Source organism: Hoplias malabaricus, chromosome 17, assembly GCF_029633855.1.
Source record: "Hoplias malabaricus isolate fHopMal1 chromosome 17, fHopMal1.hap1, whole genome shotgun sequence".
NCBI lineage: Eukaryota > Metazoa > Chordata > Actinopteri > Characiformes > Erythrinidae > Hoplias > Hoplias malabaricus.
Window position 1 is genome coordinate 29,302,404 of NC_089816.1, and position 576,716 is coordinate 29,879,119.

General features: G+C 38.8%; 4 protein-coding genes across 4 annotated transcripts; 3 read left to right on the forward strand and 1 right to left on the reverse strand.

Annotated features, from left to right (window-relative positions):
- Positions 1–1,876: 1,876 nt before the first annotated feature.
- apool (apolipoprotein O-like) lies at positions 1,877–10,585 on the forward strand. Its single transcript, XM_066649013.1, has 9 exons — positions 1,877–1,982; positions 2,379–2,480; positions 4,926–5,048; positions 6,230–6,284; positions 6,381–6,479; positions 8,071–8,162; positions 8,242–8,337; positions 9,120–9,462; positions 10,062–10,585. The coding sequence occupies exons 1-9, from the start codon at positions 1,971–1,973 to the stop codon at positions 10,148–10,150; spliced, it is 1,011 nt and encodes a 336-aa protein (XP_066505110.1). The 5' UTR covers positions 1,877–1,970; the 3' UTR covers positions 10,151–10,585.
- Positions 10,586–23,908: 13,323 nt separating this feature from the next.
- On the forward strand, positions 23,909–28,550 carry LOC136673891 (type-2 angiotensin II receptor-like). Its single transcript, XM_066649654.1, has 2 exons — positions 23,909–24,041; positions 25,699–28,550. The coding sequence occupies exon 2, from the start codon at positions 25,739–25,741 to the stop codon at positions 26,801–26,803; it is 1,065 nt and encodes a 354-aa protein (XP_066505751.1). The 5' UTR covers positions 23,909–24,041; positions 25,699–25,738; the 3' UTR covers positions 26,804–28,550.
- Positions 28,551–47,786: 19,236 nt separating this feature from the next.
- On the forward strand, positions 47,787–53,142 carry sh2d1ab (SH2 domain containing 1A duplicate b). The gene is made up of 3 exons (XM_066649857.1): positions 47,787–47,958; positions 48,850–48,913; positions 52,186–53,142. The coding sequence occupies exons 1-3, from the start codon at positions 47,822–47,824 to the stop codon at positions 52,327–52,329; spliced, it is 345 nt and encodes a 114-aa protein (XP_066505954.1). The 5' UTR covers positions 47,787–47,821; the 3' UTR covers positions 52,330–53,142.
- Positions 53,143–58,707: 5,565 nt separating this feature from the next.
- Positions 58,708–420,987, reverse strand: LOC136674158 (teneurin-1-like). Its single transcript, XM_066650044.1, has 32 exons — positions 420,646–420,987; positions 359,530–359,813; positions 350,572–350,832; positions 284,740–284,977; positions 275,583–275,821; positions 236,879–237,040; positions 224,533–224,735; positions 212,466–212,676; positions 201,281–201,382; positions 191,267–191,461; positions 182,073–182,273; positions 162,146–162,331; positions 159,619–159,645; positions 157,656–157,802; positions 148,399–148,621; positions 144,255–144,374; positions 143,832–144,093; positions 139,383–139,650; positions 131,356–131,499; positions 128,097–128,346; positions 126,665–126,685; positions 118,981–119,213; positions 85,570–85,724; positions 76,924–77,290; positions 74,838–75,348; positions 73,998–74,170; positions 71,811–72,046; positions 70,556–70,849; positions 68,717–69,104; positions 65,564–66,784; positions 63,413–63,555; positions 58,708–60,297 (listed from the first exon to the last, which is right to left on the reverse strand). Exons 2-32 carry the CDS (start codon positions 359,744–359,746, stop codon positions 59,545–59,547), a joined length of 8,151 nt encoding a protein of 2,716 aa, XP_066506141.1. The 5' UTR covers positions 359,747–359,813; positions 420,646–420,987; the 3' UTR covers positions 58,708–59,544.
- Positions 420,988–576,716: the final 155,729 nt, after the last annotated feature.

Genomic DNA, 576,716 nt, shown 5'->3' on the forward strand with positions numbered 1-576,716 from the left:
GAATATTCCACAGCTTTGGACCCGCCACACAAAATGCTCTATTTCCAATTTTACTTAACTTAAAAGGTGGTACCTCAAGCAAATGTAGGATTAAGAACTGAAGAGTACGCTCTGGAGAATATGATTGGAGTAGACTATTAGATAAAAAGAGCCAAAGTCATGTAAGGATTTAAAAACCAACACAAGCAATTTGTACTTTACATGGTACTGCACTGAAAGCCAGTGTAGACTATTTAGGGTAGGGTGACCAGATGTCGTCTTTTACTCGGACATGTCCTCTTTTTTAGACTTAAAAAAATGTCCGGGCGTAATTTCACAAACGTCCAGGGTTTTGTTTTTCTAGAGCTTACATAGAAAGCGTTTCATTCACAAACTAGTCCCGCCCTCCCCTACTCCGTTTGGTTCGCTTGAGTGAGAAGGGGGCGTGGTGAAGTAGCATAAAATCTTCTGATTGGACGGTCTGACTGTAGAGCTACCATTTTTGGTCGATAACCTTCTCTGTAAACATTTAATTGGTCAGTCTGCACGTCAGTAGTCCTTGTTTACGTCAGGCAAAGCTCATGTACCTACCCTCATCTCGAGCAGCTATGACGAAACGTAAATGTAAGTTCTTGGATGAATTAAAAAGAGAAATTCCCATGTTTTGTGTAGCAAATAAAGGTGTAAAGGACCTCAAAGCACACATAGGTTCAGCTAAGCATACAACGGCAGCGAGGTGCGTGACCTCGTCACTCCACCCCCCGAGACGTGTCCTCTTTTTCACCATGAGATCTGGTCACCCTAATATGCTCCCACAATCTTGTGTGGGTCAGCACCATAGCAGCAGAATTCTGCACATATAGCAGCCTGCTCAAAGCCAGAGCAGGGAGACCATACAAAGGAGCGTTACAAAAGCATTGGAATCCTAGCAATGTTTTAAGGTGATTAAAGAGTGTACTACATGTATTTTTAATACAGGATTCAAATGATACTGTAGAATTAAAAAAAATGATGCCAAGGTTTCTCACCTGTGTTGAGGTAGAGACAACAAAACCAGGGATACAAACAGTAGTGTCACTAAGCCTCCTGACTGTTGTGGGAGAAGCAATTATGATGGCCTCAGATTTTTTATTATTTTGGCTCAGGAAGTTCTTCATCATTCAATCCCTCACATCGGTTAAACAATTCAGCAAGGCACTAGGTGGCACACTAAAGAGGTACCAGTTACGCCAATCAATTTTTTGAGCCGAGATAGTAAAAAACTATGGCACATTGTACTCAGCAGTCACTATAAAATCATGCCATTGCAGTACCACAATAAATAATTAATCAGGACCAGTACTAGTACTGATTTAAAGGAACAGTAACAGGTAAATGTTGGTATTTTTTCCCTGAGCTCCCCTACTGAGTGTAACTAAAGGTGGCAGTGGTGTGGTTCCAAAAGATACATAGTGTAGCTTCTGCAGTGCTGAGGCTTGAGTAGCAATGCCATATTATTGCCTTATTCTCCCAATTACAGGTCAGTTATGCATCACAATCATTTGGAAGCTGTAATTAAGGTACAATACCACCTGGTGATTCTTTAAAAGATGAATTAAGCAGCACAATACACAATACACACATGGGGCATACAGGGGCCCTCTATAGGTACTAGCAAGTTTGGCCACAGGTTAAATCATTTTCAGCCCTTCTGAAGACACAGTCTCTCTATTAACACACTTGTGTCCCATGTGGGATATAAAAATTACTGGGCTACCTACATATTACTGATATAGGCAGCAAACTGGGTCTTATACACACAAATACCCACACCCATGATCTCAGTTAGCCGATGTTAATCCAACTTGTAGTGCAGGGATAAAAAGGAGAAAGGCCCGTTAGATTAGAAAAGCCGTCTGTAGGTGTCAGTAAGTCTCCTCAACGTGCAGCTCTACCACAGAAGAGTCGAAGAATAAGCGGCTCATTTGATGTGAACACTAAAGTGGAGTGTTATGACTGCCAAGGTGAGAAATACGTTGTAAGAGAAATAATAGTTTAGTTACAGCGTTACTTTTTTACTAAATACCGGTATTTCTGATTTAAAAACAGTTGGTGGCTGATATAACTCCGATAGAAACTAAAATGGCACCCAAGTAAACGCTAGCTAGCCGCGTTAGCCTTTAATTTACTGCAGTTTTCTGGACACATTTTCTTATGAATTGTCACATCCATATTTTATTCTGTTTTAACGCACTTTAACGCATGACAGCTGTGTAAATATTGTTAAATCTGCTTTATTTTAAGCTGACAGCCAAGAAACAGTTGGAACAAAAAACGGTTGTTTGTACTTTTGCTTTTGAAAACACTTTAAAACTTAAAAACTGTGCCTTTTTAAAAAAAATCTTCAATCTTTTCTTCAGGTTGTAAAAGTAGTGGCTGTCCCAGTAGTCCTGGGCATTGCTTCGGTTCGGGTTTATGCTATGAATGAAGTGAAAACAGATGGTCTCCTCTCCCCTCAAGAGGTAAACAAGTCCAACTTCAGTCAATGTATATGTAGCTCATACAACAGGTGCAGGTGTGAATTTTGTGGTTCTACAGTTACATAATGTAGTCCATCTATTGCACGGCTTAATTTATTAGCCCTCTTTCACCATGTTCTTCGACTGTTTACACAGCAGGTGTTTATGTGGTGGATCATCACTGCAGTGGCACTGATATTGTGGGGTGTTGTTAGAAAATGACATAAGACACAGAGGAAAAGCCTTTGCTAAATATGAATTATACACAGGGGAAAAACACACTGGTGGGTTGAAGAGCAATCAAAATAGCTATTTTTAAATTGTAAAAACTGTGACTCCTGGGTCTCATCAACACCACTGTAAAGAAGTCCTACAATAGTCCCTGGAATTAATAATTTTACACCAAACCAATCTACGACTTTATTCAGTGAATAAATTCTGCATTTACATTGTGTACAAAATGTCCAAAACTCAGTGCAGTCAAATCCATAAAACTCCAGTCACGTTTGGTAAATGCAAACACTTTTGGGCACAGAAAAGCAACGTGACTTTCTTTCTCTACACAATATACTTAGTCAGACTTACAATTTTGAGGTCCACGTAGCTTACAAGTCTGGTTGTTCAATTATGTAGCTACCATTCAATTTGGTCTCACACAGCTTTGCATAGTTTTGACTATTCCTTGACTCAACACACCTGGTCCAAATCATCATGATCCGTCTCCTCATCAGTTGGATCAGGTGTGAATGGACAGGGACTAGTTGAAATCTTGCTTTGCTGTGGTTCACCAAAAGCAAACAAGGTTAAGAATGCTACTCAGCATCATGCATTTTTTGGGTTCCTTAAATTTCTTAGAGCAAGCATGCTGATCTAATGTCTGTTCTTATGAGTAAAATTATAAGTGATAAACATTCATGCATTATCTGTAACCGCTTATCCAATTCAGAGTCGCGGTGGGTCCAGAGCCTACCTGGAATCATTGGACGCAAGGCGGGAATACACCCTGGAGGGGGCGCCAGTCCTTCACAGGGCAACACAGACACACACACACACACACACACACACACACACACACACACACACAGACACTTTTTGAGTCGCCAATCCACCTACCAACGTGTTTTTGGACTGTGGGAGGAAACCGGAGCACCCGGAGGAAACCCACACAGACACGGGGAGAACACACCAACTCCTCACAGACAGTCACCCGGAACAGGAATCGAACCCACAACCTCCAGGTCCCTGGAGCTGTGTGACTGCGACACTACCTGCTGCGCCACCATGCCGCCCTATAAGTGATAAACAGACAAATCAACTTCTAGATCACCACTCCCAGTCTAAGATGTTTTATGAATATTTATTCAATATAATTTAATATTATTCAATATTTTAAACACTGCTTTGGCCATAAAAGGGCAAACATACTCTGAACAATCAATGGAGTAGGAACACCTACCTTGTATCTAAATCCACTGTCCATTTCATCAGCTCCACTGACTCTACAATTACAGACACCCTGCTGTTCGATGGTCAGGACCACAACAGAGCAGGTGTGATTTGGGTGGATCATTCTCAGTGCTGCAGCGACACCGATGTGTTGTTGGTGTGTTAGTGTGTTTTGTGGTGGTATGAGTGGATCAGACACAGCCGTGCTGCTTGAGTTTTTAAAGTTCTCAGTGTCACTGCAACAGTGAGAGTAGCCCACCAACCAAAAATGTCCAGCCAACAGCATCCTGTGGGAGGAGACGTGTCCACTTATGAAAGACAAGAGGACAACCAACACAAACAGTGTAGCAAGAGATGAGCTACTGTCTCTGACTTTACATAAACAAGGTGGACCGATGAGTTAGGTGCGATTAACAAAGTGGACACATTTTTTAAAAACTACTGTCTGATTCACCCATACAGCACACATTAACACATCACCACCAAGCCAATGTCACTGCAGCAGTGAACGATCCACTACCCAAATCATACCTGGTCTGTAGTGGACCGGTGAGGGTCTTGACCATTGAAGAGCAGGGTGAAATGGTGAGGGTGAAAAGGTCTGTATTTGTAGAACTACAAGTTGCTCCAGTATGGTCAGCTGATAAAATAGACAATGAGTGTAGATCCAAGGTGATGTTCTCTTAATCCAATGATCATACAGTGTATATAAAAGCTATTTTTGTTGTAGCATTGACTAATTTATTTTTTATTTATTTCAATTTAATGTATTTTTTTACAATTTTATCTGTTAGTTTGTTAGTTGATTTTGGCTGACACTCGTCTTCTAAATATGCTATATAAATAAATATGACTTGACTTAATAGAAGGCACTGGAAATATACTGTTCATCTGTTTCATAAGTCCAGACCTACATGGTATTTTTGAAAAAGTGGCCAAGGAATGTATAACTTTCAGTTAAAAGTTGGTCTACATTTACCTTTTTTTCATCTTTCCTCACAGCTTTCCATCTACTCAACCGAGCAACAAGAAAGGCTTCACTGTGTGGAGGAACAACCAGGTTCTCTGCAGAGTGGTCTTGGTAAAGTTAGAGGAAGTCTGCAGTCCTATGTGCAGAATATCAAAGTATGAATATTATGTTTTTTTAGCATTTTAGCCATGCAGTCATACATAATAAATCAAAACAAAACTCCTTAAAAATAGCATTCTGGATGCCAAATATATCTCATCTCTCTAATAAATTTTGCCTGACGGCAGAAACGATTTCTCAACCATAGTCAATAGCCAAATTTCTGTCCATCTGAAAAACCTTTAAATATATGAGAAATATTAAAAATGATGAGCAATTGTGCAATATTTAATTTATTAGCTCTGTATTTTATATTAAAAATGGGCGCTGACTAAACACATTGACAAACTAAATGCTCAAGCAGTGTTCATTAATCGGATGCAGGCGTTTTGCCGGTTTACAGTTGTTACAGTTTCTTCATCATTTCACTGGTACCTGGTATTTCTGCTGTGATAAAGGGGACATTTATACATCTTATAAAAGTTAATCACAACTTCCCTGTGGTTTTAGTACATTTCGGTGTCATATTTTGGTAAAAATACCACATGGATAAAACAAAACATTTTTAACCTGTTTAAACAGTCCTGTTCAGAACAACCTTTTTCAGAACCTGTAGGAAGCTTTTCCTTACATTCAAGTGCATATCCCAGCGGTGTTGTGCAAGGACCAGAAAAGTTGGTTCCACATTGTAGTCACATTGGCTTTATTTTATTTTTTCTCAGTTCTCATTTTTCCAATATTTATTCCAGACAATCATTTCTCAGCACTTATTTTTTGGCTTTGCTCGGTTTAACCTTGTCTTTGCATGTCACAAACTTGGACCAGCACTGTGATTGGACATTCTCAGATAGGTTCAGCTGTGTGATTGGTGAGTCTCTTGCAGGAGAGCTGAAGTGTCTACAATCTACGTAAGATGATGGGCAAAATTAGAAAAACGCATTTTATTCCATGCCCTCGGACTTATGCGGATCACAGCAAACTGATTGTGTTGTTTTATTTCACGGTTTGTGGGTTTGTACTAAATCGAGATCTACAAATTATAGTGCTAATGCACAATTAAAGCATATATATATATATATATATATATATAATGCCCTCTTTAAATAACCATGACTGCGTAAAAATGCAAACAATTTGTTAAATGACGGTTTTAGTTCTAATAAATACTTAAAACAAATGTTTCACAAAAATGTATGTTTTGCCCTTGTGATATTTGTGTGGCTTTTTGTTTATTCAGAGTGCTTTTACATCAACTAAATTAACAGCTGTGAACCTCTACCATGGTGGAGAAGGTGAGAGAGAAACAGATTAATTAAACTTGTGCTTATTACACTGAAACGTTTACATTTTACCTTTCTTCATTTGAAACAGTCTGTATTTGTTTACAGATATCTACCACTTCCTTAAAGATCCTCCTTCTGGATTTGTCCCCAGGGCTTCTCTGATCACTGTGTCTGGCCTAGCTGGTGTGATTCTAGCAAGGAAAGGTTAGTCACTATGCCCAAAACCACCTCAGCATGAGAAGTCATATTAAGAATCTTGTTTATTATTATTATAATCATACACAAGATAAGATGTAAAATACCCTATGTCAATCCATTAAAGCTTCACATAGGGCCCATCCCTTTCTCTTCCTACCGGCAGCCACATAATTTCTATTGTTCCAACCCTACAGCTACACGCTAATGTTGCTGTGGCTGTTTATGATCTGATCAGCAACCAGCTACCATTAACATCTACGGCAATGGTCGCCGACCAGTCGCTCGTGATCGACAGTTCGATCTCCAAGACCATGCAAGTCCATCGCAATAAATCATGGCTGCTTTAGTTAAAGCCACGGTCACACAGGGTTTGTGTCTGCGAATATTGACACACACATTCCCATCCCTGACCAATAGTGTCGCAGCTCTATTGCTGCAACCTTAGTGTACTTTCATAAGTACAGCCGCCTAAATAAAGGGTTGGACATTTAAATAGTCGGAAAGTATATCAGAAAATGCTCCCAACAGAAGTATAAGTAAGAGACATGCACAGCCTAAATCCCCTTATGAGGGTAAAGATAAGGTGATTTAAGGTAACTACATTAATAATACATTGTTTATAAATTTATAGTTTTTTTAAAATTTGTTTCAGCATGTTCAGTTTTGGAACGCTGAAGCAACAGTAAGCTAAGTTAGTATAATGCACAGGAGGAAAACACATTTGCCATGAAATACACGAGAGCGTAAACAATTGTGGGTCTGAGCGTGCACAGAGCTGCTGTTGGATAGTTATCAGTAGCACAACATGTCAGAACACCTGTATAGGCAGCCTCTTACAGGCAGCCTCAGGCACTAAGTACCATTACAGCCAATAGTCAGCTGTATATAATGAAGTAAGTACACAGTTTAATATTATGTTATTGGAGGCAATGGGGACCACAGCTTTGTTTTTTAAGTAGCCTAATAAGCCTGGCATTTACGCTGGTAGATCTTTCATTTGTTCAGATTTTAAAAGGTGATCTTATAAGTAAAAATGTTGGTGACCACTGATCTACAGTTACTCACTGTGCCCATCACATGAGTACCCAAACCACCCACTGCATCACTAGGCCTCCCTGGTGCCTAAGGCTGTACCTAGTCCCACTGGCACTGTTAATGCATGCTCAGTGCCAAAAGGGACATGTGATCTTTATGTGCTGTATCACCAACCAACACAATAGTCTTTGTTCTCCTTATCTACAACCACTGACTACACCTTTCAGCTGTTTCTGATAACTCCTTCACAGCTGTCCTTAGTTTCTGGCCCCTGATGCCAAACTGCACAAGCAGGGACCCCTCAGCCAACAAGTCCACATACTTCAGCTTCTTCCTTTTGAATGCTTCATCTACTGCATGGAGCTGTTAACTCTATGAAATACACTACCAGATAATAATTAATATTATTATTATTATACAAATATACTTGTACAAATCTGTTTTATAGACATTTAGTTAGAAAACATTTAATACAATACAATCATATGTATTAAATCAATCTATTTGATTATGTCATGTACACACGATTGACCTTTACCTTGCTCTGGGTTTTTGGGTTCAGGTTCACGTCTAAAAAGACTGGCACTTCCTTTGGGTTTGACCTCAGCTGGTTTTGCAGTGTGTTACCCTGTACAAACCATATCCATCCTGAAGGTGAAATACTAAAATTGTTTTTCTTTTATCTAACGATTTTAATGCCTTTTTAGTTGGTAACATTGTTCTTTTCATACAGGTGAGTGGAAAGAAGGTATATGCAGCCTCTCAGTGGACAGCTTCCACTGTGGCATCACTGTGGAAATCACTAGCAGCCATCCCATCCAGTTCAGAGGTACATGCACGAATTCATGTATTAACCATATGAATCTATGTTGGATAATAAAAACTGGCAAATAAAAATGTATGCTTATGGGTTTTTTTTGGGTACATTCTAATGATATGGCTAGCACTGATAACTAAGTCCCTGTTTACAACTGCCGTTAATATGCTTCCTGCAGGATTCAAAAATAATTGTCTAGCATATAATACATCTGTGAACAGGGTACAGTGTCTCGAGGAAGCATTGTAATCTAATCACACTTGCACACAGACAGAAAACATTCATCTAGTATTTATCTCTCTTATTTCTCTCACGATTATCTAAATATATATAAATTTTCAACCTGTATATACTTGTATAACTCTGTCTTATCCTGCCTGTGGGAGCACAGACTCCACCATGCACCTCGCCCAGCAGAACTAATGTGAAAAATCCTGTCACAATCGGTCACAGGAGACTCATTTATTTGCCAATCTTTTGTGATCTCATTACCTAAGACACATTAATGGCAGGTGTGAACGGGGCCTAACTGTTCTAATTACAGTAGAACAGAATGGGTGGGGTGGCTGATTAAGTTTCTGTCATCGTTTTATTGTTATTTATTTATTTATTTATTTGTTTTCTTCGTACCTTGTAATCTTGACTTAGCAGAAAAGACGGAAAAGGAAACCAAAGTTCACAGGAACTATTTCTGGAAAAACAATTATTTCATGTGCATTTTTCTGCAGATACATATTCCATGAAAACAAAATGTATTATTTTCTTCATGATCAATCCCTTCTTTCACCCTCAAGGAGGAGCAATCATCTGAAACTGTGGTCAAGGCTTCATCTGCTCAAACCAAGGCAACTGAAAAAAACGAAGCTGTACAAAAAGGAGAGTGTTCCCTAGAAGTTCCTCCCCCAGCTGAGTCCAGCTCAACTCACATTCATGAAACACAGTCACCCCACATCCCACTTTCAACCCCTGTCCTTGCCCAATACTCTGAGACAGAACACATTGTTCCTTTTGCAGAAGATGGACTCAAAGTGATGACTCATAAGGAAGAGACCTCTCCCCCATCTTCTAACAGAATTAATGAGAACAAGTCAGAGACAGTATCTCTGCCAAACTCAACAGATGTCAGAACTTCTACAGGTAACTGCTTTAGGCCACTTACCTACAATATAAAACCAAAATAATGCAACATAGCCTAAGAGGCTGAGAATTACTGATTGCAGTTAGATAATGTTGTTTGGCATACATTGAGAAAGAGTGATTGAAAGCTCTTAACTGTGTTTAAAAGCAGTGCCAAGCAATGTAGTTCAATAACAGCAGATTTAACAATTGAGGCCAAAATATTACACCTAGGCTAAAGGGTATGTGTGTGTGTGTATATATAATTAGTTTAAAATGTATTTGGTGGATGCCCTAAATAACTTAAAAATACTTACAAATAAACATATGCTAACATGAAAAGTGCTAAATGTTAATAATTACGTTTTAAATTCAGCTGTAGTTGCAGCATTAACTTTTTATGAATATCATAATTAATTTAAACAGTAAATAAAAATAAATAAATGAGAACATACATTTAAAAATGTTGCCTTAACATAGGATGAGTATTTTATAAACAATTAGAGTAAGCCAATTACAAACTAGTTTGTTACAAATAGATACGTTTTTGATGAATGATTTTTACTGCTGTTTATACTATTTCTTGACATTTTTTGCAATGTTTTCTCACATTGTTGCAGAGAAACAGCACCACGGAGCAGATCTGAAGCTGATGGACTTTGGTCAGTCTAACCCCGAGGACGCCGACCTTTATAGCACACGCAGCTGAAGAGGACAAGAAAATGACAACAGACATCGTTTCTGTGCCTGCTAAGGAAGTAATTTATTAAGATTCAGTGTTAATAATGGCTGAAGTAACAATCAGGAATTGAATGGTATTCTTTGTTGCAACAAATATTGTCATTTCTATTTAATAGAACAACATGCAGTTGAATTTTGGCAGGGTGAATTAATTATTCAAATTGTACTAAGTACTAAAGTTGATATTATTACACTTTTATATATTGCAGTGAACAAATCTATTCCAGATCACTGTTGATGAAAGCTGAGTGACATTTTCAAAGTTCAAAGGTACAAGTTATTTGTCTTTTAGTTGTTATGCCATTCAGTGTGCCAAAGCATTTGGTTTTGCCTTGTGGGTGGAATGCTTGATTTCTACAGTAGCATCCCTATACTTGTAAATAGAGTAAATAAAACAGAATACTATGACTTACTTTGTTTTTTGGGGGTTTATTTTGACAGTGTGAAGAAGTATAGTGTAAAGAACCACTGACTCTTCAAGACAAACTTTTATGATAGGAACAAGAATGTGTGACTTGTTAATTGCCTTAAACCGTGGTTTACCAAAACAAAAGAAATCAAGTGAGTACTTTGGAAAACCAGTGTCAGTTTACACAGTCCATTGCTGCATCAAGCAATTCAAACTGACTCTATTATGCAAGGAGAAACGGGTATATCGATTCCATGCAAAAAAACTGCAGCAATATCTTGTCCCAAGCTAATCTCAGATGGTCTAAAAGACTGGATAATATGATACAAATCTATGGTCATATGAGTCCATGTTTCAGCTTGTAATAACAGGAAAAAAAAGCCAGATAGGACATATAGGCCAGATAGATCTTACAGACTTTCATCAGTGAAAGTTTTAAAGCCAACATCTCTCATGATTTTGGGGTGCAGTAGTAGTAATTCAGGATTTTTGACATCTTTACCTGGGAAGTCCAGGGTTATATTTCAGTAATACAATGCCAGGCCTCATTTTTCATGTGATACAGAAGTATGCAAAAATATTTTTATTTTCCTCTGTTGTGCATTATCAAGAGTATTCACCCAAGGTGATGATTGAACCCAGGAACTGCTGTGTGGCAGCTACCTGCAGAACCACCTTGTTGCCTCTCTCCAAAAATTAACATTCATGCATTGTCTATAAGCGCTTGTCTAGTTCAGGGTCGCGGTGGGACCGGAGCCTACCCGGAATCACAGGGCGCAAGGCGCGAACACACCCTGGTCCTTCGCAGGGCAACACACACATTCACTCAAACACTAACACTTAGCGACACACTTAAGTCGCCAATCCACCTATCAACATGTTTGTTTTTTTGTTTTGTTTTTTTGGACAAAATAAATATATATTTATTTATTTATTTAGTCATTAATACAACGGTTCCTGAGTGATTTTAAGAAGCAATACATTCTTTTATAATTAAAAAGATTCAAATGCATTTATCAAAGTGTCTCGGATCTAGGAGGACAGTGACCGGTGGCAGTGAGGAATTAACTGTTTGGATTGGAATTTGACTAAATAGCCTGGGATCATGTTTTCATTGCCATCCCTAATGATGTGCTCCTCCACAAGTGACTCCCAACAGAGAAAAATAGTCCACTCAGATATCATCACTTCCCACATACTGTATATGTGTTGGAGTACGTACTCACATTTCTGAATGCTGCACTTCAGGATGGTACATGGCATCTAGCAGTTCAGCATTTTCAGCCCTGTTAGCCTCAAAAGCATTGGTTTTCTATTGTTTGGGGCAAAAATACAACAGCAATGTGATTATAATTGCACAGATGCTCATATTCTCCAATGACTTTCTCCAATGACTGTTCTTCATGTTATGGCATTATACCCATACCTACTATAGGTATAATTACAGTCCCCGACAAAAGTCTCCAGGTGACTGTCTGTGAGGAGTTCTCCCTGTATCCACGTGGGTTTCCTCCGGGTGCTCCGGTTTCCTCCCACAGTCCAAAAACACACGTTGGAGGGTGAATTGGCGACTCAAAAGTGTCTGTAGGTGTGAGTGAATGTGTGTGTGTGTGTGTGTGTTGCCCTGTGAAGGACTGGCGCCCCCTCCAGGGTGTATTCCCACCTTGCGGCCAATGATTCCAGGTAGGCTCTGGACCCACTGCGCCCCTAAACTGGATAAGCGCTTACAGATAATGAATGAATTAATGATTTTCATTTAATAGTTTAATATATTAATAATGTTGAATTATGAATAAACTTTATTTTGAATACACAAACATGCTACAAAAACATTAGAGCAAAGTCATGGTGCCTTGGAAAATACTAATTAATATCGTGTATGACTTCCATGAGCTTGGAGGACTGCATCCATATGCCCCGGCAATGACTCAGATAACTTACTGATGAAGTCATCTGGAATAGCAAAGAAAGCAGTCTTGCAGGACTCCCAGAATTCATCAAGATTTTTTGGTTTCATCTTCCAAGCCTCCTCCTTTATCTTGCCCCAGGCATGCTCAATAATGTTCATGTCTGGTCACTGGGATGGCCAATCCTGGAAGACCTTGATCTTCTTTGCTTTCAGGAACTTTGATGTGGATGCTGAAGGAGCGCCATCCTGCTGCAGAATGTGCCCTCTCTTGCTGTTTGGAATGTAATGGGCAGCAAGTATGTCTTGATATTTTAGGCTGTTGATGTTGCCATCCACTCTGCAGAGCTTTTGCCCCCCCCCCCCAATATTGGATGTAACCCCAAACCATGATTTTCAGGTCTTCTGCAGTATTTGCGGTGATTGGGATGCAGTTCAATGGATGATTCATCAGAAAAATCAACCTTCTGCTGCAACACGATTTTTTTTTTTGTTGTCTTCTGTTTAATGCTGGTTTTTCAGCACTAATTCGTCCCTGAAGACCACTGCATTAAAGAATTTGACAAACAGTTCTTGTAGATACAGAGTTTTCTGGTGACCAATTCTCATGTAGCTCTACTGCAGTTGAAAAACGGCTGGCTCTGGACTGTCGAAGCAACAAACGGTCTTCTTGACCAGTTGTCTTAAGGGGTTTGCCTGACCTGGGCTTGTCATGAACGTCACCAGTTTCTTGTAATCTATTTATTTTCCTCTCCACCTGACGTTTGGATACATTAAACATGCCAAAGCAAAATGCAAAGCAGGGATTGCATTTCAGTTGAGAACAGTATTTGTGCCACAATTTAAAAGCAATATCTATCCAATCATATTCCTCTACCGAATTTGGGGAGTGGTTCTTCAAGGGTTCTTTATTGTGGTTCATGAATGCCAGGAGCGTTACCACAGCTGGGCCTGTGTGGGCCAGTCAGCCAGAGCAAACATTCACCGCATGCAATTTTGTGTTTGTGGATACACTCATTTCTGACTGTTCCTCACAAACATACATTCCTGCCAGTTCCATTCAGAGCTGGAGCGCTTTGAATCGGTTGTGATGAATTACTTGTTTGAGACCTGCTGTGCTCCCTCAGCCGGAGGGAGGGGCAGATACTCCACAACCCCTAAACAGAGAACGTGCTTCTCATTGGTCATCACATTTTTTCAGCCAATGAGTAGCCAGGGTTTTATGTCCTTCATTCAGCGCTGTGGTCATCCCTCCTACAGGGGTTTTGTATATTTTTGCGGTGCTGAGAGCAACAGGTGAGAGTTGGGAAAATACAACGTTTTTTTAGGCAGAACTAATGTTATCTGTGCTTCTAGTATTGAGTTAGATTAGCTACAAACATAGCTGTGAAACTAGTTGACTTTAAACTGTTTATTGTGAAAAGATACTGAGTAAATCTACAGAAAATATTTTAATGTTTTGTTATTTTTAGCTGTAGCTTTTTTTAGCTGCCTAAGCCAAGCGATGGGTACTTCACAGGGCGACACACCCTCACACATTCCCTCATATTCATGGACAGTTTTGAGTAGCCAATCTATATATCAACGTATGCTTTTGGACCATAGAACGAAACTAGGGCACCAGGAGGAAACCCACACAAACATGTGGAGAACACACCAAACTCCTCACAGCCACATTTTTTTTTTTTTTTTAATCATTGTATGTGGAGGAAACATATGGAGAGGAATTTGTGCCAAATTGAAAAGCAGTCATTTCAATAGGACCATGTAAAATAGAATCCACACACATCATTTCTTTTCCAAACAAACATGAAGAATACATGCCAAAATTAAAAGCGAAACTGCTATTACATTGTTTTCATGTTTCTTGACCTCTTTACTGAAAAACATGATGTATTGCTTTACATTGTGAAATACTTAAAAATAAACATTTCATTGAAATGCAATATACGTGAAAACGTCATCATCATCATTATCTTTCCGCTTATCCATTTCAGGGTGGCAACAGAGAGAGCAAAGAAGTTCAGATATCTCTATGCACGCAACTTCCACCAGCTCTTCCTGGGGTGTCCCCAGGCCTTCCTAGGCTAGCTGGGAGATATAATCCCACCATTGTGTCCTGGATCTACCCTGGGGCCTCCTTCAGGTTGGACATGCCTGGTGTACCTCCAGTGGGAGGTGTCCAGGAGGCATGCTTAGCAGATGCCCGAACCACCTCAACTGACTTATCTCAACGCGAAGGAGCAGCGACTTTACTCTGAGCTTCTCCCTAATCACTGAGCTTCTCACTCGATCACGGAGAGTACACCCAGCAACCCATCGGAGAAAGCTCATTTTGGCCATTTGTATCCATGATCTTGTTCTTTCCGTCATTACCCAGAGCTCATGACCATAGGTGAGAGCGGGTACATAGACTGACCAGTAAATTGAGAGATTTGCTTTATGGCTCAGCTCTATCTTCACCACGATGGTCTAGTACAGTGACTGCATTACTGCAGATGCTACACCTAACCTACGGTCAATCTCATAATCCCTCTTTCCATCACTCATGAACAAGAACCTGAGATACATGAACTCCTTCATTTGGGGTAGGTTCTCAGGGAGCATGCAATCTCTTTCAGGGAGATAACCATGGCCTTGACAGCCCCCTCAATCAGTTTCATGGCCAGGACTAAATCTGCATTGTTGCTCCAAAATCGGATGGCCTTTTCTTTCCAGCACCTTGGCATAGACTTTCCCAGGGAGGCTGAGAAGTGTGATGCCATGATAATTGGAACACTTTCTCCAGTCCCCTTTTTAAAAAATGGGAACCACCACCCCCGTTTGCCAATCCAACGGTACTGTTCCTGAGGTCCATGGAATATTGTAGAAGTGTTTCATCCAAGACAATCTCACAGTATCGAGTGCCTTCAGTAACTCTGGGCAAATCTCATCCACTCCTGGGGCTTAGCCACTGCGAAGTTTTTTCACCACCTCAGTGACTTCAGCCAAGGAAATGGAATCTAACACCCCAGACACTTCTGGCCCTACCTCCTGCCCAGGAGGCATGTCTCTCGGGTTTAGGAGTTCCTCCATAAGCTCCTTCCAACGTCCAACAATACGCTCAGTCGAGTTCAGAGTTTCACAATCCTTACTGAGCACAGCTAGGACAGACCTTTTTCACCTGCCACTACCTGCGGAATCAGGAGTTCCCAGAGCCAATCAATCTCGAAAAGCCACCTTCTTCTTCTCCTTCTTCCCTCACCCTTGTTGTCCACCAACGGGTTCTTGGGTTCCATACAGAGTGCTCTGCCAACTTTTCCCAGCCCACCCTCACTATACATTTGGTGTGCATTTGAGTATCCAAAACATATGACCTCAGATCAGAAGACACGACTACGATGTTGATCATTGATCTTTGGCCCAGGGTGCTCTGGAGTCAGTGCATGGAATCCTCTCTAGTACTCCACTCACTACCTCCAAGAAGGCTGAATACTCTTAGCTGTTTTTCGGTGCATATGCACACACAACAGTCAAAGTTTTCCTCTCTGCAAGCTGGAGCCGCTTTGAAGCGACCCTCTTGTTTACCGGGACAAACTCCAACTGTACAGCCGCCAGCCAGGGACGTGCACTAACATATTTTATGGAAGCTAATGTTAGCTAGCTAATGGAATGCAATTGAAAGCTATTACCAAACAAAATAATTACCTTTCAAGCAGAAGAAGATGGATCAGCATAATTTTCCAGACCTTTAAGTGCCCAGAACCCACAGCATTCACACTCGACTTCCGACCTAGTCTGGGTTTCCGAAAGACATTAAAGTCATTGTTAGATGGTAGAACAAGTATTCATTAATCACTCTCTGTCTGCTAGTTAAGTTGGTATAAACTGATCCCCTTCTGTCTTCAATGCTTGCTTCAATGTTCAACTATTTCTACACTCATGCATTTTATCAGCTCCATTGCCATGTTGTTGGACTTTGTAGTGGAATTTGTACAACTACAGAATGTAGTCCATCTGTGCACTCTGAATACAGTTAGCTCCTTTTCAATCTGTTATGGCAGTACGTCAAAGGACCATCACAGAGAAGGTATAATTTGTGTGGTGTATCATTTTATGAACTGCAGTGACAGTGACATTGTGGTGGTAGCATGTTATACTGTGTGGTATGCTGGTATGACTGCATCATACACAACATTCCTCTGTGAGTTTTTAAACACTGCTCACTCACCACCACTGTATTGGATATGCTTACTTTTTTTAAAAAAGCGAAATTTACAGCCAGAAGCTAATCTATTGCCACAATGTTTACTTTAGTCTTTGCTTAGTCCCAATCAGTCACAGGACACTGTTGGCAGATTATTTTTAATTGGTGGACAATTCTCAGTCCAGCAGGGAGTCTGAGGGGTTTAAAAGATCTAGAGGCAGTGATGCAGCACAATGCACATGTTACCAAAGCATATGTGTCACTGCAGTGAAGTATGTATAAATGCAGCTCTGTAGTGGTTCTTGCCATTAAAGGACAGATTGAAAGGGGGCAAAAAATGCAGGACACAGCTGGACTACATGTGTAGAACTACAAAATACTACAAATGGAGCTGAGAGCTGAGAAAGTGGACGAATAGACAGTGAGTGTAGAAACAAGGTGGTGGTCATGGTAATAATGTCATTGTTGAATTCTATGGAAGAATACTGAATTGTTAAATCAAAAAGAAATCATTACACTGCTACAAGTGAGAGAGGGTTGAGTTCAAAATATAACAGTTCAGCAAAAGCACGGCTGTCACCTACCTCAGAATGGCCAAGTCATTACTGCTAATCTGGGAAGGGTCATGAAATTATCACTCCCTGGGACTAGAATCAAGCGTGTTAGAACTGGGAATAGCATTAAACTGTGCAGTGCCATGCAGTTTGAGGGTCATAAGCCAGAGTAATCAACTTCACAGCTGAATGGGAAAGGCTTTGATGGAATAAGGCATGAAACAACCTGGGAAAAAAGGAAGGCACGGTCCCTCTCTTTACTGCATACCCCCAGTCCTGTCCATTTACTGTAGAAACCGACCAAGCAAAAAAAAAAAGCCTGAGGAAAATTGCAAGGAATAGAATGAATCAAGCTCCAGAACCAGGCTTGATTTCTCTAAATCTCTTCTGGCCCCAAAGTGGTTAATAAGTCTCTTAAAAAATAATATTAAATTAAGAAAACCAATAGCATAGTCACACAGTATAATCCCCAAAGCTTGGGTACAGGTAAAATTCATAGATTTTGAAATGAAGTGTATCTGAAGTAAGAAGTAAATTCAGCTATTTTAAGCTACACCCATTGCTGTCAGAGGTGTTAGGAGGTACATGCAGCGTGCATGTTAAGAGTGAAGTAGTACCAACACATTTAGAAGTGGGACACATTTAATTGGCTACACGAGCCATCCATTAAAGGTCATCATCTGTTCCTGATATCTGTCTTCATATATAAATGCTAATAAATCCTCAGAGAAATGTTTCAAAATCTGTCCTAAAACCTTCCCTAAGAATACTTTATTTCAATAGACATGCTGGATGTGCAAAGTAAAGTTTTATTATTATTATTATTATTTTAATTAATTTATATTTTTTATTTATCTAGAAGCTTGTTGGCCATACTGTCAGATACATTACACATTTTTAAAGAGATATGTGTTGTTAGCATGTTAGCTGTATGTAAGTGAAAATAATACTGTTCCAACTTAATGTTAGAGAAAGAGTTTAGCACAAGTTTAACTTCTTGATTTCATTGTAGTGTGGCATTTGAAGAGTCAAAAATCTTTCCTATTTTTTTTGTTGATGTTACTGTCATAACCAGTTTATTAGCACTGAGGCATTAGGCCACAGCTCCCACAGGGTCAACTACCCAAACTCCCATTAGCATCTCTCTCTCTCTCTCTCTCTCTCTCTCTCTCTCTCTCTCACACCAAAATTTATCTTCTCAAAGTCTAGCTGGAGGGGGAGTTGTAGCATGGGACAGAGAAGGGAAATCAGTAGCAAACAATAAACATCCTTACTTATCACCAGATAAAAAAAAAAGCATAATTATATAAGCCAAGTGTGTGCATGGCCTGGGGCTTTTGCTTTCCCATGTTTTCAGAGCAGGACATTTAAGGAGGCTTTAGTGTATGTTTGAGGTCACTGCCCCATGACCCACTGCTATTTCCGTCACTTCCGTGCATGCATAAACACTTCTCTGAAAATCCCTTCCATGAAATCTTTATCAGCATCACTTTGATTGACTTCCCTTTCCAAAAGATCCTGTTCAACTGTGAACATAAAACTATTGTCTGAATTACAAACCTATTTTCAGAAAAGTTGGAGAAAACTGTAATTTGTAAATTCACTTAAGCCTTTATTTAACAGACAGAAGGAGAAAGAAAATGTGTTCAGTGACAAACTTTAAGCTATTTATTAAATATAAACATAATAAATAACTTGATGCCTGCAACACTAAAAAGCTGAGTACCACTGGGTAACATCACATTTAATTTTATTATTATTATTATACTTTTTAATAAATTGCTAATTAAATATACTGTTGCAGGTTTGCAACATTTCTTGCTGTATGCAAGACTTGGGCTTTTCAACGGTCTGTGGTCACTGTTGTTTGACTTTTTCTTGATGATTTTCAATAGGAGACAGATCTGCGATACAGGCAAGACTTTCAGCCTTTGAAGCACACTGTTGTAACTCATGCAGAATGAAACCTGGTATTTTCCTGCTGAGATAGAGTTGCAGTTCCTTGGAAAATATGTAGTTTTGATTGCAGCATATTCATTCATTCATTCATTCATTCATTATCTGTAACCCTTATCCAATTCAGGGTCGCGGTGGGTCCAGAGCCTACCTGGAATCATTGGGCGCAAGGCGGGCGCCTTCACAGGGCAACACAGACACACACACATTCACTCACACACTCACACCTACGGACACTTTTGAGTCGCCAATCCACCTATTTTTGGACTGTGGGAGGAAACCGGAGCACCCGGAGGAAACCCACACAGACACAGGGAGAGCACACCAACTCCTCACAGACAGTCACCCGGAGCAGGAATCGAACCCACAACCTCCAGGCCCCTGTGTGAGCTGTGTGACTGCGACACTACGTGCTGCGACACCGTGCCGCTCGATTCCACGTCTCCCCAAAATACCAAAATAAACCTCTGCATTACATTAGACTCTGCAGTACATTACACTCGTAATTCCATATTATCACAGATGGTAGCACAGTTGGTAATATTGGTCTTGTTCACCTTTGGCACATACAATCCAAGCTCTGTTTTTGCCATAAACAATTTAAAACATGGACTCATCTGGCCATTATATTTGGTCCATCTAAGATGACTTTGGGCCCTGACAACTCTCTAGCATTTTTTCTGCACAAAATTAATATATAGTTTCCACTGCATATTACAGTTTCAGGTTGCATTTCTTGATGCAGAGGTGACATGTGTTAAGTGACAATGATTTTCCAAAGTACTCCCTAGCTCATATGGCTATGTCCATCATTGTAGCATGATCGTTTCTCAAAAAACCTGATCACCGACGACCATGTACATTTGGCCTTTATGGCCTTTATGCACTGAGATATCCCCTGACTTACTAAATCTTTTCATGACACTATGAACTGTAGATGGAACTGAAAGAATTCTTCTGAAAACTGGGTTTGTATAATTGAAGACAATCTAAACAAGCTAGCTAGTAAAATGCTATCATTTTCTATACTCTTTAAAATGAATGTTTCAGGAACACCCCTTGATTTAGTTCTGTGAGAGATGTGTGCTCCATGCAGAAAACTGATTCCCTGGAACCCTTTCAAATACTTTGAAGACATTAATTCAGATATCTGATATCTTCTAAAGCAGAATGCATGGTTCAATGGAACTGCTTTTTGTATATGCAAGATTTGACATTTATTTTTATAGCATGTGATTTGATCTCCACATATCATCAATGGTATTTGGAGTTTTGGGGAGAAATTTCAGCAATGCCAACTAACGTTACAGTCATTGCTAGTTGTCTGTTGAGCGATACTGAAGAGCGTACTCTGACCACATTTAATTTGTTCCCACACTATAATTGTACATTCCCACCAACATTTAACCCAAAATATTTGATCTTATCTGACCCTGTGAGACTAGTTGTAGTGAGCTGGTTTGAAAAAAAGAACTAGTCTGTATGCTAAAGACTTTTAGCTGTAAGTAAATATGGTGCTTTAAGCAGTTAACAATGGAAATGACTTGTGCGTTGAGTGTCTGAACTCAGCTACCTGAAAAACCCACTCAAACCACCTCACCAAAATTGGTGACTTGTAATTTCACAGCATTTAACCATATGGGACTGAAAGGTTGCTAGTTCGATTCCCACGACCAGCAGGAAAATTGGGGACAGTGGGAGGGATGGAACAGTGCTGTCCTCTTCCCTCATTCCACCCACATCTGCTTTCCCACTTTGCTCCTAGTGCATTTCTCTGTGTGTGTGTTCACTGCCATGGATGAGTTAAATGTGGCAGTATTTTGTTGTCTGCTGTACAATGACAAATAATTTCACATTTACATATTTTTTTAGATTTACTGAGGAGTGCTTATTGTCAGTAGTGGTAATTAGCCACAGTAGTCAGAGGAACTAACCATGAATCAGCAAGAGTGTGTCAGGCACCCAGCTTCATCAATGAACAAGTAAATGCATTGATAGGATGGCTACTGTGGTACACAGATATCTAATGAGTGCCTGTGCCATTTCCGTGTGTAATATTTCTCCTACAAAAATATGCCACAAGCCATTTGTTTTATTTGCTCATTAATAATAATAATAATAATAATAATATAATTCTTCTATTCGACTGAACTTGTCTGAATTTTCTGTGTGTGGTCAATTTACTCCTACCTTTTCAATCTGTTCAGTTCAACTGGCATCCACACCTTAATAGCTTCCCTTTTAGGATAAATGAAAGGCATCATGATGGAGCTAACTGTCATTAGTACAGTGTATTCGTCTGAGCATTGCTGTAGAGGAAACATACAATATCAAGGTGACTAAATCAGAGACTGCAGACATTCAGAATGGATAGACAGTCATTTTCACATTTCATTTAACTGAAACAATCTATTTACGAGTGCCACAGGAGTTTCGTTTCTGTCAATCCTGCAGGTTATAAAAATGCATGTTCCTAAGAAAGGAAAGCATCTGTGGTCCATCACCAATTAATGCCACTTTCATTTCTGTAAAAGTAAACTGTGCACTGTCTGACCTTGTCCTCTACAGGTAAAGCCACTATTATGCAGCACATACCAGCCAGCATTCAAGAGACATGGTCATGGTTTCTTTTGTAAAAAAGACAGTTACTGTCTGTCTAGCTTCTTTATCTTAGAAAAGACTGTACCTCTATTGGGAAATGCCTGGGCTTATAGGCAAATGAAAATAAAAGACCTTTGATTAATAGGTTATAAGAGAAAATCTGTCCTAAAAGCTTTCTGTTTTCATTCTTCATTATATCTAAAGTTGTAAAGATCTGTAAGCACCATTATATATTCATATGTCTTGTGAACATCTTTTGTATACATAAAAAAGCATAAAGTCCTCAAATGTGCTGTATTAAAGGGTGTAGTTGATGAATAACTAACCACAATGGAATATATAACATGTTTGCACCATATTCGTCATAGCATTGCTGTCCAATGAAAAACATCTCCATTTTTGTCAATTTAAGTTTACTACATCATTTGAACACAGTAGCTGTCCTTCAAATTGTGTTAAAATTTCATGATGAATCGACCAGACCAGAATTGACCAGAACTGCTCCAGATTTATTTGGAATAAATAATTTTTAAATGACTTCAACTGAAATTTAAATGGTTATAAAACTGAGATCATCCTCATTGGCTCTGGATGAACACTCAGTCATACTCCATTTCTGTCTCTTCACATTGATAACGTATTCATTTCTCCCTCTGCATGGTCCGAAACCTGGGTGTCCTCCTCGATCCCACTCTCTCTTTCACAGTCCACATAAACTCAGTGGTAAAAACTGCATTCTTTCACTTACGTAACATTGCTCAAATTAGATAAACTCTATCTCAGTCTACTGCAGAAATCCTCCTTCATTTCATTTCGCCTGGATTACTGTAACTCCTTACTGGCTGGCATCAGCTCCTCCTCTGTGCATAAGCTTCAGATGGTACAAAACTCTGTTGCTCGCCTTCTTGCCTACACTAGTGTTCACCACCACATTACCCCTGTCCTCCAGCATCTTCACTGACTTCCTGTTCAATATCAGATCCATTTTAAGATACTTTTACTTACTTATAAGGCTCTAAACAATCTTGCACCTTCCTACCTGTCTGGCCTCCTTCCTTCCTATGTACGTTCTCGCTCTCTCAGGTCTTCAACTGCCAGACGTTCAAACTCTGTGGTCTTGGTGGTCAGGCTTTCTCCCAGGGACTCGCTCCCTGGCTCTGGAATTTCCTACCAACTTTCAAAAAAGTCTCAAAATATCTCCCTCTCTTTCCATATTTAAATCTAATCTTAAGACACACTTCTTTTCTCTTGCTTATGGTGTCCCTTCTGTTGAACCTAGTCTACTACTCACTACTAATTTTCTGCTGAAAACCACTAACGACTGAACATTTGCCAAAATTTTGTCTTTTGTCTATTTTGTACTGAGTGTCTCTACATATCTGTCTTTGTACTTTTGATTGTAAGCGTAATTGGGTTTTAGAAAAGTGCTATATAAGAATAAAGTATTATTGTTATTATTGAGAATGTTTTTTCTTTCTTTTGTAACATTACTCTTTTAAGAGATACATGTTTTTCATTGGGCAGCGATGATACACACATTTGTCTTTGATACAGTATATCATTTTCTTTTTTGCATTTTTCTTGTCTTTCTTTTGCATTCATTGAAAACGCTTTGAATTTTTGCAGTGCATACATCCATACTCATTCTTATCTGTACTTTCACTCATTATTGATCAAAGGCTTGGTGCTATAACAAGACACATGGAGGTAAACATAGCCTTCATTAAATTTCCAAAGGAGCCTTAATGAAAACCACTGGAGGGAATCTGGTCTCCCTAGCCTGCTTGAGTTCACTTCCTCTGTGGTTGTGCAACTGTTTCAGAATTTACACCAGGAGGGGAGGAACATTTTCCGCTGTAATGGAGCCGAACCCATCTCCAATAAAGTTCTGTGATAGCACAACAACGAATCTCATTCTAAGCCAAGTTTGTGTGTCAGTTCTGGCAGATTAGCCCAAAACACTGCAGTTTGTCAAACCCCACACCACCCTGCCCTACTCTTAGACAACTCACACTGACATGTTGATTTGGTTTCAGTCCCCATCTTCATCCTCTCCAGAATATATCAGCTGCTTTTTACTGCAAAGAAAAGGAGCAAACCAGCATGTTTCCCATGCACAGACGCCCCAGGAAAGTGTCTAACTGCGTGTTGAGCCTGGTGAATACCTCAAGGGGGAGTGCAAGGGTATAAATCTGAAGAAAGGGCTCCTTATGTTCTCAGATTGCTCAAGACCTGAAAGACAGCAAGGTAATTTTACACAAATCCTTCTTAAACTTATTCATCAATTAAATCATAGTCAATCAATTAATTTATTTTACTATTTATGTTCACAAACCTCTTAAGAGATTACCGTACTTGGCAGGCTGTCATTTATCAAATGCAATCTGTATTTAGACTTTACACTTCACTCTAAGACTTTTGTTCATACATCAGGCTACATAATTTATTCATGACAATATGTGGAAAACAAACAAAAAAAAAACAAAAAAAAACCCCTTACAACTTGCTGATGTATGTACGCTTTATTGGAACCACTAATTTGTACTAATTTGCATGTGTAGAGTTATATTCAGTTACACTTAATTTATACTGAGTATAATACCTCTATTCTAATACAATTTAAATATATTTATATGTTTAGTGCATTATAATCATATATTTCTAATTTAAAAGTAGTGTAATTTGTAATATTATACTGTCATAGTTTGTGTTACTGCATCGTTTTAATAGTGACTTTTTTGACACAAATTTAATATGTTTTTAGAGTTTGACTGGGCAGTTCAGAGAAATTTGTTTAAAAGAGTGTTGAAAATAACATATGACCAGTAAACTCTATTTACATTAAGTGTAAGTAATATCATCTAAATTAGATACATGCAGAGATTTAGTACAAATTAATGGCTCCAAAATGTAAGTATATAACAATTTCAGCATCATTTATGTATATTCCACCCCAGATAAGAGTATATTTAACCTACATATACATTTCTAATGGCTTATTATAATAATTTGTCGTGAAGTATCCTGTTATCTATTCTAATTTCAAGTGACAGATTTTAGAAACTAGCGTGTGCTTTTATTTTGGGTGAAATGACAAGCACAGGATAACAACTTGGTTTGTATTTGCAGGTTTGCAGCCCTGTATATAATAATGAAATAATGAAATGTTAATTCTTAGAAATGTTCACTGTTGCTCAAGCTATGTCATATTATAAACATTATGCCACTATGGCATTTACTGATCTGCAGTTTGCCAATTCAACCTAGGATGCATCATTTCATCCTACTGTCAGACAAAATCAGGGTCACACTTGAAGTCCATAAATCATCTTCACTTGCAATGTAGGGGCGCATTGTCGTTTTACATTTACAGACCCCTTTCTCCCTGTTCTTCAGTTGTTAGGACACCCTCAATGATGGTGGGGCATATTTCTCAGGACTGACATCTTTGTGGTGTTAGTATGGATTGATTTAGTTAATGTGGATCAGACACAGCAGTGCTGCTAGAGATTTGTCCAACTTGTGTTGTCGGAGTCAGTAGCTCATCTGTTGTCCCACAGGTTGTGTTAATCATTCTTTAGTCCGTCATCTATAGACAGGACACTGCCCAGAGGATGCCGTGGGCTGGATGTAAAACTGCTGTGCCTGATCCACTCGTACAATTACAACACACCATGCTATTCTCAGTGCTGAGAATTATCCACAACATAAACAATACACTGTGGTTGTCCTGGAGTGGTCATGACAACTGAAGAAAAATGTAAAAGATGGACTATAGTCTGTTATTGAGCTACTATATCTATCTATCTATCTATCTATCTATCTATCTATCTATGGTTCTACATATTTTAAGTGTATGCAAACTTTGTTTTTAAAACACAATCATTTTTTCTTGTCTGAATAGAAACCCCGCAGCCTGTGAGGAGTGAAGTCAAGCTTCCATCATGACTGGCTTGTTTCCTTTGAACATATCACTGGAGGAATATGAACTGCTCTCATCTTGCCAGAAAAGCCCCCTAGTGCAACACCAAAATATCTTAATTCCAGTCATCTACAGCATCATTGTTGCCCTGGGAGTTATTGGAAACGGGCTTGTTGTATTTGTCCTTTGTAAAAGTTCTAGCCGTAAGACAGTGGCTAACACTTACATTCTCAACCTAGCACTATCTGACCTGCTCTTCCTCCTCAGCCTTCCCTTCTGGGCAGTGTACTACTCTTTTGATTACGACTGGATCTTTGGCCGGCTAATGTGCAAGCTATGTGGGGGTCTACTGACCTTCAATTTGTATGCTAGCATCTTCTTCATTACGTGCATGAGCATGGACCGCTACATGGCCATTGTCCACCCATTAAAATCCCAAAGATGTAGGAACCTATGCAGAGCCAGAATTGTCAGCTTCCTAGTGTGGTTTATTGCTGGACTGACCACAGTCCCCACTATTATGTTCAGAGACACTCATGAATTTGGAAATGTGACAGCCTGTGTAATGCACTTTCACAGCCCAGGATGGTTTGTAGGCTTAGGTTTAATGAAGAACACCTTGGGATTCCTGCTGCCTTTTGTGATCATCACTAGCTGTTACTGCATCATTGGGAAACATCTTCTAATGGCTCCTGGCCTGGATAAGAGCACCAGTAACCTGGACAGAGTACTCAAAATGGTAGGAGCCGTGGTTCTGGCCTTCTTCTTCTGCTGGTTTCCCTTCCACACGCTTACCTTCCTGGACGTGCTTGTCAGCCTCCGGTTCCTGGAAGCTTGCAATTTGGAGCAGACCATCAGCCTTGGGATACCCTTCACAATCTGCCTGGGATTCTCCAATAGCGCAATTAACCCCTTCCTATACTGCTTTGTGGGCAACCACTTCCGCGAGCAGTTAGGAGGTCTGACTCAAGCATGTGCCTCCAACTTGTCCCAAAAAAGAGGCTCCTTCAGCACCAGGCTTAGCTCCTTCTCAAGGAAGTTGAGTGACCTGAAAGACTTGGCTCCTATAGAGAATGGTACAGTTTGAAGGGACATTATAAGGGACATATTCTGTTTACCGGTACTTATTTTTGTTAGCAAACGTCCAGCATTGTACTGATTAAACACTGGTATCTGATTTAAAGACATGGAAAAGATTAATCACATATTCATGAGCAAAATGATGTGAACATGCTTTGTAATGGAAAAATAATGGCATGCGTATAATAATAACTGTTATGAATGAATGGGAAATATATGTAGCTCTCTCCTAAAGAATTCCAACAGTGGGAGAAAATGTAAATGTATTACATTTATTAATATGTCACTGTCCAACAAAAAAAAAACATGTATTGCCAAAGAGTAGTTTCATGGGAGAAGGGAAAAACATAAGCTTCTAAACTTTCATTGGAAGTCAGTGGAAAAAGGATGTTACTTCCAAGTAATTTTGGAACATTTCTACGGGTTCATTCACCATGAAATTTTCACACATTGCGAGGGACAGCTGCTCTGTTCAAATATTGTAGTAAATTAAAAATCAGCAAAAATACAGATACATGTTTTTCTTTGGACAGCGATGATTTTTTTTTTACACATTCCTTTATTATATAAACAAACTATACAGGAATATTTTTTGATTTAAAGTTTTGTCTTAATAGTTGGTTGCATTTTCTAATATCCCCAGAAATCTCTTATTAAGATGAAAAACCTGTACTTACAAGCTGTTTTGACTGGACATTCTCATAGTGCTTTATATAATGTTGGAGGGCCTGTAAAACCTTTATAATTTTCTTACAGTATGTAAAGCTAAAAATTTAGCTGCCGTTGCAGCTTTTATTCAACTCACCGGAAGCCTGAAGGAGTACAAGTGGAATGACAGCAAGGATTAAGGCACACCAGATGGTATATATTCAAGACTACCCCCTCACATTCCTCCAATTTTGACCAGCCATCCAGAGCACACATGCACTCAGCAATGTCATGGTGAATGTTTCACTTAACGTGGAGTGTGTTCACATTAATGCTCCTTCCTGGAGGCCAGTGTGTGAGAGCTGTGGGCACCCCCCCCACCCCCCCCCCCCCCCAAATTCAGCTGTTGCACAATCTCAAATCTTGTAATCTGCTGGAAAAGGTGAAGCACCATCCTGAAAAGGAGATAACACAGATTGTTATTGTTCTATATTTTGATGTTCTTTAGCCCTGGAAGCATCATATGAAACATGTAGATATGGATTACGCAAATGAAAGAGGGATGATGTGTCATTTTTGTTACTTTGTGTGTGTGTTTTGTTTTAATTTACATTTTTTTTTCATGAAATAACCCTGGAGTATATCACTTCAAGGATCTCTGTTTGTATATACATTCATTCATTGCCTGTAACCACTTATCCAGTTCAGGGTCTACAGCCTACTCGGAATTACAAGGTGGGAACACACACTGGAGGGGGCACAATCTATGGACACATTTGAGTAGCCAATCCACCTACCAGCGTGTGGTTTTGGAGGACACTGAAGCACCTGGAGGAAACCCATACCGACACGGGGAGCACACACCAAACTCCTAAAACATAGTCACACGGAGCAGGGCTCAAACCCACAACCCCAGGACCCTGGAGCTGTCTGACAGCGACATGTTGCGTTCCTTGCCGCACTAAAATCATAATATAAAACATTATAGTTTTTATGAATGTGCATGAAATTGGAAATGTCATGTGATTGTCTCTAACGTTTACATTAATTAACAATGCTACAATGAATGAATATGCACCTTTGTACAGATTGCCAATAATTAATAATCAGTAAAAACCAAAAATGTTTAGTTAGTTCTTATTCATCAGAATGCTTATTATACTTCTATTTCATTTTAAAATTAATGCAGTCGTGCCATTTTCTAGAGTTATGTTCTTGTTCAAATTAAACAGGCAGCCTCAGCGTTAGCCGTTAGCTTCACATTCAAACTAGCTTCATGTTTGGGAGTATTGTCCTAAAACCTGAACTAAAAGGCTACATCTCACACGTAATATCGCGTTAAACATTAGCTTCACAGAAAAATATGAACACAGTTTAATAAAATAGGACTGAAATTAGATTCAAACTGTTTCCTGATGTAGATCCTCTCAAGGGTCACTTTATTCAGATTAAAAAATATATATAATAATAATAATACATTCTACACTACCGTAATGCACACATGAAATGCATAATCAGTTATCCCCCAAAACGACTAGTTATCTGTTTAAATAAAATTTAATTGCACAGGGACTATCAAAACAAATAAAGAATCACTTTTTATAGCCACGAGAGGGAGACATTTTACAAGAATTGATTTTTGCGAGGTTCATAGTCATGACAGAAATTTGACAAACTCATGTCAGCAAACGTGAAAATTACATTTAGAAGACAGTGTGCAACTTATAAATGTATATATATATTTACTTTTTATTTTCTCTGCCTTTTATCTTTTTCCATTGAGTTTAAATAAAAAATGCAGTACATTGCAGGGTAAGTAGGCGTTCAACTGCAAGAGAGAAGAGATTATTTGAGTTAATCTTGGGTTTAATGGATTCCCGTGAGCTGTGAAGCTCGGGCAAGGCTTAACAAGCCATGTCAATGGCATTAGAGATGCATGCACACAGCCTGCTAGCCATAAACATCATTAAAGGCAAGCAGCTACATAGCAGACACAGACACACACACACACACATACTCTCACACAGAGTACCCATCATTACTGACATCAAGCGTGGGACTGAAACCAGCAGCTCTGAACCCAGTAACACACAACGGCCTCTGGCACCTTTGCACTTTTTTCTCTTTTTTTTTTTCCACAGAAAAATACAGTCCTGAAATTGAGCTGTTTTCTACAGAGGGGAAAAAAGGTGAAGTAAGACATTTGCTTGAGCCATTTCCAGCAGCTGTCAGCTCAGTGTCATTTGAGCTATCTTCTAAATGAGCTTTAATATGTGCGTGTGTGTGTGTGTGTGTGTGTGTGTACATAAACATCAGTGTAGAACATGAAGCACATTAATGAGATTGTATTAATTCTTGAAAATATCTAAAGTCACTGAAAATAATAGGATGAGAAATAATCAATTGTAGAGAAACAGAATCATTAGTGATAGGAACTATATGCTTCAAGAAACTAGAGTCTTACAGAAAATAATTAGAATCGATGGTTATGAATACGGGGCGGCACGGTGGTGCAGCAGGTAGTGTCGCAGTCACACAGCTCCAGGGGCCTGGAGGTTGTGGGTTCGATTCCCGCTCCGGGTGACTGTCTGTGAGGAGTTGGTGTGTTCTCCCCGTGTCCGCGTGGGTTTCCTCCGGGTGCTCCGGTTTCCTCCCACAGTCCAAAAACACACGTTGCAGGTGGATTGGCGACTCGAAAGTGTCCGTAGGTGTGAGTGAATGTGTGTGTGTGTGTTGCCCTGTGAAGGACTGGCGCCCCCTCCAGGGTGTATTCCCGCCTTGCGCCCAATGATTCCAGGTAGGATCTGGACCCACCGCGACCCTGAACTGGATAAGGGTTACAGATAATGGATAATGGGTTATGAATACGTTCCCTGATGACAATACGGTGTTTCATGATTGTTTTGGTGTTAGCTTTTGGGCTACAATGTATATTTTATTCCATCACAGAAGGAGGTACATACTTGGAGGATACTGCTAGGCAAAATAGTGAATATTTTACAGGATTTTTCACATTATTTAGCACTACTTTACTATAAGCAAAATTATACAATTTCACTGTCCCACATCAACTTTGCATTTTCAGTTCTGTTTAATTAATTAATTCATTCATTCATTCATCTTCTGTAACTACTTCATCCAGATGTCAAGGCTGGAACACACACTTGACAAGGTTCCAGTCCATCACAGGGCATTAAACCCTCACCTAGTCTCACACTCACACCTATAAATATTTCTGCACAGTCAATCCACCAATCTTCCAAAAACAGAAAAAAACACTTCTAAGCTCCAGTTCGACAGATTACTCATATGTTACACCTATTTTTCTCTGTATTGTTCATTTCCACACTTTGCAAAGTACTCTGACAGTACTGTTCTGAGCATGCCTAGCAGTTCTGTTGTGTTTTGCCTGTTTGTGTCTCAACCTATTTTTATATTTGCTTTTCAATTCAGGATTTGCGTTTTTGGATCGTTTGCTTTGAGATCTTCACCGGTGGAACTGGTTTACTGCTTCTGTAGTTTCATTACCCGTAAATATTAAAGCTTCTGACCCTCTTTCTATACCAGGAGAATCCGAACCAGTTTATTTACTGAGAAAATAATTTGACAAAATTTAGATTTTGGACCATGATGCTATTCTAATGGCTGTATGTAACCAGGGTTAGCTGTTAAGAGATCATCAGTAGTTACTGGAGGGTTTTACTTCCTACATGGGAGCTTTTACACAACATCAGGGTGCACAACCGGAGCAGTTTTCCCTACTCATTACCAGTGTTAAGGACCTTACTCAGCAGCTAAAAACACTTGGTACAGGTAGTGCTTCTGCTTCATTGTGCGAGTCATCTATACCTCCCTTAGTACACTGTTTTTTTTACCCTCTCCACCCATAAATAAAATCTAGTGCGGCACGGTGGTGTAGCAGGTGGTGTTGCAGTCACACAGCTTCGTAAGTGTGAATGCGTGTGTGTGTCACCCTGTGAAGGACTGGCGCCCCCTCCAGGGTGTGATCCCGCCTTGCGCCCAGTGATTCCGGGTAGGCTCAGGACACACAGCGACCCTGAACTGGAGAACTGGTTACAGACAATGAATGAAAGTAAAATCTATGTGTTAAACAGGAGTCCAACAGGATTTTCAATTACAATCCTCTGTCTATGTTTAGAGCTCATCTGCTTGTTCAGATCAAAGAAGGACTTCTAACAGTTAAATTATTAGATTTGTTTAAACATTGTTTGTCTGACAGCAAATTCAATGTTTATGCAATTTTTGTCTGAACTGAACAATGTTTTTGATCACACACAGCAAGGCAGAGCTAGTGCTGAGCTTTTAACCAATTTGCTAAAGGAAGAGGTCAGTTTCACACTATTGCAGCCAGCAGTGGGTGGAATGAACCTGTGTTAATTGCCACTTTTTGCAGTGGTCTGAAGTCAGATTTTGCTGCAAAGGCGATGAGTTTTTCCTGAATGAAATCATCAATCTGGACCATTCATCCATCATTCACGGTCTGTAAGCACTTATCCATTTCAGGGTCGTGGTGGGTCAGGAACCGACCCAGAATCACTGGGCGCAAGGTGGGAAAACACCCTGGAGTGGGCTCAGTTGGGACCATCTCGCATCGTAATCCGTCACATTACTTGTTAAAGTAAACTGCAGAGATTCTTTTCACATCATTCCTGCTCTGGAGATGAAGGAAATTCTCTTTACATCAGACTGGTTTAAGACATTCCTGTTGAGACACACACTATGCCTTTGTGGAGCCACTCTGAATGGAGATCCATTCGGACTAGGAATTATTACACGCCACACAGTGAGTCGAGGCTGGATTCCAGTACTCGCCACACTGAAATGGTTTATTTTTTCATGAGACTGAGGAAAAGCATAATCCGTGTGATAATGAGTTGTTGCCTTTGGCCATCATTTTGTGAAAGAAATATTTCCCAATTTCCCAATGTATCTCTAAATCATATCTTCATTTGAAGCCAAATTATATCATAGTTTTAGTGAGGTGTTCAGCACTCAGGACCCCATCCAGCTCACTCCATATCATCCCTATGCTGTAGACATCTTTTTGGGTGCAGTTTTCCCTAAATCCCTAACCCACTCATACCACCACGCAACCACAGCTATGGAGGATTATATTCAGGAGGCTATTAAGCAGGATTTTATTCACTTCTGTATTTCTTCTGGCGGCACAGTGGCGCAGCAGGTTAGTGTCGCAGTCACACAGCTCCTGGGACCTGGAGGTTTTTGGGTTCATGTCCTGCTCCAGGTGACTGTCTGTGAGGAGTTTGGTGTGTTCTCCCTGTGTCCATGTGGGTTTCCTCCTGTTCCAGTTTCCTCCCACTGTCCAAAAACACACTGTGGTAGGCAGATCGGCGACTCAAAGTGTCCGTAGGTGTTAGTGTGTCTGTGTGTCACCCTGTGAAGAATCGGTGCCCACTCCAGGGTATGTTCCTGCCTTGTGCCCTCTGTGCTTACAGACAATGAATGAATGTATTACTCCTGTTGCTTCAGGTTTTTGTAAGAAAAATGTAAATAGTGGGTTTCGCCCTGTATTGATTATCAACGGTTAAACCTTTGCCACTTATTCCAGTAGCCCTGGAACTTCTTAGACTTGCCAGGTTTTTCACTAAGCTTAATCTGAAAAGCACTTCCAATTTAGGCCTTACAAAAGCAGGAGCTGAATTGAAAAAAGCCTTTGTCATCACTAGAGGCAACAATGAACGTTTAGTGATGCAGCTCGGTCTCTCTAATGCCCCCTCGGTCTTTCAAATGTTCATTAATGATACCTGAAGCGATATGAAAGGCCAGTTTGTTGTAGCCTACGTAGACGGCATTTTGATTTACTCCCTTGAGCTCAGGACCCATATTTCTCCCATTCATCAAGTCCACCAGTGTCTGTTGCAATAACAGTTGTTGTTAAATGAGAGAAGTGTGAATTCCATCCCCAGCTGGTTACCTTATTAATATCATTAGTCAAAGTGCCATTATTTGGATGACAGAAAGGTGAGTTAGCACTGTAAAAAAAAAGAGATTCTTGAGGTTTGCTAACGTTTACAGAAGGTTAATTTGAAGTCTAGTAAAATTGCAACTCCACTTACAGCTCTCCAAATGGTAAGACCAAGGGGCTTAACTGGTCCCCTAAAGCTAACAGAGTCTTTGATGTATTTTATGTGCAATTATTTGTCATTGTACAACATTGTACACACTAGTGCGCTAGAGGGGAATGAACACACACCTGGAGCGGAGGGCAGCCACCCCCGTTGCTCTGTGATTAGTTGGGGGTTAGGTGCCTTGCTCAATTGATTGAATGAAGAGTGCAGAGCTATGCACATTGACCATCCCCAATTTTCCTGCCATTTGCTGGGAATCAAACCAGCAACTTTTCAGTCCTAAGCCCACTTGTCAAACCATTAGGCCACAGTTGCCGTGTGGAGGCAATCGCTTCTGCACGGATTATAAAACACCTTGATCCTTTTTCAAAATTTGCTATTGAAATTGATGCATCAGACACAGGCATGGCCATTTTATTTCAGCACAGTGGTAATCCTCAAAAGCTATATGCGATACCTTTTTACTTTCATAACCTCTCTTCCATTGAAAGAAAGTATGATATTTGAAACATGGCACAAGAGAATTGGAGAAACTATTTAAAGTGCTAATCACACTTTTTTGTCTTAACTAATCATACAAATTTGGTGTATCTACACACAGCTAAACATCTGAACTCCCATCAAGTTCGCTGTCTCATATTTTACCCCATTGGCTTAATATACCATGTAATATGTAGGATACTGATAAAGAAATTGAAAAGTCTTTGGAAGATATAGACATTCTAGAGGGATGCCCTTCTAATAAGTAATAAGTTCCCGAGCCCGTCCTTGACAGACTCAGTACTTGGGCTAATAATCTGCTGACCTCAGGTCACCCAGGGGAACCCAGAACTGTACAATTGTTATCCAGTTGTTATGGTTCGGAGTTATGTTAGTTATAATGTTCACATATTTCTGACCTTGTGTTCTCTCTGTTCAGTTTTGTAAGATTTTTAAGACATTTCCAGCAGGTAAATATAGGCCTTTACCAGTTCCAGAAAAGTCATGGTTACCCATAGCCATAGACCAGGGCTGCTCAATCCTGGTCCTGGAGGTTTACCACCCTGGAGATCTCAGATCAAACACAGTCAGCTCTATTATATGAATGCCCCTGAAGGCCTTGTTTGGGCCAGGTGTGTTTGATTAGAGTTGGACCTAAACTGTGCAGGCTGATAGATCTCCAGAACCAAGATTAGGCAGCCCTGCCACAACTTTTCAGTTCTTCCTGGCATATCAAATGCCATTAGGACAAGGACAACAGTGATTAGGATAATGTCTCACTAGGGTTCTGGTTAGGGTTAAGGTTGCACTGCATGGATGAATCAGAGTGAGGAGATATGGGAGCAGTCACATCTGCATATCAAGCACATTCTACCAGCTTGGGGACAGAGCCTGATTGTCCACTATGAATTTTAACTTAAAACTACAGCCAAGGTATACTGGGCCTTTTAAGATTCTTAAACATATTCATTAGGTTACATAACAGTTAGACCTACCTCGTCAGTACTGTGTCTCCTGCTCTTTCCATGTGTCCCTTCTCAAGCTTGTTATTTTAGGTCTTTTGGCTTATCCAAGGTGTTGGCTTATCCAATATACTATGCATCAGCTCTTGGAATCCAGAAGGTGTGGTGGCATCCTTCAATATCTGGTGGATTGAGAGGGTTATGTCCAGAGGAGAGGATTTGTGTTCTTGCTATTTATGTCACCATCATGAAGGCTGAGTATTATACTCAGTGTCCAGAAAACGTCTGATCCTCATCCTAGGGGACACCCCAGGAGGTCCTCCAATTCTGATCAGGTTCAACCTAGTGGTCCACCTACTGGTTCCTATTTTATCCAGCCCTGCTCCAGAATTAAGAAACAGTTCTCTGCCTCTATTAATCTTGAGGTGGGTGGTTTTTGTGGTCAATCTCGTTCCATGATTCTCTTGAACACTTTGGGGGACTAATATCACACCATCCTCTGATTGGTCTGTGATCATTTCATGCTCCAGTGATCAGAGTCTAAACTCCAACTCCCACAATCCATTGGGAAGTCATCTGTCTTTGAGCATTACAGGGTGTGGTACAAGGGGGCAAGGGGTGGATATAACAACAGAGATACTTATTCAGTAGGTTTATTATTCACTTTGACCTATTTTTTCCACTCTTCACTCTCTCTGTATCACCTTTTCTCCCTTTGTCCCATTTTCTCTCTCTCTCTCTTAAAAATCTCCCCCTTGGTGTGTGAAAGCTCAGTTTTCAGTGACCCAAAACGCCAACACAGAGACAATACAGAGATAACCTCTGACTGAATTTGCCACAGGTCCATGGTAAGATATGAAATGAAACCTGGATTGGTGATGTGCCTTACAGCTGCTTAGTGGTCCAGTGCAAGCTCTGGACTGGAATAGGGATCGGTAAGTGGATTGGGCCTGTCCGTCTGATGTCCGCTGTGTGAATTACATCAATATCAGACCAAACACTTATATAGGTGCAGTAAGGGGCCGCACTCAGATTAATGCAGAAGGAACACAAGGAGAATACTAAGAGGGATAGACTGACAGACAACACAGGAAACAAGAGAACAACTAAAGACAAAGACAAACACAGAAGAACCAGAGAAAGACATAAAAAGTGGATCAGACAACCAGCAGTTAACAACATCATGAGAGAAATAGGACAAAATAATAAATGACTGAAGAAAAAGAATAAACAGGGACAAATAAGGGACACCTGTAGCATTTACACTTACAGTAGGAAGGGGCATGGCTAGGGCAGTCACTTGAGGAAAGTGCTTGGCTGTGACAGACACGAGTAGACAACCACATAGACCAAATTTAAACAGAAAGCAAGTGTGAGATAGGGATAGAGAACACACAAAGGAAAACATCAGAGGGGGAAAAAAACAACAACACAAACAAAGAAATAGAAAAAAAGACTTAAACAACTGTGACAAAGCAGCATGTCTTTGACCAGTCAAAGAACTCTGTTCTGCTCCAATTCACCAGATAACTGACATGTTACACCTGTGGTTTTCTGTACTTAAGTCAGTTGTTTAAGTCAGTTGTTTTCAACTCTTTGAAAGGCATTGTCACAGTGTTGTCCTCTGTCCTCTGTTTTCTCTTAGTCATTTTACACCAATCATACATTAAAAGACTCAAAAAAGACTAAAATCTGACACCTCACATATACGACGATGGGATTCAAGTCATTTTATTCATTAAAAATTTGTGATAATATGAATTGATTTTATCTGAATATAAAAATCGGTGAGGTGTGTTCTCTCCATGTCTGCATGAGTTTCCTCCGGGTGCTCCGGTTTCCTCACACAGTCTAAAAACACACGTTGGTAGGTGTATTGGCTACTCAGAAGTTTCCATAGGTGTGAGTGAATATGTGAGAGTGTGTGTCGCCCTGCGAAGCACTAGTGCCCCCTCCAGGGTGATTCCGGGTAGGCTCTGGACCCACTGCGGCCCTGAACCTGATAAGCAGTTACCTGACAATGAGTGAATTAATAAATAAATTAATTTAAAAATGAAATGAGAACTTTACACCAAGCAACTGAGAAAATGTGAGCGTGGTGCAACTCCAGCAAGACTTGTGATTTATTTCAACACACAAATAGTCTGAGGGTGAGTAATTTATCATTTGGTGTAATGCCCTCTTGTATCTTTTGCTTAGAGATCTTCTCCACTGTTGCCTTGAACTGGTCTACCTTTTTCGTTTTTTTTTTGTTTGTTTGTTTGTTTTTTGTTGTTTTTAATTTACTAACAATCAGACCATTCTATGACTTTGAAATATGAGTGGAAAAAAAATTTTATAGATTAATTTTTATTCAACATGATTACTTCAGGGCGGCACGGTGGTGCAGCAGGTAGTGTCACAGTCACACAGCTCCAGGGGCCTGGAGGTTGTGGGTTCGATTCCCGCTCCGGGTGACTGTCTGTGAGGAGTGTGGTGTGTTCTCCTCGTGTCCGCGTGGGTTTGCTCCTGTTTCCTCCCACACTCCAAAAACACACGTTGGTAGGTGGATTGGCGACTCAAAAGTGTCCGTAGGTGTGAGTGTGTGTGTGTGTGTGTGTGTGTGTTGCCCTGTGAAGGACTGGTGCCCCCTCCAGGGTGTACCCAGTAAACAATTAGCCGTTGATTCAACATTGAAATAATGTAACGACTGCCGTCTAATCAACATTCTCTTAAGGTTGAAAATGAAAGTTGAAAAGACGTCCAAACACAGACATTGAAAAGATGACTATTGGACGTCCATTGACGTTATTAATTGGTCCCGAAATAAATTACTTGTTTAAAACGCGTTTTGGACGTCCACTGACGTTATCGATTGGTCACCACTTAACTAACTTATTAAGATGGATTTTGGACGTCCATTGACGGACAGACTACTTTTAGACCTATTTTGAAAGTCCAGGGACGTTCCTTGTTAACTGGGTATTCCCGCCTTGCGCCCAATGATTCCAGGTAGGCTCTGGACCTACCGTGACCCTGAACTGGATAAGCGCTTACAGATAATGAATGAATGAATGAATGAATGATTACTTCACAAAAAAGACAAATATTGAGTTGAGGCACTATGTTAAAGTGTTAAATGAATTCTCATAATTCTGCAACAATAGTTTAAAAACAACAAGAAACTGAAAAGACACTGTGCTGCTAAAGCTCTCCATGATGTATGTGAAGAACTCCTCAGATGTTTTTCCTCAGTCCTTTTTTTCCTGATACAGTCAAACAATAAATGTGTTTAAAATTGTTTTCATCATGCAGTACATTGTGTATTAGTAATTAGCTTCAGAGAAATCTTCATCTCATATGCAGTAGATCTCATATCTTACTAGTCTGAACAAAGTATTTGATTTCTTTCCAGTTTGGGAAGATTCCCAAAAATCAAAATTAAACAGAGAGCAGATGTAAGGACATCATCCCTCTTTATTAAAGAGCTTTATATTTATTTGACATCCAGTTTTGGACATGGATGAAAGAAGGGGTTCAATTCTGCTTGTATTTGAAATTAGAAACCCACATGCTGCAAAGATTATTTCAAATAGCCTGTCACTCACTTTAATACCTCTATAGGCGTGAGCAACACTGTGATGAGAGTTTCAGAGGTTTTTCCTCAAACTTCATTTCTAGAACTACTTCTCACAGAGCCTCATCTCTAGTAATGGCATGTTCTGCCTGAGTTTGATAATCACTTTCAAATTTACATCAAACTATTTCATGTAAAAAGCATACTCTTTGTGATTTTCTTTTTTAAATCTGTCAGGAGTTTTATGGTGGCCCACAACAGCCTTTGTGAAGTAAAGGGGAAAAAAAACATCATTAAGCAAGAACAGAAAACAAAGAATGAGGTCATGATAACAATTAGAAAATACAAACACATTAAGCAGGAACATGGCAACAGAAAACTAGAACAATCCATCATGTGAACACTAAAAGAAAAAATGAGAATACAACATTACACAAGAGCACAACAACATTAAGGAAGAACACAACAACATTGTAAATGTCCTTTTAATATTTTTGTGTTCTGACTTTGTGTTCTTGTGTTCTCATCTTGTATTTGTGTGGCCTGTTTTAAATGGGACATTTTATACATCTTTTCCACAATTTAACACAGATCCCTGGGGTCTTAATGTCATTTGCTGTGATATGCTTTGTTCAAAACACCACAAGGATCAGGCACCGCAGCCCCATTTTCACTGAGTGCATTTACATGCACTTAACAACCTGTACTTAATTGGATTTCTGTGTTTTATCTGATATTAAAGTGCAGGGGTTGGACAATGAAACTGAAACACCTGTCATTTAGACAATTTAACATTTAGGTTAAATTGGAGCAGCCTGGTGGCCAATCTTCATTAACTGCACGTTGCACCAGTAAGAGCAGAGTGTGAAGGTTAGCAGAGTAGCAGGGTAAGAGCACAGTTTTCCTCAAAATATTGCAATGCACACAACATTATTGGTGACATACCAGAGTTCAAAAGAGGACAAATTATTGGTGCACGTCTTGCTGGCGCATCTGTGACCAAGACAGTAAGTCTTTGTGATCTATCAAGAGCCACGGTATCCAGGGCAATGTCAGCATAACAGCAAGAAGAACCAAACACATCCAACAGGATCAACTGTGGACGCAAGAGGAAGCTGTCTGAGAGGGATGTTCGGGTGCTGACCCGGATTGTGTCCCAAAACCATAAAACCACGGCTGCCCAAATCATGGCAGAATTAAATGTGCACCTCAACTCTCCTGTTTCCACCAGAACTGTCCATCAGGAGCTTCACAGGGTCAATACACACGGCCGGGCTGATTTAGCCAAACCTTTGGTCACTCATGTCAATGCCAAATGTCAGTTTTAATGGTGCAAGGAGCGCAAATCTTGGGCTGTGGACAATGTGAAACATATAATGTTCTCTGATGAGTCCACCTTTACTGATTTCCCCACATCTGGGAGAGTTACGGTGGGGAGAAGCCCCAAAGAAGTGTACCACCCAGACTGTTGCATGCCCAGAGTGAAGCATGGGGGTGGATCAGTGATGGTTTGGGCGGCCATATCATGGCATGCCCTTGGCCCAATACTTGTGTTGGATGGGCGCTTCATTCCCAAGGACTACCAAACCATTCTGGAGGACCATGTGCATCCAATGGTTCAAACATTGTGTCCTGAAGGCGGTGCCGTGTATCAGGACGACAATGCACCAATACACACAGCAAGACTGGTGAAAGACTGGTTTGATGAACATGAAAGTGAAGTTGAACATCTCCCATGGCCTGCACAGTCACCAGATCTAAATATTATTGAGCCACTTTGGGGTGTTTTGGAGGAGAGAGTCAGGAAACGTTTTCCTCCACCAGCATCACGTAGAGACCTGGCCACTATCCTGCAAGAAGAATGGCTTAAAATCCCTCTGACCACTGTGCAGGACTTGTATATGTCATTCTCAAGACACATTGACGCTGTATTGGCTGCAAAAACCATACTAATAAATTATTGTGGTCTACAACCAGGTGTTTCAGTTTCATTGTCCAACCCCTGTGTTTACTGCATACTCTGTTTTCTGAGCTCAGAGTAAGGTCTAGAAATCAGATTAAGAAATCTGTTTAAGAGAGCTGGAGTTTAGCTCAGTAACCCTTAACCCTGATTTCTCGGCCTGCACATGCACGGAAGCATAACCGGACAGAATATAGAGCCATCTCCAACACGTGTCTAAGTTTTCTCACAAATCTCTATTTGTAAATTCATTACCGCTCACTCTGACTAGTACTTACACAAACATGCGTTCAGCAGCTTGGGTCCCTGCCTGTAACGAAGGAACACGCACTGCATTTAAAAGAAGAGACACTCATTTAAAATATCTTGTCTCAGCCGCAGTGTAGAAAAAGCATCGAGAAGAGTAGCAGTGTGTAATATTAGAAATCATAAGGAAATAAGTTCCAAATCTGCAGGTAAATTGGGTCCATGTTTACACAGTTCCCTAGCAGGACATTATTGTCACATTTTCTCAGATATTATTGGTGGCTGCAAATCAGAAATCAGATTATTGCCTGACTCATGTAACCTCTTGATCAGATTACTGACAAAATCTGATTTTATACAGTTACTGGATTATTAAGTGTTGGTAAATAAAATCTATGTTCCTTTAAATGATAATGAGCTATTGTTTACCTTGACACGAACACACAGGTGTGTAGAAGGAGGAGCAGAAGATCTATTTTTTAAACATTCTCGCTCTTACCCACTCTGCTTTTGGATGTTTTTGCTCTGTACTCTTGATTTCCCATGCTCATTGTGTTTCTCATCGGTTTTACTCAATTTAACCATGTCTTTGCCCCCTCACATAAACATAGGTCTAGCATTGTGGTTGAAGACACTCAGACGAGGGGTCAGTGCAATTTTCAAGTCTGCACTTGAAATCCAAAGTACAAAGTGGAGAATATTAGAAATGATTATTTTATCCCTTGCTTTCTGAATACAGCCCACTAAAAACTGACTGAGTGGCCTTGTTTCAAAGTTGTGGGTTGGTAGACACTGTAGGTACTCCAAGTAAAGTGCTAATGCACTGAAAATGTTTTCAAATAATGACACTGTTTTTGTTTTTTTTTCTGTTGGTTTTAGTGTTCTGCTTTAATGGGTTGTTGTGTTCTCTAAATGTTCTTGCGGTCTCGTCAATGTAGTTATGATCTCTCACATTTTCCTTGTGTTATCTTTCAACGTTGTGGTGTCTTCATTTTTTGATTGCTTCCTAAATGCTGTCGTATTGTGATTCTCTCTAGTCTTGAAAATGAAACAAATACAGTTCCAGTAATCTCTGAATTTAAAAAACACACCCCCACACATATTACTAAATCTGCAAATTAAAAACATGCCTACTAACTGCTCATTACAAGCCTAGCAGTAGATGTTACAGATGATGTTGCAGCACAACTCAGTAGTCTACCATTCATGCCTCTACATCAAGGTGTGAAGTATTGACCTTAACAATAACTTCTGTTACCCACAACTCAGTTGGGTAAAACCTGACAGGGGCAAGGGCATGACCTGTCTTAAAAAAATCTTTGCATCTGTTTATTGTCGTGCTTTGGGGCTAAAAACAAATAGTCTACAGCTCCTGGCATTTACTCTCCAAGTCAAGAACAGGACTACAACCTCTGATCACAAAAAGCCTAACAGAGAGTGGTTTTAATAGGTTTAGGAAGGCAGCGCATGAACTGTTACATATACAAAATCATGACATCTGTGCAGAGTTCCTGTGCAACTGCAATGAGTTTCAAAAGCGCTGTGTTTCACACATATTTCTTCAAATACTTCCTTTAGACTTCAAGTGCATTGATTGTGTTCGACAAAATTTTTATGTGGAATCCAGTGTTGACTATACACCAATCAGGTACAATAACCATAACATTGATTATCTCATAACAACCATGCCTGAAAAGTATCAGGCAACAAGTCACCAGTCAGGTCTTGAAGTTGAGGTCTTGTAAGGAGGACAAATGGGCAAGCATAAGGATTTTAGTGACTTTGACTAGGGACAAACTGTAATGGCTATTTTCTTTTATCAGTGCATCTCCAAAACAACAGATCTTATGTGGTATTACTGGTATGCAGTGATTGTAATTAACCAGAGCTGTCCAAGTAAAATGGAGATAAGGATATGGGTGCCCAGGGCTCATTGATGTGATGCCCATGGGCAATGAGGGCCTGCCTGTTTGCTCTAATCTTGTGTTAATTTAGCACAAATGGTCGAAATGGTTACGACACCTCTAATGTGTAAAACCATAACGGCTGACAGCAAAGGTTATGTATAAAAATGTTGTCTTGCATTCATTTCTAAAATGATCTCCCTGAACCATTTAAGTACAGTGATGAGCCCTTATGTTCTTCAATAACACTTTCATATGCCAAAAAGAGTGATTTATGTTTGATTTCTCCAGTGCCCAGGTGTTGTGGTTGTAGCAGTGAAACTCTGTTCTTTGGACTGATGAAACTTAATTCAGCATCTGAAGGATGAGTTAAAATGGCTTAAATGGTTAAAATGGCTAAACTTCCAAAATAAGTACCCGACTTCACTAATGACATCGTTGCTGAACCACAGGACATCTTTACAGAAATGTTCCAAAATAAATGTAAATACATTCCAGTATCTAAAATGTTGGTTATCTCTTAACAATGGGACATGGGAAAAACTGCATGGTAAATGAACAGTTGGCTTGTGTAGTCATTATTTAGGAGAAATAAAAAACAAAGAAAATCTACTGTGACAAATAAATAAATAAAGTAAGTCATGGGAGGGAGGGTTCGCAAAACATTGTGCATTATACCCTGATGGATACAATGCAGAATGGCCACAGACTGGTCAGATTTCCCATGGTAATCCCTGTCCACCGCTGAAAAATAACATACACTGAACCTGCAAGCATCATAAGTTGATCTTAGATTTAAGGAAGGGGGGGTGGGGGCTGGAATGATGAGTTGTTTTATTGATATGACATGTAAAAAAAAATCCAGGTGAGTACGTGCCTCCAGGATGCACTGTGGGACAAAACCAAGCCAGTGGAGGTAGTGTCTATGCTTTGTCTATGCTATGCTGGGAAACCCTAGGTCTGGGCATTCGTGTTGATGCCAATTTCACACATATTATCTTCCTAAATATGAAATTAGGTGGGCTGTCTTAATGTTGTGGTTCATCAGTTTTTATAAAAGAAGAATCATAAAAATACATTATTCAGGTCCAATTATATTTCAGTATAAAAGCCTCTGTCCATGCAGATTACTGTGTATCCCGGTCCATAACCTCATCTGCTCAGCTATGGCCTAAAGGAGCTAGAAAGGACAACATTGCAGCCTGAATTAACATCAGTACCTCTATAAAGTCTAAAACTGCTAAAAGCCACTGGACTTATCTTATGCATCTGTCACATTTTCTCACACCTGAATCACTTGAAACACTTGCACCAGTCTTCAAGTGCAGAGACAAGCATCCACATTACATTTTGTCTAATATCTATCTTGAATATCTATAATGAAACATCTCCTTTATTATTTTAAACCACCATATTATTTATACTAATCACAAGTGAAATATCTAGATGGATTTAATACCACTCATTAGTGTTTTCAGTGAAGTAAAATAGGACTACATGTTGTAAAATATGTTTATTGGTGCTTAATAATGATGTTTTAAATAAATGAAAAAGAACTAATTATCAGTTGTAACACAGGGCAACAGTGACCTGTTTTTTGCCAAAACTGAACACACAAACAACTTTACTGTCAATCCTCGGATCTTGCAAAGAACAGACCTTACAGACATCCTTAAGTCTGTCAGTTTCATTATGTTTGTTAAAAGGCTTAACCATTTAACCACCAAGTTTAATCAATTAACCACCAATAAGACGTATTTTCTTACATTAATGGTAATATAACGTGTACCTTAACATGTGAATTGACATTCACATTCTCAGGTCTTAGCTTATACTTTACCTTGACATTTTCAGTAAGTTATCTGACTCTTTCAGTATGAGGCAAACAACAATCCACTATTGTCCTTTCTATTGCTATCTGTGTTATAAAATGATTATAAATTACCTTCAATGACTTTACCACCTAATTAGGAGCCATGCAATAAATAAACATATTTTAAACCATTTATAAACTTTATATATGTAGTCTTGTTTTTAAATGTGATACCAGAATTTTTTTGATTATCATTACGTGTCTCTGTGATTTTCGGGGTCTTCACTAAAGTCAAGTAATAATGAGAATATATCAGGAACAAGAAGCTTAAAAAATGAATAGCTTAAACGAGTAATAAATATTTGCATTAAACACTGCTATATAAAAATATATACTTCATTGTTCTGACATAAAATCTCTTTTGTGAGATTTCAGGTTCCTGCTGACAGAGTGAAAACAAAACAAAAAAAAAGAAAAAACGACTTGCACAGAAGTATTCAAACATCCAAGATGCTACATTTTAGGATGTTAAGACGTCTAAAGTATTGGTTGCACAAGCATCATCAGTGGAAACAAACTGAAAAATCAGAGTTGCAAAAACATCCGTTCCTGTGTTGATATTCTGAATGGATTAATACGTTTAATAAGTTTGTATTTCGAGAAGTTTCTCAGTACATAAGCATTATGAGCACCTTCTTTTGTACTTCAGCTCAACTTGAATATGGGAAGGTATGTTTATGTTTACTGCAGTCATTATTTTACCCAAGTAGCAATATTTTACTCGATTATAAATTTATGTCACTCCACTCACCTATTTACACCAGAGAACACTAAACCTTTTTTATCATTTATCATGCATTCATTTCTCAAAATACTTCCTATAACACTTGTTCCTATTCTGAAAAGGCACTCTTGAAACACGCAAAAGCTCTTGTGGTGAATTCTTAGAAAGGTGAATGTTAGTCACCGACAATAAAAAAAAACCTCCCATGGAACTGGAATCGAACAATGACAAATCGAATAATGACATAAGTAACAAACCGTAAAGCAGTCTACGGTGTAGTTCAGTGCCACGCCTTTCATTAAAAATGTTTAATCCAATTTATAAATCAACATTTTAAAAGAGATCTCAAATTCTCTCAAGGATAATACAGCAATATATTACCTATACTGATAGTGTGACATGAGGGTTTCTTTGTGAAAACAAAGCTTGAATCCTTGCATTTCAGTCACATTAATTTTAGTTGTGGTTGCAATTTTGGGGACAGAGCATCCTTATTCATAGAGTACCATTAACATAAACAGATGTGAAAGTTGGGTATATTTATCTCGTACACAGATCATCTCCCTGGACTAGAAAGGGTCTCACAGCATTTAAAAACACTGGAGCACACTGTCACTTCACATCATGTGATTAAACAGATGTTCATAGTGAGGGGGAAAAGGCCATCCACTGTTGGCCATATTAGCATTTTTGTCATAGAATTAAATTGAAAACTATTAGTACTTTAGCTTCCAAAGCATTCCCATTTCCATTCCTGTGACTGAAAATGTCAGATATTCATAAACATACCATATACAACCTTTAGTAATTGTGTTATTTCACTCAAATTATTATAATTTTGCTTCCTTCTGGTTTATGGGTCTGTGAGCACAAACCCTATATTATTTTGTCTTATAATTTTCACAGTTTTTACAAGTCAAGTAGGCTGATCATGCTGACCATGCTCTCAAAGAGTGGATCAGATTCTAGAAGGACATTGATTTACCATGACACTGTCTCAGACTTGTGTTTCATATGAATAAAAGAGTTCCTGTGTGAAAATGTGTGATGATTAGTGATATGGTGACAGACTTAGTTTAGCTTAGGGCTTAGTTTGCAAACTTGGGGGCGGATAAACGGGTCTGGGTTCTTATATTTCTTAAGTTAACATTGAAATGTGAATTCAAAATTTAGACCAAAAAAAATGGATATATCCTAAATTGGGTATTTACTTGTAATGATCAAGTTCTCAAAATGATGGCTACTTGGGATGGTTGCCTCCACTCAGGCAAAAAAAAAAACTACTAGCCATGTGCTACTAGGCATGCAATTTCCACATTTCTTGAGTTGGAAACAATTGATCCTTTCCTGTGTACACACCACAAGCCTGGACCTTTCAACTGTCCATATTCATGGTGCTAAATGTAATACATTAAATGCTTGGGAAAAATGCTGCAAGAATGTTTTACTGCATTGCTTTGAAATCCTGTATCACATCCTTTTCCACTTTAATTTCTTCATTTGATCTATAGCACCTCTTCTGACGAGGTAGCCCTTTGGAATGGCTGCCATGGTGGGAGGGAAGTGGGTGGGCACCGCTGAATGAGAAGAAGGATTTGTAATCACTTTTCCTTTTCATATTATCTCAGTCTGTCATCATTTTTGTTGTTAAAAAATAAAAATGGTGGTTACATTACAAGATGATGTCATGTGAAAAGCAAGGATAATCTCATTAGCAAAGCACTACCAACAGAATGGACTGCTCTGGATCAGGTGAATCTGATCGTAAGGTCAAAGGTCTTGCATGGTCTTGGATATAAGAATTTCATTAATGTCATTAATGATATGCTACACTAAGTCTGATACTCATACAGTTGTGAAATATATTTAAATTCATTCTATAGCACTACTCCAGGATATTGCGTTATTCCAGGAAATTGCGTTATTATTATATTTATTATATATAATACATTGATCACTTTATTAAAGCTGACATTTCTGTTTTTTTGTAAAATGTAATCATATGTATTCTATAGCAATAAGGTTGTATATCAGTCAAAAATCATACATCAATTTTATATTTGCACAGACAGCTCTTTCTCAAAATCAGTAAATCAGACTTTTCCACAACTTTCTTGCTGCTAAGGTACACTTTGTGTGACACTCTGATATAGTAGGAAAATAACTTAAAATTGAAATGGACTATGTCAGTATATTCTATCAGTTGACCATACTGACAATACACTGTTCATACAGTATGATGTTCACAGCCGGATCCTGCTCCGCATCAGTAAAACAGCCTCTGCAGCAAATCCCGACTAGGTTGCAAGGGTGCATTCTTTGCAGAGTGACGATGCAAAACCCGACGCGGCTTATCTCAAATCTTACACTCACAAAGAGTTCAACTGACATTTTCCACCCATACCAACCATTCTTGCGGAAAATGAATCTTTCTCACTTTTTTGTGTGTTTGAAGCGATTTCCTGCTTCTTTCATCATTTCCTGTTCAAGGAACAAATAGCTCACAGTGTGGTGGAGACGTGTGTGTGTGTGAGAGAGAGAGAGAAAGAGATAGAGAGAGAAATGGAAGCACTGCCTGTTTATCACGGGGCTATCAGCCGCGAGACCTGCGAGAGGAGGCTATGGGAGGCCGGCAAAGACGGCAGCTACTTAATCCGTGATAGTGAGAGCGTGGCTGGCGCATACTGCCTATGTGTGCTGTAAGATTTTTTGCCATTCCATTTTATCCTGCATTGTTCAACTATCAATCTTAAGACTTATTAGTTAGTAACTTATTCATTATTCAGTGATTACTATGCAACTACTCTGCATGATGTGTAGCTACATAAGTGAGTAATTGACCGACATAATTGCTCCTTAAATCTGCTTAAAATGTAGGCATATTATTCAGTTATTAATCTTAAGATTTATTATTTAGTAACCATATAAATTATTCTGTAATGACTATGTAAATCATGTGTACCTTCTTCAAAATGACTAATCTACGAGTTTCCAACACTAATTATGCCTAGTCTTGATCTACATAGCCATTTGAATGGATATTATACGCTGAAATATTACAAGAATACAGTTAAACCATGACCGGCCTTTAGAATTCAATCTCTTCATCTCCAGCAATAATAGTCAGTGGTTAATCCTTAGCAAATTATGTAATAACTATTAATTAACATTTGAGTAATTATTTGAAATACTTATTTAAAAAACGTGTTAATGTTTGAGAGTTGTTAATCTGAAATATGTCAATCCTGTATCTAATGAAACTACATTGGTGTAAGTTGTCGGTGGCTTAAATTGCTTTTAGGGTTCCACTCTTTAAACTATAATAATTAGTAATTAATATTTAGGGGGGTACCACTATGAATTGAAAACTGATTATTCACCAATTGCTTTTCTAATTATTCATTTGGTTTTTGACATACAATCAACAACCCTAAGTTTGTTTTTATTATTAATTTTAATACAAATGGATGTCAAATTTTAATCTTTGTGTATAAAGGGTTAATCCTTCTAAGTTCACACGTGCAATACTTCGCAATCACCCTGCTGCTTTGACTTAAGTGTGGTCTGCTCTTGTGACATTGAATCGACAGGTGCAACGATCTCGTCTTCACTTACCGGCTGCAGCAGAACAGTGGAGGCTCTTGGTCAGCAGAGGTGAGACTGTGGTCTAAAGCTTTCTGGTGAAATCGCATGTCTATCATGCAGTGACCCGTCAGCAAAGCCGAATTACTTTACAGATACACGGCTCGCTGAGTTAGCCTGATACACACACTCCGCATCAGTGCGTCCAGCTAAAGTCCTTCCCTGCAAACAGTAAAATATTTCCTCACTGGCCAGGTCCACAGTTAGCATGAGTAAAAGACATTTCTCCTAAAAGTCAAGAGTAGAGCTCTGATCTGAATAGAGGAAAAATAGACAAAACATCCTGCAAGCAAAACCACAAAAACAAACAACTTCCTTTGTGTAAAGCTTATTCCAAACATTGCCTTCTTGCTTACAGTTGCCACGATATAGTTTTTCTTTTTTCCCCTGGAGTGCAAAAATTGCACAAACCAGGTAAACAAACAAACAAACAAACAAACAAACAAACAAACAAAAAGGAGTACAGATGCATGTGAAATAAGCTGATAATCTAACAAGGTATCCTTGATCATTTGCACCATAAAATCACATGGAAGCTGTACCAACAGGCAACAAGTGACAAGATGACTGAGTCAATATGATTTATAATAGTGTAAAGCTTTACATTTTTATTATCACTTGCATGACAACACCAAACAAGAAAGATTGTACAAGAAATTCTATATTTAAAGATTGAGTTTAGGAAAATAAGAAACCAATTCCACCACAAAATTTCAATTTACCCGACTTTCAGAAAGGAAACTTTACTTAACTTTATCATATTTGGTTTTATATCAGATTTTGGCTGAAATTGTACCATCCATATTTCCAGAAAATTTGGGATATATTTTGAAAGGAAAAAACCAAAATTGCATGATTTGTTCATTATTAACTGTTATTTAACTGACAAAAGTACAAAATATATTTAAAAAAAGATCATCAAAGCTTTCAACAACCAACCTGATTGTCTCTAACACCTCCAATGAAACTGGGACAGAGGCATGTTTACTGCCGCGTTTCATCACCTTTTCTTTAAAGTATACTTTTTAATCATTTGGGAACTGAAGATACTAATTTCTGAAGTTTTGCTAGTGGGATTTTTGCTTGTGCTTAGTACATAAGAAACTTCAGCTTCCTAACATGTCAAGGTCACCACAGCCTGATATTCTGCTTCATGATGCCACACACGAGACTCGTCTGGTCAGCAGGCAGGCTATTCAAGCCCACGCAACACGTGTCAATCTATCTATCTATCTATATCACTGTCCAATTTAAAATGTATCTCCCGAAATAGTTACTTTACAAGAGATGAAAAAAACCTTTTTAACTTTCAATGAAAATGAATGTAAAAAGATCTTATACCAAGTAAATTTGATGCATATCTATTGGTCCATTCATCGTGTAAATTTCACATTATATGATGGACAGCTGCTCTGTTCAAATTATGTAGTAAATTAAAAACCAACAAAAATGGAGATACATGTTTTTAATTGGACAGCGATGATATGCAAGTCATCCATGCTATGGGGACTGTTGGACCCACCATACACCATGAGAGTTATTGGCATGTGCACCTTTCGCTGATAACAGTCGTGGTGATCCATTTTGTCTTTGGCACAGAGAACTCGACATCCATTTTTTATTTTATTGAAAACAAGAAAAATGTGGCATCATCACACCACATCACATATTTCCATTGTCTTTTGGAGCATCTGAGATAAGTTCAGGCCCAGAGATCTCTTCTGTGTTTCTGCACAGAATGTATATGTCTATACATATGAGTGCATAGAATTTCTATAAATAGCTGTCTCCTTACATATGTTTCAGGTCACATTTTTCTTTCTGCAGTAGCAGACTGTGTTAAGTGGCAATGAAGGACTCTGAGCTTTTGTGGTTTTATTATGTTATCATGGTATCTTGATGGTTTATATATATATGAAATCTGCTAATCATGCACAAAGAAATCACATGCATATTTAATCTGCAATATATCAACAACATAGTTTTAACAGTTGCTTGCACACTTGTAGAAATACAAACGCGTGTAAATATCTTGAAGAACTCCTCTCCGAAAATATGGTGTTAATTAATAAACAGAACAGTGGAGGTCACACTGAACCTCATAGAAGGAATTAATGATTTTGAATATTATTTAAAGGGTTTACATTATATGTGTCATTATATTACACAACTGAAAATTGTGAGATTTATTTCGTGAAAAACAAACAAACAAACAAACAGCAGCAAAGACCACAAAAAATAGATTAGTAATAGAAAGGAAATCTGTTCCACTTCCATATTTCAGATAATGAGATTACTCTAAGCACTTACGGACATACATAAATATTTCATTCTGTATATTGGCAGAACAATATATGTAACCAGTCATCTTATAGTTAAAAGTAATAAATATTTAGTACTTTTATATTTACCAATAATAATAATAATAATAATAATAATAATAATAATAATAATAATAATGAGTTGACATTAACCATTTATAAGGCTAAATATGCATACATTAATTAACGGTACTCAAGACAGGAATTAATAAATAATTAGGTAATGCCACAATTAATCATTAAGTAATGATAAAATAAACATAGTAGTAATGATAGTAAACTATTGTTAACTTGCATTCTTTAAGAATTTTACAAAATCCTAAAATAATGCTGGTTCTTTCCATCACCATTTAATAATTGTGACTTTATTTATTGTTTTTTAAATGCTTTTTACTGTATTAATATTAATAAAACAATATTTATATAAATTGTAGTACTAGTAGCAGTAGTTGTAGGTATATACCAGTAGAAAATACAGCAGAAACATGTAGCAGTTGTAGTATGGAGTTAGACTATTTATTATTTTTATAATTTGGAAGCAGTACATTTAATTTCCTTTGCTGTTTGTATTAGGTAAATAATATATCAGAATCTTTATTAATTTTAAGCACAATCAGGTTTAATTTGACTCTCGTGAAGCCACATTTCTGCATATCTAGGGAGAACAAAACCAAATAAACAAAACTGTCACAGAGTTCAGCCCCTCTACGAGCGGCGAGACTTTGAATGAGAAAACCACAGTTTCCACGGGGTGTGCCTACAGAAAGCTGTGGTGGTCATAATTTAAGATGCAGCTTGCAGTGCACATATCAGATTAAATTTGTACAAGAACTGGAAATCAGTGGTAGTGACCCTATATATATATATATATATATATTTATAAGACTTATAGTGTTATATATGTTATTTTGTTATAAATGATTCATTATTTTTTAGTCTATGATTTTTGTTGTCTTTTTGCAGACAGCCCCTGGTCAGCAGAAACGCCTGTTCCGGAAAGTCAAGAATTTGATAAGTGCATTTGAAAAGCCAAACCAGGGCATTGCTGTTCCACTGCTTCACCCAGTGACCATCCACAGTCAAAAAACTGCCCCAAACATGTCCTAGACCATGTCCCCAAAGCACAGGGATGACTTTTCAAAATATACAAAAATACAACTCTTTGGATCTGTATATATTTGACGTAACATTTACTAGGTTTACGTTTGTGTATCTGCCATGCAGCTTTTATTTTCCAGCTTTAGAATAATCACAAAATGCTTTGTACAAAAAAGGTCTCACTTGGCACCTCCTCATAGAGTCTGTTGCGTTTAATTGTACGTTGTACATTGATTGCATGGTCACTCTTGTGTGTTTTGTAGTTTGTTTAATTTGTGCTGCAAAAAATAGAAATACAGTCCAAATATAAATATGGACATTCCTGATCAAATGACACATCTTGATGATTTTCTATATGAAAATAAGAAGTATCCACTACAAGAAACATATTTTAATATGCATTTAAGCCAATTAGAATGCTCAATATTGCATTAAAATATGTTGGTTCCACTTTGAAAATCAACAAAAATATACAAAAATATAAACATATTTTTAAACTGAACTGAAATGAAAATCAGCTGGTGTATGAGCCTAGCAGACATCATTTGTTGTGTTCATGCCTGATGAGATAAAATGATATGTTTTTTCACAATGCACCTAAAATGTGAATTAAAATATGAAGTTGTATTTGAGGATGCTGCTTCTGGACTTCTGCTGAGTCCCAAGGAAAACATCATGAAGAAAACAGCTATATTTTTGATGCCTAGAAAAAAAAAATCTTTGCAAATATACACTGAATGTTATTCATTTGACCTTCCTTGATGTGAGTCTTTCCTTCTAACTGACTCAGTGTGAAAGAATCTCTTAAATATTAAAGAAAATCATGTTGAAAAACTCTGGTGTCGAAAACGTCCACAACAAAACCACACTGTACATAGCTTTTGTTTGAAGATGAAAAAAAAAAAAAAAAAAAAAAAACAAAACAAAAACATCAAGGAAAAGGTTCGCTTTGGGCTGAGAACAAGAGTGAGCAGCCGAATGATTTCAATGCAGGCATACGATATCGCCTCAAATCTGCACAGCGCCCAGACAACCGCCACAGGAAGAGCACCTCGTCTCCTAGCAACAGCACTCTCAATATTCCACAGATGTTGATGCTCGGGAGCAAAATCAGCCTTATCACATGGAATCAGAAAAGGTCCATTTATGGTGATTTTCATAGCCTCATGGATATTTATGGCTTCCGACATTTACATTGAAACTTCACTGGCTTTAGAGGTAGGCGAGGAGAGCGCACGGTTACATAGAACATTGAACCATGTCTATAGAGCATGAAAAAAGAGGGGTATGTGGCGATGTGCATATGTACCCTTTTTACAACCACAGCAGACCACTGACTCTGTTAAAGTAATACGCTGAAGGGCAAGGAAACAAAAGTTGAAAGTGAAACAACACAGATCTACTCATCATGAAACAAGACATTTGGACACTGCAGAGATGATTCAGCGTAAACTCAAGTATACGCTCATCCTAACAATGTGGTCAATGTGTCTGTAGTTTTGTGTTGGAAATCCAACACCAACAAGTAATAAATCATGGGTTTAGCAATGTCCAAACTGTGAGATGTGATTCTCTGCAGAACTGAAGTTAGCAACCCACTAAGTAAGGTAGATGACTCGAGTAGCACCACACACAGGCAACCTTACAATATGCCGATAGGTCCAATGTCATAATAGGTGTGGCAACCTTAGGTCCAGAAAGGGAAAATCCTTCCCAGAATTTAGTTTCAACTGCCCTGGCACATTTGAGAGGGTTATAGATGAATTAAATCCTGGAAATGAATTTGAACTTTTCATTTCTGGTCATTAAACAAATTAAAGTAAAATTAAAAAGTGACCTGCAGAGCGTAAATATCCTCTGTAAGCACACATGAGATGATTCTGCAAAATCAAGCAGGAACCTATACAATCTTAAATCATCTGGTGATCCTACAAACCCCGTTTTCAGAAAAGTTAGGACGCTGTGCGAAATGTAAATAAAAACCAAATGCAATGAGGTGCAAATCATTTAAACTACATATTTATTGGGAAACAATACAAAGACAAAATGTTACATGTTGAAACTCATTCATTATCTGTAACTGCTTATCCAGTTCAGGGTCGATGTGGGTCCGGAGCCTACCCGGAATTATTGGGCACAAGGCGGCAACACACCCTGGAGGGGGCGCTAGTCCTTCACAGGGTGACACACACACACACACACACTCACACATTCACACACTCACACCTACAGATGCTTTTGAGTCACCCATCACCATATCAACGTGTGTTTTTGGACTGTGGGAGGAAACCGGAGCACCCGGAGGAAACCCACTCGGACACGGGGAGAACACACCAACTCCTCACACCCGAAGCGGGACTTGATCCCACAACCTCCAGTTCCCTGGCACTGTGTGACTGCGATACAAACTGCTGTGCCACCGTGCCGCCCACATGTTGAAACTGAATATTTTTATTGTTGTTAAAATATATTTATTAATATTTTATAAAAAATAATATTTAAAATGCTTCTTTTTAATTTGTGCCAGCAATACACTACAAAGCATTTGGGACAGGAACATATTTATCACAGTGTTGCGTCACCTCTTCTTTTACAAACACTGTAAACATTTGGGACATTTTGCTCTAGTTTTTAAAAGTGAAATATTTTCCTATTCTTGCTTTATATAGGATTTCCACTGTGGAAAGTTTGGGTCTTCCAGAATTGGATTTTTAATGCACCAAATATTTTCAATGGGTTTGAACCAGTTTGTCAACTCTCTAGTAATATGGGACTTCTTCTTTTCATTTCAAAATTGTAACTTGCATTAATGAATGCAGTAGCAAGCTGGGTTCACAATGGTGTGGTGAGTGTTTCTGAGTCCATGAAGTTATTTCCTCTACAGAAACATGTATTTGTTTAATTCGGTGTCACGTAATGGCTCAAAGATTATTGGTTTTGGGCCCTGCCACATGCGTTTAGAGATTTCTCAGAAGCTTCTTAATCATTAATTGATATTATGTACAATAGATGAAGAAATACCCAGGTATCTTGCCATTTTATGCTGAGGAATCACTTTCTCAAAGTGTTGAACCGCTCTCCTGAGATCCTCAGTGACACTCATTTTTGGCTTTCTTTGCCCTGTACCATAATTGTTAACATGTTGTAGGCATGAAATTAGGCTTTTTTTATTTATAAAACAATGCAATTTCTCAGTTTCAAAATTTGAAATGTTGTCTGTGTACTGTTCTTAATGAAATATAAGATTTAAATTATTTGCATTGTTTTTATTTACATTGTTCACAGTGTCCCAACTTTTTGTTTGGAAATGTGCTTCCAATATGGAAACTCCATATCCCAAAGAATGAGCAAGTTTACAGTGATGCACTTGGTTACCAAATGCATGTGGTTATGTAATTATGTTAATTCACCAAAATTACCTCAGTATATAAATAATCCAGACTACTTGTTATTCATATCTGAGACCTGTCAGGTGGCTGTTTGCATGTTTACTGATGATGAATTTTCATCTCAGTGTTAATGACAGGTGTACTGACTACATGTATAGATTACACAGTTTTTGTTTTGGTACAATTAAAGGCTGAAAGAAATACATAGAGGTGGGAAAAAATAGTTGAATAATTAAAAAAACTGGACAGTGAATGTTTAAAGGTCACTCATGACATCAGAAGCAAAGCTGCTATGTTTTTTTTTTCCATGTACAGCTCAGGAGACATTATTTTCTCTAAATGATTATTATTCTCTAATTTTCTGTGACGAAACCAGCCCAAACTGTCTTTTAAAGGAAACTTAATTTCCTTTAAAATAAAAATACCCCATAGAAATACATTGCGCAATAATAGAGATTCAAATCTTAACTGCCGTCGATGATGTGACACTAACATTCGCACTGGCATATAGCCCCTCTTCTCTCTCACTGACACACACTCACCTCCCCACCCTTACGCCTCAGACACAGCAGTGCTGCTAGTGTTTTTAAAACCCTTAGTGTCACTGCTGGACTTCAAATTGTCCACCAACCAAAAACATCCAGCCAACAGCGTCCACTGATGAAGGACTAGAGGATGACTGACAAAAACTGTGCAGCAATAGATGAGCTACTGCCTCTGACTTTACATCTACAAGGTGGACCAACGAGGTAGGAGTGTCTAACAGAGAGGACAGTGAATAGACACAAGGTTTAATAACTCCAGGTGCACTGTGTCTGAACCATGCGTACCAGCACAACACACTTACACATCACCATCAGTGTCACTGCAGCGCTGCGACTGATCCACCACCCAAATTATACATGCTCTCTGACACAAAATAACACATGCACACAAACACACACCCACACATGACAGATTTCATCTGTTTTCAAGCACTATATATTACCTTCAGGAAGTGCAAATCTAGTGGATTCTAATTAAGTTTTTTTTTTATAAAATTAGAATTCTGTATTTATTACACAGTCCACAAAGGTGTCACAAAGAATTCAAGAGAATGAAAATTTGAATGAAACCAAGACTTTGCCTCAATAATGTCGGATGATCCAGTGGACTGTGTGGAGCCTCAAGGTTCTCTGTGTGACTGTGTTCATCATATAATCAGTTCTGCTGAAGATTATATTAGTTTCTTATTCAAATTTTCAATTCCACATCAAGAGGTGATACATGTGTCTACCAAACTCCTCACAGTCACCCAGAGCAGGACTTGAACCCACAACCTCCAGCAGATTCCTGGAGCTGTGAGACAGCAAAACTACACGTTGTGTGGCACCGTGCTGCCCTTAGCAAAACCCTGCTGCCTCTGAAACAAAAATAAGTCAATACGACCCATCTATAAAGCGGTAATAGAGCAAAATCATTATCTCTGTTCATGCTTTTCAATATATTTGTTGTGTAAAAAAAAACCCAGATGCCTTTTCTGTGCCGTGAGCAGAGTGAGAGAGAGAAAGCCTAGCATGCTGGACAGAGATGCTTTGTTTTTTTGCTTATTTACAGACATAAACAACCAAAAGTTTTATAGAAGAGACTGAATAGCTAGTAATGGGTGAGGAAACGTCCTCAGAATTTTATAAAAATTGTTTTTTCCATGTAAAAGCATTGCTTCTTATTTCTTATTTTTATGAATTTTTCATTTATTTGTTTCATTCATTCATTTTTGATGTGCTTTGGACACATTTAAATAGCCACTCCACCTACTGTGTTTTCAGCCTGTGGGAGTAAACCCACACATACACGGAGAGAACACACTCCCCAAAATCACAGACATAGACTCGAGGGTGAGGTTTGAACCTACAACCCCAGAACAGTGGAGTTGTGTGACAGTGTTTTTGTTTGTTATCAATTTATAAGAAATTTCTGTAGCAGAAAATATCCAAATATGGTCATATGCAATTTTTTTAATACTCCTGGTCAAATTGAATATGTTGTTGATTGTTTAAGTGAAAATATGATAAAATATGATAAATATGACATTTAATATGCTAATTGCTGGGCAGAAACGATTGGTGTTTATCTACATTAGCCTCTTGGATTCAACACAAATAAAAACTGAACACCAGAAATCTGACCTGTTACCACTGTAAAACTTGACTTCTTTGGCCGAAGTAACGAGTGATTTCAATTGACTGCACAGCCTCACACCACACTCAAGTCAGGCCAATGTAATGCTCCTCGTCAACACTTCAGAAGACACTTTTTTCCCCTGGCTCTAATTATATCAACAGATTAGGGTTCAATTAGCACAGAGGCTTCTAATGAGCTGTAGTTTCTGTGACTGTTACTAAAGCTCACGGAGTCAGATGTAGAATTGTGAGATGTGTAGAAACGCAGTCAGTCAAGCAAAGAAGCTCAGCGTCAATGATTGAGGATATTTCAGGACCACATGAAAGAACTCAACTTGCCTCTCGTTCTTGACATCTGCATGTTGCAGGTGGGCTGTTGTCTTCCCCACATCTTTGTGTCATTCATATGCTCAAGCAGTGATTCATTTTATCTGCTACAGGGGTTTAGTGTTTCCCCCCTTTTTTTTAAACACTGGAACACTAGGTGACCTTCAAGTGACTTTCACTTTCCGTCTAGACTGTTGCTAACGCCTGGGTGGAGTTTCCCAGAGGCATTGATGTGCTAAGTGCAACATCAGATCACTGGTAAACCCTCTGGCAAGGTGCTTCCCAAAAGCATTGTATTTTGTCACCATCATCTTTGCAGCTGTAAATGCTCCTGATGTAAAAATACCCCATTGTTGTGCAACCCTGACCTCGTCCTCAGCTGCGATGTGCGTCACTCTTCGCTGCTGGCAGCAACAGTCCGTGCCTCTAGAGAAAAATAACATTTAAAAAATAAAATAAAATAATGATGCAGTACAGGTACATATAATACCTTTAATGAGCTCCTTATACTCAGAGATTGAGGGCAGATAGTTTCATAGCAGGTATAATCTCTTGAAAAAACAAAGTGTATCTGCATCTAGTCATTAATGATATTAACACTTCATTATGGATGACGACATATTTAAAATCTTTAGCACTTCTTCTTTTTTAAAGCACTTGCTATATACATTGTTTTCAGTGCATATATACAGTATCAGTTCCATGACAGCAGTTTTGTTGTCTTGATTTTTTTTTTTTGTTGTAAATTTTATTGTATTTTTTTTTTAAACATAACATATTTTGAGTTCAGCTTTCAGTAGGGCTTTCTCAGGTTCCATGTTCTTAAGAACACGCACAGCTTTTTCTTTCTTCTCGTGATTAATTGACAAGGCCTCTCTTGCACAAAATGTAAACTATATTACGTTGAGGTGTACTATGTATGTAGTGCGAACAACCAATGTGTGAAAAAGAAAACGGCTCTTCTTTTACATCGGCACAAGAAATCATACGATACCAATTCTATGTCATTGTTTTGTCTTGTCTCCATAGGTCTGAGTTCTGAAACAATATCATGTCCTTGGAGGAGAAAAAAATTATCACCTCCATAGGAAAAGCTAAACCACGGCAAAAACGAGAGAAAGCAAAAATAAATAATAATAATTAAAAAAAACAAAAATGCTTGTGCCAATTTAGAAACTCCACCTGGAACGATAGATAATAAAATACCATCATTTTGTCACAATTAAAGGCAGACGGGACTTGCTCCTCTGATCTTGTATTTTTTATTTTTTTTGTCATAGAAATTGATCTAGAAACAGGCAGTCTTTGGTGAAGGGGCCAGCAGAGGGGCATGGGTTTGACCAGCGTTACCTCCTGCCTATCTCACTTTGTCTCATGAAGTGAATGTTGCTTGAACTGTCGGCCAACTCCAGGTACTGCTCCACGGATAGGACGAAGTAGCCGTCATAGCCAGCCACTTTGCCACTGGAGAGCAGCTGCTGCCTCTCGGACTCCGTCCATGGCCGGCTGCCCTCCTCTCCATCCAGCAGGCGCCCCTGCTCGCGAGCCCATGCTTGCTCCACAGCCCTCTGCCTAGCCAGCTCCAGAACATGCTCCCTGGCCTCCTCGGCCGAGGCGCCATAGCGAACATTCAGACACAGCGCTCCCTGCTGGAGCTGGATGTCGGCCAGGCGTCGGGTCCTGCCCCCAGAAGAAGACGTCATCTGCGACACTGTCACATTTACGCCGTTTTCCAGGATTCTCCCACCACTGCTGCTCATGATGGCCAGATCTTCCTCCAGCGGCCCAAGCTTGACAAAGTGGTGAGTATCTCTCCCGTCCACTGTGAAATGGAGGCCTGCCAGGTACACGGCACCATGCAGAATGGCAGCCATTCGACGGCTGTCCTCACTGGCCACACCAATGACATCAGCAGTGGCTACTCCATTCTTGACAGCAAACTTGATGCCCTTGCCAAAGATAGAGGACAGTGTGGAGAATCTTGGCGTCTGGTCAAAACACTGCTGAAGTTGACCAATGGGTGGGATCATAGGGAGCCTCTCGAGTGAGATGAAGGATCGGAGTTGCCGCTGGAGCTCACACTGAATGCCCAGGACCACCTGTGAAAGAATGAAAAGATGCCACAGTACTGAGACAAGGATATCATCATAGGAAAATCAATACCCATATCCCCCAGTATTACAACAAACACTTACACAGTACAGAATTTTTATCTATGGCTGTGATATGGGACGTTACATCAAATCACTACTGAGCTGTTTCCCAACAACTTTTTAATAAGCAAAGCCCTGCCAGACTTAGTGAGCCATTTTATCAAAAAGACTTACACTATAGGTTCAGTTTGTACATCAACAATAACTTATTGTAACCCACCTGTTGTTGCAGTTTGTCAGCCAACACACATCAAAAGGGGCAACCAGCTCATGGTTGGGTTATGTTAAAATCACACACACACATGCTAGTGTTCATATTGGCATAGTCGCATGTCTGTCACATCACAGTGATTTTTGTAACACCTCACTGTATCACTGTTGGGCTGAGAAAAGTATCTGGTCATTAGAGATTCTTTCATCTAAAACGGATCCCAGATGAAGGACTAGAGGACGTCTAGCCTCTAACCTAGTTTTGACATACACTAGTTGGTAAATTATATTTACACTTTTTATATTTATCATTTATTATTTGTACATACAAGTTTTTACATATACATACTATTGTAATACATACTTATTTTATTTATGGAATTACATATAAGATAATTTACCCGTATTTACTGACATGGAGGCAAATAATGCACTCCTAATATGACAGATAATACAACAACCTTTTTAGAGCTGGAAAAGTGTGTCTCCCAGAAAGAATGGAGGCCATAATAAAGTAAATAAAATTAAAGTGTGGACACAATAAGCAAAACAAACAAACAAAAATAAAAAAGCGATATTTTATAAAGATGAATAAAAACTGATTTGTGATGTGTTTATTCTGTGTATTAAACTTATAAAATCATAAATATTTTCAAAATTTTTCACTAAACACTAAACTGCTTGATTGTATCATGTAAATACAAACACATTTAGAAATTGATGACTGTAGCACACTCCAAAATATATTTTTTTTTCCTTTCAATGGCATGTTTACTACCGGGTCCCTTTAATTAAACTGTTAATCATTTCGAATTTTTGCACATCAATACTAGACTTTAGATACTGCTCAACAGTGTTTACTGCCGCCTCTTTATAATTATACACATAGGAGACAGATCTCGACTGCAGGCAGGTCAGTCAAACACACGCTCTGTGCCTATGAAGCCATGTTGTTATTGCACATAATGAGCAAGGCCTGGTACTCAAAGGAAGTCTGAGGGAAAGACGTCATCTTTAAGGCAGCATATCTCTGTCCAAAAAACAAATGTTCGCCTCCACATCAATGGAAACCTCTCACATTATGCAAGTCAACCATGCCGTGGTCACTAATGCATCCCCCATTCTATAAGGTGTTGGTTTTGCACCTTTTGCAAACAAGAGTCTGGATGATTTCTTTTGTCACTAGCACAAAAAACACAAAGTTCATTTTTCATGAACATGGACTCCTCTGAAGACACTGGTGCACTGGTCCTAGAGAACACATTTGCTCTTCCACCTAGAACTGATATGTAGTTTTCTCCTTGCAGAATATAGACTCATGTTGTATTTTTTATGCAATGGTGGACACTGTAGAGTTTTTTTCTGAAACACCTCTAAGCTCCTGTGGCTATAATTACCACTGTGACATGTAGATGATCTCAAGCCCAAAACACGTGTTACCTCTGCCCTACACTGACTTGTTTTTCAAATCATTTAAAAGACAATAAGTGTCAGCCAAAGTGCCACAAAATAAAATCAACTAACAAAACAATACAGATGAAACTGTAAAAGAAAAAAAATACATAAAAAAAATTCTCCATATTTCCTGATTTATTTAATAATAATAAGTAGAAGGTAAGAGACATATAATTTGATGCAATCCTGCATTGAAAAAATGTTCTGTTTTAACTATTTGACAATTCTCTCATGAAGTTTGGCACAAAGTGACGAGCAATGACTTAGTTTTGGTGAATGTTCTTTTATATATAACTTTTATATTCAACTGTTTATAGTGTAATGCTTTAATATTGTGGTACATGACTTTTTTTGTCCCAAATTAGGCATCAAATTCAGGATTTGTTTATATTTAAAAAACCCAAGCATAATATACATGTATTCATTAAATAAAGCTTCCAGTGAATTAACAAATCGCTTTTTGTTTCTTTGTTTTTATATTTGCTGCATATTCCAACATTTTTTTTTGTAATATATTTGCTAAGGCCTCTGTCTAACTGTCTGTGAATGATTGTTTTTCCTGACACTGGAAAAATAAATAACATAATTACTGTTTTGACTGTTAAATAAATACAGGAAGGTCTCTGACTTTTGCACAGTACTGTGGCTTTTTTCTGCATGACTGAGCCAAAACAATACAGGTGCTGAACGAACTGTTCATAAACAAAGCAATTACAGTCTCAGCATTTGGGGCTTTAAAGCATGATTTACAATATTGACTGTTTGTTCTTCCATTTAAAGCTTTGCCTATGAATTTTGAGAGATGATTACAGCCTTTCAGAGTTTTAGAAATTTCTATACCCAAGGCTGCCACTTCATTGTGGTACCTCCTGTGAAACTAGAATGCAATTTAGAGTTGAAATCCGAGAAATGCCAAAGTTACCTTCATATCAATGTAACTGTGTGTGCCTCTCTTTGACCAAGCTGAACAGTTCACCAAAATGTTTATTTGTGTCCCAAAGTTTGTAGAAACTTATTTTAAAATGTGAAATTAACTACTTTAGGGTGTACTCATTGATGCCAGCACTGGCCAATAAAATATGATGCTCTGGAGCAGCTGCGGCAATGACTACTGCCAAGCATCAGCTAGTCTGGTATAAAGCCCCAAACAATAAGCTGTGGAGTTCTGAAGATCTCTGAAGTGACTTTGCTTTAGTCTGAATACAATCAAATCCATCAAACCATAACAACAGTGTTGCAATAGCTTACACAGTGTGATCCCAGAAGAGTTTGGGCAGTTACTACAGGAACAAACTCCCTATTGATACCCTGGACTTCAGATGAAACTTTGATGTGCTGGTGTCTATAAACATTTGGATATATACTTTATCCACAGAAAGCATTTTAAAACTCTTACTTTACTGGAGTCCCAGTCCTGGGTTTTGGTTTGTGTCTTCATCATTTCATAAGTTTGTTCCATGCCAACCACATCAGGCTTAGGAAAGCCAGGCACGATGTTATGCAGCTGGAATCCAAACAGCTGGAGCCAGCTGCCGATATCTGGTCACAGAGAACACAGATGGGGAGAAAAAAATGCAAATAATTGGCTGCTCCAACAAAGTATCTGCTTCAGATTTCCATAAAAGTAATTCTAGCTTCCCCGAGATATTGACAAACCCCTTCAAGGATATACATAACACTCTCCTTGTTAATAGTTTCACAATGTACAGTTAAAGGAGAATTCTGTAAGATGTGAAACACTGTTCCCCATGAGCAGTAATGTCAAAACAACCGCTTCTTTCTCCTCTCTGCTATGATTTCTCTAGTGTGTTCAAACCAGTCGATGCTTAGACAAGAAAGCTCTGGATAAGTCTTATACAAATGCTGCAATAGTGAAATTCTTTGTGTTAATTTTAAACTTATTACCCAGAAGAGATCAAGAAGGTTTTAAAGAGTCAGCTTCAAGTATTACAATGCTACTGACAGTCTCTGAGAAGCTTTAGATGTTTTCAGGTTCTAAATCATTATGCACTGTGTAAGTGGGTATTTGCTGTAAGCAAGGATGTCAAAGGATTAACAAATGTAATTGCAATTCATTACTATAGTATGTTTGCTCACAAATAGCCCTCAAATACGAATTTTCTGCATACAAAAAGCTGAGTGGACAAATAACGTTTAATCAGAATGTATTATTCATTAATTCCAATTTATTCATTAATATCAGTAATTCAATAACAATTTCCATTGTGTATATGCACAACACAATTATAGTGAATACTATATCCATTTTAAATTACTGTCAGAGGGGAGCCACAAAGACTGCATGATCCAGTTAAGGGTGGGTGATATGGCCCTAATATAATATCATGATATTTCAGGGTATTTTGTAATAATGATATATTCTTGGCGATATGACTAAAATGCTTTATTAATATATATTTTTAAATATGTATTAATTTAAAGAACATGCTATTATACCATAATAAATGTTTTTGCTTTACTAAAATGTAAGTTTCAAATATTCAGTGGGAACAAAACAAAAAATATGTAAACGTTTGGCTATTTTCTAAACAGTAGTAACTTATCAAGATTCCGATTATGAATAAAATAAATTATGCGACTAATAAATCACCCAAAGAAGTGCAGAATATTTAGTGCATGCATAGAAACATAAAATGCATCAGACATAAACAATTACACAAAAATACCCTTTCACAGTGGAAAACAATTACTAAATAAATGCTATGCTGAGTTACTGTGGTCTGTCAGTTTGGGTTAGAGATCACATTGGATATTGAGTTCTCCTCGCAACTTTTGAGACTTTCCTTGAACTCAACTGGGTGCTTCTGCTAGTGAAACAGATTAGGTGTGTTTCACACTTTTACAGTTACAGGCATATTGCATATCTTACCTTTCGTCATTTGGTTTTCTGTATTTAATCCTGCAACAAAAAATATGACACATTTCTCCCATTCAACCTCTTGGCGATTCAAGCCACGTTCACTTTGCTTTCTCTGTGTGGCCCAGGTGTCTGTGTACCTTTCTTTATATCATTTAAAATTGGAAAACAGGTCCATTTGTTAATTTTACTATTGCAGGATTAGAAAAATAAAACCAGCTAACAAAAGGTACAAGAACCTTGGAGGGACTCTCTTTGCTGTTGCACCATGGAATATACGATGGAATGGTAACTTTGACTAGGGACATCTAACCTCACATTCAACTTCAACTAAGGATAGATATATACTTGCTGTTTAACCATGCAGTTGCATAGACAACCCTCTGCATCATGAACGTAACTGTTCACATATTTGCCTATATACTACACTTGCAGGTAATTGTGAACATATTTGTAAGCCTGCATGCACCTACCGTTTACGCATGTATTGCATCTTGGGAAGATGTGAACAACCAACACACCAAACAGACACGACGAATGCAAGGCAGCCATAATGTGTATGCAAACACATATCAAGTGTATCTCTAACTTAAGGATGGTTCAAATGGGCAAAAAAAGGAAAAAAATTTAATAGCATAAAAGATATAATTTTTTAAACTGTATTTTTACCTGTAGTGAACTGAGTAACTTCCTCTGTGTTTCCCACAGGGCAGTTGTTCTTAAATGCATAAAGATTAAAAGGCTTGGGGTTGGCACTGAGCTCACTCCACAAGTTGTAATCAGGTGTTGTCCACCGGCCAGCCACTACATCATAGTCCCTCCGCCCAAAATGGATCAGCTTTGTGAGAGGATCATAAAGACCACCATGGAAGCCAATGATCAGCTGGAAGGAGGGGTTGGAGTCTTGATATATGTCACCATAAGGTGTGTATAGGATCTCTTTCATGATTTTCCCTCGGCTGCTGAAAATGGCCCGTGGAGTGGCTGTGTTATCACAGGCCACGTAGTATTCCTCTCCACTGCTCAGCTCCATGGCTATGATGTGGCCCTGCAGGTCATAATAGAGGGAGGTGATTTCTGAGCTGCTGTGATTGTACATGTGTGTGACTCGGGTTGGATTGGCAAGATCGGCGTAGAAGAACTGCAGGTGCTGTCCACTGCTGGATCTGCTAGCCACACGCCTACTCAGGCCATCGTAAAGATAGTGGACGCTCTCCTCAGTGACTTTGTTGTAGACCCTGACAAGGAGTCCATTTGAGTTGTAGTCAAACATGTCATTACCCCTCATGCGGAGGAAGCCATCCTCGTCCATTTTGTATTGGATTTCACCCAGCCTGGTTATGCGGTCTCGGAGGTCATAGCGAAGAGGGGTCAGCCTGGCACTGGTGCCATGACTGAGGAGATTAATGTTGCCATTTAAGTCATAACTGTAGCGCCACTGAGGACGGTCGTTCATTAAGACCGTCTGAAGCTGGCTGTCAGCGTCATATTCGTACGAGTAGCGTGTTATGTTTCCCTCTACTCCCACTCGGATATCACAAATGACAGTGCGACCCATGTTGTCGTACTGGACAGTCATCCAATAGGCAATGGACTTGAGGATCTCATACTGGACCTCAATCACCTGCCCATAGGCGTTGAAGATCTTTGTGTGCTTCATGGCGTGGGTGGTGATGACCTGATTGAGATCATAGTTGATAACGCTAAACTTGCCAAACTGCTCAACACGTCCAGATACATCCACATAGCGGTAAAGATCAATGGGAAGTGGAGTCTCATTTATCATGGCTTGCATACTGGTCACACGAAAATTGTTGTAGCTGTAGTCAAAGCGAGCATTCACCAGCCCCTCCTCACTGAAGCGAAAGATCTGACGGCCAACAAGAGGACCTAGAAAGGATAAAACACTTGGATTAAATCTTTATAAATTGTTAGTGATATTCTGTGATTTTTTTTTTTTTTTTGGCTGAAAACTGAACTCAAGCACATCAAACCGACATGCTAATGATGTTTCAATCTTGCTTTCCAGTCACTTATTATGTAAAGTAACCTTAAAACATTCATCGTTAACAAAAGACTTTCAACTCTGTGGTAATGGAAGGCTTTTAATTTTGGCAAAGCTGCAGTCTTCAACTCATCAGCAAGAATTACATCGAAATGGAAGAACAACAATTATGATGGGGAACTAACACGGCTTTTAAATACAGAACATTAACTTTAAAAGCACCATAAATCAGGATCTCAGTTAATACAGTAGTGCTTTTAGCTGTTCTCCTTTGCAATTAAGTGCCACAACTTGTGGAAAAAAAATAATCTGACATGACTCAAATGAGTACTGTTGCTATTTTAGCATTAAATGGCTGGCTGGAGCCCAACCAACCAAAACACAAAATGGGAAGAAATGCTTGGAGTAGCAAAGTGAAACCATGAATGCTGGATAAAAGCTAAACACACTGAGAGGTTCATTTCTAGTCCCAGTTCATCTGCATAACTGGTTCTTTCTCCCTGGTCTGACTTTATTGTTTGCCTTTATCCTGGCCCTACTGCTTATTTCAGCCAACAATTAGCATTATCACCACTTTCAAAAGACCCATTTTGTTGAGTGAAATGAGATCAGTTAAAAGGAAGGTTAAATCCAATTGGTTCAGAGGACAAAATGATAAACCAGTTGGCAGGGGTTCTGGGGCACAGAGATTAGTAGCACCTGACCAAAGGGAAAGTATCAAGGGGCTGTTTTATAGGACAACAGACTGACTCCTGAACTCTGGGGAATGTTTATCGATACCATGAACCATGGCTTTAGGGAACTACTGCTGCTTGCAAAATGAACTCATCACAACCCACTGTTAATCAGGTTATGTACGCTAAGACGGCAAAAATTAGCCTTATATTTCTGCTCGAGTTATTGGAGATATGGGCTCTTAAATTGTAATTACACAGGGCTTTTTTGCTACCATTTGTTTTAATGAGCACATAAAATTAACCACAATATTGCAGGTTGTAAACAAGGTCCTGTTAATAACAGAATATATATTACACACACAGATTACACAATGTAGTAATGCAGCTCAGAAAATGGTTATTGTATTAAAAAAAGCAGGATAATTAGGGCCAAGTTTATTACATTTACACAATATAAAATTCCTTTGAGACAATGGATGATTATGAAGTGAATGTCATTATTGTTGGGTCTAAAAATCAAACAGATTTTTTTTTTTTATCTTTTGGTTCAAATCAGTTTATTTTCAAATGATAGAGAACTGTTATAAAAGTTTTGTTGTGACAGCAACACTATGCCACACAAATGCAGCCAGTGCTTTCTGCTTACTGTTTTCAACTTTGCTTGTGGTTTTCATTACTTATATAACAAATGATGACCTGGAGTTGCCAGTCGTTTTAAAACTGAGCCTTTCATACATCATGCAGCTGAAGGTGTGAAAAGAATTCAATAATTTAAAGGGGCAGCCTTGGCCTAACGTTTAGAGACCGGGCTTGGTACCGGAAGGTTGCCGGTTCAGTCTCCAGGACCGACAGGAACATCCTTGGCTGAAGTGCCCTTGAGCAAGGCACTGAACCCCCAAATGCTCCCCTGGCACCCAGGATAGCTGCCCACCACTCTGGGTGTTTGTTCACAGCCCCTAGTGCACTTGTGTGTGTATGTTCACTGCCACAGGTGGGTCAAATGCAGAAGACACATGCACATTATATTATAATTTGTGTCCAAACAAACAATCATATGATAAAAACAAAACTCTCCAGTGGAGTTTGTCAATTATCTATCAACAATTTATTAAAAAGTTAGACATCACATTGGGAGCCCACCTGTTTGTCTGTATCTGATGGTGCAGACAAAGCCTTCATGCATGAGGTGGATGGTTTTAATCATGCCTGAGGAGTCATCATAGGTGAAGGTAACCAGAGTCGTGTCGTAGATGATCTCTGAAAGACGAGCTTGCTTGGTGTACTTGTAGAGGACACGTCTGCCTGTGCCAAGATACAGCATCTGGAGCAGACGCCCGTCTCGAGCAAAGTCCTGGATAACGGAGGCCTTGCTGTCTGGGGGGCTGTAGATGTTCCTATAGTAGCCTACTGACAGCATAGATTGCAGGCTGTGACGAACCATGCTCGGCATGGTCACTGCCAAAAGGCGGTCAGTCTGGTCATACTCAAAGATGTACCTGCGCTGACTGTGCAACAGGAGCATGATCGACTGTAGACGCAGAAGAGGATAACAATATATGTAGAAAATACTGACCTCCGTTTCATTCACATCATCAAGATGTATGCAAAATATAATTAAGTGTAATTTAACTTAATTAAATGTTAGTAAAATCAAATCTCATCAAATATTGTATATTGAAATACATAAAAAACAAACAATAGAAAAACTATCACTGTCAATCTACATTCACTGTAATACAGTAGTCAAACATACAGATGTATTGTATTTTAAAATATAGGTTACTATACTAAATGTGGTGCTTATATTTGATATTGCAAAAGTAATCAAAGCCTATCTATATCTCAAAAGATTTTAGAGATACACTTCTACCCAAACCAATAAAAATGGAAGCATTTAAATGTTGAACTCTGTGAAATGTTTACCAGTTTAGGTTGCTATTATCTGTCTGAGTCAATTTAAAAAGCATATATTTTTATTTTCTTTTTTTGCAGGTAGTTTATTCAAACATTTGATTCATGACACAGGAGGTTTTATCATGATCAACTCAACAGTCTCAATAAAACCAAAATATTATTTTCTCATAATATAGGATATGATACTGATGATCAGAGAATCATTTTGAAAGAGTGGGTATGAGTCATTGAGAAAACAGACGTAATATATTTGCCATTAAATAAAATAGTAAAATACCCAAGACTTTTTTTCCATTTTCATTTCCACGGTTAAACTCGTGGTTTAACAGAAAATTCTTATTTGCAACCTCTACCAAGGAAGCAGTGGTGGCTCCTTCCAAATCTCTCAGGTGTCAGTGGTTGCAGATGATGGTTTGTTCTTTGGGTAAATTAAGAGCTAGCCTTCTAGATAACTGGCACATTGCACAAATGAATCAGGAAAATAACTTGAGACTGTCATCTAACATTGAAGACTTTTATTTTTGTGGTCACCTCATGTAGAAATACTACTAGTAACCAACAGATACATAAAGCTTAAAACTTCATTTTCCTCTTTATCTACAAACTGTACATTATTTGTGGATAGCTATATCCAGTAGTTTATTATAAAGGTCTTCTTTTTGTCTCCACAGTGATAGAATTACCAACTGTGGTAATAATCAAATAAATTTTAATTTAATCACCTTCACAAATGTTTTGAAGAGAGACCAGATTTATCATCACTCGTGAAATTCTATATTTTTCTTCATACATTTTTGAGTATTGTGAAGTTAACTGAGATCGCTAGCTTCTCTCTCTCGCTCTGGCTGCTTCAAATATCTATACAGTGTACAGTGATTAATCAGTGCCTTGTTCACTATATACTTCACTACGTTGTGAGCAATGTACGGAGTAGAGTAGGGGGAAATTTTTAACATGCCTCAAGTTGTGTATAACAAAAGCACATTGTAAAAAAATATGTCCTCCCTTTCTATTTTGGTGGTGCCTAATGAATATACCGCCCATGCAAGGAAGAGAAAAACGTACCTTCTCCACAAATGAGTAGCTCCATATCTTGCCATTGACCCATGCTCTGGACACCACTCTCCCATTGTCATACTCCAGTCTTTCTGACCAGTTTCCACGCTGGATGTTGGTAACAAGGCCTGCAGCTGAGTAGGTAACATTCACTTCATTGTATTTGCTACTGGGAGACCACAAAATAGGTCGGCCCAGTTGATCATATAAAATCCTGAGTGTAAATTTACGATGGTCATCGTAAATCTTGCCCACTCGAGTGGCCTGGTCAAAGTCTATGGACAGCAGATTTCTGTTATGAGCCTAAGGGTGAACACAGCAACAGAAGGTAATGGGTATAATCAGAAGAGACATTCAGACAACTTTTATTAATCATTAATCACTGTATATACACTACACAGCCTAACATTTTTTAACACTCATAATGTATTCTGAAATGATTGGAAATAATGGGGAGTCATCCTTTGCTGATGTAATATCTCTACTGTACTGCAGAAACCCTACAATAAATTTTAGATATCATTTAAAGACTGTTAGGATGTAATGGCATTCAGCAACTTAATATAGTCGGGGACCACTCAAAATCTTTCAAGCCTGTCTACTCTTAGGAACACTACACTCTTCCCAACCAATATCTGGCATTGAGCATAAACAACTTAGCACAGTAATTATGAGTAAATAAAAACTGAAATCCTTATGTACACATACTTTATATTTATGCAGATTAGAACTAATCTGGGTCCATAGATCAAACTAGGCAATGTTAATAAATATAGAATAGATAACATCTAAAACAATCCAGAGATGGATAAAGACATAAAAACAATGTGAGTAAAAAATCTGTTTTTATCTGTGCACTCTCATACTTTTTAAATGCCAGCTACTCATTGTTTCCATCTAACAGTGGAACTATTTGACATTTGGCCCTTTGTTATTTCCTTTTCCTTCAAAGAAAACATGATCAATATCAGGAGCCTGTGACAATCTTGATGACTTTTGACACTTGATATTAGAGCACTGGATGGACATTTAATTGCTGTTCTAGGTATTTACGATTAATAAAATCATGTGGATTAGAAGAAGGCAGACTAGATGAGAGATGCAGAGAGTTTTGTTACATTTTCTGCAGCACAGTTCCCCAAATGAGAGGTTGGGTTGTCTGTGGTTTACTTTGAAACAAACAGTGGTGACACGTCAGGATGGAAGGCAGTTTGACACTTTAGACCCCTTTGGGAGGTGGTGGGGGGTGTTAGATGATACATACCCTTAATCTGCGCTCATAAGCTGTGTGGTTGCTCTTGGCCTGCTCTCTCCTCTGCCTCCACTCAATGAGGCTGGGGCTGTGCTCACTGGGTAGTGTGATGTTGCATTTGCTAACCGCTGGGTTGACTACTCCGGCCGACAGGTGCGGTTCTGTGCTGAGAGCCACGTCCATTCCACTGGCAAAGGTCACGTGAAATGAGCCATCTGAGCTCACGCGGTAAGTATTCTGAGCGTGATCTGCAAGAAGCAGTGGTGAATGTGTGAAAATGTGTGGTTCCATAAGTATGAACACTCACAACTTGTGTACAAAACAGACAGCGCTAAGGTGATACTTGTGTCTAGCAAATGTTCCTTTCTTTGCATGGTTTCTCTTGTCACTTTGATGCCCCCCTGCATCAACACAGAAAAAATTAACACATTGTCAGGCTTAAAAGACAAACTGCTGAAAACATTTTGGCAGCCAAGGAAAGTATGAAATAGTATTTCCTGTTTATGCCTGTTTTAAACTTGAAGAGAAGGGGGGTCTGCTGTTTCACACCTCTGCAAAATCTTCTCATAGCCTATCATTGCTTTTGTGTTTCAAGCTGCTCCTGGTATGATTGAATGGAAAACAATGATTAGTGTAATTTGTTTAAACAAATCACTGTTGTAGCATGAAAATGGTAACTTTGTGTCAGTTTGATGTCAGTTCTTTTTTAAATTATGACATTTTTATATCAGGATTTTTAAAAGTCATAAAACTAAGAGACAAGGTTTTAGGGAGTAACGGACATCGTTACGTATTTAGAATCCAAATCATATGTAACTCTATTTCGTAACAGTTACAATGTAAATAGACATTATTCCGAATACAGTTACATTGGTGAAATTGATGGATTACATTAAAGTATTTATTTGTATAAAATGTGCATTCACTCTCAAATTAAATGACAGTGATTTATTTCCTAGAAGCCCATGAAACAAAACAGGAAATGCTTGCAGTTACTACTTACTCGAGACCACAGAGCTACACGGCATGGCCAAGAGAGGAATGCATTTATTTTCTTGGAAATTCAAATAGTATTTAATGTTTAAGCAAGAAAAAGGAGTGTAATATTGCGCAGTGCAACATTTGTTTGTTTGCCAGCTGCTAACTTGCTTTCAGCATCCAGAGACTTCTCTTTGCAAGAACTGTCTTGAAGAAAGTAAATTTCTGGTCTGACTAAATTTGTTACTAATCACATTTAGTGTGGATGTTAAACACTGGTTGTGTAAATGTGATAGCTTAGCCGTTTCATATAATTTTAACTAAATAAGGTGTCTCGTACATTAAACAATTCATTCTAACTACAGTTCCAAACATGATGCTCTGCTCCAAGTGTGCAGTCGGCCTTGTTATAATATTTCGGCCCTCCAATCCACTTTAAACGGTGCTGTAATTTTATATATATATATGTATATATGTTTTTTTTTCCACTTCCTGTATGGTGAAGAATTTCTGAGCTTCTTTCCACCCCAAATGGTGCTCATAACATGAAAGAAGACCATGTTCAAACCAGCAGAAGTTTCATAATCATCAGAAGCAGCTCAAATTAGCTAAATGTATAATACTGAATACTTGTTACATTTTAAAACTGACAACAAAAACACAAAGCATATTATCTTAATTCAGTCTGTTTCATAAATACGGAATACCTTGTGAAAAGTCCCATTAAAAGCAATTAACACTGAACATACAATGTACTTTTCCTGGAAAGATCCCATGCATGGTATTCTTTGAAAAATCCACAGCATTAAACTGGTGCAGTGTTCTTCTGTAGAACAAAATCAGTATTCAGAACAATGTTGGTTAATTTGATTTCAAGGAGAGGCAGGGGGAGCTACGATAAATGATTAATGAACATAAATAAATTATTTTTCTAATAAGAAACAAATCAGCGAGCATGTTTGAAATGTCGGCTCACAAATGACAATTCAATTACCTTTTTTATGAAATATACCATCGCATGTGGAGGTACTATACTTTCAGTGGCCATTTATAGTGCTCAGCCACTGAGGGCCACTGCAGTAGAGACGTATAAAAGTCATCACCACTCAAGAATACATCACGGTTGATGGTCATAAAGAAGCCCATTTGATTCTGAACAAAGCACCTCGGAATACCCAGAAGATATGGTCAGAACTCAAAGTCAGCAGCTGAGAGACGTACCTTGGTGGAATGTGAAAATGGTGTCGGAGGAGGAAAAGTTGGTGACCGTGACAAAGTTCTCTGAGTTGGAGCTGTCTACTTCCACCCGTACCGACTTCTCCATGTTGCTGTGGAAACTGCTGACTTCTCCAGTCGGGAAGGTGACATTGATGATGTGTCCTTCACTGTTGTACCTATTCAGACAAGAACCCTTTCTTACCAAGGGGGGTTACGAATGCACTGAAGCACAGATCTGATTTATCCGACACAAAAGGGCAAGAAAGACATTTCATCATCGACTCGGGACGCTCACTGAAGGGTCATTTTAGAAAAGAGACGTATTTTTGCTGAGCTGTGGAGCTCAATTACCTTTGATCACTTTAAAGATATCTATATGTGACTTTTGAGACCACTATCAAGTCATATATCAAGAAACAGCCAGTCCTGGTGTCATAAACATTTGGGGATAGCAACAGGGCAGGAGGGATGGGGAGAGGGGTGTAATATTATGCTGCTTTGGTAGAGAAGAAGATACCACAAGATGGCACTGATAGCTCACACCAAAGCGTGAGTAGAAGGGGGGCTGATATATTCTGTCAGTAGCAATGATCACAATGATGCTTATTTCTTCCCCATAAAGGGTGACAAAATGTCTGCTTTATATGGATATGTTGGTGAGAAGAAGCCTTGCATGCACTGTAAGAGGGATAAAAAAAGTGGGGAGCTGTGAAATCATACTGTGCCATCCAGATTATGTGAAGGCACACTCAATGCATGCACTCAGTGTCTGGTTTAAGAGAGAGCTCTGCCACTGAATAAGCCTGAAGGAGTTATTATATAAAAGAGAAAGCCAAGCCTTACTCATACACCGTAGTCCAGGCGTTCTCATCGCTCTTGGTTGCTAGGAGACCGCTGCTGCCGTGGTAAGTGAGCTGGGCAATGTCATGGCCTTGGGCAGAGACCCTCTTAAGTACTCTGCTGTTGCTGACGGTGAGCCAGTGCACCTGGCCCCTGGGCGACACCAGCCACAGCGGCAGGCCGTTGGCATCCCTCCTCACGTGGACGGCACTTCCATCCCGACCAATCACAGCGCTGAGCTGCCCATCGGCTGAGTAACTGAAATTGTACAGGTAGTCTCCAGTGATGAGGTGCTTGGTGTGAAGATGCGTGCCATTGACACTGAACAGGTAGAGCTCCTGATCAACAACTGAAGCGATCTCATAAAGGCCGACGGCATTGGGCTGTGGTCTGTTGACACTCATGGCACGGATGCGGATGTTACCCAAATCTGCAATGTACAGTGTGCCGTTTGGGGCTACCGCTAGCGAGGACGGTGCTTCCAGCCGCGCATCACGGGCATAACCACCATCACCTGAAGCAATAAATAAAATGATTTGAGATTAATTAAAACAGAGGCTCAGTTCTGTCTCTATGAAAGGCTTAAGATGATTATCTGAACTTCATGGATTGAAGAAAGTTATTAATTTAAGGTTGCTTTGACAGAAAAAAAAAATGCATGTATCTAAAAGAAAAAAAATAAGTGTGCTCAGTGTGGGCGCACTTTCAAGTGTGCTTAGCAGAGGGATTGGGGATGTTTTGATGGGCGGGTGTGTGCTGACAGCAGGCTGGAGGTTTGGGAACCAATGGGGAAGGAGGCCATCCTCAAGGGATCACAGTGTGACGGACAGAATGTGTTTGTGTGCAGAAGGGAAATGGCAGATGAAAGCCTCTGAAGAGAGTAATCATCTGTTACCAGCATGACATGATGGGAAATATGCAAAATACCCAGGGTGAAATAGTCACTGTTCCACCCTATTGGTTTACAGAACATCCAAGACATGGATTTTTTTTATTTTTTATTTTTTAATGAACACCCACACACAATCTGACTTCACTGATAGTTCCGTTATCTTTATCGTCAACAAGTTCTCGTTTCAGATTAGATTTAAAATCTGCTTTGTCATCACAGAGAAGTGAAGGTCAGCCAGTGGTGTCATTTCTGTGCTTATGATGTCCTTGACTCTCAGGACACCTCCAAAAAAGCAATTTGAGCAAAATGCCATTGTTGCAAATGTAAAAAAGCTATTAATAACCAGAAGTGGCACAGGTTAAAACATGTTTGAGTACAAATCCTTTCAAGGATTTATTTCAAACTACCTGCCTTCCCTAATCATCTCAATCCAGCCCTAGAGTTGCCAGGGCAGTTAAAACAAAAATCCCATACCGGGATTTGCCACCTCTGTTAATAAGTCAAAGCCTCAGTATCAAATAGTTTATGACACTCAATTCCCATCAAAAACTTAAAAGAGAAAAATACATTTGGACCCTTGGGAATGAGAACGGATGTTAATGAACACTTCCATTAAAGTGAAGTTAGTGGTCTCCACTATAAATGAATAAAGCAATCTACCAATTTAATCTACTGACATCAAAAGCTCATAAGTACCTCAAAAACAGACGGCAAGAAGATAAAAATTAAGACAAAGACATCATCTTGACCATTATGTTCTCAAATCATTTTCAGCTTTCCAAAGATCACTATCCATTATTTATCATTCCATCTTGAGGGACACTCATAAGTTAAGTTAATAATAAATCAAAAGATTTGTCTAACACCATATATAGGACTGGGCACTTCTGAGGATAAGAGAAAGAATATATTTTCTTTGGGAAATATCTGTATCGTTGGGTAGTTTTGTTATTTTAACTTTACTCAGTTTTGCAATAATAACTATTTCTCACAACATCCCTAATCCCACTGCGGGGGTGTAAACTTGAAAAATAAATTGAAAAGTATTTAAGACACATGCCTGCACTATATTTATTTTGGCGAAAAACAAAAACAACAACAAAAAAAATACTATTTTGGTGTACAAGACAATCATATATAAAGCATTCAATCTCCCGAGCAGGCCCAGAATTGAGAACCTGCTGGCTGTCCGCTTACCAGAAAAGCAGTCGCAATTTGGATCAATCTTGCAGTCACAGTCGGTGGGGGCACCAGCTACAATTGAGATCTCCCCATTGCTGGTGACCTGCTGGATACGATTGATCTTTCTCTCATCTGTCTCTGCGATGTACAGTAGACCCTGATGGGACACAGTGATGGCCTTGGCTGCCTCCAGTGTGGAGTGAACTGCTGATTTGCTGAGCAGGAAGTGATCAAGCCCCGGGACCTGGCAGTGGATTGGACGCCCGGCTACAATGCGGACTTCAAGGCTTTCCGACACCTGCAGCACAATGTTGTTATCTAGGATGTAGAGGGAGTTGTCCATGGGATTGATGGCCAAGTCCGTCGGCCATTCCAGACGCACCTGCATCCAAAAGACATGACCCAGTTTTCATTTGGCAGCCTCTCATACCAATTAACTTGATCTCACAATAATTTGACAGGCAACAGACAGCTCATCCGTTAGAAGCTCATCATGTTTTAGACTCAGTCCTCAAATTAGTGGAATTGAAATACTTGGGTCTAGCTCCTTCTACTTGCAAGTAAAGGTCAGTCAACAAAGTCCAACCTTTCCTCACTGTTTACCCAACACTGCCTACAACACACCTTCGGATTATTTCCCCTGCCCCAAATGTCAGGTAATAACTGTGATCACTGCCAGTTCAAATTATAGCCCTGTGCCAGGCAAGGGCTGCATTAGTGGGAGGTCAGAATCAACGCAGGTGGGCAGGAATATTTTGTGAAACATCTCCGACTTGATGGAATCCTGCTTCTCCCTGGAAGATTGACGAGCTCCATGAGTGAATTAGTAAATAAATAGAACATGTTAAATTGCAACTGACAGATTCAATTATTCCATCTGTCTGGAAGGCTGAGAAGAAGGGGTTTCTCGGTCAGAATCCCATTATAACAGGGAATGATTCATCAGGACAAAGCAAGGCTCCCATCGTGCCATGCAAAAGAGGACTGTGTAATTCATGCCTGCATGGACAACTATTGATCATATCCCTTTCATCTCAGCTCATCATGAAACAGTTACTCCAGATTGTCATGCACTTGCCAAGATGTGTTTGCTCTCATACTTTTTGGCTAATTCCCTGCTGATGCTATGTGGGCCTCATGGTGGGAGAGCCTTAACTTGAAGTGGCTTCAACCAACCAAGAGGGCATTGATTCAAAGTCATTCCACTGTCACTTTCTATAAACATGCTTGTGGAGTACACAAATGGCAGAACATATCATATAACATTAAATACTGGGATGTTGGGCTGTGTGGAGGTGAAACGAGGCATGGAGGGAGAGTATGCTGTCTTTGGCTGGCAGCTGGTTGGATAAATAATAAACATGAACATCAAGAACTGAAAGAATCACTCCGCATATCTACAGAGCACAAGAGCCCCGCACCCAACAAATATCTTATGCGCAGAACTGTGTGTTAGGATAAAAGCCCCTTTCCTTGAAACTTGCGTGTAAGACTATTTATCCATAGCGAAGACCTGAAAGTGTCCACCATGGCTCCTTTTGGTGAGAAGTGCAAAAGAAGACAATTGTGTCTCATTCATTCATTATTCATGTGACACTCTGCCAGCTTGGAATGTCTCTGAAGGCTTTGATCTGATGGGTCAGTAATCAAAGTTTAATAAAGTGAGAGGCCTCCTTTGCACTTTATACTAAAGCCCTTGTTACTTCATGAGGTGGAGGTGGTGGTGGTGTGGGGTGTATTAGGGGTGGTGTGGGGTGTATTAGGGGTGGTGTGTGGGGGGGTGCAGGGTAGCTAAGAAATGCCCAAAATAAATAAAACAACAATAAAGAACTACAACTTTTCAGCGCTTAGAGAATAGCCAGATACTCACAGGGCGTGATATTCGCCTAACAGAGTGGGAGAGTAAAATTAGTATGGATTATGCTAATTGCCATATGCATGTTGTAGGTGGGTCAGTACAGCTTGGAACGAGCGTTAATCAGAGGCTAATTGCAAGCAGCCTCTCTCCCCCGGATGATCTGCAGGAGTTTAGTCTGTGCACGCAGTTCGGTGGCCAATTCGCTGCTGGGACTGGAGGCTACACAACGCTTATGTGTGTGTGTGTGTGTATCTCTTCTGATTCTGTATATGCCACTTATGGGGGAGGGTGGACTTGTGCCATGTGTGGATCTGCAGTGTGTGTGTGAGAGAGAGAGAGAGGGAAAGTGCATGTTGTCCGAGAGCCCAGGGCTTGTGCGGGCTAATGTGTCTTGCTCTGGCTGATCTCTCTCTCTGCCCCCACCCCTCTCCCTGCAGGAGTACACCCTGGCGTCAGGTGATAAATAATACATTAGTATTTTGACAGGGCATAATGCGCTGCAATGGGGCAGCGGGCACTCACACGCCTGCCTTTCCTTCTGCTTGCTACTGCTCTGCTGGCCCCGTAATGGGGAACTCTACAAGCCCCATCTCCAAAAGCAGCTCTTCCTGGAACTCTAAAAGAGCTCTCAATAATGACAACCTTAACTCTGCAGTGAAAGTAGGAACATAGTCTTCCACTCAAGAAAATAGTCTTCATAGAGGAGCCAGAAATGTAATTGGAAGCTTTGGAGCAGCCACACATGACCCTAATGTCACTATGCCCAATGTCAAATGTCAGTCAAGCCCTATTTGCATTGTATTAGTTTTTCAGGGTGACATCTGTAACAATTTTACATATCTCCTAAGTGATAAAAATCTCTCAACTGGATGACAATAAGTGTCTAGTTGCCAAATTATTTTTTTAATATATTTTATTGTTTCACTGCTTAGAAAATAATTTTCTGGGGGTGTCTATGGAAACGCATGCTCAGAGGCTAAATAAGGTGCACAGCAGTGCCCAAACCCCTGTTTTACCAATTGCGAGGTGAGAGTTGCCTGTTAAAATGTAGAGATTTGCATCCGAACAGGATTAAAATGATCGCTGAGTTCAGTGAAAAAAAGTGGGTAATTTAGCCTGTAACACAGACATGTCCACATCGGACGGAAATAAAACTACAGGGGACACTCTGTAAATAAGGGACTTAAACCAGGACCCCATGGAAACTTAATCCTATCAGTATAGGGTTTTAAAACCCATCAGCATTTTTTTGGAGTGATGTAGAATCTTCCAATACCTTAGGGAGGAGCTGGAGTGATATTTGTAATCCAGAAAAAATAATTCAGCATCAGACTCTGATCTCACTAATGCTCTCATGGCTGAATAAAATCAAGTTTACACAGAAGTGTTCCACAATTTACTCTAAAGCTACCCTATTTAATGCTTTTGATTTTAGAAGGACGGTTAGATGAGCAGATGTCTATCAATAGTATATTTGCCCCTTAAAATGGAGCAGAGGAAGAAGATACACATTTAAGAAAGTGTCACTCTTAGTGCTTATGTCTCTCTGTCATCAAATTTCCTGATGAAATCACAATAATAAATATTAAGGGATTGAATTCCAGCCTTCAAAAAAGGTAACAGCTGGCCCAGAGCCCTTTTAAAGGTCACCATGATAATAAGCCTGGATGCGCAGGGGAGGTGGGTCACTGAGGCTCCACCCCCCAAGGTGAGATGTGGATATGAGAAATGGATGTGAATATGGGTCAGTGTGTTCCATTAACAGGAGAGGGAGCAGATCTGTGAGCCATCTCTGCCCGACCCTGTGTGGAGACCAGAATGCCGCAGTACGTTCTGATTTGTCTTGTTCACACAGTTCTACATTAAGTTCTAATTCCCTGTTTCAGTAAACAAACAATGCTATAGCAATAGGAGTCCTTGGGCTAGACTACTAACACCTACACCTACATTTACAATCTGATTAGAAATGTAAGTTGCTCTTCATAAAAATACTTGACAAATGACTAAAGTAAATGTAAGCTATGAGCTATAATATATATTGACACTATTAGGCTAATGTGGTTAATGTGTAAATGCAGTTCATACATTTTAATCCTAAACTTTTGCATTGGAGCTATGAGACTAACGTGGCTAATGAGCAATTGAAGCTTGTACTTCACCAGTAAGCCTTGTTTAAACCATATTTCTAAATATTCACATATTTAAAACCACTCAACCCACATGGAAAATTCATCTGAAAAGGGCATAATGTGACTCCTGTTTTAGTTAACTGTCACACAGTGTCAGACAGTACATAACAGTCAATTTGAGAGCACTTACCATTTGAACAGTTTGAGGCAAGGATGTGATGATTTATGCATGCAGTTTCCACAGCGATAATTACTGTGGTAGAAACTTCCATTACATTCGGTAATGTTTTATTCCAATAAACTGCACAATGTGGATACCAATCAAAATAATGTGCAAAAGCCAGATGCATCGATTCTTCAAAAAACAGTTATTTACAATTTTTTTAATTAAAAAAATAGCAGAACATATACCTTTGTTGTTGAAACAAAATGGTCCAATTAAATTTAAATCCCTATTCTGACAGCATTAAAGTTCCATTGGGTCCTAGGGTAATTCACTCTTTTAATGAAATTTAGATTACAGGCTAAATTACCTGCTGTTTTTCACTGAACTCAGTGGTCATCTAGTTATTTTAATCTTGTCCGGATGAAACAGGCCGATTTCACTGTTGGCAATGCTGGCACCATATTTTGCTTTAGAGAACACAAGCAGTGAAACAATACAGGAATGGAGGAGTTACTGAACCAGTTACTTGTTACAGGTGCAAGTATATAGCGTACATTTTGAATTGTTATAAATCTTTTTATATTCACTTGTGATTCTGTGACAACACAGTATAATTCAGGAACTACAAACTCTGACATCCTCTAGTTTTTCATTGGCATCTGGATACGAGAGTTTTATCACAGAGGAGACATGTTAATTTTTTTTTTTCCTCCCCTTACAGGCGTTGAAACAGCCCTTGAAAAATGAATCCAATCTGAATGGGGCTTAAGAGTGTATTTTCCTTTTTCTGAAAAGGTACCGTTTACCAAAGTTTTTAGTCAATTGGGACAACATAAATAACAGAAAGATTAAGAAACCTCAGAAAGCATTAAACTAAAAGTATTTTCCTCTATCACAGCTTCCATTTTCTGAAGAATCTCCACATTTTTTAAGAACATCTGTAGACATGAAATATATGAAAATACATTTTTCATACCTATAGAATTTTCATTCTTAGAAGTTGGTTGCAGAAGATTGTGCTCTGAAACAAGAGCAGAGCTTGGGTTTTACCCATATTACTTGGAAAATGAGGAAATGGTTTAAGCACATACGTTTTCTTTAGTAAAGGCAAGGTTAGAGAAGTGGGCTTAGGACCAAATGGTCATCAGTTCAATCCACTGGAATGGGAATTAAACAAAAAACTAGGCATCACACTCAAATATATTATTTTTTTTTGTGATAAAGCATCAAAAACTATAATATAAGCCATATGACTAGACTTCTCATTCTGTAGTCTCCACATTCTTCTCCCCAGTTCTCCTTCATTTTCTTTTTGTGTGAATGGATGAAGCATGTGAAAACAAATGCAGCAAACCATGGCAACAGCAACCCCGAGCTTAGCTGGGGGAAGTAACGTGGCCTTTCTTGCCGAAAAGATTCCCATTGTCCAAAAAGGCAATTTTGCCACAGTTAACAATTTGCATGTCCATACAAACATAGACTTTTTGGCCCTACACATGTGCAGACAGAGTCTATTGTTTAAGGTGGAACATTCATTCATTCATTATCTGTAAGCGCTTATCCAATTCAGGGTCACGGTGGGTCCAGAGCCTACCTGGAATCATTGGGCGCAAGGTGGGAATACACCCTGGAGGGGGCGCCAGTCCCTCACAGGACAACACAGACACACACACACACACATTCACTCACACTCACTCCTACTCCACTTTTTGAGTTGCCAATCCACCTACCAACGTGTGTTTTTGGACTGTGGGAGGAAACCGGAGCACCCGGAGGAAACCCACATGGACACGGGGAGAACACACCAACTCCTCACAGACAGTCACCCGGAGCGGGAATCAAACCCACAACCTCCAGGCCCCTGGAGCTGTGTGACTGCGACACTACCTGCTGCACCACCGTGCCGCCCTAAGGTGGAACAGAGTAATCCAATACAAAGCTGGTGAATGACGTTAATACCAGCCTCATAAACTGACAAATTTAGGGTGGAAATAAACATTGGGATATGAAAATAATAAAATACTTATAAAGAACATAACTTCTTTATAATAGAACACATTTTTTTCTAAGAATTCTGGACCATGGTAGTGTTCTGTTTCCATGATCCTTTGATCCGAATTATGTGAAAACTTGAAAAATGTCAAGGCAGAACAGTGGTGCTACAAACAGTGTCACTCCTGCACAGCTCCAGAGCTGATAACTGCATTGGGTCACTGACTGTGAGTGTGGTGTGATCTGCATGGGTTTCCTCTGGTTACTCCAGTGTACTCTCACAGTCCAAAAACACGTTGGTAGGTGGATGGGCTGTGTGAACGTATCACATATAACATGCAGAAATATGTTCTCTCTAGAGCATAGGTGCTTATTTTCACTTAGTAAATCAACTTGTAATTTGTTGTGAGATGAATGAAGATCTGGAATTAAATCAAAAGCTGCACATCCCACTTCAGCGGTAGACTGTATAAAACCACAACAAAGAGAGAAAAGCAAAAAGCTGCTCAGAGCTTTCCGCCTCAGCCCCTCGTGACCATAGCTGAAGGGGGCGAGGACTGCGCTAGACTAGCTGTAACACTGCTAGCCAGGAGAGGGTTTTGATTTATTTCTGCTGGGCCTGTGCAGGTGCTCCCCAGGCGCACAGCAGCCTTTAGACTTGCTGTGAGGCACACTTCTCATTCTCTCAGAGCGCTCTCAGCCGAGGGGATGCCGAGCCTGGCCGTGATTGGCATTGAGCTTGCCACCCATGCTTCTCTCAGTGGAGTTTCCACAGTGAATTCAAAAGTATAGTTCCTGCTCCTGGATCATTCCTTATACATTGAGTCTGATATAGCACTAGAATACTTAACTCATTAAGCCATCTTCTTAATTATCCAGTTATCTATCTCAATGTGTGAACAAACCTCTCCATGCAACTAATTACTTTGTCGAGTTACAGCACACAGCAAATGTCAGAAATCATCTTTCGGTTAATACATTTGTAGTCAAAACATTATTCCATTTCTGAGGAGATGAGAAAAACATAATCCACTTGCCCAAAGAAATGGAAAATCAAAAGGTAAAACCTGGGGTTATATAAATAAATAAAGTGAAATTCTAAACAATGAAGCAAGACCTGGCAGACCACCAAAATCATCAACATCAGAAAAACTTTTGTCATTGAATGGAAAGAGAGAAAAAAGCTCAATTCTTGCTTCACATCTAAAATAAAAAGCACCGGGGTTTCTGTCCATTCGTCCACTGTAGCTGCAGGTGTCCCAAAGCCCAGATCTCATCATCACTCAGTATGTTTGGGATTATTTGGTATGTGAGAAGTAAAACATGTAACCAACCAATTTCTAAGACTGAATTTTTAGGTTTGGAAAAATAGTTCCAAAGTAGTCCAGCTTATCAGGATATGTGTTTTAATTAGGCTAAGTGGGCTAGTATCTGGTAAAGTTTGTCAATGTTTAGTGAATTAGTGGATAGGGCATACTTAAGTCAACATTTCATTACATATGTATGGAATAAGAATGACACACTCTAAGTTTAAAAGGGTAAAACAGATTCTCTTTGCTTCTCCTCTACTTCTTTAACTCAGAACATTGATTATTAAAGATAAATAATACTTCTGTAAAATAGCATACAGTATGTTTAATACTTAAGCGTTCCGGAAAACCAGTGACATGTTTTAAGTCTCTTTAAGGATTTCAATGAAGTCATAGTGATTGCAACTCTGCAGCCACTTTATTTGGCATTGTCTTTGTAGAGCCATTTTCCTTTCAAACATTCAAGACTACCTCAGATAATGCCTTTTAAACGTTACTCTAATGTGAAGGATCTTTCTGTTTATAACTTTACCCAGTGTACTTAGGATTGAGGTCAAACTTATAAATGTTATATGTGAATATTTGGAAAATTGGTTCAAATTTAAGCAGATTTTATTACTCAAAAATTTATTATATAATTTACTTGTGTTCCATCAGAGAATATTAAATGTATTCATGCATTCATCTTCTGTAACCACTTCTTCATTTTCAGGGGGATGGTGTGTCTGGAGCCTAGCTGAGATCATTGAGCACAAGGCAAGAATGAACCCTGGACAGGGAGAATAAACCAAGCTCATCACAGGCAGCATCACAGACTCACAACCTCAGGAACCTGGAGCTGTGTTGCAGTGACACCTATTGTGTGAGCGTGCTGCTTGAGTAAAGTCTATGTTTTAGGGAATTTAAGGTTGTGTATTTGTCCATGGCTCTATATTCCATAGAGACCCATTACTCCAGAGAATGTAGTTCCACTGCTCCACAAATTAATACCATCTTGTCAAAATTTACTCTTGGGTTTGGTGACCTTTGGCTCATGTGCAGCTGCTTCAGTGTGAACTAGTGTGCTTTTCTGCCGAGATCATGCAAACTGTACATGTGCACCATTAAGTAGCTAAGTGGACTGTATAAAATGAGTGGCAAGAATGTTTGGACAATATGTACAAAACGGTATCTAAAGGTATTATCATATAAAAGAAGACTGTATACCTGTGTGATGTCCATGCGAGCATCACAGCTGAGTGGCTGGGTGGACATCAGACCATTGGATCCAATGAAGGTGGACAGCACCCCTCTCTCATTGATCTTCTGAATGGTGGTCCCGTCCACAAAGTAGACAAAGCCTCTCTTGTCCACTGCAATACCTGCAACAGGGAGACAGAGAGCAGTGGTGAGTGTGTGTGTGTGTGTGTGTGTGTGTGTGTGTGTCTGAGTGCTTGAGACAGAGTAGGCTTATCCTCATTCTGTCAAACATTGCACTCAACAAATGTAACTTTCAACAAACTCATTGCACCATAGCAATGTAATTATATTTCCTTTCCATAGAGCACTAAAAGGATTATAACAATGCAAAGGAAAGAAAATAAGTCATTTGTGAGATTAGATTCTAGGAGAAAAGGCTTTAAAAACAAGAGTGCTTAGGACTGCATAAAAAGCCCAGGATGGCCTTGGCGCACTGCGGCAGCTAAGGCGTTTCTGCTGGTGCTAAACTGGAAGGTGGAAACTGGAAGAGGGTCGGAGTGCACACGGTGGAAAGGTTACGGAGAGCGATGAATCATTGTGGATGGGCAATAGGCAACCTTCAGCTCACATTTCCATAGACCTAAATGGGCCCTTCACTCAGCCATGGTGACTCACTTTCATGATGAACCGGCACCCTTCCTCACAATGCATGTCATTCAGCTTTTTACGACTGGAGCGCCGCTCTCTGGCCCTCTGATCACTCAAGAGGAAAATGAATTAGTTGTGCATATGCGGGCGGATGGAAAATCTCATGCAGGACCGTGGAATGAGGAAAGAACACTTCCTCTGTTACACATTAAAATGACAGTGTAGTAATAATAATAGTAGTAATCATTATTTATTAATTAATTCATATATAAAATAAATAAATACATACTCTCTAAATGATTTAAATGTCAGCTGATAAGGAGTGAACAACTGATATTCAAAGCAGTGGAGTCTAGAAAGGAAGCCTTCCAGCACCTTTTTATTTATTTTTTTGCACAGTCACTCTTGCACCATTGTTTGCTGAATCAAATGTGCTTTGTGCAAAAACAAATTTTAAGCAGATTTTTAATTTAATGTTTCATTTTATTAGCAAAAGTTAGCAGAAACTGGGCACTTAAATTTGCTAAAATTTAAGCTCTAAAGAAGTTACTTAATAATTACTCGTTTAAAATGAACCAAACATGCCATTTCACCAGCGCTGTTTAAATATATGCATCAAAACCCCACTAATAGTAAGTACACTGCATAGCTACAAGAGTAGAGCAGCCATGTCCAAGACAGGGATTTGCTAAAGAACAATAGTATATACAGTACTAGAATATAATCAGTTGCTTCTTGTAGCCAGGGGTGATTTCAGTGCTCCTAAAACGTGTGTTGTGTCCACACATCATGTTTTACAGTGTAAGCATTCATCATCATATTTGTGAAAACAAATCACTGGCTAGACGAAATCAAACACGTCCTCCTCTCCACCATTCCATCACATCAACTTACATCAGTGAAACAAACTGTAGGTGCAACAGTGTTGTGGTGTAGCATATTAGGTAACAAAGTGATATCTCAGAATATGGGTTGACCATATTTTCAAATAAAAACAGTGAGGTATGCTTAGTGATAATTCCTATAATACTTTGCTTATTTAATGTTGGCTTTATTGATGGCACCAACCTTGATAATGAAAGTTTACACTAGTGTCTTTCTGTCCATTCATGCCCTTTCTCCAATCAACCTGATGCATTGCACCTGTTGTTCCACACTGAGAATTGAGATTTATATATTTTTTTATGTTTATGGCATTTGGCAGTCATACAGTTTTAATCATTGTGCAAAGGAAGTGTTAAAAGGCATATTATTGGCATAAGACTATTATTGGCATAAGACTATTATTGGTATAGTATGGTATGCATGGTCTGTATATGTATGGAAGGCACATCAGGCTACATCAACCATCTAAGGATCGCAAGCCACAAGAAATGTGTTGCTGAGAAATATTAATAATAATTAAATAACTGTATTTTAACCTTAAATGGGGTATTTTATGCAATAATATTATGCAATTGTGCAAAAAAACAAATTAAAAAAATGTTGTATTTCCACTTGGGTTTGTACTGCTCCTATAAAGACACCAAGTGCGGAAAAACAAACAAACAAACAAACAAACAAACAAACAAACAAACAAAAAAACATTCATCTGTTTTCTGTGAGTCAGTTGAAAGATTTTGATGTCAGGAATCATATGCTTCTATAAGCCTTTTGGATGGCTTCCTCATTATGATGTCACAATAAGGCAATTTGCATAGACCCACCCTGGCACCACCCCTCACCTGCATAAGCAAGGGAAGGGTGAGGCATGGCCAGCAACAACTTGCATAAGTTGACAAGTGACAGAGCCCTTAAATGGCTCATTCTGAAAGGGACTGAAACTGGCAATAGAGCTGGTGAGATCTCTTTATGTGAGAGTAATTTTGAGCAAAGAGATTCATTAACATGTTGTGTATAGCCCATAGACCTATTCTAACTTGTTTAAAAAGAGGCAGAATATGTCCCCTTTAAAGGGGAATCCCATTTCTTACAGACCTTCAAGGGCTTGATATGTCATCAGAACACAAATAAAATAGGAGCATCGTTACCAGGCTACTAGCGGTGCCCTTAAGGTAGCTGTGCACTGGTCTGCAGCGATCACCAATGTTTAATAATCATGTATTACCACCCAGTATTAACTCTTCTGTGATATGACACTGAATTCAGCTTTTGATTCTGTAGCTATATTATTTTATTAAGCAACTTCCAGTTTCTCCTTAAATGTTGCAGTAACGTCAGGTGCCAGAATGTATGTGACTCACCATTTAAGGTCATCGGTGTGCTACTAGTTGATGTTTCATGCTTGTTATGGAGAAAAGGGTGATAAATCATTTAAGCTACATTACACTAAGATAATACAATTGTATTACCCACAAACCATATGCAAAACAGAGAACTGGGATTTACCCTAATTCTGAATATCATTTAAACATTGTATAGAAAAATAGGCTAACATTGGTCATATTTAATTTTATAAAGTAGCAAACATTCAGATTTTATGTTGCCTGGTCTGTGATTGATTCCAGGTAGGCTCTGGACCCCCCGCGACCCTAAAATTGGATAAGCGGTTACAGATAATGGATAGATGGATGGTCTGTGATTCACAAATTCACATCCCTGACCAATAGTGATACTGCTATGTACAGTCTCTGCCCTGTCTGAGCCGACACGGCGTTAGCGCTGATGATTTTGGTTTCAAAACGGAAGATATTACACAAATATTTTATGCAGATTACAAATTACAACACAGCAAGAGTCACACTATACCCAGGCATTCTCTCAAGGTGTGCTACCTTGTAGAAATGGGTGACCATAGACCATACTTTTATAACAGGCTCCTAAAAACAGTAAGCAGGAGATATGCACAGCCTAAATCTCTGTATGAAGGAAAAGACAAGGTAATTTGCAGATAGTGTATGGCCACAATCACTGAGTACCGGCACAGACAACAGTCAGCTGTACATTAATGGAGTAAACAGTTTCATTTTGTGTTAATGGAGGCTAAGGGGACATATACAGCTATGTTTGTTTTTTTCGTTTTTTAAGGAGCCTAAGCCTGGCATTTATGCTGGTTCATTTGTTCAGATTTCAAAAGGTGATCTTGCATGTAAAAATTTGGTGACCACTGATACACGCTATCTAGTTGTGGACACACAATGACCTTGGGATCCCATATCCAGAGACTATTGCATATTAACCCATCTTTACATTATAGAGTGAATAAAACAATTCCAGGATATGAAAAATGAAGTCTGCATATTATTAGCACAATTTATAACTGGTCATCACTTTCACACATGCCAATGACTCAACAAATTATGTAAAACCTTCTTCTTTTCACACAGGTTCAGGAGGTTCGGAATGAGAAAATAAAAAGCAACAGAAAACAAAAACAGCCCACAGCTTCCACCTTCACTTCAGATACTGTATGAGGTGATGCAATCTGCAGGCAGGCACCCCTGCTGGCTGCGGTGGCACCACATTTGTCATGCTGTTTTATGTGGGGGCATCTCTAAGCCCCCCACCCGGCCGAGCCAGAGCCTTTTGACTTTCCCCGCAGTAAGACCATCTTCTCTCCGCGCGACTAATGAATTCCGCCGACTGTCAGCGAGCGACACAACAGGGTCAGCACATTGCTTCTGCATGGCAAAGGTGAACCCAGCACTGCTGCCTCGTGGCCCCTTCATCATTCGCATGACACTGATAGATTATATGGTGGAGTGGGGCAAAGGCTGCTACTGGCACCACCCCCCAACCCCCCAAAACCCCACTAACCTCACTCGCTTCCCTGTCACGGCCTGGCCAAGACTCATCAACAGGTAACTGTTCCATGTAAAGAGCACTGCAAAGTGTGCCTAGTGCCTCCACACCTCCTTGCCTTGACGTAAGAATCTGCAAGGGAGCTACATGCATCTATGCAGCCTGAGTAAACTGGTGCACCTTGTAGTGCTAGTCATAAACATTTTTTGTTTTTACAAAATGCACAAGCACTTTTACGAGAAAACACTTACATAGCACCACATTCCTTAAACTGACAAATCTCTAATAATGTCAGTGGCTTTACAATCTGGCAGTAGTTTGTCTATACAAAAATGAGTTCAGAATGCTGATGACGTTTATTTCATTAAATGCATATTGTGAATTATAGAATTTATTTATATGGTTGTTTGGCCAAATCATTCTTTATGATGCAAGTACATCGTTCATGTTATACATCATGTTATATCTACATAAATGCATCAAAAGCAGAGAAGCTGCTTCCTGTGCATCCAAGTTCCCTTGAATGGCATTTTTCCACTGCATGGTCCCTACTCTACTCAACCCCGCTCTACTTTTCCTTTACCATTGGGGAAATCTGATACATGAAAGTGGGTACATTTTTAGTCACTACTCTGACTAAACATTACATGTAAACTTGTAGAGCACTGACTGGGCAGAGAGACTTGTAAATTATGCCAAAATGCAAACTTCCAGCACAACCTAGCTGTCTGTAAAAATCCCAAGCGTCTGTAGAGGTCATATGCATTAATCTGACTCACAATGGCAGTGTGTAAAATCACACCATGGTCTTTTGTAGAGGTTCAAACGGTTCTTGGATAGGTGGAACGGAGCTGAGTAAAGTCCAATAAACAACAACATGCAATTGCACGATGTGTTAATAACTTTAACAAGGTAGCAAGTGAGAAAAGACATGTAGAGTTGAGTAGAATAGGTACCATACATTGGAAAACTGCCATAAGTGAGTCAATGGAGGGACAAGTGAATTTGAAGATGCAACTATTTATTGAAGCATGTTAGTTTAGTTTCTTTGTTTCTTTGTTACTTTGTTAAAAGTCCAGTTTTGAAATGTCCTCATTACTAAATATACCACAGTCAACTTTCAGTGGTATTACAACAAATTGGAAATGACTGAGGATGACCAAAACTCAGCCACAAAGTGGTAGGCCACATAAACTGACAGAGCAGGGTCAACAGATGCTGAGGCGCACAGTGTGCAGAGGTCACTGACTTTCTGCAGAGTCAAACCATACTGAACTCCAAACTTCACGTGTCCTTCAGATTAAGAACAGTGTGTAGAGACCTTCACGGAATGGGTTTCCATGGCCGAGCAGCTGCATCCAACACTTACTTCACCAAGTGCATTGGTGTAAAGCATGTCAACAGTAGAGACGTTTTATCTGAAGTGATAAATCACACATCTTCATCTGGCGATGCAATGGATAAGCCTGGATTTGGCTGTTGCCAGGAGAATGACACATGTCTGAATACATTGTGCCAAATGTAAAGTAAAGGGGGGATTATGGTGTGGGTAGTTTTTTGAAGACTCTGGCCTTGAAAGGAACTCTTAATGTTTCAGCATACTAAGAAGAAAAGCTCTCAACTTTGTGGGAAAAGATCCACAAAGACATAGATGAGTCCTGACCTCAACCTTTGGGATGAATTAGAGTCAGGCCATCTTGTCCAAAATCAGTGCTTGACCTCAAAAATGCGCTTCTGGAAGAATGGTCTAAAAAGTCCCATAAACACAATCTTAAATATCTTTAATTATACCTGCAAAGGGTGGGCCGACATAATATCAAGCCCTATGGATTAAGAATGGGATGTCACTCAAATTCAAATGGCAATATAGTGAAGCTTTACAGGAATCTTTTTTAATATAGGAAAACATTAAGACTGATGGCCAGAACTGAAGTGTTTCATGCTACAAACTGTTTTTTCCCAATCTTTTTATTTTATTCCATTCCATTTTAGGTTTTTAACACCAATTTGGGCCAAATATTTTCCAGTTGCTGTGCGTATGCGCCTTTAACAAAACTGCAAAAACATTTCAAACCTAATCTTTTTGCCTGAGAAGACATTTTGGATCCAGTGCAGTTTCAGCCACAAATCGGATGCATTCTGCCCACGTGTTGTGCACAGAACTGGTGCACGAGGCCAAAGGTGCAGTTTAGGGGCTGTTTACGGGCTAAAATGTACTTCTCTTACTCATGCATATGAGTAAGATGTAAATATATAAACGAGATTACAAAAGATATGCTTAAAAACTGGAGCAATTTGTCTACATGTCGTCCAATATCTGCTGACATCAGAAAATGACTATACCTGATGTACATGTAAACACAGTTATTACTTATAAGGTAAGATATCTATCTTTATGCATAAAGCACATGAAATACACTTCCTCAAACATCCTCTTGCTCTGTGATCTTGCAGGAAACAAACTCTGTGAACACTCTCTACATGCAAGCGTATGTCTTCACAGAGCTCTCTTTTCAAAACGTCTCGGTTGAATCAGTACCTCCATATGTGCTGAAATGTTGTTTTGCTGGTGATGATATATACAGAAATAAATCCACAGATATTTAAAAGAGTTAGACACAGTGTGGACCTTCAAATAAATAAATATATAAATAAATAAATAAAATGTAATAAAATAATTTACATCAATTTCCATTAAATACAGCAGATTTTATTTTTCTTGGCCAATTATTAATGAAAAAAGCACAAATATGCCTTGGGTAAGCTTTCCAACCATTTGCCATACCATGTGTTTCTTTTTTTATTACTATTATTTATTTTATTTTAATAAAAGCCTTCTTGATTTTTCAGCCTGTTCCCACCGGGAGCATTAATCAACATTATTAACTGCAAAAGACTTGGACGAGGGCATGCAAAACTGCTATTGACATCTTCTTCTCCAATTCTCAGCTTGGAATTACCAAGAAAATGCATCCGGGCGGCGCTGATGACTTTTTCCAACACTAATTTCTAGTGTTTTCATACTGCACAAACAAAGCACAAAGTCACATTTCTTAAAACAATTAGCTCTCAATCGGTGGAGCTAACCAGTTTTGCCTCATGGCTTCCAATCCTTATGCCCAAAGGTTTGTACATAATCCCATTACAGACAATTGTAGTTGCATGTGCAAGCTTCACTTAAACCATTACATGAAATGAGGTGCATGTGAACCTATCATCATGCCCAATGCCAAGCATCCGTAGGTGTGTAAAGCCCAACAGCAATGCGGTGGAATTGGGTTGATGCAGTGATTGAGCACTCTTTATTTTCAACAGGAACTAATCATAAAATATACATACCTGATATTCTGATATTACTACTGTTCTTCTGGCTAAATTACATCAAATCCTCACAGCAATGTTCCAATATTTATTCTAAAGCTATCCCAAAGGAGTAGAAGCTGTTACTTATTTTTAGAATGAATGTAGCTGGCTATTTCTAGTATCTGCACAAGAAAAATAAATAAGTTTACAAATAAATAAATACACACATAAATAAATATCAGTTGACATAATTTGTTTTCATGTTTCTGTTTAAAAAAAACTAATAAATAAACAGCTCATGATCTGCGTGGAGAACGGCTTTTGCCACAGATTTGGCTTGAATGTGACTGTCTCAAAGGGTCTGGGCTAATCTAAATCCAATTAGCAGTGGGAGAGGGGAGCTTTTAACATCCACAGCTTTGCCTTCGAGACCAAAAAAGAAAAAAAAAAAAAAGAAAAAAGCATCTCCATGTTCCCTCTTTCCTTTTCTATCAGCTGCTGACAGCTTTTGTCGTCGCCTTTTTGCCACATGACAATTTTATACCTCAGAAACATGAGAGGAAGGAGAGAGTTTTGACTGATTCTATTCATTTGTTTGTAATATGGATTATTTTATATATTTGATTATCAGGCAAATCAGAAGTCATACCAGCAGCTGAGACACAGAGTTGTGTATAACATTTTTGTTATTATTATTAATAATTATTTATAAATTTTTATTTATTTATTTATTTCAAGCACAATTAAGTACATTTCTATAAAAAGAACATTCATTCATTGTCTGTAACCACTTCTCCATTTCAGGGTCGAGGTGGGTCCAGAGCCTACATGGAATCACTGGTCCCACACATACACACATTCACTCATATACTCACATCTAGAGACACTTTTTGAGTCGTCAATCCACCTATCAACGTTGACATGGGGAGAACACACCAAACTCCTCACAGACAGTCACCCACAGCGGGACTCAAACCCCCAAACTCCAGGTCCCTGGAGCTGGGTGACTGCAACTCTACCTGCTGTGCTACCGTGCCGCCCTACAGAGAGATCTCTATTGCTTTGATGTCAAATTTCTGCTTATTTACTGAATTGAACATAATGGGAAAAAAATCAGACAAAGAACTAACAACAAAGTGAGATCTGTGTGAAAGTTACAACACATTATACATGACTCAAATGTAAGGAAACAGAAAAGTAAAGAAAGACCCATTTAAAAGATGGTGGTCAATTTCAGATACAGTCTGCGTGGGAAGGGTGAAACTTGTTAGACCACAGTATCCCCCCCTTCCCACACAGTTTCTGTCTACAACTAAATCACTGTCTTTTATATGTGATATATATATATATATATATATTTAAATGTGTGTGTGTGTGTGTTTCCAATACATGTTTTAAAAGAAAAGAAAAATTGTTTAGAATGAAACTGTTGTTTAGAGTACAAGATATTTTCTAATCATAATTGGACCAGCTGTGTCTTTTTGGACTGTGAGAGGAAACCAGAGCAGCCAGGTGGTGAAAACACACCAAACTCCTCACAGACAGTCATCCAGAGCAGGACTTGAACATACAACCTCCAGGTCCCTGGAGCTGTGTGACAGCAACACTACCTGCTGCGCCACCGTGCCGCCCTATGGTTTATAATAAATATCTAAATCTATATGTACTGCTTAGGACAGTTAATATATGAAATAAATAAGTTGAACTATATAAGTACAAGCATAATTGTAAGTAGCTCTGTATTTTCACAGTAATGCCATAAGAAGCTGAAGAAATCAGGATGTGGTTTTCCCTCTTCTTTCAACATGCACAGCTGCGAGCTCTTCACAGCTTGAGGGAACGTATTCTATTCAACAATGTCACAGGAAACAACACCTCAACAATGAGCAAACATCATCTGCAACACTTAGTGAGTGACGTGACAGAGAGAGCGAGAGAGCAAGAGATCAAATAAAATAAAAAAACACCCATGCACATTTTAGAAAAAAAAAATACAAACACTTGTGTGATTTCATCTGTTATCGTTACCACTGAATAATAGAAAGCATATAGTCAGATTTAAAAGGACAGCAAAGATAAAATGCCACACAGCAAAGCCATGTGCCATTTCTTAAACAAACAGAGATACTGGAGAGTGCGGACACCTTTGTATGAGAAGCAAATATATAACTTAAATAAATAACTTAAATTTATATTTTAATGTTATGGTAAAGCTTATTTATTCCAAACTAATTTGGATTATGCATAATGGCCTTTTTGCCCCCTCCAGGGTGTATTCCCGCCTTGCGCCCAATGATTCCAGGTAGGCCCTGGACCCACCGCGACCCTGAATTGGATAAGCGCTTACAGATAATGAATGAATGAATGAATAATGGCCTTTTTGTCCTGCACATTGTAACCCACCATCTCCCAAACAGCAAAGATAGGAAATATATACTGTATAACATAAGGCCCATTTAAAACACTAACCTTAACCTCAAGAACCACATAGTGGATCGGTTATTCAATAAATAACATATTTTTCAGATAAACAACACTTTAAGTTTTCATTTTTGAATTTCAGTTCTAAAACATACACATGCTGTTTTTCTGTTTCTATTGTAAAAAGACATGTAGAAATTAAGTAATGAACAAAGCACACACAAAGCACACCCACACACTCGTACCATGTTTTACACTTGAATTCACACTTAGGCTTGTAGGATGTGAAATATAACACTGTTCACTTATGCCAGATTTACTGCATTTAATTAAAATGGATTAAATTACAAATACTACATTCTAATGTTTTCTAGTGTTTAAAATCATACATAATGACTATCCTCATACATTCATATATTTCAAACGTATTCACAGTGGGCCATCATCATAAAATCCTGAGACAGCAAAAAATACAAATTTCTTACAGACACTAAAAATATTATTCACACCCTTGTCAATCCATATAAGGTTATTTTGGGTTAAGAGAAGTATATATTCATAATAATAATATTAATAAAACATCCAGAAATTCCTAGTGGAGGGCTAAAAAGAAAAAAAAAAAAAAACATTTCCAAGTAGGTAATATAATACTGCATATCAGCACAGCCCAAATTAATTATATGGTATTACGCTATTACATAAGTACAGTGTTTTCTCTCAGCATGATGTTTTTTGCACATGGCTCTGAGCTGGAATGAAGGCCTGCCGCCTCCACACCGCAAAGCGAACGCCTGTGTGGGATAACGACATGCAAAAGGGTTTAAGGCCTGTATTTAACAGGTGCATGCTGCTCTGGTAATGAAAGCGGGCTAGTGGACATAAATGCTGTGTGGATCATAGATGGCACACGCCTGGCGTGAAAGGGATTTTTGCCGCAGTGAACTTTTGCCTCAGTCTCTATTGCTTTCTTACCTCAGGGGAAAATTTTTTTGCTCATTACAAGCCTGTGGCCTATTGTTTCCCCTGGATCATATTTCACCTATTACCTCCCACGAAAGAAGGAAAAAAAAAACTGAGAGAAACCAGAATGTCTGGTTAGAATTGGAAATGCGATAAGATAAGGTGAGGCAATTACTCTCACCATGTGCAAATTCAAACCAGTAACATAAAACATCTTATATATATATATATATATAATGTGTGTGTGTGTGTGTGTGAAAATGAGAGAACAATTTATTTAAACCAGAGCCCTATTATTCTGAAAATGGCACTGAGGTTAGGCCATGTGTGACCACAAGAAACAGCCTCCGAGCACACCACACACACACGCACGCACACTGCGGGGGAAAGTTCTGCTACAGTGGAACAAGTGAAAAGGGTACAGTGAATTTGCAATGAAACAAGTGACACAACTGGAAGGGTATTGGGCGCCATGAGCTCTGGCCACAGAGCAGACAGGAGCTTTTTCCCACAAGCTGAGGAATTCCATGCTAACTTCAGCTAAATACAGGAAGGCAATTTTTATTAAACGATTTAACATCTGTGTGGGGTGGGTTGCAAAAAAAGTCTTGGGAGTTTACTGGACATCACAGTGCTAGAGGAAGGAGCTTCCCCAAACTTCAGTTATAACGGATATTAGCACAACTAGAGATGCATGAATACCGTGTTCATTTACTCATACTCGTAATCGCAAACAGGACTCTGATACCAACATCTTGTGCCTAATGCACGCTGCTGCGCTAATGAGCAGCCAACTCAAAATGTCAGCAAGGGTTTCCCACAGTGCTCTACAGTTAGGGCGCCCCCACAGTGCTTTACAGTTAGAGTGACAATGTCATTCACCCCCCTCCCCTCACCCCCACAATTGGTTTTGTGCAATTTGTTCAGTTTCTTATCAAGGCTTCTGATAAGTTTGTGCGTGGCTTTCTGCTATGTCCAGTGATCCATGATTAATCAATCCATTGTAGAAAACACTCAATAATAAGAGATCTTTCAAAGTTCCAAAGTACTCTCTGTAATAGTTTAATGCGTTATTCCTCAGTCTTCAGTCACAAACACACGTTCTGAAGTATAGTCCAGTGTTTAAGGAGAGCTGTGTGTTGTCTCTGAGTTTCCCCATGGCTGTGTGTACATGTTGTCAGAGCATGTGCAGCCCATGCTTGTAAACAATGTTTTGAATGATTGATTTGAATTTGCACTCGATTCATGAACCGATTCACTCAATGAGTCGACTCTACACTCAACTCATCGTGTAAGTTCCAAGCTCCAAGTTCCAAGTTCCAAAGCATCCAAACACCATACAGACCACATAATTCACAAAATATAAGTGATTTTTTATCACACTGAACGACGACTCAGTTTTTTTCTTGAGCTTTGATTCCCAATGCCCTGTTGTCCCCCGGTCACAAACAAGAACCAGTGAATCACAACACCCAGTCAAGAAAGGTACCGCCTTGACTAACCGATTTTCTGTGGGAAACCCCAACACACAACTCCAATTCCAATGAAGTTGGAATGTTGTATTAAACAAATAAAAACAGAATACGATGATTTGCACATCCTTTTCAACCTATATTCAATTGAATACACTACAAAGGCAAGATGTTTCATGTTCAAACAGATAAACTGTATTGTGTTTTGTAGATATTCACTCATTTTGAATTTGAAGCCTGCAACACATTCAGAAAAATTTGGGACAGGGGCATATTTACCACTGTGTTAAATCACTTTTCCTTTTAACTCAATATGCATTTGGGAACTGAGGATACTAATTGTTGAAGCTTTGTAGATGGAATTCTTTATCATTCTTGCTTGATCTACAACTTCAGTTACTCAACAGTCCAGAGTCTCTGTTGTCGTATTTTGCAATTCTTAATGTGCCACACATTGTCAGCTGCAGGCAAGCCACTCTATTACCCTGCACTCTTTTACTATTTTGCTTGTAACACGTGCAGAATGTGGCTTGGCATTGTGTTGCTGAAAAAAATCAGGGACGTCCCTGAAAATGATGTTGCTTGGATGGCAGCATATGTTGCTCCACAACCTGTATGTACCTTTCAGCATTAATGGTGCCTTCACAGATGTGCAAGTTACCCTTGCCATGGGGTCTAATACACCCCCATACCATCAGAGATGCTGGTTTTTAAGCTTTGCGCTGATAACAATCCAAAGTCCACGATTTCCAAAAACAATCTGAGATGTAGACTCGTCAGACCACAGGACACCTTTACTTTTTGCATCAGTCCATTTCAGATGGTCTTGGGCCCAGAGAAGCTGACGGTGTTTCAGGGTGTTGTTGATATATGGCATTTGCTTTGCATGGTAGAGTTTTAACTTGCAATTGTAGATTGAGTGACAAACTGTGCTCACTGACAATGTTTTTCTGAAATGTTCCTGAGCCCATGTAGTAATATCCGTTACAGAATGATGTCGGTTTTTAATACTGAAGGATTGAAGGTCACGGGCAGTCAATGTTGGCTTTCAGCCTTGCCGCTTACTTGCAGAGACTTCTCCAGATTCTCTGAATCTTTTGATGATATTATGGACTGTAGATGATGAAATCCCTAAATTCCTTGCAATTGTACGTTGAAAAAAGTTGTTCTTAAACTGTTGGATGATTTTCTCACACAGTTGTTCACAAATTGAATGTCTGAGCCCTTCTGGGATGTTCCCTTTATACCCAATCATGACACTTACCTGTTTCCAATTAACCTGTTCACCCGTGGAATGTTCCAATCAGGTGTTTTTTGAGCTTTCCTCAACTTTTCCAATCTTTTGTTGCCCCTGTCCTAACTCTTTTAGAACATATTGCAGGCCTCAAATTCAAAATGAGTGAATATTTGCAAAACAAATCAATAAAGTGTATCCATTTGAACATTAAATATTTGTCTAGTATTATGACCCCCTGTCAGAACACAAGCACAGAAACTTTCCCTCGGTCTTGACTGTCCTCGCAGAAGGTGGGTTTTCTATTTTCCTCCAGGAAATGTTTTCCCATTTGTGAGTGCACTGTTCGTTGCCTGACATGGTTTTTGAATTGGATCTGACGCTATAGATCAGGCTGCTGCTCTTAAATAAACAAAGCCAATTAATAAATACTCCCAACTGCAGAACTTCCCAGCCATTATCATCACTGAAACGTTCTTACCAAACACGCACAACACTGTGCAAATGCATATCAAGAGCTTGTTGCATCTTATGTTACTAATTTATAGATAGATACTTTATTGATCCCAGAGGATCAGTCACCAACAATTGGTGGTGTAATGTGGGAAAATGATAAAGAAAAGCTGGACAGTTCCAGAAATTAACAATAACATTTTTAATTAAACCAAAAGGTTTTAATTAATAAGTACACTATTTCACAATGCTCCTGACTGCTTAATTCTATGTATCAGTATAGGCAAGTACAAATTTACACACACCAGTACTCTATACAAAAAAATGGTATATGCATCCCTAAACAGAACCACGTTTTCCATCAACTGTTCATACTTCATTGAAACAACTGAACAGTTGAGTTTTGCGTATGGTAACATGGACACTATTGCCCAACACTCCAATGGGAAACAAAAAGAGAGGAGCTTCTCATGTCTGTCCCAAATAGTGTCCTACTTCCTACATTATAAAACTAACACTATTAAACCTAGACAGTGCACTAGATGTTAGCGAGAGAAACATGAAGCTTATGTCTAATATAAATTGTATATTTTCTGATGTCCAACACATTATTTTAGTGCAGAAACTGTTATTTTATTAAATAAACTGTGTACTACACAGTGTGGTGCGAGATCTTTGAGATTCAAACTTTGAAAGAAAAAAAAAAAGGCAGACAATTTTGCAGGTGCAGCTTAGCATGGCATGCGTTGTCATAGCAACATATCAGCACATCCTGTTAGTAAGAAATGGTATAGTATGTTAATATTTTGTATAGTCTGCTGAACTCACACTTTTAAGGTTAGTACATAATATATATACGCTATCATTATTGTGTAGTACACAATTTAGACACCGTCTTAGTCTTCATTCCCAGGTTGGTAGCACTGTGTGATTGAAGTGAAATACAGCAAGTGTGTAGAGCACAGGCTGCCTCTGAGACATGTAATGCACAACACTGCTTCTTTTCCATCTGCCACCAATTCAACATCAGTAGACAAGTGAAGACTATCCACCCAATTATACTGTGCTAGCTAACAAAGCAGGTAGCATTGTGCTGATTGATGGCCCACTCAGAGATTAAGGCCAATTATGCTCCTGAGGAGTCCCGGCCATGGATGGTAGTGACTGAGGGCCAACGCCTAGACAGTTGCTCCACACAGGAGAGTGAAATATTTCATATTATGTGCCAACTGGTCCCTTATGAAATATTTTAAATATCTTAAATATAAACAAAATCTATATATAACAATTTGTAATTTAAACCCTTTAGATATTTTTAATCTTGAGTTAAATTTATGGAAATGTATTATTGTCCATAGAGTTTATTGTAGAAGAAAGAAATGCCCTTTCTGGAAATTGTACATCTGTTAAACAAAGAAAATACACTGCACACTATGATGCTTTGAATTGATGTGTTTCAAACATGTCAGCTTGTTTGTGTATGAATAATGTATGTTAGATCAACACAATTACTGTCTTCCATGATATTTTGACAACCGTATTGATGCAAAATATTTTTTCTCATTTATGAGTCCTTGGGTATGTTGGATCACACAAATCTTTCTGTAGTTACATAATAGCAAAGTGTGCCAATAACTATAGATGCCTGAGGAGATTTATTAAAAACAACAACAAAAATAATACATTTAGCACATGGCCAGAAACTCATGCTTTGTTTGATCAAGAATTAAAATATAGAAATGAGCTTTTTTTGGAAATGTACGGACATGTTCAGCCAACATTTGTTCACCTTTGTTACATTAACAGCTTCTACTCTTCTAGACTATACATTAGATGCTGGAACATTTCCGTGATTATTATGGCTTTAAGTCATGTGATTATTATGAAGTCAGGCAGAGATGTTGGACAATTAGTTCTGAATCACAAAACCACTCTAACTCTCCAGACAATGCAGTTTCCCTACTCCCCAGTCAAAATAAGAGTGTTTATTCTCCTCTGGAGTCCACATTTAGCCCTGTGCATGGTGACCTTATGTGCAACTGATCCAGAGTGTCTTACTTCATTTCATGCTTTTCTTTGGAGATAATACCACCCTCTATGTCCACAATGGGAGCTGACATTTCAGAATCCAAACCTGAGCTCTGCAAACAGTCTACACCTAATAAAGATTTTAATAATATTTGTGAAAGCTTGAGATTGTTATGGTTTACGCATGCTTTTTTGCATGTATTATAATATCATATACACATGTATTTCACTGCCTAACATTGTCTAAATTTATTAACTACATAATAAGGAATCTGATGTTAAACACAAGGTGCCCGCGCACACCCACACACATATACACGCATCAAACATCTGTTCAAAGCCATGATAAGTTTTCTGACAAGCCTGCACATTACATCTATAAATGTGTACATTCTGCTTATTTGAATCTTAAGGAAACCTTTAATGAGAACTAAATTGCAGCCACACTTCAAAAACAAGGCTCAAAGTGAACACCAAACAAGCCGATGCAATTAAAAAAAAGCTATTTACCATCTGACAAAAAGGCCTCTTTATCAAGGTTGCTATGTTTTAGTTTTGGGCAGGCACTGAAGGAGAAAAAAATCCACCCTTGCTTTGACTGTTCATAATTTATAAATTTAATGATGAAAATTAGCATGACTTTCTTGTTTGCACTGATGGTCTGACTGAGATCCAACTTTTTTTTTTTTTTTGCATCATGCTTCAAAGACAGTATCAGTTCTCAGTATCAGTTCTAAAAAGATGTTAGCAGATGTAGAAATGACTGTTTCTATTATTGGGTAAGTTGATTAACGAAAATCAGTCTTGGAGATAACGCTCTCTCTGTAAAGTCTCAAACATCTTTTTTTTTCTCAAATTAAACCTATTCCCCTGGGTTGCAGTAAATGCTTCTACTCTTCTGGGAAGGTTAAATATGTGATGATTTGATGGTATTCAGCCACAAGCCTATTAGTAAAGACAGTTACTGAATCACAAAGCAAGTCCAATTCTTCCCAGTGCTCCATCATTAAAGAGAATGCAGTGGACCACTTATCCATTGCTTGTTGCTGCTCCAGAGCCCCATTTAGATGCATGCCTTTATATGGGGATTATAAAAGTTGTGGGTGCACAACTGAACAGCTGCGTCCACAGTGGGTACACTGTAAACTAGTCAGTGCATTAATTATAAATTATTTCTTCAGAAACCATAAGGCAGCAATCACAGGAAATCACAGCTACTGGCAACCACCACCATGATCATGTTTACATGGCAGAACATGTCACTATTTATACAAATAAAGCCTTGAGGCATGAATGGCCGTATATCAAAACCAACATAACAACCAACAAGGTAACAATTTAGATTTTCTGACAGCATTTTTCTCACCATACTTAATGATATTATGACAAGGAATGGAAGCTTGAGGTTTGGCCTTGAGCTACATCAGTAAAGTCAAGCTCCGTGAAGGTGAGAAATAAATACAGGCATTTGTCAAAACAATGACAGTGAACACATATACCAAACACTTACCAACTGAAAGTGCAAATACAACAATGTTTCTAAATTGCAGAGATGTGAATGCAGTAACTTACTGGTTTCTGTACAGTGATGGGGATAGCAACAAAAGGTCACAATGTTAATGGTGATAATATAACCATTTCGGTAACACTTTATTAGGACAGTCCACTTGTACAGGCTCTGCAAACAGTAAACAACCATCTACAGGCTCTCAACAATCTGTCAGTCAACCGTCATTAAACATTGTATTTGTTTTTCAACAAACGTTGTACACTCAATCAAAAAAAGACATGTTGTTTATTAACTAACAATGCAAGATATTTTAATATGACAGTCAAATATCTACAGTCTTTATAGACTACAAGGTATGTACCAACAACTGTTCAATTACTTTATGCTTATTCAGGAACAATTATATTGTAATGCCAAGCAGCTATAAATAGGTATACAAAAATGCAATAACTGTCAACAAATATTTAAGTGAATCCCTGATTGATCCATATGTAATACATAATTTGACACCTCATCATTCCTTGTATCCATACTGAACAGCTACATACAGTATGCCAGTAGGTTAAGCGAAACTATGCAAGCACTAGATACGTTGATAGCCTACAAAATATCTCCTCTGTGTCCACAACTATAGACCAGACTATCCAAATAAAATGAAACCTTAAATGGCCAGGCTTATAGTGTAGAAACCCTAGAGCTTATATACTAAGCATCTACAACTTTAGATTGGACAATCCAAATTAAGTGTTTGCTAAATATCTATGCAGATGTCATTGACAATCAGTTGATAAGCTGGTTTATGACTGTTACTTGACAGGTAATTGACAGTCTGTGGATAGTTTGTTGACAGTTTGTTGAGCGTCTGAAAGCGCACTACCCAAATAAATAGCTACACCTTCAGATATTGTACGGCTTCCAAAATATGTTTTTGGAAAAATAATATTATGTATAAAATATTATGTCCATCACCAGCCAATGTATTTGTAATCATTTCATTTATTAACTCTGTAAAGGAGGTTTTAGAGGCCATCAAAATCATTAAACTTCTGGTTACAATCATTGACACAGTGGTCATATCTGATTCTTGGTCAAGAAAGTTTGTATTTCACATGTAATTATTCTGAATTTCAATGTACATCTTAAAAAAATAATACACATGAATAATGTATGTATAATACATAAACAGTGTATGGTGCATTACATCTTAGACAGTGCACTTGTTCCGTGTATTCAGAAATACACAGGATTTGAAAATTGAACACTGTTATTTTGTTTCTCCATGATTTGTTTGACCATGCTCTGTACAGCTCATCCAAAATAAACAATGCATAGATAGGTCAAGACATGAGAAAAATCTCAAAGGACAGTTCATATCCCAAACAATCCCATGATATTTAGAAAATTATGGGATCTATTCTATTAAACATCATACTCATTCCACTCTGTGACATGGCGTAAATAAACAGCTATAGCTTTCTATATGTGTCCTGATATTCAGGGACACTGGGCTTCTCAGATGAGAGCTGTCCTCAGAAGCAGGATACAGTTGCTGTTTCCATGGCCACATCAGTGGAGGAAAGTTAACAATAAGTCTGAGTGTGGAGCATCACAACAATATATTGTTTGCTAGAAAAAGAGGATCATCTCCAATAGACACAAATTTGCCACTGCTGTGTGAAACTTTCAAGCCTTCAGATGCCACTTCATGAAAAACTTGTGCCTGGGTGAAAGTACCATTGATGTGGAGGTGTATACTAGGATTATATGAATAGACGTGGCAGAGAGGCATAATGAAGAGAAGTGTCAGACAATGGTGAACCCCTGACTTCTGAGCTTTTGCAGGCTTGTATTAAAAAGGATTGTGGGGAAACTGATTCTCTCTGGTGGAATGGTATGTTACAAATTGTAGGATAGCTGGAAATGCAAATAGCCGTATGCTGTATTTGGAGATATTCCACCATAAGTTGGGATGCTGTGCAAAATGTAAGTAAAATATAATAATGTGGAAATCATTTCAACCCTATGTTTATTGAAAAAAGTATAAAGACAACATCTGAAATGTTGAATGTTTATTGTTTTTAAAAAATATATTTCAAATTTGGAATTGATGCTAGTAACACATTACAAAAATGTTGGGACTGGGGCGTGCTACATCAGCTCCTTTTACAACATTCTGTAAGTGTTTGGGAACTGAGGTGAACAATTGCTGTGATTTTAAAAGTTAAAGGGTTTCTCAGTCTTGCATGTTACAGGAATTTAGCTCAGGGTCTCCATCATATTGTTTTAAATTTTTCATAATGCACCAACTGTTTTCAAAGGGTGATAGGTCTGGACTAGTTTAGCATCTGGGCTCATTTATTAAGAAGCCATGCTTTGGCCTTGTCTATCTAAAAAAAAAAGCAAGGCCTTCACACAAAAAAGAAGCCAGGAGTTTCTTCAAAAACTTTTTGCATTATTTAACTTTAACGGTGCCTTTACAGATGTGCAAGTCACCCAAGTCATGTGCACTAATCGACCCCCATACCATCACGGATGGTGGCTTTTGGACTGTGTGCTTATAACAATACAGATTATCCCTCATCTATGGTTTCCAAAAGATTTTTCTAATTTGTCTGCGCACAGGACAATTTTTCACTTCACCTCAGTCCATCTTAAATGTGCTCAGGCCCAGATAATGCAGCAGCAGTTCAGGATCCTATTTATATATGTTTTTTTCTTTTCTTTTTTTTTGTGTTGAAAGATAGATTTTAACTTGCATTGTGGATTCAGGTGCACAGTTGCAAACTGTGTTTACAGACAACGGATTTCTGAAGTATTTCTGAGGCCCTGCAGTGATTTCTGATAAAGAATCATGTCTGTTTTTAATGCAGTGCTACCTGAGGGTCTGAAGATCCCAGTCAGCCAATACTGTGTTTGGGGCTTGTCCCTTGTATACAGATATTTCTCCAGATTCTCTAAATCTTTTACTGATGTCATGTATTGCAGATAATGAAATCTCTTTATTTTTTTTTAAGTTGAAAAATGTTACTTTTGAACTGCTGAACTATTTGTCTGTGCCATCTTTCACAGAATAATGATCCCCTTCCCATTTTTATTTCCGGAAGTCTCAAACTCTCATCTTTTCACTGACACATTGCCAATTAAGCATTTTCTTCCAGCAGTACACAATAAACAACAATGCAAATCAGTTTTCAACATTTGAAATATCATCACTGATGTCCATTTTTAGTTTACAACATCAACACAGCAATTGTATAAAAATGACATGATGAAGGAATCAAAGGGGATCTAAAATTACATTTACAACATAAAATATATTTATGTTGACTTTCACTGAAAGTTAAGACCCCTGTAAATTTGCTATTTAAATGATTTCCTCATCACTGCATTTTGTCTTTATTTACATCATGCTCAGTGTCCCCTCGTTTCTAGAAATGGGTTTGTAAACAATTATTATAGCTCCATTACTACTTAAAGAAACTCTTCTTTTAGTAAATTAGCAAACTAAAAGTACTAATAGTAAACTGTTATGAGGGACTATCTAAGGGGCCTAACTATGTTCAAATCATTGTAGTGTATTGTCTCTCCTCATGTTTTTGCTTAATTCTACTAACTTTTTAAATTTCCTCATAAACATACTGAAACCACACATATATATATGAATATAAATCAAACTGGATATAAGTATAGCATATTGTTTCAATTAACACAGTGTTTAATTAAGATCCAGCATCATTCTGTGAACCCTCCTACACAGAAAAAGCACATTTATTTTGCTTGATTACAATTGTTACATCTTTTCAAACAGAACACAATGCATGGCAAAGTTTCAACACACTTTAAAAATTACAGTATTTCAGTTGTTGATATATATATAAAAATAAATACATATATTTTTTATATTTTCAGAACAGCTCCAGTGTCTTTGTGCTAACCATCCTAACACTAAATAAATTCCTCATATATTCTCATAAAGAGAATCACTGGACAGACAGTGTAGTACATTCAACAGTGCAAAGAGTGCCTGAACAGTGCAACTCAGAGTACAACCTTCATTATTTTCATTTTCTGTAAAAAAATATTTGCTACTTTTGAGATTAGATATTTAAGATAATCTATTTATTTAAGAAATGGAAAATTATTCTTCCTTCTAAACCAGAGAACTTTCAAAACACTTTGAAAAGAGAAACTGGGAACCCTAACAAATATGCAGGACCTGGTAGACCATTAACACCGTACCAATACACAGAAAAAGTGTTTAAAGTTTTGTCTCTGTCTGACTGACCGGATAAAATGAAGCTTCGAATGTCAAAACAATTAAATTCATCCTCCCACTGTGAGAAGTGAGAAGAAAACTCAACACTAGAGAGAGAGAAAAAGCAAAACCTAAAGAATTGCTAATCAAACACAAAAGCAGCTGGAATGCTCAAAATGATGCATGGGCCACCCTTCAGCATGGAACTCCACGCCATTAAAATTTGAAAATGGAACATAAATGAATTTGGATTGTGACACTAAGCTTAACAATTCTGATAGTACAGGCCTATGGAAAATACATGTCCCCTACTTTTTAAGATGGATCCTTGAACTGGAAATGAAATATATGAAGAAAAGACTCTGAATGTATTTATCCATAATCACTCACAAAGGATGTGTCCACTGACTGTGCTTTGTGAAGACTGGGGGAGAGATATGACAACATCAAGTTGTGTAGAAGTAACTGTATGTAACTGGACTGCCATGCCCCATCTTGTCTTATTCAAGTCATAGTTGTGTCAATCACGTTGGCGGCCACACTTGCTCGGCACGAGTGGCAGGAGGCATGTGACAGTGACAGAACACTGTCTCTGAGCCTCCTGGCACCCTTTATTGATTCACTCCTTGATTTAGCAAACAGTAGGCTTAAGTAATCCCTCATAAGATGGCCCATGCATTTTCATTCAGACATCTTAAATGTCCCTCCTGGGCAAGCTTCTTGCTGCAATGTTTTTTTTTTTTTTTTTTTTTGTCCTTTGCCGGCATCCAGCAAGCAGCAAATCATAGATAACATGACACATGCAATACATCACTGGGCTGGAGAGTGTTAAACGAGCTAAAAATGCGCTCTCTGCTTGTAATTCATTATTTATGTGTAAAGTGTCGCTTGGCAATGTCAGATCAACGCCTGCTCTGTTTTATTTTTTTTTCCTCTCTGCTGATAAACCAAACAGATTTCACTGGTGCAAAGCTGTCAGATGTCAAATAATTACTTTAAATAATCTGTCACGCTCTATAAACAAAGAGGTCAGATTTTACCCAAAAGACAAAAACCTTGTTTTTTTATTTTTTTTTTTTTAAACCTGGTTGTTTCATGCATCTTGAGCATCAGAATTATATCAGGATAAAGATCATCCTCAGAAAAATGCAGGTGTAAATGCAAGAAAGGTAAACTTTTAAGAAGATTTAAAAGAGCATTGTATTTTATCGGGTTTACTATATTTTGCACAAACAAATTCTTATATATTCTTAAAAATATAGGTCCTACAAAATGCTTTTTGAGTAATGCCAAAGAAGAACTACTTTTAGTTCTATAAAGAACCATTTCTGCCTTAAATCATTTCTGCGTAGGGCCCCGCAAAAAGTCTCCACGAGACTGAGCTGCGGTAACATCAGTGAGGTAAATCTGTGGCCGTTCCTCTTGAGGTTGGATTATTAATAAATAATAGTCTATGAACGGTGCACATGGCGTGCGCTGTGCAGCTGCTCTCCACAATCGTAAATTCCAAACTTTGAAGCACAAAAACGAAAAGTGAACATATACCAATGTTTTTATACGGTCTGTTACTCATTTAAACACACCGGTACACTCTAAAATTCCTTACTATTTCATATCGCTATTAATATCGGTACCGCAATATTAACACAATCACACTAACATCGGAATATTTGATGTTTTGTTCCACCTTAAAAAGTGAAGCAGTTACAGGTGCCTGGACAAAACTACTGCATCATTTAAGATGACACAAATTTGCAAGCTGGAGAATAAACAGCTATGTTTACTTCTTTTTCTTCTATTACATCTCTAAGTGTTGCAGCTGTTTATTTAGGTATTGTTTTTAAATAAATATTGTTTGTTTACACATAATTTGCACTTAAGTGTAGTTTACACTTAAGCCAAAAAAGGAGGGAGAGGACTAACGGAAAATTAGGTGCAACTATCAAAACAATTGTCACATTTTGGCATTTGGCAGGTTCAGGTAAGAGGGCCCTGTAAGAAGAAGGCAAAGCTTATAAACGTTTACCTTCATGGCATTTGAAAGATGACCCTTAATATGTTTTTTGCCGAGAATCAAACCTTAATCTGTCACACTGAGACCCTGTGCACATGCTTCTTTTGTTCATCAATGTTGTAATTTAATACTGATTGACAGTCTACACATTTATTTTCTGCTAATTTATCAATTTATCATCCATTTCAATTATAGTCTATCAATCAAATGTGGACTTTCACCTGTGAGGAGGCTGAACCTGAAGCCGAGTTTCCAAAAATGAATTAAAATAAATTGCAAAATCAAAATGTCCTTTATTGTTATTCCCTGTTTAGTTACAACATTTAATATTTTAATTCATGTGGTCTGTGAAAACATCAATAAAACTGAACCTGTTTATTTGCCATCTTGAAAGTTACTTTTTGGGCACACAAGGCTTTGTTTTAGGTTAGATTCCAGGCACAAATCACATTTGCCCATTTTCATGCAGTTTTGAAATTTGGCTTTTGAGGTGGCCAGTTTACAGAGTGATCCCAATATGTCCTTTTTATTGGTAATAATGAGCATAAAACCACAAAAAACAAACGTGATAAAACAACAACCAACTGATCCCCTGGAGATGGAGTCCTACTGCTGTACTGTGTCCATGCCTCACTAAGACTTTTTACAGCAGCGTGGTGAGAAAACCACATCACCATGGGACACAGTAGTCGAGTCCAACTAGCATCTAGGTTAATGTGGCCTGGTGTGACAAAAATAGCCCAGGAGCTCTGAGTGTAGGAGGCTGTTCAATGCACAGGGGGTATGTGGTGTGTAAATATTTGTGTATAACACATAAACCTTGCATTAATAAAACTCTCCATATAAGATTCTATATGGCATATACAATGAATGATTATATCTGGTATAAGTGGTTTTTAAATAGCAGCAACACATTTAGTAATTTTACTCACACCCAGTGGCCTGGATGTAACCAATTCTCTACCTATTTTAAACATGACAACACCCATGCGGGCTGTATGATGAATTAACAGATTCATTCAACGCTCATAAAGCAGTTTGATCTTGCACTTTACACAACCATTAAAAAATACATATTGTGTACTACTTTTTTTGCTGTAAAAATTACATGGAAATGGCTCCTTAATTTAGCTACATTTACAGTAATGGCACTTCATTAAACAAGCCCCTAATATGCCTGGCATATAACATAAAAATTTTTTGCGTGCATATTATAACCATTTACAAAACAAAAGAATGACTTTTTAAATTTGCGTTCTACAATTCATAGCAATATGCGGTTTTAAAAACACTGCAGACTATAGTTACAGAACCTTATGTCCAAGATTTTTATCAATGTTGAACTCATGTGTTATGCAACCTCTCTTTCTGCGTTTATGAAGTCATACAGTGTTGTTTTATAAAAGTTTTACGCCTGTGGTTATAACACATTAAATTAAAAGGAAATATGACAAAGTCAGGTTTCATAATGTATTACAACATCTGTTGATAATAAGTTATGAAACCTGACATCATGAAGCGATACATACATACACTGTTTATTTAAAATATACAGCAAATGGTTATAAGCTATAGAGGCTTTTGCCTGCATTGTAAATGACTAGGCATAACCATATAGCACCATTTATTTACAAAGCCTTATGAATACAGGATACATAGGACATGTTACCAAAAACTGCCTTGTGATTCATCTCATGCATTGCTCAAGAGCTAATCTCTTTCTGGGCTTCCATTCACCTGCCTGTCGTTGGCGTAGCTATAAATGACTTTAGTTTCGCTCCTTCCTCCTGCCGTATCATCCTGATGTGACCTGTCATATTCATTCAGGACCTGGCGGCCATGACACTGACAAGGCTTCTGCTTCTGCTCGTATTTTTGGGGGCACCATTTCTTGGCCCAGGTTTTGAGCCTCTGAAGTGCTTTTTCCCTTCCACATGCCACAACCTGCATAACCTCTTGCATCAAAAATGTGGCTTTAAAAAGCTCACCTTCCATCTGTCTGAGCTCTGTAATGGCGGAGACACAGAGATAGGAGGGAGGCGTGGAGAGAGGGGGCCATTGTGAAAGGAGAGATGTGATGACTGTGTGTTAGCACCAGATAAAGGCATTAGTCTGCCACCTCTGGGGCAGAGGGAGGCTGGCAGAGTGGGCAAAGGCAGATCTGTGGGACCTTTCTGCCCGCTGATGCTCTCCACAGCATTGGTTAAGCCCATCCAGAGCCACAGTAGTGCTGATAAAAGGGGCCACGTCCTGAGCAAAACACACCAATGTCTCCATCAACATTGTAGGCAGAGAGTGAGAGAGGACACTGCACAGCTGGGCTTGTTGTATTATGGCATAATTGGAACTTGACTCACAGCAATTAAAAAAAAAAATATATATATTATAAAATATATATTTTTATAATATATTATAAAAAAAATATATAATATAATTATATATATATATATATATATATATAATTAAAAAAGAACATTAACAAAGACTCAACATACAAATTGTCCTATTGAAACCCAGTAATATCGCTATGATACCCAAATGATCCTTCTGAGCAAAAACCACACAAATCTTCATCATAAACCACCCCCAAAACCAACCCAAAACAAACCAAATGTCCCTCACTCCTACACTTTTTATCTTCTAGAGTTATTTCTACATTGTTAATTAGCTCTGGGGAAAGTGAGACTTTACATTTACTTCAGGAGTGAAAAAAGGAAACAAATCCGTGCATTTCATTAAGAAGCGAAAGCTTTCAAGGGCAAATTTTTAACCCTGAAATGAATGCAATAGGAGCTCGGCGAGAATGAAGCAGAGCCCTCTGAGGCTTCCTCGAGTGAGGGAATGTGATGAGAAATTGCAGCACAGCTCAGTGAACACAGTGGCAAAACATTGAGATGCAGAGTGGAAACACATACAGTGGTGGCTTCATTTGTAGCAGATAAATGCAATGTTCCAAACTATCTGGGCAGCGCATCAGCTGACGATAGTATGGAGTGCAGGGAAAGGAAGAAAATGCTGATTCAGCAAGAGGATCAATGCCTGTGACTCGAACAAATCTGTTTAAAAAAAATGTAAAAAAAAAAATAAATAACTGTTGGTGACTAAAAGATAAGCCTTTCATTTTTCTCACAAATCTCTGGGTCGTTACAAACGCTCCCATGGTAAGATATGAAAATCGAATGGTACAAGGGCACCGAGGCCCTTTCACTTGCTTCTCAAGATTGATTCCTTTCGTGCCTCTTGCTGGATAGATGTAATGAATTTTTAAGGTCTCAAACCCAACTTAAAAAAAGAGATATGCTGAAAGTTCTTCCTTGGGCCACCAAACTAGGTCTACAATCAAGGGACCCATGCCTACGAAGCATCATCCATCTGCCGACCTTGAGCTTGGAGGTCAAGTATGATAGTGGAATCTTCAAACATACACAGGTCAGGGTTGCTGGGGAAGGAGACCGCCTCCAAAAGTGGCAAACCCCAGAGGAAGTGTGTGTGAGCCCATCAAATTAACTTTAACATGATAAGAGCTAGCCCTCTGAAATGAAAATGACTCGAAGCAGAGCCACATGGGACCTGGTGCTGGTAAAAGGAGGTTGGTCTGATTTATTCGGGTGCGGCTTGTGGTGACATGCATATCTCCATTCATTAAAGCAGAAACTCCCTTGAAAGGCACGTGTACATCTCTGAACACCAAATGTAAAGATTTTAATGCTTTGTAAATGATACTTATTTAATTTTGAATGCTTTAAATGCCATGGATTATCACTACAAAAACATCTTGGATTCAAATCAAACAGAGCTAGGATACAATCCCTGTCACCTAAACCCCCATTACTGCACTTCTACTGTACATAATTTTAAAATGCACATGTAAAAGCTGTATGAACATTTCATGACAAATGGACCAACAGAAATGGTGCAGGGAACCATGGAACTAACCATTAACCCCATAAGCAGGAGACAACGAGATCAAACTCTCTAGTGATACCAGTCTTCTGTGCCTGAAAGTTCTAAGTTCAATATAGTATCACTAGCCTCGACACTTTTAAGTGGGGCTTAATCTCCACTTCCCCATTCATGATGTAACAGTATTTTACTGTGGGCCCAGTGGACCAAAATAGATGTAACAGTGCCTGACAGCTGATTAAAAGACATTATTTAATGGTGCTTTTCCACCACATGGGTCTGGCTCTAAATGACTTGTCTCGACATGGCATACCTCGGCTCGCTTAAAGCTTGTCGCATTTCCACTGGCACAGCTTCCCTGCGAAATGAAGCTGCTGATGTTGCAAAACCTTGTCTCTAAACAGGAATCGCTGGCTTTGAAAACCAAAACAATGACGACAATAAAGTTAGGTGCTGTTTACTCATTGTGTATTCGCATTGTTTTAGTTTTTTGGCACCGCGTCCTAGTTCTCACAGAGAATGTCCAAGGAGAATATAAACTCTTCAAAACACCTTCAGCTAAACTGATTTATTAATAAAAATATATCTGAAAGGTGCTGCAACTTAAGATATTTTACAAGGCGAGTTTGTGCTGGATTTAAATGAGCTCTGCATTTCATGGTGATTGTCAAGTTTCTCTGGCATAAAATTCTCAAGGCATCATCATAATTCCCATAGATGTGCTACAAACTACCGATAGACTGTCAGTAGCGTACACATTGGTATTTCAATAGGATATCTGTTCATTCTTCAGTCGAATGCATGTAGACATTTCAGTAGAATTAATGTGGAAACAATGATGCTTACTAATGAAATGTCACCACAGGTACACTGGGTCTCAAGTAAGCATCTGTAGATGTGAATTTGGATCATCCAAATAAAGTGAAACACTGTCTAATTAAGTAGATTATATACAACGCTTGTGCCATCCTTAAGGTTCTACGAATGAACTAATAAACATTGTAGATTTACAGATTCACAGTTACCTTCAGTGTGGTTTGAACTGATGTTTAGAGACTGTGTTGAAAAATAATATTTATCGTTGTCACTTCACTAAAATCTGCTAATATTGAACTCCTAATGCAATGGCATTTAATATTTATATAATTTATATAATATTTAAGTATAATATTTTTATCCAAAACCTTTTTTATATAAATTCAGAACCATAATTTAAGACAACAAAAGGGAAAAATTACAATCATTCAGGATAACATTTAACTCATATTAAAAATTTCTAAAATGAATAAATAAATAAAATAATATACCAGCCAGCTAAGTGATATCAATGACATTTAATGTGCTATGAGTCCAAATGTGGTTACAGAGTGTTTGTTACTGCAATATAAATATATTATTAAACAACCAACCAAACAACCAAACAAACAAACAAACAAATAAATGCCAAACAGGTAGTTTGTAGGTCATTTCTACCATTCAATACCATTAACATTTCCACTTGCATGATTTTGCCCTGTATACCTGTATGACAGTCTGTAACACACCTACAGACATAATACTGACAGCTCAGGAATTTCTTGTCATTCCACTGAATTGTCTACATGCATTTTAATGAAACATTAATAAATATTTTACTGAAATATCAACATGTATGCTAGTGACAGTTTTTTTGACAGATTGTAGCACATCTACAGAAATAACACTGATAGTGTATTGACAGTCCAGTGATAATAACTAGATGACTAAACTTAGATTTTATATTTTACTGAGTGTCAAACAAATGCCTACAAATATATCTCCGTAGCCTATAATAAATAGACAATACATATGCTTAAATAAATTGAACTGACAGTCTGCTCATGTGTTTATTAACGGTAAATTAACTCTCTACAGATACTGTCTTACAGCTAGTCAACAAGTGCACTGTTAACAAGTTACTGAAAGTATTTTGAATATCTACAGGGGGACCATCAATATAAAGTGCTGCCAAATGTTTTTTTTTTTTTTTTTTTTTCTCAGTGTGTCTGCATGTTTTAACATTCAGAGTTGAACATGTGAGGGAGAATAAAACATAACACCTCTCTCCAGTCTCACACACAGATTGTCTTCATTTTTATGTTGTATTACTATAATAAACATAAATAAAAATTTTAAAATTTAACAACTGCAATTCCCACTGCGTTACTTCTGCTTTATCTCAAAATGCACACTAGCTCTCAACATATGGTATAAAGAAATACTGCATTCTTAGAAGGGCACTCTGTCCTCCAGAAGGTAAAGTAAATGTGTGTGTGATTTGGGTCTCAGGCCTTTGTTCAGCCAATTAGGGTGAAACTGAATGAGAACAAAAAACTGCTAAATCTTGCATATACTCAGATGCATGGCACTCAACAAACAAATCAATATCAAGAGTAGGGAGATGTGGCCAAATATAGGTGGTGATGACAGAATGTATGAAATTCTTTATTCCACTCGTTAAATTGTAGTTTGAAAACATAATACAATGAAACAAAACAATAATTTTGGTTTAGACCTTGGTCCTGAATTTAAAGTGTGTAAACACCATAAGTGTCTCATAGTGCAGTGTCTCAAACCTCAAAATGTTTGGATTCATAGCATCAAAATAACCCCCCCCCCCCCCAAAAAAAAAAGTTATTGCCACAATTGCGATAAAACAAACTTTGTTATCTATTGATGCAGTTGACATCTCTTCACTTTGTAAGTCCAACAAGCCCTTTGGTTGATTTTACTGAGTGCAACCTTTTCCCTTCTTTCAGAGACTAAAGTATGCTGTGTTTTTTCGTTGTTTTACAATAAAGAAGGTATCCTGTGAAGCATCAGAGAGGCAGCATTCAAAAGAAAGAGAATGTGGGAAGTTGTAAGGCTAAAGTCCCGCTGCGCCAGTCAACACAGCTGCAGCACTTCACAAAAAAGAAAAATAATACTAATAAAAAAATAAATATATAAAAAAGAGAACGATCAGAGTTAAGCAATCCCTATACAAATATGAAGAACTGTGCTCACTAACCATTTCAGCAGCATTACGGGACTACACAACACTGCCAGTGAGAACTCTCCGGTGGGAACTCATTTTTAGCCTCGGACTAGACTCATTCAATGTCCACATAACCATGCCCAAGGGGTTTTACAGTTTTTTTGGACCTGTTCCAATGCATTAATGGCTCCCTGCATATGAATTAAACAAATAAATGCACTGTTGCAGAAAAGGTTTTCTTTTTCTCCAGTGAGAGAACTCTCCAAGAAACTAGGGGGCTGTCAGCACTTCAGTGGGATAAATCTGTTAGAACGATCAGGTCATAAGCCTTTGGATTCTGACAACCAATGTTTCAGATAGTGCCTAGGGAAAGAACGGAGTTGCAAATAAAAAATAATGTGGAATGAGCAGTCAAAGACAGAGGATACAGTTATAAGAATAGGAAAGAGCCCAGGCTATTAGCATTATAGAGGTCGCACACCATATGTGCTCATCCCTCTGGAGGACCACTGTATCCTGTAAATGCCGACCTCCTAACACCAACATGTCTCCAGCCCTCTTAATTAGCTCTTTTAAGTGCCATAGCAGCTGATAAGAGTCTACAGTACTGGCTAATCAATGGCAATTCACACTTATCAATGTAAAATTTAATTAAGCTCAAAAAATTGGATAAGCGGTTACAGATAATGGATGGATGGATGGATGGATAAGCACTGGCTCCATACACCAGCCAAGTAGTCTGGGTTTTGTTTTAGCTGAGGCTCTTGTCACAGTCACTATTTAAGTGTCTAAGGAATCCTGACAATAAACAAGAACTCCATTTAAACTAAGCCTCATACAGTGCACTGAAAAAAATGTTTAGATGTATTAGACTTACATATTAGACTTACATATAAAACATATTTTGGAACATTGTTGTGTTGATTTGACACTGCATGGTACCTACTCTTGTCCCTAGTACATTTTTAACAGGTGTTTTATTATTTTTCCCCCACTAGCACAGCCCTTCCTTAAATATGTTGTTGATAACCTGCAACAGGATCAGAAGGTTTTGAAAGCAACAACATCATCAGCGGTAACATAAGCATTGTTTACTCATTATGTGTTTTTGCGTGTTGATTTTGTGTTTTGTATCTTCAGTTCAGAAGATCTGTTGTTTTTTTTGTTTTTTTTGTCCTTGTTGCACCTTCTAGCTCTTGCCGGATTCTTTTGTAAACCATCAAGCTAAGGAACATTTGTACCTCTTTAAAAGACAATGATGTAATTTTACGAGCTGTCATTGAGAGTCAGGATAAAAATACATTAAACAAATGTGATCCTTTTAGCATGGATATTTTAGAAATCACATGTTTGTGCTGGATGTCTGCATTTCATAGTGATTGATAAGTCTGTCTGGCCAATGAGTGCACTACAATGTATATTATATTTTTATTCCCTATTCAGCTTGCATGGAACAATGAAAAAGAAAAAAGAAACATGGTTCCAGGTACTAGATACCAAATTTACCTAATGAAAAGGCCAAAATGTTGACTAGAGCCAAGTGGAATATAGTAGGTACCAAGAAGTTTAAAAGTGCTATTAAATCATTCATGTACTGATGTTGGAAGATTAGATTTAGATCAATCCCACTCTAGTTCATTCAAAAGGTATTGCATGTAGGGTTGCAAAATTCCAGGAATTTTCAAAGTTGGGAAACATAACATGGAAATTAATGGGAAATAATTATGGGAATTAACTAGTAATTATGAGAATTAACATGATTAAGTGGGAATAAAACAATGAAATTTATAGCTAAAGGTGAGACACTTGCATATAATTGGTAAAAAACGAAAAAAATGATTCCAAAACAGTTGAATAGCAAAGCTGCTCCTCAATCCCAACATGGCAAATTACACACTGAAGGGCTAATGAGACAATAATAGCATTGAAACATTTAAGCAACTATTAAATCAATGTGTAATCTCTCAGTTGCTCACTATCTGGTAAATCATAAAAGCTTATTGAGCAATTTCATTTAAGAGACTAGTTTACCAAGACTAGCAGGCTAGCAAGAAGTTAGTGTACCAAGGCTAGCATAGGAAATGCTAGCTACCTATATTTATTGCCTCAACGGGTTTCTGTAAGCAAGAATGAATACTTGTCTTTCATTCATATATTTATGTTTTTCTGTAAAAGCTTTATCCATTTCAGGGTCACGGTTGGTCCGGAGCCTACCCAAAATCACTGGGCACAAGACAGCACACAGTCTCACATTTGTGGAAACCTTTGCAAAGCCATTCCACCTATTATCATGTGTTTTTGTAATATGGGAGGAAACCAGAGAACCAGGAAACCCATGTAGACATGAGGAGAACACACCAAACACCTCATAGTCAGTGGCCCGAAACAGGTCTGAACCCACCACACCAAACCCTGGAGCTGTGGGACATATCTTTTCCACATGTTTTTCATGTGTGTATGTCAGAAAGATTTGGACTCTGCCATGACTGAAAAAGCTCTACCTCTGGGGTTGTTGAGAGAGGCTGCTGTAGCTTTTCCTCCTTCGCCACAGTGGCTCTGGTCAAAAGGCAGACACTGTTCTCCTGTTCCAGCCACCACCTCCATGTTCTTGGCAGGATCTTTGGGTTCACTCAGTGTCTTCAGTCTGTAGACCCTCCTACTGCTGGTGTCGGACAAATACAGGGCTTCATTTACTGAGTCCAGGGCCAAGTAGTATTTATGGGCAGGGCTGGTGCTGTGGAAACAAATGTAAACAGGGTAAACCATAAAATACACATTTATTGTTGGTATAATATATAGTTTCTTGCTTATAACATTTATTTAAATAAATGAATAAATTGTATCTAAATTTAGATTCTGAACCTAGCTCTGTTAAATATTTTGTGGCTTGGGGCAAGTTCTCAGGGAGGTCACAAAAAGTCAAACTTAGGAAATTGTTATGACATCTGTATGTTCTGAATGGTGCCACCTATAGACCATAAAAGACAAGGTAATAGATGTAATAATGTTCACAGAAGGCTTCAAATCTGGAATTTTGATCTTGGTTCCAGGCCGGGATTTTACAATGGCCAGCTGGTATGACAAATGTGTACCTGGCCAGTAAGGTGTATTAACAATTGCAGCTATAGTGTCATATGAACCGGACACTTTAAAACCCTGGCCTTGAACCTGGCACCAAGTCTGGATTTAAAGAGCTCTGTAGGGTTGGCTCATAATTAAGAGAAGGTCTTAGTAAATCAATAACCTTGAAACACTTTTTCAACATAAGGCCAATTATGTGATGAAATGCTAGCCAATAATGCAAGACCAGCCATCCCATTAAGTTTATTATATTTTTTAATTAATTATATTTATAATAAATTAATGAATAATAAATATGTACCCCTATTTTAAAAGTAACTACACAGTACTTTCCAATGTGTACCTCACACTCATCCCATCAATACCTTCAAGCCATTAGAGTGTATTACATTTGTCCTGGAATTTACATAATATCTAAAACTTAAGCTGTATAAGGAAAGACTAAACATAGCCATACAATAAGAATCACATATATAGCAAAGGAAGAATAATAATTGCACACTTAGGGTCAAATGTCTCATCACTGAGAGGAGAGATTTGAATGATGGCCATTTGTGCTGGAGGAGAGAAAAGCATTAGCGGTAATTCCACGACTAATCAATCAACAAACTGCAATTCAGTGTCCATGATCAAATATTTAGAGGTCTGCATGTAACCCAAACCGCATACAGACCACAGCAGCTGGCCACATGTTAATCGCACATTCCTCACAGTAGTGAAGGTGATATTTTATGTAATTCAGTGTAAGACACACCAGCACAAACATGGGGATATTATGTGGCGAACTGTGGTTTTCTTCTGATTCCATTAAAGTTGTATTGGAGCACTGCATGCTGACTGAGATGAAGACTGCAGCCCCAGTGTGATGGCTCGGAGCATTTAGTCGTTTCCGCAGACTCATTTAAAAATCATCCCTAAGCTCTTGGAGCTTTCCGAACGAGGGGGTAAATACAGGCCCAACCAACACACACAAACACAAACACACACCCAAACACACAAATGAATTAACTCACTACTGCTTATATATTCATTGGATTTCCATGTTTTCCATCTAACTGTGGTCTACAGGCAGTAATGCAAGCATCTAATTAGATTATCCAGGCCTCTGAGGTGTAAGCCTGCTCCAATCAAACAAAATGGTATGGTCAGGAATAAACAAGATAATTAAAAACACATCCACAACAGTCAGGTTGTGACCATTTAAACAAGTCTTGAGAACAATTTCTTACTGGAAAACCATAGCCGTCACTTATCACATATGACGGGTGGAAAAAAAAAGATTCAATTTCATAGTTGTTGTTTTCTGGCAGAAAAACACTGACCTCAATTCTGGCATTAGCCACAGGCCTACGCATTCACCACCAGAGCATTACCCAAAGTGGTGGAAGCATGCATTGTCTTCCCTTTGTTTATTTTTAAGTGTAGAATGGCGGAACACCCGTGCCTCCCCCAAGCCCGGCAAAAAGCTCTGAAAGCTGCATATTTGTTAATAATTAATGTTTTTTTTCCTCTTTTTCTCAGGCAACAAAATATACTTGGAATAAAAAAGGAAGGAGAAAGTCAATGGACTGCGAATGGCGTGACATGAGGCCAGAGGACTGAGAAAGGTGAAGCTCCACAAGCTTTTCTGGCAGATCAGAAAGAGCAACTTGTGGAAAAACATACCAACAGATAAAGCTCCAGTCTTGCTCCTTGCCCACTAATGTCTCAGGCTAAACACAAGCCAAGAACCACAGCCAAAAACCAAAAGAACAAAAACTTGATAAAACGAAATAAGACCTTGTACACAGCAAGCACTCGTAATCGTTCTGATTAATATTCTTCCTTCATCTCCTTGACATTTCAAAAAGCCACTCCTTGGCTGCCATCCAGCAATGTAGTGTAAAAGTGACTGTAAAAAAATCCCAGAGGGCGCTTTTCGCCACCTGTCACAGCTTTCAGAGACTATCAGCGGCAACAGGAACCGCCAGGGTCTACGTGAATGGATAAAAGCTGCGAAGCATCAAGGTTTTTCAGCAGAAGAAAAGAAGCAAAAGCAGCATTCAAAAGCTAAAGCTGCTTCTGAAAATAGCTTATATATATATAAATACACACACAGTCTTTTAATAAATTTTAACACCTAATGACTGCTCATAACTTAAAATAAGTCAACTTCAACAGTAGATAATACACTACCTTGCCAAAACTATAAACACATTTGAATTTGAGTGACATCCTATCATTAATTCACAGGGTTTAATATGATGTGGGCCAACCCTTTGCAGCCATAACAGCTTCAACTCTTCTAGGAAGGGTGTTAATGGGAATTTTTTGACCATACTACCAGAAACATATTTGTGAGGTCAGACACTGATGATGGACAAAAAAGACAGTTAAATTCCACCACATAAAATATCTATGATTTTATGGACCTTGCTTTCTGCACTGGTTCACAGTCATGTTAGAACAGGAAGGGGCTATTCTCAAACTGTTCCCACAGTGTTGGGAGCATGAAATTGTCCACAGTCTCTTGGTATACTGAAGAGGTTCTTTTCACTGTAAATAAGGGCCCAAGGCCAACTTCTGACAAATCACCCTACATCATAATGCCCCTCCAAATTTTACACTTCACAAAATGCAGTCAGTAGTACCGCTCTCCTGGAAACCACCAAACCGAGACTCGTCCAGATGGAGAAGCATGATTTGTCACTCCAAAGAACATGTCTTCCCTGCTCTAGAGTCCAGTTTGGTGCATTTTACACCACTGCATCTGATGCTCTGCATTGTGCTTGGAAATGTAAGGCTTGGATGTAGCTGCTCAGCCATAGAAACCCATTCCATGAAGCTTTCGACATGCTAATCTGAAGACCACATGAGGTTTGGAGGTCTGTAGTGACTGACCCTGCAGAAGGTTAATTACATCTCTGTACAATATGCATCAGCTTCAACTGACCCTGTGGTTATTTTATGTGACCTACCATTTCATGGCTGAATTGCTGTCGTTCCCAATAACATCCATTTTGTTGTAATATCAGTGATAGTGTACTGTGAAATATTTAGTATTGAGGAAATTTCCATGTCCATGATTGGACAAGTGGCATCCTATAGTGGTACCACGCTGGAAACCACTGAGCTCCTGAGAGCGACCCATCCATGGAAGTGGATGGAACATCTGAGTTTTTTGGATGGGTGAGTGAATACTTTTGGCAACATAATGTAAGTTTCAGCATATTTTAATGCACCACTTTTTAACATTAATTTCTCTGGTTTTAAGACATGGAGAAATCAGAAACATAAAATACAGCGTGCGCTACTTTATATTTTAAATACTTTATATTTTATTCAGCTCCTGAGTAAATATGAAAATGTTAATGTTACTGTCCGTATTGCTCCTTGGGGTCAGCAAGCTCTGGATAACTAGATCCAAGACCAAGCTTTACTCTATGGGTTATAGGCCCAAGGAACCAGTTCATTAATAACATTCAGCGTTAGGCAATCTGAAGTCTTTAAAAACACTTCTTAAAACGTAACTTTCTAGAGATGCATAGTGCTGTTAATTCACCTGTTTCTGTATTATTTAATTAATATTATAAACATTGCTTCCACATTTCACGTGATCATGGGTTTGTATAAATGTGTGTATGTGAAGTGTAATCATGTTTTATTGTGTGTATTCACATTTTGGTCAACTGTATGAATGAAATAAGGTGTACTATAATTATTACATGCATAATGTTATATACATATTACAACAATATGATAAGTGTCTAATAAGCTTTAGGCACCATAGAAAATGAGATTTAAAAAGCTATATATCTGTATGTATCTTTTTAAAATAAAATAAAATAAAATACAGGGCGGCACGGTGGTGCAGCAGGTAGTGTCGCAGTCACACAGCTCCAGGGACCTGGAGGTTGCGGGTTCGATTCCCGCTCCGGGTGACTGTCTGTGAGGAGTTGATGTGTTCTCCCCGTGTCCGCGTGGGTTTCCTCCGGGTGCTCCGGTTTCCTCCCACAGTCCAAAAACACACGTTGGTAGGTGGATTAGCGACTCAAATGTGTCGGTAGGTGTGAGTGTGTGAGTAAATGTGTGTGTGTGTCTGTGTTGCCCTGTGAAGGACTGGCGCCCCCTCCAGGGTGTATTCCCGCCTTGCGCCCAATGATTCCAGGTAGGCTCTGGCCCCACTGCTCTGGACCCACCCTGAATTGGATAAGCGGTTACAGATAATGAATGAAAATAAAATAAAATAAATATAGCCATTAAACCATTAATTTTCATTCATTCATTGTATGTAACCGCTCATTCAGTTCAGGGTCACAGTGGGTCCAGAGGCTCCTGCAAGGCAGGAACACACCCCGGAGTGTGTGCCAGTCTTTCACAGGGCAACACACACATAAATTTACTCACAAACTCACACATATCCACAATCCACCTACCAATGTGTGTTTTTGGAATGTGGAAGGAAACCGGACCACCTGAAGGAAACCCACCTGGAGAACACACCAAACTCCTCAAAGACAGTCACCCAGAGCGGGACTCGAACCCACAACCTCCAGGTCCCTGCGGCACCACCGTACCACCCCTTAAACCATTACTTGTGGTTATCATTGAACACATGTTTATGAATTCTTTTTTATGTTAAACTGAGTGAATAAGGAGAATATCTAGGAACAAATTTTGTTCTTCACACTAGCTCCCAACACTACTATTCTATTAATGTTTAGAAAAAAAAACAAACAATACTTTTACTCCATTTTTGTTTGTGTATTTATTGTAATTATTTATAGTATTATACAAGCACCATGTTTATTGAGAAGATAAATGATTTTAAATAATACTACCTTTTCCCCATAGTTTAGTTAATATTTTACTATAGATGTTCATTCACTAGGCTACAAGATACTAACTAAAGATTTTCATGACAACTGTCAAAAACTTACATAAATATCTGCAGAGACTTTATCCAACGAACATCAGTTGGAATAATGCTTTCTAGTGTGAAATTGACTAAAGCAGCTTTTCTAACAACTGCACTTGCTGGAATAAGTCTTTGTGCATACAGCTGTCAAGATAGCTTCATATAGCCACAAGAACGAACGCCTACTGTAAAGTGTTATACTTATTTACTGTAGGTATATAAAAAATGTAATTTGCATACAACTATATGGAGAGTCTTAATTAGGCAAAATTCTTTCTCTGATCCTGTCACAATCTCATAAAGAGTAGTGCTGGATGTGAGAGCTGCTGAGGGACGTGCAGCTGTTGTTATCTGCTTGAAGCCCGTCTGTTGCCGTATGTGAGAGTCGGCCATCCTGCTGGGACAATGCCGTCCAAACAGCAGTGGATAGCCAGGACATGTCAGTGATATCAGGTGCACTCCTGACATTCCCCCCGCCTCCACAATGACATCGGCTTTAAATCTCCCCCCTAACCTCATGCTCTCAAAGGCGACTCAATAAAAGCCGGGTATTGACTGACAGCGCACATCTGGATAATCCCGTGGCTGACAGCGCAGCAAAGGAACACACTCTTCCTCGGGTTCCTTGATGTTGTCTGAGGCGGAGTTCGAACTCGAACTGAATAGAAAATAAATGGATGGTACACGAACAGGGTAACCTTGGAAAGTTCACTCTCATAAACGTTCTCTGTTACTGTTTACAGTTATGTAATGTGTTTCCACCGATTTCTGAATAACTCTGCATTTCAAATCCATGTGAAGTTCAGAAATAAAAATGACGGAATTATCTGTAACAATAAAACCCAAAACATTTTCTATTACTCTATTAAATTTTGCTTTGTGTGGCTCTGAGTTAACACAATTATATCTCTGAGAAAATTTGATATGACAAAATCCAAAAGCAAAGGAATGAAAATAAGAAAAAGATATAAAAAAAAATAACCACTACGCAGGACTTGGTAGACAATAAAAACCATCCACAAATGAACACAGATTCCGTGCGTCTTAATCAAGATGTCTGCAACATGCATTAATCAAAATTCCGCAAGGATCAAGCACACCAACACCATTCTCACTCTGTCTAAACAGTCTGTTCAGAAATACCTGTTTCATTACCTGTTTATCTAAACTACATTAAGCCACTGTTTACCCCCAACATGAGCACGCATAAATGGGATGCAAGAGCTTCTCTTGCTCAGTACTCTTCTGTTTTACTGTGTTTAACGTTGTCTTTTTGCTCTCGCATAAACACTAGTCTAGCACTGTGATTGGAGATACTCAAACAAGGAGGCGGGACAATTCTAAAGTCACAGGATGTGATGCAGCAAATTCTGACTGGCTAATATTATTCCATATGTTTGTTTCCCAGTTTGTGGGTTGGTAGGACTTGGATTATGGATCCTCAAATTAATGTGTTTTTTTTTTTCATTTTTCAAAATATTTAAAGTATTTAAAACCATCTTCTTCAAGAGAAAAGTCAAGCTTAAAGTAAGGGATGAAATATAAGACATAAAATAAATACATAAGAAGAGTAATCAAATCTGTAAACGGCTAATGATCACAGAAAAACTGAATCCTCACCTCAGAACGTGTTTGAGATAATGTGGTTAGTGAAAAGCAGAGAATGCAACCAACTTCTAAAATTAAACTTGTATCCGGTTATATCCCTGCGGATTTATTTGAAAAATGATTACTTAAACACAAGAACATTTTCACTAGAATATATTAAAACTGTCCTCTGACATATGTGCAGTATGTATATAAATAAAAAATCCATGCTAAATGCAATCCCAAAAGATTGTAATGTGCAATTTGCTAAGTTCCTAAAGATTTATGCTGATGAAGTATTAAAAACCAACTACACTACACAGAAATTATTCCTAACTAATGAAACTGTATAATTAAAAGCACTAATAAAGAGTCTATTGGCTTTCCTAAACTGGGATTAAATTATTGCCTCTGTTAGTCTTGCAACAGCAAAACATATGTTAAAAAATAAATAAATGCCTAAAATAACTAGTATAACTGTGGAAAATCAAAATGAACTTTCACATGTAATGCTGCCAATAACTCTCAGTGACAATGCCTGTGGATATTTTGTAGAATAGAGATCACTTAGTTGCTTTGTTTTCAGTGGGGAAAAGTTGCAAAAGGTGATGAAATCTTACCTGTGTCTCGTGTCTCTGTTCCTGATGGATAGGCGTTATGAGGAGAGAGAAGAGGACAAAGTTTATCTTCAGAACATATTCTCATAAAGCCAACAATATACAATGTCCATTCAAATGCATCACACTGGGTTTAGAATGTGGGCAGATTTGCTGATTTATGGCCAAGAAGAGATATTTCGACATTGCAGCAGAGACTTCACTTCGTGTTTATATTGTGTTTCGGATGAATCATCTTTATACCTTTGGGCACAATGTCATCTCAAGTTATTTGTGCTTTTGTCTTTGCCTGCGCTCCTCTTCTTGGTGACAAATGTTGTAAAACATGCGAGTGTCTTGTTCCCGCAAGCAATTAACAATTAACAAAGACATGACAGAGCAAAAAGAAAACACAGGGCCAAGGACGCCTTCAATTAGAAAGCATCAGAAAAGCCGTTCTCATCTGATGTGTTCTGAGAGGCAGTGTCTGGGGGAAAGTGTCAAAGATATAAGGCACAAAGGAGTAACTTGGTTTAAATGCTCCAGTTCATTGTGTGATCCAGTTCATGCTCCATAAATTCATACTATGTGATAGAATTATGTACAAAAGAATAATAAATATAAAGGCCCAAATAAATAACCAGCATGATTAGAAGTGCTAAAGGGGCAACGTCATAGGCAAAAATTTTAAATTAGCCCATTGATACATTTGTTGTAATAATACCTACTCGTCTCCTAAAGTGCCACCACAAAAGTTTTGAGGGTGAGATTTGAGTGCTTGAAAACTAGGCAAAACCCCCTGATGATACATCTACAAGTTGGGAGAAACACCTACTCATCCAACATTTCTTCTGAAATCCAGGGTCTCAATAGAGGGTTTTCCCATCTACTTTTAAAATTTCTGCCCTCTTCAGAAAGGCTTTAGACTAGAACTTTGAGGACTGGATTATTACTAAAACATTAATAAGGTAAGATAGATATGTTGTATGATTTCTGGATCACGAATAGGACTCCAGCTACTCTCTGTTATTGGATGGTGCGCCATGGTGCGTCAAGAATGCAATTCCATTATTCTATATATTCCATCTATAGATAGGGCCTTTATACCCATTAGCTGATCCTTGGCATTGGACATGGTGAATTTAGGCTCAAATGTGGCCACCCTGGAAGGTCACATTTTTAGGGGCCAGCCCTATGGAGATGGTAGAATATATGCCTGCCCGTAAAAGTAAGTGAATTAACTAATTTGAAAGGGTTTCTACAAACGTTTGGACATATGGTTCATATTGAACTGTTGGTACTAGTAAATCAGTGCAATATCTGTATAAATATATTTATTAGGACTTACTATTAGAAAAACTATTAATTATTTTATAGATTTTTCTCAATATAATCATAAGTATAAATATATAGAGAACTTTGTAAATAAATAAAAAACTAAAAAAGTTTAGTTTACTTGAGTTCCAGGATGTTGTAGGTGTAGCCGCTGGGAAGAATCCTTCGCACAAAGTTAAAGTCGCCCACGTAGATGCTACCATCTGAACCGCAGGCCAAGGCCACAGGGGCAAAGAGTTTTCCCTCCAGTGCTGGTCCGCTGCAGCCTGGACAGGGAATGGTCCGGTAGTACCCATTTCCCATTACTGTGCTTATGACTGGAGGCTGCTGTGAGACGAAGATATTCTCTCCATTTCCTTTGTGCAAGATGCCTGGGTACATAGAAGAGACGACATTAAACATATCACTTTTGGAAAATGAATGCAATAACCTGTTCCATGAATCCTGTATTAACAAGCTTTTAGAAAAGTATTTATAATATATTATACAGTATGCAAGATACCTAACAAAGCCTCAGCCTGTAAACATTATAACACACCATAACAAATACACTTTATACACTTTTGTTTTGCAGGTAGGGGTAATTACATAAGTATAGTTGTGCCAGATTTTTGGACAAAATTATAATTAGGTTTCTGCAACTTACTTTAGTCAAATGTTCTCTTATTTCCATTTTTTTAATCTAGGTCTACAGAATGCAGCTAAAATGAGCTTACTCGAATAAACAGATGTGACTGTCTCTTTGTGTTCGTAAGGTTTTTGCAGAATTTTGAATCATCCACCCAATTTAATCACTGCCAGTTCCCACCCACAGGCTACAACTCCCTCATCACAGAGACCCCCCCCCCAACCCCCACCCGCCATAGTCTGGGGAGATGAGGGCTTCCTGAGGCATTGCCAGGATTCAAATTCATGATCACTAGTCACCCAATATTTAGGCAGTTAGACAGTTAAACAAAGGTCAAGAAGATAAGGTACAAAATAATGAAAAGATAGCAAAATGTTTAATAACAATAACCTGCACATTTTACATATTTCTTTACACATATATTTATTTTTGCATAGGTAACTGTTTTTTAAGCACCGTGAGTTAATACACATTTTTTGGATACAGGAATCTAAGCAGCTAAGTGCCTCTGGAGTTGCATGGATGATTGTTTAAAATTATTATCCTTACAATAAAAAATAATTAACAGTCCCAAGTCATAAGATCTGAAGCCTAAAGTTATAGTCATACACATTGAGCTGTTGCAATATGAATTATTATTTGATTTGTAAAAATGCCAAACATTTTGGGATATTGTGCAAAATGTATATACAAATAAAATCCAATGATGTGTAAATAATTTTAACCTCTTATTTAATTTAAAATAAAAGACTACATTTATATGTTGGAATTTATGTTATTGTTTTAAATATATATATATATATATATATTTTTTTTTTAATATATAATATTGTATACATAATATACATTTTCATGTTCTTGTGTGGTTTTACGTTCACATGTCAGTGAACAAGAATCATTTTATTAGCCACTATGCTTGCACAGAGAGGAATTTGTTATCTGCATTTAGCCCAATCCGTGTAGTGAAACACACATTTTCACACACACTAGTGAAAACTAAGGGCAGTGAGTACACATGCCCGGAAGAGTGGGCAGCCTTAGCCACTGCGTCCGGGGAGCAGTTAGGTGCCAAATATGGCAGTTCAAACTTTACTTACTTTGTATTAAGAAACAGCCCTTGTCTTACTGAAATAAGGGAGGCCAATCTGGCCGAACACAGGACACTTTTCCACTTTGTCTGTTCACAGACTGTGTTTTTTGGAAGTGTTTCTGAGTCCTTACAGTGATTGCCATTACAGAACCTTTGATGATATCCCGTACACGATGAAGTCCTTATGATATTTACTATTATCATTTAAGGAACATTATGCTTGACTTATTTCACTCTTTGCCTATGTAGTCTTTCACAGAGTGGTCAACCCCTTCCTATCTTTACTTCTGAACACCTCCACATCTCTGAGACGCTCATTTTAAACACAGTCATGACATGACCTATTTCCAGTTAACCACCTTATTTATTTATTTATTTATTTATTTATTGTAGCATTGCATAACTTTACAAGCCTTGTATTCGCTTTCCCAAACTTTTTAAATGTCTTGCTGGCTTCAAATTAAAATGGGCAAATATTAAAAAACAATCAAACAAACAAACAAAGAATCAAATAAATAAATAAATAAAATTACTTGTTTCAGCTTCCAAAATTTCAGTTTCATTCCATAATTACAATTAATTCACAGCTCTCTTTCTTCTTTTCTACCATATCTGGATGTGTTATTATTCTTATTGAAGCTTAATGTTTTGAGAGTGGGGGATGAAATATCTGCTTTCTCCATCACCATATGCTTTTGAAGCTAAAAGAGGAATTGTTGTAGCAGCACAACATCTGTTCCATGGTCATTCTTAATTAGTCAAATGTGAGCTGATGTAATCCATGCAACAATTTTTCATTTACAGTAAATTGGGATCTAATTTAAAAAATGACCCTGTGGCCTGAGGACTTGGCATGGTTCATGAAGTGGTGGGCTTTAACTTCACTGGTGCCCTTGAGCAAGCCACTGAGGTGTTCCATAGGTGGGTTCCCCATGCTATGGGTAGAAGCTTCAGTATATGTTAGCAAGTAAAATAAAGTTAGTGGACTTTCAAGCAAGTGCCAAATCTATACTCTTACAATCCTGCTTTTGCTACATGCCTTCTAGTTCTGTTTCTAGCTTCCACTCAGACTTCCACATAAATATTAATCTACAATTATTTGCAACAGCCAAAGGTAGCTGCATAAACAACGGTACTCATTAATATATTTATGTACTTATTTATTTACACACTTACAATAAGCATGTGCACAATGTTGCCTCAAATCTCCCAAAAAAGTTACTTTATGGAGAAGCAAAAAATACCATTGTGTATTTATCATTGCATTTCAACATAAAATATATATTATTTAAGTAATTTTGGGCAGTTCTATACCTCCATTGCAGCTGACTGCTATATATTGAGATATTTTCTTTGGACAGCAACAATATGTTGATTGCACTATGAGCATAAATAATGAACTGTATTAAACACACGCAAAACAATTTAAATTTTAATATCTTGCTGGACATGCATGGTTCACCCTGTCTTGTACGTTACATTTGTTCACCCTTTTCTAGACTCTAATTACTCAAGTAATCACTACAGTAATTTGTCTTGATTTTATCAATTGGGACAGCCCTCCACAGCTCTGTGTTGAGCTGGCACTGACGATAGATGTGCAATGTTTGTGTTGTGTGGTGAAAACCGTCATCTCATTTGCACGACTGGTGCAACTCTTACCACTCTGCACGTTCAGAATGTGGTGTTTGTCCAAGGTCCATCCGCCCAAGTTGGAGCCCATCATCTCAAAGCCCTGGATTAGAGAGCTTCTACTTTCCCACAGAATGAAGTCTGGGCAGGATTCGTATTCATATCCCACAGAAACTGTAGACAGACACAAACGCACACACACACGCGCACACACACGGCCATGTCAGATGGCTGCGCTGGCAGAGTGAAAGCATTGAGCACTCTGTAACACATCCAAACGTCATGCATCTTAATCAATGGGCCCACACAGAGCCTTGTGGCCCACATCTCACTTTCTGATGTTGGCGCCTGCCAAACACTCCCTTTATTGACAGCATTGTGATTAATGCTATGATTAATGGTGTTTCAATGTGCTGAAAATCTTTAGCTACTGCTCAAGTCCAGAAATCCAGGCTCAATTCCACTCTTCACCTTTGTGGCTCTGCTTGCTGCTCATTACTTCACCAAAGGCTTTTTTTCCAGAGAGAAATTTTTTTTCCACCGGAAAGTGATATAATGCCGGCTTAATGATTTGATCACAGCTGTAATTGTAATAAATGGAAGCCTAACAGAGAGTGACTGTGAGCGACCAGCCCGTAACTGCTCTGCTTTGGCCTGATTCATCAACATCACAACAAAACACTTTCACAAGTAGCCAGATAATCTGATAAAAATCCTCTTTTTATCGTTTGACTAATAGCTCAAAATATCCACAAATACAACTCAGTTGGAATACAATAATCCAATTGAGGCCAATCAAAAAAGTTAATATTTATCCAATTGAACAAGGTGGGTAGCCCTTTAAATAACAGACAGAAGAATAATAGACATTTAAATATCTGGATCATCTTACATTGCCCTTCTGAATATGTTCTACATTGTACATTTGCATCATTACAGATTTGCATCATTACACTATTTGTAAAGAGTGCATAACTACTACCTCTACATTCTCCTGGCCCCTGCTATAAATTTATAATTATTTTGTTGCTTGGCTCAAGTTGTATTAAAGTAAATCTCCCTAATCTTCAATTTCCTATGGAATTTCTGAAATAATGGCACAAATTATACTTCAAATATATGTAATTTATATTGGGATGTAAACTACATTCCTAACACTTTCTTGACCTGTGCAGTATATTACTGAGAGAGTCAAAAGTAAGGACTGGTTTGAGAACATTTATATTAATTGACATTCAACACATCCATTTAGATTACTTGTAGTGTGCATGTAAATGGACATTTCTGTCGACTATTCGGAAAGGTGTGATTTTTAAAGGATCCGGTGGTAATCTACAATAAGAATGAATTCATTTGGACTGGCAAAATATCTTTGCATGTAAACATCTTCATTTAGAGCAAAGCTCTCATAGATTCAGGAGATGCAACTGAAATAAACAGCACTTAGAAAATATGGCAAATAACTGCAAGAAACCACAAATGGGGTCTTTGCGAAAAAGTGCCGTAATGAGCGAAAAAGATGAATCAAGCAAGCTGAAAATGAAGTCGCAATAAAAGACCAGCAGGTGTTTCCAAAAGCAGGCTCGTATCTGTTATGACTGCGATGATTATTGGCCTCCTTGAGTCCTCTGGAGAATTGGGTCGGTTTATAAGAAACGTTGGCAAAATAAGGATGAGAAAACCTTGGGGGGGGAGGGGAGGGGTGGGTGGCTGAAGGGGAAAAATGAGAGGCGATGAAGAGCAAGAAGACAAATGAGAGAGAGAGTGAGAGACAGAGGGAGGGCGGAGGATGAAAGGTGAGAATGACAGGGAGCGAGCGAGAGACAGGTAGGAATTAAGAGAGAGACAGAGGAGTGAGAAAGCAAAGAAAGTAAGTGACAGGCAGCGAGAGGCCCTCTTGAACTTTGGCTGGTGGGATTATATTGGATTTCTATGAACACGGCAGAAAAACCCCTTGAAGGACTTCAGACTAATTGAAGTGCGAGGTGCTGAGGCTCAGGCCACTTGTCAGAGTGACGATGCACACACACTCCACCCAAATATCAATTTCGAAGCAAAAAAAAAAGATGGGTTAATTACATGCTATAGGGCGGCATATCAAATTTGTTCTTGAGGCACACACATAAATGAATTGATGAGCAGTGTGCCGCTAATCAAGGCACTCTTTGGTGCCGACCTCGTGCTGCAATCAGGAGAGAGCCCCCTTAAAAACAGACGAGTGAAATTGAGACGCTTGGACCCAGCTCATTACGCCACGTGATAAAAAGTCTAAGAAGCAGCAGCTGTCTTCAAGGCGCCACTCAGGGCTTCAACACCAATTTTCCCGACTCCTGCTTTGGGCAAAGACACAATGCACAGCCGCCTTGTCACAAATGAGACATTTCTGCTCAAGGCTTGTAATACTGGGTTTCCCTATATGTCAGAGGGACATAGATGAAACATAAAATAAAAGAGTCTCCCTACTTTAATTGAAAGAGAGCAGATAAGCTTCATTAGCACTTAACACTACTTCTTTATGATCTCAGCGCTAAGAGCTTGTAGGCTTAATGTCCAAAAGTTTTTAGACACCCATTCAAGTGATACTGGGCTTCCATTTATGTCAGAGGAACAGAGTTAAAAGATGAAACAAATGACTCTCCCTATTCTAGTTTATAGAGAGAAGATAAGAGTCATTAAGTCTAGTTCTTCAACATCTAAAAACCGAGGACTATCCATGTGCTTCAGTCATATCATTTTTGGCGTGGGCACCATACTGGGTACTGATTGGCTGGTTTCAGTATGAAGCACTAATGTAAACAGATGGGAAAAATTAGTAAATCTCTCCAGAAATCCACCACCTCTTTGCGTCGGGTGGGTAAAGGATCCCATAGTGTTGCATAGTGAGGATAAAAAGACTGTTATCCACTATTAGCCATGTTAGCATTTTCATCATAGTATCTTCCTGAAAACTGTAAGCACTTTAGGCTCCAGTGCATTTCTCTGCTCTTCTGACCAATCCATGTGACTTATACATACACAGATCATATATACAAGCTTCAGTATTCATGTTATTTCACTTGAGATTTGTTTCAGAGTGTAAGAGACTACAGACACAAGCCACATGTACTTTTGTCTTATTCTTTTAATTTGATCCCCCCGTCCCTGCACTCTAAGGTTTTCCAAGGTTACAGATACGTGTACGATAATGTTTAGTCGCAACTCTCTGGCTAAATTATTTCTTTGATTTTTCTTAAAGTGTGATAAAGTAGTTCTCCTTGTTTGAAAACGAGATGATCAGTGAGAGATGTTTCCACGCTGCAGCAAAGCTGAAGCTGAATCCCAAGTGTCATCTTACAGACTTCTTTGTAGGGAACAGTGTATGTTATATATTCTGAACCCATATAGTGTGTTGTATGCCAAAAATAAGTTATTCAGCTGTAAGTTTTAAATTTCACTATCAAATTAGTGCAACATCTGTGCACACTATTTTTATTTTTATTATCTGTGGTGAGCCAGGGCTCTGTTTACAAAGGTGATGAGGATTAATGGGTCAGGGATGCATTTTTATATTATTTTAAATTAAATGACTAAATGTTTTGAAAGAAACCATTTAAAAATCACAGTTTTTATCTGATTTGTGAGTTTATGAGCAATAAGAAAGTAATCAAGATTGTGGTTACTATTCAAAGTGATGTCACCTGGAACCCATGGATATGGACAAATACTTTGGGCATCTCATCCAGTAATAGTATAAACCAACAAATTGTGTTAATAGGGAGTTTCTGCCTGGCCTGCACTTTTGGGAAAGCTTTACAGCTAAGTAGTGTTGTAGTGCTTGAGTAGAGGCCACAAATATTTTGACCTAATTTGGACACAGCCTTTTCATGGCCTCGGGGTGAAGTCGACTCGGAAATTGTTGTCAAGGCCAGCCAGTGTGTCTGATGTAAGGTTAATTAGAAACTGATCTATTTTTTTTTTTCTATTGTTATTGAATATTAAAAATCCAGCTGAATAAATCACTCCTTTCTGTACATGTCTAAATAAAACCTGCACTCAGCTTGGATAATAGGTAAAAATATGTTGCTGCTCTTTCAATCTCCAATTATTGAACATGCCTTATTTTTAAAAGGTGACATATGCGATTGAAGATTGAAAATGTGCTTTTTCACCTGCCTGCTTTACATTACAATTTTTTCCAAACATCTGGAAAAAACAACAAAAAAAATAACAAAGAGAGAGAGAGATAAGAGCAGATTTTCAGTAGAGTACAGGGTTATAATGTTAGCTAGGTAATGTTAGCTAACTTGGGGTTAAAAATAAAGGTTTGTTGTTAATACTTTTCACTATACCAATTATATTTTCAGCAGATGCTCTTGTGGCTATTTGTTTGTAATATTATTGATCAAAACTGTTAGTCCCCTAATTACATTTAAGGGTGTACAAATCAATACACTTAACAGCCATTTAGCATCATGTAACGCAATATAGCATGCATAGAAACAAATCAAGCCTGTATTACACAGAATGTATAAGTGTGCCAATAAATGACTGTTTCAAGCTAAAGCTTATTTATCATGCTTGATATGAGCTTTTCTGAATCTCAATGTGTTCAAAGTGAAAGAAAAGACCAAGGTACTAAAATTATGTGATGTTTAGATATATTATTGCTTTCTTTGGTCTCGATATGTCTTACATTTAATTTAATAATGGCAGAATGCTGAATAGAGCAATGTGATCAACGTTTTGATTGCTGGCACAGGTCAGCAACAGTTTGCATACCTTAAATAATAATAAAAAAATATTGTTGGTTTATATTTGTTTGATTTCATGAGGTGAATACCGATTTAAGTTTTAGAAAAAGGGACACAGTACCTTCATTTGCTTCCAAATTTATATTGCCTTAGATTGATGATGCCAATAATTTTATATTGTTAACCTTAAGATATATATTATTTAAAGTTACATTTTACAAAATAATTGATATATCATAATATTTAATAATATATCACTGCTGCCCCCCCCCCCAAAATAAATAAATAAATAAATTTTTAGTTGACTATATCACCAACACAGCTGCTGTCCTTCACGTTATGTAAACATTTCATGATGAATGGACCAAGTAGAAATGCTCCAAATTACTTGGAATACAAACTTTTTTTACACTGATTTGCACTGAACGTTAAGAAGATATTTTCCTTATAAAACAACTATTTTGGAGAAGTGTATTTCTTTGGTCAGTAAAGATATATAATATATAATAAATGATAATGAAAGTTATATGAATTACAAACTATTTTTTTCAGTTTTATTCTTTTAATATTCTTTATGATTAAAACAATCTTAATCTGATCTCAGTCCCTGCTACTTATGGTTTCTGTCCATCAGTAAAAGGAGCAGTATCTTTCGATACTCCAGACAGAAGTGCGAGATTAATCTGTGATACACTTATTCCTCTTTCTCAAAATACCATTGCACTTTTCTTGGTGTCAATATGTATAGAATGGCAGGACTTCTCACAAACCAGTATGTGGGTTGTAGCTTTTTAATGTTACATTTTAAAGACAGTAAAAGACTAATGAAGGGTGATATATTTATTATGTATTAGTTATACTTGTTTTATGGATGTCTTTTTAGAACTTTGAGATAAAACAAAGTATCTTCATTACTGAGGCTTAGTTTTTTACGAGGAAGCACAAATCATAAAATTGATCATAAAAGTACTCATAAGGACCCAAAAAGAACATCAGTTAACTCTAAGATTAGTGTTCAGAAATAGCAAAATAAAACTTTACATAAAAAATAAAATGTGTTGCCCCTTTTCAATTATTTTCCTTGTTTCACAACTTGACGTTAAAAACATGGACATAAATTATAAATGTAATGTTCCAATAGTAAATCTTTTAGCAAAAATATTTGCATATATATTTGGCCTCAAATGTCCTTATTTAATTACAGGCCTTTTAGCAGACACATGTACAAAAAAGTAAGCACAAAAGTCACATAGAAAAACTTCCATGAAAAATCTAAAGCAATCACTGTTAAAAAATATCTGGGGATGTCTGCGATTGTTGGAAAACACTGTTCACTCTGGTTTGTTTATGTTCTGAAGCTCCTTGTCTTTTAATGGGCTGTTTGTATGTGGCTGATGTTTAACTTTTCTCACTTTTTAATCATGACTTGCTTTTATTCACTGACTGAATACCACAGAAACTAATTTATAACTCGAGTTGTTTCGTTTTGTAGCACTTTTAATAATGTAGCTAGCCATCTCCTGAATTTGAAGACATTCCACCTATAGTAATCTGAAGCAACTGAAGTTAGTATTACCCACATATGGAGAAGAATTTTGGTTCATGATTTTCAATGTTTGGAGTTCTCTCCATTGTTTTAAAACTCCAGATGCCATTTCTGTGCTATGCAGAGAGAGAGAGAAAGCCTAGTGTACCGGACTGAGACACATTGTCGTTTTACCCATTTACAGACACTGGGGCTTTGTATACACATTATACCTGTTTTGAGCACGCAAACTGACTGGAGAGGTAGCATATGGTAAGAAAATCATCCTTAGAAATTTATAAAGTGTTGATTAAAATTGTGAACATCAACTTTAACTCGTAAACATGAATAAATATGTTGTTATCAGGTTCAAAACTGGTACTGGAAGCACACAAGCCTAAGCTCACCAGTGCAGAGTGTTGGCTGGAATGATGCAAAGCACACTGTCATTGAACCCCGGAGAAGTAGAAATGTGTGATTCACTGGAGTGACTCACGCTTCACCATCTGGCTGTCTGATGGACAAATCTGGATTTGGTAGGTGCCATGGGAAAGCTACCTGCCAGAATGCATAGTGCCAACTGTAAAGTTTGGTCGAGGTGGACTAAGCATTGTCTAGAGAATTCAGTGCTTCCAACTTTTGTATGAGTCTGTCCTTTTCTGTTTCAGCATAACAGTGCTCCATATGCACAAAGAAATGTCTGTAAAGAAATGTTTTCACTGACTTTGATGTGGAACAATTTGAGTGGCCGGTACAGAGCCCTAACCTCAACCACATTCAGCATCTTTGGGATGAATTGGAACGCAGACTGTGAGGCAGGTCTTATCACCCAACACCAGGACTGGACCTCACTAATGCTCTTGTGGCTGAATAGAAGCAAATCTTCGCAGCCAGAAAAGTGGAGGCTTTTATAGCTGCACAGGGGGATCAACTGCCTGTGCTTTTGAAATGAGATGTTCAACAAGGACATTCATATGGATGTAAAGTTTTAGAGTCATTTGACCATGTAATGTATCACACTTGAATGCAAGTTCATCACTATGATGGTAAAATATTCAAACTTGGACAACAAGGGTTTAAAACTACTTTCCAATGGGTATCAGAAATTAAGAGTTATTTTCTCCTTACAGTCCCCTTAGTGTCTAATTTAATGTAATCCATCATAGGAAAAAGTAGATAATAAATTATTTTAAAATGTGATTGCATTTAACCCATGGGATGCAAACAATTTGTCATTTAAATGGCAACAAAAATGTCTCTTTAGGCTTCTCTCTCAACTTTTAGATACGCTGCAACTTTAAAATCTGAGAACTAGCACTAGACACTGAAAATGGCAAAGAAAGATGACCAGACATTCGCTCACTATAAACAGCTGTGTATATTTACTCTATGCACTGATCTTGCTGGTTTCTCACATGAATGTTATGGGCAGTTGATTACAAAAGAGCCAATTCTTAGACATGGGATGTGTTTACTTGGGTCCTACTTATATATCCCAGGCACATTAAAAATACCTTAGAACTTTTTTTCTTAACAGCAGGCAATATAGCTTCAAAAAAAGGAAGCTGGCCTTTGCCCAGAAAATGTGACATGTTAATGAAAATTACTGTAGTAACATGAAGGTGGAGAAAGGGTTTCACATATCACAGAAGAAGCGTCTTCACAATCCTAGCCCCGTACTAACTAATTAGTTGCTTTAAATAATCCTAAATACATAAATAGTAAAAAAAATAATAAAAATAAAAATAATTTAAAAATAAAAAATAAATATCAAACAAATAATGAAAAGCTGGGGGACTTACCTGTTGCCTCTGTCAGGCCCCAAACCTCCTGACCATAGATGTCTGTTTTGTTCCATGCTAGAACATAGACAAGTCCTGGGGCAGCAGGGTACCACTTCTGGTACTGTCTGCCCTCTATAACAGCTGAGACATGCACCTTGTTGAGTCCTGGTGGGATTGAAGCATGTGTGAGGATGATCCGCAGCAGTGACTGGTAACCCGCTGCACGTGTGCTGAGGTAGCTGAGCTTCACAAAGCTTCCTGGAATAAAGATCTCCTCCTGTACAGCCTGCAAACATACACGGCATTACTCAAATAAACACATATCCAAAGATATTATGAAGTTTTTAAATTTCTATAGGGTTTTCAAACCTATCTGCATCTGTTGCATATTCTTATACACGTTTATATACACATATTGACTCAAATAATACAAGGCATTTTTCACAGATATTATTATTTAATCAATATTCATGTGTTGTGTGTAAAGTATACTGATATATTCTATTCTATTCTATTCTATTCTATTCTATTCTAAATACTACATTTTTGGTAGCGGTAACCAACCCTGTGTTACAGCTTTTATGAACTCATTGTACCATTGAGATTTGCTATGCATTTGCCATCCATGATTTTTATGAAGCACAACCTTCCTAAAACTCATTTGTCTTCTTCATATAAACTGATCCAACCTTTATGAAATGTGCTTTTTATTAAAAATAATAAAGTTAAAATGATCTTTTAATAAATCCTTGCAGGTTTCTTTAGATTGGATTAACTTCCAATTTTTGCACATTTTACGTCACGTCACGTAAAGAATGCCTGCTAATATAGTACATGTAAAATATTAGCAACTACCCAATATTGGCCCTATAATCAGGAGACTGCAAGTTCAGTCCTGGGTATTGCTGTACATGTATGGAACATGTTGGTAGTTTATGTGGTCATCTAACAACACAGAACTAGGCACTTATTTTTCTCATCCAAGTGTACTGAGCTGTCAAATGGCATCAAAGATGTGGTAGTGTCAAATATCTCAGAAGAACAATGTGCTAGCTAGCTAGTAATGGGTGATCGGGAGAGACTTAATTGGTCAAACCGACAATGACTTTAATTGTGGACACAATTGTGAAAAATAAATTTAATAGCTAAATAAAAATGTACAATGGCCATCTAAAACTGTAGTAGAACCTTGTTTAAGGCAGGGAATCATGAAATAAACCTGACCTCTTCATGCCATGCTGGATGAGCTACTAACAAGCTCAGCCACCACAAAGGAAACACATGGCTGAACACTACCATCCTTCATACCATCCTAATTGTTCATTTTGACTGCTCAACTTTGGCAGGGATGGCATTATCTACTGCCAATGGCATGGATTACCAAAAAAAGAAAAAAAATGATTTTGTCCACTCTGCCACTATGATCACAGCTGCAGAAAGATGGATTTTGGAAGCTAAAACAGGACTGGGGAATTGAGGTGAGGTGATGCTAGCTCACACTAGCTTCCCCCTACACTCCTACTTTTCCTGGTATTTAGTACCAAAGCATGAAATGAATCTCAGGCACATTGAGAACAATCATCTTGCTTTAAATTATGCAGCACTCTAAACCCAGTATATAAATTATCCTTGTTTAAAAAAAAAAATTAATCTGCATATCCATTACATTTCTTTAACGCGTGATCAAAATGACCTCATATAGGAGGTTAATCGGTGCAAAACCTCAGTAATTCCCAGCCGGCTGGATTCATCACTGACATCTGTACATGGTATAATTCCGTTGTGGAACTAAAGAGAGCCAATGTGATTGGCTCTGATTGGAGTGGAACGCAAAGGAAAAAGCCTTGCCACATATCCATGTTAACTTGATTCATTACAATTCCCCAAATGAGCAGAGTGGGATTTCAGTGCATTGGCACTACTTGTCTACACCAATCAACATGAAATAAATACACTGGGTCTTCATACAGTATTGCATATTCACATTATAGTCCAATATCTCTTCTACTGAATTGAGCGATTTTAATTTTCTTTAACCTTTTTTTAGGTACAATGGGAACAAAAGGGGATTTCTCCTAAACAAAAGTTTAGCTTGAACTTCCAACCATGCAGATAGATCTATACTACGTATCCAAATAGGTAATGCTTAAAATGAGTGAATATAGCTACATAAAATGCACCCATTGTGAACACAGTTGTTCATTTGTACACGTACATAGAATGCCATGTGTGTTCACCATGCTTTGTGCCAAGCATTGGCTACAGCCATTATAACATTAAGCTGTTGAGAAATGTAACTGCAAGCTTTGAAATGAACATGCACCATGCAGTGCATTTAGCACTCATCAAAACCTCACAGATATTTTCAAGTATATATTCTAAATCATTCCCCGGAATGCTGGTACTGCATAGAGGGAAACTACAATCTAACATACTTAGTTTCAGATTAAATCCTGGATGAGTAGGTATTCAAAACATTTGGCCCTATGCCATATCTAGGATTTCATTTAAAGGGGATACAAAAAAATTCTGTAATCTCAATGACATTGTAAAGCAACCAAACCCCTTTCATCTCTTTAGAATGAATGATTATAATCTTTTGTGACATTAATGCAATTCAGAACACTATTACTTCATATCTTCTCGTATTATGGCAGCTGTCAGTAAGACATGCTCAAAATGTCCAAAAATCAAAATGTCCAAATAATGTACACCATACACACACAACCAAGAAGGCTTCAGTCATTTTGCAAGTGCATGGCACAAACTAGTTAGAAGCCTTAGCTTAGCATCATAGCTAGCAAGCTTAAAAATAATGGAAGACAAATATGAAATTTTTGCTGCTTTTTGCTACCAAACAAAGAAAAGAAAATGAAAGAATGGAATCCTAGTATATATTTGCTGTACAGATAAAGATTGTGCATTTAGCATATCTCAGCCTAACACACCAGGCTCTGTGCTTTGACAGTTTATATTAGCTAGCTTGCTAGTGCTTTGGGGTGCAATGTTAATTAGCCAGCTAGGGTTGGTCACAAACTGTAGTGCAATGTTTGTTCTAACAACTTTCTATCACTGTCATTATAACACAGAGGTTTGTGCTAGATTAGCTCTTTTGTGGGTTCAGACCAGATGAGCACTGAGCAGACATGACCCTTTCCCTGTTTCACAAGTAGGCCTTCCTTGGACACCTTTGGAAGGTACTAACCACTGCATAATGGCAACAATCCATAACATCACAATTTAGTTTTTGTCAAAGTCAGATCTTGACGCTTGCCTGTTTGCTTCCAACACACCAAAAACAAGACCCAACTCTTCACATTCTGCTTAATAAATCCACTCCTATGCAAAGTCACTACTCAAAATAGTTTTGAAGACAGCACTGCCTTCAAGGAAGAACTAATGTAATTAGTTACTAGACAACAGGTGGGGTTTAACATGGTTGGCTAGCACAAGTGGGGTGGAGATTTTCAAATACAGCACAATAGACCTTCGTGTATCTGTCAGAAATGTCTTTGGAAGAAATAAGTGTGCAATATAATTTTCTTTTTGTTCCTGTAGACTTAGGCCTGTTTCAAAATTTGTTGGACATGTTGCAAAAAGCTCAGAATTTTGGTTTGCTTGAATGGAAGGTAATAGCTTGCTTACTCCGAGGCAGACTCTAAAGAAGTACTTTCCTGCACATTTTAGTTATGACTGCTGCATCTTAGGGATCTACAGAATTTTATACAATAATGTTCTGCCTCCTTTGTTGCAGAGGCTAAGACAAAGTGCAATAATATATAATTGCTGCTTTTGAGAATGCAGAGCATTGCATACAATTTGCAGCTTCTTCAGAGGCAGCAGTCATTACACAAATATGAAGGAAAATACTTTTTTTCAGAATCTGCTTAAGAGGCAGATTATTTCTTCCAAAGTACTTTCTGGCAGTTAGAGCAGGCAAACCATGTAAGTCTGTATTTGAAAACTCCACCCAGTGTGCGTTAACCAATTAGGTCCATATTCACCTGCTGGCTGGTAAACAATTACATCTGTTCTGCTTCCAAGGCAATGCAGGCTCCAGAACGATTCTGAGTGGTGATATATTACAACAGAAATAAACCCCACCCCTTGACATCTATAAATGTAACTATATATAGGAGTGATTCACTTCACCTGTTATTTGTTTTAATGCTTTGTATATTGTCACAGTCAAAATCCTGTATCTCCAAAATGGTAACTTAAAAAAAGAATGAAAATTACGTTTAAAATTCTTTTACATGAAAATAATAATTTTAAAATTGAATGATAGGTTAAGAAACCATGAGTTTTTTTTTTTTTTATCATTTCAAATTATGCCAAAAAACAAGACAACAAACGAAGATACAATGGTTTGTCGCAACAGTTACAATATGTGACCAAGAAGTTGAAATATGCACTTTTTACTGTATGTCTGGGAATTTAAAATCATCATTCAAACATTGAGCTGACCTGTAACTCTGGAATGATGGGTCCCCTGGGGGCACACTCTCCAGTGTATCTTGTGAGGGGGGAGGGCAGCACGATGGGATACGGGCTAATAAAGTTCTTCATATCACATGTTTGGGGAGTAATCTCCACACGCGACATGACCACCTTGTCCAGCACCAGGAAATTGTTCCAGGGCAGCCATGCAGTGCGTCTCTGGGTCAGAAAAGGTGGTCTTTGGAACACCAGGGTTACTGAGATAGCCCCCACAGCCACTAGGTCAAAACTGTATGAGAAAAGACAGAAAAGTGAAAATCCCTGTTCTGCTGAGACCACAGTTTGAGAATGTCCCTAAGTGCAAGAGAATAATCAGCTTTTTTTATAGCAGAAGCCAAGTGAGGAAAGCAATTATGTTTAAAAAGAGAAGAGTGTGTGTCCTCCTCATACCTGCCGTCCTGCCGGCTGATGGTGAAGCCGTACTCTGGGTGCTGGAGGAAGGTTATGTTGACCCCCACCAGAGGTGAACCATCCACTGCCACCACCTGCCCCCGAACCACTGCAGCTTGGCTAAAGCAGAAAAGGTGAAGAACTAAAACTCCATTCATAAAAATAGATCTTTTTGATTTTAAACCCTGACTGGCTGAGTCTCATTAGATATACAGAAATACACATTGTCAATGTCCAAACAAAAAAAAAAAAAAAAATAGTTTACTACATCATTTAAACACAGCATTTGTCCGTCACAATGTGTGAAAGATGCATAATGAATGAACCAAAAGGAATAATCTGTCTCACAAGCATCAGTGTCTTTGTTTACATTCATAACTCTTTTATTTATAAATGTACTGTATCTTCAATTTGAAAATTCAGGTGCCGTAAGCTACATTGACTAGTTTGAATGACCTTACTGAAGACTTGTATGTGCTTTGAAGGATGGTTTGTGGATGTGTTTACAGAAAAATATTTGGATGACTTATACATTAAGACTTGCTGCTCCAGGGCAACTTATAATGTGGATATCAAACATTTCTTAGTTGATTGAATACATGTGGGAAAATGGAAACTTAGTGCGAACTATGTACATGTCTGCTCCCTCCTGAAAGTAAATCAATGCAGTATAAGTTCATATTTAAAATGAGTAGATTTCTAGGGAGGAGTAGAATATCTAGGGAGGATGCCCATGTTGCCACACTCTTTATTGTTGATAGCCCACATTAGTGAATTTATTAATACTCAAACCTCTGTTTATATCATATGGATTAGTGTCGAAACCTAGTACGCACCTACCTTCTTGGTCCACCTTCTAATTATATAGTCAGAGACAGTATCTAATCTGTTGCTGCATATTTTGTGTTATACATCTTCTAGTTCTTCCTTAGTTGTAACAGGATGCTTCCCACAGGACATTCTCTCTAGATGTTTTGGGGTTGGTGGACTATTCTTAATGGGAGGGGTCATAAAAGCAGTAGGACTGCTGTGTCTGATCCACACATACCAGCACAACACACACTAATGTATCACCATAACATCAGTGTCTCTGCAGTGCTGAGAACGTCCACCACCCGAATTACTGTATCGTCAAAGGAGCTGATCACTTGTTTGAGTAGGAACACCCATCTTGTTTGTTGTGCTGGTATGAACAGATCAGACACATAATAGCTGTGTCTGTAACCCTCACTGTTACTGAGAATAGTTCACCAACCAAAAATATCCAGGCAAAAATTGTCCTGTGTCAGGTTTCCTGTGTCCACTGATGAGCTAGAGGAAAAACAACACAAACTGCGCAGCAACACATGAGCTACTGTCTCTGACTTTACATCTACAATGTGGACCAATAAAGTAGGTGTGTGTAACAGAGTGGACACAGTGTTTAAAAACTGCTGTGTCTGATCCAGCCATACCAGCACAATTGCAGTGTCCCGGCAGCGCTGAGAATGTTCCACCACCCAAAACATATCTAACCTACATGGTCCTTTGGAGGTCCTGACCACTGAAGAGCAGGTTGAAATATGGATAAAAAGCATGCAGAGAATCAGGTGGACTACACTCTGTAATTGTAGCACTACAAAGTGGTCCTTGTATGGTCAGCGGAGCTGATAAAACAGGAAGCGTGTGTAGATACAGAGAAGATGGTCCTAATCCAGTGATCGTTCAGTGTATTTTTTTTTTACTTTCTTTCTAGCAAACTTTCATTTAACTATGTTAAAGCATTAACACGTGGCCTCTTGTTCATACTGCTTTAATACATCACAACTGAACTCTGACTCAACATCAATTTCAGTCTCTGTGCCACTTCAAAAGCAATTAAAACTCAATGTTGTCTCCTTTTGTTATGTTTTTTTTCCATTTACCTGCTTTGTGGAAGCAAGGTCACACTGTAATTGAAATGGCACTATTTGTACATCAGTTACTCCAGTTGTTTAACGGTAGGCAAATACACTTTGTAGAAAAAGAAAATGGGGAAAAAACAGAGTACACTCTCAAATTGCTGTAGACACAGCTTTAAAAGTAGACACATCAGCCACTCAGGTGCTTGATAGCGTTTTGTGCAATAATGAAGCTGAGGGAGTTTGATATGAAGGCTGTGGTAGAAACTAAAAAAAAAAGGAAAAAAAATCCACTCTCAGACCTTTCATGTCATCCTGCCATGCTTGATAGACTTTGCCCATTTAAATAATAAAGAGACGAAGACTCTCCTTTTTCTTTTGCCAGTCAAAATTGTGGGGCTTAATAAACGATATTGAGATTAAAAACCCATTGGAGAGCAGGGTGAACATGACGAACGCCATAATAAAGAGCCATCTACGGGAGTGTGGTGCTAGGTGGTGGAGGGGCGGTTTGGAGGGATGGAAGCTGCTGAAATTGAGGACAACCTGAGGAAAATTGTGATCCGCAGAGCAGTGAGCAGGATGATTCAGGCCGGGTCCAGGCCAGTGCCCCCGGCTGCCTGTCTCCCTGGTGCTTTTTCAAAGAGAGAGAGCAATTCCGCCCCAATGTGACACATATGTTGCCAAGCTTAATATCCGTTCTCCGCCTGGGTCCATGAGTCCACCGTCAAATCCGACCTCCAGCAATAAAGACCTTCAAAGTCTAATGACTTCAGTAACTCTGACACTTAACCGCGCCGGGATTTATGGGGGCCCCACGAAATCCAGATTTCCAACCTCATTCAAGTTCCCTACTCATTCGCTCGGCCCTCCCTCTCTCTCTCCTTTACTCACTACTCCTGTTTGAAATTCTCCACTGAGGTCTCCTGCTCCACACACCATAAACCCCTGCGATTCTCACCTTGATTCTTCAGATATCAGTAATACCCGCTTCCCCACCTCCACAGGGGCTTTGAACAAATAATGTACTCTGATGTAGTTGAAAAAAATATAGTGACCATGATATTAATAAAACAATATTACATCATCATATACAGCCTCAGTCAAATGCTTCTTCATTTAAAAGTACACTGTACACAGTCAAAAAAATAATAAAAAATCAGAAAACCTGTCATTGTGGTGGTAGCCTGAAGGGTACATATTCAGTACTTTTAGTATGGGAAAATAATTGTAAAATATTCTATATTAACTGTAGATTTTTATTCATTCAGAGCCTACCCCAAACCACTGGAGCATGTACACATTTGTGTTTATTGCATATACCCCATGTAATATCTAGGATTTTTGTGTCCAGAATTTTTTTTATATTTTTTTTTCCTGAAAGCTTACAAATATTGAATAATCCTTCTGGAGAAGAGACTGTAATGTACCTTCAGGGAACAAAAGTGGACTTTAAAAGCTGTACCATTTACCTTTATTTATTTATTTATTTATTTATTTATTCATTCCTGAGAGTAGTACTGTGTTCTCTGGACAGATGGAACACTCTATGATGAGTTGTGTGAACCAAAACTAATCATTCAAAACCACTTCCTGACTTCACTAATGCTCTTGTGGTGGAATGCAATCAAATCCCCATAGCAAAGCCCATCGCTATGAGGGTTTTATTGCATAAAGACATATAAAGAATTTTCTTTTTTGTGGGGGGGTGTCAAAAGCTGTGAGCTAACAGGCCAGACTGGCATGGAAGGGAATAAAAAAAAAAAATCTGCATGTGGCAGCTCCAGTTGTACCTTAATGTGAGCGGGATAAATGTCTGAATACAGAATTTTCTCAGAGTCACTGCATGCTACAATTTGTTACTCAAGTACTGCACACTGAAATTGATTTCCCCCTTGAAACACAAGCCATTTAATTAATTTATTTGTTTAATCTGTAGTCTGTGTGTGTGGATTAGGAGGGGGAGAAAGCGCAATTTGACTATTTTTCAAAACAGGAGAAGAAAGCTTCTCTCGTTTTCTCTGCCTCCGGTCCGTTTCTTGGAATAAAAAGTACGTCGTCATTTTTCTCTGCTTGGCGGGCGAGGGAGAAGCTTTCAGGGGCAAATTTACAGCGACATTTTTATACCTGCTATAGCACAAGGCCTCATAAAGCATAAATATGTAACAAACAATCTGACTTTATATGATCACATATTGATGGACGTAAAGACAGGGATGAAATACAGAGTGGCGTGATATATTTAGATGCTCTCTCACACACACCTGCCATCGAAGGGGATGTCTCCGTGCAGTGTGTGCGTGCCAGACTTGCCCAGGAGGAAGCGAACCCTCTGGAAGAAGCTGTGTGTGGGGAGCGGAGTGGAGGCTAGCAGGCTGTGGCTCTGCTGGAGCAGGGCAAGAGGGTCCGGAGCACCCTGGCAGAGGGGCTTATTACTGCAGCTGCCTTGCTGACAACAGTCTGGATCCACACAGTCCACTAGGCCATCTGAAACACATGCACACACATGCACAATCCCTTATTTTTACACATTTATAGATGTTTATGCTGCATAACACCCACACCACACACTGATGCCCATCTGTATGTCATGCTTTCTGCTGTCACCCTGTGTATTTATTGTCTTGTGTAATCATATTATAACATATGGTATACACTAGTATAATGCATTTTATAGTATGCAGCCTATTTTTACTTGTATAGTGTGCATCTGTTTTGTGTTGTACTCAATAACATTGTTTTTTTTTCCAATATTTTATTAATTTTAATAAATTAAAAACAACATCAGTGCTTGATTTTTGAACTATTAAAAACCAACAGCTTTAAGATAAACACTGGGATCTAGAAAATACATGTTTTTTTTTTTAAACTGGACTTTACAGCTGCTTTGCAAAGGTCCTGATTAATCAATGGGATGAATCAATTATTTCAGTCTTAATGAACTCATTTTGGAAAAACGGGTGAAGCTATAATAAAGTCAAAGAGTACACAAAATAAATAAATAAAAAGGTTATATCATACTGTGAATTATATTATAATGAATTGTGATTCTCTACACTCCAACGGACAGATCTTAATGGTGATACCTCTGATTTCACTGCAGACGGGCAGAACTGGCTACAGAGCACTGTTAGTAGCTTGGTAATGAAGCACTGTTCTTTTTTTTTATTTGTGATATGATGATCTATCAGGCTCTTGAAGGGTTGTCCCATATTATAGGAGAAGATTTTAAACCCTATACACATTATAACTCAGTACCAAAGAGCAAGAAGACATTGAAAAAAACAGGGGTAGCAATAAAAATAAGACTTGCTATTTTGCCTTAATTGCTTAGTTCATGGTTGTAATAAAAAAAATTTAAAAATTAAAAATTAAAAAAACACTTTTTATAAAATTCAGAAGGTGTTTCCTCCTCATTTGCTAGCTCTCCAGTCTGCTTGAATGCTCGAAACCTGTCTAATGTGTTTAAATAGCCCCAGTGTCTGTAGTCTCTCTCTCTCTCTCTCTCTCTCTCTCTCTCTCTCTCTCTCTCTCTCTCTCTCTCTCTCTCTATCTGATCATGGCAGAGGCATCTTGAGAATTTAGACAGTGGTGAGAACTCCAAAAGTTGGAAAGCACAAAACCAAATTGAGGATTATTGCTCTGTTTCTGCTCCATAGGTGGGTAATATTAACTTATTTTTGCTGTTTATGATCACTTAAGGAGAAAGTGTATCCAAACTTGGGGGAAAGGCATTACCACAAGAATTTCAAATCTAAGCCTGAACGAGTAATGAGTTTCTGTGGTAATTCAAACAGTGAATAAACATTTACAGACAAGATAAACTTCATTTATGTACAAAAACACCTTATTTTGCCCTTATTTTTAACTCAAGTGTAGACATTCACTTTAATGCTCTGTCAATTTAATATTTTTCTCATTTTCTGTCCCCAACAGATATGGTTAGGTCAGTGTCACATAACGGCCAAAAACACCCTAAACAATTTTCCATATTTCTATTGTTTCCACAATTTAAAACAATAGTGAATAGATCATTACTTTCTTAGTCTTATTTGCAAATAACCATGTTGGAAGCTTTTTCTGAGCATGGTTCTACATGCTCCAAGTCCTTGCCTTGTAAATTAGGCATTCATTTCACTATTCACATGAAATTTATAAACTATTTGAAGGCTTTAAACCTAAACTTACTCATGTTTTTTCTCTCTTTTTTTTCCATCATTGTGCCCTTTAGGGGCATGCAAAACCATTTTACCATATAATGAGTGTTCAGTTAAATGTTTTGACTGAACATGTAGGAAGTCTGCACATGTACACCATTTTTGAAATTCAAGCAGGTGACAGTGCACTTGACTTTCAGCTCTGGTTCTAGTCGAAAATACTACATAATTTCCCTGAGTTTCAAACAGATTTCTTTTTCCTTGACCTTCGCGCCAGCATTTGTATCTGAATAAAGAAGCAATAGCATCAATAAAAATGGCAGGTTATTTCCATAACAATTTCATATATAACAGCCAACAATCCCCACCACCACCACAGTAAGAATGGCGTTGACATTTCTAGCTAACCACAGCATCACTTTATAAATGCCAGTGAGGGGGGGGGCACTTTTGGAGCACTGGAAATAATAGCTTTTGTCCATTTTATAATGAGCTATTTAAAAGCATATTAGCTATATTGTGATCCTACGGCCACGTTATCTGCCACGTGGCCGGGCCGCTGAGTCCTTGCTGCTCTAAGATAAGGAAGTTTAGAAAGGGGATGAGCCCAAGCTTCTCAGTTCAAGGTCATCTCCTCCTAAGGGGGCAAACAATTACACACCACTGAGAAACACATTTGACTTGTAAATGGCCCTGCTGTGTATTCCTGTGAATATTCCTAACACAAGAGCCGAACTGGCTTATAAATACCCAGCTTACTGTTGCAGAAACAGGAGAGTAGGCTAAAGTCTCAGACCATTTTAGTCTAAAATAGAACAAAGGAAAATAACTTCCTTTATTTGTAAGATTTTAAGAATCACTGAGCCATTTCCACTGGTTCTTTCTTGATAAATACACCATAAATAGCAGTAGACATATTCAAACACTATTAAATAAAAACATAATATTTAAAATATAAATCAATAGGGTGGCATGGTATTTCTGATCCAGACTTAATCATCCTACATCACTATCTGTCCACACTAATGTTCTCAATTTTGAATATCCATTATACATCAAATCCTCACAGAAATGCTCCACAAACCTATGCTAAAGAAGGATGAATGCTGTTATTGCAGACTAATAATACTCTTCATTTGAAAGGAAATATTGAATGACCAGGTGTCCATAAATATTTGGCTGCATACTGTAACAAGAATAACACACAGACAGGAAATACATACAATTTAAATTAGAATTAGAATCACTTTACTGTCCACTTTAATTGCACACAGAGGAGTTTCTTCACCATATTTAACCCAATCCGTGCAGTGAAACACACATTTACACACACACTAGTGAACTCCTGGGGCAGCGAGCAAACTGAGCACAGTGAGCGGTGGGCAGCTCTAGCCACGGCACCAGGTGAGCAGTTGCCTTGCTCAAGGGCACTTCAGTCATGGCCTGCCGGCTCTGGGGATTGAACTGGCAACCTTTTGGATAACTGCCTCCATATAAATGACACCGCCTAAAATAACTGATATCTTAAATTAGTAAGATGTTTAACCACAGTACGTCATCAGAAAGGAAAGGAATGAAAGACCATTCTTCCAGAAGATATTCTATTGTTTTTGGACAGAGCTGTGTAACGCACAAGTCCAAAATGTTCCATAACAGTGTAGCAGGAGTGAGATCTAGTGACTGCCAAAACCATAATGATTTCTAGCATTTTCATACTCTTTGACTGTGGATAGGGACACTTTCATCCTGGAAGAGAACACCTCATCAGTACAGCAATGTTTCATCACAGGATCAAAGTGACCAGTCAGAATAACTTTGTATTAATTTGCAGTGATCTTGTCCACTAAGAAGACAAGCTGACCTCAACCTTGCCAGGAGTGGCTCCCAACAGGCATCCCAGAGCATAACAGAGCCACCAGGCCCCCCAGCCCCTTTCTATTGGGGTCAAGAATTCAGGCCTATTCTCTTGCAACATGTTTAAAGTTCTTACTTTGGTTTTGTGCATTACCTTTACCAAAGACCATTGGGATTAGTGAATCCCATAATTAATGCACTGGTTTTGAGAAGATAAAAAAGCTAATCTCATTCATTCATCCTGAGCAGGGCTGTAGTGTGTCAGGACCCTACCAGAAATGAATTGGTACTAGGTGGGAACACACCATGGACACGGCACCATTGCATTGCAGAAAATAACACAGTCACCCAGTCACTCACTCACTCTCACATATGTGGGTGAATTCACACAGCCAATTCAGCTAGCACCATGCTGTTTTTGAACTGCCTGAAGAAACTCACAGAAAATGAGAGAACACACCATACTTCTTATAATCAGTGTCTCAAGACAAGGATCAAACCCCAGACCGCAGCAACACTACAAATTGCACCAACAATATCAAATGATTTATTATCAATACAGCTTTAAATCTATTGAATGTTTGTAGAAAAATCTCTGTTGTGTATGAAACAAAGCCATTGAAAAAAAATAATCTCCTATCTTTCACGTTCCCCAATAGTAAAGCCCACAGACTCTTTCCCACCAACTTATAGTACTATTCCCAGGGCCGGTAACAACCAAAACCCAATAGCTTAAAATAGATCAAATAAAAAACAACAACAACAAAAAATGAATAATTTATGAACAATTTACAAAATATATGGGTAAATTTTACATGGGTTATACAATGGGTAAATGCGTAATATAACATATAATCTAAGAAATAGGTTAAACATCACTGTTCTGGCCTGTCAATGTGTTATTATTGTTGACCTACTCTAAGACAGGGTCCCATGTTTTATGGAAAAGATCTGAAGTTCCCCTTAGGGAATAACACAGATTCTCCCACCTGTTATATAATGGGGGAGGAGCCAGCTTCCATTCAAGCAAAATGACACTGATCATGCTAGTAAAATGGTAAAGGCCATGATATGTGGCACAGTTGTGAAAATTTGAGGGTTTTAGCGGTATTCCAAACAGGGAGGATCTGTATATACATTATAACTGTAACCATAACTGTACCTCAGCAAAATCCCTCAGTTATAATGCAAGTTAATAAAGGTTAAGAAGAACTATAAACCTCAAAAGCTTTTCGGCAATGGGCTGTGGAGCCATGGAACTGTGTTCGCTGAAGTGATGGAGCTTCATACAAAACCTTTAGGTTGATCCAGCAGTAAGCATACAATATAAGTCCATGGCCTCACTGAACATAGCAATTTCTTCACAGCAAATTATTATACATCTAAAGTCTTTGCACAAGGGACAAAAAACTACCTGTAGAGTCCCTTAATTTCAGATGAAATGAATAAATAGGTGCACAAAACCCTTTTGGCCATGTAATGTATGTTGAAATCACTGCACATTCTGACATGAATGAATGTGTACAGATATTATCCACACCAGATTCCAGTTGGGTGAAGAAGATTCTTTGGTTCTCCTGAAAACCATTAACTTTGGCCTAACTTCATTACGTGGCCACCTCTCCACAGCTGTAAAGCCTTTGATTGTCATCTGTTTCCCCAAGGCCTACTCCTAATGATGCCTCGTTCAGAATATAAATGCCCATTTTAATGAGCACTTGGTCAGACGCAGACCCAAACGCGTGTTAAAGACTTTGATTTTGAACTCCAGAGGCACGTAATTGAATAGAGCCCCACCAATCCCCCGCACCCCCACCAAAACCGTCCTCAGATAGCATCTACCCAGCTCAAACAGACATATTAGCTTGCCAGATTAAAGACAGACGCAAGAAGACTGTGTATACACTTCATCATTATCTCTGAATAGATCTGAATGGTGCCAGAGTTTTCAGGAGAGCTGAATAATATCCTCTGGCCCTTGTTTTTAAACAACAGAAGCTTGGTGTTGACTCCCTATTTCATGTGAGGGTGGAGGCACAAATAACAAGAGGAAAAAACTGTGCAAAGTGGGACATTTAGAAAAGCTAATCCATCATTTTCTTTGTGACAAAATATTTAGCTGATAATGCTTTGGTGATTTAGAGCCTTCACGCTGAGTATTCCACAACAAGCAGCAGCTAAGCAAGTGCTAAAATGAGGGGCATTAATGGCTAGCAGACATGATGGTGAGCCACACAGATGACCTGGCTAATGAGCAGGCCTTGAGTCAGCAATGGTTTCATCTTTTTGTCCCTCCATCCTTCCATCTCTCTGTAACAGCATTCTTCTTTTTTATAACTCACCATCTCTTCTCTTTCAGTCTCTTAAGTAAACTAAAGTATATTTCCCAAGTATACTTTATTTAATAAGTATACTGATATAAATGTACTAGTAGTATACACGCAGGTGTATTATTTCAATTATTCTAAATGTATATTTTAAGATATAAAAGTATACTTTAGATGTAAGAGTAGTAAACTTTGAGTTCTACTGAACTTTGAGTACTTGAGCCTGGGCCACTGGGCCAAGGCAGGAACACACCCAGAAGTCCTTCACAGGGCGACACACACTCACACATTAACTCACACTTATGGACAATTTGAGTTGCCAATCCACCTAGCAACATGTGTTTCCTCCGAAGCACTCGGAGGAAACCCACGCGGACACGGGAAGAAGTGCAGCGTATTGTGTTTGTGTAAAGCTTTTGCTAAGAGAGAACTATGCTGTTTTCATAGCTCTTCTTTGGGTATATAACCAATAATTTGAGTTATTCTAGAGCATTTCCACTCATGACATATTAACACAATGTAAAGGACAACTGCTGTTACTACTGTTCAAATGATGTAGTAAATTAAGAATTGACAAAAATGTGCATGCATGTTTTTTATTGGACAGTGACAATATATATAAATCTCAATCAAATGTTTTTTTACCGCAAATATATTAAATTTATTTCTGTATATTTGTCAGTATACGCCAAGCATACTTTAGTATAGTTGTGTTTAATGTATCACTCATAAGTACATAAAAAATAAACCGTAGACATACTCACTTTTTATTTATGTTTTTTAACACACTTCTTTTTTTAAGGGTATCTCAACTAAACATTCTACCCTGGGTGGCAGATCTTTCAGTGCTGCTGCCCCTAAACTTTGGAACTCTCTTCCTCCTATTCTTGCAACTCTTCAACTGTTTCTTTTCTCAAATTTTTAAATGTATTTATATATGTAAGCTATATATAAAGCGTCCTTGGGTTTGGGAAGGGCGCTATATAAGTTGAACTTATTATTATTATTATTATTATTATTATTATTATTATTATTATTATTACCTTGTCATATCTTTGCTGATGTAAAAGCTTCAGTTCACCTTGGAAGACTCTTCTAGGTATATCTGTGAGGATTTGATTGCATTTATCTATGTGTCTTTGTGTATTTGTGAGGTTAGGCACTCTTAGTACGGATTATTAGTTCTGGATCAGAAATGCTGCTCTAGTTCATCACAAGAGAATGCAATTCCACAATTCAACATGCCATTGGTGGTTGGCTTTGAGCACCTTTAACAGATGCTTGGCATTGAGCAGTGTCTCATTCTAGTGTTGTTGTTTTTTCTTTGTAGATTAAACAAGCTGTCCATGTGCAATAAGATGTCCGTGTTGTCAATGGGTGTATATTATTTATTTATGTATTTTACAGTGTCTGTTTATATTTGTTTTAGAGCCAAATTCTAAACGCTTCACATCAAATTCTCTTTTTGATTTGGAAAAACATACATTCAGTCAGGTGTGTCTTTTGACTGCTACTCTATATTCAGAAGCATGTCAGACTTTTCAGCTCCAGATCTCCACATCAATCCTCTTGGAGTAAAAAGGGAGGTGAAGGGGGAGCAGGGAGAGAACAGAAGTGATATTAAAAAGAACACATGCCTCAGTGAGAGCCTGAGCTCAATCAGAGACGTCGCCTTTCATCTTAACCCAGCCAACAAAGCCACAAATCATCTTCCCAGAACGTCACCTGCTCGTCGTGCTCAAAATCTCTCAAGCAATCAAAAGAACAGGGAGAGATTGGTTTAGTTCACTCCATCTCTCTCTCCATCTCTGTGTGTGCGTGTGTGTGTGTTTGTTTTTCTTTTTGAACGATAAAAAAGAAGTGCACATGTTTCCCCCATCTTTCATCTCTGCAGGATTGGTAGACATCAAAGGTATTAACCTACATTGGCACAGATTTAAAATCCACTCAGCCATTGGGCCACACTGGTGTTTTGACAACAAATGCAGCCAAAGGCCAGGCCAGACCAGAGAAAAATCAGCACTTATGGCTTCTCGAAAGACAAAGAGGTAGGGAACTCATTTTTTTAAACGGCTGTCATTTTTACATACATAACATAACATTTTTCTACATAACACCTACATAAGTCTGCATAATTCATGACAACTGAGAAAGCCTGCATTTATAAAGACAGTGTTGTGAAGCAGAAACAAGTAATACTTAACATTTTAATGCTTTTAAGATTTTAATAATTTTCATTTTTAATACTTAACATTTATAAGTAGTACTTATAATAATAGCTCAACGTTTTTTTTTATCAGTAGCTTGATGATAGCAAAATAATTTTGAAAATATGTGTGTGTTAAATACATATTATATACTACTGGACATCTCACATTTTTTTATCCCAAAAACTTGTTTTGTTTGTTTTTCATGGAATATCCTTTATTAAAATGGACAACAGGATGTTGTTTAATAATTGTTTTGATGCATTTTTTTCTTATTTCTTATTGTGCATCAGATACAAACCTTATATAAACATATAAACTAATTTAAATGAAAACATTGTTTCACTCTTTTGGTATTTTCAGAAATAATTCAGATACACTGTAAACCAACAGGACGGTATGGTGGTGCAGAGGTAGTGTTCCGGGGACCTGAAGGTTGTGGGTCCCGCTCTGGGTGACTGTCTGTGAAGCATTTGGTGTGTTCTCCCTGTGTCCGTGTGGGTTTCCTCCGGGTGCTCCGGTTTCCTTCCACGGTCCAAAAACGTTGGTAGGTGGATTGGTGACTCAAAAAAGTGTCCATAGGTGTGAGCGTGTGAGTGAATGTGTGAGTGTGTGTTGCCCTGTGAAGGACTGGTGCCCCCTCCAGGGTGTATTCCCGCCTTGCGCCCAATGATTCCAGGTAGGCTCTGGACCCACCGCGACCCTGAACTGGATAAGCGCTTACAGATAATGAATGAATGAATGAATGAATGTTCGTTGATTATGCTCTTAGTTGTTTTAAAGCAGACAATGTATTTAACATGTATTTAATGTGAAGCAATGGTTATATTTAACATCATGGCCATTATGGTGTATATAGTAGTGAAAAAATAATATGTTGATTTGTGAACCAACTTGTGCCATTTTGAAAAATGAAATAGTCCGGGTTTTTCCCCACATTATTATGTTTTCTCTCGCCTGAAAATTAGGCTCTTACCTCCGTCATTGTCTGTGTTGTCATCACACTCTCGTTCTGTCACCATGTTACAGCCGGGACCACTCCAGCCAGGCTGACACACACAGTGCCAGCCACTCTGCTCCAGAGTACAGCGGCCCTTCCCATTACACAGCCCTGGACAGCCATCTGATAACACCAATACTGAGAGTTAGACATATACACCTGCAAAAGTTTCAACTGAAAAGTCTTCTTTTGTTGAAAAAAAATATAAAAATTATATATATATATATATATAAAATATAATATAATATATATATATATATATATATATATTTGTATGTGTGTGTGTGTGTGTGTGTGTGTGTAAAACATAAATAAATAAATAATAAATACATGACCTTTTCTTACATATGGCGAACTGTTGTCTCCATAGCAAAGTGTTGTACAAGTGGGGAAACCCACTACTCTTAAGAATTGTCAGTGGAGTGGAGTGAATAACACCACTTTATTCCTCATGGGGTCCAATGGCCCACCAGACAAATCTCATTAATTGGGCAAGACTCCTAACTCTGCATTTGCTTCTGACTGTAACATGATTCAAAATGTAAGTAGTTTTGGACTGAAGTCTTTGAAATGGCATGAACATAAGTGTTGGATTTATTGCTAAGATAGATAAATTAGGAAAAAACAAACAAACAAACAATGTTACAGGACATTTGCACATGACTCAGCAAACAAAAAGTAATTATTAGGGGTGGAAAAAATGTACTGGAACATTGAGATATTGCAGTGACACATTTGTGACAATGGACATGGTAGAGATATGAAAAACACAACACATTGAGGGAGCAATGGCCTCTGTAGCCAACACATTGATGGAGCTAAGCACTATAGCCATATTTTGATTTCAACACTAAAGCTGACAAACAATCACCATCAATTAACAAACCCAATTCGGTACATTCATATCCTAGTTTACGTCTAATTATTCAACACTATGCAACTTTTCTTTCTTCTATTAGTCTTCATTCAAATTCACTGTAGGTTGAGATTAATTACACATCAAACGAGCAATCAGATATTTTCTCCAACAGTTTTATTTCACATCAGTGAATTTGACATTATCCTGAAATCATAAACTTGTACTTGGGACTAGAATAGGTTATTCGCTTATAGTTTATTGCTCATTTAGACAAGACAAGACTTTATTTATATCATACATTTATGATATAAATATAATATCATTTATATATTATAATGTATACAAGATATTTAAATGTGTTGATCAAAGTGTTTCACAATAAAAAAAAGGAAATCAAAATTATGTTAAAACATCAGGTGTCTAGTTGTATCAATTATAATTCTGGATAAAATAAAATGAAATAAAATAATATAAACTAAAGTAAAGCAATGAGAATGATTAGAAGGATTAAAATTAAGAGAGAAATAAAAACTAAGTTAGATCAGATCAAAAAAAGTTATTTAAAATGGTAAAATAAGGCAATCGGTCAAAAGTAATGGTAAAAATGAGCTAATGTGAAAGTGAAATGCTTAGTTGAAAAGTGTAGAGTATATGTTCTTACTTTCATTAGAAGTTAACAAAATATGACACCTTAGCAAATGCACCCTTTTGTGTAGGACCATTTCATTGTTACTGAATCAGTGCTTCCAGCTCACTAGACACTGTAGCAAATGGCTTTAAAGGCAGCTACATTTCATAATACACCATTCTTTAACATTTATTAGGTGGTGCGAACCTTTCACCATCGATTCATCCAATCATTTCCAGAAAAGATGTCTGAAATGATAGCGTTAACTCTCTCACAGCACTAACTTATACAATACACCCGACAGAGACAAAAAATTGATTATCATCGACTATGTGATTCAAGTAAAATATTACCACTGTGTTACTCCACTATTCAAGCACAGAAAATCCATAATGAAGCTGAATAAGTTGATTTCTAGTGAAAGGATCAGATCACAGTAATGTGCTACTCACCTTTTACCACCACATCCAGGTCATGGGCTGCAGTAAGAGAAAGAGAAAATGTGGAGAAGATCACTTTTCACATAGCAGAAACACACACATGCACACACAGCTGGCACGTTTAAAAGAGGCTTTAAAGTGGGAGTGGGGAGCTGCAATTAGTTTGACACGTCCGAGGAAAGCTACAGTTTGAACCCTTTAATTCCCCTTGTTAAAGCGCAAAGGGGATGAAATGAGTTCTTGGCTTTGCTTTTAGTAAACGCCTGAGATTTAATGGCTCTTGTGCGCTCAAAAAAAAAAAAAGCCTGCTGCTCTGTCTTCACTGAAACATGTATTTTCATATTTTTCATTCTTCAAGCGTCCGCTCATCAGCACGCTAACAGCAAGGGGGAGGGGGTGGTTGGGTAGAGCTGACGAGGAAATATTACAGTTTAATTACCGTCAAATTAGCTGTGATGCAGCGGCTGATTAGCAAAGCCTACTGACAGGAAAGTGACAGAGAGGCAACACGCACAATATATCACCTTGGAACTGTCATCATAAACTTTAATTTATGTGATTCTAATATATTTTATGCTAGTGAGCATGATGACATGAGGTCAGTGGTAAACAGTTTGCCCAACGTTTCTTCGGAAATCAAGGGATATTTTCTCCATTTAAAACTGTACTGTACTGTCTACAGTATGTGATATTATTGTTAAAGACATATGTAAAATATGTCATTAATTACGGCAATTTGTACCTGCAATTTGCTCCTTCCTAAAGCCATATTAATGTGATTTTAAAAATCCATAATGAATTAAGACATATGTAGTTTAAATAAATAACTTAAATTGAAAGAGTGCAGATTTTATTCAATTAAGTTTAAGTATACATTAAATATATCAAAATTTGTGTTAAAATATGCATTATATACAGGCAGAACTTAGACACCTGCTCTTTCAACTTTTCGTCTGAAATAAAGGGAATTAACTAGGAGATTGCCCTTCTTTGCTGTATTTACTGCTTCTACCTCTCTTGGAAGGCTGTGCAATAAATACCGGAACACTGCTGTCAGGATTTAATTAGGTTCAGCCAAAAATATATATATATATATTATTAATGTCAAGGTATGATATTTGATTTGTTTTTACTGATTAATCAATCACATTCCAAAAAAGAAATGGATGGTGCTCCATCACTCACACAGAGAACCCAGTTTCACTGCTTCATACTCCAATGCTGAGTGGCTTTATACCCCAAAGCAGACATGGTGGCATCAGGTATGGTGATATTAAGCTTATAGGAAGCTTTTAGACATTTACTTGGGTATTTCTCAAATCCATTTTAGATGTCAGTAGTGACATCTGTGCTGCTTTGTGATAACAGGACTGACTACTCTCAGAATTATAATTTAGACCAAATTCACCCAAAAAGAAGACCTGAACTGTGCACACTTTAGGTCCTGAGCTGATAGGTGCTGGATATATTACAAAGTTCTGCTGCAGTTCTGTTTTAGTTAATTGTGGGTTCGATTCCTGCTCCGGGTGACTGTCTGTGAGGAGTTGATGTGTTCTCCCCGTGTCCGTGTGGGTTTCCTCCGGGTGCTCCGGTTTCCTCCCACAGTCCAAAAACACACGTTGGTAGGTGGACTGGCGACTCAAAAGTGTGTGAGTGTGTGAGTGAATGTGTGTGTGTCTGTGTTGCCCTGTGAAGGACTGGCGCCCCCTCCAGGGTGTATTCCCGCCTTGCATCCAATGATTCCAGGTAGGCTCTGGACCCACCGCGACCCTGAATTGGATAAGCGGTTACAGATAATGAATGAATATACTCTTATGACAAAGCTCTTTTACTTGAGGAAGGTTTTTGGCTACTCTACCCACCCCTAACCATGGCTAATGTCAAGATTTCAAAACAAAAAACTCACATACATTCAGTTTCAATAACAGAGACGATTTTTAAGCATGTCGCATTTATGGTTCCAAAGTGTCAGAGTCACAATGTGCTGCAATCAGACATGTACAATTATGCATTTATCTTTATCATTTTCAGCACGTTAATATGTAGCATAACAACTGTAATGATAATAAATATTATAATTGTTTAATCCTAAACAATTCCCTTAGACTACAATGAAACGTAAAACCAAAATAACCTGACCCAACATTTTAATTGTATTTACTCTATTACAGGCTGAATAGGTTTGTCAGCCACATTTTATGCTTGTGTGCATAAGCTTGGACACCCCAGTCAACTGACCTATATTTTTGTGTATTTTTATTCTATTAGAAAATACGTACACATTTAAACATCTCCCTAAATTCTTTTTCTATGGAGTTTTTATGAACTGTGTGTGGGCAATTGAAAGCCTATCTCAGCCTTTTCTAAGAAGGAATTTGAATTCAAAACTAAAACTTGAATCTGATTGTGATATCTGAGCTTGTATTATCCATTATATAATTTCCTATAGAACTGTGACTGAAGAGATTTCAAATATTATTTGTAATTCTACTCCAACAGGATATTTTGTCCTCGTTGCTTAACCCTGGCTGTTACTGACCGATGGTGCAATGTTCTCCCTCCCAGCCAGGCTGACATTGGCACTTTCCGTCCACACACTGGCCATGTTCTTCACAGCGAGGGTGGCAGGCCCGCTGGTCACACGCTGCTCCCTCCCACCCTTCCTCACACTGGCAGCGACCCTCAGAACACACTCCGTGACTGCCACAGGGAACCGGACAGAGCTCTGAGGAGGTTCAAAACACAGGGAAGGGAGCCAGAGAAAGGAGGGAAGAGAAAGAATAATCACAAAACAGCTTTAGGCTATGCTCTCTCAAGGCTGAACTGAACACTGCAACACGCTGCCGGCTGTGGTGTTGGATATGTTACTGTAATAGCCGCAATAAATGGAAAAACTTCATATTTACTTTCATTTCTTTTACTTGATTCAAAACACCCAAACACCCACACACACACACACACATATATATATATATATATATATATATATATATATATATATATATATATATATATGTTTCTATGTTATAGTAACACTACAAATATCTGAAAATTAAAACAATATCTAAAAAATAGAAAAACTTTGTCTTTACCATGGCCGGTTTATGCATATTTAACCTGTTTCATAAAGTTGGCTTTACTCCAGAAACTGTACCAGCTTGCTGTTTTGAGCATTTCTGAATGGTATGTTGTCTGCCAGTTGGATGATTGTAGATTACAAATGCCACTCCGGCACATCCAGAAGGTACTGAAAAGTACACTATCACTTCAGAGAAAACAGTATTGTGCTGTGGGCTTTATACAGCCAACTAGCCAACTCTTGGCACTAGGCATAGTGAGATTTGGCAGATGTGCAGATGCTAGGGATCATCCTATTTTAATGGTAAAAGCAATTTGATGGACATTACAAAAGCTGTGTGCAGATAACAGAACACCTGTGTCCTTAAAGCTGCACAAATCACTGATTAAAAGGTGATTTCAAAAACAATGACAAAAGAAATTAAAATACAGTTGTGTTTCAGTTACACAAAACACACACACACACACACACATGCTGGTTCTGCTATACTTGTAAGGACTGCCATTGAAATAATAATAATACAATTACTTTATTTAAGACTGCACATACACTTACCCATAAACATAACCTCAACGTCAGTAACCAAAAAAGTAAAGAATTAATGACTGTTTCTCAGTTTTTGTTTAAAAAAATATAAATAAATACAAATAAATATAAAAGCATCAGAAATAGTGTGGACATTTTGGTGGTCCTTCTAATGCATTTTAATTATTTATTTATTTAGTGACAAAATTTGAGATGCTCCAATCTTTGTGGGTACATCTGGTCCTCACAAACATATAAAAACACCCCCAACACAGACACACAAACACAATTTGTGCCATTTGTCAAAACAGACCAAGCATTCATAAGCCGAGTATCTAATTTAAGTCACATGATAAATGATCATCTCAAATCCGAAATCTCACAATCATGTCTTTTCCACACCAGCTGGATTTTAACATATTAATACAACAGATTTTTGTTTCACAGGCACATAACCACATCCCCAGCAGAAAGAAGTGTTGGTGGTGGTTGGGTGGGGTGTGTGTGGAGTGTGGGGGGGATTGCTGAAGGCCTAAAAAAGTCCCCTTATCCCTGCACTGCTGGAGCTATTTCAATTCAAATGTACTCTGCACTTAAGGAGGCGCACTGAAATGGCAGAGGCTCAGCATCTAAGCTTCATTAGAATTATATTAGCATAGGCTTAAACAAGACTTAGCGTTATGAATCTGAGCAGGATGATGATGTGATTAATAGCCTGCCCCAGAAGATTCACAGCTTTGGTGTGAAGTCAGCGAGGATGAAGGCTGCGGCAGCAGTGGATACTTCTGTCTGACGGTCAGGAAAGAAGCGTTATTACCTTAAACAAACCTTAAAAATATCAAGTTATGTGGAGCAGAATACTTAAATATGTATTTAGATATGGGCAGCAGGACTACTATATTTCTGAAACTGAACATGCTAGCAGAAACTAAACTTATCTACTTATATGAACTAAACACAACTATACAGTTCACTACAGAAGACTTATTTATGGCATGTACATTATATTACACCTGAACGTCCAACATTTATTCTTAAATGAAAGATATTAATGAGTTTGTCGCCTGTTGCTCTGGCAAAATTTACATTTTGGGATGGCTTTACACCAGACATTGAACATTTCATAGCATTCAGACATGTAAACAGTTTGGATGAGTAGTTTTAGAAGAATCCCACTGATCCCAGAGAAGGTAGTTCCATGGCAAATGCTGGGGGATACTATCATTGGCTAGTGGGCTATTTGACAATGGTGTTTGTAGGCTAATGTGCAGCTACACACACAATGAGTGCAGCATAAAGTATTTGAATTCAGTAATCTATAATCAGAGGTCTGACACTCCAGCTAAAGCCTCTGCTCAGGCTATACCTCTGATTGGCCAGGTATATTGTAATACATGCCGGTATTTTTAAAATCCTGGAAAGGACCCTGGATCAATGGTTGGAATTTTAAGTCCTTTACTTATAAATGTTTGGATTATGCTAGAAATCCATGCATTCTGTGTCTTTTATCATGTATTGTAGTGTAGATATAAACCTAGCCAAATATTTCTGTGTAAATTCAATGCTCTAGGCTCATCAAAACAAAATTAAATGTTTGTGGTATTTTTTTTTTTATCAGCAAACAGTATTAGCCTTTAAGTTTGTACTGGTTACAGAATATTTATACAAAGAAAAGCCATTCTATGCCAGTGTGATTGTCATTCAGTATGTACTGCAGGCCGATGCAACAGCATAAAGAAACATTTTAATTTGAGGGGGAATAAAGAACAACAAAACAACAACAAGCACAAATACTCTGGCCAGTGCTCGTACTACACTGCACTGCACTTGAGAGTGAAGAGACTCAGGATGAAATGAAACTAAATTACAGCACGGTCCTTCAGTCCACAAAAGCATCTCTCTGATGAAAGCAGGGAAGCTGCATTAGGCCAACAGTAAACAATAATACAAATAAAAAATGAAAAGTAGCACTTCAATCAACAAAATAATAAATTAGACACAGAAAATGCACATGGTCAAATGCTGCAATCTAAGTATAAATAATGATGGGTAGAAGAATCTCACTCAAACCAACACAGTTCATCAGTGACATATAAAATAAACCCTTTAGAACATGTTGTTATGCTTGCTGGTGTATTTCCCTCTTTTAGTATATTGAAATATGTGGAGATATTTTAACAAATCTGGGAATCCTAAACCTACATACAACATAAAATAATGAGCACTGCATTCTCTCTGGGTGTGTAGGATGCTCTCATTCTCCACTGACATAACTGACTTAACTATATGGGCATTAGTCGTCCCCTACAAGGTTGCTGAGCAATGACAATGTCCAATGACAGTGTGATAACAGCATTTTGAAAACAATGTGGAGGAAACAGCACAAATGTAGCTTTCACCTTCCTAGCATGGTGGCATTGTGTGATATGAGTGACCTAACAGCTACTGTAAACTGAGTACAATAAAGCCACAAAGAAATCTAGGTTAAAATACTCACAAAAATGTTTAAAAAATGTATACTGTGTGAGTCAAAAGCCCCAGGACAACCTTTGATTTCAGAAACGAAAGGCAAAAAAAGAAATGACATATCTGAATACCTCAACAAGCAAGGGGCCTATGTTTAAGGCTATGTCTGGAACATGGCCACCATCTTGGATCAAAGGCAAATGGTCATGTAGCATATCAAAAAATACCAGATTTTTCTCAGAAATCAACAGCTGCAATCAGATTTGCAATATCTCTTGTAACAATAAACTAAAGATTTAAGTGTACAAAAGGCTTTTATTTTTAAACATATCTCCAAATAATGAGAGGTTATTCTAGAAATCATTCAGTCTGAATAACAGAATGAGGCTCCATTTGCAGTAAAAAAAAAACCTGAAATCTGAAAAACAAGCTGGAATAGTCACTGCGTTTTTATAGTGTTTTTAAATGTATTTATTTATTTATTATTATTATTTTTTAATTATTATTTTTTTTTTTTTCGTAGACTATACACCATTCTCTATTTAAATAAGTGCCCTTAACTGAAACCTAGTAACTCAAGACTTTACCCACTCAAGTAGAACTTGGATTTGCACCTTGGTAAGTTCTAGCTGCATCCAATTGTGTACTTCATACTAATTCAAACAAGTTTAGGTATGTAGTATTTAGCATAGTCACAAGTGTCAAAGTCGAGTAAAAAATAAAATTTAAAAGGAGGAGCCTCTCTCATCTGCAAAATGAGAATAATCTGTCCTGATACTGTAAAATACCTTGTCCTGAATAATGCCCAACTCTCTACATAATGCACTTCACAGATTATAAAACTAATACTACTACACTCAGACAGTGCACTAAATGTTATAAAGAGGGATAGTAAGCTTATATCAAACACAAATGGCTTTATTATGTGACATACAATGCACTATTTTACTGCAGAGACCATTATTTTATGAACTAAACTGTGCACTATGGAGTGTGGAAGGAGATATTTGAGTTTTAAACTTTGGAAAAATGGTGAATTGCAGCTGCAGCTTGGTATGTCATGTGTTTTCATATAATCAGTTCACATCCTTTTAGTAAGAAATTGTATGGTATGTTAATATTCTACTTAAAAGAGATGTAAACTCTATTCAATCAGGACTTGACTCAGAAAGGAACTCAAATCTTGACTCGGTTTTGCACCTTAGAGACTCAAGACTTACAAGTGACTCGAATATCAGTAACTCAAGGACCAGCTTTGAGATGTGAGTACTTGAATCACCGTGACTCAAGACACTGATGCCAGAACTAGTGACCCTGGGCTAGACTTGCATGAAGTGAACAATTAAAAACAAATCTGAAGATGGAGAAGGAAAACAACTCTGCAATAAGCTGTGATTAAGCAAAAAAGCTGCAACACCAACATGAAGAAACCTTCAGTGGCATATGCACACTCTCTGGAGTGAAGGTATTTAATCAGTACTGATGCAAATGAGGACACCCACTCTCTTCACCTCTCACAGACTCTCTCATTCTCTCTGATTCTCTCTCTCTGTCTCATACTCCTTCAGGCCCCTTTGTTCCTCTGTATTTTCTTGAGATTCTCCCGATGGCCTCTTCAAAGTCTGATCCCAAAACTCCCTCAATTAGGTAAGCTTATCTACACCTAGAGATTGGCCCCTTTCCTGCTCTGAGGAAGGCTTCTGAAGAATGATTTTAATGCCACTTGCACCTATTGGTACATCTGAAAACAAGAGTATGAACACGCTCTATAAATATGCAGGACACACAGTTGCTCTACTATTGACTAAATGTCTAGCCAGCTGGGCTGAATAAATGTGAACCAATGTGGCAGTACTGTACGCTGTGGCAGAATTAGGACTTGAGCCATACATTTGCAGAGATGATGAGTCACAGGTGTGGATCATTTAGAAGTTGTAATTAGGTCAGGCTCGCTGTTGGTCCACTGAGAACACAGTGTGATAAAAGAGACTGAAGCTCTATCCACACAAACACACACACACTCTGATTATTATTTCTTCTGAAATGAAGATAACATTTCTCTTGCAGTAGCAGTTTCTACTCTTCTAAGACTAGACAATGTTGGGATATATAAATATTTATATTACTAAATATAATAATACACAAGATAAGATATAAAATATCCTATGCCGGTCCATTAGAGCTTCGCATATGCCCCACCTCAATCTCTTTCTACCGGCAGCCACACAATTCCATTGTTTCAGTCCTACAGCTAGGCCCTAAGGTTGCTGTGGCTGTTTAAGATCCGATCAGCAACCAGCTACATCTAGCAACATTTAATAGTATCCCACACCTACCCACTAATGTTGCCTTTTAGGATCCGATCAGCAGCCAGCTATCCTTAACAACTACACTTAGTCATTGAGCCCAGCCCATGAGTACCCAAACCACCCACTGCACTACACTCTCCCCTTGTCAGTGTTTCACTAAATTAATGCCAAGGCACCTCCAGAAGGCTCAACAGTGAAGCCTGGCATCCCAGACCCACCCCACTCCAAGCCAGCTTTACAGCCCTACCTTACCCTTTACCATCAAAACTGTAAATCCACACTGGCCTCCCTGGTGACTAAGGCCGTACCTAGTCCCACTGGCACCATTAATACATGCTCAGTGTTACCAGTTCCATGTGAACTTTATGTGCTACATCACCAACAACTACAACAGCACCTTTATAGTGCATTTTTCCAACTAGTCTGTGTTCTCCTTATCCACAAGCGACTAGACCTTTCAGCTGTTTCTGATAACTCCTTCACAGCTGCCTTTAGTTTCCAGCCCCTGATGCTGAACTGCACAAGCAGGGATGTGGCAGACTTGTGGCTGCAAATCCCCTAACACCTATCTCCCAGTGAAGACACTGGCATTGTTTTGCCTGTGATACTGCTGTTGCACAGCATACCTCCTCTTCCTGATCACAAATAAATCTAATTATCATTGGCCTTCTCTCTCGTGATATAGACTTACTTAAAGCTTTCTACGAATCACCTGACTCAGGCCTTGGTCTGCCGCATTGCACTAAGCCAATCACATCCCTTAGCTCTAATGAGCTCCTGGCTACCTGAAATGCCACTCATGGGTTCCACTTCCTTCCTGCTTTTGTGACTGGTGCTGCTGCTTTAACCACTGCAGCCGTTGTTTCTGATAACAGTCTTCTCATGACGCACATGTACATTTCTCAGCTAAACTTGTGAGGGGTAGTTCCAGTACCCCTCTCCCATACCATGCCACACTATTTAAACCCTGCGGCACCCCCTAGCCACTTCCTTATGGTCTTGTTCATATCTTTTTCCATCCTCTCTACTTCTGTGATCGAAACATCATAAACTGCAGACACCACAATTATAAATATACTTACATTTTTACCCAAAGTAGACAATCGGCTTCTTTATTAATTCATCTCTCTCTCTCTCTCTCTCTCTCTCTCTCTCTCTCTCATATATATATACGTAAAATAAAATGTTTACAATCACCAGCAGCTTACAGGTGTCTGATCCACTCATACCAGAGCAACACACACACACCTATACACCACCACCATGTCAGTGTCAGTGCTGAGAATGATCCATGACCCAAATCATGCTAGCTCTATGGTGCTACTGTAGGGATCCTGACCACTGAGGATAATAGTGAAAGGGGGTTAGCAAAGTATGCAGAGCAACACACAAACTACAGTTCACATAGACTTGACAATGAGCGTAGAAGCGATGTGTAATTAAGAAGTTTGATGTGTATAATCATTGCCATTTTGCATGTGTTGATCGTGTGTTTAACAAGGCTGATGGCCAATTAGATTGTCTGGTGAGTAATAAAGGGTTTATTTACATATTTACTTAACTAGGTTAGAAATTAGGAAATAATTATAATATCAGTTCACACAAACACTTCCCTTCATTTTTCATTCTCTTAGCACTTATTACTTTAGGACACTGCTAGTGTAAATAATGACCCTCCAGAAGCTGCAAAAATAAACACAGAAATATAGGTAGAAAAGGCTCCTGGTGTTGTTGTTTACTCCATGTTTCTGTCTGACCAGCTACGCTTTCGCCATCAAAGCTGTTTTCTTTAAGAGGTCAGTGTTTTTCCAGCTACACTTTAAATAAAGAGTCCGCTCACCTGTGCTGCTGTTCTCTGGTGTTTTGAAGGCTACTTTATCCCTATTTACCCTGGTCAGCAGCAGGTCTTGCTGTATATAAACAGAAAAACAAATAAGAACTGGGGCACAGAAGTCAGAATCATATTTCTCTCTGCTTGTGTGAGTGCGCAGGGCAATTTGGATTAAAGATGAGGTCCAGGGTATTTCTGTCCATGGAGTTGATCGTTTTAGGCTAATAGCTCTTTTGTTATTCACTGTCCCACATTTCATATGAGCATAATTATGGGGCCAAATAAAGTTGAAATTCAAGTCATACAAAAGTTTGCTGAAATACTTGGAAGCTGTCGAAAACATAGACATCAATTACCATGGAAGAAAAATGATTAACATGAGGATTTTAGCAAATTAAAAAAGAAAAAAAGTAATATGGGACACCAATAAATGAATATAATTTAAATCAAATAAAACAGAAAAAGGAACTTTTTTTCTCCAAATTTTTCACACTGTCTGTCAGAAACATACGCTGAGACAGGAGTTTATTATATACAAAACAAACACTAAGCAACGCAACAATAACCCTCAAACCAAACAGCATGGCAATGAATCACACACGAGAACACAGAAACAACCTCTAAGAGGACACAGATAGGAAACACCTGTGAACACTCAAGGCTCACAGGTGTAGGGTGTGTCTAGAAGACAAAGACGAGAGTGGGAAAACAGAACTGAAAACGTGATATGCACATATTCCCTGAACATGACAAACAGATGACATACAGCATAAAAGCTGCCTGTCAATACATTCCCTGACATATCTAGCAACACTTTATTACTGCTGTACATTCTATAAAGCCACTTTTCAATTGTAAAAACTGCTATATAAATAAAGTTTGATTTATTGATTGATTGACTACCAACAAAACCATCCAGATATCACTCTTCTGGATCTGATAGTGATATTAACTTAAAAAAAAATGCATGTATGTAGACATTCAATTTTAGGTACAGTACAGTATTATTATAAAATCATGTAACTTTAATAAGCATGATGCTTGCATATAGTACATACAAAAACATAAACATAGAAATATTTTTTCCAAATATCATCACTGTCCCAAGAAAACATGCCTCTCGCTTTTTGTCCATTTTTAATTTACTTCACATTGTGTGAAAATGTAATGATGAACGACCAATCAAGAGAAATGCTCCCAAACTATATATATAACGACTTCCATTGAGAAGTAACAAGGTTTTCTCCTTCTTCTACTGATTTTGTAGATACATATTATTCTTTGGAACATCACACTTGATTTAACATAGTGCATTTTTTATTAACCTCAGTAAATCAAGGTATTGGATGACAGTTTCAAATAATACTGGACTGCCACAAGGAGAGATTTGTAAAGGGTTAAACCAACACAAACAGAATATCACTTCTTAATTTAATGTTATTTGTTGTTATTCTAATATTAGGGATTTTTGTTTGTTTCTGAGCAAATACATTTTTACTGCTTAGATAAATTAACCTGAAGTGCCTAAAGGTTTGTACCATGCACTATAATGTCCATGCAGTCTATATAATTACACTCAAAATCCCATATCATATTTTATTTGGAATTTGGGCCATCCAAATAATGCCAGTTATTGAATCTCTACTTGATTTCTCTGTGTAAAATGCATGACATCTATATGTTGATTGTGCAAACCGGATTCCAAAAAAGTTGGGGCACTAAACAAATTGTGTATAAAAACTGAATGCAATGATGTGGAGATGGCAAATGTCAATATTTTATTTGTAATAGAACATAGATGACAGATCAAACGTTTAATCTGAGTAAATGTAACATTTTAAAGGAAAAATATGTTGATTCAAAATTTCACAGTGTCAACAAATCCCAAAAAAGTTGCAATAAGTGGCTGGAAAAAGGAAATTGAGCATATAACGAACAGCTGGAAGACCAATTAACACTAATTAGGTCAATTGACAATATGATTATGTATAAAAAGAGTGTCTCAGAGTGTCAGTGTCTCTCCGAAGCCAAGATGGTAAGAGGATCACCAATTCCACCATTGTTGCGCAGAAAGATAGTGCAGCAATATCAGAATGGTGTTACCCAGCGTAAAATAGCAAAGACTTTTAAGTTATCATCATCAACCGTGCATAACATCATCAAAAGATTCAGAGAATCTGGGATAATTGCTGTGCGTAAGGGTCAAGGCCATAAAACTCTACTGGATGCTCGTGATCTCCGGGCCCTTAAACGTCACTGCACCTCAAACAGGAATGCCACTGTCAAGGAAATAACAGAATGGGCTCAGGAATACTTCCAGAAAGCATTGTCAGTGAACACAATCCACCGTGCCATCCGCCGTTGCCAGCTGAAACTCTACAGTGCAAAGAGGAAGCCATTTCTAAGCAAGCTCCACAAGCTCAGACGTTTGCACTGGGCCAGGGGTCTTTTAAAATGGAGTTTGGCAAAATGGAAGACTGTTCTGTGGTCAGATGAGTCACGATTTGAAGTTCTTTATGGAACACTGGGACGCCATGTCATCCGGACCAGAGAGGACAAGGATAACCCAAGTTGTTATCAACGCTCCGTTCAGAAGCCTGCATCACTGATGGTATGGAGGTGTATGAGTGCTTGTGGCATGGGCAGCTTGCATGTCTGGAAAGGCACCATTAATGCAGAGAACTGTGTTCAGGTTCTAGAACAACTCATGCTCCCATCTAGACATCATCTCTTTCAGGGAAGACCCTGCATTTTTCAACAAGATAATGCCAGACCACATTCTGCAGCAATCACAACATCATGGCTCCGTAGGAGAAGGATCCGGGTACTGAAATGGCAGCCTGCAGTCCAGATCTTTCACCTATAGAGAACATTTGGTGCATCATAAAGAGGAAGGGTCGACAAAGAAGGCCCAAGACGATTGAACAGTTAGAGGCCTGTATTAGACATGAATGGGAGAGCATTCCAATTTCTAAACTTGAGAAACTGCTCTCCTCTGTCCCCAGACGTCTGTTGAGTGTTGTAAGAAGAACGGGGGATGCCACACAGTGGTAAAAAATGGTCTTGTCTCTACTTTTTTTGGGATTTGTTGATGCCATGAAATTTTGAAACAACATATTTTTCCCTTAAAATGATACATTCTCTCAGTTTAAACTTTTGATCTGTGATTTGTGTTCTATTCTGAATAAAATATTAGATGTTGGCACCTCCACATCATTGCTTTCAGTTTTTATTCACAATTTATTTAGTGTCCCAACTTTTTTGGAATCCGTTTTGTAACTCTGTACCAGTTGATTGGCAGTTAATGTGTTTTCCATTTATCAAACTAAAGTATTAAAATGATCACTGACATCATCAGTTGGAAAAGTGACAATTTATGGTTTGCAAAAAACTTTGTAGATAGAAATCATCCTGAGGAGAAAAAAAAAATACTAATTACACTATGCTCAAAAAATGAACAACTAAGAGCCCGCAGAGATCTGGAAGAAACACAATGAACAGATGGAATGAAGAAAAAAAATGCCATTGTGGTAAGAATGTGTGAGTGTGGAAAAAGACAAAAGAAAAAAAAAAAATAGACAATCCAAAGCATACATATTGAGTTGGAACAAAAATCGGGCTGATATTGCCATATTATCAAGAATGTTATTCACTGACATTTACTCTCAGTTAACTGATGTTGATACAACACAAGAAATATCTAGAAGGAAGCTGTGCAAGGGATACTTGGCATTGAGTATGGTGACCTTAAATTCATGTGTAGCTCTCAACAAAATCCCATTGCATTTTATGGCACCCTAGTGCACTTTAAGTATTCACTCACCCATTTAAATCATTGAAATTAGGTGTTCCAATCACTTCCAGAATCACATGTTTATAAAAACTAGCACCTAGGCATGCAGACTGCTTCTACAAACATTTGTGAAAGAATGGGTCACTCTCTGGAGTTCAGTGAATTCCAGCATGGTACCGTAATAGGATGACACCTGTGCAACAAGCTCAGTCAAGAAAATTCCTTGCTACTAAATATTCTGTTATAGATTTATAACAAATATTGGTATTATAACAAAGTGGAAGCAATTGGAAATGACCAAAATTCAGCCATGAAGTGCTAAGCCACGTAAAATGACAGAGCGTTGTCAGTGGATGCTAAGATGCATAATGCACAGAGGTCACCAACTTTCTGCAGTCAATCACTACAGACCTCCAAATGTCATGTGGCCTTTAGATTAACTCCAGAACATATATAGCATAGAGAGCTTCATGGAATTGGCCAAGCAGCTGCATCCGAGACTTACATCACGAAGTGAAATGCCAAGTGTCGGCTGCAATAGTGAAAAATCCACCGCCACTGGACCCTAGAGCAGTGGAGACATGTCCTCTGGAGTGACAAATCATGCTTCTCCATCTGGCAATCTGATGGATTCTGGGTTTGGCAGTTGGCAGAAGAACCGTACTTGTCTGGCTGCATTGTGCCAAGTATAAAGATTGGTGAAGGGGAAATGATGATGTATGGTTGGATTTTAGGAGTTGGGTTCGGCCCCTATAGTTCCAGTGAAAGGAACTCTTAATGCTTTAGCATACCAAGAGATTCCTGCTCCCAACTTTGTGGGAAAAGTTTACGGATGGCCCCTTTCTGTTCAAACATGACTGTGCACCAGTGCACAAAGCAAGGTCCATAAAGATATTTGGCATGCTTTGCTGAGAGTACTGGTTAGTTGTAGCATATCAACTTGTTTTAAACTTTATTCATACAAGTACTTTTATACTGACAGGCCTGAATACAGGTGGAGTGGAGGTGGGGAGTGGTATTGTAAATCTCTAGTCACTGTAAGGAGGACCTGTGTTATATGCTGCCAAAGTACACCAAACCAGACCCTGTCTTAAGGCTAGTGGGGTGGGGCTTCAGCACATATCAAGAAACTCATTCCTTATTGATTATTGTCATTTGTGGACATGAAAGCAAACAAGCATTATTATAATCATACACAAGATGTAAAATATCCTATGCCAATCCATTAGAGCTTCACATATGGCCCACCCCACGCTCTTCCTACCTGCAGCCACAAAAAATCCTGTTATCACCAGTTGTTCCTACACCTAGCCACTAAGGTCACTGTGGCCATTTATGATCCAATCAGCAACCAACTACATCTAGCAACATTTTGGTTAAAGGATCACACTCTTAAAAGTATAGGTGCTACAAAAGTTATTTTTTGTTTTATAAAGAATTAATTCTGCTAATAACTTTTAACCAACTTGTTTTTGGTACCAGTCTAGAATAAAACTAAACTTATAAAGGCTTATAAATGGTTTACAGTCTGTTTATTAATGGATATTAATTACAGTGTAAATGCATTTAAAGTCATGAATAATAATTTATAACACATATAAAGCGCAACAGTGACCTGCTGTTTGCCAAATAGTGGACTCTCATCCATCTACACTGTTAAATCTGAGGTCTGTGTATGCTTACCTTGCTTTGTTTTCTCCAACAGTCGACATTGAAATGGTCAGATCCAGCACATATTAATATTAATATTAAGCTTAACCATTTACTCACCAAGTTTAATAAATTAGCCACTAATAGAATGTGTTTTTAGACAGTGATGATAATGTGCTGCACCTCATTTCATATTCTAGTCCCAGCTTATTCTTATTCTCACTTATTCTCTGACACTTTCACTATTAGACAAACAAGGGGTCACTGTTTCCCTTTCTATCTTGGTGTTAATTATTATTATTAATTACATTTGAAATATTTACAACTTAATTAATAACCCTGTAATAAACAGCTTTTTAAACCATTTATAAGTTATAAGGTTATTTTATGTCACCACTCAAAACACCATTTGACCCTTTATTTTTAAGAGTCAAACTAGATAAAGGCAAATTTAATGTACATGTGAACCTCATATAATAATAACATTTGAATAATTTGGCAAAATTACAGTAAAAGTTATCAACACTTAAGGATTAGTTCATATATTTTTATGCTATTTAAAAACTGAACAATAACCATTAAACCAAACCATAATCTATTTATAACATTATACTAAGCATAGCCTTAAAGGAACATGGAAGTTCTGAGGAAATGGAGACATTATAAAAGGCCTGAAGAAAAAAAAGGAAAGGCAGGAAAAAAAAACTAAACTAATTTACACTCCGTGTGAGTGGAGAAAGAAGGCAGAGGAAAGAGGGAAAGAAAACATGTGTGTGTGTGTGTGTGTGTGTGTGTGTGTGTGTGTGTGTGTGTGTGTGTGAGTGAGTGTGTGTAGGAACGGAAGGGGAGATGTTTATTCCATTTTCTGGCGGTCAGATGTACTTGAGACACTTCATCTGAGGTGCCATTAACACGTATCTAAAAACAGCATCTTCAACCACAGACTCACACACACTCACACAGAAGAAAATAATCTCACACTCACAAAAACATGCTAAGTAACACCCAGTACATACTGACACACACACACACAACCTTTGTTTATGCACTTCGCTCACACGTAGGCATGGCAATGTTAAACAATTAACAAATACACCACATGGCAAAAACCCATAAACACCTCCTACATATGAACCACACAGATATCTCATCAACCCTGCCAGATGTGTGTGCAACAAGATCTAAAGGTGCACTTTAAAGAATATTCATATTCTGTGATCTGCCATAACATTAAAACTACCTGTCTATTGAATAGTCTCTACTCATGCTACCAAAACAGAACTGATATGTTGCCTTAATTCCACAAGATCTCTGATTGTGCCCTAGAGCCACATTATGGCAGAGGCTTTGGTGAGACAGTACAAGGCCGTACGAGTGAGAGAAGCCATGCAAGCATTAATATTTAAAGAATATTCATATTCTGTGGTCTGCCATAACATTAAAATTACCTGTCTATTGAATAGTCTCTACCAATGCTACCAAAACAGAACTGACCTGTTGCATTCATTCCACAAGATCTCTGATTGTGCCCTAGCGCCACATTACAGTAAAGGCTTCGGCGAGACAGTACGAGGTCGCACGAGTGAGAGAAGCCATGCAAGAATGAGTATTTAACTGACTATACTCAGTGGAGTGAGCTGAAACAGACATGATGACATAAGACCAACACAATCTTCCTGGTGGTCTAGTAAGTAATAATTTTTTTTAATTATTTTTTTTTTTATGCTGCTGTGTTAGTGACTGGCTTTGTTGACAAAAAAATATTATATTCAGTTTTTGAGAGTTATTGATAAGTGAGTTTTAGCCAGATTATCTAAACATTTAGTAATATATTCTGGTAACCAGTGACTTTCTGTCATTTCTGTGTGGTTGTAATATCTGAAGGTTGTTGATAACAAAGTGTTGTAATCTGGCTTTTGGGAGTTACTGATCAAAGAGCTGGGCTTAGCGCCTGCTTATTTTAGACAAATTAGCAAACATTTTAGCCGCACATTTGGATGTTGATTTTGATGATAAGTGCTTTTATGTCAGTTCCTGTATGGTTGTAATGGCTGAAGTTACATTTTGCATCAGTGAAACCCAAGCTTTCTTGATGACAGTAATATAATCAGGGTTTTGAGTGAACAAGTGTCAGTGGCAACGTCTTCTTTCAGTATTTTACAGTATGTAAAGCTGTGTCATGCTATGTTCATTCATTTTGTTAGATTACTCTGCGTGTGTGTGTGTGTGTGTGTGTGTGTGTGAGAGAGAGAGAGAGAGAGCGAGAGAGAGAGAGAAAGAGAGGGAGGGAGGGAGGTGGGGGGTGTAAATATAAGTTACACTCAGCAACAGGTATCCTAGGAGACAAAAAAAGCAAATTCTTACATAGTATTCCTTTAAGTCAGAATTATTTTTCCAGCACAATCCACAGAAGACTCTATTCTGCGGTGTGGCAGAGTGTATTGTCCTGCTGAAAGAGGTCACTGCTATTAGGAAATACCATAGCCATAAATGATATTTGGTCAGTAACAATTTTAAGGATAAAGGTAAAGGTCAAAGTAACATTCACATGAATGTCAGGACCCAGTGTTTCCAAGCATAACACTGCCCAGAGCATCAGATTTCCTTCTTCCCATAGTGCATCTTGGTGACATTTCTTCACCGGCCGTGCATGTGATATAAAGGAAAACATGATCCATTAGACCATACCTTCTTGCATTGCTCCATAGTCTACTTCTGATGCTGTGGTTATAACACATGGGTGCTTTGAGAAGACTGGTTCTACGAAGTCCTATTTTCATCAAGGTGCAATGCACCATGTGCTCTGACACCTGTAAGATTAGATCTTACCGCTAGCTTTCACTTGCCATGCAAATCAATATAACTACTGTTCCAATGACCTCGTAACCAGTTCAGTCACTATTCTTCCTTGGACTAATTTTTGTAGGTAACAATCATTGCATAGGCATTTTGGAGACGCTATCATCCAATAATTTGATGGCTATAGCCACTTGATGGCACTTGATGCCTGATTGGTGTATATTTAACTGAAAGTTACACATATGCCTCCAAAACAAAATTTAATATCAAATTTATATGTAGAATTTTCACAGATATGTTTTTAGGAAGGGAAACCTGTGGTATAATTTTTTTTAAGCCTACATACCGCCTATACATATATTTAAACCATTGTGGTTAGGGACTTTTTGTTGAGGGCGGTTAAAATCTGGTAACACAAATACACCTTGCAGATGTAATGGGATGCATCAAGAGTGATGTACCTTTGGGTCACTGAGTGAGTCAGGTCTTTCAACAACAGACCCCCTCACCCAGTTGGCCCAGCCAAGGTTGACCAAACCCCAGATTGCATCCCAGCAGCAGCTACAGATCAGTTCTCTTGATCCAGATTCATCTGGTGGCCTTCTGGTGGCCTTCTTCACAGCTTCAGTAGTGGATTTAATGGATTACCTCTTCGCAAATAAGGAAAGCAATTACTTGGAATAAGAAATTACTTTTTTTATTTGGAAGGTATCTACATAGATTGTATGTAAAAAAAGATGAGACTTGACTTGTGTAATTACTACTCATTTTCAAAGGCCTACTTTAGGCCTAGTTTGCATTTCCATTGCAACAAAATATCACAGTAAAAAAGAGGGCAAGGATCTTTGAATATTGTGATGCCATATCATGGTATATGACCTACCATGTTCAAATACTGATTTCAAAAGAAGACTATGTGATATATTTACCTTAAAATTACAGCTTCTAAATCATTATGATGTTTCACTTTTCTGTCTCTGTTGTTGCTATGTTGGGCTCAGCACTACAGAAACTGCACTATGTGAATTTGGAGAAGGGTAGGAAACTACCTCTACTCCCTCCCACCTTCCACTTGATTTCAGTACATTGCTGTGAAAATGAACTGTAATCTGCAACTGTAGCCCACAGTTGTAGCCCACAAGCAAAAATATCATAGTATTGCTTTAAAACATTATCAGTATAAGCAGAGCCTCGGTTTTCCATTTGAAGCACAGCTCAGAAATGTATTGGTCAACGTGAAAGTATGGGAGTGAGGAGTCAGGAAACCGGTTCTATGCTCCTGCTTTTGAAGCCATGAACAAGGCCCTTAACCCCTGGCTGGAGTGCTCCACAGTGGCTGACCTTTGCTCAGAACCAAGTAAACGTTCATTGCCAGATAACTGTGTGTCCAGATTGTGCAGTTTTTGAAGTTTCCCTGCTCAATAATCCTGCAGAGCATTTTTACGTTTACTAAATTCTTACGAGATTTAAACACTTACAAACACCTGAAACTTCTTCAAAAAAAGTTGTTTTTTTTTTCTGGAAATATTACTGGGAACACATTCTATCTGTAGAACTGCAAAACAAAGTACTTTTATTCACAAAGTTACATTTTTTTTTTACATACACTTTAAGACAATATTGCATTAGTGGCTCTGCATACTTTGTTTGTCTGGTCAGGACCCCCACAGGACCATCACATAACTCTTTGGACTCTGGCAAATGATTCATTCTCAGTGCTGCAGTGACACTGACCCTGTGGTGAAGGCGTTTCAGTGTGTGGTGTACTGGTCCGAGTGGATCAGACACAGCAGAGTTGTTGGAGTTTTTTTAGACTCCATTGTCACTGCAGTGGTATGTGCAGTGCTAAATTAAGAATTAATCTTAAGTTAGTCATGATTAAATCGTAGCTATATCTGCTTCATGTGCAGCGCTCATACTGTGTCAATGGTTTCACTTGCTTTTAACATTGGAGGCATGAGCCCAAGCTGATTTTATATAGCTCATGTTAGATATCCAGCCAGCACTCCCCATCAAATTTTAAGGGTTATTAGACGAGAACCGAGAAGGGGGGGAAAGATCTGGCTGAATTCAAGGTTAAATCATTTGACTTTGGTCTTATGAAGCAGTAGGGGGCCAGCACCTCAGCTCTATGCTATTCATCAATGGAATGGGACCACCATAGGGTCACCACTGATCAGATGTTTTAAAAGAATTTCTCATTCTTAGTTCCAATAACAAGGGAGTGTCAGGCACAGTGGTACTGGGACTCAAAAACAGTGTGTACTCTTACAATCTACTTCATTAGACACTCCTACCAAGACAGGAAGGTCAAAACCATTTGTTCTTTGGCTGTGTACTCTAGGCAATTTGGATTAAAGATGAAGGCTGGGCATTTTAGGTCATGGAGTTTAATGTTTTTGGCTAATAGTGTTTTTGTCCTCTTGTTACACCTTGTAAGTCTACAATAAGAGGCTATAACTCATCTTTTCTCATGCACATTTCTGTGTGAGTCATCCCCTTGTCCTTGATCAGTTGTCAGTTCTTAGCTCCTGAATTATTCTCAAATTAGCAGTAGCAGTGGGGTGTTTACCTTTTAAGGACTGATTTTGTTTGAACTGAAATAACTCTCCAAGCATTTGAGAGAAATCAACAAACTTCAACAAAGTCCACCTTAAAAGGGAAACCTGAAATATGTAATAACCAAGTATATTAAATAGCTAGCACAGTCCAAGTTCAAGACACTGAAGAGAATTGTCTGCCCCACGGCCTCCAGAGAAGAAAAGCTCACGCAGGTTGTCGGGTTAAGATCACAGATCAAGTTTACATGTTGACAATGTCAAGCAATGACCAATCCTACACTATCATCTATGTATGTGCTTGTATGTTTTATGTCTGCACATTATAAACAAGCTCATGTGGATTTTATATATATCTGTTAGTGTTAGCGAGATGCACAGCTGGCTACGTTAATCTAATCTAAGTACATTATCCCATAAACAAAAGCCCACTGCTTTGAAAATAAACATACTTGAGCTGGAGTTACCACGTTCCATAACCAGATAACTTTAACACTTTAACAAATAATGGGTAAAAAAAAATAATGTTATTTTGCAGTAGCTGCCTTCTGTTGAAATATGTAATAATATGTATGACATATGCTATAATCAGCCTATTTACTCAGAAAACTGTATGTTATTTCCCTAAAATATTTACCCATGCGAGCAAAGTTTTACCACATTTGTTGATTCAGTCACAAAATGTAATAAATTCTTCTAAAACCTGTAGATACGATAAATCAGTAGCTGGCAGCTATTGATGTGCATGAGTAATGTTACACAATTTGGAGGTCTGGAATCTTTCAGTATATAGAGTATAGATTTCGGTCATATATTTATGTTATGCTGGATGCTTCCGAGATTAAACTGCATAGCCCATCTGCTCCTTTGTTATTCTTTGATAGTAGCTCATGTTAGTATGTTGTAGCATGATGTGTTAGCCAGCTCTAGTTGGAGTCACTTTACCTGTCTCAAATACTTGCTGCCTTGATGCAAATACTCACATGTTGAAATGACATAAAATTCTCATCCCAGCTAGTGGGTGCTGTCTCAATCATTTCAATACATCACTGATATTTACTCGCAGCATGCTGGGTTTGTATGATCTTCATACTTGGTAACATGGGGTGTGCAAACAGTACTGGGGATTGGGCAAAACACAAAGTTCCCGTCCATCACAGACGTTCTCAGAAATGAACAGTAAAATTGTGGTCAATTTCTGCTGCATGCTTCGGTCAAATTACATCAATAAAAACACCACAGCACCATTTTCAATCTGTCTAAACCGCCTTGTTCAGAATGACCACACTGAGTGCCTGTTCCTTAAAATGATAATGAGCCACAGCTCACTCCAGTGTGAGAAAAACACATTGAGCAGTTGAAGCTTTTCATTTGGTTTTCACTTCCTCTGTTCTCCTTTTCAACTTTCATAAATTTTCATGTTTCATATTCTTCCTAATTAACAGCTTTGTCTTACCAATGTAGCAGTCTGATCCAGTCCAGTTGGGTTCACAGACACAGGTTCCACTTTCAGGCATGTAGGTCCCATGTCCAGAGCACTGGTCCTGGCATGCAGGTAATGGACTCTCACAGCTGGTCCCTCCCCAGCCCGGAGAGCACAGACACTCCCCTTTAACACATACACCATGGCCTGCACACTGGGGGTCCAGACAGTCCACTGCAAGGGAAAGGACAGACCACTGCTGTCATTGTGGAACAGTATGTAGCCTAGCTGGTCAAAAGAGCTTATTTGATTTGCTGCATGAAAACAGGTTTACATATTTTCTCCAGGGAATATACATAATACAATTTAATACACATTTTAAACACACTTTAGTGCATTTATTGATTGACTCTCCTACAACAGAAGAGTTATTTTATAAACCAAATATCTATCAAGCAATCAACCAACATTTATTTTCACTTGTAAAATAAATTGAGAGTAACCCTTATATTCAATGTAGCCAAGTAGAGACTGGTAAGAAAATATAATATTATTTAACCAGCTGAAATCAACAAAAGGTAAATAATCAAACTAAAAGTATTAAATAAGAAAACAATCCAGGTAATAGAAGAAGAAGGAGTTAATGATAAATCAAGTATTTAATTATTAAGACAAATGTAAATAAATGTAAACGATAATATAAACAAAATTAATTATATTAATTATATTATAGTATAATACTGATATAAGTTAATAAACAAAAATGAGAAAAAATAAAGCAGAATGTAAATGATAAATGATAAAAATGATACAATAGAAAAAATATAAACAATTAAGAATATAAGCAAACTTCTAAAAAGTTAAAATTAATATTTAAAAAAAAATTTAGTTAGCTTTGTTGGTCCTAGAAATCTTTGGCTGGAGATTGTTTCACAAATAAAAATAAACCAATGTGTTTCCCATCATGTGGGCAGTGAGGGCAAGTCAAGTTTTTGTGTGTTATAATAATGTTATAAGGATTGGCAGTTATGAACCTCAGTGCAAAGTGTTAGCCTGTGTCTTGTGGTTTGAAAGAACTGCCAACCACACCACCATATGCCATGTCTGACAGAAAGGTATATATATAATGTGAGGGGGAAAATACCATGCCGTCTATAAACGGACATGCTTTTCTAAATCCTAATTGTGTTGCACCACCGTGCCTCCCCTTATTATTATTATTATTATTATTATTATTATTATTATTATTATTATTATTATTTCCATCAGCATGCATAACCTATTACCATCTGTATGGGAATGTGTGTTCAAGTGGTGCTGACATGGAGGTCCATTAATTCAAATCTCAAAAATTCAAAAAGTAATTTCATGGCAATGTTATTTACAACAGAAAGTAGCAAACTATTTAACACAAACTGACTCAACACTACTACTCTCTTTACACTTACTAAATACAGAAAGTTAGGATAACTGTCCCCTGGCCTACGTTTGGGGATAATCTATACTATATTTTTAAAGGAGTATATGGTTCCAAGCTACCTCAAGGAACCTGACTCCAGACACCTAGCCTTTTCGAGGTCATTTTGAGCTCATTTTATTGGCCTCTCCTACCTGTAGCCACAGCCACTGAGATGAACCACTGAAGGTCAAGGTTAAGGACACAGAAAGACATAGGCTTCTGACAGTAAAATCACTGATTAAACTAATAATGACATAACTATTATAGCAATCAGGTTCTAATTAATGGCAATCAGCTTCAGGAATGTATATTTAAATACAGCTAGTATGATGTTATAAATAATATTTATCGCTGCAGGCAATATCTCCCCTTGGACACTGAGAAGAGTGTCTCTACAGGCTGGAGGCACCTCCAAGTGAAAGGTACAACCTAGCACTAAACCTATCCCTAATCCTAAACCTAAATCTAACTATAACCTTCCACTTGCTGGTCTCCAGCCTGCTGTCCCTCACACATGCTGGTCTCTGGCCTACAGAAATACATAGTTTCCCCAACTCCTATCCTAGTTCACCCCAACTCATAAAGGCATCAGAGGCCCGGCACCAAGACAGGTAAGTGAACACTTCAAAACACTTCAAATATCCTGGATATAACCCTAGTGCCTGATGCAGTCCTCCAGGTGGACGGTCGTTCCTGGTTGAGAGTACGCTGTGCGCGTTTGCCTGCCGCTTCCAACCAGTGTGTGTGGATAGAGCATTGAATGGAGTGGCGTTCTGAGCAGTGTTGATTGTAAAGCGTCCTTGGGTGTCTAGGCATTATATAAGTGTAACAATAAATAAATAAATAAAACATACAAACATCTTTCAAGAATGTGAGTCTGCAGAAGCTCTGGTGTATCAGACATGCTTATATCATCACAAATGTCTCTTATATATTAACAGAACCAAAAAATAAAAAGAAAAGAAAAGAAAAGAAACTAGGCAACCCTAGTTTAGCTGGACCACCATTAGCTGTATAGCCATTGTCACAGAGATGTTTCTGGCATTTCAAACACAGGAAAGCCCAAAATACATACCCTTGTCATTGGAAGGTCTGGAGAAGCTTTGGCGCTTCATCTCAATGTCTTTGTTAACAAGTGGTTTTCATTCTGTGATTGTGTTTTACAGAAAATATGGAGGGCAGAACTAATAAATGCAGAAATGAAAAAAGTTGCAGAATATTTTGTCCATAATATAACACCGACAGTGTTTTTCTTGTTCATTTATTTAAAAATAAATTCTAGATGATCGACAACCAAAGAACATAGAAGACCAAGAACATTTTGCTGATTTTAAGCATTACAATTACTTATTTATTCAGTGTAATAAGTTAAAGCAAGTGTGCACAGCTATATTGAGTTTTATAAACACACTATTGCCACAAAATGACTCCCCACCACTTCCCTTAACAATTTTTCAGGCAAAGACATACACACGCATGAAATAAGACTAGTCCTCATCTCTCTGTAGGATATAATATGTGTTTAAATGTTGCTGAGTTCTGAGCCGTCCAGCTGAGCTTGTGAACTAACCAATACCGAGCCTAGACTCTGGCCAATGCGCATGGTGTCACGCCAAACACAGCTCCAGAAACACACACAAACAGAGCGTGTTCCTGTCTTATTTCCTATGCCTGTTCTTTGGTTCCAGCGGGGAACAAAATTTTCCGGTTGGCGAACCAGTTTATGTTGGTGGAAACACGCTGAACCATTCCAATTATTTTTCACAAACAGGAATGTAAAATATGGCTGAACTAACAACAGACGGTGTAGTAGTGCCACCTTAAGTTGTCTCTTTGAAATATGGCGGAACTAACAGTTCCTACTTGTGCATGTACATCTCATCACATCAGTCAGTCAGTCAGTCAATCAGTAAGCGAAAATGCCTCTTCTAGACCAGCCTGGTACGTGGTCCTGCAAAAACATGTTGCAATGTTGATAGAAATACTTAACTTAACTTAATATTTAAAAAGAACTGTATATTAGTGTGAATGCTTTTAGCTATAGGCTTGGTCATCACAAACTAAAGTTGCAGTTGCACCTGACCTACTACTGTTGAGCTAGAAAGCTTTTTGTGTGGTATGTCTAAAAACACCTCTGGAAAAAAACAGCTTCTTGTAGCTTATCACTTTAATAAGAAACCCTCTGTCTACAGTGTCCACTTCACACAAGTGGAACTGGGTTTTTGAAAGCAGCTTGCTGAGAGAGCTCTCACTCTTGCTATACTGTCACTGGATGTCTGAAGCTGCCAGTTCTTTTTCTGCATAATTTATAATAAAGCCTAAATTATCCCACACATGTTAAAACATTATTTGTCTTCTGTCAGAGCCACATACTTACAACAGTATAATTCAGCAAAAGCAAACTCTGTTTTCACAATTAATAAAATTCTTATTTGTGTTAGCCATTTATCCTAATGATTACCATATTTTCTCCCATCCAAACGAGACATCACCTCCCTAATCTGAAATCTCACATATGGCAGATTCAAAGTGTGATTCTGCCAAAAAACAAAAGCTCAAAAAGCAAACTGCCAGCTGCTGAGGGATTGTTTATGTTTCTGTAGCTATGCCACTGTCAATCAACTGTGCTTTCCAAAACACCCACGCATTACAGATCAGGGAAAGTTGAGTTTTCTAGCTTTTTGCATCATTTGAATTGTATCGTTAAAGGATTTATTACTATATATATATATCATTTGTTATCAAAAGATATCAATTTTGCATGCTGATAGCACATTTAAGACAAAAAAAAATTCTCTAATGGGATTATTACTTGAATGGTTTTAACTGAACACATCAAGGTTCTGCCAGGACCATGGCAACATACAACAACAAAACAAGACACACTAAAAAACAAGTGCAATAATTAAATAAAGTTAATACAAAAAATACATAATTTAAAATAATGCTAAAAAATATAAAAAATAATAATTTACATACTTAAGAGACAAATAATACTAAGAAAGCATACAAATGTTGCAAGGTAGAATGGTGGTGTGTCAACTGAAGGATTTACAATGGTGTGGGGTCAGTTCAGTTCTGTTTGCTTAAGAGTCTGATGGCCAGGGGGCAGAAGCTGTTGCAGAGACTGGCAGAGATGGCCCGGATGTTGCAGTATCTTCTGCCAGATGGCAGCAGTGAAAAGAACTGTGTAAGGGATAGGTGGGATCATCCACAATGTTGGTGGCTTTGTGAATGCAGGATGTGGTGTATATTTTTATAACAGTACGGAGAGGGAGGCTTCTCAGGTATGGTCACTATCTGCGGTAGGGTCTTGTGTACAGAGAAGTTGCATTTCCCATTCTCAGTTCTCAATTCGTGTGTGTATTTGTCATTTATTTAAAATTAAATCACACACCCAATCTTGAACTGCAAGATTGAATTGCAAGCATAGCTGCCTTTTCAAGATCCTGCTGGTGTGGATTCATGTCCATTCCCTCTCTTTCATTCATTCATTCATTCATTCATTCATTCATTATCTGTAACCCTTATCCAGTTCAGGGTCGCGGAGGGTCCAGAGCCTACCTGGAATTATTGGGCACTAGGCGGGAATACACCCTGGAGGGGGCGCCAGTCCTTCACAGGGCAACACAGGCACACACACATTCACTCACGCACTCACACCTACGGACAATTTTGAGTCACCAATCCACCTACCAACGTGTGTTTTTGGACTGTGGGAGGAAACCGGAGCACCCGGAGGAAACCCATGCGGACATGGGGAGAACACACCAACTCCTCACAGACCCTCTCTTTCATGATTGAATGTGGATATAGTTGAGGTAGCTTTAAAAGAACAAGTAATTCAAAGTTATTTTTAGATATAATTTATCGCAATTAAACTACAGATATATTTGGGCTGGGTAATTTGGTTTGAGTAAAATTCCCTACTCTGATTATTGCTTATTAAGGGTATTCCAGGTTAATTTATTTATGCAAATTGACATTTTCCTTCATTTTGTAATCATTGGGATATAAATGGAAAGTACTATGCATGTAGATGTACTTACAGCAAGTAATTCACTGAGTAAATCTTTTCTGAATAAGTGGGTATTGTACTACTGCAGATAAGGTTGTGGTAGTGATACAAGTGTATCCTATCAGGCTTCTTTAAATAAAAAAGGAGGTAAATCTGATTCCATACAATAGAGGTGAATGTACAAGGACACTGGAAACAGTCACAGCTGTACTTCAAAGCATTACAATCACATTTTCTCAGTCTAAATGATCCGTACCGTTCTCCTCAAAACTGCAGTGCTCGATAACGATCTCCTTCCGTCTTTTATGAGCTTTAGAGGTATGAAAATGCTGGCGGTGTCTTTTACACCGGGAAGCCGATTAACAAGGCAGGACGCAGGGAGCACATCGGCGGCGAATAAAATGCCCGCCCGATACATTAACTGCACTCTCTCTCTCTCTCTCTCTCTGCATTACCTACTGTATGCATGGCCCAGTAAATCTATTCCATTTAGCCTGTGTAATTAGTCTGATACTCTCTGGCTTTTATCGAAAGCTCAGCCTCATCAACTCAAGGTTATACCCGTTACCGAGGTTTCAGACAGACCCCTGCTATTATCCCCGCGGATAGCGGCTGTGTTCCACTGACGACCCATTGATTTTGTGTTTGAGCCGGGGAAATGTCTGAGGACCCCACATGCAAACGGGAGAAAAATAACCCCAGGGCCTGTGGCTCTGAAGTAGCCAATTGTTGTCCAAGCACAGGGGACAAACAGTCGCTTGATCAAGAGTGCCACACACACAGGTGTAATAGGGAAAAGCAAGGAAATAATGTTTGGGGCTGTCTGATGTTTGAAAATGTGCACTGGGAGGAAGAAATTAACATGAAAAGTGCACTTCATGAGGTTACAAGAAGTATAAATACTTTTTTTTTTCACATTAATTTCTTTTTTTCAACCAAAGAGGCTGCCCCTGAGCCTAGTACAATCAAGCACTTGAATTTCAAAGCAGGAACATCATGTCAGAAGTGCAGATTCTTAACTTGTAAAAAGTGGAAGGAGAGGTTTGCTGAGATTTGAAGTTGATCAAGAGTTTTTGTTTTGTAGAAAAAAATATATTCTTTAAACTCCTGGCCACATTTCTTCACATCAAAAAACTCATTTTTTTTATTTGCCAATCCCAATACTGATAAATACATACATAAACCTTGAGTATCAAGTGATAAACTTGCATGTATTATAATTTTTAATATAGTTACATGGTTAATGATGCAGAATACTGAACAGAGCTTCTTATGAAGCATTTTGTTAAACATGAGAGAGCGATTATGTGAATGAGTAATATAAAATGAGTCATTATTTGTTTATTGACGAATGTCATTATCATGAGCATCTAAAAGTAGAGGGTGGCATGGTGGTGCAGCAGGTAGCGTCCCAGTCACACAGCTCCAGGGACCTGGAGGTTGTGGGTTCAAGTCCCGCTCTGGGTGACTGTCTTTGAGGAGTTTGGTGTGTTCTCCCCGTGTCCGAGTGGGTTTCCTCCGGGTGCTCCGGTTTCCTCCCACAGTCCAAAAACACATGCTGGTAGGTGGACTGGCGACTCAAAAAGTGTCCATAGGTGTGAGTGTGTGGTTGAATGTATGTATGTTGCCCTGTAAAGGACTGGCGTCCCCTCCAGGGTGTATTCCCACCTTGCGCCCAATGATTCCAAGTAAGCTCTGGACCCACTGAGACCCTGAACTGGATAAGGGTTACAGATAATGAATGAATCTAAAAGAAGACTTCCAAAATGACAAGACTATTGCAGGTTAAATTTGTTACAGAAGTAGAAATTAATTATTTAAATTTCCAAAAAACTGATCTGCAAACAGACATCAATCCCTACAATCCTCTTGTTATGTATTCTAGTGCTGGGCTTTTCACAATTAATTCGGTTCATTCAAATTAAAGTTTTCATGTCATGTTAGATGTAATAATAGATATAGTACGTATTTAAATACTTTATGATAATAAAAAAATCCATAAATGATATTCAAATTTTTGTGCATTATGAACGAAAACACATCTTAACTGGATAAATGCAACCTCACACAGAACTACACACTGATACCAGTCATGTACAGTGAAAAAAACATTTTAAGAAGGAGGCAGGCAGCGTTTTGCAGCGTATTTTTTAGCCCTTTGGAACCGAGAGCGTTGCCTGCACAATGCAAAACTAAGTCATATTTATTACTTGTTTGCTCATCATTAGAGTGAAATAGAAAAAAAAGTATTTTTTTCCAAACTAGAGAAACTGGTTTTTCGATCAAGACTTAATTTGTAATTGTCGCGTGCTGGTTTAATATGTAAATCTGAAATGCAAATTTGTAAAACAATCTGTCTTAGTGAAAGCATGTCAGAACCAACACAGCATAGAGAAGAGGGAAAGAGGAAATGAACAATTAGCACACAAATTACGAACTCTATTTATTTATAACTTTTTTGCACTTGCTGTTCCAGCAGAATTACTCTTTAGATCCCGAGATACTCAGAGGAAGAACAGAATTTTGCTGTCCGATTAAATTGCTATGAAACAATTATGCAGTAAGAAAATAAAAATGATAATCGAAAACCATTTTTAAATTTGAAAAAATTGAGATTTCATTTTTTTTGCAATATCACTGAACCCTAATGCGTTCATGCTAATTTCCTCTAGTAGTTCCTATATAACTGTATGGAAATATTGGTATAGATTTAATATTTATAAATGGGATTGAGTAATTCAATGAATATATGGTAATGATCTCAATAGGAATGTATTCTTAAGAAAACATTAAAAGAGTGCTTTTAATGTGTAAATGACTAACACCAATTTAAATTTCACCTCATACTGTGATACAGTAGAGAGCCCAGAAGGGGTCGTGGGTAAAGAGAAACATTATTTTGAGGAAACCATTTTCAATTCATGCCCACATTTTGTAATTCATGGGTACGAGGAAATATTTTATTCTCTTTTATGCGTGTTAAAAAAAAAAAGTCTACTGTTATCAGTTAATGTGCACACAATATTTTTTTGTGTATAATCGGCCATATTTTCTCCATAATATATTATCCAAATTCGTCAGAGCCTGAGCTGAGCCTGGGAACCCTATTCAAATGCTGTTGTTTTATTATGATGCCCTTCTAAGCATTAAAATCTACAATGTCCTCATAAAGAACACCCAACTCAAAATAAAATCTAACAAGCAGATTCATTCATTAATTTTCTGTTGCTGTTTTACTCTCTTGAGGGTCACGCTAGGACTGGAGCCTACCCAGAATCATAGAAACATGAGCATGATAATTTTCCTCATATTTAAATGCATTTAATAGTGACATATATTTAAAAAAAAAATTCTAACTTTGATACTAAATCTCTTAAATAAATCTCTTTAACCACCAAGATCATTAGGGCTGCTGCTATCTTTATGCCAGTATTGGATCCATATCATTCCATTATTCATCCCAGTATTCTCTGCTGATAGTGGGTATAATCTAGCATCTCTACTAAAATTAAACAAAGCCACAGAAGGTTTTTTATCATTCTGAAATGCACATCATGCTAATCCTCCCCCATTTACTGTCTCTGCAGAATGTATTGAGAGAAAGATAAACGAACAGTCAGACCTATCAATGCAAATAGGAAATGAATGCTAAAAGGCCATCATTTGGCATAATCTAAATTACATCACTTTGGCCATCAGCTTTCAGCAGCTGTGAGCCGTGCTGGCATTTGGATCTCAGCGATGCCTCACCTTGCTCACAGTTGTTGCCTTTGTAGGTGGGGATGCAGATGCAGATGCCTTGGACACACTCTCCGTGGTTGGAGCAGGTGGGGTCCACACACTGGTCTTCTTGGATACTGCACTCCGGCCCTTTCCAGCCTTCATGGCACATGCATCGGCCTTTTTCATACTCGCCATTGCCGCTACACAGCACTGGGCAGGTGTCTGCAATATGGGAATCCATCAGTGGCAGAGGAACAGGTGTGTGAGAGAGAAACAAAAACAGAGCAAAGAGCTTAACTTCCACAAACAAATGCAAATGCTAGCACAAGCACTAATCCATCATCTAAGTCAGACCAAACAATGTAAGGTGCTTACATTTTTCCTTGTACAAAATCCCACCTTACAAACACCTCAACCCCCTCAGTACACACACACACACACACTTTTTTGAGCGGGATAACTCATTGGATTTACTGGGACACTATGTATACATTAGCAGTGACATTGTGTATACAGTATTTAAAAAAAAAAAAGTCCCTGACATTGCCTCTTTACTTTGTTTTGCTTATTTGATTTACTCCCTTCAGGAAAGCTTTATGTTACTTCAGTTGATTGTAGCAGCATAACAGTGCTCCATTCAGATATGCAGGCATACTCAAAACAAACACTAAATGGATAAATATATGAGAAGACCTATACATTACACCAACAGGAGTCTTTATGGCATCCCATTCTAAATTCATAAACACTGATATGGATTTGACCCTCTGCAACTTTTTATTTTTTAAATTTTTGATTATATCAGTTTCCACTCTTCTAAGAAGGCTTTCTACAAGATTTTGGAAGCATGTCTTTGGGTTTTTTGCTGAACGCACTTTGAAAATGCCTGACTTGCAATCACAATTATGATTAATCACAAAATGTCTGATGGAGATGAAGTCAGGGCTCTGTGTGGGACAGTCAAACTCTTTCACAACCAAATTTACAAACATTGCCTTCCCCAAACTATTCTTACATAGCTGGAGTCATATTTGTTAGCAGATAATTTCCTTCTGCCATTTGCCAGACCTAGGGCCAAGCCTTAGCACTCTGTGACCCCGCTCTGTGATTAACATGACTGCCAGTTCATGGCTGACTTGCTGTGGTTCCTAAATGCTTTCAATTATCACTCATAGTTTATTAAGGACTATCTAGGAAGTAAGAAATTTCACAAACTGACTTGTTCCTATTACAGTAACTTTCTTGAATTCAGTGAGCTCTTTTGAATGACCTAATGTTTTACAAATGTTTGTAAAGGCAGCCTGCATGGCTAGGTGCTTGATTTATACAGCTGTGCCAATGGGACTGAAGTAAACAACTGAATTCAATGATTAGGAGGTGTGTCCCAATACTTCAGTACATGTATTATATGTAGGGTACGTTCTGCTATCCCAAATAGCAAGCAACTGTTCCAGTATTACAAATAGGCAAATGAGGATCCGTAGACATTCTCATTTGTCAGTCCTTTCCATCTTTCATGAAGCAGCCCAAGTGACAGAGCCTCACCGCCTGCTAGCTTAATGATGGGAAGAAAAAAAATGTGTGTTGGCCCCTCCTCATCCAAACAAGTTAGGGATGCGCTTAGTATGCATCAGCGCAGCATTCACGCCTCACTCCTGGACATATCTGTCTCACTCCGGAGTTTCCGAGCCATGGAAAAAAAGGAAAACAAGTCGGATAAATAAGCATATGGCAAGCACTGAACTGTAACATCGGGAGCATGCATAAACTAGATTACGGGCGCATCCCCATCTCATTCCATCTACGCAAATATGGGCGACATACTGCAGCTGGCTACATTTCCCATTTACACCAGTTCCATCATCTTCTTGTCGGCCTGGAGCTCCACTCAAACAGGCAGCACCAATCTGGCAACTCCAGCAATGGTACTATGTTATTCGTGCTCCATCATTTGCCCTCAGCATTCTAATATGACAGTGACAAGAAAACCCTGACATGGCAACGCATAAGCTTGGTTACGAGGTACATTCAGGGCCAAATGTGTTTTTGCAATTCATGCGCATTCTATTGGTTTTGTCTGGGCCCTGGCTTCATTTCCTCCTTCTTTCCTGCTTAATAAAATGGTCCCCCGGGGGGCGCTAGCTAAGCCACTTGTTGTTCCCTGCTGAGTCTAGTCAAAGGAAGCCATTCCTGGCAAAAATGAAGATGTCTCACTGCAGCCACTGAGTCTGGTGTGCCAGTCTGCAACCGACATATTTAATCAATATTGATGCAAATGAAGATGCCGGCTCACTATCTCACTCCTGTTCTCTTTCATTCCTCATCCGCCACCCTCTCCTTCTCTTTATCTGTTGGTATCCCACAAATCTCAGTACTGAACATATCATTCTAAATAGTGGTTTTAATTTGCTGTTGTGCAACTGACACGAAAGGTCAAAAGCCCTTTGTTAAACCCTTAAACGGGCTGTTGTCAAGACCCTTGCTGTTAAGACTGCAATAATAACAAGATATTTTCTCAGTCAAATTAATAGGCCAGACATTTTATTATTCTAATACTGAATTCAGTTTTAGCAGAATAAAAAAAAATCTTTAATTTCTTAGTAGTGGGGTTCTTTTCCTAATTCTGGCATCATAGGCTTGAAATTTTGACAGGTATATTATTTAGCAAAGAAGAATAATGTGGTAGATATAGATCATACATTCTCTACAACTGTAAAATGCAGAGTGACCTGTCAGGGTCTAATGTAAGGAAACTAGGAGGTGGCGGTATATGCTAAGAAGCCAATTTATTAAACAGGAGAATAACAAAATAAATCAAATACCCCACAAGAATAATTATACAGACACTGTATAACAGGATTAGAAGAAGACAAATACAAAGACCCAACCAAGTGAACAAATAAAGACAGGAAACAGAAAAATAAACTAAGAAACCCAGGACAGAGAGTAAGATAAATCTAAATAATAGTATAGAGACTGGGACAGAAGATTGGACCAAGGAAGTAACAGGGTAAAGACAAAAAACTAAACAGAAAAAAGAACACTGAAACAAGATAGAGACTAACCAATGAACTAAATACAAGAACTAACACAAAGATAAACCAAAAGACAATGGCATTGGCACCTTCCAACCTACATGACTACACGACTCTACTCGACTTGGCTCAGCTGTTTTGCTTGTCCAAATCTGGTACCTGGTCCCTGGAACCAGTCCCTGCTCATGTTTAGTCCAAAAAACTAAAACAACTCATGAATACACAACGAGTAAACAGCGCCTAAATTTACGGCTGCCGTTGTTGTGGTTTTCAAAGCCTGTAATTCCTGTTAGGGACAGGGTTTTACACCATCACTGGCTCCAATTCACAGGGGAGCTGTCTTAGTGGCACAAAAGCGACAAGTTTTAAGCGAGCAGAGCAGAGTTAAGTCCAGTAGAGCCAGACTCATGCAGTGGAAAAGCACCAAACCACTGAACCAAGGAAGATCTAGAGATAAAGAAACATCTGCAAAGACAAAGACCAAGAAACTAACCCTGGAACCAAGTCAAAAACAGACAACTGAGAAGAAGACAGGGGCATAAAGAAGGGGAGACAAACATATAAACTACAACTAATCCAGAAACACACAAAGAAGGAGACAAAGAACCATAGAAATAATTATCGAAACAAACAGACGACGTACAAAAGAAACAACAACCAGGGCAGTGAGAAACAAACAGAACAACCAAAATCCACAAATGCCAGAAACACAGAAACTATGGACCAGCCTTGTATACAATGGACAAAATTAGAACCCCTCTGAGAGTCACATGAGCTATGACAGAGTTTTAGAGCCATTGCATTAAAAAATAAATAAATAAGATTCAGAGAATAAAGTCAGAATTCTGAGATAAATCTCAGAATAATTCTGAGGACAATCTTGGAATAATTCGCTGCACGTATAATGGGGCAGACACACAGTGTCATTGTGGAATGCAGATTACTATAGATTTCTGAAGTAAACACACAGTTCTCTTCCACATCAAGACCAGATTGTGATTAGTATTTAAACCCTGAATAGGTGCAAGAACCCATTTATTCAGAAAAGGGCATGTTGTTTCGGAGGATACTATTAATGATCACGAAAATGATGGATCCAGAGCAAGTGGAACTCCAGCGTGCCCACGAAGCTCCATCGCGTTACAGCTCATGGACTCGTACAATAAACTAAAGCCATGTGCATTGCAGTCAGGGACTGCACTGACAGGTTTAGTCGACATGTCGTGTGGATGTGTTTAATAGATAATTCTGTTCACTGACTGCTTCTTTCACAACTCATTCATGGCACACAGACTGTGAGACAGTGTTTCTCTAAAAATTCTGATTATATTCTCAAAAATATACTGACCTTTTCTGATTTTTTTCTCAGAATTATTCCAAGATTTTTCTCAGAATTATTCTGAGATTATTCCCAGAATTCTGACTTTATTCTGGGAATCATATATATTATTTTCAGTGCCATGGCCCTAAAACACGAACAGAAAGGGGGCATGGCTAGAACAGGAAAACCAGGGTGAGCCAAATAAGAGTAAGAGTTAGAAAGACATGGGCTGTGTCTCAAACAGAAGGCAGTAACCTTGATGCCTTGTTGTCTTGCAATCTCACAGGGCAGTGTCTTAGAAGACAGGCTTTAAACACAGAAATATTTCAACATGTTACCAGGACACAGGCACACCTACATTGCTCATCAAGATAATGGCTACTTTAATTAAAGATAATGGAGTAGAAAGCAGGAAGCATTTACATAAAGATTAATGTCAGACATGACTTCCTCAGACATTGCCCTCCTCCCTCAGAATACTGCCTTAGTAGACACCATTCCACTCATTCCAGACATAGCCATGGACATGAGGAAAGGAGAACAAAGGCTGTGTCCCAATTGTACTACACACTAATAATATACTCTCACTAATCAAAAAAGTGCGTTCAACAGGACTAACAAGGTGTGAGGATTTGTGGCTATGACAACGCACATCATAACAAGCTGTAGCTGTAATACTAGCTGCCATTTTTTTTCAAAGTTTGAATCTCAAATATCTCCCTCCACATAGCGTAGTGCAGTTTAATAACAGTTTCTGCAGTAAAATACTGCATCGTATGTCAGATAATAAGGTAATATATACTTGCTAAGCTTCTGTCCCTCTAACATTTAGTGCAGTGTACCAGTATTACAATCAATGAAGTGCACTATGTAGGAGGTAGGGCACTATATGGCATAGAGCCAAATGTTTTCAAAATGTGATTAGTTTCTCCCTTTCCTGCTGGTCAGTGGGACAATAGTGTCCATCATTATCATACCAAAATAGACTGGGTTTAAAGTCCACTGCATTGTGGACTTTTTAGTATACTCAAATAGGACACTTATGACTATAGTACAAACTACATACTCGAACACTAGACAGAATAAGTATTAAGTGCACAATCTTTTCTAAACAGAAAAGCATAACCAAACATGGGGAACAGGACCGAGACATGGAGGAGGAGGAACCATTCATGACATGACCACACTAAGCTTTTTGTATTCTTCAGACTTCATGCACATTTCACACTTAAAACTAAACAATAGGAAATGCATAAAATAGATACACAGATCAAATTGCTCTGCACTTATCCCACATCAAATTACTAAACCAGTGATCAACAAGACCTTCGCAGAAAACATCCTTTTCAGACAAGCTCTCATTAAAGCTTTATTCAGCTGGCAGTAATGAAGTTGGAGAGCCAAAATATAATGACCACTTGGCTTGGTTTACGAATAGTTTGAGGAGCACAAAATACAGTTCCACAGGTTATAATCCAGTCAAACATTTGCTGGGATGTGTTATAACAACAAGACCAATCCAAGGCAGCTCACAACTTACTGGGCTTAAAAGATCTGCTACTGATACTTTGTACTTCATACACACATATATGTATGTGTGTGTGTTTGTGTGTGGTTTCAGTCGATTAAAAAATTAATTGATATAATGTGATTAATCACAAATTAAATATGAAAGTATTTCCTTGATTTTTACAGTGTACAGTGGTATGCACAAAAACCTGGTAAGAGTAAAACATTCTATTGATTTTATTATAATATTTAAGAGTTTTTTAAAAATACTTCAGAGAAATCTGGACACAAGCCTTAACAGAAAAAAATAAATGGCAGCATGCTGCTCAGAGCTCAGGTAATAAAACACCTCCATATTCCATCTTCAACAATTTTATATATATATAAAAAGTTTGTTTTAAGTGTTATTGTTGTGAGATTTAATCCATATTTCAGCATTCATTCGTCCATTCATTGTCTGTAACCACTTATCAAGCTCAGGGTCATGGTGGGTCCAGAGCCTACCCGGGATCACTGGGGGCAAGGCAGGAACACATCCTGGAGGGGGGCGCCAGTCCTTCACAGGGCAACACACACACACACACACACATTCACTCACACTTTCGGACACTTTTAAGTCACCAATCCACCTACCAACGTGTGTTTTTGGACTGTGGGAGGAAAACGGAGCACCCGGAGGAAACCCACGCAAACACAGGGAGAACACACCACACTCCCCACAGACAGTCACCCGGAGCAGGACTCGATCGCACAATCTGTGACTGCAACACTACCTGCTGTGCCATATTTCAGCATAAAAATAATGCTACCATCTGAACTCAATAGTGATGCTGTGTTTACAACACAGCCTAGACCATCACTAGGGTCTGTAAAACAAGTGAGTTATTTGAGGATGTTGGCAAAAAAATGGCAAAATTATTAACCCTCTGGGGTCTATAGACTTTTTCTCAAATTTTGCAAATCTTCTTTAATTCACATTTACATAAATCCCCATATATTTCATAATAGTTTGAAATGAATAATTTGATATGAAACATATGGAGAATAAAATATATGTAAATCTGAATTAAAGAAGGTTTGCGAAAATTGAAGATATGTCCTAGACACCAGAAGGCTAATCTGCGTTTTAAACAATTAACCCATTAAAGTTTCCCGATTAATCACATGTTAAAGCATTAACATTCATTGCACTAATACACACACACACACACACACTTTTGGATGTAATTAAATTTTGCTCTATGACACAGAGTCCTAGCTCTATTCACCAGCCAAATATTGTGAAATCGACTCCAACTACAGCCAACACAGAAGCCAAAACTGCAGGTATAGGCTGGTGCTGGAGAGAGGAGGAGCAGGAGGAGGAGGGTGTCAGATTCTCATAGAGAAACAAAAGCCAAGCCTTGGCTGCCCTTGCTGAGGTCAGTGTGGCTCTTCTTGTCCTTACGTGGTCTTCTCAAGTACAGAGACAAACTGAGGTCTATCACAGGCCCAGCCTGCTCTTTCTCTACTCCAGACCTGTCTATTAGTCTCCATAACTTCTCTGGCACAGCTCCAGGCCAGCAGCAATAAGAGGTGCATTATGTTCGCTACAGTAATTCACTGGCCCGGGTCTTCTCTGGAGACTGGGAGAAGGTGTAGGGATGAAGTCCGAGTAATAGGCTATAAGGAGCGAGTGAATGACATCTCAGAGACCAGGAGGAGCAGCCAAAACTGGCCTGATTTATTGGCTCTCTGCATTCCAGGCAAATCCTTTTTAAAGGCTGTGAAGCTTGTAATCATTGATGAGCATGACAACAGAAGGATGGAAGTAGTGAGAGAGCAAGAAAGGGTGCAAGGGAGAGGGGAAGAGAGAGACAGAGAGAGAGAGAGAGAGAGAGAGAGAGAGAGAGAGAGAGAGAGAGAGAGATGACAACTTCACTGAAGCTCAGACACCATTCTCCAGGCCAAAAAGTTCTTGCATAAAAAAAGGCGTTTTACAGTTATTTATTTATTTATTTTCTTGTTTGTTTCGGTTCAGTGTCCAAGCTTCTCCACAAGTTTCTCTCAGGCTGCTACACTTTCCTCTGGTCTGATGCAGCCAAATGTAAAGGCGAAAAAAAAAAGTAAAAAAGCAGAAACTGAATATGAAAGAAGAAAAATACGAAAGGCCAGAAGGAGCGGTATTCTGCATGCCATCCCGATAGAACAGAAAAGTGGGGATTATGTTATATAAACCCCTCCTTGAGGTTTGATCTCCCTCTGAAGAGAGTTCTAATGGCGTCGGGGCCGAGCACAGCGTGGTCTAAAGCTGCAGAGGAATCTGAATCGGCGTGGCGTACACGCAGGAATAGCTGTTAGACACGGCGGCCTGCCGGCCCGGTGCATTATTCAGCCCTCTCCCAGTGCCTGTTCTTTTTGGATGTAGTTAACAGGGCATGTGTAAAAAATTGCAAAGCTGCCACACACCAAACTGACCCGCTTTGAAGAAAAATGGAAATTCAGAGTCTGCATGTTTTTCACAGCCAGATTAAAAAAAAAAAAAAACAGAAAAAAGAAATAAAAACTGAAAAAATATAAATGCACTCCAATACAGCTATGATGCCTTTGCTCAAGAACAGAGTGTATAATAAACAATATGGTCACAATTTGGCTTTGGATTTGGCCCAACACAGAACATTTTAATTACATTAACCCCCAGAATGCACAGAATGTTAATTAATTCAATGTTTAGTGCTTTGAGTGATAGCCGATTGAAACACGATATATGGTACCTGTTAATATCATTCTCCTTTTGTATTTCTGGACTGTGGGTTGAAACCATTGCATGCAGAGAAAACCACACAGAACACAGAACTCCTCGCATACAGTGATCCAAGGCAGGGTATGAACATGTGACCCCAAGATCCTGGAACTGTACGGCAGTGATAATATTCGTAGTGTCACTGTGCTGTTCGTGTTAACTGTCTTGTTTGAGTGGGGAAGGAAACAAAGCAAGTTTTCTTCTATGCCCCTTTCACACATGCACAGAGTTTATGCAGAGGAGCTTTATGTGTGAATACGACCACCTGCAACATTTGTCCCAGTTCTTACTGTGACTTTACCCTGGTAATGCCCTAGTAAAAATTCTGGGTAACGTCGGAGTGCATGTTAGAACAACGCAGGGAATGTTCCGGCGTTTCTCCTGCACACACTGCACAGGCGCTATGCCAGGCCTAAATCACATGTTTAATTTCCCACTGAGAGAGAGCTTGTCTGATGCAGGAAATCTCCCGCTGTGTGCTGTATGTGTGAACGACCACCTAGTGAAAGTCTTTCTCAGAAGAGACAATGGCGACACACTATTTATTAATATGCTTCATTTCAGGAGAAAATAAGATATCCACAAACCTTTGACCAGATAAGGTAAGTGATTAAGAGTTCAAACTATTGCAAGTAATCACAGATTGATCACATTTTGCCATTTAACATTTATTATATTATTTTATGTAAGGAATATACTTGCTGTTTGGCCATGCATATGTGTAGACAACAATCTGCCTCATGAATGTAACTGTTCACATACTCGCCTATGTGCAATGCTTGTAACTGGAGGCTTCCACAAGAGGGCAGACCCGAGAAAGATGTGGGTAATTGTGGATTGGTTACAGCCAGAGCTGCTGACAAAGCCTTTCTTCAAAACTTTGATGCACTGACCATACAGTTTACGTGTGTACATGTTCATTTCTGAGGACATGCACAACCGACGCACCAAACAGATGCAGGATATGCAAGGCAGATCTCATGTAGTTAACACCAAGTATGTTTCTAGCTTATGGCTTCTCAGGCACAGTCAAGGCAGAGTCGCTGATTTTCCTTTTGTACATAAAACATGTTCTACCTCCTTGGTGAAGTCAAAATAAAATGAAAAAAGGGAGGGGAAAAAAAAGAAAAGACCAAAGTACACAAAAGCTGTATTCCGTCTGGAAGGCATACATGCGCTTTGACAAAACACTGTGGTGTGTGCTGTTCTCTAGGGGGACAAGGGTGGGGGCAGGTAGTGGAATACACTGACCTTGCCCTATCAGGCCCCTGGAGATGACAGAGGACAGGGGAGGGGAGGGGGAGGGTCCAGTACGTGCCCAAGGTCTAATTCAGCAGCATTACTCTCGGCCCTGGAGGACCCGGACTTTGGAGAATGAACGTCTTGGTACTGACCTTTCTCACAGCTGGGGCCCAGGAAGCCAGCGAAGCAGTGACAGTGGCCTGCGACACACTCTCCATTGCCGTTACAGTTCGATGAGCATCCATCCATGGATTCTGAAAAGCCAAAGAAAAGATATTTTGAAGCCTGTATTCATAATGTTTTATAAGTGCATTATTAAAGTGTTATATGGCATACATCATGCTTTATAAAGCATAATATTAGATTGTGCTGTTGCATATACACTATATAGCTTTATAATGTCAGTTTTTTTTTTTTGACATAAGCATTTTTCCCTGTCCTTCATACAAAATATCTGATACTTGTTTTGATGTTGCATTAAAAGTGTCTTTCTTTAAAATACATAATAAAATTTATTTTGATCTCATAAAATTGGCTTTCATAATATAAAACAAAAGATATTCATAATAAAAAAAATATTAATCAAAGCTATGACTTACTGTCTTATAATAGGAACTTACTACGTCGTAAGTATGAGAAAAAATAACATATAATTTATTACAGAATAGTAATTCATTATTTGTTCATGTTTGTCTGTATCTTCACTCCAGGCCCTACTGGGATTCCACAGCTCTCAAGTGTGGCTAAAATGACAATCTGACTTAGTCTTATATATTAAAGCCACTACATTAATTCATGTTAAATAAACATATATACAGTTATGCACTGTATAATGATAAAAAAAGATAATAAAAGAGCTAACTGCATCATTAACTTACTGCCTAGTTAGCATATTAGCTAAACTCAGATTAAAATATTAACTAACGACATCACAGATACATCACATAAACTCTTACAAGAGTTAATATGTCAGCTGTGGTATAATACTGATGGTACTGTGATAGTACTAATTGAGTACACTAACTGTGGACATAACTAAGCCTAAGGGTGGGGTTAGCCATCACTTAGCATAACATCAGTATGCTATTATTCACAATTAAGGAAGTAAAAAGAAGAGCTCGGTAGTGTCGCAGTCACACAGCTCCAGGGTCCTGCTCCGGCTGACTGTCTGTGAGGAGTTCTCCCTGTGTGGGTTTTCTTCAGGTGCTCCGGTGTCCAAAATCAAAGGTTGGTAGATGGACTGGCAACTCAAAAGTTTCCATAGGTTGGAGTTAATGTGTGAGTGTGTGTGTCACCCTTAGAAGGACTTGGGCCCCCTCCAGCGTTTGTCCCCACCTTGTGCCCAATGATTAGGCTCCAGAGGGTAGGCTCCAGACCCACCGCAACCCTGAACTGGATAAGCACTTACAGACCATGAACGAATGAATGAAAACAGCCGTATTCAATCCCATCATATGAGTGTGTATTTAAGAAAAATAAACCCAATATATTAAGCTGAGTTCCTGTTAGTTAAGAACACTTGAATATGTGCCAAAAAAGCAGCTGTTTTCTTCCTGCGTGATTCTGTGAAAAAAACTGAATATCTCCACACTGCTCTTTTGGAAAAGTACAAGATCAGATTCAACATAATGATTCTCAGGCAGACATTTGCCGAACAACCTACGGATTAGTACCAGAAACTACAAAAAACTGTTTGCTGGTGTCAGTTGTATGTGGTTCATTGTAAAGTCTCATTCTGCCAAATATAATCCAGTAAGTTTCCTGTTCATTTTACAGAGATCCATCCATCCATCCATCCATCCATCCATTATCCACCACTTATCCGGATCCGGGTCGCGAGGGAAGCAGTCGGAGCAAGGAAACCCAGACCTCCCTCTCCCCAGCCACCGTCTCCAGCTCCTCCGGGGGTATACCAAGGCGTTCCCAGGACAGTCGAGACATGTAGTCTCTCCAGCGTGTTCTTGGTCTGCCCCGGGGCCTCCTCCCCGTTGGACATGCCCGAAACACCTCACCAGGTAGGCGTCCAGGAGGCATCCGGACCAGATGCCCGAACTACCTCAACTGGCTCCTCTCAACGTGGAGGAGCGGCTCCACTCCGAGTCTCTCCCAGATGTCCCAGTTCCTAACCCTGTCTCTAAGGTAGAGTCCAGACGCCCTGCAGAGAAAACTCATTTCAGCCGCTTGTACCCGCGATCTCGTTCTTTCGGTCACTACCCAAAGCTCATGACCATAGGTGAGGGTTGGGACGTAGATTGAATGGTAAATTGAGAGCTTTGCTTTTCTGCTCAGCTCTCTCTTCACCACAACAGACCGGTAAAGAGCCCGCATTACTGCTGACGCTGCACCAATCCACCTGTCAATCTCACGCTCCATCTTTCCCTCACTCGTGAACAAGACCCTGAGGTATTTAAACTCCTCCACTTGAGGCAGGATCTCACTTCCAACCTGGAGAGAACACTCCACCCTTTTCCGACTGAGTACCATGGACTCAGACTTGGAGGTGCTGATCCACATCACTACCGCTTCACACTCGGCTGCAAACTGGTCCAGCAAGAGCTGGATGTTCTGGCTCGATGAAGCCAACAAGACCACATCATCCGCAAAATCAGACATGGAATCCTGAGACCACCAAACCGGACACCTTCGGCCAATTGGCTATGCTGAGAAATTCTGTCTATACAAATTATGAACAGAACCGGTGACAACGGGCAGCCCTGACGAAGTCCAACTGACTTTCTGCAAGCCATACGAACCAGACTCCTGCTCTGTCTATACAGGGACTGGAAGGCTCGTAGCAAAGAGCCCATACTCCCAGAGCACCCCCCACAGAATATCCAGAGGGACACGGTCGAATGCCTTCTCCAGAACACTTGTAGACTGGTTGAGCAAACTCCCACGCACCCTCCAGGATCCTAGAGAGGGAAAAGAGCTGGTCCTGTGCTCCACGACTGTGTTCAACTATCAGTCGGACTCTCTTCTCCAGTACCCCCACATAGACCTTACCAAGGAGGCTGAGGAGTGTGATCCCCCTATAGTTGGAACACACCCTCCGATCCCCCTTTTTAAAAAGCGGAACCACCACCCCAGTCTGCCAGTCCAGAGGCACTGCCCCGAAGCCGCTTGGCTCCTTTTACATTTTACAGAGATGTGTTAATAATTACAAACGATTCGACATTAATAAATTATTTGAATGGTATAAAATCTCATAATTTTATATGTGAAGTTCAGTTTATTACATCTGTGCATAATTTACCCATTTACAGGCACTAATCGATTTGTCAACATAAAAGTCTCATTTAAAAACGAATTATAACTCAAATTCCACATGTTCTGTATTCCCCCTTATAACCTCAATCCTGATCTGAATACTGGACTAAGTGCAGTTTAGCCGTGATTGGGGAAATGATGCATGTAAATTTACTGTGCTCTAAATGTATCAGTTCCAAACCTTATAACAACACAGAACTTAGTTTACTCGTTTTTTTGTTTGTTGGTTTGTAGTTTTCTTTGGCTTATGTTTTGTTTTAGATCATGTTTACAGGAATTTGTCATAGACAAATATATTATCATACACAAACAGCAAAATTGTGCTAAAAAAAACTCTTACAAACTCTAAACAACTGCACATTCATTGACTACACTTCCTTTTTGTTGAAGTAAAATAGCATGGGTATACCGCAAGCACCAAACAGAAGTGTGTGTGGATTTATTAAACTAATTTCACACCATTTGTTTTGAGTGTAGTTGGCAGTGATATAATGGGGTTAATGTTATTATTGCTTTCTGTGCCACCTTTGAAATACTCTCCCCTCACTACACAAAAGAACAATAATTACCTCATGTTTGTACTGTGTCGCTATTTAGATAATGCTGACATCAGTTCAACTATTATTAGCAAAAATAAACAGAAGTTAAAACAGGTTTGCTTTTCAGTATTTTGGACTTCATAAACCTGAGCATAAAACGTACATTGTTCTGTTAATAAAAGCCTTTTCAGTATGAAACCCATGCCTCATGATGGATGAGTAGATTAGAAAACAAAACAAAAGCAGCCAGCATGACGTGAGACTCGGAGATCACAGAGGAGACGTTTTTGGGTTAGAGTGAAATAAATGCGTTGCTTTCAAATGCAGGCTTCCAGCAGGTAGGATCCAGCTACATGAATTGTACATCCCTGATATATTCCTCGCCTATCCATTCTCTTTAATAAAAAAGAAAGCTGGTAATAAAAATAGAAGTAATACTCAGCTCTTAAAAATATGTTTTTGCATTAACAATTTATAGCCACCATGATATTAGCATTAGAAAAATGTCTGACCACATTTTGTATTATTTTCAGTGAAAACTGCCATAAAGTACATTTAGTCACCAATTTTGCAGACTCAGAAATGGTATTCATTCATCCGTTCATTTTCTGTAACAGATTCATCCTGTTCAGGGTCTCATACACTTAAAAATAAAAGTAGTTCAAAAGGGTCTTTAAGCAATGCCATAAAAGAATCACTTTTATTTCCATGAGAAATGTTCTATGGCATCACTCAAGGAACCTTTCATAGCACCTTTATTGTTAAATGTACAGAGGGTTCAGAAGCAACTCACTCCCTAAGTCACCCACACGTAATTTAATCATCTACTGAATGTATTGTGTCCACACTTGTCTGTAAAACTAAATCCATTTTTGCTTTCACTCTTTAAAGAAAAAAAAAATCAGACACAGCAGGGTTGCTGGAGTTGTTATAGCCCTTAGAAAATCTGAGATTAGTTCACCAACCAAAAATATCCAGGCAACAGTGTCCATAAAGGGACAGGGTGACATGGGGATAAAAAAAATCATGCAGAGAAACAGGTGGACTACAATCTGTAAGTGTAGAAACTGCTCCTTTATATATACAATCAACATACATGCCATAATGCCCAACATTAGAATAAAACCAAATAACATTATTCCAGTGTGAGGCTGTTATGTTGGATTAACTTTTTCCAGATCTCTCCTTGTGGCAGTATTATTTGAGGTTATTATCCAATACATAGTTTTAGCAGTTAATACATAATGATTTAAATAATGTGAGCTGTTAATTTAACAAATTTGTGCAAAATCTCCTGAAAAATTAATAACTTACACTTCATTGCCATGTAGACTAGAAATTAACATCTCTTGCTTTTGCACAATACCGCATAAGTAGCTATGGGATTGTACTGTTTACAGTATGTTATATTATTGCGAATGTTTTATGTAAAATGTCCCATTAATTAAACCAATTTGCACCTGCAATTTACACCTCCTTAAAGCAATGATGATGTGATTTAACAAATCCATAATGAATAAAGATGTGTGGTTTGAATAAGGCAAAGATTATTTTCAACAGACATTCAATGCGTCACAACAACTGTTAAAATGTTGACATTTTGCCATGGGGATTTAATTGTATGGTGCCACAACAAAAGCAATGATTCTGGATCACAAGCACCACTCCAACTCATAACAAAGGTACTAGGTTGTGTTCCATCACCCCAGAGAATACACTTCCACTGTTCTACAGCCCTTCTAGCAAACACTTGGCATACAGCGTGGCATGTGTCACAGGGCAGAAACCTCCTTCACTCACACCTGATTGTTAAGTTTACCTCTATTCATTCAAGAAGACTTTTCAGACTAAGGTTTCAGCTAAAAAGGGAACAGGGTTTAATCTTTATTAAGAAGACGTGAAGGTTTGAGGTGTTAACCTGGGTATATTCTCAGATACAGTCACTCTGCCCACAAATAGACTGACTCTGTTGTATATCCTTGTATACACACTTTTTATGGCTCTGGTACTGGTCTGACATGCATCCTCCTTCTACACATAGACGTTGCCAAAAATTAGATTTGTGATTGGTTATTTTGCATGTCAGTCAAACTTAATTTCCTGCAGTAGTAGACGGTTCCTGGCCATGTTAAGTGCCGAAAGGTACCTAACAGGTTCTGGTGGAGTTCCAAATATTGCTAACAAAGAATGTTTTTTATACACATTTAAGGAGTAAAAAGTCATCATTCTTTTTACATTCCACTAGTGCCATTACCATGACACTAGTTATTCATTATATGCAAATTATACTTTTGCTTACATATATCATGCTGTCATTTGTAGACCACTATGTCCAACATCTGATAATTCCTGCCCTCCTCCAAAATATTTATAGTGCAGTTTCTGTAGAACTGAGCAGGGATTAGCAATGATAGAGGCCCTATACTCTCATAAAAGTGCCGTTCTATTGATCAGTGTCTTTGTGTGACTGAAAATCTGTGCAGCAGTGGATGTGCATTAGAATAGCTAAATTCAGGAAAGATTTTAGACAATATTTTGGAGAGATAGAGCATCTATTTATCATTATTCACCTATGAGACACATCGTAAGAAGCATTGTAAATGTACTGATACTATTGAGTTTCAGACTATAGATCCTATTCGATTTGTAATATTTGTCAGCCATCCTCTAGTCCTATATCAGTGGTCAGTGTCTGATTATAAGATCTCCATTGACTGTTGACCGCTCTCATCTGAGGAGTGACATTGACATGTGTAAGAAATGCCTGATACACTGCAGCATGACACCACTAACATGTCAGTGACACTGCTGTGTTGAGAATGGTTCATGACCCATATAATATCAGAAGAAAAGGGGTCATGTGGTCAGAAACTGACCAGTGATGAATGAGGCAGGATGAGAATGACAAACTGAGCACAACGGGAGATGGGCTACACTCTTCAAATGTACACTTATATAGGTTAGGTGCACATGTGGAGCTGCATTCTCTAGAGAGACAGAGCACTTTCCAGTGAATTTGGAGTGAACTGGAGTGCCTTTGAGATTTGAGCATTAATACTTGATCTCTCTAATGTTCTTTAATATATGTTCTGTGGCTGGATTCAATCAAATGTGAGCAATTCCTACATCTAAAGACCATCTAGAAGAGTGGAAGTTGTCAGTGCATCAAAAGAGGGACAGACTCTTTATTAATACCCAAGAAATATTGCCCGAGCAATAGGTGTCAACATATATTTGGTCATGTAGTACATTTTCTACACTGACTACACTTCGAACAATAATTACTACACATTAGTACTGTGTTGCTATGTTATTTAGATAATCTTTTCAAACCAGCTCAAACATTATTACCATATTAAACACATAAATCAAACACATATCAAACACAGCTAGAAAGGAAATTGTAAAAACGACCGCATTAGAGGTTTGTTCTTCAGTGTTGTAGACTCGAGTTCATAAAACCACACTAAAATGTATATCACGCTGGAAGGCAGACCAATAAAGTTGCCATGGAGAGGAAGCAGAAGAAGAATGTTTCTAATAAAGTGGATGAGGAGTATATAATCACCATATGATATCTCCATTTTGCACAGACCTAGTACATACACCCACTTGACAGTAGGTACACCTATATGCCGTTGCTGTCCAAAGAAAACCATGTACACACCTCTTAATTTGTTTTTCATCTACAGCTACAAAGCTGTTTAGATTGTGTGGCATTTTCACAATGCATGAATTAAGATGGTCCATAATGAACAGTAATGCCTAGAAAAAGAAAAGTGAAAAATATACACCTAGATACGAGCCATTGCAAGGTCAAGTTTTTGCTTTATGATGCGAGTCAAGACCTGAGTTATGAGCGAGCAAGCTTACGCCACCTAGGTAGCCCAGTGAGTGTTCAGTTCATTTGGTTGTTATCATGTATCTCTGTCGTATCGCTGTTTATTGTAGCATTGTAGCATTAATTGTGTAGTGAGTAAGTTAAGCTGAGCATGAAAAGAAAAACTCCCCCCAACCTCCTCTGGTATCCGCCAGCATCTTTGTCTGATCTTCAAGGTAAATATACTTAATAGAACCAGTTTTTTTCTTGACAATCTCTTTTATTATGTACTATTATTTTTTTTACACATTATTTGTTATTGATAAAGTAAATGTTATTATTTAAAAACACATAACAAAAAAAAGTGTGTGTTTTTTGGGGGCCTGGAATGGATTAATATCATTTCAATTAATTTTAATGGGGAGATTTTATTTGGTATATGAGCAAACTGAGTTACAAGCTCGGTCACAGAACAAATTAAACTCGTAAGCCAAGGTATTAGTGCGTGTGTATATATATATAATTGATAAAAATGTCCTTATCTTACATATTCAGATGAAATACCAAGTAAACATAATAAATTGGGATAATTTACATTTGGATAATGCATATGCTCTCCTGGGTTTGACACCTAGTAAAAGTCCTCTCAAAAATGTGCAGTTCTGCAGCAAAGCAGATACTAAATTCACGAGAGAGTGAGTGAGAGTGAGAGAGAGACATTTCCCTGAGGCCTGTTGTCATGCTATTCATCCAGCACCATCACTTCACATCTCAGCATGATAATGCGCAGATCTGTCCACAGTTTCTGAAAGCGAAAAATGTCCTAGTTCTTCCGTTGCCTGAATACTCACACCAGGCAATGCAAGGATCACTTGTTTAAGAGCAGACTGATATCTCAGTGGGCCACTGAATGATATTGGCATGCCATGAATATATCAGTATATATCAGTATTGACCTCTGAAGGGTACTGCTCCAATTAGGAAATGCTGAATATTTTATTTCTTGTTACACAAAAATTATTCAAAAATCATCTGCTGCACTAACTGTTTTAATGATACACTATGCATGTGTATCAATATTAATACTCATACATTTCCATATAACTCATGAATTTATTTAGACTTATTATATTGGAAATTAAATTAAACTTAATGTTTGCTTGATGTGTTTAACCACAGTCAGCTTATATATTTAACCACTGAAACAGCAACCAATGAGAACAATATTTCCATATTTCTCTCATAATCTGATTATATTTTATTTAAAATATACTGGAACCCCCCCCCCCTCTCGATTTTCAAACAAAAGCTGCCACCATCATCATCATCACCCAGTAATACATGTATTATTTTCCTGAATGAACACTGCTGTGCAAAAACACTACCAGAGACCATTTTTCATTTATTTAATTTGCAGTCAAAACAGCCATTTGGACACATTATTCATTTTTCAGTGTCAGAAAAAAAGGAGAAACATATTTAACAGCATATTTACAAATGCCTCAACAACTGAAAAAAACAGGAAGGAAATCAGTAAAAAAAAAACAACTGAAAGCCAGTCTCTGTAAAAAAGGGAAACCATGACAAAATTCAGAAACAAATATAATATTTAGTTGTTGAAGCTTCTGTATATTTTCTGTTAAATATGATTCCTGCTGGCGGCACGGTGGTGCAACAGGTAGTGGGGTGACTGTCTGTGAGGAGTGTGGTGTGTTCTCTCTGTGTCTGCGTGGGTTTCCTCCGGGTGACTGTCTGTGAGGAGTGTGGTGTGTTCTCTCTGTGTCCGCGTGGGTTTCCTCCGGGTGCTCCGGTTTCCTCCCACGGTCCAAAAACACACGTTGGTAGGTGGACTGGCAACTCAAAAGTGTCTGTAGGTCAAGTTATATAAACTGTGTCCTTCACTATTTTCTGAGATTGACCGATGCATTAAAAATTAGGCTAACCAATCAGATTTGGTTACAGACCAAACAAATGAACAGGATGTCGGCGGCTGAACAGCTTGTCTTGTTTGTAGCAGAACACAGAAGCTTAAAACTTAACCAACACGCTGAGACCTAAAATGTGGATGTTAAAAACTATATAACTCCTTTTAATGAGAGGAGCAACATGCAGAAGCAGGGTCTCAAACTCCCCCAGTGAGTTTCACACAGCTGAATTCCCCGTGTTGTTGTGAACACTGGGGCAGATTCAGTGTGGCATTTAGTTGCAGTGTTTACAGTAAAATGACAAATTCACCATTGTTCCTACTCAATAAATCCATTTATTCTTCCTCTTCCAACGTATTCCCATAATTTCAGAGCCCTGAGACAAAAAACATGCCAAATGTAGTGTAAAAGTTCCACTACATTAAAAATCACATCATTGTTTTATGCTCAAAAAAAAATGTACTCAGTGTCCATGGTGAGGGTTAAAATTTGACACTCAACTTTTTCTAATTTGCTAATTTACAGAAGTTGCAAATCTGAAGGAAGAGTGGAGTGTTCTTCTTTCTACAGAAACAAATCTCTTTGTGTTTAATTAGTGTTTAGACTGAAAATTAAATCAGCCACCTGAAACAATGACCAATAGGAATCAGTTCTTAGGCACATCAGTTTTTGGTTTCATAGCAAGCACTCGCAGTCAATGTAACATGGTTTTTGTTTACATGTCTAATCAGCATTTCAGATTCCAATGATGTCTTGCTGATGCTGGATTGGTTAAAAATAAATACAAATAAATAAATATATAAAACCCCCACATATAATGGTAACATCCACCTCATTACACAAGCATCACACTTCGATTTAATGTTTGCGTATTCAAGGTTTGTCTGTCTGTCTGTTTTGTTTTCATCATTATCATGGATCTCTATTTTGTATGTTGCCCCTGTGTGTGTCCAGTATGCCTGCTACCTATGTCTGTTGTACTGTCTCTGTGTCTCTCCTGTCTGCTCAGTCCTTTCAACAATCTACTTGTTGTTTTGTTGTTCTATCCCACCCCTCCCACATTGTTCCTGAATTTGAAATGGGTCTTGTTTTAGTGCTTAGTAATTTGGGGAATGTGGGGGTGTCAGTGTGTTGATTTGTGAGGGGGTTGGATTCAGAGGGGTATAGATGTGGTTTAGGTGTGATTGGTTTTTGGGTCAGTTTGGGATGGGATTGTGAGGGGAAGCTTGGGTGTGGTTGGTTTAGATTAGATTTCCACTGGGGTGAGTGTGCAAGGCCGGGTTGCTTTGAGGTTTGGTTTGGTTTGGATTTGTGAGGAGAGGCAATGTATGGCGGGTTTGTGTTGTGTTTCTGAGGTGATGCAAAAGTGTGGTAGGTGTTCGGTTTGTGGGTCCGTTTAGAATTGGGTTTGTGAGTTTAAGGTGGTTTAAGGGTAGGTCAGGTCATGTGGATGTGGCTGGGCTGGGTGTTTTGTGAGTGGGTTAACAGGATGGGTGAGTGCATTTGGCTATGGACGGTTTGTGAGTGGGCTGAGTTTGGTTGTTGGTAGGTTCTTGTGGGTTGTGGGTTGATATGTGAGTGGCTTAGCTTTGGTGGAGGAGTATGTAGATGGGTAATCAGCTTAAGCAAAATTGAATGGGGTGTTGGTGTGTCCAAAAGTTATCGGCCATGTTTAAAAACATTATACTAGTTACTCTAACCGTTTCTGTGGTGCAAAGACGGGAGAAATTATGAGACTGCCAATATAAATGCAAAAGCAAGATCTTTTGTTGTCTGGCATACTTACCAATGGTGGAGCTGAGGAGCAGGACCTGCTCAATCTTCTTTCCATCATTGTACAGAGCCAAATACCAGGTGCCTGGGTCCATATACTCAATGAAGCCAGTCTCCTGCAGAGAGTTCAACTGCAGGTTCCTTGGCGACGGGCCTGAACTTTCTGAGCCTTTCACTTCCGCTTTGATTAATTGCTTTCCATCCAACAGCTTCACAAAGTCGAACTGGAGAGGAGAGGGAGATAAATGCAAGTTAGCACTAGGGGAACATCATAGGAACATCTCAGTTTGTCACCTACAAGGGTTCTGCTTTAGGCAGATAGTGTGACTTGAGGTTTGGCAACAACATAAATCGCATTCAGGCTTCGTTTTAATTGCGCTAATTAAGTAATTATCATGATAAAACCGCCAAGCTCCTTGACTTGCACTCAAAATTTGCAGCTCATATCCTAATGGATCTGGCCCTGCTCTCTCCGCTGAAGTGCATTATCCTTATGTGGTAATTGTTTGCATTTCAGTGTCTGAGAGAGATAGGGATAAAAATATGATATGTTGAAATCATAGTTACCAACAGCAGGAACAAAGGTATGTTAGTTTTGAATGTGTGGAACTGACACTTTCAACTGAAGTGTTTTTAACAAGATACTAAGATACATTATGTTATAAATATGAGAAAAATATATTTACCCATACTTTTATTTCAAAAGTAATGGATAGAACTTGCTGACCCACAGCATTTCCCCTTTTAACCTTAAATGTATGTTTAGCTACTCCAGTGTCCCCCATTCTGACAGTGCTTGCTTCTCTGTAGAGATTAGACATGCTGGTTGGGCTCCTGTGTATAAAGTGTTTGATAGCTTATGTTGTTATAGCCCTGCTAATAGTCCATTATGTAATTATATACAGCACAGCAGCAATAGCTCTAGACATTTAAGGGTTAAAGCACAGTGAGCACAACAAGGGAATAGATTCTTCTTTTAGCCAGTTATTGTGACACCTACATGCCCCCTTTTCTTGTGTTTGAAGCACACGGCATCATCCTTGGTCTGTTTGATCCAAACACAATTTCCAATGAACAGCATTCATCCGGGAATTGATTTTGACCTCCAGCTCTTTGAAGAAGACATTGTATTGATGTATATAAGATGAGTAGCACAACAGACTACAATTTACATGTAAATTCTACTGGCTGTGTCTATAATCATGAAAGTAGCAGCCCACATCACCACAAGGGACCTACAGCCATATGCAAAAGTTCAAATTATATGTTGGGTTGATTTTATAAGTACAAATAAATATCTTCTACAAGGCACATACTTAAATATGGCACTTTTCTACAATCTCTAGTGAACTATAACTATCTGTGTGCCCAACATAACATATTGAAATGTGCCATATTATATTATAACTGGGTATTATCAAAAATCAATATACCATAGGCAATGCATGTTTAGCCACAATTCTTTTTTTTGTTCTTGATTTCTATTAATATGATGTTCATATAATTAATGTTTAGTTTGTTACCTCTTTTTGTGTGAGTTGCTATGCCTATACTGTAACCACTGTAAATTTCCCTACTGCTGGGTTTATTTTTCTATAGTAAAAATTCCATTAAAATATTTTATTTTCTTCTTTGCAATGTTAAGTAAAATGTGCATGAGTGTAGATATGTATATTTTTAATTAGTGAATTCACTTCATACAAACTGCAAATTTTTTTTTTTTTGGTATTGGTGCCATTTTGGTGAACAACTGTGTGGTTTACAAAAACAAGCCGGATTCCAAAAAAGTTGGGACACTAAACAAATTGTGAATAAAAACTGAATGCAATGATGTGGAGACGGCAAATGTCAATATTTTATTCGTAATAGAACATAGATGACAGATCAAATGTTTAATCTGAGTAAATGTAACAATTTAAAGAAAAAATATGTTGATTCAAAATTTCATGGCAAAACAAATGCCAAAAAAAGTTGGGACAAGGCCATTTTTTACCACTGTGTGGCATCCCCCCTTCTTCTTACAACACTCAACAGACGTCTGGGGACAGAGGAGACCAGTTTCTCAAGTTTAGAAATTGGAATGCTCTCCCATTCATGTCTAATACAGGCCTCTAACTGTTCAATCGTCTTGGGCCTTCTTTGTCGACCCTTCCTCTTTATGATGCACCAAATGTTCTCTATAGGTGAAAGATCTGGACTGCAGGCTGCCATTTCAGTACCCGGATCTTTCTCCTATGTAGCCATGATGTTGTGATTGCTGCAGAATGTGGTCTGGCATCATTCATCTTGTTGAAAAATGCAGGGTCTTCCCTGAAAGAGATGACGTCTAGATGGGAGCATATGTTGTTCTAGAACCTGAACATAGTTCTCTGCATTAATGGTGCCTTTCCAGACATGCAAGCTGCCCATGACACAAGCACTCATGCAACCCCATACCATCAGTGATGCAGGATTCTGAACGGAGCGTTGATAACAACTTGGGTTATCCTTGTCCTCTCTGGTCTGGATGACATGGCGTCCCAGTGTTCCATAAAGAACTTCAAATCGTGACTCATCTGACCACAGAACAGTCTTCCGTTTTGCCACACTCCATTTTAAAAGACCCCTGGCCCAGTGCAAACGTCTGAGCTTGTGGAGCTTGCTTAGAAATGGCTTCCTCTTTGCACTGTAGAGTTTCAGCTGGTAACGGCGGATGGCACGGTGGACTGTGTTCACTGACAATGCTTTCTGGAAGTATTCCTGAGCCCATTCTGTTATTTCCTTGACAGTGGCATTCCTGTTTGAGGTGCAGTGACGTTTAAGGGCCCGGAGATCACGAGCATCCAGTAGAGTTTTACGGCCTTGACCCTTATGCACAGCAATTGTTCCAGATTCTCTGAATCATTTGATGATGTTATGCACGGTTGATGATGATAACTTAAAAGTCTTTGCTATTTTACGCTGGGTAACACCATTCTGGTATTGCTGCACTATCTTTCTGCGCAACAATGATGGAATTGGTGATCCTCTTACCATCTTGGCTTCAGAGAAACTCTGACACTCTGAGAAGCTCTTTTTATACCCAATCATCTTGTCAATTGACCTAATTAGTCTTAATTGGTCTTCCAGCTGTTCGTTATATGCTCAATTTCCTTTTTCCAGCCACTTATTGCTACTTGTCCCAACTTTTTTGGGATTTGTTGACACTGTGAAATTTTGAATCAACATATTTTTCCTTTAAAATGTTACATTTACTCAGATTAAACTTTTGATCCATCATCTATGTTCTATTACGAATAAAATATTGACATTTGCCACATCATTGCATTCAGTTTTTGTTCACAATTTGTTTAGTGTCCCAACTTTTTTGGAATCCGGTTTGTTTTTGTGTATATATATATATATATATATATGTATATATATATATATATATATATATGTATATATATATATATATATATATATATATATATATATATATATATATATACAGCCTGTTCAGGACAGGGAGGTAAAAGGTATGCCTGGGTTTTATGATGAAGAGAAAATGCAGTTATCCACTGTTAGCAATACTAGCATTTTCATCTTAGAATTTATTGGAAAACTGAGGCATGTTAGCCTCCAATAGATAGGTCAGATTGGGCACAACACTGCAGCTTTGTCACTGCACCATGTTTCCCTTGACACAAAAAAAAAATGCAAATTGTGCAGTGCAGAACTGTAGCCACTGAAAGAATGTTCTTTACTTTGATTAACCATGTAAATTAAGTGAGTTTTTCAAACTGTGGAAAGTGGGGTAATTTACATTGAAATGGTAATACTAACAATGAAACCTGTAACTGATTCTTGTCTAATCCTGTCTAAGGCCTTTCAAGAAGGGCAGAGACAACAAGAGACAGACTCCCTTTTAAACCTTCTAACCCTGATCTCAGGAAGCATGTTCAATGCCAAGGGAACCTAAACCATGGTGTACACTCATGCTGGTAATTGCTAGTCTTACAATTGTAGTCATGTTACAGTGGTCCTTACCTCTCTTTATTGGCATAGCATGGGGTTCCTGCCTGAGCAAGGAATCAAACCTTGTGATCCTACACAAATGGAGTAGCAACTTAGCGAATGAGTATTTAATCATGTGAAAATCTCCACTGTGCTTGTTCTTTCCTTAGTCCCTGTATTTGCACTACTTCAGCAGGGCATCATAACAGAGTCCCTTGATCTTGAGCAGCACTGCACTGTAAAGTCATCTCTCTCTCTCTCTACCGCTCTCACTCACTTACTGTACTGGAGTGCGGTAGCTCAGAGACTGCACATGTTCGGAATACTGTGAGCTAGCACAGCAGGCAAAAGGAACGCTGGGGCCCAATTTGTTTGGATAGGGATCTGACCCGGCCCCAAAGACACTGGCTTTTCCACTCAGCGGTAGTTGAGATAACGAGAGCTGGGTCTTGGGCACACTCACTCACACAAGCATCCGTGAACACCACTGCACTGAATCACCAGATAAGTGGGCTATGACAGCCCCCTCAGGCAGCCAGTGGTGCCTCACCTCACTGCGTGTCACTAGCGTTTGCTTATTTCCTCCGTGATGAGGAAGGAGGGCTACTGAAGAATTACTTCTCTCCATCTGCCAGACTCCAGGACTAGTGCACTGCCTCTTTTTTGCACCTTCGGGATAAAGGAGAGGGCTGTGTGAGTGGGTGGAGAGGTCTCGGGGGGCTTTTAGGTGGAGGCTTAGGGGTGGGGGTGGTGGAAGGAGGGTCCTTTCATTCCATTGCCTGGGATTCAGTAAATACTGATGATTCAAAGCTCTATGTTAATGCGCCCCAGGATATCACAAGCCGTGACTCTGCCACATCCATAAAAAGTGGCAGTCGCCCAGCGCTCCCCACAGATAAGAGAGGAAAGGAGCTATTCCTCTAATGGTGAAAAGTCTAAGAGGCTCGTCAGAGCTGGAGCAGTGACTTAAAGACGTGTAAAAAAGTGAAAGAGGCCAGTTTCAGTTATACTGTCTGGCAGAATTGAAGGAAAGGAGAGGGAGGATACACTGACAGAAATTTGAAGTCATTCAAAATTGTGGTCAACATACAATAAAAAAGGAGTTTGAAATCCTATTTAACACTGTAAAATTGTGAAAGTTAAACTGAATGAATTAATTCCTTTTTGCTCTGTGAGCTCTTATCCAGTTCAGGGTCACGTGAATCCAGAACTTAGCCAGAATCACTGGGTCCAAAGCAGGAACACACCCTGGAGGGGGCACCAGTCCTTCACAGGGGAGACACACACTCACACCTTTGGACACTTTTGAGTTTAAACTAAAAATTCACATAATTCAGTTACATTTAAAAACAACTCTAAACCTCCCAGGGTTAATGCAAAACTAGGTAGCTGCCTGTCTGCTTTGACTCCAAATACACATGAAACGTTTCTTTGCCATGTTTTTGGAAGGGTGTATCCTTGAGGTAGGATAAAGTCAGGCTAGCCCAGGGGATTAATGTCATATTAATGTCAGAAAACATCCAATTAGTCTCCGTCATGTCGAAGCTCGCAGGTCTAGCGAGCAGTTAGCACAGTGCGTTCCCGAAGATGAGTCAGAGTGGTGTGTGTGTGTGTGTGTGTGGTTGTGGGGGTGTTGTAGGTGGGAGGGGGTGGTTTTGACTGAGTGCAAATGTCCAGTCAGATGACCTGCTTGGACCTGCACCAGCGGTCGTCTTGTATAGCCAGGCCATGGTCAACTGCAGCATATGTCCGTTTGTGTAAGCAGAGGCCTTCAGGCACAGACTGCTCAATGTCACAGACCATAGTCAAACAACCACATTCTCACACACACACAGGCACTTGTTTTTAAACAATGTTGGGACATAAACACATTTCTCATTTATTGCTAATGTTCAACATATAATAACAAATAGTACATATGTATTGTTCTATTGTGTATGTGTTTTCTGTATTATATGTAAAAGGACACATCATTAAACACACTATTCTGTAGAGTTGCTTCTTATTTATCATATGTGTTTTAAATGCTTAAATTTGTGCCTAAAGTAAATATACGCAATTCAAAATAAACTGAATATGAAAATATCCCAATTTCTATGGCGTAAACATGTTCCATAAAATTAGTGATTATACTATATATCATTCATCCATTCATTGTCTGAAACCTCTTTTCCAGTTCTGGTGGGGCCGGAGCCTACCTGGAATCACTGGGCAAAAGGTAGGAACACACACTGGAGGGGGCGCCAGTCCTTCACAGGGCAACACACACTCACACATTCACACCTACGGATACTTTTGAGAAGCCAATCCACCTGCCAACGTGTTTTTTTGGACTGTGGGAGGAAGCACCCGGAGGAAACCCACGGGGACACGGGGAGAACACACTGTGAGGGAAACTCCTCACAGTCACCCAGAGCGGGATTCAAACCCACTACCTCTAGGTCCCTGGAGCTGTGTGACTGCAACACTACATGCTGCACCACTGTGCCGCCCTACTATATATCATAAAATCAATAATGGTTCCAACTCCTCATTTATAATATTAGGTATTCATGTTACAGTGGGCATATGCAAGGGACTGTAGCTTTCAATGTTGCTTTTGTCAATTGTTTTCTTGCTGATTTATTTTGCTCTTTAATTTATTGATTGATTGATCAATTTATTGATTGACTGTTTTGGCCACATGTATGATATGATCTATGCTCAATTTAAATGAGAGCTACAATCATATGTTCTATCATAATACAATGTTATAGTAGCTGGACTACAGATGGTCTGAATGTTCAAACGTGGAAAATTAGTTAACAAAACTGAATAAATAACAGGGATTTTTTTTTTATGTTGTACTGCATTAACAGATCTAACATGTACCAATATAAATGTAATAGGATTTAGTTAGAGCCTAATAGTAAACGTTCTCTGTTATTACTAGTAATATCATTAAAAATAATAATAATGAATAAGAAGCACTTTCAAAATCTGGACCATTTATTTTTGGTGATTTTTTTTTATTTAAAATCAGGCCCATTTTGGCCCAAAGATATATGAAAACAAACACACACAAAACCAGACACACAGCAGACATGAGCAAACCGAGTCAAGGAGACACACTCTGGCAGTCTCGTCACATTCGAGCATGCCATTTCACAGACATTAGAGAGAGCGTTAGCGAAACCTAAATGAGAAATGTGGCTGTGACTATTTGCAAACAGCTCATGCCATGCTTAATGACCAGTCGAATATTTCAGTGGGACAGCTACCAGTAGTGCAAAAAGTGCTGTGGAGATCTGTGTTCTCTGGAGTAATGGAGTTCCATCTAATAACTTTCAGAATGGCTGGAGTGGCATTCCAGCCACTGGAACTAATCCTCCACAATTTCCGTAGAGTGAACACATGTTCCAGAAAGGGAGTGTATGCATATCAAACATGTCAGTATACTGTATGAAGTCAATGGTTTCAAACACGGTTTGGGTGTTCTTGATAAATAAAGGTTTCGGGGGGGGGGTGCATAACAATTTGTTATGCTTCTTTTAGGTGGTGTTTTGTTTTTCTTCCTCAGCAAATGATATTGCTTTAAATGAGCACACAAACAAATAATTTCTTAATCCTTATGGCAAATACATAAATAAGTAAAAAAAATAATATTAAATAAAATTGAATCAATATTTATATAAATATTTATATCAATTAAAATTCCTGCTTGGAATCTTTGGGCACAAGATCAGAACCCACTCTGACACCGTGAGCAGTCTGTGCAGGCCATCACAGGGCACCATACCACATTCTCACATGTGTAATTTTGACACTGCCAATCCACTTACAAACATGTTCCGAAAATATGGGAGGAATCCGGAGCATGTGGAATAAATACACACAGACAAAACCACATTCTAAATTATTTGACATAATCTCATATTAGCAATTTATTTGCCTCAATATAGTTTTGATGTTAACCCCTTACACTGAAAAGATTAGCTCTGCTAATTTCCCACATCATAGATTTTAAGTGGCCAATCAGGATATCTTTAGGTGGAAAGCAGTGAAATCAGGTCTAAATTCTGGGTGGTTTCAGTCAGTAATCTGAGTAGTTAGGGCACAGTGATTTTGAGATTGGTAAAATGACAAAATGATTGGCCGTGTAGCAGCTTTTCTTTCAGAGGGGAGTTAGTAATCTTAGTACCATTTCTCCATGTGAAATGTAATGGGCTAAAACTAAATAATGCTTAAGTAAAGTAACAAAATAGTTCTACCCACCACAGCTTTAGAGCAAAAATGAGATTTAAAAAAATAATAAATTGATACATGACTTGCTTTCTTAAAATCTATTTCTCTCACAATTATTAAGAAAGACTACTATAAAAGTGTAAGAAATTAATTCTGTCATGAGCTGCAGACGTTATTAACAATTAATCTATCTAACAAAGCTTATGACCTCTTTTTATAAACTGTTCTCATTTTTGACCCAGAGATATTTTAAAACACATACTGGGAAAGAACCCTTTATGTGGCATACTGATTTTTTGTAAAAATGTCAAGATAATTTTGACCTGAATATATGTATATATACACACACACACCCAGAACCTTAGACACACAGCCGCATCCTTCACTCAAGAAGACACACTCCAGCAGTCTCGTCACATTCGAGCATGCCATTTCACAGACATTACTAAGAGAGTTAGAGAGCCCTAAATGAGAAAAAGTGGCTGAAACTATTTGCAAACAGCTCCTGGCATGCCATTTCAATTAAATAAGTAAACAAATAAGTTTCGTTCATGACAGTTCTGACACTGACATTATCCCTGTTATTTTGTTACATAGTCAAGCTATTTTTATTTTAAAACTACAAACAAAGATACACAAAAACACTGGACAACATTTTGTTATATATGATTGAGTTACAGGCCAGTTCTATGTGGCATTATACATTAATCATATTACCATATTGTTAACATGTAAACTTTAACTGACCTAACACATAAGCATTTGTTTTTACAGCCTAAAACATGCTGCTTTTATAAGATTGATATATTTTTTTTCTTGGTTCTGACATTCTAAGTTAGCCGTTAATATATTTTAGTCCTGAAAATGTATGACAACAAACACACAAAAACTCAGATATACAACAGACATTAAAACAGGACTCCAGAAGACCCACTCCGGCAGTCTCGTCACATCCCAGTATGCCATTTCACAGACATTAGTAAGAGAGTTAAAGAGCCCTTAATGAGAAATGTGGCTGAGACTACTTGCAAACTGTCATGCTTGATAACCAGCTGAATATCTCAGTGGGACATCTACAGGTGAGCACAAAAAGTAACACTTGCATTTGTTACAGGGTAACTAGGTATCGAGGGACCTTTAATTGAAAACAGATCTAACAGACTTTATTACTTTGTCAGGTATTCCATCGCTTTCAGCATTTTTCAAAACAACAAAATCCCAGTGAATGCTGCCGGAAGCAACTTGGAGAGTTCTGTATAATGGGGAAAGAATTCAAAGGTATCTGGAGGATGTGTAGGAAAGTCCCTGGAGAGGGAAACTGTTGAGACGTGAACAAACTGGATCTTTATGTAGTGTTCTCTGCGGGGGAGCATGCAGCAGGGCTGTCAGGGCAAAATGTGAATTGGGCAACATGGTAGTGGGATAATTGGAGGAGAAGACAGGGAATGCTTGCTGTACCTGCTCAGAGTGTTCCCAAATACAAATACATAATTATGTGAGCCACAAATGATAGGTGCAGATGCAATGTTTCTGAAAGTGTTTGCATTTGTTTCCTGCTAACTTTGCTATAGCACATTCATAGACGTGCATGCGTGAGGTTTGAAGTGTTAACACTGTAAATTAATTAACACTGTTTTCATATTCCCATTGTATCCATGCTTGACATGAAGAACATCTTTCATCCAATAGTTTGATGAGTTATTCTTCTGAAATGTGGGAAAAGAATTAGTTGTAGAACTTCTAAAACTGCTTTTTTCTTGTTTCTGGAAACTTCATACACTGCACATTATTTATTAGCATGCAACATTAGTAACAACAACATTGACAGTAACAAGCATACGATTAATATCATATATGTTGAAACATATATTACAAATAATATCAGGAAATATATAGATCCACTTCAAGCAAGTGTCAATTTGATTTTAGGCAGGGGACAAAAATGTGGTTTTCTAAAACTTAGGGCAAGTTAAAACCATTAAAAGAAAAAGAGAGACTTTTGTCAGTTCCTGACAGTTTATGATCAGGGAGAGCTATTTCTATTTATACCAAACCATATCTATTCATACCAAGCTACAAAACTAAAGTCCTGTACTGAAATGACATTAGCAACTCGTACCTCAAAACTCCTGTTTATGACAGGAACCTATACGGTTATATTTTAACTGAAATGTTTAACCTTACTAAAAGCAAGCACCACTTTTATTAAGTAATATAAATTTAATAAAAGGACAGGGCATTGCTGGGAACAAGAAAATACTGACGTATATGTAGAAACACTTATAAGTCTGATGCTGTTGTATGTAACATAATGCACATGTCTTGTCCCTCACTCTCCACTGTTTTAATATTCTGGAAATTTCCCCCATCTTCATGTGAAGCTACACAAAAGCTGTGCAGGTGTATGTTACTCATCAAAAAGTCAGTAACATAAGTTTCCATGTTTTTGTGTCGTTTCAGGGATAGACGAGATGACTCTGTTTTGTAAAATATAGAACAGAAACAAAGGCTTGTGGATCACAGAAATGCTTCCACATGTGAAGAAGAAATTATGATTAATGACTTTAACGTTTTTCGAAACACAGGCTCTAGTAAAACACTAATATTGAGTGGAGCTCGGCTGAAAACCAATGAATTGTGTTTAAGTGCAAGGCGATGTGTGTCCCAGTTCTACTCTCACCTACAACAAATCAAAATCATCAAAATGCACACTTCAAGGAAGGGTATAAAACTTAGGGGGAGACTGGGGATGGGGGAAACCAGCAGACAAAAGAATCCCAACCATTTTTGGTGATTTAGAAATCCTGGCCAGATGCATTTTTGTCAGACAAATAGAGGACATATTGTTACCCTATTTTAGATAATATACAAGAATAGAAAACTACATCATACATCAATAAGTCAGTGCCTTAAACTGACCTCAATGCAGATTTGTTTTAGGGAGTTCTGAAAGAATGTTCTAGAAGGCTAAATATGTACCAAATATTTTGTAGATCTTTATTATGTATTTATTTTATTTTATTTAACGTTATACTTATATAGCGCCTTTTTAGAAACCCAAGGATGCTTTACAATCAACACAACATTCAATCCATACACACACTGGTGAGTAGCGTCAGCCAAACACGCACAGCGTACTCTCAACCAGGAACTGCCATCCACATGGAGGACTGCATCGGGCACTAGTGTTTCAGGATAGAACGCCAATCCATATCTAGGCACACACATTCACTCACACACATGCAGCCATTAGACAGTTATTACAGAAGCCAATTAACCTAACCTATTATACAGTAAATAAGTACAGCCACTGTAAAAAAAAAAAAAAAAAAAAAGAGGTTACATTTTTTATAAACTTCATAATTTCAAGTGAAATCAGACACAATGGATTAACTTCCCATGAGCAGAAACTGAGCTTTGGAACTGTAACCAAGTCCTCCAGTGTCACACAAGACTTACAAACAGGGAGGATGAAAAGTACCACACACTTGTTCTGAGACATGTGAAGCCCACCACCACTTCGTTCCAACTGCAATTCCAAATACGCTATTTTTAAACAGCTCAATATTTACTGTTAAAATATTTTCTGTCAACTAACTTACACCCATTTTGGCTAGTATATTGTTGAGGGATGGGGAGATGGAGGGCCATCTTACCCACACTGAGGCCAATTGAGCTTACCTGTGTTCTTGGCCTTTGAAGGCAATGGAATCATTTGGGAATATATTGTGTTCTCCTGATGACAGGGCCAACACTTAGAAACACTTACTTACACCACTCATGATGCACAATGTTATGGTCACAATTTTAATTTACCACCTATCTTCTACCCTGGTATCCATTACGAACACAAAATCAGAGTATCCGAACCTCTACAGTACCTGTGTGTGAGTGGGTGGGATGTTCCTCCTGCCATAGACTCCAAGCAGAGCATCTCGTGAGAGGGACAGGTTGAACTTGACGTAGGTGGGATGATGCACAATCATGTGGAAACGCCAGAAGAGTCCAGGAGGAATGACCTGGACAACCTGAGTTCCAATATCCACTTCCCCGCGGTCTATGGCACGCCCACGCTGGAACTTATCTGCAACACACACACACAGAGGCACACATAATAAATTACCAGACCTCTGTTCGTGATTCACATGCAACTGGAGCTGGTCACATGGCAGCATTAACTCTGAACTGAAGTAATTAAACTTGAAATTAACTGTTTGGCCAACCTCTTTTGTTTCCTTCTAATGCACTCTGTAGAGAGTCAGTGGCAAATTCATCTTCCTAGTTGTGTTTCCAAAGGGCATTTTGTGGAGACTGTTCTGGAAAAGATCCTATCAGGATCCTCACATACACTGGTTTTCAGCTTCACTTGTTCTCAAAGAGTTTGTTTAATTGACTGAACAAAAAGTAAATATCAATATATAAAATCTAAGATGCTTATCCAGATTTCTAAATAATAACTTAAGCATTTCATTCATTCATTCATTATCTGTAAGCGCTTATCCAGTTCAGGGTCGTGGTGGGTCTAGAGCATACCTGGAATCATTGGGCGCAAGTGGGGAATACACCCTGGTGGGAATACACAGGGCAACACACACATTCACATTCACTCACACCTACGGACACTTTTGAGTCACCAAACCACCTATCAACGTGTGTTTTTGGACTGAGGGAGGAAACCGGAGCACCCGGAGGAAACCCACGCGGACACGGGGAGAACACGCCAACTCCTCAAAGACAGTCACCCGGAATGGGAATTGAACCCACAACCTCCAGGTCCCTAGAGCTTTGTGACTGCGACAGTACTGACTACTGTCCCTAACACTGTTTTAGAATAGAAATGTAATAGAAATAGAAATGTATAGAAATGTAAGTCATTAATGTAAGTTTTTCAAATGCCATAAATGTAAATGTAAACTAGGAAAGTATGAGCATATTTAACCCTCAGTAATGAACAGATGTCCAAGCAAGTAAACAAACCCACAATCTTAGACCACTTAAGCTGTATTATCATTCTGTTGTCAGCATTCATTCATTCATTGTCTGTAAGCACTTATCCAGTTCAGGGTCGCGGTGGGTCCAGAGCCTACCTGGAGGCATTGAGCGCAAGGCGAGAATACACCCTGGAGGGGGCGCCAATCCTTCACAGGGCAACACTCACACACACACAAACATACACACACAAATTCATTCACACCTAAGGGCAATTTCTGAGTCACCAATCCACCTACCAATGTGTGTTGTTGGACTGTGGGAGGAAACCGGAGCACCCGGAGAACACCAAACTCCTCAAAGACCTGGAGCGGGACTCGAACCCACAACCTCCAGGTCCCTTGAACTATGTGACTGCAACACTACCAGCTGCGCCAACGTGCCGCCCTGTTGTTAACATCGTGCCCCATATTAGGGAAAATGTATGAAGTGTAATGAATAGAATATTTGAAAATCACCACTCATGTGTCCTATTATTAATATCATTCAGAAACTTAATATATTTCATCTTATGTGGTCCAGACATTATGGAACTTATCTGCAACACACACACACACACACACACAGGCACACATAATAAATCAGACTTCTTAGCTTCTTAGTCATGTGCCAGAATTAAGCGTGTGGTAATTAAACCTTCAAATGAACACTGTGGCTGACCTCTTTTGCTTTTTCCTTCTGAAGCAGTTCTTAAAGAGGCAGAGGTAAGTCTTGCAGAATTCATCTTTCTGGACCACCCCATTGTGATGGTGTGAATTTAACCTCCTCTCACCCTTTTGGCCCAGCTCAATGGTGAGCTATCTCTCCTTTCTCCTCCTTTCTCCATCCTGTGACCTACCTCGACCGAGGTGGAGAATATATGGAGGCAGAGGCCCTCGGCTGTTAACGAGACAAAAGCACAGCAGACCTGGGACGTGATTTATGAAGGTGGTGGCTTATTTTCAATCTATAATGCCTAAAGCTCCCTTACTACAAATTATTGAGAGGCGTTGAGTCATTGAGAGGCAGGGGTGATAAATCACACGGTGTGTCAGCGGTAAAGGAGACGTTTTCTTCGCAGGAAAGCGGACATGGCCTCTGTACCAAGCTCTCAGACTGTGGAGGACTTCACCACCGCTCTGGGACCTCAGTTCAAGTGACATTCTAGTTAAAGCTTCCTCACAAGAGCAAAGGATCCCTTACGTTCCAGGAATAAGCAGAGATTAGCCCATTAAAATGCCTTCGTGTGAGCAATTGCCCTTGAGATTAAAGATTTATTTTTTTTTTTTTTTAAGTCAGACCTTGGTAAAGACTTCAGTAATTGGGCATAATGCTTTAAGCCAAAAAAATCAAAGATAACCCTCTGCTAGGAGCTATGATTTTCTGCCTTCATCCCATGTCATACCAACACGCAACACACAGCAATAGCCTGTTGGATCATGGACTTCGTAGTCATAGACATCAAAGCTACAGACAGTAAGTCCAAGCCTGTTTCTTTCCCCACCTCTTTCTTATCCAAATTATTGCAATTTTAGACCATTTACTAGAGGTCAAATCCTTACCCTAGTGTGAATAGATTGACTTTGGAGTTCCAAAAGGGCATATTTGGAGACATTCTTAGATCTTGTAATGAAGCAATCTTCAAGCATTCTAAAATTAATAATAAAAGTTAACACCTTACTGTAGTATATCATTCAAATGGCTATAACAACAGCTATAGAAGGCTTTCCTGGCAACTGACATAAACCAATATAATAAACTTTAAAGGCTCATTCCAGCAAGCGAAAGCTGTCATAAAACCAACACAGCTTTTATGACAACTGATTCCTTTATATATGTTTATGCAGGTTTGTGTCAGTTGTCATAAAAGGTTATTAAGCAATGATGACCTGGAGCAGTGCTTCACAAAGTGGGGGAAGATATTGCAGGTGGAAAGCCAAACAAAAAAATGAGATGCATAATGCATGGCGCTTGTAATAGTTCAAACGTAAAGATGAGTTTTGACTTTACTTTTTGTTCAATAAGACGTTGCAGTTTTGTAAGTATTTAAATTTTCTGGAAACCAAAGATGTGTATGCATGTGTTGGAGTTGGGGTGGGGGTAGGGGGTGGTGATTCTCATCTTCCAACATAAACATTTTGGGAGACACTAACTTATAATCAAGTGCTACTCAAAAAAACTGTTGTTATTATTGTTGACTGTGACCCTGAAATGGATTAAGACGATGATAATGATGATTATTGGTGTTGTTGTATTATATATGTATCGACTACACAATCACTAACCGAATTCAAATACTAAACCATAATTCAGATGGGGAAAAAAGGCATAAAAACTCCACTACCCAGAGAAGAACTACACTTTAAGCTTCAGTGATTGAGAAAGGTGTGAACATGACAATGTAAACAAACCCATGGCCTGGAAGGTTTGTCAGTTTCGATTCCTGGATCCTTCCTTTCTCCCAACATTCACACATATATAGGTCATGACATTATGGCTTTCAGGCCCAGTAGAGCGTTTTATACATTGGATGGAAAGCCAGATATATTTAACCATTGGCTCCTTGACTCACCTGACTTACATTGACATAGAAACATGTTTGTGGGAGTTGAATCTGTAGCGCTAAAGTAAGGAGTATGGAGTAACTATTTAAGATTCAGCACTACACAAGGAGTGTGTTGACCTGGTGGTATTGTGTCAATATATGTTGTATTTTATAATGTATATGTTGGCATATACAGGAAAGACAAACTGTTTTGTGCTTGTGAAATCAGATGTGCTGTAATGAAAAAATAACTAAATAACAACAAAAACCAAAGTGTGAGAAACTGTAGCACTATGTGAATAGGCTGGTGTTTTTAAAGGTGGATACAAAACAACCTTTGCTTGCCCTCCAGGGCAGGTTTTATGTTTTTCACAGGTTTTGTGCAGCATCATATCACAAATCCAAAAGGGCACTATTAATTTTGATACTGAAAAGGGCAGGGACTCAGAAATCTACAAGTGTTTCTGTCTACCTTTCTACCGTGAATGAAAAAAATGCAAATAAAAAAGCCTGAGTGCTGCTGGTTGGAAAGAAAGCGTGAAAGTCAAGTGAAAAAATAAAGCAATAAAATTGCAAATCAAACAAAGATCCAGTGTTTTATTAAATTGTCACCTGTTTGCTGGAAAACAAATTGAGAAACGTTTGACTGTAACATCGTACAACGTTCTCAGGAATGATCATGACATTATGCTTGATGTTTATTTAAAGTTGCAGTCAATTTTCCCCAATTTGTCCCCCACAGAATGGGCCTAAATGAAAGCACAAGGCAGCAAACAGTGCACAATATTGCTCTGAAAGAGCACAGCTGATCAATGCCCGAGCTCTGCTGATAAAAGAGAAGCTTAACTCCCAGAACCGACTGCTAGAATGGAATTCAATTGAAACAGTGGAATGTGAGAAGGACACGTTGGTTTGATAAGCTAATGAAGATTGAAGTTCAGACGCATCTGTATTTCATTACGCCACATTCAGAGCCCAAATCGCATTTTGGGGCGGCACAGTGGAGTGACTCCAGCTGCAGGTTTTGCGGCGCAATAATCTCACAGGCCCTGGTGCAATCAAAGAACAATGGGGTGCTCCACAACTCCCCGCGAACAAAAAAAAAAAATTACAGCCATCAGTCAATCTCAGGGGCCCATATGCTCTGTATAGTTTCAGAGCTCAATGTCAGTGGCAATGGAAATTTTTCAGCATTCGTCACCAGCAAAATTATGCTTAGTCTTTCCTATCCACCAGCGATGATGAGCCCGCCTAGGTGTAATGCTGAAATAGGCAGATATTTACGTCACATATGTAAGCTATGATGGTAAAGGAATATGGCTATTTCGTCCTTCATATGAAGGAACATTCACACAGCACATCCCATGATAAAAATTTCATATGCGCACTCATCTGAAGATATTGGTAATACAAGTATATATGACACTGGGCCAGAACTCAGAGAACACCTTTCTTTTATTTAGTTCTTTCCCAGTTAAAGCAGACATTACGCTACTTATTTTGTCCTGAGGAGATTTGAAAGTAAATAATCTGATGCTTGCCTAAACAAAGATAAGAGACTTCCATTTAAAATAAAATATTAAAATAACCTGTTAGACTTCTATAAGTGTTTCAAATAAACAGTACTCTCATCTCTGGAAGAGAGTTTAAAAAAGTAAAGCTCCAATCTTTCTTCGGTTCTGAAAATAAATAAATCACAAATGTTTGAGACTATCCCTAAAGTCTGAGAAGATGCTGGGGGTCTGAAAGAATGTTAAACTCTCAAGACATCATTACTGATAAAAGGAAATACAACAATACCAACTCTACAAATCAAACATTGGGTTTGGACGCCAGAGAGCTCTACACCACTGAATGAGTCTGAGATATTTTGTGAGAAGCAAAAATTTCTTAGGGTGCTTTCACACATTTCTTGTTTGGTCCTGATTTTCAGACTTTTCTGTTTGATATCACCAAAAATAGCAGGTTTGAGGGGTGCCTCTGCCCACGTTACTGACCAAAGGACCAAAATTTGACCAAAAGAGGTGGTCTTGGTCTGACCAAACGAAGGCCCTTTTGGTGTGCAGTGTGAAAACACTTATTTGGACGGTTCAGGCTTTTAGACCAATTACAGGAAGTTGAGGCAGTATAAATGACAAACATGGATGTGACCAGGTGATATACTCCCTGCATTCATTTGAAAAAAAGAGTTGAAGATATAAAAAAAATACTTAATCTGCTGTAAATTCATTACCACAAACACATAATGCTGCCTTGATTGAAAACTCCATTATAAACACCATCACAGTACATAGTTCATTCATTCATTCATTATCTATAACCGCCTTTCCAGTTCAGGGTCACAGTGGGTCCGGAGCCTACCTGGAATCACTGGGCGCAAGGCGGGAACACACCCTGACAGTCCTTCATAGGGCAACACACACTCACACATTCATTCACACACTCACACCTATGGAGACTTTTGAGCTGCCAATCCACCTACCAACGTGTGGTTTTTGGACCATGGGAGGAAACCGGAGCACCCGGAGGAAACCCATGCTGACACAGGGAGAACACACCAAACTCCTCACTGACAGTTACCTGGAGCCGGACTTGAACCTACAATCTCCAGGTCCCTGGAGCGGTGTGAATGCGAAACTACCTGCTGTGCCACCGTGCCCTACACTACATAGTATATTATAAAAATAATAAATAAATAAAATAATACTACATCATTATCTGAAGGGCACTCAGTAATCTAGAATGTGCAGATAGGTTTGATTTCAAACACAGCCACCACTGCCATCAGCCTGGGCAACAAGTTTAACCATTTAAAGCCTATGTTGACGTTTACGGGGAACTGCTGTTCTTGTTTATGTTCAGAAGCTTTACATCTTTTATGGTGGAATGGTATGTTTCAGGAGAAAAATGACTGTTTGTACATGGCTGAAGTTTAACTTGCCTCTAAGTTTTTATTCACTCTTTGAATTACCACAGAAACTCATTTGTAACTCAAGTCTTGTAGCAATTTTGGTCAGTGTTTACATTCATGTAGTTAGCACTCTCCCTAATTTAAAGTCATTTCAACATTAAGTCATTTGGAACAGCAAAAATAAGTCAGTATTACCCACATATTGTGCAGGCATGGAGCAACATCTTTTTTGTTCACGCTTTTCAAATTTGAAGGTCTCATGTCTAAACACCTAAAGATGTTTTTTCTTGTCTGGGGCTCAGTGAGGGAAACAGAGGGAGAAAGGCTAAAATATTTGACAGAGACCCTTTATCCACACAGGGCAGCGTCCTCTGAATTTTAGAAAAAAAGTGTTTTTTTAATAAATTGTTAAAATTGCCTTTAAGGTGGAACCAAAATGCAAATAATTATTCTAAACAGTAAATAAAAAGTAGAATAAGCCTAGCACAAATGTGTGCATTTGTGTCTTACATAAGACAAATCATGATTTAAGACACAAAAGACATTGAAGTGTAATTCATTCATTCATTCATTGTCTGTAACCACAGACGGAGCCTACCTGGAATCACTAGGCACAAGGCTGGAACACACACTGGAGGGGGCGCCAGTCCTTCACGGGGCAACACATACACACACACTGAATTTCACACCTACGGACACTTCTGAGTCGCCAATCCACCTACCAACGTGTGTTTTTGGACTGTGGGAGGAAACCGGAGCATTGAAGTGTAATAAATATTAGAAGTTAATCTGTTCATTCAGATACACAGCCCTTAGCAGGCCAATCATTGTGGGAAGACCCAACCAATGTACATTATCCTTTAGTCCATTTACTAAATTGCAGTGGAAAACCAAAAACTACAACAAAACAGGAAACAGGTTCAGACTATTTTCTGGCCTTTCATAGACAAAATTTGGCAGGGTAGAAATATATCCCTGCAGATTTACTGACAAACTGAGGTAAGTGTACTGAAAAAGAATAGTAGCCATAAGAAAAGCCAAGGGTGGACACTAAATACTGTACAATTATATTATATTTAGTTATTAAGGTTCAAGTGTAATTTTCTGCCTTTTTCACAGTGCTGAAAGATTAATCACTTGTACTTAACTACAGGGAGTTAAATGAATAGAGTGTGGTCTGTAGCTTATGTACTGTACAATACATGCATACGAGCAGAATGAATTTATATGTCAGTGCATATTTAAGCTCCTGAGGCAAATCTGGCCATTATGCTGATTAAACTAAAACAGCCATAGGAAAAAAAAAAAAGGTGTCAGTAATCACTTTGTCTGATAGCCGTCCAGATCCAACACATCCTTTCCATCTGATTTCCAGCTCTAATCTCCCCAAATAGACTCTTCTCTGCGTTTGATGTGTATTACAGCCAGAGATAAAATAAATAAATCAAATAATGAATTTTTCACAACTGCTTCTGACACGGCAGCCCATTCATTTGCATCGCTCTGGAGTTAGGCGTATAAAACAATTACACCTGTAATCTATTTTCAAAGGAACTAAACTGTCTTTTCAATTAAGGTTATTATTCCTCAAACCCTAATGAAGCCTCCACATGGGCAGCCATTTAATACAAGCCCTGTTTGACAGGAAGCAAATGGAATTGAATTTTCCTAGCTTCCATAAAGAGTGGAACCTGGCCCAGCTTAAATGCTTTACCAAAGGAACTCGCCTTAGGAGGAATAAAAATATCACAGAGGCACAGGTCACTATAATTAAAGGAATTCAATTAAAGCTTTTTGAGCTGCTACCTAATAAGATTGCCACCACTATTCCCATTTTATTGGCAAATTAATGTCAGCTCAAGTCAGTGATGGGATAATTCCTCGGTACAGCTCTACAGGTGTACAGGTCAATTATATTTATATCGGAGCAAGAAACCTTGTATCTCTGTATAAGCAAGTTTAAAAGAGAAGGAAAAAATGTGCTATGAATTTTCAGTAGACATTAATGCATTTAGATTTCATTGTAAGGATTTTTCTATAAACAACGTAGAAATATTCTCAAACTAAATGGAGGTTGTATTAGTAATCAAAGCTGCAACTAACAATTTATTTTATTGTTGATTAATCTGTTCACAATTTTTTTTTTTCGTCTAAACTTACGGCACTTTTTAGTTCTACAGTCTGTAGTACATCTGTTGCTCTGAATACTTACTGTTAGCTGCCTTCCACACTTCTTCAATGCTCAGGAACCTCACAGGAGCACCACAGAGCAGGTATGACTGGGAAGGATCATTGTCAGCGCTGCAGTGACACTGACATAGTGGTGGTGTGTTGTGCTGATTCACACATATGGGCACAACATGCACTAACACACTACCACCACATGAGTGTCACTGCAGCACTGAGAATCATACCTGCTCTGTGGTGGCCTGGTGGGGGTCCTGATCATTGATGAATAGAGTGAAATAGAGATAAATATAAAAGTATGATGAGTAATAAATGGACTACACTCTGTAACTGTAGAACTACAAAGTGCTATTGATAATATAATAATGGTGAATGGAGACACAGAGCTGGTCATTGTATATATATATATATATATATATATATATATATATATATATATATATATTATCAAAGGATATCAAAAGGGGGACACACCCCTCTCTAGTCAAACAAGTTATAAACAAAGGAATATTGCCAGAATCAGCCTGTGGAGGCAGCAGATAAGTCTCTAGGCAGGTGAGAAAAGAAGCCAATGGGTTCATCATTGCATCAGACACAAGGGCTACTGCATCATAAAAGCTGTGCATTTGAATGATGCGTGTGAAGATTATTGACAGCTATTTTTATAATAGAGTTTCATTCATTTTTATTAATTAGTTGTTGCAGCCCTATAGTGTCACTACTAAATAAATAAATAAACTATCCAAATCCAGCAAATAGACTGCAATCATGCAGTAAAACGTATCTTTGTATAAAACCAAAAATACATAAATTATTTCACCAGGGGGCATCCAAAATATTGCATAACATTTTAAGCTCTACTTACACACTATCTTTTTTTTTTTTATCACTCAAAGATATTGAAGTGCTAATGAAGTGCTTTGGTGTAGCTCATATTTCAGATTTCAGTTTGTGTTGGTGTGAGAAATGGACTTGTCCATCATTTTAAAATATGGAAGAGGAGGTCCCTGGCCGTTCCAACTATAGCAAGACACTGTATCACAACATGGGACGATCAATAAATGTGATGTAGCAGAGAGCAGTCAATCTGCAGGATATGGGAGAGAAGGCAATGCAGAATATTGATGTTAAAAAAAAAAGAAGAAGAAAACACACTGTCCGCCAAGTGCTTCTTCTTCTTCAGTTTTTTTTCCCCCAGACTGAACAGCCATTTGATCTGCCCATCCGGGGGAGGAGGGGGATGCAAAACATTAAGGAGAATATTAAGAAGATATTAGAGAAAATATGATCCATTCCCTGAGCATATGTGATGTTTTAATGTGCTTTTACCACAGCAGAAACAAGGCTCTTTTGAGGATCTGGTGAGTCATTTTTGATGATGGTCTTTAATTATAACATGGAAAAAAAAATTAAAGGAAAAAGCACTGATGGAGCTAGAAGAGCAGAAGCTGACACTTCCTGAGTGCATCTAAGTACTTTCAGAGATGCTTGGGAAATGAGCTGGCACTTTTTCTTTTTTTTTTTTTTTTTTAAAGCCAGCATTTTGCTTATCATGAAAGGTGAATGGAAATTAAAGCAAGACATTCATTCATTCATTCATTATCTGTAACCCTTATCCAGTTCGGGGTCGCGGTAGGTCCAGAGCCTACCTGGAATCATTGGGCACGAGGCAGGAATACACCCTGGAAGGGGCGCCAGTCCTTCACAGGGCTAAAGGAAGACATTAATAACTAAAATACTTGGCTGTGGTTCACCTCAAGTTGCTCAAGGCTGATTTTAACTGAGCGCTCCACTACTAGTGGTCATGGGCCCCTCTGTTAACAGTAAAATAAATACTGAGGGGGGTAACCATTTCATCCTGTTCACTGGGCGCAAAGTAGGAACATACTTTGGGGAGCCAATCCATCACAGGGCACTACACATGTATTTACTCACACCTACAGTTTTGAATGGTCAATACAACTACAAATGTGCATATTCATTTATTTATTTATTTTCGACTGTTGGAAGAAACCAGAACACCAAGAGAAAAAAATAAATAGATAATAATGATAATAATTATTATTATATATTTTCTGAAAAACATGTTTACACACAACTTGGGTATAAAGACTGACCTGGAAATATAGCCTAGCTTTGAAAAAAAGAACACATTGAAAAAAGCACAATATCTAGAAAAAATGAAGGTCATTCACATCTCCAGTTCTTGCTGACAACTGCACTGATTCACAGGGATATGAGGAATATGATTTTACTGAGGTAAAAATCCAGCTGACAGTAAACTGAGCTGAAAGGCTCATTCAAGCTGAAGCACCGCACCGTACAGTAGGCTAGATTAACGGCCATCTCGTCTCGCCTGCTTCCGCGCCACATACCTGCCATCTTTAAACCGCCGCAACGTCTGAAATACAGTGCCGGTGACATTATAAATTCGGCTAATCCTCAGGTCGTTTGTCATTTGCTTGCTAATCACATGCTTTGCCGTATCTGCTTGTCTCAAAGCGCCACTCCACTCCACGGGCATATCTGACACTGAGCTTTCGTCTTTTCCCTAAAGGAACATTTTGCCGCAAAACGCTAACACTGCTAATAATGAAGGGAAAGCCAGGCAGGCCTGATAGTGTTCTGCCTGCTAAAATTATTCATGCTGACTCCTTGCGCTGTCTTTCATTCATTGTTAGCCCCGTTAGCGTCCTTGTGTGTCGTGTACCTTTTAAGGACCTGTCCCTATCCGTAATGCTAGGTTGGTCTGCCTTTACATTTTCAGCATTTGTCAGACCACTTTATTAAGAGCTGTAATCAAGTTACAGATGTAAGCAAATACAGTGTTTGCAGTCATCCCAAGGGCTGTTATGGGTGTAGCATGGTGAGCTTACCCAAGTCTTTGGGTCTTACGCCAACTTTGTCTGCAGTGGCACACATTCTTAAAGGCAGAGGATATATTCTTTAGACATATCAAATTCATGTAGCATGCTCGTAATACGCATCCAATAAGCTTCTTATCAGCATTACATGGGTTTCTTTCCCCCTGAGTTGAGGGCTTCACCATCAAAACTGCCGTCATGAATTCTTAACGTGGCTATGCCAGTAAAAAGGTAAGGGTTCCCTCTCAGCAAGAGCCAGGTATTCAGAGCACGCAAAGCAAACAGTAACAAGATTAAGCAACTACATTAACGTTTCTAATGAATCTGTAATCATTTCCGATGTGCAATCCTGATTTAAAAGGCACTCGCCTTTAATACAATATTCATCATGGCCCTGGTTCCTCAGAGCAAGCCAGGTCTTTAATCCAATAGCAGCAGTATTGAACTAGTTAAAGCTCTCTGAAATGAATCTCAACGCACATCTGGCGGCTGGCGGCACTGGTTCCACGGCGCCGACTTTGATGAAAACACTGATTTGATCCCCATAGCCCAGATTGCATTTGACAAGCAACACGACACCGCCAGGGCGCCGATACCGTCCGAGAATATTGACGACCGAGCCGTAGGGGAAAGGGCGGCCATCTTGCTCCTGTTTGCTCCTCATTACATGTGTATCAAATGAAATGAATGAAAGCCCTGACGCGCCCTTGAAAACAAGCCTGGCCAAGAGAGGTAATTAGACCAAGGCTGACCTCCTTTGGGACCTCGGTGGATCTTGTCCATGCTGTATGTGTCCAGAGGAGTGACCACGCTGGCGCTGGTCTTGGCCTCTGCATCCTGCTTGCTGACGCCATTCTCATACAGCTGAGCCTCTGCTGGCTTCAGGTGCCATGTCAGGCCAAACAAGTGAACGGCTGTGGGGAAAAACAGAGATGACAGATAAGGCCTTTTGGATAAACACAACTTGGAAAGGTCCCAACAGACTATAAACAGACTTGGTAAGAAACTGTAGATGACTGTTTTTGATGAATGGGTGGGTAGACAGAAGGACGACAGGTAGTGAGATAGATAATTAAAATTTACTGAACATACTAAAAGATGTACACTGAACAATCACTAGACTAGGAATTGTCTAATTTATCAGCTCCATTGACCATGCAGGAAAACTTTGCATACTTTCTTATCCCCATTTCACCCTGCTCTTCAATGGTTAGGACCCCCACAGAGTATGTATGATTTGGGTGGTGGATCATTCTCAGCACTTCAATGAGACTGATGCGAAGGTGGTGTGTTAGAGTGTGTTGCGCTGATACAAGTGGATCAGGCACAGCAGTGGTGCTCAAGTTTTTAAACACTGTGTCCACTCACTGTCAAATCTGTTAGACACACCTACGTTACTGGTCTACCTTGTGTTGGTCTTTCTCTGGTCCCTAATCAGTGGACACAGGATGCTTCCCACAAGACTCAATTGGCTATATAGATATTTTTGTTTGGTCTACTATTCTCAATCCATCATATATATATTCATTCATTCATTATCTGTAACTGCTTATCCAGTTCAGGGTCGCGGTGGGTCCAGAGCCTACCTGGAATCATTGGGCGCAAGGCGGGAATACACCCTGGAGGGGGCGCCAGTCCTTCACAGGGCAACACACACACTCACATTCACTTACACACTCACACCTACGGACAATTTTGAGTCATATATGAGTCATATATGAGTCATATATATATATATATATAAAATAGTATTCACATGGATATTGTCTTCTTTTGATTATGTATCAGCTTCCATTCATCCAGGAAGGCTTTACACTAGATGTGGGAAAAATGCTGTAGAGGTTTGATGACATTCAGTCATGAGAACATTAGTGAGATCAAGTGCTGATGCTGGGTGATTAGTTCTGGATCACAGATGCTACTCGAACTCTTCCCGAAGGTAGAGGATAAGGCTCCAACACACCAGAGAATCTAGCTTCATTGCTCTTTATAGAGGCTTTAAACTCTTTTGGGCAACACCTGGCAGTGAGCATAGTGAATTTAGGCTCATGTGTAGCTGGTCCAGAGCCTCTTATTTAATCCCACGCTTTTCATCAGCTGTTGAACAGTGTACACATCTAAATTACACATATAATTAGTTTGAAAATCATGTTTTTCATAGTCTGATAGCTCTGAAACCTAAACAGGAGGCTAAAACAAGAGCAATGGACAGAAATTGGGCTAAAGGTCAGTTCATTTAACCCCTGCTTAAGACAATAGCTAAGACAATATCAAAATGCCAAGCTCTTGTATAACATTTCCAGTTCCAATTCATCACCCTTCATCAGCATTCAGAGCATGAGGAATGCCTCACTAAAAAAAAATATAATAAATAAATTTTGCGTGAAATTTCCATTTTAAATACCTCTCAGTTTGTATGCTTATTAAGGCGCAGTGTGACAGAGGTGAGCAATTAAGGCAGATCTTCTGAGGCTGACCTGGGGCACACATTAAATTGGTAACATATTCTTTTATGCATGACTAATGATCCTTTCAAAGAGTCTGTGATGTCCAAATTCCATATGGAGGTTTTCATATTTCCCCCTTCTACTTCTAAACAACAAGGGAAACCAGTGAGTCCCTTCTGTATTAATGTTTACCGTGAGAAACAATCAAAAGAAACGACACCGTAATGAGCACAGACCCACCTGCTGTCTCAGAAACTTTTAAACTGTTGCTGTCCACATTAAACAGAAAAGAAGTAATTGTGATTAATCATCAATCTGGGAAATTATAGAGCAAGGAGTTCCGGTAGTCACCTTCTAATTAAAAACGAAACGCGTCCAAGGCAAACAACAATTAGCAAAACTTATCATTAGCTGATAGATTTTTGTGGTTTACGCCTGGACAGAGACAGTTGTAGTGGCAGTAACTTACACCAAAGCCCAGAGATGGCCAACTATTCATTGAAGCTATTATGAGGGGAGGGGGATATAGAATCAAGTGAACACTACATAAAATTAAGTGACCTATAGGCAGGAACTAGCATAGGGTTTGAGTGAAAGGCAGAACCCATTAAAATCTTCATTTCATTTTGCAGGCAGGACACTGGGGGAGCATTTTAAAACTGTAGAATGGTTCAGTGACAAGAATATAATTGATGGTAAACTGTGTAGCGCAAACTAATAATCACTCTGTAAGTAAGGACATTTGACGATATTTTCTCTGTCTGGTCTGGAGCATTACTTCTTACCACTAAGAACACACACTATAAGTTGAGTTTTAAAGGGATTAGATTTCATATTCTGGTTAAAATTTTCATATAGATTTATGTGTATCCATTGTCACTGCAAGTCTGCATATCACAAGATGCCAGTTAATATTTATAAATAGAAAACAAACAAAAACATTCTAATTAAAATAAATTAATAAAATCTAACAGCAAGCTACAAATATATTTAGTTATTTAAGATGCATGACATCACAATGTAATTACAGCTTAGACTTAATGCATTACCAAAAGTCAGCTTTAGTTAAACAGCTTGTACTACCCTGACATGATATACGCTTTTTGTCAGTTCGAGAAAACTGACACTTTTGGTGTGTTTACAGCACCGTTGTGTGAAAGCACTGTTTAATGACAGGAACTGTTGAGGTACTGATATGAATTCTTATGCATCATCATTATCATTTCATATGCTACACTAGAATTATCTTAATGAAGAGCTACAACATAGGCAAGGAGTGTATCCGTTATAAAACTATGATGTTGTACATGATAACTAGGAAATATCTATATCACTACATGGATATTATTTGTGATTAAGATTTGTGATCACTAGATAACACAGAATATATCTGATGAGTTTAAGACATATCTAGATAATATCTGGTGCTCACCACATATAGAATCTGGTGCTCTAAAATGTATGTAGTGCTTACATAATTGTACAGAAGCTTACAAGTGGAGAAAACAAACAAAAAAATAAATATAAATATAGGGTCCATGTTGTTGCAGAGGCTCTGTAGCAAAACACATGCTAAACACGTTCACTTTTAGTAAGAAAAGATGGAACCGTTGTTGTCTTCAATGTAATATTGATAACATCTTATAACAGCCACTGCCCAGCTCCTCTTTGTAGTGACTTCCAGAAATATAAACATATACTTTCTGGATTAGTATTTGGGCCATTTGGATGGATGGAGAGAGAGAGAGAGACAGAAGGGTATTTAGGAGTGGTGGTGGGGAACTAATAAAAGCCCCCTTCCAGCCTGGAGAGAAGCTGGTTTACAGTCTGTCATCCATTTGCTTTGCTTTTTCTAGTGGAGATCATGTTCTGAACGACATCAAAGCTTCGTCGCATATTCCCCCCTGTCGTCCAGACGCACCCTTGTCATTGCCACAGCACAATGCCTGCTCAGAAAGAAGCTATCTCTCAGTCCCTGCTGATGATGAATACCTAATTAATCTCTAAACTAGTTCAAACCAATTTACATCCGCTTCCAAGCTCACCGCTCACAATCTGGCTTTGTGACAATGGGAAATGTCTAATGAGTTCCGGGGTTTGAGGCAGGTGTGGGCATTGGCTTGGAACATTCCCAGCCTCAACCTGCTTGTACAGCATGAGAGGTAAGTGATATGATGGCAGGGTATTCATATCATGATATATATATATATATATATATACATATACAGGGGTTGGACGATGAAACTGAAACACCTGTCATTTTAGTGTGGGAGGTTTCATGGCTAAATTGGAGCAGCCTGGTGGCCAATCTTCATTAACTGCACATTGCAGCAGTAAGAGCAGGGTGTGAAGGTTCAATTAGCAGAGGGTAAGAGCACAGTTTTCCTCAAAATATTGCAATGCACACAACATTATGGGTGACATACCAGAGTTCAAAAGAGGACAAATTGTTGGTGCATGTCTTGCTGGCGCATCTGTGATCAAGACAGCAAGTCTTTTTGATGTATAAAGAGCCACGGTATCCAGGGTAATGTCAGCGTACCACTAAGACACAAAACACATCTGGAGGAACCATTCTGGAGGACCATGTGCATCCAATGGTTCAAACGTTGTGTCCTGAAGGTGGTGCCGTGTATCAGGACGACAATGCACCAATACACACAGCAAGACTGGTGAAAGATTGGTTTGATGAACATGAAAGTGAAGTTGAACATCTCCCATGGCCTGCACAGTCACCAGATCTAAATATTATTGAGCCACTTTGGGGTGTTTTGGAGGAGAGAGTCAGGAAACGTTTTCCTCCACCAGCATCACGTAGTGACCTGGCCACTATCCTGCAAGAAGAATGGCTTAAAATCCCTCGGACCACTGTGCAGGACTTGTATATGTCATTCCCAAGACGAACTGACGCTGTATTGGCCGCAAAAGCAGGCCCTACACCATGCTAATAAATTATTGTGGTCTAAAACCAGGTGTTTCAATTTCATTGTCCAACCCCTGTATATATATCGTATTTTGTATATAATTTTTGTATTTTTGTATATTATTTTGTATACAATAATAACTACTTTGACTTTATTTGTGGTAATATCAGCTTCTACATTCTCTACTTTTCTCTCCTGCGGATGTAACAGCAATGAAGCCATAACATTTCAGTAAGGTCAGGTACTAATGTTGGGTTAATAGTTCTGGAACTCAAAACTCACTCCAACTTACTCCAGAGAATGTCATTTCACTGCTACACAACTCAATCCCTAAGGGAAATTAAGCCCCTCTAGCAAATGTTTGGGCATGATGACTTTAGACTTATGCATGGCTGATTCAGTGTCACATTTCATGCTTCTCTATGTAGATATACGTTGTGTAAGCCCAATTGAACATCTGCATCCACAATGGATGTACCTACAAGTAGCTGATATTCAGTAAATATAAGTGCACAAATACTGGATGTACATGACATCACAACTAATTGGATTTCCTGTAGCATAGCTCTGGACTGCATCTGCTGGCGTGAATGTAATGTTGCAAAACAATGCTGACATGCTATTGTAAATTAGAGGGTAGTTTACATGACATGGGGGCTTTAAAAAATGCAGGCATACTGCAAATTTCATTAAAAAAAATATAGTTTCCCATGTGGTGTAGCTGTAAGATTTTTTGCTCCATTGTAATGGAAGAATAATTGATTCTGTTTAATTAGATGGAAAATTTGTGCAACACCCTGGATAAAGAAATCACAGTATTCATAGATTTTGGTGATTAATTTATAAGGTCCTGCTGGACCTTATCTAACCTCTATAAATAAATAAAATATACAGACTAAATGATCATTGGGTCAGGAACCCCTACCTTGTATCTACACTGACTGTCCAGTATATCATCTTCACTGACCATACAAGAGCAATTTGTAGGTCTACAGTTACAGACTGTAGTCCATCTGTTTCTCTGCATACTTTCTTATCACCATCTCAGGCTGTTTCTAATGGTCAAAACCCCCACTGAACCCTCACAGAGCATGGTGCTGGATCACTGACTCACTGCACTGACACTGACGTTGTGTGGTGTGTTAACGTGTGTTGTGCTGGCATGAGTGGATCAGACACAGCAGGACTGCTAGAGATTTTTAAAGCCCTCAGTGTCACTGCTGGACCGAGAATAGCCCACCAACCAAAACCAACATGTGCTCTGTCCAGTGAGGAAGGACTAGGATGACTAACACAAACTGCGTAGAAACAGATGCTGTCTCCAACTTTACATCTACAAGGTCGACCAATGAGGTAGGTGTGTTGGACAGAGTGGATCATTGTGACTGCATCACTGATAATGATTTACCACCCAAATCACATCTGTTTTGTGTTGGTCCTGCGGGGCATCCTGAACCCTGAAGAGCAGGGTGAAATGGGGATAAGAAAGTATGCAGAGAAACAGGTGGACTGCAGTCTGTATGTAGAACTATAATGGACGATTAGTGTAAATACAAGAGGTGTTTGTTATCCAGTGTTTTAATTCAGGCTTTTGATAGGGATATACTTCCCTGTTTGCTGGAGAAACAGCTTTACTCTTCTAGGAAAGCTTCAGAAAAAAGGGAAAAAAAATAAAGGATGGAATATTTCAGTGAGGATTGGATTGCATTCGGCCACAAGAACATTAGTGAGGACACTGATGCTGGATAAAAAGCAATCTAGTGCTTGCAAGCTTATACCCCACTGCAGTGTCATAGCATTGGATACTTTTTTTTTTAATCCCAGTTTTCTCTCCAAGCATCAGATGTCATTTAATCACCCCCCTTAATTATGATTCTTGTGAGCCACCTTGTCAACTCTAGACAGCTCAGTGCACTAGAGGAGAACTGTAGCTGCCTAGATCAGCTACAAAAGTTAACAGACCCCAGTGCAAGTGCCATCCCACCCACCTAGAGGATGATGCCAGTTGTGCTGCCTTGGACTCCTGACTTCGGATGGCCTATGCCTAATTTTCTAGGAAGATAATACAAACTTAAGGTCTGTGACAGCAGTGGGCACACCTTATACATATGCACATAGAATATACAATATAATAACATTAGAAAGGCAAAAATGCTATATATGTGATGCTATGTTTTTACCATATAGCTCACAAACTGCACAGAATATAGAGAGAAAGGGAAACTGAGTATCCACGTTTTATTCACAGCTTGGAACTGGTTATCACCTCTGCCTTTGGGTTGGGTCAGAGTAATCAGAGCTATGCCAGTGGGCTTGTACTTTAACACTAGCTAAAAGCATCACTTGACTGGACGTGTGGCTAATGTCGACCTGTGACTAACCCGCATGCAGAAAAAAAGCAGAAACAGAGCGCTTGAATGCCTGTCAACTGCAAAAACCTCCATGAAAAATAAAGAGCACAGCAAGAACGTCTGCAGAAACCCAGCAGGTAAACCAATGCAGTTGTATTGATTGCAGACCATACATTTTTCTGATTCAAATTTTATGTGTCAAGGTAATATGAGCCAATTTATAAGCAAGTATTGACTGCTCTGCGCTGCAGTACACCTTTGTTTTGTCCTGCGTTAAGGTGTTTGCTGAATATTCATGAGCTGCACATACTGAGAAGCTGAGGACCAAGGGCTTGCTATTTTTGTCTGCACCTTCTCTTCACTCCATATTGCCAAAGAGATACAAACGTACACCTCATTTTCAGCGAGTAAACTTTCACAGTATGCTCTTGAATTGACACCCTATGAAAATGATTTAAAATGAATCAATAAAGCAATCGATTAATCAAACTATACATGCAGTTAGTTATATATCAGTCTTAAACAATATGTAAGCTACATCATTTTACGTTTATATGAAACATAACAAATAAAGCCGCATTTATATCAATAAAGACTCATTCCACCAATGATAGCTGCCGTAAATGCTGCTTGTTGTGAGTATTATAATAATTGATGCAAGCATTTAGATGTGCATGCAGGTTTTATAAAAATTTATACATTTTTCATGCCCTATTAAAGGGGATCTACAGTAAAGTTCAATGTTTTGCCAATATGTTTAGTAATAAAAGAAACATTAATTCATTCATTATCTGTAACTGCTTATCCAATTCAGGGTCGTGGTGGGTCCACAGCCTACCTGGAATCATTGGGCGCAAGGCGGGAATACACCCTGGAGGGGGCGCCAGTCCTTCACAGGGCTACACAGACACACACACACATTCACTCACACTTTTGAGTCACCAATCCACCTACCAACCAGTGTTTTTGGACTGTGGGAGGAAACCGGAGCACCCGGAGGAAACCCACACGGACACGGGGAGAACACACCAACTCCTCACAGACAGTCACCCGGAGCAGGAATCGAACCCACAACCTCCAGGCCCCTGGAGCTGTGTGACTGCGACACTACCTGCTGCACCACTGTGCCGCCCCAAAAGAAACATTAAAATGCAAAAATAATAATATATATATATATACATATATATTGTGTGACTATATTGCTTCAATTGATTTAAACAATTTCGCTTGGAATTTGAAGTGTATTTGAAGATATTACTTTGCTAAAATGTCCACATATTTTAGCCTAAAATCTAAACAGACATTTGAAAAGACATTTAGTGGAATTCATTCTGACACTGATTTTCATAAAAGCACCTGGAGCACGAGCAGCCAAACAGCTCCAAATCATCCACCACTATATTTTACCAAGAATAGCAGGGTTTTTCTTTTAATGTAGTCATCAACAGTCTAACCATATTACCATATTACAAAATTCCATTTGTAGTTCGACTGACATTTTGCAAAGTTCAGGTGCTGCATTCTGTGGCTTTTTTTTTTCCTGTGGATTTTGAAATTTGAAATGATTCAGATAAAGTTTGCACTTTTAAAACTGTTCAACTTCTCAGTATTTCTTGAAAGCTGACCCCAATTCACCTGGTAGATTTTAATCTGAATAATATTGTTGAGGCTGAGAGGAGTGCTATTTTAGCTTGGTAAATGAATCTGCCGAAGGAGTAGTCCATAGGACTGTATCTTGCAGCCCTACAGATTTCTGCAAATTGCTACAACATCCTGTGTGTGCTGGACTCATTGTGTGGTGTTTTAAATCTCCTTCCACTGGTTGTGCGTTTGTTCTTTCTCACATCATGTTTCAAGCAAAAGCCTTTTCTCCATATATGTAGGACTAGTTTGCCAGTGGCAAAGCACATAACTCCACACACTCCTTCTCTTTGACATGGACCTCCCCATAGACACACGCACATAACAGACACTTCCTTTTTCTCTCTGTTTCTCAAAACACATACGCATTCTCACATGCTCTCTTTCTCACACACACAAACACACACAAACTCTCTCACTGTTTCTCTCTCCTCCCACGCACACTCCCAAACACATATACTTGCACTTACCTCGCCTTGTCTGCATAATCCCTACAGCCATTAGTAGCTTTTATCTCTGTAAATGTTTTTTTTTTTTGTTTGCTGTTGATTAAGTTGAATATTTTCTATAAATATATGCAATTTTAATTCAACTTGTGCCTTATTATACATTGGATATTGACTGAAGCCAGTATGCTATTACTGAACTCTGACCGCTCAGAAATTAATTAATTTATTAAAATTCATTCATCCATTGTCTGTGACTGCTTCTTCAGTTGAGGGTCACATTGAATCTGGACCCTACCTGGGATCACTGGGCGAAAGGTAGAAACACACGCGGTAAAGTGTGCCAGTCCATCACAGGGCAGCACACTTTTGAAGAGCCAACCCACCTACCAACCTGTGTTATTAACAATGGTTAGACTGAGAAATGAATCCAGAGCACCCAGAGGAAACCTACACCGACACGGGAAGAACACACCAAACTCCTAAAAGACAGTCACCAGAAGTGTGTCTCAAACCCACAACCCCACGACCCTGGAGCTGTCCGACAGTGACCGTACCTGTTGCACCACTGTGGTGCCCATTATTAATATCATTAATTTCATTTTCAAAAAGTGGGATGTTTAATATCTGGACTTGTAATAATTGAATTGTATTTTTAAAAATAATCAGTAAATGTATGTATAATTTATAACACTATCTAGCACCTGCATTATTAATAATAATTTTTAAATTTTTATAGTTTTACTTTCCACATCCCTCCTGTCACTCTCAGGTGTCTCTGAGACCCTGCCTGATTTTAAACAGATCCTGAACGTCTGTGATGGAGGAAAAAAAAAAGACGGAGAAGGAGAGAGAGGTACCAAAAGAGAGATCTTCAGAGATGAGAGGCACCACACTTTTAAATAGTTCTATGATTCGTTTCATTCAGTTCAAACCCATTCACGGTGGTACCAATGTTTTTCAATGAAAATCCAGCCTTTAGAGGACAGATGACGTTTCATCTGAGAAAATACTCAATCGTATTATTATTCAATGCCCCACTGCCTACTTTATAATTTATAAAACTATTTGTGTGACAAAATTGTATTTCCTTCTATTTCCAAAATGCTACCTGACAATCTCTTTTGTTTGGTGGTGTGCTCATGGCATTCTGTCTATATTTTCTAAGTTTGAACAGCTCAAAAAATGGGTTTAAAGAAGCAGTTGGTGTTTTTCTCCAAGACACTCCTTCATGCTATGAAACAGCCATTGTAAATTCGCTGATTTCAGGTCAGTACTGTAAAAGTGAATTACACTCTCCAACTCAAGCAGAGCCCAGGTGTATAAATACCAAACCTTACCTAGTGTTCCTTTAAATCAGGAGACTAATAAGGTCAACCTATAACTTTCCGCCTTATGTTCCCGATGACCTGTTTGATTAAGGGTGCAGTGTGCTGGCTGCATAAATGTCTGCCCTATGAGTTTGGACACCTTTGCTCAGATGATATGTTTATCTATAGAATTCATTCCATTGCTGACATCATATATTATATTGTCAGTGAACACTGTTAACTGTTAGACTTTAAGAACACAGACTATGGTCAACACACAACTTGTATCATTTCCATTGAAAAGATGGAATAACACACTGAAGCAGCGGCACATGAGCTCAAGGTCACCACGCTCAGTGTCAAATGTCGGCCGTGAGGGTTATAAAGCTCCTTGCACTGGGTTGTGAAGCAATGGAACTGGGTTCTCCAGAGTCAAAAGAAGAACCATCTAATAGTTTTGGATAAATCAGAGTGGTATTTGTTTGTTATCCAACATCAACAACAGACATCCCCAATATTGGGTTTGAATGCCATCATATCCTTAAAGCTATGATCCAGCATCTGGTGTAAAGCCTTCCCAAAATAACAGAAGCTGGAGATATAAGGTTTGAGCCTGACCAATGATAGGCATCTTTCTGTCAGTAAATCCAAGTCTTGCTCTGCTGTAACCAGTGAGCTGTTTGATTAGGGGATATAAAATGACCTGTGAATCTTCGGTGCTTTTCCAGCTGACTGCATGCATGGAGCCATGCCATTTCAATGCATTTCAATGCATGTTAATCTCTGGCAGAAAAAAAAATCATTTTTGCATATACTTTGCTCATCATGGCAAACACACACCTAATTGAAAGAGAATTAATGACCTGAGTGACAGTCATGTGTGGAACTCCAACTCTGGAAATGCCTGTCTGCTGTGGCGCACTGGATTGTGAGCTCTTAATACTAGAATACAGGTGCTAATTCGCCTGGTTCCCACCTGAATGGAGCCACTTTCCCTTGCACGTGATCAGCAAGTGGGTTCAACACCTCCTTTTAATTTGATTTGCCTGTGTGTACGAAAACAGCGATCCATCAGCCAATAAATTAGGCTGCATAATTACCAGGCGCAGTAATGTTTACTTTGTCCTTTGCGAGACACAAACCTTTAATGCCTCCGTGTGGCTTTATCCACTTTTATTGCGCACTGATGCTTCAGCTAACCCCAATTTAGCCCCTGCACAAGCCACGAGTCTACTGCTAAATGCTTCCCGCTGCAGGCTCACATCATCATTCTATGCTTTTCCCTTTTTTCCCCCCCACTCCTCAGCAACACTGACCTTTGCTAGACCACTTAGGTGATGTTGTAAAGCAGTCACTTGAGCACGCTGGGAGAGGAATTAAGTTAAGATGGCTGGATTGCGTCTCATTGAGACAGGAGGGGGTAGGAAAAAGTGGGGGGAGGGGCTTGATGAGTCTACTTTTCCTCACTGTAAGCCAGACAGCTCCATAGAGGGCCCATTAGTTTGAGACAAGAGGGTCCAGTGTCATGTAGGCGATGGACTAACAGGAAAATGACAGCAGCGTGACACCTTTGGCTCGTCTCTTGAATCATGAGGACCAATGCTATTTTTAGACTTAATGAGCAAACCAAATTATGCACCCCAGGTCAAATCGCATGATGTTTTCTGAAGTGACAATGAGTACACATTATCTTGAGGAAAATAAATAAATAAATAAACACTTGACACAAATCAATGTTATTTTTTATGAGTGAGTGAGTGAATACGAGATCGAATGAGTGAGTGACATTGCATGTGTCTGAAACAACTGGAATGCTGTCTTACTGAGGATGTATTCTGAGGGAGGGAGGGAGGTGAGTCTGAATTGAATGTCTGAGGAAAATGCTGCCTGCTAAGGTTCTTCTGTTTGGCAGATTTTTGAAAGCTGCATAGAAGCATCTTAGACTTCGCAAAATTCTGTGTGAGCACGGTCAAAAGCAGCGTTCATTAGAACATTGTTAGTTTTGAAATTTGTGATACTTATATTTACACTGAAAATTAATATATAAAATAAATGATGGGTTTAAAGATTGCAGTAATTAAATAAATTAAATTATATATATATATATATTACTAATAATAGTATTGTTGACGTTGTGGTTTCGAGTCCCGCTCCGGATGACTGTCTGTGAGGAGTTTGGTGTGTTATCCCTGTGTCCGTGTGGGTTTCCTCCGGCTGCTCCGGTTTCCACCCACAGTCCAAAAACACACACTGGTAGTTGGATTGGCGACTCAAAAGTGTTCATAGGTGAGAGTGTTTAAGTGAATGTGTGTGTGTGTCGCCCTGTGAAAGACTGGCGCCCCCTCCAAGGTGTATTCCCGCCTTGCGCCCTGTGATTCCGTGTAGGCTCCAGACCTACCTTGACCCTGAACTGGATAAGAGGTTACAGACAATGAATTAATTAATTAATACTACTACTACTACTACTACTAATAATAATAATAATAATAGGCCTAGTTACTTAGGAATGAACATTTAAAGAGCAAATAGCTGCAAATCACAGCCATTTCTGCCAGTGAGCAGACGTTCTCATTGCTGCCTCCTCTTCATACATACTGTATTATTATTAAAATTTGATTCATTTTCGTTCTTAACATTTTATTTCAGTTAAAAACAGTAATGAATGTGTTGCTGATCACTTCTGATGGCAGTCAGCTCTCTGTATCCTAGCAATGTCGTGACATGTTGCTGCCTTGGAAGCGTGTCTCAAACGCGATTCCGTTACAGGTGCCTTCACGTCTAAATGCTGCCTTTTAAGGCACTAAGGAGAAAACACAGGCAACAAGGCATCAAGGTTTCTGCATTCTCTTTCAGACACAGTTGCTGTGTGACTGGTGAATGACTGTGTGATTATGTGAGTAAATGAGTTACAAGCCAGGTTAGTGTTAAGTTCATCTTAACATGGAGAGAGAGCGTGTTCAGTGTGATGCTCACTCTACCATTTAAGAAACGCTTTGCTCTAGCATGCTTTTGGGAAACCCAGCCCAGATCACTATGAGTGCGTGTGTTAACAAATGAGTGTGTGGAGGTGTGGCTATGTGAATGAATGAATGAATGAATGAATGAATGAATGCACATAAGTGAGTGATTATGTGAGAGAGTGAATTATAAGCCAGTGCTTTAAGGTACTTCAAATCTAAAAAAAAAGAGTGAATAGTACAAATTAGAGAAATTTGAAACCCAGATAATTGAGTTACTATAGGAACATTTGCATTCATAACCCTTAGAAGCCAAGATATTGTTATTATATGATTACACAGTTACATAATAATTCACATCTACAGCGAGAAGTGAGAATATTGGGTCAATGAGGCAAACTGGTTTATTTTTGTTATAAATTCATAAGGCTTGCATTCCAGATCAAAAGATGAATCTAAAGCACAGAATTTCAGTGCACTATTTTCCACACTTTATAAAGCAGACAGGAAATATGTCGTGTCTCCTTTTTCAATTTTAGTTGAAAATTGGTATTGAGGTTTTATAAACGTCTCTCCAAATAATTTGAAGACCACCGATTGGACAAGGCACTGTCCAGAGTGTTTCTGCCTTGTGCCATTGATTCTGAGTAAGCTCTGGACCCAGCTCACACATTAAGGGTTACATTCATTCTTTCATTGTCTGTAACCGCTTATCCAGTTCAGGGTCGCGGAAGGTCCGCAGCCTGCCCGGAATGGGTGCAAGACAGGAATACATCCTAGAGGGGACATCAGACCTTCACAGGGTCCACACACACACACTGGAGCACCTGGAGGAAACCCATACGGACACAGGAAGAACACTGAAAGGTTACAGAAAATGTATAAATAAATGAACGAACAAGTGAATGAATAAATGTACAATAAAAAAAAGTACAATTCATTATGCTGCTACCATTGTATGTTACATCATCAGTAAAGTGAAATTCAGCACCTAAAGAACTTTATACTCAGTCCAAAGAATTACTTTCCCCTGCATCACAGACATGGCGCGCTATGCAGTAATTCTCCTACTCCATGCAGTTCCCTAATAACTGTTATAACAAAAAAATAATCTTTAATCCATGTGCCCTTAAAAAAGTTTGTATCAGAATTCTTTCTGTTCTTCACTTCTGAAATGTTCTTTTGTGTTCTTTGGTGCTGCTTGGAAGTTTTCATCTTGTGTTCATTCTCGAGAAGTGGTTAGTACTGACACTTTCACCCCTACACTATTTGGACTGTGTCTAATTTCTTTAGATGTTATTTTGGGATTTTCTTCACAGCTTTAACAGTCCTACTGTCATCAGTTGCTGTGGTTTTCCTGGGATGGCCTAATTGTTGTGAACTGCTTACAGGCCCTGTACTTTCTTAAATCCCAATATATTCTACAGGGTTGTTTCTGGATTGTCTAGTTCAGCTATGATTCTTTTGGCTAGTTGTTTTTTTTTTTTTTTTCCCAGTGTATATTTTATTTTTACTTTGCAACCCCCAATGACCCCAACCCAGGCTACACAGTCACAACTCTTTTATGTGTCTCCCTGTAATGTAAACTGGAACATCCAAACAATCAAGTTACATGTCACTCATTTATACTAATGCAAAATGAAACCAAAAAAACAACACAACAAAACAATTATATGGCATATGATAAATATTGTCCAGAAATGAAAGCTGACACTGTATGCCTTTGTTTTCTGATGAGGAATGCATTTTCTATGGATATAAGAAAATGTATATATATATCTCATTGCTGCCCCACTTCTGCTTATTTCTGTTGTATATTTCCTGGATATACAGTGCTGTGCAAATGTTTTAGGCACATGAGAATATAAGATTTCAAAACTGAGCAGTACGAGCATATTTCCTTTAAAAAAACAAAATAGTAAAATAAATCAAATTAATTAATTAATTTTAAAAAATGAATGTCGTAGTGATAGTCTGTGTAATCATCCAGTACCCAGTTTGGTTTATCAATTCTTCATGATTTAACAAATCCATATGATCAAGGAGAATGCATGAAAACACATTGGTTCTTCACATTATTTCACAAAACACCTACTACTTTTTACAAGAAATCCTTTTAAATGTACTGTATTTTTTGTTTAGTATATATATGTGAGTTCTGACTGTCTGTGAGGAGTTTGGTGTGTTCTCCCCATGTCCAAAAATGCACGTTGGTAAGTGGATTAGCAAAAGTGTCCATAGGTGTGAGTGAATGTGTGAGCATGTGTCATACTGCAAAGGACTGGTACACACTCCGAGGTGTGTTCCCACCTTGCGCCCAGGGATTCCAGGGAGACTCCAGGTCCAAAGTCAACCCTGAATAAGTGGTTACAGACAATGAATGAACTCATAGGCTGGGCCCAATGATCAACCTTAGTTGTTAGGTGTAGCTGGTTGCAGATGATAGATGACTAAGAAGCCAAAGAGAGCATATGTGCCCTTGTGTCAATTTTTGTTTGCTAACTTGTCAGGCTCATATATTCCTTTTTTTTATTATAAATCTTTTTTTTAATGATGCTGTGGCATGCAGCTGGACTACGCTATAGTTCTGTCCTTTGTCAAATCAACACTTGGCCTTCCATTCATTTCATGGGAATGATACAATGCGGCTGGTTATGTATTCATGTGTCCCAGTGTTTGTTTGTCAGCAGAATAGACCCAAAACAGCTATCTGGATTAAAGTCGAAATGATTGCGGACAAGGCGAGTGACATCAGATTAGATTGCTCTGCTGATGAAATTGTGTTTGAAGGATTCTCCGGGAGCCAGGTTTGGATTCACTGAGGCTGGGCGTGTATGTGGTGAGAAGGAGGGTTCAAGAGGGTCTGGGATAAATCGTAAAGAAAATGACAAGCTTATTGATAAGCTTTTCGCCTGGAGAGCCACTCCTGGTCCTTATATATGCTCTTTTCAGTACAAACCGGCACTGCCCCCTTACACTCAAAAGCCAAGCAATTTACACATAACGGGGAAATATTGACAAAAGACTCCAGTGCTGAGAGCTTGGAGAAACCCTCCATGGCTTGCTCTCTATTCAAAATGTTTTTGGTGATAATTAACCCTCCCCCTCTATTTCTCGCTGCTTGGCTTCCACTCGCTCACCATTAGCATTCGATGGCTTTTTGCGGCAATTAGCAGGTTGTGTCCAAACAACAAGTCTGTAAATTCAGAGATGGCACAAAAAAGAGAGGCTTTTGTCCAGTGGAGGGCTATTACCTGATTGGGCTCTCACGAGAGAAAAAAGAACACATAACGGGAGATGAATAAACAATTGAGTGTATTCCCAATATTTCCTGACATCCACCACCACCCACCACTCTCTGGATTTGACTGGAGGGAACATACCGCCTTTGCTCTGTAGTAAGATCTCGCCCTTTCCCTTCACTTTGTTTGATGGATATTAATCCCCACGTCAGGGCTGTCAGACACATTCCCAGCCATACACCCCTCAAGGCTCGCCTACACACATACACACACACTAACATCCAGCAGCCTGGGCCAAATTAGTGTGATATATCTATGTGAAAAAGCCAGAATGTGTATGTGCTGACCAGAGGACTGGTGTGACCTCTACTCACCCGGCAGTCTGAAGGTTGGGAAATGGAGCCAGGTGCAGATGCATTGGCTAAAGTTCCCACCAGCCTTTGTTACAGTGCAGCGATAAAGGCCTGTCTATCAGGAACCAAAGGCACAGGTCAGCATCTGTCTAATCTCACTAGCCAGACTTCAGACCATCCCCAGAGAGTCTGCTGGGTTTTGTCGCTCAGGAAGGCCAAGAATCACCTACTTTTACATGTCAGTCAAATCGCCTCTTCCCGTCATTATAATATGGCTTCCCGCTCCTCACAGTTAATGATAAGTCTTTTGCTCTCTTGCTGTCTCTCCGGCTATTTGACAGGAAAAGGCTGCCTGAATTGCATGCAAACTAATCTGCCACACACCACTGTTTTACTCTGTTTGGTAAGGGAATGTGATTGTACAAAATGTGATACAACAAAAACAAACCCACTTCAAACAAAAGCATGCCAGTGGCAAACAAAGGATAACCTTTCTTACTCAAGTTAGAAACTGATGAGTAATAATAATAATAACAATTAATATGTATTTTTTTCAGATGTCAAATTCGGAAATTTGGAGTTCATACAATAGGTATGAACCATAAAATCATAAAACATTTAGGTGCAAAAATAAGTTGTCCTTGGATTATAAGTGCTGTCCCTATGACAAAAGAATCTGTACAACAGTAGGCTCCCAAACAGAAGAGTTTTACAGAAGAAGAGTTTTACACCTGCTGTGTACACAGAACACTGGCTAAAATGTAACAATAGTTTGTGTTACAGTTACTAATATTATATTTTAGCAGGTTCCTATGTTTTTAAGATGCAGCCTGCTTTTAGATTGAGAAGAGAAGTGTGACAATAGGAGCTCATCTGATTCTAAACCTAATCAGTTGGCAGCTGTAACAATAAAATAGGAATTAGCAAGAAATTAACACAATAGAATTCAGAATCAGTATGAAATGTGACTGGGGAAAAATCATAGTAAATTAGCACATTTTGAAAAAATAAATAAATCAAATAAATCAAATAACAATGAGCCTGTGAGGAGTTGGTGTGTTCTCTCTGTGTCTGCGTGGGTTTCCTCCGGGTGCTCCGGTTTCCTCCCACGGTCCAAAAACACACGTTGGTAGGTGCATTGGCAACTCAAAGGTGTCCGTAGGTGTGAGTGAATGTGTGTGTGTGTGTTGGCCTGTGAAGGACTGGCGCCCCCTCCAGGGTGTATTCCCACCTTGTGCCCAATGATTCCAGGTAGGCTCTGGACCCACCGCGACCCTGAACTGGATAAGGGTTACAGATAATGAATGAATGAAAAAATAACAATGAGCCGAGCTACTTTTGCAACAGTTTTGTGGCTCTTTTCTTTAATTATTACCATGATTTTTTTTTTCCTCTTCCTAAATCAATAGTGTTTTATTTTTGTAAAAAATATTTCGCCTTTTGCTACAAACTAGGGTCCATTTATAGCTGTAATATTATCCATATCCATGGGGTATATTTGTAATAATCTATAAAATACAGCACTCCATTTTGAATTTGTATGGAGTAACAATGGTTACTGCTGGGACACTGAATTAACAATAACTCTATGGAAGTGTTGCTTTAGTCTTAACTCTTACTGTGAGCTGTTTCTGAGCATCAACATCATCCTGCTTTTGAAAAACTGCAAGGTTGATATTAAAATAAATTCAGATATTTTGTCCAATGCTGAAGATGATGCTGCTATGGAATTTGTAGTGAATCACATATTTTGTGCTCATTACAATTAAATCAGACACAAAAAAGAGAATGAGAATCACCACTGAAACCAAAATCAGTAACTTACATTAAAACCATTGCTGGGCATGTGTTCAAAAGCCAGATTTCTCGCAGCTGTGCAGCATTTTTGTGGCTACACAAACACACACTGGCATACATGCATACAATGTGGGTATGAAAGGATGTGAAGCCGTAAAAAAGCCATTAGCGATTAAAGAAAATTATCAAATGAATTGAAGCAGCTGATGCTGTTGTCAAACCAGAACCCAGAACATTAAATTCAATTTAATTTTGTTTGGATTATAAGTAGAAACCGATCAACCAAATATTATGGAGATTTAATTTTACAAAAGGAAAGCAATTCACCTAAATATAGCTAATACAAAATTTAAATATTTAAAAAGGAAAATTATTTAATACTTACATGAATAATACTGTTAAATAGGTTTGTTGTTGGCTCTGATGCTGAAATATTTATAATCTGTACTTAATAACCTTTTAGACTAGTAATTACATAAATGAAGGTCTTTGACTTTTGTAAAGTGTGGTATCCGATGGTTCATGGTCCAAGACTGAGATGATCATCTGTCATCTGTCTGCTGCTATCTATCGGACTGTCTGTCTGGAATGGGCAACATTAAACATCCCTGTGTGCAAGGATTCCACATTTGAGCCCCTAGAGAGATGCCCCAGAGAGATGGGGGTGGGGCGCTGGGGGGAGGGGGGGGGGGGGTTCAATGCCCAGTCCAAAGGCCTCTATATTCCCTCAAAGCATCTCTGTCCTTCATCTGGATACCCAGCCAGCTACACACACACACACACACACACCAATATCACCTTCATAAAGAGAGAGAGATAGATTGAGCGATAGAGAGTGAGAGAGAGAGAGAGAGAGAGAGAAATAGAGAGTGAGAAAGGGAGAGGAGACAAACACAAAGAGAGACAAAAAGATGAGGAGAGAGAGAGAGAGAGAGAGAGAGAGAGAGAGAGAGAGAGAGAGAGAGAGAATGAGAGAGAGGAGAAAAAGATGAGAAAGTGAGTGAAAGAGTGAATGATGAGAGAGCGAGAAAGAGTAAGAGAGGGTGGAGGGAGGGAGAGAGAGAGAAAATGTAAGAGAAGGGGAGATAGAGAGAGAGAGAGAGAGAGAGAGAGAGAGAGAGAGAGAGAGACTGATAGCAACAGAGAAAAGAAACCCTGTGCTGAGCAGAGGTGGGTGGAGAGGTGTGATCTCACATGGACAATACATTTGAGGAGGTAAAAAAACAACAACAATAGAGTTAGAGAGAGAGAGAGAGAGAGAGAGAGAGAGAGAGAGAGAGAGAGAGAGTGAGAAAGCAATGGAGTAAATGACTAATCATTAGCCCAGAAGAGAGGGAAGCCATATTGGAAAGTAAGTGTAACATTTGAATAGTTGCTGGATTAAAAAATGCTCCCGTAGGCTATGAATTAATAATTCACATCATAAAAAGAGTTTAATACTGATTTTCATTAAGATCTAGCACAAGAGCGCTGCTGTCTGAGGCCCAAATTGATCCATGACGGTATGAAGTTGGGCTTGAAGATTGCTTATGCACATTGGCTCCATGTGATTCGCCTCCCCCCCAACGCTGCAGTTCCTAAACCAAACCAAAGCAGCTTCAACTGAAAAGAAATTCCCCAACAATACGGCACGATGATTGGCAGGGAGATGAAACTTACGCAATTCAACTGAGATAACCTCTGCTTTTCTGACTATGGGTTCTATTTTTGAGGATACAGCGCAAGTGCAAAAATATGGCAAGAAACTATGGCGCAAGCATGTGTAGACATGGCAGAAATGTCTGACATTTTAAATTACGCATGCAGGGAATTCAATCTGATGCAGAGCAGCGCAATTAAAAATAATTAAATAAATAGGTTAGACTGAATACTACACAGTAGTGTACACACACACAGTCACTTGTGAGTCGCCAATCCACCTATCAACGTGTGTTTTTGGACCATGAGAGGAAACCGGAGCACCCGGAGGAAACCCACACGGACACGGGGAGAACACACCACACTCCTCACAGACAGTCACCCGGAGGAAACCCACACAGACACAGAGAGAACACACCACACTCCTCACAGACAGTCACCCGGAGGAAACCCACGCAGACACAGGGAGAACACACCACACTCCTCACAGACAGTCACCCGGAGGAAACCCACACAGACACAGAGAGAACACACCACACTCCTCACAGACAGTCACCCGGAGGAAACCCACACAGACACAGGGAGAACACACCACACTCCTCACAGACAGTCACCCGGAGGAAACCCACACAGACACAGAGAGAACACACCACACTCCTCACAGACAGTCACCCAGAGCAGGTCTTGAACCCACAACCTCTACCCGCTGTGCCACTGTGCTACCCCTAATGTTATAAATTATGATTATAAATTGCACAAAAGAAAAAAAATTCACTTTAAATCAGGTGTATCAGCTCCATGACATGTCCAACAAAAAATACTGAGTTGGATCTCAATCTGATTGAAGATTGAGTGGGAATTAAAAACACACAAAAAAAATTGGTATGTCAACTATTATTTGATAAAATTACAACCAACTTGATGTAGAACATTGCTCTTCACAAGTGAAGAACTGGCCTTAATCAAATGTAAGCTTGAGAAGGAAGAGCAAATGTAGCATTTGGGACTTTTGTTTAGTTCAAAAATGATTTAATGATTTCCTCAGCTTGATTTGGGAAGAAATACCAAACCATTTGTATATTTATTTATTTTGTTTGATGTATATTGCATGAAACCAGAATGTTCAGCTAATTAACAGATTTGTTTTGTGACATATCTGTGATTTGTGTATTTGTTACACCTGTGTGGAAATCCTCTAAGCATGGTGATTCCATCATTTTTGTAGGAGTACTGTATTTCTGCTTTCCAAATCAGCCAATAGTTTTAAATGCATATCCCCACGTATAAATGGGTTTTAAGAATTGAGTAAAATGCAGCGTTATGCAGTTTTAACACTTCAGCGCTGCCATGAAATTAGAGCCCTAAGTGTTTAACACTTAAAGATATAAATAATTATTGTCATTTTGTTGTACTTTCTATTTTTTTGTACAAACAATGAAGGGTATTATCATGTTAGTGGTTGGTTGTCGTATTCTGTTTGGAAGGCTTTGCAGTAGATGTTGGAACACTGCTATACGGATTTGATTGCATTTGGTCAGGTCAAGATCTGATGTTGTATGATTAGCTGTGGGTCACAACAGCCACTCAACTCATCCCAATGATATTGGATTGTGCACTCTCACTCCAGAGAGTGCAGTTCCATTGCTCTACAGCCCAATTTTGAGAAGCTTTATAACCCTCAAGCCAGTGCTTAGCATTGAACACGGTGACCTAAGGCTCAGGTGCAGCTGCTTTAGAGCGCCCCATTTTGTTTCATGCTTCTCTATCAAAAGAAGCTGTGTGTGCAAAACTGAACATCTGTTTCTACAGTGGACGCACCTTAAAGTAGGTGAATATACTAATTATAAGGAGTGTCTATAAATGTGTGTTTTAAAATACCATGTAAAACCATGGTCTGGGACAGCAAACTACAGCAACAGGATCGTGGGCTCCATTATTGTTTTTGTAGATTTTAGACTTATGAATAAATATACATAATATAATATTTTCAAACATAATTAATAAGGTTTTAGCATCAGATAACTTAAGAGACTGTATCTTTGTTTAAATGTAATACATAAGAAGATGTATTTGAGTATGAATATTTGGAATCCATAGGTTTCCATGAATTTCTTCAATTATTTCAATAATCTACAATCAATAAGGGCGGCACGGTGGCGCAGCAGGTAGGTGTCGCAGTCACACAGCTCCAGGGGCCTGGAGGTTGTGGGTTTGATTCCCGCTCCGGGTGACTGTCTGTGAGGAGTTGGAGTGTTCTCCCCGTGTCTGCGTGGGTTTCCTCCGGGTGCTCCGGTTTCCTCCCACAGTCCAAAAACACATGTTGGTAGGTGGATTGGCGACTCAAAAGTGTCCGTAGGTGTGAGTTAATGTGTGTGTGTCTGTGTTGCCCTGTGAAGGACTGGCGCCCCCTCCAGGGTGTATTCCCGCCTTGCGCCCAATGATTCCAGGTAGGCTCTGGACCCACCGCGACCCTGAACTGGATAAGCGGTTACAGATAATGAATGAATGAATGAATGAACATTCAATAATAATAATAATAATACAAAGCCCAGTGACACTAACAAAAAATATTGTATAAACAAAATACTGCCAAGAAGATCTCAAAAAAAGGATTTCAAAATCTATTTTCCATAGAGGGACAACAAGATAAAATTTCTAAACAAGAAAATGCTCACACTGTAAAGACGACTAAGAAGTGACATGAGATCCAGTCGACCATGTTTTGTTCTGGTCAGATTTAAACCCTAAATACAAAAAAATAGGTGAATTTAAGTTTTTCTGAAGACATCAACTGTAATCAATGCAACACTGACTGTAAAAGTCTGCAAAGCTTTAAAGATTACATATCGTCTCGGTCCAAAAACAATATCTATCCCCAAAATAGTAACTTAAACCTTCTTAACTTTCCATGCAAGGCAAGGTAAAAATGTTTTATTCCAAGTAATTCTGGAGCATTTTTATTTGGTTCATTCATAATGAAATTAACACACCGCATAAAGGGCAGCAGCTGTGTTCAAAAATCTGAAATACGCTTTGGTCAAAATGCCACAAGAATTAAGCACCATAAACACCACTCTCACCCTGCCTGGGCTGCTGCTTTCAGAACGGCCTGTTTGAGAGCCTGTTCCTTTAAAAGACAAAGAGCCAATGCCCAAACAAGAAGCAGTGAGATGCAAGCTATTAGAAGCTCTTATTTTTCAGCTATCACTTTATGGGTTTTACGTGGTTTAACCCCACAGTTGTGCTCTCCAATAAAAGCGAGTATGACTCAATGAATGGAGATACTCAGATGGGGCAGTATAAATCTAACAACTCCCCTTCAGGCACCAGAAATGGAGCCAAATCTGAACAGCTAGTTGAATTTCTTGTTTTCTGACTAAGGCAGCCCACAAATAACTGACTGAATTGTACTGTTTCATTGAATGTGTGTTGCTAGGCACTCCAAATACTCCTATGAGATGAAAAAAATAGTTTTCAATAGTATAGACATGTTAATATTTAAAGAAATCTGTACCATTTGTATGAAGCTCATATTTATAAGCCTTTGTAACTTGGTCATTACAAGACCCTTATACGGTTCTTATAATGAGCTATAATAGATAATATTGCATGCAAATCTATGTATGTAAATTTAATGTATAAAAATGTCACTATGGGCGGCACGGTGGTGCAGCAGGTAATGTCGCAGTCACACAGCTCCTGGAGATTGTGGGTTCGATTCCCGCTCCGGGTGACTGTCTGTGAGGAGTTGGTGTGTTCTCCCCGTGTCCGTGTGGGTTTCCTCCGGGTGCTCCGGTTTCCTCCCACAGTCCAAAAACACACGTTGGTAGGTGGATTGGTGACTCCAAAGTGTCCGTAGGTGTGTGTGTGTGTGTGTCTGTGTTGCCCTGTGAAGGACTGGCGCCCCCTCCAGGGTGTATTCCCCGCCTTGCGCCCAATGGTTCCAGGTAGGCTCTGGACCCACCGCGACCCTGAATTGGATAAGCGGTTACAGATAATGAATGAATGAAGTGTCACTATTTACTTTAAAGACTTTTAAATGGATAATGACCTGTGCATCATCACAAAGCACAAAAAAAATGTAAAATTTAAAGAAAAATTTAGTTATAGGTCATTAAATGTCTTATGAGGCATACGTTTATAAGTATGTTTACAAAACATTACTACCAAGTTACCGTGAGCTATAACCACATTTATACAATTTTATAGATATGGACTTCAAAGAAATCCAATCATTCAGTTAAATAAGTTTTGCCATTTTGGCCTTAATTATTATTATTATTTTTTTCTTTTTGTTTTGTGCAAGTGTAAATATATCAATAAAGGGTTAAATGGCATGGGTTAAAATCCTAAACCACTTTCGTATCTACTGTGCCAACTAATAAACATGTACACGCTGACTGATGAGCTGCAATCTTAATGGCTGTGACATAGATGGCCATAAGCCATGGCCCTGGCTGCACACTTCTTTCTCCCCAGTGATGCAAACAATGGTTCAAGGCAGCGGGACAAATGGCCACAAAGAGGGATTTAAAGGCCACAGAAACAGTGGTGAGGAGCGAGAGAGTTTCAAAGTGACCTGGGGACCTGGGGCTCACCATTGGTGGGTGAGTGGCAGGGGGATGAGGGGGAGCATGGGGTCAGGGGGGTGAGTAAATATGACATGGATGAGTGGCGTCCAGCTCCTGCGCGCAGGGAATAATTCATAGCGAGGGTCCTGCCTTGCGCTCTGGGTCCTTCTATTCAACGATTCAACGTGCTAAAAGGGCAGCCGGCGCTTCAGCACTGGACCGGAATACAGCATTTGGAGACAAAGAGAGAGTGGACCAATCAATAGCCCCTCAATGAAGCATGAAAGGTCTGGCTGGCTGGTCAGAACGGGGGAAGAGAGAAAATTCCTGGGGTCGGCTCCTGACTCCTTTTCAAAGAGCCGCGTCCCGTTCCTCAGCTACCTCCACCGCTGCCGGTGACATTACCAAGTCCTATTGATTATCACACTTTTCAGCCTGTTAAACCAATAGGCCAGTGGACAGGTATCCGTTAGCATCCCCTAATGAACTGAGAAAATCGCCATGTCTGTCTTTCTCTGTGGGGACAAGCCGCCACTCTTCAGACGGCTCGCCTTAAACTCCAGCCTCCACGCATCATTACCTCCCATCCTCTGCTAGCTTAGTGGATAACACACATCCAAGTAGAATGACAGGTAAAAAAAAAAGACACAGAAGCACATACGGAAACACATTTTGGTTCTAGAGATCTGTAACAAGACACTCTTCAGTCCCCAATGGTATACAGTCATATAAGAAAGTTCAGAAACCACCCCTGGACACTATAAATGTTTTGTTAATTTTCTAAAATATGTAATAGATTAACGCACTTCTCTGGGGAACACATTTAGTTCATTTATTTGTTGACTTTTTATTTATTTATGCATGTTTTAGTGCACAATTTATATTTGTTGATTGGTTAACAATCAGAATTTGCTATCTATCTATCTATCTAATCTGCTTTAACAAAACCTGCAATTTTAAAGAGTACCCAAAGTTTTGCACATACATTTTTTTCTATATTACTATATTGAGGTTCATTATAACAAGTGTGAATATTATAACAAGCGGAGGTGTACTTCCAAATGAAAGTGTATGAATTACATAGATATCAAGGACCAAACATAGAATGAACATTCGTCTCCTCTCTACCGACAAAGCTTGTCACCTTTCGCAGACACCTGATGCTGTTCTCACATTAATTTCACACTAATCATTATCTCTGAATTGGTAATACTGAAAATGGCTAGTTTCAGTTTAAAGCATATTACTACATGCATATACCGTAAAAGCAGCAAGTCACAAGGCAGTGTTACATATAAAATATATTGTCATCAAAAACCACACAATGTCCTGTGCAATGTACTTTTTATTTATTACCAATATGTTGTTAATTAGGATATGTTTCATTTACAGGATCAAAACATGATGATAAATTCAAGCTGTAGCTAATTCATTCACTTTATGTCCTAACATTTTTAGGACATTTGCTTGTTCATCCATTATTTCTTCTGATATGAAGGGTATTAATAGGTAACAGTTTGTTTTTTTCTAATGTAACATATTCTATCCTTCTGGGATATCAGCCCAGTGCTGGAGGGGGGCTGTATAACACACTAACTTTTGGATATCCTGTTCCCTGAATACTTTTTAGTACATTGTGTGACTACATCTTTTCTATTCATTGTATTTAGTGCATTCATATTCAATGGTGGGATTCTGTTTTCCGATTTATTGACAGGCCCCTCCCAATTTAGTTTCACTGTGAACATGTGGTTCTTTCCTCAGCCTGAAAGGAACAAAAAGATGGGGGGTGGACTTGCACAATAGAGCTGAATAGTCAAAGAAGAGCAAGAAGAGCAAGCAGCAGTCAGTCCTTCCTCTCCTCCTGTAATTTAGTCATTTGTGTCATTTGCTGATTGCCACGCGATTCCGGGGGCATCATTTGAATATGATTGCCACGCGGTGCATTCACAGTGAGCTCTAAGTTGCCATCATCAACACGGTAGTGCGGTTGCCATAGTGCTGAAGCCCTCGTGAAATCGCACGCCTTCCATTTGCATATTTATTTTGGCAGAGGGAAGTGTTTCAATATTGAGTTTTAGCTTCGGCAAGAATTAAGTTAAATGCCACCAGACCCAATTATATGCCTTCACCCCTCTGTGCAAATATTTTATTCAGGTATTTCTCATTTGCTTCGTATTTGAGCACGTCTTGGAACGCAGGCGTATTTGTGTGTGTGTGTGTGTATGTGTGTGTGTGTGTGTGTGTGCGCAAGACACAAGAGACACAAGACACAGAGCAATGAGTGATGTGTAGGGGAAGACAGATGACACTATGCAGATATTACCATACACCAGGGTAACATGTATTGCAACATGATAATTGATATTTCTTTCTGGGTGATTTTTCTCTAGCCAAAACATGAACAGCTGTCTGGTTAAGTAAGAACCATACGTGCTAATTCAAAGTGCATGTGAGGAAAAATAAGACAAAAAACAAAAACAAGCTATATAATTAGCATTTTTCTTTTTCTCTTTCATTTATTTCTAGGACACTCCACAAAGTCAGCAGTTATATTCAGTCTCTCGGCTCTGTATTATTCCACTCTATGTGCTAATCAACACTACTGCATGGTGCTAGCATGCTATTTTGCTAGTTCTAGTGCAAGCATCTTGTATTAGTGTTGATCACCACAGACAATGAGACGAAACAGAGCCAAGAAGGGATAACCAGGGATATTCGCTCCGTGTTATTACACGATGCCAGCACTGGAACTGGCACAACACCTCTGGATCTGTTTCGTTCTGTTATTCCAGCGTCTGTGATAACTGGACACTGCTAGAACAGGAACTGGAAAAAAAGAATGCAAATATCATGCATTCATTAGTTGTGTTTGGAAGGGTCCCCACCTTAACTCCTTCATTATTCCCTGCTGAGCTTTTGCTAATATGACTAAGAAACTAACAAGGAACCACCAATGTTTTCACGGGCTACATTGAACACTATTTCTTCAAAAAATGAACTGGATTTTATTTATTTTCAATAAATAAATCTTTATGTGATATACCCCGCTGTATTGTGTAGATGTGTGTATGTCTGTACATCACCATTTGCAGCGCCTCTTGGGCCTTATATATCATCGCTGTCCAATTAAAAACATGTATCGCCCAAAATAGTAACTTCTTAAATTTCAAGGGAAGTCACTGTAAAAAGATCTTATTCAAAGTAATCTTGGAGCATTTCTACTGGTTCATTAATCATGAAATGTTCACACAATGTGAAGAACAGTGGCTGGGTTTGAATGTTCATACCAGACAGCGATGATACATGGAATCAGATTTGTGGTGGTGGATAGGTAGGTAGATATATAAATAAATAAATACATTATCTTAAATGTAAAACTTCCAACTGGTAAACAATTTACTCGTGTAATCATGTAAAGTACAGGTCTTTAATTTGTTTGATAATGTGTTCTTTAGCTTAAAGTTCTCTCTGCTTTTTATGATCACAGATCAGACATAGGAAATCACTGTCTGCTTGCGCTGTAGCTCTCTCATTTGCGCTGCCTGACTTTTTGTTTGCATTTCTGACACAAAGCTCTCTCAATGGCAGGTTGTTTCAAAGGTGTGTCCCCATTGGCTGAGGCATTTTTGAGTGACAGCTCTGTGCCCCAGACAAAATATGCATGTTTGCTGCACTGAACGATGTCTGTGCTGTCACTCAGAAACTGGCAGTGTAACCACAAAGCTGACAATGAGCTCAAATGTCTGATCATTGAGAAACAAGCAGAGGGAACTGTATGTAAAAGGACAGGTTATAAAATTAGTAAAATGTGAATAATTTACATGATTACACAAATAATTTTATATTTGAGATTGTTATTTTATTCTTTCTGAAATTCTCATATTTGGAAAAAAAGAAAAAAAAGATGCATGCACTGGAGCTATAAACCTATACGGAGAGGTTTAACAAACAAACAAAAGGCCATGGAAACTTTCTTCACAGCAGTCATGAACATAATATTGGAAACACACTTTTCAAGAGGTGCTAAAACCAACAATAAAAATAATAATAAAACAAGCCAGCGGGAATTCCTATGTGAATACATGACTTCCTGGGGATCCCAGGCTTCGTTCTCTCCCTCTCTCTCTCTCTCCCTCTCTCTCTCTCTCTCTCCCTCTCACCTCTCCCCCGCCGTGGACATGTGTGTGATAAACCCTGTTTGGTGTCAGCTCCTGCCTAACACCACAGGCATCAATGCGCTCGTCTAAATGTCCTAGGCGCCATTTGGCAAATAAAAATCAAAGCACTGATCGGCCCGAGGTGTCACTGAGAAATGCTTTCCCCCCGCGGCCAGCCCAGACGCTAGATATATTGCCCTGTTTGCTCTAATGCTTGTTGACTGGCATGGCTAAGATTGTTCCCCCCTGCCCAGCTTTGCCTGCACTACAGTTTTACCCCCAAAATGATTTATCTCCCTGCCCCATCTCCATGAGTAATATACATTTTAATGTTTGCGGACATGCTGCATCCATTATTTACCTTGCTTGGAAACGAGCCCTAGCCTTTCCGTGTAGACTGGGATTTCACATTTAACAGATCACAGGTACATGTTAGCCCTGGCCCTGACAAGCCTCCCATTTGTCTTTATGGGTTTCGATGCTGGGCCGTGGGGGAATTTCAGTGGAATTTCAATGGTGGGCTTAGGAGTGGCAAATGAAGCCGTGAGTCAACAAATTAACAAACGATTCACAGTTTGCATTGGGTTCTGGGGTGTGAGTGTGTTTGTTTGTGTATGTGTTAGTGGGTCAGGAATATATTGTGTCAGGGGACCAAACCTGGTTTCTACACACCCATCCTTGTACATACCATAGGCTGGTCCCCACACTATTTATTATTATTATTTTTTAGATAAGGACAATATGACAGATACGTTTTATGGTTGGATAGACAGACATAGGGTAAATGTTTGGCTATAGTAGTACGTACAGATAAAGTAAGGGTAAGACTCTATAAAATACATAGGAATCGATGTATTGGCTCCTCAGATTTGTGCATGGATGTGCTTTTGTGTGGGTGGTGGATAGGAGGTTGGCTGTAGAAGACGAGGCAACATTGATCAGCCTGTCAGGGATGTGTATACGTGTTTTTTTTTTTTTTTTTTTTTTTTTTTAGATAGAATGGATGGTCATTTGGGATAGAGGCTGATGTGGACTGGGTTTGCTTAGGAGGACTGTTATTAGACGAGTGAGTATATAAAAACAGTGCTGTAGGACTTTTATGTAGAACAACTAACAGTTCATCATTTGCTAATTGTGGCTGCACTACTGGTCTTTGAAATACTGACCCCAATTTTACTTGAAGTGATGCTGAGTGCAAAGAAGGCTTCAATTACTTTGTGATGCTTGCCATTTCAATACAAGGATGTGAACAAGGAGCGTGGTGAGGAGGCAGAAATGTTTTTTTTTTTTTTCATTAGGTTCTCACATTATATTGATTGGCTATTCTTCAGCATACCATTCATCATTTTTAAATGTATCCAACAAGGACTAACCTATCTTGTAGCTTGTACTAAAAGCATCCGAGGAAAAAAATCAAGCTGTGGACCTAGATTGCATGATACAGTGAACGTACTCAATTTTATACCATAATTTTAACTAGTAAATCATGATGTATGATCTGCATGGCAAGCTTTAAAACCAAAATGTCACCTTACTGCTGCAGTGCTGTGTGCTGCACATGGCTGGTTTAAAAGGCTATATTGATTAACACAGGAGCATATTACTCAGTTACATCGTCTGCAGTATGAGGGTGATATTGCAGAAGGTTGCAGTATGCAAATGAACTTCCTAACCAATCTCAGTTTTTTCAATTTGAGTGATGTTAGCATTTTGAGCACAGATGTTTCCAGATGTTTTCAAAGACACTAAGTATTCTTGTAATCCACCAGAATGAATTATTCTGGAAAAGAAAAATAATAAATTAATAATTATTCTGTTCAATTCAGTACAATTCCATTCAAGCATCTGTGTAAAATGCTTTGTATAAGTGCCGTTGTCACAAAGCAGCTTTACACAAATCCGTGTCCAAGCCCCTAGTGAGCAAGCCAAGGAAAAATTGCCTTAGAACAAGCAGAAGAAACCTTGAGAGGAATCAAGTCTCAAAAGGAGAACGTGTCTTTCTTTGGGAAACACAAGATACCAAAATAATAACACAACAAATCAAGTCAAGTAATAAGGCATATGGCTATCACTAATGAATATAAAACAATGAATAATGAGGAAAAAAAAACTAACAAACAAAGTGTGCCTCATTAAAAAGCAGATATAATAGATTAAAAATATTAAAAAGGAAAATAAGACATTATCTAGAAACATTGCAATCAAATGCATGGTTGCCACTGGATCATGCAAGTACAAACATGAAATTAAATAAATAAATAATTAACACCTAATCCAAATTTTGCCAGAGGTGGAGTAGTGAAGCAGTGTGCAAGGCAAGATTTTTTTTTTTTTTGTTGTTGTTGATTGGCTATTCGTTTGACATCCATTGGTCATTTGTGAATGTGTCCATCAGAGTCTAAGCTTTATCATGGACTGAACTAAAACTGCTGAGTAAAAATACAGCTGTGGACCTAGATTTTATGAAACAGCAAGTATATACAATTTTCAGTTTTCTGCCTTACAACTAGTAGTATGACCCACGCAGCAAGTTTCAAAAATAGAACCAAAAGGTACTTGAACGCTTGTCACACACCTTACCGCTGCAGCCCCATGTGATGTATGTGGCTGGTGTTAAAGACTACATTGGTTAAGATAGGAGCATGGCGCTCTGTTATATCGTCTGGGGTACGAGGGTGATATTGCAGAAGGTGGCAATATGTAAATGAGCCATGTAAAATGTATAATGTTTTCTACTTAGTGGTAGGAGCATTTTGAGCACAGTCACAGATTTAAAAAAATAATATAATTATAATAATTTAGTTATTTAATTAATTCACACATTTATTCATTTTTCTGAAACTGCTTTACCCTGTTCAGTGTCATGGCCAGTCTGGAACCTACCGGGAATCATTTGGTGAAAGGCAGGAACATGCACTGGACGCTTATCCAGTTCAGGGTCGCTGTGGGAAAGCAGCCTTCCCAGAATTACTGGGTGCAAGGTGGGAACACACCCTGGAGGGGGCGCCTGTCCATGCAGGGTGTCACACAGTATGGACAATTATGAGTCTCCAGTCCACCTACCGATGTGTGTTTTTGGACTCTGGGAGGAAACCCACGCAGACACGGGGAGAACACACCAGTCTTCACAGACAGTCACCTGGAGCAAGGCTTGAATCCACAACCTGAGGACCCTGGAGCTGTGAGACTGCGATACTTACTGTGCACCACTGTGTCACTGTGTCATTGATCCGAATTGAATTGAATTTAACTGAATTCAAGTCCTTTCCATTCTACTCCATTCAAGCATTTGTGTAAAGTGCTTGGTCCAAATGCCTTTGTCACAAAGCAGCTTTACACAAATCCATGTCCAAGCCCACTGCGAGCAAGCCAAGGAAATATTGCCTTAGAGAAAGAAGAAGAGGAACTTACTTTGGGAAACACAAGATAGCCAAATAATAACACTTTTTTATTAGTGTTAGAGGTTGTGGGTTGGAGTCTCGCTATGGGTGACTGTCTTTGAGGAGTCCAAAAAGACACGGTGGTAGGTGGATTGGCGACTCAACAGTGACTGTGTGTGTGTGTTGCCCTGTGAAGCACAGGCTCCCTCCCCAGGTTGTGTTCCTGCCTTGTGCCCGGTGATTCTGGGTGGATTATGGACCCACCGTGACCATGAACTGGATAAGCGGTTCCACACAATGAATAAATGAATAAATTATACTAGGCAACCATTGACAACAAATGGGAGAATGTTTGAATTTTAAAGATTCTGGGTAGGCTCTGGACCCACCGCGACCCTGAACTGGATAAGCGGTTACAGATTGAATGAATGAAATATTTTCAAATATATATTGGGTATGTGCAAATTTGAGCAAGTCGATATAAATGTTCTCAAATTTAATAGAATGTTATTCCTCTGTTAATGAATATATGCTCAATGATTCATCCACATATGATTGTAGAGAATGAATATGCACAAAAAGACATTCACAGTCTCAGTTAACAGAAAATGTGATTTGTCCGTATAGTGTTGGCTTGGTTTAAAGGTGAGAGGAAGGCTGAAGAGGGGACAGATGACTCCAAGTTTGCTGCATTAATGCTCTCTAACAAGCAGCTCTGAGAGAAATGCAAATGACCAGCTATAGAATATAATTGCTAGTGTGCAGCAAGTTAGTTCATTTGTGCAAAGAAGCAATGACTGGACTGTAGGTGATGTACGGATGGTGCTTGGCATTGGGCTAATGTGCTCCCTTCACCCTGACCCCGCCGACACCGTGCATCGACATTTTTGTTAACCTCGGCAGAGGTCTGGGGGCGGGAGGGGATCGGAATAATGACCACTGCATAATGCCCCTTGTTCCTGGAGTGTCAGTCAATGAAATGGTTTCACACAGGCGCGGCCAAAGCACATCGAATCAAAGCCTGGAGCCTGGAATGTGCAGGCCAGCTTGAGCAGGAAAATAACCGACATGCGTGGGCAGACTAACAGCATATTTTCCAGCATTGTGGCACTTTTGCGGTCACATTACTAGCCAGAACTAGAGAGAACAGTTACAGTTCAGAGAGCTCAGAGTTAGCATGCAAAACAAAACAAATGGCAGAGCAGAGAAAACAAGCCCAGGGTTTCCAGATATACTAGTTCTAATCAGTGAATTCTGCTGCTTTAATGTGCCCCAACTGTAGACACAGATGTTCGGTCGTGTACAGTTTGTATAATCTCCACAGAAGAGCAGGAATACTCTAGAGGAGCTGCACATGAGCCTAAGATGCATTCAATGCCAAGTGTCATCAAGAGGTGTATACATTCCCAGCATAATTAAGTTCTGGGGCAATGAAACTACATTTTCCAAGATGATGGAGCACAATCCAAACCACTGGGATGAGCCAGAGTGCTGTTTGTGGTCCAGAACTAATCAGCCAACATCAGTAAAATCAAATGTTCTCAGCAATATTCAAACATCTAGTGTATATGTTACCCAGATGAGAGGCTGTTACTATAGAAACAGGGGTCAAACTAGCTATTGATACCTTCATTTTCAGGAGAAATGCTGGATGAGCAGTTGTCCACAAACATTTGGTCATACGGTGTAACTAGGAACCACAACATCATCCAGGGAGAATACATTTCTCCAAATAAATAAATAATGATAAAATATTAATGAAGAGCACCAGAAAGCCAATTATGAATAAGATCATATTTCATATCTTTCTCAAACTCCCCAATCAGTCGCTCTCCTACATTAACGGAATACAATTGTTCCGGCTCAAGGATTAATCTCTTTCCTGTGTTTCGTTAAATTTGCCCTTCAGGGGAACAGGCCGGAAGACTGGTAAAAGGGAAATAGAGAAATAAAAAAGAGAAAAGGAAGAAAGACTGCTCACTGGGGAAATGTTTGAGTTGGGTGGAGGTTAGAGTGTATACACACGCATAAGGTGTATCACTTGGTTTATAAAAAACAATAATGATTAATTACATCAGTTCCTGTATATCGTCATTAACAATTAATTATTCAAAATATTTATATTAGATTTTTTATTTGCTCATATTTGACCCTAAAATAGATTTTCTTGTTTTATAGTGTGTATGTTTATAACATTAAAGTGGACAAAATGAGCTTAATTTCAGTGATTTCAGTGATTTTAACCGACATTAACTTTTCATAATGACTCTTCAGAATAAATAATACATCAACTCTGACGTTAAAGCACACTGAAATACCGATGGATCCAAGCTACAGACATTTACTTCTACATACAGTTACACTGCAAAGATATTTAGAGAGACTTACTGTTTCTGAAACTTTCTGTAGTGTGAATCTGCGTTAAATCTTCCAAAGAGTGCAGTTTGGATGCTGTTAGCTGCAGTTAGTCTAGATAAACAGTTCACTGTGATGTGCTAATGTCTGAGAAAAGACACACAGCACATCACTACCATTTTTTTTGTTTTTACCTTCTTCTTAAACCACTGTATAAAGGTACGTACCATACATGAGTATTATTAAACACATTAAACACCCATAGGATGTTTCAGAATCACCGCTTTGTTCTTTGTTCACAAGAACAAACTTTGAAAATGCATTAAAGAAACACTAGCTAGTATATTTACCTTACAATTATCTTAAAATACTTCAGGACCATTGTGATGCTCTACTGACCTGTAATACAGACCTGTTGCTAATCCAGGCTCAGTACTGCAGAAACTGGACAGTGCTCATTCATTATCTGTAACTAGTTCAGGGTCGCGGTGGGTCAAGAGCCTACCTGGAATCATTGGGCCTGGACGCCAGTCTTTCACAGGGCAACACAGACATTCACACACTCATACCTACCGACACTTTTCAGTCGCCAATCCACCTACTAACATGTGTTTTTGGACTGTGGGAGGAAACCGGAGCACCCGGAGGAAACCCACGCGGACACAGGGAGAACACACCAACTCCTCACAGACAGTCACCCGGAGCGGGAATCGAACCCACAACCTCCAGGCCCCTGGAGCTGTGTGACTGCGACACTACCTGCTGCGCCACCGTGCCGCCCCTGGACAGTGCTGTAAAATTGAATTACACTCTGCAACTGAAGGAAGAGTCCAGGAGCAAAAACACCAAATCTTACATAGTGTTCTTTTAACAGCATTAACAAAGCTTCTTAAAATTTTCTATGAAGCTTGTATTTATAAGTCTTTATAAATACCGTTGTAACTCTTTGTATCTTGGTAACAGTGCTTTGTAATAATACTGATAAACTCTAATAATGCCTAATAAGACTCTTAAAAAGAGATATTTTAAAATGTATACACACATGCCATTATTAATTACAAAGCCTGTTAAAATAAATAATGACCTGTGTATAATTATAAAGTAACTACAATATGTATTAATTATTACAAATAAATTATAAATATTTAAAATGCTAATACTAAGTGCTACAAGTCAAGTGATTGATGGTTTACACTATTATTTATTATAAATAAAAAAATTTAAATAATTTTACTTGAATGATGGAATTTAATTAATTTATAATCAGTTTAAAATCTTTAATGGGTATTACAGGTATATAATTATGCACAGTATTATTATCATAGTCTGCCACTGCATCTAAACAAACAAAGCAGTTCTGCTCAGTGACATGGCGGTGAGTTCTCTGAGTTTGACTTCATTTCCTGAGGTCTGACAGACTGTGGAAACCTATGCTGTGGTCCAATGAATCTGCATTTCAGCTTATTTATGAGAAAAGTAGAACTTGAGTTCTCTGCCTCAAAACAAATAAGACCATCCAAACAGTTATTAGTGAAACATTCAATAGCCAACATCTATAATGATACAGTGGGTGTATCACAGTCTACAGCATGGGTGACTCGCACATGTATGCAGCATTTATGTGGCATTGTAGAGAAAATGCTGCCCTCAAGGTAACAGTTTCTTGGGATGTACATGGTTATTTCAGCAAGACAATGTCAGGTCTCATTCTGTACATGCTACAACAACATGCCTTCCTAGACACAGTCTAGGCCTGCTGTCTCCTATGGTACTTCATTAAGAAAAGAATTAGGCAGTCCACCACAGACAGTAGGTGAAGTCTTGTGTTAAGTATGACTGGGTCACAGAATCTACTACAACAACAATCTACAACAAATTGTATCCTCAGTTCCCAAATGATTAAAGAGTGTCATTTAATGTATGTCTAGTGATACTTGTAGAACTATGTTTATAAGTTACAAAATAATAAATGATTGTACATTATAAGAGCCTTATAAGGTATCATTGGAGTGTAGAAGTATGCTTACAAAGCACTATTACCAAATTACAAACAATTTATAACTGCACTTAAAAAGGCTTATACATAGAAAATGTTTCAAAAAATGCTTTAATTTTAACATTCTCATAGACGTATAAAATGCCAAAATATAAGTCTTCAATATAGCTTTTTTTTCAATAGTTTTTCAGACCTTGATTAACAAATCAGGCCTGAGGGATATCACAATTTTTAATAAAGAACTGTGACCTGAATCCAGTATCCAAACTTTATAAATTCTCAGACTAACACTCAGCTACCAAGGGCACCTCTAAGTAACCGTCTAAAGACCTGGAAAAAGTAATCAGTGTCCACAAGACTTGGGAAGGCTATAAGAAGATAGCAAAGAATTTTCATCTTGCAGTTTCAATAGTGCAGAATGTTATTAAGAAATGGCAGTTCAGGGGAACTGTGGAGGCCACAATGAGACCAGCAAGGCCAAGAAAACTCTAACAGAACTGCTCGCATGTTGGTAAATCAAAGAATCTGTGGGAAGGTTTAGCTGAGTCAGAAGTGGTGGTGCATCATTCCACTGTGCACTGTTGCTTGCACAAACATAAGCTTCATCGAAGGATCATAAGAAGGTCTGTGACCTTGTCACAAAACACAAGGCTTAAAGTATGCCTCAGAAGATCTAGACAAGTGAAATGAGCTTTTGAGACATATGTTCTGGACTGATTAAACATCTGACGGCCACAATTTTTAAGTGTAATTATAAGGGGAAAAAAAGGGCACTGAATTTCATGAAAGGAACAAAGGAACGCCTCACCAACTGGGAAGTATTTTGGGGTGGGTGGATAATATTGGACAGGTGGAAAGAAGAATACCATCAGATCCTGGAAGCAAATATCAAACATCTGTTTAAAGGCTAACGATGGGAAGAAGATGGCTGCTACAACAGGATAATGATCCAAAATATACTTTAAAATCCACCAGGGACTGCTAGATGAGACCCAATGGAAGCTTTAGGAATGCTACTCACAGTTCCCTGACCTAAACATTATAGAAAACTGGATCGGTCTTAAACAAGCTACAAGTTTTTCTTAAAAATAATGACTATTAGCAAAGAGGGTTTAGGGGTGGAGGGGTTCTACTACAAGAAATGAAAGACTTTTAGCAGCTACACAGTGTGTTTGCAAACTGTGTGTTGTGTATTTCTGCCAAAGGGAGTGTTACAAAGAACTGACTCCAAACTCTGTGTGTGTATGCTATATTCACTGTCCATTCTCCCATCTCCACTGACCACACAGTAGTACTTGTATTTCTACAACTACAGACTGTAGTTCCATCTGTTGCTCTGCAGATTTTTTATCTTGTTCTTCAATAGTCAGGACCCATACAGGAACAACACAGAACAGGTATGTTTGCTGGAGTTTTTAAACTCTGCCATAACACCATTTTCTTAAGAATAGTCCACCAACCAAAACCACTGAACTAACAGCATCTTGTGGGTGACGTCCTGTGTCCATTGATACATTGAAAAAGTATGTTTCATTGTCACAGCTTCTGATTTTTACCAGTTTTTTTTTTTTTAATCATCCCTTGTGCATATCTTGTGATGTTTTCAGTTTCTTTTAATATAATCGTAAAGTATATCTTTGCTGTTCAAAGAAAAACATGTATCTAATAAAAGAGTAAATATATAGAAGGAAAAAACTTTTAGCTTTCGGTGGTAGGCAAAAGTAAATTTAGATTTTTATTTGTCCATTCATCATGAAATTTTCACACATTGTGAAAGACATCTGCTGTCTTCAAATGATGTATTAAACAGAAAATAGACAAAAAAATGGAGATAAATGTATTTCTTTGGACAGCAACAATATGTATTTTGGATAGAAATTCGTCCTACCAACAACATATGTGAGCAGTAGAGCCAGCGTGACGGTGATGGCGGTGGCACTAAGGGCAGTACACTTCCAGTTGCAGCACTTGTACGGCTTGTTGAAAGTGAACATGGGCCGGGAGAAGTTGCTGCGAGGCAGGGGCCGCGGGGGCGGGGAGTAAACTGTGTTGGACGTAAGAGGGTAGTTTTGGTTGGCCGCACTCAACAGGGCAGAAGACCCCGAGCCATGCTTGAACAGAAAGTGCCTGAGGAAAAGGAACAGTGAGAGAGAGAGAGAGAGAGAGATAATTAAATATATATTTTTCCTGCAGCCGCAATGTAGAAACATATAAAAGGACATACATGAAAAAAGTAAGCACAGCAAATCACAGAGTGAGAAAACTGGGCACTTGGTAAATATGCGCCGTGTGCTGGCCTAGCGGTAATATTAATATTTAATATGAAATTTTAATCATATAATTTTTTTTATATGAATACTTACAGTTTTTCCTGTAGACACTTGCAGAGAAAATAAAGTAACTGGATTCCTGCCTTGTTATTTTATATATAAAACTTTATGCTTTATACAAAGTACTTGGCAGAGTCCATGCAATGTTTTTTTTTTTTTTCTATGTAATTTGTGTCTGTATATCTATTTATTCTTAGCTCAAACTATTAAAACTGAAAACAGAAACTGAATGAAGAAGGAAAAGCAGATTTATCACTACTATTAATGCTATTGTTGAGAATAAATGAATAAACAAATAAAATAATAATAAAAATAATAATATTTTAAATAATAAGAAGCTTTCTTATTTAAACACTTCACTTATATGGAACATTTGTATGATACCTGACAATACTGCCATTGTGTTACACAAGTTGATTTCTGAGCTAGATAATGGGGATAGGAATCATGTCTACATGTTGTACTGCGGCACACAGAACTTAGAGGGGCACTGCAGCGCCCCTCTGATTGGCAATCGTAGGAGCACAGATGTGTTTCAAGTGAAAAGTCTGTTAAACACATTATAGTGTGAATATGTGACTGGTTGTTTTGTGGTGTATTATGATATTATACATTATCCGTTATAAATGGCTACAACCAAAATAAATTGCTATGAGCTATGATAACCTTGTCTGTTGCGTAGGTGATTTGGTTTACAAATGTCCATTAGTCAGTGGAAAAAAAAAAGAAGAAAAACTGGCTCTGACTGAAAGTGTTAGCTGCTCACACATCTGGAAAAATGTGGCATTATGGAAAATGTAGTGTCTGCAGTAAATTTGAATGGCATGTCCAGTAGTTCAATTCAGAATAAAGTTGACATGGTTCCGACATGAATTTAGTGAGACACAGCAACATTTTCAGGGGGCCCAGTAAATTGGGTCTTGTGGCGACCCCGCTAGCTAACATTAAAGTGGTGAACAAATATCATTTTACAAAACAATAATTGCCAACATAGACTGATAGAGTGATTTAATTGGTACTTTCTGATTGGTCAAATTCTGATTGTTCAAACTCCAGTTTACATTCTGGATCAGTGGCATAACCAGAAGTTGATGCTGGGTGCAGTTTTGCAAAAGACGGACACAATTACTTGTCAGCTGGGGCAGGGTGGGGTGTGTATATATTTATTTAAGAATTATTTTAACACTTTCTTAGGCTACCTGTTATATTTCCTACAAATTATGAGTCATGAGTTAATTCATTCATTCATTCATTCATTCATTCAGTCAGTCACATTACTATGTGAGTTCAGAGTAATAAGTGTGCACCTACCGAGTACATCAGCATTTCCTTGGTTAGTACAAAATGAAATTTGATATAAAAAACTTTTACGGGTACATTTGTGTCTAATGATAAAACATGCCTCAGAGACTGCAGGATCGAAAACAAACAGCAGCATGTTCCAAGACAGGAGTGAAAGTAATTTTTAAAATGTGAGCTTTAAAGTTCAGTGCTTGAAGGGATAATCCGGGAAATCCAGTCATAAATGTAGTGAAAAGATAGTAATTAACACAATTCAATGGTTAACCCCTCTCTCTCTCTCTCTCTCAGAGTGTGAAACATCCAGTTACCTGGTCAGCCTCAGTCCTCTGCAGGAGGGGAGGGAGGGGAAAGAAAGAAAGAAAGAAAGAAAGAAAGAAAGAAAGAAAGAAAGAAAAAAAGAAAGAAAGAAAGAAAGAAAGAAAGAACTAGACAGTGTGAGAGAGAAAGAGACAGAGAGAGAGAGAGAGAGAATGAACAAAACAAAGAACTATAGTATGATTATGTGTGAGAGAAGAAAAAGAAAAAGAAAGAATGAAAGAAAAAAGACAGAAAGAAAGAAAGAACTAGACAGTGTGTGAGAGACAGAGAGAGAGAGAGAATGAACAAAACAAAGGACTATGGTATGATTATGTGTGAGAGAAGAGAAAGAAAAAGAAAGAATGAAAGAAAAAAGACAGAAAGAAAGAAAGAAAGAACTAGACAGTGTGTGAGAGAGAGACAGAGAGAGAGAGAGAGACAGACAGAGACAGAGAGAGAGAATGAACAAAAAGAACTATAGTATGATTATGTGTGAGAGAAGAGAAAGAAAAAGAAAGAATGAAAGAAAAAAGACAGAAAAACAAAATAAACTAAGAGGCAGAGAGAACAAAAAAAAGAATAGGAGAGAAAGAGAGGCAGAGAGAGAGGGAGAGAGAGAGGGAGAGAGAGGAAAAACAGAACAAGCGATTTGAGACCCACTCCAGCCCCTTCAGGGGAACATCACAAAAGCAGTTCTACCCCAGCTGCGATTCCCACCATTTTGAAATATGACAGAGATCTAGGGTGCTTTTTGTTATTCTCGCCAGTCCACAGGCAATGACATCATTTATGTGATTTTTTTTTTCTTTTTTTCATGTCTGCAGAAAAAAAAATCACTATCTTTAAATAGAAATCTCTATTTATACATCTTTCACATTTCCTTGATTGTCAAAGACAATATCCACAGGCTACACCCAACAGCCTCCAATCTCATATAGGAGCCCATATTTCCCTGGAGGACTCCCCAAGAAAATGAGTGTTACTTCACTTCAGGAGATCTGCCCGCCAGAAGAACTATTCTTAACTTTCAAAAGCTGATGAAAAGGACTTCAATTAGAAGCCTCACACGAGCCGGGTCATGTTCTCAGGCATCAGGCAGCTCAATATCTTCCACTCAGGTCTGTAATTGCAAGCATTTTTCATTAACACCATGAATTCGGGATATGATATCATGGCTGTTCTCAACAGGTCTAAATAGGCATGCTTTTGCTAAAAGCAAACACATCTCTGCAGTAATAACCAGTGAAATATATTCTCATTTTCCTGTATAAACTCAGAATTCTGAAGCAATTTCAAATCCAATTCAGTTTTTACTGCTTATTAAAAAATGGTTTCTGCAGCAGTATGCAATCAAATAATTGCTTTATTCATTCATATTCTGTCCAGTTGATCCTGATCAGGGTCAAAGTGGCTCCAGAGCATACCCAGAATTACACACAGTGCAAGGTGGGAACACACTCTGTATAGGACGCTAATCCTTCGGTGGGTACCTCACGCTCCCCCAGTCAGTAAACCACTCACTCTTATGGATAGAGCCAATCCAGCTACCAACCTGTGTTTTAGGTTTATGTGAGAAAACCCAAGATGTGAACTGAACCCTGGGCTCCAGGACCTTGGAGGTGTGAGGTAGCAACAAACCATACTCACCCCCTCCCAATCAAATGAATGCTTCACAATGCAAAACAAAATTTATCTCAAAAATAAACTAAACCCCTTACCTTTAATGCTTTGTAATAACTGAGAATTTATCAGCAATATCCAATAAAATCAACATCTCTCATTGCCTTGAAAACACAGGTATCCAGAGCAATAGCCAATCAAATCAATTCATTTCAGCCCCTTAACAGCAATAGCCTATTAAATTGACTGTCTACATTCTCTTCAAAAATGCATATATATATATATATATAGCAATATCCAATCAAATATGTTATCTTTAAAAAGTGATTATCCTAATGTTTTAAGAACTGAAAATCCTAATCTTAACATTTATTTTATTTTTTAAAAAACAATTATTAACCACTATATGCCATCATATCATTTCCTCTCATTCCCTGTAAGAATCCAAGTATGTAGTATTTAACATCCAATCAAATCCATTACTTTCTCCATTTAGAAGACCATTATCTACAGTAGTATCTAATCAAATCAACTCCTCTCACTCTTTTAAAATCCCAAGTACTTTCTGCAGTATCCAATCAAATAGTCGTCTCTCGTCCCCTTTTAAAAACGTGTATTTGCAGTGGTTCCTGATCAAATCAACTCCTTTCAATACCTTACCAATATCCAATCAAATCAAATACTCGTAGACCCTTTAAAAAGGAGTATCTCGCAGCAACATGCACTTAAACCAGCTGCTCTCATGCTCTTTGAAAAAGGAGTATTCAGCAACAACATCCAATCACATCAACTCTATGCATTCCCATTATAGACAAGTATCAGCAACAATATCCCCAAAAAATAAATTCTTCTCTTTAAAATAGGAGCATTCCACACGATCCAATCAGAGCAAGTCTTTCTATTCCCTTTAAAGTATCTACACCAAACTACGATCAAATCAATGTGTTTCACTCTCTTTAAAACATCAACAATATCCAATCAAATCCATTAGAAACCAAGAATCTATAGTAATCTCTAATTAAATCAACTCCTCACATTCCATTTGAACAAATGAGCGTTCTGTAGCAACATTCAATCAAATAAACGTCTTTCATTCCAATTTTTCCCACTAAATACCTGCAGAGATATCCAATTAAATCTGCGCCTCTCTTTCATATTTCAACCCAAGCATCTACAGCAATATTCATTAAATCTACCCTTTCCACTTCCTTTAAAACATGAATATTCCATAGCAATTTGTAATTTAATCAAATCCTGAAAATCCGAAAAATAAAGAAAAATATTGCACATCTACACAGGCATCTAGCCATGCAGCAATCTAATACACTTAGTTATTATTATTATTATTTTTTGCTTTGCCTTAACATCACCCTGGTGTATATTCAGAAGTTTTAGAACTTCCAAAAACAGCTGCTCAAGCAGATTTCCTCAGACTCACGCCAATTGTTAGATGAGCTTGCGCCAGAAATAATGGCAGCTAACACACACAGAATGAAGATAAGTTTACACCTGCACAAAATCGTTGAGCGCTATCTTAAGGGAGTGGATGGGAGAGGAAGAAGAGACGGGGGAAAAAGAAAAAAACAACTTTGATCAGCCTCTGTAAAGCAGCAGTTCAATGTCAAAGTGTCTGGGATAAGCACACAGCCAATTTATCTCCGATAGGCTCTAAGCACTAATTAATCAGTTCGGGAGCCGCCTTAATGACACAACAAACAAAAAGCTCAAAAGCATTTGTTGCAAAATAAGCGACCAAGTAGTGGGGAATACGCTTGTGTTTGTCTTTATTTTCCCTGGTACAGCCTATAAAGGTGATGAAGGTGAAACGATTCCACTGGTGAAGTGGAGAGAGAGAGAGAGAGAGAGAGAGAGAGAGAGAGAGAGAGAGAGAGAGAGAGAGAAAGAGTGAGTGAAAGTGAGAGAGAGGCAGAAGGCACGTCTCATTTCACCTCCAAGCTGGTTGCAGCTGTTCATGGGAATTGTTCATCCTGACTGCTTATCAATTATCACTCCTCCTAACTTGACACTTCTGTCTCAGTGTTCTACAGCTTACTCCGTCTGAAAAAAATCCCCCTGAACATTTTAGCTGAATGTCATCCAAAATAAAAATTATGTTTATGCTTTTATTAATTGAGCACTTGCAAAGAAGTATCAAATTGTGACTTTATTAAAAAACAAAACTCATGATGCCCTCTATTTAAAAGACAACTGTCACTATAGCATTTCCTCTCTTTACTTGACTGTATTTTTCAATGTAAATGTAAGTTCACCCTGTAAAACTGTTTTTCTCGACTGCTTCGACTGCATCAGCAAGCAGTGCTACTTAAAATTGGAAATGGCTGATATGGTTTTTTCATTGGAAGAACTCAATTGTTGCTGCTTGTTTAATGCACTGCCAAAACATGCAGTTTTGAGCAATTAAACTTTAAAACACACTGTGTTAGCCAGTGCGGGCGTCTGTTTGGCTGACATGGCAAATCTGGGCAGCTGGCAGTCGCCTCCAGCGCATGAGGCTGTCCAGTGGCAAGGCATTAGTGGTGGTTCAAAAGGTGGTGTCTAGCGCTACATGTCTCAGGGGAAGCATATGCTTGCATTCACCCTCCCAGGTTGGTGGTATCGTTGGTAATTTGACGTGTCCTTGCTAGTTATCGAGTGGAATTGGTGAAGAATAATGAGAGTGGTTGGGATTAAATATAAATCAATATATCATATAAGTCACAACTTATTATGATTTTATTTATTTATTCATTCATGTGATCTTAATTTTGCTTCTGATAATGTCAATAGACAGCGCTGGGATCTTGGGTTCAAGTCCCATCTGGGTGGAATTTCCATGTTCTCACTGTGTCTGCGTGGGTTTCCTCCGGGGGCTCCGGTTTCCTCCCACAGTCCAAAAACATGGAGAGTAGGTGAATTGGCTTCTGTAATAACTGTCCTGGTGTGAGTGAATGAGTGTGTATGTGAATGAATGTCTGTATGTGTGAGCCCAGATATAGATTGGCGCTCTGTCCTGGGTGAAATCCTAGTGCCCGATGCAGTCCTCCAGGTGGACGGTCGTTCCTGGTCGAGAGTATGCTGTGCGCGTTTGGCTGCTGCTTCTCACCAGTGTGTGTGTGTGGAGTGAGTGTTCTGAGGCAGGAATACACCCTGGAGGGGGCGCCAGTCCTTCACAGGGCCAATGTCTCAACTTGTGTTACTTATTTGTTAAATTTAAGTCAGTTCCATTTGGTATTTTACATCTAAAATTACAACAGGCTTAACAAAATTTCAGGCTTTAAGGCTAAAAGTTGAACAAATGAAAAAAAGACTAACAGGCTAACATTTGCCAAACTGCAGCTGGTTCGCCAAATATCACGTATGGTGAGCAGGACTGAGTTTGGTCAGAAATAAAGCCACATAATTAGACTTGACTTGCTGGCCCTTTCAGATATTTATATTTAAACCAATCATTAATTTAAATAGTCACTGCATTCCCCCTCAACACCCCCAAGCTCCAACACCCCCCCCCCCCACTTCTCTCACTCTCTCTCTTCTGAACGAAAGCAGAGGATCTAATTACGGGTAGATTCATATCTTATTAAAAACCTTTCTTCATGGCTGGCTGGGTGCCAATCTCATCCCAAGTCATTTAATGTATGAATTCAGCTGTTACCAAGTCTTCATTAAAAATGCAAACAGAATATTTGTCTTGCTGTATGCTTTCTGAGACAAATTTCTACATACTGCACACAAGGAAAAATAGCTAGATAGATAGATAGATAGAGAGAGAGTCGCTTTGCACAGTCATTATCAACACTGTGGCTGTTTAGAAAACGTTTTAAGGAAATTGTTCAGAGCGCAGGAAATCTGGCACTGCTGGCGGTCGGCGCAGTGGAAGACGGATAAAAGTTAAAATGGAAGTTACAAATCTGACAAAGTCTTTCTACAGGGCCACAGATGTTCGCACAAATAAAAACGAGTCCAGATGGGACGCGCAAGGCAAGTAATAACGCAGTCGAAGCACCACGTCTACTATTATTATCAACCCAGAGATATTACCTATCACAAGCTTCAATTATTCCGCAAGTCATCCCATAAGGATTCTTTTACGGCAAAAGTCTGACATATATGGGGCATTAGGAAGCAAATATTCCATCCTTGTAAAAAAGAAATAGCCTACAAAAGTATGTAGAAATTACTAAAAAATAAGCATGGTTTAATAACAGAGACTGCTTATTAATGCTTAGAAGACAAGTCATTGCTGATACAGTATTGACTATGTACTTACATATGTTGTTATGTAGTAAATCACATTCACACATTCATATTCCCATTCAGTATAAAAAGTCTTGTTTCTGCACTTCTGACTGATGGCTTTTTGATAGAGATAGACGTGCACAAACTGCTTTTAAAATCTCCATAGAGAAGCACACCAAATACGTTATTATCCACAGTGATGACTTAAGCATCACAGATCAGGAGTCAAAGAGTGTTCAACTGTCCTTTTGCACATGGCCATCATCCCCAACATACTAGCTGGTGTGGCCATGTGTTACAGCAGAACTGGATAGCATTCTTCTCCAAGAATATTGAGGTATGTAGTGAAAATATGGTAGCAGTAGTTTAAAAGAAATTTTTAAAAAATGTGTGTGATTGGGGTAATCCTAGCTAAAGGGGAGACTGATAATTAATCAAAATTGTTTAAAATCATTTTATATAATGTATATAATATAATTATGTATAAAAATCAATCAATCATCAATCATTATCTGTAAGCGCGTATCCAATTCAGGGTCGTGGGGGTCCAGAGCCTACCTGGAATCATTGGGCGCAAGGCGGGAATACACCCTGGAGGGGGCGCCAGTCCTTCACAGGGCAACACAGACACACACACACACATTCACACACTCACACCTACGGACACTTTTTGAGTCGCCAATCCACCTACCAACGTGTGTTTTTGAACTGTGGGAGGAAACCGGAGCACCCGGAGGAAACCCACGCAGACACAGGGAGAACACACCAACTCAATTATGTATAAAAATGTTAAAGCTATATTTATTGGTATTTATTTGTTATTTTTAATGCACCCTAATACGTATATTAAATAACATACAGAAGAGTGCCCTCTATTTAATTTAAAGGAAAACTAGGCAATATTTTACCTTAAAATTACAGTTTCAAAATAACTGTAATCCTTCACTGACCTGTAATATGGAGAATAGAGACCCTTTTGTTTCTAGTCTGGGCTTAGCACTGCAGAAACTGCACTATGTTACTTTTGGAGGAGGGTATAAACACACAACCCCTCCCTGCCCCTTGATTTCAGCACAGTGCTGTATAACTGAATTACACTCTGCAAGAGTACGGACAGCCCAGGAGCAAAAATACTAAACTTCACCTAATATTCCTTTAGAAGAAAAAAAATCTGAAAATATAATATTGATTTATTAACTATGTAAAACAGGGTACAGTAATTTTATTGTATAAAAGAATGTCCAAGCTGTGTGAACTGACCTGGTCTCCAAAGGGATGTTGCTGTTGAGGACCCAGTTGTTGTGGAGCTGGCTGTTGTCGGGTTGTCCAGAGCTAGTGTCGGTCACTTGATTAGTCTGGCTGCGCAGGGGCATGGTGTTCCTTTGCAGCGTGACATGGGCGTATGGAGCCGGACGGGCGCAGGTGCAGGCGTGGGGGGGTGGAGGAGGTGGTGGGAGGGGCCGGAAGGTGAACTGACCACCTGGACTACTGGGAAGTTCTGCAGAAATAAAGACATACAGAGGGAGAGAGAGAGAGAGAGAGAGAGAGAGAGATTTAGAAATTTTCAAACTTGTAACTTCAAGCCTCATTAATCTACGTAGAAGCAAATTAACAGTGCAGGCAAAATGGTTAAAAGATAAAACATCACACTACTTTGAAGACATTTTCTCAAAACAGTATATGCAAGATATTGCATTTCTAAGAGGTTTTAAAATTGGAGTTGGACAAAATACACCAGCAAAATTCAAAAGCTGTTATGAAATTTTTTTTATTTTATTTTATTTAAAACTCGTACAAAAATACTCACATACAAATAATAATAATAATAATAATAATAATAATCCAATCAGATAACTGTTACTACACAAATTCATACAAGTACTATACATTTATATTTGATCATACAGGTCACATTATTAGATTGTGTTTATTTGTTTCTTTTGTTTTCTCTATGATGTATGAAGTCAATCAGTATTCAAGAAAGAATTGTTATTTTTTTCAAGTCACAGAATTCACTAATTTGAAAGTTTGTTTAATTGTATATTTGGACTTATATTTTACCCAATTTACTTCAAAGAAGGAAAATTGGTACCACTTTATAACAGAGATACACATATAATGTTTTATAATATGTTAATTGCATGGTTATTAGGGTTTAAACACCATAAAGGTCACTAATAATCATCTGTACCACAAAGATAGAACGAGCAAATGAAAAGTGACCTCAAAATGTTAGTATTCTTCAAGATCTGAAGTTTAACAGAGTAGATGGATGTGGTTTCTCTATTTGGAAAATAACAGGTCAGTTACATGATTATTAATATCTTTTAAAGTGTTTACAACCTAATTAATAATCATTTCAAAATTACTTTTTTTAAACATTTATATGTGCATTCTTGTTCTAAAATTCTACCTGGAAGTTAATATAACTATATTTATAGTAACTATATTTAGTTCCAAGTAATTATGATAGCTCTTTTTTTCAAAAACAATAACATGGCGACAACGTATTATTTAATCGTACTTACTTACGTCTCAAGGCTACAGCTGATCTGCTTGCCTTAATAAAGGTCCAGCTCACTGGACACAGAGGAACTCCTGAAACTCAGATACTCAAAAAAAGGGGACCACTGGCAAATAAAAACTACATCCTGGAGTAAAAGGGCAGCCTTGCCCTTAAGCAGTGGAAACACCTTGCGCTCTGTTAAAATCAAACATGCAATCTCTAGAGAAGACCATCAGCTCGCCACACAGTCTCTCAGGATCATTCAGGGTCCAGAGGGTGCAAGGCATCCCCATGCTTAAGGACAAGGCAAGGAACGAGGTTGCCACCTTTTGAGTTTCTGAGTTACACGAGTTCCTTGGGGTCCAGGGGACTAGATTTGTGGTAGTGTAAGCAGACCAGTGGTACTCATTTGACAATTACTGAGTAAGTCTTAAGATCAGTCACTTAATAATTCAACCATTGTACATTTTATATAGTAATACACACCATTAAATAGTGCAGACATTTTAGTCAATAGAAGACTTTGTTGTTCTGAAGAAGGCATAGTAACTTATTTCCTTTACTGGGCACTTTTATGCACTTTTATGGCCCGGGCCTGTCAGTTGGACTACTTCTACCAAATGGACCTATTTGTTCCAGAAGCTGGGTTCAGTTCTCCTGATCTGGTTTCAGATATATGTCAGCACTTATATAGATATCCGGAGACAATTTGCTCACACTGTGGCAAAATATGAAGTGTGAAATAAGAGTCATTACAATAGGAGAGAAAAAGGCATCACAAAAGCCTCCCGAGGCAGATGTGGAGTCTTGGGCATGGCGTTTATTGGATGGTCCCTTGAAGTGTCTTCCACAGCTATAGCAAGAACTGCCAATGTCTCTGTTCTACGGCAGCGTTATTGAACATGCGATGACGTCATTTGAGCACAATAAAAAATCTGGATCTGTATTCAATCCCAAACACGAAAGCAGCGTTTCATAGAGAATAGCAAGGGCATGCTGCCCTTCACATGAGTCAGCTGGAATGTCAGGACGAGCAGAAACATCATAAACTGTGTGCAGAAAAAAAAGAATGCAAGAAGACATTTCAAAATCCTGAGCCACATCATATTGGCTGATCGTTTGAAAGGCAAATCTAAAAGGGCATTTGGTTTTAGATCATTTTCAAAGTTCCACTTAAGTTTGCGCTTACTATTTTCAGAGCCAGACTGACATGAAACACTGCAGTACCCACTCCTGACAGTCAGATACCTTTTTTTTAATTACAATATCATAATAAGTCACTTGTGGGCTTTCTAAAATATGAAATATATTTTATAAAAAAAAAACACACACATCATCCACACTGAAGTAATAAAAGATAAAGGGTTGTGCTAAACTTTAGTGTATTCCATAGCCACAGAATGCTGCAGTGTATCATATATATAACCTTCGGTGGTCATTGTTCACTACCCACAGGACCCTGTTGGCTAGACACTGAGGTGACACTGAGGTGATTTAAAAACTCCAGCAGCACTGCTGTGTCTGATCCAGTTAACACAACAGACTAACTCACTAACACACCACCACTAGGTCAATGTTACTGCAACTCTGAGAATAATCCATTTCACAAATCTTACCTGCTTTTTGGAGGTCCTGGGTGGGTTCTGACAATTAAATGACAGGGGGCAAAAAGTATGCAGAGCAACAAACTGACTACAGTCTGTAATTTTGGAACCGCAACATGCATATATATATATATATATATATATATATATACCTCCACCTGATGTGTTGGTGACAAAATGCATGAGAACTGCTTCATAATCTTCCTGGCTAGTCTGTCACTAGGCAGACAGTCTTGGTGGTGCAGTGAGTGAGTGTGTGTGTGTGTGTGTGTGTGTGTGTGTTCAGTGGAAGAGCCAGATGGTACATTAGAGAGCTTAGCTGCAGTAGCTTTGGGACATGACAGCCAAAGTGCCGTAAACTTACCCAATATGACTTCTTGCCTGCATGAATAAGACGAGGCCTGGCTGGGCCCTGGAAACGTGGCGATATTGTTAAAGTACGGAGCTAAAAGCAATCTGAGAGCTGCCAATGAAGCCATGTGCTGGACAACAAGTCAGTAACGCAGAATGGGAGATATCGCATTTCGTCAACAAACCCCACTGCTGCAATTGTTTGCTTTGCCAGCTCATGACTCCCAGCATCTAACATCTGATAGTAGTAATGGATGCACAGACCCGGTTCAAAAGATTATGATTAATAATGGGACGATCGCTGAGACACCCGCAGCTGTGGTGAGGGAGTTTTGAGAATAATTGTGCACCGGGCTCCAAGCCCAAAAAAACCCCAAAAAAAACAAACAAAAAAATAAATAAAAACAGCCATCTTCACAATTTTCTGATAAAACTGACTGCAGTAAGGCACATATATTACAGAGTTAATGCAATTATGACAAAAACGTTATTGCTCTTCTTATATGTGTCTTTTATTAATTGAATTGTATTTTTATTATTTATTTATTTGCATGTCGCTGGTGTTCATATTGGTGCAGATCTATAAGCAATACTGCTGTGAATATTTGATATCATTCAACCACAAAAACATTAATAAATCACATACTGATATTGGATGATTTGTTCTCTATTATAAAAGGTGCTCTAGCCCTCTAGAGGACAACTCCACATGTCCCCAACCCAACGCTGCTGGGTGTATACCCCGCTTGCCTTGAGCTTTGAAACTTAATTCCCTTATATTAATTTCTATGAAGATAACGCAAGCTCGGCATGTAAAATTCAACATCCATGTCCATTAATCAAAGAACACACCTCGAAATATCTAATTATCTAGAGTCTACAAATGTTTGGAGATTTATTGTATACTGGATCTACTATTGTCACTTAGCATGTTGGACTAGTTTGCAGGTGTTGTGCACAAGCTGTTGCAAATTGCCATGGAGAAAAATATAAAAACTCATCAAAAATACACATTTCACGCTCATTAACGCATTTCCACCTCTCTGTGGCTTGCGTGCTCCATGTTTTGTTCCACTGCCCGTTAATGCATAATTGAACTTCAGAGACGGCGGCAAACGCTGGCTAATGAACTGACTAAATTAGTTTAGCTAACGCTAAAAATTAGCATGGCTTACCAAAATGCTCTCCCCCTTTTCTCAGGGCAGAGATTAGCTTAATAAGGGCACGATACAACAAAATTAATATTGGGCAATGGTTGTGACCGTGAAATGAGATTGGCTCCTGTGGCTGTTGGACATTTTGACATTTTCAAAGGGTCTTCATGAAGAGGTGCTCTCGCTCTCTCCCTCACGCACTCTCTCTCCTTCCCTCAGAAGGACCACCTGGGACATCTTTTGAAGTACTTGTGTTTATATTTCAAGTCCCTGATTCCTGCACTCTGTGGCCTAAAGTTTTGGAACACCTGCTCATAAATAATTTTTCTGATATTAAGGGTATTAACAGGTATTTTGAACCAACCCACCTACTCTTTGCTGCAATAACAGCTTCTGCTCCTCTACTGGGTCCTTGCAATAGTTTCTGGAACAATTGTGTGAGGATTTGTTCACACTGGTTAGGTACCAGTACTGGATGAAGAGTTTTAGACTACAAATGCCACAACACTCTACAGAACACAGATCCAACATTCTGCAGCATAATGTTGTGGGATTTGTACCAACACAACACATACTAACACACCACCACGTCAATGTCACTGTAGCGCTGAGAATGATCCAAAACCCAAGTCATACCTGCTCTGTGGTGGTGCTATGGGCATCCTGATCATTGAAAGGGTGAAAGCAATGCACATATATAAGCAATGCAACCGATACATTAACTACAAAGCACAGTGAGTGTAGAAACTAGGAGGAGGTCATAGTGTTATTGCTGAACGGTATAGAGACAGGTGTGGTGCTCAGACTTTTTTTTAGTATTTGTTTGCCTAATTTCAGTATTTCAGTTTCATTCATTCATTCATTATTTGTAACCCTTATCCAGTTCAGGGTCGCGGTGGGTCCAGAGCCTACCTGGAATCATTGGGCGCAAGGCGGGAATACACCCTGAAGAGGGCGCCAGTCCTACACAGGGCAACACACATATAAACACACTCATTCACTCACACTTACGAACACTTTTTGAGTCGCCAATCCACCTACCAATGCGTGTTTTTGGACTGTGGGAGGAAACCAGAGCCATGCGGACACGGGCAGAACTCCTCACAGACAGTCACCTGGAGCGCGAAACGAACCCACAACCTCCAGGTCCCTGGAGCTGTGTGACTGCGACACTACCTGCTGTGCCACCGTGCCGCAGTATTTCAGTTTTACATACATATTTTTGAAAGAACGTATATTGTAATTTTAATATTACAAGAAGTGTGGAGTCAAGTCACAGGACTATGAACTCAGCTCCGACTTAAGTCCTTTAGTTCAAGAATTAAGTTTTTTTTTTTTGAAATAATCAAGTACAGCTAATTTAAATATATCACTATCAAAGGCACAGTAACCATAAAATCCTTTTCTAATTCTCTAGTAACAGTGTGAAAATTACCACAGAAAATTGTTACAGATCTAACCCAAATCATTTTACAACTCTCCATTAAGTTAAACTGCAATTCTACACTTTTTCCCTGTTAATACATTAGCCTTCTCTGCTCCAGGAAATCAAAAAAGATGACAAATTATATACTCTACCTTAAATCACCATGTCAAATATGCTGGAGACAGCCGTAGACCCTTAGGGATTTGCCAAGGGGTTGTGACTGGAGCAGGTTATGCTAATGTGGGATCATTAGTTTGGGCCCTAATCTTGGAGAATGATGTGGTGTGCAGTTTTAAAAGAGGCTGACGGGTGAAGCCTTTGATAGAGGCAATGCTTGCCCTTACGTTACACGAGCAAGTGTCATCATTTTCATGATATTTTGTATGAATAAGATCACTCCTACAAGAGGCAGTGGAATAATGGCAGGTTCATATGGGAATATGAGCGTGAAAGCAGAATTCTTCACCTTAACTAGCTTCACTGCTGTGGAGCTGAGAGAATCCAAGGTTATTTGAGTTAGCATGCTTGAGTTGAGATGCTATTTGAGTTACAAACCATTTGGGCAAGACTTAAAACACCTTATTTTGTCAGGTACAAACATATGAGAAGTTTTCATTAGCTCTGAAGAACACTTTGGTACAGTTAGAGAACATGACTCATTGAGGTAAACTTTAATAGAACGAAATGTAATAGTTAAACAAAGGATTAAATTCTATATAAATATGGGCACAACAGACATAAACCCATATACATTTATCTCCATTATCATGCCCAAAATTATCCTGGTTATTTCTAAAAGTTCTAAAAATACTTATACACACACTTAAATCATTTTACCACATTTTATACTAAACAATAAAAATTAGCAGCACTATGCGTACAAACTGAAATAAAGTTTAAACCATTGCTTGAACCATTAAAAGTGGAACCTAAGGTTACCGGCAGAATGTTATTGAGCACTGTTTAAGGTAAGAAGTCAATTACAGTGACATTGAAGGGTGAACAGAGTGCGGGACCATTTAAAGTGGAACAAAGTGCAAAACCATTTAATATGGAACAGGTGGTGAGGTTGTAAATCAGGTTAGACTGCGGGTTTTATTTATTTATTTTTTATGCCTGAGACATCATATCAGTTGCTTAAAATTAAACAAATTGACTAAATCAGCACATGTCTTTAGCCTTGTATTTGTTTACTTAAGAATATTAGCTTATTAGCCTATTAGCTTAATGTTTAGTCTTCACTCACTCTGCTGTGTTCCCCACTATTTCACCTACTAATCCAGAGTTCACCTTGGTTTTTAAGCATTTTGGGGAGTAGAATCAGGATGAGGAGGTGAGATTTGGCTCCACACCATGGCTCTGTCACTGTGCCTATGATTCTCCTGACACAAAACACACCCGTATCCCTTGCTGGGCTGAAACAGCTGTGTCTGGGAGAGTGCTCATAAGTTTGGATGATTAAAATGTGAAACTGATAACCATTTCATGTCCAGAACACAAAAACAGTCCGTTCATATTTGCTGTAACTCAAGGTGCTACACTCCAAATGAAATGCTCACACTGCTGGTTTGACTCTCAACCAAAATCAGAAAGGCTGAGAAAGACCCACCCATCTTGAAAACGGTAGCTGAATAACAGATAAACTAATGAAGGCTGATTCATAATTGTTAATGATAATTATGGGTGTTGATGGGTGTAGTGCAAAATGACTGATGATGATGACGAAGCTAAGGATGATGATGATGAAGAAAATGCTGATGATGATGATGATGATACTAATGATGATAAGCACAGCCATGACATGACGAAGGGTTAGATGATGCTGAAGACCTGATAATGATGAGAAGATTACAGCATGATTACACAGAGATCAAGTTGCAAATTATGCAGAGCTTTCCCTTTTGCCAGCTTTTGAATTTTTATCACGAGTTCCCCCTTCAAAGCCTCACCATGTCAGCCCAATTCGGTCAACTCCAGCCTTGTAATATATTATTAGTAGCAAGAATCAGAGCATATCAACCAAGCATAACAACAGGCAGAACCACCTCATAATGACCTCTATGAAAAAGCAGCAATGGGTTGCAGTTCTGATGGCCAACCAGGTTCATTTTGTACTTGCCGTAAAAATGTGTCCTCTACTTGGATGCTTCTCATATACACATTTAGAAAACAAGTGTAACCGCATTTGAGAATGTTTGGTAATATTTTCTACGAAGCCTTAAAAGTGGTTACTCCATGTGGTTATAACTCATTGTAACTTGATAATAATGCTTTGTAAACACATAGATACATATATACACAGAAACACTAACAATTCCCTATACTACATATTAACAATCATAAATATATCATACATGTTTAAAATCTTTCAATTATTATTTATTATGAATAAAAATTAATAATTAATTTACTTCAAAAACACAGCTATTGCATATTAAAAATATATAATGTCTTTAAAATGCTTATGTATATGCTTAATAATTATGCACAGGTGATTGTTCATTTTAAAGACATTATAATGAATAGTAACAATTATATTTCTGTATGTTTAAAATAATCAATTTTATCTAAGAGCCTTGTGATGCATTACAAACCATTATCACCTAATTACACTTGTAAAAGCTTATAAACATGGGCTTCATAGAAAGTGTTACTGAAAGGTTTTGTTGTCCTTATCCTGACGTACTGGAGCATGCACTGTGACCCAGTTTCTAAGTTTGTATTAAGACATGATCAGATCTGCGAATGTTTATGAGCACATGTTGATTTGATTTCTATTTGGGCATGGGATTTCATCTGCATATGTGTATAAACACATTACACTCAAATATGTGTGTATAAATGCAATTATATCTACATGTGTGTTTTAACAAATTATAAGATCTGCATATATTTCCACTAAACTACTGACCATAAAGGAGCACTTTGTAGTTCTACAATTACAGCCTGTAGTCAATCTGTTGCTCTGCATACTTTCCTATCCCCATTTTACCCTGCTCTTTAACGGTCACAGGAATGGTATTGATGTGTTAGTGTGTGTTGTGCTGGCATGAGTGGATCAGACATGTCAAGACAGCCTTCAGTGTTAATGTTGGACTGAGAATAGGTAAAAAAAAAATCTAAATATATCCAGCCAACAACATCCTGTGGGCATTGTACTTTGTCCACTGATAACTGACTAGAGGATGACCAACACAAGCTGTACAGCAGCAGATGAACTACTGTCTCTGATTTTATATCTACAAGATGGACCAATGAGGTAGGTTGTACAACAGAGTGTACAATGAGCATACACAGAGTTTAAAAACTTGAGCAGCACTGATATGTCTGATCCATTCAAACTAACACAACACTCACTATTATCACCCACCACCTCAACGCACATGCTTGCTCTGTGGTGGTCCTGACCATTGAGTAGCAGGGTGAAATGGGGATAAGAAAGTATGCAGAGAAAGAAAGATGAACTACAGTCTGTAATTTTAGAACTACAAAGTGCTCCTGTATGGCTAATGGACCTGATGTGACAGTGAGTGTAGATACAAGGTAGGTTCCTAATCCATCGTTCAGTGTATAAACACTTTATAAGCAGATATGCATGTGCATATAAAACCACTGAAATCACACAGTACACACATTGTAGACCTGCCTCTATGTACGTGTGTATATATATATATATATATATATATATATATATATATATATTGTTCCCAACCGTTGTGTTGCTGCTGAAAAGATGACGGACAATTCAGTTTAAGGGTTTAATTTGAGTAGTGTAGCAATATAACAAGATCTGATTAGTATCTACATACAGAGACTGCCTCTGAAAAGGTCAAATGTAAATGCAGAGTTTTGACTCGATAATGATCTGATCACAAGAATTAGATAATGGCAATCGGATGTTAATACCAAGAGTAAACAGGGCCCTTAAGTGTCCAGTGCTGTGCTGCCTTTCCCTTGAGACAGAGGCCACATTATCATTCTGCCAGTCTGAGAGAATCGCCAGGTCTGGTGGCCTTTGGTTTGCAGAGTGTGCGTCAGACTCGCTCAGCTAGTGTCACTGCCACCTGCTCCAGAGGTTACTGCCTTGACACTGCACAAAAAGCCACCACCAGTGACAGAACTGTCTTGATAGCACCGTACGAAGACCGGGTCTTGAGATTATAATGAGCCACTCGTTTGAATATGCATTAGCTGTATACTGCGATAAAAGTCTTGACTCAGCAACTGAGAGCAGATGACACAAGACCACGGGATAGTGGAAGAGAGCCGAAAAGCTAGTGTAGGGCGAGGATAACAAAAGAGCAAACCAGACAAACCAAAGAGAAGAGTGTTCACCATGGCAGCTATGTGCACTAGTAGAGCAGAAAGCTGCAGAAGCATGAGCACCTGGTAATTATATATATTTTTTTCTTGCGCTGCAAAAAAAGGGGTGGGTTGGATCAAAATGTATGGAAATTTATTCGGCTGCTCCATCAACGTTCACTGGAGTCAACAGCATTAACTGCAAGTGCTTTCATGGCGCGAGATTGGGGCACAAACAGAGCGAATGGGACAAAGGCTTTTTACGCGCACCAGGGCTGAAGGCATTCAGAAATCAGAGGAGCGTGGGGTTGGGGGTGGATGAAGAGAGGGGGGAGTGCACAACCGTCACACAATTCTCTCCACCCCAGAACACAGCCGCCTGTTACGGGAGCGTTCTGTGCATCAGACGCATTACCTGCGAGACTCTTTAATTGTCTGTATTGGGAGCCATTTTGCAGTCTTTCTTCTCACGCAACACTGGCACTTTTCTATTTCTGTCTGCCGCACCTTTGAAAAAAAATGGGAGAGGAAAAAAAAGAAAAAAAAAAAAGAAGCACCCACCTGAAGATGAATGGGAGCATTCACATTGCCTGCCTGTGCGCCAAAGGAGAGATTATAATTGAAGGTTCATTACTAGGCACCTCTTAAAGTGGGCTCTCTGATAATGAGTTTAATTAGCTCATACATCAGGGCGTCAAGATGGCTATTGACAGATGATGCGATCTAATGTGTCCCATTATTCACATAATCTTAGAAGGTGTCATAGAAGTCTTGACAAATGGCAGTGAGTACATGTGAGTGGTGTTACTGAGGGAGATGACCACACTCCACGTGGTCCGACACACACCCTTTCTCTAGCGCCCATATCAGTCGTTAATCGTACATGGCAATGTTAATGAAAGCCATATATCTGGCTTCTACATCACATGAGAATACTATTGTGTCTTCGGACGGATAAGACATCTAGTATGACTCACAAAAACAATGTTAGTCCTCCCAAGCATTCAGTGCTCCTCATAAAATCTGCATGCCGCTGTCGTGTACGGTTTAAAACCACTTTGCTAATGCTCCGAGAGGGTTTCCATGGCTAAACCCTTTAGTTTCTACACAAATTGTTACTGTCGTTTGGTGTGGGCAGCCTGTTCCAGGAGGGAGGGGCCGGGGGAAAGAAAGCACACAGTAGAAGAAAGAGACATAAGCTGCCGTCTGGTGCTCTGTCCGAAATCCTCTCGGGGACCACTGTGGACGGGCCCACACACCCCTGGCATGAGCCAAGTCAGGGTCAATGGGGTGAGGCCCTCTGTGAAGCAAAGAGGCAGCTTGTACACGAGGGGGTCCCAGGTCAACCTCACCGCAGCAACATGGCAGTGTTCCGCTAGGCTGATCACACCTATCAAAACAGACAAGTTACAACAGACGCCCGAAATCAACCTTCGGCCGGCCTTCTGGACTCAATAAGACACCTGCAGCTGGTCTTCCATGAGAGGACCGTCCAGCCTTTGGGTCCAGGAGGGTGGAGAGGGGGACTGCTGCACAATTTGACACAAAGGTCAAAGAGAGTTGCAATACAAGGGACATAGCTGCAAAAGGTATATTGCCACATCCCATTGAAAGCCACTCAAAAAGGACCAGGTCCTGCTGGCTTATGTCCAGGCAGTTGCGGGGCACAAAATCCTCTACCACAGAAAAACTGATAAAATTCTTGACTTGAAACCAGGACTAATATGGAGCCAAAGCTGATCTGAATAAAGTGATACAGAGTCAGTGAAATCTTTGTTTTAATTTTAGTTTTTAAAGAGCATTATGACCTTCATACCACCAAGCAAACTAAACTTATGAAATTGGTCTAGTATTTCCATAGGTAATTTTCCTTTGGTTAATTGATCAATTGATGATCTTGCTTAGGTTAGTTGATCAAAATGAAAATCCATACTGTTTGTAGCCCCTTAAAAGGAAGAATTAAACTCCACAAAATGAGTCCCCATCATTTAATTGATGATTCATGATGGGAAGAAATACAGGGGTGGGCCATTTATATGGATACACCTTAATAAAATGGGAATGGTTGGTGATATTAACTTCCTGTTTGTGGCACATTAGTATATGGGAGGGGGGAAACTTTTAAAGATGGGTGGTGACCATGGTGGCCATTTTGAAGTCGGGCATTTTGGATCCAACGTTTGTTTTTTCGATGGGAAGAGAGTCATGTGACACATCAAACTTATTGGGAATTTCACAAGAAAAACAATGGTGTGCTTCATGAGTTATTTACAAGTTTCTGACCACTTATAAAATGTGTTCAAAGTGCTGAGGAGAAATGCTAGCACAGGCTTCCAGTATTCGTAGTTTGTAGACACATAAAATGTCATAATATTACCCCTACAAAATAAGTCTTAATTGCAATCCAAAGCTCAAACTTTCTCACATCTATTTTATCATTTTAATATAACTGCTTGTCATTTGATTAAAAAAAATAAATAAAAAATTGGATACAATAACGTCTCTAAGAACAGAAAAAATCTACGCATTTAATTCTTTAGCACTTTTCCCCAAAAAAATTTACTAGCGTGCCAACTATTTATTTATTTATTAATACACTGAAAATTTTAATTCATATTTCTATGCAACCGATGTAATAAATGAGAAATGATTTAGCGTATTGACATTTTTATGTTGGCCATGAGTATCTAATTAATGTATTAAATTAAGGACAGAACAGTAATAACTAATAACATCGACTGTACCATTTGAAAATGTGGTTTCAGAAGTCTTTTAGCCTATTTGCTTTCAAGAGAGTAGGTAATGTACATGGCACGTTTTCTGTGATGTCTAAAACTTAATTCACATTGTATGTGCTACTAATATATGATATTACATTAGCCAATATATTTAAAAGCATTAAACATATGTAAAATAACATGCAGGAATATTAGTGTCTTAAATGTTTGAAATAACATATCAATATTTCTGTTAATTGTAAACATCATCATCATCATCATCATCATCATTTTCTTCTACGCTTCTCCATTTCAGGGTCGCGGTTAATTGTAAACATTAATAATTATATTTATGTATTTCTTTAGTAACTGAGGCTTTTGCCACAGCAATTCAGTTTGCACTCACCTGGCACTTATGACTTATATGAGTCCTTCTGTTACATTCTATTTTACATAGAAAGTCTTTTCCAGACAATTTCCAAGTGCATATATACACCCCCCCCCCACTTCCTTTCTATAGAAACACTGTGCAATAAATTATTGCTGACCTTTTTAATCAAGTAATGTGATATTCATTTAATTTCTTTATGATTGTTTCTTTAATTTATGCAAAGCATAATAATAACTGAGCCATTTGGTGCTAGAATGTGCAAACCATTTGTGTTCAGGTCAGAACTGACAAGGATTAAATTAAATATGCGCATATGAGGCAATTACAAAAAGACAGAGGGATATTTGGCTGGACACTAACATTATCCAGACTGGAAGTGCTTGGACAGCCAGAGGAAAAAAGAAAACAAACAAAAAAAGACCAAAATTGATTTGTTTGGGTTTGACTGCTTGATGTAATCTTGAGAGATTAATCACGCAAAAGACAAATATTAAACATTTCTTATTCTGTCCCCCCTAATACTCCTTTAGCTCTTTAGGAACAGCGAGGATTGAAGAAGCTGATACAGCCCTATCATTTCCCATGCTTGAGAGCTGTCATTCAAAATCCATCATGACACATTGAAATTTCTCGTTAAAACTGACAGGGTACAGTGATTTAGCTCTTTCCTGGGCCAATCAAAAGAGATCTCATGCTGACAAGCTCCCCAGAGGACAACGCAACAGGAAGACAACCATTAGTGCCCATGCTGGGCATGATTCTCATCCCATTCATACAGAGCACTTATCAGTTCCCATGTGTGGCCGAAAGATGAAAAGCTAAGCATCCATCTGGAAGAATGACAGGCTGTTTCGGAGTAGTCTCTCTGCTGCCCCAAGGAGCCTCCATCTTTACGACAACCTGACACTGGGCAAAAACATCCAGTGGATCATACTGGCTAAGATATATGGATCCATTTCAGTATGCAACAACGTGTGGCCACTCATGTTGATTGCATGTGACATAAGTGCAACAAATCATCCAGGCAAAAAGAACAACTGGACCATGTTGATGAAGAGTATAGAGAATTTAAGTTCTAGCAGCCCTTTTAACTGTCATATTTCTTGCTCCACTGGCCTGAATGGCCTCTGGCTGAGTACACACTCTCCATGCAAAGAGGCCTTGTGTTGGGTCCCTGCATAATGTATCGTGCCCGGCATTAATGCAGAATGTAATTGTAAGTGTTTTTCTCGACTACAATGCGTCAATGTTTGGTTTCTCTAATAGACTGGCCTCTAAATCCTCAGCCCCCATGTATTATTCAACAAGCATTTGCCACTAGTTAATCGTGGTCGATTTTATGAGCACGGTCATGGAGGACCACCGCTACAGAGATGCTTGCTACTGAAAGAACGGTGCCTTCTTCTTGCAGCTGGAACGCAAATGTCAAGAGATCCTCTGGCCGCCGGCTCTCCTGAGGATTGCCAACAGCGATTGGGCTTTGGGTGGAGAAGCAGGGCAGGCGGCGTAGTACAGTGCGACATGCCTGCCGCTAAACAACAGCCCCTCTGGAGCGTCGAGGCTGGAGACAAAATAATCACGAGCGAGACAGAGCCATCCTGGGTAATGGCTCTTAAATAGCTTAAAGAGCTCTGTCAGGACTTCAGTGGAAAGGTGGTAACAAAACGGACCTTTTCGTCCACTCACGGATGTCGCAAAGACACCACATCTCTCTCATGATTAAAATCAAGAGCTGTCCCAGGGAGCGCCGCTAAAAATAGCCCCCTGTTAAAGCACCAAGGCTGCCTTTCTATTCAATAACACTGTGCCTGCTTTCACCATTTCGCTCTGACATAAACCCCTTACACATGGCAAGCCAGATAACGTGCTATGTAAAACAATCCCAAGCTCACTGAACAGGGATATAAGTGCACAAGTGTTATGAGTAAACCCCCTAATGCTCTGATACTTGCATCGTCCCACAATGGCACTCTTCAAACGCAGCCTGCGACACATGGGCCTTTGTTGGTACCCGTACAGGGAATACAAACATTTATGCGTGATTTGAATGCAAAGAACAACTGAAAGTCAAACAGCAATTGGAGCAGCGACTTGAAATGCCTGACGCATATGGAGGTAGAAAAAATATATATATATCAGGATGAGTTAAAGAACATCACTCTAAGATCCTGGCTCTCTTTGTTCTCCCAAAATAAAGGAACGGAATCAGTGTGTGGGCTGCAATATCAGAGATCAAATGGTTATGAGCCCCCACACGCAGGCGGATGGGTGAGGAAGCACGACGGCACGTCTCATTCTCCAGAGACAATTTCAAATGTTTACTTCCTTATTATGCAAACGAAGGGGGGGGGGGGGGACTTAATGGGGGAGACCACGGAGCTGAGAAGATTTACTGTCAGTGTGTGTTAACATTGCAGGGGTGATTTAATGGAACTGCCAAAGGTCTGTGCAAAAGGATGACGAATGCTGATGAGAGTTAAGGAAAAGATAAACAGAGTCTCCACCATAGAGAAGATCTGACAGTATGATACAAGGACATGGAAAAGGAAACAGGCATCGCTGAAATATGTCACCAAGAGCTCAAGGTGCAGAAAGAGTGCTGACAAAATCCTGAGAGAATGAAGACAGGTTCAATAAAGATCTTGAATCTATTCTCTGGTTCAAAGTCAGATTTTCAGTTCAAACTAAGAAGCAAAGGAGACAAAGGCTAATTGTATGAGGTAAATGTCAGCTGTGATCAAAATGGCTCCCTGTTTACAGTTTAGAGCACTTTTCTCTGGGTGTCCAAATAATAAAATAAAATTCAAGCATGATTTTGACTGCAATATAACTTTCAACACTCATAACTTACAGTAAACACCGTTACGTTTAAAAGTCACTTTCTGATTTATAAGAATTATTTAGATTTGATTCGTGCTGTTTATTGTTTAATATTATCATAAGCTGTCTATCTATCATAATTCCATTTTAATTTGACTTTTATTTGCATGTTTCATATTGTTTTGTCTTACTTGGATCATTAGTTAGTTGGATCTACAATGCTTTGGACAACTGTTGTTTTTAAATGTGCTTCATAAAAAACTTCACATTGACATAGACATCGTAGCTCACCATGTAGATTAGGAACCCAGTTACTTTGTTACTAAGCAACAGACTGAGAAAGTGTCTGGACACGCTTGAGTTTCTAGCGCTACTTAGGTTACATTACAAGCCTCATTCTGCAATTCCGAATTTGCTCAGATAGAACCCGTTGTTTTAAAACAGGAAAAACAGACGTAATAGCTCATGTGTGCATTGCATTTTGCTTTTTGCTCAGGAGGACAGCAAACAGGCCACAAGTACCTTAATAGTATGTGAAGTCCCCAAAAAAAAAATAATAATAATAATAATAAAAAAATAAATAAAAAGCCCATTGGCTTAGTTTTACTGCTGCGCCAAAATGTTGGCTGAATCCCAAATGTCTCTCTACACTGTCTTTGTAGTCCTCACTGTAGATCATAAAATAACAGGATTCACTGCACTCATTTTATGTTTTATGTAGAATTACAAAACTGTTTATCATCAGCTACAAGCTTCACATTTTCCACTCTGTGTCTAGTAGTTTTTATAATCTGTGAATTGAACTACGTAGTGAGTTTGGTGCTATTCAGGACGCAGATGGTGTGTCTCTTCCGTAGTTGTTTTGCTGTGCTGCCGGTGCTACCTGGGGTGAAAGCTCTTGACACATGTGTACAGCTAAATAAGATGCATGGAATGCGATATGGCCATTCACATTAATGTCACATGCTCACAAATTGGACACGTATCTGATCTAGGACCACATATGAGATTTGAGTCACTTCAGCCTGATAATGTGAACATAGCCTTAACAAACTTAACAATGATTCATTAAATAGCACAATACTAATGAAGGATTAGGGAGCCATTTCGGTCACAATGTGTGCTGAGGATAGATTACATGTTGCAACTTAATCTATATTAAGGCATCTACACTTTCTAAACCTTTCTAAAATATGTGAATTCGGCTCCTTTAGGTTCTATAAATTGTGGACACATTCAGATGAGCTCAAACCAGAGAAAAGCATGAAATGGAAAAGCTGCAGTGGTTCTTAGTTCACCCGCCTTTGGGATGAGTTTGAGTTGCTTTTGTGACCAGAATGTATCATCATCCAAAACCAGGCCTCACAGAAATATTCCAACATTTAGTCGAAACCTTCCAAGACATTTTGTTACAGCTGTTAAAAGGGACAAAGCACCTATGAACACCCATGATTTCAAAAGAAACATTGGACAAGCTGGTGTCCACAAGTCTTATAATTATGCATTATATATTTATCTCAATGTCCAGTGGTCATGTCTCCAGGCACCATTACAATATATGGTATATAGTTACTCTCAAAAACTACTTATTTGCATATTTTGTTGCTTCCTTGTACCTCATCAATCAATATACAGGGGCCACCCTGGGACCTTTATTGACAGCATTGAAACTATTGTGGTGGCAGTATATTAGTGCGCCTAAAAGAGAAAGAAAAAAGAAAAAAATCAAGAGTCACATGTGGAGTGCAATTGGAAAGCATGTTTTTTTTTTTTCTAAATCTGTTTAATTTTGTCAGACCCGTCCTGCTAGTTCAGGGACAGAATTGTTCTGAACTTGGGGGTGAACATAACCTCTCAGCTAAGTGCAGTACAGCAAATATGGCTTTGACATTTCTGCTGAAGTGCATAAAAGTAGCTTTAGTAGTGCAGTAATTGTACAGCCAAAAGAGGCGTTTGTCTAACTCAGAGTGCTTTAAAAATAGTAGTAAATAAATTAATTAATATTACAAATAAATATATAAACCTGGTCTTAAGATACGTATCATATACCAAAGCATCCAAAAACGGCAGTTTCAAACATCATTTTACTAAAACATTTAATCTATTTTAGCTTTTTATTTACTTCATCCAATTAAGGGCAATGTGACATGGCAGGCACTCTGAAAATGTTCATTCCCACTGAAAAATAAATTATGTTTGAAAAACTCTCTTCGCTCTTTGCCTCTGGCACCAACAATAACAGCCATGTTAGCGCCAAAAATAATCCAAGCATTAAAAAAAATGCACAGTCGGTGTGTATCAGCCAGGGTGAGTTGAAATAAGGATTCATCATATAATCTATATTTTGGGCTTTGAGAAGGAAGCTGAAAAAAATACATGTCTACATACATGCAAGCATACACACACATACATACAAACACACATCCACAAAACCTTATAATCCCAAGAATATATGACTTCATAATGTCACGTACCATAAGATGTTATAATGTGTTCATAAGGATAATTCCACTCCATATTATTTGAACATAGGTGCTGTCATTCACACCGAGTGACAGTTTCATAAATGAAAACCCTTTGCATTATCTCCACAACATGGACTCACCCAGGGAAACTCCATCTTGGATTAAACTGTGGAGCCAGAGTACGCAATCTCAAGATATATCAATCAACTCAACAGAGGTTGTATTTTAACATAATTTCCTAGCTGGTAGAACATCAGCACATGATACCAAGCAAAATCGGTTCATATACTCAGTTTGCCAAAATGATGGTTATCCCTAGAGACCTGCATGTTCAGGTTTCGCAGGGTGCAAGGCACACCCTAGCTTAAGGGCAAGGCCTCCCTTGTTGGAGCTTTCTCCTTGCCAGGGGTTCCCCATTTTTCTCTTGAAGAGTTCCTCTAGGAAGGCAGACCAGTGGTTCACCCTTGATATTTATATTAAGTTCCAATATGTTTTTTTTTTTTTTTTTTTGCTTTCTCCAATTAAGTTACTCACACTGCTGCTACATGCCAGCTGATACTAGCACCACACACACACACCCTCACACACATTAATGTGTTGGTGTTATCGTATTTGTTACTAGGTGATCCTGTTTTCTATTTGGATGTGAAGCTCATTCATATAATCACTCATGGAATGTCAACAATTGAACCACAAGGTGTGCTATTTCTCACATGCCACTCACATTTATTAACTAGTCCATACGTCATCATTGACACTTTGTGTCCTTGTTCTATTGATCAATGGGATTCAGAAGGGATTAAATGCAATAGTAAAGAGACCAACAGTGAGTAGTTATGTCCCTAAAGGTCCCCCACAGCCTGTGCACGTGATACAATGACCAACGGCCATAGATATAAAGTACAGGTAGTTAATAAACTGGCTACTGTAAAGTCTATAGAGCATAGATTCTGACTTATCTATAATATCAATAAAAGGCAAGTTTTTCTCATCAATTTTTATAATTGTGCTTCATTGCAGATAAGTCTAAGACAAATCTACCATTCATAGAACAGTAGACAATAGACCAGGACAATTCATATTAGTATAACAGGAAAACCTGCCATATTTGCCTCCTGAACTGCATTCCTCTGTAGTGCGAGAGTGTGCAGACGACCCATCACTTTAGTTCAGCATAATATATGACTCTTAAAATACCAGATTTTGACTTGGCTTGTTTCTTTAAAGAAAAAAAGAAAAAGAAAAGAAAATCGTTAGTTTAATTGTACATTCCCAGCGTGTTCCTGCTCGGAGATGCAGGCAGGGTGAGGCAGAGGGGGAGAGGAAGACGGGGCGGAGGAGGATGGTGGGGAGAAAAGCCCTGATTAACATCAAAGGTTCTGATTGCAGTACTTAACAATCAGTCCTGCTCTCGGCGTGATGAAGATGCCATTTCAAACAAGAGGATCAGGACAGAAACTCTTTGGCTGGGGCTCGTGCAGATTGACCTCACATATCTTCAAAGCCCTGCATCTCCTCGGCTGACCCCAGCCTTTGCGTTTGATGTCTGTTTGGTGGAGTCAGTTTTCCCAGTCAAGTCACGCCTCACCTCGCCTCGTTTGGAAACATGTCATGGTCTTTTATTAAATGTATTTATTTTTCTATTTATTTCTTCATCTGTATTTTCCCCGATTTAGTTATTGCCGGTTCCACCCAGTTAGGCTAGGACTCCTCCAATTACACAATGCTATCAAGCTGGGTTGGTGAACCTAGTGTGAACAACAGTGCATTTTAATTTTGCCTAATTATGTACTACACATTCATATGAATAATATTTTATATAATAATCTTAACAGCATGGTTTGGTAGGTTAGTACACAACATATTAACAGGATATGATGAAGTGTTGCTACGCCACCATATATCACTGCAAGCTGTGAATCTGCTCGGTATTTTGAACTTCTAACTTAACTGTTCACCATTTAATTTTTCATAATTTTCTAGATGTGAGCAACTGCATAATGGATAAAATAGTGTCCATTATCTCCATACTCAAAAACTGACTGGTTCTAAGTACACATTGTGGACATTTGAATACACTCAACTTTTTGCCACATTTAACTATGCTATTAGGTGTACAAAGTTTAAAGTGTTTCGGTGTAACACAAAATTGTAAAAGTTTTTAAAAAATGACAATTGTCAAAACAAATCTAAAAATATAGTATTAGTATGCTGCCATCACAATTGCTAGCATTGAAATCACCTTAAAATCATCTAAACCAAAACCTCACAGGTATTTTGAGTGCAATATTATCACCAATAAGTAAGTATAATTTTATGTGTATAGAACTTTTCCAAATAAAACTACAAAGTGCTTCACAAAATATAAATAGAAATACATAGAAGAATATAACAAATCATGCATATTCATGTGCTAAGCTCTTTTCTTGATGGAACATATATCAAATATAGTGATGAATAAATTCTTCTCACATGCCAATTTCTCAATACTTAATTTTTCAATATTTATTTTTTGCTGAATAAAATGGCAGTATTAACACGACACCACAGTTACAACAAATTGACTAAAGAGCGGGAGAAGGCTTGAATATTGCATTTAAATTATAAGCTATTCAACAAAATAAAACGTGTTTTTGATCCTGGGCTCCAGTATATTTAAATAATTTTTAAAAATTGCAGTTTTACAGCACTGTCCTGGAGTGTAGGGGGAGAGGAGAGGTGGTTTCCAACCCTCCTCCAGAAGGTACATAAAGCAGATTCTGCTCTAGGCTGTAATTGTACAGTAAAAATACTACCTAGTGTTTTAAAACATATTTGTACACAATACACACTCCATACTAAAAAACTCATTAGTTTTAAGCATGGCCATCTTCTCCGATCTTCTATATAACTTAACAGACACTAACATCCTCTAGTATTGTGATGGGTAGGAAAAGGGGGGTCTTTTATGTCTTGCCAGAGAGAGCAAGGCCAGTTGACGACCAGCTTTGCATGTGTGCATTTTTGCAAAATCAAGGGCTAGGCTTACCATAATGATTCCATTGTAACGTGGTAGTCATTCATAAAGCAGTGACAACATGAAGATGTTCAGGAATACAGATGTACAAACATGGGGGTGACAGAGAAAAAACAATCTGATGAAGAGGAATGTTTGGGGCATTGTGCAGCATCGATCAGTGATGAGGCAGCCAGCACGGGACGAGGCTTGGGATGACAGAGATGACTCCTGCGCTGGTATTGACACACAAATCAGCATGAGCCTGCTCCCAAACATTGGAAAAATCTCAGGCAAACAGCTAAGGGAAGTCACATTTGGCTGTGTGGCACCCAGGTTCCAGTCAGTTCCAGTTCCAGTATTAGAACTCACCCCTTCACCAATTATTAGCCAACTAAAATTTCTACTAAACTACAAAATAATTATTAGCCAACTAAAAATAAGATTGTTGGGGTTATGCAACATTTCTCTTTTTCACATTTAATCTAGAGAAACTCTCATAGCATTGGTAGATGATTACATTTGCTTTACAAAATGATTCTTGCAACATGTAAAATGATCTGCCAATGGAATACAATCACAATTTCTCTAAAAAAAACGTTAGAAAAAAGAACATATATATTGAGGATTTCACTTGCTAAAATACCTTTTTTTTTTGGCAAGGTGCTTAAGATTCATGAAACGTTCATAAAGAAAGGATCTATTCCAGGAGGGCCCCCATTAAGGGTGTTAAAAATTCAGGATGTGAGCTGGAGAATGAATCGTGCTGGAAAAGATGAAGGAAAAGATGGAATAAAAGATGGGGGAAAAAGATGACCACTCTAAGAGGCACCGTTCCCCAAGCTTGTGCAAAAAAGCTGACATAAAGCTTATGACAGCAACATGTACTCGATGAGACTGGGACGCAAGCCTGACTGAGCTTCCCGATTCCACAGGCGAGCACACTAGCCCCTCACAACTGCTCCCTTCTGATGAAATGTGAAGCCTGCACTTTCCCCATGCCTTTCTAATAAATCCATCAGTCAAGATTTATCAGAGGTGTCTGTACAAAATGGGGGGAAAAAATGAAGACAATCACCAAAGAAGAAGGAACTGGAACCAGGCACAAGTTGGCAGCCTGGAGTGTCCATATAATTTTAAGCAGGCCACATTTCATGTCTGAATCTCATGATGCTCAAAAGCTAATTTTAATTGGTGAAGACTGTAAAAAGCAAACAGAGAATGTGTAATGTTACACTGCTGGCGACATTAAATCGATTTATAAAGGCTGTTTTGTTCGCCGTGTCTTAGTCATCCAAATTACAGTATGACTCCCTCACATTTTAAATTGGGGACCATGCTCAACAGCAATGTTATAAGATATTCAAATGGGCATTCAAAGAAATAATGAAACAAAACAACCAGAAAGAGCTGAATGAATCACAAAAATGGCAGTCTCACATGCCCACATTAAAAAGAAAAAAAAAAGAAAAGCAATACACAATATATTAGGTGTACAAATAAGTACGATAACTGCAATTCACAATTCAAAGACTCTCCTGCTCATTTGTCCTTTTATGCTAAATGTTGTGCAGTCATTTTATTTAACAAAATACATTAATACAAATAACTAGTTAGAAAATGGCAAGTGAGAAGAGTTTATTCGTCACTGCATTTGTTATGATACAAAAAGCAGTGCAAAATCATGTGCATCGAATCGTTCAGTTCTTGGGGGGAATAGTGTATCCAAATGTACATGAACACGAATGGGCTTGACTTTTAAATTGCCTTTATATTTTTCACAAAAACATTTTCAAACTTTATTGAATTCAGTGGCATTCAGCCATGTTAACATTAGTCACATTAGGTTCTGATATTAGATCCCAAAGGTACTGAATGGTGAATAATGACTACAGAGAACACAGTCCCACAGTGCTTGAGAGCTATATTCCCCTCTAGCCTACGCTTAGCATTGAGCATGCAGATTTTTGGCTCATATGCAACTATTGTAGAGTGCCCATGCTTTCCTATAAATGTTATAAAAGCTTAGAGAGCACAAAAACATTGAATGTAAATTAATATACTATAAGGGTTGTCTACAAATTTATGGACCTCTAGTATAAAGAAGCTTGGTGAGAACTTGATAAATGTAGCCTGTGGTATTACCAATTACTCTCCCCTATCTGTTCGTTAATCTGCCCGGGTCATTTTCATTAAGATGGTAAATGCACAGTCATAAACCTGACGCAACTGTAGGTTCCATTAGTGGGAAGGGTTTTTTTGTTGTTGTTGTTGTTGTTGTTTTTTTTTTTGTGGGATTACGGCTGAGATCTTTATCTCTCCTGATTGTGGCTTGGGAGAAATACAATACAGCAGGTTCATATTAATATACTCTCATGCAGAAGGTGACAGGCTGTGAAAAAACTGGTCAACATGTGCACAAATTCTTTTATAGAACCAATCAAGATGTGTCATAAAAGCATCAGGGTTTATGGTTTGTCTTATTGCACTGTTATTGAGGGTGTTATGCCATACACCGCGTATTAAGTCAACAAAATGCACTCGTTCCACATACAGAGAAAGGCGATAAAGATCTGAGAAGGTTCCAAAAATGGCATACCACCTCAGGGTAGATGAAAGTTTCTAATCACACATTGTACTACGAGCTAAAACTTCCCTATCTGAGAAGAGATCTGACATCGCTATCTCTGCCATGCAGTTCTCGCCATCTTCACAGCTTCGGGGCTATGCAAGTCAGCTTTTGTAAAAACTCCTGTAAACAATTATTAACGACATTCATTGCAAATCTTTCCCTTGTCTGCAGTAAGTTCTTATACATTCTTTCTCAGCGATTACTGCAAGCTCCTAGCTATGCATTAACCACAAATTCCACATTTCCATAACTATAACCATGCAGACCGAAAGTTCCCCAGTCAATAATAGTTCATCTTACCTTCCACTTAATGTCCGAGGCTCATACTGCAAAATATATCCCTTGACTATAAAAGTCAGGGTAAGCTTTTATTGTAGGTGTTGGTTAGTTAACTTTTCATGACACCTACATAAACACAAACTGTCAGTTTTTTAGGGTGAAAAGTTTACTAAAGCAACTTTTATAACAACAGTTGCTTATATAATAAGCCTTTGGATAATCCTTGAAGTTCATGTAGGTGTATGTCAATGGTCATGAAAGGCTTGTGAATGTTACATGTAGCCTTTTGAGTGAAAATCCATAGAAAAGTCTTAATAAAGGCACATTCCAACAAGTTTAGGTTGTCATAACACTGAATAAAGCATCTTTCATGACATCTATTATTTGCTGAGGGGAACCCTTGATTCAGCATTGTGGCTTATAATTGTGTTTCTTATCTGTTTTCAGACGTCTTGTGGTATTCAATAACATCATAAAGTTCTAACACTGTATGTTACACATGTATGTATGCACACTAGAAGTTAAAATATTATATATATATATATATATATATATATATATATATATATATATATATATATATATATATATATATATATATATATATAGGGCCTCAGAAAAATGTTGTTCACACATTACACCACTGATAAAATGTGGCTGAACAAAAATGCTATAGGGAGTTGAGTTGCTTAGCACGATTTGGAAATTAATGTGGTACATGTACAGATTAAATTGGGTAGCAAGCTGAGGTCTACAGCTTTTGTGTGATATTTTTACTTTTCTCTTAAAAGAGCAGTAAGATATATTTACCAGCAAACCATAGCAAGTGGTTATTAAATGTCACACAATTAGGTTTCAGAATGTTGCTTAATAACTTGAAGAAATAAAGGCTTGATTCTTTGACTATCATTGGCTGTTTTTGGGACTCATTTTAACAACTATACACTACAAGACCACACTATAACATTCCCAGTCCGAAGAAAATAAATACAAAACAACAACAAAACTTCCTGGAGAGAAAAAAAAATAGTCTATACCCTCAAACACTTGTTTCTCTCTTAGTCATCTACTCCAACTGACCCAAAATCTACAGTCTACAGTCAATAAGCATTGCTGACTCAGCTCAACCAAAAACTGGGGCAAAAATAAAGGAAAAAAATAATCATCAGAATGTAACCCCAGCTTCAGGCATATACCAGCTGTCCATCATATGTCTCGTCTCATCTTGCCTTACCTCACTGTCCGTGACTTATCAGTTCACTCTGCTGTGACATAAATCCCTGGTCTATGGAAGTCAGTAACCCTAGTCAACTGTCTGTAGGACGGCAGTGATTTTTCTTTTTTTTTTTTTTTTTTTTCATATTATTTTTCATGCAGCAGCTCCTGAGGCTTCCTGGCTCCCTTGCCCGGCTTCAGTTTGATAAATATTACATGGGCCTGTTTTCCGGGCAATATCTATAGTGACTGGGCTGATATTACGGCTGAGAGATTTACGCCGCCGTTTGTGTACATGTTGACAAACATCTGTTTAAGTGACACAACGTCCCTGCGGTCTCCTACCCGTCTCTACTGCTGCCTCTGCTGCTGTTTCCGCTGGGGAACAAGGCTCACGTGCCTATCTCAGAAGGCTTTACCTTTAAAATTCTGCCAGAAATGGCTTCAGGAGTTATGCCACAGCAGCACAACTTTTGGATAAATAATAAAGCCTTGTCAGAAGCAGTTCTGGAAATGAGACATGTAAAAAAAAAAACATTTTTAAAACCATTCTGCCACTGATTAACCCCTAAACATATCTCTGTTCAACAATGTTACATATTTACTATTTTATTTAAAGAGAAGTAAAGATCCCTAATGCTTTAAAAGTGTCCCAGATATAAGACCACATTTGCTGTCATTCTGTATATTATCATTGTTCAATGAAAAACATGCATCTCCCAAACGAATAACTTTACAGGAAAAGGAAAATCCTACTTGACTTTCAATGCAAAAGCCTTTATTCTAAGTCATTTTAAATCATTCCTATTGGCCCATCCTTCATGAAAACTGCTGTGATCAAATGATACTAACATATATATATATAACAAAAGATATAACAAAAATGGAGAAGTTTTTAATTGAATATTGATGACACAGTATGTAGCTCTATTCATGTGCAATTTATCTCCATAAGGGGAAAGGACCAGCTGCTCAGGTTAGGAAATATAAAATCCTGAATCTTGAATGTCAGAATTTCTGAGGTTCATGTAGGAAATTTCAACTGAAATACCCCACAAGTCGGATTTTCAGAGATATTTTGACTCGCCTACGGACACTTTTGAGTCGCCAATCCACCTACCAATGTGTTTTTGGACTGTGGGAGGAAACCGGAGCACCCGGAGGAAACCCACAGAGACACGGGGAGAACACACCAAACTCCTCACAGACAATCACCCAAAGCGGTAATCAAATCCACAACCTCCAGGTCCCTGGAGCTTTGTGACTGCAAGACTACCTGCTGCAATTTATTAGCACTTCCATCTATCTGTGTCTCATTAAATCAGTTGTAGACACAGTATTGTCCAATGTCTGTATGTGGATTTGCTTCCATGGTAAGGTGTTTACAAGGAAAATGGATTGTACCATCCGATTCCATATATTTGAGATGTTTTTTGAGCACTGTTTCAATGCTAAAATGCTCAGTTGTTGCATAGACTGCTTATTTTGCTCAAGATACATCTTCTAACATACAAAAGAACAGTACTTAGAGATGTTAACAAGTTGAAATACTTGAATTTCACTGAAGTGGGTTTTTAAAGACAAAGGCCTAACAACGCCACAGTTGGGGTTAAAAATACATAAATAAATATCATTTTATGATTATATATTAAATGTCATCAGTAACAGACCAGATGAATATTTCATTACAAAGAGAGTAAAGAGTAAAGTGCGTGTCTAACCTGATTTACTTCAGTGCACTTTATCAGGCAGTGCATAAAAATCATTATATTTTTATGATATTTTATAATGCAGTTATGGTGGCCCTGTGAGTCACAAAACAACTACATATACACTGAACGATCACTGGATTAGGAACACTTGGCAGGTGGCTTATGACCACTGATTAGGTGTCCTCCTTAGGGGTTATGTCACATTTGTCTCTGACATTTGTTGATACCAGAAATGTAAGTCGGTACCTATACCACCAAAATTCCACAATTCTCGATACCAATTTTGATATCATGACTTTTATTTAAAAGCCTTTTTCCAGCAAAAAAAAAACATGCAATTTATTTTTTTTTACTGTTGTTTCTAACCCAGTGCTTTAAATTTGGTTTGTTTTGTTTACTGTTGCTTTTCTAAACTCTTTAAATGCCAGATGTGTTGGAAGATGGGAGTTTCACCCTGACTGACTGTAGAGCAAAGCAACCTCCCTCAGACCCCACATGTATTTAAATGGCAGAAATGCAGCTAGTGAAATAAATCTAAGCTTTGAAAACATTTGTTGTCTTGATTTTTGTTTGTTAAGGTTGTGGCTGCCAAATAAATCCATTTGAGTTGTCTCTCGCGCTGTGTGTGTCCATCAAGCACTGAAACTGAATGTGCTCTGCTGAAGTATGGGTCTGTGTATGTCCCTCCTCCTTGATGGCACATCGCCATACCTTGGGCCTCTGATTGGTCCACAGACTTGATCGATGTGTCGTTGGCACCCTGAAAGCCTAATCTACACATTTTAATTGTTCTTATTTCTAATTTTTGTAAATCTTTTGCTCAAATTTGGTCTCATTTTGAATATTTCATATGTAACTTTTTTTTTAAGCAGTCATTACAGAACTGTTGCTTCTGCCAACACCAATCTCCATGTTGGTTTTGTTTTAGCTTTCTCTGTCTATTAGCATGTAGGCTTATTATGGTGACCTCATGTGGTCTGGGAGATCTGTGAAGACTTTGGTACGTCAGGCAACAAGAACTGTATCATTTTCAGAATTTTGGTATCAACTTGGTACCGAAGTATAGGTTCTTGTGACATCTCTACTGTCCAAAGCTCAGCAGAAGACAATATTTACCAGTTATGGGTGTCTTAGGTAACTACGCCCAAAGGTGTGCCAGTGTTTAGGCATCAGCTACACGAGCTGATGCCGTATCATGATATCACGGACGTACCAAAAGTGAAGGAACCATCAATATTCCACCAGCCAAAGGTCATACAGCATCCAGCCACATGTGGTTGATCCGGGAGGTGAGCATTGTATGTTGTGACTGGTACTGCAGTATCCACCAGTTCAAGAGTGGACAAGCACAACCAATTTTTGACCATGACATTGCAACGTACCCTGCATCGACTAGGAAATAATAGTCATAGACCAACATGTGTGCCACGGCTGACCATCCCTCATCACAACCAAAGCCTCAAATGAGCCAATGAATGGCTTCAATGGTCCTTGGAAACATGGAAGTCAGGCAGGGATTGATTTGTAAATGGAGGATGTCTGTCACGTTGTGGTGTCTGTTCCTGAAAATCTGCATGCTGTAATTAATATAAGACGTGGACCAACATATTATTAACCAGGTGCTCCTCATCCAGTGGTCATTCAGCATAGAACGCAAGCTAGATACAAAGACACAGTTACACTGCTACATTAATAGATGTTAGCTGTGTTGTTGTATTATCTGTAAGTTGTGTTATCTAGAGTTCAGTTGTTTTTACGTTCTTCCTAATGTTCTCTTCTTTATTTGGCTTCCTCACCACAGTTGTTTTGACTCTCTGCGACTTTTTAAATGCAAAGCATCTCCTGGAACTGGCTTGTAACTTACTCACTCAATCACATAGCAATGCACATTTAGGAACTGATCCAGAAAGGGCAATACACTACGTGTCCTTGTTTCTTTTCTGACTTCAGCTGAAAAGAAAGCCTGCCTTAGCTCTAATGTACATACTTTATATTTGTCATGGTGACCTTAAGCTCACACGAGGCTCCTTGCGCCACATTATATTTCATGCTTGTTTCATTGCATGTAAGTGAAGCTGAAGTGGGGTCATCTTTAATTACCTGAATTAATAATTATCTCTAATTATTAGGAGCGTTTAAGTGTATATATCGTTTCTTTCCTTGTGTAGATCCTGTCCTGTCACTCCAATGTTCAACCCAAAGTTACATCTTAACTTGAACAGTGCGCACAAGCCTCAATGCAATAAGAAATCTTTATTTTAAGACAGTCTTGAACTGTGCTGGCATTCCTCCACTGCATCCTGGCTTTCCTCCATGGCTTTGTTTCTTTTCATTCTCTTGGCTCTTTGAGCTCCCTGTATATGGCAGTAATTGCCCAGAAGATAGTCCTAATCGGAGTTTATCAGTCTTGGAGAGAGGGCTGTTCTAGACGTTGAGCACACAGTGATTGGACTGTAGCATCTGTTGTGTTTTAACTGAATTTGATTGGCGTACACTCTGAAGCAGCCTGCATAATAAGAGCGTGGGTGAAGCTCTGTTAATGTGCACAGATGTGACTGCGCCATGTAAACTATCCATTATGTATAGAGTACATTTGGAAACATATGCCACTCACAGAGACACTGTCACCCTTCTTCTGTGCTGAGATCCTCACTGCTGCCTTACAAAGCCTTCTGCAGAAAACACAGCATGTATCGGAAATAAAGAATTGCTTGTCACTCTAGTTTCAAAACTGAACAAATATGTACAGGTTGTAGATACCTGTTCTACGGAGTGATTTCTGTTACTATACCCACAGGATGAGATGCTCTGGAGGACCCAAACATGAGACATACCCAGTGCCAAGAGTCAGCTGGAAATTCCTCTTATGATATAGAAATACACTGACAATTTATACATTGTGACTGCCGCACCACATCGAACAATCTGGGAATTGTGATACAACCTCAGTGATCAATGGTATTATTTTGTACAACATTAGAACATTTCTACATCAGGTGAAGCCCTTGATTTAGAGAAAAATGACACCTGTAATGGACATATGAAACCATCTGAATGATCTGACCATGCACTGGAAAAATATGAGCTGCTAAAATTGCTCATTTGCAACTTTCAGGGGTTTATTAAGATCTTATCCTTGTTCAGTGAGAGCTAGATTAGGGTATGATTTATTCACCATGTAATAAGCTTTATTCATTATGACCTCTATTAATACACAGTTGGAGTTCTGTTATGCAAGTCATTAATAACTGTCATAATAATAATAACTATTGAGTATGAATTATGAACTAAATGTACATTGTATTAGTGTGTAATAGGGTTCTAGGTGATGTCAAGTGACTTCTGGCGGGAGCTGATTTAGAACTAACTAGTCACTAATAATTCAAATTCTTCAAAATATGTGCATTCTCAGTCATCCATATTTAGAAAATATAATGTTGTAAACAAGATCAAGTTGCACCAAAGTATATAACATTATTTAATGATTTTACATACTAAATAATGATCTTCATGTAACAGAAATCCAAGTACAAGATAACATAGAAAATGCATCTTTTTTGAATCATTCTAATTTTCACTTTTACTGAAATGAGAATGGAAAATTAATAAACCCACAATATGTGATACTTAAAATAAAGTGATAGCAATGTTCATTACAATATTTTATTTCATTTTACTAGGTCATTCTGCAAATCACCCTTAGGAAAACTCAGTGCAACCAATCAAAATGTCACTTATAGATAAAGATAGGTACACACTGTACTTACATTGTGTCTTCCCAAATGAAACACTCAGAAAAGCTGAAATGACAGTGATTTAGAGATGTGAAAAACAAATAAGCAAATCCATCACCAAGGTGAACAAGGTTGTGGATGGAAAATAGGCAATAGCCCTCAGAAGATGAACAGGGCATGATCAATATGAACAATTGCAACCCCTGTTGTTGATTTTAAGAGATAAAAATGAGCCTAATGTCTAATATTGTTGCTGTAAGAACAAAACATTAAAAGGCCAGACAATACTAGTTTTACCATCAAGTCCTGCAAAAGCATCAGTAGGGGGACATGAAGATCAGAAGTAGTTTTCCCTGCTTTAACATACTCTCTCTGAACCAGTGAGAACTTGGTAATGATGTGATTAGTAAGATTAGCTTTGTTAGGCACAGGGAAAAGTCTAAAATGTGTAATGCAGGTTAGATCAACAGCCACAATGGTGTGCACAAACATCATTCAACCCACTTGTGAGCAACCCTGGTGAGATTAAACCTCATGTCCACTGTGCAAGTTCCCAGGGTCAGATTAAAACTCTGAGCCTGCTAAGCGAGCTACCCCAGGGTGATTAAAATTCAATCTGCAGACTCCAAGAACTACCCCAGTGTGATTAAAACGTGCTATGCTTGCACCATAGGCTACAGAGGGGCTGTTAAACATCGCTAGGCCCTCTGTTAAAGAGATTATATCACACTGGGTACACACACAACAAGAATTAGTACTGATAGCGACCCATATGCTGTTGTCATAACATTTTCTAGGATGAACTAGGATGAAATGTAGCCTTGAACATAATTAATACTCATCTGTTTGAATAAGTAAAATGTTTATGCAGGTCTCAGGTATTCTTATTAACCATAACACACAGTTTAAACATGTTAGACATGCCAGCAGGCAAAAAGATGATGACTGTCACTTTGGCAGCCTTGACAAGCAGCGCTTTTGTTTTGACAGTTTTCTTGACATTAGAAGACCTTTTCAATGTAATTAATGCAGTTCATTATCAATGATTTAGTTGCAACACAAATTTAAATGCATGTTCATTTGGATCTTGTTAAAAAGAAAACTGCAAGACCAGAGACTCCCACAGATTATTTGCACGTAGAGAATAAAGCTACTTCAAGATTCACATTTTGCTGACGCCGTCATCCAGTTGGACACACACAGTTTGTATTATCTCCATAAAAAGCACCAACTAACATAATTGGATGTTCTAAAGCAGCTGTACATGAGCCTAATGCCATTATACCCAATTCCAAGTTTTGGCTAGAGGGGTACCACACTGGGCATTGCAGTACCATGATCCAAAACTATTCATCAAACCAACTCTACCCTTGTGTAAGTATCCTAGGAGATGCACTAAAATAAGCTATTTCAGAAATTTATCTGAAGTTGTTATTCGCCAAGTTGCTGCCTAGTTGCCTGGCTCAGCTAAAACAGTGTATTTACAGTTTTACTCTGGCTAGAGCTTCATTTTTGCAGTAACGACATAACTGCAGCTTTCCCTTTGTCCATAATAAACGTTCACACTCAACAAAAGTATATAGCATGTAGTTGTAAGAGCAAATATTGTGGTGTTTTACTGCTGGAAATACACCTATCCCTGGAGCGAAGGTCCATGTTTTTGACAGAGGAACGACACAAGGGATGGAAAGGCAGCTGAAGGCAAAAGTGCAGCGACTAATCTAAAAGCATTAGAGGCTGAAAATGAAGAACACACTTATCCGCACTCATCTCGAGTCCATCTCGTCTTATTATCTACGTAACATCCTAGAACATAATGTGTGTATATAATGGATCACAGAGGGTTTCATAATCAGGCAAAAATTACGGGGAGGGATTTGCTCCTGATTACAGTCGCTTTTAAGCAGCGACAAAATGCCATCCACATCGATGGATGGACTTAGAGATATTTGAGAAGTAAAGGAAGGACATTCTTTCACTCACAAATAAAAGCCAGTGATCATAAGCTATTTCTTTCCCTGTAAGATGATGGTTTGGGATTCCATCCGCTGGAAACACTCACTGGCCCTCAATCTGAATAACCACCTCTGAATTATTTTAAAAAGCATATTCCTTAAAATATGCACAGATGTACAGAGGCCTATTCAGACCAAGTGTATTCATTCTGTAAGTAAAAAGATGGATGGGTTTTCCAATGCAATGAATCCTTCACATCAAATCTAGTGCAGTGTGGGTTCTTGTTTTTCTGTGTTACACTTAAAAGCTTGGGAAGAAAATGGAAGTCAAAGGTAAAATGGATTCTATGGACTATGACTTTAAACTATTTCTTTACAGCACTGAACTAGAATGTGCACAAACAGGGAACACACCTATGTCAAGACTGGACATGTTAAACCAAAATACATAAAAATTATATATTTCTTGGTCCTCCATACACAATCCCCTTTTCCCACAAGCTGGGATTTTTTTAAATATTTATTTAACAAACAAATATAAATAAATGACCAATCTGATATTGTTTTGTAAACACAAACTAATTCAAAATCCAATGCCTGCAACTCACTCCTAAAAGTTGGGACAGGGGCAAAAGAGAGAAGAGTTATTTTGCCTAAAGCATTATACTATAATCAGGTGAACATGTATGTTATGAAAAGAGGATTCACTAAAGGCCCAGTCCTTGCTCAGTTACTTATGCCTAAATTTGTGAGAGAATTGTCAAAAACTATTTTCAAGGCAAAATTCCAAAAAAAAACATGTATTTTACTATCTACAGTTCATAATATCATGAAAATTTTCAGGAAGTCCAGAGAAAACTGTGTGTAAAGGCCAAAGAAATAAGAAAACTCTGCTGAATATGTGCAATCCTGGAGCCATGCTACAGTGATGGACATTCATTGCTACAGTGATGGACACACAAAATCACTTTGTTCTGTGATCAGCTATGACAGTGAAGCAGGGATTGGTCAACACAGGTCAATTAGACTCTAATTCCTATTTTTACACTATGTGTGGAAAATGGCATTGACATACACCTGTACATTCCCTTGGGGCCAGTGCTGACCTGGCACAGACCAGGCAACTCAGATGATGGTAGTGGAGGCAGTGGAGCAATTTTATGTTTAAGTTTATGTTATTTTGGAACCACTACTTATTAGTATTTTAAATTACATTAAGTACTTAATATATACTGAGTCCACTAGTCATATGTTATTTTGGCCTCCATTCTAATACTGCTGAAATATAGTTATATAGTTAGAAGTGTACAAAAAAAGTGTTTTTATTTTATATTTTATATGTAATTTTCACACATTTCAATGTGCTTCAGAGTTCAGTCAGAGAAATATACTTCAATTTTACAAGAAGAGTGTGAAAATAACATACAACTACTATACTTAGTGTATTTTAAGTGTAACTTTATATTTTCTTATTTACATATCAGTAGTGATATAGTACAAATTAATGGTTCCAAAATAGCATACTTTAAATACACTTACTTCCATAAGGGTTAACTTTCTAAATTGTAAATAGAGACTCCTAATATATAAACCAAAATAAAAGCACACAACTTAGAAGTTGTGACACATTGACTAACTGTGTGATTACGTTTCATTCATAAGGTAACTGAAATATATGAAATTGTGGTACAAATTATTATTCACAGATTTCTAAAAAATAAATAAATAAATGTGTGAGGACTTTAACATAACTGCGCAGGCTTGGTCTCATAGTATGTGAACAATTAACACTGAATCATCGCTGCTCTAATCAGATTTTATCCAGAGGGGAATGCACAGTGCAGGATCTGCTGCTGCTGATGCACTATTAATATGCAAATAGATCATGATCAACAACGATGCTGTCACAAATGCCCGAAGCGTTAACAATAACAGATTCTCTGCATTAATTCCACAAAAAGACAGAGGCAGGGTTGTGGTCTGCCATGCGCTAGGACAGGGTTTTCAGCAGTCGTTAAGAACACAATGGCAATTTCAATTTCAGTGACAAATAGCAGCATTAACCTTTCGTACAAATATACATTGATCAGATTCAAGGAAAAAAATAAATGGACAACACAATAAAAATAAAGAATTCCGCACTGGATCATTCACAGCGCTTTTCTGCAAATCATCACTAGGATGTACCAGTGGCTGGCTCTCTGACAGGCAGAGAAGCTGAATGTTTGAAACTTCTCCCGCCATTAAAACTGAAGGCTGTGACTGCTGGCAAAAGCCACTGGTGGCAAGGGGAGACGGCGGAGCGTCCTCAGCCCGTCAATTACCAAGCAGGGAAACAAACAATGAGCCAGGCAGGTAGGATAAGTAGCCTGTGACAGAACAAAGTAAAGGCTCTCTCTCTTTTGCCTCTCTCTTTCTCGCTCCCTCACAGCCGGCTCGGATGCTCAGACGACAGGTATCTGCACTACAAAACAACAAGAACCTTCTGGAAAAAGCCCATACATCTCACAACTCCCCTTCCCAAGCCTCCATTTTAACGATACCTGCAGCTTCCTCCACTGCAACGTTCCCCAAAGAAGCACATCAGAGTTTTTTGGGGGTGTGCTGTATTCTGCTCATTTATCTTTACAACAGAAAACACTGGGAGAGAAAGAGAGAGAGAGAGAGAGAGAGAGAGAGAGAGAGAGAGAGAGAGAGAGAGAGAGAGAGAGAAATAGTCAGATGAGTTGCACTGCTGCCATTTGCTTGGACTGCAAGGGCAAGGAGAACAGATGCTATTTGATTAACTCAGAAAGTCAATCTGGCTCACAGTTGTAATTGATTGTAATAGCAAATTGTTAAGTGTCATAGCTGTTGAGCAGTTAGTGTTCTCCTTCAAGTGTGTTGAGATTTATAAAGTGTGTTTAATATAATTTAGGGCGGCCCGGTGGCTCAACAGGTAGTGTTGCTGTCACACAGCTCCAGGTCCTGGGGTTGTGGGTTTGAGCACCGCTCGTGGTGACTGTCTGTGAGGAGTTTCCTCTAGGTGCTCCAATGGTAGGTTGAGGGGCAAAGCAAAAGTGTCCATATGTGTATGGTATGTTCCCGCCCTGCGCCCAGTGATTTCGGGGAGGCTCCGGACCATCCGCGACCCCAAACTGGATAATGGTTTTCTGGATAATGAATGAATAATTAAAATTTGATTCATTTTCATACAATTCATTTTTTTTATTCAGCGTTAAATTTGTGTCAAAATCTTTGAGAGAAGAACATTATATTTTGAAAAGGAAAGTTAAATTTTGAGAGGACAATGGTGCTCTCTGTTCTGGAAAAGGCCCTTGCGAATTATTTCTGCACTCAGTTCCGTAAACTGCTCTCAAGTTTCAGTCGTGCTCAGTGTAAACACTGTAATTACACGGTAATGTGCCAAAATCCCAGCCAACCAGAGCTCTCTAGGGACATGTCCTATCATTGCATTGGCTGCTGGAGGTAAGTCCCATCTTGGCGGCCTGTTGAGTCACATCATGTGTGTGTATGTATCTGTGTGTGTCTCTTTGACCTATAAACTGTGACTGTTTTGTGGGTAGTGCAAGGCAAAGACCTGGCCCTAGAGAGCTCTGATTGGCTGGAGTTTTGGCACAGACGATACAGCATTTTACACTGAGCAGATCTGAAATTTGAGAGCAGTTTGTGGACTCGAGCAGAAATAACTTGCAATCATATTTGAGTTTTGAAAGTAGAGATCGCTGCTGAATAGTATTTCAAGAGCTTAGAGCAAAGCTGCACTCACAAAAATGCAATGTTCATTTCCAAAACATGATATTCTTCTCCTAAAACATGACTCTCAAAGATTTTGGCACAAAATCAACTTCATAAAATAGGCTATAAGTAACTGAAGTGTTGACAGTATCATTCGTAGATTATATATGTGCATGGCCCTTCTCTTGCCCCCCACCTCTCAGTGTAGGAGACTGTCAGCTAATGGAACAGAACAGTTAGTGTTCTCCTCCAAGCTTGTTGAACTCAGCAATGATGCATTAAACAAGCAATATGTAAGATATTTACTGTAATTAGTCATAAAATGTAAAGCTTGTGTTCATAGATTAAGAAATAGTAAAAGCCCCATTGCCTTTCTAAAAAGCTCAATGACCAGAGACCTTGGGTTTGGCCTTGTATTTGAAAAGTGGAGGCAGTTTAGATGCAGTAACACAGAACAGTGCCAACGGGTAACAGCAAATCATTTCAGAAAAAAACAAAAAAAAAAAAAAAAAAACAGACGCCTATATATAGATTGTAAGCGTAAACGGCATAAGTTGAGTGTTTTATATAAAGAAAGTGATGTTTGAAAGGTGTTAGGACTGTGTTTTATACGAAGAAAGTGGATAACAACATGATTAAAATGTGTAAATACCATTGTTTGTTTGTTTTTCAGAAACCGGTGCAGATTCATGTGTGTTTCAAACAAATTAAAGAGTAAGAATTGTGTTTGAAAAGCTTTGCATATTCATCTATTTAGGGTGGAAGGGACAAATCAAGCTTTGTATTACACAGCAAATATAAGCCTTTCACTAGTAGGTAGGTGTTCTAGTGACATGATGTACTCTTGGTCGTGTTTTTAATGAATAAAACGGGAAATAAGAAGTGTTTCAATGAGTTTTGTTTAGAAAACCTAGCATTAACTTTAGCTTTGCGTAGCGGTTTAAGGTGGAAATGAGTATTCAAAAAGAAGCTGGAGAATAACACATAAGACACTTAAGAAGAATAAGAAGCAAGGATGCAGCACACTTACTGCTCTCGGGTTCTCCAGCAGTACACTTTGCTTGAGTCGCCATCACTGATCAGTTACTCATTAGCGCAACAACGTGCACTTGGCATAAGGTATGGGATGTTGGTAATTCATCATTTGCAATTACGAGTAAGAGTAAATGAACATGGGATCAAGCAAATACCTGATACCAGTATCAGCATCCATGCGTTGTGGTTTAGACAATACATTCTTGTAAATGCAGGGAAAATGGTGTTGGCCTTTTCCATTTTTGCCTTTCACTTGAGTAGGTAAATGTTTAGTGACATCATATACAATTAGTTTGTGTAATTTAAATGGATAAACAGACAGTCGCTTCAAAAGTTTCAAAAGCTATAGCACTAGATTCAGCTCTAAAAGGTGGAAGAGAGAATGTGTTGATTATGACAGTCTTCTCAACTCTTAAAGTCTAAAGTTCTTAAACTCGTCTCTTGTTTGTTCGTTCGGTTTTCCTCAAACTGGCAACCTGGTTGAGCTTTACTTCTGGGGAGGAGGCTGAGGCCTCTGTCCACTGTTTTGAAACTGTATAATAGCTCCGATTTTAAACACTTGGTGTCAGTATTACAGATTGCTCCTTTAACTGCAACTGGAAAAGAAATTGGCCGACTTCCTCAATCTCAGAAGAAGAATGTGCCAGTCTTTACCCACTCAGCTTCATAACACTAGTTGACTGTTTGTAGAACCATGTTTGTAGAATTGGTAATGACTGAAAAAACAAAGTTAAGGCTCTCTCTTTTGTCTCTTACTCTCACAGCTGGCTCAGTTCCTCAAACAACAGGAAACAGCACTACTAAACAACAGTAACCTTCTAGAGAAAGCTCATATTCATAAATCCCTCCATTTTAGTGGTATAAACAGCTCCCTCTGCTGCAGTGTTCCCCAAAGAGATTTTCTTTTTTTTTCTTATTTTTCCAGAGGTTGTTCTATTTTGTGTATTTATTGTTACAACAGAAAACGAAGAGAAGTAAGGGCTGCACAGCTCCCCGAGCACTGAAAACAAGTGGAAGAGAAAAATCAATCAAGAGAAGAAACAGATAATATCCTCTTTCAGACGCACATTTTCATTTCCGCCCTCTTTCCTGTCATACATTCCACTCCTGTCACTCGGGAGGTGATTAATAAGACTGGAGGGCCTCACTTCAGCTTGTCCAATGTAAACAACTTACTGACCGCTTCTGTTTTAATGCTCTGAAAGCAGCTGGCATTCGGATGTAGTGAGACCATCTGACTGGACTAATCTCTCTGAACACGATATTGCAGAGGCAGCCATTGTTGTGAGTTCATTCATCTGTCACTCAAAGTTAGATTTTCATTTTAATCTTCTGGATGCACTACAAAGAGCCATGTACCAAATCCACTGACTGTATATTGTAGTACAGTGTAGTAGAGCAGTGGTCAGTTACATTTATATATAGATATATATAGTCTAATGAGTCAGTTCAGTTACTTTAATGTGCACCTATTATAAACAGACTTTCAATTGTGCATACAAAGCTTGTACACTGAATGGTCACTGGATTAGAAACACCTACCTCGTATCTACATTCATTGTCCATATTATCATCTCCACTGACCACACAGGAGCACTTTGTAGTTCTACAGTTACAGACTGTTGAGCACCTGTGTCTCTGCATACTTTCTTATCCCAAATTCACACTGCTCTTCAATGGCCAGAACCCCCTGGGACCATCCCAGATCCCAGGACCACCACATTAGTGTCACTTCAGCGCTGAGAATGATCCATTACCAATATCATACCTGCTCTGCAGTGGTCATGTGAGGGTCCTGACCACTGAATTGCAGGGTGAAAGGAGGCTAACAAAGTATGTAGAGCAACAGACGGACTACAATGCTTCTATATTGTCAGTGGAGCTGATAAAATGAACAACGAGTGTAGATACAAGGTAGGTGTTCTTAACCCAGTGAAAGTAAAGCATGAATCCAAACAGAATGTTCTGGAGCAGCTTACATGAGCTTAATGTCACCATGCTCAATGCTAAATGTCAGCTAAAAGGTTATAAATCCAGCAGAATTGGGCTGTAATAAAGTAGCTCCACCCAGTAACTGTCAGATTTGTTATGTAGGCTTTTGTAATCCAGAACTATTCATTATGTGACTTCGCTAAGACTCTCATGGCTGAATTCTATCAAATCTTAACAGAAATGTTCCAACATCTGGTCTACAGCCTTCCCAGAGGATTAGGTGCTGCAGCAAAGGGGGGCAATACTCTAAGCGGTCTTTCTGAAAGGGACAATTAAAACAGATAATTTGAACCCTAAAAATGTCATATTTTTGTTTATAGAATCAACATCAACATGAATGAAGGTTAACGTTTAGCACACAACTGTACATGTATACATAAAAGTGTACACATCTTACCATCGTACATTGCACAGCTAGGCAATGAACAGAAGCAGGAAAGAAAAAGAGAAGCCCACCGTTGCCATGAGACAGAGATGGAGCGCATGGACAAGGCTGTCAGATACGTAAGATGAGGGTTGTCATGGAGATCGCACCCTTCTAGTTTACAGTCTAGAGGCCAAGTTCAAGTTCTGTACTCAGCTACTGGTGGTCAGGGGCCTAATCGCTGCCTGAGCTCAGTAAATAAAAACTCCATTCTCATGTGTGAAACAAAGTTCAAGAAAACAGAGTTGAACCCAAAGAAAAAATTACAAAATCTATCTAAAAATCTGAAAATTTGCTGCTGTCCCATGAACCATAGCCCCAAAGAAAAAAAAAAAGACACAGAATTCCCCCTGCTTTTAGTTCCTTGCAAGAATCCTCTTCAAATCTGAAAGCAGATAACAGATCCATTGCACCATAACTCTTTAGTCTCTGTGGACCTTATGGCAGAAGAACACGATGATATTTGAGAAGTGAAATGAAGTTTATAGGATTTACAGAAAGTGTGCAAAAATTATTTAAACAAAATTAGGCAGGTGCATAAATTTGGGCACCCTTGTTGTTTTATTGATTTGAATACCTTTTGCGCTAATTATTGGAACACAAAATTTGTTTTTTAAACTCATTGACCCTTGACCTACATACACAGGTGAATCCAGTTATGAGATAGGGTTGAGGTGGTCAATTGCAAGTTTTTCTACTCTTTTCATCTTCTATGAAGAGCAACATTGGAGCCTCAAAACAACTCTCAAATGACCTGAAAACAAGGCCTGGAGTACAACAAGGTAAGGCCTGAAGTGGCAGGCCAAGAAAAATCTCAGATATTCAGAGGCGAAGGATGGTGAGAACAGTCATAGTCAACCCACAGACCAGCTCCAAAGACCCACAACATCATCTTGCTGCAGATGGTGTCACTGTGCATCGTTCAACTATTCAGCGCACTTTGCACAAGGAGAGGCTGTATGGAAGAGTAATGCAGGAGAAGTGGCCAGTGCAGGTACTGGGAATCTTGTTAAAGTATCAGCAGATTCTTAAAAACAATGTTCAAGATTTAGTGACAAAGTTGAAGTTGCACTGGGGCTGGATAATTCAACAAGACAATGACCCTAAACACTACTCAAAATCTACTAAGGCATTCATGCAGAGGAGTACAGAAGTACAACATCCTGGAATGGTCATCTCTGTCCCCAGACCTGAATATTACTGAAAATCTGTGGTGGGATTTAAAGCGGGCTGTACATGCTTGGAAACCATCAAACCTGACTGAACTGGAGATGTTTTGTAAAGAAGAATGGTCCAAACTACCTTCAACCAGAATCCAGACTCTCATTGGAAGCTATAAGAAGCGTTTAGAGGCTGTTATTTCTGTGAAAGGAGGATCTACTAAATGTTGATGTCATTTTTCTGTTGGGGTGCCCACATTTATGCACCTGCAACTTCATTTCACTTCTCATATATCACTCTGTCTGTCTGCTACATGATATATTTAACTGACATTGCTGATCCGAACAACCAATGATTCATAAAGGAAAATCCTGAAAATGATCAGGGATGCCCAGACTTTTTCATACCACTGTATGTCTCTAAATCTCAGGTCTATATATATATATATATATATATGTTGCGGAGAAATACTTGAAGAGTTTCAGTCAGTGTGCTATTACTGTGCAATGTTGGCACTCCTAAAGCTTCTCTCGGCTTAATATATTGTGGGGTTATACTGTGTTAATATTTAATATGTAACCATATCAACCTCATATTTCTTATTGAATATACACTGACTGTTAGAAATATTGCACATACAATAGCAGTGAAAATTTTAGACTATAATAACTATAATATAACATAACATATATGTAACTATAACATAATAGACAAGAAAATGTCTTTTCTTTCATATGTCACATTGGGGTATGTGATGATGTACAGTACCTGTGACACATCACCAAGAGAAACCATTATGTATACTTACCTGTACTTACTCACCTGCATACGGGTCATGTGAGAGGGAAAAGAGTACTATCTCTTGATGCTGAGTTTTACTTACCTGGTTGAATCCATTCTCCACAGAGGGAAGGGGGAACTAGCATCTAGAAGAGGGAAAATATATTATCTAATAAATATTGATATTATGAATGAACGTTAAACATGCCATGGCTGTAACTGAATCTTGGTACAGTTGTTAGTTCATTGTTAATTTTTATTGTGTATGAAACTTGTGTCCAAGATACTTTAACTTATACCTCTTAAGGGAATGGTATATTCTAAGGGGCGGGGCTACCTATATATATACCACACAAGGGTAAAAGAGAGAGACTCTGCTAGACCGTAGCGAGAGGAGCATAACCTAAGGGCATAATAAGACTCAATTGATTTAGTTGTCTTTATCCTTTTTGTCTCTGCTTATAGAGAATTTTGTTTTGTTAATTTTTTTGTTCACAAGGAGCGCGCGTGTATGTATATTGTAAATAGTAATTTAAAGTCTGGTGTGTAAATAAAGGTGGAAGGGAACCAAAAATCGAACCTCTCGGTGTCATTTCAAGTCGACCTTATAACATCTCAGGCCTCTCGCCCGACTCTACCCATAGAGAACACCTCCCACCATTTCACTTTGCGATGGTGTAGGGGTGAGCTTTATCACAAATGGTGGCAGTGACTACGAACCTGATGACAGCAACCACATATAGTCTACGACAAGAAACGAGAGAGAGGTACGACGCCGAAAAGCAGAGGAGCGTTGTGTAACTCCAACAATTACCACTAGGAGAAGATGGCTCCCAAGAAACCACCAGTCACCCAGACACGGAGCGAAGAAGAGGAATGCGAGTCAACCACCGTCAAAGGGAATACATCGGAGATCACTAACTTACAGCAGATGCTCGAAAGCTTTTTCAGCTCTCAACAGCAGAGAGATGAAGAACTGCGGAGAGAAGCGACGAAGCAAGAGCAGAGGTGGCGTTCCCTACAACACCAGTTCGGCCTTCTACAGGAAGAAGTACGGAGGGGCCAAAGTGGAGTACAACAACACAGGGAAACGGAGCATTCCACAACAGCATCGCACACAATATACAGACCCGCGACTCCGGCAGTAAGTGCATACGACGCGATGGGAGAACAATTAAGGACAACACAGGTAGCGTGGCCAAGACTCCCGCAACTTAAAGATGATGATGACATCGAACATTACTTCATAATGTTTGAGCGGTTAGCGCTAGCGGCTAGATGGCCGAAAACGGACTGGGCTTTTCATCTGGTCCCCTTGCTGGAAGGAAAGGCAAGAGCAGCCTACGTCGCCATGAGCGTTGAACAGATAAATGACTTTGAAGCAGTGAAAGAGGCTATTCTCAGAAAGTTTGAGATTAACCCTGAGACTTACAGACAGCGTTTCCGTAAAGGGCACGTATTAAACAACGAGACGCCGAGGGAACTATTCACGCGGCTCACGGGACTTTATGAGAGATGGATACGTCCAAAAGACAAGACAAAAGAGGACATTGGACAAACCATCGTTCTGGAACAGTTCCTGAGCGTAATCAATCCAGAATTGAAGAGCTGGATATTGGAACGCAGCCCGACTTCTGCGGAGCAAGCGGTTGAAATGGCAGAAGCTTTCATCGCGGCACGACAAGCCGAGGGAGAGTTCCAGCTCCGAAAGTCAACCTTCACCAAACAGACCAGTAAGTTTGAGAGACGTGACTATGGTAGTGGTGTTGAACGTTCAAAGCCAGCCTTTAAAATGCAGTGGCATAAGTCCATTAAAAGCTCAGCTGAAAAACCAAAAATAAGATGTTTTAGCTGTAACCAAATAGGACACAAAAGCTCTGAATGTCAATATCCTCCCACTAGCTCTAACCAACTGTGCTACACCCCTAGAAAAGAAAATCCTTTTAGTACACAGGAATGTAATGATGAAACCACAGTAACAGTTAAATTGAATGGCAAACAGTTTAGGGCTTTATTAGATACTGGGGCAAGCCAAACTTTAGTCACACAAGCATGTCTTGAAAACTCTCAATATAGCCTTACAGGTACGTTAAAGGTCAAATGCATACATGGTGATGAGCAGATTTATCCTACAACTGAGATTAATATATCAATTAAAGGGCAATCCTACCTGGTACGCGTAGGAGTGGTACAAAACTCTCCATATCCCATCATACTAGGCAGAGACATCCCTATTTTGATTGATTTATTGAACTATAAAAATGTAAAAACGGCAGAGGCTATGGTAGTGACCAGGCAAAGCAAAAAAAATTTAGCCAAAGATACCACAGAACTTTTTAAGGAATTGCCATATGCTGCAGAAACTAAAAAAAAGACAAGGAGAGATGTAAGGAAAGCTAAAGTTATGGGAACCAAATGTCTGGAGAAAATAGAACTGCCAGATACAGATAACATTAGTTTACCCTTTAACTTTGAACAACTCCAAAATTTAGATGAAACTTTAAAACCACTATTTGAAAAAAGCAGACAATATAGTGACAACACTGATAAAGGTTGCCACTTAGCGATTAAAGATAACAAGCTATATAGAATCACTGATAAAGGTGAGCAACTAGTACTCCCGGTAAGCCTTAGGGAGAAAGTGCTTAAAATGGGACATTCAGATCCCTGGGCAGGCCACTTCGGGCAAGCTAAAACATTCAGCCGCATAGCATACAGATTTTACTGGCCAGGTCAGTATGCAGATGTGATTAAATACTGCAATAATTGCCCGGAATGTCAACTCACTGCAACTCTAAAAAAGTCAGACAAGGTGCCTATGGTGAGCATGCCTATAATAGACATACCATTCTCTCGCATAGCAATGGACGTAGTAGGGCCGTTACCTAGAACAAAAAACGGAAACCGTTACATTTTAGTAATATGTGACTATGCGACAAAATATCCAGAGGCTTTTGCCCTCAAAAACATTAAAACTCGTCAAATTGTCAATGCTCTGATACAACTTATTTCAAGAATAGGGATCCCGAAAGAGATATTGACAGACAGGGGCACTAACTTCACTTCAAAACAGATAAAGCAAGTGTACGATCTATTAGGCATTAAAAGTATTCACACCACACCATATCACCCTCAGACTGATGGGCTAACAGAACGTTTCAATAAGACTCTGAAACAAGCTTTACAGAAGGTGACGAACAACAACGGTACAGACTGGGACATGTGGTTACCCTATGTGCTGTTCGCATATCGTGAAGTACCTCAAGCTTCCACCGGCTTTTCCCCGTTTGAACTCCTTTATGGAAGACAGGTGAGAGGTCCGATGGATGTCCTGAAAGAAGCTTGGGAAGGTGAGAAGAGTGAACAGAAACTGAACATTTTAACGTATGTCTTGAAGATCAGAGACAAGTTGAGTCAATTGACAAGTACTGTCCATGAAAACATGGAGAAAGCTCAAGTACAGCAAAAACACTGGTATGATAAAGTGGCAAGGAAGAGAGTTCTGCAAACCGGGCAGAAAGTACTTATTCTACTACCCACCAGTGACACTGGGCTTTTAGCCAAATGGCAGGGGCCATATAAAGTGCAAAGACAAGTCGGAGAAACTACATATGAACTCCACCTGCCTGACAGACGGAAGAAATTTCAGAGCTTCCACATTAACATGTTGAGACCCTGGAAGGAGCCTGAGAATAAGAGTTCGGAGCAGCTATGGATAAGGGCCGTTCATGATGAAGACGAGGTGGCCGAACAGTATTTCCCCACAAGAAACGAAGGTTTCGTTCTTCCAAAGGTGCCCCACTTAACATCACAGCAACAACAAGAACTACTGCATGTGGTCCCACCTAAGCTTTTCTCAGATGAACCAGGATTAACAGACGTGACCCAGCATAACGTCAGACTCATCAAAGATGAACCGATTAGGCAGTTCAACTGCAGAGTTCCAGCACGACTTGTCCCTGAGTTGAAAAAAGAAGTTGAGGCTATGATCAAAATGGGAGTAATAGAACCGTCAAAGAGCGAATGGTGCAGCCCTGTCGTCTTGGTTCCCAAGAAAGATGGAGGCTTACGGTTTTGCATTGACTTTTCAAAGCTAAACGCCGTGTCTGCTTTTGACCCATATCCCATGCCAAGAGCAGATGACCTAATAGAGAGGCTAGGGAAGGCTAAAGTTCTGTCCACGGTGGATTTATGCAAGGGATACTGGCAAGTTCCACTCAGCCAGTCCGCTAAAGAGCTGACTGCATTTAGAACACCATCAGGACTATACCATTTCCGTACAATGCCATTCGGATTACACGGTGCGGCTGCAACCTTCCAGAGGTTAATGGACGACGTTCTCAGAGGTACGGAGGACTTCGCGGCAGCTTATATAGATGATGTGGTGATCTACAGTTCATCATGGGAAGAACATCTACAACATCTAGGCATTGTCCTGAGGAAGATCGCAGATGCAGGTCTGACAGCAAACCCCAGCAAATGTCATCTCGCTCGCGAGGAGGTCTCATATCTAGGTTACATCCTGGGCGGGGGTCAAATAAGACCTCAAGTGGACAAAGTTGAGGCCGTGAGGGCAACACCCCAACCTAATACAAAGAGGAGGGTACGTTCATTTTTAGGTCTTGTGGGATGGTACCGCAGGTTCATCCCTAATTTTTCAACTAAAGCAGCAGCACTGACGGATTTAACCAAGAAGGACATGCCTCAAAGGGTTAAATGGACAGAGACCTGTGAGTATGCTTTTAAAGACCTCAAAAATGCATTATGCCAGGAACCAGTTTTAGCCAGCCCTGATTTTTCGAAACCTTTTATTGTGCAGACTGATGCATCAGGTGCAGGGTTGGGTGCTGTCTTATTACAGGGGGAGGACGATGAGAGAAAACCTATCCTGTATATTAGCAGGAAACTGTTTCCACGTGAGTCTAACTACTCTACCATCGAGAAGGAGGCTCTCGCTATCAAATGGGCGCTTGACTCTTTAAAGTATTACTTGCTTGGACATGACTTTGTTCTAGAGACAGATCACAAAGCTTTGCAGTGGATCCAAAGAATGAAAGACTCTAATGCTAGAATCACACGATGGTACTTGTCATTACAGCCCTATCGTTTTACTATAAGGTATAGAAAAGGTACCCATAATGTAACAGCTGACTACCTGTCCCGCCGCTGGGAAGGCGTTGAGCTTAAGGAGGGGGGTGTGTGATGATGTACAGTACCTGTGACACATCACCAAGAGAAACCATTATGTATACTTACTTGTACTTACTCACCTGCATACGGGTCATGTGAGAGGGAAAAGAGTACTATCTCTTGATGCTGAGTTTTACTTACCTGGTTGAATCCATTCTCCACAGAGGGAAGGGGGAACTAGCATCTAGAAGAGGGAAAATATATTATCTAATAAATATTGATATTATGAATGAACGTTAAACATGCCATGGCTGTAACTGAATCTTGGTACAGTTGTTAGTTCATTGTTAATTTTTATTGTGTATGAAACTTGTGTCCAAGATACTTTAACTTATACCTCTTAAGGGAATGGTATATTCTAAGGGGCGGGGCTACCTATATATATACCACACAAGGGTAAAAGAGAGAGACTCTGCTAGACCGTAGCGAGAGGAGCATAACCTAAGGGCATAATAAGACTCAATTGATTTAGTTGTCTTTATCCTTTTTGTCTCTGCTTATAGAGAATTTTGTTTTGTTAATTATTTTGTTCACAAGGAGCGCGCGTGTATGTATATTGTAAATAGTAATTTAAAGTCTGGTGTGTAAATAAAGGTGGAAGGGAACCAAAAATCGAACCTCTCGGTGTCATTTCAAGTCGACCTTATAACATCTCAGGCCTCTCGCCCGACTCTACCCATAGAGAACACCTCCCACCATTTCACTTTGCGATGGTGTAGGGGTGAGCTTTATCACAGGGTAAGGCCAGTTTGTCAAAAAAAACACACACAAGTGAATTATGTATAAGTGGAGGTACCCTCTGTAGTACATAATATCACTGGCCAAAAGGACAATAAAACAACACTAAAGCCAAGTACAGGTTGGAGCTGAATACTTGTATGTATGTAGAATGTGCATTCACTTCCCAGGTCTTTTTTTTTTATGTTACTCGACATTATATAGTAGGGCAGTTAAAGTGATCTCCTCCTACAAGTGTGCCGAGTATTCCAATGACACTGTATGAGCAAGAATATGTTAGATCCATCACATTCCCAGTGTGGAAGCACTGCATGATTTGGGGAGAAATAGCATATGGGAGGAAAGAGAGAAAGAAAGAAAGAGAGAGAGAAAGAAAGAAAGAAAGAAAGAAAGAAAGAAAGAGAGAAAGAAAGAAAGAGAGAAAGAAAGAAAGAGAGAAAGAAAGAAAGAGAGAAAGAAAGAGAGAGAGAAAGAAAGAGAGAAAGAAAGAAAGAGAGAAAGAAAGAGAGAAAGAAAGAAAGAGAGAAAGAAAGAAAGAAAGAAAAAGAAAGAAAGAAAGAAAGAAAGAAAGATACTTGTTCATATAGTGCCAATAATATAATGTCATTAAAAAGTTTTGACTACCACAATGCATGCTGAATGTGTACTCGAAGCATATATATATATATATATATATATATATATATATATATATAAATTAATTACAGGCAAACCTGGAAACATATCTTGCATTTTTTGAAGTGAAGTTTGTAAAAGAACCAGTGACCAATACCCATTGGGTTATGATCGCAAGAAATGTCATTAGGGAATTTAAAGAGTGTAGAGGACTTGGCACAAAAAAAGATCATATATTTTGGAACAAATTATAAAAGAGCTTTCACCATGAAAATGTTCCCTGATGTTGCAGAGTCATTTAATGGCATTTTGACTGGATTCCTTTTTTCGTTTTGTTTCTTTTTTTTATTATTTTTTTTTATTATTATTTCTATTAAATTGCCAAGGGAGTCAGAGTACCACTACATCAACTCTACAACTTAAAGACCCTAAATGTTAGCAGCAAAAATGATCAATAATGCACTGAGCAATGTTCTTTAGGAGCTAATAGACAAATCTATTCCAGCAGACCCCTGAGGCTAGAGAGCATGCTGAGAGCAGAGCTTGGATTCATACAACAGTTGGGTCCAAGTTCCGCGTTTGACTTCTGGCTGCTGCTAAAAATGGGTCGCTTCCAAAAAGCACGTCCTTTATGTGTGACTTTCTCAAGCTGATAAAACCTAACCGTGTAATCTTGAGGTTAAACCAATACACATTGACTTTACTGATGTACAGAGCTTATGGGAACAACAAGGAAGAAAACAACCTGCTAATTTACTTACGTTGTTCTTTTTTTTTTTTATTGTTTTCCTCCACTTCCCACGGCCCAGGGATTTGAGTGGCACACTCATTCTCAAGGCTTTTAGGGCGCAGGAAGATTGCGATGAGAAAAGAAGCAGAGACAAAAGGCAACAGCACTTAAAGCCACTTTAGATGTCAAGGAATCAGCCATTAAATGAGAGATTTCTTTAGCATGTCCCCCTGACGCACACAAAGCCAACCTCTTGATGATTGTAAAGATTCTGCAGTGTGGGGTGAAACAATCAAGTTACATTACAGACGACTGAACAAATCTATTCATTAACCATCCCAGCTACTTCTAAATAACACACGTTCTAACGGCGCACTCCACTAACACATGCTAAATTGGTTACAAGTGGGTTATAAATTATGAACAATATACTTCTGGACCGAATCCCGTTGCGATGATCAGGCGCAGTATTACCGGAAATGAAATTATAAACGACACCACAACGGCATATGAAAAAGAAAAGAGATACTCCACCAGAGCTTTCAATTCTACGCAGAACGAGATGAGAAGTGCAGTGTTATTACTTTAATATCTCTGTGGATATAACTTCAGAATGGCTTACCATCAAATAACCCACATCAAAAGCTATCGATAATCCCCAACAACTTAATTGGATTGCGGTGTTTCATTATGAAATGCTAGCAGTTTTGCCATTCTTCATCATAAAAATGAGGGGGAAATATCTGGAATAAAAGGTGAAACCTGCTATTCCCCCTTTTTTATTACCTCTGTTATTTCTGCAATGTATTTGAGCCAGAAAAAAATAAGGTACAGAAAAACGTGCTCGCAGAGAAGCAAATAATTCACTTCTGACCACCAGCCAAAGCCTGGGCCAAGTTCTGGAGCTGCCTTTAGATCGGACTTTAGACCTTAGGGAAACATTTAATTGCATTTATTTCATTTAGAGCCTCCATTTGTATTCTATTTGTATTAGAGCTGTATTTCAATCAAGTTCATTTTTGTTTGTTTCATGTGAATGAAGTTATTCAAAGACTGGAATATTACAGGGTGGTTTCTCAGAGAGGTTTTGAGCCTACTCCTGGACTATATACTAATTTCAATGGAAAATCATAATTAAATATTCTGTGTAGTCCAGGACTACGCTTAATCCCTGTCTGGGAACCCACCCCAAAATGCATTTATGCTCAGAATCAAATCTTTATAATGGGAGGGTATAATGCTACCCACTGCATGATGATACACACAGTCAGAATGAGTCATCTTGATCTTTTTTTTATTATTATTTTATTTGTATCTTTTTTGAAGAACTGCACATAAACTTTAATATATAAAGTACTCTTAATGTACAAATGACTTTAAGTACTGCATTAGTTATGAAGGGTTTCTGGAAACGGTCAGAATTTTACAAGGTTAGGAAAGATTGCTAGCTGCTCCAATTAAAACTACAGTGGTGTGCCTGACATTAATCAGTGCACCATTCACTATGTAGTGCACTACATATTGAGGAATGTAGGGAATAGAGTAGGAAAAGATTGTGCATGAAAACAGCACTCCTGGAGACCACTGACGTTGAACTGAAGGCTCTGCAGCTCAGAAAAAAGAGCCTTTACAAGAGAGTTTATGAGAGTAGTCTGGGGTAATTTTTCATTGTGTTGATACTGCCCAAAAAGACCCAGAACTGTACAGAACAAAACACTTAGTGGACTCTGATACACTGTATACAAACATACACACACCACATGTCCAAATATATGTGGACGTCCCTTTCGATTACTGAATTACATTAACATGCACCCATTAGTTGCAGTGCTCTGGAGTTGCACGTGAGTCTAAGGTCTATTTACCCTATGCCAATAGTCAGTGAGAAGGCTATAAATCAACACCTGACCTTACTAATATTTGAACACGTTCTGAATGATCCGAACATGTCAGAACGTGTTTTTGTTTTCACACTCCCAGATCACTGACACTGTCAACCACATCTGATCAGCCTCCCAACCTGGAAATTCACACATTTTGTCAGAGGGGACAAATCTGGGTTCCAGTTGGGCTAAAAATCATAGGCTTGTCACATAGGCTTAACTTCATCTCACTTGTCTTTCCTCTTGAACATTTTGATTCACTCCACTTCAGCTCTAAAGATACTCAACACTTAAGAGTTAAACCTCTCCACATCATCCTTCAGCATCATCTTCACCTACACCTCCACATCTCACATTATTCCCCCATGGGCACTGCTTGACTTGCCTTGTTATTACGGTCAGAAGCTGACTGGCTCTCTCTCTCAATCTCTTCACTTTATCCAGGGGTCCTGATGAGCTTTCAAAAACAAGGGCCACCGAGCTCCATCACCACAATTGTGTCAAAACAATTCTTTCATTATGTTCCCCCACTCCCATATAAAAGAAAGAAAGAAGAGCTGGAGCAGAGAGGTTACTGGGTAGTCACTTAAGAAGTGCGTAGGGCTAAAAACGCTCTGATTGAGATCCAGCACCAAGCTCCAGATGGGGGAAGGTGCACCTGATTAAGAGGGTAATAAACTGAGGATGAAATTGCCATTGAGATTGCACTGAGATTTTCCCTGCATTTGTTATCTTATGAGCACAGAGAAAGAGGGATAGAGAGAGAAAGAGGAGATGAGTAGGCAGATCTTTATCGCTAAAACAATGATATGTTAATGGATCAAAAAGCTTCTCCCTCCTGCCCATTCTTCTGAGCTGGACATTTAAAAACCCAGCAATGTGGCAGGATTTATTAGCATGAATTAACCGCATTGATTTTAGTAAATAGCTCCTCCACTCTCATTAAAATAATTACGGACCGTAAACAGTGAATTAAAACAAATAAATCTATGGTGAAAATTAAAAGCCTCTTTCAGTGAAAATCAAGTTAGGTACCGTGTGTGTGTTGTTGTTGTATATATGCTAGAAGATGTATTATGAGTAAATTAAGTAGTAAATGCAGTGGCATTTGAAAATGCAGTGTTCCAAAAACAGTCTGAAATTGAAAAATTCAGACAACCAAGGTTTCATATGTCATAAACTTAAGGAAACCAACTGTATCAGCTTGTAGACAACCAAATTTGGAGCTTTTGAGCTGCAACTGGGAAGATGATTTGGCAGGTGCACATTGGCATGTACTGAAATAAGACAAAATGCAGAGTTATATTTTTAAGAGATCATTTTCCATGTTTTTTTTGGGACACATCTAAATATGTAACACTGATGAACAGATACATGTTACATTTTACACATTACATTTTAGGGGTTTCAAAATCATCAGATATGGACAAATTTCATAATGCACTGAAAGATTCCTTACAGAAACGTAAGTCAAAACAGCCTTTCAGCATTTTAAGTGCTGTTTGCCAAATAGTGATCCCACATTCATCTATACTGTTAAACCACACCTTTTGTTCAATCAGTCAGCATTACACCTGTAAGCTTCATCATGTTTGTTAATACATTTAACCATATAAACACAGTTTAATCAACAAAATAATCTCTTTTTAGATATTAATGGTAATGTGGTTTTCCTTAACATATGAAATTAATAAATTCACATTCTTCCCATTCGCAGTCTAAGCACATTATTTACCTTGACATTTTCAGAAAATTGTGTGACACATCTACTATTTGGCAAACAACAGGTAAATGTGGCCTTTTTTAATCTAGGTTATACATGATTATTAATATTATATCACACACGCTAATTGAATCAAGCCCCTCATTTGCTAAAGTGCACCCTGTGGATTCCGACTCCGAGGATTTTGGGAAAGCAACAGGACTTAGACAACGTCCTCTCCACTAGTCAGAAAGAGATTGCTCTGCCCTTTACCTGAGTATTTAAACCCCATGTTTCCTTTGTCACGTTGTGTAGTATTGCTACTTTCCTGTATTATGTTTGCCCTTGGTATTTTGACCCATTTTCTGACCTTAGATTACTCTTTGCCTTATCCTTTTGATTTGTTCTCCTTGACGGGTATTGCCTGTGTTTCGGACTATTGCTTGTGTCACACTGTGGATTTCGTATTTCTCCTTCTACTAGATTACATTGTTGTCCACACTTGTCTGCGCCTGTGGATCCTAACATATAATGACATTTAAGATGTTTACAATCTAACTAATAACCACTGATAAACATGTTTTAATTCCATTTATCATCAGTTCATAAGGGTAACCTTATTCTAATGTGGTACAAAATTGCTTAATCCTACTCCCTTAAATCAACATTAAGCTCTTGCGTTTTTTTTTTGTTGTTTTTTAACAAAGGCATTTGCATTATATCTTCAGATGAGTCATGAATTAAAGCAGTACAAATATCTGGAGTAACCCAGGCACTGCACAGGTTTGTCTGTAACAGACAACCAGCTTATAATACTGTTCCAGAACTAAGAACCCAAAATATAAAGTCTGAGATACATGCATATAGGCTTTTTGACTGGCACATACAGAAATGTAATAGAAGAGAAAGTATATTTGAATACATTCTAGTTCCTGCTGTGTATCACCAGCAGATTGCAATATATTTCATCCCCATGAGCCCAAAAGCATGGCCAGAAGCTGTTACCTACAGCTAGAGTACAGAGACTGAAAAGAACCAATGACACAAATACAGATATAACTTGCAAATAATTCACATAAACGCGTCTGTACATTGACCCAGTATAAATCCATGTCCTTGAACTGAAGTGCATACATATACTTAATAATAATCATTATTATTATTATTATTATTATTATTTTGGGCGGCATGGTGGTGCAGCAGGTAGTGTCGCAGTCACACAGCTCCAGGGGCCTGGAGGTTGTGGGTTCGATTCCCGCTCCGGGTGACTGTCTGTGAGGAGTGTGGTGTGTTCTCCCCGTGTCTGTGTGGGTTTCCTCCGGGTGCTCCGGTTTCCTCCCGCAGTCCAAAAACACACACGTTGGTAGGTGGATTGGCGACTTAAGTGTCGGTAGGTGTGAGTGAATGTGTGTGTGTGTGTGTGTACGTGTTGCCCTGTGAAGGACTGGCGCCCCCTCCAGGGTGTATTCCCGCTTTGCGCCCAATGATTCCAGGTAGGCTCTGTACCCACCGTGACCCTGAATTGGATAAGCAGTTACAGATAATGAATTATTATTATTATTATTATTATTATTACAGGCATGTGTCCTGGGGTCGTATACCCAGACTTGGTAAACTGGACCCACTTAAACATGACACAGAAATGACATATATTTGCAAAATGCCTGCTGACTTTGCCATTGCGGTGAAACACCCTGCATATATTTTCTTAATAGCAAGTCAGAATAGAGTATTTTGTTATCAGGAGGTCACGATACCAGGCAAATGCTTTGCAGTAAGTTTAAATACTTTCAAACTGCCTTGTAGCAACACTACGTAAGATTTGGCATTTTTGTTCCTGGGCTCCTCCAGACATTACATAGTGTAGTTTCTGCAGTGCTGAGCCTGGATTAGCAACAACAGAGGCTCTACTTTCCCTGTTACAGGTCAGTGAATCATCACAATAATCCTGAAGCTGTAATTTTAAGGTAAAAATATTACAAAGTGTTGCTTAATTCTAGTGGTTTCCAAATTAGGGGGGTGTGGCACTACTGCATGCAAAGTTATGAGATACATAATGCATATCACATGTAATAATCCCACTGTAAAAATGGTGTCTCTTTATTTATTTATTATTTATTTTAATTTAAATATTACATTGTATTTGTTTATTTATTTGTTTATTGCCTTTTTGGATGAATTACAGTGTTTATAACACATTCCAGTGGAGTATGGAACCAAAAGATGTGTGTGTGTCGGAGTGGGGGGGCTCAAAAATATCTTCAATCAATCTGCTTTGCTTTAATCTGCTTTAAGCACTGCTTTACTGCTTTAATCAATCATTGTAACTTTTCTGGACGTGAATATTACCAAACCCTTTTAGTAACAAAGTTACATGACTATATTACTTTAGTATTAACTGTCTACTCATGTCTGCATATATGATTGGACAGTTGCATTATCTGGCTTTGAGAGGCACAAAGGGCTCAAATTAATTTAAATATGCTGCAGTGGAAATGTATTCGCAATTAAAATTCTAAATGAAAAATCTGAATCATTTAAAAGGCAACTAATAGACTTCATCAAGTACATTGAGTGTTATTCTGATGGCTCTGGATAGTAAAAGTGCTGGGTTACGGCAGGATGGAGATGAAGCTGAAATAGGTAAACTCTGCATGAACCTCCCTGGGCTGGAGCTACTCCTCTGGCCTGAAAAACAGATCTCTCGGTCAATTTTCTATCTGGCAGCAGTCTGCTGTTGTTACCGTAGATTTGTCAGCGGATCTCTGAGACACAACCTCTGCGCCAAGTGGGACGTCCTGGAGGACATCTGCGCACTTACTTAAAACCAGACCAGATATTCCAAATCGACATGTCAGCATCAATCAGCGGTTCCTGACATCCTAAAGCTAGCATCATTAATCAGTTTAGCGGAGAATGTGGTAGAGAGGGGTGGCCATACCTTTGAAGATATAAAGATAGACTAAAGATGGCCAGACTTGAAATGGGCGTTTCATTTTTACCAGGCATTGCTTTGTTTGATCCATCCACTCACCCCACCCCCTCCCCCACATCCCTTTCCTTTCTCTGACATTTTCAGTTAGAGTGATATCTTTCATAATAGGTGAAAACACAAAAGGCCGAGTGACTTTGTTGTACTGATGAAAAAGATGGAGGCATCAATAATGCATGGTGTCCTCTCACTTTTGGCTACGCGCGAGCGCCTGCGTGGAAGCAAGGCAGGCAGCTGAAGATGGGAAGCTGTCACCTGCCAGTGCATCCAGCAGCATGCAGCATGAAATAGTGCAATACAACAGCGGAACAGATGCAGGCCAAAAAAAAAAAAAACACTGTAGCCCCATGAGAAAGATAAAAGCACTACCAAAGAGCAGCTAACTACTGTTGCATGACTACACCCTAGGGATGGGCCAATATGAAGATATGTTACATCTATTGTGATGAATTAAGTCACAATACGCTTTCCCGAGTAGATATCAGCAGTTTTTACCCCCTGGTCACTGGATGGTATTTAGACAAATGGAAGGGTGCAGTGGTGCAATGGTGAATCCTCACTATTACAGCTCGGCCTTCAGCTGGGGACATAAATGTCAAAACAAAACATCAGGAAATGAGAAGAAAAACAATTCTACAATAACGCTGACTTGAGCCAAAGCTGGAGCACAGACATATTCGGTCTTTTGACTATAAACAGACGTTTGTAAAAGGCACTGTGTTTATCAGAAGCTCCATTTTCTTGCCGTTTTTAATATTTTCCTTTCTTGTTTAATAGTGAGCTGCTGTTCATACATTGTCATTTCATGATTATATCTATATACTCTGACCTATATCTGACATCAGTCCGAACTGATCACAGACTGACACACTTGAGAAAACGGACAATGCTTCAGGCTCGCTGACCTTCCATCCAAAATGCTTTAATTTTGAAATGAAGGAATGGAACCAGACTGGTGTTTAATTGTGGCCCTTTTCTTTTTTTTCCTAACAATATCTGAAAAACAGAGTATAAATTATACTGATTCCAGAAGTCAGGGATTATACATTGGCCAGGCTTATGAAGGTCTCTTACAACATGGGTTGTACAAAGAGAAGAGCCGAACATTGACAAAAATGAGTTTAATATTTCCATCATCCACATTTGAGCAGCCTTCATACTGACATGAACAATGTAAAACTGATAAAGAACTACATAGAAATAAGTTCTTGTGTTTATATTTTCAAAACCTTTGATACCAATTTGTATAAATTTTATATTCTCAAAAATAAGTGGCAGTAACCTGGATTAAGAAGTTTCACATATTTTCCATTTCCCAATTTATTTATTTATTATTATCATTATTTTTTTTTTATTACAATATAAAAATGCTTTTACCAGTTCAGTTCCATGTCCTAAACATTTCAAATTTAAACTAAAATGAGTCCAGGGATCATTTCTCAATCTCTTTGGAATGCTGAAAAGTCACATTAATTTGTCTCTAGCTTTTTAGAAAGAGTCCCATTGCCATAAACAGACATGGATCAGATTTCAGCACCACATACGAAAGTGTCCCAAATCCAGACAAATTTTACCTGCTGAATTAACAAGCCATAGACATGCTTCAAAATTCCCTTCAAAGATATGATCCTGAAATATTAAAATTTTTATTCCATTATTAAGTTTTGTTCAGTGACAATATGTTCAATATTGCCTACCACACATCAATCAAACCCCTAAAAACTCAATTCAGTATTACACACTTATGTGTGTGTATATATATATATATATTTAAATAATATGCCTTAAAAGTGGCTTAACTATAATTCTGCTCCTTCACATTCATTCAGTTTGTGCAGATCTATGAATGTTATGAATGTGCAATTAGTCCTCACCTCTATCTCCACTCACTCCTCCACAGCTCACCTGCAGCTCTAAAGCCCTGCCCTGCAAGTTGATGGGATTAGTTCTTTAGGATTATTATGTAAGAAAAGCTGGCAGTCTCACTCCTTTCACACTATGATTGGAACACTGCAATTTCAAAGTGAAAATGCTAAATCAAGGTGTTGACTGCTTATTTCACATAATAAATCTGCCAGCATAGATATATAAAAACACCACAGGGACGTGAACAATGTAGGAACCTTCATGACTCCTTCAGCATGAGAGCCCTGATTACTAGCTGCCACTGTTGTTCATTGCTAATAATAGCTTGAAAACATAATGTACTTGGAAATGTACCTGCTTGCATAAACAATGATATTTTTATGAGTTCTAAGAATAGTTTTAAGTTGAAGAAATCTCCACGGTCACTTCCTAATTTATTCTGATAATGCAAGGCCATCTCCTGAAGACCTAAACAGTGGTATATTTCATTGGGCTGGACCTCCCTAGACACAACAGAGGAGGAAAAAAATATCTGATTAGACAATTTTCTTTTGGATATTTCGGGCTTTTAAGGAATTTAACCCTTATATTGCCAAATATATTTTAACAGTAAACTCTGAATAGTAGCACAATATTTTCCGAGTTTATACACAGTGAACCGTGAACCTGAAGTCTATTACATTCAGACGGCACACACATTTATTTTAATAAAATCTTCAGGTTTTTCATACTGTAGATCCCAGAAATCATTAGTCCTTCTCTGAAGGGCTAGAAGGCCTCCACTGGTTTACAGAGACTGTAAACACTAACCAGTCTTGTCACAATGTCAAATTAAAGCTGCATTATTATAACAAGAAACTCACTGGCTTGTGCCATTATGCCATGATCTTTTTTTTTTTTTTTTTTTTTACCAGCAGCTGAACCTCTCCCTCTCCAAGGAAATACTGTTGCATATATTGGCTATGTCTCATTTCTTAATGAGATATATATATATATATATATATATATATATATATATATATATATATATATATATATATATATATATTTCTTAAAACACATTCATGCAATCAAGGAGAATCTGAACAAAACATTGTTCTTCAAACTCACTCACACCTACTTTTTATAGAAAAAATATTATATGTTTTATTTATTTTATATATATTTTTTTGTATTTATTGTATGTTATTTTTGCATTGTGATTATATATAACTTTATACAAGCACCACGCTTACTGAGAAGGCATTGGTTTAAATATATATAATTATCTTAGGTGCTTAAGACTTGAGATGTAGAATCAAACTGCTCTGTAGTCCTTAAACAGACAAGTTTATGCCCAAACAAGAGGGTCCCCCACATGATGGTGTCCATGTTTTAAATGAGCTTAATACAGATGCATCCAGACCAACTGTTGTCATAGCGCACTGTTTAATAACACAGGAAATGACTGATTACCAGTCTTGTATATGATCTCATATAATATGTGTATTAACTTATATTAGGATATGGTCATATTAAAGGACAGCTAAGAAGGTCGTGGGGGGTGTGAAGGAAAAGAGAAAAAAAACATACAGATGCCCATATATGCAGCATTGTCTGCTGTCTGATAACGGCAGGCGAGCGTGGCAAATGGATTTCTTTTTCTAATACAAAGAGGACGGTCAGACATAAGGATATGATTACGTGTCGTGTTTGCCTTTCGCAGCTGTTTGTGTATTCCAGGCTCGGGCTCTGGCTCTTCACGTTCTCCTCGCCATCCCACTGCCGTCTCTCAAGGCAAAGCTGCCTGTGATTCACATTCTGCATGGAGCTTGACACCAGGAGAGGTGAAGAGGCATATCCAATCCCCCTCTCATTAGACACGACCCTGGCAGGTACCCAACGCAAACAAACTCCATCTCACACCAATTCCCCCACTCCGCCCGCCAACACCACCACCCCCCTCCCCCTGTTTTTCTACATCTCTGTCTCTCTCCTTCTCGCTGTGTTTCTGTATATCACTGTGACTGTCTTACTCTCTCACTATAAATTGTCTCTCTTCTTTCAATCTATTTCTTTCTCCCCCTCATCTCTCTCTCTCTCTCCATTTTTCATCTCTCTTCTCACCTTTTTCTCTTCCTCACTCTCTCTCTATTTTTATGTCTCTCCCTCTCTCTCACTCTTTCTCATTGTTTCTGTATATCACTATGACTCTATCTTACTCTCTATTTCTCTCCCTTTCTCTCTGTTAATATCTCTCACTCTTTCTCCCTCCATGTTGTATCCCCTCTCTCATGTTTCCATCTCTCTATTTTTTTTTCTCTTCCTCCCTCTCTCTATCTCTATTTTACCTCTCTCCCTCTCTCTGTTGATGTCTCTTACTCTTTCTCCCTCCATGTTGCTCTCTCTTTCATTCTATCTATTATCTCATTTCTGTCTCCCTCAATTACTCTCTCACTGTGTCCCTACATCTCTCTCTCTCCCCATCTCTTTGTTCCTCTGCATCTGTCTGTCCCTCTATCTGTCTCATTTCCCCACCCTCTTTCATTCTCTCCCTCCCTTATCTTCATCTCCCTATCTCTCATTCCCTCTCCCTTTCTCATTTTCTACTCCTGTTGCCCTACATATTTCTATATATCTCTAGACACATCTATATTCCTTTCTCTTTCAATCTACTTCACACTCTTAACTGCCTCTCTCTCACTCTCTCTCTCACTCTCTCTCTCTCACACTCACTCACACTCACTCACTCTCTCTCTCACTCACACTCACTCACTCTCTCTCTCACTCACACTCACTCACTCACACTCACTCACACTCACACTCACACTCACTCACACTCACACTCACTCACACTCACCCACTCTCACTCACACTCACTCACACTCACTCACACTCACCCACTCACACTCACTCACTCTCTCTAGATGGAAGCCTGTTGGGGTGTGAACTGAGGCACTACACCTTTTTTTTTTTTCCTCACAGCATGTAAATGAGATGTGCCCTTGAGGGTCTGACGCACAAGCGCAGGGTGGGCTTCTGTTTGTGCGCCGAGCGCGAACTTTATTCTCTAATCTGCTGGATCAAGGTAAAGTGGCGAAGAAGTGCGCTTGACTGACTCTCCTCTCTCGCACCACAAATTGGGACGGACCTGCAGCGGAGCATTAAGACAAAAAGCGTCCGACTCAGGACAGTCTCCAGCGCACAATAACGAATAAAAGCCTCTCAGAGACTATTTACGCCAGGTGACAGGCCTTTTTTTTTTCCCTTCACCCACTTGGAATCAGGAGCTCGTTCTCGGAAAGAGTATCTGACAGACTCCAATAAATTAGCATACATCCCGGTGGGTTCTGTGATGGAGAGGAAAAGAAGGGAAGGCACTTCACCTGATATCCCTAACCAATTTTCCTGCCAATGCACGTGTGAAGGTGGACTGGCGCCTTATCTAACTCAGCGTCCATCCAGCCATGACAGGAAACGGCCTTGTGCCATCCAGCAGTGCAAATTACCCAAAAACCTGCAAGGTATTCATTTCACTCACATGAAGTTCAGTATTTAAAATGCCTGGAATGTATAATACCTCCGTAACGAATGAACCTAATGCACTAATGCAGTGTAGAGTCAGGAATGCAGATGAAGAGCATTGAAAAGGAAAATTTGGTAACACTTCCTACAAAGCATTTATAAGGCATTATATGTCATACATGACAGTTTACAATATCTGCAATTGTTGAATTCCATGCATAATGTCATAAAGGAAGTATGACCTCCTAAAATAACTGATTATAGATTATCATTTTTAAAAGGACAGTAAAAACCAAAATGATATACATGTAAAACACATTTTAATGCATTAGTTACTGCACATGTATCTCCATTTTCATTTGAACACAGCAGCTGTCCTTCACCTAGTGTTCATGATAAATGGACCAATAGAAATGCTCCAATTTATCACTGACATTCATTGAAAATTAAGAAGCTGTATACTTATATATGCATAACATGTCACAAAGAGACTAGGCCCTCATATAGTAACTGCTATAAGGTATTGTAATGTGTACATAAGGAAACTGTTAATGCTGGGCAATATGAGCTCAAATCAATATCACAATTAATTAATTTTACATTTTACATTGTTGGCCCTCATAGTTCAGTGATGAGCTTTGTGCTATAAATATGCTTCAGTATTAAATATGGGATATGTTTTCTAATGTTGCTGGGAGCTTGTTCCTCTCTTGTTTTCTGAGCATTGTTTATATTTGGTGTGTAATTATGCTTTGGTCACTGAAACTAGTTTTTCTCAGTGTTTACATTAGAATTCTTTTTGTTCAGCGTCGCATTAATTAAAGTCAAAACACAGCACGTCCAAACCACAGACACTGTTGGTCAGATTCTGAGTTTAGGTGAGGAGATAACAGAATAAAAATAATCAGTATAATCAATATAGACAATATTATGTTGATTAGAAGTTCTGAATGTCAATTCAGATTCATTTTCACATGAAAAACCTGATATTACGAAACCAAACACTGTTGCTGTAGAAAGATGGAATGCTGGTAACTTTATTACAGATGTAGATAACTGTACATGTGTGTATATATATATATATATATATATATATATATATATATATATATATATATATAATGTATATGATGTAACATCTTATAAATGCATTTATAAAACCTTATGAATACTGACTTAGACAACATTCCTGTAGCACATGGCTTGGTTTTATCAAAGCACTAAGAAGAAATTTCAATATCTGCATCTTTTGCATTCTGTGTGATCCGTAATTGTACCGCTGCATAATTTGAATATTATATAAGACCTATTTTCAAATGGTTTTTATTTCATCTCTGCTTCCTAGGACTATTCAGGTGAAAGAATATACCTAAATCCCAGAGCATGTGTACCATCAAAAAACAAACAAACAAACAAATAAAAATCTTCCAAAAAAATATATAAATAAATACAAATAAATAAAACAGAACACAGAAGCACACACTCCTCCACAGAGCAGATCAGTGAGTCGTGAGGCGTGATTTACAGCTGATATTGTGCAGGTGAAGGCAGCTGTTCATCTGCACCACATACCCCCTTCTCTGAGGCCATTGGGAAAACACTGATTTTCACCCCACTACTTTAAAAGCACTCTACGGTGTGCACAGTGTCAATCATATAACTCAGTCTCCCTGCATTATGTCACTGGGAAATGCACTTCGGGGCTAGCTTTCAGCAGAAAGCGCAGGGACTGCACAAGACTATGACATTTCAACAGTCCAGTGCATTATCCTCTAATAAAAAGGGAAAATGTATTCATTATTATCAGTCCATTTTTAGTTCAGATTTTCACTGACACAGGTTTAGTTGGAAACGTAGGGCATTTTCTCTTGTATGTATATGTACATCCTCCACACACACATGAACATTCGGGGACATTCTGAAATTACATTCTAAAAGCCGTTCAAATATCTGAGTTTTATTTTTCCTCTTGAAAGACATTCAGGTGTCAATTTACATCAGATCAACAGGTAAATAACTTTTGTTTATCCAGCTAAATAACACAAAATGACATAACAGAGTATCTCAAGACAGCCAAGAACGGGTGATACTACCCCTTGCTGAGCTTAATGTTAGCAGTGAGAGTGTGAGTGAGCGAATGCGTGAGTGAAATCCTCTAAACACTCTACAAACATTTGGTTACTTTAGTAAAATGTTAACGCAAAGTAAACAGAAACACAGAAATGCATCCTCCAGTCAGTACTTAAAGGGGATGTCTGTGATTACGGGGAAACCCTGTTCTCTGGTTGGTTTATGTTCAAAACCTCTGTCTTTTAAGGTGGAATGGTATGTCTGTCTGAGGGGAAAAAAAGAAAGTTGTTTGTACGTAAGTTGTCATTTGTAGTTAGCCGTCTCACAAATCTGGAGACATTCCACCTTAAGTAATGCCAAAGAGCTAAATAATGCAATATTACCCACCTATGGAGCAGAAATAGAGGAATATCCTCATCTCTGTTCACACTTTTTAATATGTTTAGAGCCCTCTCAGTTGTCTAAAAACTCCAGATGTCTTTGCTCTTCCATGAGCAGAGAAAAAGTGAGAAAGCCTACCATACCAGACAGAGACAGCTTGTTTTTATACTCATTTACTGACACCAGGCATCATAAACACATTTGGCAGGTTTTGAGGTAGCAAATGGTGAGGAAAGATTCTCAGAATGCAGCGTCACCTTTAAGTAGAAGCACTAAAGTTCTTAAAACTAATAGCTTAGTAACTTATAGAAATGTAGTGAAACACCCAGCATCAAACCGAAAGCAGCACTGCCTGCTAGCACGATAAAGGGGCGATAATAGGAACGATAAAGGGAAAACGTAACAAATACCAACTGTGAAAGTCAAGATATTTGATCCTTCTTGTAAATTGTGTAGATTATTGTATTCTCTAATACAGCTGTATAGAAGCAGATGTTTAACCCTTTAAAAATACTCAAGAAGGTATTTTGCATGAATTGCTAAAACAGCGATATGTTGGCAAACCCATGACTGGTCTCGGCGAATATTTAAAAACAGGATGTTCCAGTCTGTCTGCTTCCGAGCTCTAACTTGGCCAATAATTGAAGGGCAATATATAATAGTGCTGGGTGCAATCTCGTATTACTTCAGTTCACTAGCTAGATACCAGCATTTTACTCACACTAATTATCAAAAATAACTTTCTGACATTGATGGAAGGGTTGTTTTTTGAAGAGAGTGTGGTTTAAATGAAGTTTCTTTCCTCAATTTCCATGCAATACTCATCACTGTCAGTTCACATCATTCTATCAGTGACAGTGCTGCCAGATTGGGAAAGTTCGCCAAATAACAGTTTTAAGAAAAAAGACTCCTAATAAATGAATCAAATTTTCTCATAATGAAAGTGAAACATGCATTAAATTTCCCTACTTATAGAATATCTAACATTTTAGTATATTTTCTGTTATTTAAAGATCTTAAAGCTAGCATTAATAATGAGTCTAGCATGTTAATTAATGTAAATGTTCAGCTTGAGCCATATCTGGCTATGTAAAATTAATCAGTTCCTGTACTTCATATATAGATTAGCAGTACAAACTAATGCAAATGAGTCCTGTATTCATAATGCTTCATACATGCATTTATATAAGAGAATGTATGGCATGCAAACACAACACAATGTGTGGGTTTAGACTGCCATGAATATAGGTTCTATAATATACAGTATGTTCATTAGAAAATTGTAAAGCAGAAAAATGGAATACTGTGTTAAAATATAATATTTATCTAGTGATATAAGAAAGTACTGTGAAACATGATATAATTAAGTCATATATTCATGCTAAATGTAATTCATCCACTGCAACAAAGAACCATACATCAGCTATTTCCACTTTTAAGACGCAATGCTTATGCAAACAAAAAAGAGACTTACAATTTATTTATTTATTTATTTATTGTTTGCATCAAAGATTTGCATGAAATTGGATCATCTACATCCAGAGATATAATTTGATAACGAGTACATATTACTCTACTTATCACTGGATGGTGATGATTTAATTTCATGCAACAACCAACCACCCAATAAATAAATAAATAAATTATAATCAATTAAAGGTGTCATTTTTTTCAGTGGACTAGTCCAGTTTTAGCAGGTGGAGGTATACCATTTTTCTACATGAGCATGGGTTTAAGTGGAAATATGTAGCCTAATAAACAAAATAAATGCTTTAGCAACTGCTTCGTTTCAAACAAAGCATCAAACAATGCCATTTCTGGCTTAAGATGTTTCTACATGGTTTATAATTTTTTTTTATTATTATTTAAATTAAATTTGATAAAAGTACAATATAACAATATAAGTATTTATTAAATATTATGAATACGAAATTATTACCAAAACTATGCATCATCTGCCCAAAATATATCATAGCTTCCCTGGCATAAAGCTTTGATTAAAAAAAGAAAAAAAAACAGAAACAGGCACTGACCATTCTCTCCATCAGACTTCCTCTCCTGCTCCGTGTCGGTCAGAGAGAGCACAGAGTTGGCGCGGCTGGACAGACAAGAGCTCTGTTCAGACTTCACATCCTGCATCCACAGGTGAAGTGCGTGGCCTGGGGAGGGATCCACCTCCCCCTCCTCATCCACGTCCGAGCCCGGACCCAGAGAGTAGCCGTGCTGCTGTCCACTGCCCAGCTCCTCCTCGTAGCTCCCGCTCCCCATCTGAGCGGACTTCCCAAACTCCAGTTCTGAGACAGGGCAAGAGTAGGAGGGGGTTAGAGAATGTTTGAAAAGAAGAGGAAGTAGAAGAACTGGAAGAATACAAGCTCTTCTTTTTCAGATTTGAGGTGTCAGTGCAATTGTCACATCTGCTAGTGCTGCTCAAGAGATGAAGGAGAATATGTGAATGGCTTTATTCAGCTCAGAAGAAAGGAGATTTCACTTAAGACAAATAGACTCAGAGAAACGTTATCCACCACACTGTTCAATCCTGTTCAAAGTAAAAGTAATCAATACATCAGAGAAGTTGGCTTTGATTACTTGCATCAAACCGATCATTCACAAATGTTAATAATATCGCATTTATATCAGGGGCTGGAAGCATAAATGCACATGCATTTCTACAATGCATGTACTAAATTGATTCGGCATGTGAATATGGAGCTGTGTGTGCTACTGTGTTTCCTCTCAGTGTGTTAAAAAGACACCATGCTGTTTGCCCTGGGTGCACTGTAGCATTTCCTGATTGAGCTTTTGATATGCATTCTCAACTCGGATCTCATATTCTTGAAAGCTGAATTTGAAAGGTTTGAATTTATGGATCTGATTTCCTTAATCAGAAAATTTCACCAATTGAAAACACACATAAAATATAGTTAAAATACAAATTTATGAATCACCCCATTAAATACATTAGGTCAATCAAATGCCATATAAATATAATTTTGATTTTACAGTATGCTTGACAGTTAATGAATGAATACTCAGAAACCAATAAATAAAAATATTTTTTTTAAAAAGTGTATGATTACCACTTTATATAATGATTTTGCACCATATACTGAGTAACATTTTGATACCATCCACTATGCTTGTCTCAGGCTTAGCTGTATAAAGTTAAAAATGATCAGCCTGCACATGCAGTGGGGCAAAAAAGTTTAGTCAGCCACTGATTGTGCAAGTTCTCCTAGTTCGAAAAATGGGAGGCCTGTAATTATCATGGGTACACTTCAACTATGAGAAACAAAATGAGAAAAACATCCAGCAAAGCACATTGTAGAATTTTTAAAGGATTTATTTGTAAATTATGGTGGAAAATAAGTATTTGGTCAATAACAAAAGTTCAACTCAATACTTTGTAATACAGCCTTTGTTGGCAATGACAGGTCAAACATTTCCTGTAAGTCTTCACCAGGTTTGCACACACTGTAGCTGGTATTTTGGCCCATTCCTCCATGCAGATCTCCTCTAGAGCAGTGATGTTTTGGGGCTGTCACTGGGCAACACGGACTTTCAACTCCCTCCACAAATTTTCTATGGTGTTGATGTCTGGAGACTGGCTAGGCCACTCCAGGACCTTGAAATACTTTTTACGGAGCCACTCTTCCGTTGCCCGAGTGGTGTGTTTAGGATCATTGTCATGCTGGAAGACCCAGCCACGTTCCTTCTTCAATGCTATCACTGATGGAAGGAGGTTTTGGCTTAAATCTCTTGATACATAGCCCTGTTCATTCTTCCCTTAACACGGATCAGTCGTCCTGTCCCCTTTGCAGAAAAACAAACCCAAAGCATGATGTTTCCACCCCCATGCTTCACAGTAGGTATGGTGTTCTTGGGATGCAACTTAGCATTCTTTTTCCTCCAAACATGATGAGTAGAGTTTTTACCAAAATGTTCTATTTTGGTTTTATCTGACCACATGATATTCTCCCAATCCTCCATATGCTCTCTGTCAAACTTCAGACAGGCACTGGCTTAAGCAGGTGGACAAGCCTGGTACTGCAGGATGTGAGTCCCTCCAATGATTCCAGGTAGGCTCTGGACCCACCGAGACCCTGAATTGGATGAGCGGTTACAGATAATGAATAAATGAACGAAAGTAATTAGTATAAAATAATTATTTTCCACCATAATTTACAAATAAATTCTTTAACATTCCTACAATGTGATTTCCTGGATTTTTTTTCCTCATTTTTTACATGTTGAAGTGTACCTTTGATGAAAATTACAGACCTCTCTAATCATTCTAAGCAGGAGAACTTGCACAATCATTGGCTGACTAAATACTTTAATTACTTTGCCCCACTGTATATATTTTTAAATCCATTTCTTCATTAAAAAAATAATCAAAAAATAATACAAAAAAGGCCAAAATAAACTGGCTCTGACTGAAAGCATATGCTGCCCAAGGTTTTGGAAAAAAGCTGAGGCATTATGACACATGTAGTGCCTGCAGTGTATAAGCATGACATGTCCCATGATTCTGCTCAAAAAATCCAGGATAAAATTGACTTTACCACAATGATTTTAGTGGGGCATGTCAACATTTTACATGGGTCTAATGACACCACTGATCCCCACCACTTTTTGAAAGTGTACCTTTTTAGGGTGATTTTTTTTTTTTGAAAAAGCTATGAAAGCTATGAAAACAGATCAAACATCACATTTAAAAAGCATATTTGGGCAGTTCAAGCCCTTCTGTATTAATTACTGCTATTTATTATTATTATTAATATGATTAGTTATTTCATCCATGTGAAAGGTGCCCACAGAGATGTTCTTTGCTATTTTAAAAAGAGAAACAGATCTGCATTTGTTTCATACAGTGTAAAGTTTGGTTATTTATTTATTTATTTATTTAACCCCCCTCCCCCCACTCCAGTAATAAAACACTTTTAGTCAAGGAAATTAAACTTCCGTATTATGATTTATAACGTTTCAGGAAACTTTTATTTCATGCCAGAAGATGCTGATAATAAACATGTCATAACTGACATTTCATGAATATAAACAATCCTTTATTAAACAATTTATTCTTAATTACTTTAAGTGAATACAAATTTGATGGGCAGATGACTTGAATACAGCCCCCAGTCTGCATTCTTGTTCCTGTCATGTTAATGGAGAAGCATGGAGGCGGAAGTAAATGCAAAGAAGCTTTTTTTACTAACAAGAAAAATGAACAGAAATAGAAACTAAACAGTAAAGAAAATAACAAACAACAACCTTAAACACAGATAAACGGCAAATTTAACATAAAAACAACATAGAGACAAACTAGGAAATGAACAGAGAACCGAGGCGAAAACTAACCAAGGATTAAACACTGGAATAGAATGAGAAACTGAATAGAGAACAGTAGCTGCGTTCCAAAGCCTAGGATGTGGCTGAGCTCGGCTGCATTTCTCTGCATTTCTATGTCACAGAAGGTTGTTCCAATGTGATGGATCCCTCGTATACAGATGAGAAAAATGCCATCTACGTCTTTCATGGCTCTCAGTTACCCACAATTCTCTGCACATGTACAGCGTGTTGGAGAAAATAAACGAGACATGGCGAAAAACTCACCTTCAGACTTCATTTCCTTGTAAAGTGTAAAATAAAGTCAAAACACTTATTAGTATATTACAGTACCATAGAAAGCATATATTTAGTAGTATAACAAAATACAACTTATTTTATCTTAGTCATGTTAGTGCTTCAAGGAAGATAAGACCTTTCTGGTGACATCACGACAAAGCCTCCATAGACCGTTCCATTTGTGTGATCGGGTAACTAAGAAGGAGTCTTTATAGAAGAGTCCTACCTCGGATGCAGCCTAGGCTTTGGAATGCAGCTAGTGACTGAAACAACCTATTAGCCCAAGAACCAAAAATGACAGACAACACTAGGACCATGCCTTGACAGGGCTTATAAAGCTTAACAAATAAGAAGGACCTGTGCAAGTCACATGAGGGAAAGGGCAGATGGTTAGGACAGGACTAACAGGGTTAGTCACATGAGAAGAAGGGCGTGGCTAGGGAAACATGGACATGCTAGTAGTAATAATTTAATACTAATTTGAAAGTATATATTGGTATACAGAGTTTGTTGTTCCACTGGCATGTAACTCTTGATGCTACTCCATAAAATGTGTGTTAATATATTTCCAACAAGTCTTAGGTTGGAAGTCTTATGTTCTATACAGTGACATTGTTTATAAAGTCTATTTGTGCAGTCTTCTTTATTTTTATTTATATAAGTAAACCACAGGAACGAGAGGAAAAAAAAGAATAACAATAAAATGATCTAAACTAAAAAATCACATGCCACATGAAAGAGAAAAAGGACAGAAACTTATTTTAATGACAGCATTCTGATAAGGTCAAGTACTAGTGTAAGGTTAATGCCTCAGCCTTGACAACGGATTTTATTTAGCAGTTTCTGAACGACCACAGGTACACGTTCGGACCAACATTATATTAGTAATAAATCACTACCTACATTCCTTCAATAAGAGTTATAATAATCTATATGCATTCATTTGCTCAACAAAAAGTTATAATCATTACAGTCAAAGATCTTAGGACATTTGTCGGTTATATTTCACATAAACAAGACTAACTTATTTGTTTATTTGTTTGTTTGTTTGTTTATTCTCTCTCTCTCACACACACACACTGAATGTTCACTGGATTAGGAACATCTACCTTGCATCTACACCCATTGTCTATGTTATCAGCTTCACTGCATCACTGACCATGCACTTTGTAGTTCTACAGTTACAGACTGTAGTCCATCTGTTTCTCTGCATACTTTCTTATCCCCATTTCCATTGCTCTTTAATGGTCAAAGTTCCGAGTGTGTGTGTGTGTGTGTGTGTGTGTGTGTGTGTGTGTGTGTGTATACACTCTTTGTAGGTACATATTTCCAGCTACTCAACCAACAAAGCCTCTAATGTAACTGAATCTAAAATAAATTAATAAATAAATAATAAAACATTTGAAGCTAAAAGACTTGTATTTGTCTCATTCTGGTGATAAACCTTCACTTAACAAAACATAAACAATAGCCTATGCTTGTGCTGGATGTGTCTTTCTGTAATGTCAATACTTCCTCCTCTCATGTCCCAGCTTCCCCTGAGACCCTGGCTCAAGTGGAATTTAAGGAGGCACCCTGACACTAGTAACCCAGGTGGCTTCTCTGGGCCCTAGCGAGGAAATTAAGCACCGCTCAAAACATCTGTCTTCGGCACGAGCTCCCTGAACCAGGACGAAGAAGAGCCAGGAGCCAGGAGCGTCGTTAAAATAGCGCGTTAGTCTCCTCTATTCATAATTCATCCTTTTAAACGCCGGACTCAAGCGCACTCAAGTGGAAAGCATGGCACGGACCACTCTGCTAGAAATAATAGGCTCAGGTTGAAGGAGGACACTGATCCACTGTGGCCCTAGTGTTAAACTGATACTAACTCAGAAATCATAGGTGTCCAGACATTTATGGGCACCTCTTATAATTATAATTGGTAAATTTAGCTTTTTTTAAGGTGCACCCATTGTGGATATTTAATTCTACAGGCATAGTTTGTATAACCGCCACAGAGAAGCGAGACTGATATAGGACAAGCTTTTAAGGTCACCATGCTTAATGCCAAGCTCCTGCATTGGACAAATTTCAAGGAGCTCCTTAGGGATGGGCTGGAGTGACTTTTTGATTTCACTCCAAAATTATATCATCCAATATATATATATATATATATGTGTATCTGATTCTCACTGATTATGTCATGTCTGAATGCAATCAAGTACTTACAGAAATCTTCCAACAGACCTAAAGCCTTCTCTAAAAATAACAATAAAAATAATAAGTACAATGTGGGACAATCAGGAGGCGACTGAATGTAGGCTTTAGATTTGACCAAATTTATGTGGTGGACATTTACTCTTTGTCCAAACCCTTGTCCAAACAAATTGGTTTCAGAAGAACAGAAGGCTAGTGTAGGCGGAGCAGAGTGCCACCTCACTGTTTGTTCACACACAGGATGCAACAGTTTGCTCTTTCCTTGTTACATTCCCATTTTATTCACAGCCATGTGCAACCTGTGCAAAATAACATGTAATGTTTAGAAGCTAGGTCATATTCCTTGCTTATCTTACATACGTTCTACTACATCTTAACATAGCAGTCTCCTCAGGCAACTATCATCATTTATTTATTCCACTTCTAAAATGACTTTTAAAGTAAACAATGACCAGTAAATTAACAATATTTCTGAGAAATATTAGGTACAATTTACATCACTTGCAAAATGATGGGGAAAAAAATCAAACAAAGAAGTCAAAGCTACTGGTGTTCTCTGGCCACCCAAAAGTCTAGAATGCAATTTCTTTGATTCACACACACACACACACACAAAATGTATGTATAAAATGTGTTAAAATGTTATATATATATTTTATATTTTATATATATTGTTGTTTCTTTTTCACTAAATAATGAAGAACTAAATATTATAAATATGACTTAAATATCAATGGTCTGTTCCTTTTGCACAGTCCTTCATTATGTTTTTTTTTTGTTTGGGCTAAATCTAGTCTGTACGTCAAGGCCTTTATTTAGCCCAAAAATAGGCTTTGAAAATTAGGCTCTGTGTGGTCTGTCTGATTGGGTCCAGTTTTAGCCCAAGGCAGATGTATTTGTTCAGACCATTTCTCGCATTTTAGCCAATTTAGACACAGAGGGACGTCTTTTTGTAAATGCCTTTCCTTTTCATCCAAATATAAACATTGTGTAGATGGTTGAGATGGCTGGCCAAATAGTCTATTCAACGTCTTTTCAACTCGTTTTTGCTGGGTGTAATTCAGATTTACAGCACTGTACTGATATCAAGGAGAATGGGGGAGTGGTTTCCTACCCTCGTCCAAAATCAAAGACGTGAATCAAAGACAGAGGTTCTATTCTCAGTATTACAGGTCAGTGAAGCATCATGATGATTTTGAACCTTTATTTTAAGGTTAGGAAAACCTACCTAGTGTTTAACCATAAAAAGAATACAAAAAGGACAAAGCACATGCAAGCAGAAATCACATATAAAGGGGCTGAAACAACTTGAAGACATGAAGGCAACAAGGGAGTGTGACAATGAGATCAAGCAGCAGGTCTACATACTACAGGGCTACTGTCAGCTGCTAGGGATGTACATCTCTGGCTGTTAGCACACTGGCCAAACATGGGCTAAAACAGTGACTGACACACTATTGATCAAAACCCAACAATACACCCACTCCAGCTCTGATTATCTGAAATCTCAAGGTCTATTTTTCCCTTAACACTGGACATGACCTGCATGAGGACAATCCATCAAGTTCTTAATGCGTGCCATTTTTCCCCCCTTCGCCCATAGAAGATTTTTTCCCCATTATGTCTGAGGCCAAAAGAGGTTTTTTTTTTTTTTTGGAGAATGACCCATTTTGGCTTTGTGTGCTGGAAACTCTACCTCTGCAAGGGAAAACTCATTTCCGCCTTCATTATGTCTACTCATTTTATTTATATATTTTATATATATATATATATTCGCTTTTTTGACACATGCACAAAGAGAGATAGTAGCCACTTTGGAGAGTGCTAAGGGACTAAATGGAGAGTATAGTGGCTGTGTTCTAAGCAATGCAGAAATCAACGATGCTAATTGGCTAGCTCAATCCATGCTTTTATATAGAGATTACACAAGCTGTGTTTTGAAAACAGAATATACGTTCAGCAATTGGGGCACCTTAACATACTAAATTATCTAGTTATAAGAGGTGTCTGCGAACCTTTGGTCACAGAGTGTATCTATTATAAGCAAGCTGGTGGCGATGCATGAAATACTAGAGTGATGTCTGTATTAATATTTATGAACCTCCTTTTAAATGTATACTGCAAGAGTTTACAACATCCAATAGGTACTGAACATGTGCACAAATAGGTAGTACTCATGATTTATTAATATTTTTATAAACTAGTACACTGAGGAAAAAGCATTTCACATTTCGTTTTACAGCTGCTATGTTGCATTACCATATTGAATCACAGCACGATACTTACATGGCAATACCTATTGTAGATGTGGTAAACATGAGAATATAGTATTGCTATTGTGATATAGTTTTTGATATTTTGCTGTAGTGATAACTTTATGCTTTCCTGAGCATATCAAAGCAATTGTCAGAATGCATAGACAGAAGGTGTATTGGATTGTATAACTGGATGTAAAACAGTGAAGTATGAGAAACTGGGAAAAAGTCACTGTACTCCATTTTGACTGGCTGTTATTAAATATGGCAATGTTAATGTCTATGTCTCAAAATATGTATATGTATATAGAATATTCATTTTCAACCCAATTATTATTCAATATCCCTATGCATATACTTGCCTAGCCTCCAATCACACACAGCTCTACCAAGGCAGGGTGAAGACCAGCTGGAGGAGTGCCTATGACTAGCAACTGCCACTGGTTAGCAACATTATCTATGAAGTGGATGGTCACCTTAAAACCCTTGTGGGAGGTAAAAAAAACAAACAAACTTGAAACTGTGCTGAAATATTCATCTATTTACATAAATACTAGAACTGCTTAGAACTACTAATGTGTACTAAATCACTGCCAATATGTAAATAAAATTATATTAATTTACATTTAAAATACACTTAGTATATTACTCTTGTTATTTACAGAAAATATATATAACAATAAGTACATCAGCACAATCTAAGTATACTTTCTGTTTTTCACAAGGGCCATGGATGGTTGTGGCATGAGAGGAGATCTTATGAAAGTTAACATTCTGTCAAATACAGGGTCCATTATCTTGTAATTTGGGGTCACCTGAGTGAACCAGATATCTAAATCTTATCTTAAATATTGTCATAGGGTGTCATTTTGTCATAGCTCCCACCCTTAATATCTCATAATGTAAAGTTGTCACCTTGTGTTTCTTTGCCGAAGGTGGTCTGTCTTTTGTTTTGGCTGTTGTAGTTGAGGCGGACGTCTTGACCGTATTCCGGCAGAGTTTCTCGGGATGTGTAGGATTTGTGTTGACGGCGTCCATCCTCGCTCTCATCTGACGAGCTGGTGTATGACATTTCCATCTCCCGCCGCGCTTTGGATAGTGGCTGGTATGGTTTACAGTCCATCTCTTCCATGGCTGGACACACCCCACAGAGCTCATTCAGACATTGGATCGGCTAAGCTGGACATGGCTTGGGGAATCTGAAAACACAGATAATGCCATTGAGTAAATGCACTTCGTTTTTTAAGAAATATTTCAGAGGAGATTAAACACGTGATAATGCACACTTGAGCGGCACAGCACTGCTTGTGTCATTTTGGGTGATATTCAAAGTTGGCTTGCTGCTTAGATAGATGAGGTTCTGCTTATTATTCAGATTGTTTGTGAGGTGATTTTCAGAACTGGACATTACTGAACAATGTTTAACAATCAGGCTGTGGCTGGACAGATGAAGTCCCGAAGTCCTGTTTTTATTTCTGATATGTGGATCGTATATGTAAGTTGACAAACTGCAAATATGGCTTTAGGATCGCAGTGGTGCTTTTGACAGTGTGTGATTTAAAGTGTAGCAAAGAAAGTTGAATAAACACAATATCATTAAAACAGCACATTTCACCAAACAAAGTTTTGGAAAATATCAGATTCTGCTGTTTGCTCATTCTGAACATTTTCTCTTTTTCCTCATCTGTCAAAAATAGCTGGAGAGGTTGCACTGAAGAGATTATCATAAGTAAACATTCACTTCCATCCTATAATCCTTATAAACAGAGCTTAACCTTCAGACATCATGGTTCAGGGATGATAACAAAAGCTGTTAATTATTTCACTCTCATAGTTCTCTAAAAAAGCAAATAAATCCTGTCAAAAGCACCCGTGCTAAACTTTCTAACAAGTTTAATGGACAATAGATGTATTTTTACAGAAATTAAACCCACCCTGCCTTCTTTAGCTCATTTTTATTTGGCACTATTTGGCATAACAATGTCAAACAGAGAGGATGAACAGGAAATAAATTAAATGAATATAATTGGATTATAGTGTAATGTAATAAATATGTAATTTTACATATTATAACTCCATTTGGTCAAATTCATGTGATCATCCAACATTTCTTTTGAGATGAAAGGTATTGACAGACAGTTTGCTTGCTTTAGTAGCAGCTTATACTCTTCTGGGAAGGCTTTACACTAGATGTTAGGACATTACTGTGACGAGCTGATGACATTAAGCCACCAGCATATTAGTATGGTCAGGTACTGATGTTGGATGATCACTTATGAATAATAAACACCACTCCAACAAAAAATAAAGGCATTTAATACGGGTCTATCACTCCAGAGAACACAGTGCCATGAAACAAACCTCTCTATTTGATGCTTGGCACTGAGCCATAGTAAACGTATGTACAGCTGCTCTAGAGCACTTTTACAAATTAAATAATGAATATGGCATTGTTTCAGACTCATATATTGTCTTTATCATTAGTTGATAGATTTACTATAATAACTTGAACAATGTAAATCCTGAAATATTACAAATGACTGGCAATAACAAATAAGCGACAACACAGCATCTGTGTTGGTTTGATCATCTTTATCAAAATCAACAACTAAAAATCATACAGTTATCTCCACACACAGGGTTGACTATCTGCTGAGGCCACAAGCATCAACTGGACCTCATTTTTGTCCACCTTGGTCAGCACTGTTACAAATGTATTATATGCATGCAAATGTATTATGTATAATAATATAAATATTTTATACTATCATAGCAATTGAATATTCAGGCATCCCAAAGGTCACAGATCATTCAAAATGGCAGTATTTAGAATTCCTAAAAAGTAAAACATAAATATGTATTGTAAATGCTAAATGTGTATGCGCTATTCTATGATTAATTAGCTATAAATTATACCTAATTGTGTGTAACTATTTTGGTAGTCGTTTAACACTTCACATGCTGTCATTCTTTCATCCTTAATGGTGACCTATTATACTAATTTTCTACACGTTAACACGGTCTTAATGGAATGTCAGTTACCTGCTGTTGTCAAAATAACACAAGGGTCAAACACAACAGCACCATTCTCTCCCCTGTTCAGAACGACCAGTTTGAGAGCAAGTTTCTTAAAGTGATAGTCATCCACTGCTCACATCTAATGCAGAGCTTAGAGCAGCAAGAATTTAGTGCTCAGATGCTCCTGCTTTTTTCACAAATTTTACTTGTTTGTATTTGTTTAACTTGTCTTTTCATTCCTGCATAAACATAGGGCCGGTACTGTGACTCAAGATACACTTCTAAATTCTCTCCTGACATAAACCTGGAGCAAAATTCTAACTTTGTTTTTTTCATATTTTCCGGTATAGGCAGCAATTTACAAAAAAACAAATGAATTTATTTATTTTTGGGGAACACCCTGGATGCAGGCTTTCAGTTGTGGACACACAAAATAGAAAAATGGAATGAAATGAATGTCTGTGATCACCTAGTGACAGCTAGAGACGTATAAAGGCCCCCCAGCACTGGAACAGCATTCTTAGGCATGATGGAGCAATTAATTTTCTTTAGAATGTGTTGCATAAGTGATCAAGAACTAATCATCCCAGCCGTATAGACACTAATGTTTTGTGGCTGCCATCAACACACAAATATTTCAGAATCTACTTTAAAGGGTGCATATTCTAGCACTTTTCCACAAGTTATCATAGTTTCCCAGGTTCTTATTGAAATGTTAGTAGCATGATTTATTCAAAACACCACAAGGCTCAAACAAAAACAACACATTACTCTTCTCTACCTGTCTAAACAGCTCTAATCAGACTGACCGGTCTCAATGACTTTTCCTTTAAAAAAGAATAAGCCATTGTTTTTCTCAAAGCTAGCACACCACAGTGAGGAGTTAAGTGCTCTGTTTATTAGCCATTTAAGCTTGTTTCTTCTTCTTGCTCCTTTTTTTGCTCAGCACTATGGTTGTGTTTGTACTGTAGTACCAATCATGGACTTTCTGGGCTCCTGGGCCAATCAGGGCTTACAAAAGGTGCTACATTTGAATTTGCTCCACCCCTTTGTTTGAGGTTATTTGTGTGATTGGGGCATGTTGGGTGCATATTTGGGCTGTTTCTGTATTTATGTGTGGGTTTGTGTGTGTGTGAAGCCTGGCTGGTGTGTAGCGAGAGGTTTGTGTGAGGTTATTCACCCTCTGATACTGCGCACCCATGTCTATTCTGCTCTTTATTCCCTAGGGTGTAATAACAAGCACCTTTGGGAAGTAATAACTTCATTTCCTGTCTCTCTTCTTTGAAACTGCTAAAATATGTTTGTCTTTGCAATCTCACAATTACTGGTCCAGTGCTGTTATTGGAGGAACTGAGACAAGGAGGTCAAGTCCCGGAACTTAATGCAAGAAGTAGCCCAATCAGGTTGTCTCAATTTTCTGGAAGCCCCCAATTAAAAAAGAAAAAAAAAACCCTGACTGTGTTGTCCTGTTTTTTGCTAATTATTTTTTTCCACATTATGTCTCCTTTAAAGCATTCTCTGGGATTTAAATGTATACCTGATGCAAAATGAACCCTACTAATGCCTTTGTCCAAACATATTATACCATATAGTGTTTTCCCACAGTAATTAGAGACTCCATGGAATGATCATTTAAAAAAAAAACACACATGCTTATTACAAGCTTCTTGGTAAGTCAACATCAAGTGTATTCTTAGAAGTGTTCATTTCATAAAAAAAACAACTGCAGATAATTAAAACATGTGAGGGCATCGCTGCTGGAGATGGAGAGGTCAGCATGAGTCTGGCATGAAAGAACTGACCAGCTGAAAGGCAAGGAAAGGCAGGAACCCACAGACTTCTTGAAATACTGCAGTCAGACTTGGACAAAGTGAAGGAGAATGGAAGCTGACGTGAATCCTTTGAACGACCATATTCCATTTTCATTATAAAGGTCAACTAAGGCATGGGTCCCTGTAGCTGACCACAGAATGCCCTACAATGGCTGACCCTGTCTCAGCAGTAAGGCAATATCTCACTATATGGCACTGCTCCTCAATTCTAATCTCAATAGGGAGCCCATATAGTGCATACTTGAGTTTTCCCTGCTCCAGCACACTTGACTCACTTCTTACTGGCCTGGATCATGTGTAGAGAAGACATAGAAAAAACACTATTGTGTGTCCCTAAGGCTATATGGCACAGACCTACATAATAATTTGTACAAACATATTTCCCAGTGTGAAATGCATGTCATAAAGGGGTTTCTGATATCAAGTTGACGTAACACCTACACATCCTCTTGAGTGAACAAATTTGAAGCATTTGTCAACAAATGGCAGTGCTGAATTCCTATTTTGTTGACATATGGGAAAATACACTATATGTATAAAAAGGACACAGTTGTTTTCCAACGTGTTACTCGGCAAAGCTCTGTATTTAATGTAATATACAAACATTAAAATGATATAGGCCTCTATGGAATGGCTGCGCATGAGCTTTTTGTTACCCTGCACAATGACAATCAACAGCAAGAGGGGAATAAAACCCCTTATAAAAAACATGGATGCATACTTTAATTTAAAAAAATAAAAATAAATAAAACCTGTTGTTTTACCAGATGCATTCAACCTTTTGTTTACTAATGTATATCCGTATGAAAGAGGAACAAGATTAAGAATTTACAACTATATGAGAACATCTACTGGAATAAATGTTTACAAATGCATATGTCAATTTACAGAGCATGTATTAACGGTGCCAGTGGGGCTTGGTACAGCCTTAGTCACAAGGGAGGTCAGTGTGGATTTACCATTTCCAATAGTACAGGTAGATGATAAAGCGTAAAGTTGATACGGAACTGGTGGCACTGAGCATGCATTAACTGTGCCAGTGGGGCTAGGTACAGCCTTAGTCACCACAGAGTCCAGTGTGGATTTCTAGCTGTTGAAGGATGGCAGGACTGTAAAGCTAGCTTAGAGGAGGTTGGGGCTGGGACACCATACTTCACGGTTGAGCCGTTAAGAGGCGACGTGGACCCAATTCAGCAAAACACTGAAGGAAGTTAGGTGTAGCTGGTTGCTGATTGGATCATAAATGACCAGAGCAAGCCCATTGGTTTGGGTTAGGATTTAAATGGCAAAAGAATACAGGAATGCTGTGGTTACCGTTAGTAAGACAGTGGGATGTGTATCTTATCAAGTGTATGATTATTTTTATGTGAGTTTGCTTGTAGTTAGGAAGAGCCTCTGAAGGTGTCATGTGCATTTCCTGTGGATGTATATCGTTATGTATTAGTTCTGTAAGAAACGTCTGTAAGGTTTCATGTTGCATCTATGTTCTAGGAGCTGTGTGGTTTATGTTATTATAAAGAGCTGTTATATGTGTCATTTAGTGTTACACATTTACAAAGTAGTTCTGAAGGTAAAATGAGGACTTTTGTTGTTAAAAAGGGCATTTGCAAGTGTCATGTAGGCTCATTTACTTTAAGTAAAGGATTAACAATAAGCTAGGCATGAGAACTGAAGTATTTTGACCACTATGTGGGAGATAGTGAACTATGCAGAGAGAGGTTAGTATATTCTGAAGATTAATCATGAACTGAATTAATTTAATAATCACGATTAATTAAGCTTTAAGAATTTGCACATGCTTAGCCCTAATTAAAGATGTTTCCATTTAACAGCCCCAAGATTGTGCATGTATTTTAATTAGGGCTATCTAAGTATTTAAGGAAAAAAAGAATGTTAATTTCTCAGGACACTCTGCAAGCACTGAACCCAACTGACCAGTTTGTCCATAGCTCAGCTCACAGCTTTCCTTCCATAGTCGCATTTTTGTACAGGAGGGAAAATAATAAAATAATAAATAAATAAATAAAAATACACAAATAGTAATAATAATAATTATAAAAGGCGACGTGTTTTATTCATGTAATTGACTAGCTAACTACATTCAGACCATTTTTTTCTTTCCTCTGGAAAAATAAATGGCTTAAAAGTAAAAGGACAGGTGCAGGGTGTCGCAGCTCCATCTCATCCCAGATAAAAGTGGGGCGGCAATAACGGGTTTCGGTGCATTTGCAGTGTAAAAGAAATAAACTGAAGAGTCGAACTGAACATCATCTTATAGTCCAAGTAAACAGTCTAGCCTTGGTTTTTATCAACTGATCGGTCTCTGAGCTATTGCTGCAGGCGCTGTATAAAACCTATTTGATAATGATTGTAATATTTAGGCTTTACTATTCTAAAAGCCTTTCGGAGGTCAAAGAAATCGAAGTGAGGCACTGAAGCTAACTGTGTTTACCTTGAGAGGCCTATTTTGTTTGTCTGTGGGTTTATCAGTATTTATGTGGGTCTAGTTTAGTTATATATATGTGTGTGTGTGTGTGTGTGTGAGATGGGAAACAGCTGAGTGTTTAGTAACTTTCTCAAGGGCACCTCAGCTGTGGATGTTGAAGGAGGACACAGTACTCTTCCTTCAGTCCAGTCGTGGAAACCAAACCCAAGTCCCAAGCCGCCTTCTCTATCTATGGTTACATTTTAATAGATTATAAATCATATGATTTCATTATGTCAGGTTTCATAATGCATTCTAACATCTGTCCCTGTAAACACATGGACATGGGATATATCTCAATTTATTTTCTGTCATGTCAAAGACATTAATGCGATAAACAAGACAAAACTTAACAAATAAAGCCAGTATCAATTGATTCAAACAGGAATTTAAATAAATAAAATAAAAAAATCACATGGGGTGGCTTCTGTGATCCAGAAACCTCCAAAATCAGTACCAGACCACAATAGCTGCAAATAAAAATCCTCACAGCATTATTCCATCCTCTGGTGCCAAGTCTCCCCATAAAAACAGAAGCTGACAAAAACCCAGCTAATTCTTTTGTTTCCAGAATAAAACTCTTTCCGAGCAGGTTGTCTTCAGGCCATGTATCTTTATAACAATGCTTGAAAGATGGATCTGACACTACATTTGGAGTTTTCAGCTCAGCTCAGGAGATTTGATAAGTGCTGGTATATGGTGAACAGCAGGGGGTTTTGTTTTTCTCGTTGTTTAATGCCTCTGCTCCGCTTGTCTGTTTCTGACAGTAGACCCCATGTAAAGCACTCATGCATGTCTTGATAGGCTGCTGAGACCTGACTGATTCAATAAAGCCTTGCTAGTGATTTCCTATAATCTTAGTGTCTCTATATAATTCCACTTGTAAACATGTAGTACTTCCTATAATTCAACTGCCTACCGATCCTCTTGGTTGTAGTCTTGACCAATATATATTCTGTGAGGAAGGGATTTACTCTATATACCAACTAAGAAACGCACAGTGGTAAATATCAGTTCACATGAAATTGTGAAAGACTCAAAGGCCATGAACGTATCAGATTGGCTGATAAACTGAATATAAAACCATAATGTGATGTGCTACAAATGATACTTTGGCTAGATCTGTCCTTTAAATATTAGGTGTACAAATAGTTAATTCGTTCATTCATTATCTGTTACGTCTTATCCAGTTCAGGGTCGCGGTGGGTCCAGAGCCTACCCGGAATCACTGGGAGCAAGGCGGGAACACACCCTGGAGGGGGCGCTAGTCCTTCACAGGGCGACACACACTCTCACACCTATGAACACTTCTGAATCGCCGATCCACCTACCAACGTGTGTTTTTGGACCCTGGGAGGAAACCGGAGGAAGCCCATGTGAACACAAAACTCCTCACAGACAGTCACCCGGAGCAAGACTCAAACCCTGAGATCCTGAAACTGTGTGATTGCGCCACTACCTGCTGCGGCACCGTGCAGCCCTCTACAAATAGTTTCAAATGTGATTCAATATTTGATCATTCTTGTGTTTTTTGGTAATATTTTTGCAATTGTTGCATTGTCATTTTATTTAAAAAAATATGTAATAAAAATTTGTTGAAATGGCAAACAAGAGTTCCATCAAGTTCCATCAAGGAAATAGCACTGCAAAAGCATATGCCTCTGTTTGTTCTTTTCTTGGGAATAATATTGTATCCAAAAGTATGTGCGAGTTTTGGTTTAGCTGATTTAAAGATGGTGGTTTCTATTTACGTTTGTAGGTAATGTAAATGTAGCATATTAATACTTGATGTTTTTGTTGTTCTAGTTACTGTTGTTGTTTTCCATTGTTAATACTACACAACAAATATCATACAATTAAAGGAGAACTGGAGGACGTTTGAATTCTCAGTATATATATAAGTGTATATTAGAGTAAAATGGAAGTTTACTCACAAACAAATCTAGCACTGGCAAGTGTGAATACATACTTAATATTCTCTATAAAAGCCTCACTTTACATTTTCCTTTTCCTCCTTTTTCCTTTTTCAATCTTTCCCTGAGGTCCACTTATAATATTTGTGTGGTTTTATGTACCATACGCTACTATAACTCTTTTTTAACTTGGCCAATTTCCAAACACTTTAAACAGGCTCATTTTGCTGTGTCTTTTTGACTGATATTTACACATTCCGTCTGCTCTGTCTGGCAGCAATAAATAACCATTTTTATTCAAAATGCAGTCCAGGCATTAGCCTTTAACCTCAGTGTGAAAGAGTGCGCCTAACATGCTATAGGCTGAATAGACAGATATTAATACTATTATTGCACACACAGAGCTTGTATAACTTCAATGAGAGGCACTAACAATAGAATAAGAAACTATGGATCGGTCGTACGCTAGCCCAAGGTCACCATGCCCAAAGCTGAGCATCAGTGAAAGAAATAATAAGGCCCCTCCGTGTTGAGTGGTGGAGCAGAGGCTCTCTGTTCTCTGAGTGAGCTGGAGTGGCTTTTGTTATCCAGAACTAATCATCCAACATCAGTACTGGACCTCAATGTCCTTGTGCCTGAATGCAATCAAATCCCACTACATGTTTGCATTTTGTTCAACAAAATTGGACATACTGAGAAGCCCAGGGTATACTACTGTGGACTATTAGTGCTTCTCCACCGCATGGGTCCAGCTCTTCACGACTCGACTCGGCTCTGCTCGGTAGGTTCCATGAAGTGGAAAAGCACCATATTTGTTTTGACTGCACTAAGCTTGGGTGAACTAAGACCTTACTTATATAATGTTAATCAAACCATGTTGTTTACATGGTCTTATGCCAGGCATACGTTTGCAATCTCTTCAATCTTATGCTTGGATGATAATCAAACTGCATGTCTGAATCATCCGTCGTGTATTGACAACACTTGCAAATAATCTTCTCACACTGCATGACAATGAGTAGTCAGAATGACATGATATGACATGGGTGCAGACACACAACACCATACGGGCGTTTCTGATGGTTGGGAAGCTCTCCATTCAGTACAGGGCGGCACACTGGAATAAAATGTAGCTTTGCTTAATTGTTCCATACTCTGCAATGGAAAACTTGGACATGCGTTACACATGGACATACGTGGATTCACTCATGCTGCAAAACTCACTTTGCTTCAGATGACTATACTCCCTCTGTTTGATTATAGTGATAGTATTTATAGACTGTAATGCAAACCCACTCTTCAGAAGCTTAATGCACTGTATCATTCTGCTCTTTGCTTCTTTAGAAATGCCCCCTTTAGGACTCATCACTGCTCATTTTCCTCTCTGACTAACTCATCCTTACACACTTATATACCCATATACCAGTGGCGGATGCTGGTCTTTCAAGGAGGGGAAGCTCAATTTCGGCCTACATCATAAAATGTGTCAGTTTATTTAGACGTAAATTCTACCCTCCGTTCCTTTTTAAGAAAATGATCTGTGACCCTGTCGTACCAACAAGGCGTCTTTTCCAGGGACTTGACTAGTGTCCTCTCAATGGCCAGCAGAGCTAGGCTGCTTAAACGGCCTTGGCCCATGTGAAGTGTGTCCGCCTGTGCTCCCACGGATCTTTACACCAAAGGATCGCTGATTCGCTCATTTGGCTGTCAATCAAAAAGGGATTCAGCCTCAGACAGATCATCCAATCATCATGCAGAAGCTGAGCGTCCGGGCCAGCCGAGGCCAGCCCACTGCCCCGTAGACCCCCAGAGACGCTGAGCGTCCGATGGGCGGGACAAAGCCCAGCATTTATCCAATGACTCGTCTCGTTTCGCTGCACTTCGCTGCTTCACTATTGAACTCTGGACGCTCAGCATCCTCACTGTTTAAAGCACTGTGAAGCTGCGGGAATGATTGAGAGGAAAGCCGCGTCTTTACCAGTGATAAGAAGCTGATTCTGAACAAAACTTGAGCGCGTTGTAGTGCATATTTATTCAATGACATGTACACACAACAGTATACATTTGATCACTTATTTTTTTTTTTACATTTTAGGGGAAGCTGAGCTTCCCTTGCAGTCTTAGAGCAATCGCCACTGCCATATACCCCCGCCCCCACTGGTTTACATTCATTTACAAAACCCTCATTGGTCAAACACTAACCTATCTACAAAAATTGATACAACCATTGTCTGCTACATATAGTACGAGGTCCTCCAGGTAAAAATTTTGGCTTCTGCTTCACTCCAGTCATTGGAATTCACTTCAGCAAACGTTAAAATTAAAGACCTTTATGTCAAGCTGCGTTTTTAAGAATTACATAAGAAGTGTGATTACTGATACATGTACTTGTTTTTCTGCCAAATGGATTTGTAAAATTTGTTTATTAATGTTCACTCATGTTACATCTAATCATGTAGCAAATATGTTATATCTTATTTACTTCTTTTTCCTTTTATACATATCCACTTTTATTCCCGCTTTTCTTCAAGTAGCCCTTGCAGCTTGCAGGCTGTCATTGTAAAGAAAGAATATGTTCTTAAAGACTTCCCTGATTGAATTAATTGTTATTTTAAATATTGTTTAAAATAGTGTTTAACTAGCTGTGTAGTTTAGAACAGACAGACTGCTATCCATAAGATCGCTATACTGAGAGATCAGCTACCAATTCGTGTCTTCAAGATTTGTTGGAAAAATGTTTACCCTTTATAACTAGTGAATCTAGCTACTTTAAACACATTATGAACACAGCCATTCAACTCTAATCCTTAGAAAAGTCACAAGAACACTTCAGTGAAAGGTAGAAGTTTTGACAAATTAACACCCTTAATGTCAGAAGAAATGTATTCGCTATTGTTTAGTCATATAGTCATATTCATGGTTATATGCAAAAGTTGGAAGCCCCAGGTCAAATTAGATGTTCATAAGGAAAGAAAAGTGCACATAATGGGTTTACTTCATTTTATGCTGATGATTTTTATTTCCTCTTCAGGAGGGAACAACAAAGATTTTAATTGTGCCATAAATGTCACGCATAGCAGAATTTCTTTTCCAAAACAGGTTTTTTTCTGCGCTTGTGGCCTCCCACCCACAGGAAAAAGGTGTTTTAGGTCACTGAGGTTTTTGAAAACGCTCTTCAAAGTGGGGATTTTTCAAAACCGCGTTGTCACTCCTCTTGTGTGGGAGCGCTAATCGGTTATTTTCAGAAACGCTGACATCGCACAGCATGCATTTCTCGGGCTGAAACTCAAATCACTATTGGGTGAATTACATATGTCATTAAACTACAATGCAGCTAGCACTATATGTTAGATTCCCACATATGTACAAATATAAATGATGCTGTATTAGAAATAAATAATGCACTATTAAGATCTAGATTCAGTCATTTCATGACTAGGGTAGTGCAATGCATAGGCATGAAGCGATTTGGGATTAAACCTGTGTTTCATCTCATGTTTTGATATCTCTCTTTAAGAGGTACTATGCCCCCTAGGGGGCTGGAATGACAATGCAGCCATTTTTTAATTTTTTGAATGGATATTTTAAAAAATGGAGAGAGGAAAATCTCCTCTGTACTGATCCATGTGGACATGCCTTAAACAGAAGCCCCCAAACTTTTGCATGTTTGAAAGGCAGCATACGCATAGAATCTGAGCAGGACAGTGAAGTAATGGACAAAGTAGAAACATATTCAATGGACAATATAAAATATTCCGAATTTAAAGAATGTGGATTCATATTTTTATCAAGCATTTCTTTTAATGAGACAGGTGTAGTGTAAGATGTGCTGGACTTCTACACATTCATAACATTTACTTTCTGAGTCCAAAGCCAGACCCTAGACCAGTTTTACACAAGCTTTAGATTACTGTACTGAGTGTCAAGCATTAGATAGAGGGGTATTCAGATTTCCCCTGTGGAATTGTGTGTTGTGTTTGGTGTACGTTCAGTCATTTAGATTATGGGTATATAAAGTCAAAAATATACATAATATGTATATAACATAACGCATTGTGACTTTATTATTATGCATATGCTGTATAAACATATGTGACCTTACATTAATATTATCTATGCAGTGCAGTGCCTTATTCATATCCTATTATGAATAAATTTAGCAGGGCTAATTTTATATTTCTCGCATGCATGCCCGAAGACATTTTGCTGTCCGTTCTCTACAAGTGCACTTATTGTCTCTTAGCACTATTTTAACTAAAGCCATCTCCATATTTAACTGACGCCACTGTTTCATTTTCCTTTTCTCATGTTCATTCACATAGCATTTGGTTCACCTCACGGTTGAAAAACAGTCTTTAATGGCTTCTGCACTATTTGTGTGGTTCTAGATACAACCATTGGAACAAGAAAAGCCTTTCAACCTCATACAAAATTCACATGGATTTACCTCAAGTAATCCAAAGGGCAGTTCATATCCAGAAATTATGAGAATAATATTTAAAGAATCATGAAAGCTCTCATATGTGCCTCGTATTGTTAGAAACAAGATCCTGGATTCAAGGCCCTTTATGGTACAAGAAAAAGAAATCAAGCTGTAATAGTGTCCAGCCTTAGCTATACACTTCAAAAATAGGCCTTCCTTTACAGTACATATTTTAATATTAGAAAGATAATCTTCAAACCTGGGAACAGAAAAGTCCCATTTGTAACCTTCACAGCCTTCACTGTCCATTAATGTGGAAAGCAACAAGTATAAAGGCCTTTGAATCTGCGATTTAAACCCTCACTGCTGGCAGATCATCAGTGAATAAGTAACAAACCGCTTGTACGTTTACCATTTCAACACAGGCAAATTAGCTGCAGTTGCTTGTGTTGTCAATTCAGGCCCCAAGGCACAAAGCATGAAGCTTGTTAACTTGTTAACACAACACATAGTAAATACTAATCTGTCTGAGGCAGAAGAGACATAAACCTGTCATTATGGATTACGGCAGGATGCAAGAGTCTGCTTTTCATGTTGTCAGTAGAGCATCCATCATTTCTATTACTGCAGCATTAGCATCAGGAAGGTTTTTTTTTCTTTTGGTATTACTGGTCCTACACACTTCCAGATTATTTATTTATTTATTTATATTATATCATATTATATTATAAACATAATTTCATTAGCATTTTTCAACCTCAGAATTAATCAAGCTGTTTTATTTTTTATTTTTTTTTGCACACACACACACACATATATATATATATATATTCACCGATGGAATATTCCATTACATGAGTATCCAAGCCACCCATTGCATCACTAGCTCTTCACATGGGTCATCAGCTAGGCACCTCCCCTCATCAGTGTTTCGCTGAATTGAGCCCGCGACACCTCCAGAAGGCTCAACTGTGAAGTCTGGCGTCCCAGACCCACCCCCCTCCAAGCCAGCTTTACAGTCCTACCTTACCCTTACCATCAACAACCGTAAATCCACACTGGCCTCCCTGGTGACTAAGGTTGTACCTAGCCCCACTGGCAGTGTTAATGCTTGCTTAGTGCCACCAGTTCTGGCACTTTATGAACTTTCTGTGCTACACCATCAACAATCACAATAGCACCTCTACAGTTTCTGATAACTCCTTCACAGCTGTCCTTAGTTTCTGGCCCCTGATGCCGACGGGATGTGCAGCATTCCACCAGCATTCCCTCACCTCAGCCAACAAGTCCACATACTTCAGCTTCTTCCTTTCAAATGCTTCATCTACTGCATCCTAAAATGGCACTATTAACTCTATGAAATAAAGTCTGTTTACTTTTCAAGTATAGCACCATGTCTGGCCTCAGTGTAGTTAACTCAATGCACTCTGGGACCTGCAGTTTATCACTTATGTCCACCAGCAATTTCCAATCTCATGCTTCAGCCTATCTATCAATATTTGTAGCCTGTGCATGCTCTCATGCACAAACCTAACCATTTTATTACTACAGCCAATTGTCAATTAATTAACCTCTAGGCATTTGCAGTTCAACAAACAAAAACCCTTAGCACCTGATTATGTTTCCATGTATACAGACCATGTGACAAACTTAACTTACAAACTGATAGAATATGCGTCAGCGTGCCAAGCCCTGTACATAATCCACAGCTATGGTTTTCACCTACCCACTGTCCAAGATTGTGAGGTGTTGGAAGGACGTTGTAAGTTGCTCCCAGCTAAAAATTTAACACAACTTGTCTCTATCGCACACAACTCTTGCCAGGACATTTTCTGCTTCTCTGGATTCTCCCATTGAAGCCACTGGCTTGTTTTGCCTGTGATGCTGCTGTTGTGTATCGTGCCTCCTCTTCATGCCCGCAAATAAAACTAGTCATCATTTGCCTTCTCTCTGGTGATGTGAACTTACTAAAAGCTTTTCACGAATCACTTGACCCAAGGCCTGCTCTTCCGTATTGCACTTGGCCAATCACATCCCTTACCTCTGATGAGCTTCTGGCTACCTGCACTGCCACTCGTGGGTTCCACTTCCTTCCTGCTTTTGTGACTGGCACTGCTGCTTTAAACCACTGCATCCTTCGATCCTGACAAAATCACCTTTGCACATTTAAATTCCTTAAATTAACTTATGAGTTGTAGCTCCAGTAACCCTCTCCCATAGCATGCCATGCTACTTAAACACTGTGGCACCCCAAGCCACTTACTCGTGGCCTTGTTCATAACCCTTTCCCTCTTCTCTACTTTATAAACAGTCAATGGCGACCTAATACCAGGCAGTAAGCCAAACTGCAGACACCACAATTTCAACTTCTTTGGCAAACATGGTCTATCAATGCTATTAACAGCCTTCACCAGTTCAGCTTTTAGCCCCACAACTTGCCCAGTATCATTTAGAGCTGCACTATACCATCTACCTAAACTCTTCACTGGTCTCTCCAGTACCGTAGTGGTCATTTCTCCTTATATCAATTTTTATTCCTTTTACAAGTAAAAAGGTAGAGAGATACACACAGACGTTTGGTTCATGAAATAGTGCTGGGTGATATGACCGCAAATGAATATAATTATTTATTCAACATTTTACCTTGATTACAATTAATTAATGATTATTTTGTTTTTGTTTTTTGCCTTCATAGTTCACTGACTAGGCTTGCATGCTCAAGTATTAAAGCTAAAATATTTATTCTAATGTTGCTGGGAGCTAGAGTTTTTACATTTTTATTTATTTATAATTTTTTTCTAGCCATGCTCTGTTCAAAATTGTTGATGTGATTGTGCTTCAAGTGGTGCAACAGACTGATGGTATTAACTTTGGTTACTGTGTTTACATTTGATTTTTTATGTTCAATGTCATCTACACTAAAGTCAAAACACATCCAAACGACAGGCACAACATTTTTCCTTGTTGTTCAGTTGGCCTCTGCGTACTCCACTATGCTGCTTTAATGTGCCCAATCAGACAGGGCAAAATCACGTAACTACATGCATGGTATATTTAAGGGGACAGTGTATCTACACACATAGAGGACATATTAACAGAATTGACAAAAAAAGAGGATGAACAGAATACAAAGAAACATCTATTTAATTTATATAGACAATGTTATGTTGATTAGAGGTTCTGAATGTCAATTTCAATTTTTGATTATTTGCCCAGCTCAAGAATGAAATGAGACTAAGTAAATGATGCTCAATGCAAAGTATAAGCTAGAGGTCTAATAAGTGAATATTCTGTCACAAGCTGTATGACTCCCTGTTTAATTATAATCAACGTTTTTGGGGGTATAGATGCCATAACTGCATGATCTATGACGTGCCCAATAAAGGAAATAGCAAGCTATTTAAGAATCAGCTTCAGTGTTGGTTCTACCCAACATTAGCACAGCAAATAAGACTGCAATTGTCCAAACTGAATCATTCCTGAACACCAGGCTGGCACATTCATTCACTCATTCATTCATTATCTGTAACCCTTATCCAGTTCAGGGTCACGGTGGGTCCAGAGCCTACCTGGAATCATTGGGCGCAAGGCAGGAATACACCCTGGAGGGGGCGCCAGTCCTTCACAGGGCAACACATACACACACACATTCACTCACACACTCACACTTACGGACACTTTTTGAGTCACCAATCCACCTGCAACGTGTGTTTTTGGACTGTGGGAGGAAACCGGAGCACCCGGAGGAAACCCACGCGGACACGGGGAGAACACACCAACTCCTCAAAGACAGTCACTTGGAGCAGGAATCAAACTCACAACCTCCAGGCCACTGGAGCTGTGTGACTGCGACACCTACCTGCTGCGCCACCGTGCCGCCCCAGGCTGGCACAAAACATCTGTAAATCTGTTGTTTTTTTTTTTTTCCTTCTGGTAACATCACAAAGTCAAATCATTTTGACTAGGATTAACTTTGCATTTATAACACAAACTTTTATGTTATTTTTTTATGTTTTTCTATTTTACACGATGCAAACAATGTCCTTTTCATCATGTGCTAATTTCCTGATGAATGGTCCAATAGTGGTGCTCCGAAAGCATTTGTAAAAAGCCTTACATTTGCTTATATTGAAAGTAAAGGGTGTTAGCAACAATATATATATGGACTATATCACCTTGGGAACAAGTGGTAAGTTTAAACCACTGTTACAAGTAATACATTTTATATTTAAATCCTATTTTAAACAAAGATATAGTAAGATAATTTTGATTTTTCACAACGCAGGCCTTTTTTTAACATAGGGAGAACTGGTGAAGTGGCCAAGGGCCTTGGGGAACCTCAGTAACACTGCATAATTTTTGGTCTAATAAGCTAATATATCATTTCAGATCAACTGCTGTCTTTCCTTCTGCTGCAGCTTGTGGGCTTCATCTCCCCTTGAGTCATCATCAAACTGACAACCAAGGGCCCAGCAAGGGTTCAGCACCACAACCAAGGTTAATGAGGCCATACTAAAAAAGAAAGGCCTCCAAAACAAGAAAATTAAAATATGTAATTATGATTTATTTTTTCAGATATTTTCAGACAGAAAAAATAGATGTTCTTTCGTCTTAAGATTTTCAAAGTCAGCTGCTACAGAGTACCTCTCTGTTTCAACAGAACAACTAGTTGATGAGGTTATTTTATGTTTTGTTTTGTTTTTTTACCTTATAATCTAGAGACCATGAGTTTATCTGGAATGGCATGCTACCACAGTGCATACTGCATAAGTAATACTGTTTACTGAATACTATTCAGTATGCAGTAAAGCATCAAGATTGATTTTCATCATGTGGCACCTTACCATGTCCTTACCATCTACATTTCACTCAGAGCAGAAAAGCAAGCAGTGGTAGACTTCTCCGTCTGCAGTCAAAGATCTGAGAAATATTATACTAGCATGAAATTCTGAGATATATTCATCTTGAGAAAGACATTTTTAAGTTATCTAGTTAGATTGTGTTAGTCCATTATAGCACATTTCTGGCGCAGCAGGTAGTGTCACAGTCACACAGCTCCAGGGACATGGAGGTTGTGGGTTTGATTCCCGCTCCGGGTGACTGTCTGTGAGGAGTGTGGTGTGTTCTCCCTGTGTCCGCGTGGGTTTCCTCTGGGTGCTCCGGTTTCCTCCCACAGTCCAAAAACACACGTTGGTAGGTGGATTGGCGACTCAAAAAGTGTCCGTAGGTGTGAGTGAATGTGTGTGTGTGTGTCTCCCTGTGAAGGACTGGCGCCCCCTCCAGGGTGTATTCCCGCCTTGCGCCCAATGATTCCAGGGAGGCTCTGGACCCACTGCGACCCTGAACTGGATAAGCGCTTACAGATAATGAATGAATGAAGGTACATTAAATACATAAAATACATAAATATATTTTGTTGAACGAATACTAGAAAGTATATACCATGAAGGAAGTTCTGGCTACATATTAGAACATTAAGAATATTTGTAGAATAACACATTCTACATAACTATTGTTGAGTACAGTCAGTAAGTGAATAATTAGTAGTATACCATTTTTTATCACTGGGCATGGTGACCTTAGCTTCTTCTTTGCTTGTCCTTATTGCCACAGTGACCCTCAAATGGAGTCGATTTGAGTCCAAAGATGAGTTGAGGAACTCAATCCATTAATGTATATAGGTTATCAATACTCCTCTCTCATTACTTACTTAGATTTTATACTTGCTATCTGATGTAAGTGCAAATTAGGTTCTAATGCAAATGCTAGTAACATTCCAAAATATGGTTAAATAGTTTAACAGTGTATGTAAGCATTAAGTGCCCCTGCTAAACTTTCCCTGGCAACCGGCCCTGAAACTCTATGGTCATTAATTTACAAAGTCAGTTTCCAAGAACACTACTTGTAAAAATATCTATAAACAAAATTATTTTATGTTGTAATACATGAATGAGGCATCATAAACATGGCTGTTACTATTTATTTCAGGACAGTATCTAGGCCTGTCATAATAATTAAACTATTGGTTTATCATGGCTGACTGTCTGTGAGGAGTTTGGTGTGTTCTCCCCGTGTCCGTGTGGGTTTCCTCCAGGTGCTCCGGTTTCCTCCCACGTTCGTAGGTGGATTGGTCACTAAAACGTGTCCATAGGTGTGAGTGTGTGAGTGAGTGTGTGTCGCCCTGCAAAGGACTTGCACCCCCTCCAGGGTGTGTTCCTGCCTTCTGCCCAATGATTCCCTGGACTGGATACGCAGTTACAGACAATGAATGAATGAATAGTGAAATATAGTCTTAAAATGAAAAAATAATCTATCACAATTATTTCTGGGTCATTATTGTTAAATAAAAAGGCATGTTGTGACATGAACATATGATTTTGTCATGTATTAACATAATGTAATTTAAGTAATATTCATAAAATTATATTATCCACCATTAACTAGAACTTAAGGGAGCAGGATTATTTTTAAACACAAAAACAAGTAAATAATTTGAAAACAAGTCATAGCATTTTAAACATGGTTATACATTGTAATGCAGTTTTGTATATTCTAAACAGCCTTGTTTACAATGTTATAATAATGCATTACGACATGTTATAAACACATTAATTATAGAAAGTGTTACCTTTAATTAATTTATAATAATTGCATCTATAGGGAAAAATTATAAATAAGATATACCTTCTTACTCTCTCGCTTTCTCTTTCTCTCTCACTCTCTCTCACACACACAAACTTCATAGACTTATGTGACCCCGATGTACTTTTTAAAAATTGCACCCCACCCCCCCACCCCCCTTCATTAAAGTACCTTATAACCACTGTGACAAAGTAGGCATACTTCATTACTCTGATCACAGAGTTTGGTCCTGTGCGGCCTTTTCAAGTTAATAAAGGAGACGTCTCTTCACACAGAGCAGCCTCATCTCCGTCTATCTGCCGTCACGTAGACAACTCACGTCTACTACTACTTAATTAGCTCGGAAATTTAAAGGAGATTATTTGTGCACAGCGGGCAAGCGGGGTTCAGAAAAATGCACAAAGCTGCCCAACTGTGACAATTAAAGCTTTGCAACTGGGTTAGAGCAAGGTAAAGTTGTTCACTTAACAATGAACAAACAACAACTTAAAAGGACTAAAAACTGGATCCCTGTTAATGTAGACACTGAGTTTTGTTTTGGAAGAACATACACTGTTATTGTCCAAGAGTACTAAGCACATTTTATTTAAGAGATGAAATGGGAGGAGATAAAAAACATAAAAATAATATTGGAATCAGATAAACTGACCAATATTTCAAACTGATACTTGATGTTATACATCATAACTTCATACCATCTGCACAGCCGCTATGTTTCTGGTATTAATAAGCAGTCTGCCACTACTGGCTGCAGTAACAGCTTCTACAACAAGTTCTTAGACTAGATTTTGGAACAATGCTGTGAGGATTTCACAGCATTCAGCCACAAGTACATTAGTGAAATTAAGTACTGAAGTTAGACAATTAGTTTTGGATCTCAAAAGACACAGTTCCACTGCCAAACACTCCACTGCTGAGGTGGTTATTCCACTCTAGCCGTTGCTTGGTATAAGGTGTAATAACCTTGTGCTCATGGAGCCGCTCTAGGGCACCCCATTTCATTCCATGCTTTTTATAATATATGTTATGAATGCACAAATTAATTTCGTGTTTCCACTAGACATGAAATGGTTACCGGTTTCACAGTAAACCATCGTAAAATTCCTGATTGTTAGTATCACAGTTTCAATGTCCATTATTTCATTTACTGTATTTAGAAAAAAACATGAAAATTACAGCATCAATCAAAATTAGGAATAGTCTGCCAGTGGCCATAGCAGCATGCCACAAATAACATGGGGTTTTGTGTGTGTGTGTGTGTGTGTGTGTGTGTCAGGGAAACATGGCGCATTGACAGAACCACAGTGTGGTGCCCAACACCTCCCCATCCTGATATAAACCAGGGAAGGTGAATTCAGTACCGGGTGGTGAGATTGGGTACCACACCAATGCTTCTGAAGACTAAGATATAAGTTAATGGGCTAACTGATGCTGATGCTGTGGTAAACATATATGTGGATGTAAAAAGGTGCTGATTTACTTTTTTTTTCTTTTCTTATTCTTTTAATTTCCAACAAGACATTGCATGCAAAAAAAAAAGATTTTTTTTTTGCATGCAATGTCTTTTTGGACATTATCCAAAATTGTGAAGAATTTTTTTCCAGGACATTCTTCTGCCAACACCAACAAAGTTTATCAAATTTTAGTGTTGCAGTCATATGCGTTTTCCTTTGGGTTCTAGAAGCTATTTGAAACAAACATGCCTCTTATAATGGGATCTCAGTTTTGTCTATACAGGGAACACTTCCAAATAAATAAATAAATAAAAATGTAGAGTTATTAAAATATAATTACTGATCACCTGTAAAACAAAACATAATACAAATGATATCTAAGTTAGTCTCACAAGGCTTTTATAGCTTTACAGAAGGCAAACGGGGAAAATGAGGCTTTAAATGAGCACACAGTGCTGCTAATTATTTTTTGCGTTCAACATATAACATTCTGAAATGATTTCAGCTTTTTTGTCAGTATGTTTAACTTTTTCAGCACATATTAAAAATACTGTGATAGTACTTTCTGTATAATTCCAGGCCAGTATAATCACAATAAAAAAATGTTCATACATTTCCATGTCTAGTGTCCACTAGTGTACATGTTTATAATCATTTTTACATCTTTGTATCAATGCTGGGTTATAAATAATACTGCTATTGTCATTAGTCCACAGTTTCCATACCTGCACTTCTTTATTTTTATTTATCTCTATTTTATTATTTTTTTAATTGAGGACTTTTTGTTGTGGAGAGTTATATAAATAAAATTTGATTGATTGATTGATTTTTTGTATCAGATATTGTTACAATAAATCAGGTGTCCTATGTTAAAATGCATAAACAATTTGTCAGTAGTCAATATTTTATTTACAACAAGAAACTATCAACAAATTACATTTCAAGATTTTATAAAATGCAATATCATTATAGCTTATTAAGATAATTTCCAAACTAATGATGTAATGTGTAGTATACATATAGAAGTACTAGTAGTTTAACATAGATAAAGTAAACATGTATCCTTTTAGGAAAATAAGTCTATGAATATTCTATGCAGGGCGGCACGGCACAGCAGGTAGTGTCGCAGTCACACAGCTCCAGGGGCCTAGAGGTTGTTGGTTCGAGTCCCGCTCCAGGTGACTGTCTGTGAGGAGTTTGGTGTGTTCTCCCTGTGTCTGTGTGGGTTTCCTTCCATGGTCCAAAAACACACGTTGGTAGGTGGATTGGCAACTCAAAAGTGTCCGTAGGTGTGAGTGTGTGTGTGTGTGTTGCCCTGTGAAGGACTGGTGCCCCCTCCAGAGTGTATTCCCGCCTTGCGCCCAATGATTCCAGGTAGGCTCTGGACCCAGCGCGACCCTGAATTGGATAAGCGCTTACAGATAATGAATGAATGAATATTCTATATAAATGACACATTCACTTTCTCCATTGCAAGTAAAAAGCACAGTTCAGTCAGGCTCGGTTTACTTTGGTTCCAGAGTGCAGAACTGTCAGTATTCATGCAAGCTATATGCTATATTATACTAAGAAAAATAGGTTTTATGGCTTTCAAAGGATCCTGCAGTCTGGCTGTTCAAGGCCATCATGCCTGACTGTTTCAGACAGACTTTGGAATGACCTTAACATTCACCACTGCATTTAAATACCCAGCTGCATGAGCCATCTCCACACAATCAGGTATCTAAAAGATGTGCTGCTCATCCATATTAGTTCCAACACCTACATGTCTCACTAAAGGCCATTATGAGCCATTTCCTGAGCAAAAAATAAAAATAAAAAAAAAACAGTCACAGAATTAAACTTCATACGGAATATATTTTTTCTTTGCTGAGCCACCGCGTTGTTCTCCTGACCTCTTCAACACTATCTGAAACACAGAGCTGACCAATTATGGCATCCTCAGTCAATCCTGTGGAGATACGTTAGGGTAATCATACCTGTTTGTACAGATCCAAATTTACAACTGACCTTTCTGCAGCTGACGGAATGCTTTTATATCACTCGAAAGGTCACTCTCTCTGGACTTTCCCTTTTTGCAACTTAACATTGTGAACAAGTTGCAGAGAACTCTGGTGAAAACCAATCATTCGAGTTTTAAAAAAAAAAACTCCAATTACTTGCTTTTGCCTTACTAACAGTGTTAAAGTTACACATTATTTGACACACCCATGACAGGCACACTTGTGCTAATGTTGTTCTTAGCTTTTGGAGCTGGAGAAGTGTTTCTTAGGAGTGTACCCCAGAACTGTCTTATTGACTAATTGGGAGTTAGAGTTTTGCATGGGCCATTAGCATTCTGTTTGGCGGGGGAAAAAAATGGGCGACTGGCTAGAGAGGCCCATAAAACTGAACCTTGCTCAGCTTGGGTAAACACCATTGAAAAATATAACTGCAGCTTGGTGGGTTAACTTCTCTTTTCCTATTATTTCTTTTGCCAAGTCTTGATCTGAACTTGCACAACATACCACTAAAAAATGTAAATATTTAATATATAATTTATTTGTCCTTTGATATGCATGCAGTTTTCCTATTAAAGGAACACTAGGTAATATTTTTTACCCTATTGCTAACCTGTAATAGGGAGAATACAGTCTCTGTCATTGCTACTCTGGGTTCAGCACTGCAGAAACTGCACTGTGTACACGCTTGACTTCAGGACAATGCTGTCAAAGTGAATTACACTCTGCAACTGTAGGGGGAGCTCAAGAGCAAATAAACCAAATATTACCTAATATTCCATTCACGTGAACTGCCGAATCCAATTCCTTTGTAGATCCCAAATTAACCAGTTAATGCTCCAGGCCTCCTGCATATATTTAAATGTTTATTCATCTCTGATACATTCTGCTCGCCAGGCGTGAGTGAAATGGCTGTTTCTTAACATGTAGAAGACTGATTGGAGAAAATAAATGCTCCTTTAATGTGAATTTATGACAGATTTTCTTGTGTTTACATCCTGAGGGTGTGCACACTGGATGATGCAAAGATGGATAGATGGTAAAAAAACAAGTTCAACACATAAGTGTCAGCTTCAAATAAGTTTTCAAAACACCAAATCCCCTGTTATGAATTTATAAAAACAACGGTAAAATGTACTGGACCTGCCTATGCTTTAATGCACACGCAAGAAGGGTAATGATGCAACCTGGGGATTAATCTATAGTAGAGAAACACTGGCATCACACTGAGATCTGCAGGAATATTTCACTACTAGCAGCTGACTTGTGTGCCTTAACATCTGAGTCCATACTTTATACACATTACAATCTTTTTCATTATTCTAAAGGCTCTTATTTGTCTTCCTCTTTTAACTCTGTGGTCCATGGCGCATACACTCCTGTCTCTACGAGTACTCTGATTTGCGGTTGCAGGGTTCACTTTTTGTAAATGTGCATTTGTTTCTCATTGTACATTGAGTACCACGTTTAATCTGCATTTAACCCATCTGTGGCAGTGAACACACACACCCACCCAACCACACACACTAGAGGAGTGATCACACAAACACCCAGACCCCGGGGAACAGTTAGGGTTAGGTGACTTGCTGAAGGGTATCTCTGCTGTGGATTGAGGGAGGAGACAGTGCTGTTCCTTAATCACCCCTCCCCAATTTTCTTGTCATTCTTGATAATCAACTCAGTGACCCTCCAGACCCAAACCCTCTTTTTTTCACCCATTAGACAACAGCTGCCCCTGACCAATTAAATCACTGAGCAATTACATGATAACACTTTACAATAAGCATACATTATTTTAAAAAATAACAGTACTTTGGCAGTTTTAAATAATACTAAAATGTTAAGGCACAATTAATCATTAAGTAATGAAAGAAACAAGAAAAAACATTTTTTTAGGATCTTAGAAAATCCTTAAAATTGCTAGTTAATGCTAGTCCTTGTTTTTAATGATTAATTGTGACATTACCTATCCATTTAGTAAGATTTATTATTGCTCTTAAATGTCATGAATTATGGAAAGTGTAAAAAATTACACGTATATTTACAGCATTTTGCTCTTGTTCCAAGAAAGTCGTGTTAAAGATTTAGGACTTGCCCAAAGACTCCTATTGGTACAGTGCTTGCTTGGGCTTGATCTTAGTCTGGGCCTGTAGCACAGTCACGATGTTAAGGCCTGTTTATGACTCTGTGTTGAATCTATGTACAAATAAAGGTCCCGTGGAGCCGAACCCTACCGCATCAATTCAGACTGCAATGACATGACTGTGACTGGTCTAAAGTCAGCTGAACTAGGGTCAAGCTGAGGGAAGAAGTCTAGAAATATGAACTCCTTTTCGGCACATTACAGACACCGCCGACAGCAGCAAATTCATGGAGCGAGAAGTCCTTAGACATCATTTGGACAGCATGGTATGAATAAAAATGTGAACGTTAGGGGGTGTTGGCTTTATATTTGTTTCTTTCCTGGCACTGCATGAAAACTACACTGCTCCAAATAGTGTCCTAATCCCTACATAGTACACGTTAGAGATTACAACACTAATACTACTACTTGGGTTGTCCCAAATAGCATTTTCAGGACTTCAGTTCTTTGGCCGTAATATTCTGTTAATATTCTGTAAATGTTTTTTTGTGTCTGACCTGCTTTAATATCCAGAAGCTAAGCTGTGGCTATTCTTGCTAATTTGCTCCCTGACCCTGTTCACATTAGCAGGTGACAAAGCGATAAGCGTCTAGTCATTTCCTATGGAAGAATGTGATATGTAGCAATTCAACGTCAAGCGTCATGGCGACAGAGTGACAAGCAACAAATCAAGTTGAGATTTTCTCAACTTTATGGAAACGATTTATGACTCAGTGATGCGACATTCTAAATGATTGGTTGCAAGAAATTCTATGAACCAATCGTAGACATAGGGTCCCCCCCCCCCTCCCCCTGAGACAATGTAAAGAGCCTCGACACATCCACAAGAGACAAACTTTGGGAGACCTAAGCAACTTAGTTAGTTAGTTAAAGCTGACAAAACGAATTGTAGGATGTTGTAGTGTGTTAGGCTGTTTTAGGCTTCATTGAGGACTTTCATTTTGACGAAGCTGAACATGAGTGGAGTGCTAGGGGCACATTGCCTTTATCAATATCCACATAAAAGATAATAATTATAATAATTAAAAAAATATCAGAGCCTCAAAATTTACCACCAAATACCTACACTCTGAGAAAAAACAGTTACAGAAGAGGTATAATTTTGGTCACTAAAGGTAATAGCAGTGTAAATGAACCTGTAAATATTTAACAGTGGTGTTAAGTCCACTTATGTTCCTTTAAGTTTTATATATATATATATATTGATGACTCAAAAGTGTCCGTAGGTGTGAGTGTGTGAGTGAATGTGTGTGTGTGTTGCCCTGTGAAGGACTGGCGCCCCCTCCAGGGTGTGTTCTTGCCTTGCACCCAATGATTCCGGGTAGGCTCCGGACCCACCGCAACCCTGAACTGGATAAGCGGTTACAGACAATGAAAGAATGAAAAAAGGCCTCCAAAGTGACCGTTCCTATGAGTGTAGCTATCCGAACCTGAAGGGCCAGCCCTGACTACTACACTACTGCATTGTGTACTACATAGGGTTGTGGAAGATATTTGTGATTCAGCCCTAGTATTTTGGCAGTGTAATTGCAGCATGATGCAAACACACTGATGCGCAAGAATAAACTGAAAGGTTACAAATAGGGCACTTGCGTGTGCTGCGTTGATTCAACTCAGAACCATGACTTGGCCTTTAGCCACTGTTAATGTGGAATATATCATGATACTTCATTTAGTAGTTCCCCATCTAATATCCCCTACTCACTTGGCTTGCAAAATGCTTTATACCAAAATGTAGAAATAGAAATTCATAAGGAGTTTGAGAGCACTGTCAGATGGAGCAAAGCAATGTAAAACAAGCTCCAGGCTTAGGCTGTATCAGTAGCATTGCCTTCCATCAATCAGGGCAAAGCTTGACAATGTGGGCATCTTAAGCTACTGTAGGAAAACGGTAAATAACTATGATGTGACAGTACTGGGTGATTAGGAAAGCTAGTGAGAGAGTGGAATTGGGGCAATAACTCTAAATCAATAATCAATGTTTTAAATAAATAAAACACTGGGGCTTGATTGTGAGTCGTGTACGCCCAGCTTTTGTAAAATGGCTAATGCAAGGTCATTGAATGGTAAAAATCAACCGTGTTTTATTCCTGTCTGTGTGACGACGTTTGTACGGCACTTGCGTTTGTTGCAGCTGGAAGGAATAAATGCACATTAAACATGAAGTCAGAGCAGTGTGTCAGGCTGGGGACCTCCTGTTGTAAAAATTCACTGTTGCCAGGAACACTGGGAGTTTGCTTTAACTGCAAGCTCTGAGCAAGCTGCAGGCATTGGCTGCTCTCTCACTCTCTGGTGCTCCAGCAGCCTCCTCTGATGTTTGTGAAATATGCATACCTGCAATCACCAAGCGGCCATTTGGGGGCTTATTAATTTGAATCCGAATCCTCCACCCCCATCCTCCCACCCCGCAATCCAGCTCTCCTCCGAAATCCTTGAGTGCACAGCATGACTCTTTTCCACAGGTACAATTAAAAATAAATAAATAAATAAAACTAATAATAAAATACAAAATAGAGAGCATAAGAAACTTTTTTTTTAAACCATCAATGGAATTTCAGCGCTAGCCAAGCTGTGCGCAGTGGAAAAACCCCCTCTCTATTAAAGGAGTTCTAATTAAGCTTTTTTATACTCTTTGCTCCAAATAGCACTGCCCTCGACTCTAATTCTCTACCACAACGTCTGAATGTAATAAATCAGACATGCACATTAGCACCCCTCTGACACTTCCAGAGTCTCAGCCGCTTCAAAATCTCACCCCGCGGCAAAATTCCCGTTACATAACAAGCTAGGCTTGTCACTACATCAAAATTTTCCACTCATGATGAAATATGCCAGGAGAAGTATCACTATATATCACAATATCTCCGCCAACCATCTTTTAATGCAGCAAAACTCACCAGGAGGGTACATCACAGTGCTTTTCCTTTGGGGCTTCAGGTTCCTATTCATTTGGTAAAAACCCAAATACTCCAGAGTTCTTATCATCACATATACTGTAAGACGCAATGTAGTTTCAGCAAATTTAAGGTATACCCACTTGCACACAGTGTGTACAATCTATATAGAAATGCATGAAAATAAACTGGAAGCTCTGAAGCAACTGCACATGAGCTCAAGGTCACCATGCCCATGACAAGCATCAGACAAAGTGTTATGAATCTCCCCAACACAGACTGTTTTCTCTGAACTGATGGAGCACCATCTGATAATTCATGAAAAACTCAGACCCAACATCTACTATGTCTACTAGTTTTCAGCAGGAGGACATCTCACGTATAAAACCACACAGCGACACAAACATAAACCATGGAGGGAGGAGAGAGATGCACAGGCACTATTTTGAGTTTGTGTCAGCTAAAGATGACAATATCAAGGTTTGTTGTACAACGAACAAAGTGCTATCTAGCTTTAAAAACACTACGCCAAATTTGAAGAGTGAAAAATCACCAGGTGATGCGAAGCAGAGAGCTGCGACTAATGCATGAGGTCCCCCACCACACAAACAACAGTACTGGCTTGTATTGGTGTCAGTTTTAAGTTGAGGTGGTGGGGGGTGTTGTCTGCAGCTGCTGAATATAACTAATAAAGTCATTTGTAATCTAACTTAGTTACTTTTAAAATCAAGTAATCGATAAAGTAACTAAGAAATTTTTAGAGTAATCAGTAATCAGAATTCAAATTACTTTTTCAAGGTAACTATGCCATCACTGCAGCTATAATAGCTTCAAAATTTCAGGGAAAAGGTGTTAAAGTGTGTTCATGGGAATTTTTGTGAAGTGTAAAATCTTGTGAAATCAGAAACTGATATTGGATGAAAATGACTGGCTTGCAGTCTCCGCACTAATTCATGTTTTATGGGATTGAGGATGGGACGCTCTGCAGGCCAGTAAAGTTCTTCCATACCATCTGTGATCATCCATGTCTTTATAGGCCTTGCTTGGTGCACTGGTATACAGTCATATTGGAACAGCCAACCACAAACTTTTCTCTTGGTATGCAGAAGCATTAAGAGATGCTTTTACTGGAACTAAGGGACTGAGCCTACTCCTGAAAAACAACCCCACACCATAATCCCCTTTAACCAAAGGGGGGATAAGTACTATATTCCTGGCATAAACCAAACTCAACCTTTTCCATTGGCTTGCCAGATGGAGAAGTGTGATTTGTCACTCCCGAGAACATGTCTACACTGCTCTAGTGTCCATTGGCAGTGTGGTTTACACCCCAAAATCTGACACTTTGCATTGCGCTTCATGAAGTAAGTCTTGGATGCAGCTGCGTGGCCATGGAGACTTATTTCATGTAGCTCTCTTTGCACTGTTCTGGAGTTAATCTAAAGGCCACATGTAGTTTGGAGGTCTGCAGCAATTGACTCTATGCGCCTCAGCATCCGCTGACCCTGTCATTTTGCATTTCCTACCACTTGCTGTCATTCCAAATCACTTCCACTTTGTTATAATACCACTGACAGTTGACAGTGGAATATTTAGTAGCAGGTAAATTTCATGGCTGGACTTGCTGCACAGGTGGCATCCTAACACAGTGCCACACTGGATTTCACTCAGCTCCTGGGAGCGACCCATTCTTTCACAAATACATGCAGTCTGCATGCCTAGGTGCTTGGTTTTATACACCTGTTACCATGGAAGTGAATGGAATACCTGAATTCAATGATTCTGATGGGTGAGTAAGTACTTTTGGCAATATAGTGTACAAATGCATTTCGTGTGAGAAGAGACTTGGCTATATATGTATGTCTATATATATATGGAATGTTAAAAAAAAGATATTAAAAAAAATATTCACTTCACCAAAATGCAATTAAATAAATGGATCCATCAACTTCAGGCAGCTCTTACTGTAAGAGACTCGCTGAATATAAAATATGCATTATCATAATGCAAATTGACAATAAATTATTGCAGCTTCACTGAAGAAGTACATTTTAATTATTTTTTTCCCGGAGTTATCAAGTTCAATCAAACAATGGTGACTGGCCTAAAATAATAATGAAAAATAATAATAGGTAGCTAAAGGGAAGGAATATATCAGTGAGATGACACTATACACACATGTAAAATTAATTCATTCATTTTCTGTAACTGCTTTATATTCATCAGGATCATGGTGGATCCAGAGCCTCCACAAGGCAGTCCATCACAGGGCATCAACACTCAAACTCTAAACACAAACACACCTTTTGATCTGGCAAGGAAACTCCAAGGTAACTGGAGCACCCAGAAGAAACCCATGCAGACACAAGGAGAACAAATGCAGTCAATTTTACAGACAGTGACCCAAGGGAAGGACTGAACCCAAGTGGGTTTTCTCCGGTTTCCTCCCACAATCCAAAAACACAGTTTGTTGAGTGAATGTGTGAGTATGTGTCGCCTTGCGAAGGACTGGTATTCCTGCCCTGCACCCAGTGACTCTGGGTAGGCTCTGGAACCACCAGGACCCTAAAATATTTTATTTGCTAAAATGTATGATTTTAGAGCAATATTTATGAACGAGACTTCTTACTATTTTTACATGTTTATCTATCTAACTGCACTTTGACCCTGGATGAATAGCTTATACTTTGCACAGTGGCGCAGCAGGTAGTGTTGCAGTCACACAGCTCCAGGGACCTGAAGGTTGTGGGTTCGATTCCCGCTCCGGGTGACTGTCTGTGAGGAGTTGGTGTGTTCTCCCTTTGTCTGCGTGGGTTTCCTCCGGGTGCTCCGGTTTCCTCCCACAGTCCAAAAACACACGTTAGTTAGGTGGATTGGTGGCTCCAAAGTGTCCGTAGGTGTGATTGAATGTGTGTGTCTGTATTGCCCTGTGAAGGACTGGAGCCCCCTCCAGAGTGTATTCCCGACCTTGCGCTCAATGATTCCAGGTAGGCTCTGGACCCACCGCGACCCTGAATTGGATAAGCTTTTACAGATAATGAATGAATGAATGTCCTTTTTGTACCTGCCATTTTGATATGAATGTTAACTCATTTAGCCCTACTGTTTATTGTATATAATCTACAAGCTTTCTGGAAGATTGATGGAATCTTGACTAGCTGAAGCTTGGCTTGGCAGTATACGCAAGCCTCTTTCGGGACTAAACTGGGATCCTTCCATCGACCAGCACTGATTTTGTAGCTGCCCTTAGGAGACCTGCTTATCTAATGCCTCTAAGCTCACTGTCGGGGCTTACTCCTGCTAATTCTGCCCCACTGTAGGGTGCCCATTAGATGCCTTGATTTCCCATTTTGATGTAACACCCACTACCTTGTTCCTCAAGCCAAACTCATTTCATGGAAGAAAAAAAAAAGAAAAAGAAAAACACTGGGCTTTGGAAGCTGTCCTTGTAGCACCGCCAGCCATCTCTCGCTCTCGCTCTCTCTCTCTCTCTCTCTCTCTCTCTCTCTCTCTCTCTCTCTCTCTCTCTCTATACAGCTGAAAAATCTTGCATGGCACCTTAGCAATTTGCGGCGTTTGACCTGTGTCCAAAAATGGCCACTGAAACTAACACTTTTTTATATTATGCTTTCTACACTGTCAGTACCCAAAGGTTTTGAGCTAGCGACACCACTGACATGACAATGCCTTGGCAGCATTCCAGAAAACAACACCCTGGGGCTTGTAGCATTTTATATGCTTCAAAAATTCTGTATTTCCAAATAAATATTCAAATATTGGATGTCAACATCATACTTAAAAACAGTTCAATATTTTTCAGAATTAAGCTTTAATGATATCCTTCACTTGTTTTATAATGTATAATTCCAGTTGAATAAATACATTCCAGTATTCTATTGTCCAAAAAGTTTACACTTCTTGCTCCTGTTTTTAATGACTGATGTCTTACACGTTGTTTTCATGTTTTGAGTATCACAAATATGTGTGGACAGAGATTATCCAGATTAAAACCACAGGTCTAATTGCACACAAGATGCATTGAAAACATAGTTAAATTTGATTGCTTAAACCACTTCGGGAGGTGGATTTTAGCCTAATGTTATTAGGACAAATGCTTCCATCTCTACAAAATCCTGCCTAATGAAATACATCTCAAACCCCTCCAAATGCAAACAAAAACCCACTCAATACAGCTAAACTCCTGCAGAATACAATCAACACACCCCTGGACACAACCACAAGGGCACTCAAACTTTGCCCTACACAACCAAACTACCTCATTACAGCCAAATCCTCTCCCATTCATTATTATGTAATTTAAGCCATTTCCTTTTGGTTTTTATGATTTAATATTTAAATCATATAAATATTTAAATATTTATTTAGCTTTAAAAAGATATACTTCATTGCCCTGTGAAGGACTGGCGCCCCCTCCAGGGTGTATTCCTGCCTTGCACCCAATGATTCCAGGTAGGCTCTGGACCCACCGCGACCCTGAATTGGATAAGCGCTTACAGATAATGAATGAATGAATGAATGAATGAAGATATACTTCAGAAAATTGTCTAGAATCAACAAAGGTATTTTTCCAAAACTTCTATTTGGTTAAATCCTTACAAAACAAATGTGACAAAAACCTTAACAAAAGTTATTTTAATTTGCAATTTGTCCTTTCAGTAGAAACATGAGAAGGTCTACAAGAATACATTGCCATTAGTGAATGTAATCTATTGGTCATTATGTAAAACAAACTCTATTCACTGTCAGAGTACAAAAGAAGTACTACCTTTATCAAATAAGCATGAGATTCCATAGACAAGTGTGTTTCAAACTGAACTAGCAAAGTATAACCTTGCAAACATTACCCAACACTTTGCAAAGGCCCAGATAAATGAGGGCATTAATTGCTATTATGGCAAGCCTTGAAACATCCTCCAGCTATTGTTTAAAAATCACAGAGCCTGGAGGTTCGAGGGTGAGAAATACAAATTAAAAATGCAAGTGAAGACAATGGGAAGCTTACACGAGTCACTGCTCCAGACAATTTCTTTTTGACTGTTGCTCTGGATTGAGACAGTGCACTAGGATCAGGTTTCCATAATCCTATACTGTATTTTTCAGGAATTTCCTGATAACCACGTGTTTAGAAAACCAGAACTGGTGTTTGAAAGAGCAGTCAGTCATAATATACAAAAAAAAGAAAAAAAATTGTCTAATAATTGCAATCAAAATAAGATCAAATTGAAAATCAAAGCTTTGTAGTCCCTAAATAAACTATGGTCCATAGGGAGGGTCCACCACTTGGGAATGGCCATGTTTTGATGTTGTGTGATATCCAGAATCTGATACATCCAGCCTCTACGTGTCTGCATAATATCTGTTTCATAATGTGAAGAAGGATCATTGGAGAAAATGACTTATTACTCCTTTGAAGCATAGTCATCATTTAAACCACGCAGACTTCTTTAAGAGCTCTACCTACTAATCCATTACACCAAATGCCAATTTCATTTCATTATTTATTCTTTCTTATCACATTCCAGCAAGCTGGGTGCCAGCAAATGAAGACTAAAACAGAAAAAAAGAAAAAAACACATGCCCTGAAAATGCTACGTATTAATCCATGTCTCTGTCAGGGTGCCCTTGTCTTTGAAAGGTTTCAACAAAACTAATTATGAAGTTTGTAATCATTTTTAAGTCCTCCCTGATTCCCATTAAGGATGCCTATGGGGGAAAAAAAGAATGCTATAGCCTAAGAGAACTGTGAGAACCCTCTAACACTCTGCTACACCTAGCATTAGCTTCAGTTGCATCAGGGGATGGTGGAGGTCAGATGTTAAGTCTGTGACCTTTATCATACCCATGGCTTCTGTCAATTATTAGCAACCGCAACTGCACCTCTGATCAATATACTTAATGCTGTCAGAACAAAAGCTTGTATCCATTTTTTTTTTCATTAATAAAATAGATTTTATTTATTTATTTATTTATTTAAACTACTAATACACACAGTGTCCAACAGGAAGTGGGGTTGTGGGTTCAGATCACAGTCTATGAGGTGTTTGGTGTATTCTTCCTGTGTTTATGTGGGTTTCCTGTGGTTGCTCTGCTTTCCTCCCACAGTCCAAAACCACATGTCGGTAGGCTGTTTGCCCATTCTAAATTGTGCATAGGTGTGAGTGAATGTGTGAGTGTGTGTTGCCCTGCGATGGGGACTGGCACCCAGTCTACGGTGTGTTCTTGCCTTGCGCCCATTGATTCCGAGTACTCTCTGCACCCACTGTGGCCCTGAACTGAATGAGCGGTTACAGATAATGAATGAATAATATAGGCATCAAAATGTCAGCCCTATCATGAGCAATTGCGAATCCGGTCCCCTGTGATGCAACAGCCACATGTGGCAGAGAGTAATAAAAGTATAATTAACCTTGCTCTCCATTCTACTTTTCAGCCCAATTTTAGAAAATGTAGGCATCTGTTAGTTAAGGTAACAGAATTAGGCAGTTTGCTTTCTCCTTCAAGCAAGCTGAGGAATCCAAGGACATTGTTCACTGCACAGGCTTTATTCACACAAATAATAACAATAATAAAATAATCTATGGTTGTTTATACATTGTTTATGCAAATTTTGAGAACATGAGAGTCTGTGTGAGTGTGTGATGCCCTGCAATGCACTAGTGCCCTGTCCAGGGTTTGGTTCTGCCTTCTATCCCACCATGACCCAAAAAAGGTGGAAGCAGCACTGTTAATATTTAGGTGTGTTCTCCCTATGTCTGCGTGGGTTTCCTCCGGGTGCTCCAGTTTCCTCCCACAGTCCAAAAACACACATTGGTAGGTGGATTGGCGACTCCAAAGTGTCCGTAGGTGTGTGTGTGTGTGTGTGTGTTGCCCTGTGAAGGACTGGCGCCCCCTCCAGGGTGTATTACTGCCTTGCGTCCAATGATTCCAGGTAGGCTCTGGACCCACCGTGACCCTGAATTGGATAAGGGTTACAGATAATGAATGAATGAATGAATGTTAATATTTATTTATTTAGTTAGTTAGTATATTTGCTGTTACGCATTACTTAAGGTTGAACTGACTCCAATTTCCAAATGTATTTATTGTATTGGAACTAAATGCCAGATCGGTTCATCCCTAATTGTAATTTCCAACACTGCATATTGCCTCCGCCCAAAAGTTGATGGAGAGTCTGATACCTGCTATGCACTAATTTGGCCCCACTGTCAGGATTCTGCTAGTTGCGTTCTGATTAGCTACTTTTACATCGGTATATATGCACCTCCATGGATTGTTTTGTACTGGCTGTGGTACTGGCCCGTCCACATATTATGCAAATATGGTAGACTTGTGATTGTTCAGTTTTTTTTCTTGCAGTAGTATGTGATTCTTGGCCATGTTATGTGGTGAAAAGTACCAGACTCTCCCTAGAGAGCCTGGCAAAGTGAGACTAGGATACTAATATACTGTGCAGTACACTGGTTGAATCCCATTTCTTAATTTTACCCGCATCCCTCATTTTCAAGTGTTTTCTTGATCCTTGAACTTGAACAAGTTGTAGTGGTTAAAATGTTCCTCTACAAAATGGAACAAACCTTCAAAAGCCTGATACATCATCAAAAAAAAAAAAAAAAAAGCTTCACAAACATTCAATCTTATCTATAATATGAAGCTCAAATCAGCAGCTTATTCAGTGGATTCCAGTTCCACCTTAAATGTGATGGTTGCCACAGGCACGAGAATGTAATTGCATTAGCATTTAAGGTGGAAGTGTAAATTCAGAGACATCGCCAAACTACTAGCAATATTTTATGCTTGTTATGAGGTAAAGAAACATAATGCATTGAAACTAAAACCATCTGTGGCAAAACAAAGGAGTAGGGTTAAATGGGACTCACCCATTGCATTGCATTCAAGCTGTCATTTGTTATTGTGAAGTATATGCTTAACAGCGCATGGTGGACCATTATTCTTTTGCAATAAATGTGTACAGTGGGCGGCACGGTGGCGCAGTCACACAGCTCAGAGCAGAGGTTGTGGGGTCAGGGCTCACTTTGGGTGACCGTCTGTGAGGACTTTGTTGTGTTCTCCCCTTGTCATTGTGGGTTTCCGGGTGGGCTTGGGATCCACTGCGACCCTGAACTGGATGAGCGGTTACAGATGATGAATGAATAATTGAATAAATGAATGTTTTTATAGTGTAGTGGGTACCATTGTAGCCCTCCATGTGGTAGACAAGTGTTCAGTTCCTTTTTTTTTTTTGCTAATAAGCCCAACACCATAAGATCAATGTTTTTTTCTAATGTTGAGTTTGCTACAATACCAGATAATATAATCATGACAAAATGGACTGATAAGAGGACAGCAGGGCGAGACAACCACAAGCTCTGGCCCTGGCGTGGCTTAGAGGGTGAAAAAAAAAAGAAAAAAAAACTAATAAGAGCAATATGGTGACCGAACAGAAGGCCAGAAGATTAACGTCCACAACATGCAGCTGTTTAAACCGATATCCCAAAGACATGCACACGCACACACACACACAAACATGTATGGCTTAATCCCAGTCCATATGAAAGTAATCATAGAAAGTCAACCCTTTTGATGGCCGCATCATCCCCTTTTTACAGCGTGACATTATCTTACGCTGGCTTTCTGCGTCCTGCTTATGGATGTGATGAATTGGCGTGCACCAACAGCTACACTTAGTGAGGATTTATGCCCTTTCCTCTCTGTATTTCATGAGGAAGAAAATGGATGCCAAGAAGAAGAAGAAGGCCTATCTATAGTGAGAACCAACAAATGAATAAAAAACTACTACATTTACACCTTCGGAGACGAGGAGTGCCTGGACGGAGAAAGGCAGAGAGAGAGAGGGAGAGAGAGAGAGAGAGAGAGAGAGAGAGGGAGAATGCACAGGAGGGAGGGAGGGAGGGAGAGAGAGCAACAAGAAAGAGAAATGGAGGCAAAACTTGCCCGGGACTGAGAGTATCATGTCACAGGAAATAACCATCAGCTGTTTCATTTGAGCTCAGTTGGTGTGGAAAAGATCCAATCTCACAAAAGATGGTGCTCAGTGTACTATACAATGAAGCCTGAATGCAGGATAATGCCTTCTGCAGAGTAACTACTTTATCACAAAAAAAGAAATGCCTCCACTGAATAGATTTTGCTACACACCCTTGGCTCCCAAAACAATCCCACATGCACTGAATATATTTTTTTACTCATGGAAAACTGTTTTATTTATTTTTTAGTTACTCATCCACAAGGCCAAAGGCCAGCGCAAGCCTCCGCTAATTTGTATGAAGCCTGCCGGCATCACTTTTGAATTACCTGCCTTTTGTTTATTTTGTTTTATTCCCCCCTGTGCAGTAGAGTCCTCTCCACATCACTCGACAACATCCTAATGTGTAGGAGGCTTGCTCACTTTGTAACAGCCATGTGGAATGAATCAACACACTCAAAGGAGTACACAAATCCCACAAAGGAACACTAGGTCGATATTTTGTACCTTAAAAACAGATTTTAAAAATCATTGTGGTGCTTCACTCATCTGTAGTGGGGAAAACAAAGTCTCTGTTGTTGCTATTACAGGCTCAGCACTGCAGAAACTGCACTATATAACATTTGGAGCAGGGTAGGATCCCCCCTTGTTTTAGCAACACTGTAAAACTGAATTACACTCTACTGAAAAACTGTAGAGGGAGCCCTGGAGCAAAAACAGAAGGTGTACCTGATGGGATCCTGCAGATGCACAGTGAATAACAATAGTTGAAATGGAGCCTACTGACATTTGCTTTGAGTGAGTTAGGTCTTGTGCCTGGTAGCCGCACATGTATGTTGAATATTCAAGATGAAAGATGCTTTAGGTGTTAAATAATTTCTGCACGACTCCACTATCATTAAGAGATGGGCTGAGACCCCAGCTCTATCAATAAATGAAGAAACCAACTGTAATTACATTATGTGACACTCAGAGCTTCATAAAGGAGGTTGAGAGGCATGACAAGCACACACCAGCATCAAATCACTTGTTACACTGAAAATATTTGTTTGTTTGTTTGTATTTTGCGTGTGTTTGTTTTTCCCAGAGATTTTCCTCCCTCCCTTTTTGAAAATGTCCCAGTCCAAATGAATACAAACAGTTGCATTATCATGCCAGTCCATTAGGGGGCCATGGTACATCTCAAATAGAAATCAAAACACCACAGAGCATACAGAGAGATACAGAAGTTTAACCACAACAACTGCATACTCCTTATGTAGTGCACTACACATGTCATGAATTACTGAATCTAACTCTTAATAATGATATATCGAATAAACCATCGTTTATAATAATTCATAGGTAGGAATCTGAAGTCTAGTGTTATCTGCATTGTAGTTTATGAGTTTCGTAATTCACTTCATAGGGAGTGAGGAAGTATTAGAATTTTAGCCAGGGACAGACACGCTGTGTGACATCAGCGTTTCTGAATATATCCATTCTCCTCATCCACATGAGAGCAATGACCACAGCATAAGTTGCTTCTACGAAATGTGACAACGCTACATGAGCCTGATAAGTCATCAGAACAGTGCTTCATTACCACTGCAGTGATATTAGACTTCAGATGAATTTAAAGCATCGTAAGCCTTCAGAAGCATTCGACAATACTATATTATCACCGACATCTGTGATGTAAAGCTGAATTTAGCTTCTTATTTGGTAGCAGTTTGTTCAAAACTTTCCGGGTCCACCTTAAATATTGCAGTAGTGTATGTAGGGCTGGGCAATAATTCAATATCAATATATATCACAGTATAAAATGTGATGAATTGATAAGATTTTTAGAGACATTTTCAATATACATTATTTACAGCATCTTTACCGATTATTCATTACAGTGCACTGCCACCAGTTCAGCACACTCAGTTTAAAATTTAGTTTAGAAAAAATTATATTGACAAAGCCAATACGTTTATGTTTGTTGGTGATGTCATTTTTGCACAGTGGATTCTATGCTGTTCATATCGAGAATGGAATTGTATCCTACTGACCAAAATTAAGAAATAGAATTTTGACCATATTGTCCAGCCCAAGCATAAAATATTTTCATTTGTTGCTTTCTTTCTTCACTAGAATGGCCATCTTGCCAGTGATTCACAAGGCATTTATAACACCTTGTTTGTGCCTCTGAAAAATCTCAGTTTTAAGAGCTAAACCTTTACCCTACCACCCTTTCCCAACAAGAACTGAGGCAACTTACCCCTAGGCAAAACAGAGGGATAAGGCTAAGGCCCAGCCAAATGGATACATACATATATATATAAACTTTTTTTTTTGAGAGTTTCCTCTTTAACTCAGACACAAGTCACAGATATGTTTCACTATTCACAAATGAATACATCTCAATCTGTGTCTCAGTCTGCAATTTGCAATTTGTACAAATACAGTTACATTCATAAACACACGTCTTTGTTTTTCATAGATATATCATACTTTTATGCGAAAATAAATACATTTGTTTAAATTTACATTGCAAATATTTGTAAAGTCAAAGTCTCGAATTTAAAATTTATTTGTAAAATGTAGAATCTGCGTTTGTGGATCGAGTCACTCAGTTTTCCGTGACGTGTATTTGTTCATTTCCTCTCGCGGGTTTTTGGATTTTGAGACTTTCCTCTTGCATTTCACCCGCTCCAAATACAAATGCAGCCTGATCCACAAATGTGGCCAGTAGGGGAACAAGACTGTTGTTTTAGGACGTGTGGGATAACTTAAACAGAGACGCATTTGCGCAGCATTTAATGTGGAAGTTCGAACAAAAAGCCCCCAAGCCGCTGAATTCAACTTCATATCACAGACCGTTAGGAGCGGGGGATCACTGTGGAACACTTTTGAAGGTGCCCTAAATTTAATAACGTAAAAGTCCAGTGGAACTTCTCTAATTTCGCTGCAGACTAAGGTTGTCAAATAAAATACGTTAAAATCATCCCGTATTTTGACTAAAACTAGGGTGACCAGATCTGAGACGGTGAAAAAGAGGACACGTCGACATGGCGGACGACTACTGACGTGCATACCAATAACGGTAGCGCTCTACAGTCAGACCGTCCAATCCGAAGATTTTAGGCTACTTCACCACGCCCCCTTCTCACTCAAGCGAACCAATCGGAGTAGGGGAGGGCGGGACTACTTTGTGAACGAAACACTTCTCCAAGTTCTATGTAAGCTCTAGAAAAACAAAATCCCGGACGTTTGTGAAATTCTGCTCGGACATTTTTTAAAACCGGGTAAAAGAGGACGTCTGGTCACCCTAACTAAAACCGTGTTGCTTACTGGACTGATACGGGACTGATATGTTTCGTAATTTCGAGATTGAATTGTTAAAACGGGTGATTTGTTTCAGACAGATGCTCTCCCTCAGCCGGAGGGAGGGGCAGATACCCCACGGCGCCGCAACAGAATATGCGCTTCTCATTGGCCATCACTTTTATTTAGCCAATCAGCAGCCAGAGTTAGCTTTATATCATTTACTGCAGCAGCCAATGGAGTCATAGTCCCGCTTACAGGGGGTTGTATGGCTGCGTCCCTGAGAGCAACAGGTCAGTCCTGAGACACTGGGGAAAACAACAGTGCCACTTAGCGGTGGTTTGTTCGGCTGCTGGCCACATTTGTGGATCAGGCTGCATTTGTATTTGGAGCGGGTGAAATGCGAGAGGAAAGTCTCAAAATCCAAAAACCCGCGAGAGGAAATGAACAAATGCACGTCACGGAAAACTCGTGAGTGACTTGATCCACAAACGCAGATTCTACAATTTACAAATAAATTTTTAATTCGAGACTTCGACTTTACAAATATTTGCAACGTAAATTTAAACAAATGTATTTATTTTGGCATAAAATTATGATATATCTATGAAAACCAAAAACAAATTGCAGTCCATGAGACACAGATTGGGATGTATTCATTTGTGAACAGTGAAACATATTTGTGACTTGTGTTTAATTTGTGGATTAACATTTACACATTTGTAAAGTATTTTGAGACTATTCTCTCTCCATACATCTATACAAGTGGTTTAATCTATACTCTCTATGTAGTGCACTACGCAAGTCATGAGATTACTGAATCAAGATGATAGTAGTCAAATATATACTTCTAATACAACATCATTTATATTTATTTTTGTGTGTGAATCTTGTGCTCGTTGATTCTGTGTAGGCTCCAAACTCACAACTACCCTGAACTAGATAAGCGTTTACAGACAATGAATGAATGAATGAATAAATATGTGTAAATCTGAAATCTAGTGATGTCTAAATGTAATACATTGTAGTTTTATGACGGATACAATTCGATATATGAGACAGGCACACTCTTGTTACGTCAGCATTTTTGAAAACCCGTTAACCTCATCCACATGAGAACCTTGGAGAGCATTTTTCAAAACCTCAGTTTTCAGTAGAATAAGACAAAAGCTAGACAAAACACTTTAAAAAAAAAAAATGGATCCATGTGGATGGGCCCTAAGTAGTAACAGCAAGGGGTGAAAGGGGCAAGCTAACCCAAGCAAGTCGGAAATGGCAACTATGATGTAGGGTATCTTTCATTTAATGAATAATCCACATGATTTTATATGACTTCTGAGAGCTTTTCAGTTTAATTTGAAGGACTGCTGCACCACTGGCATTTCAGTGATATTTTGAAGTATATCTGTGTTAGAATTAGAATGACTTTATTTGTTATCAGCATTGAACCCAATCCGTGCAGTGCAACACACATTTACACACACACACACACAAGTGCGTGTGTGTAAAGTCAAAAGCGGTGGGAAGCCACAGCACCAGGGGAGCAGTTGGGGGTTTGGTGACTTGCTCAAGGGCACTTCAGTCATGACCTGACAGCTCTGGGGATCGAACTGTCAACCTCCCGGTTGCACGCCCAGTTCCCTAACCACCAGGGCACGACTGCCCCATGTAAGAGAATGACTTTATAACTCAGATATCTTATCAAGAAGATTTCATTCATTCATTCATCCATTCATCCATTGTCTGTAGCCACCTATCCAGTTCAGGGTCACAGTGGGTCCGGAGTCTACCCAGTATCACTGGGCGCAAGTCAGCAATACACCCTGGACGGGGTGCCAGTCCTTCACAGGGCAACACACACTCACACATTCACTCACACTTACATCTACTGACAATTTTGAGTCGCCAATCCACCTACCAATGTGTGCTTCTGGACCATGGGAGGAAACCGGAGCACCCAGAGGAAACCCATGGAGACAGGGGGAGAACACACCAAACTCCTCACAGACAGTCACCCGGAGCGGGACTCGAACCCACAACCTCCAGGTCCCTGGAGCTGTGTGACTGCGACACTACCACTGTCCTGCCTTAAGACATTTTGCTAATATAATTTCAAAACCTAGTACAAGATCAGTGCAGTCATTTATAAAATAATAATAATAATAATTAAATAAATAAATCAATCAATTAAAAAAAAAACCATAAAAACGGAATATTTCTATTTGAATCCATACAAAGTTAGCATTATTTGATCTTGTCCCATATTGCAATTATGTTTGACCCAAATGTGGCACATCTACAGCTTTTTCTTGGTCCACATTTGGCCTTGAATAACAGAATCTGGCTACTTCAACTCAGCCATATATCCACCTTATACGGTCCAAATGTCAGGTGTGTTCTAGGACAAATCTGGATTAATTGACATATGGCCCCTGTCCGGCCACACAGTGCATGATGTAACCCAAGTCAAACCCGATTCATGACAGTTGGCCCCTGTCCAGCCCACACAACACTTGCCAGTGCCATAAGTAAGATTTGGCCCAAAAATGGCTGCTATCTGAGATATAATGTGCACAACCATAAGGGCAATTAAGTAAGCCATATTTTAACTGTTTTATTGTTTTTCAAAGTGGGCATTTTTGATATCGTATAGAAATTTTACCCCCTATCTAACTCTCCACCAAATATAGTGGTATACTGTATTTCATTCACTCCAGGGCTGCCTGCAGAGTGGTTAGGCCAAAGCTACCTCTGCCTTTCTGTGACATTTCACAACATTAGGTGTCTGCTGGATCATGTTGAGCAGCTTTGGGGGTGGCATCTCAAGCAAAACCAGGACAGCTGTGCACACACTGAAGACCATGCGCCTCTTCTTATCATATGCTGCAGTGATATCTCAGTGCAGCTCTGAGGAGTCTGGTCATCTGCACACACTGGCCTCTGTGTTTCTCTGAGGGAACCAGTCATCACTGCTGGTACGTCTCTGCCATGTCAAGCTGGTATCATTCACTGGTATCAACTGAAATGTGATTCATCACAATGCGGTAAACATGTTTCTCAAGCAAAGGAGAATAAGTTGACCTTAGTAGTAATAAAACACATTTCCTGCTCATTTTGGAGGACATCCTTTGTTGGAAGCATGCATTTTAATAATGTAATATTAATGTTTTATCAATGGATTAACAATGATGGAACACTAATCCTTTCCTTTTCACTCCTCATTGCTCACTAGCAGCTCAACATAAGTTCAAAACATTTCTCATGCAGAAGTCATATATAATCAGACAACACTGTTACAGGAAAAATATTTTTGTTTGATTCTATTAATTAAAAAATATCCAAACTAATTTCCAGTCTGCTGATGGAATGGCCATGAGGGGGCTTGCAAAAAGACCCTGCGGTTCCAGCATAATTTGTGGATGCTCTGTGGGAAGCAACATAATGCAGTGTGTGTTTATGTTGACTAACAAAGAAAGCACTGTAATAACTGTATGCTCTCCAAGGATTGCAAATTAGCCATGAATATAAGGAACAAAGATGTATCGCTTCAGAAATGATGACATTCATGGGCAGCATAATTCACTCTAACAGCTATTTTGAAGTAGTCCAACAGGAATTACAAACTGGATATATTTCATCTAGCAAAGATCTGCCTGTTTCACCTTACCTCTTCCTCTAATGTGCTGCAGCAGCCCAGGCAGATCTGTTGTACGTGCACTAGGAAGCAGTCAACACATAACAGCCAGGGGCACAGAAATAGATCGAAAACGGAGGCCAGATGGAGATGGGCTCCTTAAAAACTAATCAAAAGAAAAATCAAAGCAAACAGCAACAGATCCTTACTATTTTTGGAGGAACAACAAATAACAGATGGAAGACGAATCTAAACCATTCTTTGTGAAGCGTCTTCGTCTCGCTTTTGTAGAGTTCTGTTTGCTGCTTATGGAATAATATGTCAGGAGATGGGAGGCATTCAAAGCAAAGTGAATTAGGTGGGATCCAGAACAGCTTCAATTTATTCAGAGCCCAGGGAGAAGAAAGACCCCCTAAGAAGTCCTATCTAGTTTACAGCGAAAGGAGCTTCCTTCCTCTTTTTTTTTTTTTTTTTGAATCTTATAAATTTCATATGATCTATTTTAGGATCCTCTCTTTTTTGAGCTCAACAAGCACAAAGCTGATAGCACTTTCCCTACGAGTCTTCTCTCAGTTTGCAAGGTAAATGTTTTTCGATTTCAACCTGGAGCTCTGGTGAACAGTCTTAGATGCAAATAGCTTTGCAAAAGCCTGAGGGGAAAAAACACCATCATCTCCGTAATAGTTTTTTTTTGTTTGTTTGTTTGTTGTATTTCCACATCTCCTTCTTTTCTACTGTGTCTTCTTCATTTCTGATGTGTGGTTAATAGGAAAGCTGTTGCCACAGTTAGTCCATTGCAACAATCGGACCATGTGATGAGGCCAAATCAAGCCTGGCACCCCGACAACAGACCCTCCACTAGGCTGTGGATAACAAACAAGGCTTTCACTGGAAATAAATCAGCGAAAGCACTGCACCTACCGAAAGGATAAAAAGATGCAATTAATTGCTAAACCCAGCCAGCGCCTGCTTCCTCGATGGATGCCAATCCTTTCACGCAGCCTGACTTTTCACAGCTGGACAGGTCTGTAATCACATGGACGTGAGGAAGAAAAAAAAAAAATTTGGAGCAACAGTGGTCGGATTAGGCATCGGCACGAGCATGTATCACTCCCTGCAATCCTCCGCTTCATTTCCTCGCTCTCACATGTTTTGACATGTAATAGACATGGAGAGACAGTACAGAACAAATCACAGTGGCTGGACCATTGCTTCTTTTTGGTCATCTTCGAATTTTTTTTTCCCCTCTCCTGGAATCTCTCTTTTCCCAAGGAAGCCAGGTTTAAAGGTTAATGCACAGATGTACAAAGCACATTGTGTGTGAGCGGCGAGCTGATGAGTCCAGTACCTCTGGGCATACTGCGATCTTTGAAATCGTATGGCACCATCATGGTTATCCGGGGCAGTGATGTTAAAATTCAAGAGAGCAAAGCTCAGTGATCAAGGATGCTTAATGTCAAAGTAAGAAATGTCTTTGATTACCGAGTCAGTTATCAAGCAAGCGATCCTGAACTGTCACAAGAAAAATCCCATTACATTTCTCTTATACACTCTCCAATAACTGTCACGGGAACGATACCTTTCACATCACTATTTTATTGTTTGTTTGTTTTATTATTTGTATTATGAAAATGTAAAAAACATTTGCCTTTCCGTCGGAAACAGACAATGAAGTGTAATCAAAGCCTATGCTATTCAAGTAGCTTAACACACACAAACACTTATTGTCCTGTTTCCAATGATTAAGACGAAATTACATAGACTTTACATATATAAAGTTATAGATTTTTTAGGCCATGTCCAGAACATGGCAGCCATCTTGAAAGCCACCATACTGAGTTCACAATGTGAAGGTGGTCATGTAGCATATCAAAGAAGACCAGAATTGCAGAAATCCATTGCCGCAATCAGATTTGCAATGTCTTTTGTTGTTCGTTACAGGCTCGCCAAGACATTAAATGCTCAGCTCCATCTTCATGGGAACACTGTTTCCTGTAGCATTGTCAGGTAGTGCTGAGCATTTCGGATCTGGGCAAGCCTGTAACGAACTACAAACGTTTTTAAATTTCTGTGCTGATACCTTTTGAACCACAAGAGTTATTGCAAATCTGATTGCCCTTGATCCAATATGGCAGCTTTCAGCATGGCTGCCATGTTCCAGCCATAGCCTAAAGATAGACCTCCTCACCCTTGTTGGGGAATTCAGATGTCATTTTCCTTTAGTTTCTGTAATAAAAGGATGTCCTTTTATGACAACCTCCTTGTTTCTGCATTCACTTTCTATTCTTTCAGCACCACACAGAAGCACTTTGTAATTCTAGAATTATAGACTAGTCCATTTGTTGCTCTGCATTAATTATCTTTGCCCATTTGTACCCTGTTCCTCAATGGTCAAGACCCCCACAAGACGGCAGAAGAGCTGGTATTATTTGGCTGAGGACACACACACACATACACACATGTTTGCGAGTGTGTGTTTCTGTGTTCCGCAACCTGTTCAGCTTCAGTGATAGATTTAAGTTCTGACGATCAAAGCTCAGACAGATCTGACGGGTTCTGAAGCCACCACAAACAGCGTGGCAGTCGGTTAGCTGACTTAACATCATTAAGAAGGCAAATGTCAAAGTCTGCAGCTCCCCCATCCAATCTGTCCAGTTCCCCCGCTCTCGGGGAGCGTTATCTGCCTCATCAGCCGGCCATCAGTGTGGCTGCATCCAGTGCTGGGCCTCCTCGACGGAGAGGGAAAACGCTGAGTCCAGCACACTGTCTTTCACAAGCCTCTGATCAAATTGTTCTCAGTCTCTGCATAGGCAAAGAAAAAGAAAAAAAACATAGACACCCACCACAACCGCTTCCTAATCAACACGACCAGATTATCTGCTTCCAGGCAGAAACACATTCAGCTGTTCAAGTCTACGGGGAACAACAGCTCAATGCTTGACAACACGAAGTAATCTAAAATATCTCTGAAATGCTTCACTTCACTTAATAATTTCAGCATTGCTCTCCTCAAATCATTATCATCTGTTTTTATATAGTCTCTGTTTATATATTTGTTCTCCTTTTAATTGGCCAATCATATATAAGACCCTATAAACCTATACACAATATTTTAAATAATTCTTAAGTAGTTACAATTGCATGTATCACACTTTACATAGAATTTAATCATTAATTCAGGTTCTTTAACCAATTAAAATATGTTCATAAGACTATTTTAAACCAGAACTGTAACACTTGTTATGAATCCTGTACTCATAATGCATTATATGGCATACATTCTTAGAAATAGATATAGCTACATTTATAACACTTCAAAGGGTGTATGACTTTATTAAGGCATGTGAAATAATGCCATATATTATTCATTTATAAGAACATTGTACATAATATAGCTGCACATCCACCCATGTTTGTAATTGTAGTGGCTGTTTTGGGGTTTTGTATCATTGTGTGTTATGTGTGCAGGGGGGTTTTGTGCGAAAGCCCCACATCCACCACCACAGAATTCTCCCAGTTGGTGGATACTGAATTTATAAAGCATTCTGAGATCAGGATTCAGCCTAACACTGTCTATAACATGCTTAGAAATGACTCATAAATAGAGAATCAGCAACAATTTACCTGTTCCATATGAGAATTTTCAGGCAATTTTACATTCTCTCTTTTGCACCTAAATGCCTTAGATAGAGTTGTGGGCAGTGAGCTTAGTCAAGTGATTGGTGCATCTGAAAGCACTGAAAACAGGTTTAAACCTGTTTTTTTCCTTCTTCTTCTTCTCGAAGCGAAATAAAATACATACATACAGCATAGTGACGCATCCAACAGGAATCTGCATACTCTATGGCCTTTTGGCCTTGAATATTAAAAATCTATTTCAAAATCCCTGTGCTGTAGCAGACACTATTTCTGAAATCAAAAGCACAATTATACAACACATAAAATGATCTAAATGGAGTCATTTCACAGTTTATGCCACTCTGCCTCTATTTTACATTTTGAAATAAATGAATAAGTGGTCAGTTCTAGACACACTGTAGTTTCCATGGTGCTAAAGTTACAAGAGGTCTTTTTGATTCTTCACCTCATTTCAGTTGCATTCAAGATTTAAAACAAATATGTAAAAAATAATAAAGAATCAATTTCATAAATATTGTTTGTTATTTTGTGGTTGTAAAACTGAGCTATTGCTCCTTCAGGATCTAGTTAACGATTAAACATGTTCATCATGATGCATGGTCCAACATACAGCACTGACACCTTTGACAAGCACAGTCCTCAGCTACATCAACAGCATTATTAAAAATCCATTCAATCCTCAGGCGTCCAATTACGCTGCTCATGTCAAGTCACAAGCCCCCTAGCGCTCGGGATTGTGGGTAAGGAAAGATTAGCTTGTAACTTTATTTATTTATTTTATTTTGTAATCCTGAAAAATGTACAAAATGTTTGGTCCCATTTCTGAGGTCACTTCTGCCATTTGGAAAGAGAAAAATCACAATAATCACAAACACACGTGTTTGTGTGTGTGTTTCCAAGGAGGCCGTCTGTAAGGTCTCTTCTTCAATGGTCAGGAGCACCACCGCTAGAGCACCACCACAACGCATGTATGATTCGGGTGTTGGATGACTGTCAGTACTGCAGTCTGACATTCAAATACAGCACAGCATTATTCATTTTTTAAATGTATTACAGTTATTTATATATTTATTTTATAACTGTTTGGTAAACTGCTAAAATTAATGGCTGTATTTTCCCTTTCACTTCCAAAATATGTGAGGCATTCTCACAATTAAAACTAGGCACATAAAACCTTAAAACACTCAATATCACTGAGTTACTATCCATCCATCCATTATCTTTAACTGCTTATCCAGTTCAGGGTCGCGGTGGGTCCAGAGCCTACATGGAATCATTGGGCGCAAGGCGGGAACACACCCTGGAGGGGGCTGAGTTACTATCCTGATATTAAAATTATTATAATAATAATATGAGGGCAGCACAGTGACGCAGCAGTTAGTGTCGCAGTCACACAGCTCCAGGGGCCTGGAGGTTGTGGGTTCGATTCCCGCTCTGGGTGACTGTCTCTGAGGAGTGTGGTGTGTTCTCCCTGTGTCCGCGTGGGTTTCCTCTGGGTGCTCCGGTTTCCTCCCAAAAAAACACATGTTGGTAGGTGGATTGGCAAAAAAAAAAAAGTGTCCCGTAGGTGTGAATGTGAGTGTGTGTGTTGCCCTGTGAAGGACTGGCGCCCCCTCCAGGGTGTGTTCCCGCCTTGCGTCCAATGATTCCAGGTAGGCTCTAGACCCACCGTGACCCTGAACTGGATAAGGGTTACAGATAATGAGATACTTATGATTACTATGAAACACTAAATTCATTCATTCAAAGTCATTATTATCAGATGCTAAAATGTAAGAAGGTTCCTCATTATTATGACTTATTAAAGAACTACTTGTTTTCTAGTAGTGGAAATGGACTTCCACACTCTCCTGCTCATGTGTTGTTAAATATGTGAAACACATGGACCCTCTCATTTGGAAAGCATGAATCCCTTGCTTAAAGAATGTCTGAGGGCAGATGAGGCTCAGACTGATTTGAGAAATGCTATTGATTTATCCGGGTATTGATTTAGATCTCCAATACTCTAATGGAAGGGCTGAGTAACACACACTGCTTCGTTTTTGCTACCACAGTGCATGTCACAAACAAGCTCATTTTCAAGATGGAAGAAAACTAGTGTATTTACACTCCTAGTGAAAGCATTACAAAACTGCAGTTCGCAATTGATTTCTCTTCAGTCCCGATGCAGTACAACGGAGAGGGAACATAGAGAACATGAAGGCAGTGTTAGCTTTCAAGTCAATTAAACAAAATAAATAAACTTTAAAAGAGACAAGTGCTTTTCCATGCAGTGGTAAAAGTACATGTTTGGAATCAATGCAAACAGCCAATATTACCATGTCTATGTTGACAGAACAGTATATAGTATTTTGTGAACATGGCAGAATAAGCCTTGAAATAATTAACAAAGATCACTCTATAGAAGGGGGTTTCGTGGTTTCAGTCTTTACGGTGAAGGTGTTGTTGCAGGAAACATTTACATATAGTCCCACTTGGAAGTTTAAGCATAAATATGCCATCAGAAGAAATTAATAGCTTAATCTCCTCTGGAGTGAATTCAAAACAACCTGTCCCCTCTGAAAATCTCCTCACTTTCTTCTAAAGCATATTGACGCACTTATTTAGCACATGGGACCTTACAGAAATGCAATCATATCTAAATAAATACCAATATCGATATGATTGTAATATAAAATTCGTCATGGATAATATTACCTTTTCAAATTTAAATTAACATTAAAACTCTGGTCGGTTACCATGGTTTGAAAACTCACATACAGCATCCAACCAAATTTAGCAACAGTGTCCCGGCCACAGCATGTAATGTGGGTTTTAATTTGTGTTAGGGGCAGCATGGCACATGGTGTGGTGCACAAAAGTGAAAATAAAGGTATGTGCCATGCTCTTGTCGTGTGCTGGTTTATCCATTACATTTTGTCTTTAATTACAACCAAGATGTCTCTTAAAAAGTGGGCGGCACGGTGGCTTAGTGGTTCTTGGGTTCAAGTCCCAACTGGGTGGAGTTTCCATGTTCTCCCAGTGTCTGCGTGGGTTTCCTCCCACAGTCCAAAAAAACATGGAGGGTAGGTGAATTGGCTTCTCTAATAACTGTCCTGATGCGTGAATGAATGTCTGTATGTGTGAGTGAATGTGTGTGAGCCCAGATATGGATTGGCGCTCTATCCTGGGTTAAACCCTAGTGCCCGATGCAGTCCTCCAGGTGGACGGTCGTTCCTGGTCGAGAGTACACTGTGTGCGTTTGGCTGCCACTTCTCGCCAGTGTGTGTGTGGATTGAGTGTTCTGAGCAGTGTGGATTGTAAAGCGCCCTTGGGTGTCTAGAAAGGTGCTATATAAGTGTAAAGATACATACATACAAAAAAAAAAAAAGAAATTCTAGTTAGTGTTAAAAAAATCTGCAGTTTGGAGCTCTGTTCCCCCTTAAATGGTGCTGTATTTAGAACGTAAAGGAGCTCTGACCCATTTTTCGCTTTAAACAATGTTTTGTAATATTTTGCTGCTTCCATGTTCCACCTTAAATTGTTAACAGTCAAACACATTTCCTTTTGGGCTCTAAAAGCTATCTGAAATAAACGTGCATCTTGAAAACAAATACCTTTTGTCTAGGCAGCAAATGTATTTCCAAACAAACAACAATCAGGTGTTATGATTACTGATCATCTGTTAAAAAATAAAACCTAATTCAAATGTCTGTCTTGATCTCAGATTAGGACTTTTACAGCTTTACCCAAGGCAAAAAAAAAACTAAATAAGCCTGTGCAAATGTATTGTTCATGTAGGTCTATTTTGTTTAAAATGAAAATGAGTACTTAGTGCTGCTAATTGTATTCCTTCCACATAAAAGTGGGCGGCACGGTGGTGCAGCAGGTAGTGTCGCAGTCCCGCAGCTTCAGGTTGTGGGTTTGAGCCCCGCTCCGGGTGACTGTCTTTGAGGACAGTGTTCTCCCTGTGTCCACATGGGTTTCCTCCGGGTGCTCAGATTTTCTCCCACAGTCCACACGTTGGTAGGTGGATTGGCGAATCAAAAGTAAGTGAAGGTGTTGCCCGGTGAAGGACTGACGCCCCCTGCAGGGTGTGTTCCTGCCTCCGTCACAGGGCGACACACACTCACACATTCACTCACACCTACAGACATTTTTCAATCACCAGTCCACCAACCAATGTGTTTTGGGACCGTTGGAGGAAACTGGAGCACCCGGAAGAAAACCCACATGGAGACAGGGAGAACACACTAAACTCCTCACAGACAGTCACCTGGAGTGGGTCCTGAACCCACAACCCCAGGATCCTGGAGCTATACGACTGCAACACTACCTGCTACGCCACCAGTGCCACTCACCATGATAATTAACTACTATAATTGAGGTATTAAAATGTTCAAACTATTTCATGTCTACGACACATATACACACACTATATGTCCAAGTGTTTGTGGAAACTCTTATTAATTCATGCTTAGCGAATTCAACTTCAAATTGCTTTCATTGTGGATTCAGACATATGAACACAGCTTGTACAGTCACCACAGATAAGCATGAAATGAAATGGGATGCTCTGTAGAAGCTGCATAGGAGTCACCATGCCTAATGCCACATGGTTATAAAACCCCAGGATTTGGCTGGGTAGCAGTGGAACTGTATTTCCTGGAGTGATGGAGCACCATTCAATTACTGGGACAGGGATGATTTGGAGCAGCATTTGTGAACCATATATATATTCACAAAAAAATTGGTGGAATACAAACCAATCCAGACAGCAATGTTCTAGAAGCTGCTACTACAGATATTGTTATGCTTAATTTCAATTGATGTTGGAGATGTTGAAAGAGGCAGTTTCCCCATATATATATACACACACACACACACACACACACACTAACTACTGAGTATTCTTTTGGGAGCAGAACATGTACAGTTATGCAATCTCTGTCTGAACAGAACGACTGTCATGCCAACTCTTAAATTTCGGAAATGTACATCTTCCTAGACTCTCGGAATGAAGTGGGAGGAAAAAGCCATGGCAACTCCAGTGAATCTGTAGTTAATTATTTTGACAAGTATTGCCAAGCTGTGTGCTTTAACGCCATGGCCAATTTATGTCCCGATGTGTTTGGAAAGAAACAAAAATTGATTTCTTTTCTCTAAAGTTGTCCAGTGACTTGATTAATACCTGATTTCATTCGGAGCTACAGGTCCCAGCAGATGCAACTCTGCAGTGCCAGCAGTTCATCAAGGAGATTCACTACTGTGTATACAAGATTAGTAACTGTTTATTGTATTCTCTGCATTGGAGGGCTCCTAACATGAAATGACAGGGCAGTGCTAATTTCACACCTAAGAGGGATCCAAGACTGGATCCTCCAATATTGCACTGTCTAATTGTTTTTTTTTTTCCCTTTAATATGGCACTATTTGGAGAGCTGTAGTGTCCTTTTCTAGTGCCTTCATTACAGTCCTTATTATGTCTATGTATCTGCACACTTCTTTACTTTGGTTGTTACACGTATTGGAACACAGGGCTCAAGCCTTTTTGCTGTGCTCCATCGCTATACACAGAAAATTAAAGAAAAAAAATAATGAATGTTTTAATGTATACCTTAATGAATTAATGCATACCTCAAGTGTATGCTACACTGGCTAGGTCAGTATTATACGGTATAATGAATAAACAATGAAGGGTCATTTACTGGCACACAGTGTTCAACGTACCCAGTGAGGTGTAACATAAATAAATCCCTGCTATTCCAGCTCAACTTATAGGGCAGCCTTACTCTACGGGATATTCTTCCATATACAGGCCAATCCTGTCAAAATGCAGGGCTACACTCGTGTGTCAAAGCTTGATTACTCTTTCTTAATGCACTGATGGAAGAAAATAAATTGGATCCCCTCCCCCCCCCACCCTCCTCATACCAATTTTTGGCCAATCCATCTGACTTAGGATCATTTATGATTTCCACCCCCAGACCACAAATGAATAGATTACGCCTTCCTAATAGCACCCTGCACCATGACAACAACAAGCTACTCAACGCCTGAGAACATGAAGAAGAAAACAAGCCATCTGCTTCAGAGTAGTCTTTCTCTCTTATTGCAAATGAGTGCTAGAAGTGCGTGTGTGTGTGTGTGTGTGGGTAGGGGCTATGGGAGTCACCTATAGCTGCAGAGCCAACGCTTGAGGAAGTGACTGAGTAATTGTGTTGTTTTTTTATTTATTTTTTCCCCATGCTCATAAAACAGTAATTTAAAAGAGGCGAGTCCGAAGGGGGGGAAAAAGTGTTTAAACTTGGCAACCGTGCAGACAGGAGGCACAGCAGTCGGCCCTGAGGGAGGGTGGATGACTGTAGATGAACTCTGGGTAACAAGTGACATGTGACATGCCTGGCTATTCTCATGGAATGAAGGGATGCCACCAAGCCTCCCATTCGGCTGACACACAGGTATGATAAGATTCTCAGGCACGCCGCAGCCACGGAGGGAGTAATCCCATCCCAAAATGGCCGAGGGCGCCACATCACCACTCCGACAAACATCGTTTGGTGTGCTCTGCACAGCACCCTTCAGCTCGGGCAGTGCACACAAATTTCATGCAGTGCATTATTTTAAGCCCAGTTCTAGAGCAAGTACAAATCAATAGGGCTAGAGAGCATGCAGTGCCACAGGGTATAGTTCATAAAATGAGAAATCATAAATATTGCAATACGGGATAACAAAAGTGATCTTATTGCTTGGCGGGAACATACAAAGGGCAGGGGGTGGAGGGGAGGTGGTGAAAAGAAATGCCAGGGGTACGTGGGATCGCTCAGCATTTTCCTCAACTTAGCTTATTCAATAATTCATCAGCAAGGAGACGATGACGAAAGTTACTGACATTAATCACAGGTTCTGGGCACTATTGCAGTGTTCCAACCCGGACCATAAACATGAGGCATATAACACAATATACTTCAAGATTACACAATAAGAAATATGCTAACCTTTTCATACAAAAGCAGGTCAAGCTGTCTGTGTAAGAGGAATGGGCTGAGTGCAGCCTCTCAGGTCAAATCCGATGCAAATCAACCGCATAGCAACAGTGAAGGTCTGTAGAGTAAAAATGGAAAAGCAGCAGCTGAATGAAAGAAAGAAAGAAAAAAAAAACCCACACACACTTTGCATTTGCTTTGCATTCTAAAGCCAAAAAAACAAAGGCGTGAATCAACAGCCATGACCCCCTAAAGTTAATGGCATTCATTAAAGAAGCGGTGCATGGACTGGGCTTCATTTAAAATGAACTGTAATGACAGCTAGACTGGAACCCTAGGTGGCATCGTATTTAGTGATGGAAATGCACCACATAATAATAAAAAAAATCAATCACATGACAATTTCAAACACCACAACGGTCATTACAATAGCAATTATACAGTGATTTTCATCTGAGGGTTGCCAATTACTTTGAGTAAGCATTAGGTCAGCAGGCAGCAGCCCCCCCCCCCACCTTCCATTAGAGGCATAGTGGACGAGGAGGCAAGCTGCTTTTGCTCAATAATGCCACAAGCGGGCACATTAGCATGTCCTTAATAACAGTTTTCATTTCCGGATTGTTCCGCCCCTTTGGACTTCACCGGCAGGGTACGAGGATCATTCCTGAAATGCAGTGTCAGAGCCAGGTGCAACCTATCAGTTCCCCTTTGAATACTCTCTAAGCATCTTGGACAGCTTTCAGAGATATTTTGGCAAACACACCTTGCACAAAGAGGCATAAATACACTTAAAGCAAGGATGCAGGAAGCATGCTTATGGTATTGCAATCCTGACTATTTTCTTGCAATATAAATGTTTTTAAAAGTTGAATTAGCCCGTACCATTAATCTTCGGACACACACTCCTGCATTTTAGCAGTTGCTCTTAACAGAGTGAATTAACAATACCCCCCCCCCCCCCCTTAATTATTTATTGTCCAATCATAGCTTACAAACTGCAATTAAGCACAGGGGAATTTTAAATATGCTGCAGAGTTGGGTGGATAGTGTTCTTGTCAATCAGCCCCCACAGTTTGGAGCAGAGAGTGAAATTCTAAGTAAATAAATATATAAATGAATGAATACATTAAGTAGTGCACAATACCACGTTATCAATAATAGCATTGTTTATGTCTGCTTCAGTGTATGTAGCTAAGTTTGCCAACTACAACATCTGTGTAAATACTACAAATAATGAAAAATGAACAGGATTCCATTCCTAGACAAAAACACATTGATTTGTTATTCCCAGAACTGGCCAATCCAGGCCCAGAAATGTAAAAACCTTCCAAGAAATTTGTTTCAATTGACTTGACCCCTCTGAGGCTGGTTTCACATTATGAGAGAAGCCAGGCAGTTTGCTAACTATCTCCACTAACCTAAACAAATTAAAAGGACCTGCTAAATGCTACACTTATAATTAATTTATATCATACATTGGCACAGTATATAGCACAGGAACAGTGACACTCCTTTATTTCCATATAATCTACATTGATTTGTATTTGCTGCGACTTCTCACTTTTCATCTGTAGGCGCTAGCTTTTATCTTTGCACTTTCAGAGCTATTAGACTGCAGAGATACCAATGTATTATGTATGTAGCACACTAGAGACCTTTTTACCTACTTTTTTTTTTAAAATAAGTTAAGTATTGCTCCTATAGAGTAAAGCTTCTACATTTGTCAGTGAAAGCTCCATTTTAAACATGCTGTGTTCTAAACTTGGCAGACACTGCAAACTTAACCAAAAGCAGAAGCTAAATGAAGGGTCAAATTGCCATCTGTCATTGCATTATTGCCTGCATACAGCATATAATCACTTGCTATAATTTTCTTAGATTTAGTGAGAACAAAACCTGAACCATTTAGTGGAACAGCTAAAAATAAGTAGCTAGTATTTAGTAAGCTCTCACATTTCAGGTCAAGAATATGCTGCATAAAGGGGACATATTTTACCCATTTTTTCCACAACTTGACAGTTCTCTGGGGTCTTAATAAAACATGCATTGGTGGAAATATTAAACACCACAGCACAATTCTCCACTGTCTAAACAACCACCCTCAAAACGGCAAGTTTCAATGTCCCTTTATCTATCTTTCTTTTCATTAAATGTACACATTATACTTATTTACCAGGACATGTTTTGTTTGTTTCACATTTTTGTGCTCTGGTGTAAAGGCGGGTCCAGCTCTGTGATTGGAGATACTCAGACGACGAGGCTGGACAGTGTCTGCACTCTACGGCCCAATCCCATTTCACCCGTTACCCCTATGCCCAAGGTTTCAATTCTTGTTCCAATAGTGGGGTCGAGCGAAGTGTTAGGGCTACATGGTCCTTCAGAAGCATGCCTTATGAATCAACAGCAAGATGGCTGCCAAGTGAACCATATAAATAAACCCTCAAATGTATTTTTTCATTAAAAACTAATATTGCAATGGTATTTAATGTAGTTTAATGATGCATCAAACATATTATGACCCTTTGCTTCATAAAACATCATTATCAGAATGTTTATGTCTCAATAGTTGGCTTTTAAATTTCCACCACCTTAAATGGTGAAGCAATTACATTGCACAGCAGCAGCACTCCTCTGAGATCACTGCGGAGTGCCAGAGTTGCCTACAGAGCATGGCTAGCTGTTTGGTAAAAGAGCACTCTTTTTATTTGATCAATTAATGTATGAAATGTCCGTGTTTTCTTGCATTTCTCCAATTTGCCGTACACAGTAGCAGGAGGAGACCTATAGACATCTGAGGACTGCATATTTTAATTTAGTAAAACGTGTTTCCTGTTTACATAAATGTCATCGACAACTTATGATGTACCAAGCAGGTGAAGGGTTGTCCCATTTTGTAACCACTACACCTACACACTTCAACTCAGTTCCAAGGGTCAAGGTAAAACCTGAAATTAAGGGGTCGGGTTAAAAGTAAAAAATGGCATTAGGACTATATAATATATGATGCAGGACAAAATTAGAACAGCTTGATTTATCCCATGCAGGCAGACCACAAAATACTGACTGGTTTATTTTATTCACCGGTTTGTGTGTTGTACACTCTCAGATAAAACATCACCTTTATTAAGGGAACGTAAATGTACCATATTCAGTATTCGTTGTAAATCTTTGACTTGCATTGACTTTCTACAACTTGTTTCATATTGTTTATCAATTGATAACTTAATTGATCAATTGATAGTTAACAGTTCTATTATGAAAACTTAAAAAAATAAAATTTAATTTAGGGAACACAACTGGACTCTAAAACCACTCCTGTACCTTTTTAAGATACATTTATCTGTACCTTTAATGAACTATAATGTACCTGTACAGTAGCCTTTTTTCTGACATTGCAGACACTCCAGGTTCCCAAATTAATGTGCTAATATGCTGAAAAGGTTTTGTTTTTGTTTTTCTTTTAAGGCAATTTAAAATGACACTGCCCATCATAGCACCTGTTTGAAATACCATGAAATGTCAGTATGTTTATTGCCACTGTGCTGCTGATCTGGGCAAAGGCTGTCAGTCTGTAGGAATAAGTCATCTTTAAAACAATGCCTAAGAAATGGGGTGAAAATGCATGTCAATGAACCACAACAGCTTCAGTGCTGCGAGACTTTTAATAGCCAAGGCAAGGCCAGAACCTCCACCCATGGCCAGCCCCTGTGGCGAAATGTCTCCATATCGACCGGGGGCATTGGATTGTACTGAATCCTGTGGTGAAAGGAACTGTACGCTGGCTAGCAGACAGCTGTGCTACTGCTACCCTGGGAGGCTCTGCATCCAAATACAAACCACAAGCCCTGCTTAAGCTCAGCTGGGTGGCCAAGAGAGAAGCAGCATGGTGCTAGAGAACTGTTGCAAACGAACCAGTGCTATAATCCTAATGGAGATCATATGGCTCTCCAAACAAATGGCTCTGTTTTTCTACATTTTTCCTGGAGGGGAATTTCCTCCACAATTTGCCAAATCACTGGTTGATGCATCGTCTCAAAAAAAAAAAATGTAACACAAATGGTTGCTGTCACTGAAAGCTAAGTTGTGTTTTATTCTTTTAACGAATGCAAAAATCATACAAAATAAAAAGTCTAAAGGAAGACTGGAAATCCTATGGAGGATTCAAAATCCAGTCAGAACTCTTGAGGACACAGCTGCTATGCGTGTTCCAACAGCGCTGTCCAATGCCCCACTTTAGACACCTCCATTTGGATAAAGGCCAGAGAAGTGTCAACCACTCACTCAAGGCGGTTGTGGTGCCCGGAGGCTGGCACTGTACGGCATGCACGAGGCGCTACATCGCATCTCTGCAGGAGAAGAGCTGACAGCCAAGAGTCTGCTTAGCGCCGAGTGCAGCCTCAGAATCTCAACACGCTACTCCACGTACACCTCCACAGAACTCCTCTCTTGGCAACATCTGTAAGAGCCGTTTTTTTTGCGAGCACCACTAGCCGGGGTTAGTCATGTTTGCCGACAAACACTGACGCTGTGATTATTAAAGTGAATCGCATTCTACAAAGACCACATACAGCAATTATACAAAAATAGAAAAGTGCCAAATAGTGCGGGCGTCTTACAGCTGGTAACACTAGTGACATGCAAGTGTTGACAGGTGCATATTTGCAGGTATGTGTTATAATTCACGTTTAATACCCAATTTATTGTTAAACAAGAGTCGTGGCAAATAAGTATTCCTTGATAAACATGAAGCAGACAGTATGGCATGTCCTCACATGGATGATTCCATTAAGTCTTGTATTATGGCAATAAAAGGCCCTCCGATTCCTTTTGCCAGTGCTTGCTTGCATATGCCGTCTTCTATTTTACAGGCTGCTCCTCCCTGGAACAATGGGAGAATTCAGTCTGAGAGTGTATGAGTAGGTGGTATACAGTACACAAGCACAGATGCTCATCTATTAATCACAAATAGCAGCAACAGATTGTCTCGGTTTTTATCAGCGCAATTAATTCAGGGGACTGGAGATGAGGAAGGAAGGCACAGCTATGCCACTTCATTCCCTGCAAACAAAAACATTTGAAAAGAATACCATAGTGACAGAACAGGGCTGATTTATCGGATTGTTTTATCGTTTAATTAAAAACACACGCTATAGCCCAAAATAGCTAAATTCACTTTGGATTAAAGAAGGAAAAACTCAGCTAGTACCTTACTGCCAAAAAGGACACAAAACACAAGACAAACATGGGTAACTCAGTGCAAATGCATGGTTTTCAACCAGTTGACGGGAAAATAAGCAGGCCTACCTCTTAGGTACAAGACACTGGCAGAAGTGAGTAACAAGAGGTATGATATATTTTTTTTTTTCCCTTTTCAGCCAAAGTGCAATGGGCACTACACAGTGAAAGGACTGCCAGACCAGCCAGTGTTTGACTCACAGAGCACCACTTAGAAGCAGACTGACAGCCTGATGCATGTGATACAAGAGTTAACATCCAAAACGTAGGGTACTGTGCAGACAAGAAACGCAAGTGAAGGAGACATAAGCTACCCTTATGTCCCCTTGCTCAACACTGCCCTTAAATCGGTTAATACAGAGGGGTCACCAAAGTCACAACAGCCAAGTTATCATTCAGGCAAACAGCACACCTTTAACGGGAAACTCAGCTTAAGTGACGTATAAATTAGACAAGAAAAAAAAATAGTATCTCAATTTCTACATAATATGGGCACACAGCTTAGAAATAAAATACATTTTGAGTAATAAAACAACACTGATATTAGATTAATGGAACAGGCCAGTTTATTCGAAGGTATGTGTGTTTCATTTCATTTAAAATATCAGTACTGTGAGTAAACACAGAAAACTCGTTCTTAAACAGACTGGTCAAATATGAAGAAGGCAACCCTATGCTAATGTCACCTGGAATTTAAAACACATTTTTACAAGTTTATGCCAATTCACAGAGGTTTAAAATAACGGAGAGGCAAAGTTTCCGTGGCTTGTTGCTCCAAGAGATTTCTCTTTTGTCAAATTAACAAGAGGTCATTGTAAAAAAACAAATAAATATATAAATAAAAATAAATTAAAAAAAAAAAAAAAACAGAAGGCTACATACTGTTACCCTGTCTAAGATAAAAAGGCCCCAAAAATGAACAAAATGATCAAATAAAAAGTGTTATCAGTTCGTGGGAAGTGTGTCACCGGAGTCCTGCTACGCGCCGTCGTCGTTTTAACATCGACCCCAAAAACAGTGAACACAATGACAACAAGGAACACATTTGCCCAGTTCTCTCCCTCAGTGTTGTGTCTAAGTTCTGTGTCTCGAGATGTTTTCGATTCCCTGTCGAGGACGAGCTAGGAGAACTCGTCCTAGGCGGGTTACTACTTTTTTTTCCCCCCCTCACCGTGACAGGTGAAATAGACCGCGAAAACCGCCCTCCTCAGACTACCACAGTGCCTCAGTAAACTCAATAAAATGCCAGGACTGGTGTCCGCCACCACACGCCGACCTTCGTCCGACACCAGACCATAATACAAGTAAACATATATACGGACATTTCAAGAGAAGCTACGCTGGTGTTTACGTTCCCTCACAGTAATGTTTCCGCGCGCATGTGAGGCGCGCGAGGCACCTAAACCTGAACCCGACGCCGTTAGCACAAACGAAGGAGACCGAAACAAGCCGGCATTACCTTTTCTCGGGTTTGTTGTCATACCAGGTTAGTCCCATTCCATTTGGTCCACCCGGCTCACTTCTAATCACCATATAAAATCCCTCTCAGCCTTATTTTTCCTTCTCAGTTTATCCCCTCAGAGCGGAGGCGCGAAAGAGCTCTATCTACCCGCGTAGCGTCCTCAGACTGCCATACAGTAGATTTTAGGGCTTGTCTGTTTTTTTTTTGGGGGGGGGGGGGGGGGTTAGACACGCAGCACAGAGAAACTGAGCAAAGTAGCACTACTGAAGATAACTGAAGGGGGACGAGGCGTTCAGGATATGTCGTCTCTCCCCCCGTGAGCCACGGCTAAACGGCAAATCTTCGGAGAGAGCCTGCTGTTGCGGAGACAAGCTCTCATACAAGCTATATCAGCATCTCTGGAATATACCACAGTCCAAACGAGAGGGGGGGTGGTGTGCTGTTCCGTTTACGTGTGTGTGTGTGTGTGTGTGTGTGAGAGAGAGAGAGAGAGAGAGAGACAGACCGACCTTCTTGGATGTTCCGGAAGCCTGCCTGACTATTTAGTGCACTTAAGAGTGTGGATAAATATTTATGGTAACTTGGTGACATACATTGGCGCATCATACATTATTTTCGCTCTTTTTCACTCACTGTCCCTGTGTCAAATTCAATTCCAGTGGCCATATTCGAGTGTCTTTGTAAAACATTACAGTCCATATCTCTTTTTTTCTCTCTCTTTTATCAGTTCACAGATAATTTCTCTATTTGTATTTAATGGCTGCATTTTACATCTTAAACACAGTAGAAATTAAAATAAATAAATAAATATATAAAGTCCAGGTGGTATACGACTAGGTAGGATTTTGGACTGTGGTAGGAAACTAGAGCACCTGGATAAAACCCAAGTGAACACAGGAAAAATGCACCGAACTCTTCAGACGGTCTTAATTTATCTGGGGCTCAAACCTCCAGGACCCTGAAGCTGTGTGACAACGACAGTTTGCGTTGGTCATCACGTCATTCTTTATCACTGATCACAGACTGCTGCCCACAGGACACTCCTGGCTGGATATTTTTGGTGGGTTGTGACACTGATGCATGCATAACTGCATAACACACAACCACCACATCCATGTTCCTGCCGTGCTGAGTAGGATCCACCACACTCCATGGTGGGTGTCCTAGCCATTGAAGCACAGGTTGAAATGGGGCAAACAAAGTATGCAGAGCACTGGTGGACTACAGTGTGTAATTGTAGAACTACAAAGTGTTCCCCTATGGTGAGTGGAGATGAGGATATATATGTATATTTATATGTGTTTAGTTTTCTGCGTGGAAGGCTTCTCTGCAAACATAAGACATTTCATTGTACATGTGTCACGTCCACAGAATCATTTTGGATACCCACAATACATGAATGAAAACTCCCTGGCTATGTGTTACTTACAAGGTGAAAGTAATGCATATCTACTTTAACGCTACTTCCACATGACCTTGCCCTCGTGCAGGCTGAATTGAGGGTTATAAGAACTTCACATTGTTTTTAAAGTGGCTCAAGTGTCTTCCTGAAAACACCATGTGGAAACTGGGTACTCTTGAGTGATGCTCAAGCTCGTGTCCACTAATTGCTACACCCTCCTCCTAATCACAGTCATTATCGCCATGTCCTCCTCATCATCATCACATTCAGATGCTGATACACTTTAGCTTGCTTTAGTGTGGAAGAGGAGTGTGGATTGCAGGGCACTGATGAGCAAGGTGTCTCTGCCTTGGGGAAAAAAAATGATGAGAAAACAAAGTATGATATGGAAGAGCTATAGCCCCAGTGTTCTCCCGAACAGTAAAGGGCAAGAGCCTCTGAAGTTTTCACACAACAGTGAAAGTGCATTTATATTTCATAAGGAATCTCTGTAGAAAATTGAAGCAGTTACATTGTAGCTATGCAAGCACTCTGAAGGCCCATGGGTGATTAAATGGATGGGCGATGTTCATTCTAAGGTACAAATGTAGCTCTGTGTAAAACGGTAAAATTTACAGTAGAGTCTATACATTTACACAATATTCATTCATTCATTATCTGTAAGCGCTTATCCAGTTCAGGGTCGCGGTGGGTCCAGAGCCTACCTGGAATCATTGGGCGCAAGGCGGGAATACACCCTGGAGGGGGCGCCAGTCCTTCACAGGGCAACACAGACACACACACAATCACACCTATGGACACTTTTGAGTCGCCAATCCACCTACCAACGTGTGTTTTTGGACTGTGGGAGGAAACCCACGCGGACACGGGGAGAACACACCAACTCCTCACAGACAGCGGGAATCGAACCCACAACCTCCAGGTCCGTGGAGCTGTGTGACTGCAACACTACCTGCTGCACCACTGTGCCGCCCCCTACACAATATTTTAAATAATTTTAAATAATAAAAAAATGTATATTAAAAACATGAAGTTTTAGTAAGTTTAGCAAGTATTAAACAATCCAGTGGTGAAGCCCTATAGAAGATTTTTTCTTTTGGTGGTGTTACTGAAAAGCAAGCTCTGGTTATTCCTGTGTAGGAAACAACATTTCTGCACTGTTCAGTTGAATATTTGTTGTTAATACCATTAAAACTCAGTTTAGCTATTTTAGCCTTGGCTCGTTTTATTCCCCAGAGTCCAGCGCTGTATTTGCTTTATTTAAACTACACATTCTGACATCAATTTGATGAAAGGTTGATGTGGTTTTAGTGCCTGGTAAAACTCAATAATGGTGTTTACTCCCATGCTTTATTGAGAACGATTGCCTTGACGCAGACTGCCCTAACTTAATTTATCAGTTTGTGCTACATTTATTACCACATGTTATACAACTAAATCAATTAAGCACCACTCAAAAAGAATGAATGCAATCATTTTCCATGAAAAACAAGAGTAAACTCGCAGGCAGGTAAGTTTTTTGGTGCATTATAATTTGAAACCAATAATAATGCTGACCATTTCTGAAATGATTTGTTGAGGCTTATATAAGCTTAAGAAATAGAAGAGGGTGTAAAGCAGGTATTTTGTTCAGAAAAGTCAGAGGGCCACTGAATCTATAGTTCCATGACCGAAACATGTTTGTGGCCTAAAAAGAAACAGAAAACAAGGTTGTAGTGCCCTAAGTGAAAAGGCTGGTTAGTGGCAAGAGAAGAATTTAAACATGGACTTAGTGTTAGAATTAAGCTACTAAAAAAATAACATAGCAAAGTAAAGAATAGTTGTAATACATTTACTAAAACATTTACATGTACTTACTTAATGCAAATACCAATATTTTATTATGAGGAGTGTGGTGTGTTCTCCCTGTGTCCGCGTGGGTTTCCTCCGGGTGCTCCGGTTTCCTCCCACGGTCCAAAAACACACGTTGGTAGGTGGATTGGTGACTCAAAAGTGTCCGTAGGTGTGAGTGTGTGAATGAATGTGTGTGTGTCTGTGTTGCCCGGTGAAGGACTGGCGCCCCCTCCAGGGTGTATTCCCGCCTTGCGCCCAATGATTCCAGGTAGGCTCTGGACCCACCGCGACCCTGAACTGGATAAGCGCTTACAGATAATTATTTATTATAGCTGTTTATATGCATTTTTGTTGTTCTATAGTTCCAGTTAGAATTAGAAGTTTTTTAGGTTTCTTTTGTTTGTTTGTTTGTTATCTGTAATTTCTCTGCTCACAAAACTTTGTGTTCTAATATTTCTTTCAGGAGGGAGAGAAATCTTGGGTATCATGTTTGAAATATCCTCAGATGTACATTTGTCCTAGATACGCATTTGCGTAATGGGGTTTTACAGTTTCTGAGTACATAAATCTTTCTCAGCGAACTTGGGATTGAATTTTTTGCATTGCTAAGGTGGCCCACAGCTTAGAGCTTACCCACCAGGCTTCCATGACAGTCCTCAGAGACACACTGCGGATCAATGGACTTACAACTCCCAGCCCAAATGCTGTTGAATCTGCCATAGCTTAAGGGGATGGAACTGACAGGGATAGGTTGGAGATGACTGAATGAGGTTAGGTGGGAGTAGTAGGTGGTTGAGAGCTCAGGTACACTATAATGGCTTGAGAACTGGGGGAAAACAATCTGTTACCTCATGTAGAAAAGATCCTTTTAAGTGTTACAATACACTGAAACGTTGATACAGATAGTCTGTTATTTAATAATTCATAAATCCTAAATTGTGCACACGTATGTTAAATCTTAATAGAAATACATGATGTTAAATGCTGAAAACAACTGCAGTTTAAACTACAAAGTTAGTAACTGGCTTTATAAATCTGTGCTTGGTTGAAAGCCATCAAATCCTCACCAAAATATTCCAACAATTAGTGTTAAGCCTTCACAGATAGAGAATAAGCTCTTACTGAATCAAAAGTAGTGTCCCCCATTTGTACAAAAACCTTTGGCTATGCAGTGTTTAATAATTCTACAGTCTACATCATTAAATGATTATTGCCATTATTGCCATCCAAAGTGGAAAATAACCAATCTCTAACTGTTAAAAAGTGGTTTAAAAGCCTTAAAAGACAGCGCAGTACAATAAATATATTTCTGAGGATAATTTCAAATGGTTCCATTGATTTATCCTTTTCTCAAAGCAATGTGGAAAATTGACATGCTTCATGAGCTTTGTTGTCTCCTCACAGCTAAGAAGTGTTGTGGCACTATAAATACAACAGCTGTACACTTGCTCAAATATTCAGATTTGATTTTTCTCTATTTACACTCACATATGAGACCCAGAAATTGTTTGACTCCCACCCCATTTTCAGAAATGTTGCGATATTAAGAAAAATGCAATTAAAGCAAGAACCTTCTATTTATTATTTCTTTTTAACTTACAAAACTACAGAGAAATTGCAACTATGCTACACAATAGGAAAGCTTTCAATTCTATGCAGAAACACAGCCAATTCCTCTCTCAGATGCTCATCTCAGATGTCCTTATAGACAATGCAAATGTGTGCTGAGGTCAGATGAGTACATGTTTCAGCTTTGTAGGAATAATAAAATTTACCTGATGTTGATTTCTTCACAACCATCCAGGCTGTTATCAATAAAAGGTGCAAAAGCTAACATCGGTCTTAGTATTCGGGTTGCATCAGTGCCCACCACGTTAGTGACTTGCATATGTGAGAGTTACCATTTATTCAGAGTTGTATATTGGGATTTTGGAGAGACATATGCTGCAATCAAAGCAACGTGTTTCCCTGGGAATTCTATGTTGATTTCAGCAAGACAATGCCAGGTGTGTGCAGCGGACTGGCTCACCTGCAATTCAGCCCTGTCACCTATTCATATATTCATGGCACATCATGAAGAGGAGAACAGTGACAAAAGAATTTTCAGATTTTCAGCAGATTAAGTCATTATCAAACAAGAATGGGGAAATAAAAAATAATCTGGCAAAGCTTCAAAAATCAGTTCCCAAATCTTTAAAACATCTTTATAACATTGTGGTAAAAATGTTTCTGTCCCAAATGTTTATCTGCATCAAAGTCAATGTTATTTTACATTTCCACATAACGTTATAACATTTCCACATAACGTTAGTCAGTGAAATTCCTAATATCCCAGTTCTACAAAATGTCAGGGAAATAAACAAATTAGAGATACTTTAATGCATTTTATAGAATGCATTTTATAGAAACTCTCAACTTCTCCAGAAATTAGGTTTGTATTTAATTGAGGATAAATAAAAGTGAAATATACAATGTCATTTTAGAGATAAAATTTTAGATTCGAATTTAGAATGGAGGGAATATATTTTTGAAGATATAATCTAATAAAAATACAAGAAAAAGTGTCAAAATTTAGATAAAAATGCCATTAAAATACAAGAATTACGAGCCATTTTAGTAAATGTTGCTGTATTCCTTTTGCAACTTTACATAATTATAAACTAGAAATAATGATGGTTTATGCTCAGAACTGTATGGCTTTATTATCATTAACATGTTTTTTCATAATACTATAAATGTCATAGAGTAATTCATTTTCATATAACTATGACTTCAATCCTGAAAAGAGGCTACCATATTCGTAAATTCTGAATATATATAATAATTCTCAAAATTATAAACTATAACAAAAATATTCAAAACAATATCCCATACAAGTGATATTCAGTGGCCACCAAAACTATTTGGATTTTGTGCCATATTTAAAAATACATTACTGCTATTGCATTAGAAAACAATATGTCAAACCAAGTCCCATTTCAAGAGGGAAGTTTTCTTTTAAGTCTCATATTCATTGAAAAGGCAGCTGGTGTGTTTCAGATCACTATCATTTGAGCAGTTTTTCTGTGGATTTCTACAGGCTTCATACAAAACGCCTTCTGAGTTCATGATCCCATCAATGGACACAATTGCACCAATACCAGTGAAAAGCAGCTTCAGACTGACATTTTTTACCTGTGTGCGTTACAGTACACTCATAAAAAAAGGGCTTTATATACTGAAAAAATCTTTTTAATTATAACATTATAAAATTGCTGGTGTAAAATGTGGGGGAGGAATGAGAGGTCTTTATCACTGTGTGATATTAGACTGAAAAGTAAGTTAAAGTACAAATTTAAAAGCAGGGAAAAAAAAGGCTTTATAAGGTTTTATAATGCTGGATTATTTGCTTTGTATCAAGAAACTCTAACTCATTTGAAGGTACTGGATGGATCTCAGTCACTTCAGAGAACACAGTTCCACTGTTCAAAAGAACAACTTTGTGGGATTTTATCATTCTTGTCTTCACTTCGCATTGGACACAATCATATTGAACTTCTCTGTGGCTGCTGCTCATCATTTGATTCTGCTGATCAAAATACCAAATCTACGGAGATTAAACAAGCTGTTTGTGGACAGTTAAAAACTGATGCCATAATTTATGTAAATAATATTTATCTGGGACGGTGGAGCAGGTAGTGTCGCCAGGTTCCTGGAGGCTGTAGGTTCAAATCCCCCTCAAACAGGTGACTGTCTGTGAGGAGTTTAGTGTGCTGTCTGCGTGGGTTTGCTCCGGTTTCCTCTTACGGTCCAAAAACACGCTGGTAGGTGGATTGGCGACTCAAAAGTGTCCATAGGTGTAAATGTGTGGGAGTGTGTCACCCTGCAAAGGATAAATGCAATTATGATTAATGTGTGCCATGTCTTTCCTGTGCTTCTTGGTAAATTTCCCCAATGTTCAGCCCAAAGTTTCTTCCCAACTCAACTTGTGTCAGTGGCAAAACTGACATTTGGGCATTTGGTTTGCTTTATGAAAAGAAAATATAATTCGGTCTAAAAAAATACAACCTGCTGAGCTTGAAACATGGACTTCTGCTTCAGATACTGTTGTTTTTATATCAAAACCTTATAAAGCCTTTATTTTACTGCTTTTGAAAGTGTTTTTCTGTTCTTATAAAGTTAATAAGCCTGATGTGTGTACGATATTTCATAAATCCACCTAAATAACATTTTCAGCAGAAGACCAAATTGCGTTGTGAAGAAATGGTCTCCTTTCCCAGATGATGCTATATTTGTGTAAAAATGTAATCCCAGTGGTACCGCTGTTGGGTTTTATTTCATATATATATATATATATATATATATAATTATTTTTTTCCCTGGCTTTGCTAGCATCCCTCATTGTTTGTGGAACTGGAAATGGAAATAACCGATTAACAGGTAATTGATTTTTTACTCCTTGCAGACTGTGATAACGCACTAGGAAATCTAGTAGATGTGCAGTGCTTAAGCTTGCTGAAGGATCCTTCAGCACCGCAATTATCTGCCTCGCTTACTCCTCGTTCTCTAAGGCTCTCTGTTGTGCATCCTGTTTCCTGACTGTTACCTCACAGACCACTCTGAAAACGGTGGTCTTCTTCTGATCTCCTGCCAATTTGTTTACTCCTCTGCTGCCACCGGCGCTGGATTTGGATGTGAATGTACAATAGCGGCAACATCACTGATCCGGAGAATGCGACCACACTTCCCATCATTAAAACTCCCCCCTAAACCTCACAAAAACAATAGCTTTCCCATCACATCATCAGGAATTAAAATAATGAATGCTGTTCTTTGTGCTTCCCAGTAGGAGAGATCTCCAGGCTGAAACCAGTACCTCTTCATATCTCTAGAACGCTTACTAAATCCATTAACCTCATTTAATGAAATGGCTTTTTGCATGCTGAGACATGACCTTTCAATTTCAGTTCTCTCCACCCCATCTAATTTCAGCTTTCCTGGAAATGTAATGTTTTTTAGTTATGAGCCAGAATGCCTTATTACTTCTCATTAGTGGACAGAGGAACGGAAATCCATACTTACATATTGCACGTTTCCCACTTAGATATTAACGTGATACCCAAAATCTGCAATATTTATTGGTATAAATGACACAAAAACAAATTAAACAACATTATATTAATTGCACCTACAGCCATCCATGTGTTTCCCTTCAACCTGCCTTCACTTTCACTAGATAACTTCCCCTTGTTCCCTAGCAAAAATCTGAGGGGTAAGTAACACTTAGGTAAAGTATGGTGACTATATTTTGGTTTTTAAAACAAAAGCCTTGATTGCTTAAAATATTTAAAGTGGCATTTCCAACTATAACAGCGAAGTGCACAGAGGGCAAAAACTACTAAAATAAGGTTCCAGAGGGACTTACTCATGTTGCACCAGAACAGTAAACTTTTGTCTTCCTTATAGTATATTTAGTCTGTTTTTAATAAATAGAAAACATGCCATATTCAGCAATGATGCACACGAGTAAATAAGTAAAAAAACTAAGGTTCCAGAAGGACTTTGAAGAATTTTGGGCCAGAAAAATAACCAGTTCTACTCTCCCACTTTAAGAGAAACCTGGATTTAGTCTGGTCCAAGCTGATCCTTTATTTAAATATAAATATATATAAACTAATTGCTGTTTTTCATATAGTTGGAAATATCACTTTAAATCTTTCAAGTAATGAAAACTTAGGACCACATTTGCCAAGCGAAAGGAAATTAAGTAATTTAATGAAACATTTCATTCATTCATTCATTATCTGTAAGCGCTTATCCAGTTCAGGGTCGCGGTGGGTCCAGAGCCTACCTGGAATCATTGGGCGCAAGGCGGGAATACACCCTGGAGGGGGCGCCAGTCCTTCACAGGGCAACACAAACACACACACATTCACTCACACACACCTATGGACACTTTTGAGTCACCAATCCACCTGCAATGTGTGTTTTTGGACTGTGGGAGGAAACTGGAGCACCTGGAGGAAACCCACACAGACACAGGGAGAACACACCAACTCCTCGCAGACAGTCACCCGGAGCGGGAATCAAACCCACAACCTCCAGGTCCCTGGAGCTATGTGACTGCGACACTAACCTGCTGCGCCACCGTGCCGCCCCAACATTTCATTTTCTCGTTCTCTATTACATTTTCATCATTATTCAGTGAAGCTTTAAACATAATCTGCACAGCAGGTATGTAGATGTGAACATTCCATTAAGCTTGCCTTCATTCAAAGTATCTGCAGATCTGAATAAAGTCAACAAATAAGAGGCATAGTGTAAGGAACCCAATGTATGAACACCCCCCCCCCCCCCCCAAACACACAACACACCCTGGTAAGATGATGGACAGAGGTCCATCGTCATATCCTTCCATGGGGTGCAAAACTCTCTGGTAGCACTCCAGTGTGAGAGATATTTTATGAAACATAAACTGGTTCATTCAGGGAGGAAAAAGCAATTTCAATTCATGTAAGTTGCACTTAAAATATATAATCACTTCCATAAATATCGCTTGCAACTTTTGGTGGTAAAAAAAATTGGTGCCTAATGGCTAATTTAAGTGCTGAGGAATTTATAGAATGGATGTGGAATGTCTCAGAATATCAATCATCTATGAAAAATAAGCACTGAAATTTGCTCAAATGCAGTTACACTTGGCAGTTATAGTTTGTTTAAAACAAACGCTGGTGCAGTGGTTAGTGCATTTCATTGGAATGTGTGACCTTAATAACGAGAGGCACAGAATAATCTGTCAAATCCTTTCCTTTGGTGTGTGACAAAGATCAATTTATCATGCTGTTTTGAGGCATAAATATGTATCATATCCTCAGGAGCTTGTGAGTATCATTAGATTTGATAAAGTACTACAGATTTCAAACCTGAGACACATTTGAAAGCAATATAAAAACACTCAATATACACATGTATAGCCACGCACAACAGTAATATCATATAGCACATTATAGATTACTGTACAATCATTATAACTTCATGTTTCTTCAGGCATATGTAATGTTGATGTATAGACTGTGTGGAACCGATGGCGCATAGTATGCATTAACGGTTAAGGTGGGGCTAGATACAGGCTTAGTCACACGGAAAGCCAATGTGGATCTACAGTCAGTTACTGTGTAACCCCAATGATTAGGTACAGGATAATGGTCAACTTATTCTGTACAATTCCATCTGCTTTTGGTTTTGTTTGGTGTTGACCAGAGAATGGGCCCACCACTTTATACTTGGTTTCTGAGGGGGTTTCTCCTGCCACTGTTGCCTTGGTGAAGCTCACTTCTGGCTAGGACCCAGACTATGTTTTGCTGTAAAGCTATTGCACTCAAATATATACAACACTGTGCAAACGTTTAAGGCACTTTAGGAAATGTTTTTTAAAAAAGCTATTTATCTGAGCAGTAGGTGTTCCCTTAAAATAAATCCTGATATTAGTAGTGATATACTGTATATGAATATGTTGGTAAAACAACAACAGTATCTCTCCTGATGGCATTCCAATATTGTTTGAGTTATCATCCAAAGTCTAGTTTACTGATTTATAAATCTGCTTTCATTCATTCATTCATTGCCTGTAACCATTTATCCACTTCAGGGTCGCGGTGGGTCCGGAGCCTACCCAGAATCACTGGGCACAAGGCAGGCACACACCCTGGAGGGGGCACAAGTACTTCACAAGGCTAATAAATATATCATTATATTAAATCAAGTGTACTATGGATGTAACAAATCCATATAACTGGAAATTCACTCATTCACATCCACTACTTTTTAGAAAATAAAAAATCTGTTAAATTTGACTGTATTTGTTTTTCATTCATTCATTCATTATCTGTAAGCGCTTATTCAGTTCAGGGTTGCAGTGGGTCCAGAGCCTACCTGGAATCATTGGACGCAAGGCGGGAATACACCCTGGAGGGGGCGCCAGTCCTTCACAGGGCAACACACACTCACACATTCACTCACACCTACGGACACTTTGGAGTCGCCAATACACCTACCAACATGTGTTTTGGACCATGGGAGGAAACCGGAGCACCCGGAGGAAACCCACGCAGACACAGAGAGAACACACCACACTCCTCACAGACAGTCACCCGGAGCAGGAATCGAACCCACAACGTCCAGGCCCCTGGAGCTGTGTGACTGCGACACCTACCTGCTGCGCCACCGTTCTGACTGTATTTGTTTTTATTTAGTGTAATTATATATAATTTTATACAAGCACCACACTTCTTGAGGTGCTAAATTATTTTAATAACAATAGCCTACAATAGCGTATAGCATTCTAAATAAATCACTTCTAGTGCACTTCTCAGCTGTGAGCCACATCTGTACAGGTATATCATACCTTACTGCAGAATATCACACAGATAAATCTAGACATACAGTCTGTAGTTAAGAGAGTTCTGTGGATATTTTCACAGTTATTGCCACTGAAAATGTTAGTAAACTTTGTCTATTCTTTTTTTTTCTCAATATGCACTTTTTCCACCTTTTGTGTTGGAGGTTTAGTGTCAAATTGAATGCAAAGCAAAGACTAAAATGCATTAATATATTTTTTCTAAACACCGGGTTTTTCTTTTTCTTTCATTCTAGAATAATAAAAAATAAACTTCAAATGTGGGAGGTGACCAATCACAGAGCATTATATTTATCAACACATCATGATGCTATCTTAAAGGAACACTACATAATATTTTTACTGTAAAATTACAGCTTCAAATTTGTTGTGGCATTTTACGTTGTAATAGGGAGAGAGCCTCTGTTGTTGTTACTCTGGGCTCAGCACCACAGACACTGCACTATGTAACTATGTAGACTAGGAAATCAACCCTTTCCTTCCTCCTCCACAATGATTTCAGTACAGTGAATATGAATTAAACTAGGGGGGAGTCCCAGGAGGACAGAGACCTGAATCTTACCCAGTGTTCATTTAAATAACATACTTCAAATGTATAAGAGTCCATATTATTTGAGGTTATCATCCAATACCTAGTTTTAGCAGTTAATAAATAATGTTTTTAAATAATGTGTGCTGTTGATTTAATAAATGCATGCAATCAAGGAGAATCTGAACATTCTTCTTCAAACTCACTCTCACCTACTACTTTATAGAAAAAAAATATCTTATATACAAATATATATTCTTATATTCAATCATTATCTGTAACCCTTATCCAGTTCAGGGTCGTGGTGAGTCCAGAGCCTACCTGGAATCATTGGGCGCAAGGCGGGAATACACCCTGGAGGGGGCGCCAGTCCTTCACAGGGCAACACACACACTTTTGAGTCACCAATCCACCTACCAACATGTGTTTTTGGACTGTGGGAGGAAACCGGAGCACCCGGAGAACAACCATGAGAACACACCAACTCCTCACTGACAGTCACCCGGAGCGGGACTTGAACCCACAACCTCCAGGCCCCTGGAGCTGTGTGACTGCGACACTACCTGCTGCGCCACCGTGCCACCCTTAATTTATATTCTTATTTCTTATATATATATATACACAGTTTAAATACATATATAATTATCTTAGGTGCCTATGACTTCTGCACAGTACTGAATATTATTTCTCTGTCTACAGTGCATAGTGAAATACAAATTTCAGGGAATCTAGAAGAATTCCAGTGTGTAAACTCTCATTTTTGATTCCTCAGATAGTACTGCATCAAAAACCATCAGTCATCTACAATCAATACAACCATAGGCTCAGATTAACTTGGCCATTATTTGTCACTTTTAATGCCACTTAAAAATGTACCTGGCCAAATGAAAGTCTTAAATTAACCATGTCCAGAAGTGCTGTCAACTTCTCAGGGTTCACGGCCGTCTGGGATGGAACAGTGCACAATGGAAACAAGTATTGTCCTCAGACAAATCAATATTTGAAGTATTTTATTTATTTATTTATTTTTTAGAAGAAGAAGAAATTGATGCCATGTGCTATGAAGCAGAGAAGAAGAGGATATTTCAGAGCAACCAAGCGTCTGTTATGGTCTGCACTGTTTTGTTAAATGTGACTTCTGTGATGACACCATTAATGCTAAAACATATAACAACACATACTGCCTTCAAGACAACACATTTTCCAGGGACACACATGAATATTTCAGCAAGACAATGCAAACCCACACTCTGCATGCATTACAAAGGCCTGGAAGAAGAGGCTACAGGTGCTAGACTTGCCTGTCTGTAGCCCTGGCCTGTCCCCAGTAGAGAATGTGTGGTACATTTTAAAACACAAAATGAGACAATGACGACCGTCTACTGCTGAACACCTTAAGACTCTTTTGCAAGAAGACTGGGGCCATATTAAACCTGAAATGTTGCATCACTTAGGGTCTTCGGTCCCAAAATGACCTATACCGATTTTCAACATAGCTGCCTCCATGTGTGGGACCTACTCTATGGAGCATGGACTTGTTTTTTAAGGGGCTACCTAACAATTCGATTTTTATACTTGAGCTGAATTTACATTAAAGTTGAAAATGATGAAATACACCTCATAAAATACTATTAACTGCATTGTGGTGATAAAAAGACTTATTGCTCCATATGGAGCACTCAAGTAAACGTAATTAGTGTTTGAGTAAATGTAACCAGTTCCTACTCCCCTTTACTCACCACCATATGACGGTGCCTATGTTTTCCACAGCAAACCATGCTTACTTCAACACCCCGAGCTTTACATGGAAGTAAAATGCACACATAACAAGCATTCCGATAATTAAAACCGGGACATATTGTTAAGAAGCGCAGGAACTAAATCCTCCAATAGAGCTTAATTTGATTTCGTGTGTAGGGGGAAATATTCTTGCTTCTTTGGCTTATAAAACTGTTTCTTCTTTTTTCTCCTTTTTAGCATTCCCATTAGATTCAAAACCATCGCTTCCCATTCCTGGCTTCAATAATGAGCAATATCTTTTAAAGGGCATGACATTCATAAATTTCATATCAAATACACACAGAGAAATTGGCAAAAAATTTGAAGGTAAGTCATATTTTTAACCATCAGACTGACATTCTGTTCTGCTTACAGCACTCTGGCTGGTTTATTATTGAATATAAATTAATAAATATATTTCACCCAACATGCTTCCTTCCTTCCCCCCACCTCTCTCTCTCTCTCTCTCTCTCTCTCTCTCTCTCTCTCTCTCTCTCTCTCTCTCTGTCTCTCTCTCTCTCTCTCTCTCTCTCTCTCTCTCTCTCTCTGTCTCTCTCTCTCTCTCTGTCTCTCTCATTCTCTTTCTCATACACACACATTTTCTACATTGTAAATGAATATGGAAGACATCAAAACTATGAAGGAACACATGAAATTATGTAGCAAACAAAATTGAGTTTATATATTTTATACTTTAGATTCTTCTAAGTAGCCACCTTTTCTTTGATGACAGCTTTGCACACTCTCGTCGTTCTCTCAATCAGCTTCATGATGTCGTCACCTGGAATGGTTTTCAGTGAACAGCTGTGGCCTCGAGAGTTAAGTAGAACTGCTCACCTTCTTAATGTGTTTGAGACCATAACCACACACACATATATATATATATATATACCTCACTACTGTACTACTTTGTCATTCTACACTCTTCATTTTTTTTAGGTGGTGGATCATTCTAATGTGTGTTGTTTTGGTACAAGGCAAGTGGATCAGACACAGCAGTTGAGCTATGAATATTCTACCAACTGACAGTTTCCAGGCACTAACATACTCTTTGCAGGATGTTGTGTCCACTGATGGACTAGACTTAATGTGCAGCAACAGATGAGCTACTCTCTCCAACTTTACATCTCCAAGTTGAATCAACGAGGTGTAGGTGTGATAATAGTTTACAGTGAACTAACAATGTATGAAGAATAACAAATGCTCAAACTGCTGACTATATATTAAGTGGTTGATGAAATGGGGGCGTCACGGTGGTGCAGCAGGTTAGTGTCGCAGTCACACAGCTCCAGGAACCTGGAGGTTGTGGGTTCGATTCCTGCTCCGGGTGACTGTCTGTGAGGAGTTGGTGTGTTCTCCCTGTGTCCACGTGGGTTTCCTCCGGGTGCTCCGGTTTCCTCCCACAGTCCAAAAACACCTGTTGGTAGGTGGATTGATGACTCAAAAGTGTCCGTAGGTGTGTGTGTGTGTGTGTGTGTTGCCCTGTGAAGGACTGGCGCCCAGGGTGTGTTCCTACCTTGCGCCCAATGATTCCAGGTAGGCTCTGGACCCACCGTGACCCTGAACTGGATAAGGGTTACAGATAATGAATGACTGAATGAAATGGACAATGACTGTAGAAACAATAGGCAGCTTTAAAGGTATGGCTGATTGGTGTATATGCCTTGTATGCATGCAGGATTATTATTATTATTAGTAGTAGTAGTAGTAGTAGTAGTATTAAAAGAATGTTTATTTCTTCTCATTTGCTGTAGGAACAGCTTCTCTTCGGGGAAAACTTTACATTTTTCCATGAGAATTTGCTGGCATTCAGCCATAGTAATCTTAGAGAGGTCTGATACTGATGCTAGATGAACGAGGATTAGTTTTGAATCACTCAGACACACACCACTCACTCTGTTCTCTTTCTCCAACATCCAGTGCTGGAAAAAGCTTTCTACTCCTGGATAATGCTTTGCATTGAGCATGGTGAGAGTAAGCACAGCCCAGTTGGTTATTAAGTCTTTTAAAATGAAACTGAAAATTGAATGTATGTGTCCACAATGGGTGTATTTTAAAGCAGTAATTAAAAGGACAGTCAACACACTTTGACACAGTGTGCATATACAGCACATAATTATAGAGCACTCTTCAAAGGTTACTTTGTTGCTTTCTTTGGAAGTTGTGCGCAACTCCTCATGCCTGCCGCATTATCAGCCCGAAAATCAGAGAAAATTACATCTTAGATCAAAGAGTTTGTAATCCAGGTCGGGGCCATGGCAGCTTCTGTTCCTGGGCTTTTATATTTCGGTGTAAAAAAAAAAAAAAGCCTCATAAATGTCACTGTGGTGGGATGGGCAACACACTCCTTTTATCACCCGCCTCTCCTTGCCTTCACAAGTGTACTTACCTGTGACAGCTTGCTTTCTCCAACCATCTCATTGAATTTCAAAAAGACAGGGACCTCCATGCTCTGTTCCACTACACCTACACACATCCAGCTGTCAGTTGCCCAAATATATATATATATATATATATATAAAAATTTGTTGTTTTTTTTACTCCTCTCCCACCTCATCCTCATCCGCCTTAGCCACTCCAAGTATCAGAAGCTTCTCTAAAAAGCAATATCTTATGCATGCCACATCAACCCACACACAGATCTCCAGAAAAGCTGGAACCACCAACATAGCGATTTCCAGAAGCATTTTTTTATTTATTTATTTATTTATTTATTTTAAGTTTTCCTTCCACCGCACTGTGATTATTATTCATTTCCTTTCTGAGTTAAAAGACCATTCTCAAACTCAGGGATACTTTTTCACGTTATGAAGCAGATTTTTATTGACATTTATTAGCATCGATGGCAGAGAATTTGTACTAAACCTATGGCCTCCGTGTAGGGGGCACTAGCTCACTCTATGTGTCATAATATGGTTCATTCACAGATTCTTCATCAAAATAAGTCATCATCACTATTCACAACTAGTATGTTTTACTACTTAATAATGGTACAAATGACTCTAAGCTCCTTTAAGTTTGCAGCCTACCACTCCTTACTATTCAAGGTTAAATATGGTGTTGTGGAAAGGAGCTATCCGTTATGTAAATGTGGGGAATAGTAGAACACCACTGGAGCCTTGCTGTGTGAGAATGTGTAATCACGCTAGAAACGCATCCCCCAGGACTTGCTTCTCATTGTATGGGAGCATAAATAATAATAATATAAAAATAGCATTATGAGGCCTTGGCAATACCTGTGATGGGGGAAAGCTAGTCATAAGAAGAAAAGAAATATTCCAATAAATCCATTTCCATTTGTTTGAAGTGTCATTATTAATTCATGGCATGCAATTAAGTTTTAAACAGAGACGAACTGCATACGTGAAAAAGGAACGAAAAAAATAAAAAAACAATTATTGCGTTTGCTGATGCTCCCTACAGGATTCGCCAAACTATTCCTCCAAGCACATGGACCACATCCTACTGGCCTACGCTAAGCATATATTTGCTTTTGCCAAAGCGGTCTGGTGCTCTTTTATCTTATTTAATCAGCAGGAATTATGCACAATGTTGTCCCAATGCAATTCAGCTGTTGATGGCTAAAGCAATAACTCTTACACTGATAAGGGTCTAAATAGTGTGTTGTAAAAGTGCCATGATAAATATCTAGGCTGGGTCCTTTGTTGTGTGATGGTCTCAGTCAGTGCCTATTTCACATTTGACCACTCGAAATGCATCAATTGAGACCAGAGTTCCACTGCCCCACAGCCCAATTGTATGAGGTAGGTAATAGCCTCCTCTGGCCTATCACTGGCATTTAGCATGGTGACATTAATTCAGTTATTTGAGACGAATAACAATATCTGCGAATAACAATACACCACTCCAGAGAAAACAGTCCCACTTCTACATAGCTCAGTGATTTTATACACCTCTGGACAATTCTTGCACCAATGCAGCATGGTGACCTTAAGTTCATGTGCAGCTGCTCTTCAGGTTGAATGATATGCTGTATATGCGCCTTGATATAGATGCCACATTCGGCCATTTAAAATACATTGCAAGTGGCCTTTTCCAACACCCTTCTAATAAATCCCCAGCGTACTTGAATTTTCAACCATTCACAAAACTAACCCTAACCCCTCAAAACTTTTCATTCAACTTGAGTGAATTCAATATAATAATCACAATGTCTCCTCCTGATTATCTGTGCTATCTTTACCTGGTCTGTTTTATAAGAATTGCCTATTAAAATTGGTTAAACTGAATTTGCTTACAACTTAATTTACAGTCAAATATTAAAGGTGATGTTGGCATCTTTAATACAAAACAATCTGTATACATTTCAGAGAATGTTTCCTCATCATTTGCAAGCTCTGTGTTATTTGCGTCCTAGAAAAACTTCAGTGTTTGTAAACAGCCCTAGCTTGGTAAATGCTAACTAAAACAAAACTAAGGGTCCGAAATGGCTCAGGTTTTCTCCCTCTGTGTTGCTAGCTTAGCCAACGCCAAGAAATGGCATCTGGATTTGGATTGTGTTTGGATTTTGGAGAGAATTATGAATGTAGAAAAGTAGGTAAAGAGGTGAGGACGTTGCTCTATTTCTGCTGCATAGGTGGGTAATATTCACTTATTTTTGCTGTTACAAATTACGTAATGTGGAACAGCCTCCCAATTCCACTCCCATTCTGTTGTAATTCAAGCAATGAATAAAAGTCTACAGACAACTTAAACTAAGCTGTCTTACTAAAAATGACTGGTTCACCCAAGAAGATGCGGAGCTTCTGAATTAAAACTGACGTTTTCGTAAACTAAAATACAGCTTGCCATAGTTTAGTAGTAAACTATTTTAACCCCAAACAGATTTTTTCCCCTAACCCATGCAAAAATGACTACAGCAATTTTGGCAATACCCCAGAGACTGCTATTTCAGCTCATAAAAGAGCAGGCTCTGATCTCTTTGAACAGGGATGTGTTCAGTGTTACAGATGGATAATAAAAGTGCAGAGTATATAAATTGAAATATGCATAATCGGTTTTAATCATGAAATTACTATTATAATGTTATTATGTAGTAACTATCAAGACTTGTGTAATCACATGAGCAAACGCTAAATTTGATAAGCTCACATTACAAACAATCTATGCTACTGTAATACATCTGTACCAGTGCAAACATAGTCACATTGTTACATTATTAGTATATAACTACATACTCATATTTGTATGACAGCATTACTTACTTCTAGATACTTCTTGGCCCAAGAGCCCAGTGTCATTTCTGTCCAACCCTGGCCTTTGTACTGATATGTTTGTTTCCACATTCTGCACACGTGTATGCCTTTGTGTGTCCACAGTGGATGCTAGTGTGCCTATGTTCCTAGTGTCCAGGTGCAGAGTACTGTGCCAACAGAGTCTACACCTGTGGAACACTGAAGTCGTCAGCATAATCCTGATCCAAGCTGGCAAAAAGCCAGCTTCAGCTTTTTTTACTGGGGAGAGTAACAAGTACCATGGGGAGCGCCAAGCAAAATTATTCCGACAGACACTAGGAGGCTTACTTGGGCTATGAGGGGAATGTTAAACTCACAGACATTTGCATAAAGAGATGATGCGATGTCATTGTGTTGCCTCATTGCAGGTGCATGTAAAAAAAAAAAACAGAGGAAAAATATAATAGAAAAGCCAATCACAAAAAAAAAAAAAAAATTAAATCCTGTCTTGCCTGTGCACACACTGATAACGTATCGAAAGTAAGTTTTGTGACTCTTACACACACACCTGCGACCCTCATTGTCCAATCATTGTGGAATATTTCTCTATAACCAACCATTTTGGAATGCATCACAGTCAGTTAATTCAGATAATGGTGCCTTGTGTGTAATTGTATTTGCCGCACCATTCTGCACTACTGAGCTCCGGCAATTCGTTATCCTATGGCAAGCTTCGGCAAGCTTTATTTGGCTGATCCTTCTCAAGAAGAAAGACTTAAAGACAATAATGAGCTTTAATTGAAGGAAATTCACAGAGCTTTACACCGAGTCGTGGGTCAGCAATAGACCATCAGCACTAGCTTATAACCTTGGCCTGTAAAATCTACCTTCTCTTCATTCCGTCTAGAGGGTGGCATCGGGAAAAGCTCCCAGTGTCTATGCCTTGTGAAAGGGAGCTGACCGTGGTGCTGAAACGTCCAGGCAGCGGCCAATAATGCAAACACAGGCACTACCACACACACCGGCCAGATTATGCGCTGTTTGTTCTGCACATAGGGCAATTTGGCTTGCTTATGTGGCCTCGGATAAGGCTAAATCCAAACTGATAATGCATTTTCTCCATGCAACACCAAGCCTATCCTGATTCTTGTGAGTAAAGGCATACTCTTTTTTAGACAGAAAAGCTCTTGAACATTAGGTAAGGCTTCAGCCTCATGCTGTTAAAGCTACAGATGATCAGAAAGCAACCAGTCACATAAAGTCAGTTTTATGTTTGTAAAATGTTGTTTTATGTTTTTGTTTTCCTGGACTTGGTACTGTAAATAGACCCCTCCCACCACCACCACCATCACACACACACACCTCTGGAAACTTAATGAAGTTGATTAATTTGGGATCACAGATGCCACTCCAACTGTAGTGCCACTGTTAGACAATCCAATGCTCAGGGGGATTACACCCCTCTAGATGCTTGGCATTGAGCATGAAGACCTTAGACTTTTGTGCAGTTGCTCTAGAAAGCCTCATCTGGTTTTAAGCGGATTGAATATACACAACGTTTGGCCACATAGTGAAACTGAAGAGGCTTCTGGGGGTTTGATCAAACATACAGGTGCCATTAAAAAGCCACTAATCATGATATGTCACACTACTCAGGAATAATAACTAAGCAATTAAAAAATAAAATATATATCGCAACACTGAGAGTGAAGTTATAAACAGCTATATTTGTTTTATTTTTATTTTTTTGTCTTCTATTTTTTCTCCCTCTCTTTATACTTGGCTTGCGCCGGCCACAGCTGCAGTAGATTTTCCAGCAGTTTCCAAATGGACTTGACCCTGCTGAGCTTGGACAGATGCTGGTTTTTCTGTCTCACACTCGCAGTGTTTGGAGCTGTTTGTATGCTGCAGCCGAGGATCAAGCTGAGCACATGCTACGACCACTAGCCGCTTGACGTAAAGATGCGGTTTGACTCTCGCTCGCCTGAACAAGGAGGCTGATTTTTTACAGCTCACGTCTGAGAGAGCACACACACACTCACACACACACACACAGAGAGAGAAATGAGATTTCTCCTGACTGCATCAGTGTCGCCAACCTTTTCAAAGAGCAACAAAAATAAACACCCCAAAGCAATACAGGTTTTTCACAGCCATGTGTTTGGGATCCTGGGGTTAAATAAAAGCTTAAAAATTATCTAAAAAGAAAAATACACACTGACTAAAATCATCAATTGTGAATGCAGTATAATAACTGTATTCCACACTAAAGATGCACTGGATTCAGTAAATTTAAATACATACATAATTACTATAAGCCAATGTAAAGATGTAATGACAAAGTAATTACCCTAATTTACATGTCTGAGTAATACCACAGTACTGTATCAGAATAAAACACGATATATGTAACAGTAGCCTACATGAAAACACAGTACCACCAGAATATTTCATAAATATAAGCATTATATAATTAAATAATTCGTATTTGACCAGATATTTCTAAGATTATAAGTGAATCCACTTGTATAAATGAGAGGAAACACAAAGAGAAAAAAATGTTAATAAACATGACTTTCCAAAATGGGAGTTCATAAAATCATAAAATTACCAGGTAGACCACCAAAATTGACAATAAAAAATAAAATGCTCTTATAAATTAGCCACCCCTGCATGCAGCACTCAGCATTGTTGAGTGTGTTTGGTATTACTTTCACTGTGAGGAAATGAAACCAATTTCTAAGCCATTGGAGATATGGACAAATTTCCCTGCAGATTCCTAAAGCAAGAACAGCAGCTGCAGGGTGGAAATATTAAATGCAGAGTGATTTTCATATTATGTTTAGTTACTGAGGTTTTTGTGAAATTTTTCTGTTCTATACAATCAGACCTCTGTATTCATGTGTCCTATAACACATCAATCAACTATTCAATCCAACTATTCAGAAAAGGAAATTCCAAGATCATGAGCACGTCACTGAAGAGCCATGTGACACACCCTCAGTCCTTCTCCAGCACTTGCTGTTTGAGCATTGTTCAACTCATAACAACCCCATGTAACAACTGTTTATGTAGCATTATAAGTTATTATGAATTATTATAAGTTAGAATTTTAAGTGATTCTAACTTAAAATATATTGACAAGTTTCACTCAGTTAAACAATTCAATTAATTTCTTCTTTGGGCAGCAGGTAGTGTCGCAGTCGCACAACTCCAGGGGCCTGGAGGTTGTGGGTTCGAGTCCCGCTCCAGGTGACTGTCTCTGAGGAGTGTGGTGTGTTCTCCCTGTGTCTGTGTGGGTTTCCTCCGGGTGCTCCGGTTTCCTCCCACAGTCCAAAAACACACGTTGGTAGGTGGATTGACGACTCAAAAGTGTCCGTAGGTGTGAGTGTGTGAGTGAATGTGTGTGTTGCCCTGTGAAGAACTGGCACCCCCTCCAGGGTGTATTCCCGCCTTGCGCCCAATGATTCCAGGTAGGCTCTGGACCCACCACGACCCTGAACTGGATAAGGGTTACAGATAATGAATGAATGAATGAATGAATGAATGAATGAATTTCTTCTTTTTGAGTTTGTGAAACTGTACAATTATGATTTAGCAGAGTCCTGTTTGTGGTTTTAAGTAAAAATAGCTGAATATGAGAGATTCAACTGAACTTAAATGGTATGAGTTTATGCAGCATGACGTCTGAGGTCACAGACATAGGGCAGATGGTCTGGGGTTCACTGCTTTTAGTGAATGTGGACAGGTTTGTGTGTTTATTTCAGTGCAAGGGGTGATGGTGTAACAGGTAGAATCACTACCTGTTTGAGTCCCGCATCAGGTCACTGCCTTGAGGTGTTTTTTGTGTTCCCCCACAGTGTTGGTACAACACATGTCGGTAGGTGGACTGGCCATGCAGGAGTGTCCATATGGTGTGAGTGTGTGGTGCGCTGTGATGGACTGGCACCTTGGTTACAGACAGTGAATAATTTTATGGTTAGATAAGTTAATAGTACTTAATAGTATTGAGTACCAGAAACGTATTTTTGTTGTTGTTGTATTAAGCATTAAATGAAGTAGTAGGCACTTAAAGTAACTGTGTATGCATACTTCTGACATTTGAGTTTATGAAGATAAAAAAATGATGCCAACTGATTCAGGTATATAACTGCCAACTGATTCAGGTGTATACATCTGATGTATACAGGATGATTTGCATAGGTTATATTAAAATAATCCACCACTCCACTTAAGGGACTCAGGGGAGTCCTGCAACAAATCCCTTGTGGATAGTGTATATTTTCTGATGTCTGATAATGAAAAATTAATTATTTGTTGGAAAAGAACTGTGGTGGAAATTAAATAAAGGATAAGTAGTCTTTTATAAAGGAAAGGGGGTGGGGTGGGGGGTGGGTTCTGACAAATCCCTTCGTATAATGCTCGGGCAGTCTTTCTTAATGGTCATGTCCTCTGGATATTTTTTTTAAGACCACTGGTAAACTAGATAGCACACAGAGTGTGAAATGATAACATTGTAATCTTAACTGTGAAGGGGCTCAAAGCAATAACACACTTAAACAGCTGAACAAACATCAAATAAAGCAATGGAACACAATGTAGCAGTGTAGTGGCAGTGCCAGAAACGAGCTGCTCTGTGTATCTAACAAATGCTGTTTGTCTAAAATGCAGAAACCATGACAACAGTATTTGTGTGTGGACACACCTTGTTGTGTTTTGGCACATGCCTAGTTTTGGTGTAATGCTTTGCTCAGGAATAGATCAATATATTTAGTTCTAAAGGGCTCTAACCATAGTCCCTTAATTGGTTTATATGTGTAGATACAACAGCCTCCTTTAGCAGCCAAGTAAATAACTATTGGTCATTACTACTGAGAGGTTCTTGTACACTTTGTGGCCTGGATATTAGAGATTCTGACATAAACTTGTACCAAATATAGCAGCCACTCTGCGGGAAACCTCTCTCTCTCTCTCTCTCTCTCTCTCTCTCTAATATATATATATATATAACCTCTTTGTTTCTATTATCATTACTGATTTTATTGGCTCCTCATCCCATAAAGGAGCACTTGTCGTTCTTCAGTTACACTCTGTAGTCCTTCTGTTACTCTGCATACTTTACCAGCCCTCTTTCACCTATTTCTTCAATGGTCAGGACCCACAGTGCACCACCAGGTATTAGCAGGTATTATTATATGTGTGATAACTCATTCACTGACGCTGCTGGTGGTGTGTTAATGTGCTGTCCTGGTATTCATGGATCAGACACAGCAGCGCTGCTGGAGTTTTCCAACCCCTTGTTGTAACTGCTGGCCTGAGAACAGTTTACAAAACAAAAAAATATCCAAGCAGCAGTGTCCTGTGTCCACTGATGAAAAACTAGATGATGAACTACTGTCTCTGATGTTGCTTCTACGAGATGGACCAACAAGATAAGTGTGTCTAATATAGAGGCCAGTACCTGGGCAGGGTTTTCAACTCCTGCAGCACTGGAGTTGGTGTTACGCAGTGCAATACACACTAACATGACAACATGTCATGTTAGTTATCACTGCAGTGCTGAGAATGATCAATCACCCAAATAATACCTGCCCTGTGGTGGTCCTGTGGGTTCATGAGCTATGAAGAATAGTGTGTGAGTGGGTTCACAAAGTATGCAGAGCGTAGAGTAGAGAGTAGAGTATTTAATTGTGGCTCTAAAATGTTCACCTAAATGGTAAGTGGAGCTGACAGGCTAAACGTAAGTAAGACTTTTTAATGATATGATTGCTCATTTATATGATAGCGCACACTGTCCTGTTCACACATTTAATGAATAAAATGCAGTTTTTACATTCCCTAATTGTAATAAAAAGTAATAAATAAATATGATCATTAGAGGAAAACAGATTTCAGATTTGGTTAAGGATTAGTTCAACAGAAGTGGACAAAATTATTATGTCATTTAATACATGTTCACTAACAAAACAATGGGCTCAATAAGCAGAGATTACAGTCTGCACATAAACAATGTGTGTGTGTTTGCACGTTCACTCTGTGAAGTGACTATTCAGCTTTAACAGCAGCTGGCCCTCAAGCTCTGTTTGATTGGTGAGATGCAGTCATGTGACAGAGTCTCTGTTGGAAGTCCCAACAAAATAAAACAAAGATATTTCGCGGGCAGCACGGTGGAGCAGCAGGTAGTGTCGCAGTCACACAGCTCCAGGGACTTGGAGGTTGTGAGTTCGATTCCCGCTCCGGGTGACTGTCTGTGAGGGGTTGGTGTGTTCTCCCTGTGTCTGCGTGGGTTTCCTCCTGGTGCTTCGGTTTCCTCCCACAGTCCAAAAACACACGTTGGTAGGTGGATTGGCGACTCAAAAGTGTCCGTAGGTGGGAGTGAATGTGTGTGTGTGTTGCCCTGTGAAGGAGTGGCGCCCCCTCCAGGGTGTATTCCCGCCTTGCGCCCAATGATTCCAGGTAGGCTCTGGACCCACCGCGACCCTGAATTGTATAAGCGGTTACAGATAATGAATGAATGAAAGAGATTTTGCACTAGACGGTTCAATAAACATAATTAGCAAGCAGAATGTAGCTCAATGTAACAGAGTTAAATTACCGCTTCTTCTGTGCAAATATACTCAAGTAAAAGTAAAATGTATGTTGCACTAAAACTACTATTATAAGTACAAAGTTACTCAACTAAATGTAACAGAGTAAATGTAGTGCGTTACTACACACCTCTGGTTATAACTATACCAGCATGCAGTTTTGGTGGTTTCCCAAAGTAACACATACCTCAAAGATGCCATGGAACACCAGAATCACAACAATAATGCACACTAATAACAGAAGTACAACAATGTATCTGGAGAACCAAAATCCTGTGGTAAACCGTTTCAAAAATCCTAAATATCACATCAATTCAGTACACTCTCAGAACGTATGGTAGAGTTACAATGTTGTCACTAAAGGTACAGGCAGTGTAAAAGTACCTGGTTTAAAGTCCAACACAAATATCTACAAATAATATTGAATATGGTAAAATTATATTCCCAAATCTAAAGATACTGAAAATGTACCCTTGAGGGTATCAAGTAGAGCGTACAGTAATGATCTTACCACGGAAGACTCCCAAAACACCAACAAACACACACTGTTGTTCAAATAGTATATTTACCTGAAACTTCCTGACAGTATTTTTTTATGGAAACCTGTGTCAATCCCTGTACAAATGCAGCTGTGTGTCCTGCTGTGATTTAAATGACTGAGCACATCAGAAAAATCACACTGAGGATCTGCATATGACCCAGAATGGACAGTGGATATAAACATAAAACTAGTGCACACACACACACACACACACACACACACACACACACAAAATATACTATAATTACTGTTCTTTTAGGAAATTATTCAAATCAAATTCTTCAATTTCTAAGTTTCTATACATGCAATTATTTTAGGGAAATAAAAAACAATGCATCAAGTTATATGCACGTTATATATTTTTAAAAGAGATTTTGTCAAATACCATTACTCCAACATTTATATTTAATATTTCTGATATAAAAAGCTAAGGTTGACTCTATGCTTTCCCCTTTCATTGTTATTTATTTATTTTTTGATAGCATAGTGTATATGCTGTTTTCTCTATGGATTAGTTCATAATAGACCATATCATAACTCTGTCATGGTCTATCTACTCTTATATCTTGACTAAATTCAGTTTAAATTATAATAACAAACTGCCGTTAGCATAGTAACACTTCCAACAGACTGGACTACACACACCATCACACACATGTGGACATGCTTATTTTTACATTTTCTCTCGGGAATGTAATAATAAGAACAAAAACAGATTGTGTTATACTGCTGCCAGCACACAGTACGTTAAATGGTATATAAACGAACACTGTCTTACGTTGATAAATTGTTATGGAATAGCTGGCTTCACTATAAGCATCTGGATTTACAGTGGAATTAAATTGGACTTTAATCTGCTACAAATAGAGATACACAAATATTAGTTAACAGTTGCTTTTAAAATGTTTACCAGCATCACACAGATGTTGTGTCCAAAAGCGGACACTCGCTCATCTAATAGTTCTTTTATAAATCAAAGACATTTATATGAATATGGGTCAACCTCTGAAAAGTTATAGCTTCTATTTCTGGGAATGTTTTACTGTGGACTTTGAAACATTGCTCTGCATTTCTGATTGCATTCAGCAATGAGAACATTAGCAAGGTCATTAGTTTGAATCACAAAAGTGTTTCATGGTGCTCCATCACTCTAGAAAACGTAGTTTCACTGCTGCATAGAACAACGCTGGGAGATTTTACACCCCACTTACTGAAATTTTTACTGGGCATGGAAATCTAAATATCATTTATAGCAGCTCCAAAACATCCAATTTACTTTCATGTTCACACTGGGTGCACCTTAATGTGTGCGGACACCTGTCTACAAACTTTTGAAAATATCATTTATTTCAGATTAATTTTTAATGAACTATTTATTTGATGTGAAGGTGGGCTACTGAGCTAAATGTTCAATATTTTATTCATTTTACAGCTTTGTAACCCTGTAACCAATCTCTAAATGTTATGTTTATCTGTAATGCTAATTAAGGTGGATCTGGTCCCATTTTACCCTCTTTTTATAAATATTTATATATTGACATTTGTATTTGCATTGGCAGGAACAGTGTTGCATATTGACCAACCGTTCTTGTATCGGTGCATCTCAAGTCATAACTGATTCCAAAATCAATGCCCCTGCCATTTCCAACTTCAGACAGATGTGCCACTGTGCATTTTTACAGACGTAACACACAGGAATGAAAGGAAAAGAGCAATTTATGTAAGAAGAAGTAAAAAAAAAAAAAAAAAACACCACACACACACACACACTCACACCAGACTCTGACAACTGTTGACTGCAGTCATCTCGCAGCCTCACTGGATGTCTCCATTCAAAACAACCCATTAAAGCGGCTTGGGAACCTGGCACTGCTCTATGTAATTGAGTGAATAAATAATTTTGCTTCCAGAGGATAGTAGTCTCTCTACTAGCCTCTGCCAGGCTAGTGTCAGACTGGATTTAATTAATTTTTAATTAGGAGGGAAAATTGCACGCAGATTCTGCCGGGACACTCAGGACATCTGTGCATTACAGATAACATTCTTAAATACTTAGAGCAGGCGAGCTTAAAGGGCATCACATCTAACATATTTAAGGAGTACACAGCATTCACAGCAGAGCCACTGCGCGCATACACAATACTGTCCAGCAGAGACACTCTCAGCATGCAGAACACTGGCTCAGCACAGGCCTACACATCCACTCCCTGTCAACTCTCACAAACTCTCACAGCAAGGTTAAATATTCAGGACAAGAAAAGCAGGCTGCTTTGAAGGGGCTACATTTTTAGTATTTTTATCAAAGCAGTGAAATGTTTATGAGATGTTCACGTCTGACCGATGTCAAAGAAAATAAAACCGTACACAGACAGCTTGTAAAATCTCCACAGCAGAGCACAACCAATAGAGTGCAAAAGTAGCAGGTCACAGCTCAACACGGTTAGAAGAGAATGCTACCTGTCATTAACTGTGCTGGCTAGCATCATGCTGAGTGATGAGGGAGAGTGTGGGTGCACATACTGGAATGAATAGAGAGTGGGGGCCGGGGGGAATCCAAATAATATTCAGAATACAATAAGATTAGGACCAGCTCCTTGTCTCTACACTCACTCTCCATTCTCTCAGCTCCACGGACCATACAGGAGCTTTCTGTAGTTCTACAGTTACACACTGTAGTCCACCTGTTGTTCTTCATACTTCATATTCTTCATACTGCTCCTATCACGGACTTCAAATTCAGAAGACTACTAACTGCATGAAAGAAAACACAGACTGAAAGTGTTACAAAATTAAACAACTCAACTAACAAATGAAGCAGCAGGTAGTGTCGCAGTCACACAGCTCCAGGGACCTGGAGGTTGTGGGTTTGATTCCCGCTCCGGGTGACTGTCTGTGAGGAGTTGGTGTGTTCTCCCCGTGTCCGCGTGGGTTTCCTCCGGGTGCTCTGGTTTTCTCCCACAGTGCAAAAACACACCTTGGTAGGTGAATTGGCGACTCAAAAGTGTCCGTAGGTGTTAGTGTGTGAGTGAATGTGTGTGTGTGTCTGTGTTGCCCTGTGAAGGACTGGCGCCCCCTCCAGGGTGTATTCCTGCCTTGTGCCCAATGATTCCAGGTAGGCCCTGGACCCACCGCGACACTGAACTGGATAAGGGTTACAGATAATGAATGAATGAATGAATAATACCACACGACAGTTACAATAAGATTATATATTAGTGGTAAAATCATAGAACATGAACACATTATGTGAGTACTAAGCTATTTACAAGTATTAGATCATATCCCCAAGTAGCACTTCATACTCTCCATCATCCAGCAATGTTCTTTTACATCCTTTGAAATTTCAGACACAATCTTTTAATCTCTCTCTCTCTCTCTCTCTCTCTCTCTCTCTCTCTCTCTCTGTGTCTCTGCTGCTGCAAAGTAAACATCTGTTTCACAATAAAACCTCAGTATTTCCCCCCATAACATCGTCTAAAAATAAACTTCCAGACGTTGTAAGAGAGAAACATATACAGAGATATAACAGAGGAAAAGCAATAGCTGCACAAGTCCCAGCTAAACTACATGTCCAAATGTTTATAGACACTTTCCCAATAGAGTAACTTCTACTTCTTTAAGGTAAACCCGCAGCTGACACTAACGGTTGGACTGTGGATCCGTGGAACTGTGGATCCGCATCTTCTAGGGTGATGTAGCTACATTCAGGACCAGTGACATGAGCTGAGGTAATGAAATATGAATATCAGTCTTCAGTAACCTTCTTGTGGCTGAATGGCCACAAATCCAAAACAGAAATGTTTCGACATCTAGCGTAAATCTGCATACAAAAAGCAGTGCCTTTTTCTGTTATTGTCATTAGGAATTTAACATTCTCTGTGTGTGTCTTTTGTCTGTGAGGAGTTTGGTGTGTTCTCCTAGTGTCTGCGTTGGTTTCCCCCAGGTGCTCAGTTTTCCTCCCACGGTCCAAAAACAAACATCGGTGGGTGGCCTGGCTGCTCAAAAGTGTCAACAGGTGTGAGTGTGTGAGTGAATGCGTGAATGTGTGTTGCTCTGCTAAGGACTGGCGCCCCCTCCATGGTGTGTTCCCACCTTGCGCGCAGGGATTCTGGGAAGGTGCTGGACTCAGAACTGGATAAGTGTTTACAGACAATAAATGAATGAGGCATAATATTTTAAGACAACTTGTCATTTTAATAAAATAATAAATAATAGTATTCCATCAAGGAGTAAGCACTGCATAATCATGTTTATTGATTAGTTCTATTATTGGAGAAAACATTGCATTAAAAAGTATATGTCTATTTGGGTTTAGATTATTTCAAGATTTTATGATTTTATGTTAGCCGTTGTAATTATATTTTATATATATATATATATAAATATATATATATATATATATAATTACAAATTATGATTTTTTTCACCCTATGCAACAGTTAACATAAAATGACAAAAGAGCAGAAGAATGTTTGGCTTTTGAACTCCAGTTGTGTTACACAAAAACACTTTAAAACTTATTGGTACACCTTGAGATATTAAGGCATTTTAACCAAACAAAGAAACAAATAATAAAAGTGTAACCAGTTTTATAAATAAATAAATAAATTCACCAGTCCTGGTGTAAAAAATAAAAAAATAAAAAAATAAAATAATAAAATTAAATAAATAAATAAATAAACAGACGTAAGAGGTTTTAAAAAAGACACTGGACAGAACACTGCTATATTTTTACAGTTTTTTTTTCTTTCTCCTCCCTCTTCTCTCTGCAGTAATTCTCAGATGCAGCTCTAAAGAGAAATGGCAGGTGATGACTCGGCGCAAGTCTCCTTTCGCCATCACTTGCCATTTCTGACTGTGGAAAAGTTTATATTTTTCTGTATTTATTTACAGTTTTTTTTCATATATATCCTCTGTTGTCAGAGGTGGTAAACTCCACATTATGAATATGTGATAAGTCACTGTATACCAAGTAGAATATAACAACTATCAATAATTATTATTATTTATTATTTATACAGTGCAGTTCTTTGGAGAGAGTCCAATGTCTTTGCAGTCCTTAAAAGGAGTAGTTTATTCTCCATGGAGTGGGTATCCTATATGGGTACAGCCATTTTAAAAAATTAATTTAGTAGGCTGCAGGATTTCTAACACATCCAAGCCACTGGATATCAGTGAAATGGCGGTTTCATTCTTTGAAGAAAGATGGCTGGAGAAAATGACTAATGCCCCTTTAAATTATGGTCAGATCTCAATACTGTACCTGCCCCCTCCCTCACCTGTCAGTCTCTCCTTAATCTCCTCCAGCTCCACCTCCTGAATCCTCCTCAAACTAATTAGCGTCTCCGCATGACAAATCCTTTTGACGTCCTTCTTTCTGGCTTGTTATTTCAGCAGTGTGTGTGTGAGGGGACTGTCTAACTGCTGTAAAGCCCCCCGCTGTTCCTAAAGTCCACCTGCCTGTCGAGAAAGTGACACAAAATAGTCAATCCGCCTCATTAACTCCTACCTACCCTCACAGCTCTGCCGTTTGTTGCTCTGTGTTGACAGCGTATGATGTCGCGAGCGATCCGTGAGCTAGTCAGCATTTTTCAAGTAAAACCTTTTCTAGTTTTTTTTTTTCCTTTTCACTAAAATACTTCCTAGAAAGTGGCCTGAGTTGAGTAGAAAACTTATTCTCAAAGAAATGTATTCTTACCTGACTGAAACAAGCAGAAGTTAAACTAGAAACCTGGGGATAACGTCAAAAAAGTTTTCTATAAAACTACAGTGAAATATGTCACCGCTTCAAAAGAAAACATCTTATTTTTAGTACCTTCAAAAGGAGGAATGAGGAGAACGATACTGAAATCACAACAATATTGAAATCAAATCTGAATCACTCATTCATTCATTGCTTGTCTGTAGTCACTTATCCAGTTCAGGGTCACGGTGGGTCCGGAGCCTGCCCAGAATCACTGGGCACAAGGTGGGAACACACCCTGGAGGGGGCGCCAGTCCTTCGCAGGGTGACTCACACACTTACACATTCACTCACACCTATTGACACTTTTGAGTCGCCAATCCACCTATCAACATGTGTTTTTGGACTGTGGGAGGAAACAGCAGCATCCAGAGGAAACCCACACGGACACGGGGAGAACACAACTCCTCACAGACAGTCACCTGGAGCGGGACTTGAACCCACAACTAACTGTTTCTTTACTGGTGTTATAGCTGGTTTTACAAATAGTATCATCACTACTTTGTATTAACCCGTCATTAATTCATCAATTACTACCATCATTACAGATTTGTAAGTTGGTTTCCTGGTAACCATTAACCAGAAAGCATATTCTCCTTGTTTTTCTCATGCATCAAGATGCCCTGTTCCTGCTGCTCTCTTGTTGGTGTTGGCCTCATCCAGCCCCGGCCCCATGCATCCGGTTTGAAACCTTGGCTTTGTGTCTTGCTTTGTATACATGTACAAGTTTTTACTCTCCTACAGAATCACTAAGCACACACCATGCTCCCTCATACACCTTCATAACATATATTTTGTATTCACATTACCTCTAACTCACTATCTCTATCAGTTAATTCGTACATCTGTGTTGTGTTCTCCGGCGCTATCCGATGATTCCCCACTCCCCCCCAAAGAAAATGCATTGAGGGAAATATTCCTTTATTCCTTGCCACTGTTATCCTTGATATATATTATATTAATAAAATCATGTTGATTGATTAATTGCGCCCTGTGACTACAACACAACATGTAGTGTCTGTCACACAGCTTCAGGGTCTTGAGGTTGTGGGTTTGAGCCCCACTCTGGGGGACTTGTGTCAGGATCACGGGGCGGACTGACGGAGGCGGACAGACCAGACCAGAGAGAAAAATAGACAAACCAAGCACACGCAGCAAAGGAAAAGAAGGAAACAGACAGACATACCAAGGAAAAGGGAAACAGACCAGAGAAACTAGTGACTAGAGAAACACAAACCGACTTGATAGGGATGAGAATGAGGAACCGACAAGACAAACAGACCAGAGACAGACAAGCGAATGAGGAATGTCCAACAAACACAAACACACACACACACAAATGAGACACTGATGAGGAGGAGGAACAAAAGCGGCACTAGGGCAGAGACATGAACAATAACAAACAGAGCCATGTGCAAGAGCACATGGCGGGGAAAACAGACATGACAGGACAAGGGCGTGACAGACAGCCTGTGAGGAGTTTGGTGTGTTCTCCCCGTCCGTGTGGGTTTCCTTTGGGTGCTCCGGTTTCCTCCCACGGTTCAAAAACACACATTGGTCGGTGGATTCGCGACTCAAAAGAGTCCATAGGTGTGAGTTTGTGAGTGAATGTGTGAGTGTGTGTCACCCTGTGAAGCACTGATTCCTGGTAGGCTCTGGCTCTGGACACACCACGACCCTGAACTGAATAAGCAGCTATAGACAATGAATGAAAGAATGAATGATTCCTTGAGGATTTGACAGCCACATAAATGAACCTATAGTAAGTGAGGTCAGGTGGTGCACGATTAGCTCTGGATCACAAACACAACTCCAGCTGATTCCTAAGAACCTGAGTAGTTTTCCAGAATTCCAGAGAACACAGTTCCATTCCTACACAACCCAGTGTTGGAGTGCATTATACCCCACTATCTCTTGATATTGGGCATCAATACACCTGATCAAGAGCGTCCCACCTATTTTCATTCATTCATTCTTTGTCTGTAACCGCTTATCCATATCAGAGTTGCGTTGGGTCCAAAGCCTACCCGGAATCACTGGGCGCAAGGCAGGAACACATCATGTAGGGGGCCCCAGTCCTTCGCAAGGCAAAACACACTTACACATTCACTCACACACTCACACCTTACGCCAATCCACGTACCAACGTGTGTTTTTGGACCGTGGGAGGAAACTGAAGCACCTGGAGGAAACCCACATGGACACCTGGAGAACACATAAATATTAATATATGAACATATTGATAAAAAGAGCATGTTTTCTGTTTAACAAGCTGTTAGTTAATAAAATGATTGAAAATAGACTGATCTCATTAATTCTTTGAAACAGATTTTATAGTTAACCCTGCCATGTGGAGGCTGTATTTGAGCCTGACTAGCCCTAAGGTGAGTTCTGTTTTGGCTGGAAAACTAAAAGGATAATTAAAATAATACTGCTGTGAATTCAGTTGCTTAATAAGCATGCTTTATGCTTGTTTACAGTCTATTATCAAGTCAAAGTAAAAATATGTTTTAAAGCACAGTTTCTTAAACTTTTTCACAGTGCAACCACTTTTTCTGGGGTGAAAACCATATCTCATTTAATAAGAAGTCTATAATGAGGAACTGTTTAAATCCGCTATACTGCAGGTGTACAGCAGCAATAACTGGTGTGTATATCAGCACACTAGTCACCGACTGACAAAGTTACACTCATTATACTGGGACTGCTACACAGTGGACAAAAACGAAAGAATGAAAACCATCATTAAACATAAAATCATCATTCAGTCAAAATTATATCCTGTCCACAAAAGCCACAAGTTCAGGGGAGAATCTGCAGAATACCAATGTTGCAAACAAATCAGCCATTATCTACCGGAAATATCTGCTTATAAATCATCTAATAATGTACTGTGGATTCTTAATATGCAGCCAGTACAGAGTGATACACACAAGTGTGTATGTAGTAAAGGATTACAGACTACTTGTGAGGAACGATGATTGGTTGGTAGATATGAACAGATCACTAATCATGCCCCTCCCATCCATCATGCACCATTTACCAACCCTACAGTGTGGTTGCTTCCCATGATAAAGAATTCCTGTTTTAATGAAATGGTTTAAAAAACATATATTAATTAACACAACATTCCACATATGAAAGGCATGTTTGTGTGTGAACTATGACAATGAACCAACTTCACCATGTAAACAAACACTGGACAACAGACAACAATTTGATTACATTTACATCCCACATATCTATATATTTTATATTATGTTCATTATTTCTGTTGTTTCTAACTGTTGAATTTGTAAACATAATTTAAATATTCATAACATGCTCTCTCTGTGACATGCATGATCCTGAATAATCAGTAGGGGAGTCAGACTTTGGCACTACAATTTTTAAAAATGGCTGTCCTCAGCATGGCGGCACGGTGGTGCAGCAGGTAGGTGTCGCAGTCACACAGCTCCAGGGACCTGGAGGTTGTGGGTTCGATTCCCGCTCCGGGTGACTGTCTGTGAGTGTGTTCTCCCTGTGTCCGCGTGGGTTTCCTCCCACAGTCCAAAAACACACGTTGGTAGGTGGATTGGTGACTCAAAAGTGTGTGAGTGAATGTGTGTTGCCCTGTGAAGGACTGGCGCCCCCTCCAGGGTGTATTCCCACCTTGTGCCCAATGATTCCAGGTAGGCTCTGGACCCACCGTGACCCTGAACTGGATAAGGGTTACAGATAATGAATGAATGTCTTCAGCTACATTGTCATTTTTTTTATTGGTATTTCCTTTTCATATTATTGTTGACTAGTAGAAACTACAGAGATATGAGAGGCCTTCTCATTTTCATTCCTAAACAGAAGTCGCAATAACTGGACACTGCAAATTTCTGGTTGACTTTATTTTGGATTAATTATTTATATATATATATATATTTCACCAAAATATTCTTTTAATTTCCTTTTAAAATATATTTAATAGGTATTTTAAAATTCACACACGCGCATGCACACACACACCCACACACACACACACACAGCTGCAGATGGGACAACCCGGGCCATGGAACCAATGCAGTCTGGCACATTGTTGGCATTTCTGTGCAAAATTAATATATTTTGGGTTGCCTTTCTTGATGCAGCACAAAAATTGACACTGAATTTCCAAAAGTACTCCGGAGCCCTTGTTGCTATGTCCATCACAGTAGCACGGTAGTACTGCATGAGGGCTCAGTGGTCATAGTGTAGTGTGTTGTAGGCATTACATTGTAGTGCTTTTATTTTAAAAACTCAATCAAGTTGGTCAGAAAACATTGAAAATCTTCATTATACATTTGTACATTATAAGGATTTAATAGAATAAACAAATTGAACATCATGTTTTTATTAATTTGTTTATGGAAATGGGGCTTGTATGAACTGCTCTGTATTCCAGTGTCCTCCCAGAGTCCAAAAACATGTTTTTAGTTTGACTGACTGTGTAGAACTTTTAAGAGTGTGTGTATGGGTGGCTGGGAGAGTGTGTGATAGCCTGTGATGTACTGGTGCACTATCCATGTGTATTCCACTTTTGTGCTCAGCGGTTCCATGTATGCTCTGGACCGACCACGACCCTGAACACAAATAAGAAATTACAGAAGATGAATGAATGAAGGATTTTTCATATGTACAAACTATTCATGGATAATTGCATGGAAGCAAACAGAGAATTGAGTGCAGTTCATGAATCAGCCTTAGTGCATGGACTCAAGGGCTGCCTGCCAATGCTTCATGGACAAATCATTTGTATGATGTGCACCATTATTTGTGCAAATGTTTCCATTGTGAGCCTGTGGTGAATCCTGAGAATTTCAGCCAATAGTCATTGGTGGAGTCTGAGAATGAGCAAGAAAGCAACTACCACCCTTGCAGAATAAACTTTATACTGTTAAAATAACGACTACATTTATCAAATGAAGTGAATTGAATGATGTGATGGTGTCGTGTGATTATTTTCCTAAATGAATATATGTATACAATTACAGTTATTTCCATCTGTTTTATCTTTAAACAGAACAAGGGCTAAATACATCATTTGTTTCATATCAGTGTAAATTTAAACATAACTACATTCAGTTGTGTAGTGGAGGGCAAATGCAATTGTTTTTATGTTTTTTATTATTTAATGTAAAATATACATTTAACAATGAACAAAAAATGGGGATTAACTTTGCATAAAATGCTAGTCATAGCTAGTCACAAGCTTAAGATTTACACTGACTTAATTAAATTAAATTAAGTAAAATATTAATGTGATTGGTCTTTCCCTGAACAAGTTAAATTTTCCAGTTGTGTTTTTTTATTCCTACTCAAGTTCATAAGTGCATAAAGGAATCTACTTTTGACCCAGTTATGCAGCAGTTCACATTTAGTCACTAATTCCTTTTTTTCCCTGTACAGATTTATTCTGTTTTGTTGGTGTTCTACTTTGTGACTGGGTTATGCAACTGATTTTATAGCTTTAGCATTTTATTTTGGACAAGAAAGATGTAAAAAAGTAGAATAACTTCATTTCCTATGCTGATTGATACTGGATGATAATATAATGATAAGGAGTTCCACTGCAGTTCTAGAAGCTACTCAGGACTTAAGCGTTTTTTTTTTTTTTCCCTGAGCTGCTACTTGCGTACTTCTGTTGTTTTTGGAAAGGTACTTTCTACTTTTACTTGAATGGCATAGCAGTTTTTTTAGTAGAGTATGTATTTCTCTTCTTGTGCAAATTACTGCTTAGAGGCTTGGGATCACAGATTTGTTGTGCTTGTATGAGATTAGCAGGGTATATCACATTTAACAAGACATTTCTTTCTAGTTAGCCCACATTAATCAGTCCCAAAGCTTACCAGCAATAAATAAATAAATAAATAGTACTTTTAAAAAAATACAATTTTATCCTGACGTCCTGTGAACATTTGTGAGTAATCAGTCAAAGCAATGCACAAAACAGACTATTCTACATCATAATAGTGTGGATAACTCTTTTGGATTTATTTTCAGATATTAAGGGTGTTTAAAGGTAGTTTGGCCCCCTTTCTACAGTAGCAGCTTCTACTCCCCATGGAAAGGCAATGTTGGAACGTTTCTGTGAGGATCAAGGACCTAAGTGAGGACAGATACTGATAATCACAGTAAATCTCGTTTAGGGCTGAACAATTTAAGAAATGTTTAATGGTTTAATTTTTTCTATCCAATATTACATTTGTAATTTAACTGTATCATCTTCTAAAAAATTCTGTTCAGTTTTGTTTTCATGACTAAGAAGGCCAAGAATTTAATTTTGAACACTGAATGCAGAGTGTCAGACACTCATATAAATGTGGCTATTATATATAACACAGCACAGATTAGTCTTACTCTGTTATAGAAGCTAAATGTCCCTCTTTTAAAGTCATTAACACATTGTTCTTGATGATGTAGGTCATAACAAATTTCAAATGTGATTTCAACCTAAAAATACTTTCTCTTTCAGTTCTATGCCAGTTAATCAAAAGAGTATTGAATGGATGTGTATTTATAGCCCTCTTGCCAACTCTTGGCATTAGACATAGTCAAATTAAATGCACCTTGTTCAATATTATGAGAGATGCTTCTCTGCAAAATTGAGCTGTTTGAGCTGCATTGACTGAAAAAAATGAGTAGCTTTGTCACTCAATTTAACCATTAGAGGAATAAAGTCATAAAAATTCATATTATCAGACATAACTTAAGAAAGAAATTTGTATTTACAAGAATGAAATGTTATTTCCAGTAACCTTTCAGCACTGAGTGTGCAGCAATATTTAGATGTTAACAGGAAGGACACTTTAGTACAGGATTCATAAATATAAAGTATACATTCCCTTCACATCAACACATCTATATATTCATTAATTCATTCATTATCTGTAAGCGCTTATCCAGTTCAGGGTCGCGGTGGGTCCAGAGCCTACATGGAATCATTGGGCGCAAGGCGGGAATACACCCTGGAGGGGGCGCCAGTCCTTCACAGGGCAACACAGACACACACACATTCACTCACACACTCACACCTACGGACGCTTTTGAGTCGCCAATCCACCTACCAACGTGTGTTTTTGGACTGTGGGAGGAAACCGGAGCACCCGGAGGAAACCCACGCGGACACGGGGAGAACACACCAACTCCTCACAGACAGTCACCCGGAGGAAACCCACGCAGACACAGGGAGAACACACCAACTCCTCACAGACAGTCACCCGGAGCGGGAATCGAATCCCACAACCTCCAGGTCCTCCAGGACCCACCACAACTCTGAACTGGACAAGCAGTTACAGACAATGAATGAATGAATACATTTTAACAGAGGGTAAACAACTACATTCACAGGGACAGACACGATGGAGGGGCCCTCTTATGCATAACATGCACAGCAAATTCACCAGTGTTAAATTAACACTGTTAGTGTAATAATTTAACACTCTCGATGTTAAGTTAACACTAATAGTGTTGATTTAACACAGGTGAATTTGCTGTGTGGTTAATACGTAAAAACATCAGAGATTTAGATGGTTGACTGCAGTCTTTTTATAAAAATAATGACTCTTTATTATTCTCAAAATATTATGTTTTTATATTTCAAACATAATGACTTTTGATTACTTTATTTTCAAGAAATTGATTCAATCTTGAAATTAAATATATTTTAAATGTCTCTGAAACACCATAATAAACTACACCTTTCTGCCATGCTTGTTTATTTTAGTGTTAAAGGCATGTGAAATAAGTCACATGACACCAGCTTATTAGCCTTAAAAATTGCATTTGTGATATATTCCACAATCTAAACAGACTGAACATTTTAAGCAATAAAAATCCATGAAATGTATTTCTATTGCCTCATTAAAGGTTCATTTTTCATACTGAATATTAATATAATTATTGTGAATAATCCTGATTAAGAATCAATATATTCTGCCCCTTTAATAAAGACAAATACAGCCCCAAAATATAGGTTGAAAGCTTTGAAGTTTAAAGGTCAGACATTTAGCAAAGATGTCCATTTGATGGCACTAAGACTGCTGCTTTCTCCAGGAGCGTCTGGTTCAGAGGTGGAGAGCAGCTGTGAGTCACCTCGTTCTGAGTTGTCAACACAGTTGATTTGTTCAAGTGCACTGAATTGCACCTTGTTTTTTTTTTTGTTTTTGTTTTTTTGCATTTGAACATTGCAGAACAGCTTCAGAGTCTGCAGCAGATATAGAGTGGATGACATCCTTGAATTTAGTGCAAGCCCAGCAGCAGTAAATAGACCCTATAAGGACTGCATTCATGCTTAATGTGTTTGGGACTGTCTAATTAGTTTCCTGTCCAGGATATTGTAGTCATTTTTTGAGATATCCATGGTGTCTGGCATTTAATTTGGGGTTGTCACGTTCACTCTGTTTCCAGAACATGCTCGTAATAGCCATATGCCGGAACAAGCAGGAATGGGAATAAATTTCCCTTCCATTTTCAAAGCTAGAAGGAAAATTATATGCTTATCATATGACAATGGCACTTTAATAAGAGCGCATCAATTTGAAATGGTTTAAATTATGTAATTACGGGGTGCAGGACGGAAGGAGGGCACGCGAGATAGATCAGAATGAAATAAATAATGTGGAAAATGGCCGATTTAACGGAGGCCGCTTTGCGTTTGTTTTGTGTGATTAGAACTTGCCAAAATGTGGGAGGTTACAAAATGCACCATCATGTTGGCCCACACCAGCCCGGTCTGCAGTTTCCCAAGGCAATGCCTGAAGTGTTTCCAAAAAGGTCTATTGTGTCTCTCCCAACTGTTCGTATGTGTTTTCTCATCTCAGCACCGAGAGAGGAGTATTGGCCGAGGCATGTAACATCTCTGGCCTGGGTTCAGTCAGTACACTGTTGATGGGGAGCAGCAGGTTTTTTGCTGTTTGGTGAAACAATAGAGAGTTGGTTGAATTCCCTTTGATTATGTCTTAACAAAATGGCTAGAAAAGGATTATGAAAGATGTCTCCAAAGACATTTGCAAGAATTGATACAATTCTGGATATAGTCCAACAATAGTTTAAAAGTATAACAAGCAATGCAACTTTGTAAGTGCTGAATCTATCATCAGAAAACCACTAATGGGAATCCAAGGCTGTGTCCAAAATGGCTCCTTATTCACACTTTAGGTCACTACTGAGTGTGTCATCATTTTTCTCTGAGTGTCTGAATCCTAAAGTCAACTTTGTGTGTAATTTTAAGGGCACTACATTCTTCCACAAAGCATTCGTAATTTATGATGCATGTTGTAGTTTACTACACAAGCTGAATGTGGCCCAGAATGCATTGTGAGTTTCTTACTAGACAATGAACAGTGGAAATGTACAAATTAATGTATGTTTTTAGCAATAATTAATAAACTAAATAATGTCTCAGTACATAGCACCATACTAACAAGGGTTTAGGGAGCCATTTCATTCACATCCCAAGATTACACATTTTGGCTCACTTTACTTGGCTCAAATCTAAAAGAGATATACTATTTGGGCAGGTAGGGTTCACCTTCAAGCTTGCTGAGCTTTCCATTAATGTTGTTTGTTCAAAGTTTGAAAAGACGTGGAAGGTGAATTCATATCTTAGCATTCAATGGCCTAATGTAACAGCATTGAGCCACTGAGGAGAATTAACCACCACCTCCCACTCCCCAGGAAAAAAAAAGATCACTAAAGATCAAGCACTAAGACAGTTATACGAAAGTCTTGGGCATTGGAGAAAACATAGTTGAAAGTTATCTAAACCCAGACTAGCCTATATCACCTCAATAATATTGCAGCAAATTATAGAAAACAGTCACTAATTTGTAGTAACCATCAAATAACTGGTTTAATAAATCACTACATCATTTCTCAGCATTTTTTTCCAGGATGTTAAGATATGGTCAGCTCCCGGTGCTTGTGCTGCACAGAGAAACTGACCACTGATGAAAGACTAGAGGATGACTAACACAAACAGTGAAACAACTGATGAGTTATGATCTCTGGTGGATATAAAGTGGTGAGTGGGTGTATAACAGCAGGAACGATAACATTATTAATGCAACTAAATTAAAATTCTAGGCCAGAGTGGAACCAAAATGTAACTTTTTTAAAATAAATAAATAAATAAATAAATAAATAAAAATAAAGCCGTGGTTACATCCTGGCACACATTTCACTTTAAATGATGCCACATTTATAAGGAGGTCTGTGTACAGAATGAGATTTATTTAAGGTAGTATAACACTGTAGTGAAGAAATATATGATCATTTTACCAACACAGTTTGCTTATCCTCATGAAGAGTGATCACTGGCTTAAGGACTGATAAGAAAAGTTTGTCTGTAATGTTCCTTGTACATAGAATGAATAGGTTCCTCACAGCAACATCAAGGTGCTTCTCAAAGACTGAATGTTTGTCATCTCTATTTAAGCTAGTTTAATTTAGTCAAATTTCTTTGTTGAGTGACGTTTCAACATTTTCATCTAAATAAATCCAGTGGTGAAAATTTCGGTGCATCCCTAACAGTAGAGATAACAATTCTGACTGTGTTAGGTGAAAAAAGGTGAAATTGATTACAGGATTGATAAAACATTTAAAAAAATGAATGAATATGTTACAATACGATCTGGTAGGATACATCTGTTATAAATGTGTCTGCCTAGAATATACCATTTATAAATATGCTTAGTCATGGGGTGATGAAGTGGTAAACTGTGTTTAAAATAAATCTCTTCAAAGACTCCCTTTTTTGGGTTCTATTTTGCGTTCATGTTTGTTATATTTCTTCCATACTCTATATGAAAAAAAAAACAAAAACCTTGAATACTTTTCTTTAAAGCCATCCTCAGCTAAAATGACTTTACATGAAAGAATTACTCAAGCCAAACTTAAAGCAACCTAGAATAAAAACCTTGGCAATATCTATGATTTTGGGGAATTGCAGTTTTCTCTGCAGTTTAAAGCAGGATATTCTCATTTTCTGTGGTAAACACTTTTCTTTTAGTAAGTACTTAGTAATGCTGTGGAAGTAGTATCAAGAAAAAACTACCTAAATAAAATATTTATTAAGGAATTTGCAAGACCATAACTAAAGGGTAACTTACTCACCCTGTTCAGTAACCTGTTTGGTTACTGTACATTTATTGCTGTTTGATAGTTACTTCTGATCATGGATGTTGTTAGACCTGTTTTAGGGGGGCTGTAGCCTTCCCTTCACCTAACCATAACCTCCCACTTGACGGTATCCATCCACTTCCTGTGTATGCCCCTACCAAAAAGCTGTTCTCTCACCTGGATGGCCCTGCAGAAATATGTAGTTCAGGGAAAAACCGGTGAACTTCAGCTCTGCTTTCAGACTGAACTAATGTTAAAAAATCACATTAGATAATTTCATATAGATTAACAATAATATTAACAAACTATTATTACAGTGTAAGAAAATTTAGTCCTAAATAAGCAATTAATTCTATGACTTGACTGGACATGGTAATGTAATGAGATAAATTACTTCAGATGTTATTGTAATTAAGGAACAACTTAAAATAATACAGTAATTTAAAACTGGTAATACAGTATTTGCAAAAATACATTGACAGATTCTGCTTTGCCAATGTTCAAAAAGGCTACTGACCATCCTGATGACAGGTGGCTTAATAAATGTCTGACAACAAAAATGTTTTATCTGACTGACTACAACGAGAAGGATTTACAAGTGTGTACCGGCCACCCACCTCTACGTTTTGATTGCAGAAAGTTGGCAACCCTACCCTCGCAGTGTATTCGGGGAGAAGGTGTAGTGAGTGTCACTGCTGCACTAGCTGAAATAGCATTATGCTAGCAGAGGAGACCTGATTATTGAAGAAGTTAAAGTAAGCCTGGTGAAAAAGCCAATTAAAATGTTCATGCATTACACTGCAGTATTCTTTCCTGACGTTATGACTGTATATTTTACAGATACCTGTATGTGATGAGTTAATAGTCACAACTCACAACTTTTTTTTGTAAATACTGCAGCTCCTTATTTTGCTTATTTTATATCTTTGTAACCCTTTGGTTAAAGTTTAGCCCCACTAATCAATCATCTCTAGTGATGGCCCTGCATCTATTCAACAGGACATTTAAATATATACTAATACCATGCACAAGTATTGCAAATGAGTCCATTTACTACAAATAACTACCATATTAGACCAGTCTGGATTAATGTATATTTAACCTATTTATATTTGAGGGTTAGCATGTTCTTTAAAGACATTTGAGGTCTGCTTGTAACTGAAATATGGCAATACATTAATATTTAGAACATTAGTTAACCTCTTTAAAGAACTTCTGAAACCGGCATCAAATTTGATATGTGAATATATTTTCAAAAATAATATAAATATCTTTCAATATTTTTAATGTTGTCTTTGTACTGTTTTCATTTAAACATATGTTTTTTTTTTGCTAATCATTGCTTTCAGTTTATATTTTTGTTCTGCATAGTGGCACAACTTTTTTAATAAACGTGATAAATTAATGTTTTTTAAGCATTTTATCTGTTTCAAATTGTTGTTGTTATCTATTTTTGCATTTAAAATAGGTTTAAACTAATTAAAATACACACACACAAGCACACAATATTAGATGAAAAAATTATTCTTGTTGTGTACAAAATAGGCAAACTATTTTATCAGTACTGGGGGTTGGGTTTCTCCAAATAATCCTCGCAATGCCCTGAGCAGAATTAGAGCTATTCCATTGCAGTAACTGTTTGACCAATTAAACTGCAGATGAATTATTTAGTACATCCAGCATAAACCTGACATATGTTAGGCATCATTCTTTACATCTGCGATAAACAGAAATACCAAGTCAAAGTGACCTAGGTGTCAATAATGAAAACACAGTAATCATAGACACAGAAAAGCAATTCGGAGTTAAATGTGAAAGGTAATTCCTCAATTCCTCAAATGTCTTTAGAGATTTAATACATTATCATTCAAAAAAATGCTCAGGAAAAGGGTTTTAAAATAGAGCTTAAGTAGGCCTACATGGAACCGAGCAAATTCAAGGACTTGCTAACCAACGCAGATGAGTGTAAAAATAGTCCGTGTTTTCATGTGTAAATAAAGCACACAATTTTCTGCTAGGCATTACACAGAAAATGATCTGAGGCCACAGCATGTGAATGCTCACCACCACCGACTGTGCAGTCACTCATCTTTCTCTCTCTCCTTTACTCTTACCATCTCTTTCTCTCTCCTTTACTATCACCGCCTTCTCTCTCTCCACTTTACCACTCACCACCTGCTCTCATTTTCTCTCCTTTACTCTTTCCCTTTCTCCCACTTTCCTTTATTCTTGCTCTCTCTCTCTCTCTCTCTCTCTCTCTCTCTCTCTCTCTCTCTCTCTCTCTCTCTCTCTCTCTCTCTCTCAAGGTTTTTCTGTATAATGCATGCGTGACATTTGGCTAGAACAATCAATAGAGGCTCAGAGCATGACGGAGCGCTCTCTTCTGTGGTGTGCTACTAAGCAGCTCTACACTTTGTCACTCTCTCGCACTCTCTCTCTCGCTTTCTTACACACACACACACACACACACACACACACACACACACATATATATACACAGCTGTGTGCCCTTCCCATGGTGTTAAGTAAACGGCGGGTCAATTAGAGCCATGACGGCATCTTTCTCTGCGGCGCTGGTCAAAACTGAGCCCCTCCGGTATTTTGACAGATGGATGCTAAGTGCTGAAATTGTGCCATTAAACCAATTTTGCGTTGCCTCTCAACATGAACTCCGTGGTCCTCTTTCGCTTGTGCCAAACTACAAAAAAACAAAACACCTCAAACATTCAGTCAAATCTCATTTTGAAGCCAGGTGCAGGGGCTTTGAAGAGAACCTCATCTGACATGTCTTTCAAATTCAATTCATTTTTTTTCCTCTCTTCTATGGAACACTGATCACAATGGTCCCCTGAAGTTTGGGCTAAAACCTGCATCTTAACAATAAAAGGAAACATTGTAGGAACATGACAATACAAGAATACAAGGGAAGAGGCCTGGCATTTTTATTCTCCTGGTAAAAACCACAGGAGTGGGATGTCCTTTTATCTTCCAGTCAGAGATTAATTAAATGATGTCGTGTTGCCTTGGAATACAGTGGTGGATGATTAGGGAAACAATTATGTTCAATACCCCTATCAACAAGCGCTAAAAGCTAAAAACAAAAGGACTCAAAAGTCTTTATATTGTTTTGACTGAAGCAGATAATAAGGCTGGTTTTGGGGCCCACTCCAAGCACACGCTCACAAACACACATACAGATGCACACATACACACATCCATAAGCACACATGCTCACCTGACAGGATTAAAAAAAGAAGCCTATTCCCACAAAAGCTGGCAAAACAATGGCTCATTAAATCAGCTTTGATTACGAGAATATTAATTCATCCAAACCTCTCTTTGAGCTTCGATAGCCGCTTCCAAATACCTGCCTATTAAATGCTTGAGCACAGTGACCTTGGTTTCAGACGGAATATGAAATAAGCCCGGCCATTATTTCCTTATTATAGAGTAGCCCTTCAAGCATTTAAAGTCCCACCTTAACATTTTACTGTTCTTTATTGCTTGCTGACTTGGCTCAAGAACGCAAGGTCAATTATGGTGGCTTCCCCTCAGCAGATATTTCTATTAGGCTGCAGCCTCTTTTGTGTGAGACGGAAAGTGGCCCAGGAGACTTGGGACAGACAGTATGCGAGGCTCAAATGGGCCACATCCGTCAGACGGCATTCATATTCTCTGCTCATAATGGAGCTTTAGAGTGAACGATGTGTCTCGGAGACGGACCGTTATCAAATAGCGCTGATTTGATTTCCCGTGAAGTAAATAAGAGCAAATGCGTTTCGACACACCGAAGGGTTAACGGAGCACCAGTCTAGCTGTTAAATAGATCTGAGTCAAGAAAACATAATGCAGAAGAAAGGAGCAAAAACTTCAAGCAATTTTCTCAGAGATGTAGAACTTAAAAAAAAATAAATTTAATTATATAATAAAAAATGTTCAATGCCGTGACTTTGGATTCCAATAACAGAACATTGAAATACACTTCATCACCAAAGTTGGACACCCACTCGTCTGTTTCTACTGAAATCAAAGGCATTGATAAAAGTTTGTCCCCGGTTGCTGCAGGAACAGATTCTAATGCCATGAAGAAGGCTTTACACTAGATATAGAAACATTGCTCTGAGTATGTGATGGTATTCAACTACATACAATTTTAAAAAGCACTTTTTTTTCATTAATAATAAATACATAGCTAAATTTTTAGATTCTAACTCAATATTTTTTATTCTAGACTTTATATTGAAATGCTATCTTAATAGATATATTAAGGCATTATTTTGAGAGTCTATGCCATGTAGTTTGCTGGATATTTGTAGCTGTTGGTCAATGATTGACGCTACTATGGCTACATCTGTCTTATTGTCCATCCATCCATTATCTGTAACCGCTTATCCAATTCAGGGTCGCGGGGGGTCCAGAGCCTACCTGGAATCATTGGGCGCAAGGCGGGAATACACCCTGGAGGGGGCGCCAGTCCTTCACAGGGCAACACACACACACACACGGTTGTTGGACCGTGGGAGGAAACCGGAGCACCCGGAGAACACACCAAACTCCTCAAAGACAGTCACCTGGAGCGGAACCTTATTCTGATACGGTGTGATACTTCTAAAAGAATGAAAATTTGTGAATCCACATCTGAGCAACGTTTATTCAGAGCCCTTAAACGGGCATTAGACAGAAAGGAGCAATGGAACAGCAATTCGTGCTTGAGCACATGCAGGAGCACCACATGCCCGAAGACCACTTTCATCAGGACAAAGAACCCCCACAAAACAACACATCTCGCTACACACCAAGCCCTTAAACATCAGAAAAGGTGGGAGCCAAGCACGCTAGGAGCTTGTCTGTGAGCTCCTCACCTCCTCCTTTTATATTACATGCAAGTACTGATGCTGGATTTTTTAGCTCTGGATCACAAATGCCACTCCAACATATGAAAAATCACCACAGAAACAGTTCAGAAAAACGTCCAGTTGCATGATGAATATTACCATCAATATTCCAGTGCTCCTAGTACCAGGGACCTAGGCAGTGCTCAAAGCCGTACTCAAATAAAGCCTATATCTAGTCTCAATCAAATTTGCAGTTGTTCTGTGTTCACGTGCTAACACACGTGACCCCTAGAGAAGGCAAATCTAGCAAGATTTTCTATTTCCAGGACAGGACAGGACATGACATAGGGCTCTGCCCTCAACATCCTCAACCTCAGATGATTGAACATGTGCCTGAAGGTTATACCCTTCACCCTAATATTCCTCGGCCTCTGAGACATTCCTCTCCCTCTCATGACAGAAGTGTGGTTCACTCTGTTGAAATCTAATGCAGCATCACTGAGGTCCACAGGGAACTTGTTTGTGCTGAAGTTGCCACTTCCAGCATTCAGCAATAATGAAGAGAATGAAGATAAAGAATGGCCCTAGGGACTTGGTCTAATCCTCTACATTAATACTACTCTACAAGAAACAAGGAAATAAACATGAGAGAAACATATGTCATCATATACAACGTTGTCATAATGGTTAGGGGCTGCTTGTCGGTTATTTATTTTCTAGTCAAAAGGGGCCATTAAATACAGGCTTTTTAAGCTGACCAGAATTCGAAAAAAAAAGCAAAACATATTTAAAGGAGACATATTAAAACATGGCACGGTGGCGCAGCAGGTAGTGCCGCAGTCACACAGCTCCAGGGACCTGGAGGTTGTGGGTTCAATTCCTGCTCCGGGTGACTGTGTGTGAGGAGTTGGTGTGTTCTCCCTGTGTCCGTGTGGGTTTCCTCCGGGTGCTCCGGTTTCCTCCCACAGTCCAAAAACACATGTTGGTAGGTGGATTGGCGACTCAAAAGTGTGTGTGTGTGTGTGTTGCCCTGTGAAGGACTGGCGCCCCCTCCAGGGTGTATTCCTCCGCTTTGCGCCCAATGATTCCAGGTAGGCTCTGGACCCACCGCGACCCTGAACTGAATAAGGTTTACAGTGAATGAATGAATATTAAAACATGTTACAAAAAATTACATGTTCAGTGTATGTGCACATTAATATGAGATCCTGTCAGCGCACACACTGTGAAATAAGACCACCCAGACAGTTTTTTTCTGTAGGCTGCTAAAATTGAAAGTCAGAAAAATATGGGATAAAACAAGCCATTCTGATATTGCTCTACTTCTTATGTCAAGCGCAGACACTTTAGAATTGCCCCACTTCTTCGTCTGAGTATCTCCAATATCCAGTATGTTTGGAAATCACAGCGCTAGACTCTAACCTAAGGCAAGTTAAACAGAATAAAAAAGACACAAAGAGTGCAGAGAAATACTGCACCAAAAGGCAATAATGCAAACAGAGACAATATAGAGGTGGTAGCCGATTATCATTTAAAGGAAAGGGCAATAAAATCAGTTGTTCTGAACAGGGCTGTTTAGACAGGGCGAGAAGGGGCTGTTGTGTTCGATCCTTTTGGAAAAGTGACCTAAGCATGTTACACACATTTCATTATGACCTCAGGGAATGCTGCTAACTTGTGGAAAATGAGCACAATCTGTTCATTTTAACAGAAAACTGCACAGAAGCTTCAACATTTATATGTTGTACAATGTTTTTGAGAAATATGCACTGAATATTTTTTGGGTTGCATTCTCTGTTCCCAGGTTTGTAGCCTTAAAAGTTTGGATCACCTTTGAGTCTATGACATAAGAAAAAAACCTTGCTTGATTTTTTTTTGGAGTGTTTTTAACTGCATTTTTACAAAATTAAGCCTAAATATTTTTATGTTTTAAGCAAAATAATATATTAATGGGAAAATGGAAAATGTGTTGAAACTTGAAATAAAACATGAGAAGTGGGGTCAATTTAATATTAATCAATGAATTATGTACTTTAAGTAGGCGAAAATAGTGCAGTGCTTTGAGTAGGTGTCACATCGGTCAAATGAGCAAGTCTCTTTGCTTCAAGGTACTATTAGGTCAAAGTAATATATGTAAAATATGCTTTGTTTTTTTTTCCTTCCTTTTTTGTGCACCAAATGTGTTTGTTTCTCTCTCTTTTGGTCACCGTCTCTCTTTTGATTCTCAGTTCAGGAGTATTTCTCTGTGTTTTCTCATGCTTGGCTTCAGCTTGTTTTTCTCATTTTCTGTTTCCTCTGTGCCCTTTTTGTAATAAATCATGTCTTTCCATAACCTCTGCTTACATCTAGTATGTAAGCAGTAGACACTGGATTTCGCAATGTACAGGGGGGGATGGCTTCCCCTCCCTGGAAAAAAGTGTCCCCACCCCATTACACTAATGTTTTATCCTAACAATCCAATAAAAACAATTACATATTTAGATTTATCCATTCATAAAACCTTACGTGGCATATTGTTTCAACTTGTTTCCCAAATTTTCTTCTTTTTTATAGTCTTTTTCTCAGACATTTCAGGCAAATTTTATTTAATTATTTTTTCAAATCTGAAGAAAGAGTGGAGCTTAATTTTCTCTCCAAAGATGAAACCCATAAGTAATGATTATCTGATTGAGCTTTTGGTGCTCTACCAGGTCTTGCACAGTCGTTAGGAATCTCATTTTCAATAAATCTTTTAATAATTTTTTGAAATGCAGTTTTGGAAACTGCAGTTTCCAAACTGCTTTTTCTTTATGAACAAGATTATCTTGTATTTTATCACCTCATAAAGACAGCCCAAAAAAAGAAAAGAAGAAGGACTTGAAGTTAATTGCCATTTTGACTGGAATGAAAGAAACGAGTAGTTGGCCCTCACTTTTGGTCAGTGCTGGATATGCTCTCAATACAACTAGAGAAAGTAAAAACAGAGAGAAGTTACAGTAAATAAAGTTATAGGAAATATGAACAAATTAAAGGTTTTTAATGTCTGACTATTTTCTCTCTTATGTCATCGACAGAAACTAACTAATAAAAATTGAATTATTTTAGATAAATAGATAGATAGATAGATTTAATTTATCTGTGAACTAAAGAGACCAGTTGCTCTAGTTGTACTTTGTAAGTGTCTTTTACTACAGATCTGTGCTGTTTATTACAAGCAGATGTTTGTCCAAAGTCTGTACGTATAATTCAGCTTCATTAGCACCTTTTGAAATTTGTAAGGAATAAATGGATTTCAGTCATGGTGTACAACTTTAATTTGGCTTTAAATGATCCTGTAGCCAGTAACAGGTGCTGTCAATCACACTGAAAAGAGTATAACTGGAGATAAGTTAACTCAGTCTTTGTGTCTGTTTCACACTGAAAATGGAATAAAAGAGAAGAGCAAAAAAATTATGAGGATGTGAGAATGGACACTGTAGAAAAGCATGGACAACCTCAAGGCTACAAGTCCATCTCCAGAGATTTTAATGTCCCTGTGTCCACTGTGCGCAACGTCATTAAGAAGTTTACAGCCCGTGCTACTGTAGCTGACCTCCATGGGCATGAACAGAAGAAAAATTGATGTGAGACTGTAAGGAAGGTTTGCTCGAAAGTGTTGTGTTGTTCCAATGCAAACCGAAGAACTAAACATGTAAGAAGCATTTGTAATAGCAGCAATTTTCTTGGGAAAATGGTACCTACTGTGAAAGACATCCAGAGGTATCATGATTGTGTGTATTCCTGTTAGTGGTCTGTTACCTATTTGGTTGTAGGATGCTCCACATATTTTTTTCCCTAGCATTACACACATTTACCAGTCTTTTGCTACACTTGTCTTATTGTTTTTTTTTTTGTTTGTTTATTTTGCTGGCATCAAATAAAAAAAGACATATATAACATCTCTTAGTTTCATTTTTTTAAATTCATACATTTCTATTAAGTACACGTTTTAAATGTTTTGTCCATAAGCACAATGTTTTTATTTAAAACAGGCTCAGAATCCCAACTTTTTTGGAAACTGGGTTTTATTCTATATTGTTTTTCAGTGTAATGCCATCATTTATTTCCCAGGACATATTTTATGTTTTATTTATTTTCCATTATTTTTAATTCAGCAAATAAACTGATTATATATGTTATATTTTATATTTTTATATATAAATGTATATGATATATGTATAATTTATATGAGAGGGAAAGATAGATAGATAGATAGATAGATAGATAGATAGATAGATAGATAGATAGATAGATAGATAGATAGAGCAATGCCAGGCACATGCTTAAAAGAAAGAGGGACAGGCAAAGAGAGAGAGAAAGAAATACAGAATGTACAATGAAATGGAATGGGGAATGACACAAGAATGAAAGAATATGAGAAGTTCAGAAGCAGTGGCTCGAAGCTCTTGTGGATGAGCAACTCTGCAGAGGACATACACACCCAAGAGTAATATACAGAGACAGTGATTACAGCAAACTCTGAACAGGTGTCCTGGATCACAGCCGTGCAGCAAACAGCAAGACATACACAGAGTGAGGAACTGGGATGAGTAGAAGGAAGAATTAAGTACATGATTAAGAAAGAATGGAAGGTAAGAGTGACGAAATTAGGAAGGCAGGAATCGAGGACAGAATAGGGCAGGTGAAAAGGAAAGATGAAACTAAAGAAGGAAGGAAGAAAACAAAGATGAAGAAGGTAATTTAGAAGGAAAGAAGAGTGAGAGGGATGAAAAGAGGAAGGCAAGAAGCCAGGAAAATATAAGGCAGGGAAAGAGGAATAGTGGGTGAATGGATGGAAGGGAGGAAGGATGGACGGAAAGATAGAAAGAAGGAAGGAAGGAAATAATTCAGATAGAATGGTGGGAGGGATGAGATGAGGAAAGCAGGACTCAAGAAAAGTACAAGGAAGACAAGAAGAAAGGAAGGAATGAAGAAAGGAAGGAAGGAAGGCAGGAAGACTAGATGGAGGAAATAGAGAGAATAAGAAAAAAGAAACAGAGAACCATACATGAAGATACATTTTCGGAACATGTGGCCAGAATCAGTCTCCATTTTGGTGAAGGTCCATCTGTCAAATACAAGTCAACCACGTTCTTCTTGTGAAGCCAACAACGGGAGCAATGTGATAAGGTGGGATTTATTGCTGTCAGTGGAGTCTTTTTTCTGGCATTTGTGGAGAACTCAACCAACCGGATTCACTCCGCAGTGATATTATATTGGATCTCGTTGTCCTTGAAGAATCTGAAGCTGGCCAGAATAGAGAGAAACATTTCCTTGGATTTCTCCTTCAGACACAAGGTCCACTGTACAAAAATAGTGCAGCACCCAAATGCGTACAAGGACGCATGCAATAAAGCAGGACTAAACAGGCCTTATAGATACAATAGCCAAGGCAAATATGCATTCAATTATTGTGTGCATCACCCCATAGCCATATTTCCCATAAATGGCTCGTAAATGTCATATACAACCTAATTACATGAGGGACCTTACTAGGAAAAACTATGCGGGCATAATGTTCATATAAATTCTAGGCCAGATATAAAATGGCAGAGAGAGTGCAGATGTTAATAGGATTAGCTCTGTGTTGATAACATTACCTCTGCAGTACAGCACGCTACGACAATGTAGTATCAAATTTAGTCATTCAATATTGCACACAACATTCTTGGACAACTGTTATCATTAATTTACGCCTGATAAGTCCATATTAAAAGAGTGTTTCTCCGTTTAAAGAGCAGCCATTTTCTACAGTGATTCACATTATTATGACCCCTAGTGGCTGACACTAGATGTTTCAGTGCCTGCTTTTGTATTAAACCTGGTTTAAATATGGCCACCTCCATGTTAGGAACCCACTCCATGGAGCATAAACACTTCTTTTTTAATTAAATTATACTTCATAGGAACAAATGTAAAATAATAATGAATCCCTTTTTTCACATTTGCTCCTTGACTTATTGCTCTTTTAAGCCGTCACGTTCACAGCCAGCCAGCATGACCCAGTTTACTTAAGGAATATAAATTTCTTAAAGCCATTTTCGAAAGCTCAGCCCAGCCTGCATCTGTGTGCAGAGCTTTACCTCCGAGCACCGAAAGAACAAAGCACTCACTGGACGCAAGATACTGAACCTCTTGCTCTCATCAAAGGTAAATGCTATATGGATCTGAAGGAGCAAGAATTTAATTCTCACTGATTTCTGAGTAAAATGTACTTGATGGACTTGAAGACATACAGTGCAGTGCAAAACCAGATTTCATTCATTTAAACTAAACAGACACTATTCATTCATAACTATCTGTAGCATCTTCATCCTTATAAGGGTCACGGTGGATCCAAAGCCCACCCCTACCAGAATCTTTGGGTGTAAGACAGGCACATGTCCTGGAAACTCTCACACACATGCACACACAGATAACAGAAACACACTAAACATGTCACACAAAGCAACCCTATGTGGGGATTGAATCCAGGACCCCATCAGTCAGCAAGTTTAATACAGACATAAGTTATAAATAAATGAGATTCAATAATCTTCATTGACCTAAAGAAGGAAAGCTTGCAAGGAAAATTATTGGGTTTTTTTTAAAAAAAAAATATTATTATGAATTCTTATGTAGAGAGAAAATAATACCATACAAGACCACCAAGTATGGAGCTAAATTACTGACATAACCTGAATTTGGAATATTTGAAATATGTTTATGTTCATTTGTGGGTCTGAATTTAATTTTTTTCTGAATATTTCAACACCCCACAAGTTCAGATTTATCAAATGCCATATAAATATAATTTAAATATAAAAACATTCAGATTAATGTAACTAGAATATTGAAAAATGTTATAAATATATTTCAAATATTCAAACTTCAGATACATATTATTAAATAATAATAAAAAATATTGTTCAAATACTTATGTCAGTAATTTTGCTGCATACCCAAAACTCTCACTACAGTTTTATTTTCAAGAGATTGTGGCATATAGAATAGAACAGAATAGCTTTATTGTCGCTGAGAAAACAATGTTCAAGAACAGTGTTAAAACAGTGAAATGCATATACGAAAAAAATAAGAAAACTGACATATCAGTCTAAGACAAATGTAATGTATACTCAGTGTAGAAGTTGAAGCTTTGTATCCCAAAAAAAAAAGTAACTTTGTAGTTCCTTTGACAAGAAACTTTATAAATGAAAGCATGGTCTCTGAATTCTACCTTAAACAACAGCCACTCCAGGGAAGTGGAAATAACAACTTCTTCTTGGCATCTTATTGAAATATTTTCTTTTTTTTTTTTTGGAGTAGTTTGTGGGAACTTTTTTTCCCAGTATTTCTGCTTTCTCATGTGTCAATACTTGTCTGTCTGTTGTAGCTCTAAGGATTAATATCTTTTGGGTGAATATCAGAGAAAAACACCAAGGTAAACACTGTGCTGCAGCTACACTTTTGGACAAGGTGAACTAAGAATTTAAAGCTTTCCAGTAACTTCCATCTATGTCTGCAGCATTCATAATGGAGAAAATCAGACATTTGTGCAAAAGAACAACAAAAGTCAAGATCTTGTTCCAGAAATGAATGAGTGAACTTTGTGAAGTATCGTAGGGTGGATAAATATCCAGTATATGGGCAGTATATGACCAGTATAGAAGAGAGACAAGACTTAGACCACACACTGCTCGGAGCAATCTCACAGCGATGTGTGGTCAGAGACTAGTCAGAGCACAGGTCAAGCTGAGACCTGAGGGTACTGAGAAAATGTAAATGTTTTTTGTGTTTTTGCTGTAGATTGAAAGGATGTTCCACCTGCAACAAAAGACACCACCCGGGAGCTCTGCAATCTATGTGACCTAGCATTTCCTGGGCCACATGGAAGAAATGAAAATCAGCAAGCAGTCCATCCGTCACACACCGGCCAGTGGTTAAAGAATAAAGCTAGCTTCAAGAAATGCATAACCACACCTGGACACTACAGCACCAATCCTCATGGGCTTCTACTACCAGCTTGCAGACTATCAAAAGAAAGCAGTAGGCACTGACTATATTCCATGAATGGAAACTATATATGGAAGGCCTTGCTGAGCCAAATCTATAACAAAAGAGCCACCCCACTAATCTGTTAAATGTGATTTCACATAAAAAGAAGTTTGAGAAGGAAACACTAGACGGAGGCCATGAAATTTGGAACGGCTTGGACAAAGAAAAAAAAGTCTAGTGAGTTGTATATAACACCCCCCACCTCTTAACTTTAATGCTTGAAACTTTTTTAAATACAGTTAAATACAATATAGCATTTACCTTTATATAATGTTGCTACTCCTTTTAGGGAGTGAAGACACAGGTTGCTGGTCTCCATTTCATGGTACCTACAAGGATCAGTTATCAGTTCAGTTCAACTCACAATTGCCCTGGTCCCAGCATTTCAAATAGCACGCCACCTCCCACCCCCCAACACACACACACACAGAATGTAGCTGGGTTGCAAAACCCGGTCTAATGTATTTATGAAGCCTCGGTGTCAGTAAATGAATAATAAAAAAAAAATACAAGGTGGCACAGATAGAAATAAAAATGGCAAAGAGCCTCATTGAAAATTATGAAAAGAGATGAATATTTTGCTTTATTCCTATAGGTAGGTATTATTGACTCATGTTTTGCTGTTTGAGATTATTTAGCTTGGAATTGACTCTGAAATCAGGAGACTGCTGACTGCATGAAAGTAAACACAGACTGAAAGTTGTGCAAAACTAAACAACTCGAGTTACAAACGAGTTTCTGTGGTATTTCAAAATGTGAATAAAAACTTACAGACAAGTTAAATATCAGCCATCAAACAACAGTTGCTTATCTCCTCAAACATCAATTCTAAAGACACTGAGCTTCTAGACGTAAAAACAAACCAGAAATAACTACAGTTCCCCACAGTCATAGACGTTCCCTTTAAGTGCTGTTTACTCATTGTGTATTTGAATGTTGTTTTTTTGGGGACTGCACATGTCTCGGTGCCCCATTTCTCACAGATCTGCAGGGTTTTTTTTTTTCATTGTTGTACATCTGCCTCTCACTTGGGTTTTTTGTTGGCCACCAATCTAAGGAGCGTTTGAACCTCTTCAAAGGACCATGGTGTAAATTTACAAGCAGCAATTTTGTGTCAGATAAAAACAAACGGGATAAAAACAGATCGCTTCTCTGAATTGGAGATTTTACAGATGGCTAGTTGGTTCTGGAGGTCTGCATTTTGTGGTGATTGACAAGTCTCACTGGTCAACCAGGGCTCCACAATGTTTACATGTCATATTTAGTCCCTACTCGGAACCACAAACAAGCAGGGAGTAAAATACAACGGTTCCATGAACCTTGTACCAGATTTGCCTAATGGACATTCTAAAAACGCTATTCTGCGTAAGTACTAGCAATGGAAAATGCCATATTAGTTGGACTACGGTATGGGTCTGGCTCCAGATGCTGTCCTATACAGTCCTGGGTCTATTATTGATAAACTATTGAGAACTGTTTAATTTTAAATGTAATATTTATCTCGTGTAATTTTTTCTAGATTTTGCTTTAGTAGACTAGGAAAAAAATCACATTATAGATATCAAACATGATGCTACTCATCCAGTGAGATATGCATAGCTAATCAGGTTACAGATAAAGTCCTGTCTTTCAGCAAAAAAGAGCCAGTCACTTTACTGTTTATGTATAAAATTATGGGTTAGGAATAGGTTTCGTGTTAGGCTTTACCCCCCATTAGGAGCTGAACCTCTCATTAAGAGCTGCCTGCAGAGATACCTTCCTTTTAATTCCTGGAGCCAATGAGACAGTCATTAGGGACTAATATATATATATGTATGTATGCACATTGGTCACAGTCACACTCCTCCAGGGACCTGGAGGTTGTGGGTTCAAGTCCCTCTCTGAGTGAGTGTCTGTGAAAAGTTTGGTGTGTTGTCCCCGTGAGTTTCCTCCGGGTGCTCCGGTTTCCTGCTCCGGTTTTCTCAGAAAAACACAAAAGTCCAAAAACACATGTTGGTAGGTGGACTGGTGACTTAAAAGTGTCTCTAGATGTGAGTGTGTGAGTGAATGTGTGTGTTTGTGTTGCCCGGTGAAGGACTGGTGCACCCTCTGGAGTGTGTTCCCACAGCGACCCTGAACTGGATAATGAATGAATGAATGAATGAATGAATGAATGAACTGATTTGACATTTAATCATTGACTAAATAATATGTTTTCACTGAATCATAACGCAAGATGTTCTGGACATTGGCTTGAGTAAATTTTCTCTAACTGAAGCTTAAAGACTATATTAATCATATACCCCTGCCTTATAAGGTGTGAAACAGTATGGGGTTTTAAAATGTGTCCCACATTCTCTATTTTGGAAAGGTCAGCACTCTAGCTAAGCCAGTGCAGCACCCACACCCTTGTCCTCTACAACCATGCCTTTGTAATGAATGCAGAATGTTGTTGTGCATTGTCTTACTGAAATATGCATGGACGTCCCTGGGAAACACATTGTTTTGAAGACAGCATATGTGGCTCCAAAACCTCTATGTACATTTAGACATTCATAGTGAAAGAGAACTGTTACAGAACGGTATATGATATTTGCCAAGGGCACTGTCTAAACCCCATACATGACAGACCCTGGCTTAGGGACATGTTGCTGGTAGCACTCTGGATGGTCCTCTTTATGGTTGGCCTGGAGCACACGGCATTCATTTCTTCCAAAAAAGACTTGGAATATTGATTATGTCTGGCCACAATACATGATCCACTGCACCACCTCCAAGATTCCCCTGAGTCCAGAGAATTTGACAGTGCTTCTGGACATAAGACATAATTTTGGAATTTTTAAAGAATTTTAATATTCTAAGTAGTATTTTAACATTAAAATTATAGCTCCTGAGAGCTATCCATTCTTTCACAAATGTTAGTAAAATGTTAGTGCTTGGTTTTATACACCTGTGGCCATTTTGTGCCCTTGCTTTACATGTTTAGGGGTCTTACATGCAATAAAGATGAATACCAATAACTTATCCAACATTTATCCTCAAATAAATGTTGTTAAGACACAAATAGCCCCCTTTGGCTATTGTATATGCCTCTAATATTTGGAAAAGTTTGTAGAGAAAATACTGGAATAATTCTGTGAGGATTTGATGGGATTCTGCCATAAGTCAGGTGCTGATATTGGATGCTAGTGTGGATCATGAAAACCACTCCAATTCATCCCAAAGGTCATGGAATGAGCCTTGTCACTCCTGAGAATGTTGGTCAACTGCTACACAGGCTAATTCTGTAAGGCTTTGTTCCCCTATATACTCTAAACCTTTGACACTGTGTATAGGGACCATAGGATCAAGCACAGCTCATGCAGTTCTACTGGAGTTCTACACTTTTTTATCAAGATTGTATGTGTGTACAGTTGAACACCTACATCAGATCTGCAGCTTATATTTGCTGAAAATAAAACCACACCCATCATTTCCATGTGGACTAGAGGTTGGTTTTGCTGACTGAACTTGGGTTCATCATCAGCTTTCACATTCTACCAAAGGTGCTGAACTCTTGTTGCAAACAGTCTTGGCTCTGACCCTCTAGTGTGAAAAATGCTTTAAGTCCCTGCATTATGGTTCTCTCTAAGCCATCCACAGCCATCCTAAGTGTGTGCCCAGCACTGGAAATCTATATATCTTAGCAGTCCCGATGGGTTCCTGGTGATCACAGAACCCATGAATCAAAACAGATGAAGGCAAAGAAGAAACTTCACATGATGCCCTGCTCTGGATAGACACACACCAGCTTGAAAACCCCCTTCTCCCTCCCTGGACAGGCTGCCTGGACATCAGAGAGCTCTGTGACAGACCAAGTATTGCAGCTTCTTCTGCTCTGCTGGGATGTGAGAAGAGGCTTTGAGTGCTGCTCGGATATTTGTAGCACAATAGTCATGCAGTCTATGAGGTTTTGAGATTCTAAGGCCTGTTGCCATAAGAGGTGCCAGGGCAGCTTCTGACATTTTTGAATATGTAGAGGCCATAGCCTGTCTGGATGGAAGCATGAGAAATTCATAAACTCTGACCTTGAACACAAGGAGAACAAAGAATCAGCGGTGTTGCATATCACGACAAGGAAGCATACATCTCCCAGAACCAATATTGCAAAGAAATACAGTTTAAAAATGTAGCATTGAAGGATTCAGTATGGACTGTCTGGCCTTATCTCAGTCTATGAGAACAAAAAACCTCCTGTCCTTTACCGATATGATATGTCATGTTACTTCCCAGCCAGCAGCTGAAACCATGGTGATCTTGTTGTCAAATGTGCAAATTTGGAATGACAAGCTCCAGCTTACTCTACATTGCCTTAGACTTTTCATAGGTTTCACTCAGATGATTTTTATTTTTTTTTTGGTGTGGATGCTATATTGGAGACCAATTTTCTGTATTTAGAGTGCAGCACTACGTGAACAGATGTAAAAGATGTATATATTTACAACCCCAATTACAATGAAGTTGGGACATTGTGTAAAACATAAATAAAAACAGAATATGATGATTTGCAAATCCTTGTCAACCTATATTCAATTGAATACACTACAAAGACAAAATATTTAATGTTCAAACTTTATTGTTTTTTTGCAAATATTCACTCATTTTGAATTTGAGGCCTGCAACATGTTCCAAAAGAGTTGGGACAGGGGCAACAAAAGACTGGGGAAGTTGAGGAAAACTCAAAAAACACCTGTTTGGAACATTCCACAGGTGAACAGGTTAATTGGAAACAGGTAAGTGTCATGATTGGATATAAAGGGAGCATCCCAGAAGGGCTCAGACATTCACAAGCAAGGATGGGGAGAGGTTTACCACTGCGTGAGCAAATTGTGCTACTGTTTAAGAACGTTTCTCAACGTACAATTGCAAGGAATTTAGAGATTTCATCATCTACAGCTCATAATATCAAAAGATTCAGAGAATCTGGAGAAATCGCTTCAAGTAAGCGGCAAGGCCGAAAACCAACACTGAATGCCCATGACCTTCGATACCTCAGGTGGCACTGCATTAAAAACCGACATCATTCTGTAACAGATTTTACCACATGGGCTCAGGAACATTTCAGAAAACCACTGTCAGTGAACACAGTTCATCGCTCCATCTACAAGTGCAAGCTAAAACTCAAAGCCATATATCAACAACACCCAGAAACTCAGCCGGCTTCTCTGGGCCCAAGCTCATCTGAAATGGACTGACGCAAAGTGGAAAAGTGTCCTGTGGTCTGACGAGTCTACATTTCAAATTGTTTTTGGAAATCATGGAGGCTATGTCCTCTGGGCCAAAGAGATAAAGGATTGTCCAGATTGTTATCAGCGCAAAGTTCAAAAGCCAGATTCTCTGATGGTATGGGGGTGTGTTAGTGCCCATGGCATGGGTAACTTGCACATCTGTGAAGGCACCATTAATGCAAAGGTACATACAGGTTTTGGAGCAACATATGCTGCCATCCAAGCAACGTCTTTTTCAAGGACGCCCCTGCTTATTTCAGCAAAACAATGCCAAGACACATTCTGCACATGTTACAACAGCATGACTTCGTAGTAAAAGACTGCCTGCAGTCAGACCTGTCTCCCATTGAAAATGTGTGGCGCATTCTGAAGCGCAAAATACGATAACGGAGACCCCGGACTATTGAGTAACTGAGGTTGTACATCAAGCAAGAATGATAAAGAATTCTACCTACAAAGCTTCAACAATTAGTTTCCACTGTTCCCAAACGCCTCAAATTCAAGATGTTTGAATATTTGAAAAAAATAAAAATAAATTATCCATTTGGACATTAAATATCTTGTCTCTGTAGTGTAGGTTGAAAAGGATTTGCAAATCATCATATTCTGTTTTTATTTATGCTCCCAACTTCATTGAGAGTTACATTCTTCGGTATTTCAGTACACTGATTTGATGCCCTAAGCACCACAAAACAAATCTCATTAGGAGGGACTGTGACTCCATTGGCTGCAGAACTATGGACAGTGAAAGCTGGCTTAATAGAAGTGACTGACGTCAAAACACATTTTTAATTGGAACATATCTTTTAGTGCATGAATACTGATCAATTCTATATTTTACAGAATGTCTGGCAATCCTAGTATGATTGCATATCATACTGTTCTATAAAGATCATAGCAGGACAAATAATGTAATTCAGATAAATGTAAATATTTAATTTTGACTAAATGTAATGTTTTATATGTGCAGAAACTGTTTTTTCCCCATTCCCTCTGGAAATTATTGAATACATTTCAGCATAAATAATATACTAGATAATCATGTATCTCTTTTTATCATAATTTTAAAAATACATAAAGCTTTTAAAATGCAGATGCATTTATTATTTTTATTTATTTATTTATTTATTTATTTTTGGCCTACTGAGTAAAATCACAATAATATTTATGAAGCAAACAAACGCTGAGAACACAACATCATTACAGGAGAATGCAATGCAAATACAAATACGAGAACCGAATTATGAGAACAGAAATTGAAATGTGAGAACAAAAACACAAACACAAGAAGACAACAGCGTTAAATACGTTATAATGATAACTGTTAAATTGTTATGCCCCTGAAATGAACAGTTATCCCTCTTGGTCTCTCTTGCCCTGCTGAAATCAAAACAAGTTCAACTTTATATTGGTATGGGAGATTTTATAAAAAATCCATTCTCAGTGCATTCAGTATGTAATCATTAAGCTTTTTTGACATATTTGACAACAGTTGTCAAGCTCTGGTCTTATGTTTTCATACCTTCTTTGTGTCTGTTTATGCCTTGTTTGAATCTCTCTGGTCTGTCTGTATCTCTCTGGTCTGTATCTGTTCTTGAGTCTGTAGTTTTTTAGTCTTGTGTCTGTTTGCCCTTTCTAGTTTGTCTGTTTTGTTAGGTCTTCTAATCTTTAATAAATCTGCTGTGTTATTGTGGTTGCGTCTGCCTCCCTCAGTCCACCCATTTTTACAACAGTCAGTTACCTTCCTAAACATTTGAAAATGTGAGGTTGACATGCAACACTTATACCCCTGCACTTGTTATCCAGCGCTTAAGCAGAAATGTGAGATTAAGAATAAGTTATCCCTGGGCAAAATGACACTGGTTGTAGAATGTTTTCAAATTGCTCATAAAATATAATGGAGTAACTGACTCTTGCCTATGTATATGAGTTGGTAGAGACTCCAAACTGGCCAGCACTGCTGTAGATCAACAAAAGACGGAACAGAAGCCACATTCAATACAAAGAAACAGTAGGAGCAACTGTGCCTTCTCAAAATCCCAGCCACAGATGGCTGTGCCACTGCTAGGATACAAATTTGGGTCTTGGTGATAGGATTCAACATGCTTTGCCAGTTAGGACCCTTTGGAACAAATCAATGCCATTCTGTACAAGTGACACTAGCCAGTCCAATTGAACCCTAACACAGTCTGTAAAATATTGACCATGATTCTCACTTCATGAACTGCTCACAGAATGCTTGTCCGTTACCTAACCTTCCATTATTACTGTTTCTTGTACTAAAGCCATAGGTATCATTTCCGCTGGGAATAATTACTAGGATTAAATTCACCCCACAGTTACTGTCAGACTGCAAGGAATACACACACTGAGAATTCACACTGGATTAAAAGCATGCCACCATTATTTATATCAGATTAAAACAACTACAAACACTGCAGATGTATCCTCAATAACAATTACTCCATATTTAAACATTTTATAATGGCAGTGTTAATTTTGGCAGCTAATTTGGATTTTGTTTACATTTTAGGATTTTATCCTAAATGGCTAATAGTTTTATTTGAATCATATATTGCTAGTTTTATTCAATTAAATATATTTTATCTATTTTTAGTCCATTAAAGTAAAAAAGCCTCATTTTAATAATGCATTTTTACATTTTTATTTTTTTACAGCTCCAGGGGCCTGGGGTTGTAGATTCTCTAAGGAGTTTGGTGTGTTCTCCTTGTGTCCCCATGGGTTTCCTCCAGGTGCTCTGGTTTCCTCCCACAGTCCAAAAACACACATTGGTAGGTGGATTGATTAAGATCTACATGCACTGCACAAGCCACTCCAAAATATCCAACTGTATGAATCATGGGCCAACACTTGATACAAGCAACTCAAAGACACTAGAATTTATTCTTTGGGAATTGATTTATCTTCACTACATTGCTTGTCCACTTTTGTTGCTCTGACAATAGCAACCTATTTTTTTTTTACTGTTTTTATTCCCTTGCAACTGTCTATATTCAAATCAGAAACAACAGAACATTTATCATTCTTTCATATTTTTGTTTAGTTTGAATATATTTAAAGTTAATTTCAAAACATTTTGTCACAGATCTCATCTTTAAATGTTTATTTTTATTCAGTTATTCTAGTCAACGTATTCTCTCCTAAAATATTTTATATTTCTTGTTAAGTAATCTAATGCTGCAGGCATGTAAGATTACAGCAAATGCTGGTCATACTGAGTAGATTCATATTTTTAAAACTGCAAAGACTTTTTTTGTGACTGCATGTCCTCAGACCAGTACAGACGATCCTGTCCCTTTGAATGAGCCCAGCAGCAAAATGTAATGGTGATATTCCTTGGGAAATATTTCTCTCACCAAGCTAGAAAGAAAAAAAGCCAACCGTGTTATGCCTGGGTACAGTGCAACTTTTTGTTTTGTTTATTTAAAAGGGAATTTTGTGTTCTTGCCTATGAAGTCCAGCCACCTCCGCAAGGACCAGTGTCCTTCCCATGGCCTGATTAGTGAATGTGGTCATGCGGATGACAGGCCCACACTATCCATTTGGACTGCTGTAAGTTTAAGCAGCCCCCATGAGAGAGAAGGCCGTGCTGAGCCTGCTCATTATCCCCCTTGTCCTGAGCTGCACCATCAGATGCAGTGAAGCTTGCAGAATCCTTAGCTGATGGGTCAGTAGCAAGCGACCCTTCCAGTGCCAGAGGGTCACCCATGACTTCGGTGGCTAACTGCTTTAGCTTTGGCTGGTGGTCAGAGGAGATGAATGTTAGAATGTTAATGCAAGTTAAAAACAGGAGATGCAGGATCTAGGTCAAGACAGTATGCAAAGTTGAGAAAAATAAATACAACAGAGAAGTTCTAAGAGTGGGAGAGAAATTTCATAATTCACCTGTATTACTTGAGAAGTTCACATTCACAATTACAATGATTTTCTGCACGAAAAACTAAACACCACAACTGCACTGACTCAAAAAATGTATTGTAGTAAACAACTAAAAGAACGGATGTATTGTAACCTACAGGCTTCCTTCAGGAAGTAAAAAGTAAAAGGCATTGGTGGCATGTTTTGGGTATTTCTATATAGACTATGTTAATATACCCAGTGTCAAATGTCAGGTAGAATGATACAAAAGCCCTCCAGCACAGAGCTGTGAACTATGTAGCAGTAGAACTGTGCTCTCTGAAATAATGGCGCTCCATTTAGTTCAATGCTTTGAAATGTTCTAACATCTACCATAAAGCCTTCCCAGAAGAGTAGAGAATATTACTACAACAAAAGTTGGTCAAACTCCTTAACCCAACAAGCAACATTGGTCATAGAATTAATGTTAATTCCACTAGTGAAAACTGTGACAAAAATTACCTTCTTTTCACAACAAAAATAGAATAGAACAAAGCAAAAATCATTTGGAGACAAGAAACATGACAAAAATGTTTGCACTGTTTGTCAATAAACAATAATTAAAGGATAATGTAAAAAGATTGAAAACAGGAAATCAAGAAAATGAAAACAGGAAAATGTTCCATTTGTTCCATTTCCATTTTCCTGCTCAGAGCTGTTTCTCTGACCACACTCTCAAATCATTTTACCCACTAGTGTCTGTGGCTATGTCACATTATTATTGTGACTAAAATGTTTTTTCTTTAGGAATTTAGGATATTAAGATATTGGTTTAAAATGTCAAGATTCAGTGATTCAATGTGTCTATATTTTAACAACCCTGACTTTAAAGTCATGGGCAGATATTACTCTGCAGTTTTTCTAAGTTATATTCAGGGTATTATTTCAAAGTAATTCCACTGAGCTCAGAACACTGAGAATGGCAGAATAAGTAAATTATTTTAGAGACAAGGAATTGACTCCCAAAGAATCCATTCTTTAAGCATCTATGTGTTGCTCATATCAAATGTTGACCAGTGATTCATAGACTTGAAAATCTTGAAAGTCGACTCAGTCTAAGTTAGAATGTAAAAACTTAATATAAACTGATTAAGCATGCATGATTAAATATGAAGTTCATCATCATTACTACTTTTTTAATTCAATGGACTGAAATTAGACTTAAATGTTTTTAGTTTTCATTACCTAAAACGAGAATAACTCTAACAATGACTAAAATTAAATTAGAAATCATACACATTTCAGTCAAAAGCTTTTAATATAAAAAGTAAAACACTGAATAGAAGCTTCTATAATCAGTTTTATCATAGACAGTGTTACAATAATTTACACTGGTAAAATAAGCAATAATTTTATTAAAGATGCAGGAATATAGCATTCGTCATATAAGGGACTAATATAGGTGACATGAATTCTTATAAACAAACAGTAACTAAAGCATTACCAGCTTTAGCATGATTAGCTGACACCTTCAACTAAATTACCCACTGTGCCTTTCAAACTACAACTAGTCAAAATGTAGCACTCCATTCTGTCCATCACATTGATGTGTTTTTGTTTATTTTTAAGGAAAGCTCATTATTTGGAGTCGTATCAAACCTGATCCGGATGTGAGCTGCAGGAGCTCAGTATTGCAGTAATCCCTGTGCATGACTGAAGTAAATCTGACACGTAGATACACTAGGTGTCAAAACTTTGTAGACACCTCTCCTAATGAGTGATTCCTGCTACTTAAGATGCACCCACTTCTGACACAGGTGTTGCATTGTGCACACACCACTTTTATAATCTCCTTAAAAAAAGAAGTGGAGCAGTCAGTGGAGCAGTATTCTGTGGAGTAATGGAGCACCAGTCCATAACGATGTGATAAGTTTGGGTGGCATTTGTTATTGATGACTATTCATCCAATATTAGTCCCTAAACTCACTAATGTCTATGCGGCTGAAGTCTAAAACATTTCAAATGTCAGGTTTCCTTTAATAATATATGTTTGTTGATAATCTTGTGTTTTCTAGGAGTCTTTGTAATTCATTGTTTGTGTCCTAGGTTAGTAAAACTTTGCCATTTAAAATTTCGGTTTCACTGCTGTTAGTTTGTCTTAGTTTGTGTCTCTTCTGTGTATTACTTCTCTTTATCTGTATCATTCTTGTCTTGGTTTTTTTCCCATCTCTACCTATGATCTTTGAAATTATTTGTCTCTATTTAATATTAGTTTCTCATTTTGTCCTGCTCTTTGTTTAGTGTTTTAAATATTAACTCTCTTAGACTTTATTTCAGTGTGTTTAGCTTTATTTTATTGTTTTCATGTTTTCACATGTTTGGTTTAGTTCTTGTTTTGTTTTGTTTGTTTTTCTTGTACATTCTGTGTCAATAAATAATATCTCAGAACTTACCTCCTCTCCCCATTCCTCAAATCCCATGTGAAACCAAAGAACAAAAGGACATATTTAATGAGCAGGTATGAACATACATTTCATCATATAACAGATTAATGGTATATGACTCGAAAATTCACTGCTGTTTTTTTCATGTTTAACAAATCATTCCTAGGCCATGGTCTCAAGGTAAAGATCATAAACTATTTACTAAAAGAGCATTTCCAAAATATGTAAATTATGTACAAATTATACATGAATATCTGGCAACACAGGATGCTAATCCAGCCTTAAAGATTTCTCTGAACATGACACTAAACATAAACCAGAGATTAAATAAATGAGTGTGCGTGTGTGCACACTAAGGGAGCTCCCATTCACCACTGGCACTGTTTCACAAATAAGAGCTACAAAAACAATGAGATGTCTGCGTGGGTTTCCTCCGGGTGCTCCGGTTTCCTCCCACAGTCCAAAAACACACGTTGGTAGGTGGATTGGCGACTCAAAAGTGTCCGCAGGTGTGACTGTGTGTGTGTGTGTGTGTGTTGCCCTGTGAAGGACTGGCGCCTCCTCCAGGGTGTATTCCCGCCTAGCGCCCAATGATTCCAGGTAGGCTCTGGACCCACCGCGACCCTGAACTGGATAAGGGTTACAGATAATGAATGAATGAATGAAAAACAATGAGGTTCTATATCTGGGATAGAACGATACAAAAAAAATATGTATATGCACAGTATATGTCTTTTGTATCATTCTATCCCCAATATAGAACCTCTGTTTTTGTAGCTAGAGTTATTCATACAATAACCATGAATTCTGATTGAGCAAAATGTAATTTTTTTTTTTTAATGTTAAACCTAGACCTATACAAAATCCTGTATTTTCAACACTAGAATGACACCAGAAATGGGCTATTCTGATATATCCAAAACTAACTGCTTCACTAATATTAGATTAAGAATGCAATTAAACTGTTTCCAGGAGAGTGGAACATTTCTCCTTTATCTGCTGTCAGTGGAGCCTGAGAATATGAAGAGAATATGAATACTGCCTTCGTTTTCTTAACTATTGATTGTTCACCGCATGACTAAAGCTCCGTGTCATGCAGGATATAGACTATTTCTCGTCTACATTTAATTAACAGATGGAAACCTAATCTAATCATGAATCTAGCAGGTTCCAGGGAACAAGGGCATGAGTTTCTGGTTCTGGAGAAAAATACTGCAGTACTTAGTCCTTTATGTTATAAGCTTAAAGGTGAGTTCATCCACTGGGATTGAACCCCAGTTGTGCTATATGCTTTACAGCAGTGCGGTGTATGTGGCAGTCAGGCAGCTAGTTGGACTCATGTGAGAATCCTGAGGTGATAGCCACAGCTGTGAAGCTGATAGACCATGAGTTCCAAGAGACCAGACTATTATTATAGGCTTATGGCAGTTGATAACCCCTCTGGTTTTCAACACAGCAGACTGGGGTTTAATACCCAGCTCAGGCATGAACACCTCAGTAAAATAATAAGAGTCTGTGAGCAAGATTACTAACACAGTATTGACTGCATTGGCAAAGAAAACATCAGTCATAATACAATTAAGCTGTACATGTTAAATAAGAAGATGAAGATGTCACACTAAGTGTATGTTGGCACCCCTCATATCTATCTACAAAATGCAATTCAGAATACAAACCAAAGCAAAGCAGGGAGGAAAACAATAACACGACGGTCTGAAAGGAATAATTGCAAATGTGAGTGAATTAAAGATCTGCGGAGCAGTAGTTATGAAAAAAAAGGCAATTTCAGACTTCATTTAAAAGCGCTACTGGGATGTTTGCCATGAAGTATTAGTTATATACTTGTGAAACAGACCATCAGCAAAGGATTTCCGTTAAAATGAATTTCTGTGGACTTGAAGCTTGCACAGGTGTTGTGAAAGTTGCATTCTAATCATCATGAAAACTCAAAGATGCCCACATCCCTTATAATGAGTGATTTCCAGTCTTTGACGTCTCACCCACTGTGAACACAGATGTTCAATTGTGCAAATACAGCTTGTATAATCTCCATAAAATGTATGTAACACAATGGGTCACATGTTCAAAGCAAAGTGCTGGAAAGGGGAGGGGGTGTATAACCTCCCTAATCCTCAGCGCTGGGCCGTGGAGCAGTGGAAATGCCTTCTCAAGTCTTCGATTCATTAATATTTCAATATAAACATCTAATCTCACTAATGCTGTAGTGGCTCAGAGCATCAAATAATCACTGCAAGGTTCCAATAGCCAGTGTAAAGCCTTCCTAGAAAGGAACTTCTACACAGTTTGTGTTGGTTGTACTGTGGTTCTTTCATCTGTGTACTCAGGACATGGCCCACAGGATGCTGTTGGCTGGATATTTTTGGTTGGTTGACTATTCTCCATTCAGCAGTGACATTGAGAGCTTTAAAAGCTTGAGCAGCACTGCTGTGTCTGATCCACTTACACCAGCACAACACACACTATCACACCAACACCACATCAGAGTCAGTGCAGTGCTGAGAATGATACAGCTTCCAACTCATACTCACTCTTTGGTTGTTTTGAGCTTTGAAGAACAGGGTGAAATGAGGATAAGAATGACTCCAGAGAAACAGGTGGACAACAGTCTCTAATTGTAGAACTACAGAATGTGCCAATGGAGGGGATAAATATGGTCAATGAAGAGGATAAAATGGACAAATTTTAGGTTCTAGATTAGGAACACCTAGTTTGTGATTGTTCAGTGTGTGTGTGCATAGCTGGTGTCCCCAAGCATTTGGCCATTATGTCAATATTTCACCCTGTATTTTCCTATAATGAAAGCAATGAAATAATCAGTGAACCACTATAGTATTCTGATAAATGTATGCATGAAATGCATGGAGAACACATCATGCAAAATTCAACATTGTACATCATCTCCACATGAATAACAAACACAGATGGGTCAAAACATTGTGACTACCTTTCTAATATGCTGTTTGTGGAGGGAGTGTGATATTAGGGGCAGTGTTCAGCTAGGGAATATAAAGTTGCAGATATGTTTGGAAATCATTTTGATATGTGCCACCAACCAAAACATTGCTAGATATTTCGATTAGCTATAACATTAACAATTACCTCTTTGTCTATGTTCATGGTATATTTTATCTACACCAACCATATAGATGGTTTTTACATAGCACTGCAGTAACACTACTGTGGAGTGTTATTCTGTGTAGGGCTGGTATTAAGTGGATCAGACACAGCTGTACAGCTTTCACTGTCCACTTTCTTTTACATAGCTACCTTTAGGATCACCTTGTATATTTAAAGTCTGAGCGAGTTGCTTATCTGTTGCAGCGCTATTTGTGTTATTTGGGTTTTTAAAAACTCCAGCAGCACTGCTGTGTCTGATCTACTCATAACAGCACAACATACACTAACACACCAGGTATAATTCAGTGTCACTTCTGTCAGGGTCCTGACCATTGACGAACAGGGTGAAAGGGTATAACCATTTTTTTGTATGGTGTTCGGTAATTGTAGAACTACAGAAAGTCAGTGGAGCTGAGAGAATGATCAATGAGTGTAGAAACAAGGGAGTAATTTTAATGTTAGGGCTGATTGGTGTACATCCATTCCTCTCAATATTCTGTGATAGGAGGGGCTGGTTGAAAGCGTTGCTTGGCTTCCAAATTCCCCAGATCTCAGTCCAGTCTAGATTTGTGGTATGTGCTGAAACAACAAGTCCAGTCCACAGGGAGTTATCTTGCAATTCACAGGACTTAAAGGATTCTGGTGCTAGATACCACAGGGCACCTATAGAGCTCTTGTAGTCCATGATACCTCAGTAGGTCACAGCTTTGGAAGAATAACAGAATATCAGACAGGTGGTTATATTGTTTGGATTAGCAGTGTATATAAAACACATTTATTAAATAGTTAGGAAGACACACTGTTATCAGAACCCTACTAAGCAGTATCAGTTCACATTTAATTAAAAATATTGCCATCAGACAGATGTTTAGATTTGATAAATAATTTGAAAGGATATTAGACCATGCATTTATTTTATTCCAGAAAAGCAGATAAAATTACTGTGTGTGTGTGTGTGTGTGTGTGTGTTCATTTTTTAAATCATTCTATATCACTCTGATTATTTTCTAAATACTAAATAAAGTATTTAAGCATCAGTTTACATGTAAATGAATAACATTAGATATTAGGATATCTAATCCAATATTGGTCACTGTATAATCACTATATATTAAAAAAAAAATAAGAAGGAATAAGAATCTGTATTCCATCAAAAATTTTACTGTTAGATGTAATACATAAATATTGCTCACAAACCGAACAAAAATAAAAGCTCGCAATGACCTCACAGTGAATCATTGGAAACTGAGTTTCTGATTTTAATGCCAGTTTCATTTATCATAAAAGTAATAATGATTTCTGACAATTTAAATCAAGGCAGTGGCCACATTTCTAATGCATTGTTTGTTTTTAATACGTTTGCAAACTGAATTTGCAGCAAACAAGTCAAGAGCAGGACATGCACTGCAGTACAGGTATTCATTCTATACCATTTTATATATGTATCAGTTTGTAGGCGTATTGGACTGATGTTTCAAACTCAGGCATTTTGGCTCAGTGGGACCTTGGCAAGCACTTAAGGATTTGTACCATGTTTCATTGCTGTAATACATATTGATGATTAAAAGTGGTTGAAAATGCACTTTTCTCACTGTTTGACAAGCCTGTTCGGCTTCACTCAGACACATTAGGAATAGTTGGTATTAAAGTGCGAATGATTTATTTAGTCCCCAAGAAGAAGTATTCTATAATTTCCACAGCAAGACTCCATTAATCAGGCCTAAAGTATACAGCACAGTGGCGTATTTGTCACACTCCTTTTTGCTCACATGGTGAGAGTGTTTGCAAGTCACACTCCAGATAAGTACTGCCTGGAAAGATTGAATGTATGTCTTCGCCAGTGTGTGTTATTTAGACAATTAATCTTGAGTGCTGGAATCCTTGGAGAGTTTGCACCACAAGCATCTCCTCCAAACAATTTCTTGAATATTACACTCACTGGGCACTCTCAGAGACTCCTACTCAGGTCCACTTTGCTGGCGTACCTAAAAACTGTAGCTTGGCTGTTGCTATGTAATTTCAGTTACAGACCACAGAGCCAGTGTGTAAAAATCTCAGCAACACACAATCGCACACTACCAGGCTCACACCGTTTCAATGCCACGGCTGCGTAGTGAAGGTTAGATCAGTCGAATAATAATAATATTATTTGTCAACAGTAATAATATGCTGTCAGAGAACAAGCAATGAATGGGCTACAGAGTAGCTGACAAATTGTGTATGCTCATAGATCAGCCTCAATGCATAATCATACAAAAATATCACTCCATCAATAGTAGATAATCACAAGGAGTCATTAATATTTCTTCATTCACAATTTTGTGCAGTTTAAGGCAGTTTAAAAAAACTTATTTAAAAAAACACAATAATAAATAAATATGTTTCTGAGGATATTTCTAGCTCTCTGGTTAGTTTGCATGCACAAAAGCCCCCTCAGGTGTTTGTACCCATCCCTAACACTGTAAATGTGAAAAAAAGTGACTCGCTCTGTGTTTTGCTTTTAAACCATGTGAAACAATATCTGGGCATGTCAGTGGTGAACTAAGTACACAAACCGATATATTTGAGTTAAAGTACAGATACTCAAGGTCAAATATTACTCCAGTAAAAGTTGATGTCCAAAAGTTGTAGATCTCCACTTGAGTACAATTACCTTCAAATGTACTGAAGTATCGAAAGTAAAAGTACCATGAAGTATTATGGCTTTAATGCCCTATTATAATTTTTGTCACAAGACTCCTGCTTAACATATTGTATGTGAAAGGACTAGTGTCACTCTTGGTTCCCCAGTCTTTGTGCTGCCCCTCCAAATCAACAGAGGTTGTTGTCTCCTGAGCATTAAGCCCAATTATTGTTTCTGTGTTGAACATATGGCGTAGGCAGTGTGGCCTGATTCGCGCCTCTCCAGGAATTTAACTTTTCCACAATGTGTGTTCCGCAGTCGGACGAACATGGTTCAAAAGTCCAGATATATTAACTCCTCTATATTAAACCCCCTAAATAGCGCACTTTAAAGTTTCATAAATCTAATACCACTACAACACTACATTGTGTACTACACAGGGTTGAGCCCTAGTGGTTTGGCTGTGTAATTTCAGAGAGATGGTGGCTCCAACGCACAAGTAGAACTTTCAAAATGGCATAGGATACTTGTGTATAACAGGTTTTTACTAATTTAGGAACAATAGGCAAGATTTCTGGATTTTTGTTCTGCTACTGGGGCTCCTAATAGAGCATACAGCACTGTATTTAAACTGGTTGAGAAGGAGAAGGGAAGGGGTGGTTTCTTACCCTCCTCCAAATCTACATAGTGCAGTTTCTGCAGTGCTTAGCCAAGAGTAGCAATGACAGAGGCTCTATTCTCCCTATTACAGGGCAGAGAAGCATCACAATGATTTTGAAGTTGTAATTTTAAGGTACAAAATTGACACAGTGTCCCTTTATACTCTGTTTTGTCTACATAATTGCACAATTTAATTTTTGGATTTGTCTCTCTACCGATTTTGGGGGTTTGGAATGTTTGTTCTGGTTTTGACCTCGCTTCACATGTTGTGTTTAATAACTCTCCAACTGACTCTCACCCTCGGTGAGGGATTTGTGCCATTTACAGATCCTTAAACCATGTATATGAATGAATAGTTGTTACTGATGATCAAATACGGCCAAATACTAAACAGTAAAAACCATTTTGTTCATTCATAATGGTTCTAAGAACTGAAAGTGATTACTTACAGTTTCAGATTCACACAACAGTTGGAAAAACTACTGCATTATTCAGTTTTAGGAAGTAAACAATTTCACTTGTTTTAGTGTAGCAACTGTGTTTGTTCATCTCCTAGCAACGATGCTGGAGATTTGTTCAGACTTATTACAGTTTTATTCATACATAAACCAAATGGAAAAGCTTAATTTCATAAACGTGTGGACTAAAAAGTAAGATAATTTACTTTGAAATGTAGTGGAGTAAAAGTAAAATGTTGCCCAAAATGGAAATACTTCAGTAAAGTACAGAAAAAACTACTTAAGTACAATAACAAATTAGATTTACTTCATTACTGTCCACCACTGGGAGGTGTCTGGACCATGGAGGAGCCTCAGAACCTTGAAAAGCATGTAAACAGATGAGAATGTTGCTCTATTTCTGCTCCATTGGTGGGTAATACTGACTCATTTTTGCTGTGTTTATTACCTAAAGGCAATATCCACCATTTTAGTATAAAAAAAACGTTTTTATAAATGTCTGAGGATGTTTCCTCACCATTTACTAACTCTTCAGCCCCAATGTCTGTAATTGGGTAAACACAATAAATAAATATCTCTGTCCGGTATGCTAGGCCTTCTCATGGCTGAGAAATGGCATTTGGAGTTTTGTAGACAACACCAAATAGTAAAAAGTGTGAGCAAATATGAAGATATTGCTCTAGTCCTGCTCCATAGGTGGGTAATTCTGACTTATCTTTGTTGTTTTGGATCATTTAAGCTGGAAATATCTCCAAATTCAGCTGACAGCTAAATGCATCACTGAATGTGCTGCAAAACTAAACAACTCAAGTTAGAAATTAGTTTTTGTGGTAATTCTCACAGTGAGTAAAACCTTTTGGACAAGTTCAACTTCAGCCATATACAAACATCAGTCACTTTTTTAGGTTAAAGGTTTGTTTAAATGTATGTTTATGTAAATGCTGTATATGTGTAGTACAATGCATATGTATAATGTATATTACTTTACAGAATTTACAGTTCCAACAAAAAATAAGTAAAATTATAATTTTTTTTCAATGTCAGGAGACAAAAACACTAAGTAGTGAATACTGTCAGGGTGCACAGAATGAAGGAGAAGTGAGGGCAGAAGCATTTTTCTGAGCTAAGGACTTTTTCGTTGAGGACTTTTATTTCTCAGAGAGATAGATAGTTTGATATTTTATTGATCCCAGATGGAAATTCAAGGTATCCAGTAGTTGTTCCATTTAAAAAAGTAAAATTGTCTGCATTTGCTTTGTCTGTTTTTCTATAATTAACCTTGTCTTTATGCTCTTAAACTGACATGGGTCCAAATGTGTGATTGTATACCCTCAGAGGAAAAGTGTAATTCTAAAGTTTCCGCACTTGATGTTTTCTAGTTAGGCAGGATGGTTGCATGGTTGACAGATGCTTTAACTTCTAATATTTTTTAATTCTATTTTTGGAAAGTCCTGGGATTTTTAAAAAATGTTTGTTCCTTTTGGAAATGGTCTATTAATTAGCCTTTAGAATCCATTAAAATGTAACTTATTATAAACATGATATAGTCTCCCTTTACATTGTGTCTGCAATAACTGTGAAGTTACACAAGAACTTTATATGCTAAACATTAAAATAACAGCATTACAAAGATATCACAGCAGTATGATCCTTAGCATATAGGTAGCTTAAGTAAAAAATCAGTTTCTCATATAATTACCTGTTATTAGATCAGAGATTATAAGTAATAAAAATTACATAAATAAACACTGAAGCTGATTCGTACAGTATTTAAATAATGTATGATACATTTATCCTTGATAAATTGAACTAGCTGGTATATTGTTGTTTTATTTAGGTACAAAGTAACTACTCATTAACTAGAGATAATATAAACTGAATGCAATTTTATATCCGACACTGATAAGAATGAAATTATTTGGTTACGAAAAGCAACTGCGTGCTGTCATGGTTTTGGGAAAGTACAAGGGAGTTATAAGATAATAAAAAAGGAGGGAAGCGTTTTGCAGTGCAGTAAACAGAGGTCTGAACAACAGATGACCTTGCAGTGAGTGTGCTTCTCATATGATCTTCTGATTTGTTTGTTGTAAGTAAGCACACCCATGGATGCTCGGAGCTTGTGATTGCGTACATTTATTGATAGCTGTGGCTCAGAGATAATGTAAGCTGCTGCAGACCTAAGCAATCACATCCACTCAGCGATTAACAGGATTTGAGCTTTGATTTATCTCACAAGGCCATTACAGGGCCAAGGTCATTAAAGGGTATGTATTTTAATGTAAGGCAAGACTCTTGACAAATATGTTTGTGCTTTAAATTGACTATTGGCATAAGTGCACTTCCATTTACACTTTCCTGCTATCTCTCAGTTCCCCTATTAATAGTAATACATGAATGATCAAGGTTTGGAAGCAGGGAAGCTGGATATATATATGGTAAAAATGGTAAAAAATGGTAAAATTCTACTTAAATATAGGCTGTTTATCTGTTTTCATATTAATTGAAATTTTCCTTCATAAAAGAGCTTAAAGAAACTCTAAATGCAGTGCAAATAGGATTCATTGCAGATTCTGATGCAACATAATGCAGTAATTGCTTCATGCATAATCGTCAACAAAAACAACTGGGGCAGAGAGACATTAAGACTACTAAATCACTAGTCAACAGAAACAAAAGCTATGTACACATTAAAAGCACTGAGCAAGAAACCATTAGAAACAATTTTCATTTGTTTTATTCCTAGCGAGAAAAACAGAGAAAACATGGCCAAAATGTATTCTGATACAGACTCATGACACCACCAGTTACTTTCATAGGTTTATTCTGTCTGCTGCCTCAAATCAGGGTAAAGTGGTCAAAAGAAGGATGTCTGAAAGATGTTATCAACTACTGTAGACAATGAGTGGCTTTTAACTCAATAAAAGTAAAAGAAATCAATCTCTAAGGGAAAACAGTAATAGTCAGTTATCTCTGGATGGCAGGGGCCGTTAGGTATGCTGTTAGGTAATCACCCACTTCACCTGCTTGTCCACACCCATACTGTTAGTGTGAAAGCCACAATTGAAACCAATTGAGATATTCTATCTTCAGCATCTGCGCTTATAACATATCATCCAGGTAGTGGGTGTGGCCAGCAAGCTCCAACATTAAAATTGCATTATGCGTCCACCGTTACAGTATGGGTGAAATTGGGATAACACACCCCTATTCTGTCCAGTGAAGACCAGTTTCAAAATAAAAGTTCTTATAATAAAAAAATAAATGAATAAATAAAAAGAAAAATAAATGATGTTTTACCCCTTAGGTACATATACACTGAAAGGTCACTGGATTAGGAACACCTTGTTTCTGCATTCATCAGCTCAACTGACCACACAGGAGCATGCCCTTTGTAGGTCTACAATTACTGACAGCAGTCCACCTGTTTCTGTGCATACTTTCATATCCCCATTTCACTATGTTCTTCAATATGCAGATAAGAAAAGATGAGCAGCTCTCTCTGACTTTGCATCTACAAGGTGGACTAATGAGGTAGGTGCGTCTAACAAAGAAGACCGTGAGTGGACACAGTGTTTAAAAACACCAGCACCACTGCTGTGTCTGATGCACTCATACCAGCACAACACACCCTAACACATCACCAAGTCAGTGTCACTGCAGTGCTGAGAATGATCCTCCGCCCAAATCATCTTGGTCTGTGGCAGTCAGGTGATCAGGGTGAAATGGAGATAAGAAAGTATGTAGACCAACAGATGGACTACAGTTTGTAATTGTAGAACTACAAAGTGCTCCTGTATAGCCAGTGGAGCTGATAAAATAGGCAGAGAGGGTGGATACAAGGTAGGTGTTTTTTCAATGTATATATTAGTGAAATGATGGTTCCTACTCTTCTGGGAAAGCATTAGGGGGCTTTCACACGAAAAATGTTCTGTTGATAACTTGTTGCTAACAGGCTAACTGGCTACATTCATATGTGTAGTGGCCTCGTAAATGTGAAATTGTTATCTGATTGCGAACATGGTAATTTGCCATTCTGTGTTTTTCCTCACTATGTTGTGGTATACTTTTAAAGTGGTGTTATAGAGCTCTAGGTACCTAGCCGCCGTGTTGCAGTACTGGTCCCAAAGCCCGGTTGAATAGGCAGGGTTGTGTCAGGAAGGACATCCGGCGTAGAAACTGTGCCAGATCGATGCTGTGGATCATGATTGATTGTGGTCTGTAATTGGAATGCTAACATACTTGATAAGACACTGTCTCTGTGGCACGAAAAATATGAATAGTGCTGAGGTTGGTGCAAAATGCATTCTGGGATATCTGACTCTCAATCTACAGAAGTCATGTCCTAGTGCATTCTCAATATTATTGGCAGAGTAAGAACACATCCGGGTATTTGAACTGTCATTAGCTAGATGTGGACTTTTAAATGGAACAGTACTTGTGCTGAGACTGATGCCGTTTCCAAAGAACACAAGTAGCACACAAGTACAGACAAGAACATGTACTGAGAAACGGCCATTGGCTGTGATTCGGAAAGGTCACCGGAAAGCAGGTCAAAGTTCGATTTTGTTGAAGTTCATATACCCTCACTATCCTACAGTCCAATTCTTCTTACAAATTATGGTCTTTAGTAAATGGTTCCTTAGTAAAGAAAACTGTTCTATAAAGAAAGCATGAACATTTAAAGAGCATTTGGATGATTAAAGGGTTCTTTGCATCAGGAAAGTCTTCTTGGTATTCATGGATAATGTGCTGAAGTATTCTATATTGCAATAAAAAGACACCAAGCTTGTTATAAGAACCATTTTTGGTGTCATACACAATACCTTCTAGAAACCTATTGTTTCTAGAACCTATTATAGGTACGGAATAGATGTTAAATAGAAACTATAAAACATTCTCTAACAATTTTACAAGCTCTTGCAGTAACATTTTAAGTGTTGGAGACATGAAAACCCTACAAGGTAGGCATGGTGACCTTACGCTTTTGTGTAGCTCAGAGTCATGGTTTTTAAGGGTGAAAAGCTCAGTGCACTTTGGATGCACCTTACAAATGTGTCTAATTCACATTTATTACTTATGTTTCCAAACCTATTTTCTAAAGACCTTCGGACTCTGTGGTGGCCATCCCATTGTTTTAAGAGATCCATGAACTACTTTGTTTCATTTGCAACACTGAAAACTGCAGCAGGACAGGCAGTTCAAATATCTGTTTCCAGTGCATTGGTAATATTCCTTCAAATAAGAACTAAAATATCCTTAAAATACAAGGTATATATAAATCAGACAGATTCATGAATCATTACAGATTCTGATGCAACCGAATCCCATTATTGCTTAGTGTGTAATCTTCAACGAAACATATTTGCACAAGAACATTAAAATGACACATTCCAAAGTCAATAACAAAATTAAACGGAAACACTAAGATTACACATTCCCCAGTCAACCAAAAACAACACCAAAAAATTAAGATTACATGAGTCAACAGCAGACATAAATATATACTGAAATAGACTATGAGTGAATATGGATGGAGGCCCAACCAGAATATTAAAACACTTACTGTACCTTTGACATTTTCCATCATTGTCTGATGCTGTGGGTTAGCCATGCAGGGCCCCATCTGCAAATGTCAATACGGCTACGGGGATTCAATTGATATGAAAGCATACAACGAGGCTTTGGATTTCGGCAGCACCTACGAGAGCATGCCTCTTGTTGCCTGTCTTCTAGCCTGCTTCGTCCAGGAATCCTTGAAACCAGCCTCGTGTTTTCTGTTCAAACAAACAGCTCTGTAAACACACAGAGACTTTCTCAGGGATGTCATAGAAGGAGGCAGAAAAACACATAAAACACTGGCCTGTGGAACAATGATTGGCTTATAAAATGCAACATGTCGTGTGGACTCTAAAAACAAATCATCGTCAGATTTTCCAAGCCACTATCGTTTTATTTCTGGGGTTAGAGCAGATGCTATCTATGCGCAACAGATATTTGCATCTCAGATATACGAGTGGTGGGTTAAGTAGACATCATTATGGAACTCATATAGGACCCTGTGGTTATAAAAACGTCTGGCAGCATAAAGCATATGCGGATGCTGCATATGCAAATGAACGTTTAATACTACCTCATTACCAAACCACTGTCAGCAACTTTCTTTACATTTCATCTGGAAATTTTTTTTTTTTCTCCACAGCCACTGCGCACATATTTTAAATATTGTCGGGTCTCTTGTGATGACAAATCTATGCATGCTTAAGATGTCCTCAACTGCCTCAGAACTTGACATTTTTATGGCAAGAAGGTATCCGAGGAGAAGCCCATCATAATTGCCCATATGTTCTTTTATTTTTTTTCCGAATGTTGCACTGGATCATTTGACTACAATTACTTCTGACTTCAGACCAAAAATCAATACTATTGGTCACTTGAAGAGAAATATGTTTGACCCTTGTGGGTTAGCACATAGGCTTTTCAAATGATGTGAAATTAAGCCTAAAGAAAGCTGTATACACAAGCATTTTCTTGGTTCCTATCACACTGTTGTCAGGAAATAAGATCAATGGCTTGACATCAACCTGAAATCTATAATAAACAAGTTTCTGTGACAGTCACGTCGAGATGTTAGGGATGCAGTTTTCATGGGAAATACTTTAAACAAAAAAATAGACAGAAAGAAAAGAGTCAGGAAACACAATGTCAAAACTCTGTCACAAAGAATTTGTATTTCAGCAGGGTGTACACCTCTCTGAAGAAGAATTGCTTATCGGAGTGTTCCATTTTATTTTTTTTTCCATGAGATTTGCTTTGCAAATAAATCAATATAGGGTCAGCATGGAGTCACATGTCTTTTCAAAGACAACTGACCCCCATTCACCTGCAACTGTTTGGATCTAAAATATTAAATACCTGTCAGTTTGCTAAATGTCCCGAATGTCTGCTTTTTTCGCGCTTGACTTCATTAAAGTTCAGTCTATCAATAACATTGACGGGGAGGGCCACGGAAAATTGCGCTCTGACACCACTTCACTTGCCGAGAGCTCTCAATTCTGGAAGTTTCCAGACAAATATGTTTGTGTTTCCTCTTCACTGTTTGGTTTACAAGGCCGCAGAACATCAGGTACAAGCAGAGTCTGAAGCTATTAAAGCGTTGAAATTCTTCAAACCTTCTAATTTCACTGGTGTTCCTATTCCCTCCCCCAGACTTCCTTTTTTTTTTTTTCCTTGTCATTTGAAAGTCTCTCACCCTGATAATTAGCCAACGTTAATTAGATGCACTTGCATAATTGTTAATCATTGGTTCCACTGGATACATTGCGAAGTGTGCTCGGAATACAAACCAGAGCAGGGCTGAAAACAATAACATGACGGTCTGAAAAGAATAATTGCAAATGCCTGTGAATTAAAGAACTGTACAGCAGTAGTTATGAAAACAAAAAACAATTTCAGACTTTATTTAAAAGCGCACGACTAGGCTGACTGCCATGAAACCTTAGATATATACTTGTGAAACAGACCCTCAGTAAAGGATTGCTGTTGAAATGAATTGCTGTGGACCTGAAGCTTGCACAGGTGCTGGGGAAGTTGCATTCTAATCATCATGAAAACCTCAAAAAGACATTGAATTCCACAAACATTTGTTGACACCCTTTTTAATGTGTAATATTTAATTATTTTTTGCTGTACAGAGATATTCAATGATGCACAAGCATTTTATATAATCTTCATAGGAAGGCTTGTGATACAACTGGGATACTGTGGAGCAGCTGAACATCAGCCTAAAGTCACCACGTCTCTAGAACTGGCTAGAGAAGTATAAAGACAGCACTAGGCTGTGAAGAGGTGGAAATGCATTTTTCTAAAGCATCATTCAAAGCTAATCATCCAACATCAGTACCTGACCTTACCAGTATTCTTGAGGAGGTATCTTCTCAAGGTACAAAATGTGCCTAATGAAAAAGCAAAAATTGCAAGTAGAGTAGGTACCATGCAGTGGTAAATTGCCATATTACTCCTTTCAAAAAGAATGTCAGATGAGCAAGTGTCCAGAGATTTAAACCATATTGTGTATAGCATTATGACCATAGAGTGTATAGCTTATTATACACACACACACATACATATATATATATACAAGGCATTTGTTGCATTTTTTAATCTGCCTAGATTGTAAAATGCATAGTGAGGTTAACCCCATTGTCACTGCTCTTCATAAAAACAATATTGCTTTGTGCTTGTATCACCACAGTGGACACAAGACAGTGGGCACCAATGAAAGTCTAATCACTTGGCTTCTAATTCATGTCACAACAAAGAGGTCGGATGCTTCGCAGCATTAAGTGTTTTAAACTCACGGTGCAAAACACTTGGGCGTTCTGACCAATAAAGCGCGTCGACCAACATCGGACTTTACGGCGAGTACATGGGAAAATGTCCTGCGTGTTTATTACCCTGCTTACTGAATCACCAGAGCCTGACTCTGTCTGATTACAGCCCAATTGCATTCGGGTGCATGTGTGTCAGGCCTCTGGAGACTGGTGAAAAAAGCCCAGCCCCAGTGATCCCACATTAACACTGCACACCCTCATCTCACTGTCAACTCCCATCTCATTCGGGCAACCAGGATCATCCATTACACCCCCTCTGAGAATCGTTTGCTGCCAACCACAACTGTTTACTTCTCTGGGATGGGGTGTAACATCAGGGGCTAAACACAACCCCAAAGGCACCCTGCAAAACTCGTAATATCCTCCTCGGCTTTCCGTTCACCAAATCCCAGTCATGTAAAAAGGTTTACGGTATGCCGTGGAGATCTATTCAAATTATCTCATCACAATGGATCCCAGGGCCAAAATAACAGCGGCGCTTTATGCGAAGCCGTAAACACTTGCCATGTTTTATTGTGGCGCAACACTCATTTATTAGAGTCCTGCGGAAGTCAAGTCTAAAGGGGGCCGTTATGTTTCAACTTGTTCATCTTCTTTCTCTCTCTCTTTCTCCCTCCTTTAATTTGTGATGCCTTTTTCACCCTTGCCTTCCCATCACTTTGCTGAAATCTTCCCAAAGCCTAATGAGTTTTCTCTTCGGAGAGACAGGGAGAGAGCTAAAGAAAGCCCTCTTCGCTATGCAGGCCCATGAGCGCCTGTAATCCGCCATCGATCCCTCGGTGATTTGTTGCTGTCAGCGTTCTAAAAATGATAGAAAGAAAAAAAAAAAAAAAACAAAGGCTTGGGTTTCCAATTAGCCCCGATTATAATTGGGTATTATTACAGGCTCCCAAAAGTTCACTGACTGAGCGGTGTCACGTCACCATTGTGTTAAAGCCCTCTGGGTCAGTGGAGAAGCCTCAGAAAAGCTTGCTGGTGTACCTGATGATAGCAAGCTATATACCCCTGTGGAAATTCGCAGTTCAACCTGTCAAGCCAAATGGCATCAATTCAACACCTTTTAATAATTGAGCAAACGTTTGACTGTTGTAATCCTAACATTTGGCGTGTTCCTCTAAGCCAAACCCTTCTGTGTTCCGCCTTGAATTTGCTAAAAGCATGCTAGTCCTGCAGCACACATCCACAGATCTGTGCACACAGGTTACATGAGAATCAGGACTGCACCACTGTAAGGGATATGGCTCATATATAATACATTCTCAAAGACTTTAACTTTTCTTCTCACATCTCTTAACAAAGAAGATAAAAGAGAGAAATGTCAGCACACTACTCTACCTGCAAATGTATTATACACTGGCTTTGTGATTTTGTTTGAAATTAACAGACACTGAATTGTCAGGCCGATTCTAAACTGTGTTTCATATCATATAACTGTCATATACACCATATGGCCAAATATTTCCAATGTTAATTCTAAAATGTAGGGTACATTTAGGAAAGTTGTTTTCCCCTTGTTGCTCTAAAAGAACTATAACTCATGGTGTTCAGCCTTGGAGCTGTTAATTGATGTAGATCCTAATACTGGATCACAGCTGTTAAAACTCCAAATCATCTCAGAGCTAATGGATGGAATACTATCACTCCAGAGAATGGAGCTTCACTGCTCCACAGTCTTTTGTTCTTTGTCATTGGTAATGTTGACCTCAGGATAATGGGCAGATACTATGGAACTGCTTTTCTCAGCTGGTGTGCTATGGTACACTGGGGTGCTGTCTTGCTCTGTTAGGGACGAGGTCAAAAATGATTCTGGCGTTGCTGACATTAAAATAAGAATTATACTTACAAAACACATAATGAAAACAGGGCTATGATGGTTTTAAATCAGAACATTTTGAGAATAATGTCAGAATATTTCAGAAAATAAAGTCAGAATATTTCAAGAATTAAATTGGAATATTTCAGAAAGTAAAATCAGAATATTTAAAAAATAAAGTCAGACTATTTCAAGAATAAATTTGGAATATTTCAGAAAGTAAAATCAGAATATTTAAAAAATAAAGTCAGAATATTTCAAGAATAAATTTGGAATATTTCAGAAAGTAAAATCAGAATATTTAAAAAATAAAGTCAGAATATTTGGAGGGGAAAAATGACTTTATCTCTCAGCACCTAAAAGATTTTCTATGAGAGGTTTAGTCTGTATTTTCTAGCTGAGTCTTTTTTTTGAGTGGAAATTGCAGGTTCCCATTGTGAATGGACATAATAAATCTCCAAAACACATTTCATTCTTAAGCAAATTATTCAAAGAAAAATCCCATAATGTCACAACGGTATTTTCAAGAAATTTGATTGCGGCTGACTGTGTGTTTGTTTGTGTGTGTGTGTGTGTGTGTGTGTGTGTGTGTGTGTGTGTGTGTGTGTGTGTGTGTGTTTTGGCTGACAGACTGATGCAAAGAGTACATTTTTTAATACATTTCACCTTGGGATGACTGGAAATTTTGCATGCATTTTAAAGGAAACCGTGATCGAAAATAGGTTGAGAAACACTGGTCTAGACTATCTCATTTCTTGCTTATCAGTGTAAGCTGTGTTTGTCCACAGTGAGGGCACCTTACAGTTGTAGAATTCACAAAATATGAAGGTTGTCTACACTTGTACATAGTATTTTACCAAAAGCCCATCTTTTTCAACCTAAAGCTACAGACACTACAGACTGTCCTTCAAAACACTGACAAAAACACAATATGGTACTGATTTGATTTCGAAGGAGACCCAGCAAAGAGTACTGCATATGTGCATAAAATAACACAACGGTGAGGTACAAAATCTGCCCAATGATATAGAGACACTGCAGGATAATTAGGATTATATGAGCCATCATCATTGTTTCCCAGTTAATGGCTTTTATGGAGCATTTCAGACACTACCTTAATGGCAATCACCTCTCTCCCCTCAGCACCACGATGAAAGCTTTGTTCCACGTTTAGGAGGGTGGAGTGGGAGTCTTTTGGCACAGCTGCACGCTCTCGCTCTCTCTCTCTCTCTCATACACACACAAGCCCCTGCCCTTATCTGATGAAAAGCGGGTGCCAGAACCAGAGTTGCGTTACTATGGCAACAGCACAGCCGCTGACTGGGGCCCTGGGCAGCATGAAGTTTCCGCCACAAAAGACGCCTTCTGCTTTTTCTGCAGCTCCTCCGTCTGGCCGTCGTCGCCCAAGGTCTCCTGGTTGCGTGTCCACTTTTTTATACAGAGATACATTCCTGCAAGGGAATGGCCTGTACCTGAACCTGTCTCACACTTTCCTTTCTTGTGTCTGTTCACACATCTGCAAAAAGGTGGGGCCTTGTGATTTTTTTTTCTCTTTTCAAAACCAAAAATGTCTCCTGTAATTAATATTACCACGTTTTTCTGCCTGATGAGGGAAGTGTGCCCCTACATCTCGCCAAAACGCTGCTTAATCTTAGCTTACAACAAGATTGTATGAGCCCTATGGCTCTAAAAAAAAATAATAAATCATTCCTATGTTCTCATGGTTCCACAAACCACAGAGTTTTTCCTATGCCCTCATGCTTCCTGATACACTGATTTGGTTTTTCTTCCATATGTCCTAACAGCACAGATTCTGTCCCCTTTGCCAGCCTTGGCTTCCTAAAGTGTTGCACAATTTTTCTCCCCTCCCTCACAAACAACAAAAAATATTCATATGCCCCTCATGCCTTCGCAAGGCACTGAACTTACGGGCAAAGCGCCACCTGCCAGCTCCTCCCCTGCTTTTTACTGTGCCAAGCGAGCAAACACGGGCATGTCCCCAATGTCCTATCAAAACCATCCCACCAGCTGCTACCCCCCTCACCTACCCGACCCGCTCTGCTCTAACGGGATGCTCTGGCTCCCTTTATGGGACTCAGTAAGCTATAGCTTTCCTCGAAGCCACCGTAGTTTGTGGTTGATTAATTAGGCAACGTTAAATAGCCACCCCGTCCGAGTGCACAAGCAGTTCAGAGGTTAGTCGCTTCCTTCACTGTGAGACGGGCTTCACGAGGATAATTAGAAAGATAATGAATTGTTTTATTCATAGATATTGGGGAGGTGGAGAGGAGCAGCCAGCAAAGGCCCTGTTAGTGACAATAGTGTGGTTCATTCCAAAGGAAACAACTATCAATTATTCGAAAATCCTTGCAATCCATGCAAATTAGAAAGTAGTGGTGACTCAGAAATTCTCAATTATATATATATAATAAACATTATATAAACATTAAGGGGCTAGGGTGCCCTGATGGATCTAGGTCGAGGTAATAATAAATGTACTATCACAAGGAAAACATTATGTTCCTGAAGAAGACTAGCACACAATGTCCAAAAGAATGCATGTAGATTTTTGCATCAACATATTTCATACTTAATGATTCAAAATGTATGATGTTTCGTCTAAAATGATTTAGTTAAAGTTGCCAGGGAGATACTAACAGTACAGCAGTCAGGTACAAGAAGATCATACATGAACTAAAGCTTTGGTGCCAATGTAGCCAACTGAATATGCTTACTAATGTAAATGCTTACCAATGTGTTTTTACACATACAAATATTCCCATGTGTGACGCAGTTTAAAAAATCATATTGAAGAGAACAATATGAATAATTATATTAAAGTTACAAGTGAAGATGTTTATATATATAGTTTTTGTGTTTGTGTGTGTGTGTGTCTACATATACACTAGCCACAACACCTCCAGTAGCACTGCTGTGTCTGATCCACTTCTAATAGCAGAACACATAACCAAAGGCATGTCAGTGTGACTGTAGTGTTGAGAATGATCCTCCACCAATCAAAGTTTCTCTATGGTGGGCCTGCAGGATCCCGAAAATTGAACAGCATTAAAGGTTTGTGTGTGGGTGTGGGTGTGGGTGTAGGTGTGTGTGTGTGTGCGTGTGTGTGTATACTCATTTTTTTCTCAATAGTTTAGAAATGTCAGCCACTACTATTCTCCTTTGTTTCCAGCTTTATAATTTATGTACCTGTGCCATTTCACACGCTCATACATAACTTGTTTTTTATGCTGCATTCACTCTACAAGGATGCCTAATTACATTTTCATTATGATCTATGGTTTTCTTTGTGAAGGAATGTGCATCAGGTCAGTGGTGTAAAACCGCTGGCTTTGGGCAGCTTCATTAACACTGTGTACGTGTAAATCATTTCTCTGTTTGCACAAGTGATCAGAGTCAGCCAACGCAATAAAATGCGCCACAAGGCCCTCATTACACACAGATTTACAGATTTTTATGCTAATGCACAGGCAGAGGAGGAGGGAGGCACATAGTTTTGGGCCTAACGCATGCTGTTCCAAGTAAAAGAGACCAAGGTCATTGGCAATAATCACTGAGCATCAACCTGATGTGATGTTAATGCTCTCTGACATTAGATAATGTTATCTTTCATCTCTGGAGCAAGCAACAAAAATAGCCCACTGTCTTGTAGGAAGCTCAACAGAATGGTAACATTTCCCATTAGTTCAGTGTACATGACATATTATGAGAGTGTTATTCAATGACCGTATAAATCGAATGAAAAACATTAAGGGGCTAGGGTGCCCTGCTGGATCTAGGTCGAGGTAATAATAAATGCACTATCACAAGAAAAAACATCATGTTCCTGAAGAAGACTAGCACACAATGTCCAAAAGAATGCATGTAGATTTTTGCATCAACATATTTCATGCTTAATATATATACATCATAAATTATTATATTATTTATATTATTTAATCATCTTCTCAAGCATGGTGCTCATATAAAATTTTAATAAATAAAACAAACATACACAAAAAGTAATAGATATGTATGTGAGCTAGTGTGAAGAACAAAGTTTGTTTCCCGATATTCCCCTTTGATTGAATGGATTTGTGAGTCAGTTAAAATGCAATTCAAAAACTCAAGTACGTTTTGAGTCCTATTCACAGAATCGAATCCCCATCTCCACACAACCTTTATCGAGCCAAACCTTAAGCATGTAACCCAAGTGTGGTATGTATATTTAAAAATGTTTAGCTATAGGCATTGTACGAACTATTAAAACCTGTCATGTTTGACATGACTTCAAATAACAAATCAATTCATTACACAGCAGAAAATGTCTGAAGGACAAAACCTAAATCACTACACATAGTAATAATGTACTGAATAAATTATGGAACAAAACATCTTGAAACCATTACTTTGCTATCTTATTCAAGCTGACGTTTCTGGATGTTTATGTGAGGGTTTGTGTGTGTGGTTTTAATGTGAACTTACTGTTATTTCAGTTAAATGAGCTTTTTGCACTAGCTAACATTTATGAAGACTTTTCTATAATGAAACAATTTAACACTAGTGTAATCTGCAGCAGAATGGCACTGCAGTGATGACTGGGTTAGTCTGAAAAATGTCATTCAAATAATAATTTACAGCTGTAATATAGTGTTTAGGAAATTCCACTAGTTTGAGTAAGTTGATTGAGAAAGATTCATGTCGAGTCAAAATGCAACATGGATGAGTTATGAGCTCAAGTGACTTATACCCTCATTTCTCACCAACTTTTATTCTAGCGTAACCTTTATAAAGAAAGCCATTTAATTAAGTTATAATGAGTGTTAAGCAAAAACAAGTGTAGTAAGTCTTCCTTTGATGATTCTGAAGCGTGTCTGGGGAGAAAGAGCTAGATAAACCAGTCAGTTATTAGAAAAGACAGGCTGAAGATGAAAAGAGGCTGAAATCCTTCAAGAATGTGAACATGAACATTGCAGTCAAGAGCTGAGTAAACAGACAGAAGGTCAAGGAAAAGGATTCGGTCCAAAAAAAGGTATTATTTTCAGTCCAACAAGAGAAAGAAATGAACAAAAGAGCATCTATAAATCAATATAAGTTCCACAGTCTGTGACACTTGTCACATCCATCATGATTCCTGACAAAAATGAGTCTCTAATACTCTGTAGTTTCTAAAACCTGCAAACCCCCTTTAATCTGCACTCGCTTGATGGAAACCTTTAGACTCCCCCTGAATTGGTACCTTTATACTTGTATTCATGAACTGTTCTGACATCAAATAAAAATGGGTGGCAACAAAACTTTCCTTTATATATTGAGAGCCTTTCCAACAGGTCGAGTAATGTTCAAAGACCAGTCAGGTTGTGAGAATGAAAAAAAATCATTACTGATTCCATTGTCTGATCATAGATGCAAGCTGCTTGGGCTAATGTCAAGCGAGAACAAAACTCAATCAAGCTGTTTTGACACATCAAATCGCAAGGCGAGGCTGCCTCCCTTTTTGGCTTGGGCCTATGTACCACATCGGCGCTTTCATCAGTGCTCCTCTCATCAGAGGAGAGACTCTCCTCGGCCCCGTATTGATTCCGCAGAGGCAGCAGCGGGTCGAGCGAGTGAGAGAATGCAACAGCGGCATGAAGAGACGGAAAGATGGAGGTGTGGGTGTATTTGGGATGTCATGATTAATTAGCCAGTGCAAGGCTGCACTGTATCCCCACTGCTTTTCATCAACGCCGACTTGTCAGCTCTACTCCATGCTCGTCTGTGGGTCCCCCTCACCGGAGATGAGGATGAAAGCAGCTGCAGGAAAAAAGCATTGAGCCTAACCTCACGTTTGGGTCACCACACACTCAGTTTTCTCATTTTCACCATCACGCCTTTCTGGCGAAAAACATCAAGCATGGTCTGAAAATGCACAGGTGCAACATTAAACGCCTACCTGCGTTTGTTGTCGCTCAAAAAAAAAAAACAAATCCAACATCTGCCATAGCGATTGGTCATTTGAATGTTAACCATTAAATCATGCACACGTTCTCTCGATTCTGATGCTTCCTATTGTTTATATTCAAGTTAATTAACGGCACTGGGACACTGAATTAGCAGGCTTAATGCATTTCCGTAGGCCTAACCTTTTGTTCCCCCTCATATAAGGCCTGAAATACATGTAATGGCTCCATTATGCTGTCCTCTTTGTGTATTGTGTGTTGTCTCCACACTGCAGTCCCATCACTCGTTGCATCTCTCTTTGTTTAAAGAGCAGCCGACAGCTCGCTGGACCTATTAAAAGGCTCACGGACGTCCTGACGCTATTTATCAAAACAAGCCATCGGGATCATAAGCGAGCAGGCATTTGTTTAACTTTCACAACTGCGATATTTAACAAGGGCAGAAGGTGTAAATGAGGACTAATCAAAGCTGAAGCACAGGGGATATAAAAACCGCAGACACCTTAAGCTCTGGCTCTTCGCCTATGTGCTGAATGGATCTTAGAACACGTTGTCTATTAGAACCCACATACACGAAATAAGAAATCTCTCTCTCACACACACTTTAAGCCCATGTAAAGCCCCATAATAATGCAGTACCTATCAAGGGAATGCATTAATAAGCTCTCATAAACTTCAAAGTGCATGGTACAATCCACACTTAAAATAAGGTTGTGCGACAGGCTAGTTTACAGGAAATGGTGAAGTCCCAAATACATTAATTAATTAAACAGACTATCTCAGTTCTGAAATTAACATAATGTTTATATATATATATATATATATATATATATGGAGGAAAGAAATTCATTTTCTTGGACCTAATACAACAAAAAAAGTTTTGGGAACCTCCCCGGAAATAGATATCTTTTAAGTAATTTGAATGCATTACTCTATATATGACATTTAAATATTTGTACTTTACACAGTTATTACTAAACCTGAATAACTCCACATTTACACAACCAAAAGCATGATAAATAATAAATACATTCATTTATTCATTCATTCATTACTACTTTATCCTGATCAGTATTGTCCTGCATCTGAAGCCTACCTGGAATCATTGTGTGCAAGGCAGCTTGCAAGCCTCTAAAGGGAAGCACACACACAGTCACTCACAGTTATGGACAGTTTCACACTGCCAATCATGTGTTTTAAGATTTGTGGAGGAAAACAATGCAGACGATTGAGAGAACACACCCAAATTCTCATACAGTCTGACCTGAGGTGGGGATCGAACGCAAGACCCCGAGAACCCTGGCAGCAAAACGACGTGTTGCACCATTTTGTTAACTTTTTTTTTTTATGATGGCATACAATACCCTTGGAAAACATTTAGTCTGTGAAGGAATTTATTCAGCCTTAAGATAATTACCCCAAGCGCACTGCTCAGAATATCAAGACGTACTTACCAAACAAAGGAGCTCAGAAGTGGCCTCCTTCGAGCCCAGACCTCAGCAATATTCAATGTGTTTTAGATTACTTCGATAGAGAAGATAATAAATGCAACACCATTCTAAGACTAAAGAATATCCCTACAGATTTCTTTGAAAAATTAAAGGCCAATCTCTCAAGAAATAAATCTGTAATAAAGCTGTAATAAAAAAGACACTTTCCTTAGATTGAAATATCAATAATAGCCAGGACAATAATCCCCATAAAACAACTACAGTGCTGGTATGATTTGGTTTGTGGATCATTCTGAGTCCAGCAGTGACAGTGATGTGGTGATGATTGTGTGTTAGTTTGTGCTGGTACAAGTGGACCTGACACAGCAGTGCTTGAATTTTTAAAACTGTGTCCATGCACCAGCCACTCTATTAGATCCACTGTGAAGATGCAAATTCAGAGACAGCATTGGACACTGCTGATTGTGGCACTGTGGGGGAATATTGTTAAATACTCCAGTAGCACTGCTGTGTCTGATCAACATCATACCAGCACAGCACATATTAACACATCACCATCACAACTTTGTCAGTGCAGTACTGGAAATTGTTGACAACTCAAATCATACCAGCAAAGTACTTGTGAGTATTTGTTTAGGTTGTTTTAAATGGTGATTTAGATGTTTAGAAATTATGAAAGTAACAAATAAATAGGTCATTTGTAGTTCATTTAAATTAATTAATAATTTTTTTATAACCCTGAACTGGATAAGTGGTTACAGGCAATGCATGAATGAAATGAAGTTTCCTCCCATTTTCCAAAAGCACACATTAGTGGGTGGATTGACTACTTAAAAGCGTCGGTAGGTGTGAGTGTGTGTCGCCCTGTGGAGGTGTTCCCACCTTGCACTCAGTGATTCCAGCTAGTATCCGGACCCACCGCGGCCTTGAACTGGATAAGCAGTTATAGACAGTGAATGAATGAATGAATTAAGTTTTAACACTATGCAACAGTTACCATAAAATGACCACAGGCAGGAGAATGTGAGTTCTGAATTATTGTTATCTGTTACACAAAAGAAAAAAAAACTATTCGTACACCCATCTAATATACCTTCGCTGTGCAATCAAAAGCATGTATCTCTTTTTTTTATCCATATTTATTTTACTACATCAATGGAAAACAGCACCTGTCCTTCACTCTCTGTGAAAATTTCACATTACATTGACCTCCATTGAAATATAAGGTTTTTTCTTTCTCTTTAAAGTTGCTATTTTGGAAGTTAAATGTTTTTGATTGGACAATGACGATATATAAAATATAACCATGGTAAGGCTTCAGGATTTTCATTTGGCGTAGGAGAAAGACCAGGGCATACATTTATTATTTACTAGTGATGGGAATTTCAGCTCTTTTTGGGGAGCCGGCTCTCCATTTTTGGGTAATAAAATAAACAAATACTCTGCAAAGTGCAAAACAGCAGCATTCAACGGTAGTGCTTAAAACAACCACAACTGCCAACAAACATTTAACTGATTTAACATTTTCTTCAACTATGTTTTGGAAGGCAGATTGGCATTCAGGAAAACCAAGTGTCTCAGCTCGGAGGGTTGGAGCTTGCTTGTTGTTCTCTGATTGGTTGAATGACAAGCTTTAGAAAAAAATGGCTCGGTCTTAGATGAGAACCAGCTCTCATCGTTCACTTACAAGAGCCGGCTCTTTGAACCGGTTTGTTCGCGACCGACACATCACTATCATTAACTTGTTCCTGTTCTATAATCACTTCATCCTGGTCAACATGGACCTGGGTAGAAACCCAAGCAGAAACAGGAAGAAACAACTCAAAGGGCCGTCACGTGGATCATGACAACCCTAGGACCATTTGCTAAATGCTGAAAAATTAATAATGTAAATGTACCTGTAGTGCCACCATGCTGCCCCCAGGGTGTACAGTGTAAACACAACTATAATGAGTGAATTCCAATAAAAATACCTGCAAACTCATGTTTAATTTTAAAAGGTCATTTAAGGTTCACACAGATCAAAATTCTTTTTCTTGTAGGCATTGCCATTTTGTAGCTGAATGAGTTTCTTTTTTGCTAGCATTCGTTAACACACGCAAACCAAACCAAGCTTAGTTTCTTTTTGATTGTCTTCCTTAATAAAAATATATAAATATATGAATAAAAAAAAACTCGGAAATTCACAAATCATACCCTTTCCTTTAAACTGTTAACGCAGCAGCTCTGTTGATTCGATCTTAAGGAAAGATGAAGAAGAAAGTTGAAAGGCCTGCTGCTGGTGTTTGGTGATAAGCGTATTGTTTCTTGGATGAGGGTCAGTTCTGAAGGGTGATCTGTCCAAATTTTCACAGACATGCCATAATAACATATAATATTTGCAACAAATCCCACATGGGCTACTTTACATGCAGTATGAACATAGCCAGAATGACTCTGTGAAAAGTGTACGCTCAAACTCTCATCTAACAGCAGTGATGTCAGATATGGGCTTTTCAAAGAAAGAGTCAACAACTGTATTAAATTGTGTATAATATCTAAAGCAAAGCACTACATGCTTAGCTAGTTTGTTGTTTGCAAGAACTACTTGGCTGACCTCTAGTGTTGTGGAGATTAGTTGGTGTAAAAAATGTCAACATTTTCGACATACCATAGTTGAGTACAGTATTATAGGGGACAAGTAATAGAGTAGTACATATAATGTTTCTAAAAGAGTACCCATAAAGCAGTGTAATATGTAAATGTAAGTGTACATTACAAATTGCCAGTTTGCTTAAAGGAGTAATCTGTAATCTTGACTGCAAGCAATTAAAATGGGCACAGTCCAAATTCAAAACATTGCAGAGAGTTGTCTGTCTCCTTCTCCCTCCTTCCCCTTCTCACCAGATACAAAGCTCATGCAGGTTGCCAGGTTCAAAACAATTGAAACTACACAAACAAACACAAGACGAGTTCAGGGAGTTTGGAGTTTTGTAGCAAAATGAAAATGCCTTAATCAATCTATTTACACAGAAAATTGTACATCATTTCACTAAAATAGCTACCAACGCCAGGGAAAGTAAAAAAAAAAAAAAGTGAACAAGCAGCTGATGTTATTCCTGTATTTACAGCCTCATATTTGAATTTCCATTTCCCTGAAAATGTTTCACTACATAATACTGATATTTACTTTTTTCTTCCTTTTTCCCCTTACACAATAAATGTCATTTTAGGAGGCAGACATTTGCTTTTCAATCGCAATTTTCATATGCAAACCTTTGTGTCCACATTAAGGCTAAAATTGATGTTTAACTGAATTTTCTGTTTCACATGAAATAGGTGACTATTTGAGGCAAAATCAGCTTTTAAAATATGATGCTTATTACTCACTTTCTTTAAAACACAAACCACTGAGTGTACTCCTTTAATCCTCAATGCATTTTTATAAGAAGTCTTGTTGTCCTGCTGAGTTCTGAGCTGCCTCCATATTTGAAATACATGGAACTTTTTAGAAGGTTGCCAAGCTTTTTTTGTGTTATGCCTGGTAGAATTTAATGATATACCTCTTTGCTTGCTTCCTTCCATGACTGCAACACATAGTGCATGTCTGCTATTGGGTTTCATACCTGGCAACCCAGGGTACAGATTTCGTACTGGGGATTGGACCACAGGTCTAAGCAAAAAGAGACTTCTGCTCTGGAATGGACACAAGAATATTGCTGTAGATACTATTACTTCCACGTAGCATGTTTCCTTAATCTGTGATGACACACCTTGGACACTTTATGATTTAGTAGAGTAAATGTATTGCATCGATCTTTTACAAAACAAGTTTTATTATGTTCTGTGACCAGTTGCTGTAATCTGAACTATTTTGTTAAAAATGAAGATGCATTATTTTATTAAGCTTGGTCTTGTGATTAACAAAATGATTTTGTACCAGCATTTCTAACAACCATCGCAGGTTTATGAGCTTTTTGTGATGCATGGGAATATTTCTTAGCTTTATTCCTTAAAATGCCATTCTGCTGTACACAACAAAGCTATCTTCATGAACTATCAACAGCACTCGTTATAAAGATGTATGAACTCAATACAGAAAATCTATCAAAAACAAAACTACTGAAATTAGTTCAATTTTGACATCACTAAACCAAAGTTTGGACAAATGCTCATCCCGCATTTCTTCTGCAATCCAGGGTATTAATAGGTTATTTGTTTCCCTTTGCTGCAGTAACAGCCTCTACTGGGAAGGCTTTACACTAGATGTTGGAACATTTCTATGAGGATTTGTTGGCGTGACAAAGAGAACGTTGGATGATGCTGAATGATTAGTTCTGAATAACAAACTTAATGCCAGCTCTTCCCAAAGGAAGAATGTATTAACAAAGCCCAATCCTTGTGTGTGTGTGTGTGTGTGTGTGTGTGTGTATGCCTACAAGGAGAGAGGATTTTTACCCTCCATGCCATGTTTAGCTTTGAGCATGGTGACTTTAAACTGAACATTCAAAATAGATGCAAACTCAAGTATTATACATGTTTTTATAAACTTTTAAATATAAAATGCATTAATATTGTATTCTTCTACAAATGTATTATTCAAAATACAACACCTGTAGATGTATAAAAAGTCATACCCATATCAAATTATGGTTTTGGTAAGTGTAATTATTTGTATTTATTAAATATTATTATTTTAAATGTTTTGTAATATACTGTGTTCAGGGTCACAATGGCTCTCTCAGGAGGATACATGTGAGCATGCATGTGGAGCTTAAAAAAAAAAAAATATATATATATATATAGAGAGATAGAGAGTAGGTATTTCTCTGAGTAGGTATATTTCTCTTCCAGAGAGCTGACACTGCCTTTGTACATGATTTTTAAAATAAAAGACATTTCTGTTTAACTTTACCGTTCACAGTAATAAGTGGATAATAATACGGTTTTATTATTGGAAAGTGTCCATGGTGGACATCAAAACTCAATCTGCAAGTAATGTCATCAAATTCCAGATGTTAGTTATATCTCATCTGAAAAAAAAAACAAAACAAAAAAAAACCACCTATACTTTATATTTGTTTCAAAACCATACAAGTCCAAATCAATCCATCCTTGACTGACTGCTAGGTCACTCTAGGTCATTGCCAGTCTTTGTTTTGAAATTAACAGGTTTATCGTTGTAATTTTGGCTGGATGTTATTGATGTATATACCTCAAAAATTAAGGTCACTAATGGATTTTCTATTTTTGCAGTGGGATTACACTAAGAACCAGGAATTCAAGGATTCATTTAGACTGGAACAGTGGGTAAACATTTTTTCTTAGCTCAGGCAGAAAGACTCAATTAAGCAAGACTAATGTTAAATCATGTGGTAAATCATGGTAAAAAATTTGTAAATATATATGTCAATATTTTTTAGTACCAAATATTTTGTTTTTCAAGTTGTAATTTTAGTATATAATACTCTGCTATAGAGTACATAATAGTTTCAGTGGGTAGGAAATAAGCTGCCTCTTCAAACACAGAGTTAGGCTGTACTCTTTTTCTTTATCTCTTTGGAAAAAATGAGTAAAACCAAAGCAACTACAATGATGGAAGATTTATCCCATAATATCTCAGAGCTCCATTACACCACTATTGGCATATGTGGGTAAATATAAATAAGTACATAATAACTTTTCGAAATTTGTGAACAAGTTGTGGGAAAAAAGACTTTAAAACCTATATAAATAAATTGCCAGCATTTTTTTTTCATTATTCCACAAAGAATTATTATTATTTGCAGTAAGTGTGCTTAAATATATGAAAGTTGCCAAAAAATAGTATAAAGGCCTTGGACTGTTTAACCATGTGTGTTGTTACTCCTGACCAATCGCTCTCATTATTGCATATTTTCATGCTCCAGTGTTTCACTCTTGCAGCCAATTTGACCCCAGACCCGATTAGCTGGACTGAGTTTTACTGAAATTATAAAAGAGGTGAAGCGTCCCTTCACTTAATTATTTCTCTGAGTAGGTAACCAAAGCATCAAAGCAAAATATCCCAATTAAAGTGTGCTTGAAAGACGTCCTGACTCTCAACGGTTTAAAGAGGTGGACTGCAAACAGAGGGGAAACGATATAATAATTACATCCCTGGGTCATTATCTGTGGTGTACACAGAATGCAATTTTCTGACCAAATCGGAGCAGAGACATAACACATCCTGAGTTTCATGAACCCACGCAGAGATAACATTAAAGCCACTTTTGGTACCAGCATCTTATTGACGGTGTAACCACAATGGCAGTGGGTATTCCCACAGAGAGGGGAGTCAAGGACTTCTACTGCTTGGCTCTACATGGTAGAGTTGCATTGTAATCAGTAGCATAATGTTGAGTAATAAAGCCACTGGGCTCCACTTTCAATGGCATGAATTATGGTCACATGACACCACTCTGTCTTGTGTTGTGTTCCATTCTGTATGGAATACTAAGGCAAAAACACAAGGCCCATGGGGTGGTACATTAAGATATTGTTAAGACTCAAAAAGGCCAAGTATCCTCTTACATGGACAGTGGAAGCCCTTGAATATTTATCAAGGAAGGCCACGTCAAGTGTCTTCTTGAAGGTCACAGGATGGAGAGGTCCACAGGGTGAACCCCTTTTGTCCCTGTTTAAAAAATAATCAGCCAGCATGGTGGCAGACCTACCTTAAAGACTGCTATTGACACCTTAAACAACTGATGAATCTCCAGCCAAGAACTAAATCCATCTCAAATGATTTTTCCATCACACGCAAAAAAAGGAATGTGCGCATTAATAATTCACGCTAATTTCTCCAGCAATTGATCTGAGTGGCTAGATCTCCAGCACTCTCTCCGGAATATCTTAGGTTTAGACAGAGGTTCCATTGACACTCTCAGTGATGGAGCATGCATATAATCGTTGTTGTTTCAAAGCAGTGTTCCCCCCAGGGATCATATGACACGACTTCACGGCTGTTTGGCTTTGCTTTTGACAGTGTGTTATTCTCACCAAGCCTAACGAATTCTACCTTTCTATTTGTGTTATCAGCAACACGGTGAAACCCTTCTTTGCTAACTTTGACACCTTTAGAGGGGAAAGGGAAAAAAATGAGAGAAAAAGAGTGTTCTTTCTCTGTGTTTTGTGCTTTTGGAGAACCAATTAGATAGCCCTCAGTCCCTGGCCATTTTCTTAACAATAGCCTTTACAAAGCGCTCGAAAGGTTGCTCTACAATGTTTGACTTAGAGAATAAATAAGAAGCACTAACTCTATTATATTTTATAGACTATGCTTCAAGGCACTGTCAGGAGATAGAGGTCTGACTTTATTTGCCACTTCCATAAAGGTGACTTATAACTCATTATTGGACTGTCGTCAAAAATGTCAATACCGGATTAAAAGGTGAGAAAAGGGGTGGATGCCAGCCTTCCTTCCAGTTGATTTAGCATGACTGCCCACTATATAACAATGAAAGGGATGCAGTCGTGCTTGTTAAAAGGGTCAATTTAGTTTTTGGGCCCTATTGACACTTTTATCAAAGTGATATATAGGTTAGGGCCATTATTACGACAATATCTCAGGGAGGCTAACGTGGCTTGGACAAAAGAGTTGGTAATTATGGCCTGGCTTGGGTTGGGGACAAAAGGACAGCAGCCAGAGGATCATTCTTGCTTTGGTTGCTCTCGTTCCTGCTCTGAAAAAAAAAGAAAAAAAGGAAAAGAAAGAAAAGGGAATACACAAATACAGGGCTTCATTAGCCATGCAAGCCCCCAAACGAACAGCAAGCCTCTTCATTCGGAATGGGAAATGCTAGCCTGCAGCTGCTACCTCCGAATGAAGGGCAGAAATTATTAATAAATAAGTCTGAAAAGATGGCCACATTTCTTGGGGTTGCTGGTCTCAGATTACAAGTGTAATGTTTAGCCGGAAAACATTAGGCCCAGCGAAATGGATTTCAAAGAGAGGTTGCAAAAACAGATGAACAATGCATTATCGCAAATCCTTCACTCGGCTGTTTTAATGACAGTGCGCCTGCCTGAGCGCATGTCTGCTGTGGAGGACTTTGGAATATGTTGGCATCATTTTTTTAAGGTCAAAGTGACAGGAAAAAGCCAAAGCTCAGAGGATCTCTCCTCGGACTTGACGGAGGGTGTCGGATTCGGGCGAATCTGTTGCACTCATTAAAAATGAAAATGAAAGACTTTGGATGGCTGCCTAGACGAGGAGGTTAAAAAAGCTCATCTCATTCTGTAAGCACTTAACTGACCAATTATTATCACCACTTTCCTCTGAGGGTCCCATTTTTCAATGCACTGATATGATGAGCAATTACAACTATTCAACCTTGAAGGATAATATAATACTCTAATGTGAAAATGCTGTAGTCTGACTATTTTAAAAGTTTCTTTTAATTCAAAAACATTTAAAAAAATGCTCCAGTATGGAACGCAGGCTGTTCAGCTGGCTGTGGAGTTTGGCTGTCATATCTGGCAATGCTATATGTGCCCTCAGTTTTCTAGACCAGTCTAATAAGTTGTCCATCCATCTGCATTCATGCCTACTTATCGTTACTTCTCATAGGTTATTAACAGCAGAGCAACTCTTAAACGCCCACCAGAACAAGGCTGGGTCATGCTCGACAAAGCTGCCTACGTTTAGTCGGAGATAATTGGTCACAATTAAGTGGCTCTGGCACAATGAAATAATAAGCTATGCATGAAGGTCAAGACAGAGAATTTCAAGCTGTTCTGGAAATGCCATGCAGTATTGACAGATTCAATAATTACCTGCAGTTTGAGTTTGAGGTGCCCAAGCAGAAGCTTGTGGACAGAATTCTGTGGTGCCAGCTCAGATCATTCTGAAATCAAGAGGTGACAAAGGCTAACTGTGTAATAGTGAGCTGATTACCAAAGGCAAAACTGAATTAGGTGTGGGATCAGTAGATATGCTTTTGAAGTAGAGCTTTAGGATTCCTTGAATTCACATGTCTTTGGCACGAATTGTACAAATAGTATCAACCACCCAAGAGTATAAATTTGCTTGAGTATCCGTAAGGTTGAACAAGATCCAAATTCTGATGACTTGCAAAAAAAGTGGCAAAGACTTTTAAACAGCTTTTGGAAATACTCAGTATAAAATTTTTTACTTAAACAAGGTTTGTCACAACCGTTAGAACCAACAATCCACCTTCAAAATCATCGATTGTAGGAGAATACAGTTTTCTCTGGTTTGTTTGTTTTTAGATGTTCAGCATCTTTTAAGGTGGTATGCAAAAAAGAAAAAGAAAGTATATATATATATATATATATATAAATTAAACAGTTTTAGTGGCTGAAGTTTATCTTGTCTGTAAGATTTTATTCAGTGTTTGAATTACCACACAAACTCATTTGTAACTCGAGTTGTTTTGTTTTATAATGCAGTTAACTGTGTCTTTTGAATTTTGAGACATTTCCAGCTTAAGTAATCTGAAACAGCAAAAGTAAGAAACGGCTTCGCAAACCCTTTAGACTCTAGCAAAGTGGGTAACCCATACTCCTTTCTCTCTATTTTTATAGGTTTATTCCATGCAAATATTAATTAATCTAAATACTAAGGTTTCAATATATTTATATGTTAGTCATTCATTGTCTGAAACCACTTACCAACGTCAGGGCCTACCTGGAATTAATGGGAGAACATACCCTGGGGCATTAGTCTGTCACAAGTTACAGATAATATTTTACAGATTTAAAGACTTCTCCTTACCACATACTAATACATTATTCAAATGTATGGTTTTGAAGGCTTAATCCATTCAGATACTACTCTAATATGATGGAGGATTGTCTGCTGGGTTCTCCTGTGTTTTGCACCAGACCAGCTGCTCACCCTCCATCTGCTTTTATTGGCTTCAGACCATTTGCCATTGCTTGCCATCATCAACAATACTGAAGTAGAAATGGATTTGGATTAGATCAGATGTAGATCTTACATCAGTACTATAATTCTATCAGTACACTGGAGTATAATGACAGACTTAAAGGCGATGTTCATGATTGTAATAAAAATAATAAAATCATAAAATTCAGAACACGTTTTCTCACCGTATGTTAGTTCTCCAATCTGTTTGCATGCTGGAAACTGGTCTAATGTATTTACCAAGCCCCAGTGTGAATAAACAATTATGTATTTATTTATTTTATAAAATAAAATAAGGTTAAAATCTGTAGGCATGGAATAAGATCCCTCCAAACACTGAAAATCATGAAATGAGATGAGGATATTGCTTTATTCCTGCTCCAAAGTTTCAGATTATTTTGGTAGGAACCCACTTTAAAAACTGCATGAAAGTAAACACAGACTGAAATCCTACAAAACAAAATAACTCGAGACACAAACGAGATTCTGTGGTAATTTAAACAATGAATAAAACTTACAGACAAGTTAAACTTCAGATATGTACAAACAGCAGTGGTTTTTCTCCTCAAATACATCTTAAAAGACAAAGAGCTTCTGAAGGGAAACAAACCTGAGAGAACTGCAGTTCACAACAATCATATATGTGCCCTTTAAATTTTGATACACGCTGTACATTTCTATAAGGCGTTTGACCAGAGAATATTATTCCCCCTTTTTTAGTCTTAGTTCCTCACAAGGTTTCTTCTTCCAGCTTTGAGGGAGCTTTTCCTTCTTCGGTTTGCTAACCTGGGGCATTCTGTAAAACATCAATTGTAGTAAAAAGCGCTATACAAATAATTTTTTATTTGGTTTGGACTATATTCAATTCAATTTGAATTCAACTCAACTTCATCTCAACAACTTATTTGAGGTACATAGACACAAAAGGACTTTGGAGCCATAATATACATTTAATATCAACACACACAAACACACACACAGTCTCTAACCTACCCACTGCCAGAAATTGTTTTGTGTGTTGAGTTACTGCCAAAAAAAACCACTGTAAATGCCATTGTTAAAGCAGTCGGATGTATAATGTTGCCTGCGAGAAAAGAATTGTTCCTGTGCTTCACGCATACATACACTACACTGATAGTCATGAATATTTTCCATGTCCATATTTCCTCTTCGCTAGGTGGCAGTGTCATTTAGACACAGGGTCCTGAAACTGCTGTCTCCTGTTCTGCAGCTATATTCTTCTCGCTTCATGACACCAACTGACCACTGAGACCGGGCTTTAATTAGAACAAGCTGTTGCATCAGCTTGCTCACTTGGGGCTAAGAACCAAAATTCTGTAAGGGTGCTTTGTGCCCAGAATTGTAAAAAAGCACACTATTTGTGCCAGTTGTAAAATTGCAAGGAAACAGTACATATCTTTATCAAATTCGTTCTACTGATACACAATACTGATACTGATCCATCTTATATTACCAAATATATATGATTAAATGTACAAGGAGTTTTTACTGGAGCTATACTTGTTTAAGGGGAATTATACCTACCACCCAAATATCATCTGGTCAATTGTGTTCCTCTGATGATCCCTTTCACTGAAGGGTGGAGTAGACTGGCTGATAAATTGTGCAACAACAGATGGCCTACAGTCAGTAATGGCCTCTTTCAGATTCCTAGATTTCTACTCTGTCAGTCTCTGACAGAGACACAGAGAAATACATTGTGTAGAACGTACTGATTACCTCTTACGCTGTTAAAGTTTTTAGCTCTAGCTTTATCTCATCAAGAAACAGCACCACTCATATGCGTGTTGCTTATCAAAATTAAAATATCTATTGGTTATTTATTAATGTCCCAACTAGAATATCTCTGGATAATAGAAATTTACAAATACCACCAGCTAAGAGTTCACATAAATGTGACATGGGGCAACTTACAGTATAGTTACAGCGAAGTCAATCTATTACCGATGGGACTCTCCCCTAAGAAAATCAGCCTTTTAAATTGAAGTACAGGTTATCGTATGTACAGCAGTATTTCAATGATACATATATTAATGTTCATTCTATTATTATTATTATAAAATATAACGTTTTTCCAAATTTTTACCCAATCATTAGGCAACTTACATTCAACACTGTTAGCAACTCTCCTAGTGTTCTCCTCGTACCCACATGGGTTTCCTCTGGGAGCTCTGAATCCTCCCATGGTTAGTAGGCAGATTAGCTACTCAAAACTGTGAGTGTGTAAGTCAATGTGAGCATGTGTGTCCCCTTTGTAATGAATTGGCACCCTCTCCAGGGTGTGTTCCTGCCTTGCACCCAGTGATTCCAGTTAGGCTCCAGACCCATCACGACCCTGAACTGGATAAGCATTTACAGACAATGACTGAATGAATGAATGAATGATACACATCATACACATTGTCGCCAACTCTGAGAATGTGAGGACAAGCACATTGTGCCTATGAGACTTGATGTCAACCACTGCATGCTTTTCACAGTGCTGCTAATGCAATATTACCAGATAGCCCAACACACCAAAGGAGAGCACAGACTCTCTGTCACATTAGATAAGTGCACAAGTGGGCTGCCAATGTGGGGTTATCCCACTAAACCAGAGAACTAAGCCAGTTCCTCTCTTGGCCACTGCATAGGCCACAAGTCCACTTGGGAGTCCATACATATATTATTAATTATGAAAATGAAGTGTCCTGGCCTCCCACAACTATATATATATATATATATATATATATATATATATATATATATATATATATATATATATAAGCGAGAGAGAGAGAGAGACATAACAGTATTTGTTCCAAAGTACCCAGTCATCTCACGTACACTGCAGTAAAAATTGTGTGGGGGTCACACAAGTAGCCACCCACAGTACAAGGGGAGGTCGAGGCTTTTCAGTTAGAACACACTCACTCTTAGCAACAAACAGAAACACACATCCTGCTTAATTGTTTTTCACATTATATTTGCTAAGGACTTTCTACACTGTCATACCAAGAAAATGATTTCAAAGAGTGATCACAAGATCAAGTATTTTTTTCAGCTTACACGTATAAACTGTTGCTATGGAAACTGAATTACATCACAATGGATTCTTCACAAGTTCCGCTTCTCAAAGGGCTCATTTTTAAACATTTTACTTCAGTTCATACAAGGATGGAAGGTCCCTTAGTCTGGTGTCAGGATTCACCAGAGGGAGAGTAGCAAAGCAAAGTGGGCGAGGGCAAGTTAAATCCATTATTGAAAGTCATGTTAGATAAAATCTGGTGTTTTGCAAAGTGCAATTTACTCATACACACTGAAATCAAGGGAGGGTTAGGGTTTCCTACCATCCTTCAAAAGTTACATAGTGCAGTATCTGTATTTCTGAGCCTGGAGTAGCAATGACAGACACTCCAGTCACTTTATTACAAGTCAGTGAAACATGACAATTGTTTGAAGCTGTGATTTTTATTTAAAAATACGTCCTAGTGTTTCTTTAAATTGTGGAACTTCATTCTCAGGAGAAATTAATGAATGAATGTCCATTGAGTTTCTCAGGAATGGGCTCAGGAATTCTCAGTTTTTGTTCCAAACCTAATTTTCCAGCATCAAAATCTGACCACATTGAGCGGTGTGTGTGGTAGAATGCAACTCAAACCTCACAGCAATATTCTAATATCTAGTGTAAAGTCGGATGAGCAGGTGTCCACACACATGCAGGCCCTACACTGTGAGCATTTCTGTCACTGCTATGTATTATATTTGGTACTTGGAAAGGATTCATTTCAGCCCAGCACTAGATAATTCATTTGTTGCATATGATGGAGGTGAGGAGCTAGCCACCTGCGAACAGCCCACAGAATTAACTGAGCTAGGAAACAAAATTAAAGTTGAAATGGACCAGTTTAAATTAAACTACTGTATCTGTGTTCTGTTTTTTTTTTCTTTTTTGGGAACAACTCACACTGCCTGCATATACAGATTAACACTTTTCGCCAGCCAATTGGCAGATTAAATGTGTTACTCCATCTGAGAATCAGAATCCAGTGATTTGTAACTGCAGAGATAACTTGATAATATAATTTTACAAAGAACGAACACTGGATTGAGAACTCCAACCTTGTATCCAGAGGTGAACAGAGTACTAAAATATTCTACTCAAGTAAATGTAAAAAGTAGTGCATTTGAAATGTACTCAGAGAAAAGTTACTTTTTTAAAAGCGTGGGGGGGGGGTCTCTCCTGTGTAGGGCAAAAAGGAGAAGGGGATATAAATTTCAAATTAGTTGGTTTTAATTAATGGAATCATTTTACAAATTAAATAAACTGCTCATGGAGATGCCTGAAGATATGAACATGACTCTCAAAATAGTTGAAGTTATGTCTATTCAACATCGTATTAAAGGAATATTGCTGTTGTTGTGAAGTGGGTATGCATGAAGTACTTATGCCTAGTCAGTGCATTACCCTAAGTAGACAGCATTCAGCAGTCTTCCAGTTCAATCTTATTCCAGTCCATAGAATAAGAGCATTGTAATACATCTACTTATCATATGTAGTTCATATTATATATATATATATATATATAATTTAAGTTACCATAATGACAAGTACCGTGACCCTGAAATGGATAAGCAGAAAAAATGTATGTATGTATGTATAATGACAAGTTACCAGCAACCAGCAGGTTGCTAGCTAGATTTCCCTTGAGGCAAATGAAGTTGTCATGGAAAGTGTTTTTAAATACAGAGCTGTAATACCTCAAATAGAGAAATGTGCAAATAAGTTCAGTGAAGTATGTTAATACACACATAGAATACAAAAGTATGGTAGAATAAAATTAATTGGTGTTGATCAAGTCGTAACACAAAGGCCAATAGAGTTAACAGTTCAATAGCAACCAACCCACACTGATGTATTTCTGCTAATGCTGTTTCTCTGCATACTTTCTTATCCCCATTTCACCCTGCCCCTCTATGGTCAGGACCCCCATAGGGCCACAAAGCAGGCAAGATTTGAATGGTGGGTCATTTTCAGCTCTGCAATGACACTGATGAGGTGGTGGGTTAGTGTGTGTTTTGCTGGTACAAGTGGATCAGACACAGCAATGATGTTAGAGTTTTTAAAGCTCTCACTGTCACTGCTTGACTGAGATTAGACCACCAACCAAAAATATCCAGCCAACAGCATCCTGTTTCTACTGAAGAAGGACTTGAGAATGACCAACTGTGCAGCAACAGATGAGCTATTGTTTCTGACTTTACATCTACAAGGTGGACTAACGAGATATGTCTAATAAAGTGGACAATGAGTGGACACAGTGTGTAAAAACATCAGCAGTACTGCTGTGTGTGATTCAGTCCTACCAGCGCAACACACATTAACACATTACCACAACATCAGTGTCGATGAAGCACGGAGAATGATCCACCACCCAAAACATACCTGCTCTGTGGGAGTCCTGACCATTGAAGGGCAGGGTGAAATGGGGATATGAGAGTATGCAGAGAAACAGGTGGACTGTCGTCTGTATAAAGAACTACAAAGTGCTATTTTATGGTCAGTGGAGTTGATAAATTCAACAGTGAGTGTCAATGCATACTTCTAATGATCGTTCAGTGAAATTAATGATTTGCCATGTATTAAATGTAGTTATTTATGGGCTAGCACATCAAAAAGCATAGTCACAGTCACACTACACAGGAAAATTTTAATTTCGCTAAATTTAAGCTGCCTTGTGTCCAGTGATTCCGGGTAGGCTCCGGACCCACCACAACCCTGAATTGGATAAGCAGTTACAGACAATGAATGAATGAATTAATTAATAAATGTAAGTTTTCTTGTTATTTTTTACCTTTTGTTTTTTTTAGAACAAGTCAAAAGAATAAATGAACCCTGTTAAGATTAGAGTAAATTCACCTGCTTTTAAGGTGCGTCTATTGCTAGGAGCTGATGTTCAATTGTGCTCGCCTATTTAGCAAAAGATAAGAAAACAAATAAATAAACAGCACACCTTCAACTTAAAGGGAACACCTAAGACAGTGGGGAAAAGCTGTTCTCTGGTTTATTCAAATGCTTCTTGTCTTTTAATGTGGAATGGTATGTTTGATCGGCTGAAGTTTAACTTATCTGTACATTTTTATTCACAGATTGAACTTCCACAGAAACTCATTTGTAACTTGAGTTGTTTAGTTTTGTAGCACTTTTAGCAATGCATGTAACTGACTCCCAGTTATCCAACACAGCAAAAATATGTCAATATTACCCAACTATGGAGCTGGAACAGAGCAATATCCTCATCTTGGTTCCTGCTTTTCAAAGTTTGCAGTTTTCTCCATTGTCTAAAAAAAACTCCAGATCCCTTTGCTCTGCCATGAGCAGAGCGAGAGAAATCCTAGCATACTGAACCAAGACATTGGGGCTTCATAAACATATTAGACAGGTTTCGAGCATGCAGACAGAATGGAGAGCTAACAAATAGTGCAGAAACATCCTCAGAATTTTATAAAAAGTGTTTTCTGATTAAAACCATGGACAACGCCCTTAAGGTCAGCTAGATTGCCCCATGGTGTTAAGCTGTAAAGCTGAACTGTGTTCTCTGGAGTGATGGACCTCCAGCCCATGCCTCTGGAGTGAGTTGGAGTGGTATTTGTGATCCAGAACTAGTCTTCCAATATCAGTAACTGATCTCACTGATGTATGAATGGCTCCACGCCATCAAATCTCCACAGTAATGTACCCACATCTAATGAAAATTTCAAAGGAAGGCAAACACCCTATAAATATACATCAGTTCAGAAGAAATGTAGGATGAGCAGTGTCTGCAGAAACAATTCTGCTCTGACACATTTCTGCAGGCTTTAAAAACATAAAAAAGAATGAGAGAAAGGAAGTGGCTATAGTCTCCTCAGGTCACAATTGAAGCACTGCAATTTCAGTGACATTTGTCAAAGAACTTAACAGAAGACCATTTTTTTTCCCCCTCAGCTTTCGGTTGTCCTCACTTCTACTCTCCTCCTCTCATCCCTTTCCTCTGCTCCTGCCCTCCCCTTCTTTGTCTGGTCGTCTGTTCCCCTCTGCTGCAGTCTGTCTCCTCAGACCATCGCCCTGTCACTTCCTGCCCCTCCATCTGGTGACTATCCTGATATTTTCTGCAAGAAAAAAAAATGCCATTCCAAAAATTTCAGCCTACTCTTTGTCCTCTATGCTCCTCATTCCATCCCCTCCATCCATCAGACACTAATATACACGTCTCTTCACTGCTATCCCTCAGCCATCTTAGATCCTGGCAGCCGGAATATGGCACTGAAGAGATGGAAGGAAACCAAGCTGAAATTTCCTCCTCTCGCTCGCCTTCATATGGGGTGCTCTTTTCAGAAGGGGGTCAGCGAAAGAGGAAACTTTCTAAATTCAAAGTTTAAAAAAAAGCAATTTGTAAAACTTACATTACTTTTGCATTTTTTTAATTAAAAAGCACAGATAGTGTTATATATAATATTGTGCTCCATGGAGCAGGTCCCCCGTATGGGGGCAGCCATGTTTTAAAATGTTTAAACACAGAATCATTGATACCTCCACCATGGATGGATGGATGGACATGATATTCAGGGGATTTACAGCAGCTATAAATCTATTGCCCAGTTTCAAAATGGCTATATATAAGATAAAGTTCTTATTCAATATTATACTACAGTTAGTTCCAACCTAGCAATGTGATAATGCATGATAATAATGCTCTGATCATACACATATAACCCAGCACATAGAAGGCATTTATGGGTAGGCCTAATTTTGAACCGTTCAGTGCATTTCCACCAACATAAGCAGGTTCAGGAAAATCTGAAACATTTGTTCCCAGCTGAAAACAAAGAAAATTAGGTTCTTCAGCACAAACCTCATGTCAGGCTAAAAACGAAATGGAACGTGTGAAGGAATGGAACAGTTTTACCTTATGATGTTAATTAACAAATGTTTTTTTCTGACCTCTTTATCATATTTTAAAAATAAACAGTAATAATGCAACTTTATCACACAATCGCAGTGCACTTTTGGCTGGTAAGTTTAAGCTACGTATTAAACTCCATAACATGAGTTGGGACATTTTTGTAAAATTTTCTATAAATAAAAATGTGATTTGTTTATTCCCTGGAAACTTTAACAGACCAATTTTATCTTTTTATTATATTGTTTCCTTTAAGTTATTCTCAGTCAATATCAAGTGTATAGTTGAATAAAGGATAATAAAATATTTTAATGTATTCCCTGGAGAGAGTAATTTTGCCTATATCTATAATTATGTACCATTAATAATTCCACGACTTGCTACATCTCCAGGCACACATTGCTACAAAGCTGGGAGAAACTGCTAATACAGATTTATATCCAATCTTTCTTTTTGAACTGCTGCTAACACAATGACACTATAAGGTCAACACATTTGGAGGTGAATAGTAACTGCACAATCCTGTGATGTTCACTAAGAGATGCCGTCATTGGATAGTATTTTGCTAACTGATAGAGGATGTAGAGGACCATTCTACACATCCAGAGAGTGAGGCCAATAGTTTGTTTTCAGTCACGTGGTTCCAGCGAAGAGCAACATCCAGATTGAGGGCAGAACGAATAAAACCGAATGGAGGAGGCTGTGCGAGAACATGTGCTGTGTTCATTTAGATGATAATATGAGAGAAATATAAAAACATATGCAGGAAAACATATGTAGTAGGTAATGCTTATGTTATGGAGACCGATTTTTTAATGAAACTGTAAGATTAGCTGCTTTTCAGGCAGTAATAAACTAAGGACACTAATGAATGCTTTTAAATTTAATCCCAGATTTAGTGAAAGCTTAATTAAATTTAATCCCATTGGTCACAGTAGTGACCGTAAAATGCTTTTATATTTGTAGCTCTAAATATGTTACTGAAAAATATATCAGTGCATTTCCAGCAAATATATAAATTGGAAAGTGATTCGGTGAAATATGTGCAGTGTCACATGTTTAGCGTAAACTGTCACATGACCAGAACTGTTTATGTCCTGGTTGCATCACAAGTAGGGGCTGGCTGCATCAAAGCTCTCAAAGAAAAGGTTAATAAAGTATGTTAATGTAAAGAGAGGACAATTGTTTTTCAAACATAAAGTCTTTAAAGCGTCTAGTGTGGACATATGCATTTTCATTTACTCAACTTTGTTTAGTGTGGTCATGGGATGAGTAAACATGTTGATGACAACAATAGTAACCAGTGGGAAAACACAATGCATCTAAGTATAAACTTATATACATATATATGCATATATATTTCTTCTCCTACAAAACTTTCTACTTTTATTTTAGTCTCACTTCGAGTCAAATTCTACCTATGTGGGATTCAAGTGACCATCTAGACAAGGCATGCAAAATTGCAGTTATCTCTCAAAATGAGTATGATGCTGTCCTCAGTGATTGTGATAGCTATGGATCAGACCTGGAGTAAGAGGGGGAGCCAGGTCCTTTGCCGGCCCGGCTGTTACATGCATTGGCGACTCAGAATTCTCCATAGGTGTGAGTGTGTGAGTGAGTGTGTGTGTCGCCCTGTTAAGGACTGGCACCCCTCTCCAGGGTGTGTTCCTGCCTTGCGCCCAGTGATTCTGGGTAGGCTCCGAATCACCACCACCCTGAACTGGATTTACAGACAATGTATTTACAGACAAAGTATTTACAGACACTGAATGAATGAATGTTTCAATGCATTGCACAGAGGAAACAGTTTTGATGTTTGATTGCCTATTATCTTTGCTTTCATTATTCATAAGGGTTTTTCAATGTGTAAAATAGTCACAGTAGAATAGAATTCTATAATTACTATAAAGAATATAATAAATTACCTCATATATTTATATAATACAATATAATAGAAAGAGCATTCTTGTGGAAATGCTGGGGTCTGCTAATGACAAAGTTTTAAATGTGCTATGAACTAGGCTAGGATATACAACAATGTGCATAAGGTCACAACTGTGACAATCATAAAACAAACATTTTCACCCATTTTTCTTTGAAAATGTAAAAAATAATAATGGATTTTTCAAAGGGTTAATAATGACATATGAATTGGATATTTATTTGTCTGCGAAAAAATTGGGATTAAATGGGTTAAGACAATACAACTTATTTATTTATTTTACCAGACTTGTCAACTACAGTATCAAGGTGCTCCTCGATGACTGTCGTGTGGTTCTCTTTATTGTCATATGAATTAACCAATCAACAACATGTATGGCCACGACACCACCCTGCGTTAACATTACAGTTATTTTTTAAGTGCATCACCAGTGGACACCCTCAGCCCCATACAACTGAGCAAAATGCAATTCTTGCTCCTCATAGACCTTTTTGCTGGTGCTGTGTCTGTTCACTGGTAATAGATTTAAACCAACTCCTACAAGAAAAACAATTAACCTTGAATAAGAAGCTTCTGAACAGGAAGCTGTCTCGTCCTGACCACAGGCAATGGCTCTTAAGCCAATTTTCAGTCAAATCCTAGCACTTGTTTTCCTCATGAACAACAGCTTTTTGATACTTTATATATGGTTCTTGTAAGTTATCAGTTGAAATTATTTTAACCGTAAACAACACAAACCACAGGCATTACTAGAGCATCTCGTAGAGATTACAGTGTATAAAATCACTTCCTGTCCTCCACTGAGCTGTCTTGAACTCTTGCCCATGGACGACTGAGGTACCACCAGGGAAGGAGACAGCAGTCTGAACTGTTCAGAAATACTGAATACAGCAACAATGCTTACACTTTTTTAAATACTTTTTTGGAGCCACCATGATTTATTTTAAAACAATGAAATATGCCATTTGACCAGATGTGTCCTAACTATCTGTATACTGCTCTAGAAGTAACAGAGAAGATATTTAATTATTTCAGTGTGTAAAGGTAAGTTATAAGGTTGTAAACAGTCTCCTCCTCCATTTCCTGCTATGAATTTTTTTTTGACATTACTGTGCAACATGAATACACCCTATATATATATATATATATATATGTGTGTGTGTGTGTGTGTGTGTGTGTGTGTGTGTGTGTGTGAGAGATTGGATTTGAATGGAGAAAATGACAATTATTTTATATGCTGATGTCTACAGCTTGCACAAATGTCTTTTTAAAAGTATGTACACATTTTGAACAGTCACTTCTCCACCACAGACAGACAGATCAATAAAGACACAAATATGTGTGAAAGTTGTTAATGTTCAACAGCAGACAATACATGCACAAACTACAAATCTACTGATCTGCAACATGGCAAGGTGAAAAGAAAGGTTGTATGAAGTAAACCATGCAAACATCCTCACTGCCTATAAGATTTATTAGCCATGTTCAGCTCTTGGAAACACATGGCTAATTTAGCAGCCATTACAGGTGACATTTTGATGAATGGTAAAACCTGTGCTCGCATACATGGCCAGCATAATGGTCAATTTACCAGGGTCTGCTGCCACCTACGAGGAAGAATAACATCACAATGTTTTATTTTCACATGGAAATGGTATCACATTAAACAGATACACCACCTTTAAAGACTAAAGGTTCTGCTTGTTCATTGTATAACGGTGAGAAATTAGGTTAATGGGAAAGGAAATGGTTTATAATATTGAGTAGGAGAAGCCTTCAAAGGAATGTTTTTTTTTTCTTCATCTGTTTTTTCTACTTTCAAGGTGAGTGATTTTGAAGTCATAGGCTTATATTTCATATTTCAATAATTACTACCTTTCTTACTACTAGGTATTTAAATGACAACCTAAAATAACACTGGACTGCCTCAAAGAAAGATTTGGAAAGGATTAAACAAGCCCATTAACTTACAAAAAAATAACTTCTTACAGTAATATTATTTGTTTTTAATTATTTTTATATTTTTATTTTAACTGCTCAGGTAAATAGCTTTTTAAATATTTTTTTTTTTCTCAGGTGACAAAAATTTTTGCACAATAATGTCAGATGTGTTACGGTAACACAAGGCTCACATAGGCAGACACTAAGGTGAGTCTGCTACCTTTCCCCAGTTAACATGGCTAAGAACCACCTACTACTACGGGAAAAGGAATATGACTAACATGCAAAAGGACCAATCACAAGTCTTCTTTTTCGCACGATGTGTAGAAGGAGGCAGATAGTCACTGGGAATGTGACTTGCGGAATCCTGATATTGAGGCCAACGTCAGACTCAGACTCTCCTTCAACTTTTGGGTGGACTGTCTGTGAGTACAGTAACACATAATACACATTTTTTCATTGAAATTACTGAAATTTCTCACTAAATCAGGAACATGTTATTTTGGGGCCCATGTGTCCCAATGTAGCAGCATTGTTTTGTCATGAATGAGCAAAAACCAATTACATTTTAGTATTTTAAATCATTTTAATTAAATATTTACGGAGCGACTGATCCAACGTTGGCATAACTTCTGACAATAAAACCCAAACCAGACAGAAGTTGTTTCTGGGTGTGGAGACAAATAAGGTAACATCCCAAAACTGTAGAGAGAAGTCTGAGAACAAGGCAGTTGGTTCCTCTCCACGTTCGCAATGTACTGTAGTTGTGACAAACACAGTGTATTTCTCAACTGTCCCAGTGTGTTGAAGGAGTAAAAATGATAAAAGGCCCAGAGGAATGTGTTCAAAGAAAAAGAAATCACAGACATCAAGAGAGAGTTTGGCGGCAACACATAAACACTGTCTAGGCAGCTGTACAGTACCTATTCTGGGCCCAAAACCAAACAGCCTAGACGTATTTTTATTAGGAAGAGAAGAGTAGACCTTGAGTTTGCGTCTCTCCTGCTGCGATTTTCGAGAGATGAGCGACGGGGAGTGCTTTGTACTGCCACATGAGATTGCTTTTGATTTAAGAAAACAAAATATCAATGGGAAGTCTAAGATATGAGCGCTGCACCAGAGGTGAATCGTGAAACCTGTTATTGGTGTGATATTGAATTCAATATTTTTTTTTTCTTTTTTTCTGGACATCTTCCCCATGGTGCCTTCTCATGTTAGCATAATGGGAATTTGCCTGGAGCGGGGCTTGCACTCATGACCTGGCACATCATAACCAAATGCTCTTCCAAGTGGCATAGAGGCAGCAGTGCCTCTAGGGCAGAATTTTGTAGTACTCTTTATCTCAGCTTCTAGGAGCTGGGACTTTGACTGTAACAGCCTACAGAGTGTAGCTGTTTGCCTCTGATACGCTAGTAAAACAAAAAGGGCTCTTACCCTTCTAGTTGGGGGCACGGCATTACGACATATGACGCTACTAAAATGACATCCACCGTTGTCAAATTCAAATAGCTAACCCAAAGCTATGGTACTGGACGTGATGGCATCTACACTACAGGTTTAAAACTATTCCTTGGCTTGGACTTTTACAGTACTTTGTGAAACCCAAAGTCTACACTTCATTCTTTTATCTCCAGCTGAATATATATTTTTTTTCAGTATAAGGAAATAAGAAGACTAATACATTACACATAAATGAAGACATGCTGTCAGTTTGTCACATTAAACTGCTTAAATATTTCCCCAAAACTCCAAATATCATTCTTACAATTTTGTTTAGATTTTTTTGGTTGATTGTTTGTTTAATTTGTATAACCTCAAGCAAATTCAGTAATGTTGACAATTGTGGGGAACTGCAGTTCTCTCTGGTTTGTTTATGTTCAGAAGCTCCTCATCTTTTTAGGTGGAACAGAACACTGCTGTTTGTACATGGCTGAAGATTAATTGTCTAAGTTTTTGTTTACTTTGTGAATTTCCACAGAACTTGTAATTCGAGCTGTTTAGTTTTGCAGCACTTTCTCTCTGTGTTTACTTTCATGCAGTTAGTAGTCTCCTGAATTTAGATTCAATTCCACCTTAAGTATATGAAACATCAAAATTAATTCCATATTACCCACCTATGGAGCAGGAATAACACAATATTCTCATCTCCTTTCATGATTTTCAATGTTTGGATCGCTCTCCACTGTCTTAGCACCTCCAGATGCTGTTTCTCTGTCACAAGCAGAGAGAGAGCGAGAGAAAGCCTAGCATATTGGACAGAGACCCTTTGATTTTATTTACTGTTTACTAAACACAACAGACCGGAAATGAGAGTGGAACTTGATTTTATCTTGTCCAAAAAGTGAAATATTAATATTGTTTATTTAAATTATGTCAAATTTGGTAGTCTTGGAAGTCTTGCACAAGAGTCCTATTTTCTTTAGAACCTTTTTCATTTATTTACACATTGACTTTATAGTTCTGTATGCAAGTATTTTACATTAAATCTACTCAAGTATTTCCTGGATAACATTAATTAATCTTTGTGTATGTATTTTCATTCACTCATTCATTCATTGTCTGTAAGCGCTAATCCAGTTCAGTGCTACGGTTGGTCTGGAGCCTACCCGGAATCACTGGGCGCAAGGCAGGAACACACCCTGGAGGGGGCAGCAGTCCTTCACAGCGTGACACACACTCACACACACACACACCTATGGACACATTTGAGTTGCCAATTCATTCATTCATTCATTCATTGTCTGTAACCCTTATCCAGTTTAGGGTCGCGGTGGGTCCAGAGCCTACCTGGAATCATTGGGCGCAAGGCAGGAATACACCCTGGAGGGGGCGCCAGTCCTTCACAGGGCAACACACACACTAACTCACACCTACGGACACTTTTTTTTGAGTCGCCAATCCACCTCTGGTGTGTTTTTGGACTGTGGGAGGAAACCGGAGCATCCGGAAGGAAACCGACGTGGACACAGAACTCCTCACAGACAGTCACCCGGAGCGGGACTCGAACCCCCAACCCCAGGTCCCTGGAACTGTGTGACTGCAACACTGCCTGCTGCTCCACCATGCTGCCCATATGTATGTCTTTTATGCTTATTTATTTTTATTATTCTTTTATTTATGTTCCTCTTTTGACTTGGCTGTGCTTATGTTCCACCTGAGAAGGGTTCAGTAGGTGGGGAAAGGGTATGTGGTTTGAGAGGTGAATTTTCAGTGGTGTTTTTGTCATTCCAGTATATCTGTTGTTTTTTGTCAGTAAAATAAATAAATACATTAATTAATTAATTAATAAAAAAAAGTTGTTCACTAAATAAATAAATGGTAGTATGTTTTCTTTGGGGGTGGCACGGTGGTGCAGCAGGTTAGTGTCGCAGTCACACAGCTCCAGGGACCTGGAGGTTGTGGGTTCGATTCCCGCTCCGGGTGACTGTCTGTGAGGAGTTTAGTGTGTTCTCACTGTGTCAGCGTGGGTTTTTTCCGGGTGCTCCGGTTTCCACCCACAGTCCAAAAAACACACGTTGGTAGGTGGATTGGTGACTTAAAAAGTGTATGTGTGTCTGTGAAGGACTGGCGCCCCCTCAAGGGTGTATTCCCGCCTTGCGCCCAATGATTCCAGGTAGGCTCTGGACCCACCGCGACCCTGAACTGGATAAGGGTTACAGATAATGAATGAATGAATGTTTCCTTTGCATGCTACTTTAATTTTACTTGTAAATGTACTTTTGCTTTTTTTTCTTAACAAAGACAATTATTTGAGTGTCACTAGACGATCATAATGTCACCAACAACACAGTCTCATTTGAACTTTCCCTACAAATTAAAATGCCAAAGGAATACCACAAGGGTACTTTATGCTTTATGACCAGCCTCGTGGAAAGTGGAGGTTTGTCAGCCTCCCCTGGTAGGTTCAGACAAGTCAAGAGTGTCATTGTTTGATATAGCCTAAAAAGTGCTGGAACTTTTAGGACACATTCGGCCAAAAAAAAAAAATTGCTCTCATTGTGCTGGAGCACACTCTGACCATTCAGAGTCATGTCAGAATAGCCAGCAGCAAAAAAAAAAAAAAAAAAAAACAGGGCACTGCACCCTCAGAGAGCTCAGTTGGTGTTCTCAGGACTTCAGCTGAAAGATTTTTTTTAAATGGTGTGCATGGTAACTGAACAGATATTTCCTTGGTAGTTTCTAGGCATGAAAATATATTCTTAGATAGGTTTCTTGAAAGATTCTGAGCAAATTCACAAGAGGTCTGAATCAGATTTTGTATAGATTTCAAATCGATGCTGTCCAATGAAAAGCATAGGTCTCCATTTTTGTCAATTTTTGATTTACTACATTATTTGAAGACAGCAGCTGTGCTTCACATTTTGTTGTAATAAAATCTTTTTACACTGACTTCCATTGAAAGTTTAGCAGTTTTTTCCTTCTCCTGTAAAGTTGCTCTTTTGTTTTTCATTGGACAGCAGTGAAATGCATTTCCACTAGTGAAAAATTCATAAGCAGGCATAGACTTTAAAATAGAATCCTTTATTGCACACCTCACCTTGGAGGACTAAGGATTTCTTAATGTCAGCATATTCGCAACACAATACAATCAGATTTCTTGTTTATGAATTAAAATGCCTGAATCCATAGTAAATACTTTCTACATTGAACCCACAACCTTGGTCCTTGGAGTTTTGTGACTGCGACACTACCTGCTGCGCCACCGTGCCGCCCAAATAATGTATATGTATTTACAAATAAATCTCAAAATCATAATTTTTCCTTTCTCACAATGTTTCCTTGAATGTGATAAGTATGAATTGATAAGTATTGAATTTAATTATATTGGGGCGGCACGGTGGCGCAGCAGGTAGTGTCGCAGTCACACAGCTCCAGGGGCCTGGAGGTTGTGGGTTCGATTCCCGCTCCGGGTGACTGTCTGTGAGGAGTGTGGTGTGTTCTCCCCGTGTCCGCGTGGGTTTCCTCCGGTTTCCTCCCACAGTCCAAAAACACACGTTGGTAGGTGGATTGGCGACTCAAAAGTGTCCGTAGGTGTGAGTGTCTGTGTAGCCCTGAGAAGGACTGTTGCCCCCTCCAGAGTGTATTCCTGCCTTGCGCCCAATGATTCCAGGTAGGCTCTGGACCCACTGCGACCCTGAACTGGATAAGCGCTTACAGATAATGAATGAATAAATTATATTGAATTGATAAGGATGTGTAAAATTATAAACATTTTTCACCGACATCTTTAGGTGTATTCCAGTTGCAAAACATGTGGACATTCATTAATTAATTCATTGTCTGTAATCGCTTATCTATTTCAGGGTCACAGTGGGTCTGGAGCCCACCTGGGCACAAGGTGGGAACACACCCTGGAGGGGGCATGTGGACGGTTTTTCTTAATTCACTCATTTCCTCAAGCAGAGCATGTGCAGCAGTTTAATTGTCTCCAGAGGAGGGTGCCTGTTTCCCACAGGTATATGTATTATACAAACTCTAATGTATGTACATAATAAGGTAATAAGATAAAGATTTCAACGACAGTCTATCAGTCTAATCTAAATTATACTGAAAGTCCAAACAGCCAAAATATTATGACCACCACCTTGTTTCTACACTCACTACCCATTCTCTCAGCTCCACTTACCATCCAGGAGCACTTCATGGTTCTACAGACACAGACTTGTCCGTTTGTTGCTCTGCATACTTTGTTTACCCTCTTTCACCCTGAGAGAATGGTCATTCATTCATTCATTCGTTAATTGTCTATAAGCGCTTATCAGGTTCAGAGTCGCGGTGGGGCTAGAGCTTACCTGGAATCACTGGACGCAACGCGGGAACACACCATGGAGGGGCGCCAGTCCTTCACAGGGCAACACACACACTCAGACATTCACTCACACCTACGGACACTTTGGAGTCACCAGTCCACCTACCGTGGACCGTGGGAGGAAACTGGAGCACCCAGAGGAAAGCTTTTAAGCTGTTTGACTGTGGTTAAACAGGGATGTCAGTAACTAATTCATTTTATATTTATTCAATTTTTACTCCCACTCCCACTTATATATTTATTTATTTTATTTATTTTTTGGTTAGCTATGTTCACTAGGTGAGTCACTATCACTGAATGAACAGCCCTTTCATTTGAGGATGGTTTTAGGCTACTCTACCCACTTCGGTGAATCATTGAGTCTACACAGGAGTTGCACAGGAATGAATGGAAATAGCAGCAGCTCACTCCTGAGTGTCAGCTGATGCACTTGGTAAGTTTGAGTCACAAAAGAGAAAGCATGACATTTTAAAGTCTAGGGACACTCAGAACTGCTAGAACACAGCCTGCTAAATGCAGGCAACAACAGATCTACATGTAAGTAATTGCATAATAAGTAGTTACATAATCATTGACATCACATAGCCCACTAAGCTCACAGTAATCAAGCAAGTCTGATACTAATTAACTGTAGTCTTCCTAAGTGCCCTATCAGTGACGGTAAAACTGGCAGCACAGCAATGTTTAACGTGTGTTAGCATATATCAATTACACACACACACACACACACACACACACACACACAATGTACAAGAGAAATGGGGAAAACCTAATACGGCTTACAGATGTTTCATTCAGCAACATTGGCACAGGTGTATAAAATCATGCACATAGCCATGAAGTCTACCTTTAAAAACATTTGTGAAAGAATGGGTGATTCTAAAGAGCTAAATTCAGCTGAACTGAATCGGAGTGTGGTGCTGTAATAGCATGCCACCTTTGCAAATTGCATGCATTTAAGAACCACAGCAACTCAGTCACAAAGTGGCAGGCCATGTAAAGTTACAGAGTGGGTTGCCGAATGCTGACACCCTCAGCATGTAAAAGAACTCTAATGATTGCTGAGTCCTAAACTTCCTCTGGCATTAACATTAGTACAATAAACAGTGCCAGGATCTTCATGAGATAGGGTTCCATGGCAAAGCAGCTGCATGCAAGCCTTACATTATCAAGCACATGAGAAGCATCAGATGAAATGATGATGGAATGATAAAGCATTCCGCCATGGACATTGGAGCAGTGGAAATGTGTTCTATGGAATGATCACAGTGGCAGTCTGTGGACAAGTCTGGGTTTGGTGAATGCCAGTAGGATGTTACCTATCTCACTGCAATATGTCAAGCGTAAATTTGGTGGAAGAGGTATGCTATGGGTTTGTTCTTCAAGGTTTGTCCTCTTAGTTCTAGTGAACGGAAATCTTAATAATTCATATTACCAAGACATTTTGGACAATTTCATATTTCCAAATTTGTGGAAACAGTTTGGTGGAGGCCATTTTTTTCAGCATCACTCTGCCCCAGTGCATAAAGCAAGGTTTCTTGAACCAGTTCCATTTCTGATTTTAGAAAACTTGGTGCTCTCCAGCAAACAAGCCCACGTTTCCTCCAGTTTAGATGGCAACTAATGATCATGTTCATTTGTCGGGGTCCAGCTCCAGCGTTGCTGTGGCTAGAACAATAGATAAACAGATAGAAATCTGACAGTGTCAATTCTTGCTTACAGTGGGTTCAGATCAGAGTGAGTTATTATACGTGTGTAAATTTTGCTGAGTTCTGAGCATTCCTGCTGAGCACATGAACAATGGAGAAAAGTAGCTAATACACCTTGGTTGGCACTAAAACAGCCCCAGAAACACACAAACTGAGCATGTTCATGTTTTATTTCTGTTAATTTACTTATATAACACTCTGCTAATGATCGTGTCCAGCTCGACTGATTACACTTATTTTAATTCTCCACATTCCTTAATCCTTACATGCCTATGGACAACATCAAAGTTTGTACTGAGGGTTCCACTCTTCTGTGGTTCCAGTTGGAACTTTGCTGGTTCGTAAACCAATTTATGTCTGTGGAAACTCACCAAACTGTTCCGAATTAGGTTTGTGAATGGAACTAACCTTTACCCCACCAAACATCTCTGAGAAGAATTTGAACAGAAATTGTGGCCATGATCCTCTTTTATCAATATCCCCATAGTTGCTGTTATATTGCTGTGTGTATATATACAACCTCACATCCAGTTTTTCTACTAAGTGCCCAACATGAACTGTGAAGAGCTAATGTAATGCTTCATACTATGCATCTACAAGCTGGTCGATCAAGGTAGGTGAGTATAACCTACTCACCTACCTTGGTGAGTGGATAGAGTGTTTAAAATGGCTGCGTCTGATTCACACATGCTAATGCAACACACATTAAAACACCACATCAGTGTCACTGCAAGTCACGCCTGCTCTGAAGTTGCCCTTTTTTTTCTGTGGGAAAAATTGGGCAAACAATGTATGCAGAGCAACATATGAACTACAGTCTGTAATTGTTAAACTACAAAATGGTTCTGAGAGAATGGACAGTGAGTGCAGAAACAAGGCATTGGTCATATAAACACACACACACTCGCTCTCCACTGGCCATTTCGCAGTTACCCTGTATCTACACTCAATGTCCATTTTAACAAGGTCTCTAATTTGTTGGTCCCCTTGGTACATCATTCTCAGCATTGCAGTGAAACTGACATGGTAGTGACCAAAATATCTAGACAACTGCATTTGATGCATACATATCTGAACAATTCACCAAAAAAAAGTTGCTGTTTGGGAGAAACTAGAAAAAAATGTTATTTAATCAATAAAAGATTAAGATTTGACCACTTTATCTGAAAACAAAAATATATAGCAACCAGATTTAATCCTGTATCTGTCTCCCAAATAACATATCTTTGTACTAAATAGTACATATTAATATAGCTATCTTGCCTAATTCTGGACCGACATACAGAGTGGTTCTGTAAATGATGGGAAAGCAAGACAGTGATTTCAGCCTTTATTAAATGGGCCACTACCCTCTCCACTTGACATCTCCAAACCATTAGGGCTACATCTGTGTACAGTGGACAGAGGGCTGTCAAAAATCCTAACAGCCATCCAAAACCTGGTAGACCGCCAAAACTGCAGCCAGTACTCAGCTTTCAGAGATTATTGCTTCAGATCTGAAAGAAGATCTTTCTGTCCATCCTTCAGCTGTGAGAAGACAAAATGGAAGCACAGTGTCTGAAAGGAACTGTTATTAAATGGATAAGCTGCTGCTGTTTAAGCACAATGGGAACACCACAAAGCCATATGTCAGCATCAAGTGTGAATAGGTATTATTTGGAATGTGAGAATCCAAAAATGCAATTTTCTGTGTATCACCATATCTTCGTGACATTTGTTCTTGACATTAAACTTGATTGAAAATTGTATAAACACATCAAATAATGCATCAACGACATTGTCCCAAGGTGGGGATTGAACCATAACCACAGGACCTTGGATCTACATGCAGCTCCACTGTGTAACACACTGTGTGTGTGTGTATATATATATATATATATATATATCAGTGGCGATTGCTCTAAGACTGCAAGGGAAGCTCAGCTTCCCCTAAAATGTCAAAAAAAAAAAGTGATCAAATAGATTCTGTTGTGTGTACATGTCATTGAATAAATATCGATTAGCTTTTGTTCAGAATCAGCTTCTTATCACTGGTAAAGACGTGGCTTTCCTCTCAGTCATTCCCGCAGATTCACAGCGATTTAAACAGTGAGGACGCTGAGCGTCCAGAGTTCAATAGAGAAGCAGCGAAGTGCAGCGAAACGAGACGAGTCATTGGATAAATGCTGGGCTTTGTCCCGCCCATCGGACGCTCAGCGTCTCTGGGGGTCTATGGGGCAGTGGGCTGGCCTCGGCTGGCCCGGACGCTCAGCTTCTGCATGATGATTGGATGATCTGTCTGAGGCTGAATCCCTTTTTGATTGACAGCGAAATGAGCGAATCAGCGACCCTTTGGTGTAAAGATCCGTGGGAGCATTAAATTTTCACTCTGTTCTGAGTTGAACCAGACTTTCTTAATCCTCTTAGCGGCATTTTCTTTGTTAAAAACGACTAGCAACAAATCGAGCTTCTATTTCTGTTGGGTTTTTTGTAGCTGCTTGTGTTTGGAGACTGACTTCACTCACTATCACTCTTTCTGACTTCTATCGCAGTTTCTGTCCATCGGGTGCTGCTGAGCCCCTCCACCGTCACAAAGCACTCACAGGCGGACACACTTCACATGGGCCAAGGCCGTTTAAGCAGCCTAGCTCTGCTGGCCATTGAGAGGACACTAGTCAAGTCCCTGGAAAAGACGCCTTGTTGGTACGACAGGGTCAAAGGTCATTTTCTTGAAAAGGAACGGAGGGTAGAATTTATGAATAAACAAATCAACACATTTTATGATGTAGGCTGAAATTGAGCTTCCCCTCCTTGAAAGACCAGCATCCGCCACTGATATATATATATATTCATTCATTCATTATCTGTAAGCGCTTATCAGGTTCAGGGTCGTGGTGGGTCCAGAGCCTACCTGGAATCATTGGGTGCAAGGCGGGAATACACCCTGAAGGGGGTACCCGTCCTTCACAGGGCAACACAGACACACACACACATTCACTCACACACTCACACCTACGGACACTTTTGAGTCGCCAATCCACCTACCAACGTGTGTTTTTGGACTGTGGGAGGAAACCGGAGCACCTGGAGGAAACCCACGCGGTATATATATATATATATATATATATATATATATATATATATATAACTCCTCTGGAGATGGTTTATGGTAAAGAAATGAACATTCATTTCATTTAATTTCATGGGCAACAGCTCTGGACATTTCTGCAGTCAGCATGACAACTGCACGCTCCCTCAAAACTTGCGACATCTGTGTCATTGTGTTGTGTGATAAAACTAGACATTTTAGCGTGGCCTTTTATTGTGGCCAGCCTAAGGCACACCTGTGCAATAATCATGCTGTTTAATCAGCATCTTAATATGCCACACCTGTGAGGTAGATGGATTATCTCTGCAAAGGAGAAGTGCTCCCTAACACAGATTTAGACAAATTTGTGAATAATATTTGAAAAAAAAAGGCCTTTTGTGTACATAAAAAAAAAAGATCTTTGAGGTCCGCTCATGAAAAATGGGAGCAAAAACAAAAGTGTTGTTGTCACGAGTGAATGGAGGACAGAAGCGGACGTACACACAAGGATGCCAACATTTATTATACATGAGACAGGGTAGGGTAGAGATAGGGTAGAGAACTAAATAAAAGTACAGTGAACCAATGAACTAAATATTTAAGACAGAGATAAAACAATAGAAAAAAACTGGAGTCAAACCAAGTAAGACAAAGAACAGGAGACGAGAAACAAAAACAAAAGTAGAAAACCACAAAGGAGAGCTAGGAGGCAAAACAGTGAACAACGTGGCTAAACCCTAGACAAAAGGACTAACCAAAGAGTATGGGGGCTAAACAGAGCTAAACAGAACCATAAGGCTGAACAGAAAACTAGAGACAATAAAACAGAATAAACACAGAAAACCCGAGGGGAGAAACATGAGAAACATGAGACTCAAAGACTGAGGAACAAGGAACAACAACCTGAACTTGACTAAGACTAAACACCCACAAATACAAAGAAGGATACAATGCAAAGACTAAATGAACAGATAAATTAAGGAACATAAGAAGCAAGGACATAGGAAAGAAACACAAACAATCCAAAAGCTTAGAGGACCTTAAGAGACAGAGGAACACCAAAACACAAAAGAAACGTGGATAAGGGCAGGAAAACAGGGAAGAAACGACAAAAGCCTGACAGTTGTATTTATATTTTTGTGCAGTATAAATCAATGTGGGGCGGCACGGTGGTGCAGCAGGTAGTGTCACACAGCTCCAGGGACCTGGAGGTTGTGGGTTCGAGTCCCGCTCCGGGTGACTGTCTGTGAGGAGTTGGTGTGTTCTCCCTGTGTCTGCGTGGGTTTCCTCCGGGTGCTCTGGTTTCCTCCCACGGTCCAAAAACACACGTTGGTAGGTGGATTGGCGACTCAAAAGTGTCCGTGAGTGAATGTGTGTGTGTGTCTGTGTTGCCCTGTGAAGGACTGGCGCCCCCTCCAGGGTGTATTCCCGCCTTGCGCCCAATGATTCCAGGTAGGCTCTGGACCACCGCGACCCTGAACTGGATAAGGGTTACAGATAATGAATGAATAAATCAATGTTTATTCTCTCTCTCTCTCTTTGAACATTAATATGTATGGAATTAACCTTGATACATATTGATGTTCATTCCATATTTTCCAAAGCAATCATATACTTTGTTGTGAAATTGCGGTAACCACAGCCTCCAGTATTTTACAATAAATTTTACCTATTACAGCGTACATGTTTTGTCCAGTACGCTAAGATAAGTTCATGGCCTGTATGTATTTTCTTCAAAAATAGCTCTGAAACATTTTATCCAGTTCAAGAAGAGCTTAAATGTTAGGTAATCAGGTGCTTTAGCCTTTGTAACTTGGAAAAAAAACAACAACAAAGAGCCAAGTACTCATTTCATGAGTCACTGAATGGAGTAGATGCACATAAAGCAGAAATGTTAATACTGTTGCATAATGTTCCCAGTGTACTCATGTGATTATACACTGAAACTAAATTCTATAGCATAAGTGCATTAGACATTTATGAAAAGCAAGCGTTTAAGGGTCAGTCTTTAGTTTTTTGGATATAAGGAGAAAGAGAAGAAGAAGAAGAAGCTGAAAAAAATAAGCATTTGAAACACAAATCTGATGAGGAGAATCACACCGTCTTTCCAAACACACCGGTGTCTGTATATTTGAATTTCTGCCTGGAGTTCTTTGTCATAAAATAAGAAGGGGTCAAAGAAAGGAGCAATGTTCGTTACTAACTGCACTCAAGCAAATGCATTTTGAAGGTCACTCATGATTAAATATAAAGGCTTGGGCATCTTAAAAAGAGCAGCCATTAGCAACGGTGGAGCTTGAAGTGATTCATTGCTGGCAGTCAAAAAGATGGGCAAATCAAACCTGAGCGACTGGAAAGGCCTTAGAGCTGAAAACCAGACACCTGCCAGGAAACTAATGCCATGGATAATCATTAGCAATAGCGGATGTGCTCAGTTTCACACATGGCATGAGAGGGGTTAATGAGAACGGCCAGTTACGCTACAGCAGGTGCTAACAGGGGACTTGTATAAATCCAGCCGTTTCCACAGAGAAAAGAGACCATCTTTCCCAGCCTCAGCTCATGATAAACTGCTGGCTTGCTGCAGTAGAACCGCTAAGAATGTGCCATGCATAATGAAGAGGTTATACGGCAATGGGAAAAGCCCACTCTCGCTCTCTTGTGACAGAACGGTTGGGGAAGGGAGGGGGGAAGGCCAGTACGGGTGGGAGGATGACTTCTGCGGTGCGAGGGACCACCAAATGTAGTTTTGTTTTTGATTTATTCAAGACATTGAAGAATCAAGAACCAACAAATCAGCATGAAATATTAATAACAGTTCATTGTGCAATTGCATTTATTTTGTCAGTTTTCAGCACCCAGCACGGGCCTGGATTAGTGTGTGCGCATGTGTTTGATCACTCACACTTTATAATGTAGTCGAACAATATTCTCACTGTGCACAAGCCTTTACATCTTAGAGGGATGCACAGTGACAGTGGAATCATAGCTGAATATGCAGCTGTTTATTCAAAAATATTATCTGCATCAAAGGGTTAGATTTGACCCATATTTTAAATTTAATTTTTTATTATCAGTTTATAGCACTTGGGAAGCGTAAAATGTTTGAGTAATGCTGATTCACGGTGCTGCAATATTAGAATTTTAGCCATTGTTCAGCATTCCTAAGCTCAAACAAAAACAATCCAAAAGTATGTTTACAAGAGAAATATAAGTGCCATTTTGCAGATAAGGTTTTGTTATAAACAGATGATATAATGGCCTAGATATTCTATAATTGTGTGTGTGTGTAGACTAAGTCAACATAATGGAATTAAACTGCATATATTTCTTTATAATGTAAATGTTTAGTTACATTCTCAGAAATGTGCTGTACAAATATTATTTTTCTTATTCATACAATCTAAATCTGCCAAATTATTATATTATTACTTGGTTTTAAATATGTTTATTAGGGATGCATAAAACTGTATCTGTGATATGGATAAGATTACCTTATTTTTAAGTGCTTTTCTCTTCAATGGTGGTGTAATGGCTTAAAAGAAATGTCTTCTCCAACACTCAGAGCCTCAGAAAACATGGGGAATTATATTCAAGCTCTTGAGCACACTAGATCCATGATAATTCTCTCAAATGGGCTTTAACGCCTTAGGAAGTGAGCATACATAAACATTTAGCTCCTCCACCAGTTATAATCACCTAAATCTCTAAGGACATCCTCCAACACAAAGCATTTAGCTTTCTCTTTTTTTTCTTTTTTTCAAAATTACTTTATTTATTTCTTTAAATCTTGAGAAAACATTTTAAATCATCGCTAACGGCACCCTTTAGCATGTCTACGTTGAACATGGTAAAAGTCCAGGGTAAACACATTCTGCACTTCTGGCTATTTAAAAAAGAAAGAAAAGAAAAAGACACAGCTGCAGTAAATAAGATACTGAATTATGAAAGTCTAAATTAAAATTCTGGTCAGTAATGGCTAGGATGGTTTGACTAATTCAGGCACATTTAAAAACTGAAATTGAGTTTTACTATGAACATGCCTGGAATATTCTAGGGCAGTGCAATTGTTATTCAGATATTTCAGCAGTAGGTGTTGGGGAAATTGTTAACAGTTCTTTCAGGGTGGGGGGGTGGGGGATAAATAACAATAAATAAATAAACAAATAAAACTTATGTAGTCCTTCATAAGGCAACATGACTATTACATAAGCCATTCTTGACAACTGATAAAGCTTTGCTATATATATATATATACACACTGTATATAACCTTTCCATTATCACAATAGTATTTTATACTATTATGTGTATAAATAAGTTTTGAGGCATTTTTAACATATAACTGTAATCCAAAATTTAAATCTTCTCCTGTTCACTCGTCATTTCATGGCAAACTGACAATTGGCATTTCTTTCAACAGAAAATAACATAAAAAAAATCTTTGGGAATTAAACCAAAAGTGTATATGAGTTTTGGTTTAGATGATTTATAGATATTGATTTTAATGTTAGCCATTGTAAACATAGCGTGTTATTACTTAATTTTTAGTTTTTTTATAAAATAATTGCCAATTTAATATTATTTTTATTTAAAAAAATACTAGTATAATTATTTATTACGTATTAGATGTACAAATATTTTAAAACATTTTGTTTAACTGTTATTCAAGCGTTCTCTCACTCTTAATATATATAATGCATCAATAGAGATAAGCAGTTCTGTAATAATAGTGCTGTTTTAATAGTATTTTATTAAAGGTGTATCATTTTTGCTATTAAACATTTGGGAAATAAAGATGTTGCAGAAATTTTAGACTAGATTCAGTAAATGATTCATAGAAATACATAGTTGAATCTATGGTATGCATATGTTATAATGATCTAAAGAGAACCACTGTGTGACTTAAGGTCCCATACTATGCAAACCAACAATGAATACCACATATATTGCTTGTAGTCTTTCAGTTTCTATGGCCACAAGCTCTGAAATTCTGAGCTTAACAATTTCAGCATTTTCAAAATATTATTGTCAGTGTGTTCCAACAGTTGGTCAGATGCTTGTAATGCCTTTTGTATCTTTTTTTTCTCATTTACAGAATTAAAATTGTCATAACACCTGGAAATACCAATGTCGTACTTCACAAATACTTCACTGTTAGTGAAGCATGCTGGTATTGGAATCATAATCTACATCAAAGATCATTTCAAAGTGAAAAGACCTTTCAAGTTCCTAAATGTTTAAAATCATTCATTCATTCATTATCTGTAAGTTCTTATCCAGTTCAGGGTCGTGGTGGGTCCAGAGCCTACCTGGAATCATTTGGCGCAAGGTGGGAATACACCCTGGAGGGGGCGCCAGTCCTTCACAGGGCAATACACACTTACACATTCACTCACACACTCACACTTTGGAGTCGCCAATCCACCTGCAACGTGTTTTTGGAAACCGGAGCACCCGGAGGAAACCCACACAGACACGGGAAGAACACACCAACTTCTCACAGACAGTCACCCGGAGCGGGAATCGAACCCACAACCTCCAGGTCCCTGGAGCTGTGTGACTGCGACACTACCTGCTGTGCCACCGTGCCGCCCGTGGTTAAAATCATATTCGTTCCAATTGTTTCTAAAGTTCAGAGAGTGCTCATTAGATTACAGTCATTGCTGTCTGGCTGTGCAAACAAGTATGCCATTAATCAAAAGTCCATTTGTAATAAAATGCCTCGTCACTGGAAATGACAAATCCTGAAATCTGATGGTGTGAAGGTACTTGATGAAAGGATCAGCAAATCATATCTGCACAGTGTTTGGCTGTTGATTTTCTACATGAATAAACAATTTCTAGGCTGATGCATGAGGAGGAATGAGTGACAGAATCTGATCCTTTGGGGCCTGTTTTTCTAGTGGCTGCGTGTATATTATTACACACAGGCCCATCTGGAGCAGTTTCAAGCTAAAGGGCCACAAGTTCTACTCTACTTCCCTTTTTTCACTCTTAACAAGCATGTCTTTGATGTTTAGTTCTCATCTGTAGGAGATCAGGGGAGGTTAGTTAATGGGTCTGCAGCCGCTCCACCCCTCCCCCCCACACACACACAGACATATATATATATATATATATATATATATATATATATATATATATATATACTTAAAGTATATACAATTTCAAACTAGTATTTTCATATTATCCTGAGATAAATGGAGATACGTAGTTATGTCCCCACAGTGAGGTGATCTGATAAGTGTATGGGCAGAAAAGTATTTCTTTTATAAAAACAATAAAAGCGCTCTCTCTCTTGCTCGCTCTCTTTTTCTTTCTCTTTCTCTCTCTCTCTCACACACACACACACACACACAGAGTAAGATATAGGCACACATCCCTGTGAGTTCTACATCTTACACACTCTCAGTGCCTAAGCTCCAAGGATTAAATTAGGAGTGAACTGAAGCTGGAGAGGGAAAGGGCACACAGCGTGTAGGTCATACTCCTCCAACCACAGCAATGTTCATCGCCCACTGCTCCACAGTGATCAGCACACACACTTCTGCAGCAACGGCCCATTACACCTCCTCTCGTGCACTCCAATTAGAAAGGAGTGCACTCCAAAAGTTTCTCCTGGGTTCAGGTACAGAGGGCCAGGGGACTGGAGTTCACCAGGGTTAAGGGAAAAAAAGAAGAAGAGGAAGAATAAAAAGACCTATAAAGATGTGTAAAAAGACCCTCACACAAAAACATGTTTGTTTTTCCAATTACTGCATCGTCCAGAGTGTCCAGACATAACACACATCCTCTTTTTTGACCCACAACACAGGACAATTTAAGAAAGGTGGCAGTAACTGTCAGCTGTTACTGTCAATGTTCAATTTTTTTTTAAACCACATTTGGAGACGTCAGGACACACCTTTACTTCACACTACACTGAAAAATACAAATGTTCCAAAATAAGTAATAATTATAGGCCCCAATGTGTACCCAATTGGGTAATAGTAAATTATTAATACACGCACCAATATGATAATAGTATATGGCAGACAACATTAGTACAGCTCATTCAAGTATTTACATGTAAATGATGTACTAATTAGTCATTTGTGAATGTGTAATTACATGAATACATGATACACCTGTATTTACATAAGCTCTAGTACTGTAATGTCTATAATATTAAGGACTTTAATTACAATGGAACTAAAGGTAATGTGTTGTTAATGTGCCACAATTTAAAGTGATGTCTAAATATGTCTAAATTTACTTCTATTAAAGTTTAAGAAAATGTTGTCGCCTTCTGCAAAGTTACTATTTTGGAGATAAATAATGTTATTTTTTGGACTGCAACAAAATGAGAAACGAGCAGAGGAAATGTTTGCGAAAATCACCTGGCACTTTTCATCTCTACTTTCATCACTTTTCCTGTGAGAATTCAGAGCTCCAGCTACATCTTAGTTTTTTTTTTTTTCAGCTGTTCTAAGCCCACAGCTCTGAAAAAGCCTTGCATAGCAGCAATCAGCTCCCATCATCATATTCATTCAAAGCATTTCTCACCAAGAGCCCCCTCACAAGAGCATGTGCATGCTATGAATATCTCATAACACAAATGTCTACTTTTCATAAAAAGTCATTTAGAAGAAATCTGATTACCTGCTTTTCAGTTTAGGCAAATAATTATTTCACATGCATGGATATGCAGAGAAAAACATTTTCAGAAGGTTTCTATTAATTAAAATGCAATATTTTTTAGGAGGGTTCTATAAATTATTATGCAATATTTTCAAGACACAGCTATGAATCCAAAAGAGATTAGTGTCGTTGCATAAAGTACAAAGTAGTGTCTTAAATAAAGTACAATGCAGCATTGTCGAGACAACTCTATAATTTAAAAAACAATGTTTTCAAAAGGCTTCTGTATAACACAAAGCAACATTTTCTTCAGATTTTAAAAAAAAAAATGTTCATAAACTATTTTCAGGGGACTTCTGTAGTTAATATATTTCAAGTGACTTTCATTCAATAAAATCTCAAGACCTCATCATGACACTACACTCTTTTTATTAAACTGGCATTTTGTTGTAACTTACATAAATTGACATGTAATATTCAAGATACTAATATATATATATGTCAATAAAAATTTTTTAAAAGGAATGTATACATTCAAATAAAGCAAAAACAAAGCATTTTTAAGAGACTACCGTCATTTATAATTTGGTATTTTCAAGAGATTTTTATAAAATATTGGGCAAAAATACTGAAGCACTTCCTCAATTGACAATGCGTTAGACACACTGTGACCTTTTTTGAAGCTGTCTCTACCTCAGCCCTGTTCACATCCTTTGTTACACTGAAGGCTCTCCTTCCAGCAGCCTATTTCTTTGTGAAAGAAAACAAGTTCTCCATTTTGCAGAAAAATGTATGGAAGAACAAATAAAGATACATAGTGACATTCAATAAGCACTGCTCTTATACACTTTCTAATTTAGTGGCAGATTCTTTGCACAGAACAAAAAATGTTCGTATTCACCAAAAAAAGAAAAGAAAAAAGTCAAAATGTACTGAAAATGAATTGTCATAGTCAGAAATCTCTTAAATTGTAAATCTAGAACATTAAAAGAATGTAGCGATGCATCTAATAAATATTTAACTGGAATTCATTGCAGTAAAATACTTAAATGACAAAATGTCTTAGTAACAATTATATAATTGTATAACAATAACTGCTATATAACATATTTAGGTTTGCAGAGTAAATGAGCTTATTATAAATATAAATATAAATATGATGAAATAAATTGTATCTACAGATTCCAACTTTTGTGTGTTGAATGATAAAATGAAAAATGTGTAAGGATTTTTCATTTTTGTGGCATATTTTGTGCCCAAACTAAAAAAGCCATACTCAGTGCCAAGGTTTGGCAAAAGAGGTATAAAATCCAAAGTGGCTGTATTTTCTCAAATAATAGAAATACAGGCAATATCTTTAAAACGAGTCTTGATCTAGAAGTAATCATCAACCATCAGTTCCTTACCTCAATATTATTTTTGTGAGTGATATGCGAGTTTAAATATGTACCAATAACCCTGATTTCAGGAGAAATGTTGGAAAGCCAATTGTCTGAAAAAAACGTTTGCCCATATAGTATATCCACAACGTCTAAGGATTATACTAAGGCAAAACAATATCTTGTTATAAGCTGTTATCCACAATATACTGACATTTAGTGGCCTGGATGTATAATATAACCTGCAATTTGTGTAATCTGATGTAAGTTGTACTGACTAATAAAGAATATTATTTGCTAGTTGTGTGTGCTTAATCCAGATATACAAAAGCAATTTCCACCAATCCAATAAATCAACATCTGCCCTTTTCCATGTCATACAGACTAGAAGAGCCAATCCTTGAAAGAGAGAAAGACAATCAGCACTTGTACCAGGTTCCTTCTTTTGGCCACAGTTCCAGGTGTCATAGCAGCACAATGAATAGTGCTTAAGAGAATGAACCTGTCGCAGAGCTTGGACTGTGTTACAATGAGCACATCCCATCAAATGTGCAACAACATTGAAATTTTTTGCAATACTCCTCTGGTTCTTTATGGCATACAACTAGAAACACTTTATATTTGCTGCCCATTTATTAAGGACACCTTCACTCTTGGTACAAATGTAGTGCCATTGTCTTTTCAATGTTCTTAATAGCAAGATAGTTACAAAGTAACAATGCATTCAATAACACTGCAAGTACAGGTGATGAATATAATCTCAGGCCTTAATTAAATAGAGATTTTACAGTGTTTTTACCCTAGACAAACTGAAGTAAACCTATGTTAACCTAAACTGTATCCTACTAAAATCGATTTAACTGTGACCATAATTACACTGCTGTGTTATGTATTATTGTATAACTACAGAGACTAAAAATATATACAACTTAAAGCCTTGCTTGTAGCCAACATGTAAGTTACATGTGTATAATGTCTACAATGTTGTATCTAAAGTACATTCTATGATCATTTAATTGAAAAGGTTCATGTTTAATGTTTACAGTTACGGTAGTTCATTTGTTGTTGCATTGTATCAGCCCTCTAACCTGTCACTGAAAAAGACCGCTATAGTGAAGGAAATTAAATAGCTTTTGCTGAGAACATTCATTGTTATTGTGGTGTTAACCTCAAGGTTGTTGAATATGTCCTACTGCATTTATTTGCAAGTGGTTATGTTATTAAATTGCTTGCTGAAAATAATAAATAATTTTTATATATACTTTTGCAAGTTATGAAAGCTAAAATATTCATCTTTACTCCTTTTAGGTACACAATTAGATATTAAAATATCTTTGTACTTTGGGAAAGATATATCTGGTACATTTTGTGAAAGGAACAAACGTACCCTTAACCGTACATTCTCTTCCTTGACGCCCAACTGTGCACCTTAAGAGTGTATTAAAATACACTTCATTCACTTTCCCTGGAGAAACATTACAGAAAATAAAAAGCCTTGTGTCAGGGCAGGGTGTGTGGAGTCACTGCAACTAAAAAAAGTAAATGAAATAATAAAATAAGAGCAGGGATTATGTACCATTTACACATGACATAAGGTTATCTTCCTCACGATACTTATATAATATATGGTACTCTATTATCCTAAGTTGTTCAGTGTCTATGTCTTTTTTGTGTGAATATTCTAACCATAGGATCACTGTTCGTTGGATATGTAATAATTTGCGGGCATATCCCCTCAACCCAGCAGTGACATGGTGGGGACAAAAATCAGAGCAAAAATACACCCAAACCAAAACACGCATACATACATTCCATTATCCCACTAGTGTCAGTGCTGTTTGGGAATGCTCTATCACTGAAATAATACATGGTCAGAGGTGCTTTCTTTCCACTGATGGATGGGGTAGAGGATGGCAAATTGTGCAGCACTGTGCGAATATGTGGTGAGTGTATCTAAGTAAATAAATAAATAAATATGATGTGTGTGCCTCATACCGATATGAGAAACACAAACTCAGATTTACTTAGATCTCAAACAAGAGCTAATTTGTACATAAAATAAAACTCCAGTCAGGTTCAGTAGAAGGACACACAGATCTACTGAACTGCAGAAAAGCTAGGTGCAAGTTTATTCCATTTAATTTAAAACCTTGATTTAATGGCAAGTGGGAAATGTAATTACAGCAGGTCTACTGTGAATAGCCTACATCACATTTACTGGATGAAAAGGAGTGGTATAAAGAAGCAGGAAGCAGGTTGACATTAAGCAGTAACATAAACATGTTCCAGGATGAGTAGGTCAAAAGGAAGTTGGAAATGATGACACAGACATTAAGTTGTACATGCACTGCCTGTATAGAAAAGCATGAAACGATATGGCATACTCCTGTGCAGCTGCGTGTGTGTGCTCTGGAGTGATGGAGCTCCATTCAATATTGAGATAAGTTGGAGTGACATTTTTTGACCCAAAGCTTATCAACAGCATCGGTAGCAGACCTTACTAATGCTCTCTGATGTATTTCTGTGAGAATTCAATGGCATCCGTAGAGTGGACAGAATGGGGGGGGGATGAAGTTAAAAGCTCTTACGCCATCTGGTGGCTGTCTCTAGCATAATTTTAAACCCTGCCCACTCCCATTGGCGGACAGCCCTGCCACTAAATTTTGATTTCATTAGATGAACTTCACAGCAGGTAGTGTCACGGTCACACAGCTCCAGAGACCTGGGGGATGCAGGTTCGAGTCCTGCTCCGGGTGACTGTCTGTGAGGAGTTAGTGTGTTCTCCCTGTGTCCGCGTGGGTTTCCTCCGGGTGCTCCGGTTTCCTCCCACAGTCCAAAAACACACACTGGTAGGTGGATTGGCGACTCAAAAGTCTCCGTAGATGTGAATGTGTGACTGTGTGTGTTGCCCTGTGAAGGACTGGCTCCCCCTCCAGGATGTATTCCCGCCTTGCGCCCAATGATTCCAGGTAGGCTCCGGACCCTCCGCGACCCTGAACTGGATAAGCAACAGATAATGAAGGAATGATGTTTATAGATCTGTGAGTGCCCACACCTAACAATAAAATACAAACCCTATTACCAAAAAAGTTGTTATTGTGAAAAAATGTAAATAAAAAAATAATGCAATGATGTGCAAATCATGTTTTTAATTGAAAACACATAAAAGCCATATTCCTGTTTTTTTTTCTTTCTTTGCCCATTTTGAATTTGATGCCAGCAACACATTGGGAAAAAAAATTGGTAGTAGTCCAGGCCTAGTCCAAAAATAACCAGTGCATTAAAAAACAAACAAAATAAAAACACTATAATGAGATGCCAATATGTTGGGCAGCAAAAATCTTATAACAAGCAAGAATGGGGAAATATTTCATTTTCAAAACCCTCAGTTCCCAAAAATATAGAGTGTTGTTAGAAGAAGAGGTGATTTAACACAGTGATAAACATTTAATCATTGTTGTGCCTTGCTTGTTGACAGAGTTTGTGAGGGCCTGGGCTAAGGCAGATTTTAGGTGAGAGTCCTCCTGTCTCTATCGTGCATGCTCTGGCTCCAATTCTGCACTATTACGCAAGCACATTCAAGATGGCAGCATCCATTTTGGCCATCTAGTAGTTTCAATATGCCCTAATGAGAGCTAGAGTGGTTTACAGAGTCTCAGAATTGTTGAATCAGTTACTGAAAAGAAAAATAATTCTTAAAATCCTTTTAGCCGCAGTCTATCAGCTTAATGGCAAATGAAGTTTTCAAAGGTAGTTTCAGCACAGATCATCTGTTTACAGGAGCAAAATGCAGTGATGCTCTCTACACTGCTTGCTATAATCTTATTGCTAAAAAAGAGAAAACCAAGTTAGTCGATCGGCTTACAAGTGTAAACTCTGAGTTCATCAAAGTCTCAATGGCGAGACTGTGATATCCAGCCTTTTGTCTGTCGTGTTCTCTTCCCGTGAGTCCTCCACATGATCTCAGAAGCACAGGCAGCTCCTCGTGCTTTTCCCAGCTTGGAGTGTCTTGTTTTGTTTCTTGGAGAATGGCTGATGTTCATTCTCTCTAATTACATGGCAAGCTGTAGGTAGGCTCTGGCCCAGCATGTCTTACCCTATGGTTGTCTTCTCACGCTGATTTGAAATCTGTGCCCTGTTCTATCTTCGATACTGACATCCCCCTATCAAAGCACAACTCCCTGGGTATTTTTTTTTTTTCCTTTCACTCTTCCTCCCCCTCCGCATTTACAAAACATCTGCTTGACAACGGGCCTCCGTGTGGGGAAAAGAAAAATGTTACAGCCATGTCACTGTCAAATCTCTTGACATATCAACAATGGAGCCTGGGGCAAAAATCACTTGCCATTTAAATCCTAACAAAAGTCATTTGCCGTGATTAAGTTATAACACTGCTGCCATTAGTGTGAAGAGAGACGTGTGGGGTGAAGGGTATGGACTTCTACTCCTGACAATGGCCTCGGGACCATCAGAATGAAGTTGAAGTCCCTCTCAAGCAGTTTAAGCTTATCTTTAAGCATTAGCTGCAGCTCTGATTGAATTCTGTATGAGACACTGCCAAACAGAGCACGACTCCTCTTTGTATTATTTAAACATTTCTGTTATTTGTCTCTGATCATCCGAGCAAGACAGATATGAACAGTGAGGCTGAATTCCTGTCGTGTGCACCATCACAAGTAGTTCAAGCTTGAAAAACAATGTAAAAAAGCAACTCATACGCTTACTATTCTCATTGTGCTGATAATGAAGCACCTCAGGGTGTTAATCTATTGCAAAAGTCATGACTTCAGGAAAGACAGCATCACTCTGCATAAACAGACATGACTTGGGCTTCAAATTTCCATTTCCATATTAAAAGTCTCAATAAAAATGATGAAAAGGGGAGGAAAGGACCTAATTATGAAACAATTATCACTTGAAAGATTCATTTTCTGCACCTGCATATAAAAACATCCTGCTAATTGTGGCGTCTTGGGAGAATGAGAAAATGGTCTCTGAAAATCAAACTTATAGTATAAACTTATACGGAATGTTATAAAGTGATCAGTTTAGTCACAAATACAGACAACTGGTCCAGAGATGTAGTTTTTATTTGATAAATATATACCTTGTTTTTCCATCCATCCATCCATTATCTGTAAGCGCTTATCCAATTTAGGGTTGCGGGGGGTCCAGAGCCTACCTGGAATCATTGAGCGCAAGGTGGGAATACACCCTGGAGGGGACGCCAGTCCTTCACAGGGCTACACAGGTACACACACACATTCACTCACACACTCACACCTACGGACACTTTCGAGTCGCCAATCCACCACAACGTGTGTTTTTGGACTGTGGGAGGAAACCGGAGCACCCGGAGGAAACCCACGCGGACACGGGGAGAACACACCAACTCCTCACAGACAGTCACCCGGAGCGGGAATCGAACCCTCAACCTCCAGGTCCCTGGATCTGTGTGACTGCAACACTACCTGCTGCGCCACTGTGCCGCCTATACCTTGTTTTTGTTTTACATTTATTTTTGGGGAAATATAAAACCTACTGTTTTATCCAACTGTAACATATTTAAACAACTACATTTTACAACGAAGCTCCAATTCTCTTCTCTATGTCAACATGGCCATTAAGTACCAGGAGTTATTTCTGAGGAGATTTTTCCTGTAGCAGCTGTAGATAAGCTGCTACAGGAAAAATGTTAATCGCAGTAGCATTTCACTAATAATTAAAAAAACTGAAAATAACAAGTGTATACCACTACAAAAATTTGACCTGTTAAAATATACTGCATATTTTCCACACCCCCATCCCCCTCAGATTCCATAAATATTAGCTTTTTCCCATTAGCATATTTATTGAAATAACACTGTATGCTAAATACTCAAATAACTCCCAGGGACAAGGAGCTGAATTGATTTCCCTCCTGTCTGGTCTATTCAAAAACCTTTAAAAACTCTAGTTAATAGTTTCTAAAGCTGTGCTTTATTGAGAGAAGCTCTAAGTTTCAGAGAGCATGGATGAAAAGCGCCAGGACACAGACACGTGTAATTTCAGATCCTGTGCTATCCAATGCAATCGGTATCTTTGAAAAGCTGATAAAAAGAGAAAACAGCCAAAGTCAGACCTGTATGCGTGCGGCAGTGCTGAGTGCAGAAGGGTGAAGTTAAAGGGTGAGAGTGGGTGGAAAGGACAGACGAAGGCTGAGAAAGCGAAGCTCTGGACAGTGGCTGGAGCACAAAAGGCTGACTCAGACAGAAGAAAGAACTTTTGTAAGTCAGCCGTGCATCGGCCACAGTTCTGCACGCCTCGGACCTCTCTTGCCAATTATTCGCGGCCGTACTGACACAATGTAAATCCTCACAGTGTCAATGTGTTATTGAGGTGATGATCCTTTCGCAGCGTCATCCCGGATCAATTAAAGCAGACTCTGACCATGCAATTCAGCGCTGGGACTCGCCAGGCCTAAGACCTGTGAATCAGTCTGATAATGTGGTGAATCACCAACTGTGATGGAACATATCTAGCAAGCAATAAGATATATGGACCGCAGACCTGTGTAGGCAGCCTCTAAAATACAACTATAAGGCATATGTATTCAGACGCAATCATTATGCCACGCCATATGCTGCACTCAGTGACTGCACTCCAGAAGGTTATCATATGTCGCAGATAATACGCCTGGAAACGGCATAGTAATTCACAGATCAAAATGAAATATGTTTGTGAGTCTGGGTGGAAGAACGCTCAAACTCAGAAAGACTGTGGTGAGTAGAGGTCAAGCATTAGAGAGCAAAAGCTGTGCTCTTAGCACAAACCTTGCATGTGATCTGAGATTAAAACAAGGAGTCCACCTTAAGAAAGAAGTAATCAGGTGTACAAGGTTTTGAAGCATTTGTGTAATGTATAATTGTAATTCAGATATCAAACATTCTCCTGTTTTTCCTTGTCAACTATGTCATAGTATTAAAAATTAAAACGGCTATTTTATTCAACAAAAAATAACCAAACACTTTGAAAAAGGCAAGGGAGAAGAATTCATTCATCACTGCCTTTGTTTTGAGTTCCATCAAAGTAAAAAAGAGCTGCACGTGCAAGGCTTTTTTTAAAGGTGGTAATTTCAATGTTTGTGTTTGAGAATGTAGCATATTAATACTTCATTTTAACAATAATAACAATGTGTAATTGTTTGTCATTGTACAACAACGTACAACAAAATGTGTCTTCCACATTTAACCCATCTGTGGCAGTGAGCGCACACACACACACACACACACTACACACTACATCCAGAGCTTAGTTGTTGTTTTTTATATTATGCAGCCATCACCATAAAATAATAAACGATCAGGAGAATGTTTGAATTTTGAATTACAGTTAGATATTACATAAAAATGTTTTAAAATGTATTTGCACACTTAGTACAATCCAAACAGCATTGGTCTGGGAGTCTCTGTCCCTCCTGCCACTGTGAGGAGAAAAATCAACGCCATAGGCCTGACAAGATATTTGTTTAATCAAACAAAGAAGCCCCTTGTGTTCTTGGACAGCCCACACACACACACACACACACACACGCACCCGCACACCACACATCAGCATCAATGATGGAATCTGGCAGGAAAAATGCTTAAACCCAATTGAAGGATCCTTGTGATGAGTAGGGGTCAAGCGTGAGAGTGAGAGGATGTGTCCTTGGCATAAACTCGACATGTGATTTGAGATTTAGACAAGAATCTACCTTGTGAAAGAACAGGGCTCCGATTAGAGTCTGAACAGTATGGGTTTTGACACCGGTATGGAAGCGGGGCCGGGGAGGGGCTGGAGAAAAAAAAGTGAGCCCCGGTTTGGGGAGGTGCAAGAGGCTAAGAGCAAGAAATCTGAATCCCAGGTTTATTGGATTTCCTGACCTACTCTGCTAAGGGCGCACAGGATGGATTGGACACAAAGGAGCAAGGAGACGGAGGTGAGGCATGTGAATATCAATGATTTGCCATAGACGTATGGATTTCTCTTCCGTCTCCCAGCGCGCCCAACTTTCAAAGAGTCAACAGAAGAGCATCGAGTAGAGGGAAGAAAAAGTGCTAGTTGATCTTCCTTAGTGGGAAACAGTACTTGAGCGGCGAATTATTTCCTCAAGGTTTCAATCTGTTTTACGTCCACTGGTCTGAGAAATTGCAACTCCAGAGAATGCCATTATTTTCATATGCGCATGCTTAAAATTCTGCGCCTGGAATCCCAAGTAACTACCTTATTTAAAATTACATGAATGATAATACATAATAAAAGAACCTTATTGGGGAGCTCTAGTAATGAACATGAAGGAAAGTTATGAATATTTTTCATATCCCATGCCATGCTTGCAATGATTTTTACATAAGTCAATAAGCAATGCAAGTTTGGGCTCGGATTAATGCGCTCTCAAAGTACTCGGCCAAAACTCTTCAACAACCACCAGGTCCAGCTCGTATTCCTCGGCTCTTTGAAGAGACGAAACGAAATAATGTGAAGTCAAATGCGCACAGAAAGCCTGCTAACTCTTCTGGAAGAAAAGGTGAGGATTAAACCAAGGCACAACAGCTTTCGGGGAGATATAAAGAAGAAAGGTTCCTATAGTGGATTTTCCAGGCTGATCAATGCAACCCACAAGAGGGACGAGGCACTTCTACATTCTTTCCCACATTTTCACACCACACCCTCGCTCCTCCCTGTGGGAAGACTGTCTCCAATGTGAGATAATCTGTAAATCAATGAGGCGAGTTGTAAAACTCTTGCTAAGCCATGTCGACCCAGCTGGGGGTAAATTCACTTGCCAGGAGCATGAAAGTCCTAATTAAAGGGGTGCCAGTTTTGTGGGGCAAAAAGGGAGCAAGGTGAGCAGGGATTGGACAGGACATTAAAACCAAGCCTGGCATTATGGGAAATTAGGGCTAATGCTCAAACAATGCACGTGTTCAACCTAATTAGTTGAGTTTAATGGCTCATGGAAAATGGCTGCCTTGACTTGTTTGAGCGACCACTTATCGTTAGAAAGCTTTTAAAATTATGCTAGCTCAAACAAGTCAAGGTTTGGCGATTTAAATAAACAGAATTGAGAATTGTGGGATTTAATTTTAGAGGCATTACTGGCACAGAATTGCACTTAACAATGCATAACGGCTGAATGTGCATGAGAAGTGCTTTAATACATAAATGTAAGGTGTTTAGTGTTTAGATGTTCAATGTCTGCGTTAAATCTTTGCACTGTAAAAATGGCGGCACGGTGGCTTAGTGGTTTGCATGTTCGCTTCCCAGCGCTGGGATCTTGGGTTCAAGTCCCATCTGGGTGGAGTTTCCATGTTCTCCCTGTGTCTGCGTGGGTTTCCTCCAGGGGCTCCGGTTTCCTTCCACAGTCCAAAAACATGGAGGGTAGGTGAATTGGCTTCTGTCTAATAACTGTCCTGCTGTGTGAGTGAATGTGTGTGAGCCCAGATATGGATTGGCGCTCTATCCTGGGTGAAATCCTAGTGCCCGATGCAGTCCTCCAGGTGGACGGTCGTTCCTGGTCGAGAGTATGCTGTGCGCGTTTGGCTGCCGCTTCTCGCCAGTGTGTGGATTGAGCGTTCTGAGCAGTGTGGATTGTAAAAGCGTCCTTGGGTATCTAGAAAGGCGCTATATAAGTGTAACGACAGATCAAGGAAGAATTGCACTTTTTCAATTTCGTTGTGGTAGTACAATGACAACAAAGACATTCTATTCTATAAGAACAAAAGAAGTTTTACATCATTGCCATTTATCCAGTCTAGAAAGGCTCTATATAAGTGTAACTATAAGCATATCAAATTAATCAATATTAATGTACTAGATTGTGTTGAAAATGTTCATTAATTAATACTTCTCAGATAGTTTAGATACTTTTCATGAACACTTCCTACATGCGTTAGCTGCTACTTTGCCCCAGAAACCCTCAGCACGTGCTACCGAAGTGTATATAAGCATTCATCCTCTAATAAATAGACAAGAAAACAAGGTGTAGTCTTGTCAATGTGCTCTGGTGAAATATATCAGTCAGAGACAAGCTAATTTCTGTGTCTTGGACCAAGTTAGGGTCAATGGTATTTTGATCATTCAAACCAAATAGGCCAAGTATTGATTGTAAGAAAAGCATGTTTTTTTGTTGTTGTTGTTTTGTTTGTTTGCTTGTTCACAGTAATGAATCAAAGTGAACAGCAAGCATAATATTCTGGCAGAGTGAATGAGATCTATACAAAAGGTAGTTGACTGTGGGTGTTACAGGATGCAGCGAATGGCGGTAATGAAGATACACAAACCTGACCTTCACTATTGAGCATCTCTTTGCACATGCATTACTCGAATAAACCTGTGCAGTGCAAAATTGATTTGACTGGGGTCAGTTTTGTATTGCAACCCCTTATGGACACGGTAAACATGCATGCAGCTCAGTAATGTCAGTGTCAGTGTCATTTCCATAAGTTCACAATGCCAACAGATCAGGCTAGTGGGTCGAAAGGGAGCGTGGAGGATGCCAGGGAAAACATATTGAGCTGTAACTTAAAAAAAAAAAAAAAATAAATAAAAAAAACTGCAAGCCTTGGTAGACTTTGGTAACGTTCGCTGGAGCTCAGGTGCAGTGGTGAATCAAGAAGACCTTGGATCAACTTGATATGCAAGCCACTGCTTCATTTTAATCCATGGACTTTCTCGGTGTGTCCCCAAAGTACTCATTGCCTTTAGGAAGACAAACAAAGGATATCCTTGAATCTCTTCTGGATCACATCAGTCCAGTAATTATCCTTCAGCTTAGGACAGGGGAGGAGCGTGTGTGTGTGTGTGTGTGTGTGTGAACCCTATAGATTGACGGATTGCGGCGTGCTGTCTGACTTATGTCTTTCTTTCTTTGTATCTTTTTTTTCTGTTCCCCTTTTTTCTTTTTCACCTAACTGTTAATTTATTCCTCCTGCCAGCCTTGATTCTCTCTTTATCTCAGTCTTACTCTTGTTCCCATTCTCTCTCTTCCATTCTGTTTCAATAAAACACACTGCCCTGAGCCTTACCCTAAAACAACACAGACACACACACACCAAAAAAAAAAAAAAAGAAAGACAAAAGAGGGCCTTTGACAACAAAAGAAAAATGACACTGCTTGAAAGTACTTTCACATGAACGCTGTAAAAGTTACAATATGTTTGACTGATTTTTCAGCTGGTTAACCCCAGGCTATCGTTTGAAAAACAGCATCAATCTAACTTAGAGCTTGAATGCGGTAGAAGTCAAAATAAATAAATAAATAAATAAATAAAACATGCAAGCGTATCACTGGCTGTATTATGAAATGAACTGCATACCATCATTCTGAGACCTTCCAGTCCACCTGCTGCAAGTCCTATTGTTCATGTTATAAAAAGTAAGGTAAACGCCATGTGCTTTCACAAAAGCACACTGCTCCGGCTTTGTCTGGCTCAGATGCCAAAGCCAATATGTCAGAACGCAAATCAATACGTCAATATGAGCCGTGCATGTAGAGCCTTCTCTTTGCAAGTGTATACTTCCATATCTGCCAGATCTACTGATCTTTTTACTCTGCAGCATGGCATGAGCCCAATTCGCTCCTCCCGTGCATCCCGCACCAGGCGCTTCACAGAGCTCACAGGACTTAAGAACCCTCCATGGAGTCGAATCTAATAAGAGCATATTGCTTCTTTCATGTGGAACTGTCATTTCAAACTAAACTGTACTTGGCTTGATCTCGAGCCCAATGTGACTGTCCGGAACAGGTCAGGAGAAGATTCTTATAAGAAAAATTCCCTGTCTGTAAGTCTTTGGGTTTCTGCTACAAAAACTTCTGCTAAAAAAAATTTTATTTTATTTTTTAAATTGGAAACATTTCAGCTCTCTACAGTGAGCTGAAGTTTATTACTTGTATAAATATGTTTTAAAGCACTTTTGTGTAACAAAGTTGTTATTCAAAATTCACACATTCTCCTGCTCTTTTGTTATTTCATGGAAAATGTTGCTTATTTATTAAAAATAGACAATTATCATTTTATTTAAAAACAAAAAAGGAAAATATCTTTATGCTACATTCAGGATTGCTGACATCGAAATCACAATTTTTTTAAATTATTTAAACTAAAACTCTCATGTCATTTCGGATAAATATATTCCCCAAGAACAGAAGAAAATCATGCTAATGTTTTTGCAGTGCTTTTTTTTTTTTTTGATGGAACTGATAATGAATGCAGGGCGTCACGGTGGTGCAGCAGGTAGTGTCGCAGTCACACAGCTCCAGGGACCTGGAGGTTGTGGGTTCGATTCCCGCTCCGGGTGACTGTCTGTGAGGAGTTGGTGTGTTCTCCCTGTGTCCACTTGGGTTTCCTCCGGGTGCTCCGGTTTCCTCCCACAGTCCAAAAACACACGTTGGTAGGTGGATTGGCGACTCAAAAGTGTCTGTAGATGTGAGTGAATGTGTGAGTGTGTGTGTGTGTGTATTGCCCTGTGAAGGACTGGTGCCCCCTCCAGGGTGTATTCCCGCCTTGCGCCCAATGATTCCGGGTAGGCTCTGGACCCACCACGACCCTGAACTGGATAAGCAGTTACAGATAATGAATGAATGAATGAATGATAATGAATGCAGTGAAGAATAAATTATTTTCACTTGCAATTTTCAAACTACTTTTTTTTTCTTTTAATAACGTGACAATTTTCATTTTTAATACTACACAACATTTATCATATTATAAGAAAAGAGCAGGTGAATTTCCCCACTGTGGGACTAATAAAGCATTATCTTACCTTGTCTCATCCAGGCCATTAGGTGTCAGTAAGCTGTGTTTCATCGTGTGAAGTATCATTGGAGAAATTTACTTAATGCTCCTTTAACTTAAACTGAATGTAAAGTAGCTTTTGTCCTTTCTCATTAAAGTTGAAATTTTAGTAGGGACGTTAAGCACTATTATTCTGTAACGAAGATCTCAGATGGGTGCTTTGGCTATGAAAGAGCGCTTCTGGTCTTGACACTCTGATCTCATGCGATAAGACACTACCTGCTTTTGGGTCGCTGTTAGCCTCATTAGCATTTTTTTAAACCTGAACTCTCCTTTAAACATCAACTGATCTGAGGCTCAAAGAAATGCCATTCGTATCAACCTCACCACGTCGCTGTGAGATGAAGATGAAAGGGTGAATTTAATATCAGGTGAAGGCAATATTAAGTGATAATAATGGAGTGAAGGTGCCTTTTGATGGTTTGTCCCATGTTTTTGATCCCTCTGCCAAAGAAAAGGACTGTCACTGTCAAACTCGACTGCTTCATATCACTGTACTGATATTAAACACAGGCCTTGGGAGCCTCTTCTAGACTCTTCTATCACATCTGTCCATCATTTTTAGACACACATACCCACAGATGCATGTGTATACTAAAATTTGGACAGCTCCGGTCGAGTAACATGTTTCTTATTATTCTGTCTAAGTAAAAGAATTTCAGTATCCTCTAGAGTGGTTATATTTCAATGCATTTTCATTTCATTTTCAGTATTATGTATCATTATTGAGGAAAATATAAATCATACATATGTGCAGGCCCATGTCCATTCAGAAAAACAAAATTAGAAAGTAAATACAGTACCTACATATTAAGACTGGCTGAATGATTAAGATCATCAGCCATTTGCTGATGGCTTTAGGAGTTAGAAGTGAAAAATGGCCTGGAATGACCTCCTTAAAGTAATATTTTCATTTACAGAATAGTGATCAGCACTGTCATTGCTTGAGGTTTATTCTGTGGCATCAGGGTTGCACAAAGGGTGAGGAGTCCAATCTGGAGCAATCTCATTTGAATAATCCCCTTAGGGCATAGGGGAGCAGTGGCAGAATTTAGTGTGAAAGATCTGCGAGACAGTTAAAGGGTTAGTTGTGCTGTTTTGTAGTAATGGCTCTACTGAATCATTCAAATGGTTCAGTGTCATTTCAGCCAGAATGAAATAATCCAGTCTGAATAATAGTTTTAAAACCTGGTTTTTGCACGTGACCTGACCTCACACTGGTTGAGGTGATAAGACACTGTTCAGGTTTGAGGTCTGAATGGTGAGTTTGGGAGAAAGCGAATACACGTCTTTGATTTCACTCCTGTGAATTTCATACTGTATTTAGGCTATTTTCTGTCTGAGCCACAGTGGTCAATTTAGAAATCTGATCTTATGCTAAAGCACTGCTCAGATGGGATTAGTTTTACTTGGAGATGTGGGGTACTGCCTTCATACCACAGGATTCCTTACATATCTTTCTTTTGGTGCTGTCATTGGTGCATGTGAACCTTTTTTTCAGTCCTGCTCCTTCATTCTGAAAAGTGTAGTGTTTTTATCATCCCAGTTTGTGATATTTGCATACAACTATTTGGAATTTGGCTCTAAGGAGGATCAAGAGTGGATCCACTGATGGACAGAGTTATTTTTTCTGAAGGCTTGGCAGAGTTTTTGGATTTTATTATTTTATCAAGAGCAGGAAAGGGACTTGCTGTAAAAGTAGACCCTTATTAAAGTCTTGGGTGCAATAACTAACTCCCATTTCTGCCATTGGCTTATTAGAACCTTCTAAAAGTCATTACAATTCAACTTCTGAAATTCCTCAGACTGTTTAAAGAGAGAGTGGGCTGGTCTATGTAAACATTTTACCACAAAATTTGATACAGCCAATTCAACTGGGAAAAAAATATATATATAAACAAATTAGAGATCAATATCCAGTGGTGGGTTTTGACCAATGAAACTGTAACTTCCTCCCTTCTGAGATGAGCATAGTGATAACATCCACAGTCTGCAGTCAGTTTCACCTTTGACATATACAAAAGCCTCAGGTGAGGAGTGTGGGTAACAAATATTTACTCATTTACATTATTTAAATGAGGAAAGCAACAGAAATATTAAATGCTGGATATTAAAAATGTCATGGAATATACAAGTTTATTATGTCATTGATATTGCCCACTAGTTTTAGATTTAAGCATTATAACAATCTTCCTTTTTATCAGATATAATGTGTCATGAATTGCCCTGTCCAGTGTGTTCCTTCTCTCTCATTGTTTCCCTTGTTTGTCATGTGCTTAGAATGTGCTCTTTGTTTTGTTTTGTTCTTGTCCTCATCTCTTGTCTCCACCTTAATGCATTCATGGTCCGTAGCTCCGCCTTCTCATCAGTGTCTCCTGTGATTCTTGTTTCCAGGTGTTTTGTATTGCCCTCTATGTTAAAAAACCTTGTCTTTAATCTCAGTGTTTGTCCTTCATTGACAGTCCAGGTCTCTGTGTCTAAGTGACTCTTTGTCTCAGGATCTCTGTTCAAGTATCTCTTTGTTTAGCTTTAGCTCCCTGTGTTTAGGTCTCTATCTGCTTAGGTTTAGATATGTGTTTAGGTTTAGCCGTAGCTATCTGTGTTTAGTTTAGCTTTTCAGGTCTCTGTGTTTTTCTTGTCTTGTAATTCGGAGGTTTTTTAGGTCTACTTAGTGTCTTGGTCTTCGGGTCTGTGTCTATTGTTTTATTAAGTTTCACGTTCTTTTTGGTTAGTTGTTTGTAATTGTAATAAATACCCTCCCTGTGTTTACCTCTGTCTCCCTGAGTACTTTCTATGACGACATGCTATATTTATATTAGTCAGTGGGGGGTGGGCACAGTTTATTTCCCAAATCCTATTCATAGAATTTTCATTTTCAGGAAATTAAAATGTTGAAAGGCAGCTATTTATTATCAGTCAGAGCCTACCTGGAATCATTGGGCGCAAGGCAGGAATACACCCTGGAGGGGGCGCCAGTCCTTCACAGGGTGACACACACACACACACATTCACTCACACACTCACACCTACGGACACTTTTGAGTCGCCAATCCACCTACCAACGTGTGTTTTTGGACTGTGGGAGGAAACCGGAGCACCCGGAGGAAACCCACGCGGACACAGGGAGAACACACAAAGTCCTCACAGACAGGAGTTGAACCCACAACCTCCAGGTCCCTGGAGCTGTGTGACTGCGACACTACCTGCTGCACCACACGTCATCGTCGACGTTCCGCACAAAACCAAAGAAAGGTTCACTCCTGTAAAAACAATCTCGCTGAATGTTATATTGAGATGTTAACTGGTGCTTCTTAATGTTCTTGGTCTCCTGTTATTGAAGTAGTCCATTGTGTTTTAGGAAGTTTTTTTGTTTTCCTTGTTTTTGACTATATAATCATTTTTTATTTTTTTATTTTTTATTTTTTTTTTGGGGGGTGGGGGGGGTATTTTTTGTATCATGTGAAACTACATGCCATGGATTCGTGCACTGATTCAGGGTTTAAATACTAATGACACTGTGGTCCTGATGTGGAAGTGAACTGGGTGTTTATTCCTGAAATCTATACCATAGTATGACTTGAGCAACACACTGAATTCCACAGTTACACTGTGTGTCTGCTCCATTATACGCAGTGAATTATTCGAGAATATTCTCAGAAGATTTTTTTTTTTTTTTTAACACCGTGGCCCTAAAACTCTGTCATAGGTATAACATGCTAAGTGTTAACTGTTAAAAAAACTTACACTTCTGTCTCACCTCACTAATAGGAAATTGACAAAGGAAAAAAAAGTATGCATTTAATGGCTCATGACCTACAGGGATTTTAACAGTGAATGTTTACAGAGGAGTCCAAATCAGTTTTCGGTCTCATTCAGGGCATTTTCTGAATGCCACATATTAGATATTTTTTGTTTGTATGTTAAATAATCCAAGTATTCTCACAAATTTTAGTCACTATAATTCCACCCATTAACAAGGTCTCCATTGCCACCAAGCTGGGAGAGTGAAGGCCTTCCAATGTCTTTCACTGAAGAGTTCAGTGTGTTTGGAAGAGAACACAAACCGCTCAGCTCTACTATGTTAGTCAAAAGACAGCCCAACATTCATTTTATAAAAATCCAGGTGTGTATTTCTTGTCATTTCCACTAGTCTGTCAAAGTCATAGAGATCACTAAACATTTCTGTCATGATCAGTCATGTTTATGTTCATAACATCAAATTGTGGGTTTGTAATAGAAATTTCACCGCAATTTGCTCTTATAATCAAGCCATGGGTGGTGGTAATTGTGTCCTCACATCTATTTAAATATGTATCACTATCTCCATTTAACAGTAATTATTCAATTACATGCAGATTAAGAATTGATGAGATTGTATTCAGGTACGCAGAATCAGCAAAGGCCCAAGTCCTTGTGACTGGAGCAAACTGAGCTCAGTATGTGATGATGCAGAGAACGTGCACTTTTTCAGAACACTTTGGTGCTGTTGTATGTTTCTTAATGTATCTTTAAACTACAAAACATGTTTAAATGCTTATAGACATCCCTTACAAATGACTGAATTTATTGACTGCGTGCGCCCACTGTGAACACAAAGGTTCAATTCAACTTTCAAAATCTTCAATGACAAGCATGAATAAGGATTCTCTTGTAAATACGTATGAGCCTAGATATACCATGCCCAAAGCCAGGTGTTGAGCAGAAGAGCGTAATCTCTGTTATATTGAAGTACTATTCGGTAACTATGGTCTTAATTAGAGTGGTTTTGTGATGTATGATAGGACTTCACAAAACATTTCAGTATCTAGCGTACACAAAATCACTGGGCAGAGTAATCAAGGCAGAATCGCACCCTGGAGGGGGCACCAGTCCTTCACAGGGTGACACACACACACTTACAGAAACTTCTGAGTCGCAAACATTACCTACCAACTTACCAACCCACACAGACACAGGGAGAACACACCAAACTCCTCACAGACAGTCACCCAGAGCAGGACTTCAACCCACAACCTCCAGGTCCCTGGAGCTGTGTGACTGCAACACTACCTGCAGCGCCACCATGCCGCCCGGGTAAAACTATTCCGGGTTCTATATAATGTCAAGAATCTATACAGGTGTAGATAGGTCATGTTTTTTAAAAAATAAAAAACATGATAAAAATATGTAATTAACTAGGGTGACCATATGTGAGTTTTCAAAAAAGAGGTCACATGGAGCAGGTTGGCAGCACAAATACTTCCATAACCATGCAACTATGCTGCTGAAATGTAATACCCCTGATAGCAAGGAGACGGTGGACCATGGCTGGTTCACTGAGGGCAAAGTTGGAGGTCCACTGGTGTTTTGCACAGCTTTTTCTAGTTGGACCCCAGAAAAAGTGGGTGATTAAACAGAATTTTAGACAAAATGCCACATTTTAGTACTTTTCCACTCACAGTCCAATTTACATTTTTTCCCTAAATTAGGTTCTTTTGTTATTCTTTATAAATAAGATTAGTAAATCATTTTAATATTTGTATTACTTTGTTTTTCAGAATAAAAGTCTCTGTGAATTTAAAATCTGTTTGAAGAGTTAAAAAATTGTTTATATCCTGTACAGGACAGTAATCTGAGTGGTCCGGTGGTGGTCCATCAGTGGTCTACAGCCAGTGGTGTTTCAACCGGTTTACGCCAATGGACCGATATACGCTCGCTGTCTGGCACATAAACAAATACTCTTCAACAAGATAAATAAGAAATGCCTTTTTGGACAGAATGCCTAATAAAATAATATTTTTATAATTTCTTGACAGATTATTATCGTTGAAACCTGTTATTTTCTGTTCATACCAAACTTCAAAATTGAAGCCCTGTATTAAAGCGACTTGTTTACACCAGAAAACTCATGATCGTGACAGAAACTCACGAGTTTACGTTTTAACTGTGTTTTTTAAACGTTACTAAAAGCAACCAGAAGTAATATACATCTGAAAAATGATCAGAACATCACTGGGATCCAGACATTATGTAAAAACACTTATATTTCATATTTTATAAGGTCTTGCTGATAAAACGTGCTGTATGTGATAGACATTATTCAGTCCCCTGTTCCGGCTTTAATGAGTTGGCCTGTTTCGTCTAAAGTTAATGTTAAACAGAAAAACTGCGCAGATGTATCTAACTCGTCAGAAAGTCTGTAACGGTCAGGTGTGTCCGTGTATTTGTGTCGTTATAGGGACAAAAGTAACGACTTTCAGTTTTGTAAAATATAGAGCAGAAAGTGAAAGCCTAGTGTGACACAAAAATGCTTCCAAATACGAAGAAGAGACTATGATAAATTACCTTAACATTCAACACATTTCTGTTCGAGGCTCCAATAAAACACTGCGATGTGGAGCGGAGCTCGGCTGAAAGTGACGTAAGCACAAGAAGGTACGCGCGGCGAAGTATGTCACATTTCTGTTCTGAGCTCCTTGAACACTTGATCCCGGTGTTGTGCCGAATTCAGCACCCCCGCCGCGAGATGCATCCCCGGTATATTTAGTCCTAAGGGAGGTTAATCGGCGTTTTATGACAAAACGGGCAAAATATGCTGTTAAATATAATGTTCATTTCCGTCAAAATAAAAATAAATCGCCTTTTCCCCAGTAGAAACACTCTAGATATTGAGATGTAAAAAAGAAAAGGTCGCTTGTAAATAATAAAATGATATAATCTACATGCACCGCTGCTTTTTTCTGAAGTCAGCTTCGACTTATTCTAAAACAAACGTGTACGTTCATTTTCTGACCACAATGAAACTCCTACATATCCTGTCGCAATTTTTATGGAATATTTAAACACTGGAAATAAATAGGAATATAGGACAAAAGCAGCGAATTGTAAATAAAATTACCACTTCATTACTGAACTTGCTAAATGTTATATCCATGAAAATGTACACATGCTGCCACTGCCTGAACATAACTGCAATATTAATAGTTGAATTAGAAAGAAATGTACCCAATTTTAATTCTGGCTACATTTCTGTTTTTGCCATGAAACTTATACAGGTATTTTACATTGATCCTATAGGTGTACTGACAAAAGCAAACCATATTTGTGTGTACAGAAAGAGAGTTATGATGGGGTGCTTTTTAAGGCAGTCCACCTGCCTGAAAAGGCACCCCCTCTTAATTCTGGCTACATTACTGTTATAACCATGAGACTTATACAGGTATTTTACATTGATCCTATGGGTGTACTGACAAAAACAAACCATATTTGTGTGTACAGAAAGAGAGTTATGATGGGGTGCTTTTTAAGGCAGTCCATCTACATGAAAATGCACCCCTGCTTAATTCTGGCTACACTGCATAGAGACTACATGTGTCCAGCATGCAAATAGGGGTGTTCTTCTTTCTAACATCTCATGTTTTTTTGGTTAAATATACTTGAATCTTTTAAAGTTGGTTTATTTGCAAATGTAAGGTATGTATATATGTATACAGTATTGTGTTCATTTTCAGATAAAAGTACTTTAAGATAATTAAAAAAATGTTTGATTGTTATAATAGTTTTAATATTTGTTTTTTATTTATTAACATGCTTTTGTATATATTGTCATTAAAATAATTGCCATAATAATATATTATTATGCTACAAGTTTGCTTGAACTTGTTTCTAGATCCATCCATCCATCCATTATCCACCGCTTATCCGGGTCCGGGTCGCGGGGGAAGCAGTCGGAGCAAAGACTCTCCCCAGCCACCGACTCTAGCTCCTCCGGGGGTATACCGAGGCGTTCCCAGGCCAGTCGAGACATATAGTCTCTCCAGCGTGTTCTTGGTCTGCCCCGGGGCCTCCGCCCCATTGGACATGCCCGGAACACCTCACCAGGAAGGCGTCCAGGAGGCATCCGAACCAGATGCCCGAACCACCTCAACTGGCTCCTCTCGACGTGGAGGAGCAGCGGCTCCACTCCGAGTCTCTCCCGGATGTCCGAGCTCCTAACCCTGTCTCTAAGGGAGAGTCCAGACATCCTGCGGAGAAAACTCATTTAGATTGAACGGTAAATCGAGAGCTTTGCTTTTTTGCTCAGCTCTCTCTTCACCACAACAGACCGGTACAGAGCCCGCATTACTGCTGATGCTGCACCGATCCGCCTGTCAATCTCACGCTCCATCTTTCCCTCACTCGTGAACAAGACCCCGAGATATTTAAATTCCTCCACTTGAGGCAGGATCTCACTTCCAACCTGGAGAGAGCACTCCACCCTTTTCCGGCTGAGTACCATGGACTCGGACTTGGAGGTGCTGATCCTCATCCCTACCGCTTCAGACTCGGCTGCAAACTGGTCCAGCAAGAGCTGGAGGTCCCGGCTCGATGAAGCCAACAAGACCACATCATCTGCAAAAAGCAGACATGGAATCCTGAGACCACCAAACCGGACACCCTCCGCCACTTGGCTACACCGAGAAATTCTGTCCATAAAAATTGTGAACAGAACCGGTGACAACGGGCAGCCCTGACGGAGTCCAACTCCGACTGGAAACCAGTCATACGAACCAGACTCCTGCTCTGTATGTACAGGGACTGGATAGCTCGTAACAAAGAGCCCAGTACCCCATACTCCCTGAGCACCCCCCACAGAATACCCCGAGGGACGCGGTCGAATGCCTTCTCCAGATCCACAAAACACATGTAGACTGGTTGAGCAAACTCCCATGCACCCTCCAGGATCCTAGCGAGGGTAAAGAGCTGGTCCTGTGTTCCACGACCGGGGCGGAATCCGCATTGTTCCTCCTGGATCCGAGGTTCAACTATCAGTCTGACTCTCTTCTCCAGTACCCCCGCATAGACCTTACCGGGGAGGCTGAGGAGTGTGATCCCCCTATAGTTGGAACACACCCTCCGATCCCCCTTTTTAAAAAGGGGAACCACCACCCCAGTCTGCCAGTCCAGAGGCACTGCCCCCATGTCCACGCGATGTTGCAAAGACGTGTGAACCAGGACAGCCCCACAACATCCAGAGCCTTGAGGAACCCGGGGTGAACCTCATCCACCCCCGGGGCCCTACCGCCAAGGAGTTTCCCTACCACCTTGGCCACTTCAGCCCCAGTGATAGACGAGCCCCCCCCCCCCCCCCCCCCCCCCCCGGGGTCCCCAAGCTCTGCTTCCTCTGCGGAAGACGTGCTGGTGGGATTGAGAAGATCCTCGAAGTATTCCTTCCACCGTTTGGTGACGTCCCCAGTCGAGGTCAACAGTTCCCCACCCCCACCATATACAGTGTTGGTGGAAAACTGCTTTCCCCTCCTGAGTCGCCTGACGGTTTGCCAGAAACTTCTCAGAGCCGACTGAAAGTCGTTTTCCATGTTCTCCCCGAGCTCCTCCCACACCCGAGTTTTTGCCTCAGCGACTGCCGAGGCCGCAAGCCGCTTGGCTCCTCGGTACCTGTCGGCTGCCTCCGGAGTCCCCTGAGCCAACCAGGCTCGATAGGACTCTTTCTTCAGCTTGACAGCCCCCCTCACCCGGGGTGTCCACCACTGAGTGTGGGGATTGCCACCCCGACAGGCACCGACAACCTTGCAGCCACAGCTCCGTTCAGCCGCCTCAACAATGGAGGTCCGGAACATGGCCCACTCGGACTCAATGTCACCAGCCTCCCCCGGGATGCAGTCGAAGCTCTGCCGGATGTGGGAGTTGAAGATCTTTCTGACAGGTTCCTCTGCCAAACGTTCCCAGCAAACCCTCAGGTTTGGGCCTGCCAGGTCTGTCCGGCATCCTCCCCCGCCATCTGATCCAACTCACCACAAGGTGGTGATCAGTTGACAGCTCAGCGCCTCTGTCTATCATCGAAATGCGGCCTAGGGTGTCCTGATGCCAGGTGTACTTGTGGACACCCTTATGTTCGAACATGGTGTTCATAATGGACAAACTGTGACGAG

Bases quoted from the DNA above. Each gene is read 5' to 3' on its own strand.
- apool (XM_066649013.1), top strand. The intron at 2,481-4,925 runs GTAAACAAGTCC...CTTTCCTCACAG, and splicing joins GTCTCCTCTCCCCTCAAGAG to CTTTCCATCTACTCAACCGA. The intron at 6,285-6,380 runs GTGAGAGAGAAA...ATTTGTTTACAG, and splicing joins CCTCTACCATGGTGGAGAAG to ATATCTACCACTTCCTTAAA.
- LOC136673891 (XM_066649654.1), top strand. From the start codon at position 25,739: ATGACTGGCTTGTTTCCTTTGAACATATCACTGGAGGAATATGAACTG.
- sh2d1ab (XM_066649857.1), top strand. From the start codon at position 47,822: ATGGAAGCACTGCCTGTTTATCACGGGGCTATCAGCCGCGAGACCTGC. The intron at 47,959-48,849 runs GTAAGATTTTTT...TTGAATCGACAG, and splicing joins GCATACTGCCTATGTGTGCT to GTGCAACGATCTCGTCTTCA. The intron at 48,914-52,185 runs GTGAGACTGTGG...GTCTTTTTGCAG, and splicing joins GAGGCTCTTGGTCAGCAGAG to ACAGCCCCTGGTCAGCAGAA.
- LOC136674158 (XM_066650044.1), bottom strand. From the start codon at position 359,746: ATGGAAGAGATGGACTGTAAACCATACCAGCCACTATCCAAAGCGCGG. The intron at 350,833-359,529 runs GTGACAACTTTA...GCCCTGTCTCAG, and splicing joins CTTCGGCAAAGAAACACAAG to AACTGGAGTTTGGGAAGTCC. The intron at 126,686-128,096 runs GTAAACTAAACT...CCTATCCATCAG, and splicing joins TACAACATCCTGGAACTCAA to GAACAGAGACACGAGACACA.